Source organism: Trachinotus anak, unplaced genomic scaffold (genome assembly GCF_046630095.1).
Source record: "Trachinotus anak isolate AG129_WGS33_773 ecotype Australia unplaced genomic scaffold, CSIRO_AGI_Tana_v1 ptg000019l, whole genome shotgun sequence".
In the NCBI taxonomy this organism is placed as follows: Eukaryota; Metazoa; Chordata; class Actinopteri; order Carangiformes; family Carangidae; genus Trachinotus; species Trachinotus anak.
Window position 1 is genome coordinate 21,502,501 of NW_027273870.1, and position 462,281 is coordinate 21,964,781.

Below are 462,281 nucleotides of genomic sequence, written 5' to 3' on the forward strand. Positions count from 1 at the left end.
GGCACAAGAGATTGGAGAAAAGGAGGAGGAAAAGAAAAAAGAAGAGCAGACAGAAGGCTAGGTTAGTTCATTTTTCACACAGTGATGGCATGACGGCCTGAGCAGCACGATTAATGTCTTATATTGATCAGCCTCAATGAAAAAGAGATTCCTTCAGCAAGAGAATGGAGGCTATTCAGCTGGAAGGAGTGAAGGAAATGTTTAGTTCACTAAAGGATAATCCATATTACAGCACACAGGTGAAGATGAATATCTGAAAATCACAGCAAATATAGGCAAAAAAAAAAAGCACTTTAATGTATAGAAATTATTTGAAGTGACATGATGATGTTATAAGCATACTTAATGCTAAATATCTGATTAGACTGTTTTCTTATTTCCACAGAGGTAAATGTGACAGGGGTCAAACAATATTACGTTAGCAGGCTCCTGATTTGAAAATGCTTCGATGAACTGAGCTTAATCTGTCCCTGTGGAGATTGTGGTGGCTGTCAGAGTAACTTGTTCTGATGGCTGTCACAGTGCCTGACAGACCCAGATGCTTGGCTCTGCCCCTGTGATTCCTTCTCCTACTAATCCAGCATTTAGATTTGCTGCTAACCTACTTAGCACTGCTTTGTTAACTAGGCATTTGTTTCCCCCTCTGCTTGTACTTTCAAAGGCGTCTGCTGACAGGAGGGCGTACAGGGATATGCTAGAAAGGTAAAAGGGACACTTAAGGTTGTCACAGCATGGTTCAGAGTTTGTGTTATTAATCAAAAATATTTAAATGCGAGCTAGTAACCTAGGCCCAGTGTTAAGTTAAAGGAGCTCATTAACGGCAGGGGACAGCAGAGCGGACCAGCTGAGGCCTTTAGCTGGGGACAGCCTCTCCCTCGCCGTCTCTCTAAGGAATAAAACCTGCCTGCATCACAGACTCACTTCAAAGTCTCTGGAGTTCAATTAAATGTGGATTAGTGGCCTGGAGAAGCTGGCTGGGCCTGAATCTCCTATCTCCTTAACAGAGACTTGAGATGACTACACCAGTCACCCTCAGACTGTGGCCAACCCCATAACAAAGATAATGCAACACACAGGAGTGAACAACACAATTTGTAAAATATAGTTGCAATTTAAAAAAAAATAAAATCCTTATGTAGTGTGAATTTAAGAAATAAGGAGAATGGACCTACAGTTTTAAAGCAATATTTTGACATTTTGAAAAATATACTTTTTCGCTTTCTTGCTGCGAGTTAGATGTGAAGATTGATACCACTCTCACTGTCTGTGCAGTAAATATGAAGCTTCCAGCAGCAGGTCAATTTAACATTAAACCAAGATTGAAAACATAGACACTGTTAGCCTGGCTCTGTGCATAAGTGACAAAATTCCCTCTTTTAAACTTACATCTGTACAGAGATAAAACAAACAAGGCACAACATGTTAATATGTGAGCTTAAGATGTGCTAGTAGGCAGCGTTTGTTGCCTTTGCACAGAGCCAGGGTAGCAGTTTCCCAGTTTCCTGTCTTTAAGCTAAGCTTTAAGCTAAGTTAGCTGGCAGCTGGCGGTGACATCATACTTGATAGGTATATTATTGCCTAATGTTCATCAAAAAAGCTCATATTTGTATTATCCAAAATGTCGAACTTTTCTTAGTACACCAAACTGTATTTGGCAAAATGCTTTTCACTCTAGTGGTGTTAAAAGTTCACAGACTCAACAACGCAAAGGACGCAAACTCATTATTTTAAAAATGGAGAAGTAGCAGGTCAGACACAGCCCAGTATAAATACAGGGCTATATAACAGGTCAGAGTAATAGCTGGCCATTTCTTAATTTCCACTTATGATAGGACTGTTATATTTGAAGACTGCAACTGTATCACCTGCTCTATAAACAGACTGTTAGGGACATAATAAAGCACAGTTTGATGACAAACAGGCTATGACACCTGATTAGTTTTCTCTACTGTCAGACATGATGGCCATCAAGACTAACATGTCATCCTCAACCAAAGAGATTTTCATACAATTTTATGTTTCAGAAAGATTCTCTCCTACTAGCTGATCAAAAATGAAATTCCTGTCTTCAGGTTTATGATGAATGAATGCTTGGCGAGTAACCTTTCACCTCCAAAAGGGAGTGGTTGACTCATTTCATCCCCAGGAGTACTCTCATAGACCTCGCGATGGATGTCAAGAAGATGTCCAGGGCTGAACTGATGGAGTTGCAGTCCCCGATTCCACAGATAGATATGACAGTAGCGGAGGCAGCCAGAGATCATATTTTCCCCTGGACCGATGAATCTCCTGGAACGCTGTAAATAGCACTCTGTGTTCCCAAGATCATCGTCCCTATCGGCAGCGCCCTTTCCCTTGCAGATGAAATAGCTGAGCAGGTGACAAGGAGTGTGACAAACTATCCGTGCTGTAATGCTCTCGCTGCTCTGACCACGTCTGGACAAATTACAATGGTGTGGAGGTTATTGTCCAGGCTGGAGTTATGGCTGCACCAGCTTCCTCTGTGATAAATAGTAATGGTGTTACTGGATCAGTCAGGCTCAAAGAGATGGCAATACTACAGAACCGGAAGAAGAAAAAAAAAAAGCACCAAAACCAGACTATGCTAGCTCCTGCATCATATTTCCATTTTAATATTTGAGTAAAAAAGATTGTTCAGTTTAGAAACAATAAAACTAAAAACAAAATAATAAGGGGAAATATGGGAACATGAAATGGATCAGGGGCTTGTACATCAACGTGATTGGTTGAGTATAAAGCACAGTTTTATTGATGTTTCATTTCAAGTGGAACAATATCCATGGATTCGGGTCTGGTGTGTCCCGAGATCAATTTCAAAGCGTCACGCGAGAGGACACAGCCAAACAGAAAACAAAGGAACTAGTCTTGATTGCAATGCTTTTTCTCTGTCTGGCCCGTCTACATCTCTCCCTCCTCCTCTTTCAACCTGTTTGTGCGCCAGGCTGCTGCTCATTTCTGAAGCACTGTCGTTTGTCTTTGTCAGATGCCCAAAAGACAGCAGAATGAAGAGGGACACATGAAGAGAGGACGGGTGACTGTGGCTACAGCGTGTAACCACACACACACACACACACACACACACACACACACACACACACACACACACACCACTGAATCTTGCAGACAGTCCCTTGCCAGTGAAGCCTCTCCATCATGCCTTCCTTTGCAAGCCCAGCTTCCTTCACTAACCAATACCTCTTTAGACACACAGGTAAAGTCAAGTGGAGGAACACAGTGACACAGATGAAATTTAATTGAAACTGCGCCGAATTAAGGAAGAGTTAGGGGAGCAACAGACCAACCATCAGCAGCAACGTTCAAGATAAATGAGGCTTTCAACTGCCTTTGCTCTCGGGTAGGCTGAGAGTGTGTGTGTGTGTGTGTGTGTGTGTGTGTGTGTGCGTGTGTGTGTGTGTGTGTGTGTGTGTGTGTGTGTTTGGGCTGATAAGACTCTTGAGTTGAAGAACACAGAAGCTGCTGTCAGTTACCAAATAAGTAAATCTATATTTGTCATAAAATATATTTTTTTTAAGTCTAATTTAAGCACTAATAATTTTTTTTGTTAAAGAAATATTTTAACCTGTTCGTAAGTGTTATATGCATATTTGCTCATTCAGTGCAATGTGCTGTGCATCCCTGAAGGAAAATGAGGTGATTGAAGTTCAATTTGTTGCCTGTTATTAAGTATTTCCGCATGGCTGCCTCAGTTAAAGGATAATGGATGAGGGATTTATTATTACCTTTTGGTCAAATGAAGTGGTGTGGGAGATAAGGTGATGAAATTAATGAGCGGGAGGAAGAGAGGTGATCCATCAACATCAAAACAGAGACGAGGGACAAGCGGTATTGGGAGAACTTGATAGAATTCATAAAAAAAAAAAACCTGTGGACTTATGAGCGTGTAGAATTGCTTATTGCTTTTCATTTCCCAAAAGCCACCCACCACCCATTTCTTGACACCCTATTCCACTCATCACAAAATGACTTACACATGCAAACAATGGGTAGAGGTAGCAGACATTTATTACTTAAATGAGATTTCCCTTTTTCTCACTCAAAAGTCATATACAGAGAGTAAACCGCTGCACATAGCTATATCACTGCCATGCTGTTTGTCATTTTTTCCCCTCACTTGGCTGACCGCAGAAACAAGCCATCTACAATAAAGGGCGTTTCAGTGGACCGAGACACCAGATGCACTTTTACTGCAGCAGCAAATGAGAAACAAAGCACAGACAAACACAAGCTGACATTTAAGAGCTTTTTGACACTCTCATCTGCTGCATCCACAAGAATAGTATGGCTTAGATCTGCTATCATCCTACACTCTACTCTCCCTTTTTCATATCCATATTCTTGTTTGCGTCTTCCCCCCTTTGCCCCCCACCCCCCCACCGATACCCTCGGTTCCACACTGGTAAACGAGCCCTTGTCACCCCCCATCAGTAAATGAGTTCATCGGACTAACGAGCAAGCAAAGGGCCCCGACACACTAACAAGGGTCTGTTGGCTGCCTGTGCCTCTGGACCAATCAGGACCCTCATCACCGCTGACACAAAGCCTCCCTGAGCCCTCTGGAGCCAATTAAGACAGATTTTGCTTTTGAGATTGAGTGATAGCCAGAGAAAAAAAGATAGAGAGAGGCAGAAGGAAGAACTGTGGGCACTGTAGGTACTGGAAAGAAATAAAAACAAATGCAGAGGCATATTTTCAGTCCAGCAATACTTAGAAAGGGGTATGCGCTTTAATCAAGAGGGCAGAGTAAAATAAGTGAGCCATTCAAGGCGTAAAACAATGCTCCCTAATCAAAAGAACTTGGAATCATATGACCTTAAGACAGTGCAGCCACATGACTCTGCTTTCACACTTCAGCAGTTTTCCTCAAGCCTCTGTCGCTCTGCAGAAGTACGCTTTATGCAACTGGCCATGTGCCGGACTGTTATGCGAGTAGTGCAGCTGGGCAAGCAATGAAAATATGTACTTAGCAGATCCAAGAAAATTAGTTCAACAATTTAGGAACTATACTTATTCACGTTCTTGCTCAGAGGTGGATGAGAAGAGTAGATACCACTCTCAGTCTCCATTGGTTGACAAGATTCCACAAAGTGACTGCTCAACCAGTATAACCACTTACTGCTATTTGTGCACTTTTTGTTTTTTGATGTGGATTATCAAAACAAGATATAACGTGTTAACTGGACAGAGGCAGGCTAGTGGTCTCCCCCCATTTCCAGTCTTTATCCTAAGCTAAGCTAACCGGCTGCTGGCTGTTGCTTCATATTGAACAGATACACAACAGGACTATCAAATGCCTCGACACACTCACAGCAAGAAAAGGAATAAGGTGCACAAGCACAAAAATGTTAATCTATCCCTTTAACATAGTAATTTTGGCAAATCTGACAGATACAAATAACTAGGCAGCCAAAATGCATTATCCATTATACATAGAGTTTATGTATAAGAAAGATGCACTGAGAGCATGCTTCAATATCAGAAGTCAAGACCATTTGTGTTCACCAATGATTGATAGTAACACTTGTTCTACCATCATGTAACTAATTCAAGATGTAATCACTGGTCACACATAAAGCTCTATTTGCCTCAGGGGAAGTAAAACAAACTACAAGGTCCAAAAAAAGAAATAAACACAACTAAGAAGCTGCGCTGGTGTGTAGAGAATTAAAGCAAAATAAACAAGCCCAGCTTGCAGCGAGTGTAAGGTTATGACGCCTAAAGGCTCAAACCATTCAGTCCCAAACGTCACCCAGTAAGAGTTTGCACTCCCTGTAGAAAGTCCCCTTTGAAAGGATCTTTGGGGCCACTTAGTCTGAATTTAGCCTAATAAGGATTAAACCCCTTTCTGTCCCTTTTCAATGTTTGCTAACTGGTTAGCCTTTTCTCCTTTCCTTTCATTGGCTACTTAGCCTTTTTGAAGTGGGAACAAAAAAAAAAGGTCTTGTGTGGATTTAGTGAAATGCTGCAGTGGTCTTGGGGTTAATTGGTAGAGAAGTGAAGACTTCAGTGCATTAACTCATTAGACATTCAGCCTTCTGGCATAAGCAATCAGGACGAAAGCCTTAGAAGGGCCCTGAGACATAACAAGATGCCAAAGTGGCCAAATGAAACACTAATACATAAATATGGAATGCAAAATTGAAAATATCACAACTCATAACCTCAGAGAGTATTCAATGTGACCATTTCTTAAGCCTTTTCAACTCCAAAGTGTTACACATTTTGGCAAATTACACAGAGATGGCATCCAGGGATGTGAAAGGATATTCAACAGCCCCAGTTGATTTTTTTTTTTTAAATATTCAAGATCAGAGCTTCCTTTTTTACCCCATCACTGCTTAGGATGGGGCCACAAAGGCCAGAGTTGGTGGCTCAAAGGTGAAGAGGAACAAAGGAGGGATAAGGCTTCATATGTGAGGGGAAGAGGAGTGTGAAATGCAGCAGACATCCACAAATTGAGAAGATCCTGTCTGCTGTCCTTGCATTATCACAATGCACGTTTCAAACCTGGATCATTTTAGTTGTAGCTTCAAGTTTGAATCTTACTTGATTTTTTTAACTGTTAAGAGTCACTGAGTGAGTTAATTAATTGAATGACAATACCAAAGCAACAAATATCAGCCATAAAAACCAAGGTCAGCTTTGTATTGGGATATGTTGCATATAAAATCAACGCCTAAGACAGCAGCCGCCCAATATAAGACCTTAATGGTATCACTAGGCACCTGTTGAGATTAAATGTGTTCCTTGATTTGTCAAGCTCATCAGTAAACACTTGCACATCAGGGAAAGGTGAAGGAGAATGCATATGCTTTTGACTGATATTCAGAAAATCAAAGAGACAGCCCAGAGCTACCGCTGAGGCACAGGGGCTGTTTGAGACTCAATGCTATTGGCCCTGCGTTCTTTATAAGCTGCCATGGCAAACATCAGACAGGTTAAGATTGCTGACCGGCTCCTATCGCATTCTCCCCGCTCTCCTTCATTCTCCCATTTTGCTATTTAGTGATGGATAGGCTTTTTTGGGGTTGGTGCGAAGCTTCGCTGAAGTAAATTCTTTTCTAATCCGGCTATTGTCACCAGCTTAAGTGGGTGTGGGGTGAAAAGTACACCCCTCTTGGGGAATTTGAGATTGGTTGTCCGAAGTGAAAGAAGAGGGGGAGAATAGGACTTGTATAAAGGAAAGGTTGTGGAGAGTAGAGAATTCGAAGGTGACTCAATTGGAGCTACAGGTTTATCAGTGACAAGCATTTTCAGAGTTACAACTGTTGTCGGGTGAAATGAATTAGTGAACATTTTCAGTACCTTGGAGGCAGGTAAATTGTGACGTTATTAAAATGAAAGTCAAGTGCAAAATTCACTTCTCCTTTAACCAACCGAAGGGAATTGCATTGTTGGTTATTTTTCCCTGAGGCTCTACTGCAAAAACTGCCTCATTACCTCTGCTCGGTGGTCTCACAGAAGTACAGTACTTGTAGTGTCAGGTCACGGGATATTTTAACATCAGCACATGTTCAAACTGAGCTAAGGAGTTTTGGGTACTAAGTTCCATAAAAGTTGAATGAGCTGCAGAAAACTATGAACCTGAAATCTTTCATTTTACATGAGGGTTTTAATATACTATACTCAAGTTTTTGTTATTCCACTTGTAATTGCCTTTCTTAATGTAAAACTATAGTAACTTCTGTGTGACGTGTGTGTGTGAATTTTCTGTATAAACTGTACATGTTGTACATGATGTTTTTACACAGGTCTCTCTTAAAAATGGCTTTTTTGGGAGTTTACCCAATCCAGGGTCTAAGGATAGAGGGTGTCATATGCTGTACAGGCTGCAAAAACTGATTTTGAGGTATAAAAAGGACTTGACTTAAGGTAGTTATTAATTGACTTTTTTAGGTAAAGCAAGCCATAAAAGCAACTTTAGACATATTAAGCTGATTCAGTTGTTAAAACAAATGTGTTGGCAAAGGTTATTTGCACATCCAGCAAACACAGAGCAACATTATCATCCATTTGGAGTCAGGCTTTGGCCACCTGACAAATCCAAGTCCAATATTCACTCTCCTTGTAGCTAATCTTTTGTCTTCTAAAATCCTAAGGGGAAATGGCTGCCTCTTAAGCTGTAAATGTTACATTATGTTTACCAGGTAATCTCCAACTCTGTCAGCACTTAAGTGCTGGGCAGGTAGCCTACAGTAGAAGCTTTTTTGCTTTTTGAAAACAGCTGCATGCTGCCGCAGGAAATGTTGCTGCTGGTAAGACTGAACCAAAACAGTAAGTTGTCAGCTGCAAAACCGAAACAATGGGCTGAAAGAAGATGCTAAAATGTTCTTGCTTGATAATTATCTGCGGGCTGATCAAGCGACCCCTTGTTAAAAACTTTAATTAGTGTAGCTTTAGAGAATCAAATAATTATTAATAGAGGTTCAGATATTTTACTATTTAATTTAACTTGGCCTCAGCATTTCATTACTATACAGATTGAATATGACCGTGGTTGCTGGAGTGAAACAAATTTTACTTGAGCCATTAAATGAATGGAAATGAAAATCCATCATGCAAGAAAAGAATGTGCATCATGTTTTTTTTTTTTTGTTTTTTTTTCTAAGACAAGTTAACAGGATGGATAACCAATGGCTTGGAGAAGTCATAAATGCCAAACAAAACCTATTTATCCTCCTAAAGTATTAATGACAATCTCTGTTTTATAATACTTTGGTATTCATACTACACCCTTATTCTACAGTCTTCAGGCATAAGCTATCAGGATGAAAACTACAGAGTGTGAATAAACCTCTGTTGTGCTGATGTCCGCTAGAAATGAGTCTTGGACGAGTAAGTAATCTGCAGAATGTCCCTATGGATGTGCCATTTCAACCAGACTGGATGGGTCATTAACCAGAATGGCAATAGAGGCACCAGAATTCAGCAATGTAGCATTCTGCTCTCCAGCACATGAGATGTCTTTACACAGAGTTCACATCAATGCTTTCAGCTTACCTTATAAAAACAAATATAGCTTGTTTATTTCTTTTAGGAATTAACAGCTATAATTAATATTAAGTCCCAGTCAAGAAGTTTTTCTTTTTGTAATTATGAGAAATTAGAAATACAGATGAAAAGAAAGCTTTAAAAAAATAGATACTTACGCAAATTCTATGACATGTGGATCTAGTTGTATCATCTGAAATGCAGCACAGACCTATCTGACAAAACAAGACCACATTTACAATTCCAATTTCCAATACGCTGCACTGGACATCGATCTTTCAATTGGAGCTGAGTGTCTCTCTGACCTTAGCTGAATAACAGAGCTTGTGTGAACAGCAGGTACACAGGTGCTGATTGTAATATCAGTAGCCTACCAGGCAGACTGGCATCCATAAACAGGCCTATCCATCAGGCTGGTGTGTTGCCTTTGACACGTGTGTCAGAGGCAGACGAAGAGAATAAATGATGGAGAGAGGGGATCAATCAAAGGGAGGGAGGGGAGGCAACTGCCCCCTGACTGGCCCAGTCAAGCCCAGAGATGGAGCATGATGGAGGGGCTAGGCTCAGGTGCAAAGAGGGGGTGGCAGCTCTTTGTCTGGAGGTGCTTGGTTAAGTGTGAGCCAGGTCTCGGCCACAGTGGTCTGTGGTTGTGTTAAGGTCCAAAGTCAGGTCACAAGCAGGGGGCTAGAGAGCGGCTGAGCATGTTTATTTGTGATGGGTTAGTTGCTTGTGTGTAAGTGTGTGTGTGAAGAAAGAGTGGAAGGGAGACATTAGTCATCATTAGGTGGTGAGATGACACTGTCTCTAATGGTTTTTTATGTGATTACCAATGTGGCAATCGTCTTTCCTCAACCTGTCCTACCTGGTTACCACTTGGTGCAGAGATTCATCAGACTGCTTTGCACGAGTCTCAATGGTTTACATCTCCTCAAGGGTAAAAAAAAAAAATCCTCTAACTGTGCTGAAAGGTATAAATATCAGACAGACTGTTGTTTAAATATTAGCCACAGGCATGCTAGCGGCTTTGTGAAATTATACTTAGGCACAACGAAGCTTTCATCCAAATGGATGCTCAAAATGTCAAAGCATCGTCTATATCCATCTCAAAGTAAGAAATTGTCATCATGACAATGCTAACATGCTGACCTGATGATGGCGCTAGATAAAGAGTTAAGGAAGTCTCCAGTTCATCCTGAATGGGGCATAAATGCCTGCAATAAATTTGATGACAATCCACTGAATAATTGTTGAGACATGTCACTCAAAACCATAAAACATCAACCTCGTGGCGGCACTGACGGACCAACGAACAGACTGACTGATAGACCAACCTTGCTATCCGTTGAGACGAGCTGCTTGCATAGCTAAAAAAAAAAATTATACACAATAACAGATCAAAACTGCCCATATAAAGCCCTAGATCTCATAGTCTGACTAATGTGAGTAGACCGGATATGGCCCATAAGCAAAAGCAGGAGCCAGTATCTTAGGTTCTTCTAAGCTTTGAAGCCTGTCATTTACAAGTGGTCTTTCCACATCTGGTTAGGAGGCCACTGACTTCATCCCTACAGCTTGAGTTCACCATCACTAATATAATCTCACTCTAACAACTGGGGAGACTATATCACAACCATCAATATGATTCGAGACTGAAAATGAAGAGGAACAGGGGTGGAGTGCATGTGTATCGTGTGTGAGAGACAGAGAGATAAAAGGCAGTAAGAAAGGTAACAAGACTTTACTACTCTGCTGGGAAACACACAAACTATTTAAGAAGCTTTAAACCTTTATTTGGCCTTATCTCCTCTAATTGGCCTAAATTATTCCTAACTGTTTGCAGCTCCCAAAGTCTGGACAGTGACTTGACATAAGCAGTGACGCAAAGCTTGAAGAGCAGTATGATAATAATTGGGTTTACTGATGACTGGATGAGCCAAAGTGGGCCATGAGGGAATGATACTTCAGATTAAACTGACCCTGGATGTTGAAGATTCAAGAGTGTGGGAAAATCCAAGAGGGGGACGGCTGTGATGCTAACAAGTCTGTCTCTTGTAAAGAAACATTTCATGTCCGCTAGGTGCTATAATTACTGTACCTGGAAAAGCAGGGAGGGTCAGACAGTGAAAGAGTGAAGGAAAGAAGAGAAAGAAGGTCATCCCAACCCATCACTCTGGTAGTTGTTGTTGTACTGTAGCTGAGCAATTTATTGACCATCTCAGGATGCACTCTGTCAGAGCAGACGAGGAGAGCTGAGAGAATGGATGGTGGAACAGCATGAAGGAGAGATGGAGGAAGGGAACTAGGGAGGGTAGGAGGCCAATATGAACGAGTGAGAGTGAGGGAATCTGTTTCCTTGGGCTCATTGATAATGACATACCTGCTTGGGCTGTCCGTTAGTCCTATAGCACACACTACTTAGGCTCTAACTGGAAAATCAATAGGCTCCTCTCTCAGAGACCTCTTGCTGCCATGGCTCTTTGTGATTGGCAGCTGCAGCCGAAGGTCGTCCCTGGTGACCATGAGAGTTTGGCGGAGCGAGCAGGAGGACGGGGGAGGGGTGCAGCCCCAGCAGTTTGACACTTTAGGGAGAGCTTAACGATATGAGACTGGTCGCTACATAACACCAGGGTGGTTTTCTTTGACTGAGTGACCATCCATTCATCCACTCCTGCTAACCCCGGGTAGCCGTCACCACCCCACTAATTAGAGTTACCAATGTCTTCTCAATGGGGGTTTTATCATTGCATAGTCCAAGGTTGGACACTGACCTTTAGGAAAAATTTACTGGTATTATTTCCAAAACACTGAAACTTTTTGGAAACACACTTTGAATATCCACATGATTCAACAACAACAGCACAGTTGAACTACAATTTGCTTTGAGTAGTTTTTGTGAGAGTTTAACAGCTGAGGAGGAGGTACAAAAATAACATGCTAAAGTGAGGTGCTCTGATTTCTAATATCGTGTTATATTTAGTATGCACCTATTTTGTAATTTATTCTGTATGTCATTGTAACATACAAATAGCAACATGGTATGATTACCTTGTCATTTATATGTGCTTTGCTAGTCCAAAACAATCATAAATTATTTTCTGAGCAACAGTGAGCATATTTTCTATAACATTAGGCAGATATATTTGATTTCTACAATACAGTGTGGTTCAATGGGTGATAATTTCATTCATTTTTCCTTCTTCAATTAGTTCACAAATGCATCCCATAAACACACATACACATATATAAATATATAGATATATGACAAGTTCAAGTGTTTTTTTAAGACCTACTGCATAGTTTCTTTTTTTCCAGCTGTTTCTGCAGCTGTCATACCACTGCTAGTGCAAGTAACTTTTTCATTTCTGATATATTGTGAATTGTGTCCATCAAAACTGCACTCAAAATTCAAATGATTTTAATGTGCATGCCAGATTTGTAATAATACATTTGCCATTTTCACACTGTAAAAGTATCACATATTCAAATCGCAACTACAATTATTAAAAAGTATCAGGACACAGGAATAATCCATAATACACTAAGAATGTAATACTGATCTAAGGGAGGGTTACAAATACCATCCAATCAGGTCTTTGCAGATATTTCCTTTAACCAATCAGCTGGTAGTCGAGAGAATTTCACTTCCTCATTCATGCAATATTAGTAGTCTCCAGGAGAGGCTCTGCAACAATAACTCCACATGCAATATTGATGGCTTGTGCCGAAACACAGAGAGGGTTCTCCTAAACTCACACACACCGACAGACACAGGCAAACACACATCTGCTCCATGACTTCGTCAGTTCTGCTATCTGTCGAGCAGATGCAGGGGCCTGCCGGGCAATTAGTTGCCTGCGATGATTTTCTTTGAGCCCTCTATGGAGGGAGCAGCTGGGTCCATCCGGGTTTGTGAGAAAAAAAGAAAATGTGTGAACAAGAGCATCAAAAATGTACTCTCTCGGCTCACACGTGTGCTGATGTTGGTCTATGCGCACATGTGCATGTCGGTGTGTGTTGTGAGGCAGTGAGCCACTTTTCCTGCAGCTATCATGTTTCCAGAGAGAGGAAAAGGAAAAGCATACTACCTAAAAATGCCAAGCCCTGACACCCCCCTCCCTTATCACTCACTTAGAAGTACAAAGCATAATAACTCCAACAGACACAAGGAAGAAACTTTTGCACATATTGTTGCAAAACAAACCATTTTTTTCCAACGTTGTCTTCAAATACCTAATGTCATGCCATGCCATAAAATGTAGCCATAACTTTTAGAGATATATTGCATGCACCGTATGACTGTGTGCCACTCTGTTGTAAATTATTTTCAGAGCATTTTTACTTTGTTATTCACAGTGTATATGTACATGTAACGTGTATACTGGTACTTTAGGTTGAACATTCAACAAGTAGATGAGCCACACAGCCAAAAAAGTGATAAATGATAACTGAAATTCAATTTCAGTACAAACATTGAAGAAAAAAGGTCCTTATATAAGGGCCGAATATGTTTAAAAGACAAATTATGTCTTAGAGGTTGTTCTGCTAATTGTAAACTATGTTATAAAAATATAACCAGTGTAATCTGATAGGAACAGAAAGTAAGACGGAGGATAAAGCTGAGAGAGTAGGAAAGAAAGACAGAGCAAGGAGAGAAGAAGAGAAAAAGATGAGAAGCAGTGAGATTACTCATCAGCTGGCAGAGATTTGCACAGGCATGGACACTGTTTTGTTCTCGTGAGGGGATCACTGTGAAGTCGTCACACAGGCTCAGATCAAAGAGCTCTCTGACAGGCTCCTGATCTTTTCTCCAGCCAATATAAACCAGGGGGAAACTCTTTAGGAACCACAGATAATTCTGGATGTTCTCAGGACATAAAGGGCACACAGAAGTAGCAAAAACTGTTGAATGAGTGAGTAACAATCAGTTGGACATCATTAGATTTATACTACATGTACAGTGGGGTCCAAAAGTCTGAGAACACTTAATGGGAAAGTGTTCTCTGACTTTTGGACCCCACTGTGTCTATATTTTATACATTATACTTACAACCCTGGAAAAAAAAACAAAAATGGAAATAAAAGTTTGTGGGACAAAGCTAAAAATACTAAAAGCTAGGCTCCCAAAGTCGTTTCTAGTTGTTCCAGCAGTGTGTGTTTGGTTTTCTGCCATAAGACAGTGATGGGCAGTTAGCCATATATGTATACAGAAATGCACATGCACACAACGTAAATGCTCATATTCTGAGATATGGCTGACCTTTCCATATCAACTGCCAAAATAAAACGATTTAATAAAATTCAATCCACTGTTTTCCATTTTTCACGGTGGTAAAAAAAATGAACACAGTTGCTCAGAAACAAGTGGTTTGATAAGTGGGCCAGAATGGATTCATAATGTCTTATAAAAGCCTGACTGCTACAGTTAGAATGTCCTTCATAATATTTGGACACTTGCTCTCCAAGTAGTGTCGATTAATCTCTCTGGAGCTGTGAGCTTGATAATAAACAGTCATCCTGAAATCATCAGCCAGACATTTTTTCTCATTTACTTCTCTCTGTTTCTATCTTTCTCCAAATTCCAAAGCCACATTAGGATAACTATCACTTTACATGAATATGATGCGAAGAGAAGGAATGCCAAATCTCAGTTTAACATTTCTTTTAAATTTCACAATAAATCAAGGTCAACTGTTGCTTCTCCTGCCATAGTTTCTGCAAGTCCTCTGGTAGTTCTAGGAAGAATATAGTGTGTTCATTTAGCAATGTGTGCATTAAAATCAAATGTCATGACACACCAGTCAGTGCAGCTCAGTAGGGCTTCCCCTTGAATGTTTTCTCTTAGTTGGGACAAGTTAATTTGACACTAAACCTTTCCACTGTGGCCAAAGTTAATTTAACCATTCTAGGTGGGAGGACAAGTCCTGCTAAGCTATAATTAATGGAAACTGCACAACATTCGACCATGAATCATATAATTTAATTTAATTTAATCAAATAATATGTAGTTTGTGGACAACTCACAGACTTTGTCCTACATAAAACAAACATGTTGTTTGTAATACCAAGTAAAGCCAAATCAGTTGTGTTAACTTTTGCATTTTGGTTTTTGAATACAACATGTGTGTTGCATTGACATGAGCCCAAATATAGAGCAGGACCACAGTCTTTTTCACATCTAACATTACTTTACACTCCCTAAAGCCTCATCACCACTTGCGGAAAAAGCTACATGATGAAGTTCAGGATGAGGTAACTATGAAGGGGAGCTCATTAATCGTTGCCTTTTCTGATATGTTTGTAGCTGATGTCAGAATCCACTGCATAGTTGGCTATTTCATATCAGTAAAGGAGATTCTGGAAATCATTACCGAGTCAATATTCTGTCATATTAAAAATCATTTCTCTGACTAATGACATTAAGTTTAATATGTGGTCATGTTTTGTTTTTATATTGCATTTGCGCAAAACTTAAGAATAGCCCACTTGTTCTATTTTCTACTCACTGGACCAATGTTCAGCAAGTCGGGGACATGCAACTTATGGCAGACTGCAGAAAATATCATACCGACATTTTCCACTATGCATCTATGCAGGCAACTACAGCAGGCCTCATTGTCTCTGATCAACATTTACATTAAGACAACAACAGCACAGACGGATCATGATGTCTGATTATTACTGTAATTTCTTTTCTGGAATTACGCGAATGATTGGACTTTATCTAACAGCCGGCTCCATGATTGAATCGCTGTAATAGCGGGGCAGTGACAAGAGCTGTTTTGAGCTGCATTACAAAAGCCTTTATGAAAGTGGGATATGGAAGTCGCAAAAAAACAACAACAACAACAAAAACAACAAAAAATAACAACGTGTAATTAAGTCAATTTACAGCCTAATGACCGTGACCTCGTCACCTGGAGCAGCGGACGCGCTGTGACAGGACTGCGAAGGGAGCGGGCTGCAACGACACACAGACGAAATAATTCATCTGCATCTCAGTGCAGCATTTTTGTTTTTCCACCATGCTTACATGTCTAAACATGTCTCACACCCCAGCACCCTGTCTGCGGGAAACAGTGACGGCTTCTCTGGTCCCCCAACAACAAGTCCGGGTGATGAGGGGGCTTCGATTACAACCTCACTGAGACCTCTGCTGAAATGATTCAGTATGCACAGGGTTCACGGCCGTGAAGCCACCGGCGAATTAACGCGTGTGTGTGAGGCGAGCCGGGGACAAACGTCTTCTGTCGGTTGTTTGATTCAATACAAAATATCGGCTGTGAGAATAACACTGGAAATGGTCAATGGGACTTCAGTCAATTAGCCTAATTAGTTTAAAAGCGTATCAGGTGGATAAAAAGTCAAATTGTAGTTCAGGCCAATGTAAGTGAAGCTGTCGTGAGCCTCCGCTGCAGGTGCACTGAAGGTATTAACTGTTTTAAATGCAGCCTATGTAACAATGCTTAACGGCAGAAAATATTTATGCTTTATTTTAAATAAAAATAACAAAAAAAAACAATTTCATATGAATGTGATAAAACGCACTCGCTAACGAAAGCGAACAAAGAGGAATTTGAATTGATCTTAAAGGAAGAGGGTAAGAGAATTGGTTATTGCTTTATTTTCCTCACTTTTTATTTAATTTCAAAATAAATGTGACCAACCGGTCATATCTAGAGTTAGAAGGAAAAAAAGGAAAAAAAAAAAAAATCACACTTCAATTCGTAAAACAGACATAAGTTTTGAGGAGCAAAGCCAGCACAGCGCACTGGACTTTTATATGAAAAGCAGGACATGCTGATTAGATTAAATAAAACGTGCCGTGAAATGAAAAAACACTATAATTACTTAGCCTTTCAAAGAGGAGTAAAACACTAAGATAAACATTCATTTAAAACGGAGAGAAACAGAAGGGAAGAGACTTATTTGCAGAACAAGTAGGTCTAAAGTTAAAGACTGTGACTCACACTGTGTCTACAATCCTAATCCTCACTGCACCGGGCGGAACTGCGCGCAAAGAGCAGCACTTGTCCTGAAAAGAGGTGTTTTACTGCTGCCTTGGAGAGTGTACGCTGGCATTTGCCCGTATAAACCTAAAGGTCTGTGTTTTCCTGTGTCGACCCGGGAGCAGCGGACAGCTCCGTGCGTCCAGATGCTGCCGAGGCGGACTGGAGATCTCCTGCAGAAGCGTCTGCCGCTGGCTGCTCTGATTGGCTGCCTGCACTGACAGCTCTGCACATGATTGCAGGAAGAGAAGCCCGACCCCCTTCACTCTTCCTAGAGGAACCATTCATAAACTACACAAGTCCAGCTCACAGCTGAGTGTGGACGAAAGTGAGCGGGGCCACAGAGCAGAGCATAACAGCAAGAAGAGATGAGTGGTCACACACGGTGTTTTAGCCCTTAGCGTCTGCAGCCCGGGACACGGATGGTAACGCAGAACCTGAATATGAATCTACCTAGCCGTGCTGGAAGTGCTCAGTTGGACTGATATTTAGCAGGCTATTGCGTTGCATCCCTATCCGTTTCCTCCTCCTCACACTGACGTCCATCCGCTGCAAAAGCAGAAGAAAAAAAAAAAAAAAAAAAAAAAAACTTTGATTACACATTTTTCCTGCACGGGGAAGCATTTGCCTCTGGCTTTACCGGTAAGCATTGGATCCGTCAACTTACTGCGACTCTCCGGTGTACAGCCCGGACCTCTGCCCAAACATGATTGCGACGCAGGCAAAGCTGGTTTACCAGCTTAACAAATATTACAACGAGAGATGCCAAGCTCGCAAAGCGGCCATTGCGAAGACTATAAGGGAGGTTTGTAAAGTGGTGTCGGATGTCCTGAAAGAGGTGGAAGTGCAGGAGCCCCGGTTTATCAGCTCCCTCAGTGAGATAGACGCACGATATGAGGGCATGGAGGTCATCTCCCCCAATGAGTTCGAGGTGGTGCTGTACCTCAACCAGATGGGGGTGTTCAACTTTGTGGACGACGGCTCCCTGCCCGGCTGCGCGGTGCTGAAGCTGAGTGATGGCCGTAAAAGGAGCATGTCGCTGTGGGTCGAGTTCATCACCGCCTCGGGGTACCTGTCAGCCAGGAAGATCCGCTCCAGGTTTCAGACTCTGGTGGCACAGGCCGTGGACAAATGCAGCTACCGCGACGTGGTAAAGATGGTAGCGGACACCAGCGAGGTCAAACTACGGATCAGGGAGAGGTATGTGGTACAGATCACCCCCGCGTTCAAGTGCACTGGGATTTGGCCTAGAAGTGCAGCTCAGTGGCCCATGCCCCACATCCCCTGGCCCGGTCCTAACCGGGTGGCAGAAGTCAAAGCTGAGGGTTTTAACCTCCTCTCCAAAGAGTGCTACTCGTTAACGGGGAAGCAGAGCTCTGCGGAGAGCGACGCGTGGGTCCTGCAGTTCAGCGAGGCCGAGAACAGGCTGCTAATGGCCGGCTGCAGGAAGAAGTGTCTGTCCATCCTGAAGACTCTGAGGGACCGTCACCTGGAGCTACCGGGACAGCCGCTCAACAACTACCACATGAAGACCCTGTTGCTGTACGAGTGTGAGAAACACCCGAGAGAGACCGACTGGGACGAGTCTTGCCTCGGAGACCGACTGAATGGCATCCTGCTGCAGCTCATATCCTGTCTGCAGTGCCGCAGATGCCCCCACTACTTCTTGCCAAACTTGGACTTGTTTCAGGGAAAGCCTCACTCAGCCCTGGAGGCTGCTGCTAAGCAGACATGGAGACTAGCGAGGGAAATCCTCACTAATGCTAAAAGTTTGGACAAATTATAAAGTGACTGTCGAGACAGAACCGAGAGACATTTTGGGATAAAACTTCAGAGAAGCACGAAGATGATTCTCCAACTGATTCTCCAAGCAATGTGAAATAAATCAGTAACAAAATAATGCAGCAAGCAAACCACAAAACCGCTTTTTTTTCTTTTTCTTTTTTTTAAATGGAGCAATTGGGCCACTGCCAGAGAGAAAGTGAAGGTACATTTTCAGATAAATGTAATAACTTTTAGTTGTCTTCTTTAAATGTTTTCACAAAGTGAAGAAACTTTTATTTAAATATATGCACAAAATCGTTAAGTGAAAGAATAAAATGTAGCGTGCCAAGTTCAATTTTTTCATTATGTGACTCAAAAAGAAATGTTAATAAAATGTTGCAAATTAAATTACAACTTGGCCTCCTGTCTTGACGTGTTTTGACAGCTGAGATGACAGGCAAACCTGTTGGATTTTATTTTGTCATTGTCTGATGAAGAGAATCATTAAATTAGTCATTTTCACAAGACAAACTGGAACCTGTGGCCAACACTGGAAAAACAAAAGGAAAGAGAAAAAAAAAAAAAAAGGCTTTTCCCAAATTTTAAGAAGGAATGTGCAAAGCCGACTTCAGGCCATATGTTATTTTTACAGCGCGTCACAGGCTCAAAAGGATTTTCGCATGAATGTAAATCAACGGACTCATGTTAATATATAGGCCTGGGAGCATCTCTGCTCTGTGTTTAACAGCAGCGCAGGGCCTGCAGCTAACCTGAAGCCTCCATCTGATTAATGCGGTTACATTCAGATAATGCACTGAAGCTTATATGACACCTCTATATTCAAGTTTAATTTAATGAATTCTGAGATCAAATCACATTCAAATCAGTTCTGATATTACTGAAATATATCCATTTAAATACAGACTCCACATACGATAATATTGAACAAACACAACCAACTGTTGTCAGCAGTCATGAAGTAGGATCTGTGTTTATTATGTTGTAAACAGAGCACCATACATTCCTGTAATTTTATTTTTTGAGATCTGCTTACAGTAAAAAAAAAAAAAAAAAAAATGCTGCAGACCTAAAATGTTGATCACTGCCAGTGGGAAGGCCTGATCCACTTCCTGCTATGATTTTATTCATAAAGATAGTTTAATAATTTAGAAAAACTTGTAATTTCTTATTACTCACCGCTTTTTCGTGGTCTTAAATTTACTTTACAAATAAATATTAATTTAGTAAAAAAGAACAGATTTACATTTAATCAAAAAAAATATTGTTAGGAATAAATGTAGCCTGTCTTTTCCCATCATGCCTAAATGACATTTCCTCCCTCTGAATTCAAATACAGTCATACTGTAGCTAACGTCAACAGACTGACAAGACACTGCAGCTCTTCTCGGCTACAACATGACTAAGACCTTAAGACAAACTTGGAAACACACTAACAATGCCATTTATCCTCATTTAAAATAATGCTTGTACAGATAGGCCTCCCGAGATACTAACCGTGTTTGTTAGTGTCCCATTGAAAAGTAAAGCGGCCGACATGTTGCACTTCCCAGCACTGTGGGGAACTGGAGCATGGCTTCTGTAAGTGACAGTTCTGAGACCTGATCAATGGAGTTCCAGTCTCTTACCTTTGGATCGATGGCCTTGAAGCTCGGCTCGTCCTCATCCACCTCGAAGTAAAGCTCGGAGGCGGTGATGGACAGGGTCCCTTTCACCACCACGGCCGGAGCCACCAGCTGAGCACTGGTGCTCAAGTTTACTGGGCCTGGAGGACACACACAGGAGCCGGTGAGAAAACAAGCAGGGTGCCCTCTTCTCCAGGTGGGAACATATGCTGACTTTTGAGAAAACAACATCATCAGAGGTTAAGGTAAACTTATAAAACTCAACAGGGGATTTCACGGAGCGGATGGCTGGTAGCTTGCAAAGATAACTTTTAAAAAACACACAGTGGGCCTTCACTTGTGGACGCGGTTAATTAAAGAGGGGAGCTGACCGGCGGTGAAGAAACACACGAAAGTCAACGACAGTTTGTGTCTATTTTTAAAGTTGAGACCGTTTCTCCTTATAATTATATGTATATGCAGTTATTTTACATTAGTTTGCAGTGTTATTAAAGGCGAAAGGTTTCGGCTACTTCAGACACTGCACAGTCTGTAGTTTTAATTATTAATCCGCAATTAATCGATGTGCTCAAGATAAACTAACAAACATGCAACTCTATGGAGTGCCCATTGTGTGACATATCCGTATAGCCCCTAAAATAAAATAAAAACAGCTTAATACTCGCACTAAAATAAACACAGTAAAACCTGAAGACACCCTTGTCAAAAATCGACAGTGCGTCAGAATCAATTGATTGCGGGCTGCAGGGTGAAGCTCTGTTTAATCTTTCATCAATCTTAATTTATGCCAGTATGACAATGAGAGCCCGGCTCAGGGGAGCTGTGGGTGGAAGCTCTGCCCGGCTCTGCACATATGAGCCATTGTATTTGCAGATGTGCGCTGAGGAGAAAGGAGGCTCGGAGCCCGGCTTGATTTCCCTGAGCACCCTCACAGCGCCGCGGACGGATGGAATAAACAGATACATATACGTTCATTCCTCCGCCTCCCGTGAACCCCGTGAGCAGCCCACTGACATGTTATCCGTGGGGTGAAATAACATTTTTTTTTTTTTTTTTTGGTTCCATTCACTCACAGACATTCAATTACACCTGAAGCAGACAGCTGCTTAAAGAGGAGAAACTGAGCCTCTCCCGACACCCCCCACTCAGTTCTCGCGGTATGCACGTCACTTTATTAGACACGATTCAACCTTTAATCCTATTGTCGCCCGGCCGCGTTATTCTGGCAGCAGTCTGAGCCTCATTAATGCAGTTCAGTCTGCTGAGCGCTGTCACTGCACATAAAGATGCGGATTACACTGCAATCCGATTAGCGGGCTATATGATATTTAATGAAGATTATTTAAATAATAGACATATCAATAGGGTTCACAACATCGTGAGTTGGATCAAATTGAATTTAAGGCTGAGTTGTGGTCGTTTGATCGGGATAATACAGGCTCATACACGGGGAGGAGGAGGTTGAAGGTTGTATTCAGGCAAGGCTGCTTTTCTTGAATCAGATACTGTCCCGTTTCAGGGTGAGCAGTATCCTGGGATAAACTCTGCTACTGCTGGATAAAAAAATGTTTACAGAGTTGCTACTCAGGCCTGCGCCTATGTTTGTGAAGCAGACCTCCAGTGGCTGAGACAGAAAACTGAAGACACTGTGTTTTCACTAGCACTCTCCAAGGATAGTGCTGCCATACTGAAAGCGTTGTCCAGACATATAATGCTGTGTACTAAGAGAGTGAAAAACATTCATTAAAGGCCTGGTTTCCTTCTTCGTAGGGAGTTCAACAATTTATACGAAGAAAAACAAAACAAAAAAAACACCATGATTTCACAGCCAAACAACAACTTGGGAAAATGGGGAAGATAGGGAACCGAGTGCACACAAGAGTGTGTTCGTACAGCAAAACTATACAATTGCATATGTGGAAAATGAAGCTATATGAAAATTACAAGAACCTTATTTCTCTATTTAGTCTGAGCTGCAGGACAAAAACAACATAGTGCAGAAGTGGAGGGGTGACAATGACTGAGAGGAGCAGAGGATGATCTGCTGCTTTACCTGTTAAGTTCTCCAGGTCCTTCTCATCCAAGCTGGACAGAGTGTCATCGTCTCCATCCAGTACTGTCTCACTCTCCGAGTTTTGATTTCCCAGAGCCTGACTCCTGATGGACTGCTTGCCTTTGAGAATATCCTCCTCGGACGCTAAAGGGAAAAAGGGGCTTTTTTATTAGGCGATACCTTTATGAGATTTCAACCATAAGATTGTATACATGGAGTTGAATTAGTTTCAGACTTATTTTAAAAAAGTATGAAAACTTGTTTTCCTTTCTTTATTTCAGTGCAGTTTGATGACATTCAAAGTTTTAATGATCATGTGTTTGAGCAGATTTTATTTTTAACTGAAACCATTCAGCCAACTCAGACATTTTTTCTCTTAAAAAAAAACAGCAATTATGAGAAATCATTGCAAACAAGAAAACACGGCAAATGAAATGTTGGATCACTCTACATTCCAGACTTGACTAAAAAAAGCAGAAATGTGAATTATTAGCTTTTTTTTTTGGTTTGGTCTGCCTTGGTTTTAGATACAGCTATTAGTGCTTGAGTGAGAAATATAAAAAATTTAAAATCTGTCTTCTCCAACCGATGATCACCGAAACAACCTACATAGACCCAGAATCTAAATTAAAAAAAAAAAATTCATACAAACATTTTAGAGAATTTAGTAAACTTCCTTAAAATACATTTTTAAAACATTATTTTTCATCATTTTCTAAAAGCAGGTATAAACTAAAGACTAAAGATAGGTAGGTTTTAAAAAAGAAAATATAGTAGGTTTACCCTGAATTACATGTATATGCAAAGTTGATCTTGATATCTGTGCTGGTTATACTTGCTTCACCAGTTAACAGCAATGACTGACTTGCAGTGCATTTTCATCCTTGCAGACTTTCATGCAAACTGGACACGGCACACAAAACAAGACAGACAAAAGACTGAGATAATCCTCACTCTAAAGTCATTTTGCCCTTTAACATACATCAAAACAAACACACTTTCACACACTGATTATCCAAACACATTTAAACAAAATGGGAGTCGCACACTGCCCATTTTGATTTCAACTGAACATGACTTGAGGTTCCAAATGGATTATTTAAGAAAAATGGTAATCTGCAAACATTTACAGAGCTCTGCATTCCCCAGTGGTGCATGGTATGGATCCACAGAAACAAGTCCACAATACAAAGACTGACGTCTTGCCTCTCTGTAAACAGAGGTGGCATTATAGTGAGAGCTTTCACTCACTCTGTGCATACATGCTGTCTAATCCAGCGTCCAGCTAAAAACAACTATTTTAATCCAGTGAGTCGCTGAACACATAACTCATGGATTTTTTTCCGGTTTTATCACCTCAGGGGAGATCAATTGCACTTCCTCAAAATGCATAGTCGCGTCATATGGGTATATACTTTGAAACTGCTAGGAGAGCTGAGCTAAAAAATCTCTTGTCATGGAAAATATGCAGCTCACTGATATTTAGAATGGTCTTCCTGTAATTAAGCCTCCCTGGAGGATTCTTTAGTTAGCAGCACTGAAATTACTACCAGCTCCCCTAATACGTACCACATGCCATTGCATTCACACCAAGCAAGTGGACAGGGGACTTGTCAGATGAGCTTAGAAAACAGAGATGTAGCTCAGCTTCTTTGCATTTAACTGCAAACATGCTCAGAAATTCTCAGCTCAGTGTGCAGATTGTACTAAGATACAGTATCGAGCCTCGCCAATACACTGTGTGATGCAACCAAACCTCGTGACCGGGCTGATTACCCTCAAACGCAAGTTATTAATAGCTCCTCAGTATAATACACACTGAAATAACTGCAACCAAAATAATGACAGTCAGCATATTGTTTTGCTGAGTCTATTAGAACAGCAAGAGAAGCTATTTTGACCAGAGCTTTATCACTCATCACCAGGCGTATATAAAAGAAACATGCTCATAAGTGACAGGCTACACGCTAACTTCCAGCTCCTCCTGTTCCAAATGTAGATACTGTTTATTTTTTCCCGTCTTTTAATTTGACAGCCCTGAGGTTTTGGTGGTGTTGTATGTGTGTGCCTGCATGTGTGCGTGTGTGTGTGTGTGTGTGTGTGTGTGTGTGTGTGTGTGGCTGAGGAATCTTGTAAAATATGCAAAGTCATGAAATTGTTGTTCAACTTGGAGTACACTGACATAAACTATTTAATTGAGCTGTGACTGTCAAATAGGGAATTGACCAATATTATATAAAACTACTATAAATAATACTAAAAGAAATTACCCCAGAATATATTAAAATTGTAAAAAATAAAATTTAAAATTTAAATACACAACAACTATCATTTTCTTTTTAAAATTCATGGTGTCATTAAAATCAATTTAAAAACATTCCAATGTTGACCAATCAATGCAAAGCGCAGTCATGCCACATTAACAAAAAAATCTACCAGGGCACTTCAACCTCATCACTCATCACACAGGGAGCAGAAATGTGCATAAATCCCAACAGGTTACACTTTTTCCAAGACCCCATTTCCCGACTGAGAGGTTCAACTACCTGCTTATACAACTCAAGGCATGCATGGTTGCAGCAATTAAATTGTCAAAATTAACAAATTTGTTTTTAACGGGAGCGTAGCCAGGAGTGTGGTCATGAGGCGAGTATTGATTACCAGAACAGAGACATTAGTCTTCAGGTATTTACTCTGCCACCTCTGGTACACGCGCCCCGGACCAGACCGAATCAATCCCCAGAAAAGATGGTTCTTTCCAGCCATAAATACATAACAGCCTTCTCAAGCCTACTGGCAGCCACACACTCCTGTGGAAATCATCTTGGCACAGTATGAATGATAACAGTTGTCCATATCCTTAATCCAGAAATGTACATTTTTCTCCATGTATCGAGGAAAAGACGTATATTTCCCTCTTCTTAAAAAGTAAAAATAAAACCTTGTTATTACAGATCACAGAGTGAAAAATGCTAAATATTTTCCATTGCGTCTAATTTTATGATCATGCTTGAGATTTGAAAAGTGCTGCCACAAGTAGCTAGAAAATTAGGGTAAATTCAAGCTTGATCTTTTGCTAAATATTTTCTTAGGGAGTGAGACTGCATTTTCCCCTCTGCATCTGATGAATATAATTACAGCCAGATATGACCTTTGTGCTCTGTTTGAAAACTCAGCCCTGCATTCTCATCTTGAGCTGCACTTCCTTAACAAATGTCGGGTCGACTAAAACAAGACGAAAGGTTACATCAGAAAATGGATGCCGTCAGGCTTCAGTGTCAAAGAGTTATTTTAATGATATATTCCCATATTTCAGCCAGGCAGTCTACTCTCTGGAGGTAGCATACCCTTGCCACAACTGGCTGCTGGCTATTTTTACACAGACTTGACTTTGAAACCAAATGTTGTTTGCAGGAATTTGCCCCCCCCCCCCAGTGATGAATATATGCTGCATGTAAGCTGAAACAGTTTTGAATAAAACTGAACACCAGACCAAATACCTGAATGACCAACTCACAGAACGCCTTCAACACATTTGCTAAAAGACAGAGAAATATGTCCTATGTCTGTTCTCTGTCATAATGTAGCTGAAGGGAAAACAAGGAGGAATTAAGAGACAAAGTGAAACTCAGAGGTTTGCTGCAGAAGAACAGCGACCAGCTGGACTGTGGCCTCAGTCTCCAGCTGCCGGCACTCTGCAGCCATTACCGCAGGACCAGAAGTCTCTCAGGATCCTGAGATCCTCAACACTTATTGCTTTTAGATCACACTCTTATTGACTCCTGTCACACCTGCCATTTGTCTTGCCATTTGTGAAATGATGTCACATTTAACGGGACTTTTGCAGGTGACACATTGAGGGCATTTTTGGTGCAGAAATGGCCATTTACTGGACAGAGTAATTGGTTGAACTGGTAAATGTGGGCCAGGCATAACAGTGATGGCAAACCCTGGTGTGTGCTGGATTTTTAGCAGAAATGGTGGATTACATGCACTCTAGAAGAGAAATGTGACTCCTGGTGTTAATGCAGGGACATGTGTCAGTAAGATATTGTGGCTATAAGTGACTGCTGGGAATTTCAAGTTGCTCTCAGACAAGGTTTATTGAAAATCTGCACCTGCCTTTATGGAGACATTCACAGAAACAATGGAGAAAGGGAGGAACTGATTGGATCTATTCCATTTCCAAAGGAAAAAGTAATCAATGCTATTACTTTTAACGACAGCTCTTCACTCAGTGTAATAGCAGAGCATTGATGAAGTTTTTCCAAACCACATTTAATCGTTAAGAGGTTCCAAGAACAATGTGGGCGCTTTCCTCAACAGAAACATTTAGTAGACTACAATTTGCATTTCACGAGCACAATATTTAGTAGGTCCAACACAACTCTTACTGTCTGACAATATTAGACATTAAATCAATAAATTAAGCATAATTATGCCACTTGAAGTATATTTCATTTTGACTACAAAGATGAAACGTATGTATATTTAGATATATTTGATTGTTTACACCCAATGAAGCCAATTATGCTCCAAGGAATGCATCAAAGGCATAAATCCTAAAATGACCCCTCACTGGAACGTAAAAATCTGACTGAGAACAAACAGAGGAGGGAGAGTGTGAATGTTACTTACCACTGATATCAGCCACTGTGATGCAGTGAAGAAAGAGGAATGAAAAACGTTCATGTCATGTTATTCACAGCCACTCACTTCACTCACAAATCTGAACTTCTTAGTAAAGCATGCTAACACTCTGGTTATTAGTCCAGCTTTGCATAATGGGAGGCAGGGTATGAAATTACCTGTGTGAAATTCAAATGAGGGTGCTATTTTACTGTGTCTTGTGGTACAATAAATCTTTTATTGCAATGGGAGGACTAATTTTTATTGGCTTGTACCTGGTGCTACCACCAGGCAAGTAAAACATGGAGCACAAACAACAGGCAGGGATGAGGGGGACATGGTGGATGGGACTGACCGTGTTCAGCCGCGGCTTTGAGCGTAGCCTCTGAGTGAGTGGATCCAAAGGGGTTCCTGATGAAGCGACGTCGCCGCCTTGAATCGTCCTCCCAGTAGTCCAGGCGCCAGAACTCCCTCGGCCGGCTGCAACGAGACAGAAGTAGCACATGTGTTAGCAATTACCAGCCAGCATGGTATAGAAGCCCAGCATTAGCACTCGGTCCGAGCAAGCATACATAAAGCCGGCATTGTGTTTGGGTGTTTTTTCTTAACCCTCAAAATCACTCTTTAAAAACATTCACTTCTACACAAGCTGAGACCCAAAATCACTGTATCCCTGTCCTTGTTACTGACAGTATCTCCTTCTCAGAGGCTGAGATATTCCCTCTTTTTCCTTCCCCTCTCTTTTTGGGAAGGTGAACTGAGCACTGAGTACCATCACAGAGGAATGAGCAACTGACAGCCTGATCATTTTCCACACACTTCTGTGGCACGTGCTTCCATTCTAGGCTCATTTCAAGCCCAGCAGGATACCTCTTGTCAAGACCCATGGCTGGCAGGATAAGGAGAAGGCCATTACAAACACAGAGGAGGGTGTTGGATAGCATTACCAATATTAATCAATGTCTATACCCTAGATTTTTCTTACCAATTTACATCTCCCTTTACCAGGCCTGGTCGGTAAATCATTCTGCTCTAAAGAAAGAGAAAGTGTTAAGTTTTAATGAGGAGTCACTGCCATATAGCATTGTGCCTGTGTACTGTGTACCTGTCTATAATGAAATATCACTTCCATTTTTGAAAGTGATTTAATTACAATATAATCTAAAATATTCATTACCCATGGCTCAGAGGCACAGCGAAGCATAAGAAAATCCCTTTTGCATTACATTAGCAATTTTTTCATCCCTAATTTAAAAAGGTTTTTTTTGGTTTCTTTTTAATTTAAACTCTTACCGTACAACAAAGCTGTTCATTTGTCAGAATGTAAAAACAGCTCATGTGTTAATGATTAACAACTCAGGTGGGGAGGGAGAAACAACATGCACTTGGATCCTCAGTGAGACTAAATCCTGACAGTTGGACTCGAGTCAAATGGTTGTTTTACTTGAACTTAATGCTCTCATGAGGAAAAATCCCAGTCTCTGCTTGTCCTGAGGTTGCACTGTGGTTGGGTTTAGACATGGTCCAACAGTTTACAGTGCGTGGTGAAATACTGTAAATGCCTTCAATTCCACTGTGCTGTGACAAATATGGAAATAAGTTGTTCAGCAGTCTACATGCCTTCATTAAGAATAAATTTACTACCCATAAATGAAAAATCTAAAAACATCAAGTCACCCACGACTAACATTTGAGTGTAGAGCTTTGAAAGCAAACAAAGCAAAGCTGAAACCAGATTTTTGTCGAGAAAAAAAAAAAAAAAAAATTTCTAAAGCAAAATTTTAAAATGATGTCCAGGTGGTTCATAAGTGGCTGAAGTGTATCCTGTGAAGGTGTAGGAAGACACAGTTTATGGTTTCAGTGGCATAAGCTATGACGGGCGAACCCCAGCATACTTTATGGGTTCTACTCTTGAGCGCTGCTCTGGCTGGGGGCTCCTCACAAATCTTTAGTCCAACACCAATGATCACACAGGGGCCTCTAAAAGGGAAAGGAGCTTTACACAAGCAAACAAATACAATTTCCAAGCGGGTCCTTTAAAACCTTGTATGTCTTGGCTAATGAAAACCATTGATTATATGATGTATTTGGATAAAAAAAAAAAAAAAAAAATAGGTCTCAAGAGGCTGGATGACGAGTGGAGAGCGGCTGCTGCTGCTGCTCATATCTCAAGTCTGGATGTAAAGCAGTTTGCTGAATGCATTTACTTTGGTCCATAGAGGACAGCCACTGAATACAAATGCTATACTATAGTAATGTTTCAAAATATAAAACTCAGTGAAATGAAAACAATAGGAAAGATGAATATAGATTTTGCATATTCAGAACAAGAAATAGAGAGAGAGAGAGAGAGAGAGACAGAGTGAGTGAGAGTGTGTGTGTGTGTGTGTGTGTGTGTGTGTGTGTGTGTGTGTGTGTGTGTGTGTGTGTGTGTGTGTGTGAGTAGAATGCAAGCTGGAAAGACACAGGGGACGCAGGTCTGTGCAGGACCAGATTTCGCACCAGTGACAAAGACCCTGCTCCATGTTTGCATGTGATAGCCTCTGAACGCAAATGGCCACTTCATCATCCTGCCTGCAATGGTATTCATCTATGAAAATAATTATCAAGGTTGTGCACGGCGCAAAGCTCTAAATCAGGACGCACTCGTCTCTCATCTCATGGAAGGGGGGTGTCTGTCCCATTCACACAATACACATTAATCCATCAGGAGGGGAACCATTGCCTGGAGTAATTAGTCACAGCATGGGGGGGAGCACCTCTGCCAGTCATATTCATCCAGCGCACCATGAACAGGCGACAGACCTAATGATGGGGTGCTAGAAGAGGTGGATGGACGATGAAAGATACCTCGTCATCAATCCCTGATGAGAGCGCCGCCGTAACAAGAATGGAGATGTACAGCGCTATGCAACCCCCATACCGTACTCTGAGTGTGTTTCCACAAAGATGATAAATTATTCAGAGCTCATCCATCCTCCTAGGGCATCCTTGGCAGAATTTACTGAAGCGCCATTCTTCAAAATAACAACAATTAAAATAACAAAGGGCCAGCGATGTGCTGTGGCTCACGCCAACCACTTGTGTAATTAGTAATTAGTTTGGTCATAAAAGGTGTCTGGAAGGCCGCTCGTTAAGCCTGAAGTGACTGTTGTCTGATGATGAAAGTGGGGGAGAGACACACACACACACAGAGAAACTGACAGAGGGAGTGAGTGTGTGTGTGTGTGTGTGTGTGTACTTGTACTTGCTACATAGTAAGGACCAAAAAAAGTATTTTACTAACAGAGTGAGGACATTTTGGGAAAGTGAGGACATTTTGGCCGGTCCTCACTTTTTGAGACACCTTAAAATCACATTTTGAGGGTTAAGACTTGGTTTTAGAGTTATGGTTAGAATAAGGTTTAGGTTAAGGTTAGGGTTAGGCACTCAGTTGTGATGGTTAAGGTTAGGGCAAGGGGCTAGGGAATGCATTATGTCAATGAGTGTCCTCACAAAGAGAAGTACAAGTATGTGTGTGTGTGTGTGTGTGTGTGTGTGTTCCTTAAAAACATGAGCAATGCATGAGTCACTGTTTGCGAGCCTTACATGAGGCTCCGAGTTTGTGTATGTTGAGAAGAAAATGTTGAGCCATACCAAGCCTTTCTAATGTAGACCACATTGGCTACTGATGAGACACGGCCCGGAAGAGTTTTATGTGAGGTAGTAAAGAGTAATTACCTTTTTTTCCCTCCTTTCTTTTCTTTAAACATCTTTTGGATGCTCTTCAGAACTCTAGAGTTGTAAATTTGAGGAAGTTTACCAACACAGAGGACGAATGGGGGAGCTCAGGTTTCTCCTTTTATGCGGCCCTGATGCTCTTACTCCCTAATCAGTTAACAAAACAGTTATGCCTTCATCTAATAAACTCAACACAAACCATCAACACGCTGCGAGGAGATATTTTACTGGTCGGTTCTTGAAGATTTCAATTGAGCTACTAAATTGTCCATTTACATCAAAACAGATCAGGCGTCCAAGTAGATCTGGCATTGCTTGGTGACATACAAAACAAATTGTATGGAGTGTTCAGTATGAGAGCTGGTCCAGGATTAATGAAATGCTTACTTGGAAAGAACAGCATTTGGAAAAGTGAAGGACCAAGTGAGCTACATTAACCATGTCCGCTACAATAAACTATTCCCTGACGCATTGGTGCTGTTTACCCAAATAACGAGCAAGAAGCACATCCATTCAACATCTATATCATGACATGACAGCCCATCATTTGAACTTGCTTTTTAAAACATTAGCCAACATAAGGTCAGTCATACTACAGCTAAAATGCTATTACATTTTTAATTTTGAAAGAAATTTAAGAACTTTTATTTTCTTTTTATACATGAATCAATTATAGGTGTTTTGTTTTTTTTTTCCTTTGTTGCAGATTATTACAGTTTCCTGCTGCACTAACCCTGTTTCCCTTGGGGGGTGTTAAGGTTTAATCTTATTCTAAATATAACACTAATCATGCATTAAGAAATCCAAAAATCAACAATCGCAATCCAAGTCACATCTATTAATCATCACATATTATTCAGATTAGTTGTAGTTGTGTCTGATGGCAGCATTGCTGCTTATCATGATCAACCGGCCGCTTTAAACATGTTAATGGATTGTCTGTGCGGGTCCTGAAAGTTTGATAGCGCTTCTGTTTGGATGGTAATGATTGTTCATTTGCTGACAAGGATAAATGATTGTCATCCATCAACATCCAATCTGAAAGGATTGTCCAGAGACAAATGCATCATAGTTTCCTTGCTGTTTTCAGTCTTTAAAAAGTTTCTTTTTGATTTTAAACCAGCACATATTATATTTGAACTAGAAAAAACGTCAAATTTCCTTTCTGATTATTTTACTTTATTTCATTTGAATTCAGCGTTTTGGGAAAGCTAGGCATGGCTTTTGGTGAATATGGAGAGGTAAAGAAATGCTACTGGTTTGCATGGGTTTATCTTCAAAGCATTTAGTATTATGTAAATGACAACATGACCTTTATCATAGCAAGCAGGACATGCAGAGTGAATATGCTTTCATATATCACTACAAGCGACTGCACTTTGGCACAAACAGTCATTCATAACCTTTCTGCTAAATTAATTTGGGTACAGTCAATGAGACCTGCATATGCAGAACAGATTTCTCCCCTTGCTTATTTTATATTAATGCCAGTTCCTATTGGCAGTCCTCAAATTGCTCAAACATTGCTGCTATCCCCAGGATCATTTTGCTTTGATTTGCATAAACCATGTGTTTAGAAGAAACGGGAGAGCGGGAATAGATTGAGGATTTGTCATGTGGAGGACTGGTTGCTGGAGCGCTGGCTCTTTGTCAAACGGTGGCAGGGATCGCTCCGATGGCATCTCCAGACTCAAATTAAAATGAAACAGGACCAAATACCTTCCCACTGAAATCGTTTGGCATGATTAAGTCTTGCCGAAGTGATTTTCTATATGTGTATTAATGCTTATCCTTCCCTCTCCAATGAGGTGTACACAAGACCATCTACATGTGTGTATGTTAATTCACCTCAGCTAATGTTGTTTGCAAGATTTACCTGAGGTAATGTTAGGGTCACAGACTCGCCAACATTTCCATCTTATCCTCTGAAATGACAGTCCATATGTAATTTTGCCCATCCTTATTATTCATCATAGGATCGAGTCTTTTAATTTGTCTATTTTTATATGAATTTAAATATTGTGCAATGAGAGATCAGTCTGTGATGAAAAATGTATAAAAACATATTTAATGAAAGATTATATGCATAAACTAAAAGAGTGAAATCTTGGCTTACACATGAGCTAAGAAATTCACTCACTCTGAAACAAAGTCCATATACATCTACATCTTTTTGTTTCATCGTGCTCTTGTTAACTCCCTTTTTACTGAATTTGCTGCTAACACACAGGAGTGCTCACACTCTCATTACCAAGACAACATAAGCACCTACCACTCCTCCCAATTAACTCCAATTTATCCAAGAGCTTTCAAAAAGCGATCTGGAAAAAAAAGAGGGAGTGATATTTCAGCTCTGCAACATCACCGGCTTGTGAGGATCAAAGTGCTCCCATGGGTGGGAGGCAAAAGGCTTCAGACTCCCCACAATGCAGTGCAGCCAAATGAAATAATGCAAATCGGGCCCTAATTACCACCAGCTTAGTGTGCAGCTTCCAATTAGCAGCAATTACACTCAGTGTAAATTCACCAACAAAAAGGCTGAACATTACACACTGATTATATCAGATTTCATGGGAGGTAAAAGTGTTGCTTGGTAAGGTGGTAAATATTGACCAAAGGACGGGAATGTTTAACACGCTGTGAAAAGCTATTTCCATTCCAATGAAAAATGTTTTCATTCTTTAATGCTAAAATAGCTTCAGTGTTTGCCTCATGAATATTATCTAAGCATCAAAGACATAATAAATAGTATATACAGACTTCCACAGCTACAGCACTGAAGTGGTACCATCTGTATTTTTGATGAAGAGCCACATTTTTCCTGTGATTTTGACAACATGCATTTAAGGCCATTTATCACCACTACTGTGAGGTAATGAGGGCATCCACTGGACCGGAGTTGCATAATTCTGCCATTACAGGCCCATTGTAATAATCTTCTGACCTCTAGCTTTCAGAGCTGATCTTGAAAGCTATGACAAATCTGAACTCATACCCACATATCCTACACACCCCAAAAGAAAAACAGTGCAGAAGCTCAAGGTCAGGCTTAGGAAGGTTTTTTTTTTTCTTTCAGCCCAAAAGTCCACATACACAGATATAGGATCATGTTTAACCTTATACCTTAAATGCCAAAACCAGCTAAGGAGTCTCACTGTAAAAGGCTTTAGTAAAAAAAAAACAAAAAAAACAAAAAGAAAAAAAAACATTTCAAAATAAAAAAGCCAACCACCATAAATTTATGAAACTATGCAAAATAAAAAAAAAATGAAACAGACCTTGCTTGTTAGCGCCCAACTACTTTATTAAACAAATCAGTCATGTCTGTACACTCGTGTGTCCTGCCTCAGTCTGATACAGGACTGCAAGGCTCAGCAATCTCATCTAGCAAAGCTGTCTGCTATTCAAGAGCACCTCCTCCCCTCTCTTCATCGTACCACTGTGCCCATTATACAGCACTTATAGCTCAGTGCATGTGTGTCTGTGTCAAGTGCAGCAATTCCACTGCAAGGTGATTGAGATGATCATGTAAACAGAAATCTGACTAACTATAATGGCCATGCAGTTATAGCTTCATTTCAGACTATGAAATAAAAACAAACCAAAAAAAAGCAATAACAGTGGCATCCATGCAGATAAAGGCCTCCTTCTTGAATGTTATATATTTTCTATAATTTACAAATTTACACTTTCATACCTTATAAACATCTGATATTACACTGGGCCACAGAGTCAAATTCTTAGCTTGTTAATACAATTTCATAATGCTTGTAGTAAAATTAGAAAGAAATAACCCACATACACTCAGCAGCCACTTTATTAGATACTCCTGTAAGGTCTAATGAAATCCAATGCAAATGTACAGCCAACAAATCTACTTTTATGATGCCTATAATCTTTTTTTTTTGTTTTTGCACTGCCACAGATGTATTAATTCATTTATGTGTTTTAGCACTCAGGTCAGTGATGGTGTTGTACTGGTTCATTATATTTAGAGGGGTTTCAAATATTTTGCCTGCCTCACATCTGTAAAAATGGAGGACAGAGAATTAGGAGCACCTCTCTTGAAATGACACATTTCCAACAATGACAACAAAAATGATAAATTTCCTTAATGTGAAGAATTTATGGCAGAGCTGTTGTATTGGTTTGTGTATGAAGATGTAAAGTCTATTTCTTGCACCAACTAAGCTTATCTGCAACTAACTGCTGTAATGAAATTTCCCCATTTCTAATTTCAATAGCAATTCTTAAAATCACAGAGCTTCAACATCCAAGCATTTAGCACCACCCTTCAACAAGGGTGGTGCTAAACTGGGGGTGTAAAGTAAATCTACAGCAAGAATAAAAGCTGAAGATCTATGAGTAAAGGATGATCCTCAGTCTTTCACTCTCTATACGGGGGAACCTCGGTGTTTTATGTGTCCTTTTTCCTGCTATAGTTGCACAAGAAAGTGCTGGATTCTAAAGATGAAGGCGATTTTTTGGCAAATGGTGAAAGTAGCAAAATAAATGGCCTGCTGGTCCTATGGTGTAATTACAGTGGCTAGAAGCATACCAATCTATCACGAGGAAGAGGGGGGGCTGACATGCTGCAAAGGGGTTAGTCAAAGGAGATAGCCTTTGACTAACTACTGGCCCCGGACAATCGATACTCTGCAGATATTGCATCCAGGGAGAAAGGAGGAAAAAAAGCCCTAAAAACTTCCCAAATGGCTTTTCATTCAGATATTGATCAGCACCCTTTTATCATGACCTTGCTCCACCAAGGCCATATACTTTCTTAAGGGTATATGAAACTCATAAATCTGAGAGTTGCTACAGAGTCACACCGAGCTGTGAGCAGCGAGGCAGGATGGTGTAATTGGTCTTTCTGGGATGGCCGCTTTCATTCATACTTCATAACAAGGATTCCATTACATTTCTGAGCTGCTGGGAAGAGGACGGACAATTCTGACGGTGTAAAAACGAAGAAGGGGATCCGAAAGACGTAAATGGGTTAAACTGAAAACCTCTTGTCCATTCTCACCTCTGGTTTAGCTGACACACTATAGCAACATATATAGATTATATAATCAGTACTTTAACTCAGTGATTCCCAGGAACAAAATACCCTTTGTGCCTCAAAGGGAATTTCTGCAGTTGCCATGTGGAAAGTTTGCGAAGTAGCTCTGCTTATTGGAAAAAAATGAGAATTGTGATTTGGTTAAAAAAAAATGTATCTACATGCTCGCACCTTTTACAACTAGGATTGTAAAAGGTGCGAGTCTGATCTTTTGTATATTTATTGTCACAATAACCAATAAACCAGTTACTACAGACTCACTGCATAGAACACACCTGAAAGTCAAAGAGATAGCTGAACATTAGATGGCTAGTTGAAACATCCACCTTCTGAAACTCCAAGTAGCAGAAGAGCGAATACAACTTGACCACATCTACTGGAAAAAAGAAGCCTAAAATTCATAAGTTCCAAGACAAATATCTTGTATTTTAACAAGATCAAATTTTATATAATTAATTATGATAACTAATTAAATTTATTTATTTGGACAGGACAGACATCGCTAAGCTCATCTGATAAGCTCTGGTGAAACAAAAAGTTGGTAACCACTGCATGCGTTAAAAAAATAATAATAATAATTTCCATGATCACAGTTTTCACTTCACCACTTGCCTTTTTTTTTTTTTTGGAACTTTTAAGGACCCACTGAGTGTAATTTTTTGAGTCTCAGTCTACACGGCAACACTTAACCATCCTAACATATGGACATCATCAGCTGTTAATATGTTCCACCATGACACTTTGTTACTATTCCTTACAGCCCCAGCCACTGTACTGTATATACAGTTGAAGTAAATGTTATCATTAAGGCTATATTCTTATTCATATCCATGAGCCAGACTGCACGGTAGGGCCTTTGTGGCACGTTATTTCATGGAACTGATGGAACGCACGTCGGTCAAACTTGAACAGTCTCCCCAGAGATTTAAGGAACATCCTTTTTGTCCCCGTCACAACTTCTCTGTCCCAGACACATGTCACTGTGCATGATTAATGAGGTGGAGGGTTTCACATTAAACCCGTTTAAGGACTTTGGAGCTGGAGATCCCTGCATGATACTGAGAGTCTCGTTTACAAAGATGAACATAACTGAAGGCAGGCTCGCATTTCTTCATACAGTATGTTTATGCTATATGTTTATGACAGTATGGAGGCAGATGGATGATCACAACTCAAGTCCCAGCTAATTGGTTTTGAAGTAGTTGGGACTTGGACCTAAAGGAAACAACTGTCTCTGCCTTAGAAGAGACAGGAGCTGCAGACTGCCACAGCTGCCACTGCTCAGCACATCAGGTCATGTTTGTGTTTAGACTGCAAGTATTTATAAGCAAACCAGAACCCATTACCGGTTAAAAATGACCAGTTAAAGTAATGGACTTTTTTTCAATGTAAAGAAGGGCTCGTTTCAAAGATTATCTACTGCAGATGCAACTTAACCATCCTGACTTCATTTTGTTGTAATATTTTCCTAAAAAGTGCAAAAGGATTAGCAAATCCTTAAAGATTAAAAAGAAAGAGTACAGATAATATTCAGCAGCTCTGTAAAAATGTAAAAGGCAGAAATGACAACTGAAAACTCTGTTGTGTAAATTGGTACAAATCAGAATCAAGAAAGGGTCTACTGTGTTTATTCTATTCCCAAATACAACAAAGGCAATCTGATGGTCAGATAAGCCAGCAGCTGCAGAGTTTTCCATCCAGCAAACAAGACACACTCTCAGCCTTTAACATACAGATTTTCATAATCACTCATCTGTATGGCTTGGTATACACTATCGCTCAGGAAAGGATGTGGAGGAAAAATGTCCCTGTCTTGTCTTTGTCCCCATCTCAGCTTTTGATGCTTCAGTAACAAATATCTCTCTCTCATCCCCCCCGCTCCATCCATCGCCCTCTCTCTTTCTCCGTCTTCCTGGCCCTCTCGTGTCATGCATTTCCGAGAGCCAGTGTACTCTAAACAGTTATGTTCTTGTTTCCTATGGTTATATTCTCCACTGACGTGCTGGAGACCCATTTCCTTTTTCAGCTCTGCGTGCACAGCACCAGCGCAGCCGTAATGTACAGCGTGTCCATAAAACATGCACGCAAGGCAGCGTAGACGCTGTGCAGACCTCGGCTTTAACACATGCATTACATTCAGTATTATGTATCATAATTGTGATTTAAGTCTGGAATGAAAGTATACAAGTAGAAATGAATCTGGCTGCCGCAGCTTCTCATGCAATCACTTATTTAAAGAAAATACCATGTGGACATGAGTGTCCTCACTAGCTCAGTGGTATGTTCAGAGCACTTTAACTGAAGAGGAGGCTCAATGAGAGGGATAAAACTAACAAGGCCTGTTATGACTAAAGCACAACAAGCAGTAGTGTTGCAATTTGATTTGATCATTCAACAGAAAATGAATTAATGGCCCAGGAAAACCTATTTCCTCAAAAATACATGATAGTGCACCACATAGACATAAAAACTCTGGCAAAGATAAAACCGTTTGTTATTATAATTGAGAGATTCCTGCATGTGTGTTTTTCTGCTCAAACGTTTAACGAAGGTGCAGGAAGGTTGGAAAAAGGTGATGTCACATATTTCTGTACACCAGGATCAGGGTCAGGATTTACCCATATTTGTATATGATGACAGTTGTGGGGTTGCTTGTTTATGTTGTCATGGAGATGCCACTGCCAATAAAATCCCATCACACCACACACATATAGTCTTGATTAAACTGAGATTTTGAGTTTTAAACTGTGAATAAACAATACCTGTTGCAAGAAACCTTTAATTATAATTATACCTTATCTATTCATGAATATTTCATTTTATACAAAAATAATTATAACATTTGAAAGTTGCCAGGGTCTTTAACAACAAATCTGAAAATTGATGAATCACTTGCTAGTTCCAGGCTTTGTAAATGTGTTTTATATCACCGTCAATTAAATTTCTTTGGCCTTGGTAATCTTGGCCAGTCAAAACAAGAAATCTGGAGGCTGTGGCAAATTGTGATGAGCATTTTCACCAGTTGTTTTTTTCAACTTCTTAATAATTTGATTAATTGTAAAAATAATCAAGAGATAAACTGAAAGTGCAGCCCTGATGGGAAGCACAGGTAAGTAGTGGCATACGCTGGAGAGAGTAGGTCATGAAAAATACATATACACTCTTACACACTATTACTCTGGTTATGCATCACAAACTAATGCTGCAGGGCTAAAACAATTAGTAAGTTAATCAATAGTCAATTGACAGAAAATAAACTAAAAAACAATTCTAAAAATGTATTAATTGTTTGAGTCATTATCAAAGAAAATGCTTAAACATTGACAAGTTCTATGTTTTTAAATGTGAGGTTTTTCTCTGTTTTGTATCATTGTAAACTGAACATATGTTCAGCTCTGTGAAACCGTGAACAGCATTTTTCACTTTTTTTGTAAAAAAAAAACAAAGAACCTTAAAAAAAAATCATGTGGTAAGACAAAACCACCCTTGGTATTTTGTGCAGACACTATTCAATGTCATCTGCTGTGTCTTTAGTGGAGAGGAGGAAAAAGCCTTTTCTGAGACAAACTGTGAATGTTCTGCTCTGGCTTCTTTCCCTCAATACTGCACTGGTGAAATGACATAGCACAGGATAAAATAGTAATGCTAATATCAATAGTTTGTCCATTACAGGTCAGCTAACTGTCCAGAGGAACAGTTACAAAGCTGTTCCTTTTCGATCTCACAAGGCCGATCAATACGGGGGCATACTGTTTCAATTTTGCCGGCATTGATTTTCTCTATAACACTCCAACCCTAAAGCATTCGTCTTTCTGAAGGAAGGAAGATTTGATTTACTGAAGAAAAATTGGAGTGCACATCACAAAGATTTTTTGCCGGGCGGGAGTTTGACGTGCCAAAAGATGGATGTCCCTTGGCTGGGAAGCCTCTAGCCTAAGGGCGTCCATTAGAGCAGTGGTGCTGCAGAAAATGAGCTGCTTATATGAGGGAGGAGGAGCAGAGGGAGAGGAGTTGGTGCTCGGGGTGTGTATGTTTTGGGGGGCTAGCTGTAGGTGAGGATTGTTAGAGTAAACTGGGAATAAAAAGGATGCTGATGCAGCCTTAAAAGAAAAGAGGAAGACAAAGTATGAGAGCAGGACTGCCAGGGAGTATACCTAAACCTCTGCATCTTGAATAATGCTTCCATTTGCCTCAAACAGAACGGCTGCATCAGTAGATAGTCAACAACAGCTCTGAATAAAAAAAAAGAAAGTGTGCACACTGCTTCTACATCACACTCCAACCTTTTCCAGCTGCAGTCACCTTCCTTTTACTTGCCCCACTTCCTGCATCCAGAGTGAATTTCCATGGTACATTAGTCAGCCTATTAGAATGCAATAAAGAGAAGGTATGAGAGGGGAAAAAGAGAAGAGTAGTGCATGTCCCCAGAGACTGTGAGCTGGCGTTCTCCATCATCTGCCCTCATCTCCCCTCTCTGTCCGTCGACTTTGTCTAGGTGTCATATACATGAAAGATGATTCCTGACCCAAATAAACACCACAGCAGTCTGGATGCTCAGTGGACCCAAGCTCAAAGGAGGGGGGGGGGGGGGAACTAGAGATGTGAGGAGGAAAAAAATGACACCTGCCAGTTGTTTCATTTGTGGCCATCTTGCTACCTGTTCATTTACTTTTTCCTCCCTCTTAAAAAGACAGGAGGCTGGCATGTTGTACACCTGAGTCTCAAGGCGCTGGGACAGAAATGTATGGATGGACAGGTAGTCACCCTATCTGTCTGGCTGTGGATCTGTCTATGTCCTGACACTAGATGACAGATACTGCCTCTGTCTGGTGGAAGGAATTCTCCCTGGACAACTCAGTGTTACCACTGAAGTAGGCAGTGAAACAAGAAAGAGCAAAGGAAAAAGAGAAAGATATTGTGTGTTGTGATGAAGAGAAAGGAAGAAAAGAGAGAGAGAGAGAACCACAGACGAATAAGACAAAGCCCGGGAATGAAAAAGAGAAAATCACCTAACACCTCTTTCCTCCAGAGGCCAGGGCCGCTGTAAGCTGGATATTAAGACACAAATTGCATTCAGGCAGGTCACACTATGTCAGAAGATATTAGATGCCTGCCGTGAGGAAACAACAATTCCCATCAGCTTGTGAGAAAATAATATTTTCATTTTCAGACTCTTTATTGAATGGAAACTTTGGGGAATACGTTTTTATGGCATGTGAGCAGGCAGGCTTGGATTTTACACCCTAGCAACAAAAGGTCGTAATCATAGCTGTGTATTGTCTTTGTGCTCCTGGATTTCATTTTCACAGCTGGAAAAAGGTTGTGGGTTTCATTGTGTGTCTGTCCTTCCCCTCCCGGTCTTATTTACAGGCGGGGATGTTGCTTCACCACACGCTTTGTGTATGAGTGGAATTAGGGAAAGAACAGCTCTTATACTGGTACGCCTGCAGGTATGCAGGTGTGCCTGAGTTTTTTTTGCTTTTTTTATTCCTGTGTCCATCTTTTCCTTTTAATTGTTCTTTTTCCAGGGTTTGCAGCACCAGATGTTTCTCCTATGCCCACATACCATGGGCTCTGGTGCGAAGCTGCACCACCTGACCTTCACAGTAATTGACCAAAAATATTGATGTAATGGCACAGGACTGATTGTGATTTATTAAAAGAGCCCTGCACTCCAAGGCCCAGTGCCAACAGCTCCCTGCGCCCATCGGCAGCCATTAGGAAAACCATCAATAGCACAACAGCATAAAGGACCAGTAATGGGGGACTTTTCTGGCCAGAGCTCGTAGAACACAATCTCCATAGTAAATAGCATAGCCTTGTGTGAGTACACATGGAGACTAATAGAAAGAAAGAGGCAGACGGAGGAGAATGCAGGAGGGAGATGGGATCAAGGAAAGAAAAATATGACAAATAATACACCACATCCTGCTACAAGAAAAAAGAAAACAAAGGCAGCCAGAGATAGACTCCTGATCCAATAACAAACTAACCCTCGCCAGACGAGTCTCCAGAGAGTTGGTTCAGTCTAACAAGCGTGAGCCAGCGGCCGTCTCTCCGGCTCACTATTACACACTACCTGCACAAACAGCCATCATTAGGGAATAGCTGCATTGGATTCTGCTGCCTATTTGGCGAAACAAACACAGAGGATAAGGTTCCCTCTCTTCCTAATGGGAGCGGAGCTGTTTAAATGGCTTTCATCTCTCTCCCGAGTCAATGCATCATTCAACCCACAGCTGACATTTTCACCTTTGCAAATCTAATTTAATCAAAGTCATGAGTATTGGGGGATGAGAAAGATTATGATGAGATTAAAACCATTACATTGGTCTGGATAATTTTCAGGGCCGAGAAAATTACACTGTTCATAAAAAAAGAAAATAGAGAACAGGTGTATTGCCTTAATTAAAGGATTTTCTATACACACTCAAGTAAACGCCATGTGTAAAAAATTGATTTAACATGTACATAACGTAAAATGCATTATGTGTAGGTGTGTGTGAGGCAGTGTGAGTGAGCAAAGAAAACCCTTAGCAGCACCACAGATTTTTTTTTCTCCAATCACGATTAATTTTTAAAATATTTCACAAGGAAATCGCTTTAAGAAGTTTTGTCTTAGCTTTTGTTTTACCTTCTGGAAGAGTTTCCCCAGGCTCCATGTTTGTCAGTCAGGATGTTGACTATCTTCTGGATGAGCTGCGTGGCTGTCACATGGTCGCGATACTTGGCTGCTCGAATAAGATGGTCACACATTTTCTCCTCGTCTCGCTTCTCTGCTGCGTACTGAGCACAGTTAGACTGGAAAGGAGAGAGAAAAGATGCATTACACATTGTGTAAGTGACGGTGTCATTGCAAAAAAATATACAAATGTGTCAAGAAAAGTGAATTACACAGCATATAAATGTATTAATATCTTGCAACTAATATATAGGGCCAAAACCAGAGTATAGGAAGAAACTGTACAGACTCTGGCACACAGTGTTTTCATGTATAGAAACTCTACTCTGAGTAGAACCAAATGAAAAGCATAGGGTCATTTCTGTCCTCTTGTCATGTTGATTAATAACAGTGGACATGTATTTACTAATGCCCTCCGGCGCACCAAATAACACGATACCCACAATGCACAGGGAGGACATTTTTCTCTGTCGGAATTTGTTATCAGAATGGGCCTTTGAACTCCGCAGCGATGGCAAAAGTAAAACACCTTCTGAATGTAACAGCTATAATTTGAAACAGTGTTTTGATTTCCAATCTTTATTTCACAACCAATTTCAATTCCAAACTCGAGTTGCACTCGTGGCTTACTTTAAAAGAACTGTGTTCAGAGCGATATTCTTATTAAAGGTGAGCACAAGGGAAGGGACGGAGATAAAAACATAGGCTATGTATAGAGCAGCTACATATACACACATCATCAGGCTTGCAATGGTGCATTTGTATTTTCGTCTGCATGCTGAATACGGCTACTAAAGCAAATGGCAGTATTAAAAATGAAACACATTCAGTTATTAATGCTGCATTGGTTGTACATTTCTGTCCTCATCAAATTAACTTTAATCTAACTCATTGGTATAACAGTCACACAATAAGTATTAACCCAGATGCACAGCTGAACAAATGCAACCAGTTTTCTCAAAGTTAGCAGTTAAGCGCTTTATAATGGGTCCTCCTCTTCAATTGGAACGACAACATTTCATATCTGACAGAAAATCTATAGGTATAAATCACATTAGAGGGGCTTTTTCTGCAGCCTGCTGGGCCTTAATTATCAATCTGTGTCTCTTTGTGTGGCATTAAAGTGGGCCTTGACCTTCTAGCTGGGAAACGGCAAAGTAAAGGGAGAGGGATCGCTGGCTAAATGTTTCAGATTTTAAACCAGAGAGGGCTTTGCTTTGCCGCATGTGTGTGAGCCTTTCAGTGTGTGAGTGTGTGTGTTGCATGCCCATTAATCTTGATCAGTGACGGTAAAGGCAAGCAGGAGTGGGACACAGAGGAACGCTGGACCAAAGGAAGTGACTCAGAGCACGACGTATAATGTCCAACACTTCTAGATGTGCTCAAAATCAAAAAAAAAAATGATACAAGTATGACACACTGACAGAAAAACACTTCACAAAGATCTACAGATTTTATAAATAATAATAAGAATGATCCATTTCCTCAAAGTGAATGCTTATGTGGATTTCCATCCTTTAAACAGATATAAGTGGCCGGGCCTATAAAGAGTCCATTTCCATCTGCCCCTGTCTGAGACATGTAAGTCTGCAGGACTAATCAACAGTGCTGGGTTCACACTCATAACCATAAACAAACACTTCATCACCTGTGTGTTGAGCCTGCCCAAACACCCAAACCCTCCATGTTGTAATGGGCTTCTCTTATATCCAAAGCCAAAGTCGACTACAGGAGAAAAAGCCAAATTCACAGACTCACCCCTAAAATAACAACCAAAAAAGCTGAACACATAAGTAGAGCCATTAAAACCTAGAGTTGGGTTTGCTTATAAGTGGAAAAGACAAGTCACTGTTAATTCTGGGGGTCATTCCATTGATGTGAAGTCAGAGAATATGCACCGGTATTATGAAGGACTTATTATGTTATGTTATTATGAAGGTTAAAGCGAATAACTAAATCTCCCTGCTTGGCACCATCCTGCATTCACTTCCATCCAGGTCCACTGACAGGATAAAGGACAGAAACTAAAAAAAGGGGTATTTGGGGTATTTTCAAACAAACTGTTCTTTCATTCCCTTCAAAGAATGTTGAGGAAACATAAGAATTCAATTAAAAGTATCTGCTCCCTTTCGCAAATAGGAACAAGCCTCCTTTGGAGTGACTGAAGCAGTCGTCGTGCATATTTTGACAAGGAAACAACCATAAAAAGACATGCTCAGATCTAAGCACTTCCATTTACCCAGTTAAACGAGTGCAGCTGAGGAAAAGATATGGCAGACCATGCTCCGTTAGCTTCCTTCCCAGACAGCCACCAGGGCACAACTTGCTGACCGTGAGACCATTATGACTTGCGACACGGTAATCATGGGCAGCACCTTCCATTACATGGCCTGGCTGACAGGGTCGGCCGGCGTGGGTGCCTGCTCTGCCAGAGGAGACAGCTTGCTGAAGACGAAATGATAATGGCTGGCATTAATCGAGTCAATTACACTGAGTCGTGTCTCCCGCAATTCATCCAGAGTTCAAATAAATAAATATGGATGTGTGTTGGAGTTTGGAGAGGAAATAGGCTGTGCAAGAGACATGAAAGGGGAGTGGAAAGAACAGTAATCATCTCTAAAAATCACATAATGGCAACACACGCCTACGGACCACAGCGTTGAAACACATGTATTTTAAATCACATTGCTGAACCTTATTTTGAACCAGAGAACACACACACACACACACACACACACACACACACACACACACACACACACACACACACACACACACACACACACACACACACACACACACACACACACACACACACACACACTCTCTGTTGTTAAAATCTGCCGTACTGATTCTACAAATAATAAGCAGGGGAAAAGAGGAGAGGAGTGGTGTTGTACCAATGTCAGCCTTATCTAAATGCTGTAGTTGTTGTCACATGATGCCTTGGCTCCCCTCCTCCTCCTCCTCTGTGGGTTGAGAAGGTTAACCAGTATAATAGGCTGGAGAATGGAGGCTCATTACAAGAAATCAGCCCTATGTTTATCAATTAGAGTGACAGAGAGAGGTCTGGTGGTGTTGCTGTGCCACAGCGAGCCTTCAACATGCCAACTGACAAAACCCGGGGTCTCCCGGTTCTGTCGGAGAACAGGAGGCAAAAAAACAAAACCAGCAGAGATGTTATTAAAGCGCTTGATTTGCAATCTCTTGACACTGGTGGCACATCAGGGCTACACACTCTCCAAGGCTGGGCTATCGCTCTGAGAGAATCTCCAATTTCTCACATCCGTCGACAAGCGCTCCCAGAGGGTTTCATTTACAAACGGGCAGAAAAACTGTCCAGAGGAAGGCGAGACATCAGGCTTGTCCTTGTCTGGTATCAGAGAATGCAAATATACTACAAATAAATTCCTCCTGGAACACATTGGAGGTCTAGGGAGACAAGAGGATGAAATGAGAAAGGAGGATGGGGGTCACTAAACAAAAGTAGATGCCCAACCAATCCACCAATTGGTTTCAAAGAGATTCTCTTGCACTTGATCTCTTGCCCTCGAGTTTTCAAATTGCAACATAAAATGTCACCAGGGGAATTCAGACAATGGGGCCGGAAAGAAACGAGTGAAAGGAAGAGGAGGGGGAGAAAAATGAGGGCTTAAAAGTACAATGGCGAACAAAAGTCACCAAATGACAATGCCTGACAGCCACTTCAATTCTGAAATGATGCTCCTGTCATGCCGTGCTCCCAAGTATTGATTTTTTTTTCCTGCTCTTCGAGTGCTGGAGGGAAAAAAAAAAAATCTAATCCAGTTGAAACAGATCCCTGCTGCTGGAATCAGCCCATTGCTCGTGGCCATCAAGGTTAACGCAGGCGCAACACTTATCAAAGTATCTCTCTCCTCCTCCCCCTGCTCCTCCCCTCACACTGTCTGTGGCTGATCTTTAATGGACTGGTCACCATGCTCGGGTGGCAGCCTCTTCATCTCCTCTACCAAGAAACCTCTTGTCTCTGCAAAACTGCGCCCTCCTCTCACCACATCAGTCTGTGTTGCTGCCATCTTTTCAAGGTCATGCCATGTGAAAAATCATATGTGTTAAACTGTCGTCTGGAGGTGAAAAATAGTCAAATGAAGGAAGGACGCGCCCAGATGAAAAATACATGTCCTCTGGATTGGCTGTTGCCTAAAATCACTAATGCAGGGCGGTGGCAGCGGGCTCACACTCAATGTGGAAACAAATCTTTATCAACAATGTGAAATTTAAGCAGCAAACTGTTAATTTTCCCTCAAATAAAACAAAAAATTAAGTGCAAAAAGCCATGTAACTTCAACAAACTGAGGTACCTGCGATTTGCTGTAGCAAGAAAATCTGTGTAAAGTAGAAACTTTTATTCAGAAGTGTGAGCTGCTCAAACAGAATAAAAAAGAATCAAGAGAACATTCTCCTGGTGACTGAAGAGACTGTGTCAGACTGAAACAAAGGGAAACTGTGGAGCAAAGTCGTGTTTTGGTGTTAGCTGGTCACACATAATGATGGCAGCTGCAGAGGAGGTACCTGGGGACTTCATTACGCTGACAGGACAGCGGCACTGAGCCTACTGTTCACCAACCATCCTCTGCACCCCACATCTCCCTTTCTTTCTCTTCATGTCTTGAGTGGAACAATCTATGTTGTTTAAAAAAAAAAAAAGCATCTACCAAGAATGGACAGAAAGAAAGTCCAAAGCATGAACAAGAACAAAAATAACCCCTGTCCTGGTGGCTGTTCCTCAAAGCTATCACAAATGTAGACATCTTCCTGTTTTTTTCCTCTCATTCTCTTGACAGCAGATTTGCCCATAATGAGATGCCCGGGCATCCAGCCCTGCTGACAAACTACATAACAGTTGCGACAACTACATGACAGCGAGCTACAGTTGGTGGCAGCTATCAGTCCGAGTGCTGGGAATGATGTGGTGTAAATTGCCTTTGGTAGCTCTGTGTTTAATAACCTTTGTTTATCAGGCTGCTTCTGGATTAACATTTAAATTCTGTTGAGCAGATTTTTGTGTGATTGGTTAACTCATCTGCCTGCTGGTTATGTCTAAATTGCAAAGCTGACCTAACCTCCGTGCCTGGGCTCTCTCTGTGATGCGCGGCTCTTTAAGATTGTCTGTGATGCACACGTTTCCAGAGACCAGTGCTATGATAATAGAACATAATGAGCATCAGCTCAATGTTAATGTCATTAATGTGGGGAGAGAGGCCGGATCGTTTTACAAGCTCAGCAGAGAGAAGACAATGACGCCAAGCACTAATTAGCCGCTATCGTCTGGCTTTCACAGAATCTCTCAGACAGTCAATTCAATTACTCCATATACCAGCAGAGGATGAATCAAGGGGGTATATAAAAAAAAGGAAAAAGGACTGAGCAGAAGGGAAGGGTAAGAAAGAATAGAAATGACTAGGGTCTTGCTCACTCTTCCCTATCTGGACCTTCTTATCTGCCCTTGTGCCCCTGAGCCCACCACATTTCATTCCTAATGAACAGCCCCATAAAAAGAGGGAGTTCGATTTCTCTCGCCTCCTTTCTATCTCTAGAGCTCCCACTCCTTCCTGCTCCTCTGGAAGATATCAGAGTCTATCATTTGCTGTGCTGGGCAGTAGCATCCGATCTGCAGATCTCCTTCACATTAAGGATCCTATTAGATAGAGAACCCTAAAAGGTAATTGGATTTCCCCCTAGTTATCTTCATCTCTGTTTCACCCTAAGCCCACTGTAATAACTTACTCTCAGGGCCAAAGATAACTCAATTCTGTCCCACAGAGAGCCAGAGAGAGTGTGAGCGAGACAGGCGGAGAGACAGTGGGAGAGAGAGAAAGCATATGTTATGTCTCTGAGGCAAACGGGTATCTAAATCAAAAGACTCCTCTATCAATGCCTTCTGAAGGATATGAACTCTGACAAGGAGCAAACATAAATTTGCTTCCATCTATTGAATTATTCTCTTTTCTGGTGTCTTGGTTGAGATTAGGTGCTGCTGTTTACTTCACTGGAGAAGTTTTGTTTTAGTTAAGGTGTATGAAGGAGGATACAGATCATGTTCTGGCAATGGGTGCTGGATGACAAACCTGCTCACAGCACAGCCAAAATGAGTCATTTTGCAGGCCAATGTTGGTCCATTTCTCACAAAACAATAACCAACCTTTAGTGTCACCACAACACAATACAGAGGAACAACGCTTTAAAAACTGGGACATGGCTGAAAATTATTTCAAAACCCTCCACCCCCGCCCTCAGGGGGGATGTTTCATTGGCCTGTTATTTTTATTGTGGCAGTGCAAAATGAAACCGTTGGCTCCAGCAGGCTCAAGCTGAGCTTGTATGGAGGCAAAAATCAATACAGCAATATCAGAGCAAGACTTATCAGGGGTTCACTTCTTCTCAGAGGTCACTGAGGAACAACTGCATTTAAGTGGGGAATTCAATTATGAAACATAGTTTGGGACGCACTATGGTGGGTATCTTGATTAAGGACGTCTGGAAGATTGCAAACGAAGAATAAGTTTCAAATGAAAAACAGCCAAAATACAACTAATGGAAAGTAATAGCTTTCCATTAGTTGTATTTGTGCTCTCAATTGAGTAATAGTTCATGTAGCTGATAGTGCTGCTTCATTGAGAAACATAGCAAACCCTGAACCTTTTAGGCTACATACAGCACGGTACAAATGTAGGCGTACAATGTCTTGAAAATACAGATAGTATTGTCTATTAGTATTTATATATCACAAATATGACTTTAGAAAGCAGTGGGTAAGGAAATCTGGCAGCGTCATGAGTAGAGAAACCAAATAACAGAACAGGAGGTACCTTGTCCTTGTTTGCCTGTGTTACCCAACATGCATCAAAGACTATTCATGTCATGTTTACATGCACGCAAGTGATCAGACACAACCGTACACTTACTAAAGATTCATGTAATAACAGGACTTGAATTTCATCATTTAGGTTTCATACAGGTTTTGTTTCTAGTAACCTTTGTACAGAAGATCCAGCTAAAAGAAGTAACTGAAAACATAAGCAGAATACACAAAAAACACACAGGAAATACAACAACAAAAAAACAATCAATTAGATTTGAAAAGCTTGGGGCAGTCAGTCTGTTCTGTGGAATGCTGAGCCACACTGTCAGGTTAGGAATCACAGACTAATGCCAGAGACTTTGAGAAATGGAGAGGGGATAGGGACATGGTTACACAGAGCGTGTGGCCCGCGGCCACAGCGAGGGGCCGAGGAAGAGTGGGATCATTTCAGGCTGTCGTGCTGTTGACTGGCTGCCAAGTCTGTCTGTCTGCCAGTCAAACAACATACTCCAAGCCTTTTGTACTTGTGCTGCTCTTGTGTCAGATGAAGACAGCTGCCTAACCTGACGTACTCTACATGCACTTTAGCAAGAGCAGAAATACTGTACACTTTTTCATAAAGTGCTCTTGCAGTGGAGTAAAAAATCTGCTATATCAACCTAGTAGAACTAAATCATACTCCAGCTGTGTGTTGATAACGATAAGGTCAGCTCGTGTCAGATAATACTGTGCAAATGACTGACACTCGGAGCAGAGTGAGTAAAATGGTTCAGGAGAGCAGGATGCCAATCACACAGAGAAGCAGTCTATATACTGGGATAAGAGAAAAAACACAGCAATCATAGACAAAACTTTGATGTGCAAGAGTTGTGCCCCCACCCCTCCGATTGACTTTCAACACTCTTGAGGGAATTTACTTTAGCCGAATGTAAGAGAGACCCTTCCTTGAACCTTTAAAAAAGCATCACATTTTACTGCAAAGTGGGGGCAGAGGCCTGAGGGTTGGGGGTGGAGGTGGAGCCGGTGGGTTTACACACAGTCGGCCCTTCAGGCCAGCACCTCTCAGGTCTGTCTGCAGCTTTTAGTGCTGGCAGGTTCCTGAGAAATGAGGGAGCGAAGGATGGAAGAGAGGGGAGGATGCCATATTCCTGTCACTGGCAAAATACACCCCCAGCGGGAGTATAATGGACAGGATCTCAGCAGGGCAGGAAATGATTTTGGTGAGATCTAGAAAGCAGAGGAGGGGGGTGCAGCAGAGTTGGACTGGAAAAGGGGCGACAAAGGGTGCCCATGGGTCAGGATAGAGTTGGCCCGGCAGCTACACGTGAATGGCAACGTTTGTGCTGGGAACTGGTGGGGAGAGGAGGGGGAGAAGTTATGTTTCAGGGGCAAGCCTGCAGTTAGACAGAGAGGCACAGGGATAAATTAACACTACACAATGTTTGGTTAGTGATATGTGCCAAGCATGATCTCCAGCCTCAGACTACTTCAGTGTGTGTGTGTGTGTGTGTGTGTGTGTGTGTGTGTGTGTGTGTGTGTGTGTGTGTGTGTGTGTGTGTGTGTGTGTGTGTTCACGATTAGCAGAGGGTTGTGCTTGAAAAGTAAACATTTATCCTGCAGGTTTGCTGTGACAGAACCTGAAACTTGACGGACAAGTCTGAAGTAGTCATTGGATCAGCTCCTCTATGCTCTCACTGACTGTTACTTCTTCTTTGTTTTCATTACATATAATCTCTGACAGAGGATAGCAGTATCAAGCTATTGAACATTTCTATCAAAGGAGTCTTAATGCTAAGGCTACAAACGGACTTTATCGTCCAAACACAGCAAGCCTCAAGTTTCTGATCTTGGTCAAGGTGCACGTCTGTCCGTCCAACTCACTCACTTTAGCACAGCAGTTTTTTTGCAGACTCATTACCTGGTTAGCAGATCACACTTTAAGTGCATCCTAGCAATGAGGTATACTAAAACAACTACACATACCAATTTGAGAAGTTGCAGATTTCAGCTTTAAGTGGCAGAAAATATTGTTTCTATTCAATCATTCAAAACTTGCCACAGCAGACTGCAATCTCACACCTGAAAATCTATTATATTTTGGATTCAAAATACATTTTCCTACACCTAGAGGTAATTCAGTTAGCTTACAAAAACAAGAAATTATGTCAGTGGTCATTCTGTTTTCATACTTGTGTGACTGTGAATGAGTTTCCAGAGCTGTGCAGCATCTTACCTCAAACTCTGCATGTTTATGGATGTCTTCAGCCCTCTGTCGGCTGAGGATAAATTCAGCTTCATTGGCCACACGGACCAGGTGGTCCTTCATGGTGTGACTCAGCAGTCTGGGAAGAAGAAACACAGACATGAGCCCATAGAAGAGCTATTAACACTTATTAGCATGTGTCATTTGCATTTTTAAGCATTGTACACGCATTATAAAGTACTTCATTCAGTAAAAGAAAACATTGTAAGATAGATGCTTAAAAATATCATAAAATCTTGAGTCTCAGAGTATTAAAAACATCTGTTTAACACTGTGATGACCTAGAGAAAGAACAGCCATGTAACAGCCATAAAATGCTGAAAAAGAACCATGAAAAATCAGCAGAAAATCTAATTCAGAAACCAAACCAAACCAGATATATCTTTTAACTGGGGTGCAGGTGCTAATTGATTTGTTAATGATATGCATCTGACAGGAGGGAGGATCTGTGCTCATGTTGCTACATGTGTAGTCTACCTTGCTCCCTCTTCTTATCAGTGTTGATGAAACATGCATGTTATGTGTGTAAGTGTGTGTGTGTGTGTGTGTGTGTGTGTGTGTGTGTGTGTGTGTAAAGGTCGAAGAAACCTCTCTACACCCCTAAAGGTCAGAACTGTGCAAAGTGGAACAATAACAGACCAGGGGCCAGAGAGGAGGGATTGGGGGGGGGCAGGTTGGGACTGATTGAGGGGTGGGGGGTTTAGGGGTCAGGGGATGACTGTAACCTAAACCTTCTGTTTCAGCACAGGGTAGCAGGGGAGCGGAGGTACTGGGGCCTCTGCAGCCTCTATGGCCCTGTCCACGCCAGGCTATCAATAACCCAACCACTGCCCTTCTTTATGGTGCTCTGTCTTCAAACTGTACATATGGACAAAACAGACTTATGGCATTTTTTAAAGTGCATATATTTCTGCCCATGAACTCAAATCCTCGACCAGACTGTGAAAATGCAGCTGTAAAAATGCTATTATATGAAGCTGATGTCACTTTAGACTCACCCTCCATAAACTGTCAGAAATAAAAAGGAATTTAAAGACAGCTATTACAAAACCTACTTAGGATTGAACATACTATAACATCTAGTAGGGTTGCAACTAACATTATTTTCTTTATTGATTAATCGCTTGGTCTATAAAATAATGAAATAGCCCATCACAAAGTCATTAACGCCCAGTTGACGTCTTCAAATTGGTTTTTTTTCCCCCAACGACGTCAAATGAACAAAAGTTTTTAAGTTTATTTTCACAAGCATTCCAAGTAAATGCATACAAAATTAAATGTAACAATAATTGATGTCAAAATAGTTCCAGTTATTTGATTTTCTGTCACTAACTAATGAATGAATTGACTAATAATTCCAGCTCTAATATCTATATATATTCATTATGGATAATAAAAAAATGATGGCTGGTGGTTACGGACAAATTCTTTGATGGTCATTAATGTTAGAGTGTTTATTTCTTATCTTAAAGGACCGTTTTGATTCCCAGGAGAAATGCATCTGTGTTCACATGTATAAATCACTACACTTTTACTAATGGTTACGTAACAGCCACCTCATTAAAGTGAACTACAAATCCTATCCTCCACAAACAAGTCACAGGACTACATTGCTTGTCTCATTAGCATTACTGTGGATTAGCCTCTGCCAACTCTAAAAGCTGAGGATCAATAATAGAAAGGGTAGTCCTCTAAATCTGAAACTGATGAGAGATCTAAGACTAAGAGGAGCTGATGTGGGAGAGAGAGAGTCTTATTAGGAAAAGATGGGATGGCTCATGTGTTGACATAACTGAAAAACAATTTAAAAAAAAGACAAACAGTAGACAGAAGAGATGATTACAGGCAGATAAAGGCTCAACCAGAGAGACATAAACTGACAGAGAGTCAGTGGGAAATCAAGAACGATTTCCCAAGTGTCACAGAGAAACCAGCTATCAGAGCCCCTGTCACCTTTACCTAGCCCCTCTCCTTTTCCTAAATCCCTCTGGGATGAGCACGTATTGAATGGAGCTTTGAACTCAAGGGTCCTCCACCCTCACACTCCCAAGCCCCTCCACACCACCAGTTATTGATTGTTGTCCAGAATCTTGAAAAGCCACCCCATCATGAGGGCCTCAGGGACCTTGAAGGCTTGAGGGGCTGTGATGTGATCCAGGGATGGGGAAACAGGGAAGTGGCCAGTGGGTTGAAGTTGGGCAGACAATGAAGAACGGCTGCTGCAGGGGGAGAGGATAGCACTTAGCCAGTCAGAGTTACCTACCTGCCTTCATTGACCAGCTCGATAAAGGCTAGACCTGCATTCTTCTGGATGGAGTTCTGCCATTCCTGCAGGAAAGCACAAACAATATCAACGACAGCACTGAAATAACTTTAACCAAGTTACAGAAAATACATTTTACACATGGTCCAGTCAGTCTCTTATCACATGGAAATATAACAATACATCCATCACCACTTAACCAACATCCTTAAATATCCTTCAGAAAACAACTGGAGCAAATGTGACGGTACTAACCCAGGTTTAATGATGCAGGAGTCCATTCAGTTTTCCAGTTTTTTTCAAATAATCAATCATTTGTCTACAAAATGTTTGAAAACTGTGAAAAACATCCATCACAATGCCCAAACCACACGGTCAACTTCAAAATTGCTTGTGTTTTTCCAAACAACAGCCCAAAACCCAAAGATATTCTGTTTACAATTAAATAAACAAGAGAAAAGCAGGAAAGTCTCACATTTGAGAACATAACAAGGAATGTTTGGGAAATGTTGGCATTTTTGGCTGAGTAATTATTTAAATGACGAATCAATCTTAAATTAATTTACTGTTTTTCTTCTTTTTTTATTCTAAACTACAGAATATAAATAGAGAATTGTAGACAGAAGGAAGTTATTCTCTGGTGCATCCCGGTGCCTTAGTGGTTTATGCTTTCTCTATAAGCTTTCCAGCCACTAGAGATACTACTAATATCAAATAAAACAAAATCTGAAAAAAGGTATAGCAACTGCTTTGGTCGGCACAGGAAACATAATCAGATGGCAAACTAGTAGAGAGGAGTGAAAGAGCTGTGTTGAGAATGCATTTATCACAAATGAATACACAAATTTCCTCCACTTTGACTAACGTTATGGTTCGAGGTGTCAGTCTAAACAATCCAACCACAGCCGTGTGCGACTTTAAATCCTCAACTTGGAAGGGACAAGGAGAAAAAGGAAACTCAGCGGTCATCGTCTCTCATGTTCTGTTCAATATTTCAACACCTTCAACACAACCGTCAAAAGAATAATAAAGCAACAAGGTCATGGGGCCTGTCTGAACCTCACAGCGCTTTTTCCCCTTCTTCCTCTCCGGGGAGACGAAGAAATATGCACAAAAAAACCTCAAGTTAGAGACCGAAACTACCAAAGTTCTCTTTCAAAAAAATTATTTGTCAAAAAAAATTATTATCTTGAACTCACTTTACATTCCACATTATATAGTTTTTATCAATAGGTGTCATTTTTTGATCTATGAGTGACAGTAATTTTAGTAGTGGCAGAAATAATCATGATACACATTCGACTCAAGCGTATAGAAATTCTAAAGTCAACAAAGTGCCCAAAACAACTCATTTTAATTGAGTTAACAATTTAAATGAGTCATGACACAACTATGATATGAAAAACACGCAATGTGTATGCGTATTTAAGCACAAACTTTTTTTAAACTCTGCTGTCATCATCTCTTGAGCTGATAGAGGAAACTGTGTGTTTATGTAGAGACCGGCCTTTCAGTAAACCTAGAGAGCCCACAGGGACGAGGATATCAGCGCTACACGGAGGAAGGAAAGATCAATTTACAAGAATTTCTAATGCACATCCAAACACATTTGAACACATGTGATGATTTTAAAACCATACAGTTTTGCCCTTTCAGCACAACACATGTAAAACCATCACAACCAATCACACGCCAAGCCAAGAGAAACCATTCTTCTGAAACGCTGCTGTGCCGTCGCTCTGTAATCAACTGCACGTCATACAGACAACAACCTAACACTTAACCTCAGTTCAAAACTGCTTTTTGTCCTCGAGGACCATATTGGCATTGACCGTGTTTACAATACATTCAAAATAAAGAGGGCACAGAGGGAATAAAAGTCTGGGCTTGGGAGTGGAAACAGTGTTTTGGAGTTGAGCACTGGCAGAGGATTTTGTGGCTGGTGCTTGCTTTTGGAGGAAGTGTGTAAGAGTAGCCTTGGGGCCTTCTAGTTGAAGCATAGACTGTAGTTGAAGGACATTAACCATGAGTGTTAGCCTGTGGCTGTGGGGATAGTCCAGACCGGGACAGACTGTGCTAGCCAGATTTCAAATAAACACCACAGGAAGTGAGGCCGTAAATAGAGTGGTACTCTCCGGGGGCAACAGAAAAACAGTAGCATTAAATTTCCTTTATGTGATTTCTTTAAAATCCTTGGGACTGAGATGCAGGAGTCTTAAATACAAAACCAAACGCTTCTTCAGCAGAAATAAAAAGATCTCTGTTGTGAGAGGCTTTGGTTCTAAATTAGATTTGATGAACACCGTGGAGGCCATTGGCATTTTGTGGACACGGACAAAGGTGATAGCAAGACTAATGGTGTCATTATGGGCTAAGAAATGGCTCTTCTAGTTGAATTAAAAAAGCAATGACCCTGATCTGAGGGACATCTCCCGGTGACAAAAAGGAAACGAGGACAGGTCAGTGATAGAATATTGGATTTTGGCTGCCCTGGTCAGCGGTGTCACAGCTTTTATGGCCACGATAGGGGCCATGACCACAGCACTCCTGATGAGAGGATACAAGCAGCCATTTGTGACCTCTCACCTTTAACCTGACCTTCTAACAGATGATAGGACGAGAAATAGGGCCGTCCCTTGATCCTGATCGCCAACTAGTCATCAGACAGACATTTTGCCAATATTAGATATAGCTAGCAGGGACTAGGTTTTTTTGCTTTTTTTTTTTTTTTTCTTTTTCGCGTGCGAGCATGTGTATGAATGAAAGTTTGAATCTATTCTTTGGAAATGCCTGCCTCAATCTGAAGTCAATAAGAAAGCTCTGTTTGGTCTCTGTTCCATGATGATGGCATTGAGTCTAAACACACATGCCATGCACTTCCGTCATTACAGCTGATTATCCATAATCAACATCTAAATATACCACTACCACTGGTGAGAAAACACAGACCTCCTAAGCAAAATCGCCTTTCAAACATCAGGCTTGCCACAACACAAGGAAAACATTTTCCAACACTGAAGAAAGAAACGTCTCAGCTCTCTTGAAATAATAAATAAGTCAGCTGCGCTTTTCGGTGGCATCACTCATAATCACAAGTATTTGTTGGTTTGAAAGGCTATGGGAATAGAACTTCAGATGAGACGACAAAAGCATAAATCCTCACGTCAAATGTGGCAGTACAGCAGAAGCAAAACGAAAGAGGCTCAGAGCTACTGATTTTTTTCTTTTTTAAAATCCGGAAAATGTATAAGAGTTACATGTTAGGGTACACCTAGCAAACTGAAACAAAATGCACATCTTCGACATGTTCAAATAATTCAAAGAAATCTGTCAGTGACTGCTGCAAAGTTAAGTTGGTGGCAAACCTTGACAGTTTGAATTAAACCTTTGTGCACTGGTAACCACAAAAAAGAACAGACATGGAAGTAGTTTATTGTAGCTGTGTGAGCCAGATGTTTATGAACAGCGACCAGATATCAACAATGACCAAAAAAAGCACCCATGTGTGCGGATGAGTAAGACAGACAAAACACAAAATTACTGTTAGCATAAACTATCAAAGATGTTATTCATCATCACTCTTCTGACTGATTCATGCGGAAGTTGAGCAGTTTGTTGCTTAATCATGCTGCTGTGTCTGAAACACTGTGTGTGTATGAATAACCTAACACCGGTGTGTCTACTCTACCTCTCAGTGGCCCACATGTGCGTGTTCGTGTGGTATCCTCAGACACTCTCATTGGTGTTTTTGCGTGATCAAATTCACAACTGAGAGAATATTTACTTATGTCCAAATATTTATGCTGCAGCAAATATTTATGTTGCAGGGCCTCCAAGAGCTTCATGGACTCACACTTTCAAGGCTACACTAACACAAAGAGTAAGAAAACAGGAAGTGAACCTCCGCACACTTCAAACAGACAAGCCATGTTCGAGCACTTGGGCTGTGGACGAAAAGTATATTTAAGTGGAATACCTAAATATAAACAGTACGTTTTATGAGCCAGCACTATATAATAAAAAAAAAAAAAAAAAAAGGACTTCTAAAAAAATAATTTTCTAACTTATCTTGCAATCTGGTATTCGGTTGCTTCAGTTCAATGTCAGTAGATTTTAATGACATAAAAATAACAATACTTAAACACTGTGCAGCTGTTTCAGCTCCAACAAGACCAGATGTTGAGGTCTAAATGAACAATGAAGCCAACACCTCATCCAAAAAACAGATTTTTCATGGCTGTGTTTTCTTTATTTGTTTGTTTACATATATGTGTATTTTGACTAGAATTATAACTGATAACACAGATGACAACTATATGGAGTATTTTATATCACTTTGCACCAAAACAGAGTACACACACAACTTTAGGCAGCAGTAGACTGGTTTCTAACAATACTGAGTCAAAATAAGTCTCGTAATACCCGTTTGTCTTCTCAGCTTAGCTTTTAGTGGACATCAGTATAAACTTCCAGCCATCTCATTAGAATAATAATTAGTAATCGAAATGTTCGGAATTATATACTTTTATATATATATATATATATATATATATATATATATAGTGATTCGTATTGAAATCACACCTATCATGACCGTAACATACTGTGATTTAGGCTTATAAGATAATGGCATCAAAATTTTAAAGTATTATTTTACACCACATACTGTATGTCAGGAAACTCAAGCTACAGTACATTTGTTTTTACTCCTGTCAGCTTGCTTATTGCATTGGCAGTATAAACACAGCACAGGCAGATCAGGAAGCTTAGTGAAGGATGACAAATCTGCATCCTTTTATTGTGGGTGTGACACAAAGGGGTGAAAAAAGACAAGGCATAAACAGAATGTGCCAACTTTAAGAGCATTATATAATTATTACCCTGCTTTTGGACAAATCATATAGTTTCCTAAGTATAAATGTTCTGTCGGCCCGTGGTGGACAGAGATCTTGATTTCCAACAAGTCTATTCCTAAGGCTTTTTTTAAAGTCTAAATTTCACCCACATGTCTGAATAACTGCTTAAATCCATTGTTATTATACTGAAAATATTTGAAAAGCCATTTATTGCTCAAGAAATACATTACACGACAAAGATAAAGCTGGAACCAGGACTCATCTATTTGGCATAAAGCCTACAGATGTGTATACGCAGGGCAATGGTTAAGAACCAGTATGAGCCTGTGTGTCACCAACTAATTGTCATTGACAGCCCAATTAAAATATCAGAAAAAGTATACAATGGTTGTCAAAATGACTTTGTGCAACTCCAAATTCTGAATTTGGCCTCTGGTGCATGATTGGCTATAACTAGATTGAAATTTCCTATTTTAAAAGTAAATCATGTCCAACATTTGAATTTTTCTTCGACTAGATGAAAAGTGCAGATCTGAGCTAAGAAGCCAGGAGATGATTTTATCAGCAGGATGGCTGAGAGAGGATAGCAGGGGAGAGACATAAGAATACATTCCAAGGTCTTATAACTTGGGACCTGTCATCTACGAAAACATTACATTAACAGTGCCTGTCAGGAGGAGAGGGCTCTGTCAGGGAAATTCATTTATTTGAAACACGATTATATGTTGTGTATAAATAACCAACCATTCATGCCACTTGAGGCCCTCCAGTCCCAAGCCACTTGAAGCCAGCTCACAGTAAAACCGGCTGGGAGCCAAATTAAAAGCCACTCAATTTTTTAGGAGTCTCCCGTCTGATTCTCCCCTCTCAGCTAGACTTCACTTCCTGTCAGGAAGCCCCCCTTGACCCCCAGCTCCTCCAACACAACGCGCCCCGCCGCCCCCGCTCTGCCTGCATAGTTGGCAACGATAGGGAGCCTGCAGAATTAAGTGCCAGTTGGTGTTGCTGTGTTTTCTCTACATCTCACAGGAGAGTACCTTTTCAAAGAATATACAGCATGATATTATCCTCTGAACCGGAGAGTGATGGTGGGGACCCTGAGCCGCGTGGCATGCCTGTAAAGAAGCACTGGAGCAGATCACAGGGTGAGGGCGAGCAGGGAGGGATCGAAAAATAACACTTTGATTTGCACTGCTCTTGAACCTTGTGTGCTTCTTTAACTGCACAGTGGGGTGTGGGTCTGACTGTGAGGAAAATGATGGGGAAAGTATTTTTGTCCCTTGGCTTCATCACATTCCTCGCCACTTCTCTCACCTCTCTCAGCTCCCCAAGTGGTTCATACAACATGGTCTGCTCTTGATCCATCAAAGCCTCACTTACTGGAGAGAAGAAGAAATATGTCCACTTACAGATATAAATGACTATTTAGCAACTCAAACATCAGACCCCACTTTTACCAACATAACATTCAAAATAAGCAACTAAGAAAACAATGTGTGAATACTTAATAAAACATACAAGAGTAACTGTACCTCTGCTTCATCTTGCTTTTTTTTTTTATCATCAAACGCACTAACCTAGAAACTGATTCCAGTGTTTCTCAGATTATACCACTAAATGTATAGAGCATGCACTCCCATCCTGTTCCCTGACTGCAGGGGTTTAAACTTCCATGCCTCTGCCACTCTCTACTTCTAACCTGGAGGTCAGAGGGTCAAGGGTCAGGAGGAGCCAAGTGTTCGGGGAGGTCAATGTCTTCCTCCCTACTGACTGAGAGAGAGTTGCCCATCTGTTAAACAGGTTAGCTTTGGTGAGACTGGCTGGGAATGTATGATAATGTGTGGTCATTGGATTAGCAAGGATAACATTGATGTTATTGAATTACTGTTAAAGGATTATCTGCATCAGCGGTCACCGAAATAATAACCTCACACACAAATATTTAACAGTAAACCAGTCATTCATAACTACATATACAAAAGGATTGGTGAATTAGAAATTACAAAAAAAAATTACCAAAAAAGGATCTAACTTAATCCTAGTTCTATATAGCATAAATTGCTGGATAAATGCAAACTCTGACCTGCTGGAAGCTATAGAGGGGGAGCACGAGACAGATCCATCCTCCAGGGACCATGAATATCTGCACAAAACTTCATAGCAATCCATCCAGTCGTTGTTGAGATATTTCAGTCTGGACCACAGCAGTAGACTGACTGACCAGCTCTGCCATGTTACCATGTGTAAAAACACCAACATCACTTTTAATTGTACAATTTTAATCTGAGTTTCTGGGCTGTGAATAAGACACTGTAAGATGGGCATTAGTTCTGGAAAGAATTTTTTTCAGTTAAATTTTTGAAGTGTAATTTTTTTAATACTATGAGCATCACAAACAAAATTCTATTTGACCTTGGACTGGGATGGAAGCAAATATTCCAGAGACTGATAAGTCTACATCTGAATATATAAAAATTTAAAAAATATGCGTTGCTGTGGACCATCTGAGATTAGTGGAAAAAACTGTGCTTCATGTTTTGTTGTGATGAACAGACTCTCTAACAGTTCAACAACAGACCAAAAACATGCTCAGCATTATGTTTTGTGTATTTGTTGACTTGTTAGAAGGAGCAGTCTTGTGGTGTTGACCATCATGAAACCAGTGCCGCTCCACCTTACAATTCTTGCTCTCTACCTTCCTTCCACTCCATGTACAGGATGCATCTCTGATAAATGGCAGAAGGATGGATGGGCTGACAGAGGGGCCGGACAATAATGGCTGATCTACAGGACACAAATGCAGCTACTGATGAGATTTATGGGCCTCTGCTCATCGTAGACTGTCCAGTATCCGATGAGATGATTTCTCAAAGCTCTGGACGGACGGCAGCAAGCGCAAGAGAAAGCTCTTTCTCTTGTCCCAGCACATTATTTATTAATCAGATGTTTGGGGAGGAAGCCACTTCAAGAAGTGCACCCAGGAAACAACAGGCTGGCCATAAATAAGAGACAGGAGAAAACAAGTGTGAGAGGGAGAGTGAAACTGTCAAAGTGAATCAGGGGCAAGGGAAGAGGGGAAAAGTGGCTCTTTAAATCCAAGAGTAAAGACCCTCAGCTGATATGGTTCACTAGAGAACTCTTATGATATTCATGGTATATGCAAGACCTTTGAGGAAGCAATCACATTCAGTGACCTAGAAGGATCATACTGTCTTGATCTCTTTTCTTCATTTACTTGAAATCATCCAGCCTAATTAGCACCAAAGCTTTGTATACTAATTTGAGTTGGTTTAATAATGGAAGAAATAAGCCACTGTTAACTGCTATATAATTATTATCATAATAACTTGTATGCATCAAAATAACATTATGCTGCTTTGTAGAATGGCTAGTCCTATTTTTAAAGCGAGTAGAGGTGAAACAGTTAGTTGTTTGGCATAACATTAATCTGCAACAACTGGATACTGGATTCATCTTTTGTATTTTTGTTTTTTAATAGCAAATATTCCATAAAGTCAGGACTGGTTTGAGCCTCTGTAATGTGAATATCTGATGAGTCTTTTTTGATAGTTAACTTAATGTTTTGGGGTTTTGAATTGTTGGTTGGAAAAAATGTCAACTTGTGGTCTGGGAAATTGTAATAAGCATCTTTCATTTTCTAACATTGTATACACCAATGATTAATTCAGAAACTAATCTACTGACTAATCCTGATATTGTTCCTTTTGAATGAACAACAATGCTAACTGCAGCTTTTCTTTTTTTGATAAGTACTCTGATTCAACTACAGTTTATGATCATTAATCCTCACTTTGTATATGCAGGATCAATATTACAGCGGAGAACAAGGCAGCATGCCACCCCAACAGTTATTGTCTGATCAAAATGGTCCTTTAATTGGGAGCACTGTTGTAATTGTTTAGAAATGGAGCACTATCAAACAGCGGTTTACAATCCCCTCCTCAATGCTGAGCTGATGTGGCGGCCAATGCAACTTTCATAGGATCCCTGATTAAAAACTGCTCTGCAGTCCCTTGCCTCCTGACCCTTCACCCTGGCTCCACTCCATCTCAAAGCTTGGGAAATTAATTAAAATTTCACAGAGATGGTATCGCATCGCATCTCCAATGAAGGTGTGGGGGTGGTGGGGTGAGGAAAAAAAAAAAATCAATCAAAATCATCTCCATCTACTCCCTCCACCAGTTGTCTTGAAGGCAGGAAGGAGTCACAAGATGGCCACGGAGGCACTTCCTGTGAGAGAATTGAGTGCTTCCTGTGCCAGAGGGCCCGACAAACTTTACTAAATAATGTCATCAATCATGGCACTGGCTCACTCTCACTGCCCCACAAGGAGAACCAACACACAAATAATTATACATTGTAATTTAGCCCAGAGGAAAGTCTGTCCCTGCTCTCTTCTTTTCCCCAGTGAGAAGCAAAATATTGCCCCCCCTTACTCCTCCTTTCTCCCTTTACACAACAATAAAATTACATTTGCATTAGCTGTGAGAGAATTTGGTTGGATGATTTATTGAAGCAATCAACACTACACTGGCCAATCCCCGGTCCTCTCACTGAAAGAGAGAGAGAGAGAGAGAGAGAGAGAGAGAGAGAGAGAGAGAGAGAGAGAGAGAGAGAGAGAGAGAGAGAGAGAGAGAGAGAGAGAGAGAGAGAATGTGAGAATGTGAGAATGTGTGTGTGTGTGTGTGTGTGTGTGTGTGTGTGTTGTAGTGATTGGGTGGGGTAGCATGGAGCTCAGAGAAAGGAAGAAATAGCTTGGGCTGGGGACCAAAGGGGGAAGCGAGGCATGAGCTGTGCAGCAGAGCAATCACCAAGATTCTGCCTTTGATTAGATTAGCATTAAACAACACCCTGACAGATATGACAAATAGGTGCATTAGAGCCTGTCATTCTTCTCTCTTTGGTTTTCTATCTAGCTTTCACTCCTGCTATTCCTTCGTCTCTGGACATTATGGGGCTCACATTCCCTTCGAGTGTCCCACTAGCCCAAATCCATGCGCGGCCACTGACAACCAAGCAGATGTGTAATCTGACTGTATTACCTTTTTAGAGAAGAAACGAAGTGAATAATGGGATTCAAACAGGGCAGAGGGGTTAAAAGGGGGAGAAGGTGGAGGGGGAAAAAAATGCTGGATGACAGGTACTATTTCTTTCGAAAATAAAGCTGATAAAAAAAAAAGCAGAGCGCAGTAGTGAGAGGTGTGTCATTAATCAGGTGTGTTTTTGTATTATTGGAGATTTTTCATGAGGTGCTTTAAATGGTGAGGACAAAAACAACCAAAAGCCAGAGGGGAGTTATTATCTGTTGTCCTTGTCACTGTGTATATTTGAGGGCAACTGACAAACAGTTGTGCATTTACAAGTAAATATGAAGTACTGTATTTAGGTTCACACACAGCCATCAGTAGCTTCATGTCATTTAATGCTAATCAGCCATCGTGGAGTGATCTATCGACATCTCCGATCATCGATCTGCCCACGCCTGCTTATGATCCCTGAATTAGTATTCATGAATCCGGCAGCAGCTAAATAAACTTGGCAACAAAACACCCACAAGACAACAGAGAAGAGAAGGATAATCAATGCAAAGCACCATCAAATCTACATTATCCCTCCTCATCAGTTTGGTCGAGGCCACAAGGGCCAGCCTTCAGGTCAAAGGTGACACGGACAGGTCGGCCACCCTTGACCCTCAAACCAATATTTGTGGCGAAAGATGCCTTCTCTCCGGTTTCTCTGTCTTTACACGGGGATGGGGTGAACGTGGAAAGGTGCACAAGGTAGTGTGGAGGAAAGATAAGGCTCTAGATGGCTCACTGTGGACTGTGGATTTACTGCACTTAAGGTGAGCCTAATCAGGAGGGAAGGTGGAAGACAAGGATAAGAAAAGATAAAGATGCCAGACTTGCCTGTGAACACAGAAGCATGACGAGCTCCACTACTGAGCTGCTGGACTTCATACACACCAGGCCTGGGGAAATACAAAATGAAGGGAGTCAGAATAAACAATTAATTTTTTTTTTTTTTAATTTCATGAAGCTTCTTTGGATTATTGTGGAAACATAAATGTACACACACAGACGCACAAACAGACTGGGATTACCTAACAATGTGCCATCTGCAAGGGAGCAGCTAGTATTGATGGGCCTAATGAGCTGACATGATGTTACTGTAAACTAATACATATTTGGGCCTTGTATTACAGGCCTGACTTGGCCAGCATATGTCCCATTGATCCCTAATGGCGATCCCTCGGCTTTTAGAGGGCAGGGGGCCACTAGAGTGTCCAAAGTGTGCTGTAGAGGCACAGACGGTAAGAAGGCAGAGTAGCCTTTGGTCTTTCAGTTGCTCTTCATATGACATGGACACACATGCATACAAACACAAATGCATGCACAAGCACATACACACACACACACACACACACACACACACACACCTCCCCCTGCCTTCTCTTCAGGCCCCCCTGCAGCTATCAATCAACTTTCCATTTTGTTTGGTGGCAGCAGACATCCCAAACACTGCTATTAGTGGCCTGGCCTCTGACCTGGCCCCCTGGAAACCTTCAGCACAGCTACCAGCTCTTGCCTCAACGTACACTCATCATAGTACTGGATTAACAATAGCCTGGAGATGTTATTGCATTTAAATGAGAACAGCATTTATGGGATGCACCATCCTCTAGATTTGCAAGGACAGTCACGGCAATGTCATGACATCTTCAAACAAAAAAGAAAACGCTCAGTAAACGAACAGTGGGGACAAGTGTAGCCAGTCCATGTGTGTCCAGACTGTGTCTCTATGATGTTGAACTTACTCGTGCCCTCAATGAGGAGCTCTTGTCCGTGGCTGCCCAGCAGGGTCCGAGAGAGGAAGGGGGCAAAGTCCACAAAGATCTCTCTCAGCAGAGGAGCCGCTTTCTCCAGAGCATGTTCCAGACGCTCTGAGATACTAAATATGTAGGAAAGAAAGCCAAACAGCACATGAACACACACACAGTACAAGAAGAGTAAAACAAAAATTGGCATGCAACTCTGAATAAATTCTAGAAATTGCCAAATGTAAAAAAATAACATCAGTAAAATGTCTGTTTTTTAATGTGTTGGGGGGGGGGTTTGGAATTAGCACAAAGCGACAATCAGTGAATGTGCATAAAAAACTGATTGTGTGTGCTCCGGTGCATAAAGAGGTGATAGTGTATATGTGTATGTGTGTGTGAGTGAAAGAGAGAGAGAGAGAGAGAGAGAGAGAGAGAGAGAGAGAGAGAGAGAGAGAGAGAGAGAGAGAGAGAGAGAGAGAGAGAGAGAGAGAGAGAGAAGAGAGAGAGAGAGAGAGAGAGAGAAAAGAAGATGAATCACCTCATATTGGGGGCTGTGTTCTGGGTCACAGGGGAGAGTGGGGGGACAGATGGCAGGCTAGCGCTGGCTGGAACCTGGCCGCCTGCTACAGGGAGAAACCAAAGAACTCTGTTATTAGTCTGGATGTTGGACAAGAATAGGACGCTGCACGCACACACACACACACACACACACACACACACACGCTGACACAAACTTACACACACACACACACACACACACACACACACACACACAGCAATTCATTATACAGCCAGGGTAGCACATAAACCTGTAAGAAAACATGCCTTTTATGAAATAACACAATGGTCACCATTCAAATGTATAGAAAAGAGGGATTTATGGTCAAATAGGGACAGTGGGGGTACAAGTATAATTTTATGGTAAGATAGTGGATGATGTACTCTGAGCACAATATGTCCATCATGAGGTTTTCATGATGGAAACCTTTAAGCTGTACACTGAAAGGCTGATAAGGTTTCACTGTCAGCTGTAGTCACACTTTAAACAGGGTGATCATATCTGGACGGTGTTTTTTAAGATGTCAGCCATACATAAAACACATGCACTACGTATAAACACACACACACACACGTATGTATTTGTTCTAAATACTGTGAATGTAATATTTGAAGTGTTACACCTGTGTTGGAATGTGAGATGATAAATAATAGCTGCTTTTTTTTTCCAGTTGTTTTTGCTCATAAAGTCATTACATACCAATTTACCCCTCTGGACTGTTTTTGTGACTGTTTCATTGTACAACTAAAAGGTGCTTTACGACTTCATTCTGGAGACAGAGGAGCACAAGGTACAAAGTCCATGTTTGATTGATCTGGCAGTATATTTGCTTCCCTATGGCTCATAAATAAGCTAATGCCCAGCTGAATATGGAGGAGGGGGATTCCTCTGGTGTTTCAGCGAGCTTGTTTTTCCAGCCAGGACAGTCTCCAAGCAGGGATAACTCTTAAGGAATGACAGACAGTGCAATGAGGGCTGGAATGTGTGTGTGTGTGTGTGTAAGGTGTTAAGCAGCGCCATGTGGGCCTGGTGAGAGTGTCCCTCTCAAGCTGAAATAGCTCCTTCAAACCAAAAAAACGAGTGAATGAACGTCTCCATTAGTCCTCCCACTGCTCCACTAAAACACACACACGCACTCACACTCACAAAGCACATTTAGTCCACACTGCTTACTGACACCAGAAACAGATGCATATAGCTTTAACAGTTATTATTCACATGCACACACCACACACACACACATACTCCAACCTGATTCTACGGTAAATGCAATATCTCATAAAACCCACACCCCCCTCTCTCATGTCACTCCCTCCTTTCTTAAACACACACAGACTCCTCAGTGAAAAACCTTACACACATTTATAGAGTCACACATGCAGAAAGGCGACAAAAAAACATAGGAGAGCTTATAAAGTTGTGATTAAAAATATAAAGGTATGACTTTAATTATTTTATTAATTCAACTTAATTCATCCTTGTATCAGAGATCACTGTTATATAACATTTCTTGAGCCCAATGTTTACTCGACAAAAACTATTTTTTACTATCTTCACATTTATATTTACACCTGTTATATTCATATATTTTTTTAGAGTCTAAATGTTTTGTTTTGGATTTTTTTTTATATTCTATAAAGCCAAAGCCAAAGATGTTAATGTAATTACAACTGAATTAGTGTAATTGTAATGTTTCCTGCTGTCTCTCCAGCCTGTGGTAACTGGATTACATTGTGCAAACACAGCAACATTATTCTGCCAGATGCACAAAGAGGCACAATCTCTAAATAAATATTGACTTTTTCTTAGCAGACTCATCCAGGGTACGACTTAGCTGCCCTCGCAGTAACACTGCCTCTTCAGTATTTGAGATTCTGCATGTACGTGTGTGTGTGTGTGTGTGTGTGTGTGTGCACGCACACTCACAAGCTGCGGAGTCCGTGGAGGTGCTCTGGGCGGCGGCGTCCGAAGATACCACAGCAACACTGTCGATAGGTGTCCCAGCGGACACAGAGGTAGCACTGGCTGCTGGGACAGGAGTGGTAGTGCCTGAAGATGGCATCATGCCGGCTTTCTTGGGCGCAACGACAACACTTCTGTAGAGGGAAAAATTATTACTTGTATTGTAACCCTGACAAAACTTTTGTAAGGAAATGCAGTTCACAACAACCTTCCCTAGACGTGTACATGTACACAGTTTGACTGGACAAACACCAACTCTGTCTGGCAGGGTGACAGAGCAACTTTTCTGACAACAATATTTTAAAATGTCACATTTATCTTGCCATAGACCCCTGGAACACCTGCAGCCTTTCATCTGGACTAATGTGCTAATTGTTTACTAGCCTTATGCCGTATGAAAAAAAAACGTTTGTTTTGCTTGTTGGTCTTGGTATTACACTAAGAGCAGAGAGAACTCTCTCTAGGAAAAAGTCTCTCTTGGTATCTCAGGCTTCCTGGGAAATGCTTCATGTGGCAGGAATCAAACATTGATCTTACATGCACAGTGGGAATATATCAGTAGGTATTGTTACCTGTCACACTAAGACTTTCATTAAAATAAGAGCATTACAGCATCTGCTGCATGGACTACGTGCAAAGCACAGTTTGATACAACAGATAAATGAAGCCAGCTTTTGGTGCATATTCTCAAGTTTCACTGCACAGACAGATATTTCCTCTAACTGAATGCAATCTCTCTAAATAGGGCTGGCTACCAGTGCCAATGGGATAATCGTTTGATATGAATACCAAAAAAAATAGTTCTTTATACTTTCTTTGGAGAGCAGCTTTTCTACAAATTGCCATTTTCAAATTAAGAAAATATAACTTCTAATTGATTCAGTGTTGAATTGATTCAGTATTAACATACTGTTAGCAGCTGTGCTTTGCAGAAATAAAAAAACTTTTTAAACTTAAAGTAACTTCAATAAATAAACAAAAAAAATTTTTAAATATATATTAAAAAAAAATGATGCCCATTTTCAAAACTTAATGTACATCTTTGTTACTATGTTATTAAGTATTTTGGTTTGATTTGCAGACCAAGCACACACACAGCTTTACATTTACTAATACCATAATTATATAAAAAAAAGTTTTTAAATCATATATTAATACTATTCTCTGATCAAACTAATCAATCCAAATATGAAAACACAGTATTGATACAACAACCCTGATATTAAAAATAAAAATAAAACATTTCAATTAATGTATATAATGATAAACTATACTGATCAAAGCTTATTTAAAAATTATTATAAATCATCAACGGCTACTTTACACTTTTACACACAGTTATCTGAGTAACAATAATCGCGCTTCTTTAGCTGTCCCTCGTGTAAAGTAACAGGAAGTGTTTCCCGGAGTGATGTGGCACAACGGAGCGGAGTTCAAGTCGCATCCAGCGAACAGCAGATGGGAGGAGAGCAGCATGCAGATAAGCTGTCAGTTTAAACCAGGGCTCTGACAGACCACTGGCCATATCAAAGAGAGCCTGGACCCGCTTATCAGTGCTGACATAGGGGAAGCAGGGTCTAATCACTGGCTACTGCTCCCTCTCAGAAACACAAACCAATCCAGGCTTATCAAGATATGCAAGCATGCATCAAATGCACAAAATTTAAATATGGAAAGAAAGGACTGGGAGCATACAGACAACAGGACTAGCATGCATACCTGCACGTTCCCAGAGTGAGTGTGTGAGCATGCTTTTATGCACACACGAGGGGATAGTTGAATCTAGCTCCCTGTGGTGCAGACAGGTAACTGGCAGCAGTATCAAAGGCTGTTCCGGGTTGATTTAAGGCAGCTGATCAGATCTATTAAAGTTACTGTGAATGTTAAACCCTGACAGTTGACCTTTGCTTCAAATGATCTATGATTTGAGAATAACAGAGCTGCATACGGATCCCAGTGGCTTGACAGTTTTGTTTAAAATACAAACACATACTGAGAAGGTCCAGAGTGATACATAAAAACTGAAGTAGTGATAGAAGCGAATGAAATCTGTTTTGATAGCCAGAAAGGTTGGAGATAAAAATATCTGGTAACTTTCCTTCTGTATTGATAGTGAGTGGGCTGGGTTGTGATAACAGGGAACCAAGGCGGTGCAGACGTGAAGCACCCCAGGTGTCAACAGCAGGAGACACACAGAGGACCCCTGGTGTGTGGAGGCTGGGAGTGAGTGTGAGTGTGAGTGTGTGTGTGAGTGTTTGTCCTCAAATATTTGAATATATGCACGAGTGTACAAATAAATGCATGAGTGCGCAAGTGTGTACGAGTCTGCCAGTGAACATGTACGTGTATATGTTTGGCCTTCCATCTGTTCCACAGCAAAGGCCCAGTGAATTATTCAGCAGGTCATTAGCCACACTTATCATGAGTGGGTCGCCCCAGTCGATTAATCAGCCGTCAGCGGCCCCACTCAACCCACAAACAGGGGCTCAGGGCAGTGGATGAGTTTGTGTGTGTGTTCGCTGGGCTGAGGCTGAATTATTTAAAGGCTTTAACCTACAATGGATAAGTGCAGTCAGCACCGTGATGCCAGTAATCTCCACTATATCAGGTTTTTTTTTAAAGTGCAAGAATGAGTAAGGAAGTGTCAGCGGTATGTCTGTGTGTAAAAATACCATTCTCTAGAGTATTAACCTCAGAGGCAGCTCATGGGAAGGGGGGGGGGTGGGTGTACACCCCAGCAGAGCTTTGATCTCTTTCCCCTACGTTTCAAACAACCCTGTGCAAGTAAATGTTAAAAATGTTATTCACTGACCATACACACAGACACATTTGCACACACACTCTACTTTCAAATCAACTCTAATTAAGTCCATGGCATCTGACAATCTGTTGAGCTGTGATTGGACGACGATGGCTGGTGTGGGAGGGACATCACCTGGATGACATCAGTGATTTATAAGTGGAGCAACTGCAACCTGAGGGCCCACAAAGTATGTGTGTGTTGTGTGTTATGTGTGTACGCACAAAGATATTGTACATTATGTGGGAATACATGCAAGGTGTATATGTGTGTCAGAAACAAATTGGTGGCATGTTGTTTACTTAAGACAAGAGGCAATCATAAAATATGAAGCAAAGATAGAAATGTTGAAATTTTGTCTAGTAAAAGTTAGTTAAGTTTTTTTTTTAATGATGTAACTTTTAAAATATAATGATATTAGACATGTGAAACAGCCACTGACAGTCACAGAGGAGCCGCAGTTAGATGTGAGCGTGCTCTCAGTAAATCACAGCAGGTGAACTTGTGTGAACCTCTCTTTGTGTCCACAGAGCTGAACTCTTCATTTCACACAGGCTCACTTTTGCAAATTGTTGGTTAAAATATAAAAGAGAGATCTTCACTGTTTAAGTTGTGTTTGTGTCCAACATGCTAACCCTCCTCCTAAGCAGTACATTAACAACACTTAACCATCAACACAACTCATCTGTACATCAACTCTCACATGCACACATAGTCTGCTGCCAGGAATGCAAACAACTACACCATGTATATCCCTGTGTCTAACACTCACATATTCTGCTGAACCATGCAATCTAAATCACCGCCTCGTACAATGACACTGTTTAGTTCTGGTTAGTGTCAGCAAATATTTGCAGACTGGCTGTCATAACAGGGGCATGGCTGAGAAATGGATGGGAGAAATCCAGCAGGTCTCCACTGGTAAATAAATCAGGGGGGATACTTCACCCTCTGACCCACCCCCAGTTTTTATCTGGGAGATCCCTGCTTTTTACATGCAGTGGACTCGTAAATCCAGTCCTCAGGGTAAGCGGAAAGTTGCCATGTTTTGGCAGGAGATGTCAGTCTAGAATGTCAGCTCTGGCTTGCACTGGTATCACTGGGAGACTTAGTAGTTGGAGATGCTGTGCAGTGAGAGTCATTACAACAAGATAATAAACACTGTTAGAACATACCTATATACCTGCTAGGTAGAATTGGTAAGGCTAAGGACTAGAGACTGCAGGCTGATCAAGAATTGTAAACTCAAGAGACTGGAAAATAAATACAGGCTTAAAGCCAGCGAATGATATGGACAACACAGCAATTCTGACCTTGACACATCAAAATGATTTAGGGGTTTTGAACCACTGGTCTGACAAAAGAAGGAATCTGAAGTTGTCGCCATGGACTCTGGGAAATTGTGATCATCATTTTTCACTATGTTTGGACATTTTACAGACTCAAGGATTAACTGGAAAAAGAATGGCTAGATTAAAGGATAAGGCAAGTGATTGTTTATTTTCATATTGTCAAGGTATTGTCTCTGCAGCAAAAGCCTGTTAAACTGTGACTTACTCCTCTGTTCACCTCCATTGTTGCCCAAAAACTATTAACACTGTTGGTTTTGGGACGTGTTAACAATAACAAAAACAGAGAATATTTCCACCCTCATCCTTTAACTGATACTGAAAATTATCATGAGCTGCCACCCTACAAAATGTTCATGGGTGAACACTCAGAGAGGAGCGTTTGGTGAAGTTTGCCGTCTGTGCCTGGGCTGTATACCTTTCATGAAAAGGCTCCCATAGGCAGCGAGCAAGCTGTTAGTCTATGTTCTCCAGCGCTCCTGACGTCCTCTCTTCCTACTGAGTGTGCTCAGCGGACAGGAGCCAGTCTAATCCCCCTGATATGAGGAGCGCCCTGAGACCTGACAAAGCATTCCTCAGATAAAGACACGCGATCACAGAGATGCCGTGGAATTCCCACAGTTGGGGGTAGGCAGACTGACTGTGTGTGTGTGTGTGTGTGTGTGTGTGTGTGTGTGTGTGTGTAAAAGAGAGAGAAACAGAGAAATGTTTTCTTCAATACATGAGAACCTTGACTTGACATCACCCCTATGGAGACTTCTTTCTACCCCTTCTCCCATCTCTCTCCCTCTCACTTTTTACCACCCTCTCCCCTCCCTCCGCCGTTTGTCTCAGAATCAACGCTCCAAATGCAAACCAGACCGGTGACCATCCTCTCTCACCTGGGCCCGTCTGTGGCTTCAGTACCCCGCTCTGCTTTTGAAGCCTTACTCCTGACTGTTCCCCCCCGCACCTCCAGGGGTAATGCAAATTATACCGCTTTTATGCCAGAGAAAGGGGGAAACCCTTTTGAATGTTAGACAGGGAGAGACGAGCAGCAGGAGAGATGAAAAAGAAAGTCGTTAAATATCAGTGACACGGTGAAAAGAAACAGCTTCCTGCCAGCTTCGTCTCTCCATCCCAGACATGACTCCTGTTTTCCTTAAGACAGGTTCTTTGAGAGGCCGTTTGCTCGGGATGAGGACTTGCATCGACAGCTAAGAGAAAGAACAATGGGAGTAAGAGCGAAAGAGTTGGAGAGTAAGATTCCCCCGGTTCAAAACGTTTTTTGTTACAGAATGTTTTTTCAAGATCCAACAAAGCCTCCTCGGAGGATACCAAGCTGAGATGTCTTCAAGGTCTGACTTTGAAAAGTACCCTGCAGTTATGTTGGGATAAATGGCATGAAACTGTCAACTGGGAAGCTTGAGAGTCACTAGAGTATTCACCATATGGGCTCTTGAGAAACTGATGAAGCTGTCAGGACTACACCCATGTCAACAACAGGGGAATTTCCGCCCACATTTATTTCCCACAGTCACCAATATGCACAGCAGAAATATACTGCCACACTATTTCTAGGAAATCTGATATCTGTGTGTCAAGCCATGTTTGAATCAGAGCCCTCACCTATCAAATGAGCTGAACTTTTGCGATGATTCTCTGGCCGCATCGCCCACACTTCCGAGAAACGCTGGTGGCAGCAGACTTGGGTCCACCATGATATCATCATTTGGAGGACTCACGAGACTGCGCAGAATGTCCTTCACATTCTTGCCCTTTGAATCAGCCGGTCTGACCTCAGACGACAGTGTGGACAAGGCCTCTGAGATGGCGTCTGGACCATGAGTCACGCCAGAGGATGACAGATCTGCCTCGCTCGCAGCAGCTGAGGTGTGGTCATCACCGATGCCAGAGTCATAGCGCCGGAGAGAAACGCCGTTCTCTACTTCCAATCCACCAGAAATGGCACCGCTATCTGAGAAGACACAAATAATCATGAAGAAATGTGAGCAATAAAGAATCATCATGAGAGATTAATAACAACAGTGGTTCCCAACCATGCAACTGGGACACAAAGGGTTGCAAGATGATAAACTGGCTTGCAATAAGGGAAAAACTAAATACTGCAACATAAAATTATGTTGTTGGGAAGGGAAAATCACTCTGATTGTAATTGTAAGTTAGAAACACTGGCTTTGTATTTAGTCACAAGCAAAAGAAATGCTGGAAACCAAAGCATTCCAGCACACAGTAGATAAATACTTCAGATGAAACTTTTTTCCTTAGACTTATTGTACCTGTGCTCCTGGCAGACTGAGATCGTTGAGGGTGTTTCTTGTCATTGTGGGGCTCCAGGATGTCACGGTACTTGGACACCATGAGGACTGAGATGAAGTACACCACAGCAAGAGCCAGAAACTGAGCCTGCTTACTGTCCTCCTGGAACAAACAACATACACTAAACGATCTGTCTGTGTGTGTGTGTGTCTGTGTGTGTTCTTCAGGAAACAGTGATAGCTGAGTTATTTCATTGGTGTTATGTGTATACAACACGTGATGTGGTTGATGTGATCTCACAATATCTCTGAAGACGACAGCCCTGAGGCGGTTAATGTCCATGTCCTGGAGCAGCCGGTCCAGATCTCTGACTGGAGACATTCCACCTGTCACTGCATCAACAGGACTCTGCGTGTGTGCATGAAAATCAGACCATTACCACATGTTATTGTCTAACAGTAAAGGCCAAAAAAGCACATGCATTTCTATACCAATCAGGATGTTTAGCAATTCATGTACACTTCATGGAGTAGGTTAAGGTTTCACAGCTTAGGGAAGCAGTTCCTCCTGGGATCATGTCCTTAACATAATGGCTTTTCTATAGAGCCACTGCATTATAAATGAGCTTTAACACCCGGTTCAGGGAAGAACAACATGACTTTACTGGAAGTCACTGTATCAAATCAAAGGGGCAATGACAAAAACCTAGTCTAGTGTAACAAATAGCAACCAGTGAGGTAATATAATAAGACATGAGCTAATGCAATAACACTAGGTTGTTGTTGGTGAACAGGACAAAGGACAAACCGCGTCTGGTTTACTGGTGAGTACAGGAAAAGGACAAAAGGAGGATGTGACTGTTTTCAAGTGTCTATGAAAAAAAAAAAACAACAAACAAAAAAAAAAAAACACACAAAAGGGAAACCAATAAGGATGACCAGTACTAGAGTGAGAGCTGATTCCTGAGATTTACAACGTTATTTTGCATTTTGAGTAGAAAATAAAAATGACAAGACAATAAAGTGAGGACATGATCTGTATGACTTGCCTGTGCAGAGGCAGACTTGGCTGTTCCAAGCACAGTGCTGGGCATGGCTGTGTAGTTGGAGGCTGAGCCTTCTGTGCCATGCTTAAACTGGGCTTGCTGACACTCCAGACAGTTTCTCACTGCCATTGCACACACTGGGGAAGGACAGAGGGAATGATGTGATGTGACAACATATAAATAAAGTCACTTTCAGAGAACTAAGTAGTAGGATTATGCTGACATTGATTCTGAAAAGATGACACCCACAGCAAATGCATAAAGAAAAATGAGAATCCAGCTGGAAAACTGAGAAAACCACAAGAGGAGCAGCTGAGAGAGACAAAAACAAAGGAGAAAAAGTGGGGCCACAACAAGGTCAGTGCTCTGGCCAACTCTGGCAGCATCATTCACTCTTCCCTGCTCCACCTCTCCCCCCAAGGTCGTAGTGCAAGGGTGCGCTCTTGAATCACATCCACTGTGCAGCTCCCATAACAAATGACACTGCCAGGGTGTGCACATGCTGAGTAGGCAGCAAGATACATCCTTCGTCGCAAAAAATATCTTGTGGTCTGACAAGTTTAGGTGGGTTCAAAACTGGCACACTTACCATTTGTAATCTAATGTACTGCTCTCCTGTCTGAGCCCCTCCCAACCCCCCACTGTTCTATACTTGACAACTGACAAATGTTAACTCTGAGCCATTTAGATTACGAAGGAGGGAATTATTCCGTCTGGAAATGGGCTCGCTTTTTCCATTAGGACTACTCTTTCATACGACCATTTATAAAAAGAGGGGGGAGGGAGGGGTGGAGACGCTAAAACCTTGTTACAGTCTTCCAAAATCAGATTAGGTGCCAGCAATGGGGAGCGCATACCTCATCAAATATTCATTTCATAACGGCTGCTTTCTAAAACTGGACCTGTGTTACGGTGGCATCGCTTTCCTGCACAAACGCAACAGCAGCAACAGTAGCTGGATAATATCTGAGAGAAGAAGTGCTCTTTGTAGAACATGTTTGCATTTTGACAGCCTTTTTGTATGAAACATTCACTCTAATGCGCATCTAAAAGCAAAAACGGATACCTGCATATGCATCATTACATATATAGAACAAAGCATGACAAAATTATTTAAATCAGTGCATAAAGGATTGCACCACTTCCAAGCAAGTGTGTGTGTGTACTGTGTTGATCTGTGTTTGCTGAAAAGGTTCACCATAGAAAATTAATAATGTAAGAATTTCAATATCTTTTATTCAGCTAGAGCGAGGCTTGGCTTTTGATGCTGTCAGAGGAAACTTTAATAGCCTGGAACAGGAGCCAGAGAAAGGCCTCGGGCTACGCTGCAGTACAGTACAGCCAAGGCCATTATGGATAACTCACTACATCATGATAGCAGCCATTTTAGAGTGTTGCCATGCAGAGGGGTTATAATAACAAGATAAGAGAGCGCTGATACGAGCAGAGTGAAAGAGGCGAGGGGATGAGAGCAGCACGGGGAGATGAAGAGGAGGACGGCAGAGAGGAAAGAGAGAATACAGAAGGGAGGGTCAAAAAGGCTACAGGGAGCCATGACTGGGGCTTATACCAGAGGCTACTGCCGGCTGATATGAGGTGGATCGATGAACAGATGAGGACAGAGGGCTTAGTAAGAGGAGGAGATAAAAGAAGGAAGTTCAGTGAGTGGACACAGATGAATAGAAAGACGGTTAAACATCTGGAAACTCTGCAAGGTTAAACAAAAGAAAAAAGAAAAAAAAAAATGGGACAAACAAGGGGAAGAATGGATGAGATACCGAGACGAAGGCACTGTCGGAGGATGCCTCCTGACGACATGTTTTTCTCCGCTTCTATCTCTGTGAAGTTGAGGGAGCTGGCAAAGATGAGAACATCCACGAGGTTGATGAGGCGCTGTAGGAAGGTGACTGAAGCCTCCACTGCCAGGCCCTGGGATGGCTCAATGTTCTCCAGTTCATGCTGGTAGCAGAGGGAGGAAAAATTATCACACAAATTAATGGATATGTAATCACAGAAGTAGCTAAGTTAAGTGGGCACTGCCTGTAAGAATAATTACCTTTATATTAAAAGAAATACATTATGGAGAAAAAAAAAGAAAACAAGACCTTTATTTTAATGTTATGTTATTTATTCAATGGTATAAAGTAACATTACTTTGGGTTTAAAGCAAGTAAATAACAAATAATTAAATCACTTTTTTTTCTTCAAACTCTTTTCTAAGTATTGATGTCTTAATGATTTTATGCATTCTATGTAATCCATTATTAACTTATTTTAATTATTTATTGATTTAATTTTTTCTGTTATTACGTTATTACGATTCCATCTTTAATGTTTTTAACATGTTTTAATTTAAATTTTTTTAACATGTTTTTATGTCTTAATGTGATGCACTTGGTCCATGTAATTTCTTTGTTATAAAGCACTTTGTGCTGCATTTCTTGTATGAAAGGTGCTATACAAATAAAGTTTATTATTACTTGTAATATAGAAAATATATTAAAAAAACATAATGTACATATGTAATGTGTGAAAACACATCCTGGCATGTATCATTATAATTTTTCACATTCATTTCTAATTTAGTTACAGACCACACTACACTGAATGTAATTGAATTATAATGCAATTGAACATCAACCCGTTTCGTGGACAGGCTGGTCAGGTCACTGGCAGAGGCAAAGAGCCACAGTCACTGAGGTCAGACAACAAAAAAAACAAACTAACAATGTTAGGAAGCAGCTAACTGTAGTCTAATGCAATTGAGAAAGGTCAATGTGGATGGATAACTTCCTGTGATTGGAGCCATCAGCTACATATACAGCCACAGACAAAAGTAGAGACACACACACACACGTTAGGAGACTCACAGAGGAAGAGGTGGCAGCAGAGAGTAGAGGTAAAATTCCTCCACAAGCCATGATGAGGTTGTCCACCACCTGGGAGATGAGGTGTATACTGTTGTGGACAAACACCACGTTCTCACTGCTGTTCACAAAGTCCAGAATTGTCTTTGTGGAATGACTGAGAGACAGCGGGGAAAAAAAAGAGTTGGCTTCTTAAGGCAACACAAAGTAGAATATCACCTCTTTGACATAGGAAAGATGTTCCACAACAGTAGCATTTAGACAAGCTTAAAAAGAGAGCATGTTTCTAGTGGCCTGGCTACAGGTAAAACTGAGTGCATAGTTCTACCTGGTATAATTACACATGGATAACTAATAACCTTAAGGATACAAATGCCCCACAGTTCATCTCTACAGAAACATTTACTGTCTATTGGTTGTCAAGTGTGTTCAATAAACAATGAATTCCACAGCATCAACAGAGACCTGATTTTTGGTCAAATGTAATCTGAAGTACTGCTTTAGTCCTCAGAGACATGGAAGCTCAATAAATCTTTATTCAACTAATCAACTGTCAAAATTATTGTTAGCTTAAGCATTAGGTAAGTCACAATCAGCAAATCAGTGTTACACTACCTCCTCCACATCTGGACGTCTGTCTCAATGGAGAAGAGCAGGTCAGTGAGGAGGCGTTGGTGCATGTGGGACCAGCGGAACTCTGGGATGCGAAACATGGTGGAGCGAGGAGCCGAGGTGCCGCTCTCTCTCGGCTGACCTGAAGAACTTCCTCCTCCTCCTGCTGCTGCTGCTGCTGCTGCTGCTGCTGCCTGGCCTTGGCTTGTTTCCTACGGAGAGGCACAAGCAATACACAATGAGTTTACTTAAAATATGCTTTCTTTATAACACATTTTAGTGAATTCTAAAGATGAAAAAGAAGAGAAACCAGGGGAAAAGAGCAGATGCGTACTGTTGTAGAGGTCTCCTTCAGTTCAAGTCTCTCGGTGTCTAAGGCCACATTGGACACATCCAGTCTGGCAATTTTAATCTCTTTGGTCTTGCTGACAGAGTCGGCACTCTTTTGGGTGTCAGAGGTTGAGGCAGTGGTGCTGCTGGGTGGGGCACTGGACGAGGTTTCCTCTCCAGTGGTGCCGCTGGTCTCCGAAGGCTGGCTGGATGAGGTGGAGGCTGACGCTGCCGCAACCTCCTGGGCTGTAGAGGGTAGTGTGGTGTCTGAGGGCTGCTGCTCTGAAGTAGTGGTTTCAGCTGCGGAGGAAGACTGTTCATCTTTAGCTTTTTCTTTGGGTGCTTGTGTCACATTTTGTTCAGGTGTTTCTGGTGGAGGACTCTGACGTTTCTCCTCAGTTTCACTCTCTTCGGTTTTTTCGTATATGTTAACCTCCTGCTTCACATCTTTTTCTTCTTCCTGCCCCTCCTGATCATTTTTATTGCCTTCATCACCTTCATGTTTATCTTCCCCCTTTTTTAATATGTCTCCTTCCTCTCCGGCAGCAGCAGACACAAAAGATGACTCCTCCTGGCTATCATCAGCATCACTAGGTTGGATCTGGTCGCTAACAGATGACACATCAACCAGGTCCTCATTGAAGACGGAGGCTCCACCCAGCACACTGTTCTCCAGACAGGCTGCCGTCTCAGGGGACGTTTGGTCAGTCTTACCTTCTTGTTCTGAAACCACCGGCACTTCTGTGTCTGCTTCATTTAAAGAGTCTTCTGTCATAGAGGTTGACGATTCACCTTTGTTGTGTTCGCTCTCACATTTTTCATCATCAGTTGGCGTTTTTGCATCATCGCTCGCAGATGTTGTAGTAGAGTCACTAACCACTTCCACTGCTTTTATGTCAGCTGTTTCAGGCAGGCTGGTAGTTTGTAGATGATCTTTGTCCTTGTCAGTGGAAGACTCCGTCACTGCTTCCTGCTTATTGTCCTCCTCACTCTGTTTCTCTGTTTCAGTGTTTTGTGTCACAGGAGCTTCAGTCTCTTTTCCGTCACCTGAGCCATCTCTGGATGGCCCCAGATCTGACCTCTGCTCTTCTTCCTCGGGCCTTGTCAGGATGTTGGACACAGTGATGGATGCGCGTCCCCTTTCATCAGCAGTCTCCGGTGGGCTGGAGGGGATGGCGGAACTTGATGCTGAGTCAGGCGCCTTGTGGGCCAGCTCATCCACTGTAAGCTCAATGACAGTGGAAGGGGCGGCCTCCCCTGCAGGTGGCCCATTAACACACTCCATGGTCTCAGAGCTTTGGCTGACACCAGAGACGGTTCGGATTGTGCTGAGAGAGGCTGCAGACTCCTGTCGCTGGTACTGACGGAACATGCGGGACAGATTCTCCTTGTGCTGCTCAAAGGTCACCTGCAAACAAAAAAGATTATATGTTCAAACTATGAAACACCAGCAATCAACATAATTGGTCCAACGTTTAATCAAACGATAGTTACCAATTTACTGCAACTGTTATTGTTTTGACTTAAGAACACAGTGTCACACGATCACACAAGCCATTAACACAACCACTCCTAGAATATCTATTCTACTGTACTTGGAGGTAAAAGTGAAAGTGATTGAACAGGAAAAGACTGATGCACAATAAAACATGTGAACACTGCACAGTTAGTACAGTAAGTTAAAGTTGAAGCAGGAAGTCTGACCTGAACTGATCTGAAATTTGTTTTCTTTTCCAAGGAAGTTTGGCTAGCCTACTCCGTTTATTATGTCGCTGTGTTGTGTATGTACAACAGCAGCTAAAACTACAAAAATAAGACACAAATTGTAATAAGTAGGAAGTATCCTTTATGTGTGCTTTCTCTAAGGCTGTTGGAGAAATATATTTGAAGACTTTGACCTTGCTATTGTTTAAAAATACAGAAAAGATATCATTAAATGTTAAATAGGACATTTAAACATCACAGCACACTGAAAATCAACATTACCTTAATGATATATGTAATAAACCTATTGAACAACACACTTATGTATCAACAATTCCAAAGAAAATTTCAACTAATCTATAAACCTGTGTCCTCCTATCTATCTGACATCCACTGCTTAACACTTTCACCCTGTAAATACAGGTTGCTGTTATAAGCTTATTACCACATCTAACCAAACTGCGCCACATTTAAAACTTTTCCTCTCTTTTATGTGCAGCAGCCCATGGCCCATTAACCCCTTTCAGTCTTCTTACCATCTGATAGGGGTAGACTAGACTGCTAGTCTATAACGACAACAGTCTGCTGTGGCATTTGAGGAAGAGCCCATCCATGTAAGCAGTCATAGATTAGCAGTAGATACTATTAGTGTGTGTCTGCTAGCTGTGCTGAGTGCGTGTCCAGCATTGGCAAATCCTCCCACGCCTAATTTAAGACCCTACATTAATCACTGAGCTTGGAGGACAGAAAGTCAAAGATGGGTTGGTGGTTAGAGGGAGAGGGTTGGGGGGGGGGCACAGACCCAATTTGCAGCTTTTTTACCTGAGGCTATTTGGACAGAAGGAGAGAGAGAAACAAAGAAAATGAGAAAGCCAGAGATCAAAAGGAAGAAAAAAATAAAAGAAATTGCAAAGGAGGAAGAGGAAGAAAGTGAGTCATTGAGAGTGGAAGAAAGGAAAGGGAGAGAAAGCAGCTGATTATTTGTAATTAATTAGGCGTTATTGTTCTAAATTAGCCTGCTACACGAGTGCTCATTAATCTTCTGTAGTGGGAAGCAGTGATTGGTAATCCATAGCTGTTTTCTGAGTGCACAGCCTGATCTAAATGCACCAGTAGTCTGTCTCTTTCTCTCTTCCTCCCTCTTTCCCACTGATCACACAGCAAGACCTTCTACCCCATTAGTTTGAGCTTAATTTGACATTTAGCATTTTTAACAATTAAAAGGCTGCATTCAGAGTGCACTGCTATGGAAATTATGTAGGAGAGCGCTGCAGCATATAACGTCATAGATTCAGGATGCAGTCTGTACATTAAGATGATGTATGTTGGCCTTAAATGCAGCTCTGCAACAGATCCAGTTACCATTAGACAGAGGTAGAATATGTCTCTGTGGTTTTTAAAATAGTGTTTAGCCTTGCTACAATTTATAGAAACTGCCTTGGGTGGCTAAGACATCAGCGCTGATCTAATCTAATTTCATTCCACTCCATGACTCGGCCCGGCCTCTGTGGGGTATGGAAAAATGTTATGGTAATGTAGAAAAACATGGTGGGCTTTTCTAATGTGACAGGTAACATGGTATTAAATGGGCACAGCAGAGCCAGATCATACTAAAGATTTGTAACGCTTTGGAAATAGGACACACGATCATAAACAAAAAGGACACTGCAGTGCTTCAACAGGGCAAGTCTCTGTTGGTTGTAATTTTTACAACAGAAATATATCACAAAAAGAGAAAAAATAACATCCACACTTCCTTGCAGTCAAACAATACCTGCGATTTCACTTTCAAACCACTTCAGTAGAACTTCCATTGTCCCTGAACTGATCCAGAATAAGCAGAGGCCCCACACCACAACCTGGTAGGTGAGGGTCAGGGTGGCAAAGTGGTGATCTTGGGAGACCCCACAGTAGGAGCATGGGAGTCCACATTTAGATCAATAGATAGCAAGCGACCACAAAACAAAGGGGAAATGGGGAGGGCAGCACGTCTCTAATCCGATTAGCTAAATGCAATTCCTCCTCCAAAATCAATGTCATCTGTAGCTGCTGTGCTGGCCGTGCGGTTTTGCTCTTGTTCACAATATCTTCATTTCTCACTCCCTGTTCAAATATTTTTCTTCTTAGTTTTCTCCTGCTGACCCGATCCAGTGATATACCCACAGTATTTACTGTATCATTTGTACTTTCTCTATAGGATGAGAAGTTCGCACAAAGATTGTGTATGCTAAAATAGTTTTAAGCCAAATAAGCAAATGCACAGGAAATCCATCATCTGATTGTAATACATTTCACATTGACATTTTAATATTCATTTGTGAATTATAAACTGAAAGATCAGATACATGAACACTAGCGTTAGCAGAGCATAGACAACACTCGATGCATGGTTTTTATCTAGCATTGGCTTTTCAATGTATTCACTGTCTCCCTTCTTTGTCCACTTGTCAATGCATCTACCTGGAACTCTTTGCTAAGAACAACAGCTCGAGACTTCTGTGTGTAATGTCTCAATAAACCCAGGAGGCAAAGACTGTACGGCCAAACTATTTAACTCTAATGTTTGACATTCCTAAACTGACAAAGGCTGAACTGATAAACACCATTCTTCCAAAAATGTATCTGCAAAATTTGCAGCTTTTTAAAATACCTTAATGTATATTATATTGTGTCAAAGATGTGTTGGCTCATTTCTACTCATATTTATCTTTGTGCTAAAATGTCTGACAGGTGTAATGAAGTTAGCCAACAGTGGGAGTCTGAAGGGCAGAGGGACCTTCACGCCCCAGTCTCTCTCTTTTGGAGATCTTCTTGTTCTCAAACTGATTTGTGTGCAGAGATGGACGAGGGGCACCTTGGGTGGGTGTGTGGGTTGAAAGTGGGAGGGCTGTTGTGTCAGCGGGCCCACCTGCAGGAACATCTGTCTATTCAGAGAGATGCATATGCAGACACATTTACTTGCCGATGACTGACATAAAAGGATATACTGTACACATGCACACACACTAAAAAACACACATGCAATCCAATACACAGATTTTTTTTTTTTTTATTTTTACTTCTCAACGATTCTTAACCAGGTTGTTAATACCCTGCCAGTCTATGTTTTGCTAGTAGACAACAAAATAAAACAAAAGAAATTAAAATACAAAACTTGAGGTGGTCAGTAGACCATAATCCAAATGAACAAATAAAGCTTCTCTACACTTCCCAGTACAACTAAACAAACACTCTTTCACCTACAGAGTGGGATGACTGTAGAAAAACTGAAAATATATCAAATATGGTCCATATACTTCTTCTGATCACTGATGGGCTCCACACAACAAGAAGATCATGCAAAAACTGACAAGTACAGCTGCTAATGCTGCTCTACCACCATTTCCAGGCAGGTGTCAACCAATAAGGATTTTTATAGAGCTACAATAGATTAAACCCGTGCCTTAAATGCAGGACAAAACAAAAAGTATAAGACACAAAAAGAAATGATGTATTAAAGGAAAAAGCTGCACAAGAGGAAAAAATTGTCTCTTTGAGCAAAGAAGTGGAAACGTGCATTCAGCATTAGGCATATTATCCCTGTACATGCCATACTGGCAATTTTACCATGGCTGACACAAGGCAAACTAAACCATGTAAAGATGAAGCGTGTATATATGTATTTGTGCATGCATATATGCACTTATCAAGAGGCTCCCAGTGGGCTGGTTGTATTTATGAGGCCTTGTTTCTCTGATTGTTCGTGCATGGTTCCGATGAATATTCAATGGGACCAGAGAGAAAGGCTTACTAGAGCCCAAGAGAGAAGGAGGGCAAAGAGAAAATGTGCCTGGTAACTCACATTCACACAAACACACACACACAGACACACACACGCAATCACACGCGCATACACAGCCCTGCAGCAGTGGGAGGAGAGAGCAACAGTGACAAACAGCTTTGGTGCTACAAAGGTGGCAGGAAATCTATCAAACGGGACAATAAAATTGCAATTGAGTTTCTTTAGCTTTTTTATAGCAGATGCATGTATCTTGGTGGCTAGCACCCAATGCAACTATCAGATTCACAGGCACTGTGTGTGTATATGTGTTTGTCACATCTTACAAGTGCATGGGTTTACACATACACAGTGTAAGTGTGAAATTCTGTTGTTAGGTGAGTGCTGGGTATTGTTACTAGAGCTTAGAAGAAACAACATTAATCTTGTGCAATTATGGGAAAAGAGGCAATTACAGGCTGCTGTGAGCAGAGAAGAACAAACACTTTCTGTACAACACCACATTGCTATGTTGCAAAATGAGACCCCAAGGTTTATGAACAGGTAAAATCAGAACTAAACTTTATACTGATTCCTATATTGATTAGTTATTATTCATAAACAGCTACAATCTCAGAATAATAATATATTTGCAGCAGCGTTTTTTTAAATCACTGTGCAACAGAAATATCACAGTTACATTTCTGATCACTGGTGATGGTAATAACGGATTTAAAAAAAACAGTGATGTCAGTAAAGCCTGTAGACCTCTGCTGTTACATTTTCACAGTTTCACTATCACTGTATTGAGCAAATTGTTCTTGTTCTGCTCTAGTCTTTGTAACCACCTTACACCAAATACTGCCCCTAACGGCTAGGACAGAAAATGTCCTTAAACTTTTATGTGTATATATATACATTTTATTTTCCCTACACTGGAAGTTAGTTCTACAGTGCTCAGAGGAGTGGGGGAGACATTGGGAGTTTAGGGCACCAAGCATACAACACACAGCATCAAGCTAACTACTGCCTTCATGTTGATCCTCTCCCGTGCAGTCTGTCTGTGCCCCCTACTGGTCGCCAGCACTCACAGCACCCCACACCACAGTGAAGCGTTCTCATATCACCAGCACTTCTTTAACTCAACCTTCAATCTGCCAGGCTTAAAAACCCCCCAGACCACAATCTGACACCAACCTCAATTACTTCACTGCTTTGGAACAGAGCAGCGTAATATGATATCAACACTGAATTTCTAAAGCAGTATTTTGAATTCAGCTTTTGGAAATAAGAAGTGCCAGAAGTTTATTTTTATCTGTGCAATGTGAAAGAAAGAGACTCCATACATAAATAAAGAGTGGAGGGGCTGGTGGATTCATTCCCACTGGTTTATACTGTAACTACCTTTTAAATTATAATCACTGTGTAGCTTCCATAAGCTTAATCTGATGGGCACTGAGAGGCAAGGTTCAATTACTATGCTAGCCTACGCTGCAAGACGATAATGCTCTCTAATTTCTTACTTGATGAATTGCATTATGTCAGGTTCAAACTAAACATATGGGTGACAGAGCTGATGGATTTGACTGAATACTGCTGTCTGTTTGGCTGGAACCGAACTGAGGGAGGAGGGCTACGGTTACAGTCACAGGGTGAATGTTTAGGCTGACCATAATGCACCAAGATTTGCGTGTGTGTTGCAAGTGAGTGTGTACGCTCTTGTGTTTACTACCGAGAGATAAAGAGTGTGTGATTTAAAATGAAAAGAAACAGAAACGGAACCAAAAAAAAAAAAAAAAAACCTGTAAAAATGAAACAGATGGGGAGAAAGACCAAGATTCACAGAAAAAGATAAACAAAGCTGCATCTAACCTGAACGTGTGTGGGTGTGTGTGTGGGGCATGCATGGCTTTAATGAACGTTCTGACCTTGGAGTGGGTGATGGACAGGGTGTCCACCCAGACGCGCCAGCCGCCCCACTCATATTTGATGGCGTGGTAGAGCAGGATACGGAAGATGGCGTACACCATCTCCGTGATTTTCTGCTCCTCGCTGTTTCGCGGGTTGATGAAGCACAGAGAGAGCATCCACTCCTGCCACACCGAGCACTGCAGCAGGCTCCTGAAACAAAACGTGCACGGCTATGAGAAGGTGGTGTAGTGCTGAATGTGAATCCCACTGACACATAAAGACTGTAGTGTGTGTGTGTGTGCGCGTGTGTGTGTGTGTGTGTGCGTGCGTGTGTGAGATGCAGTCCTCTATTCTGTGAAGTGGCTGAATTCTTACCTGCGGTTCTCTCGGCTGTTATTGAACAGTTTGATCATGTCTGACAGGAAGACCCTGCGTACCTCCATGCTCTCAGGGGATGGGGGAGAGTTCTTCAGCAGAGCAGCTATTACCTTCAGAATCTCTAGAAATATGAACAGAAACACAGTCATTTCCTTCAAGTACTGAAATGAAAGATGTTTAGGGAGTTGGCAAAATGAACATGATATGGCCTGAAAATATCATGAAGCTTCTTTATACGTTATAATGTATGTCTGTTTTGTCCATTTTGTAATATAATACATTACAGGAAGCTGTATTTGCAAGGGTTATAATAAAAAAGTATGGATTTGCAAACATCCAAAATTCACTTGTTTTTTGGATGCAGAAAAGGAAACTGCACAAATCAACAACGAAATCATACATTGGTCTCAACATGTGCAAATCATTGTGTCACAAACTATCTGAACTCCCAGCTGTACACACCTAAAAATCAGTGCCTTTGGTAAGAAAAACAGAACAGAGGAGAATAAAAAAGTCTGGGCCATTGATCTTTATTATACTGTAATGGTTTTGGTATCGTTTCAAACAGAGCCAGAGTCGCAGGCCCTTCTGGAAGGCTTGGCTTTCGGCTAAACCAAAGAGACTGACTGTTTAGATGAATTATCTAGACAATGTCAGTGTCCATTTGCTTTGAGCAGAGAGACGTCAGGGCTTGGATTTCACTTGTTTCTTCAGACCTTGGCGCTAACCTATGCCCCCTTTGCCCCAGCAGACGGTTGTGTTGTTTCTACGCCTTAGTCACTCAAATTATGAGTCGCTGAACCTTTACCGCCAGAAAATTACCCCAGCATGTACCGGGAATGAGGATGGAGGGATGGCGTATTCCCCTCTTTTTTCCATTTGCTCTTGGTTCCTTTCCCTTGAGTTAATTTGAGGGAAACGGTACTTCCTCGGTTTGTTTGATTGGCTCTGACGTTACTAAAGACTGCAATCAGGGGGCCATTTTGGGAGTTTGTCGCAGATTAAATCAAGAGAATGCACGGCAAAGGAGAAACAGACCGCCGCTATATGTTCCATAGAATGTGCTCACATGTACAAACCCATACAGGGTTTCTATGATATATATCGCCTGTCTAGGACAGTTGGGTAGGAGAGTTTTTAACACAATAAAGGCTTAAGATAATCAATGTGTGACTACAGCAGGACCTTGTCAGATTAAGGCTGGTTGGAAGTAAACCTTGGTTGTGATTACACCAAGCGCTTGGATTACAAACTGATTAAAGCTGTGCACACAGAGGTGCAGTGGTATGTGTGGATGCACGGGTATAAAAGGCAGAGGGATGTTTTCTTTTCTTAGCTGAAATGAATACTCAGGAGTTCACTACATAAAAACATTTTGTGAGCAGACATTAAATTGGAGGTGAGTTACGGCCTGAAAATATAGGATGGGAACATTGATCTAAGCCAGAAGTTTCAGCCAGCTCAAATTGTCTAGTAATGATGCACTGGCAGAAAAAAAAAAAACCAAAAACTTTTGTTTGTGTGTGAGTATACAGAAATACATACGCATACATACATATGCACAATATGTGTGTATGTAATTATAGTCTTTTTTTACATTAGCTCATATTATTTAAATTGGTTTAATTATGTTATAATCAATAATCAAATGATTAAATCATATTTTTAATTTAAAAATTTAAAATGTAATTGAAATTCTAATTTTAATCATAAATTACTATATAGAATATAAACATGATACAATAATTTTGATGATAAAATATATAAAAAAACTTAGTAACAAAATATTGCAACATTAAATATTTACTCCACAACTCATTGTTATACAAGTAAGCAAATGCATTGTAACAATAAACTCTGAACTGGCTTAAATGCAATTACATAACTGAGTGAATTAATTAAATGCAAATACCAACATAACGTTCCCATGCACTGTATAAAGTCCTGTTATAATTTCATTACATTTATCATTTCTTTTATATGTAAATAAATCCTGACAATAAAACTAGCAGATGTGTGTATATTTGTCACACAAAGCATTTGCACCATCCTCAAGCTAGGTTCACTTGTATGAAAATACCCTCCGGCTGCAAAATTTATGTCCTTCATTTGTTTGACTGTATATAGAGATCGCACAGTTCCGTGGGGAATATCCTTCCAGTGCAGTATAGAGCAATAGGTATGTAGAGGGTACGCTGCAGGGGATGATTTAGGAGAGTAGTGTGGCGCAGAGGAGGCACTTACGTGGGTTGAGAATCTTCACAGTGGAGTCGGGGTCCGGATGCTGTTTATGGATCACTTGAGTGCAGATCTGCTCTGTGAGGATCTACCACGGCACAAAGGGGGGACTCAAGTCATAAATATCTACATCAGGCCTCCCCATAACAGAGAAACAAACCGCTATGGATACACAATGCTATGTGTTTGTTTCACCATCATGCAGCATATTGCTGAATAATTGCAGGTGATCGACTGTGGGATTTATTGTTTCATGCATTTCATTAAATTTTCATATTGAGCAGGGAAATTTGACAAATGTTAGAGAGTAAAGCACAAATTCTGCATTATTGTGAATAATACACACAAAATGTACAGAAAATATACATTTTGGGATATAGTTGAACACAGAGGTTATTACTGTATTTCATTGTTTTTTGGTTAGCACAGGCCTGGAGAGTGAACGTAAGCAGAGCACTGACCTCGAAGAGCACGTTGTAGGTTGTCATGGTAAACTGACTGGAGTGGAGCATCAGGCGCTCAGTGAGCAGAGAGAAGAGGCCGTGACTCAGCATGACATCAGATTTCCTCCTGATCAGGACATTAGGAGGTTAAAGGTCAGTCAGTAAACACCAGTATTTGCCAGACCATTGTTCAGAAAGTAATCCAGCACCTCCTCTAAAGTGGAACATGATGTCCTGTACAAAACTGGCTTGACATCAATGCACAAACATTCCACAACTACCATTTTTATTTCCAAAGTCATTTTACATCATACTGAAAATGTCCCTGAAAATCAAACATGTTGAGAAGTGACAGGGGGAAAACCTTGAGTTTCTGATGAGTCAAATAATTACAGCAGCTGAAATCTGTTGCAGTATAAATCAGATGAGCTCCAGCTCACATTTGACATGGAGGAAATGAAAAAGAGAATCCTTGCTGACTAAGTAAGAGGAGCGCTTCACTGAAGAGTCTTTGTCGCTTTCATCTCTCATCGTGGATCACTTTTAATTTTAGCATTGTAACTCAGCAAAAAAAACTGTGGACTGTTTGCATATAGCCTTAGGATTAATCTCACATCTGGATCACAAGGCTAAAAAGCTGTCACGGAGACAGGCCAAGAGTTGCTTCTGGTGCTCCTATTTCAGCAGAGGCTGCACACACTGTAATGTAATGGGTGGTCAGAAAAAAACAATTTGCAATGTGACCTGAATTTCATTAAGCATTTTTGCCGAAAACAGTTCAAAAGAGACACATCTGTATGAAAAGAATGCTCAAAATGAAAATAAAGGTGGTTTGCATGAGTTTGTTTTAGTTTATTTTTACAGTGAGTCCTGCAGCTAAATAGAGAATCAAAATTAACATGAACCTTTTTGAAAGTCCTGTTAAAAATTTTTAATATTAGATTTCTCTGTACAACACTAACATATTTTACAGTTACTCTGTATCAATAATAATATCACTCTCATTATGAAACTGACCTTCTTTAAAACTTATATGAACTACATTAAACTGTAAAAGTAGCCAAAACAACCACGAAAGAAATTTGAAGAATGAAAACTATGGAATCAAAAGTCAAATTTATCTCTTGATAAACAGTGTTTCCTGTTAGTTATTTCTTCATTTAACCCATAGATGTATGCGTTCATGTATATTTTACATTGCTGAGAAAACTAAACTATAACCTGTACAGTCTGGGAAAATAGTGATAAGGATTTCAGCTTTGACATTTGACTTACTTTGGTGACAAGTGTTTGAGAAAGTAGCCCATCACTTTGAGTGCCTGCACTCTTATTCCTTCACTTTTAGAGGCCAGAAGTTTGAAAATCACACTGTGAAAAAGCAAAATTCAATTCAATGAAATACTTTTTTTTTTTTTAAATACAGAAAAGAAAAAGTGACGTTAGAAGTATACAATTAACATCCAACACACTTGTATCCATTTAAAGATATAGTAGTATTGAATGCACCATTTTCTTGTCCAACATGTTTCTTTTGTTAAAAACAGAATTTGATGTTTTTAAATGAAACAAAGAACAATGAGCCCATTCAGCATACACAATCTAACATATGACACAAGACTAAAACTATGACAATTAAAATAATCAGCTCCAACTGTGATACATATTTTAATTTGAGCAAAAACATACTGACATAACTACAACCACATTTTTAAGATAATACAAACAGTGATCATTACCGAATCCCGTTGCGCTGGTCGAAGGCCTGGACCATCGACCCAGGATGTTCAGACATCAGAGCCACCAACAACTGCAGCACATCCATGAGATTGTCATCCTGAGGAACACGGAGCAGTGGGTCAATTATTACATCTACTGAAGATGAAGACAGTCAGCTTTCCAGAGCATATCTTAAATTAAAGGGAACTTTAAGTCAGCTAAATATGTCAATAAAAGATATAAGGCGAATATATGTGCAGTTACACATTGATATGTATATTCCTGCTTTGTTTACTAGTGGCAGTAGCAACAGTAATGAGAAAGAGTAGTAAAAATCCAGTAGAAATATTGACGTACATCACAAGCATCTGAATTACAGTATGTGCTCTGTAAAATGAAGGCCTGCTGCATGTGGCTCTTTTTTTTCAGGCAGTGCTGTAATCACCCTTTATTCTTACAAGGTTCACTGTGTTTCTGACTGATCTGACTGATTCATTTGTTATGCGTCACTCCGCTGTAAACAAAACCACCTCTGTCAGGACATCTAACTGGCAGACGAGGAAAAACATAACAAGGAACAGAAATGCTGCCTTTAGCAACAGGAACCGTTTGGTCGTGCTGTGCACATCAGATGGTGGACGGGCAGAGTACAGTACTGTGGTGTTATGTTGCCATCTGGTGGCAAAGTATCTGCTGCAGGAGTAACAGTGCGCATGCCTACCTCATGCATGGTAAGGAGGTAGTTGAGGATGCTCTGCAGCTCGTCCTCTTTGACTCCGTGATCCTGGAATATAACGACACAAACGATTTCATGATTGTTTCACAGGGATCACTATGTTTTACTCTCAACATACCCCTACCCCCACAGAGTACATGTAAGCGTGACACATCGGCATAAAGCTACCACACTATTTTGAGATAGGAGTTGCTTAACTAAGACACTTGGGACAAACAGTAAATTAAACTAATGATGACTTTTCCAAACGTGACCAAATGTCTTGAGGTAGATTCAACACTTTGCACACTTTGTTATTTTACACACAAGAAAAAATAAGCAATCCCAAGTGATGTGAATATATATGCCAGAACAGGGAACCACAGTCATCACTCATTTCACTCAAACATGAGGAAATGAGGCTTGACAAGATCAAGCAATACACAAGTAGTACAATAACCAAAAATCACATCAAAGCACAAATTATATCATATATCAAACATATACCATGTCTGTATGTGAGTATTAATGAGTGTTAAAGCAAGAAATTATCAGATATTCAAAATTTAGATTCATTTTGTTTGTGATTGCCTGTGAAAAATAAAATCTGGTCTTCCTGTATATAAATATTTGTCACACTTGCTAGTTTCAATAACCTTTAAAAAAATATCTACAGTATCCATATATACATTATTAACAGCACAATGTTAACTACACCTGTTGTTGTATAAATTGGCAGCTAGACTGTTCTTAAGCATAGTGCATTATGTTGGTGCCAGGCTACAATCAGAGAGTGGCCAACACATATTAGATATATATGACTAACATGACCACTAGTGCAAATAACTTAACTTAAATTATAACTCCAAACGTGCCATGTTCTAGAGTTAAAACTTCAAAGTTAAAAGGCAAAACTTTTTTTTTTAATTAGGAGTTGGGGGTGTCTGGCTTCTGGTGGGACCTGTACTTACTTTCATTATGAGCTGCTTGACAAACAACAACAGAAAGGCTCGCAAAGACAGGATCTCCTTCTGGTTTGGCCTCGGACCATCTGAAAAAACCAAACAGCAAACAATAGCAGAGATGGACCCAAAGGTATAAGAGGAAATATTATTACATTTATGCATTTTTCTTATGCATGGATAATCTGTTTTTTTTCCACGTGATTTTAGGGACTTCCACAGTGACAACATGTGAATATTAGTGTTTCTACATGTAAATACACATTTCTTTCTATATCGTCATGTGAGGAAGGAAAATCTGCCTTTACATGCAAGTACAATGCAAGAAGATGAATAGTAACACCATACATAAGTAGAGTCCATTACTGCATTACATTATATTATATACATATTCAGTGAAGTCTGAACGTCTGAGAACACTTGTCTCAGACTGGCAAGTATGCAGTACACACAGTATGTACAGAATATTTTTGCATTGTGTGTGCACTCTCACCTAGGCCTTTGGGGATGACCCCACTGCGGTCCTGTGGGTTGATAACCCAGTAGTAGAATTTCAGTGTATGCATGACCTGCAGCACAGTGCCCACCCTGCGAATGGCGTTGTAGATGGTCACTGTGCTAATGAACTCTGTCGCCAGGTAAGTGTAGAGTGTCAGCTGCACCTGCAAAAGATAGAGCACACATGAAAACACACATACACACACACACACACACACACACACACACACACACACACACACACACACACACACACACACACACACACACACACACACGCACACTTGATGCTTTGAGTGGAATAATCCAGTTTTAGTTTGTCCTAGCTTTTTGCTCCTTGGAGAAGAAAATTGGAGGATTCTAAGCCCATAAGGGTTGTAGGCAAGCCACTCTCATTTAAATAGTCACTGATTCAAAGATGAAGGGATAACCTTGAACTCTGAGCTGAACTCTGAAACACTGTAAAGAATAAGTAGGCCAGAAACATGCAGAGCAGGAGAAGGTAATTATGACTGTGCATGTTTGTTTGCACAAACTGATCTGTGTGTGTTCCATCTCCATGTATACATGCTGCTTATCTCCATTTTTAAAAACGTAACCAAATGCAGAATAATGTGCTGCTGTGAAAGTGTGTGTAAGTGTGTATTCCTGTTACCTTGGCAGGGGCATGGATCCAGATGGCAGGGTTGAACAGAATGTGGTCGCACAGCTGCTTGAGCAGCAAGATGCCATTCTGCAGGTTGCTAAGGTATCTGGAAAAGGCCAGCACAATCTCCAGGACAGGCCGCGTCACGTGCACCTTGGAAGACTGGAGCGCAGACAGGGAGCCAGTGAGGCACAAAGAGCCACAAAATGAGGTGAGAAAGGGGGAAGATAATATGTCAGCGAAAGGAGTCAAGGCATAGAAAAAAAGAAAGTGGGGTATGACACAGGAAGGGGAGGGAAAGGACACATGAAGAGGAAGATGTGGAGGCGCTCTCTTTCTGCCTAACAAGCACACAAGCCAGCTGTGACCTCTAAATACAGCTGAGGGAAAACAAAGTCTGTCTCATATTAAGTGTTGGTGTGTGTCTGTGTTAGTGTGTTTGTGGTGCTGAGGGAGTTAAGCTCAGCCTTATTATTGTGCTGGGTTCATTATGAGTGCAGCTACTGGTACGGGGAGGATGGCTCTCTTGTGTATTTCTTTGTCAGCTGAGCCAATTTGTGTTTGTCTCACCTTCTCCAAAGTGTAGCCAATGACGAGAAAGCCTTTGCAGGCCAGGACCTGCTCTTGCATAGCCACTGAGTTCTTCAAGAGCTCCATCACAAAGGATAGCAAAGTGCAGCTGACAGAGACAGACAGACAGACAGACAGAGAATGAGACAGTGACAATCATCTATGTAAACTGCTGACAAGGCCCTGGCTGTGAAGGGCATATCCTACATGAAATGTGATTGAATGAGGGTGTCGTGTCCCCATTGTGCTGGGAGAACAGATTCTAACTAGCATCACCTTGAGGCGAGCAAATACAGCAACACTGCACTTTATAAGTAAGATGGCCTCACAGCTTTCACTGCTCTGCATCAGCAAGTCTGTAAAGCATGTGGTACTGGACTGAAAAGCTGGGACATGTTAAAAATCTTACATGATAAGATGTGTGGGTTGTTTGAGTACTGATCTCCTGAATCTTTATTTTATCTTAACATTACATAACTTACTTTAGGATCAAACTAATCATTTACCTGAGCATGCAGTGATGCTGGTCCAGTGTCATTTTTAAAGATCAAGTAAATAAAGTATCAAACACCTTCAACGTGGCTTGCCAATTCAATTTACTGCATAAGAAATAATAATCTTATGATAATCAGATTAGTTAACTGTTACAGGTTATGCAGCATAACAGGCCTATTGTGCCACTTTATAGCCATTAAACTAGCAGACTTATTAAACTTATTATGTTATATGATATCACTATGGCTAAATGATACAAAACAAAATTCAGAACCACCGATTGTTCAGTGTGGGTGAGTGTGTGTGTATGTGTGCGGTTACCAGACAGAGGTGTCCAACTCATGGCTGGAAGGCTGGCAAAAATCCAGCTGTGCAAACAGAGGGAAGAGGACCTGCATGCCTCCAATAGAATGTATTCCACTCTGGACTGAGTGAGTCACCACAGCCTTAACATCCTACAGAAACACACACACATGGCCACATCTCACATGTACGTTGTCAGCATTTGCATGTGGGTCACACTGATATTTGTTCTGATAACCACAGTGATGTGGACTACATTTTTCATAGACAGAAGCAAACAAAATGCTGGGACCTTACCGTGGCTTTTATCAGATACAACCTGTAATTGTTCCTTTGACTCTATGAACATTAATACAATGTACAAAATACTTTTGGAGCTTCCATAATAAATTCAGTTTGCAAAATGCTCATGTTTGAGAGGGTGAATACAACTCAGCATCTCAAACCCAAGTGTTAGCCCTCTCTGTTTCTTTAGTTTTGTTTCTTTTGCTGACGAATGATTTTTAAAATTTGGACATACTGAAGATGAGGAAAATATTTTCATTCAGTGTCTGGTAATCTGGTGCATGAGCTGCTGTCAGTGTTGTGTGTTGCAACACCAACAGTGGCTTGGCAAAAGTTTTCCCTCTCTATAGGATTGGAATTTGAGCATGGCATAGCAAAGCTGAAAATATAGGTCACATAGTCATTCATATTTCACATTGCATGTGCGTGTTTGTGTGGTGGAGGGAGCATATGTTTGTGTGGCAGAAAAGCCTCCCTCACAAAGGAAACAATGCATCTTCTTTGATGAGAGGGCATGAGAGAAACCTCAATTAGTGTTTGAGAAAAGACAACTCAAAGTGAGTGAAGGAACAGTATTGTGTGTTGTGGGTGTGTGTATTTCTAAGCAGCGTATGGAAAACTTCCACAAAGCTCACCTCCTACTGCCCACAGGAAAAATGCGCAACTACTTGTATATAATTGCAAACTAAATCTCCCAGAGAAAGCTAATTCCACAATTAGAGCACTAGGATGGCATTTTCAGCAGCTGCAGTCTGCCTTGCTCAACACATTTGCACCTCTGCCCTCATGAGGCTATTAAAATGAAAAGATGCCAACTGGGCCACTTTCATTATCGCGCACGAAGAAAGAAAGAGTAAAGAGTGGTACATATGCCACAGTGGGAGGGAAGGAGCGGGCGCGCAGGTGGTGAATGAATCTGCACTGGCATTGCTTTAATGTTGGTGCAGCATTGTGGCTTCAGCTTAAAGTTATGCAATGGCAATATCAACTCCAATGAGAATGGCTATCATTTGCTATACTAGCACAATGTTACATTAAAGGCATCTTACCTGCAGCATGAGTGCATGGGGTGAATGGACAAAAATGGAGGCGTTGTCCTTGGGGGAGGACTCGAGGCAGAGCTGAGCATCTGTGGCGCGAGGGTTGTACGTGAAGGCAATACTCGAAGACAGCTTGCCGTCATACAGTAAGGTCTTATGATGCTCCGCAAACAGCAGGTCACTCTCAGCCTTGTACTTGAATGTGCCCTGGGTAGGGAGACGTCAAAGAGGAAGAGTTAGTGGAAGGGAGCACACAAGTTGTTTAATACTTCTCATCAGCCACCACATGGAATGCGTCAGTGTCTGTACATGAAAAAACTAATTAAAAATGAATTGTGTATTAAATATACTAAATTTGCTTGTGTAAACTGTTCTGTGTCTCTGGTAAATGTTACTGTTGCACAGACATCTCAGGCTTTGTGCTTTCCGACCTGGTAACCTGGACCCAGCTGATAGATAGCCAGGATCTGAGCGGCGCTGAGAGCCTCTCCAAACAGGTAAACTGCCCCCATCTGTCCACAGAACACACGGTTGGCATCTGCCGTCTCTGACGATCCCAGGAAACACTTGTCAAATGTCTGCGCGGGGGGGGGGGTGTTAGAGGAGGGATTTGAGGAAGCAAAAAAACACAAATATAGATGAAAAGAAGGAAAGACAGGAGAGGGCAAAAGGAAGGAAATATGGAAGTAAGACAAGAGGGTAGGATAAACAAGACCAAAAATAGCCAGAAAGAACAGAGGGAAACAGCACATTCATGTTAACACTTGCTATAAATGGCAACAGCCTCAAACTATGAGCGTACTGTGGCTAACATGATAACGTTCCGTCTTCCTCGTGTCATGGTCAGTGAGGCATAAGCACAAGTGTTGAAAATGATGAGGCCACGTCTCAATCAAGTAGCTAATTTGCTTTCTGACATACTGACACATCTAGAGGATTATAGCACACTGTGAAGGCATTTTCATTCCTGAACAAAATTTGATTTAAGAAACCTCATATCTCAGCATGACAGAAAGCAATCCTCGGGGCTGTGTGAGAGTTCATATGGTGATGTGACAGAGGCGCAGGCTGTATACGTAGTCATTTTCCACTATGCTATCCATGCTAAAAGATGGAGAGAATGGTTTCACCCCCAAGCCCTCTGACAGCAAAGACTGAGATTAGATGTATCTGTGAGTGAGGAGGGCGTGAAACAGAGGCTTTGCTTTTCAGCTTTGATACACACTACTGCAGCAATGTGTGGTTTTGAAAACCTGTTACAACCTGTATGTGAACATAGACTCTTAGACTTAAACCATTTTTCAAATGGACTTTAGTTAAAAGTGAAATATTGCAGGAACTTGTGGTGCTCCATACTTATTGGTTTCATCAGAATTTGTTCAAATTGTTGTTACTCACGTCGCTGGTGTTGACAAACCAGGCAATGTCTCCATAGGAAGCCAGTTCCCCGTTCACAAAGCAGCTAATTTCACTGTTTTTCCAGCGGTTGTAGATGTGGACAAGAGTCACCATGTACCACTGCAACAGCAAGAAAAGGGAAAGACTCTTACACTGGAAACGGCCACAGTATATATAGAGTATCAATCACATTCACACAACTAGATATCAATAAGTCAGCATTCAGTTATAAGCTGTTCAATTAGCCTCATTCCATCACGTTTCAGGAGTCAGTCCCCTCAAGCTACAATCCCACCTACTTCGGTTTCTAGTTTTCTCCTCAGCCTCAGATTACTGTTACCAACGTGAAATAGGTTATTATGGTTACCTCCGGACATGGAGGAACATGCATTAAAAATAGAGTGAAAAAAATCTACTAAAATGAGTTTTCTGAGTCCTCATGAGACTTGTTGAGGTAAGGTGGTGCCTTCATGCCCAGGGGAAGAAGAAAGTTTCAAATTGTCCACAGGCAAAGGCTCTCTTTGACTGCATTGGTCCTCACTGTGTACTGTGCCTGGAAGGGGCAGAGAGGACTGGATAATCCCTCTCTCCCAGCGCCCTCATTCCTGCCTCTTCTAGTTTTGCTTTTCCCCAGAGTCAGGTGAGATGTGACAGTTTTTTTTTTTCATAAAACAAGGTCTAGATTTATTGTGTGTGCACATGGCTGTCTGTGTAAGTGTATGTGAGTGTGTGCTTGTGTGCACATGTGGCTGATTATGTGTGTGCTGACATATGATTTCAGTGATCTATTTACAGAGATATTTCTAGGATTTGTCCTCTTATGACCATGAATATTTGGTTTGCCCGGGTTACTGAACCAGAGCCTGTATTCTGCTTAGTTTTTTTCTTCCTTTTGTACCTTTTGTGGTTTGAAGTCGTACTTTACACAGTGCTGGAATCCTTTTCCCTTGGATTTTAATGAGGTCACTATCAAACAGCCGCCCACAAAGTGCGCAGAGTAACCTAGGCCTTTGCTGGTGCGGAAACTGAAAAGGAGGAAACGAAGGGAAAATACAAAAAACACAGCTTTAGTTTCTGCTCCAGGCGGCTCACTTTCATGCAGACTTCATTCAAGGACAACGTGGGTTATAGTGTCTAATATATCATGTAAACACTTTGAAAAGGGTCTCAAAAGGAGAACGATAGCAAACAATCATTTCTCAGCTTCACAGACTCTTCCCATCATTCTCTGCGTCCCGGCGAGATGAGGCCCGTGCATGTGATTTAGTGAATTAATCTCTTTTTAAAAAGGCCAGAGGAGCTTTTATTACAGATTCTCTCATTTTCACAGAAGCCCAAACAGATCCCTGTTGTATAAATTAGATTTCTGACAGAAATTAATTTTTGGTTGAAAATACAATGAGAAGAAGGCTTGATTTATTTGGTCCTCAGAGAGGAAGCAAACGATGAGGAGACAGGAAAGACGGTGGGGGGAAGCACAACCATTTTTTCATCTGTAAGGCTAGATACGTTTGCAGTACAGCTTTGGGCTTCAAAAACATAACTTAAATCTTATCCTGCTGTGCAACACCAAATTTCATCTTTCATTACACTACAAAGTGCATTATTTCAATTTCTTACATATAAAGCATGTTCAAACTAATCCTCAACATTTCAATGCCAAAAAAGGACAAAGCTTTCGGTTCACTGGTCAAACAACAGAATTATATCAGTCCTGTGTTACCTACCAGTACAAGTAAGGCTTGTCCTTGTCTACATTGATGTTGTTGAGAGGATCCATGCGGAGCCACGTGTGGAATGTAAACCCATTCTGGTATGGCCACTTCGCTATGGGAGGCAGAGCTATCGCCTGTTAGGAAGAAGAAAAAAAAACAGAAGAAAACAGAATGTCATAGAGATGTGGATCCTGGCCACCTGTGTAATGAAAGAATCCAGTGAGTCTTTCAGAATTAACAAAACCTAATTAACTAGTATTGTGGGTCAGTCAGGCCACCAGCCCACAAAAAGGGTTTAAGCAAACAAATATGAAGCAATTGTGGCCTCTGAGGAAAAGTTATAAAATTAATGCCCTAAATGGTGTGTGTGTGTGTGTGTGTGTGTGTGTGTGTGTGTGTGTGTGTGTGTATGTATGTGCTCCCAGGCTTTCCTATCTCATTAGCAGGGCAACAAAGGAAAAGGAAGGTGCATGTGCACTTTTCAAACACTATGCTGACAAACACAGACGAGTACTAACAGAGTTCACATGAACCAAATCAGACCCAAACCCACAAAGCAAACTCCTGTACACATAAAAACACCATCACCACAACAATGGAGGGTTAAATACAGAAGCTGGCAACCCCACACACACACACACACACACACACACACACACACACACACACACTGTAAAGGACCTGGCATAGACTGGTGGAACATTTAATAGGGCACATATTTACAACTTCCTGTGAGATGCACACTTGAAGGAAAGAAAAGTTAATTCAACTTCATGTTACAGTTGTCCATTTGTGCTTTGCTCCAACAAACAGATCAATCCTAAAGACATTGGTCCAAAGACTTATTTAGTGTTTACAATTAATGACTGATCAAAGAATCACTGGGATGTATTAAGGTCTGAGAAAATCCTCCTGAAATGAACATACTAGCATGTTACACCATGCACTGAGGCAGGAAGAGGAAAAACAAGTGCGCCTCACCATGATTGTGGTAAATCATGCATGCATGAGCAAAACAATGCTTTTGTAAAGTTTCAGTGCAACTTACACTAAAACCAGAGAGAGCAATACACTACACTATGAGGTCATTACAAAGAAACTTTAAACTGTAACTGAAGCTTGTTTTTGATATTTAAAATGATCCAGATCTGCTCTTATCCTGTAATATGTGTACGTTATTTTACTCCTAACCAAGACCTAGCAAAAAGGTTGTGTGTTATTTGAATTAATAACTTGGGCATCTACAAAAAGACAAGAAAATGAGACAAGAGTGTAGCCGAATTTTCTATGATGCTAATGACAAGGGGCAAGGAGAAGACTGAGGCTTTGAATGAACTAATGAGCAGAGAAGGTACAACAAAAGTCTTCAAAACACGATGAAGCTGAACTGCCTTAACATGAGTAATTTAGCCAGACACACATTAACTATGCAGACTTGAAGATCACATATATACACACCTACAGTTTCATCAGAAAGCACGCTGTTAGACGCAGCTGCATTTCTACATAGTTCACAACATTTCAGAAAGAGTGCAGAAGCCTTTGAGGCATGAGGGGGGTCTGAGCTGTAATGGCAGACTACAAAATAACTAAGAGAATATGTAAAGCTTATCAATGAGACAAAATTATATGGGTCAGTGAATGGCTGGCTCAGTGGAAAGCAGCTCAGAAAGCACATATGAAAGGGATTCATGAGAGATCATCCAGTCTTTCTCTCTCTCATTAGTATTTCTTGTTGAAATATTCTTTATAAGCTGAAGGAAAATAGATTTTTCTGACCATGTAGTGAAACAATGAAAGCACCATAGAGTCTATTCTAAACTCTCACCTCTAAATTCACTCGTTAGCTCATCATCTTTGTAAAAACACACTGTGGGAGGGTGTGTGTGTGTGTGTGTGTGTGTGTGTGTGTGGTGGTGGTGGTGGTGGTGGTTGTGAGGGGGGGCAGACATTGTGGTACTGTACTCACGGCTGCATTTTTGCCTGGAAAGCTGAAGAAGGAGTCAGGACCGTTTCTGTGAGCCATGTACTTCAGCACTGACAGAAGTTTCACTGCATGACGAGGCTGAGGAACAAACACAAACATGCAGGGATCATTTTAGGCAACTGGTGATGTGGTATTAATGTCCAAACAGGCAGGCAGGCACACGCACGTGCACATACACACACACACACACACACACACACACACACACACACACACACACACACACACACACACACACACACACACACACACACACACAAGCACGCGCACACATACCCTAGTTACACGCTCAGTTCATGCATGCAGCCACAACTGATTAAAAGCAGATGCAACTTTGTGTCTGCTTGTTCTAAATTTACCTCTCAGACTTATTAGACTTTGACATCCAAAGAGAGTTACTGAGCAGAAGACAATGATCACATTATACAAGCACTGTCAAGCACTGTGTACTGAGAAGTACACCCATTAAAAATATGTTGTTCTGACACACTGCATTTTGATAATTGGAGTCAGATCAATGTGACTGATAAACAATTTCATTTGTAGTTTATAGTGCTCAGTACCACGGCACTTCATAGTTAAAGTTCTGCACTCATCCCACCACTCTGTCTCCCCGGATATTTCACAAAAACGAAATGCAGAGCAGTGGCAAGAGCTGCTCAAAAGTGGGAGGGTGAGGTGAAATTTAGAAGCATAAAATCAACTTGCCCTATTTCCTTGACAACTTGATTAGTGTCAGTGATCAATGGGTTACTCTCCTTCTCTTCCTTGCTTCATCTGTCTTCCTTTCTGTGCCACTGGTTCTGCCTGGATGTAGTAACTTATCTTCTGTTAAGGTATCATACATCTTAAGTTCACGGTGGCTAATCTCTTATAGCGGCATTCAGCTCAGGCTGTCTGTTTTATTGTTCCACAACTGTGCAAACGCAAAAAGTCTTTTGGCTCACACCTTTTTAATGTTATAGTAAATATAGGGTGCAAAAAGTCATGTAATGTAATGTAATGTAATGTGAAGCCCTCATGAACCACCTAATATCAATAATGTAGTGCTGCTCTGGATACAGGACCACTGTGGAGCAGAAGTCTGGTTTCACGTGATTTATCTTGTCTGTGATGAGGGCACTGGCCTGCGGGACGGCAGCAGTTGAAGTGTTGCTAGCACATTCCTCATGCAGGTCCCAGACGACAAAGACAGATCGCCGTGGCATGACTCTGACTCACCCACTGGCCTTCCTCCCCTTGCAGCTTGCTGAAGAAAAGCTTCAGCTCTTTTACTGTGATGCTGTAGCTGGCGAGCACTCCCAGCATGTCCACAAGCAGGTCTGCAAGACAGACACACAGCAGAGGGCAGGGATGAAACATACAGGGTTAAACAAGCTGATACGATGCAATAATCTACTCGAAAAGTGAAAAGAAGCTCCAATTGACAAAAACTTTGGGGACGAGGTGGTGGCTGATTTTAGTGAGTATTTCTCTGTATTTAAAAGAAAAGGAGGATGAGCAGGACCCAAGTTAAAAAAAACAGGAGACTTAAAATAGAGAGGGCACTCTGCGAGTCCCAGCCACTGTGCAGCCTCTTTCATTACTTATTACTGACTAATGATGAGGCATAGAATGACAGATCTATGACTAGACTGTGCATGCTCTACCCTTGATTTAACCCTCCAAATGTAAGGAGTTATATCTGGCAGGTCTTTTTCCACAGAAGCATTAAAACTCTGCTGTGAGGTTCTGTACTCCACAATTAGTGTTTCAGACAAATTATCTGAAGAGAGAAAGAGACATATAAAACTCTGCAACAAACAGGAAGTTATTAAGGAAGCATTTAAATATGTAAATGTAAAAATAAACAAGTTAACAGACAATGATTTGTTGTGTGGTGAACATCACTATAACCATTACTTTCAGCTGCCTAGTTACTGCTGGGCTCCATCATCCTTGCTTGACTTCACAAACCCTCTAGGCCAGTGCTGTTCTGCCTGGCAAAAGTTCACTGAGCCGAACACTGTAGGATTAATTTGTAGTAATTTGCAGATGGGCAACAGACTAGACTGAGACTCAGGGGAGACTGTACAGGATGATTGTGTCCTCGCTCAGCGTAATACATCATAGTGTTTGCAACACTGGAGGATGAAACCATGAGGTAATTGTAACTAAAAGAAGACAGAATAGGAAAATTGTAGAGTTGGTTATTCTATTTGTGATACTCCACTGATCAATGAAGTTGGGATTCATGTTTTTGCTTGCTCCCCCTCCGCACAGAGGTCAAAGGAAAGGCCCACCAAAACTCTGGAGACGATGGGGTTAGTCTTTATCAAGAACAATACAGCACAATTCAGCAGTGCTGAGTAAATCCAGAGACTTTTCCCACAAGAAATGCTTGTCAGTACCTGCGATCATGCTGTCAGTGGTGGATATACGCTGCAGCACCAGCTGGATGAGCTCCACATCAGTGCACGCCTGCAGGTTGCGGACACTTTTCTTGAGGATGGCGGTGAAGATGCTCCAGACCTCGGCCTGACAGGTGGGTTCACACTTGTCCAACAGCTCAACCATGCACACGATGCTCTCTGGCTCCTGGATGATAAAGTTCATCTCCAGGTCAAACTGGCCGCCGACCAGCTGGAGGACAGATACAAAGAGAGGTAGGGGAGGGAATGGGGAAGACAGCGAGACAGAGAGAGAGACAGAGAGAGAGAGAGACAGAGAGAGAGAGAGAGAGACAGAGAGAGAGACAGAGAGAGAGAGAGAGAGAGAGAGAGAGAGAGAGAGTGTGAGAGAGAGGGGAGGGGGGAGGCACGGGATGGAGAATGTTCAGCATCAGTCCGTCTTCATGTAAATTGAACTGAGCAATAAACTCAAAAAACACCACAAAAGAGCAATGAATTCCTCTTTTACCACCAGCAAAACATAACCAAGAGCTTCAAAAGGGCATACATATGTGCACTGCATTATTATGTGTGCGCACACTCCTAAACAGATGATTAATCATGCATCAGAGCTGCCGCTAGCCAAGTGGATTAAAGGTCAGGGGTAGACCTGTCAGTCTATCGGTGTCTCTGTTTGTCCGTCAGTTCACTGTGCTTTTTACAGCTAGCCTGGAGACACTGTGATAAACTCAGAGGAGAAAATATCAAACGAGTAGCCATGTCAGTGAAACTAAGCTAGACATCCAGACAGACATAAACACTGAGAAGTGTATTTAGAGGTCTTTTGTTCCTGCAGGACGCCCTGGAATACTAACAGCATCTGACACAGCCTGGCAGACACAGACATGGGGAGAAATTAATTTTCACTTACAGTATTCAAGAGCACACACACAGTGATACAGTTAGAGTCATGTTACACTCGTCCTGACATTTATATTGAACAGTGGTTACCAGTAGACACTGTTTTAAACCTAAGGACTGTTTTTCATTTTATTTGCATGTTTTATACCTATGAATGTGTTTCACTGTGTGTTGTGGGAAAAGAATCAACACATTTGTTTTTACAGCCACTGACACAAGCCTGTATTTTGAATCAAAAACACAAAATTGAATTCATTGCCACAAAGAAAAGAAAGTAAATACATCCCACCATGTTAGTCAGCCTTCGCCGGGATCTCCAGCTCAGGCTTGTTCACGGGGCGGCGAGGACAAATGTTCTTTGTGTGTGGAAATAAATTGTATGAGCCATAAACGTCATAATTTGTCAATTCTTAATAGTTGTGATGACGTTTTTATTATTGAACCCTGCCTATTAGAAAAAGATAAGGAAAATAACAATGCTGATGTCAAATTAATAATGTGAGGAAGACTGTCATGTTTAGAATCAAGGAGGTGTGACTGGAGAAAAAAAAAATGAAAGTGTGATAGTCGTACCCGTCCAGTAGACACACTGTGCATGAAAACAATATGATTTGGTCCAGGAAATGGAAACTGTCCCATTAAAATGAGTGAGGTGGGATTAACTCTGTGTGTGAGTGCTGAGTACAAGATAGGAAAGGAGGGGGGCACTGGGGTAACGCTGCTGCCACAACACCACCTTTAAAGACAGGGGATAAAGTGACAATAACACTGACACACACCTCACCTATTGTCCCTTTAACCTCATCTCTCAGATATCTGTTCATTCATGTCAAGTATCAACATTAGAGTAATGATGTTATCCATCACCTTTGCTCAAAAATCACCGAATACACGTCCCATTTCCTCTATCCCTCACCTCTGTACAGCCTTTGTTTTCAGATGTAATGTAAAAACATTTATCATACTATTGTCATTAGTGTCAAATGTATTAAACACTCATATTCACCCATTGTTCCTGTGACAACAACACTGTTCACTGTGTTAACTTTTATTTCAAAAACACACGTTATCATTTAGTCTGTTATGATTTCAATTAATTTAATGAATGTTTAGTTTACAAATGTAACAGATATTCTGGAAAAGGCCCATCAGAAGCCCCCAGGGACAAACGATATTTCTTTAACAAGAAATCTGTCATCTTATGCTTAAAAGCAGAAAACACTCATGGATGATTTATCATTTCAGCATTAACTACAGTATTTGACAGCAAAAAAAAAGTATTATGATCTTCTCGGTTTGTTTAGAGTTGTCATGTTTTAGTCAGAATAAACAAGGCTAAATATACCTGCCTTTACTTTGTTAGAAATTAATTAAAGGGCTGGTTCAACCAAATTACCAAAATACATATTATATTTTGGTATATATATATATATATATATATATATATATATATATATATATATATATATATATATATATATATATAGATATATATATATAGATATATATATATCTATATATATATATATAATAGAAATCGGAGATTGTTGCTGTGATCCCTCAACAATAGAGCTGAGTGGCATTTCTAAATGCAGAGCTGTGGTGCTCACATCATTTAAAAAAAGCATTTGAAAGAAATTAAACAGCAATGTGTTTCCAGAAAACAATGTGCCGGCTACTCTGGATAATCCACACAACAGATTTATTTAGTAGAAAGCAGTTCCAATGAAAGCTTTTGCTGCTGCACTTTTCAATGCTATGAATAGCACAAACTGCATGTCAGCTGTACTGAGGGAGAAGGGACAGAAATCTGAGGGACAGATATCTCAAACCTTGGACAAATCAAAACAAAACTATCAGCATGGGTTAGATCCCAGGAATGTTTAATAAAGTCAGAGTTTTGCCAAGAGCTAAATGACACATCTACTGTAGCCAATTTAACTACAGATGCAGCAGACATGAGCAGTAAATAAATGGCCAAACAAATTCAAAGGAAATAATTTCAGTTAAACATCCAATAGCCACCTGTTAGAGTGACAAGCCAGTGTTCACGTAAAAGATTTATAATAACACATGCATGTCGTTAATGCCCCACTTTGCTTTCTGTCTCTTAGCAAGTCACTGATAAATCACACACCCGTCTACAGAGTGAAGTGTGCTAACTTCAGAGTGGACCCCAACTGCAGCCAGGTCCGCCATTAATGGATGTTGGGTGCCACTTTGCCACAGTAACAGCTGATTTATGAGCCTGACAAGGTACACGAGCCATCCATCCATCAGTCAGTTGACCAAGGGGAATGAGAACAAATATGAGGATGGAGACAGAGTGCTGCACCACAATGACACACACCTGGCAGGCTGGCACACATGCGAGGATAATAGGACTGATTCTGGAGCCGATTTGCCCCTCTCTACAAGGTTGCAACAAGATGAACTCAACAATTACCTTGCCAGATTGTCTCATAGTGTGTGGTACTTGAGTTAATTGTGAATATGCTAATTTTAATTAAAGGGTAAAATGATGACATTCTGTTGTAGACAAACAACAGCAGTGGCTATTATTTAAAATAAAATAAAAAAACAAAAACAAACCAAAAAAAACAGAGGTTTTGTCTAGATTTGTGTCGTTTCCTTTTTCACTCGTTCTAAACTGAAGAAGAATTGAGGGAAAATCCTGGGCTCCTGGATACTGGAACTTGTCATGAGCACTAATCAAAATATATATATTTTTTAAATGCTATATTTAGATATTTAGAAAATAACTTAAAACAAAATTGACAGTATAATAATGACTCTAATTCTTAGTTACTAAGCATTAATGATTCCAAATTCAGGATTGTGTGAAATCAAAGTCCTTGAATATAATTTTGACATTACGTGGGGAATAGAGCTGCAATAATTTGGCATAGTGATTATTTGATCAAGAGAATATTAGTCAGCAACTTGCATTTTTCTTAGGCACCAATGGCAAATATTTAATCGTTCCAGCTTCTTAAAAGTAGGGTTTGCTGGTTTTCCTGATTACCTGAACTTTGCAGGATTGGTCAGACTAAACAAGACATTTGATGACATCACTTTACCCTGAAGGAAACGGTGACAGACATTTTTCCTTGTTCTCTGAGGTTTCATTGAGTAAAAGACAAATATAGACCTGTGATGTCTGATTTTGTCTTGTTGTTACAGAATGTGTTAAGAATTCAAATCTCTGTGTGACAAGTATTACTGTCTGTAACTCACATGAAGACCATTCTAACAACTCTGTATCTAAAGAGTCATCATTTTCGATTTTTATCTTTATCATGCAAAGAGGTGAATGTTTTAGCTGACCAAGTATATCGAAAAAGGTGGAATCCAGACAGCCAAGACACTGATCTATAATTTCTTTAAGGTGCATCTGATGTTTCTTCAGTGGTGTAAATTACAATAGAAATGAGCTTGTGGACATTAAAAATGAAATGTCATATTGAAATGCACTTTATCTCTTCGCAATACTCTGCTCCAAACCTGGAACATTGAAGCACTGCCACCTTTACCAACTGTGCCAGCTGAATCCAACCACAGCCCTGCCGCTGGTATAAAACTGCACAGCAGCTGGTTATCTCGATGTTGGTGCTGGGTACAAAACATAGTAATAACTGATCAGTAGCCCTTACATTATAAACAGATTGGATGAATTATGCAGCCATTAATCAACTGAGATACTGAGAGCCTTAATGTAAAATTAAAAATAAAATACAATTTTCTATAGCTGTGTGAGAACATTCAATGTGTCTATTGGTGCATGGCAAAGAGGTTTACAATATGTCAATTTCTCAAATAGTTCAATTCAATCATTTACATTGCTCTATTTTAGGAACAGGTGTGGAAGGCCGCCAGCTCCAGCCTCGGCTACGGCAAGGGTCTTTATGGCAGCCAGACACCAGATCCCTGGCTGGGTAACCCAGCCTGGCTGTTCTCCCCTGAGGCCTGCCTGAATTAATCATGGCTGAGCAGCCAAGCAGCCACTGGGCTGTAACACAAAGCCCAAACAGGCTTCTATGGTCTCCATGGAGAACAACATAGGGGGATGGCAGGGCTAAATGGTACGCCAGAACCAGTATTCATATCTACTGCCTGAGCTAACCTTGTGTTTCAGCTTTCATGATAGATTTTTAGAAAGCTGAGATTGGAAATCCCATGTCAACAATGACAATGAGGTTAATATTTCTACCATGTCCACCCTGATAAGAATGGAGAGTGTCAAACATATGTATGGGCTGCATAATAAAATTATTGTCACAAACAACACCATCCATTTACATTCACCTGTTTGATGCACATGATCAAATTGCACTTAAAAAACTGAGTGGAAATCCAGGAAATTAAAGGCATGTTTTTATGCTTGGCTGATGTGGAAAAGTTGGTATACTGAATAAGATAAGATGCAGCAAAGCCAGAACAAAACTGGTGTTGTGCTGATAACTATTTGATGGATTGCTATAAAATTTTGTACACACATCCATGATCCGTGGAGGATAAAGCCCTCTGACTCTGGGGAACTCTTGACTTTTCAAATATCACCACGGGCAAGTTGGCATTTGTGGTTTTGAGTGAAATGTCTTGACAGCTGCTGTATGGATCTTTGTAAGAACTTGGGTGATGTCCTGACTGTAGTGTAAATAATCCCCTCTCTTATTACAAACCACAGAGATTACACATTCTGGCAGTGAGCGAGGAAGAGAGCCTGAGAATATAGAGGGAGAAGATTCCCTAAAAGAGCAGAGCTATTTGAGGTCTGAGCGAGCTGACTTCTAAAGCTTTACAGCCAGCCATGTGATGCTGAAGATGAGAGAAAGCAACAAATTATGGCCATTTTGTACCAAAGGGGAGGAAATTACTCTGCTAAAATTAATAGGCAGACACACTGATGCTGTCAAGCCATGGCTAGGGGGTGATGAGCCTGTCTGTCCATTGTGTGTGTGTATCCATGTTGATGTTCATTCTTTCAGTTCTCTCCCTAATGAAACTGCAATCAATTCTATGGGTGAAATGATTTGAATATAAAGTCATTTGCCTGAATGAGACTTGAGCAGAAACAGACAATAGACGAATGTCGGACAAATCTGTACTCACGTCTAGCATGTCTCTAGTTTGTCAGATGGCTGATATGGGGTTTTGAATTGCTCTGAATAATTAGAATACATGGCATATATCACTTGATATCCTCTGTCAGTTTGGATGGATATGACATGGGGTGAGTCTGGTGGAAGATCCAAATTGTCTAATGTTTGATTGATCTCACTGTACAACAAGAAACAAGTATTTCTCTAGAACATGTGTGTTTATACCTAAGGGTTGAAAAAGAAAGTGAATGCCATTTGTAAGTTCTAGTTCAATTTACCCTCTACAAGAGGACTTTAAATAACAGTTTGTGTGTAATAACAACCCAGCTTGACCAGGCATTTCAATCCATTTCAATATAAATCAAGGCAGCAAAATACTCCACAAACAGGCTGTCAGAGTAACCATGCTTTCACCACACACCACTGGCCTACTTTTTCAACAGCTCTCTCAACTGGATCTCTTTTAACAAGCTACCTTGTTACACCAAAGCAGTTTAGCTTATTCTTTCATAAGAGCCCACCCTTCACAACACCCAAACCGAAACATCCATCACAGCGACCCAAAACATGATTCGTGATATGACAACATCTTATAATCCTGGGCTCTTCACTGCTGATGAACACTCACACTTCCAACATGCTGATGTGAGATGCTGAAATGGCTCCAGCAGATAGGGCGGTCAACCAAATAATCTGTCCAACTCAAATCCTTCCAGTGCTAGCAGGGATATGGTGGAATGAGCTTCTGATAGAGAAGATGAGGCACTTTACTTGAACAGGCTCAAAGTGAATTCTAAAAAGATTTTTATTAAAACTATTTAAACAATGTATGCGCTTTACACACTTATATCATGCTTTGATTATAATACATTTGTGAAATAAGTAAGAAATCAATTGAAGTGGTACCAACAATTACCATTACTGGATATATGCAAGGTGCAATACATGTTGGGAATCTTTCTTAATGTGAAGTCAGTCACTGTATGTACTCAAATTTGCCTCGTGTTTAGTATTCGGTTCAACAAATCCTTTACCACTTCCCTTCAGCATCTCTGTTGTTTTAGGCCATTGTGACTGAAGACACTTTGACCCTTCACAGAAGGAAAAGCTCAGGTGTAAATAATGAAATCCATGATGGCTGGATTCCATTTAGCTGCTTCAGTTTCAGTGTCCTGTGCATGCTGGCACACTGTTTATTGTGCATACTGGAACATTGTTGAACTGAACTGAGTCATTTAGAAGCACATATGTTTTCCCTACTATGACTAAATGTCTGCTATTTAAAGGGCTTATCGTACAACCAAATGAACTTCAAAGCACATCTCAGTTAAAGGCATTTTCACAACAGTAGGTCTATTTTTAACTCTGTCAAATGCAAGATCAGTTATCTACTAAGTTTATGATTCTGTACTGTGAAATGATCAGGTCATCACTGAGCTAAAGCCACGATAAACTAGAAAAATATGGAAAATGCTCACTGCAATAAAACATGAATTACATTTTTCTCAAAATATTACAAATTACAATAAGTTCAAGTATGCAGCGGAATTCTCTGCTTTTAATTAAGAAGAGCCAAACTAGGGAATAAAATTAGTCTCCACCACCCAATGTGTCAGTGACAAACAGAGGTTAGCTACAGAAAGGTGGATCTATTTATTGTTTAATATCCATATGACATCATGAAAGTTCTTATCATGATTACATTTTCAGCCAGTGCTGCACAGCCCTGTTCTCCACACAGTCTGCGGCTGTTACACCTCACCCAGAGTCCCTGGATTCCACCTCTATGACACAACCAAACTACAGAACTAAAGAATTATGGATTCCTCAAATATGATCTATTGACAGCATGGCTTTCTACTTGAGAAAATCTTCATGTGATCTGTTATAATTGCTTATTTTGTTGAAAATATTCAGAGAACAACCTACCTACATCCTGTGTGGTGGAAGAGCCTGCCACTCTACATTTATCAAAGCAGGAGTAGAAGGTAAAGTGGTGACAATTATGCATGCAGTGACCATGGAAAACACTGGTTCAATGATCACAGCTCACTAGAATCTTTTTAACTCACTCACTCACTCACTTCATATATACGAGTTGTTATTGCAAATCCGATTTATGAATATTTCACGGTGCCACCATATACTCTTTTTGTGTTCAATGGCACAGGAACATTGAAATGAATGAACAACTGGTGATTATTCAGCTCTGATTTGTAAATTATTCCTGTTTTTTTTCTCATCATTGTTAAATTAATCAATTTTAAATTACACAATTAATCATCTAACACTGTTGAGCACATTTTCTCTCATCAGTGCCACAATGTTGCCTCGCTTACAATATGAGACAAACAATGACAGAGGGGTACAGCAGGTGGAGAGAGAGATTTAAATAGCTGTAATTCTAAGAATATCTTCAGAAGGATAAGTTGCCAAGCTTTTGTTTTAACATTGGCTGGCAGTCATTTTTACACTACATTAAATATGACGATGCTTAGGCAGCAATCTGATCAACACATAACTGTCCTTGTTGTTCCATTTGTTGGCCTAAAACCATGGGTTTAATATAACATGCAGAAAACTGTACATAACATGTGGATATAATTGGCAAGCCCATGTTGTTTTTCATTCATTTAAAGTGAACTCTTTCATGTGATCACCACCTAATTTATCCTGTATTATTGTGATGGAAGAATTAAAGACCCATAACAAGAAAAGAAGAGCAACTACATAATTAGGACCAACAGTACATTTCCATGCAAATGGAGGAGAGACGATTTAGATTACATCAAAGATTGTGATACTATCCATCCCTCTATAGCCATGCTGTTCAATCCTTCTATTTCACTTGCTGACAGTGTTAGATGTGATGAAATTACAAATGTGTCAGCATTCCTATATAAGCTCCCTCTATCCTGTGAAGTATAACTTATACAGTAAACTGTAAATGCACTGTCCTAACCAGGAGCAGGAATTAGCCCAGGAGAATAGGAGGAATGTTTTCTATAACAGCAGTTTGCCATGTAGTCATCACACATGGATCATCTGTGGTTCAGCAGACACATGCACAAACATAAGTACAAGCACTTGGACAACACTTGGAGCCAAAGTGAGAAGCTGCTTTTGACCTTTTTTAAACATTCACCCAATAAGTCATAGGAAAAGCCAATACACGGAGGTGTATCAAAGACCTCTTTAAGACTAGCACTGTCTATCTGGTAATCTGGTTTAAACTGCAGGGGGGCTGCTATTGTCAACAGAAGGAAAAGGCTTGTCAGGAAATGGCCCTCATTAGACATTAGAGTCCAGTTTTCCAGAGATGCTGACTAAGTCGTCTGCTTCTGGAATTAGATGTTCAAAATTAACACAATACTCAAATATGATCTATTGACAACTCAGCTTTCTACTTGAGAAAATCTTTATGTGAACTCTGTCTGGAATTGGTTATTCACCATTAACAAATTTCATGCTGAAGAATATGTTTGCTCTGTTACTGTGAGGCGGCTGCCAGAAAGCAGACAGCCTGATGTGATCATGAGGTAAACAAAGAATTTCATTGTTCCATACAGAAATGCCTATGATTTTAGTTTGCATAGTAGCAGTAAATAGGAAGGTTGGCCCTGGTGCAACATGTTAAAAATAGCAGCTGGATCAGGGAGGTGAAGAAGGAAGGAGATAAACATTAGTAAGGAATTCCAGCCTGCCTCGATGCAAGGGGGAGTAAAGTGAGAATTTCGACTTGAAGGACCCACCCTTGATTAGCCGCTTAAACTTAAAGCTTTCAATGAAAACAAACAGTTTTGTGCACATTCAACAATTTTAGACGAAATTCACGGTATGCATCCCTAAAACATGTTAACTGCAATTCTTGCCTTATAAAACATGTAACTTTTTTGATCAACACAGCTGACAAAAACCATTCATCACGTCACCAGATGTATGTGCATCCTTGTGTTCGTAGGGCACCAAAGCAGGGACCAGCTCATCAAAGCATTGCTCTACTGCTTCACCAGTGGCCAGGGTACCTTTAGTTAGGCTGCATGCTCCTGATAACCTCAAGTGTATATTATAGATCTTTATACAGAGTGCACCATCATAACTATTTCTTGCACTGACACAAATACAAGTAAGACATAAGAGGGCTGAAAAAATAAGAAGAACAACAGTCAACTGTATAAGATCTTAATGTGATACCAATGACCTGCTGATCTAGGAAATCTGCACACTGTTGTACACTGTGTCATTATGGCAGCAAGAGGTCATGGGTAATGAAGGCTCAGGACATGAAGGTAGTTCATGTGTAGCTTCAAACCTAGCACAAGGCATGGGCTGTGAACCACATTATTATACATTTCATATACAACTTTAATTGCAAAACAAGGCATGTGAAAATATCAAAGTCATAAGGCAAGATATGAAACTTTTATAAACTCATGAATAATCTGGTTTAAAAGAAATTACAGGGTTTCTCACAGTGCTTTATAGCAGAGGTGGCCCACATAGCCTGAACCAGCTCCACTGTCCTACAAGGAAAATCTAACTATTTCAAACAGCAAATGCCACATATTTACTAGGTGAAACTGATTTAAGTTGTTATGTCTACTTAATGAACTGATCGTAACACAACATTTTTCAGGATCTGTTTGGCTTGGCACCTCAACTAAACTATTTCCTGTTCCAGGGAGAAACCCTGACTGGAGAAATCGGGAAACTGCCTGCAGCATATCCCAACACAGTGGTTCCACCCCAACATGCTTCCTGTGGTTTGCTGTGTCACCACAGCTTCCTCTGTCCATCCTAAAATTCCTGACAGCCACTGAACACAGCACTGAGTGTAGATGACAGTATACTGCCTCCCAGTAAATCAATTTGGTGCACACAAGTGTGATTCTGTGTATAGTATTTACTGAATGAGCACTGGTAAAATATACACTATGTGGTTTGTAGAGCTAAACATGCAAAAACTCCAGCCTGGTATTTTAAAAAGAAGCGAGACACACAGCCACAGCCATGTTGTGGGATGTTTTAGATATAGAGGCAGTCGCCTCTGGGACATCAGAACTAACTGTTGAACCTTGATGACTTGGGCGTAATTCAATGAAACATCCTTGATGTAAGATGCCAAACTGATAACCCCAGTGATGTACCAGCCCGAACACACATGACCTTTTAACATTTACTTTCAGTGGTTTGTGCCCAGGTTCTGCCTGTCTGATGGTCCTGTAGATGTTTGATGGCGTGTCCCGATGTCTCGACAGTCACTGTTTATGGGTTACTGCATCATTCTTTTGACATCTCAAAAGGATTCCTGGATGTATGTTTGACGTCGCTCATGGGAGAAAGAGTAACATCACATCCTGTGTATTAGGATGCAGGTTATCTCAATAGTAACATAACCAATGGCAATTAATTAATTAATTAATTAATTTTAACCCCAAAAATATGCTGATCCTAGCCTCTCAAATGAGAGGCATTTCTGAAAAACCTTTTACCATTGCTCTGACAAAATAAACAATCCAATCACTTTCAGCTCTAGTAACTTGTGATGGATATTTGTCATCATTTTTTAGCATTTACCTTCAGTAACTCAATAAAGAAAATAACTGCTGAAGCCTGACATTGATAAATGTATTTTTAGTGACTCATTAGATAAAAAAATCTCTTATTTTAACAGTCGTTAGTTTAATGTATGTTCAGAAAATATTTGTCAAATTAAATACTGTCAGATCAAACATCTTGATATGTGGTTGCTTGTTTGCCCAAAATGTGTCAGTGTCTCTGACATTGATGTCTGGATGTGATTAAAGCACAGAGTTGAATGCAAACGGTCTTGATGAAACCTCTGTGGGGAAGTTTGTGGTTTTAATCAGAGATGGCCTCAACAAACAGCTGTTCCCTTCACTACATGTTACTCACAGATCATCACACTGCAGATAAGCTACATCTCTGTCTGTTGCATACAATACGAAGAGTTTCTACTAAATTACTATTTTAAGGACAAATATCACCACAGACATACACTTTCCAAAATGTTTTAACATAATCTGCCTCACTGCTAAGAGCTAAGCTAACAATTTCATGTTGACCTCAATACTAATTTCACAGTAGGAGTAAACTGAAAAACACAGTACAGGAAAATACACATACTGCACACAAACATAAAAGATCATCCCCAACAACACCTTTGCAGTAACCTGAAACCTATCAGACACAGACATCAACAATGGTGGAAATAGTTCCCTCATGGACGCAGCGGAGCAAATCACAGGCAATGAAGAAAGCTAATTATCCTCAGCTGTGTAATTTACTGAATGTAACTCAGCTTCCTTGAAATAGCAGAGCCCGATACCTGATACAACACTGATGAATGAATCATGTCAACGGTGTGGAAACAAAACTGGTTGATAATTCTATGTCATAGGTGAAAACAGCTACTTGATAGTTATCATGCATGTTGGATATACATATTAAAACTAGATGTTAACTTTTCTTCCACTTCCAGTGATAAAGAGGAAGAAAAGTTATCTCCTTCTTTTTAAGAGGAGGAGGATCTGGGTGTGGACAGCATTGCCCTGAACTCACCCTTATTCTCCAACACGTTCATTATTTTACAGTCCACAACATTTTTCTCATCCTCCTCCTCCTCCTGCTGCTGCTGAGACAGAGCCTGGTACCTCGAGAAAATGCAGTCAAACCATGAGATCATTTTTCAGAGGTGGCCTGTTGCAGCAACCCATACTTACATTTGTAAATGAAATGTGCTTAAAGAAGACACTGTATACAGGCTTCATTAGAATAATTTGAAATGGAAAGTCATCACTCAGCAAGTTTACTTTATTTGAACTGCATCAAAGCCCTTAAAAGCTCTGTGGTAGTAGACGTAGGAATGCCGTGTCATTTACCACAGACCTTTATTAACAAGAAATAAAGGATACTACTGAGTAACTTTGGAATCAATTACTGTTTAAGAGGCTGATATAACGGCAATTTCATGGCACTCAGGATGTGGTAAGTCTCCTGCTGTGATCTGTGAGCCACTGAGACCTTGCTGTACAGCAGATAGTAGTTATGGTGCAAGGCACAGATTGATAAGAAAGTTTTACTGGTGGTAAAAATTAAAAACAAAAAAATATTGCATGCAATAATGTAAGATAACGACCAGTTTGGAGAGTCAGGCAGTGCTGACTGACCAAGGCTTACACAGTTTAAGAAGAAAGACATCATATCAAGTCTAAACGTAAACATGTGGTTGATCTGACAAATGAAAAATAAAAATATTTCGTCAAAAATCCTCCCCAAGCTGCTGAGATAGAACCTGAAATTTTTCAGCTGTAAACACTGTGTTACAATTGATTTTGCAGCTGTTATTTATGGGCTGCTTCTCTTATGTGTAGCTTGTATTCCCTACAGGACATGTGCCAGACCTTGGCAACAGATCAGCTGCTGATGCAGAGAGTTTGAAAGCAGGTCAAGGGTAGATGAACCATCTTGGGGTCGACAGTCAGGTTTGGCCAAGGACCAGCTCTCTCAGCTCTGCTCACTGGAGAGCCAACACAGATTTAGAAGACGATTCAGGCCTCCATGTTCATCTGTTTGACTAATTTTCATTTGTATGGTAATGAAATTCATTTTAAAAAGGGGTTAATGTTTTAATTCTTCTTGCCATGGCTTCATATCAACTACTGGTCTGTGGAGCAGCTTAGGTTAAACCTACAGTATGACCCTGTAATATACCGAGACAAAGACAAAGAAGTGACACAGATCAGATCAATTAATTGGGTCAACTCCTAATAAAAGACATGTGGATAGTGAGCATCTGAAGAATGCTGGTGTCTCTTTTTTAACAAAACCAAAAAAATAAATAAATAAATACAATTTTGTCATTATTCGTATTTGTGACACAGAAATGTTAAACTTGGAAACTCAGAAATTAAATTTTGTTGGAATTAAAAGATACAGTACTGTAAATCAAAATAAAGGTGATTTTATTTTTCATTTTATATTTATCTGGTAAGATCATTATAGACCTTGTTTCAGCATCATGCGCTGTCTCATAGTGTGGCCTATTAATTGGCCTCATGGACAGAACACAGCAAGGCACCTTGATAATTTGCAAGGCTTTATATTTACATTGTTATACTTGCTTCACATTTCTGAAACATGCCTACAAGCTTTGATGTAGCACACAAAGGAAAATTTCAAATAATATGGGGGCCAAACACTTTGGTTGGAAGACCAGATTTACCTAATCTAAGATATTATTCAATAGACTCAGTTTTGTCTTTGCCATTCACACACCTACAAGCTTTCACAGTCACACTTCTAAAATTCCAGTTTGTGCAAACATTTTATGCCATCATGGTCTCAGATACACAGACAGCCAGCATACATGCATAAATCAAAAGGGTAGTTTCTCTGCCGACAGAGCCCACTTTTAACCACTATGTTATAGACGTCATTCATTATTCGGATATTGGACGGGCAGGGCCGATCCGAATTCCAGTCCGCAGCTTGCGCTGGACCATGAACCCGCCATAACGTCATATGAGACACGTCACCGATTCAGATCCAGTCCACATTTTACCAAGAACCCGCGGCAACTTCGGTGTGTGATTGTGTGAGTGGGCAGTGAACGTTAGCTGTTGGTTTGACTAAAATGTCGCTTGTTTGGAGACAGTTTAGGCTGGAAACGCCGAAAAAAGCAAGACAGCTACTCGTAGTGTGTGTAAAGCCACCGTGCCGAGGGCTGGAAGTGCGGTTGCGACGTACAATACAAGCAGTTTAATCAAGCACCTGTCGAGGTTTCACATGAAAGAGAGCCAGGAGTTCATGCTAGCCAAGAGACCAGAGGAGACCACCAGGCAGCAGACTCGCTGATGCCTTAAACCTCAAGTAGACAACCCAAAGGCTAAAGGGATTACAGAGAAGTTGCTCAACTTCATTATGCTCGATGATCAACCACTATCTGTCGTGGAAAATGTGGGATTTCGCAGCCTGTTGGAGCACTTGGAGCCCAGGTATAATCTGCCATCCAGACACAGTTGTTGCTGCTGCAGTTGTCCTAATACTTCACCTTTTTAGATGATGCAGCCAAGCTTTTTGTTGATGTTTATTATCAGTTTTACATTTCAGATATTACATTTGAATAAAAACGCTACAGCTGCTGCTGCTACCTGAAGTGTAACAAATAAATTCCTTTGGAATCCATTTAGATTCAATCCATTCTTGTACATTTTTTGCTCTTCTAATAAGAAGTGAATTGGTGAGGTAAAAAGAGCACTTGTATCAGAATCTGTTTCGGTATTGACATCAGATAAGAACTGAAAAAATGTGGATCAGCCCATCTCTACTTTTAACATGTTAGTTCTATCGCACAAACATAGTTGAGTAATATGCACAGCAAAATTGTCAAACTAAATCACCAAATAATTGAGGCTGGATAAAAGCACATGATCCCTGCAGAATCATGCAGTCTATCCCATGACTAATACAGAGGAGTATGCTACAGGCTGGGCTGCACCCAGAGCGTTGGCTTACCAGCAGGGAGGGAAAAACCTCCTAAATGGTCACCATTGTGTCAGTATCCACCAACAGTCCTGTTACACAAGGGTGATTTGTTTGAGGTGAAACATGGTTGGACATCACCACCACTATCACCACCTATCCATGAAATCATAACATGCCACAGTGTGTAGAGCATAGTGGGCCATTAATGCATCTACTCTGTGCCCTTGTGAAACCTGTTGCACATAACTGACTAAAGAAAGTACCAAGAAGGGAATCGGAGCAAAATATCAGCAAAAACAAGAATCACCCTGGACCTCATAATGACCAGTGTCCTTCCAAGGTCCCAACATACTCCCTACTGCATGTGAGCCACTTTATCAGCTCACAATGTTGAGGTGTCTGCAAATGTAACAGTGCTTTGCACTGGTATAAGCTACCAACAATTAATGTTTAAATTAAATTACAAGGGCAAAGAGTAGTCAAGAAAGGTCTGGTATTAAGCTCTGCATTAAAGCAAAGTATAGGACTGACTGAAAACAGTGATTACAATGATATAACAAGGTTTCCTTTGAAATGAAAAGCACAATTTTGGGCCATACTGCATAAAGCAAAAATGACATTCTACTTGCAAGACAATCAAAATGTATCAAAAAATCCACAAAAAGGCTATTTCATCCTCACACAACACCGACAAACAAGATGCATCTAACATTTACAGATGTGTCTTAAACACAAACACTATGAATTAATCTGCCTAAAAACGAGAGAAGCACAGTATGGATGTGTTTTTTGTTGAGAAATCTCCACCACAGGGACAAGGGTAGGGCAACAGCTTAAGGCTTCGATGTAATATTTCTTTCACAAAGGAGCAGCATTTCTCATTATGTTTTAATATTCACACCTTTTTTTCAGCATCTAGCACTGAAACTTGGCTAACAGGCAAGCAGTATTAGCATATCATTACACCCCCCACTGTGAAGAGAAGATAGTGGGCCAGGAGGTTAATACTGCTTCCTTTTTAGCCAAAAGCTCTGCTATAGTGTCACAACATGACAACTGTGTTTGCATGATGTGTGTGTGTGTGTGTGTGTGTATAACCAGCATGTCTGCATTTTCAGTTGATCATCGAAGGTGAATGTTATATCCACTGAATGCATATAACCTTTACTTCAGCAATAACAATGACCTTCATGGCCAATGTCAAAGGGATCATGTAAAAGCCCACTGAGGTGTGTGTGTTTGTGTGTGTGTGTGTGTGTGTGTGTGTGTGTGTGTGTGTGTAAGCCAGTCAGCATCACGTCCAAACAAAAAATCAAAATGAGGCTGCTGCAGAGAAGAGTATTCAGTCTCTGAAACGCCATGTTTCTCATTTTTAAAGGACATTGTCACTGGGAGGAAATTTCCTCTGTACATAGCAGGTGAAGAATTCAAATGTAAAAAGGGAAATACAAAACCATGAACAACCACAAACAAAGCACAATCAAGACAAAAGGTCTACTCACAGAACATTAATAAAAACAACTGAGTTACATTTTCACAACACAACAAAAGTGTTTCTCGGCTTTTTTGTATTTGGTTGTGTGGTGAGTATTTGCGGCACGTGTTGTCAGTTTGTCTATGTGCACGTTTCTTAAGTTGCAGTACTCTGAGCTCTCAGGGCCACCGTACTAAGAGGTGGCAGAAGCAAGGAAACAAGGAAATTACAGTGTGATTTATCATAACTTGGTTTAAGTTGTCTTGGTCAACATGTGTGACGATGACGAGTTATATTGTATTGTGGAGCAGCTTTTCATCACTCCTTTTGCAAGGTAGGTTTCACAGAAAGATGTATTCAGTTTACATATTTACAGTTAACCATATAACATAATATACAAGCCTTTTAATTCTGTTCTGCTTTTTAGTTTTATATTATTAAAACTTTCTATTATTATTTATATTAATATCTTTTCCTTTCTGTTAACCAAGGTGTAAGATTCTCTGTACATGATCTGCAGTAATTTTGAGAAGTTTGAGACAGCATACTGAGGCTCGTGGCTCTGCTTTCTCTAAAAGTCACTACACATCACTGGTCTACATACAGAAGGGATAGGAGTGCAGTTTCTCATTGCCCCTGTGGATGACTCAGGGCCAGAGTTTAATTATCAGGCTGTTGGTCTTTGAACAGTTCCTGTTCCAAGCTTCCTCCAACACAACCAGTACCACTCTGTTAAAAAGCCTTTGTGAGCTGGCACTGTTTATAGAAGAAACAATAAGAGGAGAGATGTGGGCCAAGAAGTAGACCACATTATAGTCCTGCTTCCTGAAACTGCACTGCAGCAATTGCAGATGCAGAGAAATAATTAAGTGGTTAATCTTTCACTAAACTCTCAGCTATTTAACCAGGTTTTAAAGCAAACTTGAAGTTTAGTGGCATGAATAGAGAGTAGTTTCTGCTCTTGGTGGAGGAATACCACTCAAAGACATGGGGCTTCATCGCTTTGTTTGCAAGCTAATGAAGGGATATAAAGATATAGACAGACAGATATAAAAACAATAAAATAACACAAGTTGTAGTTATTCTCAAAAGGTTTGTGCCCTTACAATAATTGGGATTTATTCCAAGTAAACGGATGTGATCTCTACACCAACACTTCACTTCTACTCACAGGATTTCAAAAAGCATCATGTCTGATGGAAAATTTATTCTATTCACGTTTAATAACTGGTTACAAAAACCAATTAGTCTATGAATAAGTCCTTAAAATTCAAGCATATTGATAATTAGAATCATGCTCAGTGAGCTGAAACATGTCTAAACAATGACGGTAATTGATTTTTCTGTGCCGAGTGTCACAATTCTGTGACAGCCAGCACAAAATAACCTTAACCTTACATCAACTGAGTCATCCATATGTCTTATTACAATTAGGAGGAAGATTAAAAAAAACTCTTGAGGTACTTAAGCAATAAATTGCCATCTGGATCAAGTTTTCACAGCCACTCTGTCCAAAGCAAGATGTGAAAACAAACATTCTGCCATATGAGCTGTTCAGTGTACAGTGATAATAAGTCACATCGAAGTTTTTGTTGAATAAGGAAAAAATACCGTCTCAGACATATTTCAGTTTTCTAACTGTAACTCAAGCTTTCTCATACAATTCTGTCTCCATTTGTGTTATGCAACACATCATAGTCTCTAGGATGGCACATCTCTTTCAAACATCGTTGAATCCCAAGGCAACCTGCCCTGTTTGTCAGCACACAGCAGGTGAAGAGGCATGATGGGTGCATTATCTGCTCTGCTCGGGGGATAAATAATGACACACCGAGTAGGTAAACAAAAAACTGACATCCCAGTTGTAACCGTTCAGAGCCAGTAACATTTAAACAACATGCTGTCTGGTCAAACGTGTGCTCAGCCTCAAGATGCTCATTGTGTTGATTTTATTGATACAACTGTCAACAAGATGTTAAAGTCTAAGCACAGTAATCGCTACAAAAATTCCTTCTTTTGTTTAGGGAAATTAAAAGGTCACTTATGGAGGCAACAAGCCCTGACGGTGATGTGGAAAATAAAACAAATCACGTTCTCAGGACTATAAACAGTCAGGTCATGCTTATTCAGACACCAGCCCTCAAGTGTTTCAAACAGCTTTTAGCTACAGTGGAGAAGCAGGAAAAAGGTGTGACCGTGGAATTGGGCTGATGCGACAGATAGCAGAGAGAAGCAGATAGGGTTTCATTCATCTGTCAGATTAGAGGGCTCTTTGTTACTGCCAGAGAGGGCAATGCATGCCTGGGGAGAGGACAAGGATTGCCCTCACTCCCCTGACACTTGTGTTAAAATGTAAGCAACTGCAGGGAGAGTTTGTGTGTTTGCTGCATTCCTGTTTACATCGTGTGCACATAGGCAGGGCTAGGAATTACACAACGCTGCCCTCTTGATCCTCAGGGTTTTTTAATGTTTCAATGTAATGTTAGTGATTACTGGTTTGATGGGCCACATTTTAAATGACACCATTCAAATCTCTCAAAACTTCCTTTCTGCTTCCTTTTCATAGGAGGAGGGTGCAGGAAATTTACAGCATTGATAAATTATGTTTTTGTGTTTTTCACCCAAAACACAACAACTAGAGTTAGTGGGAAAATATGATCTTCAAGGTCTTGAAAATAGTAAAAGCTCTGGAGTGGTTGTATTAAACCTTAACTGATAACTCAGGGTTTATAAATTATCTCACAATATAACTGTAGCCATCCTCAGTTCCTAGATAGTAAGAGCAAAATAGCTTACATCTGCTAATATCAATTTCACAAGTTTAAAACCTGATACATTACAAATTCTAGAGCTACTTTTCATGAATCTTCCCTGCAGCAGTGAGTAATGAAGATACTAAGTAGACTTTTTAAAAAAAACACACACACACACAGTGAAGATGCAGCTTAGATCAATTAATTTCACTTATGACAGCCGATCTCAAAGGAGGATCCTCTGTGTCAACATCAGTACGACAACTGATAAAGTGGGCACCAACACGCCATCAAACAGATGCTGTGCATGCTCAGACACACAAAGACAAAGAATATGACAGCTTAAAATAATACTGAACAAAAAAAATTAAACCAAATTCATTTTCTCTCAATTTCTCTTTGACACAAATAGAACCACAGAAAGCTTAAAAAAAAACAAAACTAAAGCAAACAAGGTGTCTACTTTTTCTGGAAGTTGCCCCTTCCAAAGGAAACTAAATACAGGCACATAATATGAAATATTTAAAGACCAGACACATAAGAGGACCTCAAGCTATAGCTAGAGGCTAATTGAACAAATTGTCTTTAGGAAGGCGGTTTAAGTACAATGTATGTGCTCAGTGGCAAAAAAAGAAATTAGATTAGAAAATATAAAGCCTGTTCTAACAAAATGATTTCAGGCATGAACTTGAATTTCCCTCATTATTTACATTCAAAATAATCATAAAAGGACTTTTTTTATATAAGAGTCTTGAAAGAGAACAGAATCACTTTGTTCTGTGAGGCACCGGGATGTTGACTGATGGATTTTTGGTCCCCAAAATGGAGATAAATGGAAATAAATCCTTGCAAAATACACATAACACTGAGTTAAACTAGTGGTTGCCCTTAGTTACAGACTTTCTGTCTTTGGCAATCCTTGCAGTTGACATCATAAGGAAACCAACCGTACTTTAATGTTACGTTGCAAATGTCTCAAGGGAAATAAACAATAACACAAACACAACCATGTGCACAGATACCTGTGGTTTTCACTGCTGTCCACAAAACTAGCAACCACACCACACCCATCTCCTGTGTCACCTAACAGAGGAGCCTTGGGCCAGGCTCGGGGCAGCTCTTCCTCACAGGCCTTTCCATTGATCAATGTTTTACAGAGCCCTACAAGAGTCTGTGCTCCATTCTGTGGGAGGCATGGTTGCACTGTGCTGCCAAAGAGTTTAAGTTAAAGTGATACTGTTGCTTGACACTTAAGTGCATAACCGATTTTAGAACATAAAGGGAGATATTGTCGGGCCCTACCGTCTTTTGATAGGAATATCAGTACCAGAATAGACTAGCAGCCTTCATTGTTTTATAACTCAGCACGAGTTGACAGAGAAACAGATCTCATGGGCAGATGATATTGTACAGTCTGTTCAGAATACATTTACTGTCCTATAAGTGACCTTTTAAGTTTAGCAGACATTCATTCTTTCATTTTTTTCAATTCATAGTTACAGGATTATCACAACAACACCTCCATTTTTTTTCTTTAAGTGGTCATGTTTTACCAGCGATATTGCCCTCTGAGGTGTCCTAAAACAGGATCATAAACTTTGAAGAGGGGGACTCTAATAGAAATCTTTGTTTCTGCCTATTCAATTTTATCCTATACAAGTACGTATTATGTGTTACCATGTATCAAATATGCAAATTATCTTTGCTCAAACATGTACTTTCAGTACTGTCTTTCTGCCCGTGGCGTCCGTCGAGTGACATCAGTGTGTGCGGATGCATCAGTCAGTAGCGTTTGCTGCAGACAAGCCGACTGAGAATTAACACCCCACACTGCAGCTCCTTGCAGCTTTCAGCATATTGTTTAAGTTAGCCAGACCAAGAAAACCAAAACAATGCTGCTTCCTGTAACACTGTGGGCAACCACTTAGAGCACGGAGACTCACACACACTGACTGTATGCAACCTGCCTTAAAAAAAACGAAGCAAATCAGTGAGGAGAGTAAAACATTTACCAAGCCCAAATTTCCCAGATCTTTTTCTCAAGAGCTGGCACACCTCACTGGGGCCAAAACACCAGTGACCATTGGACTTGACATTTGACAAGTAGCCAGAAATAGGTCTCCAGTGGTTTCTGAGGCTTGCTACATTTGTTCACCAGTCCCTTTGTGCTGTTCAAGAAGCATACCCAATCATCAGTTTGCGTGATCTTGCAGGCTGGGAGCTGCTGTGTTTTATCTGAACCTGTATGTTTTGGAGTTTTGGTTTTTCTTTTTGGTCCCACAAAATAAACAGCAAGACAGATAGAAAGCTGCATAAAGCTGTGCAGTAGGGCGTTCATCATCAGCAGAATTGGGAGTAGCCCTTTCACATTATTATTAGTCCTTCATTTAAGGGTAAAATATGTTGCTCACTGCTGTTTAAAAAAAAAAAAAAAAAAGTAGCACATCTGTGGAGCCCTATGATAATGTTTTGAAGAATATTGTTTTTACTAAATGTTTTAATGGAAAGTAACTAAAACTGTGATTAATAGTGTGCCCAATAAAACCTTAGATCAAGTATACACAGGTGTTTTCAGTTACCCTGGCTGATTCGCTTGGTCTTTTACCCACAGCCACAGACCCGAGACAACAGCTAATCAGGTGACATGAGTGAAATCACCTCTGTGGATGGACAACCACAAAGTCAAAACCAAAAGCCACAGTTGAGATAACCAGGTTAAACCTGAAATCTACCATCATCTACAGCAAAGATTACTGAGGGAGGCAGTGTGCAAACCTGCTGTTTACATGAGTCAGCCATTGGAAAAACTACCAAAAAAAAAAAGTGTGATATTAAGCTTGGTTTCCATGCATGAAAAAAAATAATTAAAAAAATACGTCTGTATGAAGTGAAATTTGTTGCTTTCAGTCCAGTGGTTCTGCTTTCAACAGACTGAGCTTGTCAACCACACCAAGCCAGGACAAGGCAACCAACATTTCTGAGCAGTGGAATATAAAAAAGTCTCTAACTACAATTAATGAATGATCATGTGTTTTTGATACTTCATCACACAGACATATTAACAGTTTTCAAATCAAAAACAGTATGGATACCAGTTTAAATATCAACAGTTCATTATTATAAAGAGGAGGCCTCATGCTGTTCCAACTGCTCACTCTCTGGTTTACTCAACTTTACTTTCACTTTTATCTGATACAGCATGGTACCTTGTCTCCAGCTCGCGTGAACCACATGTATCAAGAGAGGAAAAAAATTGTAAAACCCACAGTAGAGTATGAGGGAACACTTCTTTGACTTCAGATATGAGATACACTTTTCTTTCCTCTTTAGTAACTTCCTGACTCCAGGCAAAAAACAAAGCCACCACAATGAGCTGCTTTATTTAAAACAAGTGAATCCTGGTGTTTATTACCCCAGCCCCTGTGTCACAAGTCATCACAGTCACTGTTTTAGGTCATACTGTTCATTTTTTAGATAAAACCCTTGATAAAACTATGTTGCATTTAAACAAATACAGTGTAGGACTCATGCAGTGAGCCTGCAAATGACAAACTACTAAACAGAAGACTCTGGCCTTTATGATAAATCAGATTATCGCCCAAGTGGAGGGTGAGCACAGGATGTGAAGGGCATGACAGAGTGTGTGTTGAGGGTAGTAAGCATAATGAAATGCATGGTGCTGTCTCTCAAAGCCCTAAAATGATGCTGACCATGCTAAACATGGGCATCCCAGGGACACATGCAGAGCTGCACTCTGATATTTCTGTCAAAACATGTGCCTGCCTGTCTCTCCAGCTCATTTCTGTGAAATATTAATGACTTTTTCCAGACTAAAGAAAACACAATAAAACATGCACTTATTGGTAGCTTTCTGAAAACAGTACTTCCCTGTGATATTTCTTTTTGCATTTGCTGCTTTATCTTGCCAGTCGCACATTTCTCTGTCTCTCATTTATAATAACATGCAGATGAAACTGCTTTGCATCCAGGGACAGAACTATTACAGTCAATATTTATCTCTTATTAACACAAATATATATTTTTTTTTTTTACTGAGGAAAAAACAACATATATACATTTAACATGAGCCACTCACAAAGTTGGCCCTCTCCCTTACAGCTGAAATCCCTGGCCTTACTTTCTAATGAGCATCGTCTTGCTCAGCAGTAGGCAGTAAACATTTCTGAGGAACCAAGTCACTGTGAAATAGCTCAATGCTACAGCTGAAATTAGTAGTAAATTAATCAATTAGTTGCTTGACAGAAGATTAACACCTATTCTGATGATCAATTAACCATTCCCTTATTTTAGATCATGTCATTTTTCAAGCTAAATTTTTTTTTTAAATGATGTCAGGCTTCATTTCTTTATCTTGTATGCTAATAATCCAAATACTTTTGAGTCTGGAGTGCTGGACAATACACAACAATCAGAAATGATATTTGATGGCATTTTTATATTTGATGGCACCTTGTGCTCCGGGAACCTGTCAAAGGCAGTAGTAGCTACAGTGAAATCTACACCTGTGTTTGCTCTTTTGTTGCACAGGCCTGGTGGTTGTCACACTGGTTGGATGATGGAACAGCTTTGTATCTAATGGTGCCACAACTTCAAAGCATGAGGAGAAGTGTCCCTGCCACAATTCACTTGCCTGCACTGTGGGGGTTGCTGTTGGAGTTGACTTCATGACTGCTGACATGGAGGATGAGCCTCCCTTTCTAAAAAGGACACCATTGTGTTGCCACTGTGACAAAGCAGTTTTGCAGGTTTCTCCCTCACCTCTCCTCCCTCGGACTCCCTCTCACCTAACCAGCCAAACTCTAGCTGAGCATGCTCTCTTTCCTTCACGCTAAACTTCCTTGTTAGGAGTAGTTTCATTCATTCACTTGAAGGTGCAGCAAAATCATTTCATAACTCTGGCAGGCAAAGGGCTATCAGTGCTGGAGTCAGACGAAGATGGATAAGGGTTTTAGGGTGGCCAACGGGTACTAGACAGATAAGGCACACACAGACACTATGAGTGACCTGGATTCAGTATATACAGAAGAGTATATACACAGAAAGCACCAGCTGATTAGGTGCAACAGCTTCCGTCATCATGTCTGATTTAATTAAAAACAGTGGCTCAGTGGGTTTTAATAACATGTTATAGAGAATGTAGGGAGCCAAAAAAGACAATGCTAACAATAAATAAGAAACCTTCCAAATGAGAGACTGTGTAATATAAATATTTAAGCCTAAACAAGGGCAACAGAGTAGTTTCCGCACTTTAAGTCTTCTGAAGAACCCAGTGCCTGTAGCACAGTGCCATTTGGTATACAATAAATAGAGAATATAAAGTGTCATATAAGGATAATACGGGCAATCAGAGAGAAGTGATTTAGCCCATGACTCACTGCACAGTTTCCATGGTGGGCCGCCCCTCGTTAAGTAAAAATAAAATACAACTGGTGCTAAGTATCTATTTCCCCCCCCCCATCAGCCCCTTTTTATGCAAATGTGACTGATGTCAGACTTGTCCAAACGTTTACATGTCACTGTCAGTACTTCACCGTGACAGTGCTATCTAAGGCCTATTCTGAGCTCTCGTAATCAGCTTACCAGGTTGAACACAGTCTCCACAATGTCTCGGTTGGAAACTTCCCCAACTTCCACCAGGCCAGCCAGCACGGCGAATTTCATCCTTATCCCCCTGATAGGCACTCCGGGGTTGAGCGCCATGGCGCCCGATCTCCCGTCCTTTCCATCACCTGGCTGCGCAGCGCCCGCTGTCTCCTCGCTAGCCATTGCTACGGAAGCAAGGACGGGACAGGTGGCGTTCACAGGTAAGGCACCTGTTCACCTCCAATGGTGACAGTGCAGCCGATGTCGGAGGAGAAAGGGGAATCTATGTCCCCCTCAGCTGAGTTGTTGACAGTCCACAGGCACACAAGCAAAACGTTTCCCTCCCCATCCAAAGCAGTTCAGCGAATAAACCTTGAAAGTGGGCAAAAAAAAAAAAGGGGGGGGGGCGCAAATTGAATTTGATAGTCTCTGAAAGACTGGAAATGTCACCGCTTCACTCCACGGTGAACAGCTCCTCTCCTGCTCCGTAACTTGACACCAGGCGGATGGATTAATGCCGCTAAAAGCCGTGAGGAAGTGAGCTGCAGGTAACAAGGAGGGAAGCAGGTGAAGCGCGGCTCGTCCTCTGCCAGTTTTCTCCTCAAATGGCAAACGAGGGTACAGAGACTTCAATGTCTCCGCACAGCAGTGGAAGTTGCTATTGTCACTGAGTCCACACACTTGACAGGTAACGCGCTTGGCAGAAGCACAAACTCACAAACTGGAGAGGGGCAAGTCCGTCGGCAGCTCCGGGAGAAGTCGATAAGGGACGCGGGTCCGTTCGGTCCTCCCCGGGAAACTCCACAGACTTGGTTAAATGTCACCGTTGACCCAGCTGCGCTGCTTTCTCTTCCTGATTTACCCCGGCAGCCTCAGCTCGCCACCGCCATGACAGTGTAGCCCTTGAGTGAGTGGAGCATGCGCAGTGCGGAGCTGGGTTTATTCGGCTCGGTGGCAGGTGTGCCGCTCAGGTGGCTTTCTAGCGCGACACGCTGGGATCCGGTTAAAATTAACTTGCGCTTACAGTTGTACTCTGGTAGTGCGACCATAGCCGGTTTGACTCGTTCCGGAGCCCCGTCGCAGTAATGTGCTGTTGGGCCCCTCTGTCCTCTTAAGTCCCTATCAAGTAGCCTGCACTGCACATCTCACACTATAGAGAGCAACCATCTCTCTTATACAATGCCCATGGATGATCGACTGGTCACAGGCCCAGGGGTCCCAATGGGTAAGGGGCCCCTGCATCAGAGCCTCTGTATGAACATTTTCTGTTGGAAAATCAATCAAATGACTACAAAGAGATTAAAAACTGCACTATTAACATGCAGTAAGTTAGTAAGTAATGGATGTAAGGCTATAACTTACAATGGAGGACTATTACATTGCAGGCTATAACTACTTCTAGTCATGTAAAGCATCTGAACATCTCTTCCAATGCTCTATAAAGGAAGCAGAACCCACCAGAATTCAGTTAAAATGTCTTCTCTTTTAGGCTGATACACTTAGTCTACTGTATGTCATAATTCACAGTCATAAATAAAGTAAATTAAGAGTACAACCTGCTGCAGCTTCTGTAAATTGAATGCAGATAAAAATTCTTGTAATGGAAAAACTGGTCAGTATTTTAATGTTAACCATTTGGCATTAGTTGACCATGACTACAGTAATATTTCTAGAATATAACATAAATAATATTTTATATTATTATTGTGATACTTTCACTGAACACATTTTTATTTTGACTTTATCGGATTATACTGCTTTCACCTCCTGAAGCATCACTGTAATAAGAAACTTAGGCTCTCAGAACCTAGAGATGGATATCTCTTTGAAGAAATTCAGCAAAAAGTTTCACCACATTTCCTATGATGCAGGGCTACATACTGTTTGCCCGAACAATAAACCATTAGCCCATGAGGTAACCACATTTTTTGGGATATTAAGAGAATTTTAAAAAATATCATTCAGCAAACTGTACTTAAAAATCACACCTCAGAATATAACAAATAAAAAATACCATAAATGCTAAACAAATACATTATTGCACTGTGCCATGAACCCCTGCAGGGAAACTTGTATATTTTACTTTAGGCAATGTAATATTTAGAACAGCCACCAAACATAGCTTATGCTGTGAGAAAACACAGATCGGGGGTTTGAAATGTATGCAGAACCTTGTTTTTCTGCAGCACACCCGCACATTGACAGATGCATGCCGAGGCAATGGAAACCAAACATTAAAGCAGAGTGACAGCTCTGCACTGCTTGCCTTTTCAAATCACCACCAGTGAGATGTTCTCACAGCTGAATGGATGAGAGGCACCGGCATCATCCACGTCGATTAGTATTGAAGGAAAATGCCAATCAAAGACAACCTGGAAAGTGATAAACCTACTCTATACATATTAGATAATGCCCGCATCTTTAAAGTATTTGTCTCGTTCTTTGTTGTTTCATACTGGTGACTTCATATGTGCTCTGCAGGATGCCTCAGCAGCTATTACTGTTGTTGCCACAGAGGCGGCTGGCGTCACTGTTACCAACGACCTCCCAGTAAAGTGTAGCTGAGCCCTCGGGGACCCTAGGAGTCATGGAAGCTAGCAGCACCACCCATGAGACGCAGGCCTTGTCCCTGATGTAATGACCTGAAATCAGCAGACTTGGTCACTGCAGCCCAGATGTAGACTTCTTTAAATAAGGCTTTGAAAAGGAAGCTTTTACTGACCTTTAAATTGAGCTCAAACCTTGCCTTATTATTTTTCTAACTGGGCTCTACAGAGATAATGAGACTTGTAATCATCTTTTGCTCTCTTCCTGACATCCTGCTTGAAAGTCTAAGTCAAATAACTTACCGTCAAAAACAACAGTGAGCACTTGCCAAAAAGCTTTACTTTCAGACTGTGTCTCAAGCTTGCAAGATTAATTTAAAAGACAGTGAACGGAAAGCAGAAAACCTTATTGGTGAAATAGAGTTCTAAAAAAGATTCAAACCTGTCATCAAAGCAAGCAGTTTAGTCTTGGTGTTTGTGCAAACAATAAAGAATACATTCAGATGAAATAAAAAGAAAAACTGCAGATATAAAAAGGCATGGAATACAAGAAGACACTGAAAAAGTGGACAGCTGCAATGCTACATGTAGCCATATTCCTTTAGATGTTAAACTAGTTGTAAGGTCTCATATATTTTTAAGGTCGTCTTTGCTGCAGCTTCTTTGTGTTTGTTCAGTGGCTACAGAGTGTTCACCTCTCAAATTTACATTTTCAGAATATTCTTGACACTGGGTTTATCAGACCTCTGTTACTTGTTTAGATAGAAACATTTTAATGTGTTTGCTTCACCAACTGTCCAATCAACAGTCATTTAATAGTCTAAAGAATAATACTGCACATGAACCGTCAGACCCCAGCTGTCCAGCTAAATAACAAACACCTGTCTGCACCATGCAGTCCAAAAACAATAGATACAGTTCAAAAACAATAGAAACATCATCTGAAATTATCTTCAGGTGGAATCAACCCTCCTCAACAGATCCAACCAAATACTGAACATTATGACCTTCATGAAGGATGATTAAATGCGCAGGTGTTTTATCAGACTGCATTAAGTTTAGTTAGGTGCAACCAATAAACTGCCACCTCAGTGTATTTTACCAACAGTAAAAATTCTTCCCTTTGTTATACTTACAGTTTGGGTGGATGAAAGGCTACACACCTACGTGACGTGTTAACACACGCGCAGACTGGTTCCTCCTGATGGGCTGGCCCGGGATGATGGGTTTTCCTTTATGATTCAGGTAAATCGTTGTTAGCAGTTATTTTAATTTTTAAAAAAAAGGTCTGTTGCAAAGTACAAATTAATTCAAATGTATTGGTGGTGTGCAGGATAAGTAATCAAGTAAGAACTGTAACAGTTTTTTTTTATGTTGAATTGAGTATCTACAGTAATATCAATTTTAATTTGAAATTTCCTGCTTTGAAATTCCCAGCAGGTAATTTTTTTTTCAAATAGAGATTCAGGAACTGAGAGACACAAAGGATTTTTTTCTTTTTCTATATTAATTGATTTCCAAACACAATAGCTAATGTCAAGTATTGATTAATAACAATGTTGACTATTGATTAAAAGTCTATATTCATCACTGCATAGAATTAGAATTATTCACTGGTGTGACTTGAGATGTTCTTAGGTAGTTGTGCAAACATTAATTCTGTTATTCTAGATGTAACATCATGTTTGGTTAGTTTGGCACTCACACAATACATTGGATTTTGCATTCTATATTATATAGCACTGTGCAAAAGTTTGAGGCATTTGTGGAAAAGGCTGTAAAGTGAAGATGATGATGAAATGAAGATTATTTTTTATTCATCAGTTAACTTCATACAAAGTGCAGTAAGAGAGATAAAATCCCTAAATCAAATCAATATTTGGTGTGAGCAGCTTTTGCCTTTAAAGCAGCACCAGTTCTCCTCCATATACACACACAGTTTTTGAAGCCAATTAAGCCAATATATCATATTAACAAATTATTATTATTATGTTATATATTATTATATGTCCATGTGTAGCTTCGTGGACATTGTTAAGATAAGTAAGATAAGATTGCCTTTATTAGTCCCACAGTGGGGAAATTCACAATTTACTGGTACGTTTGTTATGTAAGTATACTGACGGTCACCGGGAGTCAAATTCCCTGTATGCACAAACATACCTGGCCAATAAGGCTGATTCTGATGTTATGATTTAATTGTGGAAGAACATTCAGACTTGATTGCTTGTCCCTGGTAAACCAAGTTATAATGTTTTAATTTTATACCTGGATGTTATTAAAATCATCACGGCATTTATTTGCTTCCACAGACACTACAAAGACATTTTATTTACAAACACAATTACATCGTGAACCACATGATATTGTCAGAATATTAGTTGGTTTTTTTTACCAGCAGAGGGCGTAAAAAGAAAATAAAGCCATAAGGACTCGCGAGATAAAAACAAATCTCACGACCTCGGTCTTTCTGTTTAATTCTCGCGCGATTTCCTCCTTCCTCCTCTTTCACTCCCTGTAGCCAACATGGCAGTCGGCAAGAATAAGAGGCTGACCAAAGGCGGCAAGAAAGGTGCCAAAAAGAAGATGTAAGTAGAAAATTCACACATAGTTACACGGAAGAGGCTTTGTGTTTGTCACCAGTGTGACTTTGGTATAAAAAATATGAAGGATGAAGACGATTTTAGATAGATGTCACAGGGCCGGTCCCAGTCTCGTCGTCGCCGGCCTCTGTGGCGCTGGATGGAGTCATACCATGCTGTGTCCTTTTTACTCTGCGCAAAAGCATTTTGTCATAATTAGCCTAATTAATTCAGACGTATATTTAATCAGGATGTTTCTGGGTGTATTATAAGAACGTATGAAGAGCTATGCGAGTTTGGCCCCGCAGTGAAAGCCAGTAACATTATTTGCTAAAGGCTACCAAGTATTAGCATGAATTCAGCTAAGCTTACCCATCGACATGGCAGTCAAACTTCACAGGTAGCCAAGTGATAAATATGACTGCGAATAACCCGACAGTGTGGATCGTATGGTGAAGTTATCTAGGAGATGGCTGGATAAAGCAGCGTGGGCTAGGATAAAGGCAAACCCTTTCATGCTCTGCTAACCTAAGCTGTTTCTTTGCGGTGCATGCTTAACCGGTTTGCTCGCTGCCAGTTTGCCTCAAAGTCCAGCTCACAGGCCGTCTGCACACCACCACCTGTGCCGTGGACGGTGCTGTCAGTGCTGGTCAGTGGACTGTTGTTTCTGTGTAATCAATTTGCTTCTCACTCTTGTGCAGTGTGGACCCTTTCTCCAAGAAGGACTGGTATGATGTCAAGGCACCAGCTATGTTCAACATCCGCAATCTTGGCAAGACCTTGGTCACCAGGACTCAGGGAACCAGTAAGTTCTCCTATGCTAAAGGATTATTGTTTAGGCACATGTGTTATGACACACAGCTGTCCTCTGTACATCAAACTGTCATGGAGTATAGGTAAGCTCCATAGGATGGGCAGGATGAATGAGACAACTTGAAGTAAACTTAATGAGAGTTTAAAATTATAATGTGAATACAACAAAATATATTTTAGAGATGCTCATGTGTGTCTGGATACTCGTGGTGATAAGATGGGAACTGTTTCTGGTTCGGTCCAAAACGATAGTTGCTGATTGCTAATGAGATCAACTGATTTTCCCATTACTATGTTTCCACCGATTCCAGAGATTGTCATCACCTTTAGTCATTCAAGTGCTTGCGTTTGTGCTTAACCTGTCCATTTTCCAAACATCCAGGAATCGCCTCTGATGGTCTTAAGGGACGTGTGTTCGAGGTGAGCCTTGCTGACCTGCAGAACGACGAGGTGGCCTTCCGTAAGTTCAAGCTCATCACTGAAGACGTTCAGGGCAAGAACTGCCTCACCAACTTCCACGGCATGGACCTGACCCGCGACAAGATGTGCTCGATGGTCAAGAAGTGGCAGGTAACGATCATGGATTTGTGAATTGCACTGATGTGCTTGAATATTTCACTTATGTCGTTGAGTTTTGGCAACAATGCCAAATCAGTGTTTGACTCATGTTCTCACATTTGATATCAAATGCTGATTTATTTTCCACCATAAAATGTTAATCAAAATATGAACAAGTGAAGTTGGATTATAAATGATGTCTCAGGTTTGAATTTTTGGATTGTGAGGGAACATCCGATAGGAATGGCAGTTGAAATGTTTAGTTTACATGCTTTGTAATTAACTTAGTTTGTTTATAATAGAAGAAAGCTGATACCGAAGAGCTTCTGTATCTAATTTATGGGACATTGCTACAAAAGGAACATTGGATGGTTAATCATATGTTCTATGGAGAAAAGCATAAAAACTAAATTTGTGTGCCATTGAGAAGTCATTAATTTGGCCAGGTTCACTAGTTTGTAGTGTGAGTGATGGAGAGTGATGACAGGCTGAACCCATATTGTTTTAACTACTTCTGATTATGGTGTAAATGATGTTGGAATTTAAGGGGAACTAAGCTGTGATTTTTATCACGAGATGACTGTTAAGAAAATGTGAGGTCTCCTAAAGGGCAATAATTACTCAATACATCTGACCATTGTTCAACAGGTGATTGCAATATACTAAGTATTTCCAGGCCCAGTGTTTTGAGTGTAGTTGATAGTGAAGTGGTATTGATGTTTACAATGCAGCTGCAGTAGCGGAAACATGTTTATGAAACTTGAACATAAAGGTTGACTTCATGTAAGCTTTTTAGAAGCAAAGTAGTGATGAATTTGTATGGAAACTGTTGACTGACAGCTGCCTCAGTAAGCATAGTGCGGCCAAAACACTGTTTTATATACAAGGCATGAAAAAAAGTTTACATACCCAAAACAAAAAGGAGGAATCTGCAGAGTGGTACAACCTGTCCAAAGATTGTGAACATATATTTTGGGTGAAGGAAATGAGGCATGACGCAGGTTGAGGGAAAGTGAGCGCAGCAAAAGTTGGATTACCACAGTTAAGAATACAGTGAAAATGATAACTAAAAAGGTGGCAGGTTGAAACGGATGGAATTTAGCTTCAAGTCTAATTGGTATGGATTTTTCCTTTCCACTCAGACCATGATTGAAGCCCATGTGGATGTGAAGACCACCGACGGCTACCTTCTGCGCCTGTTCTGCGTGGGTTTCACAAAGAAGCGCACTAACCAGATCAGAAAGACCTCCTACGCCCAGCACCAGCAGGTCCGCCAGATCCGCAAGAAGATGATGGAGATCATGACCCGTGAGGTTCAGACCAACGACCTGAAGGAAGTTGTCAACAAGCTGTAAGTCATGTACAGTTTCTCCTGGCCCTGAATGAAATGTACATTTTTTATTTTTTTTTTTGTTGTTGCATGTTCAAGGAAAGCCTCTGAAATGTCTACAAAATATTAGGTAACACTTGCTGTATATGGATGTACTGTAAATGTCTTGGCTTTTGCTGAAAACTCATCCAGAGACGTGCAAAAAGTTTGGCCAGGTTGTGTTCGTGTTTTAAAAAAAAAAAAAAAAAAAAAAGCAAGTTCAGGGAGGCTTGTCATCTCTGAAATAGCTTATTATCTTTTGCATTAATGTGTTGTATATTGTGTTGTGTTACAGGATCCCTGACAGTGTTGGCAAGGACATTGAGAAGGCCTGCCAGTCCATCTATCCTCTACACGACGTCTATGTCCGCAAGGTCAAGATGCTTAAGAAGCCCAAGTTTGAGTGTAAGTGGTTTAACATCACTAACATGGGGTATCGCTGTGTGTTTGTTTTCCACTCATGGGAACACATGATGACAAACTGTTTCGGTCCCATATGATCACATGATTACTACCCATTGAGATCAGCTGATGTTCCCTTGATGATTTCTTAACCGCTCATAAGGTTGAAGAATGAAATATTGCTGCTAGATCACTGTCTTGGATTAAAAATATCTAATTTAACTTTTCATGATCAGCCTGAGTTAAAAGCCTCTTGTCTTCTATTGCAGTGGGCAAACTGATGGAGCTCCATGGTGAGGGTGGTGCCGGCGGTGCTGCAAAGGCAGCTGGTGACGACACTGGAGCCAAGGTGGAGAGGGCTGACGGCTATGAGCCCCCCATCCAGGAGACAGTCTAAAGAACACCCTGACAGATTTAATAAAAAATGTAAATGACCAACGAATTGTACTGTTGTCTGTTTCCTGCTCATAATTAATACATTTTGAACATATGTACACGGGGAGAACGACAACTTGCATAAGCAATGAAACTGAATCCAGTAGACCTCCAGAAACTGAAGCCTGTGTTCAGTTTGAGACTTAAAGCAAAGCTACAGTTTTCAAAGTTGTACTTAAAAAGGCATTATGATGCAAGGTCTTAATTTTTCAAGACGAGTTTTATGTGAGTACAGTTAACGATTTACATTCAGTGTTAAGGGAACAGGGATTTCAAATGTTGAGTCTAAACTGCATGTAACGCTCCACTTTGCATTGGATGCTTCAGTAGCATTAGATTGGGTAATTTAATGCTACTGAAGCAGGCCAAAACTACACAGGGCTTCTGGGTTTGCAATCCTAATCTTTTTCTTTATTCCACTTTTGTAATCCAATTAAATTTATTAGAATATTGCCATGTAATGAATAATGTTATGGAGGGAAAGTAGGACACATCTTTAGGTATTAACCACATTTTGTACAATATGTAACAGATGAAGCAACTTCAGTGATATGAGGGAAGAGAAATAAGCAGACAAACCACTAGATGGTGCAAATTGGGAAGAATACAAAATAGATGGTAAATGAAAGTCCATGGTATTTACATTGCCAGACAGCTTTACTGTAATATTTATTTATGACCGTGATAAATTATTCAGTAAACACTTCTTAAGTTAATGCTGTAGGTTATAAAATATGTTGCACTACTTGGAGATGAAAATACTGCATTCCAGTTGAAGGCAGTTCACTTCAGACGTCCTCTGCTGAAAGTGTCTGCCCTCTGGTTATCCACAGCGTCCCTCTTCATACACAATGTCACATGTCACTATCCCAGTACTTGCACATAGTTTTTAGGGACCAGGGCCCGTTTCCCCCTCAAATCACCCAAGAACCATTCTTCATCAATGGACTCCAGGTTGGTTATAATATCTCCAGTCTGTGAAAGAGGAGGAAGTCAAGAGGTTGTATGGATGGTGATGCGTTCAAATGATTCCTTTGCTGAGTGAATCTGCGAATCATATTCATGATAGAAACACATAACTACTGTACCTGCAGAGAGAGCTCCTCATCACAGTCTGATGTGAAGTTATACAGAGCCCTGGCTCTGCCACCACCAGCTGCTTTGTTCTGCTGGCTGTTAAATGACTGCTGAGCCGCTGAGGAACACATGTACAGCACCATGATGAAAAAAACCACCTTGTAGTAGAAACAGTGAGTTGATTATCTGACTGACAGCAAGTTATTCTGTAGCTACTTTAACAATTGATTAGACATTTTAGTCACTATTCATGTAAAAAAAAACAAAAAAAACAAAAAAAAACTGAACTACACCCACTCCCACATTCTCAGATATGAGTATTTGCTATTTGTCAGCAAACTGAAGATCTGGAAATAGTTGCATCCATAGTGCCAATAACAGGTGCTATGAAATTCTACAACTTCAGTGTTGTAGAGACATAACCTACATAATTGCATGTATAACAGTGAGTCCAGTGACTGTGACAGACCGGATGTATTGAGACAGCGATGAACCTGTATCCAAGCATGGTCCTCTCAGTAGAAGACAGTCATTTCAAGATACCAACAAAGCAGCACCGTCAGAACTTCATACCTGTGGTGCTCTCAACAAACGCGCTGGGGAACAGGCCTTCCCTGCCGTTAAGCCTGCCACAGCTCCATTCAGCGTTAATGTGGCGGCTGATCAGGATACAGTCGCCCTGCTGAAAGGACAGGTCGTCTTCTGACTTCCCGGCATAGTCGTACAGAGCCACCACCCAGTCCACTTTGGACTGAGATGCCTACAAAGTGAAGAGAACAAGAGAAGGGACCTTTATCTCGACATCTTGGCTGTCGATGTTACGGCTCATAAAAATATGGGTTACCTGAGCGGGTTTGGAAACCTCAGCGTTTGCACTTGGAGAAGCTGCCATGCCTGTCAGAGAAAGGGCATCTAGGTTATTAAAAATGAAAAGCATACAACATCCTGTCAGGAACAAAATAAAAAAGACTGACTCTATGGGCACACTTTGTGGCAGCTGTAATCTTTAATGTTGCCTGTGTAGTAGCTACCACTGAGGACACTGAAGCCTAGTCCTCTGTATTTTGGGGGGATTTTAGCAACCTGAGGTAAAATTAATATACTGTTATCTTTTAGACTGATCCCAGTGTTTTTAAAAGTAGTCTAAAAGTAGTCACATTTAAATGTGACTACTTTTAGACCAGCAAACTAAATAGATTCAGTATTTCTCGACCAGAATGATTCCTAGTAGCATGTAGAAGCTTGTCTAACAGCATTTAGAATTGAATAGAGCAATATATTTACAGGTCTCGAGTTTCCATATCATCCAATCAGGAACTATGAAATCTGGTGCTAATTTGAGGGAAAATGGAAACAAAATTGTGAGACATTCATTTAAGTCCAAGCTTATATAGTACTGTTCTTTTTATAAGCACTATATGATTAATCCAGGGAAAACGTATTAAATAACTAAGTGAATGAATGAAAGAAAACATTTTAGAGGATTTTAGAAATGGGAGGCCTTCAGGTCATGACATCTGAACTGTATTTCTGTACTCCTGGCGACTGACATGGTTACATGAGTGCGTTAGGGCTTCGAGTTCACCACTGAGACCTTCTGTAAACAACGATTTAATGAAACAGAAACAGAAGCACAAATTCCTGACGTGCCACCGGGGGAAATGCCAGCCAACACAGAGGAAAAGGATGGAAAGAGGCTCCTCACTGAAGCACACGGCCACTCTTTTGTTTTGATTGAGGATCAAGAGGATAGCATGTAAATATTCCTATTTAAGACGTGAACAAACTCAAGGACAATTCAGCTCACTTGCTCTTTGTGTCCCGATCAGCACACAATGAAAGGAATAAACGTGGCTTAGCTTTGGTGACCGTACCAGGCAGTGCGATCCTGCTGGGCTGCGTCTGCGTCTGCTGCTGACTCGGAGGTGGAGGCAGATCTTCAATCACCTCCACAAAGTTAAGAGGGAAGATTCCGGTTGAGACACCGACCTGTCCCCGAGCCCACTCCTGTCCAATGTACTCCTTCAGCCGGATCACGTCCCCCTCACAGAACGACAGCTCATCACTGTGCTCCCCCTCAAAGTCAAACCTCGCCACACACCGTGGACCACTTCACAGGACACAGCAACATTTCAACACATCAGGTTACTTCAGTTGACTTTATAAAGGCCTGTGCAAAGATTTTCCGATGGAAAAATTGTACCTGGCTGTTGCAGATGGCGGCTTCGGTTTCCTTTCAGGGAGGGTTTTTGGCGAATCTGACTACATAGAGAATTGAAATTCAATTTTTCCTCATTTCAAGGAATCCTTAACCATCATATACAGTTATAAATCACAGGCCTTGACGATCAGTGCTTTCCAAGAATTTCAGTAGTATAAACTTACCAGGACTTTAACATAATTGATGGGAAAGAAACCAGTGGATCCTCTGCAGGTGCCTCTGTACCACTCACTGTCCACCTGCTCCACCATGGTCACAACGTCTCCTGCTCTCAGACCCAGCTCTCCTGGACCCTCTTTGTGAGGAAAACACACATCAGCTCTCTATTGGTATCAAAATTAATCCAAACTTACACAAAACATCCAAATTATTTGACTAAATTTCTATTGCACTTATTTGGATTGTTTTCAGGCTGCCAGTGTCTAGACTGGAGAAGACTGGAGACAGGTGGTTAGCCTAGCCTAGCATAAAGTTTGAAGCAGGAGGAAACAGCTGGCTTTCTATAAAAAAAAATATCACAAATTTTTTAAGTTAGTTTTTTGTGAATTAAAATGTTAAGTGTGATGTAAAGGTGTTAGTTGGCATGTTTTTTAAATTTCAAACAGCCAGGATAGCCATTTCCTTCTATTCTTCCAGAATAAAAAGCTAAGCTAAGTTCAAAAATACTCCTGAAAAACACCTTTAAAGCGAAATATTGACCACACAATATCTTGTTTGTCGATTCAATGTATGGGCTTCCCTCTGCTACGCTAATCGCCTCCTGGCTCTAGCTCTGCACTTAACACACATCTATAAGAGTGGCATCAGTCTTCTCATCTAATTCTTTGCAAGAAAGCAAATGAAGGTATGTCCCCAAATAATTTTGTAATATGCCGTTTCGTTTCTAGTGTTATTGCACAATCTTAGTCCATGATAGCAGCAAAAAAAACATGTGTCACCTGGGATGAAGTCATGTATAGCCTTCACCTTTTGCCCATGACCGTCTCTGCCTGAAGCCAGAGTGCCCTGTAGAGAGAGAACATGGAGTTAAAGGTTGATGTATCAGAGCGCACTGGGCACAAAGTAAAGTTAAACACGTTTTTACTCATGAATGATGGACAGGTTACCTGTGGCGGGGACATGTCTGGGGCGAGAGGAGTTATAACCTTCATGCGAGACTTGTGGACTCTGCCTCTGGTGTCTCCAACTTGGCACTCAAAGGTATTACGGTCAATCTCCTCCAGCAGCAGAAGCACTTCATTTTTCTATTGAGAAAGCCAACAAAGGTGTTAGATTCCAGCCATTCAGGAGAGAGAAACTTTAACAATGTACTGTTATATGTGACGTAATGCACTTTAATGTAGAGGCAATGTGTAAGTTATTATAATGGGTTTAGCCACCTGAAATGACAGCTCCCCTGTGTTGCTCCCATTGTAGTCAAGGGCTGCAATTCCATGGGGAAGTTCCAGCTGGTGGAGGAAAGCAAAAAAAATGAAACATGTGCTCATCATGTTGTATTTGAAACATGATGACAGCACACAGGTGTACAGTGGGATCTCTCTTACAGTGTATTTGTTGTAGAGACGGTGGCCTGGGTTGGGCCTTGGAGGTAAGACAGGTCCTTTCCTGTGGGGCTTCTGTGCCTGGGGTTTCGGTGAAGTGTCCCATGGTGCTGAAGCAGATCGACCTGTGGCCTTAAGGCTGGGTGGAGGGGGTCTTCCTGGGCCTGTTTTGGCTGGCGGTGGGCGAGGTGGGAGGGTTTTGGTTGTACTGTGCCTCCTGAAGTGTAACAGCATCATCATCAAGTTGAGTAAAGCAGCATCTTTAGAAAGTGCCCCAAAATTTTAAACTTAACTTGTGAGGACTTTTCTCTGCCTCTGACTTACCGAGGTGGTAGCGATGGCTCTGGCCCAGTTTGGAAAGACTCCTGCAGAAGATTTTTATTAGCACTAAAACAGACTCAGCCAACAGTACTGGAAACCATAGTAACCATGCAACAACACGAAGCATTTAGCCACAGCTGAAGGCTGTGTGTTCATGGGGCTTCATTGGGTTGTTTGTGGAAATAAAGCAGGGTAGGATCCTCAGCTGATAGATACTGATTGAGAGACTTTCTGGACTAAAAATCCACCTTGTCAAGGTTTACAAGTAGATATACACTAACAACACAAAACCTTTTAATTAGACACAACATTTTTGAAATCCAAGTAAAGTTAAATAACAAGAAAAAAAATCCCTCTCCTGATGTCATCAATGTTGTGGAGAGCTTTAACTCTTCTGGGATGTTCAGAGGTGATGTTTGTGCAGTTGGTGGGTTTCTAACGGTGCTGTGTGATGGAGATCTTACCTGGAGGGAGAGACTGGGTCTCGGGCTTTGCTTGTGGTGGACTGAGGTGTTTAGGGAGCCTACAGGCTTCTGGACAGGGAGAGGTGGAGGACTGTCCTGAACATTATCTGAGACTGAGAAGAGATCTGTCTTCATTATAACATACTGAGAACATGTACTCCATCATTAAACCCAGCACGGTTTGTGTAATTTCAGTTTGTAAAGTTTGCTGGACTCACATGAACCAGTTTTGCTGGGGACCCTGATGGTGGTTGGTCTCTTTGTTACACTTTGTCTGGACGAAGAGCCTCCATTGCTGTCCACATTACGCTGGGGCTTCACCAGGATGTGATCTGAACAAAGAGACACTTGTCTTTATGGCTGTGGATTAACAGTTGTATGCAACAGATAGGTCACCTCTGAGCAAATTACATATGAAGTAAATACAACCAGACATCAAAAACTGAGCCTGTCTTCAAATGTTAATGCACTCTTTCTTGAACCTTAAAAAAAAAAAAAAAAAAGTTCAGACACCCTCCTAAGTACTGACTTAAGAGGGTGTCCAAACCCTCCCTTTCAAATATACTTTTTGTAGCCACCTGAGAGTCTTTCTGCTCTTGATTCAGAAATTATCACTCATTCGTCACACACACCCACAGTTGGTCAGGTCAGGGGGGATTATGACGGCTTTTCTAGAAGCTCGTCTGGCTGTATGTCTTCATGCTCTGCTAATTGCCTCCTGGTACCAGCTCCATACTTATTGCACAGACAGGTAGTGGTATCAACATTCTCTTGGAAAGAAATCAACTAAGAATATTTCAAAACTATTCCTTTTGTTTGTTTGTTTTACCGTTGATCAGAAAGACTCAGTTAATAGGCCATTTACATTTTTACCTTTTTTTTAAATAGACAAAACAGACTGGCTTTTACCCATAATTTCTCTTTCTCCTTGAGATTTTTTGCCAGTTGTTTACTCTCTTCGATACACAGCCCCTTGTTCTGAGATGTGCTTGATAAAGAAAGGTTTATTATTATAATAAAAACAAGAGATTAATCAATAAACTAATATAAGGTGCTCTCCCACAGAGCAGTACATTTCATCTTACACAACACGCTTACCTGATGGACTGTTCACATACTCATTCTCACTGATGATGGAGGCTGAGTTGTGGTTGTTAATGTTTAGATTGGGTTTAAGAGGCTCCTTAAAAGGCTTCACTGGAGGTACAGGAGGAACTGGCGAAGGTTCCTCTTCATAGATGCTGTTGGCTCTGGTCAGTACAGAGGGACGTGATCTGTTTGGGATGCCCGCCTTGCTGTGTATAGTCTCTAGCTCCTCTTTTATTGACAGTCCCACAGGTTTTTTAGGGGGCTGAGGTCTTTGATAGTCATCATCTGCACTGTGGTTAAACTGAGGTTTAAGAGCCACAGAGGGTTTAGCAGCAACTGGAGGTGGGATGGCGGCCTTTCTTGGTCGAGGTTCTGGTTTGGCTGGTTCAACCACACCTTCCTCCTCAGTGCTGGCCTGGCTCTCGAAGGCCTGGATCCTGGCCCGAATATTACGTTGACTGTTGCTGTTCATCTCACCAACAGCATCTTCACCTTGAGAGGCCTCGTCTGATTGGTTAATAATGTCACAGTTCTCCTTACACTGGTTTTCTGCACTGAAGACCTCTAATAATTCCTTTAAATACTTATTTGAGGATACCTCATCTGGATCAGAGTGACCACTGTCACAGTTTTCACTGAGCTCAACCAAAGACTGAACTTTGACCTCCTCTGCAGCAGCCTGCTTTCGGGATTTTGTACGGGGAAGTGGAACGGGGCGTTGACTTGATTCTGACTTTGAAGAAGAGGGAGTAGTCTCTGCTGGGAGAGCAGGGGCAGAGAGAGGGTTTGCAGGAATATCCCAGTGTACAGTAACAGATCTGGTGCATGTGTGAGTGGGATCTGCTCGGTTATGTTGCTTCACATCAGATTTAGAGCCGCTTTGGTCCTCAGTGTTTGCAGATGCTGTACTACTTGTTGTACCCGCCTTCCCGTCAGAGGGTGTAGCAGTTTCACTGAGCGGGTCTCTGTCACCTGGTTTCGGCAGTGATGGCCTCGGTGGTTTTAGTGGGGTTTTACCTGGAAACAAAGTAAAGACACATCACGTGTAGAGCTGAAACAGAAGCTTAAAAGTGACTCAGTCACACCGACACCACCAACAAGTCTAGTATGCCTCACCAGCAGATCTTCTCTCAGATGACTGTGGGGCAGTGGCGGTGGTGGTATCTTCCCTCACGGGGTCAGTCTGTGTGGCACTCGTGGTAGTGCAGCTGGGCCGGCGGGGGGCTGCAGTGGGCTTGACAATGTGCTCTTCCTGGGTCTTCTCTTGAATCACCTGGTCATAGGATGGTGGGGGCTGAGTCATAAAAAAGAGAGGTGTTCACACACACACACACACACACACACATACACACACACGCACACACACACATTACTTTTATTTATTTATGTTTTTTTATTTTATAACATTTCCATTCATGGTACCAGTTGAATTTTAGTAGTGCACTGTACATACAATAATCATTTACCTGATACTACTGAGGTTTTTCCAAGAATGCGGGAGTTTTAGTAAACTCTGTAACTTTAAATAGGACTATTTTTTGGCCAAGAAACTTTTCCACCAAAAGTTATTCCTCTCTCCACAGAGAGGACTTTAGAGAGTATTTAGACCTTCATGCTGGGAAATAAAATTTGAAACAAAACAAAATTACAATAGAACATCTAACTAGGTAAATAAAACATAAAAATATAAATAGTAAATGGCTTTCCATTAGGTATCTGGTCAAAATTATTTTAAGGGGCGGCCACATCAGGGGGATCTTTTAATGATCTTTTCAAGTCTCGCAATGGCCATCTTAAAACTTATGACTTGTAGTATTTTGTTTGTGCCCAGTTTGCATTTTTTATTTATTTGTTTGTTTGTTTAGTGTTGAGGAGGAAATACTCTTGAACAACACAGAGCCACACCCATAACACACCATTTTCATTGATGAAAAACAGACACGTGAACTCAAACACAGTCAGTCAGGTGAAGTGTACCTGGGCGACAGCCTGGATGCCTGCAGACCAGCCTGACTGAGGAGGAGGGAAAACCACAGAGGTTCCTGGGAACCAGTTGTTACTGGCCAGAGGTTCCACTGCGACGATGGTGATCTCTGGTCGCCTGAAAGACAAACCACAAAGACACCATAAAGACCTGAAAGACAACCATTACTCATTATTCATCACTTGTTTTTTTTAGCCTTGCTGGCAAAGCATAGTGCTCTTGCTGGGTATTTTTTAAAGCAGCAAAACAACAAACTGGATAATTTGTCTATTTCAGATGGTATCAATGAGAATAGTATAGTGAAGGAGTCAACATGAACAGACTTTATTAACATTACCTTCTGTCTCTGGTATGTTCGCACTGAGAGTTTGCTCTTGCTGAAGAAAGGGGGAAAAAAAAGTCATATAAGCTTTGCCAAAAATATCACATTATAAAGACATGACCTCACTGTTTTTCTATATTATCGATTAGAAACATGTAGATTTCACTTTTAGTGAGCTTTCATGCCAACATCAAACTTATAGAGGAAACGGTTCATCTAAACAAAATTTGCTGCAATCATTTTGTCAAATACACTTTGATAAGGTGAGTTATACTGCAAATAACTCCTCCATATATGTTGTGCTTCTGATTTTTTCAACAAGAAACCTTTATTGTGCGGATTTCATGACACTGACTCTTGGTTTTGACAAACTTACTTCGTTTGATAGCAGCTCGTATAGAAGACAGAGGACCTTGGCTGAAAAACAGAGCAGAGCAGGAAACACATTTATCACTGAGGTGTGGGACACAGCCAAGAGTGGGTTCATGCCTTTGTGGTGACTCAGTTGTTAAAAAGAAATCTCTTCACTTGGCCCTGGCCAGTACCACACAATACACTCTCCCCATGCAGCAGCTTTTTACTGTCGATGCCAATTTATGCAAAGACACAACATTTAAAATAAAAACTAGCTTTAAACAAAAAAGAAAAAGATGAGGAAATTGAGGAAATTGAGGAAATGTAGATACATAAGATAATAAAAAGGCTAAGAGCTGTATAGAGTTGGGTAAAGAGTAGAATAAAAATAGATGAACAAAAACAGAGAAAAACCACAAAACAAGCCAAAAATGATCAAAATTGTGTGTTTTAGTGTGCAGTATATTTAATATAACTGTTGTTTACTGAGATGTAACCATGATAGAAGTGGCACAGGTGAATGAAAGGATTAGTAAGAAGAAGAGCAGAAAAAAACTAAGCTGAAATCTCATCATTCAGATTGTCATGGTTTGGTTCAGGGAACAGCAAGAAGGCTTTAGTCAGGGCAATATTTGTTCATTTGTGCATCTCTATTCAACAAAGGCAAAACTACTTTATTCAGGTTAAAGCAAACTGGACTATTGCCTCAGGTTTATATCACAAAACATACATTCAGCAAAAGATGACAACTGTTAGCATTGCATAAGAGAAGAATAACTTCCCTGAAAATCCTGCTCAGGATCAGATCCACCGACCTTACAGGAACAGGGTGTCAGTACATGACATACGACCATCATTACACCCCCCCCCCCCCCCCCCCCCCAAGAGGTGTAGATCTAATATTTTCCAATCCTTTAATAGCGTCACTTCATACCAGCGCTATTATCATATTACTTTTTACTTTTTCTTTGAAAAAAGCAGAGAATAAACGAATGTGATACTCTCTAATCTGTGCCAGCAGTCTCTTCACCAAAGCTACAGTAAACACAGGAGGCAGGCTCATCATTAACACACATCCAGCTCATTAAGGATCGACTGCAGGAGGGTGATAGAAACTATCTGGGGGAAAGACCGACAATCCTCTCCCTCCTCTTGGTTCCACACAGTTCATTTAACTGATTGGTGAAGTTGTAAACACACAAATCTTAAGGCCACAAACATCCTGTGTGATGTATCATAAACTGGGATTTTAAAAGATTTGCCTGACCTCTCTTCTTAATGTCTGTAAACAACTACAAAAAAAAGCTGCATGGTATTCATCCTAATGTTGACCCTCTCTCTGTTGGTCACTGAGGATAGAGCTGTTCATTGTTTGGCCCATTCACAACCTCATCATCAGCAGATCTGACTGTTAAAGGGATAGTGCCCTGTTTCCAGCTACAGATAGTAGCTACTGGATCCAAAGTAAAAATCTATAAAACCTCAGCTCAGGAGTTAATTACGTACCTGGAGTGTAAATGCTCGGGCTTGGTTCTTTCAGGATGATCTGCAGAGGAAAACAGAGAAGCACAAGTTTCATAAATGATGTGTGGAAAAGAAGATAACAGATCCCCCATCACAGTAATGTTTTAATGCAATACTGACATATATTGTGAAGCTGTAAATTGTTATAGAAAATCTAAGTGGGAATCGGTTTGGAGCAAATAGGAGCACCGGTTCTTGTCTTATCCAGTGAATGACATTTCTGACAAATCACAAAACCTCATTACAATGATGCTAAAATCATACTGAAAGCAAATATTACCAGAAAACAGTCCTGCTCATTGATTTGCCACATTGCCCACAATGACCTAATGCACACAGAAATATTAAAGTAATAGCTACCAAGGCATAAATAGAAAGGGCAAATCTCTTATGGTTAGTTTGGTGAGTTGTGTTTATTATGTTGACTAAACAGACGATGTGTTGTCTTGTCTTCTGTAAATAAAGAGACTCTCTGTCAGTGAGTGCATCCCTCCTCTGAGGTCGCACATTACTCATGCATGGTAGAAATGCCATATTGTCTTACAGCAGGTATTATATTATATTGCCCATTTCCTGGTGGGTTAGGAGCAGGATGGTGACATTTGTTTTCACTCTCTGTTCAGAAATATGGGATTTGAAATAAAACAATGTCCTGAAGGTAAAAGTATTAACTTTTTGCAGGCGTTTGAAGGTGTTCCTGTCCATGCTGACTGAACATTGTCATTGTAGCAAATGTCTGCTGTTGTGTGCTTTCTAAAGTTTAAAAAATGTACTTATTATAAAGGATTTGCAACCACATATTAAATATAATGACTTTAAATTTATACTAATAAGTCATATACATTCGGGGCTTCTAAAACTGGGTGAGTGTATTTAAATTATATATATGTAGTTGCTGATGTTTGTAAGATGTAAACACCACATGGAGTAACTATAAGGTCGAACACTGAAGAGAAATGTGAGAAGTGGAGAGGAGACATAAAGTCAGCAAACTGAACCAGTAATGTCAGCTACACAACTATATCTACGGATAGTTCGCTAACATTAGCCACCGTAGGCCAGTGGTCATATCATACCCAGTAAGACTGTGGTGAGGGTATATGGATTTGAGCGTGGATGCATTTTGCTCACGAGTTCAACTCATTTGTAGGAGGAACGACGTGTCACTTTGTCTTTCAAAGAATATAGTCTCCCTTTGAGCCTTAGCCGTGGTTTCATTTATACTAATTGCTACTACTCACCAACAGGACTGTATGAACTAGAAATACAAGAACCTAACCCTAACCAGCAGGACAAGTTAGACTATGCTGTAAATGAACCAGCTAGTCTACGTTATGTGTGTTATTTCAGAGAACTGTATAAATCACAGAGAAATGCCCCCCCCCCATGTTTCAATTTTCATCAATGTTCATTTAATATCTCCTGATTCATAAACAGCAGATAGACAGATAAACTGATCTTTACTGTAGCTGGATGACATACAGACAACAACAACAGATTATGAGCACAAAACAATGAAACATTTCACAATATTAACTGAAGATTGTTGTAAAAATATCCAAAAGCAGTGGTCCTAAAACAGGAAGTATGGTCAACAGATATTGAGTTGTGTCAATGTGATTTCATAACAATAATGCCCTTCAGATTGAGAAAGGGCTGTTGTCAGGGATATATATTGTGATTGTTAAAAGGTAAATCAATATTAAAATCGACAGATTCTATGATGATGTTTTTTCCCATTAAAAAAAACAAAAAACAGTATGTACTCTGGCTAATGTGAAATTAACCTTTACTTTCCAAACACTCCTTTAGACACAGTTCATCCCTTAATCAAACACCAAGTGGTGAAGATGGAAACAATACATTAGTTAGCAGGTAGGCTGAGGAGCAATATCAGTAATGCAAACAATCTAATCTCATAAGAACTTGTTTTCCTATTGGAGAGCAACTTATTAAAAGAATACTGAAGAAAAAAACTATTAGAGGCACTGGCGGAAGTCAGTGTTGTTGTTAATGCCTCTGGCCTGAAACCATGACCTCATTAGCAGTCAGATCCACCTGTCACACCTGTTACTTGTTATCTGTTGTGCCTCAGGTTACACTTTAACAACGTGTGAGAAAAGAGCTTCAGGACTTTCACTTCATGAGAAAAACATCTTCTAGCAACTGCCAGGCAAAGTTTAAAGCTCTGGTACGTTAAATAAAGAATCATCACTTCCTTGTAGATGTGTTGTCTGCCAGTCTGGAAATAGAGCTGTGCTGTAATCCTGAACACAGCTCATCTTTCTCTTTACCATACAATAATGCTCCTACCTGTTGATGAGTTAAATACAACATCTAGCAGGATATTTCCACAGAGGTCCTCCCTCCTGGTTCACCGAGTGAGTGTCAGTGTGTTTCAAAGATCTTGCAGTCACACACCCACAGACAACAGCAAATAAGGGAGGGCCCTATAATATCTCAGCGCTCCTGGCCAATCTAATGAACTGGAATGTGGTCATTCAGGAAGTGGTGTTTGTGTCACACAACACTGAACCGTCACTGTCTTTTTTCATACATAGTAAAAGGTCACAGGAATCTTCCCGTCACTCTGTGCCATTCGTAACTGGAATGAGTCTAAAAGTACTTTATGATATAAAAATGAATCTCAATAGTATTAGTTATTAGTGTACATTCACTAAGTCAGGAAGTCATAGTCCATTTGTTTGCCAATCAAACTTTTTACATGAATGAGCTTTCATCCTGGTTCGCACAAATGTGACTCACAAATAAGAAACTATGAATCAAAGGAGATTATTGCACACGAAGTGAAAGAAACCAAACAAAGAAAATAAATTCAAAGAAATATTTTATATTTTTGGAGCACAGGAGCTCAAGGGGCAAGCATACTGGTTTGATTTAAGAGCAACAGCCCTTGATACGATTGTGATATAACCTGTGGGAGAACCAGAGGTGACAGGTTATATCAGATTTATTTAAGTGAATGTAAGTCAGTTCAGGGCAGTTCCAGATGAACCAGTCCTCAGTCTGGTGAAAAGAAAAGTATGTGATTCGTGCCTGGAATTAATTTCATCTGGTATCAACGTTTCAATTCTTAATTCTTATTTGGGTGTGGCGTCCATTAAAACCATTCAGAGACTAACACATCCAATTAAAACTGATCAAATGTCACAGTGTCAGGCAGTCTATGACATTTAGCTTCCACTTAAACACCGCTGTGAGTTAATAGCCATGCTGAGCTAAATGCTAAAGTCAGCGTGCTAACATGCTCACAATGACAATGCTAACATGCTGATGTGCATCAGGTAAACTGTTTACCATGGCAACCATCTTAGTTTAGCATATCAGCATGCTAACATTTGCTAATCACTACTAAAAAAGTGCAGCTGAGGTGGATGAGAATGTCATTCATTTTGCAGGTGCTGGACAAATTGAAATTTTGACCTGATGATGGCACTAAATGACATATCACAAGATCACCAAAGTGATCAGGATTCATCCTCTGGGGACCATGACCAACTGAACCCAATTTCACGGCAATTCATCCAATAGCTGTTGAGATATTTCAGTCAGAACCAAAGAGAACCAACTCACTGACCAATCAACCAACACTGTCATACTTAAAAAGACATTCAGATTAGGACCAGTTAGACTATGCTGTAAATGAACCAGCTTGTCTATAAATGTGTTGGTGATTTAACATCTAAATTTACAAAGAAACACTGATTACATAAATGTGGTGTGTTTCAATTTTCATCAACGTTCATTTAATATCTCCTGATTCATAAACAGCAGATAGACAGATAAACTGATCTTTACTGTAGCTGGATGACATACAGACAACAACAACAGATTATGAGCACAAAACAATGAAACATTTCACAATATTAACTGAAGATTGTTGTAAAAATCTCCAAAAGCAGCGGTCCTAAAACAGGCAGTATGGTCAACAGCTGAGCCAATCAACCAACACTGTCATACTTAAAAAGACATACAGATTGTTTGAAAGTACATTTCGAGTATCCCTGCCACTGTCAGTGGTCAATAATTAAGTCGAATTTTTGACCAAGAAGAATCTTTTACTTCATATATCATATTATTTAACATTTAAAGGCTTGTTAAATGTTTAAACATTCAAGTGAGAGCAATATGTTAGAAAAATGGAAAATTGCAATGATTCTTGACAACCCCCTCATACTGCTCTGAATAATATTCCAAATGAGTCAATATCACTTGGTATTTGTAGGCCATCGACACCTCAAACTACCCTGCAAATACACGAGAGAGCTGCTGAAGTCAGCAGCACCGGCTTCCCTTCACAGCCGCGCTCTCACTTGAACACATGCTGACATTACTCAGCACAGCAGCAGCAGTCACAGAGCAGCTGGTGAAATGGCTGGCAACAAAAGGAAAGGAAGAAAAACAATCTGCCTCTCTGTGTCATACTACACCAGCCAAAACTTCACGCTAGTGAGTGTGCAGATCCCAGTCGCAGTCCCAGTCAGATAAAGTCTGATCAAAGGTTTAACTTCAGTCTGTTTCCAACTTTAGCATTTTTAACAGGCACAGATGAGTTTGCTGACTCAGCTGGATTCAGTCTTGAATTTATGTGTTTTAGAGGACAAAGTTTGACACTGAAGAACCAGGTCCAAATGTCAACTGCAAAGCATCACTTGTATTGTAATCCAGAAAAGTCTTTGCTGTTAACACAGGACTAGTCAAAAGAGATTTGCCCTCACTTAAAAAACAAGACCGAGCGAGGCTGATTGTGGTGTCATGTCGGTAACACAATGTCAGCAGCTGATGTGGGCCTTTAGTCAGAGAAGATTAGATGGTGTCCATGCAGACGAGTGATTCACAGTGGAAACTACCTGAAATAGGGCCAACGCAAATCACCTATGATGGTATGTATCATATTCTAACATTATTTTTGAAAGGATGGAAAAAAACTGCATCAGGTACAGACAACAGCTTGTTCACGAGACAGCAGCCTGTTGACACAGACAGGCTGACAGGAATTCCCATCCAGACAGCAGGTGGGGTTGGGGTGTGGGGTGCTGGGTGGGGAGTGTGTGTGTGTGTGTGTGTGTGTGTGTGTGTGTGTGTGTGTGTGTGTGCGTGTGTGTGTGTGTGGGGTGGGGGTTTCTGGGTGGGGTAGTTTGAGCTGGCATGCTGATGGAAGATAGCTGCAGGGCACAGGGAAGTTTGAGAAAGACAAGGAACAAAGAAATCTGGGTTTCACTGATGATGAACCTTCTTGTGAACTGCACTGGAGGCAAAAATCTAAATAAGATGTAAGACTGCTTTATGTGCTTGTACCGTATGTGAAAACAAAAGCTAATGTTTTATTAAATCACAGGGTTAGTACTGATATTACAAATCTGTACACAAGCCTTAACTGAAAGGAACAAGAGAGTTTGATGACGACGACGACGATGATGATGATGATGATGATGATGATGATGATGATGATGATGAAACAGACCATTGGTTAATGATACTCTCACTTCATGGAGCACTGAGGATTTTTAGTTGTACAATTAAAAAAAAAGTATCTTTCAAATGCACCCATAAGGAAACATATTCTAATGTTAACTTTGCCCAAACCAAGTTGATCAGTGTATTCATCACTGTGAAAAGATCAGTGTAACGTCTTTGAAGTGTGTATCTGTCCTGTGTCCTGTATCTGTGTGTGTGGTTGACCAGATCCATCCCTGGTGTTTTAGCTCCCTAACTGTGAATCACATAGGTTTTACATTTTAGCTGGTGATTCCCAGACACATGCACCTACAGCAGTTAATGCTTTAATGTTGGTTTCCATTCACTTCCACATGGTATAAAAATCTAACAGCAGACTGTTGTGTAATCCATTTCTGTGACTACCGTTCCTTTCTTGTGAGCTAAAGGAGCGCAGACACAGAGCCTCTTCAATCTGCACTTAAAACACACTACCTCTTAAGACTTTGACAAAAAAGAAAATAATAGCCTAATACAAATGACATTTTCACTGATGGATTTTACACTCCAACTTCAAAGTTTCAAGGCTCTGCTAAATGATTTTCATAAAGTATAGAAATGAATGGAACGACTTGTAGAGACTGTAGGGGAATACATCAGGTTTTCTTAAACATTACACCACAGTTTGATAAAGAGTTCAGGTAAACATGAACTAAATGTGATTTATCAGTGTCAGTCACAAAGTTAAGTCTAGCCAACCACAATTTTAACAACAGACAATCAGCTGGGAGCATTTTCAGCAAACCGTTAGGTGACTGTCTGTCTGTCTGTCACATTCCCAAACACAACCTACCTGTTGCCTGGCCCCTGGCCCGCAGCTCCCGCAGCTCCCGCAGCTCTCTGCGCTCCCCCTCGTCCTCATCCTCACGCCGGGCTTCGGCCATCGGGATTAAAAATAATTAAATAAATAAATAAATAAATAAACCTATTAGAGCAGTCGACTGCTCTCCCATCCGTCCACCCGGTCGGTCACATCGGTCACTGTGATGAGCAGCAGAAGTTTGAGTCTGCCCTGCCCACCGCAGCTCTCTCTCTCTCTCTCTCTCTCTCTCTCTCTCTCTCTCTCTCTCTCTCTCTCTCTCTCTGTCTCTCTGCCCTGCGCTGGATGGAGGTGGTGCCACTCACTGTCCAGGCCACACCACGCAGCAGACTCCAGCCACTGCTCACCAGGAGGAACCCGTGGATAGTGTGAACACATCGGCCCGAGATAAAGCCGTTTTAAAAGTTCTCAAACATCAGAAGGTTTTGAGTCGATGAGATGACCTGTCATTTACCTGCTGAGGTTAGAGCAAGGTAGAAACCCGTGTGGTTCAAACATAATATTTACAATTACCACAGGGACACAGCCGGAATTTTAAATAAACTAGGGCCCTGAGTCCAAGTGCCCCATGGTCACACTCCCCCTCCTCAGAGAAGCATTCTCCACTGACACCAAAGTTCTCTGTTTCCATATTTAGTTGTTCAGTTCATTATCATTTTGAAGTTGTAAATGCACATTCAAAGCCCTCTCAACACTGCCGGGGAATAAAATCTGGTAGTTTTAAATTGTCCCAACTCGAAGCACCTTTAAATGCGGTGGGAAAACTGCAATTCCGAAGTCTTTCCACTAGATGTCACTACTGGCCTGTTTATCTATTTTAGGCCTGGGTTAACCAATAAACCCAAATTTAAAGTAACAGATAACAGGACTTCAGTGATAATCACAGAACAATGTCTCTAAGTTATTTTTGTAAGAATATGTTCCTGTACCTGTTTAAATCGTGTCCCCTTCAATCGAGCATAAATGCTGCTTCTGTTTTTTTCCTTCTCGCTGTATAATTTCATGCTGGAAACCACGATGATCATGATCCCGCAGGATTTGTGGAGCCTACATTATAAAGGGCGTCATACAGAACCAAGACACTTTAAGGAAAGGATTTAAGGTGGGGAAAATATGCGTCATGCATCCTAAATATACTGTAGTTTGTCTGTTTTTTTCATAGAAATGGGGGAAATCCCATCCTCTTTAAGCCAAACTGGCACACACAGCTTTTTGCCCAACAGGTGGCGTCATATGGATCATTGCCAAACCTTTGTCTTATCTCTTGACAGCGTCTGGATCAGGTAACTTATATGATGAGATCAGTGGGATCAGGCTGTTTTTTTTCATGCAGAAATGAGATTAGGAAACTTAATTCTGACACACATTAAGTTTTAGGAATGTAGGTCTTGAAAAATGTTGGTGCTTTTGGAAACAGAACCAGACATATCAAATAGGCTAACCCATATCTGAGAACATGAGGTGAAATGTATCAGACACCTTGATAAATGTGGAACCTAATGCATTCAACCATTAATATCAATAATGAATGACTATATTAACACTTTGGAGCGTGTCCCTGCGGTGATTTCTGCTTTTTTCTGGGGCACCAGACACCACCTCCAATGTGCCAGAAATGAAACACACATGAAAACACTCCTTCAGTGGATGTGGCCTGTTGCAGCTCAGTGGGAGGAGCTTCCCAACGAGGATTAGTGTGGTTTCACCTTTGAGTGTGTGTGTGTGTGTGTGTATGTGTGTGTGCGTGTGCGCCACGGGCCAGGTTAAGTAGCTTGGTTACATTATATAACAACGCAGTGTATTGTTACCAAAGTGGGACACTATGAAGGAGCTGTGAGCTTGTGTTTTTTTTTTTTTATCCCTGAGAGGACAAACCGAGTGTTGGTTTGAAAACCCAACAGAAACCTGCTGCCGCTGCTGCGGCTGATCGCCGCCGCTCACACCGCCGTGCGCCGCCTGCGTCCAGCCGGAGGATCCGCCTGCGTCCGACGGTAAGAAGGAAGGAAACAGCCCGAAACTCAGCGCTCGGCTCCGTGTGCGACCGCGGCTTTAACTAGAGCACGGCAGTGATGTTTCTGGTGTCTTTGTTGGACCATGCGTGTGCGTGTATTTTGTTATTTTTCTCTGACAGTTGCGGACCCTGTGATTGACAAGTGCGGGTGGGTGGAGGAGTTGGGTATCTCCCGTCTGCTGCCCGGGGACGAACAGTGCGCTCTGCTGGGTTCACCTGCTGGGGGATTCCCAGTAAGACGACAGGCTAGTTTTGGATCCTTATAAAGTTAAAGAAGTGAAAAACTGAACTACATAACGACTTTTGTGCCGTGTTTCCACTCAGTCTTTCACTGTTGTGTCCTCACTATAGAGGCAGCGTGGACCCACCCCACCTCCAATCGTAGTTCACGATTCAGCAGCCGCAGCCAATAAACCAGCCACTGCTTAATAACGTGTTTTCAAGTGCGTCTGGTTTCATAAGCTTGCAGTAACACGCAGCGCCACAAACACTGGCTCCACGGCCTGGGGGAGTGATCTCACAGCCACACGGAAGGATCCTGAGGTGCAGCTCCCCTGCCCTCATTCACCTTCCAGGCCTCTGTCCTGATCGGCCTGGAACTCACCATGTCCATTGTGAGGGAGACATAATGCAGGTGGTGTCGAGTTACCAGCAAACACCATCAATGTTTCACGGCCGCTCATCTTGTGAGTGTCATTCCTGCGCAGGTGTTCTGCTCCACCTGTGAAATCAGTGTCTCTCACAGTCAGCTGACCCAAAGCAAGCCTGTGGAGGCGGCTTGCTTTGAGAAAGGATGAGCGGCTGTAACTGTGTTTTTGTTCAGCTTCTCTCTGTAGAGAAAGAGCCAGAAGAAGTTACCTCATCCTCAGTCTGAGGTTATTTTCTCCGCCCTGTTTGTTTGTGAGCTGTGAGGCTGTTTGGGAGTCAGCTGGGTATTTCTGAAGCAACAGATGCTGAAGATTTCTTTTTAAGGATGCAACTGACAGTTATTTATATTATTAACTAAGAGGTTGATTATTTTCTCAACGAAGCAGTCAATCATTATCGTTTATAAAATGTCAGAGAGGGGCAAATGCTGACCTCAGTTAGTTTTTGTCTGATGAAGGATCTTCATGTGAGGCATAGTGAAGCACCAAATCCTCACATTTGAGAAGCTTTGTTTCAAACGATCAATCGATTAACAATATATATAGCTTCATTTTATGACAATAGAGTAATCAGTTAATGAAACAATCATTTCAACACAAGTTTGGTCGCTTAGATGTTTTAATTCCAAACATTAAACTTTAAAGAAGTTTGAGCAACAGTTTCCTCTTGAATGCACTTGATCGAGATGAACCTGGCACAAGTTTCCCATGATTCCTCTGTGTGTTTTAATGCTCAGGATCTGCATTATGGCGAAAATTTACAATTCCCTTTTTTTACTATTATAAAATTCTATGATGAACCTATGGAGCCTCATCACTAACCAGATCTTGCGTCCTTCACCCCCCCCTCCCCTCCCCCAACCACACAGCCATGTGTTACCACGTGACTGATATTCCATACTTGGGCCACGTGACATCTTCTAAACTATCTCAGTCTCCTTCTTTGTCAAACTGTTTGCTCTGCATGTATATGAAAACAAGTGCCTCCTCCTCCACAAACGCAACAAACAAACATGTCATCGTCAGATGTGGCTGCCGTGGTCGCTGAGCTGGTTTTAAAAATTCCCTTCATGTGGATCCTGTTTAAAGCTCGTTAGCACACAACCGGTGGCTCTCTCCTGCACTCTGTGCACAGCTGGGCTGCTCTGAGAGGATGGTATGTAACGCTGTCAGAGCTCCTCTGCAGTATGACCACTGCAGCCAGTATTCTTGCCGTACACTGCGATAAAGAATGCAAAAGTGTGAGGTTTTGATGGTTGCAGGGAAGTAGTTTACTGTGTTTTTGTTATTTATTGGTTTTAGTAAAGCTACACTTATTCTCCATTTATTCAAGACTGTTTCACAGAGAAATGTCAGACGATGCTGTCTAAATTCATACAGTGTGATCTCTGTTTTACGTAATTGGTTACATGCTGCATGGGCTCTGCCTCATAATGTGTTCCACTCCATACATTTGCAAAGATGTAAATCCCGGCTGTCTGTGCAGCCTCTCATACCAGCGCCCGAAACATTAGCAGGTTGAAGATAAATGAGATGAACGCTGACACGCGGCGAGAGTGTTCCAAACCTTATGATACATTGCGAACCGTTTCTGAGGAATGAGAGGAATGCGTGGCTTATCAGTCATCTGTGTGATTACTAGTGATGTTCAGAAGTGACTCAGATCTCACATAGTGAAGAGTATGTTTGCCAAACAGACATATTCACACACGGCATCTCTAGACTGTGAATAATGGTCATACTAATGTGATTAGACGTATAGGTTGAGGTCACAAGTTTGAGATTGGGATGGGATTAGCTTCACCTTGCCTGTTGCTGTTCATGTTTGAACACACTGTCGCTGAGCGCTGATGGGTTGCAGAGAGATTTTTAATAGTGTTTGGTCTTAAATTAGGCTTGTTTTTTAGACAATTTGGAGACTTCAAATCTTAAGCATTCGGCATATAAATGTATGTTGTTATAAATGGTGTTAAGAATAAAAGTTTGAGGAACATTTTGTGTGTAACACAGAATAAACAACAGAACTAAACTATACCGGCAGGTGTTTGTGTGTGTTAATGTTTTCCCCATTCCCACCATGAACAAGCAAGATCAGCTTTGTCCCGTGTTTGGGATTAGCCCCACCCTCGCTGCCCGCACCCCAACGCTGACTCTGAGAAGTAACAGGCAACATGAAAGCTATGTTGCAACAGTCACTGGCAGCGTTTCTTAAAGGCTCAGCACAAAGTAAAAGCGCCACCTTTTAATTTAACCACTATTTCAGATTAAAAGAATCGTTCAACATGTAGGGAAAAACAACCTTTAGCTTTTGTTGAGCCTTACATTAAGCTTCTCATCTAACCCTCCTTTCCCAAATGTTAAAGGTTTCCTATAATGACATTTTATGGTGATTTATTTTTGTTAGAATCTTTAGCTCATTTTGTAGCTTGGCTGAAGAACTGCCCTTAAAGTGCTGTGAAAGCAATTAAGATTGCTACTAAATCTGGTTAAACCACTTTTGAATGAACAGGAATGAAAGCACAAGTTGTGTTTATGGAGCCTGCAGTTTGTCCTCTGTCATAGGACAGCTGACATGAAGTGGAAAAGTGTAATGCAGGTGTTGAGGCCAGTGTTTACTGCTGTCAGCCAATAGTGTGTACACGAGTTTGTATCTCTGTTGCCTTTGAAAAATGATGAGGGGAAAAAAAAAACTCAACATAAAGGAGAAGAGTCAAATCTATTGAAGGCTAAAATAAACACGTTCCTATCCTCAAATGAACTTGTTTTAAATGCAAAAAAAGTTAGTTTTAAAAGAAAGGGGGAAAACAGAACAGAGAGAAAAAAAGACACAATTATCCACACCCATGCAAATATTTGACACAGATGAGCCCAGGAGGCATTTTAGTATGAACTGTTTTCCCTTTAAAAAGCAGACTCTAGGTTTTGAGTTAGCTGTGTACCATAGCTCTTCTTTTCATCCAGTTGGCTAATTACACAAGTGAAAAGCTGCAGCTTGCTCTCATCTCTCTGATAAACATCTCTGAACTTCACAGACATGCTGTATCTTCTATCCTCCCCCTCCCAATCCACATGCAAACATGACTTTTTTTTTCTTTTTTTTTTTTTTTTTTTTAATCAGCAAGTGAGTCGTGATGCAAACGAGCTTAAGAGGAAGTGGCAGGAGCAGAGATAGGACATACCCACACTAAACACATTCTTATCACTGACAGATGCCCATTGTAGTGTGGGGATAGGCTGAAGTCTCCTCATACCAACATGAAAGTGGGACTGATGTCACCAGCCCACATTGTGTACATACAATGAGGTAATTTAGCCTGTGTGGGTCAGAGGAAAACAGGAGAGGAAAATGTGTAGTGAGCTGTGGGATAAAGTTTCAGGGTGGAGGGTTGTAGTGACAGATGTGTTTACATTGCAAAGTTACACACGTTACATTACGTTACATGTCAAATTACATTCTAATATATTTAGTGGTGTTACAGAAATTCATTGTCCCCAGAGGATGAAGTGTCCTGACTTAAGTGATCCATTGCAATGAAGTTGACAATCTTTGGGTTTTAGCTAAATATATAGTATCTTACTAGTATGGAGTGGATTATAGTCAGATAGTCGGGTTGACCATTGGGAGTACTGGGATAAATCTCGATGGGCCAGTGGACTGTCAAAAAAATCCCACTTTTTTGTAGTTTAAGTTTGTTTTTGCTTTTTTACGTGAATCTGAGACTGTCCTTCCCTAAACAAACAACCCTATAGGTCGTCCCTATAGGTTGACGACTCATAGTTACATTTATACAAGTAGAGCAACCTCTAGTAATAATGATGGGAGCAAAGGAGGAAGTCATGTGATGTCTGTAGAGGATGTGGAGCAACAGAGTCCGCATTAGGTGGACATTGGGGTGGATAGAGGGTAGACAAAACACAGGACTTTGACATGAGTCCAATGACAATGACTGTTCCACAACCAAAACAGTGTGTTTACGAATGTTACCAAGACGATAAAGGTCCAGCATGGCTGCTCCCAGGGGGCAACATTTGGTTGTTCAAGCTGGAGGACTTATGGGTTACTCCCCGGGTGGTGGTGAAGAAGAATCATTACACAAACCATATACACCTATACTGTACATGCAATGACTCATGCATGCACAGGTGAAGAATGACGTCACACTCTCCAATATCAGCAGCAGGAAGCTGGGTAGTGTCTGATCTGACCCTGTCTGGAGTAAAAAGCTCATCAAGCCTTACCTCTCCCCTGTAGACTGAACTCTTCTCCAAGAGAGCTGCAGCATATGAAGTTGGCTGCCTGACTTTGATCTTAACAATTGTTCATAAGAGCTCTTGTGTCCTCTGTTTGGCCTTTATCTACTTCATGTGGAGCTCAGTTTATAGAAAGGTTGTATTTTTCCTTTCTGGGTCTGTGGCACTGCTGTGCTTCTCTTTGCTGAGCCTTTCTTTGACGTTCTCCTACGCTTCTTCCCTCCCAGCTAAACAAAGCACCTGTTTGTTTTTGGATATGTTAATGAATCTCATCTTGTGATCACTGAGTAATATGGTAGGAACAGCCAATTTCTGAAACCAGTTTCCAGCTGAAAACAACCGCCAACACCCTGTTAGCCTTCATGTGCATGTAAAAAATCCACAGACATGCAGCATGGAGCAACACTGTCTGCTTACATAATCACAGTATTATCTCATAAGCTAGTTACAGTCATTATCCAGCACCTGTTGGGCATGTCTTGTGTCCTGTAGAAACAGACCATGACGGACTCTGAAGGGATGCTTCAAATGGAAAAACTATACTTTGTTTATTTTTTTATTTATATAGTTATTTTAACAACAGCCAATCAAGCTACAATATGTAGCTAATGTAAGAACGATAATAAGACAGTGATTCATTATAATATTACATAATATTTTGACATTATTTACTGTTAAGTTATTATGAATTCTGGAAAATTAGATAATAGATGTAATAATAGATATAATTAGATAATTGTTGTTAGAACAGTCAATGATGTGGTAGTTTGTTTACTTGTTATATTGCTGATGTAGGGATGTGGAGTAAGACGGTCTTCTGACTGACCTTGTAACTTTTGAATTTCATAGTAAACCTTTAGCTTCTTAAGATTCACTTCATGTCAGACTTGATGCTTTACACAGACTGTGAAGAGGATAGTCGATCAAATGACTGTGTATGACCGTGGAGGGGCCAGTTGTGGTGATGAAACCACAGAGAAGTGTCAGTCCACTCTGCACTTTCTCTCACGGGATAAGAGCTTTATAGCTTCTTTTAGCTCATTGTTTTGGTTTTATGGCATGGAAATGTTTTGTTTCTGAGCCAAAAAGACAGTGAATATTGGGCTGATGTTCATTAGAAACGCAACTCCTAATAAATTCTGAGATCTTCTCAGGTCTCTCCTGATGGGTAAATTGGTCACTGTTTGCTGACAAGTTTGCCATATCAACTTAAAAGTTGATGTTATGTTCACAACTTGATCATTGGTTATCACAGGTTTAACTAAGCAGTGGTTACATTTGGATAACAGGAAAAAACCCAACTACAACCAAAATGCTGCCAAGTAATCCACCTCTACAAAAACCTCTCATGCCCACACAGCTTTTTCATTGGCAAGAAGTATAAATGACCCAAATGATATCTAACTGATTCAGGACCAGCTTCGCTGCCAGAAAATAACTGACAAACGCACAATATGTCAGTTATTTGTGAGCATTTATGAAAAATGTCATTAACTCTGCTGTTTGTGACGTTTTTGTAGTAAACATTTAGCAGTTGTCCAAACATTTAAAATATCCTCATGTCCATTTCACCTTTGTAATCAGCTCTGAACATGAGTTGAGTCTGAGCCTGTCTGTCCTAAAGATGAATGGTCCAACACGGTGGTCACTGCCCCCTGGGCATAATGGACATAGATAAGAAAATGAATGGCTTTTTCATCCTGCTGTGTTGTTGATTGGAGGAGGATGGTGAGGGCTATAAATAGTCAGGCCAGGCACTATCTGGCTCTTCAATGGCTTCACCTGTAGCCCTGAATATTTCAGCAGCTGCTATCACTTTAATGGGCCTGTCTGTCCCTGGGTTACCATGGCTGCCACCTGGCCGCTGTAAATTTCCCCCATGCGAGTGTCACCTTCAGGAGAGGAAAACGGGCTGTAAAGCTGGTTCAGCATAAATGAAACTTTAAATGAAACTTTTATATAGCTGCCAAAATCCCCCCCAACTTAGAAAAAGGACAATTTTAGAAAATAACTGTACAAAAAAGCTTAAACTTGATCAAATCTGCCTGTGGACTTGAGGTTTAAAACTCCTGTTTAGCAAGAAAGATGATCTTTACTCTGAATGAAGGGTGTGTCTTGCCTCTGAACTATTTGTCCAGACCACACCTGTGTGTGTGACCAACTCTTGGATGACAGAAAGCTGACAATGCCAGAAACCAGATCAGAAAAAAATGACAAAACTCTTAGAGGTGAGCATTTCTCTTTCATCTTTAGATCATGTTTGCTCCTCTCAATCTGAGGCTTTATTTCCTCTTTTGAATCTTCTGATGCTGCTTTGGATGAAAACAGATGTGCAACACAATAGGCCCAGCTCATGTTCTCGTGTTGTCATCATGTTTACCTTGGGAGTGAGGGGACAAGAGCCTGTTGCTTTTCATGTAACACAACTAGTAAAACCATTCCTACTGTACTTGAATTTTGTAATTACTTGTTGATAATGAAGAGCCACGGTGCACTTCTGAATCAGTGCTGCAGTCAGAGTCATCCAGACAGGCGGTTCTGCTCGAGCTGAAAATGAGGTTATGGTTATGCCTGAGAGGAAAAGGCACATGAGAGGAAGTTTGCCAACTACCAGGGCTTGGCTGAGGGGTGGTGGGCACAGTGTTGGCCCACAGAGGTGGGCTGCAGAGGGTTTGCTGGGCAGTCCCTCTGCAAGGCCCTCAGTCAATTTGGAGTCACTGGTCTAAGGAAGTGAGTCATGGCTGTGGATCAAACAGAGGAACCTGTGGCACAATGCTGCTCAGACACAAGTCAGGGCTTGATCAGTCCTGACTGGGCCATCTGGGTACGGGTGTCTGACACCTAGGAAATATCACTGATGATGTGTCTGAGCACATTGCAATTATCTGCAATCATTGTGGCTTCTATCAGTCACATAAAACCCCACAGGAACAAATGTCTTTGAGAGCCTGGATGTCAGTCAGTTTCAATGAGATTAAACTAAAGTTGAATTAACACCTCTTTAAAACAATTTCAACAAAAACGGATCATTATAACCTTTGTCTTGGCAGGATTTATTGCAGGACTGTTGCATTAGACTGCATTGAATAAAGCTAGTTGTTTGGTGACTGAGCACTGGGCTTGTAAAGATGTCCCAACATCAGAGAATAAATCAAAGAGTGAAAGAAAATGTAAAAGGGGCAGAACAGAGGAATCTCAGTACATCAGAGCTTATTGTTCAGTTAAATAAAGTGTGTGTTGTAGTGTGTGATGTAGTTTCTCTCCAGACACACTGGAAACAAGTTTCTCTCTCCCTGACTTGATTTGTAGTGATGCTGCTTCCCCTCAGCCAATCAGCAGCACTTAGAAAACGCTGAAACACAACCTGGTAAACAATGTCCCCAACAGTTTCTGTAAGTTTGGGACATTTAGATGCATGGTATAAAAATAAATCCAATTTATAGTCCCCAACAGCAAAACACGGTAAGGAAAGAAATGCTGAAAAACACTGTGAGAATGATGTTTGCTAGGACTGGCATTGTGTGTTTCTCCAGAAGGTGACGTCTAATGTCCGCTCATGTAGGAAAGAAACATCATATACTGTATCCATAGGTGCAGCTGACTGCGTCTTCACTGAGGGAAGACCCCGGCTGGTTTTCTCTGCTTGTGTTGCTTTGTCGTGTCTCTGACTGAGGAGATGAGGAGGCAACAAATATGTATAATTATCAAATTGCCATAATTGGATAATTGGAAATTACCAAATCAGGAGAATCCATTGAGGCTTGCATATGCCTGCAGTTTGAGTCTGTAAACAAACAAAATGTAAACACACAACTGCATTCTCTCATTATCTCATTATCTCACAAACTATTTCTCAACCAACTCTGATTCACACACACACACACAGACACACACACAAAAGATGTATTTTCTACAACCTATATTTTGGCTGTGCTCTCTCGCTCTACAGTATGTCAGGTTATTTTGGGCAAGTAGAGCAGTGTCTTCTGGGTAACTGTTGGCTCTCCCGCTGGGTGACAACATGACAGCAGGTACTGTAAATGAGAGCGCAATGTAGGTCATGACTTTCATTAATAGGCCTTTGCTAGATTAGTAGAAAAAGCACATTTCATTCCTCAAAAACAAGCGGCTTTCTTTGTTGTGCTGGAAATTCTAAATGTTTTAAAGCCTCATGAGATTGTTTATGGTATTATAAAGTCCTGGTATTCAGTCTTGGTTGTGGTGCATTTAGTTGCTAAATCCAAGTCTTGACTCTAATTGGCTGATTGTTCAAGACAGAAATATACTGTACTAAATGGGGCGTACTTGTGAGGAGTTGCTGCCAGTGTTTCAGGCTAATCTTGCAGTCTGTTTTGCCACTGAAGCACAAAACCAAAAATAACAATAAAAAAAAAAAAAACTTTTCAAACTTCAGGAGGTCTGTATTAAACTGAAAGGTTTTGACAAAACCCTGTCAGAATCAGTAACCGTGAAACAGCCGAATTACAGTGAAAAAGCAGCAGAAAATTAAAGAAAGCATCAAAGCAGTGCTAATAAACGGGTGGAGGCAGCTTAAAAAAGTGAGGTGGAGCAGAGTGCACTGCGGGGACAGGCTGGTGGGCAGGGTGCTTCAAATTTTGAATGCGGTATGTCAGGCTATGATGTCAAAGTTTATACGGTTTAGTTTGTCCTCTAAAATGAAAAACCCTGTTGAGGATTTCCTGGTTTGCCGCATCTGCAGGTCGGAAAGGGCTCTGCAGCAGATATTAATTCTATATTTTCCCTACTAATATGTAAACAAATGATGGATTATGTAAATTTAGTCTTCCAATGTTGGTCTTTCACTGTCTGCTCAACTAGTGAATGCCTGAACTCAACTAATAATTGATTTTGATATAACATTTTGAAAAAATTGTCAGTGCTTCCTGTTGGACGAACATTTCTATACTACCGCTTTTTCTTGCCTATTGGTTGAAGTGGTTAAATATTGCTTAAATAAAATCGGTCCAGATCTACTACAAAAGCTGAGTCACTAGCTGTTTATGTGGGAGATGGAAACCGAGCGGCATGTAAAATTCATGTTGTGTAAAATAATAAACCATTCAGTTTTTCACTGCTGACATAGGAGGTATGATGATCGCACGGGAGTTATAAATGATTGAATTATGCCAAGAGTTCTGTCAGCTTCGACAATCAACAGCTGATGCCTGTTTGCCAGCCTGGCAACCGTTTTTAAAACCTGCTGTCCGCCTTTAAATAGAAAAATGAAGTCAAGCTGTGGAGCAGCTGTATCTCAGTTGATGGAGCAGGTTGTTTGTTAATCACAAGGTTGGTTCTTCACTTTCTGAACTCCTCTTGTCCACGTGCTGTTTTTGCCCTGAACACAACACTGAACTCAAAATTGTCTTAACTTAAGTACTCGGAAAGAAAAATTGGCTTTTTTTAATCTGCCAGATAAATGTAATATTTGCTGTGTGCGACTCCATGGGTGGCTTCTATACTGTGTTACCAGGGGAAAGATTGCAAGTGTGAGTTCATGGCAAGGCACAAAACCAGCCTGGGAAACAAAATGAGAGTTTGATGACTCTTCTTTAGCACATTCACCCACACACATCATCCCTCTCCATCTGTCTCCCTCTCACTCTCTCTGTTTACACAACATCACGCTTTCATGAAAGTGCTGCGTGTTTTCCAAGAAACCCACAGTTTTGAATTGTTACTGGTCGAAGCACCAGTGGCAGGGCCGAGCAGACAGGCTGAACTGTTAATGTGGTCAGGGTGCAACATTGTGCGTGCGATTAAGAGCTAGGATTTGACAGTTTTGAGGCTGCTGTGTCATGTGACGTGATTCCCACGATTTAATGCTGGAGAGGGCAGTTGTAATGTTGGTGAGGAATGGGCCTCACGAAGCCGAGAAGGACGGCAGTGGCATCACAGCACTAATTGGAAAGGACAATAGTGTTATTCTCCTGCGAGAGAGGCATCATGAGGATGTGACATTGAAGTTGAATTCCTACAGAAATATACGCAGCCGACAGACGACTGTTATATTCTTGACTTTTTATGCATGTGAACATTGTTGCTGTCATTTTTCTTGTACCTCCTTTTCTGGAGACTTTCTCCGACCCTGTTTTTCTTTTTTATTCCCTCCCCCTCCTGCTCTCTCTTCCCTCCCTTACTCCCTCCTCCTCTCAATCTCCATCCAAGTGGTGTTCGGAGCAGCTTACTCATGTCCAGTCACTTCCCACCATGCCTCGCCTCTCACGCAGACACTCACTTCCTGCTCCTCTCTTGACATGTCTTCATATCTCCGTTTTTGTGTTTTGTGACAACAGGACAAGAATGAGGTCTTTGTCTGCTTAGCAACCCGTCCCTGTTAAACATGGTTCAGCAAAGGTAAGAAACATCACAGAAACACACACACACTCACACGCACGCACACACACGCACACACACACACCCAGTCTGACACACTCTCCACGCTGCTTTTACATTCCTTCTCAAGAATCCAACCAGCCGGTACTCTCCTCTAACTGAAAGCAGATGGTGAAAGTTTGACTGTGTGCCTTGTTATGCCTAAACTCTGTGGTTGGTGGGGATGTTTCTGTGGTACTGGGGCAAAGTGAATTCAAAAGAAGGGGGACAGCTGTGATTGGTTGGGAAGCAGTTTTATGGGCAGGAGCGAGAAGCTTTTCATTTGGTGTTGTGGTGTGCAGCTGCTGTGTGTTTTACAGTTGATCCCCCGTGGTGACAGAGACCATATCATCCTGTATTCTGTATCTAAGTGTTTGACTTTGTCTTGACGTTGTGTTAGAGTTGTCAAATTATTGTTCAAATGCATATTGGGAGGTTTGTTTTTAGCCATGCTAGCAGCGTGGCTTTCGAGGTGGCTCTGGTCCGACCGCCAGTTTGGTCCAAACTGAAATATCTCATCAAGTATAAGATGGATTGCCATTAGATTCAACACAGAGATTCATTGTCTCCAGAGGATGAGGGATCCTGACTTAGGTGACTAGACTTTTTCTCTAGCACCACCACGAAGTTGACAGTCTTTGTTTTTTCATCTCAAGTATGAGATAGGAAATTTTGAAACCATGAGATTCATGATTCCCAGAGGATCAGTCATAATGACTTTGTTGACTTTTCATCTAGTGCCACAAGCTGGTCAGTTTTCACTTATTACCTATTTCACTCGCATCTCAATATTCATGAATTGGCACAAAATGTTCCACAGGCACATTCATAGTTCCCAGACTTCGGAGACCCTCTGACTTTTCATTGTTCGTCAAGATGAAGTTGACATTTGTGGTTTTGAGTGAAAGTTTGGGATAGTTTGTTACTTTCTCCCGACATTCCCTTTAGCACCATCATTTAAAAAAAAAAGTAAATTAAGGGCCTGAGAGGGTGTTGTACACAAGCTAATGTGAGAGTTTGGGATGGATAGATGAAAATGATTTGTCTCGAATACTTTGATTTATGGCCAAATATCATCAGAATGACTGCTATCCCCATCAGCCTCAGATCATGCTGCTTTGCGTTTAGTGCTAATTAGCAAATGTTAGCATGCTAAAAATGCTAACATGCTAAGGTAAGATGAAAATGGAGGAAATGGCAAACATTAAACCTGCTAAACATCAACATAGCATAGTCACTGTGAGCATGTTAGTATGCTGGTATTCGCATTTGCTAGCATTAGTTAGCATGTAGCTCAACAGACCTGTGTGTGTGCCTACGTCAGAGCTGGTAGCATGATTTAGATTCTTAGAATTGCTAGAAAATGATCTGTCCAATTAAGATAATCTGTTTCATTAATTTACCAGTAATTTAAAATAATTACAGCCTGTTTTTACCCTAGTAAAACAGATGTGTAGTTTGAAGCACTGCTGTGTTAAAGTACATTAACAACAGAGCTGCTAGGATGGCAGAAGACTGTTATTCTTGTTCAGTGTTGGAGAGATTATGTATAGGATCTCTTGAGCACGACTGCTATTTTCAGATACACATTTTTTAATATTTGTCATAAATAGTCACTGTACAAGCAGAGGAAACTTGGCGAGATAAGTCACATCCTAACATCCTTCCTCATGAAGTGCAGCCGTGTACTTGGAAACATGTTGTGGCAGAGTACTGGATTATGTTAGATCTGATTTTTTTTTTTTTTTTTTTTTTTCTTTTTTAAGTTCCACGTCATCTCATATTATCCATTTAAAAAGCACTGCACTCCTTCCCTTCCCAGTGCTGTCAAAGAAAGCTTGTCTTGTTTTCGCAGATTCAATCTTTCCAGTAATGTCCTCTCCAAGGGAAACAACAAATTAGTTCCTTTCTGGGGGAACAAGTGGGCATCTTCTAGATTTCCATATTGCCAATGTGAGTGTTGGAACTGATCTCTAAAGCTGCCCACAGGCTATTTTCAGCCAAAATAATATATATATATATATATTTTCATCAAAACAAGCAATGTGAGCACTGCAGACTTTGCTTTCCTAAAAATATTGTAAATGTAATGTGTTTCATCCAGAAATGAAACAAGCACGTATCAAAATTATTTTTGATATACAAAATTAGCAGTCTTTTTTTTTTTTTTTTTTAACCCATTCAGCCAGGGAAGCTCACACCCAGTTGCTGTTCGCCCTCTGATGTCAAAAACATGCGTTTGTAATGAGAGTGATGTCAGGGGGCCTGCAGGAATCTTCTGTGGGTATCTGAGGTATTCCAAAAGTAATTTGACAGCTCGCTCCAAAGTCCAGAGTGCGACAGGCAACTCTCTGAGCCAAAGTCAAGCAAGATGCGTCTCTTTCTCCCCAAAGTCATCTGACTTTGCCTGTTATTGTTCTCTTTCCTGCATGCCTGTCATAGCTGCTGTCTGGCCATGCAGAGGCAGAGAGGGGGAGCAATGCACTGCAATCACCAGTCATAACATTGCATCTGTGCTGCTATTTTATGAAGCAACTTTTTATGATTCTGTGTATGATGATATGTTTTTCTGGCTCCTCAGGTCCTCTGTGATTATTCCTCCTCCTGTGGTTATGGTTGCACCCAGCTAGCAGTCAGGAATGTCCTCCTTCTCCTGCCTATGTCATGGTTTAACCCACGTATGATCCGGTCACCAAGATGGCCTCCATGGTTGCCAATGGAAACCGCGACGGGCAGTCTCTGGTCTTGAAAGGGGTGGATCCAGAGACCTGCATGATTGTTTTCAAGAACCACTGGGCTCAGGTAAACCCCAGCACTAAATCAAGGCTCCCAAGTCTCACAGCAAAAGTTTCTGGAAATATGCTCATTCACTGTCTTGGCAAGAGTTGGATTAGAAGATTGATACCTCTTCCAAGCCTTCAAAAGGCCACCTTGCACAAGACAAATAATTTACAGAAATGTTAAATTTTCAATCTGTGGTGGTAGACAGAATTATTTGCTTTAACTTCTTCTTGATGACCAACAGTATATCCATCTTCTTGGCACTTATGTAAAGAGTTTCCACTGGCTGATCAACAATCTTATGATGACGGCAATACTTCAGGAAGAGTTACAGAGTGTGACTCCAAGCAAAACCACACATAGGTGTGAGATACAACGCGTTAATTAGTGAGCTATAGTGGTGTTTGTAGCTTATTTCTGAACTTTTGAGGGAATGCTAAGTTAATTGCTTCCTTGCTCGAGCTCCGTCCTTACAGCACAGATATGAAAACAGCATCTGTTTTATTAACAAGAAAGTAAATAAGCTCATTTCTCGACGTATGTTGAAGTATGACTTTTAAAATATTCTCAAAATTCTTAAAATATTGTCTAAACTACATTGTAGATTGTTTAATTTGAGCAAATTGTAGAGGACTGATAAAGTTTTAACTATGAAGTATTTCACAAGAAAATAATAAGAAAATGATTATAGAAAATCCTGAAAAAAAAAACCAACCTAATTTCTTCTTTTCTACCCAGTTAATCGTGTAGTTACTCCTTTATCTTGCAGCCGCCTCAGTGCAAGATAAATAAAGGTATAAATGAACAAGGTTTCAGTTCAGACCCCCAGTTTGTGAACAAGAGACTTCAAAACACATCCAGGATACAGCAAACCTTAATCAGTAAAAGCAGTGAGTGCAAGGTTGTTCACATTCTACTGCAGATCCTGACAGTAGAGACTGACGGGCTACCTCCAGTCCAACAAACTTCAGTGCGGTCATGGCCAGTGGAATCTTGGCTGCGTGAAGCCGACCGTCTTAGACTTCTGGCTCTTTGCAGCAGCATGTGTCCCTGTTGACCCCAGTGGGACCTGGCAGCCTGCTTGTCCTACTCCTCCCACACTGAGATGAGCAAACGTTCTACTCACTGACATACAGTAAGAATGACACTGGCCAGACATCGAGGGGATAGAAACGTGTATTGGTAGCTGTCAACGGCGTTTATGTCAGTATTGGTGGCTGTCAGTGTGGGGTCTGACCCTCTTGTCAGTGGGCAGGCTCTGTGGTGTTCATGGCTAAATTAAGCAGAATTCCACTGTGTTTTAATGACATTTGACACTGGACAGGCTTGTAGGGATTAGCTGTGTTATTTGGTTGGAAGCTGTGAGGTTTAATGCACATGCACAGACTTTACTATAAGCCCTTGTTGAACTAGACATAAGGCCCCCCCCCCTCAATAAAAAATGTGTTTTACTTGGCTCTCCGAGCTTCACTGTGCAGAATGATGTATGAGGCTGTTTTCACATTCATCTGCTGAAAGGGGAAAGTTTCTCTGTACTCACCTTAAATCTATTTGACACGTAAGTCTACAAGCATTTGTGACATCACTACTGCATATTGGACCACTCATAGTCCAATAAGTTAGAAAAGTGTGATATTGAAATTTGACAGCCCCAGAGCAAAAACATTGATTATCGACTTTTTCATGAAATAGAAGACATCTTGAATATTTTCATGAAATAGATTCTGGACTTTTCTGTGAGAGTGAAGGAATAGATGTCATTTTAAGAACTTTAAAAGGAAGTTGACAGAAATTGTTATAATCAAAAAATGAGGTGACTAGTCACAGCCTCTCACTGTGAACAGAAAAAAATGAGAACTCCCTGTTCCAGATTAAAGGTTTTTCTTTTTTTTCTTCAGGCGAACTGGAAGCGCAGTTCCCCTCCTGCAGAGTCTTATTTCCATGCTTAGTTAATCTGTAGCCTGATAAGAGTCCACTTGACTTTGGTTTCAGTTTGGAAAACCTTGAAATCGGAGTAACGTGTTGTAAGTAATATTGGACTTGTCTCTTTGTAAGAAGCTCTGCCTGGTTTAGAGTTGAAAGATTAGGTTTATGTTTATTTGCTGGCTCTTATCTGGTGCTCTCCAGACCTCACACAGCTCATGGTGTTTGTTGTGGCATGCAAAGTGATCTGTCCGTTGCTGTGGCAGCCAGAAATCTTCAGTTAAAGACAGTGTAGTGTGGGCAGACTCATTCCATTCATGGTGAATGCTGCGTGACTCGCAATAAATTTGTCAGTTTTATGTATGTGGTTCTGTTTAGTGACGTTTAGTGTTCATGTTGAAACTCTCCCACTCAGTGTACATTTAAGAACAACTCAGCTTTACTTCTCAGACATTAGTCCACAGAGTAGATGGATCCAGACTAAATAGTAAAAGGTGTTTCAGTTAAATTAGCTTTGTCCCATCTTTACAGTGAAGTTGCGTTTTGCTGATTCCAGTAACATTTCCTCTTTGGGGATCTGTCAACTAAAATAAAATCACAGAGGTTAAGTGTGAAAGAAGACGTTTCTGCTCTTTCACTGTCTACAGACAGGCTTCAGACTTTAATCTGCTGGTAGTGGCCCATGATAATTAAATATGAAACAATCCAATATAAAGTCACTGAAGTGTATTACCTCAGCGCTGCACAAGCACAATGTGGAGTTGGCAATGTGATGCTACCTTCAGTCTGACATCATTGGTCTTAAGTCACATTTACTATCTGACCAACCTCCTATAACTCACCCTAGTGTTGCGTCAACACACATTATTCACCCGGGTGCATTTTGTAGAGCTTGTTCTGGAACCAAAAAAATCAAAGCCTGGACCTTTAAATGTTTATCCAGCCTGAGCCCAGTGTGTGGTCACATTTTCATAGCTGAAGCCCACTGACATTTCCTATATGACCCATATTCTGATTAATGGTGCAGACTATTGACTGACCTGTCAGCACTGTCAGATCTATACTGAACTAAAGTAAACATTCACGTTCAAGAGCAGCTGCTTTGGAAATAATACGCATCCTCTATATGCATCATGGTTTAATAAACCTTAACCTTGTGTGCAGCTGACCTTGACAGTGTCAGCTTTATACCAGTAGGCAGCCCAATCCATATGTCCAGTAAGTGAAATCCTTGACTGATCTTCAGAGCTGACCCCTGCCTGTCACTTCAGTTGAAGCTGGAGATCCTGAACTGGACGGATCCCTGAGGCTCAGGCCTCTGGGTCAGGCCCCATTGGGCTAAGGCAGAGATTACAGACTCTGTTCTCTTGTTTCCATCAGCCATGCCCAGTTCTCTTGTGCACAACCAGTTATTGTCATGGCAGCAGCAGCAGGCTGGGGACACTGGCTTCATTATAGTGACTCTGGTTTCTATGCAGTGGACACACAAGGGAGGGACTGGATACACAAAGGACTGTTTCACTCTGTGCCACCAAACTGAGTTTATCTGTGCTGTGCTGCTGGTTTATTTGCACCTCATATTTGTTGATACTTAACCCATCAGGAAGAAAGAATTATTTGACCTGTTATCTATCAATTGTAATTTAACATGGTACATAAAGAAAATACTGACTTGTAACATAGATTAAATGTCCATCAGACAGCACCTGATGATGAACAAAAGCGATGGCTTAAGCTGCTCATGCTAACCATCACTCAGCAGTGTTTCTCATGTACAGGGTTTTGTGTGCGTGACCTACTAATAAAGATTCGCCCTCCCACAAATAGATTTGTGATGTAATTTAATATTTTTCATTTCTTCTTTTCAAAAAGAATTAAAGTTAAAAAGTGCAATTCATGTGCAGTAATTCAGACTGTAAAAATGACTTCTGTTTTTTAAAGACTGTCTCCTGATTACAGCATCTGATGTGTAGGAGCATGTTTAGCACATAGCCCCAACCTTTATACAAGGGTAAACCACACCAAAAAAGATGTTGACAAAGTATACAAATAACAACAGCTTTATCAGGTTATTTATAAAAGTACTGTGTCCCTTAGTTAAAACCGTCCACCGTCCTTATCTCCTAACACCTTTTGAAGTCGAATTCTACAGTATGTTGCTTTGTTTCTTTCTATTTGGATCTAGATGTGATGTAGCCAAAGCCTGATAACAATTGTTGAATGAAAATCAACTAATAAAATACTTATAACGTGTTCAGTTTAAATAATAGTTATGTCTTCTGTAGGTGGTGAAAATCCTAGAAAAGCATGATCCCCTGCGCAGCAGTTCCACCCTTCCCTCCCTGAGCGTCATCAACCTCAACGCCGGCTCTAGCGGCGGCCCTCGTTTTGGCCCCATCCCTGGAGACGAGGCGAGTGCGGTGCAGAACTACGTGGAGCACATGCTGTTCCTGCTGATGGAGGAGACGAGCGGTCAGGCCGGAGCTATGGGCCCCATCCTGGAGTTTGTGGTGATGGAGAACGTGATGGAGCGACTCTTCGTGTGGAGCCTCCGCAGGGAGTTCACAGACGACATGAAGCTGGAGCAGCTGAAGATGTATGAGATGCTGGTGGGGCAGGCGCACCAGCCACTGCTGCATCACAAACCCATCCTGCGGCCGCTCATGATGCTGCTGTCGTCCTGTTCAGGCACGGCAGCGTCTGCGGTCGAAGCTGAGCTGGTGCTGCTGCTCAACCAGCTGTGCTGCGTTCTGGCAAAGGACCCTTCGATTCTGGAGCTGTTTTTCCACACCAGCGAGGATCAGGGAGCCACCAACTTCCTCATCTTCTCCCTCCTCATCCCCTTCATCCACAGGGAGGGCACAGTCGGTCAGCAGGCCAGAGATGCTCTGCTGCTCATTATGTCATTGTCTGCTGAGAACGAGCGAGTGGCTAAACACATCGCAGAGAACACTTACTTCTGCCCGGTCAGTCCCGCATAATGAAATACTTTTACTTCTTCTTCGTTCTTCCTTCTTCCTTCTCTTGCTGTTGTCATTAGGTGGTTTTTGGTATCTCCCCAGGCTAAATTCCTCTGTTTTTAGTACAAAACTAACTCAACCTTTTTGTAAAAGAAATTGTCCTGTCCTTAGTAATCCTAGTCAGCGAGTGGCGCCGTTATTATTCCTTGACCCTGGGCGTCATAGTCAGGCCAAAATATGCGGATGAATTCATGGATCCACTCAAAACAAGGTCAAAACCTCTCTGGCAATGAATGTTACAAATGTCTGGCATTCATAAGACCATTGCACAGTTATGAGCTAATCCCATGTAAATAATACCATTTACCAGCAGCTGCAGACAGCGCAATGAAAAGTGGCTTCTGATGCGATGCCAGTTGAACAAGGGTCTATATTTAATTGGTTCCACTGGCAGGCTACAAGGATAATCCTATAGAGGATGTACACATCAATGAAACTCTAATGATGCACTCATTTTAAGGCTAAATTAGACTGAGCTGCTATAGGCTTTGCTGTGGCTTGAAATCCCACCTTATAAAGACCTTCACCTAGGAAAAGACAGAAATCATACTGGCCATTTGTAATGTGGAGAGTGTGTTGACATTAATGCATTAATTAGTGGCCTTATTACCATATCATGGTTAATATTGCAGGAGTGTTATAGGCAGTTAAACAACTTTGCTGCTCAAATATTTATAACGCTCTTGGAGCTGACCTTTCGGAGGCATAAATCCTTATGCATGCTGTCTTAATGTGTGAGGAAGGAGCAGGCTGCTGCAATGCCGTGCTTACTTCAGCATTACTTTATCAAACACGGAAAAGAAGAAGTGATTTACAATAGTATGTTTCATTGAAGTGAGTAGTCAAACACTGTCATAAATCTGTTGTGTGAAGCCAAAGGTAAAACTGACAGCAGAGAAGCTGTGCGTATGTCATTTATGACAGACTGCTTCATTAATCTGTAATGAAGCCTATAATATTCTCTCTATAATCACTTTACCTCATACTATTCTTCATTAGACGACATATATCAGATGATCTCTATGTTTGAAGTGCAGTCTGTTTTTTCTCTTACAGGACTTATCTTTTCAGTGTAGTTTTGATGTGGTGATTAACAGCTGAATTTTATTACAGAGAAATTCAAATGAAAGAGCTCTTCTTTGACAAACTGTAGCATGCTGGATAGATAGTATAGACTCTGGAATTACTTATTAATTAAAGCTATGAGTCTACAGCCAGAAGAAGGTGACAGGATCACCACCACTATTTGACTGGCTGTGCACTAATAGAGCAGTGGTGAATTTGACCAGTAGTCAATAATAATCCCAAACTGGCTTCAGAATCAGGTTTTTGCCAAGTAGGTTTTCACATACAAGAAATTCGCTCCAGTGTTTTGGTGCATAACGATAAACATTGTAAGAAGAAGAAATGTAAAGAAAGAGCAAGTCCTGCAAGTCAGGTGTCTTAAATATAAATAGAAAATTCAATAAAATATTTACAATAAGAATGGAAAAAAATTATAAAAAATATAAAAATAACACAAACATGTACAATGTGCAATAGGAATAGGAGCTTAGGAGCTTGTGACCTTAACTAGAGTAATGTAACACTTTATTTGATACTGACACCTCTCTCACCTCAGGTGCTGGCCACAGGGCTGAGCGGCCTGTACTCATCTCTCCCCACCAAGCTGGAGGTTCCCAGTGAAGAGTGGCACTGCCTCCACAAAGAGGACTGGCTCAAGATGCCGCCCCTCGTCCAGTTTCTTAATTCACTGGAATTCTGCAACGCCGTTATCCAGGTGAACATGTGTGACAAGGCTGCACACACAAGGCCTTGCCACATGAGAAATGCATTCACACGTGGTTAATGGGTGCAGCCTTCTGCTTGACGGCATTCCTGACTGACATGCACCTCGATGCTGACTGTTCCCAGGTGGCCCACCCTGATATCAGAGACCAGCTGGTTAGTTACATCTACAACGGATTTCTTGTGCCTGTCCTTGCACCAGCTCTTCACAAGGTTGGCACTCTTCTTTGTTTTCCTGTCACCTCCATGTAATGCATCATTTGGACTAATATACAGTATATTCCAGGGGGAAGATAGTCATGAAATATTTACCATTCTCCTCGTAACGTAATTTACAGGAGGAGGTGATTTGTGAAAAGAGATGGATAGTCTGCTGGAAAATTATGCCACACAAATCATAATACAAGCCAAATGAGAAATGACATGTATATTGGTGCTACAGTAGTTAGCAAAGCTCACCTCTTCTGATAGCTGTCCCCCGCTTGTGGCTTCATGTTCAGCATACAGACATGGGAAATGTAGCAATTTTCTAATCTGACTTATTTAAAGTCACTAACGAGAGCATGCAATATTGAAATCTTTGAACTGCCCAATGAGAAATAAATCCTGTCTAAAGCTTGAAGTTTTACTCAGTAGTTTAAACTTGAAATTGTTCCATTTGCTTTTGCCTGTGCAGAGCTGAAGAATTAGACAATAAAGATTAATACAGTATGTGTGACCCACCACACACAAGCACTCACTGCTCCCTCATGATTCCTTATCTCTGTGTAGCTGACCCTAGAGGAGGTGATGACCACCACAGCGTACCTCGACCTCTTCCTGAGAAGTGTTTCTGAGCCAGCCCTGCTGCAAATGTTCCTCTCCTTCATCCTCCTCCACCAACACGAGAGTGTCCACATCTTAGATACTCTGGTCAGCCGCATCAACACCCCCTTTCAGGTAACGCAGTGGGACAAAAGACTGATGTGTACATGCTTTCCCTCAAGAACACACACACATTGCACTCAGCTGGAGTGTGACTTTTGTTTGATAACTTCAGAGCAGGGTTCCTAGACTTTAAAATGACCTCAGAGACTCTGGGACTCGTGGTGAAACTTAAATGTCAGTACGAAGCTGGGAGATCGTTGCCATGGTGACGCTCAGTTGCAGTGACTTACCCTGTTAGCAAAGGCAACTGATATCAGCATTTTAAAACACTCCAAAATGTGGGGACATCTTGTTCAAATACCTTGGTAGAACTGAACCATTGACATGAATAAATGATGTGTTCTTTGCATTGCTGTTTGACTGTGTAAGTGGCTCGGGGAGTTCCCTCCAGTGTCTGCAGTGTTGACACACCTGCACCTCAGAGAAAAATAATAAATATGTTTGCTTTTATGTCATTGAGCCAAGTGAAACACTGAGTTAACATGCAAATATTCCACTTTTCAGCCATTTTATTTTTCTGTTTGCTTTTACCTTTGATGTTTAGTTACTCTTTGTAGGTTGCAGTATTTTTTTCCCCCGTGTTCATGTTTGCGATGTCAGTTTTTAGAGGTGGTGTGCCTTTGACTCAAGGGGACAACTTTTAATATACAGAATATCCTGCAATTTTAATTTACATTTACTGCTACCTAGCGAATGTGAGCATGCTTATCAAATACCTTCAAACTTTTATTTAATGTTTGGGTCTGATTAGCTAATATTAGCATGCTAAGTGTACATTATACCTGGTAAACATCAGCATGTTAGCATCGTCATTGTGAATGTGTTAGCATGTTGACATCAGCGTAGATTTTTAGTCTTGTTATTCTCTTGTTTGCTGTTGCATTTGATGTTAATAACCATAAAAGGGGGCACTTCTTAGGTATTTATTTATTTAGTTCTACATATTCCTTTCAGAAATGTTCTACATATTCCTTTCAGCCTCCCCTGGCCTAACCATAGCATAAGTGACTGTAACACTGAAGAAACTCACTTGTATAAAATGTGACTAACTAATAATTTATTTTTAATTATCCATTAAATGTCAGAAACTAGTGAAGGCAGTCCAATAAAATTGACATATTCATATTTTCTTTCTTTTGTCCAGCCAACAGTCTAAACCTGAAATATTTATTCTGCACTAATTTAAAATGACGAAAAGCAGCAAATCTTTGTTGTCACGTTTTCTTGACTATTTGTTTATATTTTCAGCACTAGTATGCAAAAAACCACTTGAAACAGCTTCCTCTGGCGTGTTCATTTGTTTAGTATGTTTCATTGTGTCTCTCCGTTCAACACTCCAGTTGGGCACCGTGTCACTGGCACTCTTCCGCACTCTCATTGGCTTATACTGTGAAGATGTGATGCTGCAGCTCATATTGAGGTGAGTGGCTCACACACCTTATCCCAGTTATAAAGCTTGGTATATCTAATTGGTTTATGATATGATGAGATTGTTCCCCACTACCTCCCACTCTGCAGACTTTTTTTTTTTTTTTTTTTTAACCATCTGTCTGCTCCCTCCCCCCTACCTCCTCTCCCTCCTACGACCACCCATTGGTTTTGCTAACAGGATTCATTCCCATCTGCCTCCCCAGGTACCTGATCCCCTGTAATCACATGATGTTGAGTCAGAGACGTGTGGTGAGGGAGAGGGACTGCTACTCTGTGTCAGCGGCCAAGATCCTGGCATTAACACCATCCTGCTGCTCCCCTGAACACAGCCCCCCGCCCCTCCGACAGCTGGACTCCATCCTCTTTTCCAAGGGTGCAGAGACTGCCAATAACACAGACACTACAGGTAAGAGGGACAGGCCACTAAAGGAACATTTTCTGTGGTTCATTACAGCTTGCCCTATCTGACTTGTTGTGATGCTGCTGTGTAACCCCAAGTTGTAGTAAACAAGAATTATCCTTCTGGGAGTAAATGGTACAGCTAATTATTACCCACATTGAAAGGCTCCCCAGCTGGAGCCTGGAAGTTTCAGTAATGCCCTTTGAGAAGCATTGAATACTTTCCAAACATTTTTGTTCTCTATGTTGCAGATTAGTCAAAATGAATGGCTGCTTCTCAGCCGTATTTGTAATCAGCTTTTATGGATGTTTTTTGCTGCTTTCAAATCAGCTGAAAGGTGAATTCATCCAGCAAATTTTCCTATTCATAACAGCATTTGAATGAGTTGATGTTAGGAGCTTAGTAATTGTGGTGTGCAGTCAAAAGAAACAAAACAAACATCAACAGAGGAAAATGGAAACCCACTCACTGTGGCAGTTAGAAGGACTGAACAAAATAATTATTATAAAAATTATATAATTTCTTATCATTACATTTCCAAAATCTGTTGAAGTGTATGGTTGTGAATATAGTGCACTGTAAGGTATTGATCTGCATATAACTGGGACATGAACATATAACAGGAATGATGGTGTGCATTTTATCAGATAGTGAGATCCCCTGCTGTGTTGCTGTATTACATCACTTTACCCCCTGCAGTTACATGTCAAACTCATTAGTTCTGCTCCGTGTGAGCGGCAGTGAGGCGCTGCACGGCAGCTTTTATCAGCATTTCTTATCTGTTTTTCCCAGAGGAAAAAGAGAGCTTCTCAGAAGAGGCTGATGATAATTCTTGCACCATTGGGTCAGAAATCTACCTGGATGTGAGTTACCTTCATTACCTCCGTGATGCCCATCTGAGCATCAGCAGCTGCATACAGGCCTGCCGGGTTTGGTCAGCCCCGTACGACGGCGAGGACCCCCCTCCGGAGAAATACCAGCCCGGTGTCCTTGAGGAGCATGGGCTCAAGAGTCGACAAACCCAGATGGTACTCAAGCGAATTCCCCAGCCACTGGCGCCGCGCCCTCGACCCAGCCCGTTGCCGAGCACAGAGCCGCCCTCCATCAACCAGCTGGAGCTGGAGTGGGATGATAGTTATGATGCATGCCCAGTGCAGACCGCAGAGACTCCAGTGGAGAGTAAACCTCCACAGCTGCCTCCTGCCGAGCCCCCACAGCACATCCAGGAGATGAGAAGAACAGCCATCATGCTGGTTAAAGGCTCATACATTGAGGAAAATGAGTTCCAGGATGACGTCATGGTGTACGATCTTGTTGCCAAGAAAGATGCTCGAGATGCTGAGCGTGGTAAGCGCAAACCCATCAGGTCAGAATCAGAAGAAGCCCGACCAGGGTCAGCAGACGTTCCCCTGAAAAATGGACTAAGTATAACACTTCCGTCTGCTGTGACGGCTGATAACGGCAATAATAGCTTGGACACAAAGGCCATAGTCCAAACGGATTGTAATTCAAACCTTCAAAACACGACTGCTGCTGAGTTGGGTGATGACCTTTTGGCTCAGTATGAGGAGCTCATTCGTACGTTGGACACACAAGAAGGAGGAAAACCGGTTAAAGCTGAGGGAGAGTCGAAGAAGCCTGTGGAGGAAGTGGATGAAGAGGAGGAGATGGATTTCACCTCCTTCTCCGCTGAAACACCAGAGCCAGAGAAACTGCATTCGCCATTTGGGACCAAGTTCCGTAGCGGAAGCACAAGTAAAAACTATTCAGTGCCTTTTACAGGTAAGTTTAGGTAAAGTTAAGACTCATTATTCACCAAGAATTATATTTGACAACACAATTAAAAGATTGTCTATGATAACTCTTTCTGCAGGTCCATTTGTCAGCGTGCTGTTGTCTCGTCTGGAGAACATGCTCTCTAACTCGCTTTATGTCAACCTGTTACTGACGGGCATCCTGGCTCAGCTGGCGGCCTACCCTCAGCCTCTCCTGCGCTCCTTCCTCCTCAACACCAACTTGGTTTTTCAGCCAACTGTTCGCTCCCTGTACCAGGTAAGAGAAACATGTCGTGTGTATGCATGTGTGGGCAGGAGTGTGCCTTTCATTTACTTTCCATCCCCTGAGGCTTGTCTATGATCAAGTAAACAAAAAGAAGAAAAAGAGAGCAAAAGATCTGGGTTTTGTTGCATCAGTGAAAGATGTAGAAACATGCAGCTTGCTTTTCAGAAGTGATACTGAAAATAGGGATACAAAGAAATGTTTGAAATCTGAGCACTCACAAGTAAGATCAAGTGAAGACAGCTTTCTCTGTTCTGCTTTTTCATGTGTAACTGAACAAGAGAGCCGTGATTAAGACAATCAGACAATCAAGCCGCAGCACTTAGATTTCAAGGTTGTTCTCATTAGTTTAGCTTTAATTACATTAAGGTAAATACTGCAGACGTGAATTTAACCCTCAGGTTCTTTTCTATGCTTCTTTCTCAGGTACTAGCCACGGTGAAGAACCAGATAGAAGAGCTGGCTGCCACCAGAAAGGACTTTCCAGAGATGATCACTGCTGCCCAGCACTGGCTGCTGGCCAGGGAGACTTTGTTCATGGCAGCAGGTGACAATACACCCACATGCAAGATTTTTTTTTTTTCTTTTTCTGTGCCAGCTATGGTTAGATTCTGTAATCACACATGTACGGTATTGTATTCTTCATTTGCTGATTAGTGTAGGAAGCTGATTAAAGAAGATATCTTTTTTAATTGGTATGGTATTTAAAATTTTTACTCAAAACATTCACTTTTCTCGCAGAACATACAGCGATTACATTTCAGTCATCGTGTAGTTGAAAATCCTGTATGAACTACAGCAGGTTAATCATCCTGAGAAGCTGTCACACTCTGCTGCATTTGCTATCTTACAAACGTAATGAGACACTAGATATCAAATTAATAATAATTAGTATTACTTAGTATTAGTATGATTAGTATGATTTAACTTGTCAAAAATGGTTCCAAACTATCTGCATTCATTACCGATTTGTGTTTTGAACCAGAATTTGATTTTGTTGAGTCATGTGTTTTTGCAGTTGAGCCAGCCACCATCTCAGCTAAGCTCCAGAGTTTTAGGCCTGTTTGTGAACTAGATTGCCTCTGGTTTCAGAGTTATACAAGCTACAAAACAATTTTTTGTAAGTATGTTTGTGGAAAGACAAGAAGAGACTAAGATGGGGATTTTAGTATCTTTACAGAAGTGGCTTTTTTTTTTTTTTTTTAACAGAAAAGCAGATCCTACTTTTTGGATCAAATCATTTCTAAATTATTAAAAAGAATATATTGTATTTACAAAAAGTCTTAAATTCAAACTTTAGAGGGAGAAATAGAGTATATCCTTGAGCATACATTATTTGTTTTCATTTGGTCATTGTTAACTTTATTTAATTCTCATATTCAGACAAAAACAGCAGCAGTGGCTCCACCCATGGCGAGGCAGGGAGGATCTTGAAGAGTTCGCCGCCACCAAAACCCAAAGCCATCTCTCTGGATCGGACAGAAGTCTTCGCTACCGTCCTCTTCACGGAGTTCCTCAAAGAACTGGCTGCAATTGCACAAGAGCACTCCATCTTATCTTACATTCCTATGGAAGAGTAACATTGTCCCAATATGCCTCTGTGATGAGTCCAACGTGACTCAAAAGATTTAAAGACTCTCTTTTATGGTGGTTTTCTATTGTTTTTTTCAGGCACTACTTGATAAAGAAACCTCTTGATTGAGTGATTTATACAACTATTTTAAAAAATGGTAGAGTATTTATTTTCTGAGCAAAGATAATCACTTTCATGTGCTTTTTAATTTCATCTTTCTAGTCGTGCTAAGTGTTGGGCAGCTGAGGAGAAGGTCCAAACTTTGAGCTAGAAAATCCTGACCTGTTCGCTGAAGCCTGCACCAGCCCATAATGTTCATAAAGGCGAGCTCTAGGTCCACCAACCAAAGACTGAAGAGAGAGGATCTTCACAAAAACCAGCATTTTTTTTCTCAATCAATCATCAACCCTAATCTGAACTACCCTTGTTCTGAATGTCTTCTACAACCAGCTCCAGCGATGTCTGCTGCTCAGTGTGGTTCTCACTCAGGCTGCCTCTGGAGCATTGCTGCCTCTCTGCCACAGGATTACACACCTCTGAATTAGCAGCATGACAGCGTAATTCGATTGTCACTGTTGTAGCTAACTGGCGTCATCACAGACACACATCCTGACTTTGTTCTCTGTTCCACGACTTCATCTTTTAGCAAAACAGATCGGTCACTTTTGTTTTCAAACTTCAACAGAGAGGTGTTTCCTCAGTCGCCGTGTGTTAGATGTTCATTTGTTAAGGTGTTTTTCAGTTGATTCATGATGGTACCTCAGGAGTCTTTTAATGCACGTTCTGTTGTCTCACTTCTTAAAAAGCCTTTGGGTGAAGCAGTTTTCCTACCATGCACTAGTTTCTCACATGAATGGGCTCCACCTTCTCTACACCATAACACCAAAACCAGGATTGTTCTTGCTATATTTAAGTTGCCTTACTTTAGCAATGCTTTATAATGTACATATTGTAAGAAAATGACAGAACACTATGCAAATCGAGGATATTTTGGGTATGATTAAGTTTGGGATATTTTCAGAATGGGATGGGGTATTTAAGCTTTTTTGAGAGTTTTTATTGCCATATTTTTTTTTTCAACAAGGTAACACGAGAGGCTTCTCAGTTCTGGTTTGTAATCACTTTGTTTTACGTAGGGATTGTGTAGGGTGCTGTTTTTAGTTGTGATGAGTCTGATATATCACTGTTGGGAGAGTTGTAGTTTTGCATCTGTTCAAAACTATCTCAGACTGGAATGCTTTCCAAGGGGAACCTGTTTTGAACTGCCTTTTAGCCCACATGGTTATTAAAATGGAATATAATACAAGAGATATATTTTGGTTACAAAGCCTGCCTCTATTAAATCAATTTATTAGGACACAAATCGTTTAAATTTAGTGCCTAAATTATGATTTTAGTTCACATTATTGCCTGATTTTAAATGGATTTACACAGGAGTAATGCAATATTTTATAGTGAAATGTTTTTACTTGAAACTGTCAAAGTGTAAAGGAAAGGCCTTAGGGACTGATCATGTGCACCATACAGTATATTATAATGATATGTTTTTGTTTTTGACTGCGAAAACTCAGTTTCTAGAAGCAAAAGAAATCAATCCCTGTCCCTGTCCACCCACAATTTAATGTTAAGATGCAGTTAATATAATATGGACAATTAAAAAAAACAAAAACATGACATTTCTTGAGAGAATTTGTTGCACAATCTATAGTAAATCTTATAATTCAGATGGAAATGTATGATATAAATCATTCAAACTGATTATTCAGAGTTCATTATTGTAATTTTTTTGCAGATTCAGACTCTGAGATAATGGATTGCTAATCTTACAAAAACACACTTTTCTAGAGACACAATAGTAGAAAAAATAAGTAGTTGCATTTAGTAGTTGATTTACACTGAATTGATCAATTTCATCATCTCATAAATTCATCTAAAAAGATAAAGAATTATGTTAAAGTTTTTTGTTCCTATTTAAATCCATTCAGTTTCTACTTGATGCTATGCAGGCAGTGAATTATGCAGTAGGAGCTTTCTGTGATAACTATTTTGTTTTTTGGTTGTTTTTTTTTTACTAAAGTGGCTTGGAAATGTATATTTGTATCAGTCAAAGCCATTTTCAAAACTGTTAAACAAGTCCCTGTGGTAAATGAATGTTGCTGAGCACTTTATCAGCCTTTGAGTACGGTGTCACTCTGCACTGCTGACACCTGCAATTCAGCCAGCGCCGGTTCTGTCTATGTTACATCCACAGAACAACTGAACAATCACTGTTTTAGCAGCATTGTGGCATGAAAACGGGTATCATAAGCAAGGCTATCGACCAGTTTCTGTCTCAGTAGGTTCCAAAGATTCATGCTCTCTGATACCGTTTGGCCTCAGTTTTGTGTCAGCGTTTTATGATCAGGTTGCTGTTTGTTGCTGATGTCTGACACACAAAGGCTTGCCTCTTTCAATAAAGACAACTTCTGGTAAATGAGACTGAATGCACTTAATGTGTTGACTTTTCCCACCTCTCTTTAAACAAAAAAAGTGCCACATTTTCAAAGGAAAACCCAGCTGCTTTGCCTGACAGGTTTCACCTGACACCATCAATATATTCTTTCCTTCTTGCCAGATGGGGTTTGTGGCTGTTTGTTCTGTAGACATTGATGTCCTTATTTAAGTCACGTTTCCTTTACGAACAGCCCTTCCCTCTGAGAGATTTTGTTCGAAACTAGGTCTTGTTCTCACAGGAGCTCACCTCCTCCATTTACATGTAATGACTGACATACTGCAGAGATGAAGCAAACTATGTTGGAGAACCTTTTGAGAGCTCATGAGCACGAGATAAACATATTTTTGCTAAGTAAACTTCACCATTTTATGTCTGTGCATGCAAACAAGTTATTACACGGGTCAAAGAAACCAGCATGAAACTAAATATTGCGCGCTGGAAGCTGTCATCTCCTATCAGACGTAAACTTCTGCCACATAGACCAAGCAGGAACCACAACCAGCTCCCATTCATCATAGACTGGAGAGGCAGAAATCAAAGGTTGAGAGTGAGAGTTGTGTGCTAGAGCAGATGTCTTTGACAACAAGGTCTCCAGAAACTTGTACAACTGTTTCAAAATTTCGTTTTGTAATGGCAAAGCTCCAACAGCTTCAGGGGCTGCGTATGAGCAGCAGTCTGTCTGCTCAGTTGTAACTGGCCACAAAACAGCACTGTGTGAGTCGTGCTGGAGAGTGAGACTCATTTGCTTATGAAACCAGTCGTATGTGGAAGATGTAATTTTCTGATCTCTGCTGGGGAACAGTTTCCATAATAGTTTGGGAATTGCTTTGTTTCAAACTAAGACTTAACCTATCTATAATTAGTATTTGACTAAACTATAGTTAATGTATGAAAATACTAAGCATGAAACAGGCGGATGAGGCCAGGTTGACAATCATTATTAGCTACTGATTTCACTTAACATTGAATATATACTAGTCACAAAGGAGAGGAAATGCAGATTAGAAGAGGTTCAGTGGAGATAATTTAAACTGATATTGTGCAAAGGATCAGCGCCTCGGTATCAGTGAGAATCCATATTAAATTCAGGTTAGTATAGAAAGTATTACAGGACAAATAATGTGGCTCAACCACAAGAGGGAGCTCACTGATCACTTTCATGTCTGGATATCAGAGATGGGCAGGGTCAGGAGTGGCCAATGGTACATGAACCTGTGTTGAAAGGGTTATATTGAATTACATGCAGGTCCATTCTGAATTCTCACCTTCGTTTTGGGACCATTTAATTTCTCTTCATATTAGAGTATTCATCAAGTGGCATCACGTTCAAGCAATTCATGGAATTCATCTTTTTTTAACAAAATAAAACAAGCATTGCCACAGATAGTGATAATCTTTATTACTTTTTAGACACATAAATACAGAAGATAAGAACATTGTCCAATGAAAACATTGTACAGTATTTACATAATGTCAATGTCATATTCAGCATGACCATCAATAGATATCAACTCATAGAGGACCAGGTACCATGTGTCACCATATGGATATGATTACCCTGCATATCTGCATTTTCATACAGATCTACGACATCACTGCTGTATCTTTTCTTTTTCATAAAGGTACCTTCCTTTCAATCTCGGTTTCGCAGAACAGTTCAAACTTTATAAAGTCTTCTCTTGTAAAATTGTCCTCACCAGAACTGGGTCAGCTCTACCTTTGGTCTCCTTCTGAACCAGGCCCATCAGTTTGTTCAGAACTTTCTTGTTTCCATTTCTGATGGCGTGAACCTACAGAGAGGCACAGCAAACAAAAAACAACTCAAACAAAACAAGAAAAAAAGAGATAAAAACCAACAAACAATATAATTGCAAGTGAGAATTCTCACATGAGCCCTAACCTCATCAGGATGCGAGTCCACCACCTTCTGGCAGATGCTGTGCAGCTGTGCAATATCACTAACAAGCCCCAAATCCTGCTCCTGGATGATCTGCAGGGCCGTCTTGCCTGATGACCTCCACATCTCCTGGAACACCTGTGAGTGAGGAGAAACCAGTAAGACGCAGGTGATAACTAGAAAACAGACGAGCACTAGCTGGGGCTGTGTAGTGAGTGACAGATAGAAGGGGATAATTGCACGGTCTGTGCAGCTGACTGACCTGCTTGGCAGCTGAAGAGGAGATGTGTCCTGTTTCCTGGAGGTCCAGCAGCTCAGCCAGGGCAGGAGGAGAAATTGGGCTGGAATCAAATGAAGGGGTAGTTTAATTACATTTTAATGGACTGAAGAATTAGTGATATAATGGAGGAAGAAAAGGAGTGAGAGAGTGGGAGTGTCAGATGGAAAGGATGCAACAGTCTATCAACATTTATGATTTGACTATAATGTGTTTGTCTTTCCTATGTCTGCTTGTTTACTCCCCAGGCTGCCAGACGAACAGAATAAAAAAGCCTGTTAGAATATATTAAGTTTCATTCAGCGTACTGCAGGACAAACAGTCCATCTCTGTTAAACCTCTTCCAAACATGGCATAGACACTATGGAAAAATAGATGACAAGTATCTATCTTTACAAACAAAACTCACTCTGCTTATGTCTAAAATAGAGTAACAATTCCCAACCAGAGGTACTTGTACCTCAGGGATACCAAAAATTGTAATTTCATTAAAAAATATATTCACATACAGTATTTGTATTGCAGAGGAAAATAAACAGCAAACATCAAACATAGAGTTACAAACTGGTGTGATGCCACTCTTATAATAACCAGAACAATGTCCATCAACCAGTTGTGACGCATTAATAACACCACATGTTGGCATTGAGAGTGTGAAAACTAGTTAGCAAAACTTTAGAGAAGTTGAAATAGCTAAACATAATTAATAGCAGTTGAAATGGCTGAAAGTAAAGCTAAAATGAATAAACAGTTGATCTAATTCTAGCTACTTAGCTAAAAGTACAGATAACAATTGGAACTGTTAATGCTGGCTAAAACTAATGAATGGTGATGATAAAAATGATGGATAAGGTCAAGATAGTTGGCTGAGAGTGAAGAATAAACATTTGAAATAATTAGCTAAAAAGAGAGTTTTGAAATATTTGGCTAAAAGTAATCAATAAATAGTTGATATAATGCTAGCTACTTGGTTAAAAGTATGGATAAACAGTTGAAATGGTTAAGGCCAGCTAAAGCTAATGAATCAACAGTTGAAAGAGGAAAACGTAATGGATAAGAAGTTAAAATAGTTAGCTATTGGTAATGAATAAACAAATGAAATGTAAAGTATGGACACAAAGTTGAAATTATTTGAAAAGTGACAAATAAAAAATTGAAATAGTTAGCTAAACAAATTAATAAACAGTTAATAGTTAGCTAAAAGTAGCAGTTTTGAAATGTTAAGTTAAAAGTAATAAGTATGCAGTTGGAATAACTCAAAGTAATGACTGATAGTTGAAATAGTTAGCTAAGTGAATAACCAGTGAAAATGGCTAAAAGTAATGGATAACGGAGTAACGGATAAATGGTTCAAATGTTCCGCTTCTGCCACTCATGTGTACAACTACCACTTAGTTGTACACATAGAAATTTGACCAAAACAACCTCAACACTGACCATTCAGTTGTTGTTGTTGTCTACTAATAAATAATGTAAATGCAGTAACACCCAGTTCATAACCCGATCATAAGAGCACGTTTGGTGGTGAAGGGTACTTGAGCTTATCTGGCTGTTGACGCATGTCAGACAAAAAAAAAAAACAAACAAAAAAACCTCACAATATTAGCGTTTTCAAATCATTCATATAATAAGTTATTAAAGTAGGCCTGGTGAGATATTTCACAGCTCTGTCATCATCTTGTCACCATCCTGCAGCAAATCTGCCACCAGACGTGCACTGAGTTTCCCTCATGGGCAGCCGCCAGCAACTTTTCTGAGGGGGGAAACCTGGAAGACTAGGGACTAGTCTCAGTTGGTAGAAAGGTCTGGACGAACTCTTAATGACATGTCTGGAGTTTCAGCTTTCCGGATGTCTGAGCAATGTGCTTCAAAATGTTCCTCTAAGCACTCATGTGAGTGAGTTTCTATGTTCTCTACCCTCCCTGCAGCTTTTGACAGTCCTGCTGGCCACACTTTGTTTTTCTTTAACTCTCCTCCTTTCAGCTACACCAAATGTAACATTATGCATAAATAAACACCAGCTACTTTGTGGTTCACTCACGCACAAATGTTTCGCATCTGTCTGGGAATGGTAGATAAAGTGAAGCTCACAGCATCTATCCTGACAACCATTACTTGTTTCAGTTTCATTTGCTCTGTAATGACTCAGAGCTTTTTATTCTAAGAAGTTACTATAGAACTTTATTGCTAATCTTAGTTTGACTTAAGAAGCTGACGTGAAGTTTCTACAGTCATGATTACCTTCAATCTGAATACAAATACACATCAGATCCATCTGACCAGCCACATTTTCAGCTGCAGTCACTGTTTAACTGCCATTTTAAGAAAATTTCTTAGATGAAATGACTTGAAATGAGTATTGAGTCTATTATTTAATGTCACAGTAGGAGACAACTTGTATTATTTTTTTCGTAGCCAATCTTTTTTTTGAAGCACAAGTATGACAGGTACCATGACACCTTCTCTCTGCTTCCAGATATCAAAAAACCTTTATTCAATTTCAAGTGTGTGGGAACATTTACAAAATCCACCATGTTCCAGCAAACAGGCCTTCAACAGGGACAGATCAAAACAACACCTTCCAAAAAGTAATGATTTCACTAATGTAATTGGATTTGTCCACACAGGCTTTTCTCGCATGGGCTGTCAGGACTGTCACAGGTGTTTTGTCATTGACAGACATGAAGAATTAGGGAATATCAGATGATTTACGAGCTCACACGTGTAACTCTTGTATGGTATGTGACGGTCCAATCAGTATTTGTGAAAACTAAGAATCTAATAATCCTTGATGTCAATCAAATGAGAGTATAGAGTAGAATATTTAATGGAAGAGAGACTGAATTATTTTATATGAGGTCAATGTGCTGTCATTTTCAACTCAGAACCTGTAGCCTGAATATAAAAACATTATTCTGAACACTATACACCTTCTTCTTCTTCTCTTTTTGTGGCCACATGCTCATTAATCCAAAGCAAACCTTCTTGGAGAATAGAAAGGAAACAGTTCAGTAACTTAGACTTTAGTGGCATCTCCTACTGAGCTGAGAACAGCTGAGGGTTTGTGAATGTTGATGTGTGTCTAAGGTGGGAATCTGTAGCAACCCAAAACTTAGGCTGAATTTTTACACCTTAAGTGAGTTTGTTATTGTGATTCTTGATGCCCTGCAACTTTTGTTTTCATTCAGTTCACTTAACTGCTTAAATGTGATTCCAGCTACAATGGCTGTAATATTTAACGCCATGAAACAGACCTCAATCGTCGGTGCAGTCATCTCTAGATATACAGCATGGTGTTAGTGGCTAGAGAACTGAGAGCCATTTTTACAGTCACTGATTCTTCATTAACTTCATTTATGCTTCGTGATAACTCCATTATAACTACTACTCTTGTTTTATTACTGCGTGGCAAAATAATACAAGCAGCAGAGAAGAAAGGATGCTATTTAGCTGTAGTGAGTGCAGGGACAGTGAGAGAGGTTAATGACAGCAAAATGTTTGATAAAACTCTACAACTTTGTGGACTCCTGCTGTTAGCCTAGCTCCTGTAGTTCATGTTTACAACCCTAGTACCCACTGTTTCCTGTCCCCACTGCTTGTGGCCACACTATGAGAGTAAATCCTACCAGACAAATTTTGGTCTGACAGCAGCTTCACTCTGCTGATACACACATGGCAATGCTGTTTGATGCCAGAGCTTCCTCCCCCACCACAACCTCCTCCTTATGTGCTAAGGTTTTAATATTATTGATTTAACTAACTGATTTAACCCTTCCTGCTGCTGGAGAACGCCCTCAAAGAGCAGAGCTTTCTACACCAACTCCAACCGTACAACAATCTGCTATAAATAGTCCATTCACTGAAGTGTCTACAGGATATGAAGCTGCTGCTGATACTAGATATACTTCATCAGTTGTGACAGGTGACAGATAATTTTGACATGAAATCACAGTTTTTCACTTAGTTAAATCCTTGAAGCAGTGGCGTGTGACACCTTAAAATACAGAGAGGCCTGACAGACAAACACTGCGTCTGGAGAGTGAATAGTTTTTCTTTAAAAGTATTCTCATGCCTTAATTACAGACACTGAAGAAATGACAGGGAATGAGGAGAGATACAAAAAGAGTCCCACGTCCAGTGGCGTTGCAGTTCATGGTCTGCGTCTTAACCCTTATCCCTTGTTTTACTTATCAGAGGAGGCCCTCAGGCTGAAAACCATTATAAGTATTTTACAAGGAAAAAAAATGTTTGAGTAAGTCCAGAGAAAAGTATCTCATGACCTCCTCCTGCCTCTAATGTTGAAAGCAGCAACAATAAAGCCCTCTTCCCATGTGTGCTATTATTTGTACATGTTCCATTCCCCTTCCTGCCACAGCTCAAAATTCACTGACATTTTTAGATACAGCATGCAGAGAGTACAAAGTGAGTGAGTCAGTCACAAGGAACTCAGAGAGGAGGGGTCAGGAGGGGCGCTGGGGCCCTGACATCTAAGACCTGAGCATTGGCAGCAGAATGGGACTGCATTCATGAGCTACACTGATCTAATCTGCAAGCCAAACAATCAGAAGTATATTAATATTAAAAAAGCAAGATGAGGGGATTTGTCTCACCTCTGGCTCACACTCATGTCTTGCTGTTTGAGGTGACCCAACAGCTCATTTGTCACCCAGCCAATCACCTTCCTTGGCTCCTTTTTGGTCGCTTCCAACACCGCCTCAAAGTACTCCACCAGCCCGTCCTCATTCTGCAACGAAACGCCAGGAACATTCACATGCACATCATCTAATTAGGATCAAATAAACCCAGCAGAGACTATCGGTGTTTAGCTGCCTCCTGGATTTAAGCAGAACTGCATCCACGCTGACTCTGCTTGGGCTCGATCAGATGGCAATTAAAAGAAGTATGCAGAGAACAGATTTAGTGAGGGAGTCAACTCCTCTCTCGCTGGTTGCTTTCAGCCACTTATAAACTCACCACCAGAGTGAAGCTGTGCTCGGGCAGGATGCCGTATGTTTGAACCAGCCTGTCTCTTTTGACACTGGGTAGTTCTGGCAGCCCCTCTCTTATCTTGTGCACCACCACGGCCTGGCACGCATCAATGCCAGTGGGCAGCGATGCGTCATCCTCATACACAATCAGAGGGGGCAGGTTGGGCTCTGGCATGAACCTGAAGGGAAGGAGGGTGGTAGAAAGGGGAGGGAGGGAAGGGAGGGAGGGGGAGAATGCCTTATCAGCAGTACAGATAAGCTTAGAGAGGAGAAGGTTGGCATTTGATGAGATACTAATGGTTCTTTTGACTCCACACTTGTCACATTTCACTTGCACCCCTAATCATTTGACTCCATCAGCCTTATACCTGTCCATCTATCATTCCTAAATGCAAACACACACACACACACACACACACAACTGAGTTACAGACCTTGAGTGACATCTATTTATTGCTATCCATCTAACTGCCACTCAGACGTCCTCATCCTCATTCAGCCGCCACCGAGGACAAGATCATCTTCTGATATGTTAATTACATGTCAATAAACACAAGTTCCTGAGACAATGAGTGTGCAGACAGCCCACAAACTCACACTCACCTGTAGTCCTGAAGACCCTCTTTGTCCCTCATGGGAACAGTCTCCCTAGAAGACAACATGCAAACATTATTCATCATCACATCACATATTTAAACACACATGAAAGATTTCAAAAATGTAAAACGGCTGCTAACTTGCACTATGGGAGATCGTAATGGGCATTTTCTAATATTTTCTAAATGAAGGGAGAAGATAATCAGTGCATCAATAGATAATGTAAAACTGTCTAGTAGAACTATTGCAAATAAAACCCAAAAACAACAACAATAACAAAACACTGTACGGCACAATAAAAACAAGAGTGGGAACATATGAGTGTAGTGATGCTGATCCGTCAGACCAGTTGTCTAAAAACTCAGTGCACTCAGATCTGTGGCCACCTTCACGGGAACAAGAAGAAAGAGCCAATCACAGACCATCACACACTATTTAACACGCCTCACCATGCACCTCGGACATGCTAGGCCTCATGGGAAGGAGGCAGAGCACCAGAAGATGATCAAGGACTCAGCTGTGTGGGAGCTGGCTCATTCTGTGAGCTCATAAGCCTGTGACTAGCACATAGCTCACGGATAACACAGGACGACGGCGGCATCCAAATGGCTCTATCTATCATCATTACCATGATGGTTCCTCCTTAGCAAAGATCGAGACTAATGAACCAGGCACAGATCCCAGTCAGAGGGTGTTGTAGTGACTAAAGCTTGGCACCACAGCCCTGTACTTTAGTCCTCTTACCCTGATTTGGAATCATATGCCCGGGTCTCATTTTGCACTGTTCCCCCTCTCTGCAGGACACCGATCTGTCTCTGAATCTCATAGTCTGTTGATATAAGAGACAAGAATATAAACACAGAACTTAATCCAATAACAGTGTAACACACAAACACAACTTTGTGGTAAATGCCAAACATCTGCTGTTATACGCTGGCAATCTGGGTCTCTGACTGCTGCCACATTATAACTGTGATAAATGTTGTTTTTCTTCATGACTTTCATATACCAATTCAGCGGCAGAGTAAGTGTGATTTAACTTTGCTTAACTTAACTATTGATAAATTACTCAAGCCTAGCACCACGGTATGTTAAACCACTCTTAAATACCTGCTTATCAAAATGCAGAAATTTTCTGGCTGAGGCTCTTTGTTATCGTTTGAACTAAAGCTCAATCAACAGTCAGTGAAGTTAGAGTTGACATAAAATCTATACTTTTTTAAGTGAACAGCTGCGGGAAGCCAATTCACCATCACACGCTGCTATCACACAGCTAATTGTTTGTGAATGGTTGTCAGTCCTGAACTTATACTTCACAAGTCACTGTCAGTATTAACTACGCTTCCTATCTTCATAAATCCAGCTATCTTGTTTTGAGTACAACAAATACTAATTCTATTTTTAAGTATGGAAGTAACAAAAATAATCTATTTTTTTTACACCTGACAGATACAAAATTGCAGAAGTGTGTATGCATCTGTTCCTCAGTGGCTTCTTTGTATATATTTCTTTCCAGTATTAGAAGAAGTATTTAAATCCTTTACTTAAGTGTAAGTACTAATACCACATCACAGTGTGAAAATACCTCGTTACAAATAAAAATCCTGCATTTAAAATATTATTTAAGTAAAAGTACATATTATGTACAAGTAGTATTTTCAAAATGCACTTTTAGTATCAAAAGTACTCATAATGCAGAAATATGGCCCCTGTGAGTTTATATTATACTGTTGGATTATTATTACTGATGCAATACCATGCATGTAGTATTTAACTGTTGTAGTTGGTATTTTATATACTGCTGGGTAGTTCAAACTTTAATAATGCATCATATTTTATAAGATCATCGTGTGTTTTGTATGTACAGTCTTAATCTGCAAAATAAGTAGTAACCAAAGCTGTCTTATAATAAATAAATAAACACATTTCACAAAGTATCAAACCTTTGCTTTAAGCATAGTAAATGTACTTTGTGTTGTGAGTGTTTCTTACATTTTACTACCACTTTGACCTCTAGGAAACACATAATCACATGCACACTCAGTAATTTTTTCAGTGTGACAAAGCTTGCAAATGTCTACTCACAAAAAGCTTTTCACCTTCAGAACGTGTGTGAGCAAAACATGCAACAATTTAAGATCTATTCTGATGAAACAGCATTCAAGCAACTTCAGTATCCTTCTAACTTTATGGCATTTACCTATAGCCCTGGCCAGGTATCGGATGCTGTTGATGTTCTTCACCTCAGTCCTGATGCCCAGGGGCTCACCTGGTCTGTGGACGGACACATTGGCATCTACTCTCAGCTGGCCCTCTGAGGAGACAGGTAAAAAGATGCACTCTGAGAGGGAGAGACGTTTGGGTTTAGATGTAGAGCAGTTCAGAAACAGAGAGAGAGGCAGGCAGAGAGACAGAGACAGAGAGTGATTTCCATACCAGACATGTTGCCCTGACAGGTGCCCAGGGCTTGCAGGATGAGCTGAAGCTCCCTGACAGCTGCAGCAGCCTCCTCTCCACAGCTCATGTCTGGCTCCATCACCAGCTCCATTAGGCCTACACCTGATGGATGTGAAAACAGCTGTGTTTTACATCTCTAAGTTTTCTATACCATGGAGCTTTGTGACAAACCTTGACGGTTCTTGCTTTGTTGAGCAATTCAAGTCTATAGAGTAACGTGTCTGATTTGTTTTTTTTGTTTTTTTGTTTTTTTTAAAAAGGCAAAAACATGCAGTTTAATTTTTTTAAGGTTAAACAATTCCCTAAAACAGCTGGGAACTTTAGTTTTTATAAAACTTACTCAAATAGTAATAAAATAGTACATTTGTTGGGGACTAGTTTCACCTGTGGATTAATCCACATTTGGTGTTCTTTGGCAGCAGGATGGCATATGTCAGAATGAAAAACAAGCAAAAGAAAGTGGCAATGTTTTTGGTAATGAAATCGTGTGTCATGTCGTGCAATGCTAAGACTCATTTTGTGCTTTAAATAGTTTTTGGAGAATAGTGGATATTAAGAAAATGGATGGACACGCTGGCATCTACTTTCAGCTGGCCCTTTGAGGAGAAAGAGGTAAAAAAGGTAAAAAGATGTAATAAGAAAATTACAGCACATCAGCAGCCACATTCTTTAACCTTAGGGCACAGTAACCGATGTTACCTGCTCTGTTGAGGTCTATGAGTGTCTGGCTGCGGACGTCATCGTGGAGACTCTTGCCACTGTCCTGCTCCAGCTGGATCTGTTTGATGGTAACACTTTTTCTGATCACTTCACTCCTTTTTCCTCCAAGGAGGCTGTAAGTCAGTATGCCATCTACTGCAATGGGCCGCCGCTGCTGAGTGATCTGGTATCCAGCCTGATAGGAGAAAATACAGCACCATGAAATTCTGGTCAGCAAGGTTGTGGAGTAAATAGTGGATCCAAAACTCAAAAACATCTTGTTGCTCTTCTTAACTGTCTCTCAGCAAGAAACTGCACCTTTTATTGGGTCCTTACAGTGCCAGCAGCCCACCTCACTAGCTCATTAAAACACACAGGGTCTGCTGTTGGTATAATGAAAAGTGAGTCAATGAAAACAGTAACAGCAGTATTTACTCACTTTTACTCCCTGTGACATTAGGAAAGAAAACAGTCCCATTACTATTACTTCTTTGAAGCTAATATTTAAGGTGACATAATGCTACACTAGCAACTGTAGCTTAAATTGCATACCAGTACACAGTCAGGAATAATTGTGCAATGCCATCCTTTAAACTGTTTCATAAAATACAACAATATTTCTCTAACTGATGTCTAAGATGTTGACGCTGAATTTGAGTTTTTTCCGGACAGCTTAGTAAACAGCTGTTAATGCTAACACTGGCTATGTAGCAATAGCAAAACTTACAAAAAGCTCCTTAAGCTGCGTGATATGATGCAAAATCTTCATCAGGATAAATGATCAGATTTGCCTTGAAATTTTTGTTTTTCACTGATGTGCATGCTTTTCCTGTCTAACATTGGCTTTTGATATGTTTGTTCTCTGTTAATTACATTAATGTTGGCATATTAAAGTTTTAATTACAGTGTTAAGCATACTGGGCAGCTGGCTAATTGCTTGGTTGAACTTCTGTTGGATATCATAACTTTTGTCAATAAATATAAATGAGTTAAAAAATTACATTAGGTCCATAAAAGATTCATAATGTCAGAAATTCAGTACATTCCGTTTATTAACCGGATTTAATTCAAATTTAAATAATTGAATTGAATACTCCCTAATTTTGTGCAACCGGAACATCCTTTTCAATAGGAAATACATCAAATTATGGAAGACAGATCCTGTCTCCTGCAATCGTTCGGTTAAATCCCAGCACTGCAGTGGAATAACACTGATGACGAATCTGCAGTCAGTGTCATGGGTCCATGTAAAGGTGAAGCAGGCAGCAATAATTAAACCTCGCACTGGCTAATTGGCTGGACCTTCATTATAATGCAGAGGGAGTGCTGCCATTTCACTCAAGGTTTCTACTCACAAAAGCATAAGGATAAATATTTTATCTGTCTCTCTATTCCTCAAAGAATCTGCTGCCCTAAGTATTAATTGCCCACGTTACTATGGCAACCACATCACAGGAACTAAACATTAATCATACTTATGCTAAAGAAAGCGAGGACATGGGAGAAGAGATTGGGGGGCTGTTAGTCACTGGCTTTCTGTACAATGTGCCTGATCGACTCAATCAATCACGTTCACACCTCCTCCTTTTAAAACAACTGGCTGGGAAAAAAAAAAAACAGACTACTGAGGATTTTCTTTTTCGATTTCTGCTCTTCTCGGTGGATTCAATTTTAAAATCAGCTGGATTTTGTGAATACTGTTGCAGCTTATCAGCAATTGCCTGTTTCTCACTTAATCTTTTCATGAGGTTTGTATCTGCCGTTGAAAATGTGGTGTCTGCTGGCTGAAGCACGAACATGCCATACTGTACATTCAGCAGCATATGTATAAGTGGAGACTATTTGCATTTCCTGCACTAAAAAATCAGCTATTTCTAGCTACGTAATGAAGGACAAGGCAAGTTTGTTGTCAATAAGATCCTAGAAGACGCATTTACACCCTGACAGCAGATTGAGCCCTAACGAGCAGAACACCTTTTTGTATTCACATTACAGATGCTCTCGCACTATACATCCAGCATGAGGCACATATACATACATTTCATACACAAACTCATTTCTGTGTTGTGAGCTGCTGAGTCACTTTCTAACTCATTTCAATCATTTCACTAAACAAACAAGGCTAAGTCGGTCGTCTCGCTCCTCGCGCCTGCACACTGAGGTTCTCCTCAGCTAACCATCGTCCCACACACTCATTGCTCTCATTAAACACATGTCAAAGCTTCAATAGTCAGGCCATGTCTATTTATTTAGGAACTTAATATCTCAAGGAAATTGTAATTATTTGCTTTTGTTGGTAGATTAGTGTGGAGCTGCTGAGGCATGTTATTAAAGGGCTGTTATATATGTGCCTTGCCTGCCATTTCATTTCAAAGAAGGAATGCTGTTTAGACAGCAGCATTAATCATTTAATGAGCAACTGTGGTGTTTTACAAAATGCAATCAGGGATTTCTAGTGGAACATATCAATAATGTAAAACGCAATTTACAAATGTATTTTTCAAGGGTGGGATAATTTCTCCCTCACTCCTGCTGCTGGTTTGGTTTCGTGAGCATAGATTACTCTCAAACTTTAGGTCGAACGTGAAAAATATCCCATCATCTGCATAATTAAGGCCACTCTGACTTCAGTCCATCAGGCTGTTCCACACAACACTGGGACCGATCAATCTTTTGAAACACTTGATAAGAATAAAGCAAACTAAATAAATAATTAAAAAAAAAAAAAAAAAAGCAGCAGCAGGTATTGTGCACAATGAATTTAAAACACAACGGGCTCAAGGTGCTGACAAGGTTTGTTTGTGAAATCTCAAAGGAAAACAAAGCCTGTAATCAGGCATTATCGTCGCTGCTGTGTGTGTCTGCTGTTGAGAATGAATCCAAAAGAGGTGATGCAATCTTCCAGAGAGCAAGAGGAACCCACCAGTAATCCCTGCGCTTCTGGAGGGGATTTTACTGGAATTTCAAGATACATGGAATTTCTGGGGAGATAATGTATCCCTAGCATGGTGATTAAAATATGTGCAGCTGCCACTTTGTGATAACCAGGAAGTCAGTGAAATATTACATGGGGAAAAAACTATCTATCAAGATCTACAGAAAACGGGTGTGCATCAAGCCTTATCAGTCACATTTTCACAATGGGTTCAAGTCAGCTCAGGAATTCATCAGAAATATCAAAGAGAGAGATGATTTATTTCAATGTAATACAGTAAGAGAAACAGTGTAACAAAAATACCGGCTGAACCTCATATTCAGTATATTGCTGCTACTTCTTTGGGCAGTTTCAATGAAATAAAACCAAAGAGAAGGAAAAACGGTTTCCTATGTTCTTCAGTCCATAATTACCTTTCTGATTATCTTGCCCAAAGCTGTGTTAACATAAAATCTTACAGAGACAGACTCTGAAAATTCAAAATGCTAAATTCTCTAACACCTTTCTTCTGAGAATTTATAGATTTATTACAAGAGGTCTCTGTAGGGCAAGTCACTGTAGAGTTCCCATGACATTTTGTCTTTTCCATCTAAGCCTTAAAATGTCACTCATAATGGCAGTAAAATTACCCTGGGGCTCCGAGGGGTAGTGAAACCTTGCCATGCGAGCACTCCATTACATAGAGGAAAGTGAACATCACTTGGGCTAGACTGTTAAATGGAAATATCAGAGTTAAAGAAGGGGTTTGGATACCCCTACCACCACCTTACCAGACTTGTGTTTGGCTCAACTTCATTCCAATGTCATGGCCATTGGACTGGTACGTAACTTCTCGAATACTATGTTGGCAAATTTGTCTGATCGACTTCTTTCATTCTTTAACATCATTCTTTAAATTTGAAGAGATGAATTTAACAGAAACAAGTTGTGAACAAAACACTGACATTTCTTCACCTTTTAAGTTAATATGACAAACTTGTTAGCAAGCAGTTGCTTACTCACATATCCAGCGAATCAGAGAAACATTATCCTTCATCTGGAGTAGTGTTCTCAGCCATCTGATGAATTTAAGTCTAATATTCTCGTGCCTTTAACTCTGGTTCTCTCCTGCTACCCCTGAGGGAAATGTCTGTCTCTTCAGCTGCTTAATGCTCCACTGTGTTCACCATATAGTCTTTAACTTTGTCTCTCTATTGGCTTTTTAGATCTTTTACCGAAAACAGTGAAAAAGCTCTGATAAACCCAGCCTACTTCCCCACACAAAGCATCAGACAAAGCCAGCAACTATCCGGTGGACATAATCAAGGATTAGCAGCGAAAGACCCAAATAGTTCCCCCAGGAGTTGGCGAAGATCAAAACAGAGCTAGGTGGAGAGAAAGCATGAGATATCCATTCGTCAGGTGGACACAAACAAGGCTGCAAATCAATGCTAGTGTTGCTCTGTGTCCGCTGGATGTGTAAGTAAGCAACTGTTTGCTATATGCTATATGATGTTCACCACATCAATTTTATATGGATAACATGTCAATGTTATGTTAGTCTGTTTGCATCCTCCCAAGTGGCCAAAATAAATAAATGTATTAGTAAATTAATATTGCTTCAAGGCAGGGCACTCAATAGTAACTATATGAGTAGTTTTACTTACAGGAGGGATAGCCACCAGTAGAAGAAATGATTATAGGTAACTACTGAAGATCAGACTCATCTGTATTTACAAAACGGTTCATTTTAATTAAATATTTAGTTTTCATGTTTCCTAATTAGTTCAGAAACTACTACTGCACAATTATGTGCTGAGTTAGAGAACGCCACCTGGAGTTTTCAGGACCCAAATAATGATTCAAATGATGTGAATTATGAATAAAAGACAGTTATACCCAGTAATCAGCAAAGGCAGGGAGAGGGAAATGAAATGTGGATAATGTGAAAATACAAGTGCACTGAAGGAAATGAGCTGGTGAGTGAAAAAACACTGGTCATTTGCTTGAACAGCTTTCAGTATCACTCCTCTGTATGTACGGCAAATAGCTTTTTTGCTGCTTCAGCAGGACTTGCTCACTATTTCAATTAAAGCTTGTGCCTGGAAGAGTTCAGGGGGAGTGTTGTGATGGAGAAGCTGGAGGCAGATGAGGACAGCTTATATCAAAGCAAAAGCAATAATGCAGTATGATGCACATGACAATAGCAGCTCCACTCTGCTGTTTGTCTGATAAGGTCTTACTTAACCCTTGATGTTGCACAGAAAGCAACAAAGGAGGACTGGGAGTGAAAAACTCACAGGGAGATCGGCGTAGAAGTAATGTTTCCTGTCAAAACATGACTTCCTGTTTATGGTGCAGTTGAGAGCCAGTCCTGTCATCACTGCTGCCTCGACACATCGTCTGTTCAGGACCTGGAGACACACAGGCACATTACCTGATGATCTGACAAGAGGGGGATTAAAAACAACAGCTTATCTTTATCTGCATTAAGCTAAATATCACTTACAGGTAATGTGCCAGGTAAGGATCCATCAAAGAATGACACCAGGGAGTTTGGAGGAGCTGAGAAGCAAACTGATGAGCCAGAGAACAGCTTGGTGTTGGAGTTAATCTGGGCATGGATCTCCAAGCCGACCACCCCAACCAGCTGCTGGGGAGCGCTGAGGGAGAGAGGAGCAACACGTGGTACAGATGTAACCAAAAAAAACTATACAAATGGACTGAGGATAAGAAAATCAGGAGCTAGGCACCAGGCAAAGGAAAATACTGGCTTCTGTCTTTCTGACAGGTATCCATTAATATGAGGACACTTCACACAGAAGCTGAGGGTTTATCTCTTTTGCATAATAATTCTCAACTACTCAGATTATGAGTATTTTTGCAGTGCTTTTGATGTACACAATTCTTCCATAATGCAATGCACAAAAAAAAATGTAGGTGCTACTCACAGCTGCAAAACAATAATATAAATCCCAAATGGTGGCGATACAACTCCAGACGTGACTGTGACAGTCTAAAATCAGTTTACTTAATATGCAATAGCATGTAAACATTTTTAGTATAAAACAGTACACAACTGTGAGGATTTCTTGTACATTACGGATACAACTACTGTCTACTATGAAACTTTAATTTGGAATTAAGTGTTGCTGTAGACAACAGGGTGGTCTTAAGGCAATGGCTGGAGTTTTTGTATACAAAGATCAGTTTACTTTTAATTGAGTACAGCTCAGCCTGTGGAAACAACTGTGTACTGTCTTCTGTAGATCTGTCAGGGAGCTGTCTAAAGTTAGAGAAAATAAACCTTGAATGGAGTCATGGTCATCTCAAGCATGTCTAGATTAATCTGCAAGGAGGCCCAAAGACAAATTACTTGTTCCTCCACGTCTGTATTCCTTTGCTGGAATAACATGGCTTTTTTTATTGCTGTGTTTAGGGGGTGTGCACCATTTGATCAGAGAATGATAGTTTCAAAACTAGATTTTGACCCTTTTCAAGACCGTATCTACCCAGGATTTATCCTGTCAGTTTATATTGTGTTTTAGAGATGCATCTCTTATACCTGAACAAAGTTACATTCAATCGTATTATCAAAAATCAATTGCCTCACAGTGACACATGGGCATTAGGGGATCCTGGGGGCCTGCTTTGTCCATCTGGTAATCCAGCCCAGAAGATGGGCTTAGAAACCACAAATGTATGATGCAAACTACATCCTTGATCAGTATTATCCTAGATGGTCAGATTTTTACTGCTACACCCTGTGAGCTATCTAAGACATTTGTCAGACAGTAGTTTGGGTGGAGAGAGTATGGCATTAAAGCCTTTGGGGAAAAATGAAGAGGAGATCCAGGTTTTTTGCTAGAAAAACAAATTCAATTTATAAAGAAAATTTAAGACAGATGGCCAGTTCTCTTGTTTCGAGTTGTTTTCACAACTCAATCATGGTGTAAAGGTCTGGGAAAAACACTTGAAGAAAAAGTACAGATCACTCAGAAATTGCTAAGAGTTGTGTTGGATTTAAACCCAAGAAGACACATTGGCAAACAGCAGTTCCAACAGCTTGGGTGGTTAGCTTTGAAGGATAGAGCCATACAACTAAAACTCAGTGTGCTTCATAATATCTATCAAACCAGAGCCCCTGAGTATCTCAAAGACCATTTTTATAGGGTTGGGGGAACTGATTCCCATATGACTAGAGCCAGGGTTGCTGACTTGTACTTGCCAAAATTTCAGTATGAAACATCACAAGGATTTGTACCTTTAGATTCTGTGGTGCATGAAATCAAAAAATGAAGTGACCACCCCAGTTTTAGAAAGAAAGTTAAATGAAGTCTATCATTATATCTATTATGTCTATTATTATATGGGTCTTTATACTAGAGTAAGAATTTTTTTGCTTTTATGTCTGATGATGACAAAACCAACAAGTGATGTGATACAGTTTCTGCTGCCAAAGCTGAGAGGATGAGAGTTGGATAAAATTAATGCCTGATAAGGTCAACCTGACTGACATGTTGTATTTACAATCAAAGGAAACATTTAACAGTGTGTGGATTATTTTTTCTTATAAACAACAACACAGGGTTAAGTTTTTATCTGCAATTATCATCACAAAGTATCCACGTTATACTGAGCTGCAGTGATGGTTGTGTAAGTGCATCAACACTGTCAGGAATCCTGACGATAATTAAAGAATCTTTGTGCCATTAAAATATAACTATAATAGTCATTATGTAGGTATAATAAACTATCCCTCTTTTGTCCGAGGCTGTGTTCAAACCAGTGTAACAATTGGAAAGCCTGAAACAGCAACCTGCAGTTTAACCATGCAACAAAGGTGAAATACCACAGTTAAAAGCAAGCCAACTTCCAGAAACCCCTTGTAAAGCTCAAAGATAACTGGATAACCCACTAATCTTGTTTCATGGTTAAGGCCCCTGGGGTCCCCTCCCTCACAGTCAAATATATTCAGCTAAAATGGTAGAGAGGGTCTCCTTTTTTAACTTGATCAATATTAGGAAACAAAATTCCGTTTTCTCTGCTTCTGCTGATCCGATTTGTTCTCTTCATTCAAAGAAACTGTCTCTTCCAATTTTAAGTAATATGATAATAAAAGTACCCTTACGGTCAAATCAGTGGGGAAATACAGACTTCAACTGATGTTTCAAATCAGTAACTGCAGGTAACCATAACAACAGTACTTCTTCACTCTATCAAACTCACTTTAACCAAACTATGACTTTAAGATTAAAATAAAAATAATAAAATGGGTGACCATTTTATACACAGCTTCTTTTTTTTCTTTATACAAATATATTATGTCATAATTTAAAGGGGATCTATTATTTTCATTTTCAGATCCATATTTTTTATTTTGGAACTCCACTCATGTATCTTTGCATGATTCACAGTTTAAAAAAAAGTTCTTATTAAGCTAAAACAGCCATGTAAGAAACCCTCAGTTGAGCTTCTAACCAAAATATGTAATATTAGCTTTGGCCTCCTTAAGCTCCTTAAAAGCCCACTTTCTTCTGACTGGCTGAATTTCCAGAGGCCTATCTAATGAGCATCGCCTCATCCTCTTACCGGAGGTGTTAAAGTTCTGGAAGCAAACTATAAAACGAGAAACTAGTAGGCCTAACTACAAGTGAGTAACATAATATAAGTGACTGGAAACGGCAACTTCTCAAATCCATCTGTACATGTTAGGAATGGACAGCATGAGCATCTGCAGCAAAAAAGATAACAGCAGGATGTCTCTGTTCGGTAAATATCATGCCTATTATCTGCTTATTGTACATTACCAGTCAAAAGTTTGGACACACTTTCCCATTGAATGTGTCCAAACTTTTGACTGGGAAAGTGAATGGGAAAGTATGTCCAAAATTTTGACTGGTACTGTATGCGATGGTGGATTTAGTCTTTCAACGACAATTCATATGTAAATTTTATTCTATTTTTTATGCCCCTGTTAATAGTACATGTGGGAAACATGCTAAAGCTCTGACTGAAGAGGAAAAGGGTCTGTTGTCAGGCAATACCAAAGTTAACAATGATAGGAAAATGTTATTCCACTGATGCCAAGCAACTGTACAGCAAACCTGCACTGTCATATACTGTATACAAAGGGAATTTGTATTTGCACTAAAAAAAAAAAAAGACATAGTGACAGGCTAAAAGTAACCAAACTCTTCCCGCTCTCCACTCTAACCATCTTTGTTTGAGGGTGTGCCAAACTACCAGGCACTTTTCCAATCTGTTACATAGTGACGTAGGTGAGTTACAGAAAAAAAAGTCTGGAATATAAAAAAGACACTTCAGGAGCAGTATGAACATCTCCTTATAACTGACATCTGAACTTTGGGCTGTGTGACCTAGCAGACATTTTTCATGCACAAAAAGCTCTATAACACACTAAAGTAGAGGGGAAAAAAAACAAAATAAACACAAGATGCACTTTAACTCCTGCTTTTTACAGGTGATTAAGTCAAGTCAATGACAAAAAACGAACTCCTCCACATGAACAGCCTCTTACCTTTTTGCTCTCAGCTGCGGTTGACTGTGACATCGTGAACTTGTTGTGCCTATGCGTCTAATTACACACGAAGCCTTTGGATACAATTTCGATATTGGTTTATTCATAATATGCAGCAGCTCACTCGCTGCAATAGAGGAGGCAGCCATGTTGTCTTTAGGGCTCAAGTAAACACGGGACGGGAGCTGTAGTTTTTTTAAGTGACATTTAATGTGGGTGTCTACGCTGCTTGTGTTCGGGTTAGAACTACAAAGCCCAGGATTGAGGATTTTTCCTGTTTCCGATATAAACTGCGTCATTTCCGGTGTGCACAAGAACTGGCGGGACTTCTCCACATGGTAGTTGAGGATCGGGTTGTTGACAAACCCTCAAAACTTGTTTTTACGCGGCATCCCTGATAAAAAAAAAAAAATTCAAGCAACATGATGGCCACAAATGGACAGCACGCCTGCGGATTAAAAGACGATATGTCGTCGGTTTCTTCAAACGGCTCTGATGTGGTGAACGGAGCGGTCAGGGAGGCACCACCCGGCTCCAAGCTGCAGAATGGAGGCACGGTACGCCCGGAGAGGTTCGCCTTCAGCCCGGAGCCCTCCTTTGAGGATATTCGGCGGATGCAAGCGCAGTTCACGGATGAGCGGGCCTGGAACCAGTTCCACCAGCCCCGCAACCTGCTTCTGGCCATGGTCGGGGAGGTGGGCGAGGTGGCGGAGCTCTTCCAGTGGCGGGGGGAGGTTGCCGAGGGCCTGCCGGACTGGACCGAGTCTGAGCGGGAGAACCTGGCGCAGGAACTCAGCGACGTGTTGATCTACCTGGTGGAGCTAGCCGAGAAGTGTCACGTCGACCTTCCCCAAGCGGTGCTCCGTAAAATGGCCCTAAACCGACTGAAATACCCCGCCAGCAAGGTGCACGGATCGGCCAAAAAGTACACGGAATACAAGGACTGAGAGTTGGCGTGAAAAGACAGATGGTGACTGCTGGAGCTGCTGCCCCCTTCACTGGCAACATGCTGCAGTTTAACCATGTCCAACTGCCACTGAACATTTTCTCGCTTGGTTCAGTGGCCTTTTTCCGGGTTGACTTGTTACCATATGAATGCTCTTAACTTTTGAGAATGTTCCTGTGATGCACATTTGTTAGCCTGGATGCCTGCATATGCAAAGCGACATTCAGCAGAGAAGGCACTTTAGGAACATGATGGCTTTTACTGAACTCAACTTTTAAATCCTCTTTTTAGCCTGCCCGTCTGAGGCATTGCATACTTTTTGTGGAGAAAATGATACTGTTGTGTACATTTTAGAAATCATTTCGCTTGACTCATGTACAGGAGTGTGACAGAGTGGATTAGAAAGTTGGAGAGGAGGAACTGAAGCAGATCTTTATTTTTCCGAACATCCCTGGCATGGAAAAAAAAACAGCAGGAGAGAGGAAAGAATAATTGAATAGTTTTTTGTGTTGTTGATTTATTTGGATTTCTCATCAGGGTTGGATCTTCTAATTTTCTGTCTTATTCACATCACGACTGTCACACTTTCTTGTTAAAGTAAAAGTTGCTTGAAAGCTTTCTTGTGTATTTTTCAGTCATTTATCTGCTAACTTTAAAAAACAAGATATTGATCTGTAGCTTGTTTGCTGGTTCTATGCAAGCTCAGCCTGAACAAAAGGGCCTTGTGAGAATTTAACAATCATTTGCCTGTTTATTAGGTTTGTTTATACATATTTTAAACTAATGCAGTCAACACACAACAGCCCTGCAATAAATGCTACCATCCTCAAGGCTGTAGTACTCAGTTTTTGTTCAAACTATGAGGTGTCTGTTTAACTTTTTGGTCATTTCGGAGGCCGTAGTTTGTGATTAATGTTGAATTGCAACATTAAGGTGTTTCTGATCTACCATCAGTGATAAATGAGGTGACCAAATATTGTAAACACCTCAGAAAAAATATATGTTTTTGTTTCAACAAAAAAACAAACTTTTCATGAAAGTAGGATTTCTTGCAGGGCTATTGTATTAGACAGCATTAGTTTTAGCTAGGTGTACCTAATAATAAACCGGAAACTCAGTATATGCAGGCAGTTCTTCCAGTAATTCAAGCAGCTGAAGAAGCATTCAGTGAAACGCACTTGCAGCCTTCAATCTTCCTTGACAAGATCCACAGTTACTGATTGCCTTCCCATATGTTCCAACCTGTAATGAAACTGATAAATCTTTTAGCAAAGATTTGAAATTCAGAAAATATTGACAAGTATGTGTGTGTGTGTGTGTATATACAAGAGAGGGCATTTAGTGTAACACAGGGATGAAAACATCTGTCAGATTTTTCATTTCATTTTAAAAAATGGTTTGGGAGACACAAACATTGCCCTCAGCTGTGCATCCTGGTATTCACTTAGGCATTAGTCATCCACAGGCTGCAACCAAGAACAGTCATGTATCACCAAAATGTTGTTCTGTGTGCAAGATTAGTCGCACTTCAAAGTAAACAGCTTTTTACTTAAACAGATATGGCATGGCATGTCGCATTAAGAATGAACAATCATCCACTTTTCCTGATGTAGATCCAAAAACTTGGATGTGCAATCTCCCCTCCTCTTCTGGCGCTGTAATGTGTAAATCCATCACTTTAATTTTGAGCTCTTTGGAATTTAGATTTATAGCAAAAAGAAGTGCTAGGCTTTTTTCAGTCTTGATCAAATGAAGTAGAATAACTACAGTACCCTCCCTCTAAATTTGTTTCGCAGGATCATAAAACCTTCCCTCCAACATTATTCCCTACAAACTCTGCAGTGCATGCTCTCCAGCTCAAAGTGAAATCACTTTCAGCAGTAGTTCATCCAAATATCAGCTCTCCCTAACCTACACTCTGTACGGCACAGTGAGCATCATTGCAAAACAGTGTGCATCTTAAAGTATCTTAAATGGGAGATTGTGACATTTTGTAGATGCGATCTCAGTATTCAGTGTCTAGATGTGTGTCAGTCAGGCAGAACGCAGCAGTTACAACTTTCTCAGGAGAGCCAAATGTTCAGCCTGCATTGCTGTTCTTCCTGCAGTTTTCTGTAGCACTGCTTCTCTGAGAATAAACGGGCACTGCTGAAAACATTTTGTAAGAACTCTTCCTTTTGAAAAATCTTCATGTCTTTTTTTAGACTGGAATATAATGTAGCATATTTCCATATTATGATTTAGCCTCAAACTGCTGCACACACATAAAATAAAGATATAAAATTAGACTCTAAAGCCGTTCCCGAACCCAGCTCTAACCTAGGTGGGATAGTATGACTTGCATTACACATTTATTATTTTTCCTTGTAGGAATTCTCATACTTGTTCACCATCACCCCATGCAAATGAGTGTTGTCACTGGATGTGGTAATGTGTAACTTTGGAAAGAAGAAGAAACTCGATCTTCCTCTTACAAATGCAAAGTTAAATTCATAAACAATAAAACAGACACTTGCCCAAGTTCACACGGGGGTTTCGCTGCCAGAAAACTTAAGATAGAGCTTTGTTACCAAGTCGGTTCACCAACTTAATGTGTCCTCTGTACCATTATAATTATCTTAGCAGTAGCTCACAACAAAACTACAAAACTACACAGTTTCTTTCCACAGGCAATCAGTACTTTAAACACACACAAGTATACAATGTGATATTCTGATGTGAACATTCATTTATAGTCTTGACTGCTAAACCTCCGGTTTGGAAATGTATGAAATTCTTTTTATGATGTATGTGCATATGTGTGTGACTGTGGCACCGTATGGAGTAGCACTCTAATTTCATTGTATTTTTTGCAATACAATGACAATAAAGGTTTTTTATTCTATTTCTACTCTACGCAATGTTTGCTAACCAGTGTCATAGGTATCAAATGGCTTGATCAACCCAAAATTTTCAAATCAAGCTATGAACATGTAAGCATAGAATAAATGTCTGTACTGATAAGACAGTTGCATGCAGCATATATGGATTCTGAGCAATGCATTTCACAGGAGTTTCAAAGTCTTATATGTGAACAATAATTTTTTAAGTTTTTAAAATACACAATTAATAATTAACTTAGCATGCATCACCTCATTTAACACGAGTTATACAGAAAAACCAAAAGAATGATATACACCTTATCTTTATCTGCCCAGTGAGGCTGTGAAATCATTTTTCATTGACAAAACCTGTCTTCATGTTCTCCAAGGCTGCAGTAATGGGCACACTCACAGAAATCCTCATAAGTCCTCAAGACTTTAAGCACACTTAAGAATTAATATGTAACGGTGGATTTGATTCACTGCTCATAGGTGTCCTTCATGTACACTCTACCTGCTCTCTCAGTGATAACATTTTTTTATGGCAGGAGTGGACAAATGGCTTGAAATGCTACAAATAATACATCAAAGTTCTCAGAGACCAGCAACCATCTCACAAATTTCACAGTAAATTGTCTTTTTGCCGGCAGAGTTTTTATGTTGGACGGCTCCAAACCAAACCGAACAACAAAAAGGACCTCGAACTGCAAAGTGCATCTCTAATAGCTTGTCAAGGGTGCATTTATTAATATGTTGTGTTCTGTTCGCTGAAAATGGGAAATAAATGTGCACCTGTTATCTTGAAGCGCAGGCCTATACTTATCAACACTTAATAGTTGTTAGAAGTGTTTGCTGATAGTTTACTGAGGGCTAGTTTACCCTCATGTCGTCATGTTTTCATGTTTTGAGAGAGAAGTTAGACCGTTCCCATGGTGCTATTCCTTGTCTGAAGATGGCGTTGAGGGCTTAATTACATTTAAGACTTTTGATAAGTTTAAACCTTACATGTTCTGCTTTTTAATGGTCAGCCCTGCAGATACCATCAGGCCTCTTGTTATGGGTTTCAAAAGGATGTAGTACGTTTAGTTTTTCCTGCTCACACAGATAAACTCTCAAAGAGGCATACTTGAGTGAGTATTTATTTTTGTGTGGAACAGCTTTGGTTTTTTTCTCTTTCTTTAGGGCCACTTCCTCCTTCTTTTCACTATCTGAATCACACACACACACACACACAGACACTCTTTTATCCCCGTCATAGAGACAGCAGTGGGAGCTGTCAGATCTCACACAGTGGGGTTACTCGGCAGCAGGGGTTCACATCACATCACATGCCACACATAGACATGTACGCGCACACAGAAACACACACAGACCACAGGCTTTTTTTTCTCTTTTGGACCATTGCTAATGGTGAGGCATAATTTCTTCCCTCTTGTGTGGTTCTGTCAGAGACAGTCACATCTTAAACACCCCAGACTGATTCATTCCGAACATGAACTGTTTGGCAATGTTCTTCCTTTTCATGAACCTTACAGCTCAGCCAACACAGCAATGTTACAAGTCAAATTCCCTGCCAACAATTAAACATTTATATGAGTGTCTCCGTGGTTTACAACCAATTTACTGATGGAATTTGCCAAATAAAAGATAACTTCATTGTGACCCAATATATGAAAAATAAAAACACATTTGCACACCTTTGCCTTTTCAGTTTTAGACCACCCCTAACAACGACTTGGTTGCTTTGATGTCCTTTATCCAAACTAAGCTGTGGATTTTTTAGTACTTGTAATTGACATTTCGACATGTTATAGCAGGAAAAACCACATGTATGATCAATTACAAAGCTGAACTCCACTTATGTGTGCCTGTTCCAGGGCTCTGGTGCTGCCGGCTCACTGACACAGGTCAGAGGAATGAAGTCATTGTTAATGTTATTGGATCCACCTGTGCCTTTTCTTATCTGCTGTGGAAAAGCCATTTTCTTTTTCCCTCTTTTTGATTGCTTATTGAACCAGTGACATTTCAGACACAGTGATAGTGATAGTCTTCAGCTTGACCATATTGAGCAGATAGACAAGACCGTGTAATATACAAATAGCCTATAAATAACACAAACAACTCACAAAAACCAAAAAAACAGAAGAGATACAATGTTTAACCAACCGCACAATCAAACCAGCACTTAAAGTATATCACATTGTGTAATTGCAAAGACTAAATTCTGGGCTCCTTTACCAGAGGAAAAAAGTTTACATTTCAGTTTTGAATGCTGCCAAACAAGGCTGCACTCTGTACCACCCGAGATGAACCAAACCAAAATAAGTAAACAGGTCTTTTTGACAGAATGTTGACATGTCACCTCGAGAGAAGCACAGGTGTAAATATTGAAATTAATGGTGAACAAATTTGCTTTAGCTGCTCTAGTTTCAGGGTTGTTGTACTGTGAATGCTGTCTCACTGTCACACAGTTATGACTTACTGAGACATTCGATTAGCATGGAGCCATTGTTCAAAAAATCAAAATGTCTGCTTAGAAAAACGCCTGCTGCTCATGAGAGATTCTGCTCTGCTCTTAAAAAGCAAACCAAATTTAGTATTTTCTAATGTAAAACATAACAAGATGTTGATTTTAGTACTAAAGCAGACTTGTGGGGCATATACTCTGAATCAAGGCTCAATCTGCAACCAGGCAAAGTGGGCAACTGCCCCGGGGTCCTAAGAATCCTATTTTCACCCCATAGCAGCTGGTTCTACATAATTTGAGAAATTTGCACCACTTAAGTACAATGTCTACTATGTCAAGTACTTCATCCTCCATTTGTGGCCTGGTCTTATAGAGGGATCCTGTTTCAAATTCTAGTTTTAAGATCTTAATTCTCTTATTTGTTGCTTATGTGTTGTAAAGTTGTGTTTTATCAAATTACTTGTTTATCCAGAGTCATATAAAATATGAACAATTTGTGTGAAATATTGTCATAATTGCTGTGTGAGGTCGACCAATGGCTGAAAAGTGTTTTGTACCTTGAACTTTGACCTTTAGCCACCAAAATCTAATCAGTTCATCCTTGAGTCCAAATGTTTGTGTTTGTGCCAAATTTGAAGAAGTTCTGTCGAGGTGTTCGGGCGTTACTGAGATATCGTGTCCATGAGAATGGGACAGACCGATGTCTGTACCTATGACAGACAGACAACCTGAAAACACCGTGCCTGAGACTCTGGCTGTGGAGTGGCGTGGAGGCATAAAAAGGCCCACCATAACTCAAAATCCCAAATTAACATATTTAAATGCCTTATTTATCTGACCAACACTCAAAAACTCAAAGAAATAACAAATGTTGCTCTTTTAGGGAGTTAATCTGGCCAGGGTTTGAGTAAGAATGTAATAAAGTTCAAAGGAGTCTTTTCATTTTACACCCATGAAGGGTAAGCCTGCTCACCTGTTCAGGAAGTCCGCCCCGGTTGGCTGCTCCGATCACATGACCTACAGTGCGGTATCATGGTGTAATTAAGCGGTGCGGGAACACACCTGTTCGAGGCTCGGTGTACTTTAGCTAACCCTGCCACTATTTCAACAAAGCTGCCCCTGCGAATACAACATTTTAGAAATTGGTGTACCTGTCAGAAAGTCCGCTTTCACTGCTTTTTTTTTTCCGGCTAAGTGGAAGAAGATTTGTTTACCTGACCGGGCTCCATTAGCTGGTCATTTGAGCTTGGTCTGTACTTTGGGGATGAACCATATCTGCTGGCAGCTCCTGACCACATCTTTTAGCCACCAAAGGATTTAATTTCCCACTCCTCTGAGATGGCTCGGTCACTGCTTCATTTCAACAGGCTAAGGTAAGAATTAGCTGGTTCTATTACATCCTGACATGTAGTTTGGTTATATTTAGCCCAAGTTATTTTTTCAATTAGGCTTAATTGTTTTGTTTGACCAACAGCCCTAAATTGTTAGATACTAAGAGACTAAAATGACTGTTCAATTATCATAATAGTTGCTGTCTGTCCTCCAATTGATGAATTAATTACCACTTGCAACTCTACATTCTTTTAATCTTTTAAGCCTCTTTTTCTGTCCAAATAAAGATGGTATCCCTAATCTCTTCCTTAATTGTGTAGTACTACCTGAATCAAAGTTTTAAACTATTAATATGTTTTATTATTTTTATTGTTTACAAAATGAGCAGCATTTCGTAAGGTATGAGGAAATGCAGTTCTTTCTGAAAACTGGATGCTTATCTCTGTGACTCAAATGCAAGGGAGGGACAAACAGGGGCTGTTTAGTTGGTTGCTTGAAAATATTGGCTGACTGCTGCTGCTGGCAATTTATGGCTATTTCACAGATGTGATGTTTGATGCTTGTGATGGCTGCTAATTTCTGCTCACATGCTTCTGCCTCCTGTTATGTGAAATATATTTTAATATTAGAGTGCTATCGGATGAACCCCCCCCCCCCCCCCCCCCCCCCAGGTTGTTGGTGCTGTTTTTGTGGAGTTGCCATTTTGGCTCATTGCAAATTGGGTCTTAAGTGAAGGATGTTATTGTGTAATGGTTTGATACAATGTAATTTATTGTATAATGGCTTTAGAAATGTAAAGATGAGTGCACAGCCCATTCACATAATTATTTCCCTGTAATAATGGCTCTAAGGGAAACTCAACATGGCTACTGTTGTTCATAGAATAGGTAGTCATGTTAATATTTTCTCCCCGTAATTCATATTTATTAGCATTAGAGGAATATTTGAACTCAAAGGCATTAGATATGCTTGCTTTAGTATTATTTATATCAAAATTAAATAAACACCGTGACAGTGCCTATTCTGTGGTTTACACTGCTGCCACTCCACACAGCTGCCAACCCTAAGCTCTTATTCCCAACTCATGGTGATCTGCTGTTTAACATAACATTCCACGAGTAAGAGATCTGTCTGCCCGCTCAAAGCGATGAATTATCATGTTCAATTACACGTGCAAGTGTAGTTACTGCAGCATAAGTGACATGTCTTAAGTTTGCTTCTACACATGAGGTGGATTGGTGGATTCAGATGTAGCCGTCTCAGTTCACTAGATGGCTCAGTCCCCTCGTGGTCTGAGGTGCATTGTAAGAGAAAGACCATAAGTCAGCTCGAGCCTACCCAATACGCATTACTTCAACACTGCCGTGGCTCATCTAGCATTTTGTGAGCCCAACCTCCACCCCAGCATCCACCTGTAGACTCTGATTCCCTTGTGGAGGGGTTTATCATCGTCACTCACCAATCTTGTCTGTGCTGAGCATAGTGTTTGCTTGCAGGGTGAGATTGAGGTCGGTCTCTAGACACCAAATACACAGTGTACTGCTCTGTATCCTTTAATAACACTGCCCTTCGATTGAGAATGTGGCTGACCCTTTTGCTTGTTTGCATAATGTTTATGTAATCCATGCATTTATGAAGTTTCATTTTTTGAGTTGACTCATATTTGATCTGTTTTGATCCATGCGGGTCTCTTTTACTGCCTGTTGTTTTTGTATGCAGAGTGTTTTGCATTGAATGCTCTCGCCTATTGTTTCTATGGTCTATTGTTCTGTCTGCTTCATGTGCACTTTGATGCAAACAAATTGCCTGCCTGGGACAAATAATACCGAAAGTGAACTGAACTGAACTCAGCTAGAGCGAATAAATAAATGAGTGTTAAGTACAGGCCAGTCTCCGATTACGCTATTTAGGGTTTCTGTACAACTGCTTTCTTTCTTTTGTTCCCTTGCAGCATGCTGTGGTATTGAAGCTTCTTTAAATATGAAATCTGGAACTTCCTGCATAGTGTTGCTCCCTCTAGCAATGAGAAGTAGCTGAAAATGATGTTTGAACCACTTCAGAGATGGTGGAGTTGTTGTACAAGGGTGTTTGAGAGACTGCTGTTTATTTGAACTCAGCATAGCAAAACTAGGAAAATGGGACAGCTACTGAAGTGTGAAACTGATGGGCTAATGCTGTTGATTTCAATGTGTGATTGCACAAACTTGGTGTGAAAAGCAGTGCTGCCAATGTGCTGCTTTAACAGACTTGATTGGCCATTGTCAACCAGGACAAGTTCAGTCTGACAAGCTGTTCAACATTTCTCAATAGCAGAGGATGGAGATTATCTATAGCCACAAGATAGCCCAGTTCCTCATTTCTCTGTTTTCTATCTCTCACACATGTAATTAACTCCATTCTGAGTCTCTCAATGAGGGATAGTACTTAATCTAGCAGTCCTATTTTAGCTTACAATTGCTTACAATAGGTAATGGTTAATTTATTATGTCAATATTCCTACCATTTTTGGCAAGATTTACTTGGTGGAAGGGACATACTGTATACATAATTAAAGGACAGAAGAGAAGCCCTTCTGAATGCTCTTGACTTTACATGGAGCTGACAGTTGTACCAAAAATCCATGACTAATGTACGAGGCTTTCCAATGGGTGGATTTTTTTTTCTTTAGATAGATGGCAATGCACCAGGTGGGTACAGACAACATAGCACATCGATTGACTGAGAAACTGCTCTAATTTACTTTTCTAGACACTAGACACAAGAAATTTTGTCTTTTATTGACAGTGCATGCAGTAAATTCCACTACTACCAAATCGGGGGGGGGGGGTGTCTTATGCGTGTGTTTAAATAGTTTGTAATTTCTCTCAGTGTAACACCATTAAGTGTGTGTGAGTGTGTATTGAAAACAGCCAGTGGAATTTAACACTTGTCACTTTGTTACCACATGGTTGCTTGATTTTACATCGGAGAGCAAATGAAACACAAATATAAAACAGAAAAGAACATCTATACAGAGTCTCAAATTCCTCAAAACAAAGAAAACATATAGTCTATAAAAATGTCTGTTGTTGTCTGCAGCTGGGCCAAGAATTCCCTAAGTGTTCACTAAGGTAGTGAAGCTATATTTCTACTGACAGAAACATTCAGATCTGTTTCCTTTGACATCTTCCGATCTCTCTCTGTGTCAGGGACACCTGGTGCAAAAAGGGATGAGTATATCAGAGTATGGCTATAATGTGCAGTTGAGCAAAGTGAGCTAATGAATAGCAGACTTAAAAGATCATTCGCCAATGTACCTTATGCTTCTAAAAACTGTTGATGTTGATGATGTTGATGTTTTTTTTCATGAGTATTATGCAAAAGCAAAAGGAAGAAGATGATGAATTAGATTAAGGTCGCATTAAACTACAGCCCCACACTTCAACTAATTACTCTTTTTAATTAATTGTTCAGTCATTTCTTTTCATCAGTTAATCTGTGTATTATTTTCATAATTAATGGATTAATCAGTGTACAGTTTAAAAAAAATCGGAAAAAATGAAACCTGTCACGGCAAAAAGTGATGTCATCAAAATCTGACCAAAAACTGACCAAAAACCAAATTATTAAAGATACTCTTAAGTAAGCCCAAGAAAAACAGCACTTTCACATGTGAAGTTGGAAACAGGAAATGTTTTGATTCCTGTATGAAAAATGCTTTTAACAATTGATGAATTCTTATCCCAAAATAGTTTGCGATTAATTTTCTTTTGATCAATCAATTAATTATTCCACTAATTGTGGAATAATTAATAATTAATATTCCACTAATTGTTGCAGCTCTACGACACTTGTGAGACAATCGAAACAAAAGTGGCACAACATCCTCACAAAGATTTGAAGCATCTATTGCAGAGCTTCAGCACTAGATTGCATTCGATTGCACAGGTGTTGCTGGTATTGTGTCCAGTCCCTGCTTGGCACCCTACTTGAGATTGTGATTCGCAGCAGGAGCTGAGTTGTATGAAACCATAACAGTGAAACGTAGACAGATGTATTTGGCAAATGGTTAATAACAGGAATGATCAAAGTGTGACAGAACAGGCACAGGTCCCATTCACACAATGGCCACAGGGAACCAAGAGCAACAAAGCTAATATGTGACAGTGAGAGGCAGGAGGATTGTCTTTTGATTTAGCTGTGCAGCATTAAAACTATTCATGCCTGAGTGACATGCACTGCTAGAAAAAGGAAAAAAAAAATTCATGCTGAGTAATGGACATAAAATTGTATTCAGTATTAAAAGATATTTAAAGGATAAGGCTTGTGATAGGCAAATATTGTCAACATATTCATCTTGGTTTCCTTTAGGTCATGTGATCACACCCAGGTAGCTGATGAGTTCATCCAAACACCTTCTGTAATTTACTTCTTTTGTCCTGATTGGTTGCTGCTGTTTGTCTGATCTATTTGTGTCTCTACAAGTTGTACTGTTGACGGTCCTTGGACCTTGCAACATTTTTCACATTGTATCACCTTTTGCTCATGGAATAACTTGAAGAACCTTTTCTACTTTTTTGTCAGTGTTTGGGCAGTTTTTTTCTATAACGTGGGGAAACTCTGTTTATAGGCTGTCAACAAATCCCATGAAATTACCTTCTTAAATCTGTCTCTCAATACTTTTTGCCTTTCTACCCTGACCGTGGCTCTCAGATCTAAGTCCATTTGTACCCACTTAATTAAAAAGTACATTTTTCAAACCAGGTCACAGATACAAAAGAAGGTAAATGGGGCTCTCAAGTGGCTCCCCTGGCAGAGCACGTACCATTTAGGCTTAGCCCTTAACGCAACGGCCAGGGTTTGAGTCCGGCCTGTGGCCCTTTGCTGCATGTCATCCCCTCTTTTTCCCTAACTTTCCCATCTCTATCACTGTAAGTATAATAAAGGCAATAAAGGCAATTTATTTCCTAAAACAGCTGGCCACTGTGGCTGTTAGTGCTGTTAGTAATAATTATTTAAAGAGGGGTATAGAGTGTATTTGTTTTGGACTATTTTCAGCTGCAGATGTGCGGCTCTTATGGTGAGATTTAATCAAAATACAGTTTCCATGGTCATTGCAATAAAAAAATCATGTAACCAAACCAACGGTGGCTCATATTAATAAAATTAATGATAGTTTTTGGACAACAATGAAGCGCTACAGCAAAGAGGAATAAGCTACAGTATATTGGGCTTTGGCTATATAGACAGTACATGTTAGTGGGATCATTTCACAATTGCTTTTGATCTTTTCATGGGATAAAAAGTAAAATGTATAATACTACCACAATGCCACACATGACCAAACTTCTGTATAACTATATATGTCTGACAATAGTGCCAGGGCAGATTTGGCTTGACATACATCTTTTGAATTGGAAGTCAAGTATCACCCTATTCCCGATTTCCTGGCATGTCCCAATCCCAGTGTGCTCAGCACGACTGCTCCTGGAGGGCCTGTGTAGGAGTGATAGACAGTAGTGACACTCTAAATCAACCGTAGAGACTGATCAAAGTACTGCATTGTTGGACTGAAATTGGACTTGGGCTTGCTGTGGCAAGCTCAATATAAGGCAAGTTTCTGTCCTGTCTGGTCTCATTTCGAGCTCAGCGTTTTGAATGATTCATCATAGTGAGTGTGGAAATGATGAAGGAAAAGTTCAAATAGAGAGTGACAAATTCTTGGTTGAGATGTTTCTACCGGAGGGTGCTAAGAGGTGTTGTTGAAATGCAGATCTTAAGTCTTTGAATGCTCTATGCTAGCTGTTTCTGTTCTGAGTAGATTTCCCACTTTTTGTGCTTCAGTTCTCTTTCTTCCTGCCTTCCACAAGTTGGAAATCAGCAGTAGGCTTTTTCTCTTTCACAGCCTTAAGTGTGGAGTGAATCTCATACTTGTGCAATGTAATGGCACACCGTCACTTGCGTAAACAGGATGTGAAGCAGAGACCACTGCATTTATGTGAAGCAGTCTCACAAAATTCCACAATACTCTCAATGTATTCTACAGTGTCCTCTGTTTGTAAGGACTGGAGATACAAGATACTCTCTGAATGGCATCCAAGGCTATCTTTATTCAAAGAGACTGTTGCTATGTAGGACTGTTGCTATGGAGAAGTCTTTTACCCTCTCATTGAGATGGACAGCTGTAGCCTCGCCACAGGGAGGAGCCCTTTCTCTCTCTTCTTCCTGTGTGATTTTTCCTTAGCAGTTCAACCTGGGGGTTGAGCCCATGTTCCTTCTTCACAATGATAAAAATAAAACGGTGACTCACTCACACTGACAAAGAAAGAAACTAAGTACCCAAAGTAAAAATGTTTTCAGTAATGCATCAGATCAAATCCCATTGTGTATACACCGTTTGAAGGCCTCAAGGCATGCATGATGTTCATAAAGTTTGAAGTACGCTCTAGAAACAGATGATGTTATGCCTGGTTGCTGTGGATCGTTGTGTAGTTCCTGACATATTGCATAAGCTTGTTCAAGAGGTATGGCAGAAAAATTGTGTATTTCATTTGTAAAATAAGAAATGGCTGGATGGCTGGTTAACAACCTGTGCTACCAAACTGTTTCCACATCCACAGCAGTTGCAGCATTTCACCATATTAAAATTTACTGGGAGTGTAATGATTAATAAGATTGACAGTGTTAGATGTTACAAGAAAGTCACTGTAATATGCTGTTTCTACATGGCCAGGCTGGTTTTAAAGAGAATTCTTGCTTTCATCATATTTTTTTATTATGACAGGAGAGGTGGGATTTATTAGTAACAGGGATTGTAAGTGTGTGTCTGAGGGACGCACTTACCACGAGGAGATAATTGTGTCTCAGTTTTCTCTCTGTTACTGTTTTATTGTACTAACTACATCAACTTTATGGGTGCTGTTATAGCAAAATGCATAAGAATATATCTAGAATTTAGTGGAGTGCTGATACAGTGCAGAGATTTAATCCCCTTTGTAACAGAAAATGTTTCTATTGTTTGATTTTACAGGTGTGTTTGATTTGCTCTGTGTTTTACCTGGAGGAACACTTATTTCTCCAGGTAAAAAATCTTTATGAGCTCCCTGGCTGTGGGCCATTACTGTGATAGCCAACATAGACTGCAAACTATGCCTGTCATGCTTAAATAGCAACCATGTCTCATAGGAGTTATGTTTATATACTTCTTGTCTCATTCTTCAAGTCATTTTTGATTTGACTTGAATATTTAACTACATATTTAACTAGACTACAATTTTCCTCTTACACCCTTAAGCATAATGTACTTGACACAAGCAGATAGTGAAGGAAATAGTTGTCACTGAATATTTCACATATATTTTATGTAAACATACTTTACACTCAATTAAAAATGTTTGCTCATTATGTTGTAAGAAACATACTGTAAACCAGGTGGCATTATGTTTTTCTCAAACATATTTGCTGCTGTAAATTAGTGTATAAAAGTAATTTCGAGGAGTCAAATTGGCAGAGGAGAGACTTTAGATTGAATTAGATATGACTGAGTCTGTGAGAACATTTACATTAGTTTTGAAAAGTGAAACAATTAGTCAGTGACTCAGGAAAATGGACCATCAAAAATATTGGCCTCAAATACAATGTGATGTTTACCCGTGCTCCCTATACCACAGACCTGTATGTATATGTTCAATCTACTACACTAAATGCCCCTAAGGCTTTCACTACATGCAAAGCGAAATGAGGTCCTGCAGGACATGAGGCTGGTGTTTTGAGCCCTCCATAGAGACCCCAAATCAGAGAGCATCATGGTCTGTAAACCTGCTGAGAACAGCTGGCTGTTGCACTTCAGCTCTGCTGCTGCTCTCAAAGATCAGGCCTGCAAGGACATATTCAGCATCCCAGAGTGCTTACCTGTGGCAGCTGTTTTGATGGAGGCCAGTGCTAAACTGTGCCAGCTGCTGGGGATACTGCTGTGCCCTTCTGGAGTGAAACCAGTGTCGTCAAGGCAATTCTCCATGTGGAATAACCTGAAACTGTCCACACCTGATTCACTGTTTCTCTGCTGCCAGCCTACATGAGAAGCCAGCCATTGAGAATATTCAAGACCAACTGTGGATGCAAGATTTAAGAAGAAAACTTCTCAAGCTTGTTTGGTGACTTTAATTTGCATGTCCACGTGCACCTATTTTTAAAAAAACCTATTTTTTACTCTACAACTAATGGTAACAGGGTGTAAAGTGAGACTTGCTATTGCAAGTTTGCAGTTAGCCTCTGCTGTGAGGGTGTTTGGATTCATGATCACTCTGGGACGGCAGCTGTGGGCTGATGCTCTTTGTATGAATACCACCCGTGTGTGTTTCACTGAACAGGGTCAGAATACAGATGAGCTCTGGTTAGAGTGGTTAGACCCTCCCCATTAGTTGCCTTGCAATAATGTGTGCTTCCCTGTAGTAAAAGCCACCACAGCTATGGGAGTTTCAGTCCTGGCTCCAATTGTCTTTCAGACTGCTTTCTCTTGTTTTCTTCCTTGGCCATTAAACAGTTGCATCTTTTGCTCTTTACCCTCTTCCAGTTCCTCCCCCCTTTTCTGTTTTGTCCCCCAGCTCCCTCTTCTCTTGCCCTGCTACTTGTCTGACCCTTGAGGAGCGTCCTTACTTTGGCCTGTAACAGGGGTCATCAGCTCCCCTCCTATGTTTGCACTGGCAGGCTATCATTCAACACCACCACAGGGGGAAAAAGACAACCACTAATACCTCCCACCAACACAAAAACGACACTAGCCACAAATAAAAGGCACTAGAAGTTGTATTGGAACAATAAACATTAAATAGAGCATGCTCGCTTGAGATGACTGGAGCATGGTTATGCTACCAAACAGTATTGTTCTTGGAGAGGGACTATAAAAGCCCGTTATGACTGACTCAGTTGTACCATACTCCAGAGTCAAGTACCGGCTCACTTATCACCCACAAGTGTACATCAGCTCTTCCAGGATGATGTTAGCATTGTTACTCCCTTTGTGGTAACACTCTTTAACCCCTCTATAACAATTCACTAGTGGTGTATAAATAGTCTGTTAATACTTTAATTTAATATAACCGCAGAGGATTCACCACAAAATGCAGACTAGTGAACCTCAAGAGCAGAGACCAGACTGCACTTCACAAAAAACACACAAAAAAATTGTTAGATTTCTGTAACAAAGTTCTGTGGATTGAAGAAAGAAAAATCAACCTCTATCGAAGAGGAAAATGTGGAGAAATAAAGGAACAACTCATGACCGAAAGCCACAGCCTCATCTGTCAAACATGGCAGTGGTTCTGTTGCAGCATAGACATGTGTGGCTGCCAGTGACACTGGCATTTATTGATTACACTGCTGAGAAGCAACAGGATGAATTCAGGGGTCTACAGGAGCATTCGGCACTCTCAGACTCAGCCAAATGTATCAAAACTGCATCAAAACAGAAGGATGACGATACTAAACACAGGGCTAAAGCAACCAAAGAGCTTTTTAGACTGGAGAGGTGGAATATCCTTGACTGGCTGAGCCAGTCACCTGATCTCAGTCCAAGTCTGAGTGAGCAGCAGTCCACTTAATGAAGTCTAAAGGCAGAGAGACTCCAGAACAAGCAACAGCTGAAGGAGGTTGTGGTGAAGCTCTGGGAGAGCATCACCAGGGAAAATGTGTGTTGTTGATGATGATGATGGGTCAAAAACTTCAGGCAGTCATGAACTGCAACAGATTTTCGACCAAATATTAAATAAGATGATGGTGCCACATGTATTAGTCCAATTACCTTAGAACCCCTAAACTTTGGGCACCATGTATGAAAATGTCTACATCTCCCATACAGTTCTTTCGATACTGATGGAAACCAACTCAAACTAAAGGTGAGACTTGACACTTCAATGCAAAATCTATTATTTTATTTCAAATTGAATGTATTGAAGCACAGAAAAAAAAAAAATCTGTCCTGTCTCCATTTACTGCGTGCCCTGTACCATTGTCCTGTAATTATCACTTGTGGTAACAGTGACTGTTATCCAGCAAAAGTTCCATTGTTAATGCATAAAACCATAAAATAACACAAACAAAAAAGCTTTTAAGACCATGCACACCCATGGTAAACTGACATTGATGAGTTTCATTATTTTGCCTTAATATATATCCTCTCAGGACTGTGTGGGTGTGTGCAGACTGTGCTTGACTGACATCTCCCTGACTCGCCTGTTAGCTTTTGTTGCACCTGTTAAGGCAGGACTAATTGGACCTCTTATCATTCTCATCAGTGCATCTCTGGTCTGGTGACCTTGCACATGTCCAACCACCATCACCCTGGCCAGAGGTCTAATCAGTCACAATAACAAATATGACATATGACCAGGAAAAGGAGCAAATCTTTTCTTTTTGAGAGGCTGCAAATATCTGGCATTTTCTCCATCAGGTTTCCTTAAAAAATTACTGAAAGGATCAATCATTTATCAAAACAGTTACATATTATTTTTCTGTTGATGAACTAATCAATTAATTAGCTGATTATTTCAACTCTAGATAGCTTTGTAAGTGCTTTGTAAGATAATGTCGCAGTTTTGGACTTGTTATATATCTGTACACCTGCATTACAATGTTTGTGACACTGTTTACACTCTACTTTTAAATCCCTTACTAACGTGTTACTTAAAGTGTTACTTTTCCTGCCCTGTTATGATCCTTTCTTGCTCTGGTCTTTTATTAAATACACAGAAAAAAGTGATGGTATTTTATTTAAGAAAATGAAGCAGAGAGTAAATCTTTCAGTAGCCAGCAGTGACCATCCACCTCCCACTGGTCTGTGAAATTCTACATTGACTGGACTTGGTTGTCCTGAAGCATCGACCACAGAGTCTGGCAGAGCAGCTAAGCAACCCAGTCATCCTTATCTACATTCAAACATGGCAGCTCATAGAATATGTATGGTTCAAGAGGTATGGGGCCATGTCCTCCCACAGATCATAGAGAGGCAGAGTACTCAAAACACACCAAGTGAGAACCTGCAATATACATGGAGCATAGTCATTATTAATGTCTGTGATATCTATGATGGGTATCTGCAGCACATCATACCCCCTGGTGTGTAGAGTGGATGAATTACAGGGGCTGATGGAGGATATATTCGGTACGATTACTGGAGCTAAATCATGATGTTATTAGGGAACGTATGAGGCAAATCATGACAGGTACATATTACAGTCCATAAGAGTTTGATGATATTGTGATTACCTCCACTGTAAATCACTGTTGGTGTACTGCACAACATGGTGTTCCTGTGCATTTCTACTTTCTCAATGTATTATGAGTTCTGACTGAGTATTTGAAGTTTATTCATATATGCATTCATCTATGAGCCCTGTGGCTCATTAGTGATTTCCTGTTTGACAATGAGAAGTTTGAAGTTACGATCAGTTATTGGGAAAAGGGATCAAAGGAAGATACAGACGGGTGCCAAATTAAAGGAAAAACCAATATCAAGCGTAGTAAGTTGTTGGGATGTGCTGCTAGAGCAGCTTCAATGCACTTTGTTATTGATTCTACAAGTCTCTGGACTGTACTCGAGGGATGAACACCATTCTTCCAAAACAAATTCCCTTGTGGTGTTTTGATGATGGTGGTGGAGAGCGCTGTCTAACCTGTCCGTCCAAAATCTTTCATAGGTGTTCACAGGGTGTGGATCTGGTGACTGTGATGGCCATAGCATATGATTCATATCATTCAGTGAACCCACGTGGCCTATGGGGCGTTGTGATCCTTGAAGAGACCATTCCCATCAGGGTAGAACTGTTTCATCATAGGATAAAGGTGATCAATCAGAGCAACTTTCCATTGATTTGCAGTGACCTTTACCTCTAAGGGGACAAGTGGAGCCAAACCATGCCGCCAAATTGCCCCTTGTCCTTCAACCCCACCCTACCATCCCTCTCTCTATGTAACTGTTGACAGACTCTTCTTACTGACACAGTCTGATCACGTCCTTCATTGACATTCTCAGTCACCTGAAGAAGAGTTTGATCTTCTGTTTTTTCCTTGCATATTGCACTAATGCACAAGCATCATTGTCATTAAATGTGCGGTGTTGACCACAACTTTCAATCTTATTTATTGATGTCTTTCCCTCAGATCTAAATGCAGGTGTCACTTTAGTTCCTACTGAAACACCAGCCAGTTGAGAAGTCTTTGTGACTGAAGCTCCTGCCATCTTTGTCCCAACAATGAACCCTCTTTCAACTTAGATCTTTTCCTCTTGCCATATTGATACAACATCAGAATCAGCTGGGCCTGCTCAGTGTTTTTATACCTGCCACAGAGCATGATTGAAAGTTAACTGCTTGATTGTACCAGTGCACCTGTGTGGAAGCTTCATTCAATTCAGGTTCCCTTGGTTTGTTCCCCTGTCTTTATGTCTCTCTTTATGTCAAACACACATGAATAAGTTTATGTCCAATCCATCTGTGTGGCAGGCTCTATTGTTCATTAATGGGTGCTGCCTAAAACCCACCCCCTGTTCTCCCCCCTCTTAACTCCACTCAGTACCCTTATGGGAGGGGGCGGTATGTTGGCCAAAGCAAAAGGGCCCCCCATCTCTATAGGTGGGGATAAATCAGCTCGCGTCAGGACCTTAAATCACCATAGTTTAATAGACTTGGTCTGTGTTAGTATGTTTTGGACCACCAGGGCAAGTAGTAAGCCCTCCCAGGAAGACAGAGAGAGGAATCTGGGCCAGCCCTCTAGGCCAGCTCCAAGTGACCACGTCCAGGCCTCCACAATAGAGATACCAGCCTCCAGGGGAGACTCTCTGGAGAGCTGCTGGAGAGATGACTAATTATTACACTCAGGCATCTACACATCAGTGTCTCTCTCGTCTTCTACCTCATGTCCTGATAATTCCTCTTCTGTTGCTGCGCGTGAGGGGAAAATGACAGAGGTTGCAGCACAAGAAGAGAGGAGTGGAGAAAAAAAAAAGGCGAATGAAGAGAAGTAAGCAGAAGAATGCAAGTAGTCATAGAAGTGCTGTGATAAGTGTGTGTATGAATGAATAAAATGACAAGATCAGAGTGAAAAGCAGAAAGAGATGGTCCAAAGCCTGTTTGCTGGCAGGGCCACTTAGGGAGTGCTAGGGGCGAAGGCCCCCTATTCAGGATGTGCCACCAAGTGGTTTGTTCCCACAGCTGAACACAGGCATAGCTAGGGGCACCACCGAGGCAGAGGAGAGGAGTCTTTTCTCTCCCTGAAAAGAAAATGTCCTCCAGAACAGGAGTGCCTTCATTTCTTCTCTCATTACTCTGTGTTCGTTTTTCTCTCTTACGAGCTCTTGTTAGAATTGTCACCATGGCTGCTTGTCCAACACCTATGGAAAACTGTGTTTTCAAGAGACCTTTCTTACAGGCGTTTTCATCCTGTAAGGAAATAGGAACTACTGTACATGGCTATTGTTACAGTGATTTGGCACAGAACTTTATTTGTTAGATTTTCAGCTGTGGATGTTTGGACTTGCTTGACCAGTTTTTGATTTTTGAGGTATTTTTTAATCCAATATCAATATTTGGCAATTTGAAAATCAGATGATGATATAACTTCCTAAGCGACACATTTTACAATTATTGATGATGATGATGATGATGATGATGATGATTATTATTATTATTATTATTATTATTATTATTATTATTATTATCCAATAGCTTCTGTATCACATCAGCTGTTTTTCTTGAGGTTTATATAATAATGTACACCATGACACAACACCACTTGCACAAAACACACAATTACATAATGGCAATGGCAGTACAGTACAGCTTCATCCTTATCAGCATTAACACAGCAAGAGCGGCTGTGAGAAAACCAATAGTATAGTGTTCATCAGTACTCTCAGTCTGAAAAAGGCTAAAGGGCAGAAATGTTTTAACTTTATCTGAGGTCTCTTTTCTGAAGATGCTTTTTCAGTGTTTTAAAATTTTTAATGGTCAGACTGTTTGTAAATGACCTCAAGCTTATTTTTCCATTTCATTTCTGTACTGACATTTCACTACATTGAGCAACATTTCCTGTTCTATGTACAGGACAAACACATCAATATATCTGCTCTAAGCTAATATTGGTTGATATATCGGCCCAGCTGATTTATTGGTCTGTCTATCTTACTCCGTGGTATTTTTTCTCTGACTGTTCAGCCCTGTTTGCCATTATGGATAATTGTAATTGTGTTTTTCTGATTATTTAAAGAAATGTTGAAATTAGTCTTTTACTGCTTGTCAGATTGACCAGGTATTCAGAGGGACTGAGGGATAAGCTACCATATTAACATACGGTAGCTTAATGAGGACAAATGTACTGACAATACTCAAGCAGCCTTCCTGTGGCATTGATGTGTATGGATAAATATATATTTGGATAAATATAAGGTCTAATCTATCTATCCCTTTCATTTCCTGTTACTCACTAAAGTACATACATAAACATAAATAGTTGAGGATGTGTCCAGTATACAATGTGATATTGTGAAGGAGAAACCAAGGATAGAGAAAGCTCGTCTTAGAAAAGGAAAAAAAACAATGTAAATAAGACAGAGTGGGGAATGTGAGGGAACATTCATAGTCTCCTGGAGTTTATGTTGTCACCAGATGTCCTGTCTGTCTGTCAAAGTAGTGAGCTGGTGTGGAGTGGAGCTGCACTTTCACAGAAATAATTTTTGAACTCCCTGGGGGCAAATACCTGTTCTCCAATTGTTACATACTGTTCAAAAACTCCACATGACACCTGAGTGCTTTTTTAAAAGCCCTCTCTGGAAACTCCCCAGTTCCCACATACTTTTTTCAGTTTTATAAATGTTGTCTGTGCAGATGTACAGTAGGAACTCCATATCATACAGTGGAGCAGAATACAAGCAGCACACCACTGTCTCATTCAGACTCTGTACAACTTTTTTGGATTCAGTAAAAAATAATGAACTCCAGTTCTGTCTAGTAAATTCGTGTCCTTGAGGGACTCTGATGTCAAAGATGAAAAGGTGCTTCTTGCCTCTGTGAGACTGACAGTGAGTTTCTGGTGTCTTATTTAAAGGTTTCACTGTCTGTACTGTGGATGAAGTGGAAGTGAAAGAAGTGCTGTATTGAATCTCACATACAGGTATGAAGGAAAAGGTTAATATTAATGTTGACTTGAATCGGCTTAAGGCAGACACGCATTATGGTTGTTGGGTCAGTTATAGTCTTGATTTGGGCATTAAGGCTGATGAGACCATGTTGGTCTGAGTCAGTTCCAGTCTGCGCCAGCTGGTGCTCGCACTTGGGAAATAAAGCCATACTCTTCTCCCCTCAGTGAGCTAAACTCCCTTTCCAATAAAGGTTTGAACACAGCAGACTGCCTCTGAAGTTTTTACTGGCAGCAATATTGAAACTGTGAGAACAATATAAGACAAGAAATTAAATCACAGTGATTACAAACAAGGTTGGGCTGCAATGTTCAGTTCTGTTTTAGATCCAGTTCCAAGTTGGTAAATTCATTAAGCTCTGTGGTCATTGAGTGGTCATCAAACCTTTCTTTCATAAGAGAATCTTTTGGACTCTGTCTGGCATTATAGACATCTACATAGAGAAGCAACTGGTGATGTAAACAAACATATATTTGCTGGATGCTAAAATAAAAGTTTCCTCGATCCTCCTCTGCCTTTATACTGTCTGTTTTTCCATGAAGGCAGATAAACACACCAACAAACTGCTTCCCTCATTTCTGTGCCTTTTCTGTGCAAATTGCACAATAAGTTAGCAAGGCAAACTGTTGCGGATGTTTTTAAATTTCTGTTTTGGTACAACAGCAGCAAAACTTTGTGCTATAGAGGCATCTCAAATCACAGTCTACTTTTTGACCAGTGCATTGTCCTCTGTTTGCCCAGTCGTTCAATATTTGCTCCTTTGTGACTTTGAAGACTAAAAAAAGTGTGTGTGTGTTGGTGGAAATATTTATGCATGAGTTGTCTTGTTTTTGTAAGTTTCAGTGATCTTAATGTTATTCTGCTTTAGGCAAAATGAGGTGGATGTTAACTTGTGCTCTTTTTTACTTCAGCTTGTGAGCTCTGCAAGATCAGCCACATTTCTTGCACTCTGTGTGTGTTTATAAGTGTGTGGGCGGTTATTTTTGCCAGTGTGTTGCAATGTCCTACATTATGTGTGCCCCAAAGAATATGCGTCACTTAAGTATGTCAGTGCTATGACACTACAGCATTTCCAAAGCATGTGTGGATGTCTTCCTTTGCTGTCTCTCTGAGATGTGCCTTCTGTGAGAGTTGCTGCTACTAACAAGGCCATAACATTTCTATTTACCAGAGATAGGAGGAGCTTGACCTTGGTATTTTCTGCCTTGGGTGGTTTATGATTAGAACCGGGCGATATTGTGACCCGTACGCAGGTCAGCTGCTATGAGAGATTGGAGTTGTGTTCTGATACTGACTGTCACTGTTTAAGATCTCATGCTGGGATTCATGTTTTCCAAAGAGACTCAGTGGAATGGAAAGAAGAGATGGAAGCAGCAGGGAGAGATGAGTGCTATAGTTGTTACTGAGCTATTGGATAGATGAATTTTGTGGGTCTTTCAGTGTATACCATGAAAAATTTCTTAGTATTTTAAGTATATAAATACTATGCAGCTGATATGGTACCTCTACAGCATCCATGCTGTATGGTCTCTTATCGAGTGTCCAAAAACCAGTTATTTGTCTAATGACATCAAATTATTTTAAGTGCACACATTTTGGACAGCTACCTTGCACCTCAAATGATTTTATAAAATAACGCCAAATAGCTTGTGGGTCAGTTCTTGTTTTGTAGGCATTCAGCCAAATGATTGACTGAGAGAGGCAGTCGATACACTCATTGATGCACACAGGTCAGTGGTTCAGATATAATTTGGTGTTTTAGAGAAGTACTGTCTTCTGTGAAGTCGTTGCCATTTGTGTGCTGAGTGCTTGTGCTTGACCTTAGCTAACATGACTTGCTACTTCTAACTTTTGAGACCATTTGGCACTCCTTCAACATCCATCCATCTCTGCTTAGTCATGTAATTGTTCATGGATGAAGTCAATGACATGACCTAAAGCTGTGTAGTCCTTCCATTAGAAAGGCAATGGCTGAGCAGGTTTTGGTAACACCAGAAGCAGAACAGCAGAAGAGGCCACCAAAACCTAAAGGGTAAGGCAGGCAGGCAAAAAGTCAAACAAGACAGGCTAAAGGTGGGTTCACGCAGAGAACACAGAAATTTTTCCTGTGTTATTTGCACAAATCTGACATTTGGACTGTTTGTGCAGTCTGTGTTTACTCTTAGACTGATTTCAAATCTCCAGTTCTTCCTGTTATTTCTCTCCAGTCGCTCTCCTTTTCCCCTCAACTCTGTATGTTTATGAAGCAGATTAATATTTTTCACTCAAGCTGAAACATTTCCAACTTGGATGAAATTGGGCCTATTCTCTCCTACTTGCGTCCGTTGACTTTACAATCAGTTGTCTTAGAATACTACAGACTCAGTATCACTAAAAAGATAAGTAATTACAAATCTTATCCATTCAATACAATTTGTTTGTTTTCAGCCAAAACCCGAGATGAATGAAGCCAATTAACTTGAAAACCAGAAATGTTTGACTAATTAAACAATGATGAGTATTTGAGAAACAAACGGCAAGAAAATCATTCGTCAGATTCCATTGTTTTAATTTTGATGACAGATTCGATGATCCTGGGCAGGGGTGACACCAGTCTCGCAGAAAGTCTGTGGAGAGATGTTCCGACATTCTTCAGAAGATTTTTTTTTAGCTGCTCTTTGCTGGAGTGGGTTTGTTTTTCTACCTTCTTCTTCTTCTGTACTTCCGCTTTAAAATACTCAAAAGGTTTTCTGTTGGATTCAGGTCAGGGGACAGACTTGGGCAGGTCACAACTTTCACTTTTCTCTCCTTTAAAAACTCTTGTTTTGAAAGTATTTTTGCAGTGTCCTTAGGATCATTGTCATGTTGAAAATTCCTCTCCTGGCAACTTTCTTGAGACTGGGAGTCATCTTTTCATTCACATGCATTCATAGTGCTTTTTTTCCCATTTTCAAATATATTTAATTAAAAAGGTATTTGCTGTTTACAAAGAAATTACAAAGAAATGTAATTTTCAGGAGACTGGGTTGGTCTGTGAGGATGACCTTGTGTTTTTGTGCTAGCAGGAATTTCACTGTATTATGGGTAAAGTTTTTCTCGCTTTCACAGTGGCTTTGTGCATTTGATGTGGGCACGCTGCGTAGTAGAGACGCATAATACTGTATGAGAAAGTATCTTACACCATATACTTCAGACGTACTGTAGTTTGTCATAGTCATTTATTCTCATTTATGGTATTATTTTTCAGACTAAGAACCTCTGCTCTGTTTTGTGTTTTCTCTCTTCCTCCCTCACGCCATTTCTGTCGCTCCTCTTTTTCCTCATGTTCCAAGACAGTAATTAGTACAGAATCACACTGGCGCCAGAACACAAAACCACAAACCACAAAAAAATGGAATCTGTGGCTTTGGGGGCAGCTGCCTCTTCAACAGCAAGCATATGGTAGACACCTTTTTTTTTTTTTTTTTTTTTTTTTTTTTTTTTTTATGGAATGCATCACAGTGGTTGATTGATCCTGATCTTCCCTCTGTCCCCTCTCACTCTACTCTTCATAAAATTAGCTCACGTTTGCATTCATCACCATAACCATTCGCTTCTATTTGCAGATTCACATGAGGACCAAATGTGTAGAAAACCTCATTCTGTGCTGTTGAGTTGTGTGTGTGTGTGTGTGTGTGTGTGTGTGTGTGTGTGTGGGGAATGGGCAGGTTTCAAGAGTTTCATTGATGTATGATGCAAGAGTGCAAGAGCGCTGATATGATGTGATTTTTAGGGAAAACACACACACACACACACTGTGGTTTGTTTATTCCCCTTAGCCCCAGTGACAGGGCAGTGTTAATGAGTGAAGCCAGCCTTTGAGCTGAGCTCTGTACCATATGGACCTGCCATAGGACTGGCATCAATCCTACTGACTAATTTATCTTCGAAACGCTCACGCTACTGACATACCTCCCTGCATTTTACAAATGTGAAAGATTTTGTAAAAGTTTGTAACTTTTGTGCAGAATGTAGCTGTTAAGGTGCTTAAAGGTGCAATATGTACATTTTCCCTGCTGCTGAACGTGATTTCTTGATGGGGAGCGCATGGTGGTGGTGATGGTCACTCACCAAGAGCTTCAGCCATCTTTGTGTTTACAAGGCAAAAGGTGGGAATATGTCCTCCGGTATGAAGTTTGCCTGTACTGAAGAAGGTACAACAAACGTTTGGCAAAACATCAGTTCAACAAAAGAGTGCAACAGTAAACTTCAGTGGTGGAAAGTAACGGAGTACATTTACTCAAGTACTGTACTTAAGTACAATTTTGAGGTACTTTTACTTTACTTAGTATTTCCATTTCCTTACTTTATAATTCCACTTTTATTTCCACAATTCCACAATTATAAGATTTAAATTTATACCTCCTACTCCACTACTTTTATTTGACAGATTAAGTTACTATTTACTTTAGATGAAAACTGTACACAGGGGATAATACAACAAGGTTTTAAACACACACCACATTATTAAAGATTAAAGCAGTGATCTCCAACATTTTAGTCTTCTGACATCTTACAAAAATCAATGTGTCACATTTCAGATGGCTTGGTAAAACTCCACCTCCATCTCTAAACTTCTCACAAGGTTTCATGTCAATAATGTTGTAAATGATCTGAATACTTCTTCTACAACTGATAAACTTGCATTATTTGCAAATTGTATTTTGTGCCATGAATTTGATGCAGTTTTGTATTCATGTATACAGCCAACGTCCTGGCTCAATAAAAGCTTTTGACACTATTAAATCAAAGCAAATGTTGCTTGTCCTTGGCATGTAGAGGCTGTGTTCTGGATAAATAATAATAGAAATTCTTGTAGAATATTTTAATTTTTATGTCTGCAGTTGGGATTCTAGTACATCCCTTCCTTCTCTTCTTTCTTCTCCTTCCCAGTTTCTCTGTCAAAGACTTTAAGGCCTGGCAGGCGGCAGGTTTCCTCTTAGCGGAAGCCAAACACACACACACTCCGAACACTTGTTCACACTGAGTCTTTGTGTGACTTGCTCAGTGTGACATCGACAGACCTTAATGTGTTGGTGTCATTGTGATCAAACTCAGTGTAAAGATACAGTATGTGATAAAGAGTACTTTAATATGTATATATTAAAGCTAATGGCCTTTTTGTTGTTGTTGTTACTTTCTGACAGAAATGATAAAGCTCTCTCTTTACAACCTTTGATCCATTTTTTTCAGACCAGCTGAAAACGACATGTCTCTTCTCCTGTATTGAATCCATTCTGTTCAGGGCTCCCTGCTTTAGTCCTGAGAGTCAGTTTTTCCATGGAATATATTTCCTCTACAATGTCCAGCCACTGTTCTCGTCCTGGAAGGTCACATTTCAACCAGCTCCATGTGATGGCCTTTTTACATGCAAGTATCAGGATTTTTAAGCGACAGATGTCCTTCTTTTGTATAATGGCTCCAGGTACCACAATCCAGCGGACCCCAGGAATCTTGTAATGTCTCCTCAAGGATCTGGATTACCCATTTTAATGGAAACCACTTCTGTGTGGGTCAAATTGATCTCCATAAGTGGATGATCACTATAACTGATTTTTTTCCTTCCTTTGTTTCTGATTCAGATTACCATCCTATTGGCATATGTATATCTAGTAATGAAATGGACATTTACTGATTCAAATAAAATAAAATAAACTGCTCCAAGCCTTGTGTGAATGGTTAGAGTGAAAGCATTACACTCCACTCAGATAACATACCTGCTGCTGTGAGAGCAGGGATGAGGATCACGCACTGTAAAAGCCCCAAAATGTGTGCAGATCAGAAATAACCCACTAAGCTGTGGTGGTGAAGATATCACATGGTTGGCGAGCGTGCATAGTGGGTACTCACTCACTCACTCACTCACTCACTCACTCACAGAGTGAAGGACGGTCATTACCGCTTGTCACACACTGTGGCATTTCAAAAACCTACAACGCTTTTATATTTTTCATATGTTTTCTTGTATGAAAAAGCCCAAAATGTACATTGTACAAATCTACATACATTGTAAGCGGACTACTTGATTACTGTAATTGATCACTACACAAATGGTTTTCACTGTACTGGGTTGGTTTATATGGACAGCCATTGGCTCCTGGCATTGTTTTGCTGTCAGTCTTGATATAGCTTTGTTTATTTCTTCTTCTGTTATCTCCTAGGTTATTAGTTTATTCTGCTTTCTTCCTACAGATGGTGAATCTATAAATGTTAAAAATTTGATACAGCTGCTGACTCAGGCGTTAAGCATATAACTTTGTGTAGTATGTTTCAAAGAATTTTTTTTTGTTTTTCAATTTACGATGCACCTTCTTCTTCTGGGGGTCTTTCACTTAATATATAAATCTCTTTGCTTATTCTCTACACAAGTCATTTTTTAGATTTCTGGTCATTCTAGTAGAAATTTTGTTTAATTAGCTTCACTCTCTTCTCTCCTTGATTTTCATATAGGTTATTTAGAGTTTGTTTTGTATGTAGGATCTGATTTAAGACATTGATATCGTTATACTTCATATGTTTACTCCGCAAAGATTTTACATTTCAGTTAAGTCCTTAATTTCTTTTTCCTTTTTCTTCTTAGCTGACCACATTACCTGTGCCTATCTAAATTAAGCATAAAAAAGTAATTGATTCTTCATTACATAGGAGAGGATAAGAAAAAAAATTAAGGCTCATATCAAGTGGGTGTAATTCCCACCATCCCTTTCATGGCTATTTCTTTGAGCAGCTTTTAACATATAATGCTGCAGATTTTATCTTTTATTTGAGGAGTCCGAGGAAGGGTGTAGATGGAAAATCCAGTGCCCCCCACCCCATTTATTAACACACATGATGTTGCCACATCTGTCATACTAAAAACCTTCTTGATCAGGTGTTCATCATTTCCTGGTGGTTTATAGACAATCAATATTCTTGATTTCTGAAAACATGTTTACCTAAATATTTAAACATCCTTAGATGGCCTGAACAAAAGAAAATCTTGTCCGTAAATCAAAATGAAACTTGATATTTAATCGTACATACTCAGCTTCTAAGTTGGAAGGCAACGCCCTTAACCCTGAAGGGGCCCCTTCTAGTTCGGACCAACCTCTCTGACTGGTTGAAGAGATGAGCAGTGCACAGAGAAAAACAAACATCAATTCCCAGATATTTACAGAAGGACTATTCGTCTTATGTCTTTTTATATTTTATAGTACAATCCCTTCTGGCATTGCAATATATTCTTACCGGCCTCTTTGAAAGTTACTCATTCACTTATAACACAGGGGAGTTCTCATGTGGTGTCAAAACCCCTCTAGCTTATCCTCAGTCATTTCTTCTCTGAGGTTTTCCAGACTCTGAGGCGTGTAGCACAACAGCGTCGGCGCCCTGTGCCGCCATGCTGCCTGTCCCTTTTATACAGACATCAGTGTGGTTCTGTAACTTCCTCTGCTGCGGACATGCAGGCAGAACAATGAGGAGGTTGCAGTTTGTGATGCCACTGAATTGTATTAGGCTTGGGCAGATATTCGATATTATACATTATTATATAACATACATTATTATTTATTATTTTGGCTGTTTTGCATAGTCTGCCCTGCTGCTGAGTCAGACACTGTACATTGTACCTTGGCATGTGACAAATAAAACTTTGAACTGCTGTTTAGTGGCAGCATCGATTATACCCCCCACTCCCACAGTTTCGGAAGTATTGATTAAACTTTATTGGGTGGGTGTCTCTAAGGAGAGCTGTTAGTGCTCTCAGGACTACCTTCCCTGCTGCCATCCTCACCACTGTTGACAGATTGCAAGTGTTTAAAAACCGTGGATATTTTGGTCTGACTTTCAGAGGTTTGGGGTCGATGTCTATCCATCTTTGGTTTTAGAGGGATTTATAACACTTGTTGGAAAGCTTACATAAGCAACATAACATAACAAGTTGTCAAGCTGTCTCTCCTCTGCTCTGCTGTGTGTGTGTGGTGAGGGGCTAACACACACACAGTGAAACAGAAGGGAGGAGAGGAGAGAAAAGCAACTGTAAATGACAGTGAAGCAGAGTAGAGGCTCTCACACTGAGCTAAAACATGTGCATATTGCAGGGCAGGTTTGGTAAATAACAAATAAAAGATTTCAAACTGAGGAATCCATAATTTAGTCAAAGAAAAACAGAATGAAATACAGTACGTGCTAATGCGATCAGCCTAAATAAAGTTTAAAGCTGATCATTAGGGACGACTGCTGCTGCTGCTGCTGCTGTTAGTTGAAAAACTGCTGTGCTCTAATCATGCATTCATCCTGATGTAACAGGTGGCACAGAGCTGGAGAAAACATTTCTGCAAGTCAAATTCCCAAGAACTGCAAAAATATGCAAAACTGCGAATGAGGATTTGGCCCTTTGAGGTTTCATTAATTAATTCAAATTTTCTTGTTTCTGTTTCTCATCGTCAAGATATTTTGTCACTTAACACAGAGCAAGATTGCATTTATCCCCTTCCCAAACGTATTGATATAAGGGTCATTTGATGCTGCAAAGGATCACAACTTCTTTTTGGTAAAAGACCCTATTTTTGAGGATAGAAAATTTCGAAAACATAAAAAAATTATAATATCTGAAAAAAATGTACCCTTATTCTGTGATGGCAGTATGAGACTCTTAAATCTCAAGACTGCTCTTATGAACTAGCTGGTGCTTGATTTGGTTTTCATAGTGACCATCTTTTATTTTATTTTAATGAATTTTCTATTAATCTGTTTGTTGCTTTGTTCACACATAGTATTTTACAATGCACAGAGTTTTAAAGCATTTACAGTACGTACACTTGAGTCCATGTTGAGCCTACTCACAGTGGCCACTTCATTCAGTACACCATTTTAATACTGGGCAGGACCTTTCTTTCCCCACAGAACAGCCTGAATTCTTCATGTCATTGATTTAACAAGTTGCTGGAAACTCTGAGATTCTGGTCCATGTTGACATGACAGCTTCATCCAGTTGCTGCAGACTTGTCAGCTGCACATTCATGCCCCAAATCTCCCTGTCCACCACATCCTAAAGGTGGGGTGACTGGGGAGGCCCTTGAAGTACACCGAACCCATTGTCATGTTCATGAAACCAGTCAGAGGTGTCTTTTGCCTTATAACATGGTGCGTTATCATAATGGAAGTAGTCATTAGAAGATGATATACTGTCTGGTTTTTCTTAGCCTGCTCCCTCTGTAGCCTCAGGTTTCTGTTCTTGGCTGACAGTAGTGGGACCTGGTGTGGTCCTCTGCCACTCCAGCTCAGTTACTTCAAGGTTCAATGTGCTGTACGTAGCTATTTGAGTTACTGTCACCTGTCTGTCAGTTTGAACCATTCTTGACCATTGACTATTAACCTCTGACCACTAATTGAAAAGATGTTTTTTGGCCACAGAAACACCCCAAACAATCCCAGGAGATCAGCAGTCTGGCACCAACAGTCATTCCACTATCAAAGTCATGTTGATCACATTTCTGCCCTATTCTGATGTTTGGTCAGAACAACAGACCCTCTTGGCCATGTCTGCATGCTTTCATTACTGCCACAGGGGTACCTAATAAAATGGCAAGTGAATGTATAGTAATTACAGTGTGATATGGTTTAGTGGAAATCACATAGGAACTACTCAGTTTAATATACTTTATGTTTTGTTACTATACCAGGCAGTAGGTTATTTTATAAAAGAAAAAAAAATTAAATAAAAATAAAGTTACTTTTCATTTCTGGTCCTGTGGTGCTTCAGAAATATAATGTCAAGGTGGAGTTGATTAAAGCAGTTCTATTAACTCCAGTCATGTGTACTTGTTAGCCCAACCTTCACCTGAGCTGGTGATAGTCCACATAATATATCAATGTTCTGACCCTGACTGAAGATGTAAAAACCTGTGTTCAATGATTTACTCCCACTATTTAAACGCCTTCCTCCAACTCTAAACCATGACGCATTCCTTGCTTTTTTGTTCTGACAAGAGTCCTCCTTCACTGCAGCGTCTACCTGTTTTGATTTTCCTCTGTGTGTAAGCACCCTGGAGGGTCTTTATTCTCAGCTCATTCCCTCTGGTAGATTGTTGGCAATCCTCACTGCGTGTTAGCTATTGTGTGCTGTGTGTTCTGTGTTGTTATGCAGCACTACCGCAGCAGGGAGTGTGTCCCCAAGAGTACAACCATACTGCCAAGTCGCACTGATTTGCCGTCTCTCCTTGCTATATGCTGTGTGTTTATAGCCTGACTTCCTATAGGCAACTCAAAATCACGTATAAACAGTAGAAGTATTGCATGTCACAAAGATGAGACACTTGAGTTCCCTTCACAGAGACTTCAGTTTTTAATTGATTTTGAAATACAATTTGGATACATTTCCAGGAACATCCTGATTGAGGTTTTTTGGCCCTGATGTGAGTTCTTTAATATTTGATATCTGCTGATAGCAAGTAGGATCCCGTACCTAAATGTTGATTGAATTAGTATCTGATACATTGAAATAACAACTGCTGCATACTGAATCTGAAACGTCTTATTTTTCATGAAGGCCCTGGTTTGAAAATATTACGTTTCTGAGCTTACATTACTGACATGATATGAATGAAAGTTTAAATGAGGGAATACGACTCCTGGTTCCTCCGTCGCAAACTATCTTTGACTGACAACAGTCGTCCGACTACAGAGACCACTTTGAAGTTATCAGACAGTTTGAACTACTCATGAAATGCTCATTAGCCATAGCTTTGGAAAACCCTCCTCCCACACCTTCCTGACTTTCTATAAGGGGGGAAGGTCTATGTCAGACTATTTCTTTGACTCGATTCACACCCACTCCACACTGTGATTGGTCTGCTGTGTGAAGGTGTGAGTGGAGCCTGGCATTGTACTTCTTTCTCTAGCTCTCTTTTTTTCATTTGTTGCACAATGTGAAATGAATGTGTGTGCTGTTACCCACTTTTAAATGATATCAAACCCACCCCTTCAAGACCATAAACTGGCTGCTGTGCTGTGGCTGTGGCTCAGGAGGTAGAGCAGCTTGTTCACTAAGCACAGGGTTGGCAGTTCGATCCTTCTCTTGTGCATGTGTCAAAGTGTTCCTGAGCAAGGGAGTGAGACCCAAATTGCTCCAGATGGGCAGGCCAGAGCCTTGTATGCCAGCTCCTGAACTGTGTGTGTTTAACCCATTTAACAACAGACAACTTTAATATTTGCCTGTCATCAAGTAACTTTGAGATTTAACATTAATTAGCACTCACTGATAAAATTTGCCACTGGCAACATTTGTCATTTTAACAGCAGAAAGCATCACTGATTAGCACTGGCTGAAAATGCCTACATTAATGTTTTGTGCCCTGTTCTTTGCAAATGATAATTAGCTTCGGAGTTTAGCAAATCCTTGCATTTTGCCAACTACAGTGACTGGACTTTGACTGGTGCACCCAAATAATTTTTCACATGCAAACACTTTAATTTTCACATGAGTATAGAGCCTGACTGTCTGTAGTACAGGAGAGCAGTGCTGCAACACTAGTAAACTGATGTGGACAAAATACAGAGTTCAGTAAAGAAGGGATCGGTGTTTGTTTGGCTTTATTTTAGCCATTACTATGTAACGGATTAACTGACCCATCATTTCAGCTGTCCATTCAGTAAGGTCAGAAGTCGCACACTGTCTATGACAGCTGCTGTTTATGAATGCAGTACCATATACAGTCCCAAAGTGCGAGACCACTTTCCCACTGGTCTCAGACTTTTGCACCCCACTGTATTCAGACCAGACACTTAAGTTTTTTCAAAAAAGTTTGTTGTATGTCAGTGAGCAAAACAGTATTAATTGTCTTCCTGAAAGAATGGGGAACAGATGGTCCGTGGATACAGTAGATTCAGTTAAAATTAAATAAGGAAAAATGAGAGTTACAGAAGTAGAAAATTGAAATCAGAGATAAAGAGAATCAAGAGAGAGAGCAGATTTGAAGTGAAGGCAGACTGAGTGGCAGAGATGCACTGGCACACAATGTACAAAACAAAGAGGATGAAAGAGACACGGACACAGGGAGAGAGGAGATGATGTTCTCTCTGGCTGTCACACAGCCTGGCAGTGTTGCTCTGTCACAGGCAGAGGCTGTGCACCCATAATTCAGTCTGGTTTAGGGCTGTGATAGAGCGCTCAGGGATAATAAGCAGTATAATTTGCAGGAAGGTGTGACCAGACTGGATAAGTAGGATACTAGTGTTTGTAGGAGGCCTCTCCTTCTCATTCTCTTTCACAATTCAAAGTCAATTCAGTTCAATTAAATTCATCTCTGTCCAGTTCATTTCACTTTTTAATGAACATTTAACACCAGTTACTGAGATCAATTCCATTCAAACCACTTCATTTTAGTTCAGTTCATTTCAGCTCAGTTAAACCCAGCTCAGTTCACTTCAGTTCAGTTCAGCTCTGGATACACAATACACTCCCACCTTTAATTTAAAGACATCAGAACAAAATACATTTTAAGTGTCCCTGCCATTACCTGGAGTAGCAATATTAAAGTCTTTCTTTAAAGACACACACACACACACACACACACACACACACACACACACACACACACACACACACACACACACACACACACACACACACACACACACACAGAAAAAACATGTCTTATTTGTACTGGCTTTATAAATACATACACACTGTACATGAATCTGGGTCTATAGAGGATTGTTGAAGCATTAGGTGGAGGGTGATAACGTTGGGTGATGGGTTGATCTGCTTTAACATAAGAATGTCGGACATGCTATCTGTAGTAGTAATCGAGCCTCACTTCCAAGGCTAAGGAGCACATCATGAACTACCTTTTATGGTTTATGGCGTTACAGGTTATGTTCTAAAATGACCTCTTCACCACTAGTACCTGCGAGGTATTCCCCCTCTGTGTGGAAGTTTATCCTGGATGTTTATATCAAAGTTTAGATATGAACATAGTGGCTATGCACTTCTCTTTATTGGATTTGAGGATGTTTACACTCCAGCAACCCCAGCCAGACTGGAGATAGAGTAGCATTCTAAAAGCCGTCTCTCCTGTAACATTAAAAGTGAAAACATACTGTTTGAAAATGTGAATGTATGCTAAGCTGCCAAGTGTTTTTTTTTTTTTTTTTTTTTTTAACCAACAACCTGATCGTACCTTTTTTCTTATCTTGATAATAATCCTAGGACTAGCTGGTTTTACACTCCAGCACAAGAACAGTGATATTTCTTTATTCCTGGATCATCAGCTGGTTAGGAGCCTTTGTCTAGAGTTCTTGGTTTAAGACAGGACACAGTGATTTCACTAGGCATTTGCAGATTTTGAAAAGTCTTAAAAAGCATTAAATTCATCTAAAAGAGCCTCAAGGTAATTAAAAAGTACTAGATTTAATTTGCAAAAGTCTAAAATAGTTTGTCTTGCCTGCAGTAGGCAGTAATGTTAAGTATCCCAGCCTCACAGTGGATTTCAGCAGGTCATTCAAACCTTTCAGTCAGCAAATACTTTCGCTACTGCTTGTGAGTGTCAGACAGATTGTGTCCTTAACAGTAGGAGAGAAGTTAACTGCAAATACCAGAGTGCATCATGTGAGAAATATCCAGTTGCAGATTTTACCAAAACCTTAGGTGAACCATTCATGTTTCCATAGTTAATCCATCCATCCAGTCTCTGTTGCTTATCCTGGTCCAGTTTATTTTCATTTAACTGATTCATCATTAGGACTGATCATTAGAAACTAATGGTATATTATATTGGGAAGTACTGAGAAAAGCTGATATAATAATAAGCTAGAATGGCACTCATTGTTTCCTATAGGATTTTTTTGGCAGTAGGGGCATTGGCATCCATTGAATACAAAAAGTACATCAAGTTTTCAATCATTTCTTTCTGAATTTATTTTGTGATTATGTAATTATGAAAGTCATCATAAAGTTGATACTGAACAAATACTGACACGATCATGGTTCAAAAATATAGTCTATAAACTTTTACTTGGAAGACGTCTCACTCTGTTTGTATGAACAAAAGAAACTCTCAGTTCATCAGCGCACAAACCGACAACAGCCAAGTTTAATTTAGGCCTGACACCAAGTTACTGACAGAATTAATTGACATTAATAAGTAACAGCTGATGTGGTGTCCCAACGGCAACATTTGTCATTTCAACCACAGAAAGCGATGCTCAGAACCAGCTGAGAGGCTCCAGCTGATGTTTTCTACACGGCTTTGCTAACGATGATTAGCGTCAGACCTTACTGAACCAGTGTATCTTTCCAATCTCAGCGTTTGAACTCAGTCAGTCACCACTGCACCCAATGAATATTTCACTGTCACTTGGCAGTTTTCACTGGCTTATACAGTGGGATATTATGGGAAGTTGATTGAACCAAGTGGGTCATCTGGCCCACTTTGAGCTCAGCCAGTGGTTCACAGCAGCACTGTGCCTCTGTAAAGTCGTGTAATTGTGACTTCATGACATTTCATAAGATTCTGAAACAATAAAAAAATGTATAAAACTGAAACACTGCAGAGAGCGCAGACCTTTGCCAGGAGTGATGTCAAACTACATTCGCCCGACTTAAGAGAAAAGAATCTTAACTCATAGTGAATGATCTGGATCTGCGCCAAAATTTAATGGGTTCTTCTCTGGCTCATGACCCATCCCTCCACCACGTCCAGTTCCAGTCAGTCCAGTACTATTTGCCTTTGCTGACAAATACAGAGACAAAACATAACCTCCTTGGCAGCGGTAATAATTCTGGTCCATATTGACCCTGCTGGTTTTTTGTCACACTTTCATACTTAAGCTGGTATCATTCAACAGGTATTAAATTGCAATATATGTGGTATTAAGATTTTAAAAAATCTTGAATTTAACTTGCTGAACCTGCTGAAACAGTGTTTCAGCCCAGTCCTGGAGCTAATATTAGCTTAATTAGCTAGTTACAACTAATACAATGTTCTAATTGCAGCTGTCAAAATTTACCATCAGTGGCTACAAATGAGAAGCTTGCTTTCGTTGACCTCTCTGAAAACAAGGACACAAAACAAGTGAGAATTTCGTGCAATAAATATGTCATTGTTATTGTAAGCTGCATGTGTCACATGTGAATGGAAAGCTTGAGAGTAAATAATTACGGGGATGGCGTGTAGCAAGCGGTTATTTGCTCTAACAGGAGACTCAGACAATTTCACATCCTGCTAGGTAAAGTATCAGTTCATAGCGGATGGACACTGCATGATTTATTTATGAAAGTTGTTTAATAATTTCCATTTCAGCCATAACCAAGTCTAAATCCAGTGATTAACATACAATTTTCTCCACAGTCCTCAGGGTTTATTTGGGCAGCCGTATTTTCAGTGCAAACCTAATGAAAAAGCCTCAGCGTACAGTTGACTGTTACATGACACCCTCTGATACGAGCCTGGTGAATTCTCACTATATGCAGCTATTTGATTATTTTGGTTTTGAACAAAATGAAGAATCTTAGATAGGGCTGTGCTCCCTGAGACACATTTGTGAGTAGTTTCCTCAACATTTTGTACCTCCATTGGAACCATTGGAACATTTTCTACCCTCCAAAGCATATTCACACATCATAAAGTCATTTGTTGACTCATTCTTAAAATCTCCCCCCTCCATGTGATAAACTTCCTTTGGCCTGGCCCGACTGCCTATCAGCACTTGCCACAGTAATTGCCGCTCGTTCAAGGATGGGACACAGCAATAAACTTGTCAGCACATATTATAATGTTGGAGAGATGAACAGGAAGGAGCATTCTGCCTTTCTGCCCTCTCATCTTAATGACAGCCATCTCCTGCAATGGCATGTCCCCAGACAGACAACTCATTTCATCTTACCATTAATTCTGAACAGCAAGGGTGACATTGTGTCCATCATGGCAGCTTTATGTAAAACAGAATCCTCTGTTGTGCCTCATAATACAGACGTCTATCCAGCTCGCCCCTGATAATGTCAGCTGGTGATTATAATTTGATGCTACAGTCTTGTTAAAGGTGAAGCTAAGGTTTGTATTACCTGCCGCATAATTTCCATAAAATGATGAATGATAAACACCGTTGGGACTGTCATGAGAGAGCAAGATTGTGTGATAAAACAGCCGGTGGATATTATATTTACCTCTGTATTTCATCTTGCCGTGTCCCCTCAGGAGAACTGCTTGGCTGTCCATTGAGGCTCAGGCCCTCCTGTTTTATAGATGGCTCCCTCTGCCTTCACTTAACACAATATCAGTTCCTGGCCTCTGAGAATTCATTAGGGAGCACCTCAATCATACAGCCGAGCTGTACCAAAGGGACAGGCAGAGAGGGAAGAATCAATTTGGAGGCATGCAGGCGCAGGTGGAACGATCAGCCTGTGTGTGAGCGAAAGGCTAGCCAGCTATCAGTATATTCTGTCATGGGCTGAACAAGGTGGTGGGAGGTGACTGAGCATTTTGGGGGTCAGCTGATTGAAAGGCAAGTAGACAGTGTCTATTGTGGAGGTGGGAAACAACTGCACATCATTATGGGGTGATGCAGTCACCTGTCTCTGTCCTGCAATAAAAGGCTGAAATTGTGCTCATGGTGGAGGTGATGTAAGGTGACGGTGCACTACTGCTGCTAGACAGAGCTCTATCTATTAATTCAGTTTTAATGCAAGATAGGCATATACATAGGTCTAAAGAGAGACTCTTAAAGTTGAAAAAGACATGAATAAACTGCAAATATTTTACAACATTATGAGAGAATTAATGATGAAATTAGTTTAGTGTAATTGACTGCTCTATCAGCCCTCGCTGAGTAATGAATCCTCCCCAGAGAAATATTTAATTTTTTCATCCTTTTCTTTCTCTTCCTTTCTTTTCTTTTTTTATTTATGGAGTTTTTTTAAACTCAGACTGCATCATATCAATTCAGTTTTTGTTTTTGTTTTGAAATATTCCAACATTGCTGTCGTGATACTTTTTGTCCCATTATCTCCATTACACATGAGATGAATATGGCATTGTCTCATATTGCCTGTTAGCATTTTTTCTAGGATTTCTTATTTTTTTGCCATGCCAGCAGCAGACTGAAATATTGTATCAGCTGGATGGATTGTCCCCAGAAGAAGGATCCTAGTGACTTTGGTGAATGGATTGCCATGAAATCTGATACCTAGGGCAGTGCCATGATAGCTGAATGCTGAAAGGGGCTACTTGTAAATTTTCTCTGCTGCCAAATGTAGTTTCATTGCAGGAGTGGGTGCAGGTGGTTGTTACTTGACAAAGGCTAAAAGACAAGAGGTTATAATACGACCTCTGAGCAGCGCTACGTCTACAGGGCAGATTGGAGGCTACAGTGAGTTGCTATTGTGACGTAACCGGGCTAGCTGGTTAGCACAGTAACTTCAATAGAAGACGTGATAAAGACAAGAGTTAACACTCGTGTTACTTTCCACATCTGGAGACAGCTCTTGGTGAGTAAAGGAATGAGGTTTGATGCTGAGCTGAACTGCTAAACAGCTGTTAATGCTAATGCTGACCAAAATCTAATGCGAAAACTACTTCAACATTCAAACTTAGCTGGACTTTTTGTTTAACGCTAATTAGCAGTTGTTGGCAAACAATGGTGAACACGATAAACATTATACCTGCTAAAGATCAGCATGGTAGCATCGCCTGTGCATGTTAGTATTTAGTCCAAAGTACAGCTGTGCCTAAGTACAGCCTCCACATGACTCAGCGTTGTTCCGGCCCACGTGTACCTTCAGAAACATTTTCACACTACCAAACACCAAAACAGGGCTTCATCAAAGTGTCCTCTGCTTGGCTTCAAGCTGCTTTGTGCAGCCTGACACGAGGTTGCCTCAAGCAAACTGTGGAACCCTGCTACATCACAGCCGACTCTAAGTGTTAGTAAACATTTCACAACAGGTCAGACTGAGTTGCAAATGTGTGATTTTATCTTTGTTTTGTGTGTATCAGCAGAAGATCGAAATACTCAAAATACAGTACAGCACTTGTTGTATATATTCAATTACTTTCTAGTCCTGTTTTTATAGTAGGAACAAATTTGTTTTTTAACAAGCTGAATAATTACATTTTTTTCAGGATCTAGATGAAAATTATTTGCATCAAGTAACACCCAAGATTTATTAAACATCCAGCAGTGACATTTCTCTTTTTAAGACCCAGCCATAAGACACTGACGATCAATATCCACTGAAATTTATTCATAAATAATGCAAAACCTATTACTGTCCACTGACATAAAAGTCTTTGTATGCGTCTGCACATGCATGCATGACGTGAATGTTAACAGATGCACACAAATACAAAGGGACACATTGTGAATCCAAAACCCTGGTCCTAATCGGGTGCCTGAAATTGGAAATACATAACCCCACATATTTTGTATATGCACTGATTCATATGTTACAGCTGCACCAAGACCTTTATCCCCTCAGTGTCTTCTCTCATTACTCTGAGCCTTCTCAGCAAGGGGAGGAGACGGTGTTGACTTCCCCATCCCGCCAGCCCATCAAGGGAGAGAGTGTGCATGGAAATGTCACTCCCAATGAGATCCTAATGAACACCCTCAATCATAATGAGATTACGGCAGCCAACACATAGATCCATAAAGAACCATTTTACTATTTGAATAAAGCACACACCAAGGTATTTAAAAAGTGATATGTCACTCAAATTATGTCAGGTCTTTCTTTCACAGTTTGTACAGGGAGATCGGAGGGCAATTGAATAATGTCTGTGTAATGTGTTACCAAAGTGTCTGCATGCCCACACAAATCAGCTTTCCCAGCCCCCTCTCCATTCTCCCAGTCTTCACACCTGCAGTGTTTCCCTCTTGCTCTCATCATTTGACATGTTTGGTCTGTAGCTGAGGTCAACAGCAGGGAAGATGCTGATCATTTGAAGGCCGCTGGGGCTCATTCACTCCCCTCTTATGAAGCAAAAGTCAGGGGCTGGGCTTGTTAGACATTGGGCTATAGCAGTTTTCTATACCTGTATTATAAAAAATGTTCTCCCACTCAACCATCCCAGCTGCCTCTTTTTTCTTTTTTTTTTTTTCTTTTTTTACTCTCCCTCTTAGGAATTCGACACGGCAGGAAAGATTGATGTTGAGGATGGCTGCAGGAGTGATTCGTATCCCTTTTACAGAGCAAATGGATGGATGCAGTGTAGCCCATAGTCATTTAGCATCAGGCAGCCTATTGTGCTGTTTATCGTGTGTAATCAATCACATGTAGGCTACTGTACAGTATAGATTTTGAATTTAAAACCAAACACTTTTCATTAAGCATTGATGGTTAGTTGTAGAAGCAAACCCAGGAAATATATTTCTTTTGCTGGTAATCACACTTTAGTGACTGTATGAGACAGACACACCTAAATCTCTCAGTGCGTAAAACAAACAGGATCACTGACAGCCTATAAATATATTATTTGTCACTTCTGTTCGGGGGGGGTACTCATTAAATGCTTTATTCAGCCACGCCAATTACAGCAGACGACCCAGTTAAAGGACCTACTGCTAATGAAGCCAACTCTTAATCTACACTGTCTGCATCACATATCAGAAAAGTTTTCATATCTCCCATCTGCTTATTTCTTTTCAAACTCCCTGGGTCAGTTTAATGATATGTAGAGAGCATAAACATGTCTTTGTTTTCTGTTTGTGAAAACAAGAAAATTGCTCTTCTGGTTTGTTTTGAGATGTATTAAGACATAGACCAAATGACAAAATGGCTTCTGGAGTGGAATTTATCCAGGGAGTGAGAAAAGAAACTTATACTTAGTTATTGTTTATGATTAGATTTCCAATAATTCTAAGGTACAGCATATTCCATGGCCTATGGCTGTAGATCACACTTCACAGTCTGAGAGAAAAACTAATAAAGGCTAGCTTTATGTCCTGTGAAATTAAATTCAACTTACAGCCATATATATTTTTTGTTCATTTGTTTCGCCGCCTTCCTCACCATCCTGCCTCCTGAAATACACATACATCAAAGTCCACCTTTTGGATTGCTTTATCTGCCATGCATATTTTGTTTTATGATATATTCAGTGGCGTGAGAAAAGAAGAAACAGGGAGCAGTTAATGTTATAGTCTGGTAGAAGTTTGTTGATTTATAGGTGCACAATAGGCCCTTGTAGGAATACCAGACCTGTAAGATATTTGTTGTACCTCTGCTGTTGAGAGAGTCATTGTTAGCTTAGGTACAAAGTAATCAGATGGTTGTCTCTGTGGCCTAATAAACCAACCCCCTGCAGCTCTCTCTAACCCGTTCTCTCTCTGCCTCCCAACTAGTTTTTTGCCTGTGGCTGCAGGATGAGCTGCTGTGAGTCTGGCCTTCATCTCTCCTTCATTTCAAACCAGCTGTTTTCCGTAGCAGGACATGAAAAACTCTTCGTACATCAATAGCCGCCAGTAGCAACCTGACAAGAAGCAAAGTCATCCTTCCTGTCTTTGCTATGGTAACTATTCACCGATCACATTTACATTACAGAGGTCTTCAGCGGGCCACAAGCGGGCCCCGAGTAACTAAAACCCGCCCCAGGACTCGACTCGGGAGAGGTCCAAAATGTATTCAGTCTAGTCAGAATAAGACTCAGCTCAGCTCTGATCATGTGGGTCGTCATAATCATGGCAGGAGGAAAAACATGTTTTTGGGAGGCTGTACATGCAGATACAGAGCTCATTAACTGTTGGAGCATCATGCTGCTGCCAGAGTTGGTGTTCTCTCTCTCTATTTGGGTCTGTTTGGGTCGGCCACATCTTAGATCAGGTGACATTATTTCCAGGTCTATTTTTGAACGATTCTGGTTGTGCTCTTTTGAATCAATTTATATCTCTATTTGTACAAATAAATGTATGCAGATTGACTGTGAGTTTTCCATGGAGACATTTCCCACTGGTTGGAAACCTTTTGACCCATTTTGGAACTCTTCATTTTACCAATATTATAGTTTTGAGTCCAGTAGTTGGGAGGTAAAAAAAAACAAGATAATGATATATCAAGCAGTATTTGTTTATTTTTGTTCAAATAAATTCATGAAATTGTTATGCATACCCCATGAATTTAGTTTAGGAATTGTGACCAAGATATCTACTGAGCAGGATATTTAACCGTGAAGTTGCAATAAATTTCTAAGTGCTCTCTGCTGAACAAATTATGTAACGTCACACTCGTGTTAATGTGCTTCTATTTCACATTACTTGTCTGTGCCAGTATGATACATGGCTGAAGATATTGGGGTTCTAGCTCAGTGAATGAAATCAGTAGAACATGCATGATGAGTTCAATCTTTATTGCACACTAAGGAAACATATGAACACATAGCTGTGTATTATGTTGATATTTAGTGAAAGACATTGCTGTTTTGTGTGTAACAGAAACACAAATGTTTCAGCTGTCTGGCTTCCTGAGCACAGATTCATCCTCATGGCAGTGGAAGTTCAAATCAAGGTGCCTTTTACCAGCAGGTGGTATAGTGCGACTAAATCCAACCCACCACACTGCATGGCTTAGGAGCTGTGATGAGTGCAACTTTGCAATTTTGGCAGGAGTGATTATTTGCTGCCAAACATCAAAATGAAAAACACAAACGAGGTTAGAGAGAAAATCTCTCCTTCCCCTCTCTCAGCTCTGAGCTGCGAGCTCTGATCTGACGTGTAACTCCTAAGACAACATCTTGTTAAGCTGCTCCTGGAGAACAAAAACCTATGGAGTGTCTCTGTGGTGATAACACTCAAGCGGTGATACCTTACTGTTTCTTACATCTAGCCTTTGAAGTTGACCAGTTGTGATGAATAATGTATAATCTTCACTGCCTCATCCAAAGACAATATTACCTTTGGCAAACTTCTGCCTCTGACTTCCTCTCAGAGGACAGGTGGGAGAAGTTTTACACTAAGTAAAGCAGCGCAAGGCAAACACAATTATTCTTGGAAGCTCTTTCGTGTAACCCTCCTTACTGAGGATCAAAGTTTTTCTATTTTAATGTGAGCAGTTTTAACCCCCGCTCACTTCGGGCCTGAGCTAATCCTCAGATGCAACTCCTGAAACTTCTGATTACGCTGCTCTCACAAGATACTCCACAAAAACAATCTTGGGAGCCAGGGGAACATGGTGATCAAACACATTGTCATACTTGCTGAACTGGGATATATGAGTGCAGAGAGATGAGTACTTTTTATTATGCCCTTTTGTATTATGTCACCACAGATTTGAACTTCATTGTGCAACTCTTTTCCTCCAAACCCAGAAATAAAACCTGCATGAACATAGCTCTGGAAAATAAAAAAGCATGATTCATCCAATCTTTGCAGTGCAACTAATAATGCTACTGCTTGGCACTGGGTTGTGGAAATATCACACTGTCAATCAGTTTTAAAGACACAGACATGATTGAAAATCTGTTTATTTATTAGCTGATTCCTGTTGTTTCGCATCACCGTTGTATCATGACTACAATTCCCTTTATGCCCTTCTGACATTATTAATAGCTCTGAGTTTGTTTACTCAGCTCATCTAAACCTCCCAGTTAACAAGCTTGTGTCTGTGATGTTGAAATTTGTTGTCCTTCATGGCTAATTCTCCTGCCTTTGATAGCTGATACCATTAGCTCTGCCATTATGACTCCTCTCAGTGTGAAGTGGGCAAGAATGTGTGTGTGTGTGTGTGTGTGTGTGTGTGCGTGCCCATTGAGGTGTGTGTGTGTTGTTGTGTGTACTGCCAGTCTGGCCATGCCTGTCTGCAATTACTCCCCTCAGTGGAAACATTAAAATCTACTGCCATGGAAAAATGCCATGGCTGAGACATTCATGCCCATACCCACGTACTACAAAGACCCTGTAGCGGGCTGGATTCGCCACATATGCATGTTCCATCCATCGACTGAGAGGCAGAGCAGATGCCAAGATGGGAATTACTACTCCAGTCTGAACAAGTGGTGCAAGAATTGTGGGTGCAGTAATGCCATGACTGCAGCACTGGCTCACTGCAGCCATGTGGGTTTTTGTATTCAGGGATGTGCCAGTTTAAAAGCCCTTCAGATAAGAAGCACATGGGAGGCACGCTGAGATTAGCTTTGCGATGAATGGGCTGTAGATTTTGTTGTCTCGGAGCCACAGAGAGTCCATTTAAGAGGCCCGATCCTGCAGAGAGAAAACAACTTTCTATGTCAGTGAATGTGCTGACATCTTATCTTTTTGTGTTGGCATGCCTCAGATTTGATTGTCATCTGCACTGATTCATAAGATTTCATCAGGGGCTTTTTTTTCTGTTCTGTTTCTGCATTCGCTTTAGAGAGTAAAGATGCATTAAGGATTGCTCTATCATTTTCTGTCCATTTGAAGCTGCCAATTTTCAGCTCCAAGTGTCTCTAAGTGAAGACGCATATTGATTTTGAAATGTTATTTCTGTGTATCGCTTGAGGCTACAACTACAATTAAACACTTCTGAGAGATGTTTGCAAGTTTGCTGCAGGTCTGTTGATGTAAATATTGTCTAATGTTCAGTTTGGTGTGTGACAAATGTCTAATGGAGCTCTAAAGCAATCTTGTGTAGAGCTGAAATAGTTAACCAGCTGGATGATTGGCAGGGAGTTAAAGGTGCCCTGTGGAGTTTTCTTGTAAACAAAGTTTCTGTTTACATTCCATTTCACCTACACACTCTGTGCATATCCTTGAGGCTTAACAAATATCTTGAATACATTTACTTTGGCATAAATTACTTACAATGCCATTTTTTAATATTTGAAATTCTGCCTTGGTTTTATACATGTTTGCTGGCTTGCAGGGTGAAATGCTACAATTCTTCTTTGTGCATTAGAGCTGTCAATCAGTGGAATAATCAGCGGCAGAAATCTGTATCGCATCCCCGGCGTGCATTTATGACTTACAAAAAAGAAAAAACGCACAGAAACACACACACACACACACACACACACACACACACACACACACACACACACACACACACACACACACACACACACACACACACACACACACAAGTGCTCCTAGTAGTCAAAAACTCAACAGGATTCCTTTATTTCACAAAGATTTTTGAAAACTGGTCAATTGTTGAAGTAAATTTTAATGGAAAAAAAAACTCACTAAATCTCTAATTCCTGTTCGTGAGGCCCAATCACATACAGTGGCAAGAAAAAGTAAGTGAACCGTTGGATTTTATAACTGGTCAAACTTCCTTCAGCTGCAGTAACCTCAAACAAGAGCTTCCAGAAGCTGTGGATCAGACCTGCACAACATTCAGGAGGAATTTTGGACGATTGTTCCTTACAGGACTCTAAAAGGCAGATTTTTTTGTTTATTTGAAGACATTCTGCAGTAAACCTACTTCAATGTCATTGTCCTGCTGCATTACCCAGCCTCCACTGAGCTTCAGCAGGTGGATGGCCACCCTGACATTATCCTGTAAGATACCTTGATAAATTGGCGATTCAGTTTGTCCTCAATAATAGTGAGCTGTCCAGGTCCAGAGGCAGCACAGCAGCCCCAGATCAGGATGTCCCCCTCCATCGTACTGCATCTTTTGGGATGATGTTTTCATGTTGGTATGCCCTGTCCTTTTCACACCATTCGTAGTGCTGCATGTTCTTCCCAAACAATTTAACCTCAGTTTTATCAGTCCATAAAACATTTTCCCAGTAGCATTTTTTCAAGGTGATCTTTTTTTGGCTTCCTCCCTGTACTTTAATTTGTGTATGTGGATTCATTAACAGAGATGTTAACCAGCTTCAATGATTCCTTTAAGCCCTTAGCTGTGACTCTGAGTAGCCACAAAACTAAATCATCTCCATTTATAGACGGTTTGTTTCAGTATTGATGATGAATATCGAAACACTCAGAGATGAGTTTTTAACGCTCTCAGCTTTGCACAAATCAGCATTTCTTGTTTACAAGTCTCTGCAAGGCGTGGTTCACAGTAGGTGGTTTTAATAAGTTAAAGTGGCTCTCACCTAAACCTTTAGTCTGGTTTCACTGGTTGGTCTCCAGGCTCGCAATAACTCCTGACTCCAGTTAGCTTTTGTCGTTGTCATTAGCCAAGGGGTTCACATACTTTTCCAACATACACTGTGAATATTTGAGTGATGTATTCAGTATTGACAAGAACAATACAATAATTAATATGTTACTATTTAACAACTGCCTGCTGATGTTGAAAATGACTCTATGAGTGAATGATGACAGTAAAGTTGTGGGCTCAAGAGCTAAGCAGTGCACTGAAACTCGCTGGAAAGCTCTGTAAAGCCATGGAAAGCTGTGGATTTGTGTGATAACTCTCTGTGGGTTCATCACTCTGAGCACACCTTTCATTTTGCCACATTGTTTTCACAATGCAATTTAACTATAGCTGCTTTAAGGAATTTCAGCTTTGTTTTGTTTGATGGTAAATTGAATACTTTTGTGGTTTAATGACATAATTAATAACATAATGGGCAGATCAATCAGTAATAAAAAAATGTTAGTTGCAGCCTTTCTTGTTACAGTAATTCTTCTTAAAAGTTGTTCTTGTCAGTCTTTTTTACATATCTGTCACTTTGTCTTTTTAAATTGTTTCTCTAAAAATCAAAGATAAATGGATAAATATTGATAAATGTGTGGTAGTAAGTAAGTGGAAGTAAATTTTTTAGTCTGCAGCCAATCTTATTGGGTCTGTTAAAGGCCCTTTCTGGCTCCCACATTTTCAGTGTAGTCTTCCTCAGCATCTTTGTAAGAAAACCCAGCTCAGTAAATTTATCGACTTTAATACAATGTGTTGAAGTCAACATACCTTTTGCAGTTTCCTGGCAGTCGTCTCTGCAGAACTGAGCATCGTCTTTTACAACCATTAGAAAAAGATGTAACCTACATGAAGACAAGGGGACAAATTTACAACCGTTTCTATGTTCTGTATTTCTCACATCCTAAAAGCCAAAGTAAAGGATTCTTGCTCTTTTGTTTATGCTTTGACAATATAACACAGGCTCTTAAAAGCAGAGGGGAGCATTTAAAACGACAGTGATCTTGTGGTCTTGTGTTTGCTTTTTGCTATGGTCACGGTGGCTACCTGTGTTCTCAAACTGTGTCCTGAACAATTTGTTGTGTTCCATATCAAAATTATACAGTCTGTCAGGGAAGTGCGGCTGCTGTGATGGTAATCGTCTCAGTTTCAATTTATGTTTTCTACAAACCTGCAGTCGTCTCTCGCAGAGAAAGATGAGGCCTCGGGAGAAACGATTCATCCACCTTGAGGTGTAATTTCCGCTGAGTTGTGATGTGTCACCAGTCAGAACACCTTAATTACTCCTCTGTTAAAGTAATGATGACAATGTGAGTCTGATGTATTCAGACAATAGTGAGTTTTCACTTTACTCATCAGAATAAGATATTGGATGAGGTGGTGACACAGACGCAGGAGACTCTGCGGATGTGATTTACTTTTATCTCCCTACACAGTTTATAAAAACACACACACACAGTTGCAGATGTTCTGCATAGTTAAGGACATTGATATAAATTATTTTGTGCTGCACTTGATAGGACAAAGCAAATTTTAAAGGAGTATATAAATGTGTGATTCCTACATGTCAAAGCCACTAATGCAGTCATGTAGAAATCCTGACACTCTGCCAACAAGCAAAGTCTGTGATATGCAAACATCTTTGTGCTGCCAGGACAAACATTGATAGTGTAATTTGGGCTTATCTTTTTAATCTTGTACTGAAGTAGCGCTGTACCAGGCTGATAGAAAACCTGTTTTTAAAAGCAAAAGCACCAAACATTGAAGTTTTCCGACTTTTTATTGCAAAGTTAATATCTTTGGGGGCTGGTCAAAACAAGCAGTCTGGGGCTGCTGGTTGGACTGCAATTTCGAGGTGTCAACTTGAGCTTTTACTGACCTTTTTCACTACAAAACCACAATTTTAACACATCAGTGAGAAATGACAATTACCATAGATAACATGCATGTAGAGGTTTGTGTCAGTGAGAGTTAATACTGGAATGATTAATCAGTACATTGAATAGTCAAGTACCAATCATTTTCTGCCAATATATTATTTTAATAAACAGTCTAAATCATTTATCAAGCAAAAAGCAAGAATGTCAAACCTATGCTGATTTTAGTTTCTTAGCTGTGTGAAGATTAGCTGCTTATTTTATCTGTTTTACACCACTCTCAATTGACTAGATTTGGTTTTTGAAATCGATTAAGACAAGATCAGACAAAAAAGGCAATTTGTGGAGATCACTTTGGCCTCTGGGAACTTGTCATGTGCACCTTTTTCTATTTTCTGACTTTTAATAGACTAAACAATCAATTGATTCATCCAAATATAATTAGTAAAAAATAATTTGTTTCATCTAATTAAGGTAATTGATAGTTGCAGCTGTGGCAAAGTTATTCATTCACATCTGAAAGTTATGGGAACTTAGACGGAGACAAACATACAGAAACAAAGGGATTCCTCAGCTGGAGATAATGTAATTAGGCAAATGCTAAGTGCGCTAGCAGCTCACTGATTCTTTTCAGTAATGCACGGAACAAATCAAATGTGTTGGGAATCCACAAGAATCACATGCCTCAAAGCCTTTTATCCTTGGGAAATGCACACCTGAACTAATGCCGTGTTATGTTTGACTGCCATTAACATGTTTCTCAGACATGATATTAAGATTCATTAGAGGAGCCAAAGCCTCCATTCAACACCTCAGGTAATTGACATATATTCACAACATGTCTAACCTTTCAGCTCTTTGTCCTTATTTATGCATTTATACTGGCTAGATTAATAAATAAACAATTCTTATTAAAGAAAAATAAAGGCAGTGAAGGTAGACTTCAAAGCCTTTCATTTAACCTGACACAAGTCATCCCGAACTGTTTAATATATGTATTTTAAAAGATGTATCACTGTGCTCACTATTATTTTAATGAGGACTATATTTCTGGGTTAAAAGTAGTCAAGACAGCAGCTATTCAGTTACTGCTTTACATATAACTGTGGGCTGATTGGAAGGCTGTGATTGAAAACGGCCCCTTGCAGCAGAGACAGGGTGAAAATTGCAATCCCCATGTACGCAGCTTACACATCTGTATCAATCAAGGAGCACAGCTGCACTCACCACTGAGATATTCCATTTTGCACAATTACTATCCACCAAATATAATTTTCTTTGTCAGGAGATTACAGTAAAGGCAATGAATAAAATGGTGATTTAGGATGAGAAATACATTTGGCTGCACAGTTCAGTGGATTCACAATGAAATGCAACAGTTCTCTGTTGGTCCACAGCATAACAAATACTTTTTTTTTTTTTTTTTTGTGCTCGGCAGAGCTGAAGCCATTACACGCCACAGATTTCCTAATAAGAGCTCATCATGTCATTGTTTTTGTCAGGGAAGGGGCAGAAAAGAAACAGAGCTGCAGCAAAACCTGTGGTGGTAGTAAATTGTGTGATGATGGTGTCTTGAAACATATTGCGCACATCTAGACTGATGGTTTGCTCTCCCCTTATTTAGTTAGGCCTGTCACACTTTCTGTTCTTGCTGCTACAAATCTTTAGTAATTTTTGAAGCAATGGAGCCTTGTTTTCAAACAGAAGTAGAAAAAAGCAGGCTTCTCACTCCTAGCTTTTGATTGTCGTTTTTGTCATCTGAAATGACATCGTTGTCTAGCAGATTTTATCAGCTCTAGTTAGCTAAGTGAGCTATTGTTGGATATTGTTACTTGAAACGCACCTTCCAGTTGACTTTTTTAAATACATACTTGATACCTGCAAATGGTATTGTGCAAAAGTTTTTGGCATTTTCAGATTTTTAGTTTCTTGCTCATCACACAATACCACCTGGGAGGCATGTGATTAGTCTCAAATTCAGTCTGCAGCATGACAACGACCTCAACCATACACTGTATACACTGTATATTGTTCTTAAAGATTGAGGCTAAAGCATGTCCCAGGCCAAAAGTCAGCATCCTCACCAGTTCATGAACCATGTAGATGACGTTAAAATACATTACATGTATAATATATTACACTGTAGAGCTAGTTGGTCCAGGTGTTGGGAAAATATACTCTATGATAACGCTTAACATAACTTCATATTTTTGAACAGTATGTTTTCAGTTTTAGCATTACAGGAGAAAAAGCTTTTACCTGATGTGCTTGGCAAATGTTAGTTGGGTAACATTGGCCATCCAATGAGTACTGAATCATGCCTTTTTTTTTTTCTTTTTTCTTTTGCTATGATTGGACAGTCAATTCATTGAGATGGATGATGTGATGTAGGCTGCTCCAGTGGCTCTTTGATTAAATAAATATTATGATTATACAGATCATTTACGATGTTGAACAAAGCAAGATAATATGGAAACAATTAACACAAAAGCTAAGCAGCAATGTGTGCGTTTGTGAGTATGTGTGTGTGCAGCATATGAGTATAGGGGGGCGGTGATGGATCCATAATCGTCTTTCCTGCGGAAAGGAAATGTTAATGTTCGATGTTTTGATTCACCGTCGAAGGCCTGTAAAAATGAGTACGTAATGCATTTGGCTTGGAAACGCCTCCTGCGCCGTCTCTCCACCATTCAGCAATGAACAGAAGATTAAATGATTCATCACACCAGAGACAGCATCCGGAGAATGAGATGAGATGAGAGTGGGAACGATGTCATTTTATATCTCCCAGAGAAATACACAAAGCCAAGATGAATTGCAGCTGCTGGAAGCAGACAGTACTGAACCTGGCAGTGCCCCACAGGTGTGGTAGTGCCACGATGTTTGTCCAGCACCTGTGATTAAAGAAGCAATACTCCCCTGATGTTGCCCTCTCCTCTCTGCTGCACAGAGCCTGAGCTCGGACAAACTGAAGGTCAGTGAGGCTCAGAGGGGAAACGATCTAGATCCAAAGCAGGTCACTCAGTCCCATGAGTGCTGCTCCGTATCTCAGTATAGGCTAACTGTACCCCGGCTTGGTCTGGCATGCCACTGTTTACAAGTCTGGAGGGGCCAAGTTTGTTTTTCTTTCAAGTTTTGGGATCTTTTTAGCAATTGCACAGTGAGGCAGTAAATCAGACATGAAAGCTCCAGGCATCAACAACACATAAAAGTGATGTTCATTGCTTTTGTATTTGTTCTTTATCCATTTGTGTCTAATGAAACAATATCACAAAATGAACTAGCCTCTCATAATGAATTGAGAAGCGGGGGGAGGGAGCGGCTCACAGTGTTTTGTTTGTATTCTGTACTGTAGAAACGATAAATTTCACATGAATCAGACTTGATTGTGGAAGGTGCCCTCTGGTCCGTTCCATTCACTAAGGCATTCCTAAAATATTTAATTTCCGTGCATGCATGTCTTTGAGAGGATTGTGGTTAGCTGCATTTATAAAGCTAAAGCCATAATAATTACTTTGCTAATTTGCAGAATTTGTGCTAAACTGATAAGACGCCCTCTTTCATGGGATTCAGAGGCTGCCATCAATAATGTGACTGCTTGGGGTAAAAGTGATTTAAAGCCCATTTCACACTTGGCTTAAAAAGAGAGTGATGGCTGGGCACTCTCAGATCCACAGAGCTGCCGTCATGACCATATCCTATCCACAAGCTCTGCATTTAATGCCAACAAACAAACTTGAAGATGGTGGAAATGTCTCTCTTAAAAGTTCTCTCTCTTGGTTTCTTTGTATGTGTGTGTGCGTGCGGTGTTCTCTTTCTTAAAGTCAGACTGTAATCAAAGATCTGCACTGTATGGTGGTATTTTTCAGTAGCATACCAGCTCAGTACACCAAGGATTTACAATGACAAATCTGCACCCAGGGATTTTATATCCAGTGCCAACCTCCAGTGCCAGTGCAGGTAGTAGTGTGGGTGTGAATGATGGGGTGGTGGATGGTTGTGTAGCCTGGCTGAAGACCAAAGTTTGAATCCTGTCACAATCGAGTAATTAATGTTCACATCTTTATTATTTTGGACCAAAGTGGCGGACGAATGAGCTGACAGACATTGCCATCTCTAGAGCCAGGCCTCTAGTGTGGCTAAAAACATTGCCACTGATGTTATACCCTGAGTTTTGCAGGGTTGTCCACATGCACAGACTTTTAGTAGATCACTAACTGCCTGAGACTGTAAATGAATGAAGGAAGGAATAGATAAGATGGTGAAGGTTAGAGTGAGTGAGTTTCAGTGAATGTACATGCTCTTGTTGCTTTTAGCCAACAAGCTGGTGGGTCAGTGACTTCATTAACAGCCTGATGGTACTCTGTGGAATGCTGAACACTGATGATCAACACAGAGCTCTCCTGATTAAAGTCCCATTCCCTCAGTGTAAGCACTAATTATCTAGATTGACATGCCGCTATAGCTTCTCTCCGAGCTGAGAGCTCTGGCCACTCTCTTTGTCCTCCATCCTCTCCGGTCATGCACTTAGGTGGCTCAAACTGGATTTTCTACAATGCAGGCAATACTACTATTTCAGGTAGACAGTATCTGCTATGTTGCTTGGATACCTATGTTTTGTACAAGTACAGTCTTGAAAATTATAGTATTATTTCACTTAAGTTGTAGGGTTTTGTTTGTGGGAAGGTACAGTATTTGCCCATCATTACTATAGGTTCCTAAACTATTTAGCCACTGTTTATGAAGTGTCCTTTATTGCAAATGAAATCATTTCTGTCTTTGCTGATTTGGAAATGTACCCTGTTAATTTACCAGAAAGTCGTCTCACAATTGAGCCAAAAACCAGACCCGAGATTGATTTAAAACTGCTGTTATCAATATTTTTATATTCACAATAGATCAAATGACTGCGTCTAATGTGGGCACTCACAGTGACAAACCCACAGAGAATTATTTCCTGGTTATTCAATTCCATTCAGCTTTAAATAGCATTTTAGTATCTTTCAGCCCATTTCTTTGGTTTTGCAGTTTTACTGTTTTGATTCTCATCATCCTCACGACTCCAATGCCTGCTAATGTTACTCTGGGTTTAGGTGACTTCTAACATGTTTACTGTACTTTTAAAAATTTTTTTTTGAAGATCTCCTGCATCACAAGGCAAACACTATTTTATAACAAAACGAAATTTACATGACAAAACAAAATCACTGAGCCAGACAAAACAACAGAACTTTGTAAATTAATATTATGTGTTGGGCTTCAACTAGTGATTGTTTTCATCATCAAATTATCTGCAGGTTATTTTCTTTTTGAATTGATTGACCATTTTGTCAAGAAAATGTCAAAAAATAGTGAAAAATAGTCCAAGGTAACATCCACAAATGTCATGTTTTGTCTTACCTATAGTCGAGACAAGTATCAGATTGTCTCTCTTAAGAATTTAGAACCAGAAAGTGTTGCTCAAACATGGCAAAAAGATTATTGAGGTCTAAAAATAGTACAGATTAATTTTCTGTTGTTAGACTAATTGATTGATCGTGTCCATTTACAGCTTGTTCTGTTGCCCCAGGTGGCATCTACCCTTAGTCGGAAGAAAAAGAAGATTAGACGACGTAGTTTTTCTTCTTCCCAGGATGTACTGTTGGTGCTTGAATCAACAGCAGACATCAACCAGGATGTTAATTGAATGACCTCACAAATGTTTTTCCAGGGCCCATTAGTGTCTGTGCTGCCTTAAGCTCCATGAAGCAGACACGATGTGGCATCTTTAGACCATAATGTGATGAAACCCACAGGAAACATTTTGACTTTATCTTAACTGGAAAGCAATAATAACTCTGTCTAACATTGTAAATATATATAAATAAAATGGCTATCTATGCACGTATCATTTAAACGATCACACAGACCTGTAAGGAAGAGATAAATAGAAAGATACAGCATAAATGCTGTCTTTGTGTAATTAGATTACGTCCACTAGGGCAGATTAAATTTGGTTCCTTCAGGCATCAGATTTGCTGAACATCTTGTAACTCAGATGTGTTTCTTTTTTTTTGTCCTATCATCACAGAACATGCAGTACTATATGCAGCACAATGTTTGTTGAGGCACAGTTTCCTAATAAGAGAAAGTTTCTTTTCATTTCCTTGAACCGGAGCTCACTTGAGCCTTTGAAGGTGTATATTTCATCAGACAATAAGATGAAAGGGCTTCAGGCCCAATGGCAGAAATGAAGAACTGATTTTCTTGGACATATTTAAGTCTGTTGTAGGTTGAAAGGACACAGATACAGTTCACAATCTGATTAGACATCCATTACTCCCTCACATGGCACCAGCACAGAGCAGCACTCATTGTACAAGTACAATAAATACAGTCTCTGGTCCATGTGCTGCTGTAAGAAAATGCATGAAGTCCAAATATAATGTGGAGGATTGCAGGAGTTGTAATAATTGTGTAGCAGATGTCTCAACTGTGTGCCTTCATAGATAAGAAACAATATTTATTTTATTTGCAGAGCATGTAAACAAGATCACACATGAATCTATAAAAGCACACTAGATTTTATAGTTGCAGCCTCATCATGAGCCAATGTATGAATATTGAATATTAAACACATTCTCTAATATATTAAATGTGCCTATTTAAAACAAATATGAATCGCATAATGTCAACGTGTCTTTCTATTTAGGCTTGGGCTTGCTGTAATAGGCTGTTGTACTTGCCTTTTCTTGTTTCAAAAGTAATTCTGAAATAGAAATAGTAGGACATGATGATCCCTTTCCTGCTGCATTATTATTCATATTAAACCAACTCTGTTTTCCTAATAAGAAGGAAATGTCTGTAATGACATGTTGTTAGTCTAGGGTTTTATGAATGTATAAACAGAGTAAAAATAATCAATATGTATACTATAAAGAAAGAGGGTTGTAATACTAGACACTCTCCCACACCTCCATTTTCACTCAGCCGCACTGAAATTACAATCCTGTTAGACATGATGTGGACTGCTACTTTATCCCTCAACACATTAAAAACAACTTGCAGTTGTTGTGATTTTATCAGCAAGTGTTTTAGAGGAGACTCATTAGCATAAAAAAATTAACCTCTTGACATACACCAAGGAAAAGGAATGATGAGAACATAATAACAGGAGAACATGATAATGTTAGAACACGCAAATTAGTTTCTGGTACCTATTTTGATCTTTTTGCTTTTGATGGTTGTGCTAATTAGGGCTGCAATTAATACTTATTTTCGTTATTGATTAATCTGTCAATTATATTTTTTTGAGTTGTTTAATTATTCAGTTGATGAAATGTGAAAAAATTGTAAAAAAAAAATCCCCTCTAAATTGTCAAGGGCCCAAGGTGATGACCATGTCCCAAACACTAAAATATAAAATTTAGGATATAATTTATGACAGAGAAAAGCAGCAAATTCTCACATTTGAGAAGCTAAAACCAGCAAAAAAGCCCAACATGATGTATTCAAGTAGCTTATTTGATTTGACCAACAGTTCAAAATCAGAAAATATTAAATGAATTATAAATATCAAATTTTTACAATCAAATAGGACAAAAAATCATAAAATGATCACCTTTTGCAAAGCTCTAACCAGCAAATGGTTGGAAGTTTTGGTTGACAAATTACATTCGAAACAATTGATCAGTTCAACTAATTGATGAATTGACTAATTGTTGCAGCTCCAGTGGGGTTTTAGAGCTTTCTTGCTGAAAACAGCTGCTTGCTAAAGGTGACACTGATGAGAGAGGTGAGAGTGACTCAAAATAATAAAGCTGTGGGCTGTAAAACCAAAACAATAAGCTGAAAGACAATAAAATGCTTCATCAAGCTGAGGAGAACTGCACAGTTGGGTGATAATTCTCTGTGGGTTTGTCACTATAAGCAAGCCCCATCATTCGATCCATTGTCAACATGAGAATATTGACTGGAGCAGCTTTAAACGACCACTACACGAAAAAAAAAAAACACTAATAGCTCAGCGAGGATAATGAATACAATTTTTAAAAAAACATGTCTTTCATTTTTTGTCTCCACAAGCTTTCACAGCGGTGATCCAGCAGCATTGTTCTCTGCTTTTATCTGGTGTTCATGTATGTCTGGCGTGCTTCTCAGTAAACCTCAATGAAAGAAGTACATGTTGTTGTTGATCATCATCATCATCATCATCATCAAAAAAAACAGACAACACTTCTGTTGATTCTCAGAGAGACCAGAGATTGATTAAAATACCATAATCCAGTTTATTTGTTATGCCAGAAGTGCCCTTTTGCACAAATACCCGTTTTGCAGGTATATTCTGTATAAAACATTCTAAAACAGAATATTTTTTTCTTCCTACAGTTTGTTCTGTGAACTTTTATGGTTGAATCAAGTGGAATAATAATTTTTTGGTACCATTCTGAATGCCAAACCATTGAAACCGAGAGTAATGCAGTTTCACATGTCAGTGATGGCTGCTGACATGTAAATCTAGAACCACACGTTCATCCATAAATATGAAGAGACAGATCAACTTTTCTGATGCTCTTGAATATGAATATGAATGTGAATGTGTCCTGAAGCCTTGACCCAATCCTCCCTCTCATCGCTCCTCGCTTTTTATGAAACCCTCCCGGCCAACACCCTCACCGTGGAGGAAATATATCAGGGGAGCAGGTCTGTTCTCTCTTATAGTGAGCGATCATAACACAGTGAAATATGCTGGCTCCAAGCCCAAGGCCCAGAAGAAATTTGTTACCCATGATTATATCATTTATTCACCTGCCACTGTGTTCTTGGCTTTTTCTTCTCTCCCAGTATCTCTCCCTCTCTCTGTTTTCCTTGTTCATTTGTGAGAAAATGCTTCTTCATTTGTTTTGTGTGATTGAGGAGGGAGACACAGACGAGTCAGTACAGCCTTCGGTAAGAGAGGGAATCCAGTCACAGCTGGTGTATCGCTCGCCCATAATGAGCAAACGTGACAAGATGAAAGTGTGTAGTGTCTGCCATGTGCCACAGCCCTGGGAGGCACTTTGAGGGAAGGGCAATTTAAAGATATTCATGTGGCTCTGTAACTGTTGGTGGACATGAATAGAACTTATTTCTCTTCTGTCATCTATAAGCTGAAATCAGAGACAATTACACAGCTGACACCAGCACTCTCGTCTCCACTCTCCCCTGTATGTGTCATATGAGATAGTGATTCAAAGGTTGTTATCCAAGATAGCTTTCATTCTTGTCTGTGGTCCAGAAGTGGTCAGAGGTGTTGCCAAACTATGTCTGAGGATCCAGGAACTCGACCAATTTCCATCCACCATAAACAGGAGTAATGGGGCATAAAGCCTCCTACAGCCGGGGGCAGAGTATCTTCTTTGAGTAAGCAAAGAATTATGCAGTAAACAGAATATATATCCCATGTGATGAGAGGCAGTGCTCAACAGAAGGAGAAAGTTCTGAAGTCAGTTGTTGTGTCAAGGACGTCAAGTGTGTGACTAAAATAATACTGACTGTTACTGCTCTCAGCTGTTCATTTGAAATTAATTTCTTAAAAAAAGGGTTTTACATTTTAGGAAATATGCCAATTTGTTTCGCTTCCGGGAATTAGCTGAGAGGGTCCTTGCTGCCCTCATGTTGTTGTGCTAAGCATGGGGCTACAGTGCACAATTAGCCTAGCTTAGCATAAAGACTGAAAGCAGGGAGAAATGGCTAACTTGGCTTTGTCAAAAGCTAAAAAAAAATTGTGTTTCAAAACAATAATTTAACAACAGCAGTTTAGGATTTAGGGGAAGTTGTGTGGTTTTTCTGTTCATCACGACTGAGAGTTCACAACTCTCCAGCCAGAGGAAAGCTATTTCCAGTGTCCTTGGTTCCAAAGGTAAAGTGCCATTAATTTTCCTCACAGATAACATTAGGTGACTGACAGTTGTTGCACTTCTACTGCTTTAATCAGGGCAAAACTAAAAGACTAATGCTTTGAGCCTGTGTACCTGAAAGGGTAAGAGAAAGAAGATGTTTGACGTTTTTTGATGATGATGTTTTTGTATGAAGGATGAATGCTGAAAACATGCAAGTGATGTTAGCAGTTTCTCATTTATAGCCAGCGCTGACCTTTGCTTTATTTGTTTAAAATAGTCAATGTTACCAATGGTAGGTTGTATCAGCTGTAGCTAATTAGTGTTCTTTCCATGACAATTGCACTGAAACCTTTGCCTGCACGTTGATGTGATCTCTCCAAGCTGCCGACTATACTATACCAAAGACTGTGATTTAAAAGACACATCACTCTGTGAATGTGGAGCAACAGAGTGAGCTAATTAACCTTATAGTTGTGAATCAGGACCTCCAAAATCTGGATCCACTAGATTGTGAAATATAAAGTGTAAGAGTGAGTATGCTGTAACTGTAACTGTCACAACAGTTAATATCAATCAACAATCAGTATTTCATGTCTTCTGCTGCTCATCTCATTTTCAGGTTGGCGCTCCAGGTTGAGAAAATTAATTAGGCTAGCTTAATTCATTTGAATGTTAATTAATTAATTTAGTAGCTAAATCCTGGCTTGCGCAGTAACAGATGATCAAAGATCTAAACTGAATCTTTGAGTTGTAGTTATTTGTAACTTAGCTTACTTACAAATCATGAAAACTAAACTTAATGAGATTCAGTGAGGGTTTTTCAGGGATTTGGATTTGATACTGGATTCAGATTCAATAAAATGCTATCGAACCCCATCCCTGAAAGCTGCGGTTTAGACATCTGACCCTGCCCAGCCTCTGCTGCAATTCCTTAGCTGTGGCTCAAGCAAATCTATTTTCACTCTGACAACATGTCAAAATGTGTAGGAATGCATAATGTCCACTGCATGCATGTGGCTGTCTGAAATGTATTTTCCAGCTCTGATAGCAGTGACTCTGGTGAGGAAAGCAGAGAACAAAACTGGAAAATCCCTCCTGCAGTTCTTCAACTATCTGCTCTCTTCAGGCATCCAATATATCAGAGGATGGTTGAAGGAAATTGCTACAGGTGCAGCTTGTGGATACAACAAACAACCGTGGAGAGCCGAGGGCTGTATAGATATACAGCACAAGGAAATAAGGCCCTTTAAAATCCCACCATCTGTGTACTAAAACTCAGCGTTAATCTCACCAATTTCTCATTATGAAACTTTTTTCAGATACATATAGTAACAGTTCCCCTTTAAGTAATTTGCATGTTCATCTTTTGCAAGGAAGCTACAGTGTGAGATCAAAGTCCCACTTTAACTCATTAGTGGATAAGATGGAAAATAAAATTCCCAACCCGTCCGTACATAGCTATCTCTTATAGCCGCTATTAGCAAACGGTGAAAAGGCCAACACGGAAATAATTGCTCAGTTTAATTTCTGAATGTGCAAGTTAGAATGGTATTTATTTTTTTAAGCAGACTTTCCATCATTACTTTCCCTCTCTAACCATACGGTATATTCCTCCCCCACTGAAATATCTGACTCAGAAGCACATAGAAAGTGTATTTTTATTCAATTAATGATGCATTCCTGCACACTTGCCACCGAGCTGTCAAGTGACTGTTGCTCAGAATAGCTCTCAGGCTTTCCCCAACTGTCACCCAACACCTCTAACAATGAAATTATTTAAAACTCTGAGATTAAAAGCAAATAGGATTAGTCAAAATGTCACACACTCCTCTTAAATGACATTTTGTTAGTGCTATAATGCTGTATGCCCTGATTCAGAGCATTTATCTTATTTTTTTCTTTTCATTTTCTTCTCTGCATCTCAAAACATCTTCCTCCTCATGTTCTCGATGCTGCTTTCCTAGAAACAGTAACATCATGCCTCTTGTTGCAATCTGCCACAGTCCCACATCACTCCTCACACTCGCTCTTACACACACATAGTTGACACCAGTAAATATCTCGCTGGGAGTCTTACCAGCACAATCAGATCAATTTTAAATATCTCTCAGGAAATTAAATTGGAAAAACATTGATGTGTGTGTCCTTGTGTTGTACATGAAGCTGTCTCTGCTCAGCTCAGACTCCTCTATAAATCACCACTCAGAAAATCTCCCTGCTCAGCTGTCACTGTCATGCAGTAGCCTACATGGGTGTAAGTGTTCAATCATCACTTACAATATATGACAGAAACCTCTCCAGTATGTTACTGAGAGGTTTCTGTCACATGAGGGCAAGAATAATTCTGACTTTCTTTTACACTTTAGACCTTGATACTATATTTTTCCTGTGCACTGTACACCTTGAGACTTCATTTTTCCTGTACATTTTAGACCTTGATACTATATTTTTGTCGGTACAGATACGTACAGATTAATTGGTGCTACGCCAGTTATCACTTGTTTCAAATTGTGATCATTTACCGTGGTAACTATCCTGCAGTTGGTTTGGGTTGAACATTCTGTTGTCTAACCCTTCCATAGCAGCAGGTTAACTTAAGTTGTTACGTCGACCAGTTTGCATTGTTTATCTGCTCTTTGTCGTAGTGTTGTCTGTAGGTGATTGTTGATTTCTGTAGAATTTAGTTTATTTTCGGTTGGTTTATTGCGAATCCATCCATGGGCCCATTCACCTCCTAGGGGGCCCTGGGGCAAAAACTTGTTCTTTGACCCCCTACTGACACCTACAATACATGGTATCTAGAAACCAACCAGTACTGTAGAGCTGAAATGATCAGGTGATTAATCAGTTAGACGATTTTGAAAAGTGAGTAATTATTCATTGTAAAAGTAAAAATGCCAGAAATTCACTGGCATCAGCTTCTCAGATGTTACTGTTTGCTAGTTTCCCATATTTTTCCATGATAGCAAACTCAGCACTGTGGTTTTTTCACAGTTTTTTACATGGGCATTTTTAACTATTTTCACTGACATTTTATAAACTGAGCAATCAGTCAATTATTAAAGAAATATGAAATATTGTTAGTTGTAACCTTACAATACTTCTGTTATGGATTAATACTACGTTATCCGTGGTCTTCTGTTTGTTAAAGAGACTATGTATCTTTTGTTATGCATCAGCAAAAGCAGCTTCTTTGACCACAAGTGGTAATTACGGGACACTGGCACGTTAAATTCTGTTGGGCTTAGTTTAGGTGCATGCTGGAATGGAGAGGTGAGATAAAAACAAAAAACAATTGAACCCACAGCAGCTATGTGCTAAAATGTAGTTGTAGGACTAGAACTTTATTTGAGGTGTGGAGTTGTGGGGTAGGTGAATATACAGTAGTGCTTCTTTGACAAGTCTGTCTGACTGAGATTGAGAGCTTTGACTGCTGTTTCATATTTGTATTATTTCATTGAGACTGTTCTGAAAGGGTTTGCACTCAATACGTTGCAAGTAAAAATGGTAGCAAAACATAAAAAAAAAATGTGATTGAAAAAATGAATATTTTGCAGGCATTTATTTTCCTGTAATATGGAATTTACAGAAACCGCATTTCTTTTTTTTAATGATTAATACACACAATATATCTGTTTACCTGACAAGCTACAATAACCCATGACATATAAAGTAGGGGAGAGTGGCGGTTGAGACTGCAGGTCACCAAAGCATGTGACTTTGACCTTGGACCTGGTCCTTGAGAAAAGTCAATATTTTTGTCTCTTAACAATGATTGGAATTGTTTCCTAATTTTACTCGATAGGTTCTTTTTTTTTTTTTTGGGTCTGTTTTACAGACAAGCTGGTGTGCATATGAATATTGAAACGCCTTGCTTGCTGAAATCATTCCTCCTGATTAGAGTGGCTGCAAAGAGATCTCCTCTTAAAGCAATTACAGTGTAAATGATGGGGATGAAATCCACAGTCCTCATACAAAAATTCATTCCTAAATTCAGCTGAAGCTAACACGAGGCACAGAAACACTTCCCAGAGAAACAACTGTCTTTTGCCTGAATCTGATCTTATCTTGACCATAGTGGTAGCAGATAAGAGAAAAGTCACTGATAGCTGCAAACTTATCAGTGAAAAATCACCGTCTTGGTGCCCACGCTCTACCTGGGCAAACCAGACACAACTGTACTTGATGCAGGACCCTGCTCAACCACATATTTGTGATGCAAATTGTTTTCAGTTGCTGCCCCTTAAAATGTTGACGTGTCACTGAGGGACCGAACATTAGCTTGTCCAGACTGAGCTCACTTGAGCTTTATTTGCCTCAGTGACAGCAGCGAACAATTAAAAGTGGTGCACGGTGAAGCCTGGTTTGTAATTGTAATCATTTTCAATAGGATGCAAACACCTCTCTTCTCAAGGCAGTGTAGCTGACAGCATATGTTATGCATCAAGACACCCACGCCTGTTGTTTTCTATGTAAAATTTTACACATTGGTGATGCACATTTCTCCAGAGAAGTGGCAGTTTTATCCCATTCACTCCCCAGATTGGCACTTCTCAGCTACTGCGGCCTAACAGCTTCTTCTGTCAGAATCATGCATCTGATGTGTGCTGCCTGCCATCCTTAAGTATAGCAGAGAGAAGGAAAGAAGTGGTTGAGGAAGAAAGAGGTACATGCCTAAGCAGAGACAACAAGCACTTAAAAATCGTTGAACAATCCAAAAGACAAAAAATAAGTAAAAAATGTTAGAGCTGCAGCTTTACATGATTTATTTTTTATCAGTTGTTTATTCAACAAAATTTCAGACAATACTGAAAAGTACCCTTGATAATTTCCAAGAGCACAAGTTGATGTCTTCAGATGAGTAATTACTAAAGATATTTAAGTTACAATGATACCTTTTTTTCTTCAGTTTGCATGTCAATGAAATCTTCATTTGTAGTGGTGTTGGAGGGCACTGACAAACGAGGTCAGGCTGCCTTTTGGGGTGTCAGATAAAAAAATGCTCAGATGTTGTATAAGAAGATAATGACAAAGAACTTTATGTAGAAATTATTCTTTACTGTGTGTATAGCGCATTCAGAAAATATTCAGACCCCTTCACTCTTTTATTATGTTGCAGCCTTATTGGACCTCAGCTAAATTTCAAGTGTCATAGCAGAGGGTCTGAATACTTATGTCAACATGATATTTCAGTTTTTCCTTTTTAAAAAGTTTGCAAAAAATTCTAAAATTATGTTTTCACATTTTCATTGTGAGGTATTGAGTGTAAGTTGAGAAACAATCAATCATTTTATTCTAGCAAAAGGTTGCAACATAACAAAATATGAAAGAATTGAAGGGATTTGAACACTTTTTGAAGGCACTGTAGATAAGATTACATCAGCCTAGGATTGGGAAAAAGACACTATAAATCAACACTGGGTCACACAGGATGGAAAACTGCTTCCTCATGTTCTGGATGTGCTACAGACCTTATTGTACATCTAGCTGCACCCTGACCAATAATGATCAGTTGGTAGAAAGGCAAGCAGCTGTGACATGATCAATACTTTTTTAAAGTAATGTTTTGAAACTTGGAGTTTGGGTTAACTGCTAGCCACTATCTCGGGAGTTATTTGGAACCAGAAAAGCACATTTGAGTGATGGATGGTACGAGTACTCGGCCATTACGATGATCAATTTGATAGGTGAGGCTATCAAGGCACCACCACTAATCAAACTGCACTTTGATCCTTTTTAAAGCCTCTTAATTGAACACTGATTTTTTAAATCACCACCAAAGGAGCAGAACTAGCATAACTACTGAGACCCTAAAGTATATTGAATTTGTATTTTCAAAGAGATGTTAGGGAGTCTCTTCTTGACTTAAATCCAGGCAGTTTTTGGGAACCAGTATGTAACTGTCGTTAGATAAATAGCATCTTGTGGCTCTCTCGGTATGGTTGTCCTTTGACAATATTTTCTTAAGGATTTAATTTAAAAACTAAACAAAAAAAAACATCATTTAAAGGACTATTGGAATGACATAGTGCAGCCACAATGTCAGGTTTTTGGTAAGCTGAGACTCTGTCACTTTAAAAAAAACATGAACGTTCGGGTGAATTCAAACTGACATGTAATTCATTGGAACTAATCTGGATGCAATCCATCTACTGTGTATCCAATCCAATACCTCTATCTACCATGTATCCAATCTAATACCACCATTAGCTTAGTTTTTTCAAATTTACTACTTCTTCACCGATCAGCCACAACATTAAAACCAGTAACTGGTCTAGCTAACCAGCTGTACTGTAGCGTCCTGTCTGTCCTGAAGATGTAATGCTTCTCATGCCTTGTAAACACAGCAATGACTGAGGGTCTTACCGAAACTGGTAGTAAAGAGTTGTTAATGCTAACACTGGCTATGACTAGAGAAAAACTTACAAATAGCTCCTTTAATGTTGTGGCTTATTGGAGTATTTCAGTATAGTTAGTCATTTCACTGACTCAAATGCTCTCTAATCTTACTTTGAGCATGGGTAAGCAGACCATATTCTTTATAGATTTGCTGGAAGTTCCCACATCAATATTATCTTTCCTCCTCTCTAAAGTCAAACTCTTGTGCACAGACAGTTCAGTTTTGAGTGATATGAGTAAGTACCAAGTCAATGAAAGTTTTCCAGCCCAAGAGTCACTGACTCACTGTTTGCTCCAAATCCAAATTGTCATGAAACTGTAGAGTTTCTGTTTTTATTAGAATTTGATCCACAGACAGCATTTCACAATAAGGATGTTTAAACAAAAATATTTCACCATAAATCGGAACATGGGTAATAAAATAGCTATGTTATACAATGTGATGGAGTCAAATCACTTCACCCATAACCTTTTATTTTACCCAAACTATTTTGAGTCAAGAATAAAAGTAAAGGAGTGTGATCATCCGTATAGTGAGCCTCGTTCGCAGGAGCTGATGGGATCTTATCTTCAGTAGCTTCCTGACTGTTGCTCAGATAGCAGCACTTCTGGCAGCGCCCTCAGATAACTGCTACCACAGAGCTTGTGCTCTCTCAGGCAAAAAAACAAAAACGAAAAACCCTGCATCAAAACTGTTTGCATCATTAACACCACTGGTTGTATGGCTGTGCACGTTAGCGACCGTTTAGAGTGGTACATATGAGGAATAGGAAAAGTGAGTATATAAAGACAGATGAAGGAGATGAAGATAAATTGTGGAAACAGTAAAGTTCTATTTCTGGGACAGTGCATGGTGGGGTAACTGGGTCAGTAAAGTGGTATTTTGGTCAACTGCGCATAATAACTTTCTGTGCTTGTGCATGTTGGGTATTTCGGTGACTCACAGTGGACTTGAGGTTGTGGAGTTTGGAGAGGAGATCCAGCAATCTGCAGGGCTGTAACCAGCATTTTAGATGTACTGAGGTAATTCATGCAAATGTTCAACAAAAAAACAAACATTTTTGATTAACTTTTCAAGTATTCCATAAACTCTCATTTTTATTCATCTAAAAGTTTAATTACTTGCAAATCTTGTGTACATGTAAGCTCAGTAAAATACTGAGCACTATTGTTTCAAACCGCACCCTTTCAGGGTTTTAATTCAGGTGGATATTGTTTTTTTGCAAGTGTCTATTTTTGCCAAAAACATTCACATTCTAAGATATTTGGTCTAAATTATATTGGACTCTGTATTAAAACATTGAATATATGTATTGTCATAGAATGTAAACTTCTCTTTATGCCATTAAATTTTCCAAATTTAAAGAAATGTTTCAGAAGACCTCAGTGTCCTCAAATGTAGCTATGACTGTTATGAGATTGAGAAAATTTCAGTTCTAGTCATAAAAAATTCAAGATTGTCTGAAAACAGTTCTGAGTTCCCATATGCACAGTGTTATTTCTTGCTGTAGTTGTTCCTTCTTTTCATACTGACTCTGAAATAATCCATCTCTAAAGCAAACTCCACACTGAGTGATGGGGACAAGAGTCTTCATTCTGCACAAAAGTGTACAATATCAGCCAAAGCTACAGTAATATGAAGCTTTATCTCACATCTAGGGTTATTTAAAAAAGTGTATATTTTTCAAGGTTACAGTCACAAAGAGTGCAAGATTTGTGTTTCCCTTGACATGTTTTTTCTTTGCTAAGATACCGTGGAGGGATAGTAACACAGAGAGGCAGTTTCATATAAAAAGGCTGATATTAGCTGTGGCTGAATTTTGAAATACTCTTTTTGCAAGGAATGAGGGCTGTTAATTTTTAGAACCCCTGACAAAGTGAGTTGGAACAGCTCTTTCAATAAAAATGGGAACATAAATGGGAACATAAATAAGATATAAACACAGACATATACATTACAAATTGCAAGGCTATTCTGAATTAAAAAAATAAATTTAATTTCAGTATTAGCTGAATTTTTTTGCTAAATTTTGTTGGCATTTGCACTGACGATGCAGTCCAATTTAACTTGGACCTCAAGTTACTATGTAATTAGCTGTTCACTCATGTAAAAACCTGGACCATTAACTATAAGGAGTCCATTGTGGCACTATGAAACATGCTAATTCAGCAGAGTCAGCATCTGTCCTGTTTTGTCACTGACTGGCATTCCCGTATTCACCAGCTTGCTGCATCAACTCTGCACACACTGGACTCCAAAGCTGCATCGTCATTTCATTGTGAAGAAACCCGACAGTGATGGGCAGGCAGGTCCAATTACGGCAGCAACTGGCTGACACCAACGCAGGTCATCAAATTCCCATTTGGACTTCAAGTTGTCAAATAGTCCCATTGATTCGGGGGCTGAGGAATCCATTGAAAGCTGATGAGGAGATATTGCTGTTCAGGTCAGGGGGGACAAGTCAGGATGGGTTGATTTAATGAGGCATCGTGGGAGATTGACATGATTAGTTGTGGTAGAGAGAAAGCCCTGAGGTTTTGTTATTCTACAGAATCTCCATATCATTTTACACATACAATGCAGGAAAATGCATTAACTGTTAAATAACAGACACGGTTTAAGTTTCAAAAAGACTGATATGATTTCTTTTAAAGGGTTTTTTTTTGCAAGTCTTACTATTGCTACATAGCCAACGTTAGCAATAACAGCTGTTTACTTACCAGTCTAGAAGAAACACTGCAAGTTTAAAATCAGACATCATTCCCTTACTCACCTGGAGCTATCTCCAATAGTTGTTTTGCTTCTATTTCTGTCTCTTCTTCTACTGAAGTTAGCGTGCTAACCAGCTGGCCCAGGCTCAGTCGGCCCATCTTGTCACTTTCCGATAGCGGGTCACTGTAGCATCCAGTCTGCCCTGAGGAAGTAGCGCTGCTCAGAGGACATATTATAACCTCTTGTATTGTAAACACAACGGTGGCTGAAGCTCTTGACAAGACTGGTTAGCAAACAGCTGTTAATGCTAATGTTGGCCATGTGGAAATAGCTAAACATACAAATAGCTACTTTAAGAGACTGTGTTGCAGTGGCCTAAAAAAAGACACACACAGTCTCATCACAACAGAACAGGGACAGAGTAACACAGGTGTGTTTTATGCAGAGGCAAGTTTATGAGGCAAAGTGACGGAACTAAAGGCCAAACTAAGTGCATTGGGCCCAAGTTTTTTTTTTTTTTTTATAGAACTAAAATTCAAAATACTATACTTGGCTTAATAATAATGACATTATTGCCCTCTCTAGTCCTCCAGTGGATGAAAATCATTAATATTCTAATAGTCATATTCCATTTTTTTCCATTTCATTGAATTGAGTACACCGAGTACATCTTCACGGTAAATGATGAGGATCAACTCTTTGTTTCATGTTAATCACTGATAAGAGCAAAAACATTTTTCAAATTTTTCTAATATTTTTTTGCCCATTAACTCTGGCCTTGTTATCCGAACAGTTAGCCAGATGCTGTGAAATCATTGGTGCAGTTCTGTCTTTGTTTGAGAGTCTGGGTACATCTGAGTGTTTGTCTACCCACGTGTACATGAGATATTCCTTAATTAACTTGGTATTTAGTCCTTCTGAGGTCAGCACAATCATGAAGAAAATACAGACCACTTTAATGCCTCAACTTTCATCTTAATTAAATTTACATGAGCAAACCAGAGTGATGTATTCCATATAAATAAGATTTGGAAGCTCTTGAATTATGTGAAGTTACAGTATCAGTAAAAGATAGATACCTCAAAATAATAACTCACTGAACTGGCACCAGTCTGTATATTTTCCAACTGCGCAGTTTCACTACAGTTAATATCAATAGATATGGCTGCTATGCCAGAACACGCTACAAAAGCAGTTCATTAGTAAGCTGGAAAGCCATTTGCAACAAGTAATTAGCTGCACTTACTGGGAGTGAATATCAGTAATTTAAAACCTGCTGAGCATATACTAGATTTCCCACTCTAGAAAAGAGTGTAGACGTACTGATCTCGGATTTTCCTTCACCAAACCTAAGCTTCCAACCTATTTGTTTTCTGTGTTGTCCCATAGCAACCTCAACAACTAAATTCAATATTTTCAAAATACGTTAAAGTGATAATAATAAAAGCAGCATCTTAAGTATAAAGCATTAAAAACACAGTTGAACACTTTAACATGAATCAGAGGCCTGAAGAAAGGTCCACTTTTTTGAGTATGTTTTAAGCCCTGCAGCTGCATTTTCCACCAGTCAGGAGAACAAACTCTTGACCGAGGTTAGAGTAGAGTTTACAGTAGGGACAAGATGAGAGGAGACACTGATAACCCTCTCAAAGTCTGTAAAGGACCAGATAAGATTTCATTCTGAGATGTTCATGAGCTGCTGGTGAGAAGAACCCTCTTGACCTGATCAGTGCAACAGTTTTTGGAGTGATGTATCATCTTTAATGGATGGTCTAGGTTGACAGGCTGCCAAGTTTATCTTTTCTTGTGTTGCTAGAATGAAGCTCAGATCCTGGGTCTGCTGTTTATTCAGAATTATTCAGGAGAATTAGTCATACTAGTACATAATCCAGGACTTATTTATTTTGGGGATTTGGGAGCTGTTGTCAGTGAGAAGTGATATCAAAGTACTGGCAACACTTGCAAGTGCAAAACACAACTGTGATGTTCACACAGCAGTAATGTGTACCACTTTAATTTTGGCCTACCTGTGTACATGTCTGTTGCATTGTTCAAACACACTTTTTGTCTCCCTGAACACGGTATTGAATTAACAACAACATGAATTACAATTGTAGATTTTTGTTTTTAGAAGCCTGTCATATGGCCCTAAACTCAAAGGGGACATGTCTGTAACATCACCACTAAGCCTGCCTGCTAAAGATGAATGATTCAAATCATCAGTTGAGGAGAGCGCAATTAAGGTTGAAGGTTTTCCCAAAATTTCTAAATTATTACTTTCTGAGAATATATCACCCTTTTCTCAGGATTGGTCATCATAAAATGTTTGATTTTAAAAACGACTGCTGATTATTAGTCATAAGATGACATTTATTCAGTTTTTTCTGACGTTCTATGTCAGATTATGTTGTGTATTTTTAGTGGCTCAACAATTCCTCTTTAAAAGTACACTATTTTGGAGGAGGAAGAAAACACAATACTTCTTTGGAGTCATTTGATCCTTTATTTTTCAGCATCTTCCTAATGGTTCAGTGTCTGAGTGGTTCTATTGGAGTCAGACGATCTTTATAGAGCTGACCTGTGTGCAGTGTCAGGGACAGAATATCTATTGCATGCAGGTATTTGGCATGTTGTTTTGGTATGTTGAGGAAGAGGAGCATTGTTGGTGGACGTGTAGATGTTATGTTAGAATGATTTTCTGCACTTCCTGCTCCATGTGTCGCACACTGTCATGCAATACTGATTGAGCCTCTTAAAGAAAGAAAAATCTCTTAATAAAGTTGATCCATTCATATTACTGTAGTGTAGGCTAATAACAACATTTCAAGGTCAGATTATAGCTACAATGTTAATGAGGTTTAGGGAAGGTGTCTTTTGGTCAGTACCCATCATTGCATGCAGTTTTATATCTTTTAGTATGTGAACACACTGGTGCTTAAAATCCCAGGATCCCACAGGGATTTTTGCCAAGATTCTTCCCAAGACACTGAAGGAGATTTTAATGAGAATTCCCCCAACCCCTCCCATAAAAATGCAAGGATCTCCAGATATTTGGTTTTTAAACCAAACTCCCACCCCTGGGAACTTTAGTCTGTCAGTAAAATCATCTGCCTTTTTTTCTTGCTGCATCATTGCACATGGAGCAACGTGGCAAAACAGTACTGGGGGCAATTAACTTGTTTAAACCTAGTCTTGTTGTAAAAGCATGACCACGGCCGTTCCCTAATCTCAACCACTTGGTTATCATTGTAACCACTGATGTTAACCAGTTACTACTTATTTTAACCCACACCATGATGTTTCCCTAACAGAGCTGTTTTTGTTTCTGAACCTAAGCAAACCTCAACCACAGGGTTGCTACAAGATAGGATTTTTCATCAGAGGTATGGTTTTGAAAAACACAGACAAAAGATGTTCGCCTACTGATCAGGGCAGGACCTTGATGGCAGAAAAGGTCTGTTGTTCTAGAGAGAACATATTTTTGTTTTAAGGAAATATTTTGTTGTTTAATTTTGAAGAACATGCTGATCTTCATTCTTGTTTCTGCTCCCCACTATAATGGCATCAAAGTAAGTTCCTGAATAAGACACTGGCGCTGCTTTTTCTACTGCTCATCACAACTTTGGCTGACAGTACTGTCAAGAGCTCACAGGAAAGACAAGGACCAGGAACTATGACTACACCACAAATATTTCAAACATTGAATATATCAAAACTATTGAGTTTTCATACTGATTCAGCTGAATTCAGTATGAAGTGAATCTGCAGTCAGATTGATAGAAATACCAATAAACTGACATGGAAAGCCTTTCATTCAGGCTGTTCTTCAGTCAAGGTATTTTCAAAGAAATGACAAGTCTGGCAAAAAAACATGTCTTTCATGTGTACATTACTGAGGGCATTCTGGCATCAAAAAGGGAGCTTGACGCATCCAGCACTTTACTTTGATCCTGCATCCTCTCATCTAAATAAGATTAGATAGAAATTTGGTGCATATCTACTTCTTGGAACTGTGGGCCAACAAGAAAAGGAAAAGTTTACAAGCTGCTCCTTGATGCTGATGAATGACTGCAATAAATAAGCTCATTTGAAATAATCACTGTGCTCCCTCTTGTCGCCTCCAACGCCTCATTGGACAGATAAATTGCTTGTTTGTTTGTCCTGTTCACTAGAACTCCTTGTTCTCTGCCCAATTATGACAGGGATTTCTTTAACTTTAAAATTAAAGTTAAAGATGTGGCCTGCTGAGAACTCAGGCAACATTTACACAAACTTGTCCATGTTAAACTAGATCAGTCAAATTCTATAGGTTATGTTTAATAGTTACCCAAGAGCCTCACCTTGAGAGTTACATGGACGACAACATGTTGGAAGACCCCCCCTACGTGGCTAAAAGCTCAAAACATAAAAGATTAGGAGATGTTTTGAAACACACTAATCCATTTCATTATTATTTTGCCAAAGGAATTTTATTTTTTTATTTTTTTTAAATGGCTGAGCTATGGTGATGGAGGCGTTGGGGTTAGAGAGAGAAATAACAACAGTGTTTTATTATGTATGCCTCATATCTCACGTCTGTGTCAGTTTACAACCAGAGCAGTCAGATAAAGACAAACTGTCCTGTTTTTGTGTTCATGCAAATAGTGACCTTGCATCTTGTGCTTATTTTGTTGCTGTCAGATCTTTTTCTTTCTCGTGTGTTTGTTTGTGCATGTTTCTATTTGGCAATTCACAGCTCTCAACACAACCTTGCTTGTGACAAAATAGGTGGGAGAGCTCACTAAAGGCGATTCTCAGTACATACTTACTGTTGCAGTGCAGTTGTTGTTGAGAACTTGCTCTTGTGCCTTTGCCTACTCAGACCATGTCTTAATGCAGGTGCTCTATGCTGCTGTCATGGCTGCAGGTGATGGAGGCATCCCATCAAGATCACATTATCTCTTTTCACTTTTTTTTTTTTTTTTTGTGCATGTCTGCTTCACTTCAATGTAACGTCTTCCACATTAACATGTAGATTCAAATTATGATGGTTAAAAATAGATAAAAGGGAACAGCACTAGCAAGTGAGTGTTTAAGCTAATAGATGACATTAATGGTTACAGAAAGTTGTCACCTACAACTGTCTCCAGGCTGTTATTAGGACCATCATGGTTGATGAAATCCATGAAGACAGTGACAGAAGACAGTGTTCCATCTGTAGCATCTAAATTTAGGGACGAGTGTGCTGCTTTTTCATGTGCCACATAATAACTAGCACCCAGTTTTATTCAAACAGCACAAAATGGATTCATAATGATGCTTGTAGTTAGCAAACTGGTTGGCATTACTCACTGTCGCACACAGTGCTGATGCTCTCATATGGGTCTGGGAAATGTGGACAGTGACATCCTGGTGACCCTTTAAAAGACATGACTGCATGAAGTCTCGTAATGTTCTTTTTCCTCTCAGCTACGTAGCTGCTCCCTTCAAAATGATCTGTGTTGGACTGCTGGTTTGTTGGCTGTGCACCCAAATGAGATGGAACTCTTCTTAACCTACAGGGTCCCCAAAGCTAGTGTTAGAATTTGTTGGATATTTTAATGGAAACACGGCCATGATAAGCAAATAATTGCAGACATCTTGACACACTCAAAGTTCAACTTCAGCTTTTTTTTTCATCTTCTTTGAAGCTTTCAACTGTAGTTGCACAACTGTGCTGGCAATGATTGAAGATGATGATGGTAGTGATGGTGATGATGAGTTAGGTTGTGGGATTATGATTTGTGTTTGGAAGCTTTGGAAACAACAAATAAGTTGGACTTTGTTGAAATGGATTTGTCAAGCTGCTGTTTCTAAGGTCATGAATGAACCTTCAAACACAATTACATCAGGCCACACTGGTAAAAGTCGAGGGGATTTAATTATTAGAAGCCTCATGGCTTTAGTAGCTACTAACAGGTGAATAAAATCTATGAATGCCTTGGTTGCCTCTGCCGAAAAGGACACTGGCTTTACCTGGAGTTTTATTTTGATCATTTTGAGTTCAGCTGGTTTCTGTTCATTGAGGTGAACAAGTAGATGCAGACACAAACTAAAAAGTCCTTCAGCGATGAAGGTTATTATACAGTGTCCATCACTGTGTCAATGAAAAGTTGCTCTGTGCATTCATCTGCAGCATGCCACTCTCAATTGTCCATATCTCAACACTCATTCTGTCTCCCTCGGTGTCATAGTTGTAACGTCTATGCACTGACCAGACCCGATGTTGTCTTTGTGAATACATTTTGTGGCTTTTTAAATACTGCAGCCTTTTACCAATACCTGATGTGTGTATGAGTATTCCCCTTCACATCCCATGAGGTTATTGTGTGAAATGACTTCCAACATAAAACTGGTAATCCACATTCTTATTCACGATGTGATGTCAAACTCTCCAGATATGAGAATGAAATTTAAAGCCCTGACCTCTCTTACTGATTTGCTCCTCCTAATTCAACCCCCCACTCCAGCATTTGCCGCCTGCTGCTCTAATGGAGGCTCTGGTAATGAAATTTCAAGAAATCTGTAGGTCACATCCACAGAACTTTCTTCCCAAAGAGTCAGTAATCAGTCTGCCAACCTCTGTGGGGCCTCCTGTGAGGAGCATCAATGAAAAGGTTTCAGTGTGTTTGTACAGTAAAAGTTAACACTTGTCCACTTGAAACAGAACTTGGCGAATATGGTGTAAAAGTTAGAGAAGAACTTTCAGGCATAGCTGGAAAGAATAACAAAAGGTTATGATACCTCCTTCTAGCTTCACTGCAGAGCTGTATTCACTATTGAAGCCATTCATTTTTATATCTGTGCATCAGCCTACGAAGCCATTCAGTGTGGTTGAAGGCTGAACTGCCTCCTGACGCATGCATCTTTAAAGGCAAGTGATAAAAGTAATTGAAATTGAGCGCTGTTGCCCACAACTCGGGCTATAATTGACTCACTGCACATCACGCCAAACACAGCTCATACAATTTGCAGCAGACGCCTTCGATCGTAATTTCAAATCCATCTCATTTCCGTCAGTCAGAAATCAAGCCAGGTGAGTGTATTATGCTTGTTCTTTCACCATGCAAAGTCCCCTCCAAAGCTCTCCCCATTGTTGAAAGAGATGCAACCTAATGCAGTACGTGAAAGGTGTTATACAAAAGTTTCAAAAAGCTGGCAGGAGGAGACGTTGGTGGTTTCAATCTGAAGTCAAAACCTTGTTCTGTATCGAAAAAACTTATTAAAAATTGGCATTTACAGTGTCTGAAAAGAAAAAGGTTTTTTAACTTGATAAATTTTCAGGCAGTTTCCCTGAAGAGGAGCCTATTGACACAGTGAGATTATGGAGACAAAAATGGTCAAACAGCATTCTTTATATTTTTCAGGAAACACTTTATATTCCTGTCTGATCAGGCCACACTTGAGTGAATATTATATGTAATCAATTATTAATTCCTAACCAAAAAAAGTGTAAATGTTATCCACAGTATGAGTGGAGAACCTTAAAAAAATCCCTCTGTATTACCTCTAAAACTCTTTGAATGTTCCAATGCACCAAAGCTTATCATTGTTTTCACAGTCACTTTATAGACATGTGAATCCATAATCATCATAAACTGCAGCATGAATCATTAAATACATGAGAAGAAAGAGTTACCTGTGACTTGTGGAGCTGAGATCAACAGCTGAGGATATTTCACAGCAAATCGGTCCAAGAGACCATCAAACCATTTAAAGTGTTTTACAGTTGTATTAAAATGGACAGAGTTAATGGTTGGTGAGAACGCCACATTAGGACACTTTATAGATAAGTTAACTTAGTAAATCAGTGCAATTAAAGTCAACATTAAAACTGGAGCCAGGCTATCCAAGCAGTGCTATTTCTTATTTCTCGTTTTACTGCAGGTTCTCCCTATAAAGCAAAGGGGAATTTGACTCCTCTTTGTTGAGATAACAACAGAAAGCACATCTTATTGTATATCTTTCTTCCTGTGTGTGTGTGTGTGTGTGTGTGTGTGTGTGTGTGTGTGTGTGTGTGTGTGTGTGTACTTGCTTGCCTCTTGTAAATGGCACATTTGATATACAAGCATGATGAATTACCTGAGATTTGCAGATTTGCAGATGTATGGTCTGGTCATCACTCTGCTTTAATCAGGGGTAGATTGTTTTTGTATTGTTTTGACATTTTCTGCTTGCATGACCTTTCCTAAACTAATCACAGTGGTACAACACTAAAAACTGCTTTAAGGTTTGTTAAATTGCCAAATGGCAGAAACAAAAAAAACCTTAATGGTTTGAAAATTGTTTCAGGCTTTTTTTTGTTGAATTGTTTGGTTGCTGTGACCCATTGGCTCTTTACTCTGGATTCACAGCTCCTTGTGTCCACAAGTGTGAATGTGTAATGCATGTTAAGTGTGTATGTGTGTGTTTTAATGATCATTTCATCTGTGTGGAGGGTTATCGTAAAACACACAAACACAAAGTTTCCTTCAGGAAGTTAGCAAAGTTGGTAAGTGCTGTCACCCGTAAATTAACTTCAGGTTTATGCAAACCTAGATCTAAAATGGACTCCAGGAAAAGCAACCGTGCATGAAAAGACAGAGAAACCCAAGAACAGCCAGATCTGAGGATAATTAGACCTGATCCAAAATGCGGTCAACCCGAACAGACCCTAAGACAAACAGAACAAAAACATTGGCGGCAGCAACATAATGTGCTATTAATTAATTTTCTCAGTTAACAAGCAGCTGTAGTAGAAAAGAGCAGCAATATAAAAAACAGAAATGTCCTAAGATTGAATGCAAAGACATGGACAATTCAGAGACAAATTATTATACATAAGTGAGGCCTAGGTCCACCTATTTTCACCTCCTATGCCAACAATACAACAGTCTGTGGCCAACTGGGCAATAGACAAATACACAAAAGAAAATGTTCTGAATAATTTATTTAATATCTGTTAATCTAATTCCAAAAAACTGTTATTTAACAGCATAAATCTTTCAGACTGCTGATTTTCCTAAAATAAGCTCAGAACAGAGTTCTGGTGAGCTGTGAAGTTCACCTGAGTGTTTTGAACTGTGTCCAAGTCGGGTCCTGGGTTGTGTCTCAGTTCCTCAGACTTCTGATGCAGACTCTGATGGATAAAAAGTGATCGTCAAGCTTACTTCAGCCTGTTGTCTGAACTTCACTGCAGTGATGAGTTTTCCTGTTTTCTTTTGTTTGTTTTGTTTCTTTTTTCCTCTGCTTTGCAACGTGCTGCTCAGATTAATTACTGCAAAGCAAACTACAGTCTCTGATCAATCAAACACCTGCTGAGCTGAATTAGAAAGATCCTGATGGATCTCAGCTCATTATCAGTGTAGTTGCCATAAGACAGTTTAAAATGTCGCTTCACTCATTACACACATAGCTTTTTCTGTGTAGCACCACTGCTTGTTTTCCTTGATGTGTAATAAACGATATAGTATTTTATGAAAACATAATAATTAGTTGTGATGTGAGGAGAGCTGCTCTTTATTTCAAGGGAGGCAGTGAGCCTCCACTACAAAAAGCTCCAGGAAACTGTGCTGTGTTCACTGTGGTTGGAGATGCTTTCAGTCAGTGATGGATTGATAACTAAAGTGTTTAGTCTCTCTGATACCTGCATCTTTTTGTTAAGCATTGATTCTCATGGAGTGGTATTAGTATAAACTAAATATATTTTGCACCAATATACATATTATTCTGTCTGTATCCTGCCATGGTCCAACCTTTCTACAGCATTATCACCATCCACTGTCAAAGGAGAGATTTAGCTCTCACCTAGCAACAATCTTCAAACTTCTCAATAGGTGTGTAAGAAATTGCGAACTAAATACAAATAATGGAAACGCGTGATTTCGAGAAAAATGTCACAAAAAGAATGTAGACGCTCACATGAGGTCGTTTTTCAGACTATTCGACAAAGCAATATTTCACAAAATCGAAATGGAAACACTTTTTTCACATTCAAGTCATGGCACCCCAGGGAGCCAGTTCCAGCGGAGAGGCAGGGTGCTGGAAATCCTTCTTCAGGTTTAACTGGAATATCATGAGAGGAGAAAACCCAACTTTATTCGCATAACATCACTCGATGGCAAAACAAAACCACTCGCGTTTGTTGTTTTGTCAACCTTTGTAAAACATCGTTTCTATTTTGTGCAAAACTGCTAATGACAGGAAGCTTGACTACTATGGTGGACCTTCCTTAATTTTGTTAGAATTTGTCTAAAACACAACTTCAACACAACTTTCCACAGCAACAGTGCCATCGTAGCTGTAGCCCCTGAGACGCTGCAGAGGACAGCAACGTGCAGGAGACTCCAGATTTCAGCTTTAATTGAACAATCAGCAGTTAACAGTGACCAGGACTGAATGATCATCACAATCAGATGCAACAGATGAATCTTGATTGTTCTGCTGTCGGGATTTACGAGGAAAATGAGTCTATAAAATTCACACATAGATTTAATTCTTTCTGTCTTCCATTTCAGATTTAAAGTAGATGTTACTGGTTTCTCAGATGAAGTTTGACATTATTTCACCACAAACCTTTGAATGAAAATACTATACATGTACAGTGTATTTGCTAAAAGCACTCAGTGATCTGTCCTGTGACAGGACGTCCTAACCTTTAAATAAAAAAAAAAAAAAGTGACTTTGTAAGCAACACAACAACAGCATGATAAAAGATCATTATGCCATGCATAGTTATATTTATGCAAAAGTGAATTCCCTCCTGTTTGATGTGGACAGTGTTTTGACCTTCAGTGCCCTTTAGTCGGGCATAGAGTTCTGTTAGAAGCCATAGCGAACACACACACACACACACACACACAGAGCGTGTCGCTGGAGAGGAGCACTGATCTTCTGCATGAGCAGAGATGGTTATGCAATGGTCTCGCCACAGCAGGTGCAACATACTGACAGTGGCGTGTTGTGCGATGTGAGGAGGGAGAGGCAGACAGCCAGGGCTATTTTTAAAGCCACTATCAGAGCCATCACTAAGGTCTTCTCACTTGCAGCATCACTCTATGTGCTTGCAGACTTCTAGGAGGGCTCTTTAAGTTTTCTTTGCACTGCTGTAGTTCCAGTGGTGAGCGAGGATGATGAAAATAAAATGCATATAGATGAATATTTGAAAAGAAGCGTACCTTGATGAAAAGGGACATGCAGGGCGAGAGCTGCCAGGGATGAATCATTTTTAAGTTTCAAGTCTTGCTCTGAGGAGAGGGACAAGATTATACTGAGTGAATACTGTGCCTGAGATATTATTGTTATATGATGCCACATATTAAATAGTCAGGAACCATTTGTTCTAGGCATACTGTCTCCGCTGCAGGATCCTTTGGTGTATTAAGCCTATCAAGCATCTGTACATGCTGAATTTAACCATCCTCTCTCTACGTAGCCAAAAGCAAATCAATCATCTCAATGAGTTATTAGCATTCAGCTTTCCTTTTGTGCAACAGAGCAGCTGATTTACTCCTGTGTCCATGTCGTGACCCAGTAGCGACTTAAGCATCCAGCATTGAATATCATGATCAGTTACTCAGTGGGTGAACCTATGCACCACTGGCTTCTCAATCTGAGCCTAGCTTTAGTTAATCTAACCTTGGTTACCTCATGCACTGCAAGCAAGCAACTGTGGCTAAGGACCCACTACTTTACACCCAACACCGAATTCAATTAACTGCCCAGCTGGAAAATGAGTGTTTGGGGAAATAAAGCACAGAACAAAGAGGCAAAGGAAACAGCGACATTACTATAGATGATGTGGTGGAGCACATTTGTTATGATTTGCTGGAGCAAAGCAACTGGCAGAGTAAATGTTTTGCAACAGGAGGTGTTCAGGGCATTTGGTTATAATGTGAAAAAGTCAGAGAACAACAACATAATGTAATTCAGTATGAGAATGAAAATACCTTCTGAAGTCTTAACAAAGTAGACAAATAAAAGAAGATTAAAATAAAGGGATACACAATTATGTCGAGTCAGTGCCTCTAGGCAACAATATGTCCAGTTTAATAAGATTGTTGTATCTCATTAGGATATTATGCATCTAGGACCATTCACAAACAAAAGAAAAACATTTCAATAACACAATTGGGCTACAAAAAGGTATTGCCTAGATATGTCTACAGGGGAGGGGGATAATGCAGTACTACTTATCAGTATAGACATCTATTTCACAAAGCTATCTGTTGTATCTGTATTCAGATTCATACCCACTGTGGGAAAGGTCTAGGCATGCTGCTTTAAAAAAAAAAGGATGTAATGTTATAGGCTCCGCATGAAAATAAAGTTGGTTTTAGCAGCTGATCTACTCCTGTAATGTTTTTATGAACAAAAGAAATTGAGAATTTTTTTTTTTTTTTTATTATTAACAAAAATATCAAAACCTTTTTCGGACGTTTTGCTTTCAGTTTGGAGGCGTTCTGTATCCAGCTCTGCCAAACAAATCTGCTGAAGACTGATTAAAAGTCACTGAGGGTGAACCTCACTGAATGTCTGAACTTTGAATTTCAAAATATCTGCACCTCCCTGTTTTCAGCCTACAGCTCATTTGTTTATAATTTGATAAATCATTATCTGCATCAGTCATGCTGCTTTGGCTCTTTACACTGTACAGGAAAAGCTGTGTTCTACTGTAAACATTTCAGATGCATTTACCGTTTTAAAGCCCAAGGTGATGTTACTTAATTGCTTGTTTGTCCAACCAACACCTACCTAAAGAGATTCAGACAAAGACGAGCAGCAAGTAGGAAAAAAGTTGTTGATTGTCGTTCTGACAATCAGCTAATCAATTGACAAATCATTTCAACTCTAACATGCTTACATCTCCACTGCAGGGGTGGAGAGTCTACTCTACTGATCCACTTTTATAAACTCATCCCCACTGCAGACAGCCAAACACACAGCCCTACAGCTATTAATTAAATGACACACCTTAGGGACTAAAAACAAGCTCTGTCCTGACAGTGCAAGTGATGTATATTACTACTGTATGAGACATCCAACAACATCAGTGGCTGCAGGTGCTTCTCTTCTCTTTTCTTCTCTCTTCTTGTATGTTTCAGCAGGTTTTATCTTGTGGAGGTGTGGTAATGAAACAGGAGTGAAGTCGTTTCGAGTAAAACTGTTGATAGTAACACTGAAAGCCGAGACTGCAACACGATTCCTCTGAGGGTTGTGTGACAGTCGCTAGAAGCTGGGGACAAACAGTTGTAAAGAATGCTCATAAGAAGAAATACACTCAGAAATCGAAACTCTTCTTCCTATTTCCTACCCAGTCTTATGGGTTTTCTCTCTCCTGAACCTCAGAGTTTTGGAAGGGCAACCAACTGTGGGCTTTTCATTGTAACCTCATGGGACGATAATGCCTCTATTTCGTCTGAACACTTCAGAAAATCTAAAAATCTCCCTCCCTCTGTCCTCTCTCAGTCTGTCTCTCCCTTTTCTCTTATCTGTCTTCTTGCCCTCATGGTTGACCAAAAGAAAATCTGCTACTGCCAGAGGAACCATCCTAGCTTGTCCCAAAGCAATTACAAGCCTGGCTATTTCTTACCCTCAGCTAAACATATTGCAGACTGATATTGCATGACTTTCTTCTCCTGCTTCTTCTGCCCAAAGATAACAGTGAAAAGTACACTCATACTGCAGCGAAATTGTCTGGGGAACTTCTCAAAGACTTTGCCTCTGAAGTTAAGCCTGTGGAAAACCTCCCTTTGATTGCAGTTTGAAATTAAGAGCCCTAACTTGCAGTCTGTGTGGACAATGAGATGAAAATCAGACTGCACTAGTAATGGGAAAGTTAATAGGATTGCAGCAGTGACTATAACCCAAACATACACTTTATTACATAAATGTGCTGGCAGCTTTATATTCTCTGACCTTGTAACATTTTTGAAACGCCTCTAAATGGCACATGTCTGAAGTCAGTGTCCAGTGTCAATATGTTTACACTGACACTGGACCAAAGATGGATCAGTACTCGCTCCTCGTGATGAATCCACAGAGAATTATCACCAGACTCTGTAGTTCCACTCAGCCCCCTAAAGCATTTTAGCATCTTTCAGCTCATTATTTTGTTTTTTACAACCCACAAATGTACTGTTTTGGTTCATTTACACCGCTTTCATCAGACAGACACACACAGTGGGGCATTTAGCAGTTACTAGCCAGCATTACCCATAGCAGGTGGTGGAGAGTTAAGATGAAAGTGCATACAGTACTTGCACCAGGTGGCCAGAAACATGACTCCAAATTAATGCTAATGTTTCTTCATCTGCTGGATGTTTAAATGGGCAACTGTTTGTTAACATGCTTATCACATCAGAGTGTTAGTTATGTGCTGACAATAACTGTGTTTCTTGCATGTCCAGGTGGCCAAAAAAATCTGTTCTTGCAGCTTAAACATAATTTCTGTAGCAGCACAGAGCTGAGTAATAAGGGATACATGTGTTATGTAATCATGTCATGTATTGTCTATTGTCCACAAAGATAATAAAATCAGTTTAATATGCTAGCAGCTCTGTCAGGCTATAGCTACATGCTAACATTAATGTGCTAACATGTTGACAGTGCTAACGTACTAATGTGTAGCAGGTATAATGTTTAACATTTTCACCATCTTAATTTATTGTGTTGGCAAAATTTGCTAATTCGCACTAAACACAAAGTACAGCTGAGGCTGATGGGAATGTTATTAGTTTTGCTGCTCATCAGTTTAATCATGAATCAAAATGTTGGGCATATTGAAGTTTTGACTTGATAATGGCACTAAATGAAAGGTCAGGGGACTGCCAAAGTTATTTTAATTCATCCTGAGGAAGACATAACCCTGTGTAACAAATTTTATGGCAGTCCATCCAGTAGTAGTAAGTAGGTAGTAAGTTTCACTATAAAAACGAATAATACAGATCACTGAAGCCAGCATGTTTCATTCTATAGGGACTGTGAATGTGTGTTTAAACTTTCATAGCAATAGTGGTTGAGATACGCATCAGTCTGGACCAAAGTAGTACTGCCATCCCAACAGCCATGCTGCTAGCATGGCTAAAACACTTGGTGTTTGCACAGCCTTCTTTTTCTCACAGTGCAGGGCAAAAGAGTAATTTTACCCATTTTCAGCAATACAAACTCCTGAGAGCATGAATAACCAGCAGAATACACAATACATATAACACAAGAGCAAATACATTAGAAATTAAAGAGTTAATAACCTAACATCTTATCATTTTAACTATTCTTGGGTGCTGTTTGACTGTATAAAGTAGGCAGCAGAAGTCTATAACTTATCTAATGACAATAATAATCTAATGATTGTTGAGAGAATTTGTTAGACTAGTTTGAAGCAGGGGTGATGATGGTCAGTTAAGTTACAGAAGTTATTTTCATCCAACTGCAAAATAGGTTTTATTTTCCTACAGTGGTGCAGCCTGTGAAAAAAACCTAAAACGCTCATCCTCCTGCGTATCATTTCCTCCTGTGTACCAGGTGTCAAATATCATACAAGTATTGCAGCTCTATCTGTAACGATCTTGTCACGTTTGAATATACAGTAGCTGTTACAGAACATCATATGAAAGCCTAAAAGACGGGTACATTGAACTGGAAATAAAACATATTCCATTTCTGAAAAGAGTTTATTTCACTGTCACGGAGATGTAGAGCGATGCTGGAATGTGGTAAAACATCCTTTTGCTCAAACAAACAGTGAAAGACACTCGGTCTGCTCCGCCGTTCATTACAGACTGTGTATCAAATTCACATGAAGGTCAGCTGACACCGTCTTTTTTCATTTTCTCTGTGACTAAACAAACCCACTGTTTTTCTCCTGTTTCTCGCTACCAGGTGCTGACTTATTGTTCAGGAAGACAGTTTCCCCCCTGGGGGGACCGGGTCAGCTGCTGTGCCGAGCCTGCGAGTATGAAAATGGAGGTGACAGGATGTTGATGAGGAGGCCCGAAGCGTTACCTCCAACCGTCGTGCCCTGGAGTGCTCCACTCTGCCAGCCGGTAATGAACCAGTGAGGCTGCGCTCCGCTCACCTGTCACCCAGTCACCAAGTCACTCCTTACCAACCACATTTTCACCCCAGAGACAGACAGGAACAGACAAACACACAAACACAACACATGCACACACACACACCCACACACAGTGTTCAGTATTCAGTATTAACCATCAGATGTTGTTGTTTATTTGCAGACAAATGACAACACATTTTGTATGCTACCTGAGTCTGCCCAACTGATTATATAAAAGTACATGCATTTAAAATAAAAGTGGGGAAATATGGAGTCAGTAAAGAGAACAAAACAGTTGAGTGAGTGAGAAGTGAAGTGAGAAAGCAGTGGATAAATACTGATGAAAAGTAAGTATGGGCAAATATTTGACTGCAGGTGTGGTTAAGTTGTAGAGGTAGATGAAGTGTGTGTGTGTGTGTGTGTGTGTGTGTGTGTGTGTGTGTGTGTGTGTGTGTGTGTGTGTGTGTGTGTGTGTGTGTGTGTGTGTGTCTGTGTCTGTGTCTGTGTCTGTGTGAAAAGGGTGCGCGCGCACGCTTTTCCTTGCCACCTCTCTGAGCTCCTGTGCCCAGCAGACTGGATCTCTCTCTCCTCTTTCTCAATCCCTCAAACCCACTGATGGAGAACACAACCTCGATATGTAAGCTGAAGGAGGATTTTCACTCTCACTCCATCCCTCTTCCTCAGTATTTTCTCTCTCTCATTCCAATTTCTGGTGAGCCATAAAAACCTTAAATAATTCCCATAGAGTAGCAAAGAGGGAGGAGTTATTTCAGGTGCCCATGGTTCTGGAAGAAAACGCCCTGGTTCATTTCCTTGCATAAATAATGTTAGTTGGAGCTTCTCAAAGGGCCTTGATGGACAGGAAATTCACACACATGCACACACACACTGTAGGTCCTGGCCTGTGTATATACTGATATATGGAGAGATGTCAGGTAGGACTTCCAAGGAGCATTTCTTTCTCCCCCAAGAGAAACCATAAAGAATATAAGCATTTTCTGATTCTGTGCACATATTGGCAGTACAACAAGTTTGCCAGTTCCTCCCAAAAAGCATATATCCCTTAAATGAATGGTTTCGGTGACATATGACAAAATAATGTTGACTCAGGCTCCATTTAATTGGCAATTTCCAAAACATCTGTCCTGTCATAACAGATACTTGTACATCATATCAAGGAAGATTGTAACTAATATCTCTGTTCAAGATGATCTTCATCATCATACTTAAAGCAGTGTCATGCACCCTTCACGTTTACCTCTGAGAGACAATGGTTACTTTATTTACTTATTCAATTATTTATCTGGATCCCCATCAGCTGTCACTCATGTAATGGTTACTCTTCCGGGGGTTCATATTGAAAAATAACTACAACAAATCCATGAAATTATAGAAATTATTTAAATCAAAAGCAAATACAAATAAGATTACATGCGCTTTTAGGCAAGAACATATATTTAAATACATATCACAATTACATATGAAACAGGTAATAAAATAAAACAAACAAAACAAATTAAGTCTTAAGTCTATTTATGATTGATTGAAGGTAAAATGTAAATTCATAGTGTTTAATATGTCTCTCCCATTTAGCAGCTTTATTCTGCTGTCTAGGCCAGATAGTCTCTGCCTTCCTACAATTTCCCTCTTTCATTCTTCTGTATTATAACACCAGACTCTCATATTTGCTGTATTACTATCAAGGTCTGCTTGAAGCCACATTATTTTATCAGCATGGTTGCTCCTGGCAGCACTTTCTCCCACCATGCAGCGATGATGAAGGACTGTGTGCAGGGAACAACTTTTGGCTCTGGAGGAAATATTTGCCTTTCCATAAAACATTTTGTCCAGACAAAGTGAAATGGAATATAAATTAACAAACACTCTGAGATGCAAAATATGACTGGGAGTTGATTTAGTTTCATCTCAAGAACAGTCTAGCTCACCGTCTGTATGATTTACCACAGCACTATATCTGTATTCCATCAGCTAGGATAATTGAAACGTATTCTAATTAAAACATTACTCATCAATCAAAGGCAATCCACCCAACAATAAAATTGATGAAATACCATTGTTGTATATTAGTGTCTTTCATAGAGGTTGTGTGTCGTAAATAACATTACACTGTGTTATAATTCCTGAACCGTTTTGACAAAAAAGAAATTAAAGTTAAAGTACACCCTCTCTGCCTCGTCCACGTTCATACGGTTTGGACTCAGCGATGCAAAGGTGTCGTATAACTTATTTATTGCGACCGTTTTATTAACAGCAAACGCAGCTGCATCTGTAGCAGTGACATGGACTTCAGCTCAGGGCCGTAGTGTCTCCCTATATGGCAATATGTGGCACTAAAATGGAAAACAATACATGCATTGGGAACCAGGCCAGGCAGCGGGCTCAGTGGAACCAAAGGTCGTTGTTTTTCAATAAATCAGTGGAGGCAGTTGCAGGGATGATTGTATAGGCTGGCGGCCATAGTGGAGCTATTACTTATCCCCCCTGTCAGTGTACTGGGTCCAGTCATTGTGCTCAGACCAGCAGGGGGTCACACAGTAGAGCAGGAAGCTTAGAAACATACATTATAATGCCCTCATGCACATGTGCAAAATGCATTCTTGTGTATGCGTATAAATAGGACAAAACTGCCAGTTACCACTGTGGATATTTGCAGTAGTCAGTGTGTGTGAGTGACTCCCGTCAGTTGGCTGTAGTTCCTCCTGACCGTATAATGCCGTAGCTAATCTGCAGTGAGCCTGTGGTGTCATTAGTCCTGTCATTTGTCACTCTCCTAGCAGCTCATACCTTCACATATTCATCAGTGACTCTCTAACAATAGCGTAGGTGATTTGCAATCATAATGCAATTATGAGGCTGTCTTGGTGTGATTAAAATTTAATATTCCACTGCTGGACAAGGCTGCAAAAGGCTGTTTTAACAATGCTGACAGCAGAAAATCCCAGAGAGGATGTTGTTGCACCTTTGACTGGAAGGAAGAAAAAGAAATCACAGGAGAGAGGAAATTAATAAATAGGCATCAGGCAGAGATGAGGGGGAATTAACCTACAAGTGGGGCAGTTGTCTTCCAATACTTTGACTCCCCATGTGCCCGCTCACTCCGTGTCAGCTGTCCTTCATGGGGATCTGCGCCATGAGGCTGTGAAGTCAAGGTCATTCCTGCTACATCAGAGTGATTCAGGACCAATAAACCCAACACCTGAGTGCCCTCTTATTGAACCCAACTCAACTGGGAGGCAGAACTTTTGTTTTCCACTTGACGATTTTCAAAACCGTTCAAAGCTCCCTGGACACTGCCAACAATATATAAAGTAAAGCACTCAAACAGCACTCTGTTGGTATGCAGGACCTATGTCTGCAATCCTCCAGTCAGTTTTTTTATTTGTTATGTTTTTGCTGATTGATTTAACTACAGAAGCTCATGTCAATATTTGATCTTTACATGCACAGCACTTCAATTTATTATTTCTACATTAATGACTTATAAAATTTATATGGACATTACAGAATCCCATCTCTGAAATGTATGTTGTTACAGGTGTTGCAATGATCATTGAGTTGATTTTGTTGTTTGACAGAAAGCTACAGAACAACCAATCGTTTATTTATCAGGCCAAATGTCAACAGTTAATTGGGTCCAGCTTCTCCAATATGAGGATTTGCTGCTTTTCTGTGTTATACATCCTGGCAAATTTAATATCATTGTGTTGGTTGGACAAAACAAGCAATTTGAAGAGGTCACCTTGGCCATCTGGGATCTTGTGATGGGCATTTTCATCATGTTGACATTTTAATGACTAAAGGATCAATTGGAAACAGATTATAGCTTTTGACTGCTTAAAATGAAGCCATCTCTACTTGCAAGTCATCATCACAGGATTCATGTATCTATACATGACAGTGGTTCCACCAAAGACTGATTGTCTCTACAAATATTAAAAATAAATGAAGACGTGAGCAAAGATTACAAACAACAGGATATATATATATATATATATATATATATATATATATATATATATGTATATATATACGTATATATATATATATATATGTATATATATACGTATATATATATATATATATATATATATATATATATATATATATATATATATATATATAGTATATATGTATATATGTATATATATATATATATATATATATATATATGTATATATGTATATATATATATGTATGTGTGTGTGTATACACAGTATATGGATGATTTCAAAAATAATGCAATAGTTTTTATTTATCAATTAACTATACAAAGTACAGCAAAGAGAATCAATATTGATATTTGGTTTTAAAGCAGCACCAGTTCTCCTTGGTACAGAGTTCAAAGCCTCTTTGAGAACTTGCCACAGTTGTTCTGTCTCATCATGTAATCCCAGACTGACTCCATGGTGTTGAGAACAGGGCTCTGTGGGGACCACACATCCATTGCAGGACTCCTTGTCCTTCTTGTGTCTGAGGACAGTTCTTTATGACTATGGCTGTATATTTCGGATTGTTGTTGTGCTGAAGAATGAATTTGAGACTGATCAGAGTTTGTGGAAACTTATCTGAGTAACAACATTTTTGGATTCTGATGGATATTATACAAACACACTCGTTAATCATCAAAGGATTAGATTGTAGTTTACCAGACGCAGACTTTAAAGGGAAACAACAGCCATTACTGTACAGTTGTGCTAAATCAAAATAAGTAGAACTGTGTATTTTATACCAGAAGTGATGTAAGTAAAGATGCTATTTTTGGCTTTAAACTAAATGACTCATATATATAGACAACCACTTGACTGATGGTGTAGAGAAACACAGGATATCTCATCTCCACGCACACATACTCAAGTTTGATTAAAAACTAGTGTTCATGGTGCTGCAGAGTAATAAATATGCTGAACCGCAGGTTCACTAACTCATTTGGAAACTTTTAGTAACAATCCATCACCAAGCAGAGTTACAGTGTGTCACTTTAAACAGCAGCACTCACAAATAAAATACAAAGAAAAAATTCTTCGTGTCTTCCGGGGCATCGGAGCATGTTAATGAATGTGGTGCCAGCATCTTTTTTTTTATTTATTTATTTATTTTTTTTTATTATAACATTACAACCTTAAAATAGATGCTGTTAGCAAATGTTATCACATCCATCAAAACAAAAACAACACTGCTCTATAATACAGTATACACATACAGATTGAAAATGTATCCCGAGGACACAGGGTGAGGAAAACCTTCATTACTTCTGGAGCTCAAACTATCTTTGTCTCTATTTTAATATACTGGGTTTGTCCCAGAATCTATAAAAATAGATCTCTCTAATATTTATTTTACATTAAAAGAATTAATTCAATTCACTGAATGAATTTCATCACAGAAAATCAATATAGTGATCTGATGAAAGCTTGTTCATAAAAAATGGGCAGACTGAGGTCATCGTGTTCTGACATTTATTTTTATTTTGGAGTGCCTTTTTTGAAGTGAGCCCCTGTTAACCTGCCCTGAATGTCAAGAGTCTGTCTCTGTTCTCTGTAACTGCTTTATAATTAAGTTACAGTAAGAGAAGAACTATAATGATTCATATTGGACAGGAAAAACATGTAGAAAAGCCATGTTTATATTAGGTATAAGTCCAAATAAGTGTAGCCCCTGACAACTTGAGTTGGTCATAGACCTGATCCTTTTTTGTTTTGTTCTTTCCTTTAAGTGAGGAGTTAAAAATGTGCCCTTTAGTGGTTAGCTTTGGGGTTTGACAAGCTGACCATGTACAGTAATCATAATGTCCCTTACTTCCTGTCATCTCTTCCTACGATTGACCTGCTAATAAAGATATATTGTAAAATACCCCCAAAATGTAATTTTACCACAATATTACATTTACCTCCCATAGGGATGATTATGACAGACAACTTAAGAAACAGTGTGATGTAAGCTCACGGTATGTGGGCTAAATCAGCCACAATGCATGACACTGAAGTAACTTGATCAATTACTGAGTCATACAATCTTGACAGATTTAATGACTGTAAATTAATGTGATGGAGGTGCAAATATACATACAGGACATTAACAGTATTTCCATCGGAGATCAGGATAATTGGTCGTTATATAGTGTCACAGCGTTTCTGACACTAACTCACTGTCCCTGGTGGGGATATTGGCAAAAGTTTTACTGCAACACAATGTGCACCTGTGTATGTAGCAATTTACAGGTTGAACAAGTGCCCATTTTGAAGCTAAGATTCATCCAGTGGTGGAAATAAATTTAAAAACAGGGACAGAGTGACTTCTACTCTGCTCAATGACAAACTTGGATCGCCTCTTTCTTCTCCACTTCTTGCATGAATCTTTTCTACCTCTGTAAGCTTTCTCAGGGGAGGCGGGATTGAAGTGAGAGGCAGGCGCGCTTTACCTCTGCTGTCGGATGTGGTTTCAAGATGCAGCCTTTGTGATCTGCGGTACTCTCTCCTCCCACACAAGACACTGACGCTTCACCTTGACTTTTAAAGGGGACACGTCAGCAGCAGCAGTGACAGCAGACAGTCCTCAGTCCTCTGCTGCAGTGAGGAGGGAGATCAATGTTGAGACTAATGATGCTGTGCATTAACTGACTCTTTAAATAGATGGAAAAGGGAGGCAGTAAAAGGTGGTGATAAAGGTATCACATAACTTCTGGCCAGACAGTCAGAATTAAGCAGTTAAAAGTGTAGAACAAATAGTGTGGAAACCTTACTTCTGTGTGGCCAAGTACTGTTTTCCATAGATTTGGTTGGCCCATTAAGAGGAAGTTATTCATGCTCCAGTATAGAATCATATTTTAGACAACTGTGTGCTGCGAGCTTTGTGGCAACAGGTTCAGAAACGTCCGTTCCTGTTTTAATATGACATGCACCAAGCGAGATCCGTTTTTCCAGTTTGATGGGTAAGAAATTTCCCTCTAATGCTCCAGTGGCTGAATTGGAGCAAATCTCTGCAGTCAGGTGCCAAAATCAGTTGGAAAACCTTAACAGGGCAGTGGGTGCTGTTGAAGCAACAGAATAATGTGAATTGTTTTGAGAGGTTCAGCAGTGACACATGGGTGTAATGTGCAGGTGTCCATTTGACCATGAAGGGCATGTTAAGGTAGAATTACTGTGAAATTTACATTTTTCTGTATTGTTGAGTTTCTTTTAAGCCAGGAAAACTTATATTAGACATCCCAGAAAAGCTGTCCTCCATTTAAAAAAAAAACCAACCAACAAACAAACAAACAAACAAAAAAACATAACCATAAACAGCTTATAACAACCTTTAGATACATATAGCATATAGACGTGTGAGACAGCATCAGTGACAAAAGCCTATGACAGGAGCAAAGGAGGAGTTGGTGATGGTGTTATACAGTGATAAAGTCCATAAAGGGAAGAGATCTATTGTTTGTATCCACCTGGTAAGTCTAATGTTCATTCTCCTTTTATCTCAGTTTTGGTTTCCACCAACTCTTGAGAAAACCATCAGCCTGTTTAGCTGCTAGATGTAACGCTATGTTCACCAACTAGTCACTAACAGTTACGTTGTAGTGCTTTTTCACTGAAAACATCTGTCTGCTGCAGCTGGAAACAAGGCTGAAGAGAGCAAACAATAATATTGCAGACCATGAAACTAAATGAGTTGAAAAATACTAAAATGCTCTTTTGAGCTGAGGATTTAGGTGATGAATCTGTTATGAAATTTGACTTTACAGAGTCATATGATCAATTGTTAATATAAAATATTGATTTTAGAAGCCTTAGGGAAAATAAAATGTATCTACTGATAAATGGTAGAGTTTAAACAGACTGTAATAATGTTATTGTAGGAAAACAAGACCACAGCACCGCCCTGTTATTGAAGTGAGTCCCATACCTAAGACCTGATGTCACCCCATTCAGCTCTACAATGAGGAGGTGAGGACTGACACTCTTATGTACATACGTGCAGCCACTCAAACTTACAGACACACACAGAGACACGTATTCATAGACAGACAGACCTACAGACAGGTGAGATCAAAGCCTGAGCAGCTGGTGGTCTCCCTCCTCTGGAGACAGGCAGATGGCATGCCATTAATTAAGCAGAAACCACAGTGGACTCAGCCCACCTGAGCTTAACCGTCTCCCTGCCGCCCTTAAATAGAGACTTCTGTGAGGAAACTCTCTCTCTCTCTCTCTCTCTCTCTCTCTCTCTCTCTCTCTCTCTCTCTCTCTCTCTCTCACTCACTCACTCACTCACTCACTCACTCACTCACTCACTCACTCACTCACTCACTCACACACACACACACACACACACACACACACACACACACACACACACACACACACACTCACGCACTCACGCACTCACACACTCTCACACACTCTCTCTCTCACACACACAGGAAATAAAAGACAGTATTTTATCCAGCTGTAAAGCACAATAGCCACTTGCAATTCAGACGGCATAACTGAAAATAAAGCTAGAAAATTTAAACAGCATTGCCAAGAATGAATTAACTGATAACCGAATAAATGAATTAAATGATTTCTTAATGCCGTGCCTCAGTGTAAGCGTGAAATATTAATATGCTTGAATGCGATCCAAGCCCCAAAGTAATGATTATTTTGGATTCCAAAGGAACATTTTAATATCCATCTTTGAAATTATGTTCACTTAAAATTGTATAGTCAACCCCCACACTGTGTTTGATTGTCTGTTACAACCAATAAGTTGCCAATTGTGTTTGGTAAATTCATTCCCACTTAGACCAGTTTTGGGAGTATTACTGCATATAACCGATACTATCCAAACAGCAAAAAAAAAGAATCCCTTTTGAGTTGAGTGTAAACACACTGTATGTTAAAAGCAAAGCTGGTGCCTCAGTTCACTTGGTGATTCATCTTTTATTGTCATAACGGAGAAATTCCACGAGGCAACTCCACAGGACTTTTTGCATTTTACTTTAAAATTTAAAGTGTTTCTGCCATGACAATGCAATTTGGACAAAAATGCAGCAAATCGTTGGTAACTAAGTTGAGGTGATTGATGCATTTTACTCCTAGCTGCCGTGGTTTAGTATTTAAGATAATGAGATAGTCATGTTTTCAATAATGCTTTTTATTTTTTGTAAGAAAAGTGTAATCTAGTTCAGGCACTACTTCACTTTAACTGCAATATAGTGTATATCCAATTATAGTTTTTTTTATATGATTATTATCATACTAAAGCTGATTCAAACTTAAATCTCAAATGATGACATTTCATGTAGTCTGACCAATAATCTACTTTTGAAGAAAAAATTGACAATTGACAATGCTAGACAGCTGATGAGAACAACCTGGAACACAGCATCATAGATATGGTAAAAAATAAAAAGGGAGAAGGGTTATGTTTGTGAAATCAAGCTATGCATTCAGGATTCACCTGTGTAGTGTGTACTGAATGCGAATGAACTTCACTGTGTCAAAACTGTCAAGCTCTTGCAGATTTCTATGTAAACAATGTAAACAATGATTACTTTTGCATCATCTTTGTATATGAAACTCTGCCTGCAATCCAGGAGTAGACATTTAAGCTGATGTATCAGTACATGTTAGTAGCAGTTATAAAGTCATAACCTTGCTCGAAAAGTGCAGGTTTTGACATTGTATTTCCAGTGGTGACAGCTGCTGTGTTCTTTCAGGCAGCTGTACTGTATGCTGACTTTCTCCCAGGTTATACAGCAAAAGCTGAACTCAATTCAATGTTGACCTGAGCTCAGCTCCACAGCACACATCCAGTAGGATTGAGACCTCAGCAGGAGGCAGAACATATAGCAGCCACAACTTTACTGCAGGAAAAGTTCATTTTTGTGAATCTCTGAGTTCACAGGACTTGAATAAACAGCATGGACGGTGAAGATACCAGGTGAGAAAATTAATATTGTGATGTGTTGCATTGTGATATTGTCAGTGGCATCCTAGTTTTGCAGTTGTTTTCTGTTGCTCTTTATTCTGCCCACGAGCTCATGCAAACCATTTACTCCCCCGTGTCTGGTCTGAAACTGCCTTTGGACACTTGTGCTAAAGTTCTTGTTTTTTCAACAAGCTCCTTCTACTCTGCTGCTGATGATACTGCTCCTACTCTCCAGGCCTTATGTGCAGTGTAGTGGTGCCAGGTGAAGTGGGGACACTCTTAATTTATGCCCAAAATTATTTTTTATAGTAGCCCATCCAGCAAAGGATAAACGATAGACTGTATATAAAAATGGACGTAGACTCTCTACGTTCTGGAAAGTAGATGCGGAATTGTCTTAAATCAAATGACCTTTAGGGGGCAACTCCACTCGTTGCAAAATGAAGTCCGATTCTGTAGAAGTCTATGGGAAAATGGTCCTACTTCTCACTTGGTTTAGTCATTGTCTCTTAAATTCTGATGTTTGGCATCAGGGAGTAAGGATCATTATGAAATAAACCTTAGCCCCAGAAGAGATGCAGATTTTGCACTCTGGCCCCCAGGGTTTAGGATGACACAACTACATAATTATGCATTTTGAGTGAACTATTCCTTATTCATCAGTCCATCCACACATAAACATTTGACAACTATTGTAGTAGTTTGTTTCATAAACTGTCTCTTGGAACAGCTGATTTGCAACAGAAAGTGTAGACCAGAGTGTGCCCCCATTATATATTGTCAAGGGGCAGTTTACAAATATTACTGGTCCTTCACAGGCCTAATGCATGAATATAAGATATATTCATGATGAGGCAAACATGATGTTTCAATCAGAGATTAGCTTTGTTGTGTTGTGTTTTGACAGCTGATTTAAGAATAAAATATTTCATAGCTGAGTTTGACAATTCTCAATATATGTTCACAAACCAACTTTAGGGAAGCAAAGGTTGTACAGGTGCTGGTAACAGATCACTGACTGTACTTTTAAACCCAGAGCGTTTCAAGAAATGGTTATCTCCAAAATGAAAATTCAGTCATAATCTGTATCAAAGTAACCTCTTAGGGTGTGCAGTGACTTATAAACCAATAGGATGGCATGATCCACCCTAGTCTGCCTCTGATTGGCTTACCCTGATATTCTTACCATAAACAATCACCACTCTTTGTGTGTAAACCTAACCAACCCAACCAACAAGGTTGGGTTATTCCTTTGTCATCCTAGGGGGAAAAACTGGCTTGCAGCACACTACTGAATGATGTGCATCAGAGAGTATGTATGCAAGGCCAACTGAAAAATAATTGGATATACACCTTATACATGCATATACCCTGCACCTGCTACTGCTTATGCAGTACGCCCATTTTTTCCTTCCAATCCATTTCCCTTTTTTTTCCTCTTACCTACCATTTGCTATTGCTACTTACAATAATATTAAAAAGTTCTCAGTTCACAAAGCCTATTATAAATTTATCAAAGTTAGGAACATTTTTCTGCATTTTATTTTTAACATGACAAGCTCACATCTGCCACAGATAATGGATTAAAAAATTAAGTTATGTACAGTGTTAACAAGCCTCCATCTAGCTCAACCAATCAATCAATGTTTGATTGAAAGACCACTGATGTTTTGTCATTATGTTATTAACATATTAAAGGGCATTTGTTACAATCAATCACAAACCATCTGAATTATGTATTACTAATCTGGATGATGATTTATCCTCATGAAACACAAACTTTCACATAACTATGTAATATGAAAGAAGATGTAATATGTAGCAACATGACCAGCTGATCCTGGTGCTGTATGGAAGACCTGATCTAATTATCAGGTGCTATCCTTCATGATGTACATTATCTTGTGATACAGGTTGGATATTTGCTCAAATACAGGCACTGCTGTCACGTTCGACAATGCAATTCCATGTAGACAGGACGTTAAAAGACAAAAGGTCCTTGTTGCTTAAACATAAGATCACTGGTATTTTATAAGCCCCACCTCCAACCATCATCCATCTGTTGGCTCTGATTACAATGTAGGGAAGTTTATTATTTTCATTCTCCAATCTGGTCCTTTCCATGTGCTCTACATAAACACAATAGATGTATCCTGCATGAATTGACTGACTGAAATAAAGTGCAAGTAAAGAGCTACTTGAGGAAAATAATGTTAGGATACATTTTTGGAGAAATTCTTCTCAAGGCTGGGTCAGATTGAGTTGTTGTTGCTATATTTAGCATCCTGTGACGACCACTTACCGCGGGCTTAAGTCTTGTCGGTGCATGCTACAACCTATCAGCTATCCTGCTGGAGGAGAACACTGCAGTGAGCCCCTCCACCTGCCTGGGAGCTCCTGCATTGGATTCCCCGCAGACCAAGCCAGTCGCCGCCCCCTCGGTTACCTGCAGAAGCCTGTCTCCTCGTGTCAGCTCAGAGCTGTGCAGCCCAGCTTGAAGGCTTCATCCCTGGATTCCCAATAAGAGGATGGCAGTTTGTATGTGTGCACATCTATCAGGTTGGTGTACAGGCTCCTGTCAGGCAGTAAACAATTTGTCAGGTGGCGCTGAGTCTGGATGATGTCAGGCTGGAGTGCATGTGAGAGCAAAGGCCAAGACATGACTGAGCTGTTTTTGTTATCAGTGAAAACAGTGTGTTTGATTTTTGTCATATTTGAATAGTGAAAACATTTATTACTTATCCACATAATTTATTTATTTCATGGTCCAAAGAAACTGGGGAACAATTTCAATTAATAAAATATGGTAATTCCAGTATTTATATAATGAATTAACAAAACACAGCTCACAGCTAACTTCTGCTGCTTCCAAAAAATTGTATATATTAGCCAATTATTATCTGTCATGAAATCCTCCTTTAAATCACATCAAGTCAGTGATTTGAGCTGTCTGGAGTTCTCTGATTGCCAGCACTTAATGAAACACTACAAAATAATGGTGACTCCTTAAATGAGGCAACGTGGGAAAGAAAGACAGAAAAAACATAGGAATGAACCAGGAACAAATGAACTCTTAAAATGAACAGTAATTAGTTCTGCTGAACTCGGCTCCCTGTGGCCTTGATGGAGCCAGCCGCACACATTGATTCTGCCAGAAGATGTGGCGAGAGCTCCCAAAAGGCTGTGGGGCTCTGAATGCTGCTGTTCTGTCATTGCTATCACATCACAAGCGTTCCCTTAGTCCCTGTCCAATTAGAGGCCACCGTGGGCCCAAACCTCAAATGGTGTTGCAGAACCAGTGGCTGGAGCAATGGCGTAACTACGTTGCAGCCGATGCACCACATTGGGTCCCAGTAGCTGTCAGTGGCCCGTCACACTTACTGATAGATACAAAGAAAGGCCTGCTGGGAAATCCTAATTTGTCCAATGAGCTCGCTCCCTGTCATTTCAGACAATTTGCATGAGTGGATTTTTTTCTCAACCTTTTAGCAAGAATCTCTAAAGAAAGTCTTTAGCTAATGGATGACTCAGTTAGCAGCATAGTGTTTAACAAGCCCAAACAAACAAGCAGCGCTCAGAAGAGGAAGGTTAGAAGAGAACAGAAGGAGTTTACGGCTGAACTGACAATATTAGATAACTTTTTTACGAAAGCTAACATTAGCTGGATTTGCTATAGTCTCAGTAGAGAACAGCAGATCTGCTTTTTTAGGGAGCTCTCAATGAGTCCAAGCGGCAACAAGCATCCTCCTAAGTACTTATCCCTCTTTAATAAACACATACATCAATATTAAGTCCTAATGAAGTCAAAAAGCGAAGTGGAGGATGAATGAGGTAGCTGATGCCAACTACTTAAACCAATGCAGTGCTTCATTTAATAATCACATAACCTTAGAGAAAGGTCTAGGTCCGAAACTAAATGTTGTTATTTACTATTGTTTAATCTGCAGATTATTTTCTTGATTTAACTGATTAATGTAGTGAAAGATATCCATCACAATTTCCCAGAGCCCAAGGTGACATCTTCAGATTGGTTGCTTTGTCCAAATCGAACTCCAAACCTAAAAAGTATTCAATTTATTAGCACATACGAAAAAGAAGTACTCACATTTGAAAGGCTGGAACCACAGAATGTTTTAGCATTTCTGCTTGAAAAATGACTCAGACAAAGATGCTGGCATTTATATTTCTGTTTTGACTAACTTACTAAATGTTTTAGTTTACATGTCCTGTAATTAATACTTATCTAGGAGGTTTCACTGAAGGAACTGTATAATTTGGCATTAATCACATGGAAACACACAGAGCTTGTAAACACCTGTTTGCAAAGGAAACTCCTTAAAACAATTCCTAATATCTTTGAGACTGGAAAAGAAACTGAAAGAAATCCATGTAAACCTAAGTAAATATGAATTCATTTGTTAGAAACTTTATTCTACACATTTGTTGAATTGGCCTGAATTGAATTGGCCTACACAACTTACAACCACACAGACAAATTGACTTGACAGACTAAAAAATGTTACTTTGGGAAAAGCTAAGTTATGCCACTGGTGAGGTAAAAGTGAACAAATTTAACCTCCATTTTCCCTATTATTACTACTAAATAACACATCTTTTCAGGAACCTTCCCAAGAAATGACAGTTGGATATCAGTTCCTTTCTGAGAAATTATTTGGAAACTATGGGACTGCATCAACTTTTAAAAACAGCACAACAATACACCAACTTAAAGGGCAAAAATCAATCAGACATGGCAGCAGGGATCCAAAATAATCCAACGGTGTGTACATTCTGTGCACAAATACAGAAATGTAGATGTAAGTCAAATCTGATGGGCAAACTGTCTCGCATGGCATGACCTTTTAATGTTAAGACACAGTCATTCACATTCCAGTGCTAAATGTCACCAAATGTCACATTAAGGCTTCTGTATTCTGTCGGGTCATGGGCGGAGATGTGAAATATGATTAAAAACAAAAAAGGCCTGATACTGTGTCACAGCATGGTTCTTCCTGCAATCGGTCTCCCTGCTGCAGACAACATTAAGAGCAAAACTGTCAGGTTGCTTGAATCTAAAACTGTGGTTTAGCCAATTAGGACTCTGGAATGCTGAGAACTGTGGGGAGATGTTTAAGGAATCAATAGCAAGCTAATTTCATGCAGGGCACAGAGCATGGAGCCAAGCCTGGTGATTATGTTTGGGAACACTGAGGTAAATAAGAGTGTTTACCCGTTTATTTATACATCTCAAAAACCAAATTCCTGGCTAGGAACACAGTGGCATTATACACTTTAATTGAAAGACTTGACAAATAGGCTGTCCACATTCACAAGCTTAGCATTGATTCAGAGAGAACAGGAATGGGACTGAAGCATTACTGCAAAACCATTCTCAAGAAAAAGTCTTGAGTTGAGAGTGGGCTTTTGCGGTCTATTCACAGTCGAATCAGGTTTGCTGTGCAGCCTCTTCGATGAGACCTTGGCTTCAGAGCCTCAGATGTTTTCACACTCCAACACCAGCCAAGAATCTCAAGTGATCATGAAACACATTTTGATTGACAGTGTTTTGTCATTCCATCACTTTGCATTTATACCTCAAAACAAGGAGGAGAAACACGTCAGGTCAGCTGAAAAGAAACTGGGAGCTGTAATGTAGGACAAGAGAATTTAGAATCCACAAATGGTAACTGAGGCTGATGGGGTAAAAAGGTAGAAGGCCATTCCCTCTGGGTCCAAAACTACTTGACGAAGCTTTGCTTTTCAATGTCATGAAACTGTCAAGGTTAATACATACATGTACCATAATATGCAATATAATACTTATACTCAAACCAAAAGTAGCCTCTGTTAATTAAAGCTGTTAATTATTCAGACTTTGTTCTAGGAGTAAAAATTGGTGTCAAAATAACACAACAGTATGTAAAGTGACTGTTTAAAAAAACATAACTACATCTTTACTGCAAAGGCAGCTACCCAAGTCATCAGCCACGTTTTCCCCACTGCATTAAAAGATGTATGAAAATCAACTTTACACAGCCCCACAGAGACCAAATATGCGGTGTCTGAACTGCCAGAACATAGATTTCCACGGCCTTCGTCCATCAAAGAACACAAAGTTTTAAAACTTAAGCAAATGTTTTCTTGCTGGAATTAGCTTAGGAGTTTTACAACACTACAAGGAGCTGTTGTGAAGGCAAAGGTTGGCCCACATTATTAGATACTTGAGAACAGCATATTGTGTCTAGTGTCAGGTTTTGTGATTATTTTGTGTTACCAAAACAATACCCTATTGGGAGTTTTGTTGATTAACAATACAGTATGTCCAAAACGGTCACATTACTGATTCAAACTTTTGTGTTTGATGACCATCCAATGATAAATTCTCCCTGCTGTTAAAGTGGTAACACATATACACTTGTTATCATGTGGCCATAATTTCATTTCTCACCTGATGACACCTTAGCCACCTGATCCATTCATTCAACAAGACTGGGATGTTGAAAGCTCAGAAAACCTAGTAACTAGAACTATGAGTTTGGATGTTTTTTTTAAAAAAATACTCTTTCCAAAGGTCAAGAACGTCTTAGCTCAAATATTTATTTACAGACTCACATTGGGATGCCTATCATGAATCTTCCTGGCTTCAAAGCATCTAAACAAAAGAAGAACGCAGCAGTTTCATCATCATTCTTTCCTAGTGTACACTATATGATCAAAAGTTTAGTGGACACCTGAACACTACATTCATATGTGATTGTTGAACCCTTTATTCTTAACCTATGGGTATTAAAATGCCGCCATATCAGCCTCCACTGTTCTGCAAAGGCCTTCCATGAGATTTTACAATGTGGCTGCAGGGATTTGCTCCCATTCAGCCACAAGAGCATTAGTGAGTTTGACAAATATGTTGGGTGATAAGGTCTGGCTGTTCATCCCAGAGATGTTGGATGTGATTGAGGTCTCGGCTCTGCACAGCCCAGTCAAGTCATTTTAGCATCAATGCAGAAAACTATGTGTTAACCTTGGTTTGTGCAGGTTGACACTGTCATGTTGATCAAAATTAAAACATCTCACACAAGTCTCCTCCAGTACCCCATGCTTTATTCACCAAACATTTTCAGATACCTTGTCTTCATCAGGGTGGTGTCTCAGGCTATTTCTAGTTTCCTCATACACAGCATACTGATCGATATTTTGTAAATGTAATGTTTTGTATGTATGGTATTTATGGTGACTTTGTTCACATCAATGCATAAAGAAACTGGAAATAGCATAAAGTGTGCAAAAAGTGAAGGGATCTGAATACTTTCTGACTGCATATCTTAATTCACAGCTTTAAATTGTTGCTTTTACCTTGTTTTGCAGTTGGAAGTCTCAAAAAATTGTGTTCATTCTCTCAGGTTCTGTCCTCATGCTGCCTCTAATGGCTCTGTGTGTGTGTGTGTGTGTGTGTGTGTGTGTGTGTGTGTGTGTGTGTGTGTGTGTGTGTGTGTGTGTGTGTGTGTGTGTGTGTGTGTTCAGAAATGTCAACCAGGAGGCTGTATGAAAATCACATCCGGCTGTAATTATGAAAAATGGCAGCGTGTTCATCCTGAAGTGAGGCGTCATTACAGGCTTGAGTCCGTGAGACAGAGCGAGAGATGAGAGAATGAGCAGGAAGGGGGCAGAGAGAGAGAGTGAGGCGAGCGACGGTGGTAAATGTGCATCCATTATATGAAGAGCATGGTGTATTAGCTGCTGTGGCTTAGGTGCAGGCCATTATGTTTCCAGCCACTTGGAAAATATGGAGCTAAATACTGGTGGTCCACCAGAGTGAAACTGCATTAGATGCTGCAGTGCTCACCACACAAACTGGTGCAGAAAACATACAGAGAAACAGAGCTGGTGATGTTAGTCACAGAAAAGTGACAAGAGACTTGCAGGTTTGGTGATGAAAAGAGCAGCGGCTGTTTCAACACTGCCGTCTGTCTTGAGGGGAAAGTTGGGCTGGTGCTCCCTGAATTTAGGAAAGCCTTTGCATTTTCAGTGTATTCAAGTTTGACTTTGATCTTCTGGGTTGGCTCTCACCCAAGATCCAGAGATCTGAATTGTGAATATGATAGACATTTTGCCAAAACCTGCCTGCTTTAATCACTGTTGATACACTTGTCAAGCTTTCTGTTTGAAATTCTTTGTAAAGCTTTTGACAAGAATCAAAATAAAGGAGACAAATATTATTTCTAGTATGTGACCATTGACTTTGCTGAAATCTGCACTGGTACCTACTGCCTCCATATTCATATGCTGAACTCTAAAGTCGGACAAAAACGTTCACCTTCTGGAGCCTGTTTGGCTTTTATGTTACCAAACTAACTACCAGCTGTGTAAATGAAAGCATTATAAGCTTTCGGCTGGTCAGTTCCAGTATTATAAATATCACACTGTTATTTCATGCTAACATGGCCAGGTTTAGATGCTTACCTTTCATATTTGGACACACACTACAGAAATTAGTTTGTGCTTTAACATTATTAGAGAAAAAGCTTGATCAATGTGCTTAACAAATGTATGCTATTTGATAGATAATGATTTTGGCTGTGGAAGCTGGATTGTGAACTTCCCCAAATGTTAATGTTAGGCTACACTGATACACTAGTATCAAGAACCAGCTGCACAGTGGGAAAATATCATGTTATACTGGATATCATGAACTTAGTATTTTTAAATATAATCTGTAAACCCACTAATTAGGATATGCTTCTTGGCTTCTTGCTTCTTTCTTAGAAGTAATGCTCAGTTACTTTTAGATACTATACATATGATATACATGCTAATGTTTGCAATTTATTTAGCGCAGAAAATCCACTCCATACATAGATAGATAGAAAGAAAGAAAGAAAGAAAGAAAGAAAGAAACAAAAATACAGTCCTATCCATCTTAGATACCATTACCTCAAGGTCATTTGCCACCTGTCAAAGGAAATTGCTTTCATATTATTAGCACACCATCACTATTTCTCTATTTGGAAAATTCTTCATAATGTATTAATGATCATTTTTCAAATCGTTCATTATTTTCTTAATACCAAATTAGATTCTATAACTCGCCATTAACCGGCATGAATGGATTATACTTGAGGAGAACGGCCACATCAAACAAATTTGTCTGGGAGGGAAAAGCACCAGAAAAAACCCCAGATATTCCTCCCAAAGTTTTAGATCAAATATGCACAAAAAGCTTGCATGTTCTCAATACCCTGGTGGATCAATTTGAATCACAAATAACATCATAAATTTGCAGAGCACCAGGAAGCCAGGGATACACAATGAACCATTGACTGGGAGCTAAAATCCCTGAGACAACATTTGCATCTCAATAAAAGCCCTTACTTAGCAGGTTAGGCCCTCTGTCTAGCTCAGCATGCAAAACATCAAATGATAACAAATTGTTGACAAATAATTTTGTTGACTAGGGCAATTATTATAGAGACATATGTTGATAAACAGTGCACAGTATTCTGTGTATATACATCATTACAGCCTTATTTCTTTTCTGAGGGATTTTCTACAGCCTCAATTTGGACAGTCACGCCTTACATCAAACAAATCGGATTTGTTTAATAGAAAGAATAAAAGAATAGTAGAGCTTGGATGCTATGATCACTCTCAGCACACTGATAAAATTCAAAAGAAAATGGAGAGAGGCATAAACATTAGCCGGACGTGTTCTTCCTATGTGCCTTCTGATGTTATATCATCATTGCAGGTGGTAACTCATCTTGAATATTGCTCTGTCGTTTGATCTGCAGCCAATAAGGATATACAAACATTAAAATGTATCTCAAAGTATTCTTGTCAACTAGACCAGATTTCATCCTGATATCAAGCTTTTCCTTTTTGGATCAGGAAAACAATTTTCTCTGAAATCTGAAAGCAAAACAAACAAAACAACAACTGCAGAATCCACTCAGTGAACCTAGAGTACACGATAGTAATAGTGGACAGAAGTACATAGGACTGTTCTCAGCAGGTGGACTTTGGCCAGTTTCCTGAACACTCAGGACCTGTAGTTCATGTTGGCTCAAAAGTTGAGATTGAATTTTCACTCGTGACCTTCATCTGAACTTCTCAAAAGCTCCAGAGCAGCTTTTAACTGACCTCATAGTTTGACTGTACGCTGCTCTTTCCAAGGTCAGGAGCAAACATTCAATCTCGACTGCAACAAATTATCAGAAAGTCACAATTCTATACATGTTCTCTTCAGATTGGACCCTGTTAAAATCCACAAGGAAATCTATCACAAATGTAACATATTTCAGATGTTTATCCCATATGGAAGACATTGAAATGGTGAAATTTAAGACGTGCAAAGATTAATGTAATATCAGGTGTTCAACTTGATTTAATGCAGTGAGCAGAGTGACTTCTCGTCAACATTTAACATGTGGAAAAATGCAAATAACAAAATATCTGATACCATTCAGTTTATATTTCCCTGACATCAAATGTATTACTAATGCAAAGAGCTTCAAATTGTAAGTGCAATATATCGAAGGAAATATATTCTAATCTAAATATTTTTTGTAATTTAGCCAAATCATCCTTTTGGTTTTAGCACAATTTTCATATCTTTGGCTTTTCTCTGTATTGCATTTTATATTCTTCTTGTCTATTTTTCTTTTGCAATTATTAATGTTAGATGTTTATCCCATTTTATCTTTGTGTATTTATAAACTTTGGGAAGTTTAGAAATTGTTCTCCCTGAAGCTACAATAAAAAATTAAAATTATTAGCATGTTTTGTGAAACAAACAGATTTAGTTTACATTAGAAGGGATGTAAAACAACAGAAAAGTTGTGCCTATTCTTTCTCCAACCAGTTACTGTAAGTGAAAGTCAGAGTTGATTGATTGCGAAGATGTTCTGGATTTGATCCTAATTTTGCTCACAGTATTTTCTCAAAGGAACGAGTCTTGCAATGATAAAATATTAACATGTGTGGGGAGGTATAGCCGACTCTTCCAACTCTCTCAAAGGAAACTGTGAGCACATGCTGCAGGGGCTTCATTTCAACGCCTGCCACCGCCATTGATTTAGAGCCCAGCGTCAGCAGAAGCCTCATTTAGGAAAGTCATCTGTCTCGCCTGCCTGGGCCCGCTAAAAGGTTATTTAGCTGCTTGGTGCTTAGTAGCAATAGATAGAGGCTACAGAAGAACACCGCTGTTATGTGTTTGTGTTGACTATTGATTGCTGTGGCTTGTTTGTGCAGGATTGTTTTGCTGGTGTGTCCACCTCTGATGTCACAAGGGGGAGCGAAACACAAGCTGCAATGGCAAGGTGTGATTGGATGATCACCATTAAACAGTAAACATGGTGAAGATGCTGCCCATTTGCAGGGGTGGAGTTCTGATGAGGCCTGGAGTGAAAACAACACAGCGTCCTAGTGTGAGTTCATTTCAACTGAGCTTTACAATTACTTAAAATGCAAGGAAAGCATCGCTAGCTACTGAGAGGATCGTGTTAAATTATGCAGGGCATAATACAGAAAATCCAGAGCCACAACAAGAAGGCATTACTGTCATAATACAAGGAAGGAATCAATTCTGGTCCTCCTTCATAAAGAAATGTATGGTGGTTGTTATAATAGACTGAGTGCTAATGGATTACATTTTAAAATCTATAAAAAAATATAATTTCTCAAAAAGCAGAGGAGCATATTTACTCATTTTCATTCAGGATCTGCTTCACGTGTCTTTTTCAGCATAAAGAGTTTACTCACTAAGCAGGAAATAGTAACACATTAAATATCTGTTTCAGCCAGAATCTGTACTACGCTGATTTGCTTTCTTCCCAACAGTTAGATGAGAGAATCAATACCACTCTCATGTCTGTGTGTTTAAGTATGGAGCTAATCAAATCAAAGTGTCAAGTGTTTAGCCTAAATTTGCATAAAGATTGGAGGCAGGGGAAAAATGGTTAGATTGGCACTTTTCAAATTCAAAAGCAGGTTTACCAACACCTCGAAAACTCTCTAATTAGCACGTTGTATCTCATTTGCTTCCATCACATTACAGTTTGTGGTTTTAAGGAGAGTTGCATGCTGTAGCTATTTCTCGACAAACAACAGTTTATCCATCTGCCCAGTACTTGAGTGTGCAGAATCTCTGGTTATGGTGTTGGTTGCCATACACAGTCAGTGAGCACAGGTTTTTGGTTTTGGTAAAGGCATAGTGGCGCCAATGCTGGCAGCCTCACTGTGATGAGGTCTTTGGGATGCTGTGCAAGAAGCAGTTCCAGTGCCTAATTCCCCATAAAAACATTTGTGTGTGTGTGTGTGTGTTCAGATTAAACAAAGAAGATAAAATGTCTAAATTAGTTTGCTGTAGTTGCGGGGGAAGGAATATTTTCTTCACTTTGCTGAGAGCCAGACTAGCTGTTTCCCACTGTTTCTTGTCTTTATGCTAAGTTAGGTTGAACAAATTCCCAACCCACACACGAGATTGATATTAATTATTTCATCTAACTCTCAGAAACAAAGCAAATAAATGTGTTTTCTCCAAACTATTCTTTTAATAGCCTGTTCTTGGTTATATTTCAGACTGTACCACAAATCGATCCACTGCTTTTTGTTTTTTATTGTTGAATCAATCAATTGGATCGAGTGTGCAGTCATGTAAATGCATATCTATGAATTCATATGAGTTTATTGTGAGTAACAGATTTTTCTATTAGCAAAATCAAAATAATTTTGTTCAGTGTCAAGATATAAAAAGGAAGCTATTAACCTCCATTTCTCATTTCCAAGTGTATGACAGCAAACATCAAGTGTAAAGTGAATTTCTATAACTGCAGGAAGAAACCACTTATATCTCTTCAACTTCGCTGAAAATACCAGCACTTATTGAAAAGTACTTCTTCTATTGTTATAGCTATTATATAAGGATTGGCTGTTTTCAAGGGTTATGATTTAGAAAGTGTTAAAGGTTCCAGTGTGGAAGAACTTATTTTTAATGCCAGTCGTTTCCTTTTTTATACATCATTTCTAAAATAAACCACAGGGAATGGCAGTGAGTGTGTATTTCAATGGACATGCAATACACGTAACACATTTGAAGACATAGAAACTGAATTAAAGTATGATATCATGCATATATAGCGTATAGCAACATTTCTGCTGTGTGCTGTGTGCCATTAACACCAAACTTAAATGAATCAATGCAATGATTTATTGATTACTATTAGTATTGGTTCTTTTATAATTTTGTCTAAAAACTGTTAGAAATTGTTAGAAAAATGTCAATGAAAATGTCAAGATTATGCCTTCAAATTGTCTGACCAGCAATCCAACCCCCCCCCCAAAAAAATTTGATTTACAGTAGTGTAATATAAAAAAAACCCAGCTAATTCTCTGATTTAAGAAGCTCAGCCCAGCGAAGATTTGGCACTTTTTATACAAACTTCAGTCAATTATCAAAATAAAATAAGTTCAGTCCATTAGATAAGTAGTAAATATATTCAACACTTGTCTGCATGCTGTTCACTGGAGTATTTCTATTTGTCCAGTAGGTCTAAGTACTAATTGTTGCTGTGGCAGGATCGTTCACCTGCCACCTCTCTACTGAACTGACGTTGACGTTGAAACCGCTCAACTGTTTGAGGTGTTTAGTGTGAGTGACACAGTTATTATTTATCAGGCGGATTGGCCTTGAGTCTTAGCTTGGGCAAGTGTTATTTTTGGTAGACAGTCTGCACCTGAAATGCTTTTGAAAGCTCCACCTGTTGTTTTAGCTCCCACAGAGTATTACGAAGTAAATGCTGAACCCCTCTGGAGCTGGTGAGGTTTATAGTTCAAGCAGTTGGTTGTAATGACCCTCTTTGCTTTGCCCCATCAGCCACAGAATCAAATCAAAGAGTAATCCATCCCCCAGCATCCTGGAGGAGCAGGTGTACATGAATCTGTTAGTGAAATTAAGCCTCTTGTTAAACCCCTGCTGTGTTTATCTTTTAATTAAAACCTGATAGTTCACTACATTAATATCACTCATACAGTGTGTGTGCGCTGCAGTTACTGAACCTGTGTCCTTGTTTAGCAGGGATAAGAGGTGTCCTATTATGGTACAATTCCTGCAAAGCATGGATTTAACAGGCTTTTCTGATTTGAGAGGCTTTGTGCCAGCATGGACACTGAATGCGCCTGCACATGCTCAGTGTTTTGACAAGATGTTTTCTTTGTGTTGCATTTTGGCAAACAAGTCCATCAGTGTTGCATACACACAATGGCAATATCCTGATGAATACTGTACCCCTCTGAAGACGGGACACAGGGCTGCATCTTTTGATCAGCTAATCACTTACTTTGCCAAATATAAAAAGGCCAATATCATTAGATGGTTGAATGCATTAGAACAACCTGAGGAGGTATTGGAGAAATACAGCAATAAAGCTATTAGTTGAGTTTAGGAGTGGGAGTGTGGACCAAGTCCCCTATCATGGTATATAGATGAAGTAATGTTTTTTTTTGGCTAGTTCAGTAAATAAAATACCTGACAAATCTAAGTTCTTCATCACATTGACAAAATCATCCAGCTTTTCTCTTAAAATTATGCTTTTTTTATTGATTTGTATATTGACAGCATTGTCCTGAACAATTAGAGATATTACAGGAGGAGCTACTTCAGTGTAAAGGGCATAGTTAAATCTATGATACTTGGACAGTTTATATTTTCTCACTATATATATATATTGATATATTTTACCGGTGCTGGAATTTAACCAGTGTTTACCAGTGAAGATTACGGGTCTTGTGTTGAACTGTTTCCCATTTCCTATACATTTGTTGTCAGTACTGTGTGTAAGTACATTGGAAGCTACTGTATAGAGAACCAGCATTAATTTCCTTGTTAGCCAATAAAGTTGATTCTGATTTTGAATGGTGTTTCTCTTCATGACCAGGGTTAGGGTTTAATTTAGGTCCACATTAGGTTATGGTCAGGTATCACAGAGATTGAGTGGCTGTTAGGATTAAGGGCTGAGTCAAGGCTTGGGTAAAAACAAGACAGATTGCGAAACAGACTTTAACACAGCACCTGCATGTTTGAATTTTGTCCATTGACCACTGTTACAAAATAGAATAGGTATTAATGATGTAGTTATTGTAAATTCTGGGCAAAACAGCCTATTATCTGCTCAAAATATACAAATTACTATCCACAGCTGAGTCTGTTTAGTCTGTTTAGTCCACAGCTTAATCTGTTTTCTGCTCTACCCTGAAAAAATACCCAAAAGTAGACATAAAATGATAATAATAACAATTCTTTGGCATTATTCATGTCCCCGAATGCTGCATGTGCATGCTACTGTATGCAAGCTGCAGTTTCAGAGTACTAGCAATATGTTTTATTTCAATTGAAACACTATTGACAGCCTATCAATTGTGTTTCAAAGTGTGAGAGAAAAAGTGCTGTATGTTTTGGTCTCGTGGCATCATTCTTTTATTCTCCAGCTCTGTCTTCTACAAAACAGCTAAATCTTACTTCAAACCCAATAACAACAAAAGTCGCTTTGTATTTACACTCAGCACTGCTTCCTGTTAAAGCCAGCACTGCAGATAGAGCCTGACTTTGTTTTATTGCGGCACTGTTCTGGAGGCGGATGTAGCTTGCGGTGGACAAGCCATAGCCTGCGACTTCCACTGATGGATCATGGGATAATAAGTTTAGTGTGGAGCAAACAGGCAGTTATGGAGTTAGGAAGAGAGAGGGGGTGGAGGTGGGGGTGGGGGTGGGTGGAGGAAAACAGTCTGTGATGCTAGCTTTTATTTTCACACCTGGAAGTCAAAGTTCTGCAGTACCCTGAGCAAACTAATGACAAAATGATGTATACTAGCTTGAATTCAGTTGGACAAAGAACAACAAACTGACAAGAACATAAGTCTAGCTGAGGCTCATTAGTTCATGTGGGACCAGGGTCTCCAAACCTAAGAATGTTTTATATTTCCTTGTTCAGTAAGAAAAGACAAGGACAATTGTAATTAAGTGTGTGTAATAAAGTACTTAAAGAGCATGAAGTTTCAGACACTCAACTTTGAAAAGAATTGGTGCCATCACCATATTAGATGGCAGGAAATTTACAGTGAATCTGGAAATAGTTCACAATTAAAATACCGAGGGAATAAATGAATTGGGCATGAAATTGTCCTGCAGTATATCAAAAGAATCTCTTTCAACTCAGAAGGGAGCCCTGGGAGCTTTTTTTTTTTAAAGATATACTCAAAGATATGAAGTGGTGGCATTTCTCATTTTTGCTGCTATAGTAGGAAACGAGCGCAGGAAGAGAACTAAGAAACAAAGAGGGAGAAAACACATCTACTGCATGTGAGAGAAGAGAGGATGAGGGAGCTGATGGAGGAGATCCTTTGCTCATTAAAAAATGGGTGTATATCTGTATTAGACATGGCTGTCTTTTATAATTCATGGAGCAGATTTTTTTTGCTCAGTCTCCCTGATGGTAAATGTTCTGCTTTGACTAGCCCCAGTTTGTGGATCTCATGTATTGCCATTAGATTTGAGTTACAGAACTAAGCATCTGCTTTTTGAAAAAAAATAATTAGTCACTTGTCACTTGTTCAGCAGCAGTTATCACTGTACTGATGATATATCCAAAATCCTTAAAGACTCTTCAAATGATATAGATTAAAAAATATTAAATGTATCGCTTGATAAAAAGATTGTTGTGCCCAGCTTACCTACTGACACAAGAAAAATATAAACATAGTATAAACTGTTGTTTTGTATTGAAATACAAAATAATACAGTGCAACATCAGTAAAGTTCAGTATAATTGATAATTAAACTTTTGAAAAGATACATAACCATATCCATTTCTACCTACTATCTTTGTTTGGATTAGAAAACACTTGAGCAATTTAGGAAAAGTGGGAACAAGACTTAAAGTATACAGCCCTGCTGACAGTTCCGTCAAGCTGTAGGCACAGCAATTCTTTGAGTTAAATGCTAACATCGCCTATGTTGATTAGATAATGTTTAGAGTACTGACCATCATCTTTTAGCATGTTACCATGCAAGAATTTACTTATTAGCACTGATGGGAATGTCATATGTTTTGCAGGTGTTTGGTCATAAACTTAAGTATTTGAGTAACATAAATACATTTTGGCACATGAACACATATAGCAAATGTTACAGCAATCTATCCGGTAGTTGTTGAGAAAAAATTGTCATCTTCACAGTGGCACTAGAGGAAAGATCAGGGGATCGCCAAAGTGATGATGATGATAAGTGAATGAAATAAAGTCACTAGAATACATAGTCATAAACCATGAATGTCTGTACAAAAGTGGCAGTCCAACCAGAAGCTGACAAGATATTTGAAAGATTGAGTGAAAACTTTGACCTGCAGGTAGCGTTAGAGGAAATGCAAATGTATCTTTTTATATTGTCAGATCAGATTTCATCTCAGTCTGTTCAGTGGTTGACAAGATATTTCACTTTTAACCACACATGTGATGATGGTGCTAGAGGTAAGAATCACCCAAGTCACCAGGATTAATCCTCAGGGGGCCATGCATGTTCAAAATCTTTTTTGTTGTGGAATATTTTTTCATCCAGCTGTTTGAGGATTTTGGATTTGAATAACTTTCAAAGACTGCCATATGTTTGTTTTTTGTTAAAACGGATGCTTAGCTGTGTGACTCAAGTGTAACGGTAATACATGAGAGGCACAAACAGCAGCTAAGCTTTGAACATCTGCCGCTACAATACAGAAACAATACAACAACATGCAGATGTAAGAGTGTGAATGCAGACACTTGTAGCCCCTCACACAATTAATGAAATTAGCGATGCTGGACCTCATACCAGGGCCTCCTGGCTTTGCAGCGGCTGTTGTTGCTTTAGTGGAAGTGGGCTTCCATCAACAGATGGCTCAAGCAGCGGGTCAGACAGATTCATTTGTTCCCCTAAACAAAGTTGTCGCCATGAACTGCCGGACTGCTGACACCAGACCCCTATTAGTGGAGTTTAGTGGTCTGGGCGGGAGACTGAACGTGAACTGACGCAGCAAAACGAGCGAAAGGAACATCCATCTGTTCTTCCCCTCTTGCTCTACAGTGAGCGCATCCATCTATCCTTTCATTCTTCCACCCTGCTCTCCATTATTTATGAGACATTAGCTCTGTATGTAATTAATTGGTGCTGTTAATAGTGAATGCATCAAGTTAATGATTTTTAATTAAGGAGATGTTTTGGTGTTGTTGATTAGGCCTACAGGGCACATATCTGCTGTGGTTTATGTAAACTGTCAAGCCCTCTTTTGTCTCCATTTAATGAGTGAAGTCATGGTTCAGGCTGTCATTCTGTAGGTAATGCAACATGAGGGTCTGTTTAATCTGGCAGCAACAGTTTATGTGTGTGTTTGAAATGCTGGATGAAATGAAGATGAGGACAAAGGAGATAATTTGCTGTCATACTTCTTCAAAACACAAACCATTAATTTCAGCGTCAACATCTGAGAAGCCCCATGATGTCTTCCTCTGCTCACTGTGGTCATAGTACGGCTCGGCCCTTTTCACCCGGCTCAGCAAGAACACTGTGACCTTTAGCAGTCGACAACCAAATAAAGGGCTGTACACAAACACCATGATGACTGTATTTCACTTTCTTGCATCTCCAGAGATAAATTCTCATTCTTATGTCACAGATCAAAGACTCCTGTCAAATACAATCAGTTTCTGAAGCAATGTTTTTAACCTTTCAAATCTCATGTTACAAGGAGGTGTAAAATAAGGATGGACTCGTATCCCGAGCAGCAGCAAAGCGAATTAGGTCAGTTTACATGAGATGAACAAATTCATATCCGCAGGTCTGTTTAGTTTAGAGTGCAGCTCTGTTCTGCTTTCCTAAGGCTCAGCAGAGGAGCTGGATCATAGAATGAGCTGTGGGCTTTTCATCTGTGCCTCTGAGCTGTAGCTCTGTGTCTGCCTGCTTTTTTTTTCCTCTAGTGCAGCAGCAGTAGTAGTAGCAGCCTATATGAAGACAGTTGGTGCATATCAATCAGGACAAAGGGTGCTTTCTGATGAAGACCAAGTCCTTCTTTCTTTTGCTGTCGTTGATGCGTGCAGATGCATCTCAGGGCCAGAGACAGAGAATTTGGCTGGTGTTGCCAGTTGTTTTTTTACACATGGAGTGAGGAGCAGGAAGAATACTGTAATTTTGAGATGATAATAGCGCTGTCAGCATGTGTGGGAGTAAGTATTAGGGTTAGCTGGTGCAAAAGGCACCGTCTTGTTGGTAAATGATGGTTCTGCATGGCAGCGTGGTTGCAGCCGGGAACAGACAGTCAGCAGTTTCCAGAATGTTCTGTGGTGTTGGTCTGTGGAAGTGAAGCGGATGCCTCGACTCCTACCACACCCTCGTGTCTGCAGGACTGTTTGTCTTTTTAGCAATTGAGGAGCATCAATGTTTTACTCAGAGAGATGCTTTTTTTTAACCAAGCAAGAGCACATTTCTCTGAAGTTCTGCTTTCATGCTTGAATGTCTCATCCTTGAATTATGTACCCCAGCCTCTAAAATGAGAGCTTACTTCAATCTACTTGGTCCTGGGAGGAGACTTGAGCCACAGATTTTAAGTAGATGTACAGACGTCATACATGCGGTACAGCCTGTGACTCAGTCATGTTGCCAACATGGTGGCGACTGTTTATGCCCAAAGTGGCTGCGGTGGGAAACCTTTCCACCGCTTTTGTGTCTACGTGCGTCATTCAGAGCCCTGCATCATTTATGCTGCACCTCAAATGAGAGCCTTCTCGGGCTAAATAAAGGCTACTGAGTCTTATGTAACCGAGGTCCAAGTGTGCAATAACAGTATGCTGAGTAGAAAGAAGAGACACAACTTGTTCATGTTGTTCTGAAAATACCATAAGGGCGTCACTCTGACAGGCGCCATGGCTTCACTCAGATACAAGATGATTTATCTTTACCTCTTGCAGTTTCACAGGAACAGCTCAGTTAAATTTTGAGGCAAACTGGCTACTTTTGTCATTGCTTGACAAATCCCAAGTAGCTGGATGATAAAAGTACAAAGCAGTTAAAATGTACTGTGAGTAAACTGCTGTGTCCACTTTAAAAATGGTGGACAGTTGTTGATGCTGTACAGGGGGTGGGGGGGGGGGTAAATACAACCCCTACTATGCATTGGTATTTTTTATTGCATATATATGTTGTTCCAGGTAAGAACTGCACTGAAAGCCACCAATAACTTCGAGTCAGGCACTTTACAGCCTGTGTATTCAGCTGATAATTTCAATATACACTCAGTTTGCAGTTTATTAGGTACATCTCAGTAAAACTAATGCGGTCTAATACAACAGCCCTGCAATAAAGCTTTCCTCATAATGTTCAGTTTTTATTAAAATTGTAGTAGAGAATTGTTGGTTCAACTGTATGCTAATCATGCAGGATGTAGTGTGTGGTGCTGTTGAGCTGTAGTGTGTTGTACAGAGAAGTTTTTTTGTTATTTCGCCTGCCTTCAATGCTTCTTTACATGGGACAGAATAATGCAAACACCAGGGCACCGCAGTGGGTGTCCATAGACTTTATGAAGCAATATTAAGCTACATAAATCCAATAGCTGTCATTTCCTCGATAATTAACAGCAGAATAAAGCAGCAGAAAATGCAGAGATGTAAAAAGAACATGAACTCCACAGCGGCTGCTGCTGGAAAACAGACAAAATACTACATTGCTAGGCAACACAGTAGCTGTTGATGCTCCACAGTGAGTTACAACAATCAGTCACTTGTTGCACACGCCTGTCTGAACGTCACTGAGCCTTGTGCAGCAGGAAGTCGTCCAGAGTCTGTTCTAAATTCAACTTCTCTGCATGTTCCTTGTCAATGCAAAATATAACCAGTCCATTCAGCCTCTCTGGTCCCACTGCACTGAGCTAAATGAACTCTGCAGCCACAAACCTCACTAACAGTAGAAGTGAACGTAGAAGTCACAGCTTAAGGATCCATGTCAGTATTTTAGTATTTAGTGTTTAGCCGGCATGCATCTGTTGGTAATGCGACATGGCAGGTGTGTTTGATTTGGGACACTTGCCGTGGGCACCTGATTGAATCAGCAGCTTCTTCTCTGATGCAGCTGCTGATTTGACTCTTTTCATTTGTGGCGTTTTCACAACGTTTTTCATGACTTCATCATATGACTTTTGTTTTGACTCTGTAACAATTTCAACTTTAAATGTTGTGAAGTAAAAGACTTGACTTAAAAAATAAGAGTGAGATTAGTGATTTTTAAAAAATACTCAAGTACACAGAAAACTGACTTTGTCACAGTAACAAGAGTAAATATAACTCATTACTTCCACCCCTGTTAACTACACAGCACATTAAAAGGCTGAATCACTACTCTAGCATGTTTCCTTTGATAGTTAGCATGTGTGTCACCATTAGTGCTGAGAAGCTAATGCTAAGTGAGCGGCTAATGGGTCTTTGAACAACAAATGTAGCTGCAGGATGCTGTTTTAATGTGTTAATTCTGTGAATGAGATAAATGAGGGGTAGCAGCCCGCAGAAACCTGACCAGATCACACAAACAACACTTATGCCACTTTGCAAGACAAAAGGGCAGGAAGCTGAAGCTAATGAGACAGCAGGGGGCTATTATATGACATTATGGGTATGAGGGTACATTCATCAAGCTTAAAGACAGAGAAGATATTGAAGATTTCATTCAAAGCACAATGACTGCACGAATGCAAGGTTTGACTTAGGTTTTTCAAATATAAGTTACATATTTTGTTGATTTTAGAGGTGAAAAGAAGTAAATACAGCCCCTGCAGTCTCCAGAAATTATCCTTTTGTCAAATGTTAATGCACTGTTATGCACTTTTTATTTCATGAATGTAAAAATATAACAGATTAAATAGTAATTGTGGTGTGTGCAAAAGTTTGGTCGTGCTGGAAACACACACCCTTGTTCCCAGTCTCCAATGCCAATCTGGGGGCTTTTATCTGGGTATGGCATTGTTCTCCATTTTGGGGCTCTGATACTGTACACTTGCTATTGTACAGGACAAGCTGAAAGGGATACAGCTGTGTTTGCCGCTGTCGAGCAGATGAATAGAAAGGGAAAGAAGAGAAAAGAGAATACAGACACCGACAACTGAGCTATAAATTACATGTTTTGTTGATTTTTGAAGTGAAAAGAAGTTAATACAACCCCTGCAGTCTCAACCAGATATTTTTTAAATGTTGATTTCATGAATGTAAAAATATAACAGATTAAACAGTAATTGTGGTGTGTGCAAAAGTTTGAGCACCCTCTACTTTTAAAAACACTTCATTAACTTTAATTGACTCGTTCACTCGCTGTGAGTAATAGTTGTACTTGCAGGCACACTGATTAGGACTTGTCAGAGTCATTCGGAAGTCAGTCATTGGTACATGGATACAGACCCATACTTTTCTATGTTTAATTTGATCTTGGTTAGGTGGAGGCAGCCTTCATTGTACTATGTGTAGTGGCTGCAATAAAAGAAACAACAGAAGAGGATACTCTGCATGTGCATGAGAGACAGTGGAAGTAAAAGAGGAAGACAGAAAGTGACTGATAAGATGTGGGTTTGAGGTGAGCAGCAATATATTGTATTACTCAAACAGCACTTGCATAACATTAGTGTTGGCAGCGTGTCGCATGTTGTATTGAAGTCCATTATGTCAAGAGTTTATTGGGGCAAGAGAAAAGTCGGTAGAACTTGGCTAGCAGCCTAGCCTCCATATTATTAGCTGTTGTCCTGAAGTCTCTGTCTCTCAATAGGTTACTTGCTTCACTAAAACTAACATTGGTGATCCTGGGTAATTCGCAGCAGGAAGCTGATCATGACTTGTCTGTGTTAACACTGGGGTTTCCAGCTATGAGCGAAAGAGGCGGGTTGTTGACCACTACATCACAAACCACATAATCAGAACTGTGCGTGAAGTATTGAGATGAGATAAAATGATCTTCAGTAGTGATTAAATGTCAGATTTTGGTGTTCAGTTCAGCTGATATGTTTCCAATTATTATGGCAGTGATCAGACCAAGACCAAAAAAACTTTCAGCTAAAACTGCATATCTGCTGGACAGAAAGGAAAAGCACCACCCTCATATGAGTGCACTGGAGCTGCAGGACAGTTAACTGGTGGTGAACCGTTCACCTGCTGCCGATCTGCCAGCAGGGTCCACACGGAAGAGTCATCAGAGGGAAACTTTTGTCTGTGACCTGTCTGCAAAGTCTGCATTTGGATAAGCCAGAGTTGCTTTGGAGTGGATCAAGTTCAAATTGTGCTCTTTGGCCACAATTACCAAAGGTGTGTTTGGAGAAAAACAGGAGCAGCACTTGATGAAAAGAACACCTTGCCAGCTCTTAAGAGCAGAGAAGAAATTTTCTGCCTTCACGTTGTGTGGCAGCCAGTGACACAGGAAACTTTGCACAGATAAGAGGAAGAATGGATTATATATATATCAGCAAAAGCTAAATGTAAATGTCCTGCAGTTTGTCAAGAAAGTGAAAGTGAAAAGAAGCTGGCTTCTACAACAGGACAATGATCTAAAGCAGACCTCAAAATCCACCAAAAAGTACTTCAAGAAACACAAGATGCAGCTAACAGCCCTCACAGTCCTCTGACTTGAACTTCATTCAAACTCTCTCTTCAACATGTTTTGTTTGGAAGACAGCATAAAAATATCTCAACTTAAATTTATCATAAAGGAAGAGTGGATGAAAACTATATTTTAGGTTGCCCAAACTTTTGCACACGTCACAATTACTATTTAATTTTCTCATATTTTTTATGTTCATGAAATAAAAAGTAACTTTGCATTAACTTTTGAAGAAGGGCTTCAGGCGTATTTATTACTTTTCAAGTCAAAACTCAACAAAACACGTAGATTTCCCAGAAGCGCCCAAAACTTAAAGGTTGATAGAGACAAAAAACAGAGTCAAGAGGAGAGCAAATATTGGACTTCTATTATCCAAGTAGCCAGACATATACCTCTAAATGAATGATAATGCTGCTCCATGTCTTCTGGATGTGTAAATAGGCTTTTCTTCACAAACATGTTCCTCAAAACAACTTTATACAGTGATAATATGTCAATATTATTAAAACTCAATTAATGCTACTTGAAATGTTAAAAATTTAAATCAACAGTGATCACAAATCTCTAAAAAAAAAAACAAACAAAAAAAAAAAACCCAAATTGAACTGAAATTTAACCAATTTCAAATGGGAAGGTTTGTAAAGCAACTGCTTTAAGAGCCCATCTATAATCCAAATATGTTACTGTCCATCCTGCCTACTTTTCAACAGTCTCTCCCTATCCTCTTTTCCCTTTTCTTCTTCCACTTAGTTTACTGTATTTTTATACATAACCTCGCATGCACTGGAATTGTAGCAATTACTTGCCTGTTCTGCCGTAATAACAGTGGTTAAGACAGAAAACAAGCCCTTTCCCCCGCCCGCCTTTCCATCACACGATCAAAGATGGCCAGAGAGGATGTGGATGGGAGCAGCACTGACAACTCCACACACATAACGACAAAACTAACAGCTCTGTACTTTTACGGCCTGCCTCACAGGGAGAATCCCACGCGGAGAACTTCAGCAGGTCCTGGAAAACTCAGCTCAAAAAAGAAAAAAAAAACAACCTTGATGACCTCTCAACTCTTGGAATAGGCTGCTGTCACCTGGCTGGTAATTACCTGCCAGTCAGGGCAGTAGATAGACCTGCAAAGAAAAAGGGGTGGCAGTCAAAGATCAGGCCTAGTCACAGGGATAGAGAGGAGGAAAGAAAGAAAAAAAAAAACGAGAATTGAGGGTGAGGTGCGGGGAAAAAGCTGAGACAGAGAGGCTCATAATGAGGCCTGTGAAACAGACACGGCTGTCAGAGCAGCAGAGGGAGGCTGAGCTGGTCGGGCTGGAAACACACACCCTTGTTCCCAATCTCTGGATGCCAATTTGGGGGCTTTTATCTGGGGACGGCATTGTGCTCCATTTTGGGGCTCTGATACTTTACACATGCTATTGTACAAGACAAGCTGAAAGGGATACGGCCATGTTCGCCGCTGTCGAGCAGATGATTAGAAAGGAGAAGAAGAGAAAAGAGAATACAGACACTGACAACTGGGCTATGTCTTGAAATAATGTTTTACCATAAACAGATATATTTTAGGAAATATGAGGGTATACTATGAATGATCACTGATGGCTCATTGATTACTTTGTGTTTTATTTTTACTGCATTGTTTACCTTGTAGTATTTATTGTTTTTGATGGTTTGTTGATGTGCAGCAGCTCCATATTCTCTTCAAGTGGATTCATTATTTAGGTCCACCCATCAATATTGCATGGCGTGTAGTTCTTGGAGTGTTGATCCCGGCTGCACATCAACTTTGACTTTCAGGCGCTGTCACTGAGTTTGTGTTAGCTCATGTAGACAATGGAAATTCTTTCCAGTATGTTTTCAATCAAAGTCTTTTTTTGATGGCTGCAGGCACATTTCAATGTCAATACATAAACTTTTTGCAAAATAAGAATAAACAAAAAACCACAAACAGAATTTTGTCCCTGTTTTGTCCTCAGGCCCAGTTCCAATGCCCACCGTTACAATCTCTCAGACTTTGACATTCACTCACTGACTGCAAACAGCAGTGTGTTAAAATACACACAAGTTGATGCATCGGTGCAGCTGTACTGTTTCAGGATGAAAGAGTGAAGATGAAATACAGTTTGAGTAATAGATTCATGAGTCTGAAGGTTTATCAGATGCCAAAACATGGACAACAGTTTATAATATGATGAGGGAGTCAACGTGATTGTAAACAGCAGAAATATTCGTGCTACAAAGTGATCTGTCAAAGCTTTGGTAACAGGGTGCACTGATCTAGCTCAACCTACCAGATATTTGCTCTTGATCGAGTTTCACTGGCTGGTGCAGTTTGTAGCTGGATGATGTTGAATTGCGTTGGTTGAGCCAGCTCAACTACTTTGCTGGATGGCCCTCACTGTGCTTGGTGTGCCAGTGCAGTTGATAATATGAAATAAATGAGTGGGCTGCATCCACAAAGACCCCGAAGCCTCAGAGCTGTCCCATTGCAAAATCAACCAGTCATCAAGTGGTTCAGGGCTTTGGTTCAGTCTCACTACTCTGAAAGTGTTGTTTTTGACCACACAAGGCAGCTTTTTACAGCAAAAAACCTTTAAGACAGACACAGTTGAGACTAGATGGTGAACATAGTTGAACATATAGCAACTAAAGAAGCAGATATTACCTTCAGGAGCTGGTAGAGACCAAAAACAGAGCTTAAAGAGTGAATATTGGACTGATTTTTGCCAGGTGGCCAGAGACATGTAACTTTGCACCTGTACTACTGGAAGTATAAGTTATTGCAGGTTTAAGTCATATTGTTTTTATGATAAAAACAATGCCAAAAGAAATCTGAAGTCATAAACACACACTCAAAAAATATTGATAGAGCTGAGCCAGAACTAGCAGTTTATTATCCAAAGGAGTGATTGTGTCATCAAACGAATACCTCTAACATATAATTTTCTGAAATGCTTTCACCTTCTTTATATAACATTTGGAGCTATTCTTGCACTGTCAATACCTGTCACTTTAAAGTCTGTAAAGATTCAGTCAGTGCCTTGTGGTTTGGAGTGAACACTAGAACTGGACCACACTCAAGTTCTAGTGTCTACAGAAAATCAGAAAGAATCTGCATTTTGCCCTCTGACCTCTTATTTTGGCAGAAAGAGCAGCTTCCTGTTTGCAGTCTTGAAAGCCAGGAGACAGGGAGCAGGTGACAGACTGAGGATCGGTGACCTGTAGCGGGCAGTGGACACACCTCTTGAAGCTTCAGGCAAGACAGACTGAAAGTGGTACCACACGGATAAATGTGAGCCCAGAAGAGCAAATGAGAGAAATACAGCTACAGGAACAGGAAGGCTGGAACCACAAGAATTGATTCATTTTATTTCAGTGCTGCAAATGAATAATTTTATACCAGTGTTACAATAGCCAAAGGCAATAACACTCTGGAGAGAATTAGCAACAGTGAGGTTCATTTCACCTCCCAGTTAATCACCCATCATTTCAAAATCTTCCACGCTTGTGGCTGCTATTTTAATCAAATAACACGTAAAAACAAGTGTCAGTAATATTTCTGAATTTCATCACATTTCCGCCTGTGTGGGAAGTGGCCATATTTAATTCATAGCTTTCTCTAAATGATGTACAGGGCAGTGCTCGATATTGCTCTGGACAACGGCAGGCTACTTGAAATGATGAAATATACACTAATTGTCATTTCTTTCATTTAAAGTTCACAATTCCTCATCGAAGCCCATGCTCGTGAAAAAAGATTTGTTCATTTCAGGCCACTGAGGCTGTTAAGATCTTCTCACTCCATCACTGCCATCTCTCCATCCCCTGCTTTGTTATCGTCTATCTCATTACGACCGCTGTTCCTCCTTCCGTGTTCTGCTCGGCTTGCCGGCTGACAAGCTGAGCGTAATGGAGATGGGTTGGAGAGGCTGTGAGCATCGCCCCCGAGCACAGACGTATAAAAAAAACTGAGTAGCTGTGAGAATTATGGTAATAGATTCATTTGGACTTATGATAGTTTGAATTTGCTGCTTCCGTGTGCTGTTTTTCTTTTTTTATTTTTTCATCCTCTCCAGCAGGATGCCAACAGGATATTGGAGTTGGACTGTTCAGGAAATCAGCAACAGACAAACAGTGACTCACTGTGATTTGGAAGATGTGCAAGCAAACATTATGAATCAGTTTGCCTTTGTTGGGGATCTGTCTGTTCAAAGAAAAAAAGTCCAGTGAAGCAATGGCCACTCGAGCATGAAATATTTTAACTATACATCTAAGCTCAGTAATGGACTTTGCCACTGAGTTTATATAAGGATCATACACACAGAATAGGATCCTGTGAGTATTGATCGGTTCTCAAAGATTGACGGGTGCCTCTCATTAGGCCTTGAACATTCTGGTAGACGTCCTATCCAGTCTATACCTCCTTTGTCCAAGAAAAATTGTTCTCAGCCTCTCTACACACAAAGTCAAACACACACATTCACTCTTCATCTCCTCCTTTCTCTTCCTGTTTCTCCCACATCTTCTCTTAGTTTCCCTCCCTCTCAGCGCTCAGGGGTGCTCATTTTTCAACAAGCTATAGTTTGCTGCGGCTGGATTGTGCACCACACACGCAGAGACACACACAGACAAACCCACACATGTGTAGTCTTTGCAAAATGTTTGCATTATAGATCTGCAGAGGAAAAACAGCCACGGTGAATACCTGGAGGTAATCATTGGGAAATTAATTTGAGGCAATACGGGCGAGTGGCGATTGATTGTCTGCCTCCTGTGTTGTTGTGATGCCCACAGGAAGGCAGCCAGCGTTCATCTGAAGCACCTCTACAATAGAAAACATACATCCACATGCTCATATATATATATATATATATATATATATATATATATACATATACACACACACACACCTCAAAGCTAAAGCAGCAGGATGAGAATACTAACAGAGCCTTGCTGGGGCTCGAGGTGAAAATAAAATCATGAAGGCTGATATAGTACTCTCATTATGTCAGGGACTGTAGAATTCTTGCTTTATGTTTGTGGATGGAGAAGACAAGCACATAGAAAAAGTGTGAATTCTGGTACTCTCCCTCCTCACCCGTTAATTGATAATTTACTACATATTTTGGCTTTACATCTTTCTCTACTTTGTAGAAATACTTTGTAGAAATAGATTGGTCATTACAAGCGTCCACAGCTTTGAAAATAAGCATTGGATTAACATTATGAGCTGTGTTTATGGATCTTTGATTAATGATGCTCCTCTCTGGCCGTTCTCTAATGCAATATGTATGCATTGTTTTTCTTCCGTTTCCTCTGTGACTCTGAATGGACTGCAACTAATTACCAACGCAGCAAAATGAAAAATACAAACTGCTTTCGTGCATTCAATTTGCATTAAATCAGGCTTTAATGTCACTTCATTTGAAGCTCTGTGAAAACAGATCTTCACGATCTGTTTTCTCAGAGCTTCAAATTAGTTGTTTGCGTGAAAATTCAGACGACTACATCTCTGCTTTGTTCTGAGAGACAAGTCTGACATGGAACCGGAGTCAAGCTGAAGTGCTTTAGCTGAGCTTGGCTGAACCTCATTATAACTTTTCAATTAGAGGCTGATTGAAGTCTGGGGCGACTGCAGAATCAGAAACTCTCCAACCAATCGGAGCCTTTTTAATCATTCTGTTTGGTTCAAGGGGAAACTATGAATGAGAGAGGGTAATGAATGGCCCTCTGAACTGCAGTGCCAACTGAAAACGAGGGCGCTGAATTGTGTTTTTGATAAATAGAAATTGTCCTGGGTTGAACAGTACAAAAGATGGAACATTGTCATTTATACCCTCATACAAATTCTTTCTTCCTGTACATAATTGAAAATGTGGAAAAAACATCCTGCTTCTTATTCATCTGGGAGAAACCAGCACCAGCAGCCGTATGTGCTCCACACCTGCCATGTTTCTGTCAAAATAATGATGGAGGGTTGGACAGAGTTTCACAGGTGGAGCCAGGGGTGGCACAGGCCCCCTCTGGAACCTGATTAGCTACCCCCTAACAGACTAAATAGGTAAGGTGAGGGGGCAAGTTGGCTTGTTAGAACTAAAATCCTGGTATGAAGGGATATTTCTTGTTGGAAGAAAGACACAAAACAATGTTGCAAAATGTCCATAGGAAGACAGAAAATGACCAACACAATTACAATTACAACCACAATGAGGCACAAATCAACCACAAAAAGATGCAAAGCAACTATGAAGACATATCACAAACACAAATATGCAAAAGCAAACTACAGAGTTGCAAAGCAACCACAAATTAACACAAAACAACTACCAAAAGATGCAAATTTACCACAAAACAATGCAAAGTGACCATGAAAGGATGTAAAATAACCACAAACGACCACAAGAAGACACAAAGTGACCACAAAAACACACAAGACAACCACAAGGAGGCACAAAATGACCACAAAGAGACAAATCCACCACAAAGTGATGCAAAATGACCACAACAATGATGCAAGAGATACAATCTTTCTGGCATCTTGCTCTTATGTAGGAGGGGTGGGGACTTTCGAGTTATCTATTTGGAGATACAAAAAGCAACTATTAATTGATATTATTTCATATATATTTCATATAGAAATGGTTTATTTGTCATTCATCAATTTCACTGAATAAATATTGTAATTATTTATAATGTGCAGTTTATTAGTGCCCAGAACCAGGGCTTTACATGTGAGTTGTACTCATTTCCCCTCCTTGTTTTAATCTGTTCCGAAGTTTCTAAACCTGCACCTGCCAAGTTCAGTCTCTGACAAAAGCTTTAAGTTCTGTTTGTCTGCGCTTTGAGAAACAGCAAACAGCCGAAACCAGGACACCGTTCTATTTCCTCTCTGATACAGACAAGATACAGTATGTTTGGTGATGTCAGCTCATCTCATCTACTTGGCAGATTGTCTCATCCCACTCACTGTCTGACTGACTGACATCCCGCTGTACTGCTTCCTGTCTCCTCGGTAAGAGCGGGCCACATGGGGGAATCTAGCACAGTTCTGGGCCGAATGTTTTGCCATTAGTTGTAGGTGTTTTCTTTTTTTCTTTCTTAAGCACAAACTGCCACCTTCGCTTTCCTCCCGCCCTCCCCTCGCCTGAAAGAGCCGTCCTCCGGTGCCACTGGTGTAAGAGCCCGGCTTAGACAACACAAGCCTGCCAACAGTCTGCTGCCGATTCCTCCAATCCCTCTTCACAGTCGTCTTATCCCAGGCCTCATTATCCCAGGGCTCCGGCAGTCACCAGCTGCACAGAAAGCGTCCGCCGAATCGGCTCAGAATGGGCCCAGAGCATCTTCATTATGTGTTGAACAAACCGATCGCATACATCATGGTCCGCTTGGGAGACCCTTATGCGTGCCTTCTTTCACCGGGGGTTTGGCGGAGTCTTCCCTGAGAGAAAAGAGTTTCTGTAAAGCGGCTGATATGCATTCATTTGCTCATTTACTGTTTCTATGGTGAAGCCAGCCTCTTTTCCTCCAGGATCTCTCTCTCTCTCTCTTTCTCATTTGAAACATTAATCTTCACATTTCATATTTTGGGGCTTTGATCAGTTTTGTATGGTGCACATCATCATGCAAGTCGCTTCACACAGCCGGCGGCTACCATCATTATTATCAATCAAGATACAGTCCAAGGCATTGCAACATGCCAACGTCCAGCCACAGTGTTCTTAATTATACATCACAAACAAAGTCTTGCAGGCTTCAAAAGGTGACAGTGTGTGTTTGGATGGTGCACTCTGCACTGTTTGTAAGTGGACTTGAGCAGGTGTCTGTCAGGGGACGGTGTTTGAGGGCGTTAAATCCCGAGCCTTTATATTCTGCTCTCTCAGCCCGCTCTCTGCTCTGACATGTTATGCCTGCCTGTGTTTGGCATCTTTCTTCTCATTCGCCCCTTTGAAGTCGGGCTTTCTCGACAGTCTGAGCTCTCCTACACTTGCTATTAAGAGCAGCGCTCCCCTCCCTCTCCCCTGCATGTCTTATCTCACCCAGGAGTGGGGGGGGTTAAAGCCTCACCGAGAGACTGGCTGATCAACTCCCTAGCGGTAAAAAGTGAAAATGATGTGACGCAAGCCTCTAGTATCACTGTGGAGGAATGGCGGCAGCACAGTCTTCCTCTTCATTAGCGCCTAATTACATTTCCTGCTTATAGACTGAGACTGTTCCTTTGATGTAATACTAATTAATTGAGATTTTTTTTTTTTTAAATGAAAGAAAATACAGCATTTCTACAGTAGCTTTAGAGAAGGATTAGCAAAAGCGCCGGAGTTATTATGGTTGTGATTATCTGCTCTCTAAAATACTATTTTAGCAATTAAGGTGATTAGACAAAAGGAGAACAATGAGCATCAATAATGATTACACGACGTTTCAGGGTAAATCACTTGTATTGGAAGCTTTGTAATATACAGCTGGAGAAATACATTACATCCTGCAGTCTGACAGAAAGCTGATTGGTAGTAGGAACAATGTAGCAGAGCAATGACTTCAGGTAAAGTCAGCCTCTGGTTCAAGGTCACGATGTCATCAGCGTGATGGTTTTTTGACCATGACTAGCCCAAGATGGATCACTGGTTTCAGAAAGTTACAGAAATGGTTGGACATGGACTCCTTAATTTGATGTCAGGAAGTTGTGTGGGCCATGCGACCAGCAGTTTAGTTTAGTATAAAGTCATCAGATGGTTCTGAGGAGAGTGGAAGTATAAAACGGACCCCACTTGCCATCATCTGGAAACTACTTACATAATGTTCAATGATAAATCATGAAATCACCATTCTGTGCATTGCAGTTACGGCATCTCCGGACCTTGAGTCAGGATTAGCGTAGTGCCTTTGTGAGCTTTAGAGGTGCTGGAAGGAGCATCTTTAATCTCCTTGTTTTCCCGATTCCACCCTTTAAGCCAAACTAAGCTCAGGTAACTGTCTCTTAGCTCCACCTCTATACTTAACACACAGACGAGACAGTGCAATCTCCTCATCAAACTCTCTGCGAGAAAGTAAATAAGGGTACTTCCCAAAATGTGAAACTTTTCCTTTTAAGATTGTTTTTGTCAGATAAGCTGTCACGTTTCAAAAATAACTTTCTATCCCAGTTAGATCTGGACTTTCAGTTCCTTTGAATTTAGGAGGCTAGATTACTACAAAGCCCTTTTTAATCATTCTATCTATAAAAGCCATTTAACAACTTCAGCTCATCAAAATAAAAAATTGGCCCTTATATGTTGACAAGGACCAGAAAATTCAGGCATATCACTTTAATTTCCAATCATCTCCAGTTGCTGTTCCTGGTCTATGAAGCTCTTAACGGTCTGGATCCAGATTACATATCTGACATGCTTCCAGTTTATCAACCTGACAGATTTCATAGGTCATGAGACAGATGTCTCCTTCAGATTCCCAGAGCTCCTTCTAAATCTGGCGATAGAGAAATCAGTGTTTATGCACCTAAAGCCCAGAACAGCCTGTCTGCTCATTTGAGGTTTGCACAAACACAATCTTCATCCACTTAGCTTTTTCTGTGTGCGTGTGTGGTAGTATGTGTGTTGTCTGTGTTTGTCTCAACCTTTTTTATCATTTAATCACCATGTAAAGCACTTTGACTGTGCTCTTCAGATTAACTTAAACATGTGTACAAAAGTAATTCAATGTTGCTGTGACCTCTAACAAGATAATAATCTCACTGCTACACTCCAGCACTTGACAAGGAGCCATTTGCAGACTTGTATTGGTCCCTGGTTGTATGGAAGCGTTTTCCTCCTGAGGAAAAGTGTGATCATGATGAAAGCATAACAACACTGCAGTCTTGGGAATCACTGCTTGGCAATATTTTGCAGATGGTGAGTATAATTAGTGTCCTGGTATTAAAGACACTTGCAGTAATTGCTGCATTACGTCCTCTCTCTCTCTGTCTCTGGGTAATATTTAACCTAGATAAAGTACAATATTTTTTTCAATTATTTCACGTAGACACTTGAATTATTTTTTTTTAATCTGGCTCTTTCTAAGGTGGAATTTTAACTTTACTTGATGGTGGATAATTCTGGTTTATTGCAACTTGTGTTGTATTGACCATCACTCCTATCAGTAATGATAACATTGTACTACCAAGTTGACAGCTGAGATCTGGAAACGTGGCAGCATCACTGGGCAAGAAACACAAGCATTGAGACTAATGCTTGGACTGTAATAAACAAGGTGCTGCTACTCTCAGCCATCAAGAGTTAGGTTTGGTAAAGTAAAATGCAGCTGCTATAAAGTTGTCTGAGTCTTTTGGAAAATTTTGCAGAAGGTCAATCTCCCTCCTGATGCTGTGTTGGTTGGTTTGACAAATTATTGAAGGTGTCCATACTGTACCATCTGCACAGCTGTGTGCGCCTCTGCTGATGAGTTTGTCTAAGCAGGGAGAAACACAAGTGAATGTAATCCCACTGAAAACTTGGATGGTGCTTTATTCTCTGCAATCTAGATGTGTTACTGTTTTATTGTTTTATTTATCACAAATGTTTTCAATAGTTGTGTAGACTGGTTTCACCATGGGAGGTGACAGTACACAGTAACAGGAGCTACTCCTGTTGAATCAGAGGATAAATCAGGATTTAAACAAACCCTCAGGTTGGTCAAACTTATATGGAAGAGGAAGAAAAAAGCTGAGCAGTAAAATTATAAACCAAACTGTCACAGGAAAACACCACAGTTAACAGATGTACCTCTTTGACCTGCGGTAGTTTTGTAATGCAATGAGGGATTGTAACCAACATTTCAGCTGTGCACACTTTGTGTTTTACCTTCAAATGAAGAGGTTTAGATAATCCTGCTAAACTACTGGCTTGTTTTCAACTCATCTGACCTGACATCTGACTTCTTTTGACCTGACTGATGTGTTGCTATCACTCTGTTCCCAGATCTCAGTTACTTTTGTCAAGATAACCAGACACCCTAAGTGATGGATAATACATCACTTGAATGTTAACTGTTGGCTTTGGCTGGATTGTTAAAGGCTTACCTGCGGGGTCCAGCTTTATCTCTTTGCTGATTCAAATCACTTTGTTCAGTCAGGTTCAAAGATTCGTACTATGTATCTCCTTCACTTGTTGTTATTAAACTAAGAAGCTGCGTCACTATTCAAATGCACTTCATTGTACAGCAGTAGGTGAACAATGATCACTGTTCACATGGCCGTGGCGTTCAGGGCTGATTCTGGTCTGTTGCTAGATGTCAGGTCGGTTCAGTTCAGTTAAAGATTAAACAAGCACTGCACATGAGGTTAAGAGGTCAGCTGCCTATTATTTATGACCAAGTTATCAGATTATGACTGTTTATCTGGCTTTCACTGTCTTTTAATCTGTTTGTAACGACTGAGTAAAACACTGCTGAGAAGTCACCAGTGAAGAGCTCCACTGCTAAAAAGCTACTGATTTGGTCAGTGACGATGGCGACTCAGTATACTCACTTTTAGGAATGTGTTGATAGAGATGAGAGAAGACAGACTGAACTAAAAAAGGGGGTATAATGATGAAGAGCATCATCTGGGGCAACATTTCACACATGGACAGTCAGTTCTACCTGCTTCACCTCTCTGTAGTAGTGTAGCAGGTCTCACACACCTGAATCAACCAACTCTCCAAAGTCCTGAGATCATAAGTGGCAGAGAAACATTACAACATAACATCCCAGTTGTGATAAATCTGGGAATATCCTTTAAAGGGTTAAAAATACTTTCTCCAAGGGACACACACACTTTGAGAGTCAGGGTCAGGGCATTAGGATTTGAAGTTTTTTTTTTTTTTTTTTTTGGTATCTCAGCTCTGTTGAGTCATAAGCGTGCTCCAGAAGGGTTTGTCATGCCCGAGCTCTGCCTGCGGCAGTCTCCCGCTCAGGAGCTGTCAGCGGCAGTGTCTCCCTGCCAAGCCACAGCGGGCAGAGGCAGGCGGCATGAAAGCACCAGCAACAACCTCCACGCACAAACACACACAAACACACACACGCGCACACAGGAGCACACAACTGCTTTAACAAGAAAAAAGAGCAAATGCATCCACACTTTTTGAGATTTTGTTGAGATTTCTATTCCATATTCATGCAAATATGATAAATCTGTCCCTGAAACGTTCACACACTCTGTCCTCTGTTGCAGAAAATTGACCACATAATTAGCACGACACCACAGGTGAATTTGCTTACTCATCTCCTCTGCAGATAAATGAGAGGACACACTGTTGCACACCTTGTGCTCATCAGTTACCCGAGTGAGACAGGTGGTGCTGGATAGTCAGCGTGCGTGCCCTCCCCATAGCAGTATGTGCTGGCATCCTCCCCTGCCATACTTTCGCCGCCTACGCACACGAGTGTTGCAGATGGGCTCTGGTGTAGTGTGAAGCTGAATGCTCCTTTACAATCCTCCACGGTAGGAAAACACATTTTCACTTTCCCACCTTTAAATCCTACAAAGCCCAGGTCAATGAAACTGAGGTTGGTTGCGTTTACAACTAAATATTTTGTCCTATTGCTAAAATATTTAGTCAGTTAATTGACAGATTGATTAATTGATTTGTTGATTAACAGAAACAGAGTGCCACTTGCTGGTTCCAGCTTTTCAGATGTGAGGATTCAGGGCTTCTCTCTGTGGGAGACCTTTGAGATTTGGATAAAAAAAGCACTCAGAAAATGTCACCTTGGGCTCTGGGAAATTGAGAGGGACATTTTTCACCATTTTCCAAACAATTAATGTGAAAAATAATCAACAGATTAATCGACAGTGACAGTTATCATTAGTTGCAGTCCTACTTTGTCCTACCGTTGCTTGCATGTGACATCCAGTTCTTAGAGTGTTTCCAATGTTTCTCTGAAATTTCCCATGTAGTTGGAAAATTTATAGTCATTAATCATTTTTTCTAGACTGTGACATAAGTCCTATATCTTCATCTTAAAGAGTTGGGTCACTCAAAAAACATATTTTCACAAGTGGTTTTTAGTCATGTTAGTAGTTTTAATTTAAATTAAATCAGCAGCAGGGTTTCTGTCACTCTGTACAAGATACTGCAGGTGTAATAAAATCATGTTTGCAGTTTGTTTCAGATTGTACAGTGTCAGTTCTGAGGCTTGTCAATCTGCACCATTTGAAAACAAAAACAAAACACACTTTTGTATTTTTTAACCAGAAATGACACTGACAGTGTCAGCAAGTGTGATCTGGTTTTTAAATGTGGGTCACAGTAGGAATCCCATTGATAGAAATTAACCCTAAATTTCCGACAGTCTGAATTTAAAAAAAAAAAAAAAGGATAGCACTTTTTAATTTAATGTCTTTAATAGATGGTCAACAGAAAACAAGTGGAGAGAGACACACGGGGAATGACATGTGACAAAGGGCCCCAGCTGGGGCTTGAACTGGGAGCAATATGGGTCATGGCTGGTGCCATAAAGCCCTGGACCAGCAGGGCACCCTGAGGGGATATCTTAAAACCGCTCTGTGTAAAGGAGCCTTTAGTCATCCAGATCATAGGACATGTCAGTACACAGTCACTATACGATATACTGTAACGCCATTCCAGCATCTCTTTCCTCAGGCTCTTTCCTACTGAGCCAGAGCCACATGAGTTCTCCTCATGACGACTCATATGACTGTCATGTGACCTATAGACCCACATATGATGCGATGACCCTCAGGCAGTGAAGTAAAAAATCCTCAGATCCTTTCCTTCAGTGAAAGTAGAAATTCATCGTGCAGACATCGTGTTTATTACATGACAGGATTACTATTAGTGAAGTGTTACAATGTCAGCACGGTTTTAATATACCTTGTTGAGTGAAGTCAATATATCGATTTTGTGACGCCACACACCCATGATTCAACCCTCACAAGTGTTTTAGAATTATTCTGTTTGATTAAACCTTTTGTAGGACAGTGCACGGACTGGGCTTATTGACACCTGTCTCATTTTTGTCACGGGACAAAATCCTGTTTATCAAGGTAAAATCACAAAAACTCGTATTAGTACAGTTACCTGATTATATTATAACCTGAGCAGGTGTCATCAGCCACACCTGTGTAGGTATTCAGTCCTTTAATCTTTAATGCACCTCATTAGTTTTGCATGTATATTAGTTGATTGACTGAAAAATTATCTGCCACTACTTTGATAATTGATGAATCATTTCAGTCAATTTTGAAAATGTCAGCTTAAACTCTATGAATTTTTTATTTTTTTAAATTTTTTTTGTTTAACATAAACTAAATCAATCGAAAGAATAATCTTGAGATAATTAAATAATGACATTATTATAAGTTGCAGCAAAATTAAACTGTAGCTGTTGTTGTAAATGTAGTGGGGGTAAAAGAAATGGAAATACTCGAGTACAGTACAAGTTCCTCTACAGTACTTAGAGTTGATACAGAAATTTTTAGATGTTCTTCATAATTCAGCCTGACATGATTTGTAATTTCTTGAGACACTGAAAACTCAACCATGATTTAAAATAAATGTCTTGCGGTTGGAGGTCTGTTGGACTTTGAGTGATATGAATGAATGACCTCTGCAGTTTTACCTGCAGCTGTCAGGTTCTTGATAGTGTCAGGGATCAGACATGAATCCCATCAGGGCAATCAATGGGCTTCAGCTGATCCGATCTACCTGACGTTCACCTGGGTGTTAATTACGGTGCCTGATTTAAAAAGAGAAAAAATGTGAATGCATATTTCTGCTTCTAACTCTCTCATGCAGGATTATTGTACTCGAAAATGGTCTTGACACATCTCATTAGGAAACACAAGATGTGATTTGGTGCACTGCTGAGCATGATCAGATGAAGGAATCTGTTCAGATGGCCAGTTTTACCAGCGACGAACCTGACATTTCAGTAGTGGTTTTCAAGAACTGCAGTTTTGCAAGACGACTGTAAAGAGAAAAAGGTCAGATTTGCCAAATTCACACTTTGAACCACATTAGACTTAAGTGAACCCGCTGACCTCTCAACCATAAATGTATGTGCTTATCCACATGGGGAGGCGTGAAGACAAATCGCCAACATCAATATCAGTTGCCTGATGGAGGCAAAGACAGCTCAGATCAACCTATGTGTGTACACAGATCAATGGTGAGCTCCTGTACTGTAACTTCATTCAACATCATCTATTGACAGCAGGTTATGGCGATTAAGTTCTCCTTTATCAGTTCTCGGGCTACAACAAAGGGCCAAAATAGGATTAAGCGGAGACGTGAAGCGCTACCACTGCTAATGCTATGGCCCTTTGAGAATCTGCTGGCAATGAGAGGAGCCACAATGCTGCAGGGCAGGATTACTGAACAAAGAGATGGAGGGATATGAAATGAGGTGTGGGAGCCCCCCCCCATCTCTTTTATCTTGCCATCCAAGCCCCTTAAATGCGTCCCCATGCCATCAAAATCTGTTCAGCGGAGGCGCATCCCTCACTGGTTTCCATCTCTCATGACCGTGGCGTGTTGTTTGTCGCTGGATGAGTTAGTGCTGAGGGCAACAGCAGACGTGGTTCGTTTGAGCGGTGAGAGCAGAGAGAGGGACATTCATTCATCAAGAGGAAGAAGTGCAGTGCAGTCGAGGCAGTGAGAGTAAGGTAGATAAATGGCTAATAACCTCAAGGAATGAGATGATTCATCACTTTCTAGAATTAAGTTCATTAAAAGACTGCCTGTGGAGATACATCAGTGTCTCCTAGTCCAGATGATCTTGTTTGTTACAGTATATAAACTGTTAAGCTTTTTCTCCAAGAAAAATACATGTTACAAATGTTATTTCCTCATATGAGAAATCTAAACTGGAGCAGAGCTGCATCCTACAGTTACTTTCGTCATTGATTCTTTGGCATTTATTTATTTTCTCAAAAATCAGTTACTAAATACATTCACTCAACTACTGTATTTAATTACAAATTTTAAAGTACTTTTATTTTTGTATTTCCATTTTATGCTACTTTTGACTGCAACATGTGAGAGGAAAATATTGTGTCTTTTATCTGCTACATTTATCTGGCGGTTTCACTTCGTAGTTACTTGGCAGATTACAATTTGCCAGTATATACCCGGTTCTCTGAATAGCTGAATATAGGACCTCTGGATTGAACTATCTAACAGTATGTAAGAGAGTTTAAAACTAGCTCCACATCCACCTGCTTCAAGAGTAAAATGCTACTTAAGCATTGATGCATCAGTAATGATCTAATAATATGAAATCATTTTTAAGTCATAGGGGCAATGTTTCGGCAAAACGAGTAGCTATTTTTAGTTTTGAAACATTTAGCTGGTAACACTTCTGTACTGAAAAGAGAACTTCACTGGTTTAGCATTTCACTCATTGAACATCGTCAGACTCACAATGGACATTTTAAAAAAAAAAAAAAAAAAAAAAAAAAAGTTCAATATCGATGCAGCAGAACCAGACATGTCCTCCTTTAGTCCATGCATTCTTTTTTTCAAGTCAAAACCTGGTCGAAGTCAAAGATTCAGGTGTGTTATGACAGCAAGTTTTGTAAACATATAACTTTTTTTCACATTTTCAGTAGTATGCCCCTAGACCTGTAAACAGACACTGATGTGTAAAGTTCAGTCTTGGTTATTAAACTTTAGTGACGGATGTGATCATCTCTTCCGCTGCTGTTTTCTCTATCCATCTTTTAGTCTAGGAAAAGGCCAAAGATGCTGAAAAAAGTGTATCATCACATTTTCTCAGAGCGCATGGTTTTGTAGGGAAAAAAGTCAGAAAAACCAAAAATATTAAATTTCTAATAATATACTAGAACTACTGCCTTGTGGTTGTACCCCTTCACCAACCAGTCAGGTTGCAGCTAATTAGTGTGTGGATTCTTGAGTTATGGCCAAAAACATATTTTGTGGGGTCACAGTGACCTTTGACCACAAAAATGTAATCAGTTCATCCTTTGGTCCAAGGGAATGTTTGTGCCAAATTTGAAGAAGTTCCCTCGAGGCATTCCTTAGATATCGTGTTCACGGGAATGAGATGGATGGACAACCTGAAAACATAATGCCTCCAGCCAGGGCTGTCGCCAGTGCAGAGGCATAAGAACTGACAAAAGAAGCACAATCTCATATGGGAGAAGCTGTAACTAGAGAACAAAAACTAATCTGCAGCCGTTCTAGCAGCTTTGTGAGGCTGCACTGGTGCACAGCTGTGTTTTCATTTCATGGCAATCCATCCAAGAGTCTTAGTCTGGACCAAAGTAGTGGACTGAGCGTTACACTGACAAAGCTTTTCACAGAGCCACACTGCTACTGTAGAAAAAAAAGATTAATCAATAAACAGAACCGATGATCTCTATATCATAGATTTGTTAGAATATTTCGTGTCTGCATATGAAGCAAGAAACACGTTTATAAACAAATATTCTGTTACAGCTACCACCAAAAACAAGTCGATTACTATCCTCCATGACCAGTCAGTGGAGCAGAGCTGCTGCTTACACAACACATGAGTGGAGCCTGGGAACAAACAGGCGGACAGAGTAACCTTGCCAACCAAAGTGGAAACTCCCCCACGCGTCCATTCATGTGAGGATGTACAGCCCTCGCTGCTTCCTCACAATACCGTTTATACTGCGAGTGCACACTGAGCTCTGAGGCCGGGCCAGAGACGAGCTATCACTAGGCAACAGGCAGGAGGGAATCCGCGGCACAGACCTTGTTACTGCTGCTACACTGAGCTGTATGGGCTCATGACAGATAACCGTCTGGATATAATTGACACTGACCAAAAAAAACCAAAACAAAACAGAGGGTCGCATTCAGATAGTTCCCCAGTCGCCTTCATGGAGCTTTAGATACAGCTGAGAGCAGAGTGAATGCAACATGTTCTTCTGTTCTGGCTTCAGTGAGGCTGAAATTGCATAAATTATCTCAACAGGTTGAAAAATAAGAATTAAATTAAGGATGGATAGATGGAAAATGGAAAAAATACCTTATTATTATTTTTAGAAGGGAGATTATTCTTTTTCCACAAAGTTGCGCTCACTAATAAATACTGGGATTAAAATTTGACAAAGTTTTACATCTGCCTCTTTAGGCTACCTAAATTGTCAGTCTGTGCATTCAAATGCATTTAACAGCTATGAAAACAATTAACAAAATTAGAAAGCAATTATGAGAATGTTTAGAAATGTCAATCTGCAACTGGATTTGAGACGACGTCAAAATAGTCACTACCGGGATCGACTTGTGCCAGATTTTTAATAAAAAGTAAATGCAAAAGTTTGTGAGAAAATAGTGACAATGTTCAGAAATGCCCCATTAAACTTGCTTTTTGGTTCATGACCAAACTGTAGAGCTACAAACATTGATTACTTTCATAATTGAATAAGCAATTAGTCTATAAAATATCAGAAAATAGTAAATGACCTGATGGTTCCCAGATCCCAGAGTGACATCATCAAATTGGTGCTGATTAATTGCCTTTTTTTAAATTAAATTTTGTACCATACTTTTATTTATTTATTTACTTATTTTTAGAAATCCTGCCAGATTCTAGACAGACCTCAGACTGGCACCACTGTATGTAACACTGAGCTCCTGCTAGAACAGAATCAACAAATCTCCTGAAAACAATAAGATCTTACTAACAAGCTTTGCCTGTAAGGCCAAAGCCTCAGAGCTTATTCCTCTGTGCCATCAAGCTCCGTTGTTGTTACTTCATTACAATAAACAAGAGTGTACTGTAATTTATTTTGGGTTAATCCCATATAACATACTCTTGCTGCTATAAATACTCACTAGATAGAAACTAGTTCCCAGCAAATGCACTTTTTACTTGTTTGAGTAACGTTCACTGAAAACTATAGGTCCCAGCTGCCTTACTGAGGAAATGACTGAGCTTTTTTAAAAATCAAAATACATATTTATGACTTGTTAAAGATTTTTGTACTTTGTAGGAACCAGTGGTAAAACCCACAAATCCAAAGGTCCATTCAAATTTAGTGCAAAGTTTAAATACATTTCCAGTAAATTCACATTTCCAAGTCCTACTAGCTGGTGGCATTGGGTGCCATTAAACCGCTACAGGGGACGGGGGCACAATGAGCTGCAGCAATCAAGGGCGCTAGTCAAATGTCAAGCAAATTAGATTGATATGAAAACATTATGGAAATAAGGAATTTGTTTATTTCTGGTATTAATTTGAAGAAGGTTAGTGTGCTTATGTTTTCATCTGCTATTTTCAGTCTCATCAGTTGAAGTTGAGTCATGTGCTTCATGTACATCATGATAAATTTGCCAAGTCTGATCCCATCGAACATTGTTACATTTTACTTTTATCTATATATCAATTTTTCAACGTCAGCCATGTGTTAAAACCTTTTTTTTTTTTTTAAATTGTGACTTGAGAAACAAACAGGAAAGAAAGGAATAACCTCTTTTACAGAACAGATGATTCATTCTTTAAACTGGATCCAGTAGAACTGCCAGTGAATGAAGCACTCTGACCTAAAATGAATGGCTGTGATAGATTAGGCCCGGTAAACCTGCTCTGTGATAAATGTTGGAAGTATTCCATCGTGGATGTAATTAACCAAATAATTTGCTTTATTGAACATATAAGATGCCTTCACACAGGTAACAAAAACAGACAACTGATATGCTTGAAATGAAAAAAGAAAAACCCACATTTTATTGCACTTAAGTTATAAGAAAATAAAATTCTAAGTGAATCAAACAAATACACAATCCCTTTAAGGTTTTTTCTGTCTGTTTTCTTTTTTGCCAGGCAGTTTACATGAACTGAAAAAATAAAACACCTGCAACAAATCTGATTTCTCAAACCAGATCATAAATTAAAACAGAGGGAGAAAACAACGAGAGGAGATAGAGCAAGATTGTTTTCTTTTTTCTTTTTTAATATACAGTGTTATACCACTTTCACAGTTCAGCTTGAGTTGTGACTCTTGGAGATTGAGACGATTTTCGTTTGGCTACAATGTTTCAGTTCACGTTTGTTGCCTTTGTGTTTTTATATTTCCCACTGACGATCCAAGAGGCTGCGACCGCGGTGATTTTCACTGCAACACATGTAACACTAAGACTCCTGGCAGCTCGACCTGTCACTTGATGCTTGTGATGGTCTCCTCTGTTGCTTCAGACATCTTTGAATGGAACAACAATCACACATGGATACAGACAGTTCTTTCATTCACGTGTTAAAGTTGATACATCTGCTAGTTTTTTTTTCTCTTTGCCAGTCCACACAGCATTTGTACATTTCCCCAAAGAACAGGCTGAAAGAGCTTTGTCCCAAGGAATGTGTTTACAAGTTGCCCATTAACACGCTTAACACACGCACTCATGCACGCACACACACGCACGCCAACAGTGTACATCCGCTTGTTTCCTCTCTGCAGGCGATCCCGTCAGTATCTGTCGGACACGCACCCTCCTCTCAGCCTCGTAGAGGCACGTTTGGCTCAAGTTTCAGTGGCAAAAACAAACAAAACAAAACAAAAATGTTGGATGTTATCTTTTGTCATCTTTTGTTGAAGTCCAAACATATAGAGTTCAATTTGGAATTTCGCCTGGGACTAAAACGTCACAGCAAGTAAAAGTTCCAACTCCATTTTTTCCATTCATCTAGCAGCATAAATACAGTTTGGCCACTGGGGGAAAACAGTAGAGGGGAAGGGGCTGGGGGGTTCAGGGGCATTAATCCACAGCGCTTTGAGCAAAGAACCTTTACTTCTCGTTACAGCACCGGCATTGAGGAAACCACCCCAGCTAGTCTGAAAAATTCTGGACAGCATTGATGTTTATGTGGAGACGGAGCTCCAAACCCAGGTATGTAGAAAACAGAAAGGAAGAACAAACAACTCAAACAAAAAGACAAAAAAAAACCTTGTGACATAATGACAGCAAACCTAAACCGAGCAGGTTTCTAATACTGGGATTTGTTGCTGTTGGCAACGGCAAGGAAAGAGAGAGAGAGAAAAAAAAAACATCAATAGAGAAACCCCTTTCATATGATAAACCCAAAAAGGTACTGAAATTCACAGTTGTGTTTGTGTGCGATATTGTAAAGAAATCAAACTACAGAAACCAAGTGGAGAACAAGAACGGAAATGGAGTGACAAGAAACGAGCCTGATTACAGGCTGAACCCTCCAATTTCTCTCCTCTACATCAAGCAGCTTTTTACGTGGAACTGTGTGGAAATTCACCTTTAAATCTCTCCCACCTTCCTCAAATCTTTTCCTACTGTCAATGTTTTCCACTTTTCCGGTTTGAGAGTGTGTGTGTGTGTGTTTGAGGGCGCGTACTGATGGGAGGGGTGGGGCTTTAAAAAATAATATATCTCTGTACATCTCAAAATCTGTCAGGCTTGAAGCGAAACCAAGTCTCTGTGCGAAGCTGACCCCGAACCTCAAGGGTGGAGAGTCACTTCAGAGTTCAGTCGTCATCAGTCGTTCCTTTCTTCTCGTCTTTCTCCCAGCTAATCATGGGACAGACCAGTCATGGCCCCCTGCCCCATTTCCAGCCCAATCCCCTCCAGCTCCACCTCGTACTGGTGGTGGGGGGTCAAAAGCAGGGGCTAAACACATGTGAGGGTCTGTGGCTTTGTCAGTAACATTTACCCAAAAGGGGGACGGGGGAGATAATTGTAGAGGACAGGACAGCCCACTGTTAGTGGTGGTGGTTGCAGATTTTGCGAGTTTGGGTGAAGAGTTCGCGGCTTCGGACCTCTGGTTTCTAGGTGCCTCCTCCCCCATTCTCTCTCTATTCCTTCCTCTCCGCGGTGCGCTCTCTTCATGCTTCCCCACCACGTCCCTTCTCACTTCATGTCCACATCAAAGTCCAGCACCAGCAGCTTGGTCTCTTCTGTGCCATTGCGGCTGCCAACTGCGCACACCAGCTTGGTGTTGGAGGCCCGGATGCGCCACACCACACCGCCGCTGCCGCCACTCTCCAGAGTCACCAGGTTTCGGATGAACTCCCCCGTCTTCAGGTCCCACAGTTTAACTGTGCCATCATCTGAGCTGGTGATGACAAAGTTCTTGTTGAACTGAAGACACGTCACGGCGCTCTGGTGCTTGTGTGGACCTGAATGCACAAAGAAGAGAGATGGTTAGAGGGATGAAGTGTGACATAGAGAAAGAAGAGGACAAGCAATAGTCTTTTTCCACCACAGGAACTTTCCAGGAACCCATTAACCTTTTTAGGTCCTCAGGAACTTTACCTTCTGTTCAGTTATGTACTAAAAACAGTGAAATAACCAGATATCTCACTGCAGGCTATTGTTACAACAGGTGTCTAGCCTTTCTGGCATTTTCAATCTCCATTTCTGCCTCTGCACATCTGATTTCCATCGTGGGGAAAAAAAAAAAAATCACTGTCATGCATCAGTAGATGACAAAGGACAACATGATGACTATGTTACTACTCGTGCAAAAAGTCGTGTCAGATTCTACTCTTCATGTTTCTTCAACTGTGAAGTTCCTGCTGGGTTTTCCACAGTGTTTTATAGCTGATGTGCGCTACCTCACCTGAAATAAAGATCACCTCCACCTCCATACAAACCTACACAGTTACATGAGTAAAAATGAGGCAGCAGCCTCCGTGGCTGAAAAATGAACCCAACAGGAAAGTGCTAAAAACTGCAGTTCCTCAAACGACCAGTTGAGGTTGGCTCCAGAAGCAAGTCAATCCCCACAGAAATAATAAACATGTTTGCAGCCTGGTACAAAGACAGTTTTGGTCTCTGTAGCTAATCTCCCACTTCATGACAACTGCACACTGGGTCGGGTGAATTTTTACTCGCTGTTTAAATTTTAAGGCTTGAAGCTCAGCATAATTGATGGGGAGCCACTGTGAGTGACAGTTGGGTGAGCGTATGTTTACCACAAAGCAACATGCAAAGTTAACGCTCAACACAGGTTCCACCTTTTTGCCCCCACCTTTTGAGCGAGGGACTGCCAAGATGGCGATTGAAGAGCAGCCCACTCTGAACTTAAAAACCATTCTGAAGAAACCTATGGTTGGCCTCACTGGGATTACGTCCATCTTTACGTAGTCTATAGATAAAACATTAAAAAATTCAGGGGAAAAGAGCAAATGCTGTAGGTAAGGTGCTGTTGGTTAGGCTGGCATCTTTTAAGGAAATATCTCACGAGACGAGAGGCTTACCACCTCGAGTAAACACGTTCATGGAGGAAACCCTGACCCAGGCCTCTATAGTTCCTCCTATAGCTCCTCTTCTCATTTCTGATAAGAAGAGGAATGCTGTGAGCAGAGTAGCGGATGAAATGAAAGGGTTGTGGCAGAAGAATCCAGCTACAGAATAAAGAGCTCAAAACAAAAACCTTATTAAGTCAGCGAGAAGGGAAAAGCTTTTCTCTTATTCCCAAAGCTGCTGTGACAGCGCAGTGAGGTCTTCCGACTTTAGTCAGGCTTTAGGATGGGCTGCGGTGAGACGCTCAGGCCTATCACTGTCGCGGAGGCCAAGCAGCTCCAGCTACACCTCCGTCTGCTGTGTTTGTGTGCTGGCATCTGGCAGGACGCCACAGTTAAAGTGAAGATGGCGGCTGCTACTGCTTTCACTGAAGTGACTTTATTTGTGACTGTACGTGTGCAGTGACTTAAGATTTCCCTAAGGACTTGAAAATGATATCGTAATTAAAACAATTAGGGTGACACAAACAAGCTCAGAATCAAGTGCGGGAAAATGAACTGCCTTTTTTTTGCTGAGGTTGCTATAGCAGCTATTTCATTCAGATATTTTATTTCTTTCCGCTTTCACAAACCATTTGCAGAAAAAAATCTGTCAAAATCTCAGTCAACAAGCTTTCACATCTTTTTCGTTTCTGTCTCGGGTTAGTTCAAAGGCTGTGTTATTTACCCAAGTATACAATACTGCTCTGCACCAACCCCCATCATCCCTGCCTCTCTCCTCCCTCCCTCCCCTCTCTACATTACCACAACAAAGCACCCTGCTCCATCAATACCTATACTCTCTTCAGCTGACAGTGATGGCCTTGTTATTGGCCTATTGTCTTATCAAACACACAAATGAATAGCAGAAATTGTCCACTGACCTAATTATATGACCTACAAAGTCACCCTGCCCTCATCCCCTCACTGTAGTCGCCCGCTCTTCACAAGACACACACACATCCTCCCCCCTTGGTTTTATCCCTCCCTCTCCTCAGACTCTCACTGGGGAATCCTTTTGTTCAACGGGTGTGTGTGTTGGTGTTGGAAGGACCAGCACGCAGGGTTGTAGTTTGTTAATGAGGGCATTTAGGGGCGGGGCACTAGTGGTTGCCACTACTATTCAGTAAAGGATTTCCAACTTCCTGTGAGGCACCAGTGTTGCTAATGGAGTTGGAGCTATTCAAACAGACACAAAGAAAATGAGTCTAATCAGGACCAGCAGACCCACAAGGTGGGGGTGTGCGTGTGCACGTGCACGCGCACGCACACACACACGCACGCACGCACGCACGCACGCACGCACGCACGCACGCACGCACGCACGCACGCACGCACACACAGTCTGGGTTTTAACTGGACCATCTCTTTCCAGCCAAGTCCAAACTTTGGTGCTTTTTGTTGGTGCCATTGTTCTACATTTATTTACAGCTCTATATTCATATATTTACAGTTCAGGGCTGTAGTCAAAGAAAATGATTAAATAAAGTAAATAATGGCTGCTCCATTAATCCCCTCTGATTTTCTGCTACAATTTATGGGCTTGAATTTACATGTAGCTGATGCAACAGCCTGCTGGGATGGTGGACTCACCTTGCAGTGTTTGCAGGCACTGGCCCGTCTTGATGTCCCAGATCTTGACAGTGGAGTCTGCGTTGCCTGAGACCAGGATGTTGTCCTTGAGCTCCATGCCACTGGTTAGGGACTGATGCCCCGTTAGCGTGTGGATGCAGTTGCCCGTCTCCACATCCCAGACCCTTATAGATGTGTCCAATGAGCCACTCACCACATGGATCCCATCAAACTAGAGACAGAGAGGATCAATTTAAATTGGCTTTAAATAAAGTTGCCAGTTCAAGGTAACCGCAGATGTCACCTTAACTTGCAGCTGATGGCACAGATGCCTACACAGCATAGTTTGGTTCTATTAACAACCTTAAAATTGAACTCATTGAAATTAATGAATTTTATTGATCTGTGACAGCTGTGCTTTTTGTTCCCACGTTCAAACGTTTTTAAACACTTTTAAAGCCTAATGACACCGCATGGTTCAAAAACCAATCTGTCAGTGCAGTAAACAGCCTCCTCTCTTGCAGCGATGGCACCAGCTAAAGTGCACTGTCATCACACAGAGTGGGTGAGAGGACATCTTAGAGGACACAGGACTTAATTTTTTCCAAACAAACTCAGACACACATTTGTAGAGGACACATTAAAACATAATTAAAATGTACATAAATATGCACAAAATGAAGATAAAAATGTGCAATCAATTGACCCTTTTTATGGATTTTCATGTGCCACAAAAACAACTACCTGAGCACAAGGAGAGATATTTCAGGAAGGCTTACTGTCATAGAGTCACAGAAAGTTTATAGACAATCATCCAGCCAACTGCACCTGCTGTTCCTCAGTTCAAACTTAGCCTCAGCATAACTTATGCATCGCTAAATTGATTTAGTACAAAAACACACAAAATAGTTCATACATAGTGGTTGACTGAATGAATATTCTCACCCAGCAACTGTCAGGTAGAACTGTTACATAGTTCAATGATAAAAGTAACATTAGCTTGCTAACATTTGTTTAGATTGATGCGTAAAAGATGAGTGATATGGAATATGATCAACACTTGTTTTCACAAATTATTCAATTATTTCACAAGTAATAACACAAAATTACAAAACCAATTACTGAACAAACAACATCAGTTATGTTAGCTTAATTGAATATTTTCAACTCATGCTAACATGAATACACACAAAGTTAGGTTCTCATGTGTCCAGATATAAATAAAACAGTCGTTCTGTGGCAGATAATTTTAATATTTTATTTGGCTCCTTAAAAATCTTATGTTTGGGACTGATTTTTACACAATTACAAATTGTAAGTCTTTACTAGATTAGATAAGTTTTGATGTTCAATCTGATTTATTACATTTCTCATTTGAAACTGACAAGTAGTTACTAAGAACCAACTTCACACAAAGAACTCAGTACTGGGTTTACAAATGGCTGATGCAGCCTAATTTAACTGCAGATGTAAACACGGGACTAAATTACGAAATGAAATTTCTTTAACCATTTGCAAACCCTCTGACGTTGATGTCTCAATGTTGTAAAAGCTGCTGTACAAGTGCAGAGAGCCATCAACGCACACGCTGCCTGTCTTTGTGTCTCTGAAGCTGCTCACCTGTAATGAGTACACTCTGTTGGTGTGGCCCTGAAGCGTGTGGAGGCAGGTCTCTGTCTCGGGGTCCCACACTTTAACCATGAAGTCATAGGCACCGCTGACCACCCGCCGGCCATCGTACTGGACGCAGCGCACCGCCGCCACGTGGCCCATGAGGACGTGTAAACACTGACCTGTCTCGATGTCCCAGACGCGCAGCGTGGCGTCACGAGAGCCACTGACCACCCTGAGAAGAAGCATGACAGCAAGTCAAGACACAGTAAAGCTTAAATGTCTGGGTGCGGCACAAACAGTTAAAACGACTGCGACTTCAACAGAGGTCTGAATGTTGAGCTGGATTTTCCCAGAGAAGAACTTCTCCCTCAAGTTATGCGTTCTGTAAGATTAGACTCAACACTCTCCTCACAACTCCTCATTCCAGCTGTGGCAGCTGCATTGACAGAATAATGAGACAGGTTTGAATATGTTCTTTCTCTCATCTGACGAGTAACCCACACAGTCACATTCATGTTCATAATTGAATGTATAACTCATACAGCCGCCCCTGAGTGTCTTCACCCAGAATGAAAAACACCCTTTAGAGAAGAAGACTTATGTTCAGTTCAAGTTCTATATTTTTCCGATAATATTTACAGTTAATATTTAAAAATTTTGTTAAATGTACTGACTGATTGACGTTGCTTTACTTAATTTCTACCCCGACACCTCAATAAAGACTGAGACAAACATTCCTCCATATTATGAAGTTCTCTCTTCCACAGGCTGTTTAGATTGGAATATGCTGTAGATACACAGAGCACATAATCTTTATTTATAAAATGCCTCACGGTGCTACAAAGATGAAAATCACCAACATGTTATTCAATGCCCGCCTGCAGCTCACAGCACTTCCAGTGGGTGAGCAATCAAATGCTACACAAAAACCTTGGTGGGCCCTAAGGCAAAAAGAGCACTTTGAGTCTCTGGAGTGTAATATTGAGTAAATAAGTGAGCAGCAGTTCACTTAAGATGCCTCACAGGGTCTATTTAATCACTATGAGACCACATGCTCACTTTCATACAGATACTGTCCTCCTTTACTGTTGTAGAGCTGCTCTTTTTGCTCAGTGGCAATCACTGTTATGATTCATAGGGAACATGACAGGAATTTTGGACGTTGTGCTTTTTCACTTTCTTACTGAGACTTAAGTGAGAAGATTGTTGCTATGATATGCAGGTTTTTGTAAGGATTAATCAAATGGGATTAAGTGTGTTAATTATTAATGTTTAATTTAGCCTAACCAGAATCTCTTGAGATATATAATTTCTGGCCTCATGGCAACATAATAAAAGTGTCAAATAGCTGCATAAAAACACACATCAATGATCAGAACATGTAACACAACAAGACAGAATATGGCAGACATGAGGAAGATAAAACTAAACTATTTAAAACAATTACTTTCCAAATGAAACATTTTTTGGATGTGATACTGAAATGTCTGACATGAAGTCCACATTTCCAGATGCAGTATAACATCAATGTTCAATGGATTTATTTAGCAGCAACTAAGCTTCAGCTGCAACCAATGATTATTTTCATTACTGATAAATCTGCCCATTTTTTCTTCAGTTAACCTCTTATTCCTTTGGTCTATAACATGTCATAAAATAGTGAGGCCAGGTCTTAAAATGGTACTTAATTATACTTAAAGCAGAAAACCTAAGATATTTTAGTTTGACACCACAGAAGACAAAAAAGCAACAAATCTTCAAACAAATTTCTGCTTAAAAATGACTTAAATCATTAATCCATTATCAAAATAGCTGCAGAATAATCAATTAATTGCCTAATTGTTGCAGCTTTACAATTATTATTTAAATTTCCGAATCAAAAGTTGTATTGTCCAAAAAGTCACTATAGAATTTTTTTTTTTTTGTTTGTTTTTTTTAACTCTTACACAGGTTTAAAAAGGCTTACTGATGATTACTGGTGAGATTGCTCCATACCTTTTCTCATGTAGGTGCATGCAGCGCACTGTTGAGGTATGCCCATAGAGGGTGTGGATACATTCTCCTGTCTCTGCGTTCCAAACCTTGAGTGTGCGATCAGTGGAGCCGCTGATGATAATGTTGTCTCGCATCTGGGATGACCACACGCCCCCTGTGTGGCCCACCAACGTCCGCAGACACTGAAAAGACCACAGAAAAAGAACCTTGGTCAGTAAATGCCTTTGGATGTTAGAAAAGTGAGTTTCAAAGACTTCCAGGGTGATTTCTTTCATACATATTATGAATTAGTTTCATAAAATCACATTTGGGATTCTTTTTTTTTTTCCTTGCATGACCTCAGTTTGCCTTCAGGGAGAAAAGACAAGTAAAATGAAATCTGTGTGACCTTTTATGGGAGGGAAGAGCTCAGTCATTTCTACCTGCTGCTGCCATACTGGGACAAAATCTCTGTCTGAGCTCTCTGCTGGCTTTTATAATTGCTTTTACTTATCAGCTGGAAAAGCGGCCCATTTATTCTCTTTGCCGAATGGGTTGACAACTGTCTTCAATAAAAAATGCGCCCATTCATTTCCATTAGGGATGGTAGATTAGCTATTGATTACAGCAGTTATGGAAATCTTTCTGATCAATTGAATTTGCGTCTCCACGGTTTGTCTCATTTGTCCCTCGATTTAATTATGCTAAATGCATTAAATTTAAATTCTTTGGGGAGAGGGGAAAACTGTGGAGGTGGTCGGTGGTGAGTGTTGTGGTAATGTCAGGTTCGGAGTGGAGCATGTCTCTGAAGTGTACAACATGTGACCCCCTGACTGCAGCTGATAAGCTGCTGAGCGGTGAATGGCAGTGCAGGGCAAGAGGTTTTATTGCAGCGAGTGAAAGAGGAAGATGACGCTGCAGCCTGTCTCAACCCGCTCTGTCCTGTTTTAAAGAGAATCACTTCATTAACTGTGGGCCAATGTGGCATGTCCTTACACTCAACCTCAGTGCAGTGTTAAAAATCTCTTGTTTATCACTGTGGCCCCTTTTCATAGATGAAGAGAGAATACTGCAGCTGGAAAAATATCTGACTAAACTACACTTTATTGCACATTTAAAATGTGTCATAAACATGTGGTATATTATCCAGATTACTTACAACTTTTTGACTGTCCAACATGCATCTTTATCCACATTTGTGACAAATCTGTGCTACTGTTGTGTAAATTTTTCTCGTGAATCGAAGCCAGTGGTTGAGGTTCCAAGAACAAGAATCAGAGTGTGATTAGAGCCTACTCAAACACTGCGTGGGAAGAGAGAATATCTGAAATGAAGGGCTTAGGCATCTTTATCTGTCTGTGAAACAAACAGAAAATAAGCCCGTCCCTGAGAGTGAAAGAAGATTAGCATTCTTTTAATGAACCTGTGAAGGACCTTCTTTGAACATGAGGTATTTCATACAATGCCTTACACTTGCATTATATTTTCCTCTTCATTTTAAGCAAAACAAATCAGTGGGTGGATATCCAGTATAGCAGCCACAATAACCACAATATACTCTAAATACTGCAGTTTTCCCTTTGTATTGATAAATCCATCTGGCTTGACCTTAGCAGGAAATATCAAAAAGTTAGGGTCAATGGTACTGAAGGTGCAATGAGTTATTGCTTTGCAAAGGTTAAAACTAACTACCTCAGGTCAAGCTGTCATTATTACAGACTCACACACATGATTAAAAGATTTCTGAGGCTACAGTTGAATCTACATTAGATGCTTTTTCCAGAGGAGAGAGATCAAGAAAAAGAGATTTAAGATGTCTCATGATTATCTATGGAAAATGTTTCTTGAGCTTGGCTGGCAGGAGTCTATTTAACACACCTCAAATGTAGATCCAATCAACACTTTCTACATATTAAACAACCTAACCCATAAAGTAACTGATGGTTTAACATAAAAGTAATGACAATTTTCTGCTTCCCTGTTTTGCTTTCCAGACATTAGAATATGCAATAACCCCACATTGTCCTGATTAACAATAAAATGATCCTGGCAGAGGAAATATCTTGCTGCTGCCTCCTTCATGATTTTCTTTGGCCATGTGAGACACCATGATGCCTGATATCAAAGTGTGTTAACCCGACATGCTTTTCTCTACAACTGTAAAAACTGACCATGCTCTCAGCTTTAAACTACTACTTTTAACAGAGAAATACTGGTGGAACCAGGGACAGAAATGAACTGGTGAAGTCCAAAGGTATTCTGAGAGCAATGTGAGGATGTCAACATGTTTGCCCTTTTCCCTTCCTTGTGCTACAGATTTGTGACATGGGTACCAACTGACTCAAAACACTGACAAGGCTGACGTCACGTCAGAAACGTACAGATAACTACACTGTGCCTTCCTCCAGAGAAAAAGGTATTATTATGAAAACAGTATAACACAGCCTCTGTTGTGCATAACTGCTAGATGGCCTTCATGGATTTAATTCAGCAGTGTAAGTAGTAATCTCTCGATATCTAATCATTTTAGCAATATTCCAATCGGTTTCACAGCTCCGAGAGCAATCCCTAATCTCTGTTACTTAAAAAGAGGTGAAGGTAAACTGGGTGTCCATGCAGCTAAAGCATCTGGCAGAGGACACCTCTCCCTGGATATGACAGCGGTCCACAGGTCTGCCAGCTTAGATCAGACTGACAGCTGAGGTTGCCGCTGACAGGCACCACCAAGGACATACGCTGATCTGTTAAACACCAGACAGCCACCTTTGAAGCAATGAGATGTGTGCTGCTGTTTGTGTTCCTGGATGGAAGATTGACATCTCTTGCTGAAGCTGCAGGACAACGCAGAGACAAAGGTCCATCAGGTAAAGACAGAGCCTTTGAGCGTTGACTCAGCAAAGGCTACTTCAGCAGGAACACAAGCTTTAATAAAATTCCTCCAAACCAGAAATCTGAACCGCGGATTCAAGTTTGAACCAAGGCTCTTAGTCATTTTAATATCAAACTCTTGAGTTTGTTCAATCTCTGATGCAATATTTTCACCACAATCAAATCCCCATTGTCTTACCTGATCACTAAGCAACGGCCCACTTCTTTGAAAGGTGTGGAGGCATTAACATATAATGTGCTCATATAATAATTCCCCGATTGACTCACAGCAAGAGTTCAATTCACTCAGTTTTTTATATAACTAGATAAATCAAGGGCAAGACTAAACTGGCTGCAAAGATGAAACATTAGTAAGTATCTGTCTTAGTTTTTTGTTGAAGGGCATCTGATGAATATTTGTTGAACATTTCAAAATGCAAGCCACGTCCCTGCAAATAACCCTGTTGATATGATCTGTATTCTGTGCTAAAAACGCCCTGTGAGTTTGAAACATACTCAATTCATAAACAAATCTTCAAGAGAGAAAAATGATATTGGACAGATTCATTAAACAATGGATAGAAACATCTGTTATGATCCTGTCAGCATCACATCTGATGCGCTGTTTGAAGCTGAATTGGGGATACTGCAAGCGGAAAATATCATGAGGACATTTTGACGCTGCACAGTGATGCAATATCACTTAATTCACCCGACACTGTCTGGTTCACAGGGGAATCTTTTTGATCGCTCCAAATTGAACACAAAGTTTTGGATGAAAAAGGAGCGCAAGTATCTGAGAGGAAGCGTTAACACTGCTCTACCTCTGGCAAAATTTGTCTACCGTGTGACCAATTTCTTTTTCCATCCTATCAATTTAAATCCTCTACCTACAGTGCAAGCTGCCAGAGCTGCATTTTAAATCTTTCCTCTGAAGAAAGGTTGCCACTGATCTCAGAGAGCATGAGGCAATTTACCCTTGTAATCTATAATCGTCCACCAAACTCATTACCGATTTGTGGGGACGGCTTTTGTCTGTTGAATGAAAAGCAAACCAAAAATCAAATGTAAGTGACAGAATGGAGAAGAGAAAACTTCAATATAATGGCATTAGACTGAAATAAGAGTTCCTCATCTCTCTTGATCTTCATGTTTCTACCTCTTATTGATCCAGTGCAGAGTAAAACCAAAGTTCTGGTGTTAGCAGCTGAGCTGTGGAAGGATCGCCTGAGCTTTTCTTGAGGTTAGAGGATTTATGTGAGAAGTAAAAGTCACACCAAGGTCAAACAAAACACTTCTTACAAGACAGATATGGGGGAGAGATTTTCCTACCATCTTGGCCATTTGCAAAATGAAGGACAAGGAGATATGAAAGAGAAGAGGAATGGATATTGGCATTGGATTGCAGACCGCAAGAAGCATTCATTCCTTCATCACAAACTGTGGAACATCTTGAGATCTCTGACAGCCACTTTATGGGCTTGCATCTCAAGGGGATGAACTGATGGTGAGGAAAACGTAGCAATCAAGTCCTCAAATAAGCTGGCAAAGACTGTAAAGGATGTTGACAACAGGGAGGAAAAACAAATGCAGGTGCTGGGAATCCCATTGTATTTTTACTTTACAGTTTTACTGGCATCGACAGCCACTTCACCCGAAATGGTCGACTGGACTTAATTGGCCATTCCTCTCCAGCGAGGGATTCTCTCTCTGGTGCTGAGAGCTAAATAAGCAAAGAGATGAAATCCACAGAAGGGATCTCAATGCTGCACCCAAACACAGACAGATTTAAGCTCATCTCTTCCTCACGACTAATGTAAACAAACAATTCTGAGCCGGCTTTGCATTGGAGAAACGTCAGTCTGAATGCATGATGGTTTCACAAAAAACAGTAGAGCCTGCTGGTGACTCATCGCAGAATGCCACAACCAACGTGGAGCTGCTGCAGCTGTAACTCAACAACTTGTCCAGATACAAGTCTTAGGGTGAAGGAGAGTCAGTTGCCTAGTGGGTGACCTTGGTGGAATCTGCTCGGATCAACAAATGCTGTGACTATTATGTGTGTAATCACCAGTCGGCTGAATGCCAACTTTACTATCTGTTAGACCGGGACTTTGCAAGAATGAAAAGCAAGCTCTCAGGTCTATTGTGTCCAACAGAAAGAGAAACCTGCTGCAGTGTGATCATGCAGAATATCAATTTCTCTAAGGGCTTTTTTTTTCTTTTTTTTTTTTTTATAACGAGTTCACAGCCCAACCTTATCTCATTTATTTGAGTAAAGGTGAACGCAACAGGGTTGGAATGAAAAATATGCAATAGCAGTGTACAGAGGATTTTTATTAAAAAGCTCTTTTGAAAATCCAACACAGAGGCATGAAAGTGTGGTGATTTACAACAATCTGTGAACCTTTCCCCAACACCACAGTGCAACAACTGCCTTTCTGTTTAATACACAGTGTAAACCTGCAGCACAAGCCCTGTGTGGCTGCACCAGCTTTGGCTATGAATACTAACACTCCTTGCGGACATGTGCTGTGTTACAACTCTGCAAAATGGCTAAAGGTAAGAGGAGAGAATAGATGGTTAGATGGGAGTCCTGTGTTTTTATGTGACAGAGCAAATATCACCAACTATCAGGTAAGTGTAGGCTGTACACATGCACACAGTAAGGTGCTAGACAGGCAGCTGTTGTTTATGTTGTATGTGTAGCTAAATATAAAATTTGCTATGTATGATGACAAAAAGTCTTTATAGCTAGTAAACAGTGGTCCTTCACTTTTAAATTAATAAGTCTGAAAAACTTCAGGAAAATTATTTGATGTGAGCTGTGTGCCTAGAGTCCATTAACATCTGACTATACTACAGCACAGAAAGGAAGGAAGCCATTAAGACTAAAGGACTAAACAGGAAATGTAAAAGTAGTTAACCCTTACCTTTCCTGTGATAGCTGACCAGACTTTCAGCGTGTTGTCGTCAGAGCCGCTGACGATGCGGTTGCCACAGAACTGGAGGCAGGTGATCACATGGTCATCATGACCTTTCAGCACCTTTGAGATGGGTCAGATAGAAAAGGAGATGCAATGAGAAGGATGGAGAAGAAGGATGTAGGATGACAAAGCAAATGGCAAGAACTGATGATGACAATGACACGTCTCTGGAGCTTTACACATCAAAGAAAAGAGGCGACAGGAAAATGTCATCAAGTGCTGCAGGTGTACACAGCTCTTTAAGCAGAGGTGTGTGTGTGTGTGTGTGTGTGTGTGTGTGTGTGTGTGTGTGTGTGTGTGTGTGTGTGTGTGTGTGGTCTCCGCTGGTTTATACTGGGTCATAGGACTGCTAGCTCAGCAAAAGACAGAGCACACTGCATATGCAAGGAGTATGAAGAGCACAGTAACCAAATTTACATCAGTGTCGGACTAAAATAACCTGCGGCTGTTACTAAAGGAGCAAAGGCGTCTAAGGCCCATTTAGGCTCAACTCCAGCATGCCCTTATGCTTTATGGGAAACCTCTGAACAGGCGAAAGATGAAGTCTTTAGACTGATGGAGAATAAGATCATCCTGTGCTCCAGCTCAATTATCATTCAATGTGAATACTGCAAAGCATGGACCTGACCCATCACTAACTTTCCATCAGCTCCACACTTCACACCCTTATTGAACCATCTTTCTGTGACTCCAAGTCTTTTGATATCAGATCTATAAGATCAGCTGGGTGGAGGCAAACCTGAGGGGAATTAAAGTTTGAAGAAAGAGCTACCTTGGGTGATTTGAGGTCCCCTCTCCTCCAGTTGGTGTCTATTCTGTGCTGCCTGATGTAAGCACTCTTCCAGGGACTGTGAGTGAAGCCAGGCTTGACGATTTTCCTCTTCTTGAGGGGCAGAGGCTCATCGATGCCTGGTAGGAAAGAGATGGAAGCTAATTGAACTAACAAACTTTATTTTAAAACAGGTACAAACACAATATTAAGCACAATGTTGTTGGCCACAGCGGTAGCTCCAGACTACTCCTGCTGGGTGACTGCATGTTGTCTGTCTGCATGTGTTGTGGAGACTTGAGACTCACCTTCTTCCCTGCATTTCTCCCTCCACAGCAGGTTGTCCTCTGCCAGGATGCGCCAGTAGCGACACGTCTGGGCTGCTTGGAGGAGGTCCTTCGGTTCCAGGAACGACAGCACATACAAAGCCAGCTGTTGAAAGACATGGAGGAGGAATGTGAGAGGTGTAAATGGAAGAGAAGACACAAAGAGGACCCACTATTTACTACAGCGGGTGTATACAACAGTGCAAACACCTCATAGAAGAGGACTTCAAGTCTGAAGTAACGAAACCACAATAACCAAAAAAAAAAAAAAAAACACACTTGCAGAACAAACTATGAGCATAAATCCAACTGACAAGGGTACACATTTGTACTACCGTAGAACTGAATCAACATTTCTATGAAAGCCCAACAAAAAATATACAATAGGAGCTTCACAGAGCAGGTAATGATGCCAGTGATACAGTTTGTTAAGCCAAAGCCGGGAAATAAAGACACAATACCTGGTATAATGAGCATAAATCTGGACCCCTGAGCAATGAAAAAAGGCATTTGGTCTGCTGCTTTTCCACTGTTTTTTCAGACATTTTCAAACAGGTATATATTTGGACAAAGCTCTCAACACACAATATCTGTTTGAGCTGTAAAATGATGTGGTGGATCAACCGTTAGGTCGAGCGATAGTCCTGTATCATCATAAAAAGAGAATGATTATGGGTTCATTTTACAGAATGAGGTGTAACCCATTGTGCAAATATTGTTCTTTCATTATATTACAATAATCCGAGATCATACTGACCTACAACACGCTGTGTAACAAATTCAAGAGTGGTGTCATGAACATCAGGATTGACCCAAATGACTGTCTGGCATCTCCAACAACCAGGGACCGGCTTTACAAAGATATTTTAGACTGGTCTTAATTTTGCTCTGAAATTAGTCTCATGTAGAGCTGCAACGTCACTAATCAATCTGATTATTTTCTTGAATAATTGGTCTATAAAATATTGAAAAAAATCATTTTATCATTTTAATATCCAGTATATTCTGGATATTCAGTTTACTGTCACATAGAACATTACAGTTTCACAAACAACAACCGACTGAAAGGTTAGCTGCCCTATCCCAGGCTTGACTCTGAGCTAAAAGTCAAATTCCATGGCAACAATCAGTGACACCTGCTGACCAGTGGCACCAAATGATAAAAAACTATATTTGTGGTTTTCTAACTGTGTCATAGAGAGAGTAATGAGAAGGGAAAGAGTTTTTAGAGACCACAGCTTTGACAGATGTTTTCACATTCCGTATATCAATATCCTGTCTTTGATGCTCCTGTTGACTGTGGGATTACTAGTATTTACTGTCATCACAACTTTTTTCCATTGTTACATTCTGTACTGAACTCTTCTAGTAAAATGTAATTGTTGAAATCTTCTGGAAGGCAAATATTTTCTGCTGGGGCTACTACTCAGTTAGTTTAGATTTTTTAGTTTTTAAGCCATAGTCAATGACAAGTCCATGACAAGTTCTGAAGCGCCTGCTTTCTCAAAGATTTGTAGTTTTCTTGTCTAATATCTGATTTTATGCACTCAAAAATGTTGTTGAAAATATTCAGCCTGAGGTAATTTTGAGAGCTAGACCTTACTTGGTACTTGACACTCACAAGGTTTTTAGGGCATTTTGTCTACTTTCTGAGGGTCTTCAGGTGTTACAGTGATAATTCTAAGTTTGTTCCATGTGATTTGGCCCAAACAAGACCCCTCACAAACCCTGACTTACCTCAACCACACCTGTTTAAGCCAGCAGTCATTACCAAATTGAGGGTATTTCTAAAGTTTTATGAATGAACCTCTGGTCAGTGATTGCTTTTTGAGCCCGACACCAAACTTTCTGCAGATACTCTTCATACACGATCAATTCCAGTTGTATCTATTGTGCGACCACAAGCATTATCCTGTTCGAATTACTTGACAGCGCCACCCGATATATTTCCAGCAGCTCCGACAGAGAGCAGACATGGGATTACCAAAAGAAGTCAAAGGGAACAAGATATAAAAAAGGAGAAAGAGCAAAGGGAAAATAAAATGAAAACAGAGGGCTCGTGTACTGCTGTGAACACACGTTGCTATTTGTGTCTTTGGCTTTGGAACAAGTGGTGGAGACACCTTGAAATCTTGCATCCGATTGCTTCACTCTCTATGCTGCCCCCCCTTCATCCTAAACACCTGCCAGACAGAGACAAGGCGTTGAGTATTTGATCAGCTCCACAAGATACAGTGGATTGAGGCTGTTTCATAGGAATTTCCCTTATGTGATCTTATTGTCATTGTGGCACTTCTGCATTGTCAGTTACGATGCAGAGCAAAAATAAGACACCAACTATGAACGCATTTAGATGATGTGAGGGTAGACTGCGACAGTATTAGGGCTGGAGAGGAAGCCTCGTCTCTCTATTGTCAGGTATGTTCATTCAGAATTGACATGTACCACAAAGGATTCCCATGGGAGATCAGGTCAGAGGAAAGAGGCAGAGGAGGATAAGGGCTAAAGAGGGAGTTGTGAATTGATAACAGAGAAGGGGGATTCAGGAACTCACCTCTTTGGGCAGCAGGGAGATAAAGTCTCGCTGAAACTGCGGCTCTATCACCTGCATCATATGCTTGACTTGTGTGGGCTCACAGCTGTCAATCAACTCATCCAGTGCCAGCAGCTTCTCTGGGCCAGTCCAGCTCTGGAACAGAGGAAAGAGCATGTTGTTAAAAAAAAAAAACAACAAAAAAAAAACTTGACATAAAATAAGTGCATTCAAATTTGATAGGAACAAAGGCAACTGAAAAACATGATCAGTTGCACAGGACAAATGCTTAGGACCTGTTAGACCTTTATAGTCTCAACTTTACTAATAACAGTCAACTCAAGATGAGATCCAGGAAACCTGACCCTATAGAACTTTAGGTTTACTATGTTTAGATGGCAGTAAGCTGAATTTATAGTTGATGCAAGGGGTTCGTAGGAGTGCCACTGAAGGTACCTCTGGCATAGGCTTTGATTTATACTTAGTTTCTTTTTTATGTCACTGCAGTCTGTACACTTCTCTCTTCACCATCCTCTCCAGTTCTCAAAATAAATATTGCAAGTTGGCTATCACAGGTGGCAATGCACCAGTTGAACACTGTCAGGATATTATTAATTGCATTTCCACATCTGGACTGCCACACCCAACACAGCTGTACACATACAGTGTTAAATGAAAACACAGCACTGGGGCGTTACAGGCTGATTGTCCTGGTTTACCTCCATCAAACCAGATACCCCCGTGTCCTTATGTAAGGTTGTTGTTTTTTTTCTTTGAAAGTCTGACACCTTGATTGGAGCATCTTGGAAAGATCCAGCTTCGTGCTGTATGTCTGTAGCACTCTAATGTTCCCTACGTGCCCTCAGCAGCAGAGAGTTGCTTGAGGCACCAGCCTATGGCTAGTAGCCAACACATTAGTGGAAAATTTGTACATCAGGAACAAGGCACTATCAGCAGCATTATTATGGCTCTGTGGGGTTTTGTTTCTTCTGCTTCAATGTTCAGTTGTCTAATGCTGGCGGCTGAATAGCACTGTACTGTACATTGGACCAAACAGCCACAGTTGTTTTCCCCTGTGGAGCACTGAAATCTAACAATGATTACAGGCTAGGAGGCAGGATGGAAAATCTGGCACACGCAAACCACCTGTAATTTGGCAGCTAAAAGCTTTAGCCAGAGGTGCTGGTTGCGGAGGTAATCAAGGGGTTCAGAGACCCTCCCCCAAAACAGAGGGAGGACAACGCAACAGTTACTCATGTGTTACAACATCTTCTCCCTTAGATTATAGGTACTTTTGTTCAAACAGAATCCTTAAGACCAGTTTCACAAGTCCCAACCTGAGAAGGGATTTTTCATTTAGACTGCTAGTAAATCCTCTAACCTCTTGTTATCTATCCATAAACCTACTTTGCTATATTTAATATTCAATGTGGAGGGTTTTTGTTGTCGTGCATATTTTTTAGAATATAAAAAAACAACTTCCTTATATGTTTAGGACCTTTCATGGATCCTTGTGAGGTGTAAACATTGTAGAACATTCCTGATTATTTATCTCAAATCAAACTTCAGATATCAGTGACATCCAGAAGTCTCCAATATAAACTCTTGTGTTTAATTGTGGTTTATAGTTTCTGATAATCCATATTTCTGCTCAACATGCCAGGCCTACTTCTGCCTTAGTACCTGATTTCTTAAATTTCCCAGAATTTCTTTCAACAAATCCCCTGAGAATAGCTGTGATACAAACCGGCAGTCAACATCTACGATCACAGTGCTGATTAGTGGAACATGCAGGGAATTCAGGCTGGCTTGATCATGCACAAGTGTTACTCTTTTGATCAGCTAATCATTATGATGATGTGGTGCTGATGAAGTACAGCAGTTCAGACATTCAGGGAAACACTTTAGTATCTGCTGAAAAAGTCCTGCTGAATCCTTCAGCCTTCAAAAAGACCAAAAAGGTTACAGAAATATGACTGCCATGAGCTACAAAGACACAAAGACACTGAAGAGGCAATTATTTCATTCTTCATCATAACACTGACTGGCTCTGCCTTGTGGTTTAGATAAAGTTTAGTAGGACAAATGAGTAATTTAAATTTATTTAAGATTTTAACAATGTACAGTCAAGCCAGATGTGCCTGTATGTTGGCTGTATATGGCTCCGTAAATAGTAATAATAGTCCAGCATTTTGGGGAAAAAAGCTTATTTGCTATATTATCAAGAAATAGGTGGTTAATTTTTGTACAGATTAAACAAATGAGATACAGTACCAGTGAAAAGTTTGGACACATTTTCCTATTCAAGTGAATGGGAAAGTGTGTATGAATTTTTCACTGGTTGTGTATAACAGGATAATAAGTGAGCTTTAGAGGTGCTCGTAGGCAGATATTGTTTGTTTTTGTTTGTATGCTAAGCTGACTGGCTGCTGGCTGTGGATTCATATTTAATGGAGAGTTGTGTCAATCTTCTCATCTAAGTCTTAGCACAAAGGCAAGCAAGTGTGTGTCCCAAAATCTCAAACTAATCCTTTCATGTAAAATGTGACTTTGCCGTGACAGTGTGTCCTTGTATTTATCCTTTCAACAGCTAAATCCCAAAATAGCACCAGCAGTTTGAATGTTTTTGTGAAAAAAAAAAACAACAAAAAACTTTCTTTCAAGTTACAGTTTGCTGCTTTGTGCTCACGTTTCCATCCATAACAGCAGCTACAGGCTAGGACTGGACTTGGGAATGTACAGAATGTAAGTTTGAGGTTTAGCTGCCTGTAGGCTGAATCAGTAGACTGTGGTGGGTCAGGCCTGAGGATTAATATATGTAAAATTAACACTAGTGTCCCAGGATGGCCCAGCCATTCAAAGATGATGAGTTAACAGCTCTCTTAGGTAATAAAATCCTATTATATAGGAAATCAGACAGACCCCATCAAGGCTAATATGTTTAAATGACATCCTATTTCAGTGAGATCTGCAATCATGATGAGCTGATGTCTAACATGAAAGAAAATGCTATTATGCTGCATCTGCACAGAAAATGATAATACAGCAACATCAACATAAAAGTAAGCTAAACTCTAATGTGGACAAATGTATTACCTTGCCCCTACAGACACTAATAGTAATCACTGAGGTGGTCGAAAATAGGATCAAATTATTGCTCACCACGGACACAAAATGACCTCTTAAGAAAACTAAAAGTCAGCATTATTCTCCTTGCATAATGCAGTAAAAATAAATGAACGGGTAATAATAGGCTTAGATCATCCTGCAATAACTTCATTAATTCAGAGGGTCACAGAAGACAGCATCTGTTAAACTTTCAATACAGAAGATAAGTCTACAGTAGACACGTGATCTTTTCAGTCTGAACAGGTACGGCTAGTTCCAATTCCACGCTACAGTGCCTATGGTAATGTGATGGGCCAGAACAACAAGGCAGTAATTATCTCTGAGACTAAGTGAACATTGATTGGGCACAACATCTGTTTTTTGATGAGCTTTTGCTCAAGGGTTCACCGTTGCCCAAGGGGATGGAAAAAAAAGGAGAGGAATAAAACTCCAGCGTGCTCACCTGAAATGTTCGGAGCCATTCTTGGAGACCCGTGGGTGGCTGGATTGAGGTGATACGCCGTCTCTGTTGCCCCTGACCGTTGGCTGTTCTGATGTGGCCAAACGTGGTGGGTGTGGCTGGACATGGGACAATTCCTGTCGGGCTGCAATTTACAGGAAAAAATGAATAACTTAAAAATCAATAATGTTGTGAGAAATTTGGAGGCAAATAATGCAGGCTGCAGAAGGAGGATGTGAAAGCTCTGAAAGTATTATGGAAAAGGGAAGAAAACATAAACAATACAACAACAGTTTTACCAAAGCCTTTGCAGATATTTACACTACAAATTATTTTGACAACAACAATGACACTAAATATGGCCTGTGGGTGAATGTGACAGCCAATATTGCAAAGTTGAATATTTAAAGCTGCACTTTAAAGGCATTTTACTTATCACTGATTTGATTTAGCAATAAAGCAGCTGTATTCTGCAGGCAAATTTAAATAAAAACTGTTTTCTTTTTAGTGCAAGGCAATTTTCTTAATTTATCCCTTTTGTATTATGTTCAAGTTATGATCAAATGAATGGTTCTATTGTTCTGATGAAAGGTGAAATATCTTGAATTTACACAGTCAAGAAGTTATTTACTGACTTCAGGTTCATCAGCAGCTGTGATCTTCTTACATAATTGAAATAGTTATGTAGTAACATAAGTAGTAACTGTAGTAACTCTAGTAAAATTTACAAATGTAGACATTCTGGCTTCAGAACAGAAAAATGATTTGCTCGTCCCTATCACGTTTTCTAGTTTTAACTGAACAGTGTGCTGTTGGTCACAAAACGAGAAGCTTTCCAGAATGACTTACAGCATGTCAAAGTCACAAAACTGCATCAGCATTAGCTTGAAAACACTCCATATTGTGTTTTACTCACAGGTGTTTCTACTATTTTGTCTGCTTCATTTGGGGATAGGCTAAATAATAAGAACTCCTCACTGTATAATGCAGTACAGTTCAACAGCACCACAAATTACATCCTCCAAAATGACCATATAGTTGAATCAACACCTCTCACCAAAAACATGATAACCTTCATAAAGTGAGGATTTATTGCAGGACTGCATTAGTTGTAGCTTGGTACACCTAATAAACTGCACAGTGGGTATATTTCTGACTCAGAGACTTCAAAGTGTGCACATAGTCCCACAGATTTCTGTTCAGGTCCAGACTCTCCAGTTGTCAGAACCCGGGTGCGAAAAAGCATGACAGGACTTCAAAGGGCACCCATGTGTCCTTGTAATGTAAGGCCAGCAGGAGAAACCGGCCAGTGGGCACCCTCAGCACGTCGGAGTCTGCTGGCTGACAGCAAAATGGGTAACTGGGGGTCTATTTCATTATTGATTCATTTTTAATGGGAGAGGAAGCTGAGATGGAGCCAGTTAGATGGCAACATTTACAGTTAAGTGGCTGTGTTCAGTCTGAATTTTAATGTGGCTACATGTGAACATGGCATTAAATATTTAGGGCTAGAGAAACATCTGGGACTGTACGCTGGATGCTGGAAATACAATGAAATGTGAAGCATCGTTCTGTTTGACGACAAATATAGAATCTTTGTTCATACCAAGATATACTTTCATTATTTCTTTTCTTTTAATATGTGCATGGCATGAAATTAAAGAGATACGATTTTAAATTAAAGCTTGTTTAAATTTAATTTCTAGTAAAATCCTTTTGATCATAGGAGGGGAATCAAAAGCAGGACACTGTAGCACAAGTACTAATCTTATGTGTGAAATGCAGGCTGCTTTACCTTGGATAATCTGGGCCTTTGCAGGGCTTTTTTCCTGAAGGGAAAGATCGGACCTCAGGGCCATGGTCCAACTTTCTTTTCATCTAAGAAAGAAAACAAAAGAAAAACATTACAAACCATCACAAAAACACTGAAGGAGACTGTATTGAAACACATAACAAATGGAATTACATACATACATCCCATACATCACTTTATTTTTATCTGACAGGGCAGCTCTTGAAAAGAAAAAATTAAGAAAGGAAACGGGTCATGGAAGTTTTTAAAAACAGTGGTGGAAGCAGAAAATCGCTTTTTCAAGTTACAGACTTTGTTAACATTATGTCTGAAATTCAGCATAATAAAATACAGACACCACAGACTTGCAACAGTTTTATGCAAATGGGAAATTCATTTTTAATGCATAGGCTAGAGATTCAGTTTTATTAACATGTTCCATAAGAAAGCAGAAAGAAATGACCCATCTATAAATGAAGCTGTTCAACATTATGACATTGCAGGATACAAAGCAGGTGCTTGTTTTACACTGCTGTGCTTTATTTTGATTATTTCCCATGTTGGAGGGACATGACAAGTGAACAGCAATCCTTCGGCAACCAGACACCCCTAAATATCCAGAGGAAATCATGCATTCACACCCAAAACTCCACAGGGTACACTAAAACACATGCACACAAAAACTTGTACAGGGTGCATTCTCTGGCACTGAAGTTTGATTCACACTGACACTTGAGAAAGAAAAACAGACCAAGTTTGGTTCGTTATCATTCAATATCACCTGCATGAACACACACCGCCCAGTCCCTGTTACCACCTACCCTACTGCGTAAACAAAGGAGTCTGTGTAAAGGCCTGGGCAAGGCAATTTTCCTCATCCCATGCCCGCCACTCTCTGGCAACGCTTCTCACCACACATGCAAGTGATCACCATCTCATCGCCGGTCCCTCATGAATAAACAAGCAAACAGAGTAACTGAACACTGACTTTAAGTGTCTGTAGAAAATAAGATATACAATGTGACAGTCTGGCCTTGTTCTCTGATTAATTAAATGTGTTTCATATTTAAGTGAAAGCTCAGCTACACTTGATCACGGCCTGACAGTTTCAGCCTTTAGTAAAGCCACTGATTCAACAAAGTGACAAAAAGACTGTTTTCTCAAATCTCTCTGGGCTTCACCACAAATCAGCAATATTGTATAAATCATCAGCCACACCACCAAGGGCATATTTTGACAATCATAACACATCATTGTGTACATGAATGATTTATTCCTGCACTGTAGCACGTGGCATGTTTTTTCACATTGTTCTTTTGCTTTGCTAACATGGCAATTCCGGCTTTTGCTCTTTCATTTAGAGTAAAATGATTTGGCAACGGTTTGTCTACAGTTACAGTTGAGCAAGATGCAACCTGTACCGGGAAAATGTTTAACACAACTTCCATCCGTCCTCCTGCTATTGTAGAATCTGATATTATCTTGTAGAAACCAAAAACCACATTCAAATTTAACTTTTTTTTTCTGTCTTTGAGGCAAACAATGCTCTTACAATGCATTTATGTTATTGTAGTGTTGCTATAAATGCTGCATAAGATAAGAGCCTTGGGTGTTTGACTCCATACTGTCTGGATTTACAGTGGAATGATTATATGTCTCTCCTCAAGATATGTGTTTTTGTTTATTACTATAATTTGGTGAGCGTGTGCTTGTTCTGTGTTTTCAGCCTCAGGGGCATGTTTGAGTGTTGAGAAAAGCACGCAATGTATCAAACCAAGACGAAAAAGATATGAAAACATGTTTTATTTCTAACCTAAGAAATGCTCAGTGGTACACAGGATATCAGCAACTACATCCAATCATGTGGTGTCAATACAGGATCCCTGCCTAAGAATCAATGCACCAAATCAACTGACAGTCAACCAAAGGCCTGGGTATATAGAGTACATATAGGGTATATAGTACATTACTAGAACACATCAACATGCACTGCAGGTTAGGTGCCCCAGGGACATTACACTGTAATCTGACCAAAGATTTGTGATCTTTTCCTCACAAGTCAGCTCATGTGTGAAGCTACAGAGCAGTTCAAGGAAAGAGCCATAAAAGCTCTGATTAAACGTGATGTTAATATATAGAAAGGGCAGAGAAATGCCGGTGACAAAAACCTGTATGTAAACCATCCAAATGTTTTCAAAAGCCAGGCAGAAATGCAGCTCAGGTTCCACTTGTCTACATTTAACATATCTGGCTGATAGAGATTATTTGACTGCTAAAGCACATAAAGAGGGGGTTATAAGATATCCCTGCTTGTTAGGATCCAGCTCTTGAACCTGACTGCCTTGTTCTTAAAGGGGTGATCTCACTGCAATGGCAGTTCAGTAGCCAAGGAGAGCCTGGGTGTGTGTATGCATGCATTGGGTGTGTGTGTGTATGTTTTGTGTGTGTGTTTCAGAGTGTGAGAGAAAGAGAGAGACTGTGAGAGAAAAGGGGGGAGTGCTGGCTGGCTTTGACTGTGTGCGCCTGTGTGTATGCATGTTAAAAAAAAAGAGAAAAAAAAAACACCACAACAAAAAGCCTAAATGCAGGCATGACAAAAAAAAAAAACACAGCATGTAACCAGCCTCTTGTGTTTCAGCCTGGGAAAAGGTAACAAGAGAGCGCAGTGTTTGTAAATCACTTCTAATCAGTCCGTCCTCCTTCCACTTGGTTTTCCCTTCTCTATCTGGCCAGAAGCACGACAGATGGATAAACAGAGACTTAATGATATTTTAAAGACAGCAATCGCTCTTACATAATGTGTTGATTCATTTCAACGAAGGCTACATCCTGCAGCATCAGTCACTCCAAACATCTTTTCTCATTTTTCTAATAGTCTTCCAAGCAGACATCAAACAGTTTCATCTTGTCAATCAGCACTGCCAGAGACGCAGAGACACTTGAATCGGAGAACTGGCCATTTGAGAGATTGAGCAAGTGATTGCAGAATTGTCAAGGACCTCAACTACAAATAAACAAGATAAATGGACATAAACATGTTATAAAAATAAATCAGTCTTGATGTTTCAGTTTCTGCGGGTGCAAGCAAAGAGCCACACAAAAATATTCAAGCTCAAAATCCTGATATATCAGAATGAGAAAATCCACAAATGGATGGAGAATTGAAATGATAAACATTAAAGTCAATAACCTGCTACCCACTGATCAAGAATGAGATTTTCACTTAATTATTAGGCTTAACTGAGTAAAAGCTTCAACACTACACAGAGTGCACACAGCTACACAAAAAAATCCCCTATGAGGGATTTCCAGAGTCAGATTTTGAATGATTAACAAATGTGTTTACATTACACGCTCTGCATAATGGATTCCCTTTCATATTTTTGTTTGTACTCTGCATTCCCAACTAAGGGAGCATCATCTCATGGCTGCCATCCAGCCACAATACACCCAACATCCTTGAGGATATTCTACCTCACGCAGTCTGACACAGTGACCCATTATCTGTGCTTGGAGCCTGAGGCGAGTGCACAATGTCAGGGAATAGGCTACTCCAACAGGCAGCAGCAGACTGATCACATGCATGCATCTCAGGCAGTCACTTTGGTCAGAGCAAGATAACCACTGCTGCATAATGTAGAATCATAATAAGCCTGCAAACTGGGGAGGATTGCAGGGGGAACTGGCTCTTTTTGTGCCAGAAACTGATGGTTATTTACAAAAATGAAAGTCTGCATGTATTAAGAACATAAATGGAGCTAATATCAACCATCTATATGTAGTATATTTTCATATATATATATGTATGTATATGTGTGTGTGTGTGTGTGTGTGTGTGTGTGTGTGTGTGCGTTGTGGCTACTAGGTTGTGCGAAAGGGAGGAACACAGTTGGTGTTCAGGTGCAGAGAGCATCGAGCCAACGCTAAGGCAAAATTACCATCCACAGCCACAGAATTCAGCAGTTTATAACGCGGAGTTACGGTCATATAATCATCCAGCACTGCAGAATTAAATGGCCATAAAAGTGCCACAGCCGCAACCCGCGTACAAATGCGCTGATTCTCCCCGACTCACGGCGGTGGCGTTTATTTACGCGGCTGAAGTTACTATGAGGGGAAAGGATGCCAAATCGCGTCGTGATATTACGCTAACATAACATAAAGGGCCTTGCAATTAAAGCGGCGTCTCTGGGGGTCTGCTACACTGCTGTTCATCCTCCGCAGTGGCCGCACAATCTGCCGTGAGAGGGGCGTCAGAGATAATGAGGGCGACGGAGCGAGTCAAACATTAAATAATGTGTTGGAGGTGACACGGGCGGTAGCTACAAGCAGAAACCCTACTCACTTTGTAGAAAATCATCTTTAAAGTGCCGTAGAACCCCATCCTTGTAATCCGGTGTGTTTCCCTTTTTCCTCTTCAGTGACAGTCGGTGAAGTCCAAATCTCTGTGCGTGGTGGGGAGAAAGCTGTGACAGTGTGAGGGCTGTGTACTCTCAGGTAAATCCGACGCTGTCTCTGATGTGAACATGCTCGGGCACGTCACCGGACTGGCGTGCATGCAGTAGATTCCCCCGGCAAAGGCATTTTTTTTTTTTTTTTTTTTTAAATGGGAATAAAAAGCTCCGCCGTGCCGCGCCGACTTAAACGGGGTTCGGTCGGTGGGTGAACAATGCGATGCGACGATCCCGGAGGTTTGTGCGCCGCCGACCAGCCTCACCGAGCAGGGAGTGAACAGATGAGGGAGAAAGAGGGTGACACTCGGCAGAAAGGGGAGGAGTGGAGGGGAGCGCGTCAGAGCGCGGAGCAGTGCCCTCTTCCTTTTCACAGGCTGCACGACGGCTCCTCCAAACAGGATCGGATTACAGCCTCCCTGGTGGAGACGGCAGGAATGGTGCAGTCCAACATCCAACATTGTGCTCAGCGCATCCTCTGCGAGCAGGGTACCGGGGGACATATGTGTAGCAGACGAGGCAGCACACAGAGACCGGGAGGAGAGCGCACTGGTCCCTTTGCTTAAAAAGCTGGACCCCCACTTGTTGCAAAAACACTTCATCCATGCCCCCCACCCAGGGACTACACCACTACTACTCTTTTCTTACTTAGGGGGCATCAAATATATTATGTTAAACGTTATATGTATTTGGCTGCAACTCTTTAAAACATAAGTACAGTGGTGAGAAATAACCACTAACCACATAAAGCACATTTACTGAAGGACTACAGTTATGAGCAATTGTAGGTACTTAAATTAAATTTGAGTAATTACATTTTATTCTGCTTTATTCTTCTCCACTGCATCATAAAGGGAAAATACTTTTCACTCTATTACAAGTACAATTTAAGATTCAAAATATGATTATATTAGTTCAGAAAATGATTTTCTTCATTGCTTAATCTGACAAGTAAATGTTTGATTAATTGTCTTGTCTATAAATGCCCCACTTTTAGATTAAATTTACCCAAAAGTATATAAAAACAGGTAAAACTAGCTCCATTTTAACCAAGAACAACAATCTTATCTGTTAACGTATCAATAATGATTCAATTATATAATCATATCTCACTAACAGGCCCAGCCTGCATAATCTTACCTTAACTTTAAGTTCATTTTGTAACTCATTTATCTGCTCGTAGTGAACCTGTACATACACTGAACCTATTGTACTGTAGTGCTGCATTAAAGACAGTGAACATCCCAGCCAACAGATCTCAGAGCACAAAATAGTCTGTCGTCATAATCTATGAGGCAACAGTGTGAATGGATCCATGTCTGCTGCACCTGCTTATTTGCACACACATGGAACGGGCCAATATTTGCATTTCAGTACGGGAGGTAAAGGCTGAGTGCACCTGCCTAGCTACAGCAACACTATGGGCACTGCTGATAGCTTCACAACAGTTATTATAGCTTTAGTTTAAAAACACATGAACATTTAGTGCAGGTGAAATTAAATCAACTCAAACTGCCTTTTCAAGGGGACAAATAGTCATCATCTTTCCTTTGCTTAGCCAAAAAAGATAAATACACAAGAAGCTTTTTGTTTGATTAATATGGAGAAATTGAGAACAGGGAATATTAAACAATGTCCCTGGCCAAGTGTGCTATGTCACTGTGCTGCAGAGAACAAACTGAAACACATTCTCCATAAAACTGACCAGTTGCCATTTATTAACACTGACATTTGTGTGGAGCCTAAATTAAACTTCAGCATACAGCTTCTGGGCATGCTACAGCATTATTTTCTCCTGCAGAAATGTTTTAGATATCTAGTTCATACCAGTTTGGGCCGAGCCATTAGTTTCAAAAGGCCCTGAACATTTTCTTCTCTTGACCTCATAAGACACCAGCATTAGATCATCAAACCAGGGGACACAATGAGGGATCATGGGAAGGGCTCTATTCACAGGTGATGGCGCATTGAGATCTGGCAGCCTTTCAGATGTGTCTGGCTTATACCTGTAATTACTGAGTGACCTAGTACAGGATGGAAAGGTAGGGCCTGTTACAGAAAAAACAAACAACATTTGGCAAGAGAGGTCTGGTTAAAATCTGCCACGATTTGAGATTTGAGATGGAATTGTTCTGTTGTAGACGAGAGAAATTGATGTGACATGACCTTTTGCATGGTAATTTACAAAAAAAAAAAACTTCATACTGTAAGATTTCTATAAAAAGTCTGAATGAATGTCGTAAAAGATGTAAATCATGATTATCCGAGAGGACACGACAGGTGGTTAATCCGTGCATCTTAGTCACACTTTCTCACCATAGTAATACACACGGGAAGGCATTGAAGTCAGTGGATGTCGGAGAGCATCAGACAGCCTGTTTCAAGCTTTGTCTGTGCGTGTTTAAGGTGGCCCTCGTGAGAAAGGCGCTCTGGTTGCTCTCTGCCGGCCCAACCTTTACACAGCACATTGGAATGCTTGGCATGCGAGAGGGGTTGCACTGTGGCCTTTGAATAGGCCGTGGCCCCCTTTGTCGCTCTCCTTCTGTCAGTTGGTAAAGCATTAACAGACCTCTCCCCCCTGATACTGACCTCCTGCTTATCAAAACCCAAATCCTGCTGGTCAGATGTAAAGCTGCATAAAACAGGTGCCTCTCAAAGCAAACTCATTTTTGACTATTGTATTTGTTGTTATCATCAAACAAACATTTTCAGGTAGCGTTCCATCAGACACTGGCTCCTTTTGCTGTAATATTTGAACAGCAGATGACATAAAAATACACTCATTACATCGCAGTGCAGTAGATGGCTTGTGGGGAAATGCAAATACTGTCTCATTTGACTGTGCACAAATAGCAGACAACGTCAATGCCAAGGTTTCAGCATAGTGACTCAACAGATACAAGGAGACAGTTACTGAATGGACGCAAATATTTTCCTCATTTTATTTATTGATATTTTTTGATTAATCAACTGATTATTTCATCTATAAAATGTGGAAAATAATGACAATTACCATATTTAGCAGATGTGTCACATTATATATATATATATATATATATATATATATATATATATATATATATAGTTTAAAAAGATATGAAGCTGAGAAAAGGAAGACAATATTGACATTTTAGACACAACTGTTTGATATTTTGACTTGATAAGTGACCCAAACAATTAATTTACAAAATAAAAGGTGAATCAGTTAGTTGATTGAAAAAACTATCTGCCACGATATTGATAATCCATTACTTGTTTATGTCATTTCTTAAGCAGAAATGGCAGAAACTCAAGAGTTGTAGCATTTCAAATGTGAGGATTTGCTTGTTGGTCTTTTACGGTAGTAATTTGAATATCTTTGGGTTTCGGACTGTTGGTTGCACCAAAGAAGCAGTCTGAATATGTCCATGGGCTTTGAGAAATTCCTTTTTTTACACTTAACATGGCAAACGATCAATGGATTACCCAAGAAAATATATTTTTAAAAAGTTAGCAGTTGCAGCCCTAATTGATTAATTTTCTGTTATGTTTCTGTTCTAGTTATATAGGAGGGATGTGAATGGACAACTATTTCAAATCAGCAGATGTCGGAGGGAAAAAGCTACACTACAGGAGAAAGGGGCTTTCTTGAGAAAACGTTTAATATGAGGAGCTGAACTTGAAGGAGGCAAATACTTCCTGGGCAGTGATGCATCACTAAACGGGGCTGTGTCATTGTGCAATTGTCCTCCCTGTGGAAAAAATGAGGACTAGGGGGTCTCCTCTCAATAGAGTTTTTTCTGAAATGGTGAAGTGTGAGCCTCATTCCTGGGTGGACAGATGCAAGGCGTGTGGGGGAGGTTTGATGAATAAGGAAACCATGGATCATGGCATTCTGCAAAGGATAATAATAGCAACATCTGCATGGAGTTGAATTAACATATCCTACAGCCACCCACGCGACTGAAACATTCAAGTTTGAGGAGGTCAGGTCAAAAAAAGAAATTAAAGCAAGAGCCTGTGGTATCTCCCTCGTGACATCAATAGGATTCACTGAAGATAAATGGAGAACAGAGGTCAGAATCTGCAATTATTGGCAATTATTTAGAAATTGGAGATTCAAAGAAATGCACTATTTAAAAATGTATACAAGTGGCTCAGTTAAAAAGGAAAATTCTACAAAAGCGTCAACACTGAAGAGAGAACGATGAAATTTACAGAACCAGTGTCCAGTGTAGCATACATGTATGCACTGAAAGGCTGAAGCGGTCAAATGCAATGGTTGTGTGATAAAATACTCCAGCCAAAAATAACGTTGAGTATTATTCATAGTTTATCGCTGACTGAACTGAATCTAAATGGGAATTTTTTTCCCAGGTGAAGAGTGGCAAAGGTCACATGTGACATATTACAAAACATATAATAAAACCAATGCGGTGCAACTTGATTATTGTCTTGTGAAGGGACAACAAGCTATAATATAAGCTGGTTAACAAAAGACATGTAAACATTTGATTGCATTTACGCAACCAAGGCTGGTGACAAATACAAAATGAATCATTTTATAAAGTGTCTTAATAATCAGAAGGAAGTAAATTATGTCATGCAGAAAGAAAGTGTAATTTTTACATTAAATATGTAAATATGTACAGCATCTACATGGGTATCTTCCATTAGAGATTTACTGCTACTTCAGTAATTACAAAGTAGAACTGAATAAGTATCACAACACATATCTTGGGAACCATTCTGAAAATTACAATTTAGACTTCCTACACACTTTCACTCTAACATGGAAGCTGTAGAACAGATTGGAATACAAAGATGAACCTAAATTGTGGCTACATCTCTATCAGAAATGGGATGTCCAGATGTCTGGAACAACAGCCATACTGTCTCCTTATTTTGTAATGTGTAGTATTAAAATTGATCACAGACCACTCAGTAAAGCAATAAAAGACAAAGATTTCCCCATGGAAAATAAGTCAGTCTGGTGAGTGCTTCAGGAAGATGATATTGATGCTGTGGTATCAGTATATACAGGTCACTGACAAATAAAGCTTTTAAAAATGTTTTTTAAAAAAGTCTTTTTAAAATGGATATTATGCATATTTTTGAAATTAGAATAATGTATTTCAACAAGCCTTATTTGTGTTACAACATTTCAAAGTTTTAAATTCATTTTTTGACTGTATTTTTAACTTCACCACTTGAAAAATGTCAGGTGGCGCAACCAAATTTATATCCTTTCCTTCTATTTATTCTAAGTGAAATTTTTGGCAAGTATACCTGAGTGTGTCCATAGTGGCTAACACATTGTTATTTTGTGGTTGAGTTTTTTGTTAACTATAATTTAAGATTATTGCATTTCAGTGGCCAGGTATTTAATATTTTTAATATCCAATTTTACATTTAAATACAGAAAAACTTGTATATAAATATACAAGAGTCTTATAATAAAATAACATTTTCCTAGTTTTACCGTGGTTGTACCACCTGACATGAAGAGTGTACCAGCCCAACTATGAGTTGAAAGTAGCTATTTTTATCAATATTTGAGAGAGCTCCACAAACCTTTTCACTCATCAATAAAGATCACTTGAGGTCCTCTGGCTGATGGAATATCCTGTTTGATGTTGTAACTATTCACTTCAGAATAAAAGATACATATATACAGTTGCACCACCCTGACATTTGACAATACACAAATTCCCGGACAAAAGTTTTTGAATTATCTTAACACCTTTAAAACTATTAATATTTGTGAATTTAGTTTATTTGAAAGGTACAGTATTTATTTTGAATTTATTATTATTAAAATATCATATTTAATACTTTTCTCAGGCTGTTCATTAACTCATTAACGGTTGCGCCACCTGACATTTTGGTGGTTTGAGATGCCAAAATATAAGATATATACATTATTATAATGTATAATAGTCAGACTACAGCAGTTTTATAGAATAAAATGATGCATGTCATGAATTAATTAAAATTATTTTAAAGGAAAGTAATGCACTCGGACACAAAAATATGCACGTTATGTCAGTGACCCATACACTGAATTAAACAAATGTGCTCTATAATTCACATAGAAAGCCCAGCATACATTTGCTCTATTCTCAACCTTAACTGGTCAATGATTAACTTTTTTCTTCAAAGCAAAGCTGACAACTGGCCATGCAGCACAAAACAAAATCTGGAAGTGCAATACAAAACATGTCTTTACATACTTTCTTTTGACTTCATACCCCCAATATAACCTGCTGAATTATAAAAATCTGTCATGGATTCAAGTAAATGTGCAAGACGTTCTGAAACGATCCTGGCAGACTACAGTTGTTCCCAGTAGGACACCAGGACATCATCCAGGCTTTCTTATTGCCCTGCAGTGAAAAAGTGTAGAGACGGGGATAAAGATGGACACTTCATCACTAGTCTTTCTCAGAGGTGCTCATTTTGTCGAGGTAGAAGTAATGAAGTCCAAAATAATCAATGAATGAATATATGACTCTTTGCATTTTAAAGCTTGGAATGATGCTCTGAATCATGATGTTGTCCAGTCACTGGAATCACACCCAAAAACCAAAAGACCATCAGCAACATGCCCTCAGCATACAACAGCTCAGCGCCAGTAATTTGCTGGAAACTGTTGTACGAAAAAGACTAATTTGTGTTTCTCTCCAAAAGCCACAGCTCCCTTCATACTGATCCTCATTACATTTGACCTACAATGGAGCTGCAAAGTTGGGTGGGAGGTTAAGATGGCTCAGATTCTGAGAGTGATTTCTCTAGGCTGCACCACGCGCCCCATTTGAAGGGCATGTCCAAAGTCAAGTTTATTTTTATAGCACAAAATCACAAGTTTTCTTCTTCAATCTGTATAACATACAACACCTTTAATCCTTAGAACCTTGATAAAGATAAAGACTTAAACACTTCATAAGAACAGTGAAGATGGCTGTGGCAGTGGTAGATTTGAAATCTTAAGTAAATAAAATGTACAGTACAATATAAAGAATATATTAAGTGAAACATGTTAAGAGTCTCTAGCAAAGACCTCAGGATACATAAAAAGTTTTGAAATGAGAAAAGTCAACATTTAGTCAGGACTGTCTAAAAGTTTTAGACCAGCTTTTGGCCTTGTAGAGGAGGAGTAATGCAACTCAGTTTTTATGTAAAATAACTTGTCTAAAAAATTCTAATATACTGTGTGATAAGTAGCTCAGACCAAAGTCACATACTATACCTTCTAATGGCAAATTGTACAGGAAAAATTTCTTCATAGAGGTATTAACATTTTCTTCCATTTCTAATCCCTCTTCCCATGATAGACCTATCCGGTTTTGCATTTGGATGCTGCCTGAGCTGTCATATCTCATTCAGAAATGAAAGAGGGGTTATGGAAATGTGTGTGATGAGCCAGGTGAAACTTGGCTGCGGCTGGCATCAACATTTACACAGAAACGAATAAACCTCTTTAATCATCCAGAATTACCACTCTGCATCCCAGATGAAGCGAAGGGAGCCAAATTGTGCCTGCAGGGTGTTGCCTGTCATCTGTAGATCCCTAAATATGCTTGAGAAGGTGGTGGGAAACTGTGTGGGGACATTCTAACAGTCTTGGTTGCATGCCTTGACCTGAACTCACTACAGAAACTCCTGCATCACACTGCCTTGGGTATTTTTTTCCCACCTTGTGATACCAATCTCATCTGGAACACCATCTATCCAAACTACCCTTTATCTCTCCAACAAAGCAGTAATCTGCATGTTTGCTGTTCCAAATACAGATTTCAAAGGAACATATGCCTGAGTAACCTCTGAACTGAGATTGTAACTTAATCTAAGTGGATCAGTGATCAGAGGATGCTATTTAACAAATTGTTATAAGCAGGGATATACACAGGTATATTGATCATTCACCCTTCTTTTGTGCATTAACCTCTGTTTTACCAGCCATGTAAGGGGAATGGCTCTAGGGATAACAATGGCCGTCGGGTGGTCCACTACTTCGGTCCTGATTGAAATATCACAACATCTATTGAAAGAATTGTCATTAAATTTGGTACAGACATTCATGCCCAGCTCTGGATGAATTATGAACACTTTTATGGAGGAATTGTGGTAACTGGTTATACCATGAGTTTTCATCAAGTGACATCATCAGTTCAAAATTTAAAGTTTACCCAATACTTTCATTTATTATTTATTTCATTTGTCAATGTGAGCATGTTAGCTTGCTGATGTTAGCATTCAACTCTGCTGTGCCTATAAATGCCACCTCACAGAGCTGCTCACCTGCCTGTAGAAACCTGATACAGAATCAGTGTTGCTATATGATCCTTACATGAACTCTTTATTATCAAAAATAACACTCATAACGTCACATACTTTGTATAATAAGAGTGATGTATACTGTAAAAAGTGTTAACCCAGTTATGAAACCTTGGCGATGAATTTCATGTTTCCGAGAAGTACAGTACACGCACAAAAACACAGCGTGACCCTTTTCTGGGCTTATGTTATGATAGAAGAGCAGCTCTGCTTTTAAAAATAGTTCAAAGTTACATGCCAGTGGCACTGCTAATAATACTAATGTGCATTCTCATCCGGCTTCCTCTGGAAAAGACTGAGGAAACAGAGAAGCAAGAGAGTTCTGAGGGGATTGGTGCTGTCACCTTAGTAATGGTTCCTGAAGAAGTTTCCTCGAGAAGTCAACTATACTAGTGTGGGGAAGAAACCCTAAATATTACAGAGCAAACTGTAGTAACAGGTTGAAGAATGAGGAAGATAGGATGGAAATGAAAGAGCAATTTTGTCTTGAGGATGAGCTAACTTTAGTTCTCTTCCTTTTCTGAAGATTAAACTAAGGTGGATCCTTCTGACAGGTGAGCCTGACTGATGAGGTAATCTCGAGAGAATGCAGGTGGAGCATGTCTCAAGTTTGTTCAGATGAAACTTGAAAATGAGTCTCTTATTTTGTCAGCCCTACTTTTGGTAGTCAGGTTAAGTAGAAAAGTGGCACAAATGGACAGTAACAAATAAAAAAAAAAAACACCCAAACATTTGATAAGAGTGAAATACGTGACTCCAATGTTGATACACGATCCAATTTCCAGAAAGTGAAGGGCACATTTGATCTTGTTTAGATGTGTCTACTGGCCATGCTTTGAAAGCCAAGGCTCTTGTCTAAAGTGTCTGTTAGGGATTATTGTTATCTCTGGAGGACCACCAGCAGAGTGGGTGATAGCAACCTTTTTAGTGCCTAACTTGACTGCTATAACTGTCATGTCTGATGGCACACAGTGAGAGTCATATAATGGCCATATTTTTTTTGAAAAAGATCAAAAAGACAGCACTTCAAAGTACATAAATCTTTGGATTTGGACGTTTGTTGGTGAAGATGAATGATGCAATGTAACAGCAATGCAACTTGCAAGCAGACTGTGGAGTGGACTTGACCAGATTTTACTCAAGTATATGTTAACTAAAGCCAAACACAGGCTGCGGTGATTGCGAATACACTGTAAATGCAGGTTTGACATGTAAAATAATTGCATATACCTGTATATGTGTACATGATTTGTTCATGTTACAAAGTTTAAGTAAGAAAGCTGTACTTATATGAAATATGAATGAAAATGAACCTATGAAAGTGTGTGAAAGGGGGCAAGAAACTAACAGGTAAATGTACTGTGTTGAAAATCAATGTCTCATTTCAGAATAATGTCCTGCTGCCAGAGGACAAGTCATTAAAGAGACATAAAGATAAATTCAAAGAATCAAATTGAAAATTGATTTATTTGTTTTGTTTTGTTGGTTAATTATTGATTATTTTATAACTTGAAAATATGTATTTAATTTAATGCAATTTTAATGGACTGAAGGAAAACCTGAAGTTTATGAATCTAATTTAGCTAACATTCATTTTTGTAAAATCTGTAGCAAATAAAGGTCACAAGTTCCAATTTTTTTTACTTTGTCACTGTCAGTAAGGCATATTAGTACAGTGAATATAGTTAGATGGATAATAGTGATGCTGAGAGAGAAAGAGAGAGAGATATGCCACCAAAGATTTAAATGGCAACAGCGAATGAAGAGAGTCAAAGGTCATAGATGTTTCATTTCAGGAAGGGCAGAGGAGCATTGAACCTTGGATGGGTTGCAAACATGTTTGATCCTCCCCTCACTCCCACACACAGACAAACACAAATACTTGATCCTACTGCAGTAGCTGTTGACACAAACATACTGCATGTATTAATTGAGAAATGGAAGAAATTTACTGGAACAATTGTTGCTTTATATAGAGAAAGATTCAACTCAACTTCTTGCATACCAACTCAACATAAGAATAACAAATAGAAGATGAAGGAGAGGAGATGAAGATGAAGGAGATGAACAGTAACAAGAATAGGATGTTTATCACAAAAGCTTTGTCTTCAAACATAATAAAATCCATCAGGGAAGAAGCACAGAACTGTTTAAGCCCAACAAATGTGCTAATTTGGTCTGCAGTAATAATTGGTAACATGTTATAGGTGGTTCCCATATGTCCATTCAATCCTGAGATGGAAATGTGTCTGGCTGTGAGGATAGGCAGCATGGGGCCACTGAGGAGTTACATCCCATGCTGGGCAACACAGAGACAGACGGAAGACAAAGGGAGGACCCAGCTTTTGCCAAAGGTAAATCTTCAATGGCTGGACACATTTCATGTGAAGTAGTAAGAATATGGCATGCTCATTATAACCTCTCCTAACTCATCTAACAAACTGACACAACTGAATTCCCCCAACAGGATGAATAAAGTATCTATCTATCTATCTATCTATCTATCTATCTATCTATCTATCTATCAGCCAAACATTAACCTTGTGTTGTTGACACATCTGATACAAGAACTTTTGTTCTTCAAAGTTGCTCATACGTTCAAAGAATAACTGACATTATTTTGTTAGAATAAATAGTTTAAGGCCAATGTTCAGCAGTGTTTTAGTCAGCATTTCAAAGTTGCTGGTGGTGGATTATACACTGGAAGCAGTGGTTATGTCTCACTGATTTGATTCAGGTTTTGCTGCAGTCTTCTCCTCCTCCCTGCCTCCAACTCGTACAGCTTCTGACACACTCTCCCAGAGACCTCCTACACACTAAAACTACACAGACAACACCACTCTCTACTTCCTATCTTGCAGAAAACGGATAGGAGAGGAGTATATTGGGTCATTTAGAAAAGCACCTCCAGGAGCTGGAGTCTGTGTGTGTTGATTTGTTTACTCATATGTAGTGTTTTATGCCATGTATAATGAATTCGAGAATTTCCCACGAGCCCTGCAAGAGGAAAATACAATGTCACGTCTCACATCTAAAGTCATACAATACAGTGCAAGTGCTGGCCTCAGGTTGATATTGATATACCAGAAATGAGTGACTTTCTGACTTCTAACCATTATGACTAATTCCCTGCATGAATTGAATATTCAGTTTTAACAGTTTTGTTGCTTTTCACAGCTCTGCATTTTGTAGGTGGTGGAATTTTTGGTAGATTTTTAAAACACTATTAGACCGATGTTGTTTGACCTTGTCTATTCAAACAGTCTTTTTGTCTCAAGTTTAACAATACATTCTGTAAGAAGCAAGTATCTCTCAACAAACTTTGGAAAAAGCTTATTTCTTTGTCTTCAACAAAAAACTGCTGTGTAAACTACTGATTGTTTTCTAACAAAAAATTAAAAGACCTTGTTAAGACTACAGATTGCCTAAAATAACAATCCCCGTCAACCCTGTCAGTATTTTCAGTTTAAGGTCAGGGGTGTTGTATTAACTTGACAATATCTATCCATTTAACACGGAGGTCAAGCGCTAACACGCTGTAACATGTAAATTTTCACCTTGTGGCAGGAAGTGTATTGTTAGTTCACGCTGTCAATTGTCTCGCTTCATTCTCCAAAACTTGTCATTCATCTTGATGAGCTGTCTACCTTGAAATGACATCTTGCCTTGGGGTGCGCTAACTGGCATCTGTAGAGCTACTGCAGGCATCGGCGCAGCAGATGGCACGAGGAAAGTAAACATGCCTTCCTATTTAAATGGTGCACGTTCTCCCAGGGCTGACAAGTAAGCACAAACACTTGAAAGTTTAAAGTTAAATATTGGCTTTAATTTTTGTTGTATGCATCAGGACTGTTAAAACATCATGAGGATGACTGAGAAATAGCTGTCTGTTGTATCACTTGAAATATGTCTTAGTGACAGATAAAGGCATGACCTAGTGATCAGAGGGCTTTCCTCCCTTTAAAAGTAACAAAATCTTTACAAGAGTTATTATAACTTTGTCGACCACATAACCTTCAACTGCTTGTACTGGGTGAATGGTTGTCACTTCTTTTTTTAAACGAAGCAAGTTGACATGTCAGCCCGTTAGTTCTTTTCCTTCACTTTCCCCAACTTTCCCCAACAAAGAACCTACACAGCCAACAGGCCAGGCAATGAAATGAGCACAAGAGTGGAAAATGGAAGTGAGGTTGGAACAGCTTCCCCAAAAATAGATCTCCCTCAGCACACACTCTCATCATACTCTTTCACCACAGCAGCATGCATGACTTTAATGTTCTCCACTAAGGAACCACACTCTCCTCTCTTGGCCTCCATTTCAAAAACAGTGGAACACAACTTAGGGGTTAATACCACTCAGGGAGAGGAAAGTAGAGTGAACCCCACATGCACAGTTCTCAGAGGATGTTATCCAAATCTCCATCTACAAAGTGCTTGAACTCTACATTTGAACAGACATTTGAGTGGATGTTGACAAAACTTATTTCACTTATTTATAGTAGCTGAGATGTATATTTAATGAAATTTAAGACCGATAAAGTGCTGTATTTTTGGATTGCTCTAACCGTTCACTAACCCTCAGCTACACTCCAGCAAAACCCATCTAAGTCAAAGGGTGTCATCACTTTCAGTCACTTTCTATTTCCTCTGCCATGTGTCATGACATTTAAGTCAAATGTAACCTGAAACTCAAGATTTCAAATGTCAGGCAAGTCAAAATGATGAGGCTGCTTAAAGCAGGGTTTTCTGACAAGCCTTGATGTTTTGTTCTTTATGTTATTGTGACAGTTTTTCAGGGCTTTTGCCCTGATCCGTATGGTTGTTTCACTGTGTTTCTAACTGAACAGTATTCTGCTGCAGTCGCCGATCCAGAATGCTGAGGGTCATGGTATTTCATTTTTCCTGAACATGACACTTTTACTCAGCATCACTGAATGCAGGGAAATCTTTCATGGCCAACACATATTTCAGTGATTAAAGACCTTATACTCAGACGACGTTGGCTTTGCACATTATGTTGCAAACAAGGAATTCCTTAAGCATGACAAACACTTATCAAAATAAAAATCTACCCAACATTATGCCTTAAAGGCAACACATACATCTTCTTAAGCTCTAACGGATTATGTTGCCTGCAACTTTATACTTCCCACTTTCCATTTGGCTTTAAAGAATTCTTATCGTCAAAAAAAAAAAAAAAAAAATCTCATGAAAAGACCAAAACTAACATTGTGTTAGCTTGTCTCTAAATATATTTTGCAATATATCTGGGCAGTGCAGATTTTAGCAAATATTACTCAAAAAGGAGCAAACAGTGCATATGTTGGGGCTATTTAACTATCTGACAGTGCAGCTAATTTATGTTTACATTTTTTTTGCACAACAAAGAGACAAGTATTTGTTGTTTTACAGTACTGAGGAATAAGCTATACCATGCTTTGGCTTAATACACAGTGCTTATTAGTAGCATAACTGCTGGTTTTGGGCTTTTAATAGGGGTGATAATAAAAAATAAGAAATATCACAAAGCTTATTCTTTAACAAAAAATGTATATAATAGAGTTAATGCAAAAAATTTTACCCGGTGTTTTTTCTTGTAACCTGCACTCTGACTCCTGCTTCCTTCTTAGCATTAATCAATATTCCTGACAAGAAAAAAAAGCTATCATTAGCAAAAACCTTCACCAACTCAGTTCATGTATGGGAGGCGGGGCACACCACAGCAATTCAGCCATGACCCTATAGATGACCTTTAAATTTCACAATAGGCAGCCCACAATAGCTGCCATGCGCCTAGTGGTTTAATCTCCACAGCCCATCTGCTGCGGCTGCTGCCTGTGAGTTGAATCTGCGAGAGGAGAGGGAGTGCCCAGCTTCCCTCTGAAGCTCATGGGTGTCTGTCTCACTACATCCTGTGGGACAGCTGTATGTTAATGTGCACGAGAGGCCGGGGACAGCAGCAGTCACTGGGATTGCCAGGCAGACACAGAACAAGGACCCCCTTCTCAGTGGGTAGCCAAAGGCATGAACTTGGCAGATTACACATTCAGGAAACAAATAAGGCTCCATCACAAGCGGGCACCCCAAATCAACAACCACCAAACACACAAGAGTGCAGAGAGACAGCCCAAAAAAGAAAAAAAAAAACTGTTTAAGTGATGAGACTGAAGAACTCTGCCTGCCACTTTGTGGTTTTTCTCTCTTTTGGAAATTCATCACATGCTGTAATTGGGATAGACAACATCAAGTACATCTCTTAACTTCGTCTGTCCTCAAGAGTCCTTCTATAGTAAAAGAAACTGCAGAATTAAGATTGTCAGGTTTTTTTGGCTAATATCAAGATGAATTAATTTCACTTTAGTACCACTGGAAATGTTAGTTTTATTTTTTCCATACATCAAGAAAAAGCAGACAGGTGGTCGGTGACAGCTGAAATCAAACATCTCAGGGGGGACCTGCACAGTAAAATGATGTTGCTTGAGGAAAATCAAATCAATAATTCAAGGCCAGGCAAGTTGCACATCTAATCCTGACGTGATGATGACGAAGGACAGGCAGGGGCGTGGGCAGGAGTGGAGGACCCAGCTACTAGCCCCCCTTCTATCTGTAAACTGTTGCCTGGCAACAGAATTCGAGCTCGCTGCCCTCCAGGCTGCAGTGTGCTGCCTCTGGCCTCATCCAGGGATAAGGCTCTTGTTTGCTATAAGAGTCAACCAATTCTGGCAAAAGATGCAGGGCTTGCCTTCAGTAATGAATTCTGCAGAGGCTGCTAATGAAGGCTTCAATTTAATGAGAATAAAGCCAGTTTTATCTCAAGATGTGACATAAAAACATAAAGCAGGGCTTGGTATGTACCGGCAAGTTCTCACTGTGTGTATTATGACAATACACAAGCTCAACTAAGAACGCCATGAACATCAGGCCACAGCCCCAACAGGCTGGAAACAATCATCCTCAAGGAAACAGCCCAACCTCGAGAGTTTCTTTTTCCCTCCTGTATTGGCCACGCCATCTGTCTCTGATGCACTCAGTGACGATGTTGCTTAATTGTTATGCAAGGGAGAGGTGCTTACAACAAATGGATTGTTACCAAGAAAAGAGCCCGTCTGGAATCGCCATATCATCTGTGTTTCTTCTGTACTGGGCTCACAGACATAAAAAGTGTGTGAGGATGAGGAAGAAGAATGCATCACCAAATGGTGACACAACAATATAATCACTGGAAGATAAAACGGACATAACGGGAAAGGATTACAAGGAAAGACCTCCTCCTCATTGGGGCCAAGAGCTAAAACTGACGGAGATTCAACTTTCAGAGTTACAGGCTTTACTAACAACACTGACATGAATCATGCCTCAACATACAGGCTGTATGTCATTTCACCATCAAAATCATCTAAAGCACAAGCTGCCTTAATAAAACACTGTTTTTCCATTAGAAAAAGTTCTGAGCCACTCAAATGTGAACACACCTGGCATTACATGAAGCAAACCAACTAAGCATAGTTACTTTGCTGCACATATTCTCTAATATTCTCCTTCACTGGTTACTCTTAACTTAAAGTAGAATAGGGTGTGTGCTCTACTTCTTTATAGCTAAAAGTGAAATATTTTCTCTCACAAGTGTAAGAAATTGCAAAGCATCTATGAAGAGGAACTGAAGTCTATGACACACATAGTGTACATGGGAAGCCCAGTTTAGTATATAACAGGCTCCTTCAACCTTCTATCAAAATCAAACTTCTATCGGAATCAAACAGTCTTTTCCATCTCCTTTTCATGCATTACCAGGAATTTATAATTGTATTCAACAAGTCCTCAAGGATGAAATCAGTTCAAATCAGTCAGCCTCTGTGTTCCAGGAACCACAACAAAGAACCACTCACTGGTTCCCAAAGTTCTCCAATATCAGCAACTTCTGTTCACAATATGACCAAAGTATGAACACATCGAGCGTCTCAGTACCAGACATTTTCCACCATAGAATAAGACCCCAAAATAGACTCCTTATAAGCCTTTTCACTTTTCTCAAAAATAATTGATCAATATGAGTAATGCTAAAGGCTGTATTAGCTAATGATGTGATTTAGTCTTAAAGTTCTACAGCACTGAATATAACCACCTTTCGACTATCACGACATCTTGTAAATGTATTTGTAATGTATTTGGGCTTTAAGCAGATTTTTGTGATGCTAGAACAGCCCCAGGGAAATAAACATAGGTAGTATTTTCTCCATTTGCATAGATAGAAAAAACTTATTAAAACAAACGTATGCAGATGATTGCCACAGGGCAACGGTGTCTATGTGAATCCACATCTCACCAGGTATTCTCACATGCACACGTGTATCCCAGTTAGAGGTTTTTGGTCCATACAGTTTTTGGAATATATAGTAACATGATTCTCAATATTCCTGTCTACATGAACATGAGGTAAGATCACTGATCTTATTCTTTGACTTCAACATGGCCACACATCTGTTCAATTTCTGTACTGAGTTCTCTTCAGAGTTCGGGATGAAACCACTGAGATTTACGGCTGCCTGGACTCCCCTGCGTTTAACACTGCGGCTTTTTTAAAAATACATATTCAAGCTAACTACATTGAGCATTGCTTGTAACAGCTGTGGTATAAAAACAGACTGTGAAACTGAATGTCTTGTGTGCTTACCTTCGAAAAATGGTTTTTACGACATAGTTTCCTGTTTTACAGTTTGTTAAGGGTCCATAAATGATCTAAAACGCTATAAAGGCATGGCAGCTCAAGGGGTAATAAAATCATTCTCACGTAATAAAACATGAATTTGTATACTGGCAAACGGTGTTGGAGAGCTCACATTCACTGAAGAGATGGGACTGCAAAGAATTCTGTAACTTCGTTGAGTAAACAAAGTCTGAGGACAACTGAAATGTTTGATAAAGAATACCATATGCAGAAAACACAATTAATCAACAAAGTAAAAGTCATGAGCATTGGGTTTACTACTTTAAAGAATTCATTTTAACCAATAGTACCGAAAGAAAAAGTGACACTTTCATTTATTTATAGAGACAAGAGGTAAATTCGAAGTGTGCAAACTCTACTCTTCCTTTTAGTGGTAGCGAGAACAAAGTGAACTGGGTAGCTGGTGCTGACTTGGCAGGTGCATCTACAGCTGGCTAGGGGGATGGAGCAGAGGCACAACCTGGCCACAAGGCTCTCTGGCGGCCGTGCAGGGTCCCACTCTCCCACGCTCATCACAAATTAAAGAGGCCAGTCGGACCAAATCAGCACTTTCTCTTATCCACTGTAGCATGCTGATGTTGTAAGAGGTGTAAGGGATGCCCTGAGAAGATCAGGGGGGATGAAGCATGAAGTGCACATGTGGGTACTAAGAGCCTTTAGCAACTTTACTGCATCCCTGGAAACTTCATCTCCACTGACTTTGTTAAATCTAATATGCAGGACAACTTCTCAAAAGGATTTGATAATGATTGGTGGTTGAAGAAGGATCGCATTTTACATCCCTCTGATGTTCAGGAAAGCAGATATGTGGAATATGTGGAAATTGTTTGTACCATCTCACCCTAAAATAACTACCACACAGTTGCAGTTCATACCATTTCAAATCCAACATCAAGAGTTGTCAACTGATATTTCAGGCAGGAGGCATTCTCAGCTTTTGCTTTTGGGGTTATACAGTATGTCATGTACTGTCAGGAGTACTATGTCAGTATTTATGACAGGGTTCAATTACGACCCTGTCACAAACACCAGTCTTGTAAAAAACTCAGAGTGACGTGTCTGACACAAGGATTTTAGCTGAGGTGTTGACTCCTGATTGCAGATGTTGCTGGAGACCGCCTTTGTAGACTTGTGAAACCCAAATATTTGGTAATTTTAATTAGTAATTAGCCAGATTTGGAAACTTTTCAACATTATTTCACATCATTAGTAATTCAGATTCCATGTAAGTAATATCCAAATTTGTAAACATAATGATGATGGCCACATCTGGCTTTTCAGAGCTGATATCTGTCACAGATTTTAAGTTAGGGACGTAAAGGTTTTGAGCACTGGTGGCACTATGGAGCAATGTTTTTCAAGTAGGCCCCGCCAACAAAGGCAAGGATGAGGAAGAATATTAGCTGGTAAATATGAATGTTAATAATGTGAGATTTAAAATATTTCTTAAAAAATGGCTTTGCCAATGTTTAATGTGGAGGGAAGTGCATTCAATATATTTCATGGACCTCGAGGATACACACACTGTGTTTTGGGAAGAAACACTGACTGTAATAATAACTTACAGTTGTTTACAAGGAAACTCCACAGGACTTTAAAGCCTTAAAAGCACATTCCACCAACTTAGTACCGCACTTTTATAACACTGTTTGACCCAAAAAGGCAAGTAAAAAAAAAAAAAAAAAGATACTTATGGAGCAGAACCAGAGGTATTGTTCCTTTCATAGGAAGCATTCTCCTTCTTTGTAAAGAAGCTGCTAGCAACAAGCAGAGATGAGGAGTTGTGTATTTTATGAGGAATAATCATTCATTACATTCTGTTACAGTATATTTCATCAGAGAATAATGAATCAGCAGTGAATCAGTAAGGACAACATTTCAGGGAAAATACTCAAGTGGCAAAAGCCTGTCAGTGAAAGTTAACTTCAGTGCAGTTTAGGAGTTACTTTAATGTGACTAAACTTGAAGTCTGTCTCCAACATTGGTTGTGTTTTTCCACTGGACTAATGGTAAACAAGTGGGAGGGGTAACAAGCAGAGTAATGAGGCCGTGCTAATTACATCAGAGCTCAGTTTAAATAAAAGGCTTCGGATGTTGCGGCCCTGTTAGGAGACGTAGCTGGAAAATCTAATGTAGCCATGGAAGCCCTTTCATTGCCATCCATCACAGTCATATAACAGACGACTGACACACTGCAGCTGAGACAAAAACAAAGCTCAGAAGATCCAGCTGCTCTGTGTTACTGTATCTGTGTGTGTGCGTGTGTGTGCATTTATGTGAGAAGCCTATCACAGATTTTCCATTTTGTATTAATAAATTAATCCCTACAACGTGCCCTCATCAGAGGAGAGCATATTGATTGCTTTGTTATACCCCCTTAAGGAGGCCATGAATTGCTAATCAAAATCCACATTCTGCACAGAACTGCATCAGGGTAAATATTCAATTCCTGGCCATGCAAAACAAACAGAGCTAAACTGTTGGGGGACCGGGAGAAAAGGCAGTAGGGTCACAAGTTATGACCTTGTATAATTTGCTTTTGCTTATTTGAAAATCCAAAGACGTTTCTTCCAAAGACGTGCTGTCAACTTTGCGAGAAATGACAAAACTTTCTAAAGTCATAAAACATGAATGCTTATGGGCATAACTTGCTTTTGCCCAAGCTGAGTTTTAACTAAAACTCAAAATCCCTTGCTGCTGCATTTTATTATTACTATCATTATCAACTGTTTTCTGGATTCACTGTGTGTTTGATTTTTTTTTTTTTAAATGTCAGACAAAAGTGAAAACTGTGCATCAAATGTTCTAAAGGCCCCGAAACGACATTAAGTTCACATAAACGACTCTTGAAAACCTGAAGATATTTAATCTACAATGATATACAACAAAAAACACCAACTATTAAAGCAACTATTAGTATTTGAGTGTTGTCTTGGCAGAGAACACTGCACAAAAAAATTGCTGGTGACACACTTTTTCTGGTCTGGCACTTAATGCCACCCTCCTGTCTAATGTCTGAGCTCTCCAAGATGGTGATAACACTCCAGAGAACACTGGAGGGTTTGAAGTACAGCACCTCTTTCTAAATGATACTCCTCCATTACTATCCCTCAGCAGCAAAATAATTTCCCTTCACGCAGAGATAAAGTGTGTATACTTTGACATATGCACTCAGGCAGTTGGCCGAATAGAAGAATCAATATTAGAAGCCGTAATGAGATTCTTACTCTCTTCTACGTGGACAATGCTTTTCTTCAGCATGAGGTTACAGCTGTCCTGAGCAATAAGAACATGTATAGAGGTGCTGTTAAGCTGGAGAAGGAACTGCGTTATTCCTCCAGTGGACTCCAGTGTGGAGATCAATGGGGACATCTTTGGTTTATGCTTTCTGTGTAGCCTGATGTGACATCAACATAAAAGAAGGTGTGTTTCCAAGCAACTTGTTTTTATGCCTTTTAAGCTTGCAGACACCTGGCAGAATTGAAAATGTCAATGTCAGAACAGGTTATCTGTAAATGTGGTGTTGTCTGTATTGTTTCAATGGATATTAGAGGATTTGATTTCACATGAGGCTTATTGAAGGCGTGAACAGAAAGAGTAAAGGCACAAGATTGGAGTATGGTAGCTGCCGGCAATGGCTTGGTCAAATGATAAGCTAGATACAAGGCAATACAAGGCCTTCTGTTTGTTTACTTTAATTTCAGAGACTTCTTAAATTCGGCAGCAGAATAAATCTGGAGCTGAAAACTTCAATTACAAGTCTTTAAAAAGGAGTAGACAAGTCTAAACTGATATTCATCAAGATTATATGTCCCCCAATTAAACAAACAAAATGATTATATTTGCTTTACCAAATTATATTCTTAAAATCTGATCATCATCCTGAGTTTTATATTGTGGATTTTCGTCTTCTCTTCATCGTAACTAATACATTTTTGGATTTTCTTTATATATAATATAATAGAGAGCTCTAAATAAGACACATGGAACCTGGACAGTTAAATTGTCTCAGTCATAAGACAACTTAGCCAAAGCTTATCTCTCCTACCAGACACTGACTAACTAATTATATTTTCTCATAAGCAGAAAATACTCACACTTGCTTGTAACAGGCAAAGACTTAACATTGGAGAAACCTTTGGCTTTGCAAAAGAATCATTTTTAGTCTGAGATAATAAGTCACAATGTAGTTCTTTAATGCTCTTTTAAGTTGATATGGTTATGATATGAGGTATATATCATTTGACTCAGTTGCCACAGAAATTAGCACACTGGACTGACACTGTGTGATAGACTGGATTTGTGCAACAGAGCAGGCCCGTAACCTACCAACAGCCTCTCTAAGGCAGTCAGTCTCCAGTGAAAAAAAACAGAGATACAGCTTTTGACTCAAGGCTGCCACGGAAGAGTCAGGGTGCACTGACGCTTCACCGGGTCCTCAATTATCCCTGTGCCACTTCAAGCCATGCCCAGTTGTGATACTGACAGCCACTTTACATCTGGTGGCTCGAGCCTCGTCAAAGTCTAGCACAGCCAAGGGCGATAGCTGAGTAATTTCACTTCCAGATATTGGCTGTGTGACTGAGAGCCAAACAATCAGGCAACATTTCATTAATCAAAGAATATAATGCCAGTGTAGGGAAATTAAGATTGCAGATCATTGTAGACCATTAAAAGGTAAGGCCACCAGTCAATTGCACCTTGTGGGTCAGCTATTACAAGTTTACCCTGTATTTTGAAAAGTCTGTATGATGACATGAATTATTGTGGTTATAAACACTACATTTATTTATAACTGAATAGAAAGCTGGCATTTTATTTTTTGAATTGCTTAATTCAAATGTAAGTTGTTTCTCAAACCATCATTTTTAACAAAAACGATCGATCTTTTAGGACTGACCTTCAAGGAAATGATTTACTGAGGACTTTTTTGTACAATTACCATTTCATTAAACCTGCAGAAGATGTGTAAGACTGTAAGAGCTTCCTCAGACTCTTAATGTTGTACTGAGTGCTGCACTCATAGTCGTCATAACAACCTGAACATTTATTGAAGCTCTTAGCCGAGTGTCTGCATGTGGAAAATGAGTGAAAGGAGAGAGGTGGTGCTTAAAAAGACAGCAGATGTGTGTCTGAGGGACACGTGAACCGCTTATAAATACTAATGTCTGCAAAAGGTGGAGATGTGGATGGGAAACAGTGGGAGTTGTACAATCCTTAGGCACAAAAGAGGTGATTGGGAACTCAACTGAAGCATGACCACAGAGAGACACAAGACCAGTGCTGATACAAAAACAATTGCAGCAACAACATGCAGGATCCCCTTCAGACTCTGCCATGAAAATATCCAAAATGCAAGAAAAAATTAAATACACGGATGTGGCTCTAATGCACAAACCCTCTCTCTAGGTAGCATGGGAGAAGGTCCTGGGTGGCACTGGGCTCGGTGATCATTTAACTTTTAGTTCATGCTGCCCCCTAGAGGTAACAAAGCAGCATTTTGAGTATTTCCAAACAACATTTCAAGCAGCAGTGAATAGCACTGTCGGACTGTGGTTCTTTCTGTTGTACATGACATGATGGAAGTAAGAAACGTGGAAATAAATATAAGTGCTACAAAGTGAAAAGAGTTTTTTCTTACCTTTGTGGTTAACACAGTGATCCATGACAGGGGAGCAGGACATAGGGGAGAAAGAAAGCAGATCTCTGTTAGTGAATGGCTTCTCATTATAGGTAAACAACATGAGCAAATTAGTGCTTTATTGGCAAGTTCAATGGGCTGCAAAGTGCTACAATTATTCTAAACTTTAACAGCAACATATTATTATTTATTAAATCTAACAGTTGCACAGTGATTTAATGAAAGACCTTGCTATGAAAAGTTTTTAATGGAATTACTTTGCACCCAAAAAAATACACCAAATATAAACTTAATAACATCTGTGACTTTGCTCAGTGGAATTGAAGGGCAATTAAAGCCAAAACTATTTGCATTGCTAGGTAATATTATAATTTTTTTGTGTGTGATTTGGAAGAACTTAATAATATTGTCACCATCAACAAATATTGTCAAACTGCAACATAAACAGATGTGGTTAAAATTATTTAGTTCAAAATAGCAGCTAACCACTAAGTATCTGTCAAGTTATTTCTAAATGGCTTCTTCTAACTACTTGGCAAATTCGTGCAAAATGTGATCAAGAATAACAATATACAACACAATGACACAATAAAGCACCACAACTAAGGAGGAAAAATGCTGAGAAATAATTAATGAGGAATGTGATAAAGGATCATTTTGCACTTATAACAGTTTAATACCTAAGGAACTGTTACGTACCAACACAAACGTTTGCACGGTAAAAGGAACTGATTATGAGGACTACAGGAGGGTGGGATTCACAGCTCTGTAATGAAGGTGTTTGTTGTGGGTGTCTGATGTAACATTGTGTAGGTGCTGAGGCAATTCTCCTCTGGCTCATAGAAATTGATTTTGGTTTCTTAGTTTCTCTACCAATTGCAGAGACCAGCATCAGCTAAAATGGTATCAGAACCAAGACTTCACTGCGGAAACAGCTGAGAGGTAACAGCAATTTCTGTGTTTGCCTTAACTGCACACTATCATTGTTCTAGACTGTTTCAGCTCTGGTTTGTTCCTTTTGTTAGTCTGAAAGCCAAATGTGAAAAGAACAACTCCTACACACAAGTCACAGGTCCACATGCTGTGAGAAGACTGAGGCATTTAGTCGCAGGAATTAAACTGCATGTATTTTTCACTTTTTCCCCACTTTCACATATTTCTTTTCATGTTTTTCACTTTGATATTTAACTTATTCAGTGTAAAGTTACACATGTTGAAAACATGCTCAAACCAGAATATTCTAACATACTGTAAACAGACATAAATTGCTGCAATCAACCCAAAAATTTTCTCAAAGACAGCTCTCAAAAGTACCTTTTAAGTTTCTCATTAGAAGGAATGAGACAGACGTCTCAAAAAGAACTGAACCAGCTAGATTTGTGGATTAATTCATCCCAATATGTTTGGCTGATTTATTCACCACCAAATGATTCACATAAAACTCTACACAGCATCAGCAACTCAAGGATGACGCTGGGTGTCCACTGGATGCTGCTGCATCGCATTCAGGTTCCTCGCCTTCATTATCTCTGTTATGGTTTAAATGTCTGCTGGAAGCAATTTAAAAGTGTCTTCAAGCAGTCTGTTCTTCCACAGCCACATTTAATATTGTTCAGAGTTGTCTTGCGCCATATTTTGAGTTTTACAAGCATGTTGGATACAAGTTTGGGGCTCAGTTATGGCTGATGTGGAAATAAATACTTTGATGCTGTACTTTACTTATTTATCTGCTGTATGCAGCATGCCATCTTATCTTGAAGGAGAAGTGACATGAACAAAATCTAGTTTGTTCCGTGTACAGGTACAAACATTTCAATTTCAACCGTAATGCAGCATTAAATATGAATTTTATGCCAACTGTCATTAAATATATGCACTGATATGCATTAACAAGTGAATTTCATGCCTCCGAGATGCAAGCTGCTCTGGCAAAATAAACTCTGCACATAGAGATAGTGAAGCAGAGAAAAGAGCTGCGTCCGGGGGACATAAGTGGTTATGGTGAAAGACGAAAGTTTGGACTTTTAGAATTTGGAAGTCTAAACATTAGTAATGCAATGCTTTAAACTATTGCATTAAAGTATTACAGCTGTACAGTGTTATCAAACTTAAAATAACAGTAATATAGAATTTCTATCAAAAATGTACTGGTACAGATAATTATGTAGATATTAGAGTTGCATAATGGAGGAGGTATTTTGGGCATCCCTGCTTCCAGAAGTAAAAACCCCATTCAATTTTCCCATTGATGATGTTACATGACTCACAGCTGGAGCACTTTTATGGCTTGGATTGGCAAAATTGGTAAAATCCAATCACACCAAAAAAAGAAAATATATATAAATTAAATAACTAAATGAAATGACAGACAACATGAGATTTCTCAAAAACAATGTTAAAATAATTTAAACTGGTGGCAATAACATAAACCTGTAGGGTCACTACATTATCCAGGAAGAGTCCTGCATTTCTGTAATGTAGTAACATTAAGGAAATGGGAACAGAGACTGAGGACAGCAACCCTCTTTCATTTCACAACTCTATATTACCAAAATAAGGTCAGAATTTGGAAAGTTCAAGTTTCAAATTCAGTCATCATCTGTGTTGGAGACATGCTCAGTCACAGGGAGTCATCTGTACTGAGACTGAATGACTGTTTAGTCAGGACAATAAGCAGCCCATCCAGTGTGTGGACGGACGGTGTTGATTCTGCTCCTCAGAGATAAGACCAGGAGTCTCTTCTCTGAACTGGATGAATGAATGAATGAATGAATGAGAGAGAGACAAGACTGAAAGAGACATAAGGTAGGCAGAGCAAGAATTGATGTTTTATGAACAGTGAGTCAGTAGTCTGCCAGGCATTCTGCCATCCTCCTCCTGTTCTATGCCCACAGAGGGCAAGTGAAAGGGAGCTATAATTTCCACTTCGCTGTACTGTTAATGACACAAAAGAGAAGTATGTCCTCCAAAGAGCAGGAAAACATAATCCCGGATAAACAGAAAGGACGGTGCATTATCCTAATTTTGCATTGATGTAGATGAAACTCTTAAATTAATGAAAGTATGAGGTCTGAAAGGGAGACAGACAGCAAACAGCAGAAGAAAACAGCTACTGCAGCAAGAAAACATCCAGACAGAACTGCAACTATCAGTCAATTATTCATTTAGTTGATCCCCAGAAAGTTCATCGAAAACTGTTTTGATAATCAGTTCATCTTTCATCAAACATTTGATGGTTCCACCTAATTTTCTTGGTCTTACACTGCACTAAACTGAATATCTCTGGATTGTTGGTCAGACAAAACAAGACATTTCATAACATCACCTTGGGCTCTATGCGACAGTTTTAGTTTTCTGGTGTTTTATAGACCAAGCAATTAACCGACTAATAGAAAAATCAGTTTTGGCAGATTAATAGAGCTGAGTGTTATCTGACGTATCCTGACGTGGCCATATTTTGATGTGGTTTGTCTACTAACAGTGAAGGGGAGCATACTGGACATATTATACGAGAGATGTACAGGAGGTGGTCAAGATGCTATTAATAGTCCTCTGAGTCACCACATTTACATTAGTAGGAGCCTGTTTACAATGTATGCATCCACCTCCTCACAGCAATAATGCCTTGATGTTTTGAATCATTTTAAAATCAGACGGGTGCAGGGAGACGTATTCAATAAAACAAGCTTAAGTAGAAATTTTGAAGCTTCTGATGAAGTAGACATACAGTTAAAAGAAAAGAATCTAGAGATTATGTGTTTGGCTTTATTCAGTCAATAGCACAAATGCAGCCTCATCATGCATTTCAGTGAGAGTCCTGAAACAGGAGGATACAGGAAACAAATGCCAGCTGAGCTGGTGAAAAAGTGTATATTCCTGGTAAATTTCTTTGTAATATTAACAGTGTTGCTATGGCTGAAGATCAAATGATTGCTGCTCCAATTACTTCCCACAGTTGCACAATCCTGTCTCATAGTATTATGAACCGCTGTGCAGTGTTTGAGGATGTGATAAGCCTTCAAACTCATGGATGTACCCCTCAAACTAAACCTCCGAGATCGTATTTCATTTTCTCACCGATACCTGCAGCAACGCAGCCTCTTGTCGTTTTTTAGCAGAGTGCTATTTTTGGTTTGAACACGGCCTCACTTGTCAGACCTGGAGGTACAGAACACCATAGCCAAGGTCATTTATACATTCTGCAAATTATAAATACGGATGTCATGGCCTAAACCTGGCAGTCGTCCATCATCTCTCACACTATACATGCTGCTAATCAATGTCAGGTGATGAATCGGCTCGCCAAGACCAAGTATGATCACTTGGCCACTGACAGCCGCAAGAGGAGTTACTATACATCTGAGAGGATATCATATTCACTTTGGTACAGTCTCATCTTTTTGCTCTTCAGTCATCAGTTGCTTTGGAGTCACAATGAACGTCAGATACATCTTTATAGAGACATTTACAAATTTACCTATTGTCCATGTCCCAAGAAATTGTCAAATTTGGCTTTTTTTTTTACTTTTTAGATAAACTGACATCTTCAAATGTCTGACCAACAGTCCAAAACCCAGACATATTCAGTTTATAGCTGCAGACTTTGGAAACCAGCAAAAAATAAAAAACTAAATAAAATCACTTTGGAGATTTTTTTTCTCAAAAAATTACTCAAAAGAATTAATCATTAGAGTTGATCCAGATTAATCATCTGTCAATTAATATTTATATTCTATGTTGCAATCAAGCAAACCCAACTATTTGTAAGACTATTATGGCCCATAAGCATTTCACACAGCCTAATTATTTTGGACAGTACTGAGTGACTTTGAAGAAAGTGTGTCAGCTGAATGGGTTAAATCAAGACACCTGTGGAAGAAGTTTCCACACATTATTCTGATTCATTTTACAAGGTTCTATGTCTAAGGAATCGCTTTCTGTAAACCAACTTGACCTCCTTGTCCTGTTGCCTCAATGACATTAAACAAATGCTAAATGCTAAAAGCTTCAGCACCAGCAGAATGGCCCTGTATTGGAACATTACCATAAGTCAAAATCTCTTCTCTATGCTTACTCCTCTCTTTTCAAAAATATGTATTTTCGGCCCCACAAAAGACCTTGCATTCTTCAGAGTCTAATCCATTTGCTGCAGAGCAAGTTTTTAAATTTCTGCTTAACCTCTGCACGACAGACCTCTGTCACACCCACTGAGGTATATACATGCAAACACTCACCTACAAAACCTCATCTTCCTACCATTAAAGCAATAAAGAGGCACTTAATACTACACCAACTCCAGGTTAACGCAGAGAGGAGGCAAGTTCAAGGTGTTTGCCTTGACTAATGGTCACTATGAAGAGCTTCAGGGTGTACAGGGTGTTTCAACAGAGTAAAAGCTGCTATCATAACAGACCTACAGCATGCGTCCAGACAGCACAGCAGCACATCAAAAGCAGGGAGACCACACACTGTGACTCAGACTGCAGGGTTCATACACAGATTAGACAAACTATGCAGATGGTCGCATCAGTTACAGCCAGTCATCTATCCATTCAGAGGCTATCCTCACTGATGACCAGATTATAGCGAGGAGGACACTGAGAAAGGCACTTTCACAGGCCTGGCTAGTTGAAGGTCAGCGCTGGGAAATGCTGATACCAAGACAAGACGGGAAAAGGACCAGACAGTGATTCACAGCTCACATTTCTAGAGGCAAAACACAGTTAAGTCTGATGGAGCATCTAATTGTAAGGACAAAATCACATCAGTGTTACATTGATGACTGTTGCCAAAAGAAATACTGTCACAATTGTTCCATCCATCAACTTAAAAGACAACTGATCAGTGTGCAGAGTTTGTGTCAGAACTTTGCCCACATTAGTCACCCACATACATACACGAATTTCAACACAGTTATGTAGGCAGCACGGCATGAAGCCTGAACAGACTCTCTGTACAATAATACAAGAACAACTCAACCACACACTGTATGCAAATCAATGCTCATGTTTCAAAACTGCTATAGTGCTAGCAATTACTAGACTTCATATTAGAATCTAGTGCTTTAGAGTCTATTGTCCTTAGTCTTAATGTTTTGCAAAGAGCAAATAACCTGAGATTACTGGGAACCAGCACAAATTGTGCAAGCATTAATCAAACTTAATGACTGTCTTCCTAAAATTCATCTGGGGGAACAGTTCCTTGAATTATGAATTTTGCTTTACAGGGAATAGAAATGATAGACAGCTAAGAAACTTGTAGTTATATAGCCTGGAGCTTTGAGACTCCTTTAAAACATGGAGCCCAAATATTTCAAATATCTCAGAGTAGCTCAAAGTGTAGTAACTGACACAGGTGGGCTGCACTTCTCAATCAAAAAGAATTGTTTAAACTTTAGAAAAAAAAAACCTCAACAGATTTGGTGTAGGAGGCAAAAAAATGTGCAACAGGTCACACAACACACCAACAAAGCACGAAAACAAGATGCAGCCGAACCTCAGTAACTGAGTACTGAGGTGGCTTATTCACATTCAGGTCTATTGAATGTGTCCAATAGTGTTGAATTATGCAGCAAAATGTGTGGGCCATGAATTATTTAAGTGGAAGAGTAAAATAGTTGTTTATATATGTGACAAACTGAGTTAGAGGTTTCATTTGCTTCATCTCTTCAGTTAAAAAACAATGTTTAGGAGCTGTGACACTTTCCCTGATGGAAGACTCTCTTTTCTAAGCTCCTATCTAACAGCGTGGGAAATGTCAGTGCCTTCAGGCAGCCCTGTGGCAGGTGGGAGCACATCACTATCCAGTATGCTCTGTATGTTAAGCACCACAACACTATAACACTATACACTCGCCAGCTCAAGTGGTATTTGGATCAGGCTTAGGTTCACTGATCATGTGCAATGTCAAAATGTAAGGAACAGTCAGACATTTATGATGATTTAACGTCGTCAAATAGTGACATATGTTGAAAAGATGTATGAGCATGAAATGCAAAATACAGATACTCAAAGTTACGACAGTAATTTTTAACACAGTAGTTATACATGTATCACATTTTCTCAAAATATCAAAAAAGGCCACAGCAGATGGACTTAAGTCACAGTAGAATAGCTTTTTCAAGGAAACTGTGCTGGCCTTTTTGTTGCCATACTTATATGTCTCTATTTGAATCAGTGGTAAATAGAACTGTGTGGCTGATCTGGGTGCTGGGTAGCTAGCCGACTGGATCTGTGTGCTCCCTGGAATGGGACTGCTTCTCAGAATAGCCAATGGCAGATGCCTTCCTCCCCTCTGTGTTATTTGGAGCCCAAGGGCAGTGGAATCCAACCTCCTGCAGTGTACTGTGGTGTGGTCCTTACTTCAGGACAGAGAGAAGGGCTTGAAGCTGGGAGGACAAAATCAGCCGTCTTTCAATCACTGACTCATGCAGGGGGTCCGTATGTGCTTAACAAATGGGGTCAAACACATCAAGGTAACATCGCAGGATGACTCTCTGTAGCAAGCAAATAAAGTTTTATAGCTTAAAACGTGAGCATAGTACATCGGTCTGTCAGATCAACACATATATTCAACCACTGCTAAATATAGGTGGCTAGGGCTGCCACTAATGATTATTCTGCTTATCAATTAATCCTATTATTTTCTCGATTCATTGATTTGATGATAAAATATTAGAAAATTGTGAAAAATATTCACCTGGATTTCCCAGAGTCATTGGGCTAAGAAATGTCACAAAATAGAGAAAAATCACAGTTTCTTGTAATCAGAATTTCTTAAAGGTGACATCTTTAAATGTTTTCTTTTGACCGTTTTTGACCAATTAACATTTGCAGTCTGATTTTCTAGTATTCAGTGATAACGCTGTTAAACACAGAAAACTCTGAAAATCCTACCAAAACAACAGTTAAACAGTTCAGTGAGACAGAAAAACCAAACTAAGAAAGGAATCACTCTTCAGCTTCACATCAACCCTACCCCAGTGTGTTACAATGTATTGCATCAGTAATGGCAGAAGAAAAAAAATTAAAGAATAAAAACTTCAAAAGATTAATTAGTTTCTTGCCCTGTCAGACACAATATTCTGCATTTGGACATCTACAAACAGGAGGAAAATGGTTAAAAGGCCTGAATGTTAGTGTTTGTGAAGCAGCTGTCAGGGGACCCTTACTCTCTTTACAACACTTATCTACAGAGACCAACATCAGAAAAGGCAGTTGCTCCACCAGGGCATCCAGCTTATCTACAGTGATTCCCTAGCTGCTTCTGAACAACGAGGAAGTGAGGTAGAAGTGGCAACATTTGGGTAGAACACGAGACGATGACAAAATTAATTTTGGCTAAAACAATATATAGTGGTGCGTAATAAAAAGTATATAAAATGCTACATTGCTGATGTTGCTCAGAGACTTTTAGTATTTTAATCAGGTGCTTGTTGTATGGCACAAATCTAGTTTTCCTGTGGTGGCTGCCGTTAGTGCTCCTGCTGAGGCTATTTTCTATTATAAGCACTAGAGAACTGCTTTTTTCCCCCCATTACACCTCTCTGTAAAATCTGTGTTGCTTGAGATGTTGTTTCTTGTGCATATATTCAATTCAGGTTACTCAGTTTACTGATTAGTTATGTCCTTCTACAACTCTGTTTTGTTATTTATTCTATTTGACAAGCAACCAAATTCTGCCTGTCACTCAAGCAGCATTTGAGTGACAGGCAGAATTAGAGTAGAAATAATCACAGGACTTTGACAGGCAGCAGCAAACCAAAAAATATGAAAAAAAAAAGGGAGAGCAGCAAACACATAGTGATGATTGGGATGCTAAAATTAACTACAACAAACTAAAAGTGACCACAATCAAAACACAGAAGAAACTGAGGTGACCAAGGTTCTAGTAATGGAAAACTGTTGGTTTTGAAATATGAATAGCAAACTGAATAACACTTGAGCCTCTTAGATCATCTGACCTCCGGGTAGCAGGTTCCGGAGCAGTATCATGTCACTCTAGTTGTCACATACGTGACAGTGATACGCAACACAAATCAAAAGTGCATATGTATCTCCTCAGTGTATCCAGGCATATGGCCTCAAAATAGACAGTGAAAAAAGTGCATTCAAATATAAGATAGAAGACTTATTTGATGTCTCTCTATAAATGTGTCATTATGATAGTGTGTACATAAAACTTGTTATTAAGATTTCTTGGCCAATCTTTATTAACCAGATGGATAACTACAGCTCATAGTCATAAACTGACAGACTGACAAAGGGCAACAAACAATATACAGAAAATATAAATACAGGAAAAAATATAAAATGTATAAAATACAGCAGATGTGTGTCTCTAAATAACACGTCTGCAGACAAACCCACAGAAAACCTGAAGGCTCTAGTCAATTCACTAAAGAAAGTTCCAACACGGAGTTCCACCCACAGCACCTGCTCAAACACCAGATGCATCTTGCTGATAGCTGTTTATATAGACATAGCTGCTATGGGCAAGTCCAGATCACCTTACTCAACAGGCCTGCAGTACAGGGTGTGGTGGTGAGAAAAGTAATACCGCAACTAAAATGTCCTGCTGTTAACGTTCTATATCTTGATCACTATCTCCTGTAACAGCTGGATGCCCATTCTGGGTCCCGGAAATAGAGTGTGGATTCAGCTCGTCACGTTTTGATTGGAAATTTAACCCAGGGCCGTTTTTACTAGTACAGTATGAGAAGTTTTAGGGCCAGGCAGATCTTACTCAAGAGACATTATAGATACAAGAAACAACACGGCCCTGTAGAAAGCGCCCATGTCTGTGTCTATTTCAACATCTTAACTGAAACTGGAATGGAGGATGATAAATCAGGTAATAAATTCCCTGCATGTCTTCCTTGAAGAAGTAATGACAGAAAGAAAAATATTTAATAAAAACATTTATTTTAGAGTATCATCTGTTCCTTCTGAAGACATAGTTTCAAAGACTTAAGTTGTACCATACCACAGGGAACTCGAGAAATCCCAGCTATGCCATTCACTTGAGACAGCTGCCACATGCAAAGAAGAGCCCACGTGGCCTCTGCTTGGCATGGAGCAACAGGGGCAACAACTCAATGAACTGGCATTGTGGGATCTTGCTTAGTTCATCCAGCAACTTTGTAAACAACATAAAAGCTCAAGATCTGTTCCTTCAGTCTACAGCTTTTGACTCTCAATATAATCAAATAGTCAAAAAAAATGTGTTCTCGAGCACATTAGTCTTTTTTTTTCTTCTTTTTTTTATCTCTTTGTACAATATCTAAGATCCCCTCACATACCGGTGCCACTGGCTTGCAGATGGCAAAGTTTAACACTTGAACTCAAGAACTAGCATAATCCCAGTTGTGCATTTCTGCAGTTGTTTCTCGCCTAACAGTCAAACCAGTTTTCATCCAGCGTGGGGAGAGGCTGATGAAACAACCTCCTTATTCCTCTTACAAAGGCTTCTATATGTAACGTATGTTAAACCTGACAGGTGTGGAACCTAGAAGTATAAATACCCTTCAATGTAAGAGTGTCAGTTTCTTAGCATTTGTTAGCATGCTAATATTTGCTGGATGGCACTAAAGACAATTCACAGCTGAGGCTGATGGGAATGTCATTAGCATTAGAGGTATTTGTTCATAAAACAAGAGGTGGACAAAACTTTTCCCCTGATGATGGAAAAATTTCCAGCCAAGTTATTATAATTCAGCCTGAGGATGACATGAGTGTGTCACGAGTGTACCAGATTAAAAGGCAATCCATCATCTGGGAATCACTGGTATCTGTACACAATTTCATTCATTTAATCCATCTAAATGTTGTTGAGATATGTCAGTGTTGACCATGGTGGCAGACTCACCAACTGGTAGACAAACCGACACGACCATCCAAAGAACTATGCCACTAGTATGGCTAAAAAAAGGAAACTACAAATCTTGGCAATGAAGACAAAATGCCTTTGATGCTAAGTAAAGGTATGACTGCAACATATAAAATTATACAGGCCTTATGTGGAGATGGTAATTTGGGATGATGTATACTATCTTACTATCAACGGAGATGTAACAATGCCTTGTTCTTTGTGGAAAAGCATGGCACTGATTGAAAATAAATAAATAAATAAAAATGTATATGTATATGTATTTATTAAGCCTGTTGGTGGGTAAACTTGAAAGACCTCCTCCCATGGTCTGTCTTTGAACCTACTGTACAACTACTGCAGTAACAGCAGTAATTAACACTAAATCACCATAATAAACCCTTTGTCAGGAAAAGATGACCAACATAGCAACTTGCTTAGATCTGGCAGAAAACTGAGAATGGAAAAACAACAAGTTGACACCCCCTCCCAGTAATAGTGACATCTACGCTTATATCTATTTTAGTCTTCGTCTGATACTTTCTCCTCACTACCCAATCTATCTCCACATTTTTTGACAGATTAGAGGACAACATTTTTAACTGCCTAACCACCACTGTAACTCAGGGCAAATGCAGCTGTCAAGATATTCAAGGTTTAAGATTTAATTTTATTTTAATTAACTTGTCAGGACTGTCAAATTAACAAGATGAAAAACAAATGAAATACATGCAAGAAAAATATTAATCTTATGATAGAAAGATAGGGCCGAGTAGACAGCCTGTGGTCTTTCAATGAAAACAGTGGTCTGAGTTTAATGTTCCATCTCTTCAAGTCTCTTTGAGTTGTACCGGACATCAGACCGAAATAACGTGAGGTATTTATCGTTAAGCCAGAGTACAACAATGTCAAAACCTTAACTGTTTTATGAATTTTAATATACCACACATGAAAATCAAGTGAAAAATAACTATAGTTTTATTTATTGATTTATCTAAAATAAAATGGGAAATTCTGTGAGATTCTGTTTTTAACCACAAATATATATATATTACACATACATATACACACACACACCAGCACACGCACACATTTTACATACCTGTACAGATCACCTGATTATTTAAATCTGAAGAAATTATGAAGCAATTTTTCATTAATTTCAATGTTCTATGGCTGCAACTAATTTTTATTTTCACGATCAATTAATATGCCAATTATTTTCTCAATCAATTAGTTCTTTGGTCTACAAAACATAAGAAAACAGTAAAAAATTGCTGTGAATACTTGTTAAATGTCCATGTCCAAGCAACAGTCCAAAATTTAAAAATATTCAATTCACTACAAGGTAAGCCAAGAGCCGATTCTTCCATTTCAGAGGCTGAAAGTCTGGTATGATTTTTTTGATCAATTAAATGAGATTATGAACGTGTCATAACCGATTTTAGTAAGTCAATTTGTCTGTGTCAAGACTGTCAGTGACAATACATGCAGAGATTAAGCAGTCACACAGAAGGTAAATCTGACCGCTAAATAAATCCTTTCAAAAACTGCCCTGGGTTCGTTTTGGGAGGTAGCTTACTTGACATTTCTTGATTTATTTCATAAATTTTCAAGTAACATTGCACATTATGCTGAATTAATTGAGCAGGAATGTCAAAGTAGACTTTTAATACAAGGAGCATTTACCACAATGTAAACATTGAAAAAGGCATAAACAATTTACTTAAGTTGCATCACTGCCCATCATAACTCAAATGATTAGAACTCGTTGGCCATGTAGATGACTCTGACCGATATCAGTTTATTTCATTTCGATACACTGCAAATCACTGATCACTGCATATAAAACTCTTAACAGTAACGCCACCTTTAACAAACCAAAGTATTTATTAATGTGTATAATATTTGGCATACTTATTCATCTGCATATCCAAAATACATTTTCTTGATTTCTCTCTAATTAATGCATTTATGTCTTCATCTAAAAACGTAACCTAAAAATAGGCTCATTCGCGTCAGCCTTTTTAAGGTTACATGTCGGTGTCCATCGTCTGCCATGGGTGGAGCTGTGGCATGTGAACCTCGTATCTATGAGTGTATGGAAACGAATGACCTGACAAAACAAATCAATCGTTTGTCATCGCAAGTGTCTGAATTTATTTTTATCTGTTCTTACAAATATCACTTAAGCGATGTGAAAGACTGCAATTACAAAAAAATATTTAGTGGGGCAGCCAATACGTAAAAAAATGTGTCATTGTGCAGACGAAACAGAAAAAGTCATGTGTAGAAGAGAAATGAACGTCGTTTAACAGTTTTGATTTACCTTCTTGATAAACAAGCAGTTACGTAAAACAACAACAACCAAAGTGAGAAAGGGTGAGAGAAGAGGATGACCTTTGATCTTTGCAGGTTCTGTGGTTCAACCAAACTCAACAGTATGACCGACCTGATACATACAATACTCACCCGTCGGCGGCAGAAAGGCAAACCCTGAGCAATGATGTTGATGCTAAATATCTTGAGTACTTTCTGAGGGTGTAACGGTTCGGAGGCAACGTCCTTGGGGTCTGCCAGGCCAAGTGCCTGGCCCTCCAGTGGGACGTGCAAAGTCTTCTCTTTCGCACAAGCAACATTTGGCATCTTTCTCCGAGCACCAGACGACGAAAAACGGGGAATAGGGCAATGCCGCAGCATTGCAAAGAAGACCGTTTAAAGGATCATATCCCAGAAGGAGCTCCGAAACCTGGCCGACCAATGTCGTAAGCAGATAAACTTTTCTTATATGAAAGCAGTGTCTTCCTTAGACCTCACAACCATCGTGCAGACGTATCAATACTGCGCTCGCTGAGCCTCTGCACCTACCTACTTGGAACTCATCTCCCTGCTGACTGGCACCCTTTAAAATATCTCTGGGGTGTGAGGTCACTGCTGCGACCAAGCCAGGCGGAGCAGCTGCTGTCGGGGCCTGAAAAGAGGATGGACCCACTCAGCCTCTCCCCCCTCAGACAGGCACTGTGGGATCTGCTCTTATGACCCCTCAGCGGTGGAATGTGTACCAGCAGTCGTCCGAAGCAGCACACGTGTCCAGGGAGCTTCCTCATTGTGGTCATTCTCTGACCCCTTTCTGGTCCTCCCAACTTAGTGGCCTACATCACCAAGCCCAGAAACCTTTACCCCATGAAAACTGTCAGGATACAGCAAAACGACGGAGTACTATATCCTCATCTGAATCACATTTGTCAACAGAAGAGCTGATTTTTTTTATATGCCAACCCTCTCTCTCTCTCTCTGACTCTTCCATGAACCAAGGTGTTCATGAATATCAATTTCTCTTTGTCAGCAAAGAGACTGAGGATATTTCAAGAGATGTTCACACAGCTGTCCAGTGTTAGTATGTGTGACACATGCACATAAACAAGGATTCACTTGACCAAGAAGAGAGATGGACTTCTCTTGGATGTCTCTTAAGGGCAATAACTTGAAACTGTAAGGAAAATAGAAGCAGCAGGATGTCATCCTTTTTCAATTAAACCTTGATAGCAAACAAGGCACTAATGTGAAAAGGTGTGAAGGAGGTATATAGACGCAACAAATGGTGCAACAGCAGGGAGATAAGAATTATTAGTATTTCCGCTTCCCTTCCCTTCCCTCTGCACATTTAAATGTCTGAACACATGGTAACAAAAAGACCTACAGGGCTTAACCCTCTCTTCTATTCTCACATCCACCATTGTTTGAGGAGGATTACAGAGCCAGAACATTCATCAGAGTACACTGAGTGCCCTGACACACCAGGGCGACAGGTAGCCGTTTGAGTGTTTGTGGCTCACGTTGACCAACACCCAGAGTTTTTACAGTATGTTCAACACAATTGGAGGAAGTTGGCGCCTTATCGGTAGCTCTTCAACATATTGACCACATTGAACTAACAGCAGAGGCAGTTGGTGAGAGAGCTCCCTGACTGGAGGCCCAGCAAATGAGGGATTTCACCCATTTAGTGCAGTTTTTCCTTATCCAATATCCTGGAATTAAGCATTTCTAATTTTATCTACCTGAATGATTAGCTAATATGATTATTTACACTTTCCCTATCACTTCACATACCGTGATTGACAGTAGTCCACGTGCAGTTTGAAATAACCAACATGGCACCTGGGAAGGACTGCTTGTTTCTGACATATCCCAGGCCTTGTGGAGGTTACTTGAGCTTTCAGACTAATCTTAGGCCATCAAGCTATGTGACAGACATACTGTTCCAGTCTGCTACAACATGATCAGCCCAAAGTAACTCGTTAAATAGCGCGTCATGAGAGCATATTTAACCTTGGATCCTCTGCAATGCTTGTCCTCTACAATGTTTTCTTAACCAATATCTATCATGCCATTTCACTTCAAATGATTCAGGACCTAACATTCCCCGACCCAGAACCCCAAAGCCAAACCCAGGAGATTCATGTGTAAAAAGTGGATAAAGTTTCTAGAGCTGTTGAAAATGTTCCAATTATCTGTGTTTCTAACTATGTGCAGAGGGAGGGGGGCCAGTGTTATGTCCTCCCACAACAAGGCAGAAAATGTGCTGCGAGTATTTTAGGAAATTTGGAGTATGATAAAAACTTAACAGTAACTAGAGAAATTACCCAAATGAAGAGGCTCAATGCCAGGAATAAAACTACTCACTGCAACCCACTAATGATTCAGCAAAAATAACTTTTATGGCTCCAACGTTTCTATTGTACTAGCTTATAACATGCCTATAAAGTACACTAACAAAGCATAATGGGCCAAATTACTTTGTCTGCTTTCTACTGTCTAAAGTATTACTGCCTGGTCATTGAGTTTGCAATACCTGAAACACATCAACACTGCTGGAGTACCACAGGGTCAGGAATTTCTGGCTTCTAGTAACTCAGTACTCTTACAAATCACTCCCAGCTTTTCAAGGCAGCTGAGATGACAGGACATGGCTGCAGACACAGACCCTGTGAAAGTAGGAAATTGAAGGCCTTGTCTGTGTAGAGGCAAGTTATTAACACTGAAGCTCAAATGAGAATCTGCAAAGATACATGCACCATACACAATGGTGCATTACACCATTCTCATCCTATTCACCCCCACACCTTCTCTACATCTGCCAGCAATAAGCTACAACCTTTGCCAAACACCGGAGGCAATACTAGAAAAAACAAACAAATGAACACTAACTCCCTTGCTCACACAGCTGGACAGTGCCCATGCGAGGCAAGCAGCAGTTCATTACTGGGTAAAGCCTGTGGTACAGTCTGGGCTCAGCTGCAACAAGCACCCACAACCTGTGGGCCACAGATTATTGTATGGACTGGACTTTCAGAACACTGACTCCCTCTGGTGTCAAAGACTGGGACAACAATGCTACTCTGCAAAGCCCCCCATACAACAGGATCCTGTCAAAGGCAGGGTCATAAAGATGAACGCTAACAATCTTGCGAGAGAAACACAAAACTTAAATTTTAACAGCGACTATGCTTTGAACCTTATGAATGACACAACCAAGCACCTTTTCTTCGGAAAACTAAATCTGTAATGCAAAGACCTTCATAATGCAATAAACCCAAAGCATCCACCAGCATTCAATTAGGAGTGGCATTACTGATGATGATATAGGTATTTACCTTGTCATTTCGTTGGTAGTATGATTTGCCTTGTCACCTTGGAACTTACATCTTTGCTGTTTTTACATCACAATGGAGACAGGGTCTTTGAATTTGGAGCATCATCCTTCTTAATGCAATTTCTGTGCAATTTAACCTCTCGATGTCAAAAAAAACTTTGCTAATGGAGAAGGAAGGGCAATTGTGAGAAATAATCACTTTAGGGTGAGTGTTTAAAAAAAAAAAAAAAAACCACACACAAATAAAACTTTATTTTAGCCATAATTATGCCTTAGAAAAGTTATAGAAAAGAAGCTAGGCAAAGAGAGACTGCTGAGTAATGAATGATTCAATGGGTGAGTGGAGGTGTAACGGGTATAACAAGGGCTTGTGTGAAAAAAATTGTCGTCAGTATATATTGTTGGTGACTCAAACTAGTTGCTTTCATGTGGGAGGATGAGAACACTGATCCTTTGTGGCTCATCTCTGCCTGTGTGACAAGGCCAGTGTGTGGGCGTCACCACCTACAATAAGCAGGCAGCCTTTTCTTTGTAAAAACATTTAATTAGTGGCAATGAACGGTAATGTGTGTTTGAAGAAAAATGAAAAACTGAATGTGCCACAAATTGTGCAAGTTTGCTATGGTAAAAACAATTTGTCTGACGAGTTGCTCATTCTGATCTCAAACAGCCATACATGAAAGTTTCTTACTGACTGGTAGAGGTCTAGTTCATATGTATATAGTTTAGAGACATATCACACAATGCCATGAAGCTTTCTGTTCTTAGGACAAAACAATTATTTCAGCCTTGTGCAAGTCAAATATCCCCAAATACCCACAAGCACTAGAATTAGGCTGCCCTCTATCTTTAAAAATCCTTTCATCACTACTCACAAAGTAGAAGTCATTTTTATGTTGGTGTTTGGAAAGATGTTGACATCTTTGAAAATATGACAACACATGACAAAAGGAGGAGAAAGAATAAGGACATGTGAGCAACTATGAATGATAAAAAACAGATTAGGGTTAAATAGATACTTTTATTCCAGTTTCAATAATGTTCAGATGTAGATGTATGCAAACACTTTGTCTGCCTAACAGGCAGGAGGCTATGAGACTAAAGTAAAATAATTTATTTTTATCAAAACAAAATGTACTTAACTAATTAGACACCAACCTTGTAATATTAATATATTTCTATCTTCTTTTAATCAAGATAAATCAATGCTTTATTTAGCAAGTGTTGGGGTCACTTTAACACCGTTAAATGCACTCTGCCCTCTTTGTGCCCTCTTGCTCTGACTTGTCATAGCTCTGCAGATTCATTTCTCCACCGAGAGTCTCTGATGAGTCATTATGAGACATCTAATCCTGTAAAATCACATAATGCCTTAGTCACTGGCCATGAATGATATGTTCAAATTAATTCTAAGATGGGCAGACAGCAGTGGACTGTAGGGAGCCCAAAATGGGCATAATATGTTCCTGTTTATTCTTATCACATATTAAAAAAAAACTGTTAGTTTCACATGATTACATTTTAAGACTTGAAGATTTGGTTATAGTTTGGAAATAAGTGTTTCTTTTTGTGAAAATGCTTTTTTGAAAGTATCTAATGTTCTCTTCTGTGCCATGTAATAAAATATGTTATCCTTAATTTCAAGATTTACAAATAGCACAGTAAAAAACATTGTACTTCTACACTGCACCTGGAGAAGAGCAATGTGTGCCACATTTATGCAGATTTATGAAAACCAGACATTGGAAACAAATCATCAAATTCCTTATTTTTCTACAGTCCAACAAATAAAACTTGGTTTAAATGTTAGCCTCAAATTTACCTGCTATTTTTTTTCTGAAAAGCAAAGCAGTATAAAGGGTCTTTAAATCCTATTAGCTACAGTAGTAGTAACTGTATATTCACAGCTCCCAGGGGTTCCCAGACAGCTTCCCCTTTAATGGAGTATTCATTTGCCAATGTCAAGTTTTTTGCCAGGAACAGCAAATCACAGGAATTTCCATTAGGGGTTGTGGCATGAAACAATTTTCTTTGTTATGTTTTTTAACAACCTTTAACACTTACCTTAAAAAAACCATACACCTTTCTTGCACCTGTTAATGTCAAACAAACTATCTGCGTTCCCAGGGACCAATGTATATGACACAATATACAGATATCAACACCGGCCTCATGTCAACCCGCCACCATATATTCTGCAAGGTATCATGTGATGCGCTGCCTTTTTAGTACCTTTTAATAGAGGAGCATCTGCTTAAAATGTAAATGTGAGTGAGGTTTTGACTCAGCACGAGAATATCTTTGCACATTGTGTCTTTAGGGATGTTAAAGCACGGCTTAAATACTGATTCATGAAGCTCTTCTTTTGAAGGTTAAATGAGCAGCATGATCTGAAGGATCAACCTATTGGCACAGAGTCAAAAGACAGGAGAGTCAAGAGGAGGAGATAGAGCGTCTAGTTCCAGTGACCTGAGCCTACAACACCTGGAGCCTTGGAACACAGCCTTTCCTCAGCAGGGGCATGCTAACACACGTACAGAGAGCTGAACATCATCGTATTTTAGTACAGTGCTGCTTTACGTTTACTCATTGCTCTTACACATGGAGTGCCTGGTACATAGCACTGGAACCCACATGGTCTGTCACGTTCTTGGTCCAAACATGGCTACTCATCCTCTACTACAACTCAGCTGCAGCATGCATGTGTCCAACAAGATGCAGCTGTCAAAATGCACACCATATTTCATTGTATGTACTCTACAGGGACACACAGGATTTTTAAACATGTCGATGCGGATGGTATAATATATTTAGGTTTATGGTTTTAGTGAACAGATACACCACATGTAAAATTCAATTTTGAATTTCAGAGCTAATATTGATGGATTCATATTCAGGTGAAATATCTAACCTGCGGAATTTTTACTCCATCAACTAATCAACAGCAAATAGGTGTCATGTTATTAGTATTCGGGTTTTAATCTTCTTTAATCGTGAATCTACTTAGTTACTATATTCATTTAAGATTCATATTCAACAATTGAGTCAAAAACTAAAAATCAAGCTTGGTTAAGTGTATAGAATTAAAGGTTTTCTTTTTCAATCAGAAAACTACTGTGCAGTCAGCTTTCATGTCTGTATTTGATTATGAGGGATATATTGTCCTGTCAAAGTGCTCCATCATTTCTTCAGCTGCTAAATCCTGTTTATCAAAGTACTTAATAATTTATCACTAATCACAAATTTCATCCACTTTGTTCTTCGTACCACAAGATTGGATGTACTTTCTTACAGACAAGAAGACATAATTATCTCACAACATTCTTTGATGAAGCTTTATTGTTTAAGTTTCCAAACTACCTCATATCTCTTGTCACATGTAAATCTTGTGACAGTAAATGATCCAGGAACTACTTAACCTTTTATTTTATTCATTTATTCATCTACAATCATCTAACAAAGGCCTTTTAATTTTCCCCAAACTAAATTCAATGGTGAAAGACACTGTGCAATTGCAACTGTAGCCCTGAAGCTCTGAAATAAATTACATTACTATGTCAAATTGGCTGAATCCATTTTCAAAAAAGGCCAGTCTGGCTTCAGGAGTGTCATGTAATTGGCAAACACTGGAATTAGGGGACAATTCAAATAGGATTAGAAAGTAAAATCGTGTAATGATGGTTCCTAAGATAAAGTTTTCCAATTTTGTAGGACACATCAACTCTCTCCCAAAGGCAGCTATAGTGCAGTAGATTTTCCACTGCCGACATCATATATTATTCACCATATTGACATTACACCTAAAACACATTGTCAATAAATTGGGCTACTGTTTCAGCGCCACTCCTAATTCCAAGCATACAGAGTCCACAGCTGAACAAAATGTGTACATTCAACTTCAAAGCCAGCTGGCCAACCACGGAGACTGAGACCCTGACAAACCTATCTGACAGCTGTGTCAGATGGTGAGAGGCACACAGGAGCAAATTCTGCTATATTTAGGCCAATATAAGCAAGGACAATTTAGTCTACTGGGCAAACTACATCGTGATGACATTTTCTAAATTTCTACTAGTTCTTCTTTAGGTTCTAGGTCCTTTTTTGGCCTGAATATACACTGATACAACATATCAGCACTAAGCCAATACTTAGAGATGACAGTTAATTTATTGGTTTGCTCTAGTCATAATCTGTCAATGCATCACAAAAAAAACAAATATGATTATCATCCCTAGCTTCTTGAAAACATCTTGGCAAGCTGCATTTCCTTCTTTTAAATGCAGGTGGGGTGAAGGCCATTGAAACACACTGAACAAATAGCCATGTCATCAGTCATCACTGAAACAAGACACCAGCATTAGCATCCAAACACTGGTGCTGTGCTGCAGCAGAGCCCTCTGAACTGAGCACATTAGTTCTGTTGCTGCAGGAACATCTGACAGTTTGTTACACACGTCTTTTGATCATCAAGCCCGACTCTGTTTCCAGCTACAGCCGTCACTCACCATGTCAGTAAATCAGTCAGTGGGGTTTGAACTTTCAACAGGACTTAAAAAAAGCTTCCGTACATTGTGCACATGAATGAAGTATATATGAGCAAGCTGTAAAGCTATAATTATTTTTGTATTTTGCGCTCCTCGATAACACACTGCACAACAAACTGGTCCTGGAATACAGCATGATACATGAGATGCAAAGAAATACCATCCCTCTTACTTGTTATGACTCATCATTAATCTGTTTGTCCAATAATTTTGTAGTTTCAACAACAAACTGAAGCCATTTTATTGATACTAGAGATAAATGTTAGAACTCAGTATTTATCTGGACTGTGCCAAGTACCCCTCAGAGATAATGGAAGTGATACAATGTGCTTCCTATGATCTTCCCATTAAAAATGTCTTAATGTCTGTAATCAGCTTTTATCTTTCCCCTAAGTGATGCAAACCTGTCGTAGGAAAACCAGTCAGCATTGTAGGAGATTTGTAATGGCCTGCCTTTTAATAACATTTGCTTTCCTTGTACTAAATAACTACAGATGGAGGATACAAATTAAAGGAAAAACTAACATAACGTGTCTCAGTAAAGTGCACGTCTATCATATGCTACATTAGCATTATATTTGACTCACATTTGAAAGCATCTACCTCTGAAAGATAAATACTCAGCAATCAGTAGTTATTCAACAACAAAGAAAAAAGTATTTCCTGAATCCTAGAGACACTCTAACCATCTGGACAAAAATCTTTTATGTCCACTGCATGATAAAATACGTATTTTATAATACATATAGTAACTCACATAATTTTCATATTAAACCATTCAGAAAATCCTCAAGATCTGTGAATAGTGGCACTGTCACCCTGGAGATGATGACTCCCAACAGGATGAAAATGTTTCATAAAAAGAGAGGTGGATCCAAACCATACCCCCCTCCTGCAAAGAAGCATCTGCATTTCTGTTTTCTGTTACCATCACGTAAAGAAGCTCCCATCAACACAGTGTTGAAATTAATGTATCCCTTCAACAGTTTTTGCCTCATCTGCTTAGACTTACCCAAGATCTTGAGTCAAGTCCTGTAATTGACAACATTTACTGAGGAGTGATAGAAGACTAGGAAAGAGGATGAAAAGATCAGGGAAAGATGGGAATAGCTATAACAAATGTCACATGGCCCGGTGGGAACATGAATGAATAAATCAGGACTCACTAGGTTAGGAAGAGAAGTATTTGCACCTTTCACCCTTTACCCAGTCTTAAATGCTTCTCATTCCAGGCCTATGCGCAATCCACATTCTCAGTGCTCTCTTGTCAAATACATTCATTAGTTCAGGTTTGTCCTTTTCAAGTCTGTATGCGCCTTTTCAAATGTATAATGTTGTTTCAATCGCCAAATCTTCACATACTCAAAAAGTGGATTCGGGTTCAGAGTTGGACTGTGGCTCTACTTAATTCTGACCTGAAGCATCTTCAACTCAACCTGACTCAGATCCCTTCGACCTTGTCACTTCACACATACACACATCTTTTGGCTGCTAGTAGTTATAGTTAGCAAGAATGTTACTAGAGTTAGAAGATTGAAGACTTAGAAATATCTTTTAATTTTACTTGTCCCCAGACCACAGAGATCAGAACTTCAGACCTGATGAAAACGTCACATCAAATTCAGCAATTTCAAAGACGAATATAGAGAAAAACTTATATTGCAGCCATCTGACTAATGAACAGATAGAACGGTGTCACCTGGCTGTCACACATTTGTAACTTGTAATCGAGTGCTCCTCTCCTAATTTTTAACAATGAAGATTTGGTCACTGCCTGTTGTGAGTGGACACTGTATGAAAGTGTAGTGCAGTGACATATTAATGCCAAAAGAGGGAGCTGCTGTTTTAATTTTGAACCCTGAGGTGCCAGTACATTGCATTTTGGGGATGTTTTCACAGTGGTGATGTCATACTGGTCAAATATTGCCTCTGTGAAACTATGTGACTAACTTCTTTGCCTGCTGTTAAAGTATCCTAAAGTGTCAGTTCACCCACACACCTTTACTTATCTGTAGTAGTGTCTAGCCATGCAAATGGTTGTGGTTTTTTATTTCCAAGTTTTGAGATATCCCTCCTCTCAGATTTTGGCCTCCAAACCAAAACAAATGAGTGGAATTTTGTTTGTGGTGCTCACAGCACTGCAAAATGACTTCAATAAATTTTAACAGCAACGGACACAGTATCCCTGTTACTCTGAATAATTCAGAGATGGGGTCTATTACTTATTACTTGATTAATTACTCAAGTAACAATAGCTGTGCTTACCTTCTTGTTGGAAGAGCTTTGGTGTGTACAACCCGAGTCCAGGTTGTTGTTGGGGGCAGACACATTGTTCCTGAGAGAGGGAGACCGCAGCCCTTCCTCCCCTTCTCCTTCCTCCTCCTCTTCCTCCTCCCTCCCACTCTCCACCGAATGTTCAAAGTCATCACTGTCTTGGTCCATCTCTTCCTCGTCCTCATCCTCCTCCTCTTCCTCCTCGCCCTCTTCCCTCTCCTCTTCCTCCCTTCCCTGTTCCTCCCCTCCCTCTGTCCTCTCCTCCGCCTCCTCCTCCTCTTGGTGGCTGCTGCTGTTGTTGTTCTCCTCCTCTTCCTCCTCCTCCTCGTCTTCTTCGCCCAGCGGCTGCCCTCGCAGTCGTCTCTGCTCCGTCTCCCACATCCATCGGGCTCCTTTCTCCCCACCGTTCACTTCGTTCGGCAGGCCATCTTCATCTTCTTCCCCTTCCTCCTCTCCACGAGGGCCATTGCTGGCTCCCGACTCGCTGGGCGCCCATGATTGTTCTCTCCCACCGTCAACCTGCGACGCCTCAGGCTGTGACAAAAAATACAATTTGTCTAAGAAAAGGTCTAATAAAAAAAAAATTCCATCTGTTGCACTTACAGTTGCCTTGGCTCCTGTTCTGTTACCCATGTGCAAACCTTTCAAAGTGCAAGCTTTCAGGACATTTCAATAATGTTATGACTTGATCACCACTCACTTATCCGCTTTAGGGCTATAGGTTTACATTTCATATGCTTCTGTATCAATATATTATATCTACCAAAGTGTCAGTTGGCCTTACCCTTTGCTGTAGCTGCTCTTCCTCCTCTACTACCCGGTTCATGTGCTCATCCTCATCGCCCTCCTCTGCCGCCTGCTGGGGTGCCCGGGCTGTGGAGGAGGCGTTACCTCGCACTGCCGGACCCCCCGGCCCCCGACTCCGCCTGCTGCTGCTGCCCCCCGACAGCAGATCCTGGTTCATTTCCAAAAGCCAGCTTGCTACCTCCTGGACCTTCGCTAGGCTGTCTGAGGAGGAGAAGGGCTTGACATTCTGCAACACACAAAAATGACAGAAGACGCATGATTACAATATGTTCATTATTTTCTTTTGTATACACTCAGCTTGTGTTTGAGGCAAAAATCACTCAACCGCTAAAGACAAATCAAAAGAATATGAACAGACTCTTATTAGAGATCATTCCATACAGAAACACATGCTCAGCTGCTTTTTTTTTTCCTCCAACAGAAAGCGTGACTATCACTCCCCATATTTTATTCTTTCCTCTGAATTAAAACAATGGACATTAAACATTTGCTCTTGGAGACATTTGTGCTGCTCAGCAGCAGACAAGGAAAAAAGGTGGGAGTGATTGTGTTTGGCGTCTGATCACACAGCATTGGATGCTCTGCCTCACATGCAGACGGATGGGCAGAATAGCCTTGAGAGCTGCTAGTGTTCCAACATCCAACAAAGCCAATAAACAAAGTCCAATCTGTCAAATACAAAAGCAAAGCACTGCATGGCACCAGAATCTTGTCCAACAATTGTCCTTAAGATTTGTGTAGTCTACAAGCTTAGGAAAAATGAAAGACATTTTGTTTATCTTCTAAATTGCTGTTGCTGCTGTTGTTGCTGCTATGTATTCACCAGTTTATGATGGCAAACCTGCTGAATAAACACACAAGTCACGTAGTTTGCTTCAAAAATATCTCAAATTATATATGGAACTGAGGGATAGGCACCAGAGTTTTATCTACAATGACACAGCTTCACCTTCTGACGCAGAGTCACAAATGCAGCAATGCAGACAAAAATCCAACCCGAGCAACAGGACTAATCTGTGACCATCAAAGCATCAACTCTCTTGAGCCAAAGTTACTTTCTGTCTATATGTGCTGGCAGTTACAGGAAAGGTCAGGCACCTGTGATGCTGCAAGGCAGTGATATGTAGTTTAACTATTGGAAATGACACATCCAGACAAAGGTAAGGAAGAGCCAATAGTTGAGACTGTGGGAAGGAGTCGCAAGTGTAGACTAAACACTGGAAATGCTAATTAAGAGAAAGACAGTGCAGCTGCAATCACTACTGGTGATGCACTGATCTCATTATTCTCTCCAGATAATCATACCAGAAGTCAGGGTATTGGCTGACACTGAGTATAAATCCAATAACAGCCACCATTGTCTATTTGCCAATTCAAAATGTGTACACCTCACTGTCAAGAACGAGTTGGTTCTTCAGTCCACCAAGTGTACAGTTATGTGAGGCTGTATCTACTGTACACATCACTTCTTAACTAGGCATCTATACACACACACCAATATTTTCTTTAGGCTTGTACAATTTTCATCTGCACAATCAAGTTTTTGATCTCAAAAATAAAAGGTTTGTTTATAACTATAACAGACCTTTATTTGATTTAACTAGAATTCAATCCAAAACTCCAAAAAGACCAAAAGCCTGATATTAAAAAAGATACCATGTGCAGTTTTCTTTGTATTTTCTTTGTATTTCCTTGCAACTTCCTGCAAATTTCAGAAAAGATTAGGAAATTCACAAGGATGTGGGGAATGTATTGCTTATTTATAATGTACTGTTTATTTATAAACAGGCAGTCCCATTTAATGTTAATGCTGTGTTCAATAGGAGCTCTGGTCCTAAACAACAATCAACTTTTTGAGAATACATGTTTATACATACATCATATTTCCATTGAGTTAAGTCTTTTCATTTGATCAGCTGGTCAGAGTCAAAGTGATTCAAAAACAACTGTGAGAGGTGAAATATTTTCATTGACACTATATCATCTTTACTTTGACTTAACTACTAAATCAGTGTATCCTGAATCGCACAACTTGCTCAAAAGCAGTTCAACTTAATACACAAATTATATTCTTCTGACTCAACATTCAAGTGGCAAAAAATGCCTTATGTAAATAAAGGTAAGTGGGATGTGTGACTCGTGGGTTTGTCCGGTCCAAGTGGTTGTGGGTTGAGTAGGTAGCAAGCGAAGCAGCTTCATCTTTAAGGCTTTTAAGTATCAATAACTTAACACATGTGTGGCTGTAAGACCAGCTGTAAAAGAAATAAGTGCTAGAGTGGAGTTTCTTTATGCAGCACCAACAATGCATACATTAGTGGTAGTGAAGTAAGACCAAATAAATGACACATATTCTGCAGGTTATAGGAAATATATACCAACCACTTGCCAGTGTCTCGCAAGGCAGTTAAAACATCATTGTAGTTGAACACACTTCCTTCCTGTCACATAACTCTGTAAATTGTGATTTAGACCCATATGATGCACGTGCTGTTACATAAATTCTCCAAGAAGACTACAGTAAAGATAAAAAGATTGTGACCAACACAGAGGAGGACTGTTTGGCACAGATTCTTCAGTCTCACCATTCACCAGTTTACAATAATTTGAGGTCTTCAGCTTTTCTAATCAGTTGATTGGCTGTTGGGCACATGAGCTTCCACGTTCACTACATTAGAGAAAGTTTATTTTATTTTTTTAAATATAATCTTGTATAATCTTTGTATATAATCTTGGCTAATATAGCCTTAAAAAGATGCCAATGGGTCTTTTAAAATGCCCACATGCTATCTCTAGCTAATCTTAACTATGACAAATTAAGAATCTGCAGTCTGCAGTTCCAGATCTCCTCACTATGCTACGTAAGAGATGAGAAAATATTTTTGGGAGGCTCACGTACTTTGTCTGTTTCAGTGCAAACCAACTGCTTTGACCTTGAGAAAAAGTCACTGGTCCCTTTGCAAGGCTTCTCCTCCTCTTTGCTGTATAGTCCCACTGCTGTGGTGGGAAGCATTAGCCCGATCTCAGATTGCACCCCCCCCCACCCCCTCGGGACTGCCAGTTCATTGCTGTGAGCTGAGAAGAGGAAGGCTATGAATAGCTAAAGTTGTCCCTGCCTTTTACCGGAACAACCAAGGTTCCGTAATTAGTTTCCTAAGCACAGCATGAAATTTGTTTGTTGTTATTGTTGTTCAAACAATTGTGAGCAGTGCAAACAGGGTGAGAGAGACTGACGTACCATAAAAGCCTGACCGGTCTCTCCTGATGAAACAGGACAGACGTTTAACACTCAGATCTGACTCATTTTGATCAAAAACTGCAATTATACCTGAAAATCTGTTATTTTTCAGTATTTTTCCCCAATCGTGACATTATCATTCATCCTTCAGTCACTTGACTCAAATGGCAAGAACAAATATTATTTCAGAATAGCAGTGTGTACAATCATATGAATTGTTCTTCTCTTGTAGCATATAAAGTCGTTGAACTGGTGCTTTGGTTCAGCAAATATATAGAAAGATGAAATTCCAGTTACACTTGAAGTGAACAAAGACTCTCTGGATGGCTTTTAGTACTGCACGCACAAGTTTCATTCATCAGTCTCTATTCTTAGTCCTGCAAGAGCTGTGAAGTGGACAAAAATAGCTTTGGGAGGCTGGGGAGGGCAGGTGTGAATTTGTGTCTCCTGGAGCAAACAGGTGACACAGGTGCCCAGGAGATTGAGAGCCTCTGAGAACAAACACACAGGAAATAAGATTTTTTTTCTTTCAAGATATTGGATAAAGATTAAAGTCAGCCACGTTCATCATTTAAAAAAAAAAAAATATTGCTACTACTATTTCTTTGAAAAAGAAAAGCCAACCTTTCCTGGAGTGAACTACCATCATCTGGTGCATCATTAAATTAAATGGCAAATAAAGCTGCTCTAATCAATATTTTTTAATTAATATTGGACAAAATAAATGTGTAATGTGAAGTAGGTCACTCTTAGTAACAAACCCACTGAGGAATTATCTCTAACTCTGCAGTTTTCCTCAGTCCTATGGAGCATTTTTACATCTTCCAGCTCATCGTTTTGGTTTTCCAGCCCACAAACTCCACTCTCATCTATTTTTAGACAAAAAGCTCTGATAAACCCACTGTATGCAACTAGCTGGTGAACATAGTGAAGCATTTAGCAATTAAAGAGCTAGACATTTTGTCTCTGCCAACTTACGGGAAAAAACAAAGCTGAGAGAGGGAATATTAGACTTGCATCCGGTGACCAGAAACACGACTCCAGATGAATATTCATGCTGTTCTGCTCTTGTTGAATGTGGGACTTTTTGCTGTACTTTTTACCTATAAAAACTAATATTTTAATGTTTTATTTATAGCTTTATCCAACACCCAAAAGTGGAAAAAATACACCAGAATAAAATTGAAAAAAAAGGTTTACTTCCTGTAAGGCTGTTGTCCAACTGAAATAAATGGAAATATATCTTGCCTGTATTCAGTCCCTTCCCTCACCAGTTTGTAGCATGCCAAGTTAGACACCATTTCCTTAATTGTGCCCTTAAGCAGTTTACTTTCAATGGTGCTTACTGACCAAACAAATTTTCCTTTTCTTAGAATAATAATATGCATATAGACCAGCAATGATGGTGTGTGCCCAGCAGGCTGGCAGTGCAACATACATCCAGACAGTCCCTGAAGAAGCTGCTGATGGGGAGGTGTTGGGATTTCTTCAGAGTGCTGTGCCAAGTTGGCACTTGACAGATACAGCCACAGCTGTGGTACACACAGACTTTACTTTAGCCTTCTGCACAGACCTAACATGGGGCACTTCAGCATGAGTGTGCCTCCCTTGGGTTGGCTTGGACACAGCTCTCCACATGCTGAGATGAGTAGGCAACAGGTATGCATTAACCTTCTACAGCACCACTGCAGCAGCTAACCTGCCTGCCCCACCTCACAGCTGGCATCCAAACTAGTTTCCTACAGCAGTAGAATGAAACCAGAAACAAGAGTCAGTCACACCCTGCTTATGAGCTACATCAGAACAGTTCAGTGTTCATTGTCGAAACAACTACAGCAATCAATCACTGCTGATTCAAACTAAACCTGAAGGCAATCATCATAGCTGTTATGTTTTGTGCCAGAAGTAAACAATGTGAAATAGGCAGCAAATTTGTTTTTGCAAAATTGTTTCTGGGTGTCCCTAGCCAACATGCAGTATCAGGTTGAGAAAGGCACATTAACTGTTCAGTATCAGTCATAAGGCCTGATCTATTTCTAGTCCAGTTGCAAACCATTACACCAGTACACCGGTTGACAGAAAAGTTATTTTCAAATATAAAATAGTACAGTACAAAAGTTGGTCTGAAATCTTATCAGACATGAATTTAAGAGATTCTTATCAAAAATCTTTGCTTATATGAGAAATTGCTTGAGAAAGCAATTATGAAGACCGAAATAAGGCAAAACTTTCTCTCCAATTAAAAACAGTGTAGGAACACAGAAATCTTTGTAACATCTGTATGGTTTAGTAGGGTGTTCAGATTCTCTTCTTATTGCAGTAACTGGGGTCATATCTGCAAAAATACCCAGGCCAAATCATTCAAGATTAAAATGCTTGAGAGGAAACTCTGTTTGCTGATGGATTGTGAAAACTAAGATCCTGGGGGGCTAAAGTGTGACAGTGATTTCCAGCTTTGAAAAGATGAAACCTGACTTAAAGGACAATCAATCGTTTCAAGGCTACTGGATACAGCTGGCGCATAAACCTTGTTGAGAATAAGGAGAGAAAATTAGAGGACTGAGCTGAAAACCCCTAAATGGCAGCAATATATCACACCAAGCGACCTTAATAGAACAGTTGGAGAGAGTGGAGAAAATATTGGCTGTGCACAGAGCACATAGTAACAGATATAGATCGAGCAGCGGATGTATAGTGGCTCCGCTTAGATTCTCAAATATTAACAGTGGGACGTGAAGGCTGAACAGAGCAATATTAGTGTTTGAAAGCTGAAGGACAGATTCCACTGTGTTATACCTGCCTCTTTAGTAGCTGAAACATGTGACCCAAAAGCAAATAAGAGTTAATGAGTATTTTGACTTTTGCAATCATGAATTCTTTGTGCCAAGAAATGAAATAAGAGGAACCATTTCCTGGATGGCCTCGTAATGCCATAAATATACAGTGTTTGTTGAAATCTCCATTCAATGCAGAAGCTATTAATCGATGGCTCTATTTCAAGCTGGTGCCCTGTAATGTCTCAAAGGAAGAAAGTGAAACCTCAATCCGCGAGCTGCGTGACAGAGGGACAATGTTTCTCCACATTCATTTTGCAGTGAGGCACTTCATCCTATGACAATGCTTCCTCAGAAAAACAATGACTTGGTATTATCGGGCAACAGTCCAATAATACCACAAAATTTTCCTTCATGGATTTCCATCATTACTCATGAGAGCATAAATCTTCTTTGAAACTAAGAGAATCAATCTCCTCTGCTGTGAGAGTGGCCAACTGCCAGAAGGACTCTGGAAGGACTTAAAACCCCAGTCAGTGCCAGCCAACTATTAAAACAGTCATGTGCACAACAAGCAATGAAACAGAGGGAACACTAGAAGCCACAGCCATGAGACAGAAGCCCGTGTTAGAGCAAAGTCGCACTCTCATTCACACACACTGGCACGTGCACACAAGCACTCAGACGCACACACAATCTTGTTTGGCTTTTATTTGTTCCATTAGAAAAAGCTTTTTCTTCAACTGAGGAGGGGCAGCAATCACTGTAAACCACAGGCAGACTGAAGGCATCCATTTAAATGACTCTGCTAGCTGAAAGCAAGTCCACTGTTGTCAAGGCAGCAAGACAGCCATTAAATCACCTGGTACCATTAAAGAATCAATTACTGTGCGGCTCTCTCTGGTAGCACAGTTCTTATACCTGAGAAATCTTTTCGGACAACCAAGGAAGATATACAAGAATGCTGCACTTCACACGTGGCGCTTTTTGCGATATGCTGTCAGGCCCCATATGTTTCCTGCATTGCACACAGGTGATAACACATGAAAGTCATTATGTCTGATCAGGAGGCGTGAAGACATAGACGTGGCTGTGTCACCGGTGCGCTGATGCACTGTTACCTTTGGTTGAGGTGGGCAGCCAGTGGCCAGTCGCTGCAGCTGTTCTGAAGTATGGCTGCAGGAGAGGAGATCTGAGCAGCAAGCTGTGCGGCCCAGTCTCTTCATAAGAGAGGAGATAATGCTGCAGCCACAGCCACACATCGATGTGCTCATTAGTAGCCTAGCTGTTTTCTGGGGTTAAAAGACATGTGAAGAAAAAAAAAAAAGAGAGAGAGAGAGACTAGCTGCAAGCCGCAGCCACTTCCTGGTCTTTGCCGAATTCCCTCAGTTGTCCTCACAGCTGATGCCTCTTCTGTGATGTATTCCACAGGGTGCAGCTGATCCACAGGTACTCCGTCACCGAGATCAGGTTGGTTTCATCTACAGTCAGGACAATACAGATGCCGACGCTCACCTTAATCCACAGTGATGGCACTTGAGTTGGGAAGTACAGTTTCTCGGTCCATTTCCCTCGTGATTGCTTTCCCCTTACTCCACTCCCTCTGCTGTACTTCTGTCTCTGAACAGACACACGCCTCCTGCTGTAGCTCCCCCTTTTGCCAAACTCACTCCCATCTACAAAACACCTTGTCCTGATTTTGCAAAATAATACACAGGATGTAGTGTCTGCCACTACTCCCTTCTGTCTCCTACAATTTCCATCCGTTTCTTTCCACTCCCTCCACTGCCTTCGGCTGCTGTGCAATGAGGATGCTATCCCCGTCAACGCTACTGTCACCGCTGTGTACCCCCCACCCCACCACTACCACCACCAGCAGCAGCAGCAGCAGCAGCAGCAGCAGCTCCAGCAGTAAGCCACTCAGACTGAGCTCCTCCAAGTTGCCGATAAAAGTACTTCACTCCTGACATTCAAGCCTCTAGTTTTACCATTAATTGAGGAAGCAGCAGATAATATAGACGAAATCTAAGCCACTCTGAATGCATAAGAAAGGACTGATTAGAAGGATGCAGTCAGGATGCAGTGGGGGAGGGGTCCAGGGTAAGCATGTAGGAGACAATAACAGAGCAGACAGGATTATTACAGTGATAATCTGTCACTGCAGTCAAATTGTCGCTGATGATTGCTTTAATAATCAGCGAAATAAAATGGACATTTCAAGGATGAAAAGCCTCATAAAGACCGCTTCTTTAATTGATCAAGAAAACCTGAAAAGGCAAGTGGAAAATAAAAGCTGGGAAAAGTGCACTTGTTAAAATCCATCACAATAATTTACAGCTTTTATTAGATTAATTGAATGAGGCACAATATCATACTGTACATAGAGCTTCCATGTCTGTGATTAGTCAGTTTAAACATCTGCAATTTAAGTGCAGATGTTTTTTTTAAATCCCCTTTTGTGTCCACATCTGACCCAGCTTCAGTGAGACGGCACGCTCCCTCATCAGCTCACCACAGATGTTTAACCTTATGAGTCTAGTGACGCACAGGACGACATGAACATCATTTAGCGCAGAAGCTAATAGTTACCAGAGCTGACGAAGCCGGGGGGGGGGCAGTAATAATGGCAAAGCAAAGATAGGCTGACAAAAGCTGAGAACAGGCCCTCTGTTAAAGGAACGGTAGCATCTTGCTATTAATAGCAAATACACAAAATAATGTCAAGTGACTGTTCAGAATCATTGTCTCCCAACACCACCTCAATACAATGAGAAAATGCTAAAAGCTTATGCAGATGCTGCAAAATACTAATAATAACTAGAGTGACAGTTTCCCATACTGCAACAACCAGACGTCTTTAACACCACATAATAATCAGTGTATACATTTGTCAGCGTCAGAATCAGAGACATCAAAACAAGACACCATAATCATATTTCCACTGCTGATTCCCAGTGTACAGAGATTTCTTGAAATGTGACGATTCTGCATTTTGGTTTAAAGCTGAAACAACTCCTTCACTGATCAGTCAATCAACAGAAAATTCATTTTCTAATTAAAAACATTTGGTCTCAAAAACATGAGGTTTTGCTGCTCTTCTTCGTCTATCAGGCGTTTTCACAGTCTGACACAGTGGGGCCCCCCTCAGACAGAATTATTTTAGCCTAAAATATATATTGACAATCAGCACCAATAAAAAAATATGTATGTTATTAGCAGTTCATGTTTGCAATTTACCCATGGGTATACAGTCACCTATCACTGGATTATTTACTAAACATAATGATTCTCAGGTATGTTGTAGAGGTATACAGAACAACGGTTTTCTGTGATGTTTGATCAATTTACGATGTTTATTCACAGTGGACATCGCAGACAATACATCTTGTGTAAATCAGAAGCCAGGACCATTCACCTGTGCCTTTCACCTGGAAGAGTGTCACCATTTCTCTGTATTTCCCTGCATTTCCTAGAGAAAACAGTTAATCTAATAATCGAGAAAATACCTGGCAGTTTACTTGAAAATGGTTAGTTGTTGCCCTATAGTGATTTAACATTGCTTTTTTGATTGTGGTTCTTTTACAAGACAGTTATAAATTGATACAGACAGTGATGAATCTAATTCTATTGAAAGTAATACATGTCATGAAGCATGTCTTCAAAGCTTTAAGTGTTAGACCTTGTCACAGAGGGAAGTTGGCAACAGATTGCCTTGTTTTTTCTTTAATACCATTAACCTCTTGATATTTTGGAGTGAGATGAGTTTACGTGTACCACAATGGCAGACACTGTTATCAGTATGTTTACCAACAGTTTTATTCATCTAGTTTCAGCATGTCCATTACACTTTGCAAAACAGCAGCAGAACTTCAATTTGAATCTGGCAGGTGCTGTTTGAAATTAAACTTCCACAGGTTTGCATCCCACACACAGTATGTGCAGCGTCGTCAGCCTCCACCTCACATGTGCAACAAGTGGATCAGTTGGGCTCGTGACAAATAAGGGAAAAATAAAAATAAAATCGAAACACATTGCCATTACTAAATTCATATTTATCCCCATCACTCTACAGACACAAGCAGTGACTGATCAAGGAAATGAGTTACACAGCTCTTGTTATAAACTGCAAGTCACCGGCCTTCCAGGATGGGGTCATCTTCCAGGCGCTCACTCCCAAGCTTAAGTTCAGCGGCCCACTTCTTCACCATGCTGTAAGAATGTGCATGTGGCAAGAGCTGTATAACTAATTTCCTTCACACTTCTGCGAAACCTAGTCCCCGACCTTGTGTTTACGTGGAGTGCAACCGTATGTGTTTATTTGACTGCTGAAAGTTTTGCTTAAATCAAAACATTTTAAACTTTTGCAGACGTGTCTCATCTCAGTTTTCCCTGCTCAAAGCAAATTCGGGTGTATTAACATCTCTACACTGAGATCATATGCAGACACACCACCTCTGAATGTGGCTTCATGGTTGAATACACTTTTAAGAGGTCAATTAAAGTGTGTATCCACAGAGAGTATTAAAGTATCTCCTGGGCTGTCCACCCTGTGCAGTATACACCATAATGTTTAGGTTTAATGACGCAGAGATCCACACTAAAAATCGACTGCCTAGTCTCTTTTAAGTTGGATATTACAAAAACGACAACAACTGCTATTATTCCGTCCATTTATCTGGGCGAGGTGCATCATGCTTCAGTGTGCAGCTGTGACCGCCTGCCAATTGCGTCCAACATAAAAGGGGGTGGAAAGGGTAATGATGAAGCACTTAAAGCTGTTCTCTGTGCTCACTCACTGGTACATCTTTGTGTTGTTGAGGGGAGTGCTACTAAAAGGTGACACCTCACTGTGATTCACTGCAACAGAGATTTCCTGAAACACCAGGCTGCTATCTCCCTGGAGCAAACGGCACATCAGGAGAGAAATTGAACACAGCAAACAGACAGACCTCTTTCTACAATCATCAAAACAATTTAAAGAAAGGAAAATGTAGCACTGTCAAAGTAGGACAAGGACAGACAGTATCATTTAAAAAAAAAAAAAAAAAAAAAAAAAACTACTTCACTTTAAGTATGCAGCAGCTCGCGTCAAGACAGAATAGAGCAGTGTCCACATTTATCTGAAATCAGCACTCCATAAGAAAAACTTAGCCGAGAAAAGAACAAAACGGTAAATATGATGCTATGACAAAAATACAGGGCAGGGTGAAAGGGTGTCCTGTTCATTATTTATGAATATTGCTTTTCACTGTGTCAGCTCAATGCTTCAGTATTGATCCATAAAACGGAGACTCACTGCACCATAGCAGAGGATTTCAGAGGAAGCCATAACGACAAGGCTGACACACAGCAGCTTTAGGGAGTATCAACCTCCAGGTGACCAGATAACTGGTTTATGATATGCCGTGAATTTCATGATGTGTGAGTAAAGTACAATATAGTTTCTTTATTCTACAGTGTACCCACACAACTGATATTTAGCGGTACGTTAACTGAGGAAAAGCTTTACTGAACAAAACTGTGCTCTATAACAATCTCTGCTGTTTGCTTTAGCCTGGAGAATTGGGCATTGGACGAAATTATTGATGAGTTTACAAGAAGTGCAGAAGGGCAAATCAGTTTACTGCCATTACCACTGCCATCACAGTCTTAACAGATTTTATTATCAACTAAATGGAAAATATTTTACAATTTAAAAGGCCACAAATGAATGATAACCCTAAGCTGCATTGTACCAGGAAGCAGAAAAATATGTCTGATGAATCCCAGAAGACATGTATCTCAACAGTTGATGTAAAATAAAATTATAGCCTGATGGTCAAGGCAGCTTTTTGCACTTTAAACTTAACCAGCAAACACAAACCCAGTCCACCCATCCCCTGGATGACGATGGCTGTGCTCATCTCACCACAGACAATCACAGTGTGGCTCAAAAAAAAAAAAAAAAAAGGCTGTGTCACTGTTGTCTCATCTACCATTGTGGACTGAAATGTGGCATCATTACACCACATGCTGATCCCTTCATGCTGAGACAATGTAACTCATTGTTAAATAATGATTCACACTTCGCTCCCACTTCTGTGATCAAGACGTGTATAACATTTAGTGAGCCTACTTTGGTTGGTTTTTAAAAAAGAAAAAGAAATAAATAAATCAACAAAGTTAATGTAATTTGTGTATTTGGGGTTTATTCAACTGTGAGCATTACAATGTGTCTCTGTGTGTCAGATGTCTGTGTTATCAGAATGTGGTGCACCTCTGGTTCCAAAAAGCAGCCTTAAAATATTAATCATGGTTTACTGTGGAGCTGAACCAGCTTAGAAGCACTAACTTCTCAATCACAAGCTGAGACTGCAAAGACAGATTTGCAAACTTAAACCCTACTGTAACCTGATGCTGTTTGAATATCCTCTTCTAAATTTATGTTAAACTGTCCCCATTTTTTTGTTTTTGTTTATGTATTGAATTGAAATTGATTTAAGCAGATCTTTTGTCCCCACAATGACCAAATCTGATCTAAATATCATCCAAACATGTATAATGGCAGTGTATTAACATTCTCAGCACTGTGGTTGAAATTTGTTGGTTAAATAAAAAAATAATAAAGCACTACCACAAATGCATAAATAATTATAGTTCTGAAATCTTTGACTCAAACCCATGGACTTAATCCTTAATTATTCCCTTCTGAGGGCTCTTGCTATTAATCTTCATTACTGAAAGATAACATTTCATTACACTGCATTTCAACCATGAAAAATTACTTTTAAGCCACTTCACAGTTGTGTTGAGATGCATAAATCCCACTTCTTCTCTCCCAATACTAATTCTGATACCAAAACTCCAAACCAAGTGCTGAACCAGTGACACCAGTGCTTCTCCTTATATGCAAACCTAGTTATATTGAACTCACTGGGATACTAACTACTTTAAAGTGGATTTGCAAAAACATACTAAGGCTACATTTTATAACATTTCTGTTCTTGGCAGCAGCTAAAGCTGAAATTACAATAAGGACATAGAAAGACACAATTTCTTTGACATTTCTGAAATACAAAGTCATGAAATCATATTGTGTTTTAACATCATTACATGTCTTGAGGTCTTTGTTAAGTAGTGATTTAAAAAGCACATTACTTCACTCTTTTTCTACAAAATGAAAGACTCCATCTGCCTCTATATCCTTGTTTTAACAATTTAAAAGTCATGTTCCCTTTGATGTATAAAGATAGTTGTGCTGTGACTGATGTCTATAAATCTATAGCACACTCTTAATGAGAAGACTGATGCTGCCACTAATAAAACATTAAGGCAGACTGCTGTTACCAGTGTGTAATGGGGAAAGCTTTAGGGGCTATAAAGTCCCCAACCAAAGCAATACAATCATTAATGTTATCAGAGCAGAGGAGAAATTACCCACTTAACACTGACCTAATCTGTAGTGTTTAAATTTCCAAGAGGAGAACAACACTCTTTTGAAAAACCATTAAGATTTGGTCTTGTGGACAAATTATTTCAGTGGTTAATCAAGTGACAGATGTGTGATAATTAACATGGTGCCATTAATCAAACCAATTGATGGTTGATACATTGAAGTGGGCTTGCAAATTATGCCCTCAATTATCCTGAAGTTCCCAAACTGTGACAGACTGAAAGGAAAAAGACCCACAAGTCAAATATCGTATCAAAGTAGTAGTGTAGCAAATGTTTGTTGTAAAGTTAACAACCTCTCATATAAAGGCGAACTAACCAGTTTCTGTTAAAACTTGCACAAATTTATCTCTCATTTAAATTTAAAAAAAAAAAAAAAACCCTCAACATGTGACCATATGACTGATCCTGCAGACAAACCGTATCTCCTATGAGTAGGCTGCGCTCTAGTGGGCAAAGACTGACACCTCAGGCAGGACTCAGACTAACATCTGTCCCTGAAGAAAAGGCTGGAGATGGAATATTTCTCATTACCCGAGACCATCAAAAGCATCAGCATGTACTTACTAGCCTGGTTATTTTGTCAGGAAGACAGACTCAGGGTATATTTGGTATATTTCTACCACTGAAATCACTCAAATCATCAGAACTCATCTCTGGGCACCAGACCAAAGTAAAAAGAGGACCAGCAGAGTCACAACTTCCCATCTCCCCTTGCAGGGACAAAGTTGGATTTCCTGTTTTCACTGTGGTCTCCACAGCATGAATGAGTGACAAAGTGTAAACCACACCCCTAAAAAGATGACACAGTTCCTCACATCAACAGCCATCTGTTGCTGTAACCACTAACAATTTTTACAATACAACGAAGAGCAGCCTCAGCACAAAGTGTTGAAAAATACAAACCAATTGATCTGATTACAGACCACTGTCCATTATCCTGAATAGAGCAGTGAGCTAAAAGTTTCAGCTGAAAAAAATCATAATAGATAAGAATTTAAGCTACAAGCCAGATATCTGTTACTTCTGCTCTTCCTCTGTTTATCAAAGTCCTCACAACCATAAACATACAGGTCTGGTTAGCCACTGGTTAGCACCTGCAGTACATAAAGCTGTTTACCATCACTACTGACCAACTGTCAGTCGGTCATGGTTCATTTAAAATGCTAACACATTTGGCTCACATGGAGAATAACTGCTCTTCTTAAGTGGAAACAATTTGACAATTTGTTTGTTGTTCACTTTAAGATTTCATCAGCTGCAGACTGTTTACATCAGTAAGGTATGATTTTGACTTGTGATCATTTGCACTGACCACTGATCACTGGCAAAAAAAAAAAATAGAGTTGTTCAAACTTTCTGGACTTCTGAAATGTGCATCAGCAGCGATTTCTACTGTCCCAAGCCTCCTCCATTATCAACTGTATGTATGCTCTTCTGTGGAGCAGCCAAAATGCTGTTCTGAATTATTTACAGAGAATGAGTGGGTGAGAGGTGTGGGACTGATTAGGGAGTGACACAGAGGATAGTTAAATCTCAGTCCCTTTCAACAGTCTGCTTAGGAAGCAGTTTCAAATTCAAATTTTAAAGGACCTTTCCAGGAAATGAAAGCAGTGCACTTCTTCCTGCAGGATTTCAGCAGCACACCAACACCTTTCATTGGATCCTATTCTTCTGTTCATTAATATGTTCAATGTAAGGAGCAGAATTTCTTCCAAAGATGGTAACAAACAGGAGTTTGCACAGTTCAGTGACTGGACATCTATATCAAAGTGATTTGGTTCTTTTAAACATGGGAATTTTATTATATTCATCATTTCAGCATCATGTTTGCAACAAGACAGTTTTTTCATTAACAGACAAATTCATCATTCATCGTCAGTAGCATCATACAATCTCCATCATTGAGGCAATAACCACCTTTACTGACTTTTGCGGCTGCTTTATGTCCTTTAAAATGCACTGAGAAGCAGGGTGATAGAAATACACAGCAAACACAAATAAATGATTCTGCTTTTACATTTATCTTTGATATGGCAACGTTCAAGGAGATAGCACTAGGGTACAAATAGAGAAGTTGCACTTAAATGAAAATTCAATCCTCAAATCACCGTCCTGAATTATTCAAACTCCATATCAAATTTCCTTTATCCAGTCCCTGAGACCAAGGTAGCAGTTTTAGGGGGAGGACAATTTTAACATTTTGACATTTGAGTGCCAGTCCACACTTTAAAAATGCAGCAGTGAGCCAAGCAAGGCACTTCTACGTGCTATCACTTTACCTTTAATTCACCGGCGCGTGCCTTGGATGAATAATTCAGCACAAGCACCACACACTTGGCTTTGAGGAAGAATCCCCCTCACGGGACTGAACACTGAATACACCATAAAGACCTCAGGCAGTAATTTGTGACAAACACACGTGCATTGCCCTATTGTACATAATCATCAATATTTGCTTCCCGACCTTAAGAAAATGTGGGTCACTGCACCTTAAAAAAAAAGGAGTTTGATATTTTATATTAAGAAAAAAAAGAAAACAGATGAACTAGCCACATTCAAATAATCCTTACTAATGTCTGCACCACTAACATAAAGCTATGAATCAAACAACTTATGCTGCAGCTACTCACATGCCTCTTCACTTCCCTGCTCCCACACAAACTGCAGCAAATGACCAACACACACCTAGGATGGCTCTGAATGAATTCACCAGTGTTTGTTCGTAACAACCTCAACAACTTCCACTGTGTCTCGTGCGGAAGTGTGAAAGGTCTGCATCCTGCCTGAGATGCTGACAATGAAACCCTTGGGTGGGGCCTTCCGTACATCTACCAGTGCAATGATTTTCTTGTCCTCCTTTATCTCTGTGGCACATTTTCCCCCTTACATGACACATGTTTGCACATCCTTAAAAGGAAGCTGAAGTACATCAAGCCCTCTAATGTGAAACACATCACACAACCAAGGGTTTTCTTGCAGTAAAGCTTTTACAGCTGTTTTACTTTTGGCCTCATATGTTTCTATTTTTTCGTAGGAAAATAGTATACCATGATTTAAAAACAAACAAAATCTTGGGGAGCACACTATAAATGAAAGATAGGGAAGGAATATTCACAATGAGACACATATCAAGACTAAATTATGTTCTGAAACAATTATAAATGAATCAGCAATTATTTTGATTATATAATCAATTAGCTTTTTTCTGTTATAGATCACTGCAAAAGGAATATCTTTGGGTTTTGGAGTGCTGGTCAAACTAAACAAGCAATTTGGAGATGGCCTTGACCTTGGGGTCTGAGGACTTGTGATGGGCATTTTATCACTTCTGACATTTGGCAGACTGAATGATTAATTAGTTACGCAAGAAAACAATCAGCAGATGAATTGATAATGAAGATAAGTTACAGGTAAGTCATTTGCAATGTTACTCCTGCACTACTGTATTAAAAATTGTTAAAGTTAAGGTAATAATTAAAAAAGGAGACTGAAAACAAGTCCCTTTAATCTGCAATGTCATGTGATTGTGCATTGTGGATTACTTATAAATATACACTGTTTTACTACCTCAGAGCTATGAAGGGAAAAAAGGTCATCTTCATAAAAATACAAAGGAACCAAAGAAACCAGTTCAGCACACACCTCCAGTCCAGGCTAGTGTAAAACACTATAAACCTTTTTGACTGTTCCTGTTGTTGTGCTGTCCTAATCTTGACTGAGCCTATTTCTGCTTTTCTTCTCATTTTGAATCTGCTTCTTTTTTATTATCTCTGTATATGGTTTACTTTTTTCTGACCCCTTCTTTTTAAAGAACAGTAACATACACAGTAATGTCTTTATATTAGTTTACTTTATTTCTGACTCCTCCCTGTAAAGAACTTTGCTGATTCTGCAGTTAGATAACTGATCGAGTCTTCAATATTAAAAACATGGGTGTTTCCCATAGGTTGAGAACTTGTTTATGGTGGCTGGTGCCATGCTTGAGTGGAAATGATTTCACTTGATGACAGACCCTTACATGGGAAATGTGTTGCTAGGAAACAACTGGGTTCAAGCTTACATCCTCTCAACTGTTGACAACACCTAACAACCAACGCCAGCATGACATAAACTTGAGATGTTTTTATGTCTTTTAATGAGCACAACAGCATTTATGAATGTGTGAAACTGTAAAAGGTCCTGTGCATTGGCAAGGATACTGCCCTACTTGGAAGTGAGCCAGGCTACTCTTCTTTGCCTTTTCAATAGAAGAAGTGCCCATATCGTCCTTATCTTTTCAACAGCATCCTTGTTTGCTTTGTTTGGCATTTGTCCTCCAGGTTTCATTTTCTGACAACACAGCTTGTCAACAATCTTCGTAGTTGAGTTGAAGTTTATACACAGAAGAGATACTACATTGTTTGCACTTTGAAAAATATGCATGATTGTAGCAAAGGAGAACTGAGAAAGGAGCCTAATAAATGGCTGTTATATATCTGCAGCCGTCTGCTGTATACTTCCCAACATGCAAATAAAGATAGATAGCCAACAAGCAATTTAGACAGCCTCTTTGTCATCAACAAACAATGCACATATACTCTTACTCATTCAAAACAACCACAAATGTCCCGAGCCTTGTGATAAGCACTCCTCAGAGCACACACACACACACATCCTGACCCTGAGAAGTTCATACAACTGCAGTGTTTACTTACAGTTCTCTCTGTCTGCCTTTGTTCAGGCCAAAATTGGTCTTCTCCACTCCAGGTCCTACTCTAAGGGTCGATTCTTTCTGTGGACAAAGAGCGAGAAAGAGCTGTTAGTACAGTGACCTCAGAGCACATCAAAGGGTTAACAAGTGATGGGGCTGTCTGGAATAGGAGGAGAAGGCAGGAGGGCCAGAGCAGTGAGATAAGAACGCTGGGATCTTACAGTTTATCCTCTAAAACCCAGACAGAACATGCCAGTTCTTCAATAGGTTTGCCAAAGAAACTACAACAGTACTATTCAACAACCTGGCACAACATACAATACCTGCATCAGCATGTAACTAACAGTGAGTCACCACCATAGATGTGTCACTTCTACCCGTCTCGTCTGATGGGAAGAGAACAGGGGGCAGCTGCTAAAAACCCAGTGCACATATAACATCAGTAACACCTTAACACACACGTGTATAAATACAATGCAGATTTGAAATTTTAAAGTCCTACTTCAATTTGAATTTCTCACCTCTTTTGGTAAAGGAATATGATGATAACTATGATATGGCAGCCATTGCGCACATTTGTGAATTTCTTCAAAAGAGGATAAAACCATTTTTGGGCATACATGTATGACATGCATTTGAGGAAATACAGCCTCTGTCAAATTCCGTGGTGCTATACTGAGTGGATTATGTCATAGCTCTGTATAGCCTTCAAACAAATTGGTACAAGATGTTTTCTCCCTTTTTCAACAAGCTAACATACTATCAGTTCTCATCCACTGGCGATTTAAGGGATTTCAGCTGTTACACATTTAGCATTTGAGAGGAACCATAATACTTTTCTGTTGTGTTATTTCAACATCTGCTGATTACCACTGTAAAGCTCCTTATCAGTTTTCGTCCAACTTATACAAAGTAGGTGGTGTCTAGCTAGCATTAGATTTTCAGCTTCCAAGAGTCCAGCTGCGGTTACAGAAAATGACCAGACCATAAAAACTCACAGTAACAGGTAGCCCTTTAAAACTCTATGTGCACTCTCTGTGTTACATCTTCAGAACATACACAGTAATGTACTCGTAGATGTACGTAGAGAAACGTAGATAGGGCTAAGCTAAGGCTAACACCAATGGCCCCACAGCTGATTCTCTGCCTGTAGAAACTGAAGTGATACAACCAACTATATTTAGACCACTTTCACACAGAAAGAACCAATTGTGGCATTACCAACACTGTCTATTCACCAGTCACATCTGAATAAGTCCCTGTGATCCATCTAACCCAATCCATGTGTTTTAATTCTCAAACTTAAAGCAAATCTGTACAAATCACCCAAAAGTGGTTAGCTGATTTCTGTACCCTCAGGTATCATTTTCTTAATAACATGTCATAACATTACATAGACAAAAGGTGTTTTAATATGAGAAATTGAGCTGTTGGTTTTGAGCAGCTGCCTACAAATATAATTAGACCCACTAGATTCCCCAGCAGCGCTGAGGAGCTGGCTTGTGTAGAGAGAACAGGATTTCTAAGTTGACGTAAACAAAACTGGATATGAACATCGAGTTCTGGGAAATGAACAGATGCCCAGACAGCCTATCCAGCTGTTTGACATTTGATAACCGTGAGACAGAAAGATGGTCGACAGACAGAAAACCCTAGAATTCTGAATTCTGAGACACCAAAAAAAACCAAAATAAAATTTCAAAACCACTTTCCACAATTTCAAAATTGTCGGAGAGACCACTCCCATCAAGACAAAAGTGTTTTATCATAGGATAAAGGTGATCAATCAAAACAACTTTGCACTGATTTTCTGTGACCCTTACCTCCAAGGGGACAAGTGGAGCCAAACCATGCCACCAAAATGCCCCTCCAAATTATAACAGAGCCACTGGATGCTCTCAGTGTAGGAGTTAAGCATCCAGGCCTGTGTCATTCTCTTTAGGTACACATCACCATATCACTTTTTTCCACATCTCTGTAGACCATTGTCTATATGGCTTTTGCACTAATGAACTCCCAAATGTGCATTCATCTTTGTAATGACAGGGTTTATACACCGCAACCCTACTACAATATCCCTCTCTATGTAATTGTTGACAGACTGTTCTTGCTGACACAGTCCGATCACTCCCTGCATAGACCTTCTCAATCGCCTGATGGAAGAGTTGCTCTTCTGTTTTTCCTTCTATACCCCCCTAATACACGAGCATCAGCCATCAAATAAGTGCTCTTTCAAAGTCACTTAGATTTTTTCTTCTCACCATCTTAATACAGCATTTTTTGCTCAGCATTTTTATACCTGCCACAGAGCATGATTGAATGTTTACTGCATGCAGTGCACCTGTGTGGAAGCGTCTGCATTTGTTATGTTTCTTCACTCATTTATTCAGGTTTCTTTCCCTTTATTTTGTCACCTGTCTGTATACAGGGAATCCTATAGTTCTTGTTTTTGCAGTAGGAGGATTCATGTCACAAAGAGTCACTTCATTATTTGTGTAATAATAATGTATGAAACTACTGGTGGATGTTTCCTACATACTGCCAATGACAAAGATTATTTTTCAAGACAAAAATACAGTTAAGCTAATGGAAAAAAGACACTCCCCAGAAAGATGATTTCAATTAGGACAACTAAAACATGGAGAAAAAACTTAAGTATTTTGACAATCTGTTTCGTGTTCTGTTTGTATTGTTGGGAAAAATGGGCTAACTGTTTTCACTGTATTGCCTTTCACTTGTATTTTTGATTGCAGTCATTTGTCAGAGAAGAAAAAAGGAAGAGAACATCAACTCATTACTGCAACATCAATTCACATACAGCACAGAGAAAAACAGCTTAGGTGAAGAACAAAAAAAAAAAAAAAAAAAAGGTATCTCCAAGAGTTAATAGCTCATGGGTATAAAAACAAGGGGAGAAAGAAATGGGTTAGCATAAAAACACATAAAACCAAAGCTTTCTCCGTTTAAAAAAAAAAAAAAGCAAAATCTGCTTCCAGGGCACCATGAAGGCCAAGTGGTTTGGTGAGGCATGCCGTGTCGCCACAGCATGCCCTACTTGTTTCTGGGAGGAAACCTTTGATGCACATCTGTCCGTCTCTCTCCTCATCTTCCTATCTGCATCTATTCAGTTGCCATCAAATGAAGGCACAATGCCAAAAGAAATGTCTAAAAAAAAAAAAAAAAAAAAACTGCCTCCAAAATGAACAGGAGAATAAGTGCCAAACCAGAGTTACTTTGGCGCTATACTACGAGTTTTCTTTCAAAAAACCTCTTCTTATTATGGACAGAAAGCTTTGCTGCTTCTGTTTTGCCCTCTCTGCAAGCTCCTTGTTGACCAACCCCTGTATTCAGAAACAAAATAAGCAAGCTTTTAACTTCTATATGAGCCCACAGCTTTCTACAAACAGTTCAGAATGCTTTCTGATAGGTCTTTGAGTGAAGCAAACACAGATTGTGGATACCTGCAGCTTCAGTCTGGCTCAGGATGGGCCAAATAAAATGAGCCATCTCTAGTGAACAAAAATCATTGTCCTCATTTAGAAACTGTCCTCTTTGACCAGGGAAGACAAAAATGGATTTTGTGCAAGTTTGTGCAAGTTTCTCAACTTGCATATGCACTTGTATGTGGATTCATTTAAAAGAGCAAGCAGTGATGTGCCTAAATTACAGTTAGTGTGATTCAAATTTAATTAAAGTCAGTATTAAGCCTAATCGACATCCATGCCTCTTAATTCTTTTACATAACAAAAGTGCATACACTGTGATAATATAACAAACCAACAAATAAATAACAAAAGTTACATCACAAAAATAACTTGGCACTGCAACAAAATGCTGTGAAATACTTAACACAAGCATAATAGCACTCTTGATAACATAATGGTATTAGGGCTCTCTTCAGAATAGTTGTCTCTTTCTTGTTGAAATTGTGGCTAAATTTTATGCAACATTTGACTGAAACATGACTAATGTAGAAAGATACAGTTTGAGACGCCAGCACTCGAATAAAATGTGGGCCTGTAGATATTTTAGATTTACCTGCTTTGACTTCATTCTGAAACATTTTAGAGGGTGTTCGGTGAAAGGTTATCAGGGATCATTGTTCCAAGTTAAACAGTCTGCATTAGGTAATCAATATGGGTCACATAATAGATGCAATAGCTTCCACTTTAACTTAATATACCAAACATAATGTATATTGTGGGCTACATATTGTTATTTCAACATAGTCTTGTGATACCCCTTGGCGTTGTCAGACTGTCTTCAATTCCAGCTGCAGGTGTGAACATCGAGCGCAGTCTGGTTGACGTGTTTTCACACAGGAGTGCTGGAGTCTCTTACAGATTAATAATAAAAACAGGCCTCGTCTCGTCACATTGGACCAAGTTTTAGGGCGTGACTCACTCTGTAGTTTGTCAGCATTTAGTTTTAGCTCCAAGCTCTGTGGTCCACATGAGAGCGTCATTAAGGATCTTGCTTTGATGAATGACGACCACAGTCTAAAGGCTGGGGATGCTAAGGAGGGAAGGAGGGAGGGAGGGGTGCCAGCTTCTGCATAACACTATGCAGGGACTATGTACTGGTGAAAGGTAATTCACTTAGCTTACCACACAGTATTGATTTTGCTCACACAGTAACTAATGACATCCTTTCAACATGTAGACTGAGATGGGTTTAACTCTACTAAAGTCAGCAAACTGTCTGGAGCAGCTGCAAACTAACAAGCAGTACAGAGAGTGTGAAAGACACTTCATAAATCACTGCTGGAATGTAGCCTCATTTCCTCTCCGACCCCACCTCCTCAACAGCTTCTTCCTCCAAGTCCAGGATCTTTCTACACCAAGTAACTGAGACTTGAACATCACAATCATGACACAATTTGCAGCTGTGAGTCTCAGCAGTTACAAAAAAAAAAAAAAAAATGTTTTCCCTGCAGCATACTAGCTCACATTTCAGCCAAGCAGAGCAGACATTACTAAACAAAACAGAAACTAATGAGGAGGCAGAATTAATGAAAGAGTACATGTTTGGGGAACACTGTTGATTCAGAGTTGATTAATGTTATTACAACAAAGTCAATTCATGCTTTTCCAGACATTGTTCCCGTCAGGGGGCAGACTCAGTCGCGATTTTTAAATTCTTGAAGCCCATTTCCTCTCTGTACTGTTGTTCTGGCTCTGCAAAGATTCACAACAGTTTTACTAGGGCCAAATAATATCCAAAAAAAAATATTATATTGAAATTATTCAAACAGATAGTGCGATATGAGTCACAACCTTAGTGGGAATGGTAAATTTTAAATTTCATTTTCACTGAAAAATAAATGTGTGATGTGATTTTTGAGGTCTGTAACAAAACACTCATTATGCTTATATCTGGAGAATATGTTTTGTAGGCCGGGGTATCTCTGCAGCACCACATTACTTCATTTATGGTATGTTGTGAGAAATTTCACCTTTTATCAAAAAATTTGCAGCTTTTGGATCGTTTGGATATTTAACTAGGACATATAACGATTTCAATAACATTTAAATTAATTATCAGCTCTAGTTTCTACTGACAAAGAGTAATGTCTGCTGAACTGTTGGTGCCATTTTTAGTTTTACTATTAATATCAGTGACAACAGCAATAACAATGGTGATCATTATAGATGTTAGATAGTTGTCCAAGTAGATGTATAGTAATCTAAGCAGGTACATTTCTATCCAAATGGGTGTTTTTTTTTTTAAACTTTGCACTCAAAAACCTGAGTGGAGATGCTGAAAAAAGAACTTGAAATATTAACAAAACCAAAGTTCGAAAAAGCAAGTTGCATCAAAGTGCTATGGAAACAGTATAGTGAATGAATCACAAACGTCTATCAATCCTTTGCTCTACTGAACAGACAAAAAAAAAATTGTGGTGGATGAAAACACCTAATCTATGAGGACGAATGAGGAGACTGCAACCGTCCGCAAATGAATACATGACACAAACAAATATTATATTCCCATCATGTCCTCTGTATTATAGCTATATTATTTAAGGTTTGACCCCTAATTACGTCATCTCGTTGCATCCTCTTTTTCTGTAATTGTTAAATGGCACTCTTCAGGAGAATTAGTGCCATCTACTGTTTATCTCCATGAACCAATTCCTACTATTCGCATAACAGCAGTGGATGAAAACGCACATTAATTCACATTTTCTTCTGCAAATTTTCTCAAATCAAGTTGACATTTTTCCTATGTCTGTACAGAATCCTGACTTATGATATAATTAATTAGGTAATTATGATATGATTAATTGTGTTGCCGTCTTTGCAATGATGTTTCACTCAAAGTGACATTAAATTCAACAACACATTTTCACTACTTTTTAGTTTGATTAATGTTAAAGTGAACTCGTTAGACTAAGAGGTGCTTACTGTGGACTGACTGAATACCAACAGGCACACAGTCAACAGGCCAGGTCATTGTGGCCCCTAAATATGTGTATTTGATATTTCAATATATAAAATACAGTAAACACATGTTTGTATTTTTTTCCTCTCTCACTGTTTAGTATCATAAAACTTGATTTGTTGTTTTGTCTCTGGCCTAATTTGCATCTCATCAACATTCAGCCTGCAGATAAGATGTTACCTAAGTGTTCCAGCACAATGAAGAAAGAAAAAAATGATCCAAGCTGCCTTTCTCTCAATGTGTGACCTTTGGTAAATTTCACAGCACATCTAACTGTAGCAGAGTTATAATTACTTCAAATGCAGCTAATATAATGCAGAGGAAGGTTGTTTATTGTAAACATTAAACAGTAAATTGGTTTCTAATAGATGATAATGAGTCTTAATGACACATAATCTGCATTTAATATTACATGAAACAAGATAAATAGCAGAATCTAAAAAAACTTATTCCATTTTTTTAATCTGTCAAATGATTAGTGACTGTCTTCTGTATAAAGATTGTTCTTAGAGAGCAGAGTAAGAGGTGTTTCATCCCAGAGGAAATCATGAGGAACCTAAGCGCCAACGTGCTGCTACCATGGAAACACTGATAAGCCAACAGATGCAATGACTGAGTATTTTGAGTAAAAATGTTCAAAGTACTCTAACATAGACCAGTCATCTAATGCTTGTCTATTATATTTGAGAGAGTTAAGAATATAAGATGATTTTTAGGGAGGCTCAAATCCTCTGATGACCTTTCAGAATTTGCCAAAACAGAAATTTACAATTTATGGCACGGTATTAAAGTAAGTGAAATGATTGAAACATAATTTAATTTATGCTTTAAACAAGTTTAAAGCATAATTTTATTTTTCAACTTGTGAAAGAAGGGTGTCAAGCTTCTTACCATCTTCATTTCGTGTTTATACAGCTACTTCATGACTGAATGTCTTCAAATTGATAGATTTGCTCTGTAATCTGTAAATATTCATTTAATAGAGGCCCATACTGCATATGTGTTGAACTGCATGCTTACCTGCAGTTTTCAGCCACAGTGGAAATCCAATAGTTTGGTGTTTTAAACAAATATACTAATCAATAAATCAACACTCCATATACAACTTTAAACAACATATGCAAACAAAGATTTTTCATTTCGATCCTTCATGACTTTGATCAGCCAGTTTATAGATCCAGTTTAGAGAAGATCCACTTGGTAATCAGTAAATTTTCATTTAATTGATGTTCATGCTGCATATTTGTTGAACTATATGCTTACCTGTCGTATTCGACTGCACTAGAAATTCCAGACAAAAATGTCAACTCTTTAATTAGACAGAACATATTTTCCTACTTTTTTTTTCTTTTTTCTTTTTTTTACCCCCAATAATCCTCGAATAATCCTAGTAATTTACAGCTCAATACCAGCTAATTTTAGGAAATTATGAGGAAGGTTTCCAGGAAATCAGCTGGAAGATAAATGACATGTAAATTAAAGCACTACCAAATATTTTTTTCTTTTATAAAAAAGAAACTGCAAAAAATGGTGGCTCATGTAGCATCTCTGATGAGGCGTTCTGTCAATTTTAGAGAAGGAATTGATAAATATAACCACTCAGAGTGTTCCAAACCACATAAAAAAAGATAAAATATCTGTGCTTCCCATTGACCAAAATGTTTATATTCATAATGTAATTTTCACAGAAATAATTTCTTCCTATGCAATAGGCCATAATACTTCAGCTAACATGATACAAACAAGTTACTCATTACATTCATCTTTTCAAATTCAAATACTGCATTCAAATACTGCATGGCAATGAAACAGTTCGAGTGTGCATTTAGGCCTGGGGCTCTACACAGGACAGAGATGTCCTGAAGAAAAAAAAAAAAAAAATAGAGCACTAGAAACATCAGTAAAGAAACAGTTTCATACAAGACACAGAAGGGTCCAAACCTGTCAGTCGAGGGACTGCGTAGGGGCTCTGGAAGAGCTTGCGGATGCTTGGGGGTGCAGTGTGTTATCTGCAGCACCGCAGACCTTCCTCTTTGAAGTACTGCTGAGCCACCGACTGAGCCAGGGGCAGCGAAAGGTGGAAGGTGGGAGGCTAGAGAAAATGTAGAGAAAGCAATATAAGTGAGTAAACAACTGCCAAGTACAAAAGATACAACAGCAACAGTGAAAGAAACAAAACATGCCTGTTACTGTTCATGTTGTCATGTCAAAAAAATACACTTCAGAGACCATCTACAGCAATTGTGTTCGCAGCAGAGCTCGAACTTAGGGAGTCACACAGCACATGTCATAGTTTTTTCTCTGTTTTTACATCTTGTTTACGGAGGCCAATTTTCCTTTTTACAGCAATGTGTTGGAAAACGATCAGCTGCATGGGTTCCAGCAGTTGTGCGAGGGACCCATTCGGATGACAAAAGTGAGGAAAGTGAACCGACAGACTTGTTTTGCCTGGTCCCTCTGTTCACAGCTACTCTCCCTCAAGGATTATCCTCTCTAATAGACTTAAAGGCACTTTAACTGAGCTGCCAGCTGCCTGCGTCCCTGACGGACAGCCACCCAGGTCAAGTCTGAGGGAGGATATCCTATCATGACAATGAAGCACATTCCCATAGTGCTTTCAATTCTTTATCACATTAAAATAATCTATTTCCAAATTTACATTAGTCCTACTTACTATTAACTCTCATGTGAAGATCGACAGGGCGATACATCAAATAAATTATACAAAATGAATGACTTTAAATTCATGCTGATATCAGTATCAAAACTGCTTTCATCTTGGGAATGAGAAATCAGATCCAAATCCATCCGCAATGCATTTTAGGAGCATACATACTAGGTGTCAAATAAACAATGAATCAATTAGTTTATCCACAGAAAATGAAACTATTTTGATACTCAATTAATCCAGCAGTTACAGCGCAACATTATCGTTAAACATTAACGTGTTTTTTTCCCAAAGCTGATTCTCTTTTAGCTGATTTTGGTCTCCTTCAACTCCTGAGGGAAATATTTCGCTCTGTAGCTGTTAAACATAGTGGAGCATTTAGCAGTTTTTTACTAACTTTGTCCATCTGGTGTTTGATGCTGAGCAGGTAGTGTAAAGTGGGTTTTTAGAGCTTTTTTACTGACAACAGCTGCCTGCTGTGACCAAAATGACACTGGGAGCAGTAAGCGTGAACCAAAACAGTGAAACTGAGGGACGGACAGCTATGCAATGAGTTGAAACTTGCTTCAAAGTGTCAGTAAAGCCAAGGGAAGCTGCAGGTTAAGGTGATGATCACTACAAGCAACACATTTGTCACCGTTTTTAATATATTACCATAAAATAAAGATTACAGCCACTTTAAAGTTGTCAACGTGTGACCACTTCCAACAAGATGCATTTTAGAGTTACAGTAAATGAGACCAGAGCTAGAGCAGGGGCACTAGACAGACACTCCACCCACTATAATTTTGATAAACTGTACATAATTCATCTAGAAGGATGAGAATGTGGGCCAGAGAACTGTGATCCACATAACTTCAAAATTAGCTATTTTAAACCCATTTCTGTGCTGTAATACAGTATCTTAGAAATGTTACAACATGGTTCAGTTAATACAATGCATTGGATTCTCAAACAGACGAATTAGAGCTTTAGACTTAATTGCAAAAAAGTTTAAGGTTGGTTTTGGTCTGTAGAAACCGTAAATTATTAGCATGGTAAATTCCTACATGAGCTGCACATTTATGGGTGAAACTACTGTTATTATGCAATAGTGAATGCAGTCAATGACAATGAAGTCTGTGCCAGTTGTAGACACCTGCGTGGCAGAGAAAAGACAAGGACAGGATGCTGGAGTGACCTTTTTTGTGGAATTTGGAAATGACTAATTAGGGCAGTGGTTCTCTGTCCTTGTCCACAGAGTACAGACACTTGCTGGTTTTCCTTCAAGGCATCTAATCGTGGACTAATTTAGATATTTAAGTCTTAATAGAAAAATCTGCAATATACCCTTTTCAGTGTATCTGGTGCGTATGCCACCGATTTACCTCTATCATTAGTGGGTTTATCCTTCCCAACTCCTTTTGGGCTCATGAAATGTCAGGTAATTACTCATTTGTAGCTATTCCATATGGGGTTGTGCCAATGGACAATGATCTCAGTGACCGACACTCAGAGAGATCCCTGATAGCTTATGCCAGTCAGTATTCATCTTGTTTTCCCATTAATTTATTAACTTTAACTTTTTTATTTGCCCTGCCATAGTTTCACATTGGCATCCCCACATATAACCAATGCTTGTACACACACACTCCCCAAACAGCTGACTGTCATTGCAGCTCTGTTTGTTGTGTGTAGGTGCCGCGCATTGATTGAACACAATGGGGGAGATCAACAGACAGACAGAAAACGTCACTTAGTTTGGTTTCTTCGTCTGATGCTTTTCAAGGTTGTAAACAGAACTTTTAGCTCAACAAGGATATGAAGGGAGAGTCAGTGAGAGAGGGAAATCAAACAGGGTGACGCTATAATGATCCAACTGTGGATAACATCGCGCAGCCCTAATTTCCACTTCAATTCACACCAACAGATAATGCAAATGTAATCCAGATCTGGTCATCATGTCTGTCTCTTTATCTAGTAGGTTGTTACCTACAGAGAAATCTGCCAAACTGATTGTCGAGCCCCAAATTATTGCACAGAATCACAATACTGACAAGTTCAGTATCCAAATTCTCACAAGCAGGAATCCATCTTGCCAGACTCCAAGCTATTCACTAGTGACCAAACTACAGCGGTTCGGACCAAACAGCACTCTATGAGCAAGGAACTACTGACTACAGTAGTAAACTACTGTAGACTACAACTATAGGCGTGTTTTAGGTGTGACAACAGCGAGAAGCTACTGTTCATTATAGTGGCTCCTACGGAGGTTAGCATAGATGCTGCTATAGCATCAGCTATCAGAGGAGCAAAGAATGGCACTGAAGGCCTTTCTCTGTGGGAAAGATTTTTTCGTTCCTCTTCCTGGCTTCAACAGGAGTTTGATTTACCAACAGGGTGCGCTGGTAGTGAAAAAAGTGGGATGGATGCAGAATCTGATTGGTTGAGGTTGCCCATGAGTGAAGGTGACAAACAGATGGCTCATCTAATCACCTGCAAAGTATTTTTTAAAAGAGCCTGCCCTTTTGCAAACAGTTTTTAACGAAGCTTTCCCAGATGGTTCTGTGTAGCAAACCATCTGGCGCATCAGGTTACCATGCTATGGGACCAGTTCAGAGAAATGCTGTGAGGGTTTGTACTGATTGTCCATTTCTCCAAATCTTAGGACCACACTGCCCAGTGTGAGGGAGCAGATGAATAAGAGCACTCAAGCGATCACAAATTGTGGAAACTAAATCTAAGCACTGCAGTAACACTATCACACAATCTTATAACAACCATCATCAGACAAGGAGTTGTAGAAATCCACATATTGCATTACCAGAAAGAAGCACATAAATCCATGTTTAGTGAACAGTCTGAAGGTTTGCTCATGAGATTTCTAACAACGTCCTCTTGGACCATGAGACAGTGGGGGACCCCTGACCAGGCCTGTAAGAGAAGCCTCCATTCACAAGGATAGTCGTTTCCATGCCAACAGGACCTCCGCTGGGAGAGGCCTCCTTTTTCATCCTGCACCTCTGCTGCAGTCTCAGAGAAGGACTGGTGGGCATTTGAGAGGGAATGAGTTGTGGGTGGCAGTGAAGAGATGCAATTGTGTTAAGGCAAGATGGAAAAGGTCTGAGCTGAAAGCCTGAGCAGCCTGTGATAGGAAATTACACCAAGGCTGGAGATGGGTCTGTGTGCTGGGGAGATACTCGTATCACTTTTAGACCAGCACATCAGTCTGAATGTATTAAGCCAGCAACTAACAATTATTTTGATGAATGAGTGCTTTACATTTACAGGGTTTTGTTTTGTTTTTTTTTTTTAAATCAATGTGATGAAGTACCTTAGCTTGATAGACATAATAACATCATCAACTTTTGGCAAATTTTTCTGGCATTTCAAAGTAAACAATAATCAGCAGGTTAATCGCTAATGAAAATATTTGGTAGTTTCAGTCCTAATATTTTCCAAATCCCAACTTTTAATTGTTCTTATAACTTAATTTTATTGAGAAAGAAAGGGGAGAAAATGAGACAGGCAGGTAAATTTAACTAGCTAACATTAAGTTGGATATATTTTTATCATACAGCAATATTCACTCCAACCAACACGTGCGCAACACTAAGGTAGAACAAAACCTTGCATCAGGCATACTGGGCCACCACAACATCAACTTCAAATCCATCAGGTTTTTAGTGGCCCTGTTGTGTCAGTCTCTCTACCTGCTCTCCGTGTGCGCATGAGTGTCTGGTCCAGGACCAGGCTCAGCCGAAAGAAAACAGAACATGCGGTCACTATCTGACAGGTGAGGTGGAGACAGAGATGCACTTCCTCCTACAATGTAAATCATTCAACGAAATAAGGAACATTTACTTTGACTAGGCAAGGTCTGCTCTTTGTAAGAACACTGCCCCATTACAAGTTCCTGTAAACACAATGAGTGAAAGGATACTGGAACTACTAAAACTGGGCTTGTTCTGCACCACAGCATCGAGAAACAAAGAAAGTGTCCCTCCTAGGACAGGATTAAGAAAGACTCTCCTCCACTCTCTTATCCGTATTCTACCTTATCATAATTTTGGACTATAATATTATGACATTTTCTTTATCCCAAACTGCTGCTTCCTCTTGTCCCTGCTCTATGTCACCCAGCTTTCACACTGTAGTCCACATCAAAGTAATATCCCCAAGAGATTCCTCTCTGTGTTCATTAACCAACTGAGGGCTACATGGCACAGCACTGAATTATTAACGTGCTCCTTGTGTCTCACAGATACAGAGCAGAGGGCCATTCACAACTGAAGGGGAAAAACACCCACACTCAGTGATAACTGCCTGTAAATCTCCAGTAAAACCTCAGTGAGTGAATTCAAACTTATTAAGAAAGCATTTTAAGAAAGCTAGGAATAGAATATACCATAACATGATGGATAATAGGATAACAGATGGAGAAATAGGACAATGAAAGCACACTATTAAGAAAATAAAATGAAAAATCGTGTTTTTTGTGAGGGGGTACATCTGTTACAGAAAGAGGAACAGACTGTGAGCATTTTGGATAACCACAGGGCAGGAGAAGTGACTAAATGAGAAGTTTCAGGTAAATTATCACATAGAAATTAATGTCTTAATGAAGGTGTGAAGAGAGACACAGCAAGTGTTCTCAAATTGAAATTGGACTATAGAGTATTAAAATTCCTGACAACTTTTACCATTACACTAAAAACTTCACATTAAACCTTACCAAAGACCAAAAATCAGCATAAAGCCTTACTCCTATTACTGTTTGCACAGGTTTGGTGCTACAGAACATTATCTGGAAACATTCTCCTTCACAATTGTTTCCAACAACACAGTTTCCCTCCGGTATTCAACCACAAACCCATGATATCTCTCCTGATGCTTCAGTGGCAGTAGACATTAAATGCTAGGTTTGGCTAAATAACAGTACTTCAGAGGTAAGACCAGACGCTACATATCATAACAATGTTTACTGTATTTTTCCAATTTTAAAACTCCTACAGCTTCAAATTGACTTGGGAGAGATGAAGCCACCATGCTCTGTTACCGCTACTGTTAGCATTCTTTAAATTCATGTGGCTTGGTGGCAAGCAACAGCCACCTGAGGGATTGTCAGGCAGTCTGGTGCTAGACCTCAGATCTGATACCAGGCAATGACGCAACAGTATGACTGTACAAAAAAAAAGTATATTTATTTATTTATTTTTTATTTTTATTTTTTTGCTTCCACCAACTAGTCAAGCTGCGGGAAGTATGGTCACAATCTGCCCTTCTGTTCCCGAGTTACAGTGTTTAATAATGGCCGGAAGTGTTATTGCAGAACATTATGATGTCACAGTGAAGTTTACCTTTGACCATTTGAACATTTTATTCTACTAGACATTTGTGCTAAATTGTATAATAATTAGCATATGAATTGACAGTTATGGCTAAAAACATGTTTTGTGAGGTCACAGTGATATTTGACCTTTGACCACCAAATTCTGTTCTAACGCATTCATGAGAATGGGACGCACAACCTGAAAACATAATGTTTGTAGTAGGGAATGTAATAGATAATAATAGAGTAATAGGGATGTAATTTTAAAGGCTCTTAAAGGCTTTTTTTAGTAATTTACTTTGACTTAACCGACTCTCTTTGTGCTGCCTCTCTCCTCATTACTCCCTGTAACATCTCCAACAGCGGGATGCTGATTTTGAACTAAAGTAAGCTCTCAGTAGACAAGGTAATCAGTCTGTTATCACCTGCTTAGCTACTTTATCTGTGTGGGTTGTGTTCCTGTTGCTGGTGCAACTAGCTGGCTAAGATAAGTGAAAACATAAACAAGGAGAGTTTGAGAGAGCTCAAGTGTTTCTTTGGAGATGGGTGTGAATCTAAAAGCCCCGTTATGTGTTGTAATATCCAAATGTTTGACCTGCTTACAGTTTAACCACTGTTTCTTGCTCCACAGTCCTACTTAATGACTTTCTTCCTTCGAGCGAGCGAGCAAGAGAGAGAGAGAGAGCGAGAGAGAGAGACAGAGAGAGAGAGAGAATCCCTGTCTCTTCAAGGTGACTAGGACCTCCCCACAGAAAAGCCCTTTAATTTCCTCTTTCCTTGATCTCACTTTCTCTCAAGTGCCTCTGCCCACACACAACGAAGACAGCAGGCTGGACTTTTGTAGAGCCTGCTCATGTAATCTTTGTTTCTCCTCTTCATACTTATGCACCGTTTTATTTCCTTCTCCATCAATAATACAAGTCTCTACACTCTTTTCTTCTCGCCTTTACTCACTCCTGCTCTCTTTTTCCAGGCTTTTTTACCACTGAGTCCTTCACATCTACCTCTCTATCTCTTCTGTCATCCTCTCTCCTATCTATCTTTAACAATCTAATGAATGTCTGAATTTGTTAAATTGGATGAAAAAGGATTCAGGTACCTGAGAAAAACTGGCATTTGTTTAACAAGAGTTTCTCATCTAAATTCAAACTCTGCAGCTAAAGCATCCCTTCACTACTTGAGAATCTAACCCCACATAGTAACACTGGCTTGTACTCACTCTCTCTCGCTGAAGGCTCTCTACCTGAAAGAAATGCTCAAACTCATCTCAAACATTACACCTAACTTGTGCCCTCAATCCGTTCCATCTTCTGCTCTCTGGAGTCCTTAAACTATCATCATCATCAATTCCTCACTCTCTCAATCCAGCTGATGTCACGAATCCCTCATTATCTTCTTGCTCTCTGATCAAATTTCCCAGTATCTCTCCTTAAACTGTGTTTTGGTTCCCAAAAGACCTGGAACACTGCCCATTCTGGTCGGACTGCACTCACTGCATTACCAAAGCAGTCCACTTCAACACAGAAGCTTCTCTCTTCAGTCCTCATTCTTCTAGTCCTTTTCCAGTGCCTCCAACTCCATCACCCAGATGGTTCCTGCCATCTTTGTTGACCTGGGGGCATTCCCCTTACACAGATGAAGAAATGCTTATGTTGAAACATTGCTTGCCGTCCCTTATTGAAAAACGTGCTAAAACCAGGTGCTGTAAGTCTCATGATTCTAGATCCTGCCTTAGTTGTCCTGACTATTGAGACACTGATTTAAGCTCTTAGTTTGCTCAGATACAGGTATTCTTTTTGTCATTAGCAGGTATTCAGTACATTTATTCCCAATGTACTGTCATAGTTTCCTCCTTAAAACTGGATGGCAGTGAAGAGTCATTACACAGTCTATTTACATGAAAACTACACTACAGAGCAAAATTACATCAGTAATTACTTAAAAGCATCAACACAACAGTAGGAAGGTAAAATTCATGCCCAGGATTACCAGAAACAAACTAATTAAATGAGAGGCACCTACACAGAGGGAGGTGAATTTGGCGGGGATTGTATGACCCTCATTTGAAAGCTCCATGTGATACTGAGGTATAAAATCTACAAGTGGCATCCTGGTAGACCACTGCTTAAAATGCACGTCATATAACCCCGACATCCCTGGTTCAGTATCTCAGCTGCGGACCTTTGTTGGCAAGTAGGACTGCATCCGAATCACACTTTTTCCAAGTCGAGACAATGAGTCATTAATTTAGGCGAAATATTGGGAGCACAGTCCAAGACACAAAAAGTGAGCATCCTAATGGTAGCTCAGTTGACAAAGTGCACCACAGAGCATCTGCTAGCCGAAGAGAAGAACAGCAGTAGAAGAAGCTGTAGCCTGCCAGCATCTAGTTCACAAACACTGCACATCGGAGCAGCAAAGAGAGGTGAGTTGTGAAGCTCTCCATTTCCATCAACCTCACTCTGTTTCCAATACAGTAAGTTTTGTAGTTAGGTCATTTTGAGACAAGATACGGTTTGGTAAAGTTGGCAGCCGGCCAAGCTGTTATCCTGCCCTGGCCAAAAAAGTGCAGCGATGTGACTTACAAAGTGAGATTCGACTTGTGGGCTTCTCAACCTGAGTCAAATCATCGATATTCGTTTGAGGCAGTTGCAAGCTTCCTCACATTCTGTGTCACTATAATCTATTGTCAATAAAAGCTTCAAAACAAAGCTTGTTTTTTTTTTTTTTTTACAAATCTGTAAGCAACCTCCACAGGCCCACAGCAGAGCTAGCAGTGACAGGGCCACAGTTCAGAGAAATCTAGTGTTTTAGCAGAAAACAGAGAAGAGATACAAAGAACCTTTTACATGGTGGCAGCTTCCCCATTTTCCCAATAACCCAAGATTAAATGTTACGTTTCATAACTGGGTTAACATTCAGAGGAATAATGTGGTCGCCTGCAGGAAATCTTTAATCAGCAAGCTCCACAGAAGTTTGTGAAACTGTTCATCAGCAGTTATTCGTCTCACTAAAGCATGTAGGTGACAAATGTGCTTCTAATTGTTTTTAAAATCATACAAAGTTCAGTGTAGGGCTACAAAGACAAGTCTTGTGTCTAAGAATGTATAACACCTGAAAACTGCCCACTATTTACAGCCTTAATAACCAATCACACTCTGACCCTCTTCATGTTTTGTCAATACGAGCTTCAAAGCCAGGAAATCTCACTGTCCATATGAGAATGGTTTTAGGAAGGCCCTGGGGTCAGTAACACAGCAACAGTCAGGACTGTGGGAATGTGAAGCTTTCTGCAAACAAAGTCTAGGATACCCCTCATCTCTCTGTCTCCAAGGCCTTGCAGCAATAATCACAGCCAGAACAGGGTATTTCATCACACTGATCCATGTGAACTGAAACTATGCCATTCTTGTCTCAATATTGTTGAGATATCTTTGTACTTGCATTCTCTAGTCCTCACTATTTATAATGCTTCAACCACGGAGAGGGAGGAAAATGCACGTCTCACACAACTCCATACATTAAACTGCAAATAAAGGAGGAAACAATCCCTAACAGTGTCAGCACTTTCAAAGCGATACATCGATGGCTTTTTGACTCTTAATAATAGATGTGGGTAATAAAAACAATCCTGTAGGTGCTGCTTAGTTTGTAGACAGTAAACTGTTTCTTTTGGTTTTTAAATCCTGCACTTATAAGCAAGAAAATTAAAAAACTAATTCAGAAGAACTACCAAAGAACCATATTGCAAATGCAGGAAACAATGAAATTAACACCCTCTTTTAAAAAAATGTCCATATCTGCTTATTATATGTCCACTTCTTCTGTTCTACAGCCTGGCATTTTATTGGCTGTGGCACAATGGGTTGTAACAGAAGCCGAACAATGTGTAATCAGTCCTTTATCTTGGAAAATTTTTGTTGTAAAACTTTCATCACACCAGGAACAATCGTTTTAATAATAAAGATGTCTTCTTCGTCAGATCAAAACCCAAAGGTATTCAGTTTACTGTCATATAAGGCAAGAATAGCCTTATATTGCAAAAGCTGGCATTTTTACCATGCAGTGTATAATCATTAGTCCTAACTTGGAAAATTTTTGTTGTAAAGCCTTTATGACAGGATACAAAGTCATCAGTTACTGGACCGTGACCACTACTGAGTAATGACAGTGTACGTGGCATGCAGCACAGAATGATAAAAATATTAATATTGGCTATTAACTCAACAGCAAAAGTCCCAACACTTACAGATTTCTAACATATATGGGACCTTATTTCAGACAAAGTTAGAGTTTATATTCATATAGAGTCACTTGATATCCAGGAGTAACAACTATGACACATTAGAACCTCTAATGTCAGCACTGTTCTATTGGTAACATAAGGATGCTTGGTTGTCAGAGCAGGTAAAAGCCACATTATGAAACTTCAACAAAGTAAGCCAGATTTCTAGTATTTGTCACAAACCCGCAAATGTTGCAGGCTGACCATTTCATCTGTTACACAGATGCCATCCAAAGCAATGTTTTGAACAGCAAGGTGTTAATGATCTAAACACACAACTAACCCCTACACAACCCAAAGCAAACCAGCACACTTAAATAAACCCTATCTTTAAGCTCCTTGTATTCGACTTTTGTTGACACTGTGTATGAGAGATGTTGACTTAATTCTATGGTTTTGTAACTCTTTCTAAAGAAAGCAATTTCTATAATCATCTTTGTAGAAAAAACTTTGTTGAAGTAGATTAATTTGTAATTTGATAAGTAAATAGTAAAGTATCTGTCTATTGACAAATTGTAAACAGTTGGACTCTGTGGTTAGGCTCTCTGCATTACATTGATCCTGTGCATTAAAGAAAACACCCTCTATAGTTGCACTTTTATAATCCATGTGTATCTTTAAGACACTAGTCAAAACACAAAAGACAACTTACTGTTTTCTTTTAGAGCTTATTACAACTTTCATACCAAATGTGAAAGTGACAACAGTCCAATCACAGCAAATTAATTAAAAAAAGAGCAACTCACACTACACATTTACAGGTTTTCAAGAGACAGACTGGCTAATTTCACATCATGTTGTCTGATCAAAAGAAAACTCAGGCCTTGATCTAAGACACTGCTTTTCAGTCTTGACCTCAGGACCAACAGGTAGCTGCTTTTTTAACAGTCCTATCTCATAAAAGACAGACTCAGAACTGAGAGGTCAAGTGAATTCTATTAACAAGGGTGATGAAGCAGTTGTATTCTCCTTGAGAGGAAATAAGTGTCCATGCATCTCAATCGGTCAATGTATGTCATCCAACCTGCTTTCACAACCCTCTCCCTGACCTGGGTTTCACCACTTTTGTGAACTGTGTCAACCACCCTAACCCTAAATTTGAACGTCAGTCACTTTTAAGTTAAATTTAACTGACTTCTGGGCTGGGAAAACAGCGCTAGATACAGACACCATATGGTCAACTAAGAGAGATCTAGGACATGGAGAAGTGAAACTGAAATTTTGTTACTTATGTAATGTGTTTCTATGCAATTCTGTTGTTTAGCAGTAAAGTGCAATGATCGGCTCCAAGACATGAGTCTGTACATATACACCCACGGATTTGGCTAACCAGACATGAGGGGATGAGGATAATTCAGGTTGAAAGTGAATACGTTCTAGTAGTCTAGTCCCAGTTGTAAACATCATACCCTGGTGTCAGAAACCTTTTTGAACCCTTTTCACAAAGTTTTCAAAGACCTGAATATATTACATGAAATCAGGATACTGTGGCATGTACATACCTAATCCATTTTCTCATCATTCTCTGTGAATGTACTGGTGCATGTACAACTCAAAGTTAGGTTTTAGTTACTCAACAGAAGAAAAAAAAAAAAAAGATGGTAAAAACGATGTCATGATGAGCTACATACTGAGATAAAAGTTAGTCTAACACCAATAATGCAGAGGATAAATTGGATTGTCCGTCTGGTTCATCTGCTCTAGGTTCATTCTCAGTGTTAATGTAACGTTGTCAATACAGATAGAATGGCTTTTCTTGTTGCCAGGGAGTCAGACATGCAATCATCTATAGTAAGAGCTAAATAACCATGTTTCTCTATGTTCTATCGCTGCAACTAACAACTATTTATCCAATTTATAGCTTCAAATGTCATTTTTGGTTCATGCATAAGTCCAAAAACCCCCACAACTATTCAGTTTATAGTTACATGACAAAAAAGCAGAACATACTCTCTTTGCAGAAGTTGAAATCTCCAAATATTTTCATTATCATTATCTTTTCACTATTTTATCAAATTTTTCTCTCAATCAACTAACCATTTCAGCTCTATGTTGTATGAAAATGTCCTAAATTCAGAATATGGCTGCATTTAGATTAACAAAGTGTGGTCAGTGGGTACAGGTGATTCCTGATTTAAAATACAGTCAGTTGCCAGTTTGTAAAGTGACACAAGTTTCTCCAATATATTATCAGCAGATTAAGCATGAGAAAAACCCCACAGTAAAAAACAATGCAATATAACACCACCAAAGACAACAGCCTCCATAATAGAACTATAAAATATTTACAAAAAGGTGGTATTTTGTGCTTATACCTAAGCTGGTTACTCCAAAGTTGCTTAGACTAGAACTTCTTTGAGATAGCAATGTTACACCTGTAACTTAAATAAAAACAAAGCAGTTTTGTAAATCCACTTGCTCTTCCTAAAACTCAAGTCTTTCAACAACCGATAAACAGTGCCGATTGTCATTATCCTGTTAATTGGATTTATCGAAATAGAGCCAAAGAACTAAGACACAAATTAACTTCGCATGGGGTCAACTTGCATATGAGGCATTATACTTTGAACAGCAGTGAAAATAGCAGATAGCTCACTTGTTAACTTGCGTCCACACAATCCTATTATACACGATAACCTGATTAAATAAAATCCACACTTGTTTTTTAATCAATGTGATGCATGGGCATTAAACTCCTCGCACTTTGCAGCTTTTAACTCAGTTTGTGCAGCTTGTTTAAAAGGCTCCGTGTTAGCAACCCCGAGTGATCCAGCTCAGTTAAGCAAACTCTGACAGATTTTATTTGTGCAGCTAACATTCCCACACGGTACAGAGAGTTTAATAAGCCGACTTCAACTTCTTTCAGCTAAACAACAAGCTCCACATCACCGTTAGCAATGCTAACTCGGCTAACCAGCGAGCTACGTATTAGCTGGCTAATGCTAGGCCCCTTTTCCCTGGTACATCACGGCACTGCAATATTTCACACTTCTGATCTTGCACTTTTTGATTTTATACAATGTTTACCTCAGAAATGTGAAGCTGGAAAAAGGTGGCGGGCCTCCCCCGGCGGCTCCTTCTGGTTGTGTATCCAAACCGAGATATGCTAAAGAGCTTGATGAAGCTAACGCTGGAGGATCCGGTGAGGTATATTGCGCTCCTGCTTCGTCTCTTGGTTTCCCACCTGCAGCAGCGAGTCTTTGCAGCCAGCTACCAGCAGCTACCGTGTTAGCAACATCAGCTAACTAGCCTCTACAAGCCGAGTTCGGGTAATGCTAACTGGCTAGTAGCTTAAAACACCGCTAACATGAGTCGCTCTGTCAAACTGACGTCTGTGTCCGTCCACCCTTTGACTCTGTTCCTTCACTGGGCGCCGTATGATGGCCTCCAATCATTACAAGAGGGAAAACACATCCACGGAGACCAAATTTTTGCCGTTCACAGCCTCCTCAACACCCGCCAGGTTCGCTCGTCTCCGGACTCTCCACCGACTAGTGTCGCAACATGATGATGGCACGTTTTTGTTTGCTAGTGGGCGCTCAAATGTGATGTAATAACATGCTCCCAGGTGCGCTGAGATAATAAAGCCAAAAATCACGTTTAAAAAAAAAAAAAAAAGGTGTGCAGTAAATTAACATTGTAAGATAAACAACTGAATGATCAATATCGTCAAGGCATTTAAAAAAATAATTTGAGGCCTTTATTTTCCAGGATTGTAAAATGTATTTCAGCCTCATTGGGTACACAGAATGTTTATGGTAATGACCACGTTGTATTCAATTCATAAGTTACTGATTCCAAGATAATTTACCTATCTCTTTGTCTGACTAATTCAATTGTGGTGGGATGTAGCTAAATAACAAATGTGACTTTTTATTATACTTCTTACACTCACAGAGAACTTTAATAGGAACACTTGTTAACCTGTTTATTCATGCAATTATACAACCTGACAGCCATATGGCACCAGTGCAATTCATCAAAAATCATGCAGGTACATCCAGATAACCACCCTTTACAACTGTGGTGGGCAGAAAAGCACCTCAGAATGGACAACACATCCAACCTTGAGGGAGATGGCCTACAACAGCAGAAAATCACATCAGGTTCCACTCCTGTCTGCCAAAAAACAGAAATCTGAGTCCATGGTGGACACAGGCTCACCACACCTGAGGCTGCTGAGGCACACAGATGGTAGGGTCAGAATCTGGCATTAATAGCATGAATCCCCGGACCCAACCTGCCTTGTGTCAACAGTCCAGCTGGTGATGATAGTGTAATGGTGTGGGAAATGTTTTCTTGGCACATTTTGCATCCCTTAATACCAATCAATCATGATTTGAATGCCACATTCTATCTCAGTATTGTTGTAGAGTATTGCACAATTTACCATCTTCTAATGGCTACTTACAGAGAGATAATGCACCATGTCAAAAAGCGAAAATTGTTTTTATTCCAAACACAGCTGCTTATTAAATGAGTGAGGCCATCTAAATTCCCTCTACAAAGACTTGAAAAATATTTACTAATGTTTGCTATCTCCTTTAAGACATGGTGTTTTTGTTAAACTATTTAATAAAAAGTAAAAAAAAAAAAAATGCATAAAATAAAATGTGTAATTCATCTTTTTTTCATTTTTGAAAAGATTGAGAATTAATTTTTTTTCTTGACTATTCTTTTCCTATTATTGTTATTGTTATAACTGTTTTTGTCAT

At 40.0% G+C, this 462,281-nt stretch overlaps 8 protein-coding genes, 1 long non-coding RNA gene and 1 other non-coding gene across 20 annotated transcripts in view; 6 read left to right on the forward strand and 4 right to left on the reverse strand.

Annotated features, from left to right (window-relative positions):
* Window positions 1-130,979, reverse strand: part of lrba (LPS-responsive vesicle trafficking, beach and anchor containing) — a 183,128-nt gene extending 52,149 nt beyond the window's left edge. Inside the window, exons 1-39 of one of the 7 annotated variants that reach the window (XM_071503550.1) lie at window positions 129,928-130,979; window positions 104,591-104,822; window positions 103,422-103,522; window positions 102,183-102,278; window positions 100,226-100,347; window positions 99,397-99,523; window positions 98,499-98,618; window positions 97,532-97,678; window positions 97,110-97,307; window positions 95,794-95,927; window positions 94,978-95,086; window positions 94,417-94,569; window positions 93,757-93,925; window positions 93,273-93,352; window positions 92,308-92,370; window positions 91,607-91,704; window positions 91,146-91,238; window positions 89,889-89,997; window positions 89,434-89,515; window positions 87,187-87,310; window positions 86,829-87,021; window positions 79,444-80,847; window positions 79,113-79,321; window positions 78,501-78,654; window positions 77,409-77,589; window positions 75,634-75,767; window positions 74,886-74,993; window positions 74,606-74,747; window positions 73,935-74,283; window positions 68,136-68,311; window positions 66,195-66,279; window positions 65,654-65,787; window positions 64,746-64,807; window positions 53,960-54,024; window positions 51,667-51,775; window positions 42,545-42,711; window positions 27,481-27,605; window positions 22,497-22,640; window positions 20,447-20,583 (exon numbers count right to left, since the gene is read on the reverse strand). In XM_071503550.1, coding sequence (XP_071359651.1) covers window positions 20,447-20,583; window positions 22,497-22,640; window positions 27,481-27,605; window positions 42,545-42,711; window positions 51,667-51,775; window positions 53,960-54,024; window positions 64,746-64,807; window positions 65,654-65,787; window positions 66,195-66,279; window positions 68,136-68,311; window positions 73,935-74,283; window positions 74,606-74,747; window positions 74,886-74,993; window positions 75,634-75,767; window positions 77,409-77,589; window positions 78,501-78,654; window positions 79,113-79,321; window positions 79,444-80,847; window positions 86,829-87,021; window positions 87,187-87,310; window positions 89,434-89,515; window positions 89,889-89,997; window positions 91,146-91,238; window positions 91,607-91,704; window positions 92,308-92,370; window positions 93,273-93,352; window positions 93,757-93,925; window positions 94,417-94,569; window positions 94,978-95,086; window positions 95,794-95,927; window positions 97,110-97,307; window positions 97,532-97,678; window positions 98,499-98,618; window positions 99,397-99,523; window positions 100,226-100,347; window positions 102,183-102,278; window positions 103,422-103,522; window positions 104,591-104,822; window positions 129,928-130,113 — 6,621 coding nt within the window. In that variant the 5' untranslated portion in view covers window positions 130,114-130,979. The remainder of the gene's footprint in view (window positions 1-20,446; window positions 20,584-22,496; window positions 22,641-27,480; window positions 27,606-42,544; window positions 42,712-51,666; window positions 51,776-53,959; window positions 54,025-64,745; window positions 64,808-65,653; window positions 65,788-66,194; window positions 66,280-68,135; window positions 68,312-73,934; window positions 74,284-74,605; window positions 74,748-74,885; window positions 74,994-75,633; window positions 75,768-77,408; window positions 77,590-78,500; window positions 78,655-79,112; window positions 79,322-79,443; window positions 80,848-86,828; window positions 87,022-87,186; window positions 87,311-89,433; window positions 89,516-89,888; window positions 89,998-91,145; window positions 91,239-91,606; window positions 91,705-92,307; window positions 92,371-93,272; window positions 93,353-93,756; window positions 93,926-94,416; window positions 94,570-94,977; window positions 95,087-95,793; window positions 95,928-97,109; window positions 97,308-97,531; window positions 97,679-98,498; window positions 98,619-99,396; window positions 99,524-100,225; window positions 100,348-102,182; window positions 102,279-103,421; window positions 103,523-104,590; window positions 104,823-129,927) is intronic. The other 6 variants (XM_071503548.1, XM_071503552.1, XM_071503549.1 and 3 more) reach the window with 6 other exon arrangements.
* mab21l2 (mab-21-like 2) lies at window positions 16,768-19,214 on the forward strand. The gene has a single exon (XM_071503560.1). It carries the CDS (start codon window positions 17,743-17,745, stop codon window positions 18,820-18,822), a length of 1,080 nt encoding a protein of 359 aa, XP_071359661.1. The 5' UTR covers window positions 16,768-17,742; the 3' UTR covers window positions 18,823-19,214.
* A 3,926-nt stretch (window positions 130,980-134,905) lies between the features above and the next one.
* On the forward strand, window positions 134,906-138,638 carry rps3a (ribosomal protein S3A). Its single transcript, XM_071503561.1, has 6 exons — window positions 134,906-135,064; window positions 135,760-135,863; window positions 136,254-136,441; window positions 137,572-137,780; window positions 138,094-138,203; window positions 138,470-138,638. Exons 1-6 carry the CDS (start codon window positions 135,003-135,005, stop codon window positions 138,595-138,597), a joined length of 801 nt encoding a protein of 266 aa, XP_071359662.1. The 5' UTR covers window positions 134,906-135,002; the 3' UTR covers window positions 138,598-138,638.
* Window positions 138,264-138,334, forward strand: LOC139637182 (small nucleolar RNA SNORD73). The gene has a single exon (XR_011694558.1). It is a non-coding gene; the product is annotated as a small nucleolar RNA SNORD73 (small nucleolar RNA).
* Window positions 138,639-138,648: 10 nt separating the features above from the next.
* sh3d19 (SH3 domain containing 19) lies at window positions 138,649-156,003 on the reverse strand. Of its 2 annotated transcripts, none has more exons than XM_071503556.1 (21): window positions 155,843-156,003; window positions 149,515-149,554; window positions 148,031-148,071; window positions 147,670-147,709; window positions 147,326-147,449; window positions 146,465-146,621; window positions 145,358-146,365; window positions 144,478-144,591; window positions 144,260-144,372; window positions 143,799-143,839; window positions 143,478-143,691; window positions 143,313-143,381; window positions 143,040-143,177; window positions 142,872-142,938; window positions 142,098-142,228; window positions 141,916-141,974; window positions 141,587-141,822; window positions 140,557-140,606; window positions 140,286-140,472; window positions 139,724-139,830; window positions 138,649-139,610 (listed from the first exon to the last, which is right to left on the reverse strand). In XM_071503556.1, exons 1-21 carry the CDS (start codon window positions 155,931-155,933, stop codon window positions 139,500-139,502), a joined length of 3,138 nt encoding a protein of 1,045 aa, XP_071359657.1. In that variant the 5' UTR covers window positions 155,934-156,003; the 3' UTR covers window positions 138,649-139,499. The 2 variants fall into 2 exon arrangements, with proteins under 2 accessions (XP_071359657.1, XP_071359656.1); XM_071503555.1 differs by having other exon boundaries at window positions 146,465-146,642; window positions 155,843-156,002.
* A 1,578-nt stretch (window positions 156,004-157,581) lies between these two features.
* fhip1aa (FHF complex subunit HOOK interacting protein 1Aa) lies at window positions 157,582-187,548 on the forward strand. Its single transcript, XM_071503562.1, has 13 exons — window positions 157,582-157,860; window positions 169,093-169,153; window positions 171,753-171,973; window positions 176,161-176,841; window positions 178,517-178,675; window positions 178,810-178,896; window positions 179,455-179,622; window positions 180,951-181,030; window positions 181,245-181,447; window positions 182,234-183,223; window positions 183,315-183,493; window positions 183,926-184,046; window positions 184,883-187,548. Exons 3-13 carry the CDS (start codon window positions 171,869-171,871, stop codon window positions 185,077-185,079), a joined length of 2,970 nt encoding a protein of 989 aa, XP_071359663.1. The 5' UTR covers window positions 157,582-157,860; window positions 169,093-169,153; window positions 171,753-171,868; the 3' UTR covers window positions 185,080-187,548.
* A 1,392-nt stretch (window positions 187,549-188,940) lies between these two features.
* Window positions 188,941-208,254, reverse strand: gatb (glutamyl-tRNA(Gln) amidotransferase, subunit B). The gene is made up of 13 exons (XM_071504610.1): window positions 207,937-208,254; window positions 203,905-204,058; window positions 203,696-203,809; window positions 198,482-198,677; window positions 197,762-197,884; window positions 197,526-197,639; window positions 196,070-196,154; window positions 195,332-195,376; window positions 194,715-194,907; window positions 194,351-194,484; window positions 189,726-189,804; window positions 189,467-189,601; window positions 188,941-189,356 (listed from the first exon to the last, which is right to left on the reverse strand). Exons 1-13 carry the CDS (start codon window positions 208,233-208,235, stop codon window positions 189,231-189,233), a joined length of 1,797 nt encoding a protein of 598 aa, XP_071360711.1. The 5' UTR covers window positions 208,236-208,254; the 3' UTR covers window positions 188,941-189,230.
* A 104-nt stretch (window positions 208,255-208,358) lies between these two features.
* dctpp1 (dCTP pyrophosphatase 1) lies at window positions 208,359-209,021 on the forward strand. Its single transcript, XM_071504611.1, has one exon. It carries the CDS (start codon window positions 208,359-208,361, stop codon window positions 208,881-208,883), a length of 525 nt encoding a protein of 174 aa, XP_071360712.1. The 3' UTR covers window positions 208,884-209,021.
* Window positions 209,022-215,194: 6,173 nt separating this feature from the next.
* LOC139637127 (uncharacterized) lies at window positions 215,195-338,609 on the forward strand. Its single transcript, XR_011694537.1, has 4 exons — window positions 215,195-215,583; window positions 292,491-292,654; window positions 300,530-300,617; window positions 338,474-338,609. It is a non-coding gene; the product is annotated as an uncharacterized lncRNA (long non-coding RNA).
* Window positions 338,610-345,814: 7,205 nt separating this feature from the next.
* Window positions 345,815-461,067, reverse strand: fbxw7 (F-box and WD repeat domain containing 7). Of its 4 annotated transcripts, XM_071505676.1 has the most exons (15): window positions 460,594-461,067; window positions 447,244-447,394; window positions 438,863-438,939; window positions 420,703-420,951; window positions 419,910-420,452; window positions 369,452-369,534; window positions 367,660-367,801; window positions 364,110-364,244; window positions 361,538-361,661; window positions 361,233-361,369; window positions 360,407-360,520; window positions 354,627-354,808; window positions 352,638-352,863; window positions 351,039-351,249; window positions 345,815-348,338 (listed from the first exon to the last, which is right to left on the reverse strand). In XM_071505676.1, exons 4-15 carry the CDS (start codon window positions 420,880-420,882, stop codon window positions 348,070-348,072), a joined length of 2,346 nt encoding a protein of 781 aa, XP_071361777.1. In that variant the 5' UTR covers window positions 420,883-420,951; window positions 438,863-438,939; window positions 447,244-447,394; window positions 460,594-461,067; the 3' UTR covers window positions 345,815-348,069. The 4 variants fall into 4 exon arrangements, with proteins under 4 accessions (XP_071361777.1, XP_071361776.1, XP_071361778.1 ...); XM_071505675.1 differs by lacking the exons at window positions 438,863-438,939; window positions 447,244-447,394; window positions 460,594-461,067 and adding an exon at window positions 427,856-428,173; XM_071505677.1 differs by lacking the exons at window positions 419,910-420,452; window positions 420,703-420,951; window positions 438,863-438,939; window positions 447,244-447,394; window positions 460,594-461,067 and adding an exon at window positions 409,920-410,474.
* Window positions 461,068-462,281: the final 1,214 nt, after the last annotated feature.

Bases quoted from the DNA above. Each gene is read 5' to 3' on its own strand.
- mab21l2 (XM_071503560.1), top strand. From the start codon at position 17,743: ATGATTGCGACGCAGGCAAAGCTGGTTTACCAGCTTAACAAATATTAC.
- rps3a (XM_071503561.1), top strand. From the start codon at position 135,003: ATGGCAGTCGGCAAGAATAAGAGGCTGACCAAAGGCGGCAAGAAAGGT. The intron at 135,065-135,759 runs GTAAGTAGAAAA...ACTCTTGTGCAG, and splicing joins AAAGGTGCCAAAAAGAAGAT to TGTGGACCCTTTCTCCAAGA. The intron at 135,864-136,253 runs GTAAGTTCTCCT...CCAAACATCCAG, and splicing joins CACCAGGACTCAGGGAACCA to GAATCGCCTCTGATGGTCTT.
- sh3d19 (XM_071503555.1), bottom strand. From the start codon at position 155,933: ATGGCCGAAGCCCGGCGTGAGGATGAGGACGAGGGGGAGCGCAGAGAG. The intron at 143,382-143,477 runs GTAAGAGAGATC...TTCCTCCACCAG, and splicing joins GTCTCTACAACAAATACACT to CTGGAACTTCCCCATGGAAT. The intron at 143,178-143,312 runs GTGGCTAAACCC...CTTTCTCAATAG, and splicing joins CAGGGGAGCTGTCATTTCAG to AAAAATGAAGTGCTTCTGCT.
- fhip1aa (XM_071503562.1), top strand. From the start codon at position 171,869: ATGGCCTCCATGGTTGCCAATGGAAACCGCGACGGGCAGTCTCTGGTC. The intron at 178,897-179,454 runs GTTGGCACTCTT...ATCTCTGTGTAG, and splicing joins TTGCACCAGCTCTTCACAAG to CTGACCCTAGAGGAGGTGAT. The intron at 183,494-183,925 runs GTAAGAGAAACA...CTTCTTTCTCAG, and splicing joins CTGTTCGCTCCCTGTACCAG to GTACTAGCCACGGTGAAGAA.
- gatb (XM_071504610.1), bottom strand. From the start codon at position 208,235: ATGACGCAGTTTATATCGGAAACAGGAAAAATCCTCAATCCTGGGCTT. The intron at 197,885-198,481 runs GTAACATCGGTT...CACATCCATCAG, and splicing joins CATAGACCTCAACAGAGCAG to GTGTAGGCCTAATGGAGCTG. The intron at 195,377-196,069 runs GTAAGAGGACTA...GTTGTCTTCTAG, and splicing joins GCATATGATTCCAAATCAGG to GGAGACTGTTCCCATGAGGG.
- dctpp1 (XM_071504611.1), top strand. From the start codon at position 208,359: ATGATGGCCACAAATGGACAGCACGCCTGCGGATTAAAAGACGATATG.
- fbxw7 (XM_071505675.1), bottom strand. From the start codon at position 428,008: ATGAGCACATCGATGTGTGGCTGTGGCTGCAGCATTATCTCCTCTCTT. The intron at 420,952-427,855 runs GTAACAGTGCAT...TGTGTGTTGCAG, and splicing joins GCTGCCCACCTCAACCAAAG to AATGTCAAGCCCTTCTCCTC. The intron at 360,521-361,232 runs GTAGCTCTTTCT...CCCATCTCAAAG, and splicing joins GGGACCTCAAATCACCCAAG to GTGCTGAAAGGTCATGATGA.